This window comes from Capricornis sumatraensis, chromosome 9 (genome assembly GCF_032405125.1).
Source record: "Capricornis sumatraensis isolate serow.1 chromosome 9, serow.2, whole genome shotgun sequence".
Lineage (NCBI taxonomy): Eukaryota > Metazoa > Chordata > Mammalia > Artiodactyla > Bovidae > Capricornis > Capricornis sumatraensis.
Genome location: NC_091077.1, coordinates 80,679,805 through 81,256,520, shown reverse-complemented (window position 1 = coordinate 81,256,520; position 576,716 = coordinate 80,679,805). Strand labels below are relative to the sequence as shown.

Sequence of the window (576,716 nt, the reverse complement as noted above, 5' to 3'; positions counted from 1 at the left end):
ATCAGGCATTTGATGGGCCAGTCTCTCTATTGTTCAGATGCCTATGCTGGCGTGTGGGGAGAGAGATGCTATGGTGATGGCTTCACCCCCTACGTGTGACTCAGCAGTATTGCCTTGCTTCCATGGCTGCCTGGCTTTCCTCCACAAGTATTTTCCCCCACAGTCTCCTCCTTCATATCCCCTTAATCCATCTCTCTGCAGTCAGCAGCAGCCCTCACCCTGGGATTGCTTCACAATCCCTAAACTCCCAGCCACTACACCTTCCAGGGTACCTGCATCCCTGTCCAGAGCATATATGGCTGTGGCAAGTACTGTCTGATTCTCATTCCATTTTAGGCTGCCACAGACCAGCTGTTTCACTCTCAGCCTTAAACATTTCTCCTCTGATTCAAACAATTGCCCTGATGTGGGGATGGGACCCCTGCTTCAGTTCCCCCACCCACTGAGGGCAGGTCCAGTCCTACTAACACTCCCATTTTCCCCCCTAGTTCCTTTGTCCTACTGAGTTTTGCGTGGTTCTATATATTCTTTATTGCTGGTCAGGTACTGCTGTCTGCTCTCAGTTCTGAATGCACTTTTTTGTCTGAAGGTATATTCCTGATGTATCCGTAAAGAGAAATTTACTCCATGTCCACCTACTCCTTTGCCATCTTGTTCCCCTTAGTCCAAGGCCTCAGGGTTTATTCCTATGTTTTTTCTAAGATTTCATAGTTTTTGTTCTTACTCTATAACCCATCTGGAGTTAAATTTTGTATATGGTATGAGGTAGGGGTCATTTTTTTCTTGCATGTGATACCTAGTTGTCTAAGCGCCTTTGTTGAAAAGATTTTTCTTTCTTCATTGAACTATTTTAGAACTCTTGTTGGAAGAAAAACTCTAAAAATATGATACTTGTTCTAATAAAAAGTGACAAGATGACAACTTTGGCCTCTTGGCAATTTTTTGATATGCTGTTGAAGTGTTGTTGCAAATGTCAACAATAGCCATAGATGGTTTTCATACAGAGAAAATTCTAATCTTATATCTCATCAAAACAAAGTGAGATTTCAAGTGGGACTCTCAGTTTCACATGAGAGTTTCAAGGCAATAAGTGCTTTTGTGCAAACTGGCAAAAAAGCAACACCACTGGTTAGGTGAGTTACAGTAAAGTGCCCTCTGGCATGTTGTATTGCTAGGGGACCAAAGGCGTAATTCTATATTCACTCATCCTTTAGCTCGATATCCTTGTGTAGGGCATAATCATTTGCAGAAGTTTTGACTTTCATCTACAGCAATATTCCAAAGTGAGTTTTGAGGATACCTAAGAAGTACTTCCAAAAAGAGTTTCGAGGTGTCCAGAGAAAGAATGTCTTTGGAGATAGTTGTACTGAGAGTCTAATGCTCTAAAAACTAGGGAGGATGGGAGATACTTCTTCTTCACCTCAAATGTAAGAGGGCCTATTTTGCATCCACTCAGAATGCATTCTATGTGTTCCCTAGCATGGGGACTGCATGTCTGACACATGGGCAAAAAAGTAAAAACTGATTCAAGCTTCAAGCTACATTTAGCCACAATGTGGAGGGGAATAACAATAATGTAGTTGATATCGTTAGTGTTTTGTGGACCAGGTTAAGTTATAAAAGAGCTAAATGAGCCAGAATTATCTAAGGTTCTGCCCAGAAGGACTTCACAAAGTGTGAGGAGACCTCAGCATAAAGAGGTACAAGTTTTCTGCTAGATACTCAAGGAGGGTAATGAAGGCATCAGAAAAGACCAGTTTGAGAAGATACATTTCTTTCTTTCAAAGCACTTTCCAGATGAGAGACATCCAGTGATGTGGGAATCTCAAAAAAAATAAAATAAAATAAAATATATATATATATAGATGAACCCACGAGGGAAAAATCAGCTTAAACATTCACCAAGTCTGAAGAGTGTCAACACATCGGGAATCAAGTAAACCTTTGCCTGTTTCCTTATGTTTTGTTTTTTTTCTCTCACTCACATCCCAACTCTACTGAGATCAGAAGTCACAGTTAGTGATCGTTAGGGAAGAAAAGGCAGAGTCAGAAGTGAAGAAGCCAACTTCTCCCTATTTCCCGCTGGAGGCCCAAAGTGGGAAATAATGCTGAGCTTCAAATTAATGTGTTTTTTAAATTTTTATTTATTTGGTTGTGCTGGGTTTTCATTGCTCTGCTAGTTTTTCTCTATTGGAGCAAGTGGCAGCTACTCTCTAGTTGCAGTGCACAAGCTTCTCTTTATGGTGGCTTTTCTCGTGGAGAATAGGATCTGGGGCTCACTGGCTTCCGTAGTTGTGGCTCCTGGGCTCTAGAGCACAGGCTCAATAGTTGTGGCACACAGGTTTGTTGCTCTGCAGCAGGTGGGATCTTCCTGACCAGAGATTGAACCCATGTCTCCTGCATTGGCAGGTAGGTTTTTTACCACTGAGCAACCAGAGAAACCCCTCAAATTAATGTTTTAAATCTTTAACTATTACACAGAACTAGGCAATGGCAACCCACTCCAGTACTCTTGCCTGGAAAATCCCATGGATGGAGAAGCCTGGTGGGCTGCAGTCCATGGGGTCGCTACGAGTTGGACACGACTGAGCAACTTCACTTTCAATTTTCACTTTCATGCATTGGAGAAGGAAATGGCAACCCACTCCAGTGTTCTTGCCTGGAGAATCCCAGGGACGGAGGAGCCTGGTGGGCTGCCATCTATGGGGTTGCACAGCGTCAGACATGACTGAAGTGACTTAGCAGGCATTAATTAGTAGCGTAAGTCTGTTTAGATCGTAAGTGTCCAAAGACTTTTTGTTAGCTAAGCATATATATGCAGTTATCTACATACCTATTTACATAATAGTGCCTTCCACAGACAAGGCAGAGGAAAAACTAGTTGCACAGAGTGGTTTGAATAGGCAGTATAAGGGGAGGGGCAAGAATAAGTTGTGCCAGTTATTCAATGTCATTCCTGAGCTGTCAAAATCAATAAACTACGATATGAAGAGTACCATGTCTCTTTAAATCACAAGATGTCATTTTAAGAATCTCTGTGAAAATAACTTTGATTCCACTCAAACAATACTTTGAGTAGTTCCCTAAAGAAATAACTGTACTGTAACTTGGGCATTGATAGCTGTAACACAATTTAAACATGACTTCACTTTTTTGTCTTAATACTATTCCACCCACTGCATCCTTCTGTGTGTTGTTTTGATGATCCTGTCACTTCGGGTTCTTTGAGCTCAGTTTTAAGGTGCCAACAATGACTGAAATGAACTCAGCATTGGGATATATTTTCAAGAATTCTCCATGTAGTTTGGAACCATTCTATGTAATTCCATCATACTTGATTATAACATGAATAGAAACAAAAAAGCTAATCATGACACAGAAGCAACTTCATGTCAAATCATGTCCATGAATGAATTTAGTAAACTCTGAATTTGCTTAGCCTGTTTGAACATCCATAAAGGGGACTTAGCAACAACAGTCTTTCCATATGCCAGGTGAAACCCTCAGAGGGAATAAGCCTCAGTTTAATAATGAAAGAGAAGGGAAAGGGCTGATAATTATTCTGTCTAAACAGTGTTTTTGCGGCCTAACATTGATTGTGTCTTGAAATCTCCTTTGGGAATGGAACAGGCAGCTTTTCCTTAGCTTTCACAAACCTCATGCAAATTATTTAAACATTTTTGCAATTATTTTCCTGAAACTGAGTTTTGGCACAATGCCTAGAAACACTAAAAAGTGACATCACACTGCACCCAGAGATGCGGGTTCCAAAAAATTCTCTGGGGAGCCTTACAACTGTCTTGGAGGCCAATTTCCATATCACCATGTAAACATGGGTATCTATCAGTACTTTTGCCTTTAGAGAGCCTCCAGATAAGGACGCCACCAGTAAGCAAATGTTTAGGCAATTTAATTCTAGTTATCTTCCTATAACTTGACTGTATGTGCAGTTTCTTTTAATGTCTTTTCTAACTATCTGTGTTAAAAATATTTCTGTTGGCACTTTCTTACACCCTTGATGTATCTATGACCATCCCTGTTTAATGTTAACCACAGAAAGAAACCTGCTCCCTTTTTCTCTACCCCAGACATTATATCTGGTTATTCATAAGGATAATTTTATAATTCATGCAGATGACTGGCCTAAAAATGATGACCCTCTTTTGTACTATTACTTCATGCTGAGGACAAAGAGGATACAGGAAAATTACTCCTTGGCCCAGGAAGTTTATTAAAATGCTAAATGAAGATCTGGCGGCAGCTCAAAGAACTTTAAATAACCTTGTGGTGGAAAACCTCCAAAACCTCTTTTTACCGTCAGCTTAAACTAGGCTGGCTGTGACAAAGAGTAAGAAAATAAGTAGTTTCAAGAGTGCAAAAACACATCTATTTTTAAAAGGTAGGTCCATCCAATGGTTGCAGGCAATGTGACACAGCCTCTGAAGCAGGATGACAATAATTTATCATATCATATAGCAGTTTTGCGGAGAAGGCAATGGCAACCCACTCCAGTATTCTTGCCTGGAAAATCCCATGGGTGGAGGAGCCTGATAGGCTGCATACCATGGGGTTGCCAAGAGTCGGACACGACTGAGCAACTTCACTTTCACTCTTCACTTTCATGCACTGGAGAAGGACATGGCAACCCACCTCCAGTGTTCTTGCCTGGAGAATCCCAGGGACGAGGGAGCCTGGTGGGCTGCCGTCTATGGGGTCGCACAGAGTTGGACACGACTGAAGCGACTTAGCAGCAGCAGCAGCATAGCAGTTTTGCAGGGTTCACAGCCAGTCCTGAGCAGATTCCACCTGTCAGGCATGGACCAAGTTGTGCAAAAGGAAGTGTAATTATACCATGATCAATGCAGTTTTCTCTTTTGTTAGTGCAAAACGTGCCACAGACACTTTCTGTGAATAACGTTCTTATGGCTAAAGTCCCATGAAATCAGAACATGAACTTATGTGAAATAGGTTGGAAATTGTTACTCCAGTTAATTCTGCTCTAGTACCTGAGGGCTCTAGCTCCATATGTGGCTTTGACTCTGCATTGCTGTGCTGGATCCTTAAACATTCAACAAGTAACAGACTCCCTAAAAGGTAAGCATCTTCAGGGCAAAATTATTGGGTCATGATATCTGTAAATGACTACTGGGACATCTGAAGCCTGTATTAGAATTTTCAGGAAACCCATAGGAATGGTAACACCACATACAAATTGAACACAATGATAAACCCTTTAGTAGGGTTCCAGGGAAAACAAAAGAGGTAGATCTCCACAGCCTCAGAAAAAACAACAACAGGAGGCAGGCAAATTCTTCCCAAGCCTCATCTGGACCACCTGTGCCCTCTCTTTCCAGCCTGACTTCCTGACACAAGGATGCACAACCTCACCAAACAGCCTGTGCCCATGGCCTTTTTCCCAGTCCCTGAAGTTGTCCTCATTGGGAGTCCCTGGGCTCCATATGTAGCTATTCTGCCAACCCCACCCCTATAACCTAGCTCCCTGGGCCCAACCTTAGTCAGGAATCACCCTGGAGAAGGGAATGGCTACCCATCCCAGTATTCTTGTCTGGAGAATTCCATGGACAGAGGAGCTTGGCCGGCTGCAGTCCATGAGGTTGCACAGAGTGGGACACAATTAAGCAGCAAGCACTTTCACTTTCAAAGAAATTGAGCCTTGAAGTCAATGACTGCTTTAGTTCTGCCACCCAGACTTGGAAGACCTCTTCCCACCCTATTCACTGGTCTTGTAACTGCTGTGTTTCTTCTCTCTGGTTCAGTTCAGTCCAGTTCAGTCGCTCAGTTGTGTCCAACTCTTTGCGACCCCAGGGACTGCAGAATGCCAGGCCTCCCGCTCCATCATCAGCTCCTGGAGCTTACTCAAACTCATGTCCATTGAGCCGGTGATGCCATCCAACCATCTTATCCTCTGTTGTCTCCTTCTCCTCCCGCCTTCAATCTTTCCCAGCATCAGGGTCTTATAACTGCTGTGTTTCTTCTCTTTGGTAATTTACCTATTATGGGTCCTTCTAGAACTAAAGCTCACCTTGATCCTGTTTTTCAGTCCCCTGGCTACTCCTGAATCTCATGCAAAAGGCTGGAACTCTCAATCCCTGACAGCTTCTGGATCCTTCCTTCAGCATCAAACTGCAAGATGGCAGCCTTCTGGCTAGACTACAACCAGGTCAGATGCAGGCTTCTTTTCCTCTTGGGTTGGACTCACTTCCAGCTTCTGCAGCTGGGCCTGTGCCCCAGCTGCCTGCCTCAGCCTCTCAGGAGAGGCAAATCCTTAACCTGCCTTTTCCAGTCAGTCTTGCCTCACTCAAGTTATCTAGGTCGCAGGTTTGATCCTTGGGTGGGAAAGATCCCCTGGAGGAGGGAATGGCAGTTCACTCCAGTATTCATGCCTGGGAAATCCCATGGGTAGAGGAACCTGGAGGGCTATCGTCCATGGGGTTGCCAAGAGTTGGACATGACTGAGCACACACAATATCACATAAGCTAATTTACTGATTAAAATTAAAACTTTACTTACAGAGTCATGGAAAGTCTTAATTTTGAAAAATACTTCATGTTTTAGGAAAATAAGCCATGACTTCATGTTTGAGGGTCAAGCAGGATACAGAGCTATATAAGGTTGTATGAGCTCACTGTATCAGACATCATGTGGGATTTTGGCCTCTCAGTATCTCAACTCCCTTCCCAGGTTTGGGGAATTTCCCACCATGTGATTCTTCACATGCTGTGAAGTTCTCTTACCATTAGAGAGGTAAGAGTTAAGAACCTTTCTGTCACCATTCCCAGACATCTGGGGCCAGCACATGGACTTGATCAAGCACCCTCCCGTCCAGACTTGGAATTGGGAACCAGCAACCCACAGAAGCAAGGATAGTAGAAACTCCATCCCATTAGTGAAGGTGACCCAGTTTCTAGGGCAGCAGGGCTGGCAGGGCAGGCAGAATCGACATCAGCGTCTGGGCCCATGGTGTCAGAAGTACCAGCTTCAGTGAAAGTCTTTAGAGTAGGAACCTCACTAGAATTATTGCATGGTATTAGCCAGCTTCTGGTTCTGGTTTTTTAGCCATTCTTTGTCATTTTTACTCTTCCTTTTTACCAAGACTGGTTTTCCAGGATTTTCTGTGAATTTCTGAGCTATCAAATATCTTTTCAATAAATTCTTTTCTGCTTAAAAGAAGTGACAGCTCTTTCAGTTGCTTACAGTTAAGAATTCTGACTAATATGTGTGCTTAGTCACTCAGTTGTGTCCGGCTCTTTGCGACCCCATGGACTATAGCCTGGCAGGCTCCTCTGTCCCTGGGGATTTTCCAGGCAAGAATACTGGAGTGGGATTTTCCCAACCCAGGGATTAAACCCAGGTCTCTCACGTTCCAGGCAGATTCTTTCCATCTGAGCCACCAGGGAAGCCCAAGAATACTGGAGTGGGTAGCTTATTCCTTCTCCAGGGTATCTTCCTGACCCAGGAATCGAACTAGGGTCCCCTGCATTGCAGGCGGATTCTTTACCAGCTGAGCTACCAGGGAAGCCCTCTGACTTGTATATCAATGTTATTTAAAATGCAAAGATAAAAGACTCAATGTACACTCAGTGTTAACAATGGTTATCCTTAGACGTGTATGATCACATATCTTTTTAATTTCCTTCTTTTTTCTTAGGTGCATTTTCTAAAAATTTTAGTTAAAATAGTATTACCTTAGTAGTCAGAAAAGAAGTTAAAGCTTGATATTTCTTTGCACCTATGATGATCTTAATTATTGGAAAACAATTAACTTGATTACTCAAGTGGAGTCTATTTTTGTTCTATCAAAATAAGGCACGTGGTCATTTCAGCCTTGGTCTGGGCAAGTCGTAGGTATTTTGGTAGGAAAAAATGCCAATATATTTTGTGAAAAAGAATCCCTGTGATCAATCTTACCTTTCACTCCTGATCTACACATATTTTTTTTAATTTGTTTTAGAATCAGTCCTTCAAAGGGTGGTCTGAGAAAACTAGACTATGTATGTTTATGGAAACAACACAATCCAAAGCAATGTGTCATTTCTTTGTATCACTCATCTTTATAAATGTGCATAAACACAGGGATACTACTCTTATGATTCTTTGTTGGTTTCTCTTAAATAGATTTTCCAACAGTTTTGTGAATACTATGAGTAATAGTCTAAAATACTAGAATATATATTGAACCTATCAGCCAACTACATAAGCCTATTTATGCAGTTGGCTGTGTGGCCACCAGCAAAGATGTGAGCAGCATAGAGGAAAATGTATCCTTTCTTAGAACAAAGTGTCCTTCCTTAGAACAAAATCCCAGCTACCAAAAGAAAACAAAGACCATCACTGATAAGAAGCAATGATAGTCTTGTTTCTTTCTGTAAGAGCACATGGAGCTTTTCAGTATCCTAGCCTCCCAGTGGGAGACTGCCTGCTTTTGACCATGGGTGAGAGATCAAAGTTACATGGGATAAGAGTCTCCTGTCCCTCTATCAATGCCACTGAGAAAGCGCTCAAGGGAACTGTGAATCTGAACCAGTTGTGATCACTGACTTGCTTCAGCCCTCAGTGTAGAGATTCCATTGATCACACCAACTAAAGCAGTGAAGCAGTAAAGCATAGTGAAATGGAAGGAGTGTGACATGTAATCAACAGACTTGGTGTTACAGCCCAGGCCAAGCATCCATCACTGATTGCATGAGTTACTTGACCTCTCTGAGCCTCAGTTTCACCACAGAATGCAGATAAAAGAAACACCTCATGGTGTTAAAGGAAATAATGCATGTAAAACTCAGAGCCCAGTTTCTGGTTTATAATGGGTACTCAGTAAATGGAAGACCTCTTCCATCCATGACTGCTGCCCCCATTATTTTTCTGGAACATTCTTCATCTCTTGGAAAAACTGAGTGCAAATAAAATTTTTGCAAAGATAGTTATTTTTCTCAAATTTCTCAAATCTGGTAAAAAGCTAAATTCACCTTCTAATTATTTTTTGGAAAGAGACGTCTTGCCCCTGAACATGAAAAATTGTTAATAAAAGGAAACATTTTCAATTAGCTGAGTGAATGATCTATGTCAATATTGCATGTGGCAAATGGATTGTCATTTAACACGTAAGAATCAACATGAAAATTCAGGGAAAAAGATATTAGAGCTCATGAGATTCTATGGTGTAAAAAAGGATTGACATTTGCCTGGTGAGCACACTAAGCTTCAATAGATAATCACCACTTTCTTATGTTCATTGAATAAGGGAAACACTCCATATGGAGCAAAATGCTTTCATAAACTGTTTAGGTGTGTTAAATCAGCTTGGACACTAAGATACAGTGTCCCATGTCCTTCCAAATAGTATTTTTTTCTTGCCAATGTGTAAATGAGACTCCAATCTCTCAGAAGGTGAGTCAAGAATAGAAGTACAGAATAGGAAACTCAAACTAGAGAAGACTCTCTGTCCAAAAAAAAAAAAAATCAATAATTTTGCTACTGAGAAATTGCTACCATCCTTATCCAGGAAGGGGTGGAAAGGTCAGACCAAGTTAACTTGTGTGACAAATGAGTTTATAAAGTAGTCTGTATCAGGAGACTAATTTAATTGACTCCTTTAAGTATGATAATATACTACACTTCCTACAATTTTTTTTCCTTTATTAAAATCTTGAAATTAAGCTGAGTATAAGGCACATCATGTCCACTTTCATGGGACAAGCAGTACCAACTGCTGCTGGAGCATAAAAGCACTAATTATTATTATTACCAATACCTATCCCCAAATATTTTTTAAATGAGGTACTCTTTCTTCATGACATTTTAGACAATTCCAAGTCATACAAGGACAAAGGAAATATTTTTGTTTCACTACCAACCCCCCTCCTTGACCCTGGATACTTGGAACCTCACCAACTGTCCAATATTGTGCTCCCATATTAAAATTAAATAGATGTATGTTAAGGATTTTTGACCATATAAATGTATAAACACCTTAAAAGTGCATTCTCAAGTTTAAAACAATTTCTTTCATTGCAACTAGTTGTATGTTATCAATGTAGTTCATATTCCACTGGCTGTCATTTTCTCCATTAGGAGAGAGATAAGTTATTTGGAAGATGGTGGATGTCAGTTTTAAACAAAATTTTACACATTTCCTACCACTTTTATAAGAATAATTGGTATTCATGTTGATGTATGGCAGAAGCCATCACAATACGAATGATCTGTCAATTAGATCTATGTCAGTTAGTAATTGTCCCCTAATTAAAATTTTTTTTAAAAAAGAGAAAAAGAATAATTGGCAAATGAAACACAGTGGATTAGGAAGACAGTTGAAATCCAGGCACCATGTACCTCCTAGAATATTAAGAGAAGGAATAGTCAGTGCAAGATTAAATCCTCATGAAGTTCTCATGAAGAACTGTGTTGGTGCACTCAGTAAATGGCCCTGAGCTTAGAACCTGCAAATCGAATTCTATACATAAGGGAAACAGAGACAAGCAAGAAGAAAAAATCCAGTGCAATATTAGATCTTGTTTACTGGTGATCATTGATAGAGTTGGTAATAGGTGTTATACAAAACAACATCAAAAAAATTTTAAGTTCAACTTAGGTTAGGAAACACTGTATTTAACAGAGTGAAACAGTTTTTAATTTTTCTCTGCCTCTCTCCACTCCCCTTTGTTTTTTAACTTGAATAATCCCCTAAACCTCTAATAAGCTAAGGTGCTCTGAAATCTTCAAAAGGTTAACAATAATAATAGAATTTTTCTTGTGCAAGAAAAAGTTAAGTTTCCATATTAGAACAGATAGCCTGCTGAACACTTTCCTGAATTTTCCAAGTTTTCTGTATGTTAAACTTTTCATCAGGGAAAAACAAAAAACTCTCTCCTTTCCTAACCTTTACATTCAGTCCAACAGTAAGTCCTACCCACTCTGTTTCTGAAGTATACCCTGAATCTAACTTCATACTATCTCCCAAGGTCACAACCACAGGTGAAGCCCCCACCTTCCTTTCCTGGATTACGGCAACATCCCCAATAAATGGTCACTGCCATCAGCCTTGCCAACCTTCAGTCCATCTGAGTCCTCCACAGAGCAAACAGATGGAAGAATCTTTCTGAAACATAAAACTGGATTACATATTTCCCCTGCTTGAAACGCTCCAAAGGCCTCTCTCTGAACCAGAATAAAATCCAGACTCCTGCTCTTGGTCCCCAGAGCCCTACCTGGCCTGGCACCTGTCTGTCCTCTAGCTCTCACAGGTCACCCCGCTCCCTGACTCCTGTGCTCTAATCACTGTCTCCACACAAACCAAGCCCATCTCACTTGTGGGACCTTTGTTCTTGCTGTCTTCTGCTAAGGATACACTTGTCTGGGATCCTCATCTGACTTCCGCGTTTTCTTCTTTCAGATCTCAATTCACATGGTCACCTTCTCAGAGAACTTTTCACTGACTTCACCAAATTAGCTAAAGTGCCCCTCCCCCCATCTATTTAATCCTCTTCATGAACACTTATTACCAGCCTGGGGTGGTTATTTTTACCTCTCTGCATGCTTGTCATGTCTTTCTTTACTAGAATATAATCTCCTTGAGAAAAAAGACCTTTACTCAGCTATGTGTCCACAGAGCTTAGAATGAGGCATAGCACATAGTAGGTGCTTAATACATCTTTGAAAGAAGAAATTCTGGGAAAAGGACATTTATTGTCCTGCATATGACAGAATGCTAATTATCTGATTCTCTGGATAGACTTGTCAGCTGTATGTCACCTTCATTTTTACAGAAAGAGAAACTAAGACAAAGACACGTTAAGCAACATGTCCAGCTCTTAGAGAGAACCCCTGTAGGTGACCAAAAATAACTGGGGAGAAGATAACTACTTAAAGATTTTGCTTCATAATTCCCCAAACCTCAGCAGTATAAACTCCCCAACTCTTAATAACTACTACCACAACAAAACCTACAGTTTCTCTCTTTCTTGTTATTGCAAAATATATTGATATTTCACTTATCAGGCACTTGACTATTCTAAATAAGGGAGTAGTCATTATTTTCAGATAATGTAAGTTTATCAGTTATACTTCAAAACTTCATTTAATTATGTTAAGATGTTTCTGTATATTTCTCAGTCTTTTGAAACAGCGTACATTTAGAAGAAGTTTTTTTCTGAATAATGCATGGTAATTTTTGTTATTGTTCTGAGCAAAAAGAATTTTTTATTAATCATAACAGGATCAGCTACATAATGTGTAGGGCCCAGTGCAGAATGAAAATGCAGAGCCTTTTGTTCAAGACTTGATAAGAATTTTAAGATGATGACAGCAAAGCATTAAAGCCAGGCCCAGGGCCCTGTATGACTGCCCAGACTGTGACCCATAAAGCTGACCCTGCATCAAACCTCATATTGTGCTTTAAATGTAACAGGAATTCATAAGCATTTACTGATAATGAGTATCTTTAAGCTTCAGTGAGCAGGGCTCATTTCTCTAAATGAATTCAGATGTGATGAAAATAATAATAATAACATTGAGTTATATGTTAAGCACTGTTTTAAATGTCTTACATGCATTATCCTATCTGATCCTCAGAAACACTTATGAGTTTTATTTAGGATTTTATGACTGTATGTAACAAACTCAACTGATGTGGTTTAAGCAAACTCATACATTTGGTAAGGGTCTAGTATCCAGAAGGTATAACTACATAAAGAACTTTAGCAATTTTTATCCATCAGAGTTCTTCAGAAAAACAGAACCAAGAGGATTATGTATATATATATATATATAACCAATAGGATAAATATATATATATATATAGTGTAAGCATGTTTGTATATTATGTATATATATTTATATATTTGTATATTATGTATAATATATAATATATATGTAATGTATATATAATATATATAATAATATATATAAACATACATATATACGTATTTACACACAAATGCACACACAGACACATACTTGCTTATGAAGAGATTTATTTTAAGGAATTGGGTCACAATATTATTGTGAGTCTGGGGTCTGGCCTATAGGCTGGACAGACACATGGGTGGGATTTCTAGTCTTGAGGCAGAATTCTTTATTCTTCAGGAAACCTCAGATTTTGCTTTTAAGACTTATGGAATTTAGGTCTATTCACATTATCAAGGGTCATCTCTTTAACTTAAAGTCAACTCTAAATGGTAATCACATGTGCAAAATACCTTCATATCAACACATAGATGAGTGTTTGACTGAACAGTTGGATATAACCTAGCCAAATAGAACCATAAAATTCACTGTCACACATCTCAGGAACAAAACAATAGACAACCCAGTTTTTAAAAGGAAAAATTACTTGAATATACACTTCTTCAAAGAAGGTATACAACTGTCCGATAAGAACATGAAAAGATGCTTAATATTGTCAGTCATCAAGGAATGAAAATCAAAACACCAGTAAGGTGATTCACCTTATTTCACGTCATAGCTTTTGGATGACTGTAATAATAATAATAATTTTTTAAAATGGAAAACAGCAAGTACTGGAGAGGATGTGGATAAACTGAACTCTCATACAGCACTGTGGGAATGTAAAATGGTACAGCTGCTATGAAAAACAGTTTGGCAATTTCTCAATAAGTTATACATAAAATCACCACATGACCCAGCAATTCTGCCTCCAGACATATACCTAAAAGAATTGAAAACAGGTGTTAAAATAAAAATCTGTATACAAATGTTCAGAGCAACTCCATTCACAATAGCTGATAGGTGGAAACAACCCAAACATCCCTCGAAAGATGAATGTCTAAACAAATGTGATATATCCATACAGTGGAATATTCAGCTATTTAAAAAGACATACTAACACAATGTACAACAGAGGTAAACCTTGAAAACATTATGCTAAGTGAAATAAACCAGACAAAAAAGGTCACCTATTATATGATTCCATTTACACGAAATATCCAGAATAAGCAAAGTCACAGAGACAAAAAGTAGATTAGTAATTGCATAGAGCTGAAAAGATGAGGGTTTGAAGACTGACTCTAGTGAGTTTAGTGTTTAATTTTGCGGTGATGAAAATATTGTGAAATTACACAGTGGTGACAGTTGCACACAATGTATAACCACTTAAAGGACTGAATTTTATAACATGTGAATTACATTTCAGTTAAGCTGTTATAAAAGAGTCAAAGGCCTAAATGTTGTGCAAGTCATTTTGACGTTTTGGGGAATTTAGGGGCCGGGGCTTTTTTTCTACTCAACTTCTGGGTCCTACACATAGGTACGTTGACTGATGTAACTGCAAAAGGGTGCTCCAGGTAAAGGAGCTGTTTCAGAATAAAAGTGGGAAAGTTGGAAGGCACAGGGGAAGAGGAGAACAGTTCCTTTTGATGGGGTCCTTGTCTCTGCTCCATTAACTCCTATAATGCTCTCAGAACTGCCTCTTGACCTTTCCAGGTCCTAGAATCCAATTTGAGAAACTCTGGTCAAAGCCATTTGATAGAACCAAGATAATGTGTATCAGTGCCTCATGTTTAACCTGAAGGACTCTAACAGGTCATCTGAAAGTATCAGAGACTTCCCAGGTGGCGCTAGTGGTAATGAACCCGCCTGCCAATGCAGGAGACATAAGAAACATGGGTTCGATCCCTGGATCAGGAAGATCCCCTGAAGGAGGGCATGGCAACCCATTCCAATATGCTTGCCTGGAGAATCCTATGGATGGAGGAGCCTGGCAGATTACAGTCCATAGTGTCCCAAAGAGTCGAACACAGCTGAAGTGACTGAGCACGCATTCATCAAAGTATTAGAAAGGGGCTAAGGTTTACATTGGAGAAGGCAATGGCAACCCACTCCAGTACTCTTGCCTGGAAAATCCCATGGATGGAGGAGCCTCGTAGGCTGCAGTCCATGGGGTCACTAAGAGTTGGATACGACTGAGCGTCTTCACTTTCACTTTTTACTTTCATGCATTGGAGAAGGAAATGGCAATCCACTCCAGTGTTCTTGCCTGGAGAATCCCAGGGACCCGGGGAGCCTGGTGGGCTGCCGTCTATGGGGTTGCACAGAGTCAGACACAACTGAAGCGACTTAGCAGCAAGGTTTACATTCTGGTCAGAGACCTAGCGATGCAGACAGACATATTGAAGGAATCAAATTTCCTAGACTCGTTAAACTTATTTGTAGTTAAATATCTCAGTCCTATACTTTAAAATAAAACAACTTGCAGTCATTCACAAGCTTCAGAGAGGAACTTTAATGATAATGAACTGAAACCCACTGATAAAACTAGAGACTCATAGCTTATGATGAAAGAGAAGAGATTCAAAAAGTGACTTATTCCAGGGAAGAGCTCAGAGAAGACCATTGCTGATCATGAGCATAAGCTTCTACACCAAAAGGAAGCTCAAGGGGAGAGACCTGCGTCACCAAGAAAAGAGGTATTGCTGGGAAACATCCTCTTTTAAGTAAAGAGGGTTACTTCTACTGTCACAGAGAAAGAGTTGCTTTTGATACAGGGAAATTTTAAATTATGTAATATAAAATAGTAACATCTTTGTGAACAAAATGGAATGAATGCAGATTCTGAAATTGCTTCTGAACTTATCAAGAATATCGATTTCAAAGCTGGTATGTTATGAATTTTTAGAAATTGTTTGGTTGCTAAGTCATGTCCAACTCTGTGACCCCCATAGACTGTAGCCCACAAGCTCCTGTGTCCCTGAGATTTCCCAGGCAAGAATACTGGAGTGGGTTGCCATTTCTTTCTCCAGGGGATCATCCCATCTCAGGGATCGAACCTGTGTCTCCTGCTCAGCAAGAGAATTCTTTACTACTGAGCCACCTGGGAAGCCCTTTTAGAAATTGGATTTTGCTGTCACCTTTGTCACTAGCAAAGCCCACTGGAGTCCTGGGAAAAATAAGATGGAATCTAGGTGATAAGATATAAGGTCTAACCACTTCTTTTGTTCTTAGTCTACTTTTGCTTGCCTACAGGGGACCCTGCAGAGGCCTTGCTCCTAAGACATGAGATTAGAATTCCCAACACAGAGACGTTTTACCTGGCACTGAGATCTGGGGTGCCTTTCACAACACACTTGCCCCCACCACACTCCACCCCTCCCTCCACAGGTGAACCCACAGATAAAACAGTCCTACCAACAGCCTGTCTCGGAGAGTGTGTTCTTCAGAGTGGGAGCTCCCACATCTTCATTTTTTGATTAAAGAGCAAAACTTTCTTTGCTTCTGAACCAAATTTTGTCTCCTATTAGCACAAACAACACCCTATAAGGATCCTTCCCCCACTCTGGAAGGTCAGTAACACTATATGTTGCCACTTTTAGCAGATAACTAGAAATACTTGTCCTTTTGGGGTCATGATTAGGCTGGGATTAAAGCTTTGAATCACACCAGATCTTTAGAAGTCCCTCCTTCTTGAAATGCTACTGTCCTGTACCTTGAAGAAGAGACTGATCATGGGAATTCCTCATTCTTTGGAATAATGAGAGAGGAAGTTCCACAGAGACCCTTTAATCAAATGTAGTCAGGACAAAGAGTTGGTTGGTTAGAGGTAGATGTTAGTTAAAGAGATGAATCATAAAAATGTCATGGATATATACATCAAGTTTGTATTTTTATTTCAGTTCAGGTCAGTTCAGTCACTCAGTCATGTCTAACTCTTTGCACCCCATGGACTGCAGGACACCAGGTCTCCCTGTCCATCACCAACTCCCAGAGTTTACTCAAACTCATGCCTATTGAGTTGGTGATGCCAACCAACCATCTCAACCTCTATCATCCCCTTCTCCTCCTGCCCTCAATCTTTCCCAGCATCAGGGAGCTGATGAGTCAAATGAGTCAGCTCTTCACATCAGGTGGCCAAAGTATTGGAGTTTCAGCTTCAACATCAGTCCTTCCAATGAATACCCAGGACTGATCTCCTTTAGGATGGACTGGTTGGATCTCCCTGCAGTCTAATGGACTCTCAAGAGTCTTCTCCAAAACTACAGTTTGAAAGCATCCAAAAAAAGCATTTTTATTTATTTACTTACCTTTGGTTGTGCTGGGTTGTTACTGTTGCCTGCAGGCTTTCTCTATTTGCTGTGAGCGGGACAGGGGATGGTGAGGAGTGGATGGCAACTCTTTGTTACGGTCTTCTCATTGTGGCAGCTTCTCTTGTTGCAGAGCACAGGCTCTAGGCTTGGGGCTTCAGTAGTTGTGCATGGCCAAGTAGTTGCCCCTTGGCATGCGGAATCTTCCCAGACCAGGAATCAAACCCATTTCTGCTGCATTGGCAGGCGGTTTCCTATACACTGTGCCCTCACATTTGCATTTTAAATTAAAATAGCTTCATTCTTTTGCTAAGCTTTTGATACAAAGGTTTTTTCTTTGAATGTTGGTCAGTTCATTGGAGTTCTACCTCGTCTTTCATGCATAAGCTGCACCCCTAATATATCCTGTACTATTTCCAATTATAATTTCTTTAAAAAGAAGCAAAAACTTAGACACCTGTTAGATAAGCTGAGTGCAGAATGTATTTAATTTCTATAATTGTTTTTCCACCTTAACCATTGCCTAATAACTTACTATTTTCAAACAAGTTTTCATAGAAACAACTTCTGTTTTTGTGTTCACATTTCATTTTTTATGTAATATTTAATTTAATTGTTAATAATAATGACATGTTTAACCAGCATGAAGTAGTCTGAGGAACAAATAACCTGAGTCTTGGTAAGTGTAGATTTCAGCTGATGGTAGCAGTGGTTCTAAAGAGTGACCTCTGGCTGTGGGTGCTCAGGTGCTCTGAAAGTGAGTCAGTTTACTTCCCTGCAGTATTGGTCAGACTCTCAGCAATGTGTCTCAGGGCCAACTGGAACTTCTCAACCCCACCACTTTGGCCACCTGATGTTAAGAGCCAACTCACTGGAAAAGACCCTGATGCTGAGAAAAACTGAGGGCAGGAGAAGAAGGCGGTGAGAGCGGATGAGATGGTTGGATGCATCACCAAGTCAATGGACATGAATTTGAGCAAACTCCGAGAGATAGTGAAGGATAGGGGAGCCTGGCCTGCTGTAGTCCATTGGGTCACAAAGAGTCAGATGTAACTTAGCAACTGAACAACAACTACACCACCAACTCCATGCTGCCCCAGTGTCTCCCTTTTCTTTACTGCTGGCAGTTTCTTTGCAAGCCCAGGGCCCTCTTTTCCTCAAACAGCTTAGCTACTAGTAGTGGCCAGTTCAGCGCTCAGTGCCACCTTAGCTCCACGGTCTACAGGATGTATGAAAGCATAGACTGGTCATCATCACAATGTTGTCATGCAGCTTTTCATGCACATGCCCAGAGTTTATTTTATAGTCTGTGGCTGGTTTGGCAACACAGTTCAGTGACCTAGAGGAAACTATTTCTAAAACCTGAATGTTAGGTCCAGATGATAAGGCTAGCCCTGAGCAGTTTTTGTCACCATGTAAAGTAATTTGGTCTTAGAATGAAATAGTAGGAGCACAAGATGAAGTGAAAACCCCTTTTTGGTGCTCCCTCAGCCTAGCTGACTTCACATCCTGGACAGCTGACCTTCATTACCAACCTAGTCCATTTATTTCCCTTGGTGGAACAAGGAAAGATGGATGTACATTCATTGATCATGGCAAACAATACTATCTCATAACTTTGTTGACACTTACATCATTTAAATACAGAAGGGGAAAGTCAATTTGCAGAGTATTATGTGACAGAATATATGGTCCCAACCATGCTTTAACCCACAATTGGAGCCACCTGTTCCACAGAATACTAGCTTCCCTTCCATTCCTTTTCTAACCACCTTACTGATTAGCTACCCTGAATTTTCTTTTGGAGGGGGTTGCAGAGAGAGGACAGGGGAGTGGGCAGATACATTGTGCAAAGTTTAATGTGAGCATTCAGGGAAAGGGAATTCAAGAGGACCAGGAAATTCTTGAGAACCACCAATATTAAGAATGGAATGAGGTTTCAAAATGATGTGTATATAATAGGAAAGAGATTAGAAATAAATAGCAATGACACATGTCAGAATCTCAGAGGAGGAATAACAGACTCAGAGAATGTATAGGAAGTACTGGGTTGGCCAAAAATTCATTCAATTTTTTCTGTAACATGGAAAAACCTGAACTTTTTGGTCAATCCAATAGTTAAACCAATAAGTCAAGGGCTGCTAGGTTGAAGGTGGTCAGGTTAGTGGGTCCTGAGTGCCCCAGGATGCACTTGCAACAGAAAGAGAACAGCTTCCAGGTCACAGGCCAGGGTTCCAGGTCCTCTTTCCACATTTTCCCTTTGCCATCTTTATCAAACCCTTTTCAAATTACAGCATGATTTCATTTACATTGGTTTTGTGTTCTTATCCTCCTCTCATGTTACCAGAGAATATTCCTCCCAGTTGCTTAAATATTTGTCCCTCTTTTTTTTTGGCTTTGACACTGATATTTATTTTATTTCATTTTTAATTTATTTTTTATCGAAAGATAATTGCTTACAGAATTTTCCTGTTTTCTGTCAAACCTCAACATGAATCAGCCATAGATATACATATATCCCCTCCCTTTTGAAACTCCCTCCCATATCCCTCCCCATCCCACCCCTCTAGGTTGAAGGATTGATACAGAGCCCCTGTTTGAGTTTCCTGAGCCATACCTTGGCTATCTATTTGTAACATGGAAACTTATGTTACCATATATTTGTTCCTCTTAAGCACAAAGTTTCTTTTTCTGGATCTTTGTAATACTAACTACAAACTCCCTAGCCCCAGTGCTCCTAACAGTAACCTAGTGAACGTTCCACTTTGTCCCTGTGTGAAATACCCCCAGGAATGCCTCTTTACAGATACTTCTCTCCTAGCCCAACTCTAGCTAGATTCACTCAGGCCCTATCAGCCCACAGACCTCTGTTACATATGCAAATGAAGCCATCTCCAGTCTCTGTCTGGTCTTATGCTGTTGTTCAGTTGCTAAGTCCCATTTGACATTCTTGTGGCCCCCCATGGACTATATCCCACCAGGCTCCTCTGTTCTTACACACCCGCACATTCTCCATTAATTGTATAACAATACAATAATGTAACACATAGCAAAAAATATATATATAACACACAGCAGCAGTTAGCTCCTCCCTCCCTAGCTTCTAGGAGTCTGGTCACCCACACACCTTATGATATGTATGGTTCTGTTGGTAACTTATGGAGAAGAGTCACTGCATACAATGACAGCATCTAAACAGAGACACCCCTTTTACACACCTCTAGCCAAACCCCAAGTGTCTCCTCCTGCTGACAGCTGCCACAAGGGCCCTTCTCAGACTATTCTGAGGATACCCAGGTTATTTCTGGTTCTGTCTCTTGGTTATGCAGAACAGCTCTCTTTACTTTCCTTTTTTTTTTTTTTTTAATTGATCTCTATTTATTTAATTATTTTTTGGCTGTGCTGGATCTTTGCTGTGCTCAGGCTTTCTCTAGTTGTGGTGAGCAAGTGCTTCTCTTCATTGTGGTGCACAGACTTCTCATGGTGGCTTCTCTTGTTGTGCTCTAGATACATGGACTCACCCCCATGGCATCTGGAATCTTCCTGGACCAGGGATTGAACCCCCATCCCTTGCATTAGCAGGTGGTTCTTAACCACTGAACCACCACTAGGAAAGTTCAGTTCAGTTCAGTTGCTCAGTTGTGTCCGTCTCTTCAACCCCATGGACTGCAGCACGCCAGGGCTCCCTGTCCATCACCAACTCCCAGAGTTTACTCAAACCCATATCGATGGAGTTGGGAATGGCATTCAACCATCTCATCCTCCGTGGTCCCCTTCTCCTCCCACCTTTAATCTTTCCCAGCATCAGAGTCTTTTCAAATGAGTCAGCTCTTCACATCAGGTGGTCAAAGTATTGGAGTTTCAGCTTCAACATCAGTCCTTCCAATGAACATCCAGGACTGATCTCATTTAGGGTGGACTGGTTGGATCCCCTGCAGTCCAAGGGACTCTCAAGAGTCTTCTCCAACACCACAGTTCAAAAGCATCAATTCTTTGGTGCTCAACTTTCTTCACAGTCCAACTCACATCCATACATGACCATGGAAAAACCATAGCTTTGACTAGATGGACCTTTGCTGGCAAAGTAATGTCTCTTCTTTTTAATATGCTGTCTAGGTTGGTCATAACTTTTCTTCCAAGAAGTAAGCATCTTTTTATTTCATGGCTGCAGTCACCATCTGCAGTGATTTTGGACCCCCAAAAAGTAAAGTCTGCCACTGTTTCCCATGTTTCCCCTTCTATTTGCCATGAAGTGATGGGACCGGATGCCGTGATCTTAGTTTTCTGAATGTTGAGCTTTAAGCCAACTTTTTCACTTTCCTCTTTCACTTTCATCAAGAGGTTCTTTAGTTCTTTTTCACTTTTTGCCATAAGGGTGGTGTCATCTGCATATCTGAGGTTATTGATATTTCTCCCGGCAAGATTGCCAGGAGAAATATTAATAACCTCAGGAAAGTTCAAGCAACTTTCTTTTCCAGGTCTTGAGTCTTCTTTTCCACCCTGTAGAGGGCTCATCAAAGCACCTCAGTTGGAGACTGGTCATCTTCAATATGGATATTAAACTGAAAACTTCCTTCATTCAGTTCTTCAGATGAGCTCATGCTTCTGATTCCCACTGGTTGGCCAACTTCTGTTTTGCCTGCCGTATCCAGCTCTTAACTGGCTCTTTCACATGAGCTTCTCTTGCTCCCTCTGCTGCACCAAGTTCTTTCTGGACTTTGAATTTGGAGGCAAATCTGTCTCTACTTTTATGTCTTCCTCAACCTCAACCCAAACTGTCACATACTGCTACCTTAATATAGTTTATGATAAGATTTATCAGCAGTAAGAATTGTCACTCAAACAAGACAGCAAAGTCACTCTCCAGGGTGTCATTCTTGGTAACAAAAGAAACTGGAGGATTTCATTTAGTTTGCAATAATGAGCTTTTCCCTTCCACTGTCACCCAGGTTATCTCTAATGCTCTCCACAAGCTATCCCCTGGGGTTGCTTGGTACAGTTCTGGGTTGAATCCTGGTTATCTTACTAAATTCTTTAATTACCTCAGAGTCAATACCATATCCATGATCATGACACCCTCTTAGGAAACCTATAAGGAACTCCTTAACTATAGGTTGAGGAAAATACCCCAAAGAGTGTATTTAAAAGGCCAGTTTCCCAGGCCCCTTACCTACAATCGCACTTCAGGAAACTAGGAAACTGCCTCTTTGTCTTGTACAACTAAGTGATTCTGAAGCCCATATTAAAGGACTATAGTCTGTCCCAAAGTGGCTATTCATAATGTAGTTGGCAAAGAGATTACAGGAGTCATGTATTTATATTCATTTACAGAGTGCATCATGAGAAATGTTGGACTGGAAGAAACACAAGCTGGAATCAAGATTGCCGGGAGAAATATCAATAACCTCAGATATGCAGATGACACCACCCTTATGGCAGAAAGTGAAGAGGAGCTAAACAGCTTCTTGATGAAAGTGAAAGAGGAGAGCGAAAAAGTTGGCCTAAAGCTCAACATTCAGAAAACAAAGATCATGGCATCCGGTCCCATCACTTCATGGGAAATAGATGGGGAAACAGTGGAAACAGTGTCAGACTTTATTTTTGGGGGCTCCAGAATCACTGCAGATGGTGACTGCAGCCATGAAATCGGACACGACTGAGTGACTGAACTGAACTGACATTTAAAAAATACATTTATTGTTGCTGTTCAGTCACTCAGTCATGCCAGACTCTTTGCGACCCCATGGACTGCACCACACCAGGCTTCGTCCTTCACCATCTCCCAGAGTTTGCTCAAACTCATGTCTATTGAGTTAGTGATGCCATGCGACCATCTCATCCTCTGCCATCCCCTTCTCCTCCTGCCTTCATTCTTTGCCAGCATCAGGGTCTTTTCCAATGGGTCAGCTCTTCACATCAGATGGTCAAAGTATTGGAGCTTTAGCTTCAGCATCAGTCCTTTCAATGAATATTCAGGGTTAATTTACTTTAGGGTTGACTGGTTTGATCTCCCTGCAGTCCAACAGACGCTCAAGAATCATCTCCAGCACCACAGTTCAAAGGCATCAGTTCTTCAGTGCTCAGCCTTTTTAATTGTCCAGCTCTCACATCCATACGTGACTACAGGAAAAACCACAGCTTTGACTAGATGGACCTTTGTCAACAAAGTAATGTCTCTGCTTTTTAATATGCTGTCTAGGTTTGTCATAGATTTTCTTCTAAAGAGCAAACATCTTTTAATTTCAGGGCTACAGTCACCATCTGCAGTGATCTTAGAGCCCAAGAAAATAAAATCTCTCACTGTTTCCAATGTTTCCCCATCTATTTGCCATGAAGTGATGGGACCAGATGCCATGATCTTAGTTTTCTGTTTGTTGAGTTTTAAGCCAGCTTTTTCACTCTCCTCTTTCACCTTCATCAAGAAGCTCTTTAGTTCCTCTTTGCTTTCTGCCATAAGGGTGGTATCATCTGCATATCTTAGGTTATTGATATTTCTCCCGGCAATCTTGATTCCAGCTTGTGCTTCATCCAGCCCAGCATTTTGTATGATGTACTCTCATATAAGTTAAATAAGCGGGTGAGGTGACAATATACAGCCTTGATGTTCTCCTTTCCCAGTTTGGAACTAGTCTGTTGTTCCATGTCTGGCTCTAACTGTTGCTTCTTGACCTGCATACAGATTTCTCAGGAGGCAGGTCAGGTGGTCTGGTATTCCCATCTCATTAGAATGTTCCACAGTTTGTTGTGATCTACACAGTCAAAGCCTTTAGCATAGTCAATGAAGCAAATTCAAGATGGTAGAATGAAAAACCCATACAATAGCAAAGTATTATTTCATAGATATTACTTAGGATACTAAAATAGTGATTTAATTGAAAGGATTATTAAGTAACTCAAAGTGGCATGTACATGGAGGAAGAGTGAGTTGATGACTAGATGTGCTTCTAGGAATATTTCTTTTATATATAATTTTTTAAATTAAAGAATGCCATATTTTCACCATAGAAAATTTTTAAATTTCATTAAAATAGGAAGAAGAAGATAAAATTATTGACAGACCATCTGAGCAATTATCACTGACATCTTGCATAGTGTCTTCCTATCTTTCCTTGGGCTTGCTCATGTTTGCTTTTTCTCCCTGTCTTTCTCTCTCCTTTAATCATTATATTCTTAAAATTGGGAACATACTGTGCATACATATTTGCTGTTTTTAATTTTTTAAAACACTTTACCATGCTGTTAAATGGTCTAAAGATTATTTTAATGATTTAATAACATCTCAGCAAAGAACAGTAGATAAGAGCATGTGGGCCAGTTTGCCTGATTTCAAACCCTGGCTCTGCCTTGGGTAGTTTATTTAGCTGCCTTGTGCTTTCATTTTCCTATAAGTAATATGGGAATAGCAGCACCTAACTCATAGAATTAGACCAAATGAGATAAAATACTTAGAACTCTGCCTGCCTGGCACATAGCAAGAACTTGAAAGGTTCAGACATTATTATCCCACATGTATTATCATATTTAAAGCCTTCATTTATTTTTTGATGTCTTATGTTCTTTAGAATGTTTGTGATTCCTATAGGACCTGATTCTAGGGTCAGAAAACCCTTGCAGGTGAAGCAAGAGTTTATATGGTCAGTAATTCCCATGGCCCATCTGCTTTGGCTCTTTGGTATTCACATTAATCCTAATGCTTTTGTTGCTGTTGTTCAAAATGCCTTCCCATTCTAGACTACTGGCTCAAACAAATATGACCATTCTCTCATGACAGAAGCAGCAATCACAGTTCTTCTTTCTTTGATCCTAAAACTATAGGACATAGCCAACACAGGTAGAGATTATTCTCTTAAATGAGATTTGTTATCTGCATCTTCTGTTTTTTACTACCACCAAAGGAAGTTCTTAGTTTGTAGAAGAAGAGAATTAACTACACACAAACTTGGCCAATCTGCTGAAGGGATGAAAGTGTCTTAATCAACCCTATTGGTGGAAAGTCACCCTTAGCTCTCTGTTGTTGTATACAACAATCTTGTTGTCTGTGTATACTTTCTGATCTTGTTGTTTAGACTGTATCTTAGAGTTTCCCTTAATATGAAGGCTCTCTTTCTTATATATGGATATTGGTGACAGGAATGTTTTGTGAGATGCACGTAGAAAATGTCTACACCTTTCTTCAGTTCAGTTCAGTTCATTCGCTCAGTCATGTCCAACTCTTTGTGATCCCATGGACTGCAGCACACCAGGCTTCCCTGTCCATCACCAACTCCTAGAGCTTGCTGAAACTCATGTTCATTGAGTTAGTGATGCCATCCAACTATCTCATCCTCTGTTGTCCCCTTCCCCTTCTCCTCCTGCCTTCAATCTTTCCCAGCTTCAGAATCTACTCCAGTGAGTCAGTTCTTTGCCTCAGGTGGCCAAAGTATTAGAGCTTCAACTTCAGCATCAGTCCTTCCAAAGAATGTTCAGGACTGGTTTGCTTTAGGATTGACTGGTTGGTTCTCCTTGCAGTCCAACAGACTCTCAAGAGTCTTCTCCAACACCACGGTTCAAAAACATCAATATTTCAGCACTCAGCTTTCTTTATGGTCCAACTCTCGCATCCATACATGAGTACTGGAAAAACCATAGTTTTGACTAGACAGACCTTTGTTGGCAAGGTAATGTCTCTGCTTTTCAGTGTGCTGTCTAGGTTGTCATAGCTTTTCTTCCAAGGGGCAAATGTCTTTTAATTTCATAGCTGCAGTCACCATCTGCAGTGATCTTGGAGTCCAAGAAAATAAAGTCTCTCACTGTTTCAATTGTTTTTCCATCTATTTGCCATGAAATGATGGGACCAGATGCCATGATCTTAATTTTTTGAATGCTGAGTTTTAAAGTCAACTTCATCACTCTCTTCTTTTACCCTCATCAAGAGGCTCTTTAGTTCCTCTTTGTTTTCTGCCATAAAAGTGGTGTCATCCACATAGCTGAGGTTATTGATAACATAAATAACTTTTCTTAAAGAGACCAAAGTTTCCAGTGGTGATATCTTTGCCCTGGTCACGGTTACACCTTGTGATTCTGTTGTGCTTGAGTTGTAGGGACCACCCTATTGCTTTTGCTCTGTGGAATCTCCCTTGGGAAACTTCCCCAGAGCAAGCTCTTCCTCCATTTGGCCTTTTGACCTTTTTGGTTGGAAAACTTCTGTTGAACTTTTAAGTTTTAACTGGCTCAGTAAAGACTTGTGTCATATGACTGCCATCTACCTTATTTTCTCTGGTAATTCTCATGTTGACTTTTTGGCCTGTTTATTTTCCCTAACAGTATCAGTGATGTGTACATGTGCGCTAGGTTGCTTCAGCCATCTCTTGAATTGAACTTCAGGTTTAAGTATTGCATCGGGCATTTGGTGAGTAGCTTAATATTCCATGCAGTTAGTGGGATTTCTAGCAGGAGCCCCTGAGGCCCTGTCAGGAGGTTTGTTCTTTGATATGTCTTCTTCTACTATCAAGTTTCACTAATATCTTTACTGTGCAAGAAGGAAGTCTTTGGTTCTTGTTCTGCTGTGGTGGTGGTTTAGTCGCTAAGTTGTGTCTGACTCTTTGAGACTCCCATGGACTATAGCCCATCAGGCTCCTCTGCTGCTCTGTCTTACTTGGGATTTCCCAGGCAAGAGTACTGGAGCAGTTTGCCATTTCCTTCTCCAGGGGATCTTTCCAAGCCAGGGATTGAACTCAGGTCTCCTGCATTACAGGTATACTTTTTTTTTTTTTTTTTTTTTACCACTTAAGCCACTAGGGAAGCATATGATCTACAAGTGGTGGCTATGGGAGAGACTGCATATCATAAAGCAAGCCTATAACTGGATGACAGACAGGACAATTGTGCAATTTGCACTGGATGATCCAACATTGCACCAATCTATATAATAGCAAATTAGGAGGAACAGTACCTAGGTTGTAGATATACATTTATTTCTCTCAGCTTTTATTTTGAAAAATTACAAACCTACAGAAAGTTTTCAAGTACAATGAAGATCCATATAACCTTTATGGAGATTCCCTAATTATTTTGTCACATTTTATTTCTCTCTCTGTCTCATAATATGTTTTTATATATCTACATAAATATAAACATTGTTATTATTATTGTTTGGTTGACACTTTACCCCTGAGAATAAGAATGTTCTCTTACATAACCATAAAACTGGAAGTTTGATATTGATATGATAACATTATATACTATACAGGCCATGTTCAAATTTCTTCAATTGTCCCTTTAGTCTTTTTTAACTTAAATCATTTCACAGCCTTTCTCTCTTTTGCAGCATTGGTTTACATATTTTGTTGTTGATATTGTTGTCTTACAGAGTGCTTCTCAATTTGGATTGGTCTGATTGCCTTCTTATAGATTCAGGCTAAACTGGGACTTGGAGAACTGAAGCAGGAGTACTACACAGATGACTTTGTGTGCAGTAAATAGGGACCTACCTCCTGATGCCAGCTAGTACCTCACTGGTGGTGCTCCATGTGGTCTATTGGTGAAGATAGACCATATTTCTCCATTGTTAAGGGTATATTTTCCTTTTGTAGTAAATGAGATTCTATCAGGTGAAATTGTCTGAACATCCCATTCCCCAATTTTCTTTCACCCAATTATTTTAGCACCCATGATAATTTTTGACTAATTGTAATTGCTATGGTGATTTAAAAATGATAATTTATTATTTTTTCTACACTTATTAATTGGCCTTTTTTTTTTTGCTAGAGAAGAGCCTTCCCTTTTCCCCTCTCTTAAATTTATTTCCTATGCATATGAATTCATAGATATTTTAAACATTTAATGCATTTTGTCAATTCTTGTCATTATTCATTCTGATGCTTGAATTATTTCAAATTTGGCCAATAGGAACCCCTTCACAGAGAAGGCAATGGCAACCCACTCCAGTACTCTTGCCTGGAAAATCTCATGGACGGCAGAGCCTGGTAGGCTGTAGTCCGTGGGGTCATGAAGAGTCGGACACTTGCTGAGTGACTTCACTTTCACTTTTCACTTTCCTGCATTGGAGAAGGAAATGGCAACCCACTCCAGTGTTCTTGACTGGAGAATCCCAGGGACAGCAGAGCCTGGTGGGCTGCCATCTGTGGGGTTGCACAGAGTCGGACACGACTGAAGCAACTTAGCAGCAGCAGCAGCAGCAGCCCCTTCAAGTTGGTAGATATGTTTTTGAAGAAGACTCTACTGAAAGTCTGGATTTCGGGCAATTACATTCAAACAAGAAGATGGCATAAAGAGGTAAATCTCATTAGCTCTGTGATTAACACTCCATATGTATTATTTCACTAATTCTTAGAAAAGCCTATAAAATAAGCACTATCTGCATTTTTAGGAGTTAAAAAAATTCTATAATTAATATAAATGCCCTGATATGTAGAAATTACAGCACCGATGGATATTCAGGGTGGAACACTCAAGAATATCAACAGCATATAAATGGAAGCTCACAACGAGGCCGGAACCAACATTTCCTCTCTCCACACCTGAGAAAAATACCTTTGCTTTTGGTATGTGTATGTCTGTATGTGTTTAACCATTTCTTTAGTAATGTTTATCTAGAATCACATAGTGTATTTTGGGTAGTTAAATACACATAAACTAACTGCTTGCTAAGCTACTGCCAAGTCACTTCAGTCGTGTCCGACTCTGTGCAACCCCATGGACTGCAGCCTACCAGGCTCCTCCGTCCATGGGATTTTCCAGGCAAGAGTACCAGAGTGGGATGCCATTGCCTTCTCCACTAACTGCTTAGCTAACTTTATACAGCAGAAACTTTCAACCACTTCCACTTAACTAACTTGCCAGATTCACAGATGCTCTCCATTCCCTCTATGGACTCAATTTTCTGATTTGCACAACAGGCTGAGCACATGAGGGCAGTAACTACTCTCCAATATATCTGGTTCCGACTTCTGCTGTGGTTTACTAACCAAGAGTTCATTGTATTTTTTTCCCAAGCCTGTTTGGGTTAATTAGAATTGTGATTATAGTATTTTCTTTAATTAAATTAAGCATATTTTAATTAAATATTATGAAAATCAACAAACTAGGATAACAAAAAAAGAGAGTAATTGTTAACCTGAAAATTAAGTTGAATGCCTTGGAAAGTCTTTTATATATATATATATATATATATATATATATATATATATATATAGTTAAAATAAAGGTCAGAGAACAAAATGTTTAAAGACCACAGTAGGGGGGAGGGAGGTGGGAGGGGGGTTCATGTTTGGGAATGCATGTACACCCATGGTGGATTCATGTCAATGTATGGCAAAACCAATACAGTATTGTAAAGTAAAATAAAGTAAAATAAATAAATAAATAAAATAAAATTTAAAAAAGACCACAGTAGGAATCCTAAAAGTCCCAACAAGTTCTAGACTCAGACTGCCTCAGAAATATCTGCTTTACTTTAAATAAACTGAAACTAGAAATAATTGCATTACGGATGTGATTTATGCAAGAAAGTCTTTAAAATACAGATCTACACTTAGTGGGGAAAAAAGACCTTGACTCTACATCAAAATATTGCCTAAGCATATTTTGTCATTGTATTTTTTAGGATTTGGGACTTTAACCAAATTTTTGGATTAACTGACACAGTGTTGCTCTGATCAAATAAGAGTTGTATACTATAAAGTTCTCAACCCACAGGGATTTAAGTCATTCTTAAGTAAGTTTTCTGTGTCTTTTAAAAAAAAAACCCAGTTAAAGAACCACTTTAGGTACTGTTAAAAGTCTGTACGTGGACTATAAACCCAACTAACCCCTGCAGCCTAGCTACTGGTGCCCAGAATAGACAAACAGGGCAAACAGTCCCCTGGTAAGATGATGTTTAAACAGGGTTTATGTATGCTGAACATAACCCAGTGGAAAACACTCTGGAACTTTATATGCTACCTATATATCATGTTACATGGTGAACATTCGGTCAGTTCAGTTCAGTCGCTCAGTCGTGTCCAACTTTGCAACCCCATGAATCGCAGCACGCCAGGCCTCCCTGTCCATCACCAACTCCCAGAGTTTACTCAAACTTATGTCCGTTGAGTCAGTCATGCGATCCAACCATCTCATCCTCTGTCATCCCCTTCTCCTCCTGCCCCCAACCCCTCCCAGCATCAGAGTCTTTTCCAATGAGTCAACTCTTCACATGAGGTGGCCAAAGTACTGGAGTTTCAGCTCTAGCATCAGTCCTTCCAATGAACACCCAGGACTGATCTCCTTTAGGATGGACTGGTTGGATCTCCTTGCAGTCCAAGGAACTCTCAAGAGTCTTCTCCAACACCACAGTTCAAAAGCATCAATTCTTCAGCACTCAGCTTTCTTCACAGTCCAACTCTCGCATCCATACATGACCACTGGAAAAACCATAGCCTTGACTAGACGGACCTTTGTTGGCAAAGTAATGTCTCTGCTTTTCAATATGCTCTCTAGGTTGGTCATAACTTTCCTTCCAAGGAGTAAGCTCTTTTATGGTGCACATTAGTGATAGGTTAAAGTCTCTTGAATTTCTGTGTTTCTAGAATGGCAATCACTTCTTTTATATCTTGCTAAATTCCTAACACTATCTTTGTTTCTCCTAAATAACATAAAAAACAAAATATCTAAGAGATTATTATATAATGGTGCAATGTTGCAAAGGCAAGTATTCCAGAGCCTACAGACTGGGTGCATCATCCTTAGCTTTAGTTCTTTCCTATTCCAAGTTCAAGCTTTTATTTAGCATCTGGCTAGGACTGCTATTTTACCACAAATCTGCTGCTGCTGCTGCTGCTAAGTCACTTCAGTCATGTCCGACTCTGTGTGACCCCATAGATGGAAACCCATCAGGCTCCCCCATCCCTGGGATTCTCCAGGCAAGAACACTGGAGTGGGTTGCCATTTCCTTCTCCAATGCAGGAAAGTGAAAAGTGAAAGTGAAGTTGTTCAGTCGTGTCCGACTCTTAGTGACCCCATGGACTGCAGCCTACCAGGCTCCACCGTCCATGGGATTTTCCAGGCCAGAGTACTGGAGTGGGGTGTCATTGCCTTCTCCCTTACCACCAATCTAGAGCAGGGCAAAACTATTGCTGTTCATCTAGTAGGTGAACTAAAAAGGTATTTTAAAATTTTTTATTTAGCTTATTTTAAATTCACACAAAAATTACTTGTGGCTGATGATGACTTTTCCCCTCACTTCTGAAAATATTCAGGAGCTCAAATGACTCTTAAATAGCCAAGACAGAGGCCACATTCAGCACCTAGATCATCCCTGGGGGAGTGAGAGGAACGTACCTAAGTTCCCCCTACCACACTCTGTCTAAGTGAATCTGTAGTATAGTACCAATCTCTCCCCCTGGGCTGGAGAACTAGCCTTGCCCTTTGAGCAGGTGACTGCAAGTACAAGAGCCTGGGCATCAGAGCGTAAACAGAGCAGTGTCATATCGCATCATGTCACATCCACCCACTTCCATGGAGCCCCACTGCTGACTGAATGGAGTCCAGCCTGCAGGCTGACATCCAAGTCCAGAGACTCCATGACTGCTGCTCACCTTCCAGCTTTAGTCCAGCTACTCCCAAGTATATACAGCCTGCCCCAGCAAAACAGGAAACTCTCCTCTCAAGTCCTGTCTTGCCCTGAACTATTTTCCCCAGTCGGCTCACAACAGTCTCATCTCTACCTATGGAAATCTTATCCATCCATCAAGGCCTCAAGGTTCTAGGTCATATATTGCTTTTCCTTGAAGCCTTCCTTGATTTATCTGACCTATGGTCTTCTCTCTCTCCTTTGAAGCTTCCGGTTACTGAACATATTCTGTATCATCTTACTATCATTTTTTACTTTGCCTCCAGTGGTCTTTGGGAGGAAGCACTAGATTTTCCTCAGTTTACATTTCCTGCTGTATGTTGCCCAGTCAGCACCTTAAACACAGAAGGTATTTAACATCTAAATAAATATTTGATAGATTTTAGATGAATTGTCCAAGTTCTTGATTCCATAACCAAGTAGCGAAATGCTGGAAAAGTTTAGGAAACATTTTTAAGAGGTAAAGGTACATAGATTTGGGATGAAAATATTCTTCTACAAACCATGAAATTCTCTCAGCTGAAAAAAACACTTAAAATTCAGATACAATAGCTGACTTCCAGAGATATTCCTTTATGTATGCTATAAATAGATTCAGTGTTCATCCCAAGGCAATTTTTTATTTATTGAACTCTAGAAAATACATTGCTTCTCTTCTTTTTTCTTGACACTTTTCAATTCTTGTCTTCAATATTTTTGACTCATACTATTACATTAATTAATTATTAAAATGACAATAGTTGTAAAAAATGACAATATTGTCTACTTCTTTTTTGGCATTGAGTGGTCAAACACACAATCCTAAAGACTGATACTTCAAATAAATACAGGGAACTACTCCTTATATAGAAGACCTTTCTATAATTTATTTTTGATACATTCTATAATGATATAGCTATTTCCGCCTTGTTTTTCTGCCACAGAGTTGGGTGGCAGGCAGCTGAACAAGCACTAAAGAACTTTCTCTATTAACTTTATTCTGCTGTTCAGGATGAATTATGACATTGACAACATTATGGATCATGCAGCATCCTCCCCACCATCCCCTTGAGTTTTTCTAGTACTTTTTTCCCTAGGGGCTGAGAGGCATTTCAAGGTGTGTTCAGTGCATTAAATATATGTGTGTGGTCTGACTAAAGTTTCAGGATGGTATACACTAATGATCTCATTCCAGATTCTGGCTTCATTTTTATCTCTGGGTGTGCAATGCACTCAGCTAGACCATAATCAGCCAGATACATTCTCAATTTCACTCATCTTGCTTATTTGCTGAAGGGCTTGGGCTTCCCCAGTGGCTCAGTGGTAAAGAATCCGCCTGCCAATGCAGGAGGCATAGGCTTGATCCCTGCATCAGGAAGATCCCCTGGAGGAGGAAATGGCAACTGACTTCAGTATTCTTGCCTGGCAGATTACAGTCCATGGGGTGGCAACGAGTCAGACATGTCTTAGGGACTAAACAACAACAACAACAATGATCTATAAAAGAAGATCCTGTCGCATACTTTTAGACAAGTGAGTAGAAGTTCTGAATGATATGTAACAGGTGATCAGTATTTCTTTAGGGCAATGCCTCCTTCATATAAATATGGAAAACTAAGTCTTAAATCCCTTTCTTTTGTCATCTTAGGGTTTTCAGAGCTCTCATGTAATACAAAGGGCTTTGCACTATTCCTTCTGCCTAAAATTATCTTCCTACAGATATCCGCATGTCTTACTCTCCCCTCCTTCAGATCTTTGCTCAAATGTCCCCTTCCTTCCCAATGGGAGTTACAATATATATGGAGTGAAATGGTCAACCAATTGCAAAGAACATATCTATTTTCCTTACCTGCTTTTATTTTCTCCACAGAACTTTTTACCACTCAGTGATTATATACATATATTTGTTTATAGCCTGCCCCCTCCTTAAAGCTACATGGGGGCAAGAATCTTTGATTATTTATTAATAGCTCAATGATCTTCAGCCCCTAGAAGATGCCTGGAATATGACAGTACTCAATAAATATTTGCTTGGTGAAAATGAGTGTATTTAGTCTTTTTCCCCCTTTGCTTATTTTTCCAGTCATCTTTTCAAAACATAAATCTGATCATGTTACTCCCATGCTTATAAACTTTCACTAGCTTCCCATTACCTACAGAATACAATTCAAATGCCTTAGCTTGACATGCAGAGTCCCAGTCTCTCTCTCCAGTCTCTCCTCTTTGCACTTAGCCCCTCAGCAGCATCCAAACCTGCCCTGCTCCTCACATTTCTATGCTTTCATGCACGTTGTTCTTTTCACTTACAGTGTCCTTCCCATCTTTCTCCCTGGGCAACTCCTGACCATTCATCAGGACCCAGCTGAAATTGGGGCTCCCCTGTGAAACTTTCTTTCTTCATCCTAGGCTCCTACTCTTATTACAGTACATGGGGTTACAGTTATTTATGCATTTATATTCTTCTACTAAATTGTGATATAGCCTTTGTCTTCCTTAGTCCTGATAATTAATGAGATGATGTATGTAAAGCTTGGCACAGTAGTTAGGACACAGTTTGTGTACAATCTCCCTTCCTTGCTTTCTTCCTGACAAACTTCCTTTCCTTCCTCAAAACTGGGTCTGCTCAAGTTATGACATATAAACTCTTCAAAGACTGGAAACATTTTATAATAATCTTTGAACCCTAGTGAGTTCTATAGAGACTGACACTTTGCAAGAATTTTTAATGGAATGATGGATGGATACTTGGATGGGTAGATGCATGGACCACCATGGGCTAAAGTTTTAGGTCCTTTCCTAAGGCCTCCCTTCCCCTTTTTGTTGAAATACTACTTCTGTGCTTAACTGATTAATTACCATTCTTTCTAGTATGTACAATTATCCCTCAATTGCCCAATGAGATGATTTCACATATTTGGGGGCTGAAATGGAAGTTGCTCAGTCATGTCCAGCTCTTTGTCCCATGGACTTCAGCCTGCAAGGCTCCTCTCTGTCCATGGAATTCTCCAGGCTAGAATACTGGAGTAGGTAGCCTTTCCCTTCTCCAGGGGATCTTCCCAACCCAGGGATCTAACCCAGGTCTCCCACATTGCAGGCAGACTCTTTACCAGCTGAGCCACCAGGGAATGGTATCACCATTTGTATCACCATTTGAGGGATACAAATGGTTAATTGCAGACCCAAATGATTAACATTGAACACCCAAAACTCATGTGTAAAAAAGATAAAAATAAAAGGTTCGTCTGAGGCCAGACTGAAAATCTGGACAAAAAAGACACTGTGTACAAAGCAGCAGTTTACAATTCTTCAACTTCTAAAGGTATTACTCAGTCTTCAGGGAATAAACAATGAGCAAAAAAAAGTTAGAGCTGAATGCACTGGAAATTGTTTCTTACTTGATTCAGAAAAAGAATTAAAAAGACTTGACATAGAATAGAGCGATTTTATCAAGGCAGAGGACACTGTGGAAGAAAGGTCACAGAATGTAGCTGAATACACAGGGACAGCAATAAATCACGTTAGTGATCAACATACGCAGCGTTCTATGCCCACCAGCAGTGGCCTGTATTTGAAAGCAAAGTGTAAATTCCTCATTCAGCACTAAGTTTTTGCAATCCTGTGCTGTATTTCTTTACAAGCCCTTCCAGGGATCAGAATATGACCTGATAAATAGATCCATTTTATTTTTGTTATTAAATACATAGGATGGGAGAAGCAACAGCGTTTACAGTGAAGGATCAAGCAACAACAGCCTTCTGTGTAGTGGCTTCAAGTAACTTCTTGTAGTCCCATTGTCCCTGTACTTCCCTTATTTTGGAAATCTCCTCTATCACTACTTGAGTCACCCAGGCCAACTCCTAGATGACTCCTACTCCAATACTTTGAACACTGAACTCGCTCTCTTTATACACAGAGTTCTCTCCTCTTCTCTTATTCCTTCCCTCCTGCTGAATCCAAGTATGTCAGGACCTCTGATACTTTACCTTGGAAAGACAAATAAGATGTTTGTGGCAAAGAATGCCAATTTCCCTCCAATATTTCCTCCTTTGTCCTCAAAATAATAAAAGTTCACATTTTGTCAGGCTACATAACTGCTCACATTTCCTTGCTTTCCTTGCAACAAGCCTTATGACTAAGTTCTGGTTTGTTGGATGGGAGTAGAAGTGACATAACCATTTATTTCCTTAAAAAGAAAGGTTATTTCCTTAAAAAGAAAGAGTATGCCATTTTGCTAACTAGAATGTGGACATAGTGGTGAGTTGTTTTGAACCATGTGATTGAGGGCAATGCAATAAGATAAAGAAACTTTGGGTCTCTAATAACTTCTCAAAGCAGTGATGTCTACTACCTCAGTCTGTGATATAAGAAAGAAACAACTTTTGTAGTGTTTAAGCCACTTTTATTTTGGATTTCTATCAAAGAAGCCAAAACTATACCGTAACTTGCACAGCATTTCACAAAGTGATCTGCCCACCAGACATGTTTTTCCATCATTGTTTCACAACTTCTTCCACAACCGTCAATGGTTCTCAACTTTGGTTTGGTATTATAACATCAGGGACTTCTTTAAAAATCTTGATACTCAGGGCTTACTGAAGACCAATGATATAATAATTTCCAGGAGACACATCAGAATCAAAATTTTTTTGAGGTTTCCCAGATGATTCCAAATGTACAGTCAAGGTTTAGAAGAAGGTTTAGATGATCACTGGTATCTTCAGAAGTGATAGAGTTCATTCCTAGCCTGAAGCTGGAAGAAAGAAAAGAAATAGTAGAAAGTAGATTAAAAAAGAATGGTAACTCTTTATACCTCTTGCTTCAGAACCTGACAGAGCTATCCATTTTCTTGCTTGAATTTTGAAAACTCTCAGTTTACCACAGTGGCCATATTTGAATATAACTAGGAGATATATTGGAGAAGGCAATGGCACCCCACTCCAGTACTCTTGCCTGGAAAATCCCATGGATGGAGGAGCCTGGTGGGCTGCAGTCCATGGGGTCGCTAAGAGTCGGACACGACTGAGCGACTTCACTTTCACTTTTCACTTTCATGCATTGGAGAAGGAAATGGCAACTCACTCCAGTATTCTTGCCTAGAGAATCCCAGGGACAGGGGAGCCTGGTGGGCTGCCGTCTATGGGGTCGCACAGAGTCAGACACAACTGAAGCGACTTAGCAGCAGGAGATACATTCCAAACAATGTTCTGATGATATTTTTATTTTCAAATTTTGATTATTTTCATGACTCTGACTTTTTTCATGGCAATATAGAGCTGAATCATACAATTAATATCTTGCAGAATTTGACACAAATCAAAAACAGGAGCCACCAGGAAGGACCAGTAACCAAGCATCCACTGTCAAAAAAAGGGAAAATTCACCCTAAGCAGTATCTTAGGCACTTGGGAGAAATTTTTCACTCAAATGTTTGAAACACAGAGACCACCTCTCAGTAAGACAATAGGTCCTCGGCTTGGGTGTGTGCTCAATTGCTAAGTCAACTGCAGCCCACCAGGCTTCTCCATCCATGGGATTCTTCAGGCAAGAATACTGGAGTGGATTGCCATTCCCTTCTTGAGGTGATCTTCCTGACCCAGAATCAAACCCAAGTCTCTTTCGTTTCCTGTATTGCAGGTGGATTCTTTACCTTGAGCCACCAGGGAAGTCCCCTGAGATCTATATACTGGGAAAGAGAGAGAAAGAGACTGAAAAAAAGAAAAGAGAATGGGGTGGGGTGTAATACTGAGAAAGATGGTAAGGTGAGGGGAGAGAGACGGGCAGACTGGCAGAGAGACAGATGTTATAACTCTTGAGGGGCCATTAAGGTTCAATTCCCTTACCACATACCTCTCCCTGCATTCACTCAGCTCCTGTAAATGACTTTTCTGATTTACAGGGCAGGGGAGGGGCTATTCATTTCCTGTGTATTATTCCATTACTTACTAATATCTGAAACCAGACTGAAAGATGGAGTAAACTGAACGGGAGGAGAGCGAAGTTGTGATTGTATTAATTTATTCTTTTGGATTTTTTTTTTTTCGCCAATGTGTTCATTTTATCTGATGTCTGGCATGACAAAAATGCTGTTATAATTTATTAAAATTGTAAGGGAGGAAAAAGAAAGCTTTTTTAAAGTGCCAAAACCAATAAGCCCTAAGACGGATCACTTTTTAAAATTTAGTAGGGATTCAAAGTCTGAACTAATACACATTGCACATTGTCATCGCCTTTCTAGGCTGTCTTCAGATAATGTTCCTTCTGAAACTAATGTTCCTTCTCAGAGAATATTCAGTGGAATCATGAGGTGGTGTGTCTTTGGCTAGAACCAGTGGGAATTGAAGAGATAGGATTTATAAAAAAGCAATTTGTCACCACTTAGATCCAGCTTTATCAAAACAGGGAATTATGTAAAGGCAACTATCAGCGAGATATAACATGAACAGAGGGCAAATTGCACAGCCCTCATCTGAGTTAGCAGGTGGGAGTTGATTCTTAAGTGACTTGCTCCTGCTAATTCAATTAATAACTGGAAGAACTTGGATTTAGATCAAAGCCTATGTTCTTTCCACGATACTACACTATGGAATACAGTCACTAGGATAGCTCTGAGGCTCTTGCTTTCAGTCATCAGCCCAAATATTCCAAGATCTCATGATGTATTATTAGTATATTATACTGAGCTTTGTAGAACTTAAAAATAGGTAATATATCTGCCATACGCATAATAAACTGCTAGCCTAATATAAGGTTTGATAGAAAATGAAAGTGAAAGTGTAAGTCACTCAGTTGTGTCCAACTCTTTGTGACTCCATGGGCTGTAGCCTCTGTCCACAGAATTCTCTAGGCATGAATTGACTTAAAATTAGGTTGATATCTGAGGCATTCCTTCACTTGGGACTACCATAGTAATTTTTCTTACTGATTATTACTACTTACATCACATTAGAAGCCCATCCAGGGCAAAGACTCTATATTTTTTGTTTTTGTCCAACTCAGTGCCTGCCATATAGTGGGCACCCCATAATATTTATCAAATCAATAGTGAGTTATTGATCTAATCATTCATAGACACAGAAACACTTTCATAGTTTCTCTCTTAAGCACGTTAGTCTATCATCTCAAAAACTTGCTTTGGAGATCCAGTGCTCTCTGCTCTCCACAATTTAGGAAAGAAACATGGTAAGTTGCAACAAGGTGAAGTTTCCTCACACTTTGTCCTTCCTGAACTGGTGGAAATATCTAAAAATGGGAGGAAAGCAATTAGTTTTTTCAGTAGTAATGGTAGTTTCTAGAAATAGCTTATCCATCTTCCATTGGGAACTGTCACCTTTCTAATCACTTCTTTCCGCATGCTGCATTAGTTTGGAAACATTATGGCCAGAGTTCAGTGCACGCCTTTGGTTTTTTAATATCACAACCACATCACCACAGGTAGTGAAGAAAAACAGCTATATTGAGGAAAGTCATACACCTATTAGACTGTCAAAAAAGTGAAAATTATAGCTCAGAAAATCTTAATTTTCTGTGAAAGTTAAAAAAATGTTAAGGGAAATCTGTGCTCCTGATATTTTTGAAACATGCTTCCATTCTCTTGGATCTTAATTGCTCTAATAAAGGAAAGAAGCTCATAAATGGAATTCAAAACATTTGTGAATTATCACTGTGCAAGGTGAGTTTGTTCTAGTGGGGAAAATAACCACTTCAAGAAATTGGATTTTATTTTTTTTAATAGTCTATTCAAATTCATTTTGGTAGTCAAATACATTTTAGGATTAAGGAAGGATGAAATGATCACTGAAAATTTTCAGGCACTAAAATACCGGCTAACTAGAAATCCAGAACACTCAGAGAAAGTATGACCCAGGAAAACATGGCTACAGTCACCGGAATGTTGAGGGACTCATTATTAATTGTAATATGCAAAACACTTAGGAAAATGTATGCTGTTATTAATCTGATCTCAATCAATATTTATAATTCCTTGGGAAGACATTCTTGAGAAGGAATAGAGCTGTGAAAATAAATTTCTTTACATAGAAATATGAATCTGACAGGTTTCTAGCCATGTATACATAGCAACATGTCAGACTCCCACTAGGTGAGTGTGGGTAGTTTGTAGAAACCTAAAATTGCTTGTTTTTTTAAATTTCATCTTACAGTGTCTATTTTATTTCTCTTCATTTTGAAATAGCCAGGTAGCATACTGGCAAAATCAAGGAGAAGGCTGCTGATTTCAAAGACAGCAAAAGAGAGGATTTTATTAAATTTGATCTGCATCTTTGTCTGTAGAAACATGTTTGTTGCATTTATGTAAAGAACCTATTTAAATAAAACATATGAAATGCATATAATCCAGAACATAATACTAATATTAACTATTTAATTATTATTAGCATTTAATTAGCTATAGGGGAAAATTCAATTACCATTTGAATGAATAAGGCCTGGTTACCAATTTTTTAAAATATTTATGTTTTAACACTGGAATCCTTTTCCCTAGTTCAAATTTTTAAGCAGAACCACAAAATGTAAGACACTCAAAAGTAGTGGATGCTAGCTTAAGAAGATGAGAAACAATCAATGCTCACTTCCAAGGGAGTGCTAACATGCCTCCAGAGACCCCTCAAGCCCCTAGACAGACAGGCTTGAAAATCACTGGGAAAATAACTTGACCTCAAAACCAGGCTCTAGATCTGGCTGGATCACCAGAGTTATACAATGTTAGAAAAGTGATTTTGCCCCTTTGGGCCTCAATTCCCTTGCTAATAGACTGAATGCTCTCTAAGAGTCCTTCTTATGTCAATATTTTATTCTGATTTCTAATATAACTATTCACATAAAGACTTTGCAAAGAAATCTATTGGGAATAAAATATGAAGAAAGGCACCCATGGTTTACATTAGCATTAAAAGCATGTTGTTTTGAAATATGGTGTACTTATTTACTCTTGAAAAATATAATAAAAACACATTCAAACCCTCAGGGTCACATTTCTTGATCTGCAATCATTGTACTCCATCTCCAATTTTAACCATAGCACATCAGTACACATCAGAGGAAACATCTGTTACCTCACATGTCTGCAACCCTCTATATTTTAAGGTCCTTAAGATTACATATGTAATATTTTCAATTTTATTGGCAGGTGTCTCATTTTCACCCGGAAAAGTTGCCATTATTACTCTATATGAATAATATGTGATTTGGTCAGTGGTATTTGCTTGGTTAGGTTACAATATCGTTAAATATATATTTTTATTCTAGAAACTGTACACTTACCCTACAGTATTCTTCACAAGTTGATTTTTTGTTTCCCTGCACAGCTGTTTTATATTATGCAAGTGTATTGTGCAAATAAATATTCAGGTATACCTGGTATAATCAGAAATGCTATGAGTGCTGAGGAAGTTGTATGGGCATTACTGAAGTGATTGCCCAGGCTGGGCAGAAGATAAATATAGTTGTAAGGGACTGGTGGACTCAATGGGGAGGAAGAAAAGGTCCAGAGATTTTATATCCAGGTGTTGTTCAAGAGCAATGAGAAGGGAGGAAGGGATAGTCTAAGGCAAGAAAACTGAAAGTCTAGATCTCAGAGGCAGAGAAGAGCTGAGCTATGAGTTTCAGGTACAGACACACAGGTGCATTGTTGAAGGAGAGTAAAGGAAAGGATGCCTGACGTCAAGAGAAGGTGAAGGCTTACAAGCTGAATCTCTCTGTCTTGCCCTCAAATTCATGTGTTGACCATAGAATGTACAACATTACGAGTGAAACTAATGTAAACTATGAACTTTGGGTGATTATTATGTGTTAGCATAGGTTCATTGATTGTAACAAGTATATCACTCTGTTGTGGGATGTTGATAATGGGGGAAGTTATGTATGTGAGGGGGCAGGAGCCATATGGGACCCTGTACTTTCATGTCCACTTTTGCTGTGAACCTAGAACTTCTCTAAAAAATTAAAGTCTAGCTTTTGAAGTGAAAAAAAAAGTATATGTTGAAATCCTAATTTTTATGTGATAGTATTAGGAGGTGGGGCCTTTGGGAGGTGATTAGGTCATAAATGCAGAGCCTTGGGTTTTGAATGAGATTCATTTCAGTCGCTCAGTCAGGTCCTTCACCATCTCTTGGAGCTTGCTCAAACTCATGTCCATTGAGTCAGTGATGCCATCCAACAATCTCATCCTCTATAGTCCCCTTCTCCTCCTGCCTTCAATCTTTCCCAGCATCAGGGTCTTTTCCAATGAGTCAGTTCTTTGCATCAGGTGGCCAAAGTATTGGAGTTTCAGCTTCAGCGTCAGTCCTTCCAATGAATATTCAGGACTGATCTCCTTGAGGATGGACTGGTTTGATCTCCTTGCAGTCCAAGGAACTCTCAAGAGTCTTCTCCAACACCACAGTTCAAAAGCAAGCATCAATTCTTCAATTTGAATGAGATTAATGTCCTCATAAAAGAGAATTGAGAGAGATCCCTTCCCTTCCCTTGTGTGAGAATACAGTGAAGGCTCATACTTAAGAGCCAGAAAGAGAGCTCTTATTGGGCCATGCCCATGTTGGCATCTGATCTTGGACTTCTCAGCCTCCAGAACTGTGAGAAGTAAATTTCTGTTGTTTATAAGTTCCCCAGTCTGTGGTATTTTGTTACAACAGCCTGAGCAAACTAAGATAGTGAGGGCATTGTCAATCATCAGGCAGGACCTAAAACGGCTGAGGCAGAACTTAAGAGAGCCCACACATGAACAGGTTGCTTTCCAGGATCACTCCCACATAACCTAAAGTGTTCAAGTGCCGTCCAGATGGCCCAATAGGATGGGTTTCCCACATCATGTGGGAAGTTGAAGGGATAATTTCCACAACTCCTTATTACTAAAATTCTGTTATTTCCACCAGAAAAAAACAATAATGCTAATTTGATCTTGCACAAGTCATAAGCGTTTAAAGTTAGGAGTCACAATGATCCAGGGTATATTTGATAGTGAACTAAAGTATGAATGAACTATTAAAATAGGAGAATTTTAAAGATCTTAAAGTCCTCTTTCTTCATTCCACAAAGGAGAAAACTGAGGCCCAGGAAAAGCATGTGATTTGCTAAGGGGATGAGACAAGTTTGACTACTCTGGACTCTAGATGAATCTGTATTTTCCACTATACTGTGCTTCTTTTAAGCCATTTGAATTTTGTGCTGATCTGTGAATTGGAGATAATAGATGCCATTAGGTGGCCAGATCTGTGTGAACAAAGAGAATTGCAGATTTGAAACAACTCTGCAGATAATTCTGTTCCCTAAGATATTAAAAATGTTTTAATGAAAATATCCAGATAATTGAAACCTGACCACTTTAAAGTATTTTTTTTAATAATTACCTTATTCACCATTTCAATTTACTAAACACTCAATAAATGGAGACATTGGTCTCATCTCTATGGTTCCTATAAAAAAATTATTCACTTGAGAAGTGTACCAAAAAAAAAGAGAGATAAAAGTGATCAAACAGCACATCACCAATAATGAAACTACTTTCTCCTGCTCTGCACTAAGAAGGAAGCATCTCTTATGCAGTATTATTCCCCAAAATGCTTAACCTGAATCCAACCAAAAGGAGATAAGCTAATACATTATGGGACATTTTACAAAATGATGGGTCTGGAGTCTTCAGAAATATCAATGTTGTGAAAGATTTTTAAGTTGAGGGACTGTTTTAGGGAAAAGAAGACTAGGACATAACAACCAAATGTAATGCAAGGGTCTTGATAAGATCTAGGTGAGAAAAAAGCTAAATTAGATTTGGGACAATTAGAGAAATTTGAATGTACACTTTGTATTAGATCATGTCATTGTATTAATGGTAAATTTCTTGAGTATGACAATGATATTGTGGCTGTGTAAGAGAAACTGTCCATAGGAGATGCATGCTGAAGGATGAAGAGGTAGTGTGGTGTTTCCAACTTATTTTCAGACTCTTCAGTCATAAAAAGTATGGTGTTTTCCTACTGGGGAGAGGAAGAAGGGAAGGAGAGACAGTGTGTATAATAAAATGTTAATGGTTGGTGGTTCTAGGTGAAAGGTATAATGAGTTTTCATCATGTTTAAAATTTTTCAAAATAAAAAGTTAGCAGGGAAAGTAGAAAGTTTTGTGAATTGTTTTCCTTCATACAAAATATACCGTAGGAAATGAATAAAATGGGAACTGTTATACCTTGTCCAGTAAATTATTACTTGCCCTGGGCAAGCATCCATTAACAAGGCTATTATGAAGCACTTTATAACTTGAATAAAATGCTAAATAAATGACAGTCAAGTTTTATGTGTTTCCTAAGGGAGTCTGTCTGTCTCCAGTTATTTAGGAGGTCAACTTTAGTAACCACCCATTTCAGAAATGATGTACATCAGATAATCCATGTTCTAGAATTGCAGAACACCAAAAAGCAGAGACATTATTTGGCAACAAAGGTCTAGTCAAGGCTATGGTTTTCCTAGTGGTCATGTATGGATGTGAGAGTTGGACTATAAAGAAAGCTGAGAACCAAAGAATTGATGCTTTGAACTGTGGTGTTGGAGAAGACTCTTGAGAGTCTCTTGGACTGCAAGGAGATCCAACCAGTCCAGTCTAAAGGAGATCAGTCCTGGGTGTTCATTGGAAGGACTGATGTTGAAGCTGAAACTCCAATACTTTGGCCACCTGATGTGAAGAGCTGATTCATTTGAAAAGACCCTGATGCTGGGAAAGATTGAGGGCAGGAGGAGAAGGGGACGACGGAAGATGAGATGGTTGGATGGCATCACCAACTCAATGGACATGAGTTTGAGAAAACTCCGGGAGTTGGTGATGGACAGGGAGGCCTGGAGTGCTACAGTTCATGAGGTCGCAAAGAGTCGGACACGACTGATCGATTGAACTGAACTGAAAAGGGCTTCCCAGGTGGCGCTAGTGGTAAAGCACCCACTTGCCAATACAGGAGACAAAAGAGACATGGGTTCGATCCCTGGGTTGGGAAGATCCCCTGGAGGAAGGTATGACAACCCACTTCAGTATTCTTGCCTGGAGAATTCCATGGATAGAGGAACGTGGCAGGCTACGGTCCATAGGGTCATACGGAGTCGGACTCTACTGAAATAACTTAACTCACATGCATACAAGGGTCCTTATCAAAACTAATCAGAGGCAATGAACGTGGCTTTTTATTTCCTCTTCAAAATCCTGCCTTACCCAAGTAGATCTATATTTAGCATATAGCACATATTTCCCCTCTAAACTGTAGAGTTTCCCCATCTAACTAGAGAAAGAGTAATCTAGCAGCCAGCATGCATCACTCTGTATGTATGTGTGTCCATCCTAAACAAAAGAAGGGATTCTAATACACTTGGTGTGTAACAGGGATTAGGAGCTGACCATGGAGATTTTCTAGAGAACGTGATACCTGCTGAGCTAGTGGAAGGTGGAAAGGGTAAAAGGATTTTGCAAAAAGTGGCAGCAGAATGAACAAAAGCAGCTGCTGGCTAATCAGTTCATCCAAAATATAAAACAAGATGTAATTGTACAGAATGTCTGGAGGTTTACCCGCCCCTCCTCCCATAATTCCTGTTGTTTTGCCTTTGTTCTTTGACAACAATCTAATGACTGTTTTTCTCAAATATGAGTCAAATATTTCTGTGCAGATAAGTAACTATTTCTGAGTTACTCTTTGACAAGAATTATCATGATTGGTTTAGAATAGACAAATCAAGACTCATCCTTTGGATCTGGGACAGAAACTGAAGCCAGTTGCCTCAAGCACATAGCTTTACAGCATCACGTGGATACCTGAGCAAAACTGGAATTCTGTTAGCAGGGAAGAAGGCAGGGAGAATGTTTGTCGGGCAGGTGGACATCAGCATCTGCTAAAAATGGGGAATCTATTTAGTAAATGTTTTAGGAGACCAACAAAGAGTTGGGTCGGGTCAGGTGAGGTGAAGGTCAGAAGACAAACATGGGCTTGTACCTCTGGGAGATTGCAGTACTATAAACAGAGACAGAGAATACAGCAGGGAAAGCAGATTTGGAAATAAGATAATAAGTTCTGTTTTTATTAAGTTGAATTTGAGATGCCCTTGGAATGTCAAGATTAAATACACAGCAAACATTTGAAGTTCCAGGTAGAACACTGGATTGAGTAAACATAGATTTAAGTCACTGGCATACAGTAAAAATGAAAACTATGCAGTAGTTAGAGTACATCGGGGAAGGAAATGGCCACCCACTCCAGCATTCTTGCCTGGAGAATCCTGTGGGCAGAGGAGCCTGCTGGGCTGCTATCCATGGGGTCGCACAGAGTCGGACACGACTGAAGCGACTTAGCATGCGTGCATGCATTGGAGAAGGAAATAGCAACCCACTCCAGTATTCTTGCCTGCAGAATCTCTGGAACAGAGGAGCCTGGTGGGCTGCTGCCTATGGGCTCACACAGAGTCGGACACGACTGAAGCGACATAGCAGCAGCAGCAGCAGCAGTTAGAGTACGCAAGGAGAATGTAGCATGAGAAAAGCAGGGGATAGAAGAGATAAGGAAGAGTGGTTTTAGAGGGGCTGGGAGAGAGCTGTCTCATCTAGGAACCTAGATAGAGAGCTTGAGAAGTGAAGTGATAGACACTGTCAAAAGTAAAAGAGAGGTCCATTTACGTATGGTCTAAAGATATGTTTTACAGTCATGTTTCTAATGTCATAGGAAAGTTTTTGATTGGCTCACATTGGGTCCAATACCTATTCCTGAACCAATCACTATGGCCAAAAGGATACAGTCATCCACCCAAACCACAGACATGAGAATGGTGAATGAGGAGGGTGGTGGTGATTACCAGAACAAAAGGGGAATGGATGCTAAGCAGGTAACAAAATATGTTCACTGCCAAGGTCATTTGCTAAAGGCAAGTGTATTAGTAGTTGAGAAAAAGACTTGTGAAGAATAGAGGTTTGAAATATTCCTTAAAATGTATATGAGAGCTTCAGTTCAGTTCAGTTCAGTCTCTCAGTCGTGTCTGACTCTTTGCGACCCTGTGAATCGCAGCACACCAGACTTCGCTAAATAAGAAGATTGACAGAAACATTAAGGATCCAACTGAGGTTGTCTAAGTCGGTACAGACAAGAGTTTACCCAAAAGTGCTTGACCAGGGATAAACACAAGCAATAATACTATGTACATGTGAAGAATTGCTTTAAAGAGTGCATGCACTGACTCATTTAATCTTCACAACAACTCTATGAGACAGATCCAAGGATCAAATTGTGGATGAGTAGAGGAGATGATCGTGGAATTGAGTCTTCATTGATGGATACAGTAAAAGTAGAAGGTTAGGAGGGGATCAAGCCTCTGTGAAAGCTAAGATAGAAGCAGGGCTGAAGGGAGGTCAGTAAATAGGCAGAGTGAGAAGCTGAGGCTCTGAGGGTCTCTGTGAGGTTGATTGGGGTTGGGAATGAGACTTGGAAGGACAGATTGTACTCAGAGAGCAGAATACTGAAGTTTGATATTTTAGGGGGATTTCAGATTCATTTCTGATTGACTTTCATTCCTATCTCTAATATCCAAAAATAGAGTCTAACAAGTTATCTAGACCAGAATTTCTGGTTGAGTTCAAGCTTTATTTGTTTGGTTGCACCATACAGCTTGGGGCTTCCCAGGTGGTGCTAGTGGTAAACAATCTGCCTGCCAATGCAGGAGACATAAAAGACTTGGGTTCAATCCCTGGATTGGGAGGACATGGCAATCCATTCCAGTATTCTTGCCAGGAGAATCCTATGGACAGAGGGGACTGGCGGGCTATGGTCCATGGGGTTGCAAAGAGTCCCAGACGACCAAGTGTCTGAGCACACAGCTTGTGGAATCTTAGTTCCCCAACCAGGGATTGAACCCAGAACCACAGCAGTGAAAGCATGGAGTCCTAACCACTGGGCCACCAAGCAATTTCTGAGTTTGAGCTTTCGATGAGTCATCTTGAGCAAGAAACTTAACTTGTCTGATGCTTTTGTTTCTTCAGCTACAAACTAGAGACAATAAATGCCTACCTCATATGTTATGTAAAAATCAGGTGAACTGATGAATAGAAGGCAATTAACTATGTTGCAGTATATCTGGTATATAGTAGATGCTCAATCTACTACACATATTCACTATTACTCTTACATTAATGTCTTTGTCATCATCACTGTAATTAGCTTATACATAGTAAGAGAAGCTTTAAAAGAAGCCATGAGAGCAAAGCTCAGTGTCCCATTCATCAGGTGTTGTTAAGATTCAAACAGCGTCAGGAACACAGGAGGGACTCAGTGAATGGATGTGGAACTCAAGTTATCCACTGTCTTCCATTTCAGGGGTCATCGACCTCTAATACCTTTGGGGGGAAAATAGTTTTTTTCTCACATCACTAAATAAGTATTTAATGAGACCCACCTTGCATCTAGCACTATTTGAGGAACTGGGATTATAATGGTGCAAAAAAACCACTCTCATGGAGCTTCTTACCACAGGGGAAGCAGACATAAATTATCTTACAAATAAATGTAAACCCATAACTATGATACATGCTACTAAGAAGCAGCAGTCATGAGGAGACTGACCTAGTCAAGGAAAATTTCCCTGTGTAAATGATGATTGAGTTGAGGATTAGAAATAGTTCATTTGACAAAAGGAGAATGGACAAACTTCCTAGGTAAAGGGAACAGCGTATGTAATCCTTGTTAGTACCATATCAAGAATAAGACTTGTATGGCTGGAGAAGAGACACAGAGAGTCTCTTGTGCTGGGTGCTGCTGGTTAGGACAGTCATAACAACAGGATTAGGGCCCAGAATCTTCACTCATTCTACCATTCAGGACACCATTTTTCTTGACAAGGTGCTGGTCTTAGCCAAAGAGAAATAAGAAAGGGCTTTAAATCAGTTCATTGTCTCCCTTAATTCTTCATTCACCACTAGCCTAAGACTGCTGTGAAGAGTAGAATTTTATAGAAAGCTTGAGAGTAAGAGAGGGGGAAATATGGCACAGCTCAGAATAAAGGGACAACTGAAAATTGAGTAACAGATCCTATTGAACTTAAAATGTTCCAAGGTCATCTTTCATTCCACTCTTAGCTAGGATGTTAAACTAAGGCCACCTACTCTGTGGTTCTTCCCCTAACAATGCAATCATGGCCACCATTCCTGCTGGTGTTTGTTCTCTTTAACCCATTCAAGGTCAGGTTCTTAAGCATGACTTCCACCACTACAGATGAAAGCAGAGAGTATGTACTTTCATGAAGTCAGGTCCATTTCTTCAAGTTCATTTCTTCCATCACAACGAATGACCAAGAACTCCTATGATACCCCACTGAAAACCAGTCAGGGGACTTTGTACAATCAATTTCCTTTAATAATAATAATAATAAAACTCTGAATTACATCACTTAAAACTTTTTAGTCACTTAACAAGCAGTTACATAGAACTTAAACTGTGACATCAACTGCAATAGTTGTGCTGACATACACACAGATGCGTAAACCATGGTCCTTGGCTTGGAAGGGTCCACAAGACAAATCACTTCAATGAAACATCTTGTGATGGTGCTCTGAGTGGTAACCGGGTTTTGTGGGAGTACAGAGGAGAGTAATTCTCTCTGGGGAAGTGGGCCGGAGGGACTTCACACAGAAGGTAGCATTCAAGACATGGCCTTGAAGAATGAATTGGAGCAATCCAGGAAGAGAGGAAAAAAAAAAGATATATTCCAGCACAGAGAACAGGCAGTGGAAGACATTTTGGAAAGTGTTAGAAAGTCTGTCTAGGGAGATGAACCAGGCAAGGTAGACAGACTTTATGGCCTTAATAAAGCAATGAGGTAACCAAATCAATTTCTGAAAATGGATTTCAAAGCTCTGGAGATGCCACGTGGCATCATAGCTGCTTTAAGAAATTTTCCTTAGATGTTGTATACATTAGTCAAGAAAAACTCAGCCAGTCATTTTGAGTATTTAGAAATTACTTTCATATTTTGTTAGACTGGCACTAGATAAACCAGCAAGATATTTCTAGCCCTGTGGCTTATTCATTGCCTGGGTATTCTTGTCCCCAATCAGAGAACTGGGTAATGACCAGGAAATGACTTTTTCTTATACAAAATAAGGATGAAGTAGGTGTGCAGGCCTGATAGAATGTCACCATGAAGCTGAATCAGAAGATCCAGTCAATTACTGGTATCTCCATGTGGATTTTCCACTATTTGGTTTACTCCTTAGTAATGGTAGGAACAACCATTTATTGGGTGACAATTATGTGTCAGGAACTTTATTTATGTTAATATGTAACCCTCACACCTTCTTAAAGTAGGTTTTGCCCCTATGGAAGCCAGAAAAAAACAAACAAACAAACAAACAAAACCTACATTTTATAAAGTGGTTGCCCAGGACAGAGTGATTAGAAATCAGGACTATGATACCACAAGGTTATGGTTTGAAACCTCACTCTGCCACTCATCTTGACATTGGGAAATTTGTCTGACCTCTCTACAGTCAAGTTTCCCCATCTGTAGAGTGGGGCTACTATATTTAAGCACTTTAGAAAAGTGGGTAGCATACTTTAGTTTTTACTGTTATGATTATTAATGGCCAGGTTAGAACCTCTCAGTAATCTTCCTCTACCACATATTAACCAATGAAAAATTTGCCCTAGATGAAAGCAACTAGGAAGGAAAAATGTGCTGCAAAACGATTACAGTGCTTTCAAAAACAATAGAGAAATGACTTCAGATGAGGTCTTATATTTACCTTCATGCTTTAGGATCATGGAAGGATGGCATTATTCTTAAGCTACATGGCTATAGCTCTCAAAATTCGACATATATATAAATCACTTGTGAAATTTTTATTGAAACGTCAGATTCCTCAATACACTCCTTGAGGCGTCTACTGAGTTTTAGTATTGTGTCTTATTTAGAAAAAAGTCTCTGTTTTTGTTTTTTATTTCTGCTAATTATATGAGCCACAAGCTGCAACTCTCTGCTATTAACCTGAAGCCCACTTGGATTTCTGCAAACCCAAAGCTTCATTCTCTTTCTTGTTCTCTTGGCTCTAACACAATGCCTGGATTCTCCAGGGTCCAGAATTGTTTAATAAAACTCAGAATTATTTTGCCTGCCTTCAGGTATAGGCAAGTGGGACTTACCAACTTTTAGCCCTTAAGAAATAGCTGCAGGGGTTTAACATATAAAAATAGCAGTTAATTATGCAACAGGAGGAGGATTGATCATACTCTTTGATTTTCCTTTTCTTATAAACAGGGTAAGCACTAAATAAGAGGCTAAGAAATTTTTGCTCTTTGCCTTACCCTTTCAAAAATTCTTCTTGAGATAAATCTGGGGCAAGGAAGTTCGAACGTTTTACAGAAATTATAACGCACCAGAACTCACTCTCAGAGGACACTACAAAGCCCAGACAAAGCTGGCCTGGGAGGCCTAAGTTGATGAAGAGTTTCTCCCCAGGGGCCTGTATGCCTCTGTGCCGCCCTCAATTCTACGCACTCCACTCACCCTGTATCCAACCCCATCTCTCCCAGGCCCCAAGGCAGGAGGAAACCCGAAATCTGCTCTACTCCAGGTTGCCACTGACAACTGGAAGCTCCAGGCCAGGAGACAGCCTCCTGGGCAGCCCGTTTTTGCTCTTTCCCAATCTGTTCAACTCAGTTTCCTGCCGGCGGGAGTGTTCTTTTCATGCCAGCTTTAAACCACTGAGTGCCCTGGGCATGGGCCCGGGCTCTGGAGCTGCGCCCAGTACTCGGCCTGGTGGTTGGCCCACCGCCCAGGAGTTGTCAAGTGTCTGCACCGGGTATCTGTCCCTTCAGCCGCCTGTCCTCCAATCTTCTCCTTGAAACAGTGGGATGGGAAACATCCATCCTTGTCATTTTTCCAAGCCTCCCCAAGCTTTCCAAACTTCTTTATGCCCTTGTTGAGGCAATGGGCCCAGTGTGGTTGCAAGCCCTGGTTAGATGAGAAGGGAGGGGACCAGGACTTTTAAAGTCATTCAGGGATTCCTTCGGAGCCCTCTAACAATCATGAAACATTTTAAAGGGACTTTGGGCCCTAGGCTGTGGATTCTTCAGGAACCAGAACCTGAATGCAACCTCAGCTTATCTTCTAGAACTTCTCCCAAACATAAGATCCTTTGATTAAATATAACCTTTAGGAAGAAGGGAGGAAAGAAAAAAAAAAAAAAAAAACTTGGCTAATTTTAGCCTTAAAGAGCTTGTGTACAAGGCTAAATCTGTCAAACTGTACCCCCAGGATGTAGTACAGCCATTAAACAACTGCCTTCTAGGTACTCAAGCCAGGCCCAGTGAGGCACACTACAGGGGGGATGGCTTAGAGGAAGAGAAGAGTCAAGTGTGTGGGATGGAGAAGGAACCAGTGACTTAGAGAAAAAATCTGACAAGAACCAGAGTCAAGGCTGGAGGATCCTGCTACGCAGGGATTCCCACATCAGGTTCCTGAGCACAGAGATTTATGCCGTATTTAAATCTCCAAAGTTGAATGGGTTCAGAAAACTGTAGGAAAGTAAACACAGTATTCAGCCACTAGGTGGGTGGTCATCACATATGCTGCGTATCTAAAAATTGAAGTCAGAACAGCTTGAACCTTTCCATATCTAATTCCCAATAGTAGTTTTGAACTGGGTTTGAACTGTTTATAAACAAAATCAAGGCTGCTGCTTTCCTCCAAAAAGAAGGCAGTTTTCTTTCCATATACATCTATATATATATATATATATATATATATATATATTTTTTAATGTTATTTCCAAAATCTTAAGCAAGAAAGCCAGGTATTTTTCTAATTCAGGATTCTTGGTTTCCATATGTAAACAGAATGAGATGCCCAGTCTGGTTTTTAGAAAGCAAGTTTAGTTTGCAGAATATACATTTATACCTTCTGCAAATTTGGGGGTAAAAAGGACTAATGGATCAAAAAACACGTTGCCAATTACATGACAAATGTAATTGCCATGATGACTCTGATTATAGCCACAACCAAAAAACATTCTAAACTTTAAACCTACAGTCCAGGTGATAGCTGCTTTTCCACATTTACTCATTATTCTACAAGTCAGAGTAGATGGTCATTTAGAGCATTATTTATCAAATTCCCAAGTTCACAATGAGCTGGAGCTACTTTCCACATTCCACTTTTAAAAAGTCACTAAAAATTCTTTAGGTCACAGGAGTAAAATTAAACATCCTGCCATGGATAATGGTAAGTGAAATTGCAGTCTGTGGTCCTGGGTGTAAAGATTAGCTTCACTCCAATGCATTTCCAAATCAAATAAGTTTACATGGTAAACTTTTAAAAAATATTCCTTATGGACAAAGAAATTCCATAACAACTTTAGGGAAAAATGCACTTTAATGCAGTATTAAGCTGTTAGAAATATTTTTTACCCATAAAACTATAGTTATTACCAATGGTTTACTAACCCATTTAGGATTTTAGAATCTTTACTGTCTAATCTTAGCATACCGTACTTTTTGGCTAAACACATAAACTCATTATAATATCAACACAGAATTTTTTACAGCAGCAGCAGCACTTCTAAACATGTAAAAACATGTCACATATTATAAAACAGCAATTGATTTCAAGTGCAAAGTAATCTCAGATTAAAACTGGCATCAGGTTCTAATAAGCATTCACCTTCCAAATAGCACCAGAGATTGGACTGGTTATTAAAAACAAAGGGAAATAAGGAGGACACTAGAGTATACTATTGTGTGTGTATTTTTATATACACACATATATTAATAGAAAATAAATACATATACATTTTTGTTAATAGAAAATTACAACCAGCCCTATGGGAAGCAGGAACATCTTTCTCTCTCAGAACTGCTTTCATTTTGACCCAAATTTGCTGGCTTACTTGAAATGATTTTGCCTTTCTCATTATAAATTCATTTGAAGTAAAACTGTGGAATCTTGAAATTTAGAGCATCAAAAATTATTTATCTTTAGGGAATGGATTCTGCCATAATTAATTTTATATCCTGTTTCTCTTCTTTTGTCATTCATTTGGTGTTAAAATTTCCAAATTTAGTCTAATGCCAACAGTGATCTGCCTGGGAAACCTACCTTAACAGGCAGATGTCCAGATCAAAAAATAGCCTATTTTAACGGTAGAAATATAAACAAACGTACACACCATACAAAATAAGGTTGAAATGGGTGGGGTCAGTTGATTGACATCCATTTGTCTCTTTCATTGGAAAATGTCATGGGCAGCTTCCACTATGCTTAAGACAAATTTAGATGAATGGAGGTGCTAACTAATGATGCCATTATCTATGTAGCAAATGTAAATGAAGACTCGAAAATCCTGAGTCATTCATGAGAGCCACTTATATGACAGAGGAGGGGAACTTAGAAAAATGAAAACAAAATGTCTTGAGGTGGCAATTTAATCTAAAAAATAACATTCAGATAGGTAAAAAGATAAAATATGCTTAGCTTTTGGAAAGAGATCCAGTGAAGTCCAGTAAACAGGGCCAAGTCTTATGAATTGTAAAAATTGCATTATGTACAATCTCTTTAGCAATAAGAATTATTTTAACCATCAATAACTGAGGGTTGTTATTTTAGGAGAATGAAGTCAATACATTTGTTTTCCTGAGGCAGGCAGGGGCAGTATTGTGCTATTCGTGAACTTCATTAATATTCATTAATTTTAAAAGCAGTTTGGTTAGCTTTGGCAATTGTCTATCAGATATTATGCCTTTAAATAAAAATAATTACAAGAACTTCATTATTTAAAAATGTAATTAGCATGAAGTTTAAAACCTACATTTTCACTAGAGGATGTTATTCATTGGATAATGTACATTTTTTGGAAGGGTCTATTTTAATTGAATTCCTGGGGTAAAATTCTAAAAATCATAGTGACTAAAATAACCTAAATGTAACCAAAAGTAAACTGAGAGTACTTTTTTTTCAAATGTTCGAATTAATTTCCACTTTAAAAGAGTACCATAGTTGACCCAATTAGCTCTGTAAACGAATTCTGTTGTTTAACATTCTTTAGCATTTCACAGTAGACAGTTTTCACCCATCCACCACCTTAGATCCCCAAAGATCTCAGCGCACATTTAGTGATATTTACCTTATGAAGTAACTAAATCCAGAAGAGCATTGAGCTCACATCACTGTAAAAAGAAATTGTTTCCTCATGCTTGCCGCTCCCATTCAGGGACTAGAAGCTGAAAACTCTGAAAATTATCCTTGTGCAACTAGGAAATTGTGGACAGAAATGCAAAATAGTTTTATTTGTATATAAGCCCAGCCATAGAAACCATACAAAACCTTGATCTGCAAAAAAGTCCTCCAGCCTTTGTAAATCAGGCTTTTTACACCATGACAGATTAACAGCCAGGGCAAAAAATTCATGCACATGGAGTTGGAAATGGAATCCTCCACACGTCCTTCTTGATTCATGTCCACACTGAGGTACAACAATGTTGAGTAGTACTTTGTGGATTGTAAGAAAATAAATAAATAAAAATTAAAGTACCACCCAAAGAAAATAAGTCTGAATAATTCAGGGAGACTTTTGAGGCAAGACCAACAAGGAAAATTCACTGTAGTGAATAGCGAAACTTTTAAGAAAACACACTTCTTTGTGTGTGGCTTTTATTTTTTAATTTTTTTTAGGGCTGGCTGCTCTAGAAATGTATTTGAATCAGTTTGATTTGTATTTGTCAAAAGTAACTTCCAGTGCCAGAGAAACACCTCAGTTCTTTAGGTTTTATTTTTAGCTTTTTGTTTTTGTTTTGTGTTTAAGGTAAGTTAGCCCTTTGGGACTAGCACAATTTTCCTGTTTAGGGTAGTTTGGATAATAAGAGAGATCGTCTTGCTTCTTGTTATCAAACATAGGTGACTGTAGATATAATTTTTCTAAAAACGTGGTTAATAACAGTCTACCAGCAAGAGTAAATCGAGTACCTGCCTCCCTAAATGGATTAAATCAGCGTCTCTGCAATACCATACTGGATAATGGGTAATATTCTTTATAGAGGTATTTATCCACTCTGACTTATTATTGAAGAATACAGAAAAATTTTGCTGCATCCACAAGTGGACAGATTTCCAATTCAAGAGGGCAGGCTTTGGGCTGCCGCTTGCTTTAGGGATTTTGAACCCTCTCAGTTGCCCATACCTGACTTGACTTGACATACAGCAGCACCCTCCCTGGGATCTCCCCTGTCTTTATATCTAGTTTGGGAGGAGTGTGGCCTCCCCAAACTAGACATAAAGTTAATATCAGTGTCCGAGGTTCCAGCTCCTCCCCCAAAACCCATAGCCCTCAAGGGGTACTAATTCATGAGTGCCAAAACTGGGCAAGTCAGGCCTTGTCCTCTCCAGTCTGAGTAGGATTGACTGTACCCGGATAAAAGCACGGGGCGGAAAGGGTTAATCACAATCCTCCTCTTCCTCCTCTCCCCCCTCCACCCGGCGACAGAGCCAGGAGTGTCTCAGCGGGGGAGCAACTGGAAACCACAAACACCCAAACCCAGGAGCAACTCAAACTAAACCTGGAGACCTGGCTTAGGGAAAGGAGTTAAGTTTAGACCAAACGGTTTTATCAAGGTAGCTGAAAAGGTGCTGCCCTCAGATCTCAAGGATTTCTTTGATGTTGCAGCTGAAGCCTCAAAAATACATTTATGACCCTAATGCCCTTTATTCCCAAAGACCCCAAGGGGTGTTTGTAGAAACGTCCTGCAGGCGTACAGAGCGCAGTGGGAGTGAAGAAAACCCCCGCGGTATACACGCCTGGCCACCTGGTCCAGGTAACCTTTGTTGCGGGGTCGGGGCCGCCAAGCAACAACCTTCGCCCCATGACAAGGCATCCTCCAAGCCCACCGCAGCCAAGACATTGCAGGACCCATCCGCCGGCCCCGGTCCCGGCCCCGGCCCCCGCCTCCCAGCCCCAGTCTTCCCCACGCCATCCCAATCCCTTCCCTACTCCTCACCCTGGGTCGGGGGCGTCCCTGATCGCCAGCCCCTCTAAAACCTACCGGCGCTCTGAGCGCCCACCAGCAAATTCCTACCAGCCCCAGCCTTCCAGGAAAGCAAAAGCAAAAAAAAAAAAAAAAAAAAAAGACCATGACATCACGGGCAGGTTTATTTGGGTTTGTTTGTTTGCTTGTTGGCTCGATTAAATACTCGTGGAAGGTGAACGTACCCCACACAGGAGAAGTTTGATGTTGACAAACTTCTGGTGGCAGCGAGACAGTGTCAGCACAACTTCCGGGATAATGAGAGCTGCTTTGCAGGGAGCGCGGCAGCTGCGGCGGGAGGCGGCCGCCGGACGGAACAGCAAATGCTATTCAGCCCGAGCAGTTTCAAGCCGCCCGAGCTGGGGAATTACTGTAGTCGAGCTACGGCTCTTACCACCGGCGCTGGATCTGGGCGCGCGTTAGGGGGGGAAGCTGCAGGCACAGGGCGCCGAGAGGGGAGCTTTCAAGTTACTTTGCTCCACCCCTACACCCGGCAGAGGCTGGCAGGCTGCATGGTAACTGCCAGCATCTTGGTCCCTGCTCCTTTAGGCGGCCGCCCTGGAATCAACCAACTTTTCTCTCCCCCAAAACTCCCTCTTTGTTTCAAATAGGACTCTCCAAAATTTATTCTTGGGAAGACTGACAGCCGGGGTCAAGAAACAGCTGTTGAAGTTAATGTTTCTTCCTCCCACTTCGTCTGATGGTTGTGCCCTGCCAAGACAAAGTGAGAGGCACTGCCTGGTGGCTTCTTTAAACAGACAAGCATTTAGCCAAAAAAAAAAAAAAGTGGGGGAGAGTGGGGGGGGCATATTTTCCTGCTTAACATACAATCTGATCAGAAATGCAACAGCATGTGCTTTTCAACTTGTGCTGATTACTTGCTGAAAAGATGCTTCGGCTTTTAGTTTTGAACACTCTTAGCACTGGGGAGGGGGTGGGGTGGGCACAGGGATGGTGGGAGAGGTGGTGGGGACACTTTCCATGTTTTGGTAAAGGGGCAAAAATGTTAAACCTTCCTCCTCTGACCCACCTCACCCTCTCTAAGAAAGATAGAATGGCCTGGGGGAGGGAGGAAAGAGTTACATTCCTTTGCAAGGTTTAATTCACATTTCAAATTTCATATCATGATGCAGAACAAGGACTGGCCTAGAGCTAGGCAAATTGTTTTTATTTGGAGACCTAGGCCAACCTGGACCTTGCTGCCAGCTCTTGGTAGTTCTTGGTGGCTTTCTCCAGGTTAGGCCTGTCTCTTCTTCAGTTCCCCAACCCAACTCCTTTGCCCAGAGGGCATGCTCTGGGACAAGCTATCTTGTTTTTTCCTGCTTTCTTCAGGGTGAAGGTTGATTTTAGCACAACCCTTCCTCTGCTCCCTGTGCAGTTTAGGGTGCCCTGGGGGTCTGCCTGAGTCTCCCTGTCCTGACTGAGCTCTCCACACGTGGTTGTTCTCTGTAGTGGGAGTGGGGAATTGGGAACTCGATTCCTTCCTCATCAGAGAACTTAACCAGTCTTCCAAGTGCCCCATTGCCCTTTGGGAACACTCTGCTCACTTGGTCTCTCTGACATGGTCATATGAAGACATAAAAGGCCTTCCTACTCCACCACCAGGTTAGCCTGTCACCGCATCGCAATGCAGTGCCATCACAAAGTGATATTGCATCAGACCCAAGGATATTTTAGGAAGCTCTCAAGCTAGGTCCAACCAGCCTCTGTGCAAGAATCAGGGCCACACTGCCAAAATGAGGGCTGTGGAGATGCTGGACAGGTGGCAATGATGACCTCTCTATTCTCAGCTCCATTCCCCACTTGCTGTCCCATCCCTCCCCCACCTTACCCCCGAGACCTCACCCCAGCCAGTCTGATGCACTCAATGACTTCCCCACCTTTCCCTCTGCCTAGTTCCCAGAGGGCACCACTTTTTTCTCCCTCTTGTGTCTCTTTACAGTGTGCCGGTCCACCTTCTGCTGTATTTCCTGTTTTTCTGCCTATTGTGGTCACTCACTGAGACCTTAAGTAGCATTTGTTCTTATTAACTGAATCATTTGAATTACTCTTGGAGTTGCTCTGGCTGCTGCAAGCAAAACCTCCAACTTGGGCATCTGCAGTCCTGCTCAACTCGTTTGACTTGGGTGAACCTTTCCCCTTCTCTCCAACTCTGGGTCCCCCAGTTGGGGTGACATGATGGCAGTGGCCAAGCATCAGGCGCCACCCTCAGCAAGTACCCGCTTCTCTGAGTCCTACTCATGCAATCCAGCAGTCAATTGACTTCAATTCCTTTCGCTTTATTGTTCTCGTCCTTAGATCAGCGCTCAGCAGCTAGCAGGGCTATAGGCAGACCTCCACTAATCCTGAAGTTGTAATTCCCTACTGCTGGCTCCTGTAGTTTTATTACGGCCTCCTTTTTTTCTAAGATTGACAGACATAAACCTTCAGTGTGGAGGTCTGCACCAGCACCCTTAAAGGCTTCTTTGTGTGGAAATATAACCTCAGGGCAAAGTCGGCCCAGCTCCAGGAAAGGCACATTATCTTGCTACAGGGAATTACTGTGTTGGGGCAGACCTCAGGGTTCCTCCTTCTGGCTGGCTACCTGGCATCCTCCCAGGGACAATGCTTTCTTCCTCTGCATGCGTGCTAAGTCGCTTCAGTCGTGTCCAACTCTTTGGCAACACTATAGACTGAGGCCCGCCAGGCTCCTCTGTCCATGGGATTCTCCAGGCAAGAATACTGGAGGGGGTTGCCTTGCCATGCTCTCTTCCAGGGATCTTCCTGACCCAGGGATCGAACATGCATCTCTTATGTCTCCTGCATTGGTGGGTGGGTTCTTTACCACTAGCACCACCTGGGAAGCCCTTTCTAAGTAGAGTTTTTTGTGGGAGGACTTTGGCGCATTGGGACTACTGTAAGAGGAGACCTGTAGCAGCTGTCCAGCAACTCTACATGCAATCAGAGGAATCAGATGTCCTTCCTTCAGTGGGTGGGTCTCTAAATGCAACCACTCCTGAAGCTCTCAAGCACGCGTGGGGTCAGGGTGCCCCCTGGTAAGGTAGCTGTCTTGGAGCTAATGATACTTTTCCCGGTGCCTTCGTATCACTTAGAGGAGCTGATCTATTTATGCAGGTGTTGGGTTAGACAAATTACTCCAAAAAGCAAAGGTGAAGAGATACACAATCTTAATTTATCATGCAGGATTAAAGTCAGATTTAAATCAAGTAGAATTATTAAGGGATTTAGAGCTAGTGTCTCTTTCCAAAGGAAAAAAGGACCTAAAGAATACTCTTTGTTGAAGGGTATCGAGGTCAAGAATGTAGCTTCTTATATTTGAAGAGTTATTTTCTCTCTCCCTTTTAAATGTTCACATATAATTTCAAATAGAACAGTAATAGGAAATTCAGATGTATATGATTAGGCCTTAACTGTTTCATGTGCCGTTGTTTTAGTTGCTTAAGTTGTTTCCGATTCGTGTGACCCCCATGGACTGTAGCCTGCCAGGCTCCTCAGAAATCTCTGTGGGATTTCCCAGGCAAGAATACTGGAGTGGGTTCCTGCTCCAGGAGATCTTACTGACCTAGGGATCGAACCCTGGTCTCCCAAACTGGCAGGCAGATTCTTTATTGCTGAGCCACCAGGGGAGTCTCACTGTTCCATATAGACAGATGCAAAAAAGAAGAGATGAAGACGTGCACTTATTTTGACAGAGGACTTCCTGTAGGAACAGGGGCTGTGCCTGGATTATGGATCAAATGAGTTATATTAAATAGTTAGTTAGAGAAGATGGGTTTCCCCAGTGGCTCAGATGGTAAAGAATCTGCCTGCAATGCAGGAGACTCAGGTTCAATCCCTGAGTCAGGAAGATCCCCTGGAGAAGGGAATGGGTACCCACTCCAGTATTCTTGCCTGGAGAATTCCATGGACAGAGGAGCCCAGTGCAGTTTCACACTTAAGATGAATTTGGAATCAGGGAGAGGTTAAGTAAGACAGAAGTACAATTCACATTGAATCTTGTTGAGATGTGGGCATTCAGTCCTATAGCCCCAGGAGCTGGAGTTACTAGTTCAGAGAGGTTAACACATGCTTCTAGTCAATGTTTCTGAAAATGTATTCTCACGGAGTCAAGAACACGAACAGCAAAGGAAATGGAAACAAGATGTCTTTACATAGTGTTTGAGATTACAGAATATAGACAGAAATAAAAATACACATGCAATTATTTTCCCCTTTCCCTTTCATTCTAAATCTAGGCTAGAGTTTAATTTAGGATTAAAAGTCTCTGTATGGATTCTCTTCTAATTTCTCCTCCAGTTATCCCATCCACATTCCAGTTCTGGTTTTGGGCAGAACTGCAATTGTCCTTTGTAGGGAATTGCAGGAACTCCTGTGCTGGTTTTCTAATGTGGGAAAATGTCGACTGGGGAGGCAAAGACCACCAAACTAGTTTCATTATGACCCAAGGAACACTAAATCCAGCCCTTTGGTGGTGGGCAACCAGCCTAACACACTCTTCCTCTACAGAGCTCATTAAAATGTTACTTACAATTTACAGTATGATCTCAATCCAAAAGTTGGAATTTTATCTCAGCAAATAGAATACTCTTGTGCTATCTTGGCCTAAAAAGTTTTAATTTCTTCTGTGGACCTGCTGGTGACTAGTAAAATAAGGTCTGTATTACTTGAGAGTGAGCATTTCCGTTCAGAGAAGTTGGCAAGGAAGTAAACAACAGATGAAAAAAACCCAACCCAAGGACACAAAATCAGACTTACCAGCCAAATAGATTTTAACTTTTACCTTCCTCGTAAAAGTGAATTTATTTTTTGCCAAAAGTACAAAATCGACAACTCTGTAGAAGGCATGTTTCATACTTTTGTCTCCAACCTACAGCAAAGGTGATGACTCTTCTTAACTACACTGCCTTAGAACTCTCATTCATGTGACCAAAATTATTCCAGATCAAAAATAATATCATAAATCCCAGACACTTTTAGGTGAACCAAACTGTCTGGATGCTAACTTCAACCAACCAAATTAAATTAATATTTTAACAATGTCTCTGGCATTGTTCATGCTTCATAAAGAGTCACTCACTTAATTTTGACTCAAGGCAACAAGGCTAAACAAGTGATTCTAAAAAATGGATCACTTCCAGGTCTGGAAATTAAATTTCCTTGAGTTCTTCTGAGGCAGCAAAGATTCTTCAGAATCTACAGGCCCAACTGTATGATGCTACCACCTTCCCAAGATAACCACTAAAAATTGCAGCTAGAACCAGTTATGAGAATAGTTTTTTGTAAAAGCAGAGACTATCTCTCTGATCGCAATAGGCCAGACATCTAAGACCTCTGGAAATGCTTGACATCTTGCCATGTATCACCACAATCAAATCCTGGATAGGGTGTTCTCGTCTGAGTTTCACTGACTACCAGTAAGGAGCATGTATAGAATAATAAGTGATTTGAGTCTTAGTGCCCAAGTTAAAACTTAACATGCCTAATAACATTCCCTGGAAAAGGGTATGGGGACTGTGTATCAAAGGTGGCATTGGACTATTCACAGGTGAAGATACCTGGCTGGGAGCCACTTTAATAATGTGGTTTGTAAAATTCTGGGATTACTGCGATTAATATATGGGACTCTCAGCTGGAACAAGGAGCCCTTTCTCAGTTGCAAATGGTGAACAACAAGGTCAACCACAGAGGATTATTTTTTTAAAGCACAATTTAGGGGAAAGAGAGCTTTTGTTGCCAAATATCCATCTCAGAAGGAAATGGCAACCCCCCGCCCCCTGTCCCCCAACACACAGCCATCTCAAAGCCCAGAAGTTACACAGTACTTTTGTTTTCCAAAGGTGCTTGCCCCCCAAAAGATCATAGCAATATAATATTTTCTTCTTTTTTTTTTTCTTAACCAAGAGGTGAAACCAGAAGTTGTCTTTCTGTACCTATTCAGAGAAGTAACATGCCAGTCTGAGGAGAAATACACAGGGAGTCTTCAAATTTAGAAGTGTATCAACAGCAACGTTGATGGACCTAGAGATTATCACACTAAGTGAAGTAAGTCAGACAAAGAACTACAAATATCATATGATTTCACTTATATGTGAAATCTAATTTTTAAAATGATACAAATGAACCTATTTACAAAACAGGCTCACAGATATTGAAAACAAACTTATGGTTACCATAGGGAAAGCGTGGTGGGGAGGGCTAAACGTGGAGTCTGGGATGAATGTGCACATACTACTCTATCTATGGTAGATTATCAACAAGGATTTACTGTATAGCACAGGGAACTCTACTTAATACTATGTGATAACCTATATGAGGGTTATCACATATCTAAATATATATGTGTATATATGGGCTTCCCTGGTGACTCAGATGATAAAAAATCTGCCTGCAGTGCGAGAGTTTGATCCCTGGGTTGGGAAGATTCCCTGGAGGAGGGCATGGCAACCCACTCCAGTATTCTTGCCTGGAGAATCCCCATGGACAGAGGAGCCTGGAGGGCTATACAGTCCATGGGCTCACAAAGAGTCAGACACGACTGATTTTACATATATGTATACTAAGCACAGTATATATGAAAGAAAGTGAAGTTGCTCAGTTGTGTCTGACTCTTTGCAACCCATGGACTGTAGCCTGCAGCAGGTTTCTCTGTCCATGGAATTCTCCAGGCAAGAATACTGGAGTGGGTTGCCATTTCCTTCTCTAGGGGATCTTCCCGACCCAGGGATTGAACCCGGGTCTTGCGCATTGCAGACAGACGCTTTACTGTCTGAGCCACCAGGGAAGCCTTATATATACACATATATATGTAACTGAAACACTTTGCTATATACCTGAACATTGTAAATCAACTATACTATAATTAAATTTTAAGAAATAAAAGTATACTAAGAGGACTTCCAACCCACTCCAGTGTTCTTGCCTGGAGAATCCCAGGGACAGGGGAGCCTGGTGGGCTGCTGTCTATGGGGTCGCACAGAGTCAGACATGACTGAAGCGACTTAGCAGCAGTAACAACAGGAGCAAGAGGCCTTCAATGTCATCCATCTAATTTTTAACATAATCTAAATATAAATATAATCATGGAATTATCTAAAGCTAATCATGCCAATTAATAAATGCCCTCACTTTTCAGCACTACACTAGCAGTTGACTTTCTTTTCAGAGACATTTTTCACAAAGAAACAAAGCTATTATCTTTTGGCAGTATTTATTGCAGATGTAACAAATAAAGAGAACCAAAGAACTTGCTTAAGCTGTGACTACCAGGTGGATAGCTGGGTCCACTCACTAGTAAAGTGAATTGCTCTGAGACAGTCATGTTTCAGATTCTGATGCTTCTCTCAGCAAATCTGCAACTTATTTTTTTCATAGAACTTTGAGGTTGTCGATAAGTCATTGCAATGTTTAATGCCAAGTCCTTACATTCTCAGAGATAAAGAAGGGAAAGAAGGAGAGAAAGAATGTGTAGCTCATTATCTACAAGTTATTTTCCTGTTGTTCAGGATGTCGAGAACATTTTTTAGAAATTTTTCAAGGAGATGACTCCCGGGCATTTTCCATAAAAGGGGTATTTTTGCATTTCATGTACTGTCCCAAGAGTGGGTGTAAGAAGCAGTTTGTTTTCACTCTGCAACAAGAAAAGTGACCTAAATAATTTGTCTTTGATTTCATAATGACCACAGTAGTGAACTGAAACCTTTTTTCCTTATATTTGGTTCTTCTATGATACAATTTTGCAAGCTAATACATAATACACTTTGCCTAAAAGGTTAAGTGATTTTTTTTTCTTTTAAAAATATACGCTATTTAAAGGTTCTTTAACTCTTCCAGAATGGGTCATAAATCCAACCTAAACTCTAATGAATCAAGGGGCTTCCCTGGTGGCTCAGACAGTAAAGAATCTGCCTGCAAAGCAGGAGACCTGGGTTTAATCCCTGGGTTTGGAAGATCCCCTGGAGAAGGGAATGACTACCCACTCCCATATTCTTGCCTGGAAAATCCCATGGACAGAGGAGCCTGGTGAGGTTCATGGGGTCGCAAAGAGGTGGACACACCTGAGCGACTAACACTTCACTTTCAAAATCTAATGACAGTTGTACTTGCCTTGTATTTCAAAGTGTTCTACAGAATGGGTTGGTATAATTAAGTGGTAACTAGCATGGCACACTACGCTAATCACTCTAGGTTATGTTATATAACACACAGAAAGCACTTTCATTCTAGATACTGAAGATGCCATACAAAGTGAGTCTGTAATTCAGGTATCTTAATGGCAACTATTTAAAGTGTTTTTTGTTTCAGCTGAATTCAGAACCCAAAGCACTTCTAATTATCCACTGCTTAGGTAGAATACAGGCAGAAGAGAAAGTGCTACTGTGTTTTGTGCTTCAACTCTGCCCTAAAGAGGTTATTTCCAGGAGTGGAAAGGAAGACCGAGTCTACAGAAATCTTGGCAAACTCTTATCCAGGAAGACTACAGAGATTTCATGGATCTTGCCGTTGTTTGCCAGGAGGTATTACCTTTCTCCAAATTCCATTCATGCAGCTGGTTGCCTCTTTTCTCCTGGGGTAATACTTCACAGTAAATATACACATCAGTTAGCGCCATGCTGAACATTTCTTCTTTCTAGGTGACGGTTAGCCTGCAATGAGGAAGGAGTGGGTCAGAAAACTTAAGAGTGCCAGCTCAACTGTCATAGGGCTGGGTTCAAATCCTGATTCTGTCTTAGCAGCAGTGTACCCCTGAGTCAGTCTTAAGTTCCTCATTCATAAAATAGGGCAGAAGATGGAAACAAAATACATATCCATTGTTTACCATCTCACTTCATTAGTATCCCCATCAGATGCACCCCTGAAGCTCTCACAATATTTTGATGGAGCTCTAAATAACCTTTGAATCAATCTGTGAATTTCCCTTCCCATGGAGGTGAAGGGTTGCATTATTCTCTAAAAGTTAATACCTTACAGTCAGCATAATATCTTACACTCTCATCTAGTATCTGACCCACTGAAACCAAAGTAGAAGCAAAGACTCAGAAGTCAGAGCGTCAGTTTCTCAGTCGTCTCGTCCTATGCATGCTGTTGCTCAGACCACAGTCACTGATGACCAAGTGTTGTTGCCAGCCTCATTCACTGAGCAGCTTCTCACCTTTCAACTAGATTGTGAGCTTTCTGAGGACAGGTTCCAGCAGTCTCATAGGTCCTTGTATCCCTCTGGGCACTAAATGTAACACAGTACCTTGAAAATAACAGATTCTCAGCCAATGTTTGTGGTTTGGTTATTTTGAGAAAGAGTTCTGGGGTCTTTATAACAAAACAAGTTCATATTGAAGAATCCTATTATGCACTTTCAAAACAGGTCTATAGAAGTTCTTGCTAGGAAAACCCAGTTTGGACACTAATGTAATAACAGCCCATTTCTTTTTCCCTTTTTTTAAATTCTGGCCCTATGTCAACTATACTAATATAAAATATCTTTAATTTTTTTTGAAAGTGTAATAAGTACTCATTAAAAATAAGGCTCCCTAGATGGCTTTCTCCCTTTTCCACATACCTATTGGAAAACAATTGCTAATATTTTGGACTATATTCTTCCAGGTTGTTTTTATTTAGTTATGTTTTTGACACATATACTAACATTTATTGTTATTTTGTTTTTATTTAGTTATGTTTTTAATGCATATACTAACATTTATTGTTATTTCATAGAAACGGTTACACAGTTCATTGAATTTTGGTGCTTGCTTTTTTCATTTAACAATGCATTGTGAACATTCCTCCATGTCAACACACACTTCATTCTTACTTAGAGCTGCATAGTACAAGTTTCTTGTGATCCAACTATTCATTACCATTATCTGAATCCCTATAGTGGATAAGTTGTGTAGGAAAGCAGAAATTAGTCATAACAGGAAGATATCCACTAATGAACTGGCCACTTACTAAATTAGTCCCCACTCAAATAGCCCTCCCAACTTAATACCAGCATTTATTCCCACTCAGCCAGTCAATTTTGCTGATTGTAGATGTTGTAAACATCCAACAATACAATGTAAATAAAATGCATTTCAGTTGCTATGTAAAATTGCTAATCTTGCAAAAGATGCAGGATTTTATGAAGTCATTGAAAGTGATTCTGGAGAACTGTTCCATAACCAAATGAGTATCCGGCAGTGTTGGACCAGTTAACAATTAAAGATGAGAAAAACAACAAGGATGATAAGAGGATAAATTCTTCAAAAGGAAAATTATTTGAATATCAAAGGATTAAGATAGGCTCTCGGGAAAATTGATGAAGCCCTCACATCTTTTTTCAAAATGACCTTTGTATGATTCTGCTATAAAAGTCAGTGTGAAGTGAAGGGTGTCAAAATTTGCTATCACATAATTTTGCTAGAAAAATTATTCCCTTCACTAAATCAACACTTGATTCATCCTTTGTTTACTCTAAAAATTAGAGCATTGTTGCAATTAGAGTTGTGATATGTATATCTTCAAAGATAAATCATATTTAAAGATAAGATAATCTTTAAATTTTTCAAAACAAAGTTTCAATCAAACCTTTTTTTATTCTTCATTTTACAATGCTCAACCCTATTTATTACTTTTACAGCTTTCATCAGCCATATTATGGCAAACAGAAGCAACAGACGCTGAAAATAAGGCTTCTAATAAACTAATCAGATTCCCTAGTTCTCTCTCCATGAGGCATTTAGAAGCAGGACTGGCCACTTTGCAAGAAGTAAAGCCCCAGGGTGGCTGGATAATTCACAGGAGGGAACAGGCCTTAAGAAGGAAGACAGGCAGTGGACTTCCTCTGGCACTAATCTGGCACACAGATATTTGGGTCTAATGTAATTTGAAAAAAATAAAAAAGATGTAACCTTATTTGTGTCCAAACTGGTAAAGCAAGTTACACCAGTTAAATGTGGGTATATTAGGATTTATTTTTAGCAGTTAGCTACTGACTGATATTTGGGTTCTTTCCAATTTTTTGCTACTATAAGCCACGTGGCAATGAACAACAGTGTACACATATATCTTGGTGCACTTGTAATAAGCACTTCTGTAAGAAAAATTTCTAGAAGTGAAATTCCTGGAGTCGGCAAAAGGTATATTAAAAATATTAACAGACTTTAGCAAACTGTCCTACCGTTTAACGCCATCTACAGTATCGGAGAATGCCTGTTTCTCCGCAGCCTTCTCAAAGAGACTACTATCACTTTTTACCAATCAGATTGCAAAAACAGGCTACGGCTGTTGTTGTTTTCATTTTCAATAATGTAAATTCTTGATGTGCAAGATAAACTTTGCTTACTGCCTGCTTAGAATTTTTAGAAAGAGCCTCATTATAGACTCTGGAAAATGCATGAGAGATGCAGGGGGAGATCATCTCACCCCTGGTGATGGGCAGAAGCTAAAAAAAATGAGCATGCCATGCATGCATCTGTTTTTTAAAAAATCCCTTTTTGAAACTATTGTACTTACTGCTCACAAAGGGTAAAGTGTTTATAGTCAGTAGTAGAAGATGGAGATAATTTTTTGCAAATTCCTATTTTCAAGACTGTGAGTTCCTTTAAAATCTGTGAACAGGTAAAAGGTCAGTAGATCCTGAAACTAGACACCTGATGTCATCCAAGCTCATACACTTTCCATTAGGATTTTGGCCAAAGAAAGTGGCAGCGTTCTAAGTGAAAATTTCTTACGTATTTGAAGGGCCTAAAAAAGAAGCAAAAAATATCCACTAGAGTATGCATTTGTTACAACCCATCAAATGGTACATTAAGACCTGTGGGTTTCACTGTAGTACAAATTTTTTATAAAAAAGAAACCACAGAGTCCTCAAAAAATTAAACACAGAGTTACCATATTATCTGGCAATTCTACTTCTGTGAATATTCCTAAAAGAAATGAAAGCAGGGAATTAGATATCTGTACACTCATGCTCATAGCATCATTATTCACAATAGGCAAAAGGTGGAAGCAACCAAATGCCCACTGATAGATAAATCAATAAACAAAATGTGCTGTGTACATACAATTATTCACCCTGTAGCAGGAATTATGGAGAAAGCAATGGCAACCCACTCCAGTACTCTTGCCTGGGAAATGACGGACGGAGGAGCCTGGTAGGCTATAGTCCATGGGGTTGCGAAGAGTCGGACACGACTGAGCGACTTCACTTTCACTTTTCACTTGCATGCACTGGAGAAGGAAATGGCAACCCACTCCAGTGTTCTTGCCTGGAGAATCCCAGGGACAGGAGCCTGATGAGCTGCTGTCTATGGGGTCGCACAGAGTTGGACACGGCTGACATGACTTAGCAGAAGCAGTAGCAGCAGCAGGAATTACATTCTGATGCATGCTTCCATATGGGTGAACTTCAAAGACATTATACTAAGTGAAATAAGCCAGTCACAGAAAGACAAATAGTGTATGATTCCACTTACATGGGTACCTTCAATAGTTAAATTCCCAGAGATAGAAAGTAGAATGGTGGTTGCAGGGGCTGGTGGGAGGGGATAGTGGGGCTTTAGTGTCTAATGGGTAGAGTTACAGTTGGGGAAAATGAAAACTTCTGGAGATGGGTGCGGTGATGATTTACACGCTAAGGTGAACATACTGTATACTTACATATGATTCAAATGATAGGTGTTATGGATATGTTACCACACTAAAAACATGTTTTTAAAACCCGTAAACAAATACTGGACTCTAATGATATGCATGCGGAAGTGTTTAGGGGTAAAATGTACTGATGTCTGTAAGTTAATTTGAAAGGTATCAAGGTATCAAGAAATGAAGATGAGGATTTCCCTGGTGACCCAGGGATAAGAATCTGCCTGTCAATGGTTTGACACTCAGTCCAGATAGTTCCACATGCCACAGAGTAACTGGGCTTGTGTGCCACAAATCCTGAAACCCACATACCTAGAGCATGTGCTCTGCAACAAGAGAAGCCTCCATAATGAGAGGCCCACACAGCACAACTAGAGAGTAGCCTCCACTCACTGCAACTAGAGAAAGCCCATGCAAAAGCCAGGAAGACCCAGTGCAGCAAAAAAATAAGTTTTTTTAAAAAAAGAAATGAACATGAATTGATAGATTGACTATGTGGTAAGTATAGCAAATGTAAATTGCAGAATCTAGATAGTAAGTATATAGGTATTGACTGCCATTCTTCCAACTTTTTTGCATGTTTGCAAGTTTTCTTTTTTTTTTTTAACAGCCTTCTCTCCTTTGTTTTTTATAAATTTCTGTCTTTCCTTTTGGCTCTGGTGGGTCTTTGTTGCGGTGCAGGCTTTTCTCTTGTAGTGAGTGGAGGCTACTCTCTAGTTGCAGTGTGCAAGCGTCGCCTTGTGGAGGCTTTTCTTGCTGTGTGCAGAGCATGGCCTCTAGAGTGAGGGCTCAGGAGTTGTGGCGGATGCACTTGGTTGCTCCGCCGCATAGGGGATCTTCCCAGACCAGGGACTGAACCCGTGTCTCCTGCATTGGCAGGCAGATTCTTTACCACTGAGCCACAACGGAATCTCTGAAAGAAAACTTGGGGGGAAATGATTTAGGCTAAGAAAATTAACTAGCAAATGAAAGATTCTTTTTACCACAAATTCACATTTTGCTTTTGTTAATTATGGAATAATTTTGCCATGGAGAGATCTTCAAGCAGAGTAAAGGAAATAGGACTGATTTTATTGTTTGTTTTTAATAACAGTCAGACAGAAGCATTTATTAAGCAAGTATGGGACAGGTATTGATTCACAAGTGACTCCATGATATTAAAAAAAGAACTCAATATCACCAAAGTTGATAAGCATCTCCATATATCAAAGGCAAGGGTTGTGGTTCAGCTTTTTCTTCCGTTTGTAGGATTTGAGCATGTGCAGAGGGAAAGAATCCCAGCCTACTTGGTCAAATGGAAAAGATGACATAAATAGATGGGCTATGATGCCATGCAACTCCATGGTGTTTGAGAGACTGAGGTCCTTCTCATAAATAAATATCTGCTCATTGCAGAAGCATAGTAGATTATAAATAGCAGCTCTTCATCTCCTCATAGAAACATTTTAGAGAGCTCTACACTCCTTTTCTTCAGTTCATTAAAAAGTAAACAGAGAGAGATGGCCTTCATTTCTGGGATCTCTACATTGCAGGCACGCTGAGGCAGTTTTTATAATTATAGAAACATGTGATCATCCTACCCCAATAACACTCTCGTTGCATTGAAGTAAACATCCCAAGTTTCAGTGGTGCAAACTCAGAGCCTGCAGGGGCGGGGTTGGGGGGGTGGGGTCACCCCAATGAGTAACACAGGCCAGTCCATGGAGGAATTGTGACCTTCTGGAGAATACTTATCCTGACTAAAGAGAAATCCGTGACTCAGTGCCAGCCAACTGGCCTGAGAAAGGCAGATGTATCAGTTTTTTAAGAGCAGCCTGAAATATGTATGTATATATCTATGTGGGTTTTCCTGGTGGCTCAGCAGTAAAGAATTCACCTGCAGTGCAGGAGACTTGGGTTAGATCCTTGGGTCGGGAAGATGCCCTGGAGAAGGAAAAGGCGACCCATTCCAGTATTCTTGCCTGGAGAATCCCATAGACGGAGGAGCCTAGTGGGCTACAGTCCACAGGATCACAAGAGACAGTCATAACTTAGCAACTAAACCACAAACACCATGTTTATTTATTTATTTATATATACATATATTTTTGCTGCACCACTGGCATGTCTTAGTTCCCCGGCCAGAGATTGAACCTCTGCCCCATGTAGTGGAAGGCCTTAACCATTAGACCACCTGGGAAGCCCTTGAAATCCATCTTCCAAAATTAAATGCAGGCAAAAAATTCACTGTTTTCAACAACACTATGTGGGTCAAATAAAATGCCGTTTTCACTTCTGAGGTCTACAGGTTGGCTCCCCATGTGCAAACCTCTAATGTCTGTGTACAGGGTAGGATAGAGTGGGACACAATTGAACAACTAACACTTTCGCTTTTCAGTTTATTTTCATGTCATAATCCCCATTATGTGTTTGAAACTAGAAAAATATTTTTTCCATAGGATGATAGCTAAAATTCAATGAGTGCTGCCTTTGGACCATTTACTGTTTCAGGCCCCTTTTATTTTCCCAGCTTTACAGATAGGAAAGAATGGGTCCAGAATAGTTGCATGACTTGCCAAGCTGGTAAGTGTCAGAGTCTGGAATCGAAAACACATGAGCATCAAGGCTCTAAGCCCAGCTGTTCTTAATTCTTCATCACCACAGTGCCTACGATCCAGTGTTCTACCTGGTGCTAAGACAGTCAGAAAAGGCTGCGAAGATCAACACTTCCTAACCGTAATGTACTTGAAGAACTATTTTCTTAATAACTCGACTGCCAACAGAACCCATCCTCAGGTATGATTGCACTTCCTTTTTTTTTTAAAAAAAAAAAAAAACTTCCCCTGCTTTTATGTAGGAAAAAAATATGTTTAATTACCCAGGTGATGCATATATACATTCTTGGTGTAAAATATCCAAATAACACAGCAGCTGACAAGGAAGGAAGGAAAATTCCCCTTGGCTCTCTTCTCCAGCCCCACTCCTCCCTTATCTCCACCTCTAACACTGTTAATAGTATGGCTTGTCTCTTCCAGACTTTTCCTATGTATTTACATACATATATGTACATATATAAATATGCATAGAGCTACGTTTCTATGGTAAAGACATTCAGAATTCCACCTTGGGATGTCAGACACTTTTCTGTTGCAGCCCTGGCAACTTCCCCTGCTCCAAGTCAAGGTTGGGAGGGAGTGGCGTGGAGTGGGGAGGGAGATGCCTATATTAGTTATCTCTTGCTGCATAACAAACCACCCCAGAGTTTATCAGCACAAAGCAACGAACATGTATTATCTCACCTTCTGAGAGTCAGGAATCTGGAAGCAATTTAGCACGATGGTTCCAGCACAGGGTCTCTCATGAGGCGGCATTCAAGATGTCAGCTGGGGCTGCAGTCATTTTGAGGGTTCATTTGAGGGTTCATTTGAGGGGTCGGAAGATTCACTCCCAGTTTCACTCACTGAAGAGTTGTTTGCTTCAGAAGGCCTCAGTTTTTCATTGCCCATTGGCAGGAATCCACAGTTTCTTGCCATTAGGTCTGCTCCATGGGGCTGTTTGAGTGTTCTTGTGGTGGAGCAGCTAGTTTTCCCCAGAGTGAGCACTCTACGATTCACAAGGGAGGACAAGAAAGAAGTTGCAGTATCTTTTAGGACCTGGTCTTGGAAGCCACAGACCATCACTTCCACCAAATTCCATTCATTAGAAGCCAGTCTCTACATTTGGCCTGCATTTAAGAGACGGGGTTCAGGTTCTACCTTTTGAAGGAAGGAATGTCAGAGAATTCATGGACACATTTTCAAACCATCTCAAGGGCCATTTTGTGTGGGAAGATAAAGGGATCAAGACAGAACCTTCTGAGTGACAGGGAGGAGGGGAGAGGTGCAGAGATACTGAGAAAGCAGGAGGGCGGGAGGAGGAATATCATGGGTGGCGATCCTGGCTGCACATTAGCGTCACCTGGGGAAATAGCAGAGTCCTGCCCTGGGCCCCACTACAGATAAATTAAATCCATATTTCTGGGATGCAGGCCCAGGTATCAATACCGTTTAACAATTCTCCATGTGCAGCCTGAATTGCGAGCCACGTTAGGAGCAGAGGTGCTGGAGTCTAGCTGAGACTGGGCTCCAGTCTGAATGATGCCAGTTAAGTAGCTGTGTGATCTTCGGCAAGTTCTTTAGCTTTTCTGTACCTCATCTGTAAAATGGGAATATTAATAGGACTTCCTCACGGGTCTGTCGTGAGGATCACTCGGGTTAATAACCCATGTCAGTTGCTTTGAACAGTTCCATGCACAGTAAATGCTGGGCACATGTTACTATTGTGATTATTAACAGCATTCACTGGACTTTTCCTCCTTACCACTCCCCCTTTCAGAGTGCCTAAGCCCAGAGAGGAGGGTAACTTCCTGTGCTCCATCCTCCTCCCTTTCCCTTGAGTGGAAGGTACAGAGATGCTTCAGCATCATACTCAGTCTCTGAAAGCCCTGCTGGCCCTCACGTAAGCTGGGGAGCTGAGTTGTTGCCTGTTACCTCCAGGTAAGCTGGGGAGCTGAGTTTGCTACTGAGATGGTGGATGTGGCCTCAGAAGGACTTCCTGCCTCTCAGGAGATAGTAGGAGAAAGGAGCCCTCTGGGGTGGGAAAAGAAGAGAAACTCCCTTCTGTCTCACTGGGAATTGATAGACAACCTATCATTAATACATGTCACGGGAGCAGGATCCGCACACATGCCTAGCAATTCCTGCTAGAAGCCTTTCCTGATGGCTATTTCTCTGAACGCCTATAATGCCAACGTGTTCCCTAAATTACCAGCTGCCACTTATTTATTTGCTGTCTGTGTTTTCTTTCCTTCACACAGTAAGTTCTTTTAGAGGCAAGAACTGTGTCTTCTGGGAGAAGTGTCAGTAAATGGAGGGAGAGGGAGATGAGGAAGGAAAAGAGATGTCTTGTTTGGATTATAGATGCCTCTTTAAGCTTTAGAAGCTTATGCATGTGTAGTTGGAAATGTACTCTGTTTCTTTAACTCTTCTTTCCTCCCCTCCACCCCATACTATGATACCCCTGAAACACACCTTCCTCTGGTCACTATTTTCATGGAAAAATAGCATGAGTGTTCTTTCTCCTGCTTTTACAGCCAGGTTAATAAATTGCCATGATTACAGGGTATTCCCAGCTGATATTGATGAGGCAGGTACAGAAATAAGTTAATGGGTTAGTTCCTATAAAAAATGTTTCCCAAGCATAAAGGCCCTACTCTGTAGGAAAGTAGATTTAGTTTTTTCCAGTCTGCTCGGATAGATGGTGTGGGTGGGGGATAAAGAATAAAATAATTAAACTATTAAACTAAACTAAACAATGAGAGGATTGTTGATGGAAGTCCTACAAAATTTTCTCCCTGTTCTCCAATATTGGTGGTGGTGGTTTAATTGCTAAGTTGTGTCCAACTTAGCATGGACTATAGCCTGCCAGGCTCCTCTGTCCATTATAATAGTAATAATTTGAATAAACTGTATCCTCATTAGCTGCCTTTAAAAAAATCCCTCTAATTCTGCAAGTTTGTAATTTGGATCTTAAAAGTTAAAAATCATTTTAATGTATCAAGCAAAAACATAGTTAAAGCCCTTGCTGTTTGTTGTATGCTTTTATAATATGTGTGAATGACAAAGGAGAGCATGGTATTAATAGTTAAAACTACGACAGTAAAGGGCCTGATTTCAGTAGCACTTGGTCTTGGTTTTATAGTATAGAGATGAAATATCATGGCTAAAATTTCTGAGGAGGAGAGACCTGATCTTGTGAATACTAGTGGAATCAATACATACTATCTTGTTAGCAAGCAACTAGATGCTAGAAGGAGGTCACTCTAGCTTCTGATTTCTCCTGAGTCCATTCATTTCTTCCAAAGCCAGAAATCCAGGATTTTACATCTTATAAACTAGAAATAAAATCAGCCCTAAACCTAAAAATTATTTCAGAGAAATATGGCCTGGATGGTTAAGGTTATAATAACTGTTACTTACATAAATAGCTGATTTTATTGGTTTGGTTAAATGATTCCCACGTGCCCTTCTGAAACTTTCTGCAGTCATTCTTCATTGGCTGCCATCTCAGCCATTTGAGAAGAAAAAAAATGATATACTCAAGGCTTCTTCATCAATGAGCTCAGCCAATAAGCCAATAGGGGTTTCAGTGGTCACCACTGACCTTCCCAGGAAAGCTACCAGCCTGAACATAGACAAAACATGGCACAGAGACACTGCAGCAAAATTCCAGAGACTAAAATTAACCCAGTGAGCCTGCCTGGCCGCCAAACACTGAATACATTTAAGTGCTATTTTGACAAGAGAGCATGGCGGCTTTTTAAGAATTTCATTTTTAAAACTCTAGTCCGATTTTGTTCTTCTAACAGCATCATCCTGTGTCTGTGTTTGTTCCCAGTGAGGTCATTATTAAGTGAATTGAATTATTGTTCTGTTCAAATGACCTGTGAATTCAACAGTGTGAGCCGAGCTCCAGCAAGAAATGTTTTATGTATTATTGGGAGATGGCCATCTGTGGCACACACCGGGCCTCCCAACATGCAGAAATGTGGGGAGATAGTTTATGTTCAGTCTTATCTATGATCAGAATTCCATTTGTAAGCTTTTTTTCATCCACTTGTCAACACTGTTCACTATAGCAACACTGAAAATGGCCAGAAATGAACAGATTTATCAGAGCAATGTGAGGTCAGACTGTATGTTTCAATTACTGTATATTGGATTTTTATCATGCATTTTAAATTTTGTTCATAAAAATAGGAACAATGTAGTAATAAAAATGGAAGTAGTTTTCTTTGATCAACTCCCAGTTATTATGTGTTACAAAGTGAACAAGCTAGATTGCATGATTTTTATTAGATAATATGTCTCACATTATACATGTATATTTTAAACATAACATTGGTTTTTCATGCCAAGAAACATGGATTAATTTTTTTCAAGCCTGAAGAATACTGCTCTTCCCTTTCCTGCATATATAATGGAACAGCATGGCAATATGTAAAGTTAAATTTTAAAATTGCAGATTATATTTAAACCACACCCCCCCAACCTTTTCATATCTTTTTCAAGTAAACTGTTGGTAATACTAGGGGCATGTCAGACCAAATGAATGATTTTACACTAGGTAAATACACCCAGATGTTCTGTATTACAGAGTGAAATGATTTGAGGTATCTCTTCTGGCTTTTTTTTTTTTTTTTTTTTTGGTAGTTGGTGCTGTATTGAAACCTCAGGTAGCAGTTGGCGTCTCTTTATAATTAAGTATAAAATCTTACAAGTGAAAGAGGACTTTGACAAGCAATTTTCTTCTTTTCTTCTTGTCCTCCCTGCTTGCTTTCTTTCTTCCTTCCTCTCTTTCTTTTTTAAAAATAAAGACCTTCTAAATAGTATAGTGTTCACTTTGCACACATAGCTGTCCAATTAAAATATATTCTGATTTTAATTTCATCTGTAAGTGGGGAGTGTTTGTTAGAGAAATGACTAGGATCAGCAAACAGGTCAAGAGATAAGCTTTGTTCACAGATGTGTCCCAGGAGTCACATTGCACTCACTCACCTTCAAAGTATCCTAATGAAAATGAGGATAATGATGATGATGATGATGATGATGATGTAGCAATGATAGCTGGTACTCAATGAATGCTTTGTGCCTGGAGCTGGGCTAAGTGTTTCACAGGCGTTGTCTAATTTGCTGTTCACAATAATCCTATGAAAGCAGATAATGCCATCTTTAGATGAGGAAACGGAGGCTTCGGAAGCTAAGAAACTAGCCCACAGTCCCTTTCGAGAACCCCATCCTCTGTCTGAGTGAGCTCTCAGTGTGTGACCTGTCTTTGAGAGATGATGGAAATAGTAGGCAATGTGGGACCATCCCTAGTTTCCCCCAGTCGGTAGTGGAATGCAAGCCAAGCAGAGGCCGTGGCTTTGCTGGGGCTGTGAGAGGCCTCATACTTCTGATCTGGAAAGCACTCACCCTGGGCTTACTGTTTTTTCTGGGACCTAATGCACCTGGCTCTAGCACAGATCACTTCATCAAGTCCTTGCTCTGTGTCATACCCACCTCTCTGGTATACTTTCGGTTTCCTGGTACAATTAGTTTTTCAAGTTTTTTTTTTTTTTTAATTGAAGTATAATTGCTTTGCAATGTTGTGTTAGTTTCTGCTGTACAACAAAGTGAACCAGCTATATGTATACATATATCATGCAAATGTTGATTTAGTGTTTGATTTTTCATATTATGACTCTTCATTCTTGGTGTTCTGGAAGACTTCTACAATGGGCACAATGGAGTGTCTGCTTCATCCTGAATTCCCCAGGTTTGGTTATTGTTGTTCAGAGGACACCCTGATGGGACCAGAGATGGTGCCTCACCCACCAGCAACCTCGAATAAGGGGCTCTGCCCAGTAGGAACAGCCATGTCAGTAGCTGGTCTCCTGGGATTTGGACTGAAAAGTGGGAGAGTATTGATCAGAGAGGAGCAAGTGGAGAATGGAACAGACACTCTGAGAAGCAGAGTTGACATGGAGGGGAGACCAGGAGGGAGACCCCTAGAGAGTAGCTGGCCCTGACCTGTCTCCTTGTTCTGGTGGCTTTCCACTTGCCATCTCCACATATGTGTCCTTGTACTCAGGGAGATCTGAGTGCAGCTGTTTCTTGCAGCTACAAGAGCCTGACAGCGCATGTGAGCATCCCACGACCAATGCCCTTCCAAGGCTTCTTTCTTCTACCTCTGTCTGTAGTGGTTTGATTATAAGAGGGGTGGTAGTCAGGATTCTTTACAAGTGACAGAAACACAACTAAAATTACTTGAAGCAGGCAAGCAGGGGTGAGTGGAGAAATGAGAGAAGCATGGAAGTTAGCAAGATACTGATAGAGACCGCAGAACTGAGGAAATTGTTGCAGAACCCACATAGCTCTGAGTCCTTAGTGTCTAGAGGCAGAGACTTGTTGCTGCCATGGCTCTCTCCTGCTCCGTCTTTTTGGCTTTTGTCTTCATTCTCTTGCATGTTCTACACTGTGCGGGGTACCTGACAGCAGCTCTCGGACACATTCTTACAGCTTTGTGACCAAAAATGAATGAATTACTTTCTTCAGCAGTAAACTTAATGAATTCCCAAGGAAGAACTCTGACTGGCTAGGCTCTTGTCATGTTCCAAAGGAATATTTGCTAAGGGAAGGTCACGCATCCCTGTGGCCCTGAGGTATAATGCTCTGATTTTAAGCCCACCAGAAATATACGCTTGGAGAGTGCGTAGGGCAGTTCCCCAAGGGGACAGGAATGCCTCTCTGTGCAGACAGAACCCTTGTATCAATGACAAGAGGTATAGTGATACAACTGTGCTTTATCCTCCACAAAGGAGCAGAAAAGCAAATGGGCTTTTTGTCTCATTTCCCAAGGTTCTCATACAGACTTCTTCCACACTTTCTGCTCCCCCCTCAGGTCTGTGGTTCATCTCAGGGATTAGAATCATTACCTAAGACATTCACTCTCCTCCGCTTGGCAGTCATCCTCACCACCAGGTCCAGCAATGAATTAGAAGTCCCTAGAATAGGACAGTAGAGAGTTTTCTTTACACTATGAGCTCTTACAGTAGGATGCCTAGACCAGCAGCATCAGCATCACCCAAGTATCTGTTGGAAATGCACATTTTTCAGACTTTACCCAAGATGTGCTGAATCAGAGACTTAGGGTATGGGGCCCAGGAATCTGTTTTAACAAACCTTTTGGGTGATTCTGAAGCAGGTTCAAGTCTAAGAATTTCAGTAGACCCTTGTTTAGATGACCTCTCCAAAACATCCCTGAGGGAAAACGGTTGGGTCCAGAGATGTTGGCGTATCATCCCCTGTCTCTGAGTATTCACTTCATGGGACCACTATGCACTATGCCAACATGCATCCATCCATTGCCACTTGCATCAGCTTCCCAGATAGATGCCAAGGAGACTCTGAAGGATAAGGAGGATAGATGAAGCCATTCTGTAGGGTGCTTGTATATGGCTTGTTCATAACAAAGCATTCCTGCACTGAGAATCTTCAATCACCTGTATAGGCACAAGCACACACACCTAAACCGTACTGGGGGCACCTAGTGTCAGCTGCACGGCTCCTTGTGGACCCCTCTAGAGGCTTTAAGGTGGTTCTTAGAGGAACCTCATCTTTCCCATGCACCCAATGGGAAACCTTGCTTAAGAAACCTCATGGGCTTAAACAGGAAAACTGAACCCCAAGGGTTTTCCTGCCCTGTTTTCCTTTTTATATTATTAGAAATCTGAGATTGTGTTTTTCCTACACTGTGCTCGTCATTATAGTATCTTGTAAGGGCTGTGCATACAGGAGGTGTGGAGATGACAGACTTTCATTCCTCCCACAGTTCTTGCTTCAAACCATCAGCACTGGTTTCTTGTCCGTTATTCAGGAATAGATGTTTTCTTTGCAGATCCAAAAGTTCTTAACATTAAAATACCCCACTTTACTACTCAACAGAATTAAGTGTTCTGAAGATTTGAAAAAAAAGCTTTCTATTTAGAATATGAAATCATCAATAGGTAATATATAGATCCTTGTTTTGGACAAGTTAAATTATTCAAAAACCAAAAATCATAAATCTTAAAAAAAAGCAAATTTTATTTTTTGTCCTTAGAATCTTCTGAGTATAATCATGTAATCCACAACTTCACCTTTGGGCTGAAACTGCTTCTGCCAGGAAGGAGTTTTCATCTCAGAGTAAAAGGATTTGCAAGCAAGGTTTCATAACAGAAGTGCCGTCTCAGCCTTATTGGTGGGATTGCAAAGTGATAATTTAATTTAATTACATGATAATTTAATATCCTCTGTGTTACTCTGCAAGTACTTGGAGGACAGTGTTTGGAGTGGCAGCTAGGTCTTTGACAGTGTAGTTATATTAGTGGAAGGTGAGGTTGTACCCACAACTATTTCTCAGATTTTTAAAAATCTCAATATCTGAAAACAGCTCATGAGAAAAAATTTTTTTACATGAAATAACATTCTTTGTCAAGGTTATTCATTTGCATTCTTATAAACAGAGTAGGACTCCCAGAGAATATTGGAGTATTTATTTGCCTGACCACTGACTCAAGCTTTCTTCTCTAAATTAGGAAGAAGAGACAGCCCCCTTCCTCATTCCTTAGTTATACCACCAGTCCCCAACCCAAGCCCTGGAAACTGCCTAGAAATCTGTTGTGTTGGCTTCTTCCGTAATTCAGGGAGTAAAAGACAGATAGGACTTATGCCAGATTTCACTTTGTAGTGAATTATTTAAAATTGTTTAAAAGGATAAATATGCTGGAAATTAAATGTGACAGACTGTTAAAAATCGCCCAAGGCAATTTTTAGAATCTTCAGATTTCTTTTCTGCTACCTTGGGTAAGGAAAAATGGTGATGCTGATAACAAAGAGAGGAAAGTCAGAAGGAAAATTTAACTTGTTAAGAGGAGGCTGAATTTACTTCCCACTGGTGAATTTACATGGTTATGTTACCATGGTAGTGTAACCCAGTATAGTGGGCACTGTGGTGTGCTACCCAAATTCCATGGACAGGACCAAGGACTTAGCCCACAGCAGTTAGAGTGTTGTAGTTTTTGTCGTACAATCTCCAAGTCATGTCTGACTCTGCAACCCCATGGACTGCAGCACACCAAGCCACCCTGTCCTTCACCATCACCCAGAGTTTGCTTGTGTCCTTTAAATTGGTGACGCCATCCAACCATCTCATCCTCTATTGTCCCCTTCTCCTTACCTGCTGTTGATTCACAGCCGACTCCCTCTCCAGGAATTGCCCGTAGGCAAAAGGTGCTTTCTTGCTCCAAGTTATGTATCTTTCTCAAGGGATAGCCCACATCCAGTGACTGGTTGATGAGGTTATACCAAGTCCTGGCTTCCTGGCCTCAGTATGGGGCCTCTCTGAGGGTCCATCCACCTTCAGATTCCCAGAAGGATTGGCTGAAATCATGTTCCACCTGCACCAACAGTTCAACTTCTCCTTCTGCCCAGTCCTGCTTTTCTCACCCGTTTTTGCCAGCTTCACTTTCCAAAGCACATCCTCATAAAACGTGTCTTCATCTTTGTCTGTTTTCCAAGAAGTCAAAGCCAAGATATGAAACAAAGAAACTAAACAAAGATGTAAATATGGAGCAGGAAGAAGAGGTAGGAGTTACTTCTTCATTACTTCAATCTTAATCTTTTTTTTTTTTTTCAGTTATACGCTTTGAATTTGTAGTATCCCTCAAGGCTGATTTGATGGATTAAGTTAAATAATACCAGTATGAATCAATTAGTCAAGTATTTACTAAGTACCCATAAGATAACTAGTTTCTGACTCCCTATTAAGGGGCAGTTTGTTTATAATATAACCTATTGGCATTATTCAGATGATTATGAGTTTTTAGGTTAACAAGACCAGTTTTTAAAACTGCATAGAAAAAAGACCAAGTACTGTCAAGGGCTTAAAAGTGAGTTACTGACCCAGTGTGGACCTCATCTAATAGTTTCCTGTAAGCAACTAGAGTCGCACACAACCAGCTCCTCATGAAATCTATTAAAAAACATACTCTTTTGTTTTTTAATCACCTAAAGAGACAAAGTCTCAGGTCAAAGTCCTCTGCGTAATGGTTATACTCCATGCGATTCAGACAGGTAGCTCAGTTTTATAGATAACATTGTGAGAACCATGCAGGCAGAAGCCCAGGTGTAGTCTCTCTCATCTCTGTGCCCCTTCCTCATTATCACTCGTCCCGGGGCAGCAAGAGCTGCTCTGACGTTCTGCTGTTACCTCCAGTGGTGAGAGCCCAAAGCGCTGGCCTGGCTGGACTTGGGGAGACCAGAGCATTGATGCCCAAAGCAGACAATCTACAGAATGGCTTCTGTGAATCATCTCATTTTTGCAAGCCCAGCTGTTCTGGTTCTGCTCACTTTCCAGGGATGTTGTGCAGGCTTGGGTTTGGGAACCCAGGAAAATAGCCAATTATCCCAATGTTTTATTGATTTGGGCGAGGTATTTAATTATTTATTATAAAATTATTGTAGTATAGTTGATTTATCATGGTTTGTTAGTTGCAAATGTACAGCAAAGTGATTCAGTTGTACATACACATATATCTGTTCTTTTTCAGATTCTTTTCCCATATAGGCTATTACAGAATATTGCATAAATTTCCCTGAACTTCCCTGGTGGCTCAGCTGATAAGGAATTTGCCTGCAATGTGGAAGACCTAGGTTTGATCCCTGGGTTGGGAAGATCCCCTGAAGAAGGGAACAGCTACCCACTTCAATATTCTGGCCTGGAGAATTCCATGGACTGTAAAGTCCATGGGGTTGCAAAGAGTCCAACATGACTGAGCAACTTTCACTTTCTTTGTGCTATACGGTAGGTCCTTGTTGGTTATCTATTTTATATACAATAGTGTATGTGTGTGTTAATCCCATTTCTAATGTCCCAATGTCTTAAAATGCTGGAGAATCACACCTTTCCTAGACCCCTCATTATTTCAACTTTGGGGCCTCCAGAATCCCTGATGTTTCCTTTATATGACACAGTATCTCTCAGTCATGAGAATCCACATGTGCTAGAATTCTGCAGGGGAAGACAGTGTACAGGAAGATGAATTTTAGCAGTTTCTCTCTCTCTTTCCGTAATTTGATATTAAAATAGTGATTTAACATTTTAATGTGGCATAGTTGACAGTGCAGTTTTGTGCAATGAAAAGATAATTGCTATAACATTTAAAAATATTTCATTACGGCATTTTTAATAATAAAAACAGTAAAATGCTTTTGCATTTTAGACTCAGCCTAAACTTTAATAATCATTCTTATTCAAATGACAGGATGTGGAGCACTTGAATGTTTTACATATATCCATGAATGATTTAGGGGAACTATGAAATGATATTAAATTTGAAGACTACAGTTTAGTGTATGAGAGAAAAAACCCTAATGACTTCACAGGAGAAATATTTATTGGCATATCGTGTTACCTTTGTTTGTAGCATAATGGTCTCACAGGGACCAAGTGAGATTGTTTTGATGGTAAATTTATTACATAGTTTTTAGGGGGCTGGGCCTGAGGGATTTTGTTGAAAAGGGTTTTGTGATCCCAGAAGCTATAAGGAACTTTGGCCTCTCATAGAGAGTCTCCACAGAGTGAACCCTTGTCCTTGGAGAACCAAAACAGACGCTGCTGCAGGGAGCAAATGTTTCAAGTCGGTGTCAGCTCACCAAGGAAGGGAGCAAACAGCACATATTTCACTTCTGTCAAAAGTGCAGTATTTCCTTTCGGAGAGCAACCGCAAAGCGTTCTTTGTTTCTTCTCATTAGAAGCTCAGGCTCGAATATGGAGCTGCTTCAGCTGGAACTCTGGCTCTACCATTTGCTGCCTGCTTGGCCTTAGCAAGTTACCTGACCCTCCTGAGCCCATTTCCTTGTCTGTAAAATTATCCTAGGACTTACCTCACAGCGTTGTGATGAGGCCTAAATGAGCTGAGGGACATGTGGCCCTCAGATCCAAACGCTGTGCCTTTGTACACGCTGAACACTCCAGCCATGGTGGCCATTATTATTACAGTCGACCCTTGAACCATGCGAGGGCTGGAAATTACAGACAGCCTTCCTAGTACATGGTTACTGCTGATCCACAGATTTGATGGAACCACAGATCAGGCAGTACTGTAATATTTACTGTTTTAAAAATCTGCCTGTAAGCAGACCCATGCATTTCAAACTCATGTTGTTCAAGGGTCAAGTGTATTATAAATAACTTTTTAAAAAAAACAATTGAAGTATAAGTGATTTACAATGTTTTGTTCATTTCTGCTGCATAGCAAATTGATTCAGTTATATACATATTCAGTTCAGTTCAGTCGCTCAGTCGTGTCCGACTCTTTGCGACCCCATGAATCGCGGCATGCCAGGCCTCCCTGTCCATCACCAACTCCCGGAGTTCACTCAAACTCACGTCCATCGAGTCAGTGATGCCATCCAGCCATCTCATCCCCTATTATCCCCTTTTCCTCCTGCCCCCAACCCCTCCCAGCATCAGAGTCTTTTCCAATGAGTCAACTCTTCGCATGAGGTGGCCAAAGTACTGGAGTTTCAGCTTTAGCATCATTTCTTCCAAAGAACACCCATGGCTGATCTCCTTTAGAATGGACTGGTTGGATCTCCTTGCAGTCCAAGGGACTCTCAGGAGTCTTCTCCACACCACAGTTCAAAAGCATCAATTCTTTAGTGTGGCAACCCACTCCAGTGTTCTTTTCTGGAGAATCCCAGGGACGGGGGAGCCTGGTGGGCTGCCGTCTCTGGGGTCGCACAGGGTCGGACAAAACTGAAGCGACTTAGCAGCAGCAGCAGCAGCAGCTTTCTTCACAGTCCAACTCTCACATCCATACATGACCACCCCACCTAGGAGGTGAGAAGGCCACCACTTAAGATAATTAGCCTCCAGAGCAGGACCACACATCAGGGTCAAGGACATCTCTGACACTGGAAGAGGACCTGGGACCTCAGAGCTGCCTATGGACTCAAAGGATAGTCTACAAAGCCCTGGCTACATGCACAAGAAGTCCTTGAAAGGAAAACTGCAGCCCTGGTTGGTTCAACGGGGAGAGTGTAGAAAGTCGGACAGGGTGAAAGTCAGAGCAGAGTTGTTAAGATCAGAAGTCATAAAGGAAGATATTTTCAGATTATTTTCACCCTGAAAATTAAGTTCTCTGTAAAGCTAAGAGCTTTAATGAACAAGTTAAAAGTTAAAACAGCAAGCTTTCTATCTCTGTGTCTCTGCCTAGCCTCTGACTTCCTTGTTTATGGAATTCTCCACTGTGTGACTCCAGGTAAGACATAGGACCTTTTTTCCACCTCAGGAGATGAAAATGCCCCATATTCACTCTCTCAGCTCCCTGGCAACTAGGAAGCAGGCTGTGACAGAGGCACACCAACAAGACACTCTGAATCAGGGATAGAGAAAAGACTACTCCAGGGACAGTGGGGGCAAGGGTGCCAAGAGTATCTTTCAGCATCTCGTGTCAGGAAGGCAGAGTCCTCACCAGTCGTTCCTGCGTTTAGTTTGGGCGTTTCTCTGCCCAGTCTCCCCTAGTGCTGCTCTATTTTCACTGACCAGTTTCCTAGCTTTTCAAATGATTCTGTGGTCTAGTAAATATCTTTTCAAAATATTCATTTTCTTCTGGAACGAGCCCATCAACTTTCTGTTGCATGCATCCAAGAACCCCTGACAAAACCCTGGGAAACCTACTTACAGCATTTCACAGTTTGAAGCAAAATACCCCCCAGTACAAATGGGTCTAACAAATTCAATAAGGAAAGATGCATATTCCAATAGAAAAATAGAACAAAGGATATGAATAGACAATTCAGTCACAAGGAAATAAACACAGATAAAGACCTTTTAGCCAATAAACATAGAAAAAGACTTTGCCATCACATTCCCCAAATGCAAAATTTTAAAATATTGTTGAGAAATCATTCTTCCCATATTTTTCCTAAAATCCCCAAAATTAAGAGTGCTAATATTCAAATGTGGTGAACTTGTAGGGAACAAGTTGTTATTTGGACAGTTGGCTAAAATGACATACCCTGCTTAGTGAGAGGGGACCTGATACTGTGTATCAAAATTTAAAGTGTTCCTTTTGGCCCAGAAATTTTTCTTGTAGGAATTTATTTATCCTAAGAAAAGGGCTATGCCCCATGAATGGTGTCTTAGAATACAGAGTTCATGTAGTGCAAAGTAAATTCATAGTGGAAAGTCATTTCAAAATAACACACCCTTTACTTGTTTGTGTCAAACAGCTTGGAAAGGATGAGCTCCTGGAATTACATATTAGATCCCTTTGCATCCTCTCCCCTCACTCCTTGTGCCTGTATTTTGGAGCTGTGAACCTCAAATACTCTGCCCGAAAGTTCTCTTCCTGCCCCAGCCCCAGGCAGCTTTCCTCTCTCTCCCTTTGATAGAGAACATCAAGAATGTGTGTTCCCTTAGGGCACAGGACCCAGTAAAAGTGAAGTTGCTCAATCATGTCAGACTCTTCGAGACCCCATGGACTGCAGCCTACCAGGGGATTTTCCAGGCAAGAGTACTTGAGTGGGTTGCCATTGCCTTTTCATAGCTTTGACTAGATGGACCTTTGTTGGTAAAGTAATGTCTCTGCTTTTTAATATGCTAAAGAGTTGGACACAACTGAGTGACTTCACTTTTACTTTTCACTTTTATGCATTGGAGAAGGAAATGACAACCCACTCCAGTATTCTTGCCTGGAGAATCCCAGGGATGGGGGAGCCTGGTGGGCTGCCATCTATGGGGATGCACAGAGTCGGACACGACTGAAGCATCTTAGCAGCAGCAGCAGTAGCAGGTTGGTCATAACTTTTCTTCCAAGGAGCAAGCGTCTTTTAATTTCATGGCTGCAGACACCATCTGCAGTGATTTGGGAGCCCCCAAAAATAGTTTCTCACGGTTTCCATTGTTTCCCCATCTATTTGCCATAAAGTGATGAGACTGGATGCCATGATCTTAGTATTCTGAATGTTGAGTTTTAAGCCAGCTTTTTTACTCTCCTTTTTCACTCTCATCAAGAGGCTCTTTAGTTCTTCACTTCCTGCCATAAGGGTGGTGTCATCTGAGTATCTGAGGTTATTGATATTTCTCCCGGCAATCTTGATTCCAGCTTGTGCTTCTTCCAGTCCAGCGTTTCTCATGATGTACTCTGCATATAAGTTAAATAAGCAGGGTGACAATATACAGTCTTGACATACTCCTTTCCTGATTTGGAACCAGTCTGTTGTTCCACATCCAGTTCTAACTGTTACTTCTTGACCTGCATACAGGTTTCTCAGGAAGCAGGTCAGGTGGTCTGGTATTACCCATCTCTTTAAGAATTTTCCACAGTTCATTGTGATCAACACAGTCAAAGGCTTTGGCGTAGTCAATAAAACAAAAGTAGATGTTTTTCTGGAACTCTCTTGCTTTTTCAATGATCCAGCAGATTTTGGCAATTTGATTATTTTTCTCCATGGCACTTACCATCACCTAAAATTCTACACCTTTTCTTAATCATTCATTGCCCATGTTCCTCCTCTCCTACTAGATTATAAACTTCATGAGGGAAGGATTTTTGCCTGTTTTGTTCACTGCTTTATCCTCAGTGCCTGGAAGAAAAGCTGATACATAGTAGATGCTCAAAAAATATTTGTTAATGCAAAATTACCTTTGTTATCTTTATAGCAAAGAAAATCAAAACACACTGAGTATTTTATAAAATTGTAGATTTGTAAAATATATTACACTACATTCATACAATCGATTGCTTAGCATACTGTGGTAGGCACAATATTTTATTTGGATAACAAGATATTCTGATAGCACAATATCAAGTCTTAAATCTCAGACCTGTAAATGTAACCTTATATGGAAAAAAGATCTTACAGTAACCATTAAATTAATGTGAAGAGGGATTATCTAAGATTAGTAGGTTGGTCCTAAATGCTATCACATTAAATATCTTTTTTTTAACAGTTTATTTTATTTGTTTTTTATTGAACTATAGTTAATGTACAATGTTCCTTTACTTTCTGTTATATCACTTTATATACAGCAAAGTAATTCAGGTATAAATATACATATATATATTCTTTTCCATTATAGTTTATTACAAGATACTGAATATAGTTCCCTGTGCTATACTGTAGGACTTTATTGTTCATTTATTTTATGTACAGTAGTTTGTATATGCTAATCCCAAACTCCTAATTTATCCCTCCTCCCTCTTTCCCCTTTGGTAACCATAAATTTTTTTCTATGAATGAGAATCTGTTTCTGTTTTATAAATGAGTTCATTCATATCGTATTTTAGGTTTCGCTTATAAGTGTTATCATATGATACCCATCTTTCTCTTTCTGATTATTTCACTTACTATGATAAACTCTAGGTTCACCCATGTTGCTGAAAATGTCATTATTTCATTCTTTTTTATGGCTGAGTGGTATTCCATTGTATGTATATATAACATTTTTTATTTTTTAATTGGAGTATAATTGCTTCACAGATTCTATTAGTTTCTGCTGTACAACAGCATGTATACCACATTTTCTTTATCCATTCATCTGATGAACATTTACATTGTTTCCATGCCTTGGCTATTGTAAATAGTACTGGTATGAACTTTGGAGTGCATGTATATTTTCAAAGTAGAATTTTCTTGTGAGATTGCAGGATCATATGGTAACTCTATTTTTTTAGTTTTTTAAGGACCCTCCATACTGTTTCCATCGTGGCTGCACCAATTTACATTCCCATCAGCTGTGTAGGAGGGTTCCCTTTTCTCCACACCCTTTCTAGCACTTATTATTTGTGGATTTTTTGGATGATGGCTATTCTGACTGGTGTGAAGTGATACCTCAGTATAGTTTTGATTTGCATTTTTCTGATAATTAGTGACATTGAACATCTTTTCATGTACTTTATATTCACTCAGAGTATCTTCATAAGAGAGGGGCAGAGCAAGAATTAACATACACATGGAGGAGAAGGCTAACACGGAGATGAAACAGAGAGAGACTTGAAGGTTAGAATGATGTGACCACAAGTCAAGGAATACCAGCAGAAGCTGTGATCCCAGTGATACTGATTTCAGACCTGGCATTCAGAACTGTAAGAGGATAAATTTCTATTGCTTTGAGTTCCCAAGTTTGTGGTGACTTGTTAGAGCAGCCATGGGAAACTACTACAGATTCCTGACTTTTAGATTAGAAAAGGAAAGATATACCCATCTGCATGCAGAGTTCCACCAAATAGCAAGGAGAGATGAGAAAGCCTTTTTAAGTGAACAATGAAAAAAAATTGAGGAAAACAATAGAATGGGAAATACTAGAGATCTCTTCAAGAAAATTAGAGATACCAAGGGAATATTTCATGCAAAGATAGGCTTAATAAAGGACAGAAGTGGTATGGACCTAACAGAAGCAGAACATATTAAGAAGAGATGGCAAGGTTTAGATTACTATCTTGGGTTAACCTATGAATGAAATTTTCTTTCCCAATAGAGACACCTCGTGTCAAAAATGACTCAATTCCTTTAATTTTTTATTAAGCTTTTCAAGATAATTGTAGTTTCACATGTGAGTACACAGGGGAGCATCTGCCCTGATGCTAGTCCTGGCTCCTTGTTTGCCTTCCCTCATCCCACCTGAAAGCTTCTTACTTATTTCAGCCTCCTGAGGGTAAAACTCTAGGGTTCCACTTGGCTTTTGCTGGTGCGACTATCACCGGAGCCCCAGTTCTTTGGTGTTTTACTAGAATAGAGAAGTTATTGTCTACAAGTTTTCTTTCTTTCCTGGTGGCCCCTTTCCATGCCCTTTTTCTAGAGGATGCAGACTTTTTTTGTGTGTATGTCTGTGTTTTCTTCACCTGTACTCATTTGGCATTTCTGGGTTGCAGACCTCTTCAGTTCGAAGTGTGAGATAGATGAGCCAAATGGCAACCCAGGGTATTAACCACTGCATCACTTCTCAGATCCTGAGGGCCCTGTTAAGTTCACCTTTTTTCTCTGCCTTCCAGAGTCTTCTTATGTTTATTTTACATATATAATGCCCTGGATTTTTTTTTTTTCCTGTATTTAGGAAATAAGGGAGGAATAAGGGAAAGTATGTCTGCTCCATCTTCCCAGAAGTGGAAATTTCTCAATGTTTTTAAGTATATACACATTCTATTTTATCTAGGGTTTTCTACCTATGGGAAGGGACTTACCTGGTCAGTGGTAAGAATCTGCCTGCCAATGCAGGAGACTTGAGTTTGATCCCTGGGTCAGGAAGATCCTCTGGAGAAGTAAATGGCATTCCACTCCAGTATCCTTGCCTGGGGAATCCTGTGGACAGACGAGCCTAGTGGGCTACAGTCCATAGGGTTGCAAAAGGGTTGCCCTCTACTTAATGACTAAACAACAACCACCACCACCTATGGGAAGAACAAAGGAATAGACTATTTGGAAAGCTCCAAAAAGCAGAGGAAGCTACTCTTCTTAAGGCTTCCAGTTCTAAAGTCATGCTGACCCTTTCTTAATCCTTAGATGCCTAGTTTCCTTATGCTTTACACATGTTTTTAGCTATTTCTTGTAACTCAGTTCCACTCTGAAGTCTTCGGTCTAGACAACATCTTATACTTTTTTTTCCTAACTGGTTAACCATTCAGGTGTCTAATAATTGTTGATTGAATACATAGAAAGAATATCTACTACAGATCAAGCTGTATGGGAATCTTAGAGAAGTGTGCAGGAAAAAAAAAAAAAGAACTCACATGTTCTCAAAGGCCTTAAAGTTAGCACAGAATGAATTACCCTGGCATACCTTTTATGTCAAGTCCGCCAACTTGACTGCATATGACAGAAATGAAAAGATTGCTCACTCTGTGGGATATAGAACCTAACTCCTCGTTTTAGCATATGGTATTCTGGACTCCTGTAAGTTTACTGGTGCTTGAGGGAGATGAAAGCTGGCAGATCCTATAGGGTCATTTGCTCACATATTTCTTTTCAGATTTTTTTTCTAGAAAAGGCTAAATAGTCTATGATATCTGGAATCGGCAACTTTTAAAAGTAAGCTCTTGGCCACACAGTGAGGCATGTAGGCTCACCCATACCTTAGTCCCATAGAGTACTTCTGAATAGGCCTGGGAAAACCAGGCCAGAGGAACCTATGTACAAGCCTTGTATCTGTATCTTATCTTGCAGACTGAATTCTTTCAAGCAGTAACTGACGATTTTGACAGGCTGTCAGCAGTGGACAGAGGTGGTCAATGGGTGGGAAACCACTATTACTCCCGAAATAATATAGCAGCTTCTTTCTGAATACCAGTACCCTATGGACAACTTTCTTACTCTGATTCTTTGAGGCTGAACTGTCTTATCTGCTTAGGCTTTAATGCAAATGGACAGAGGGACAAAATTATCTTTTCATCTGGAATGCAAGACAGTGCCAGGGCCAGGGACATTTTGTTCTAATTTCGACTCTCCCTGGACTTTTCTATAAAATGTTTAACCTCTTTGCATCTTCTCATTGGGATGTCATAAAAATTACCTCTTCACTTGAATGTTGTAAATGAGACATAGATATCAGTAGAGATTTTTTTTTGATGTGAGGTACACTCATGAGAAGAGTATTGTCCTTGGGTTTCTAAACTATAAAGTTTAATCTTCACTCCCCAGTGTCTGAGCCCTTGGTTGATTAATTCACATAAAATCTTCACCCTTTCGATGGTTTTCTCCTTTTCATTCCCAATCCAAATCTCAAGGACAATATACAGAAATTAATTTTTGAGTTAGAATGGGAGAAGTTGTGTTAAATTCATTCAGAGAATTCATGTGGAGTTAAACGTATTATTTGCTGGCTCTACCGTGCTTTTGCTAGCAGTTGTCCTTGCCATCTTTATTTCATTCCTTTAGTCTGCTTTTGCAGCAACTATTTTCATTTAGATTTTCAAGTATTTTACAATAATGTTTAGCAGAAGCGGAACATGGCCAGTGTACAGAGATAGTTTACCTAGTTTGATAAACATTGTTGAGTGGGTTGAATTTTCACCATTGATGCCTGGAATGTGGCGTTTCTACCTGACTGATGTTAAGGGGCATATTTGTTAAGGGACACTAATTCATATAGTTAACTCTTCTTTTTGAGAGCAGAACCTTTTGGACCTTCCCTGGCAGTCCAGTGGTTAAGACTGCACTTACAGTGCAAAGGGTGCAGCTTCAGTCCCTGGCTGGGAAACTAAGATCCCATATGCTGTGCAACCAAAAATTAAAGTAAATGAATAAATTTAATAGCAAAATCTTTGGTTCCTCAGACTGAAGAGCACATTTAAAGTTGTGATGAACCCGAGAGACAATCTTCCCTTGTTTTTGTTTTGAAAGTTTGATTTACATCACTTCTCCTTTACGAAAGACCTATTTTAGTACCTGTTTTCATGAACCAAAAGAGAATTTTCACTTTTATTTAAAAAGGTAATTGCTTCTTTGCTTCACATCATTCCAGCTTAGGAAAGCTTTCTTAGGAATGCTCTACTTACACAAAGAGGAGAAACCTGTATGTAAAAACTTGGTAATTTTACATCCCTTCTCCCCAAATTCTGATCGTGAATTTTTTTTTGGATGAATTCTGACTTGTACATCTCTATGTACCCCCAGGGCATTATGAGGGAAAAATGAAAAGATGAATATGAAAGTAATTTGGTATCTCTAAGGGTAGAGTCTGAGTGAACTCCGGGAGTTGGTGAAGAACAGAGAGGCCTGGCGTGCTGTGATTCATGGGGTCGCAGAGTCGGACACGACTGAGCGACTGAACTGAACTGAAGTGAAGGGTAGTTTCATGTTGTACTCTTAAACTCTCTGAAATTATTGTCATCACCATCACCACACCACCTTCCCCAGTGTCATGGTACTTTCAACTATTGCAAACTCATTTTCTTTCCTCTCTGATTCAGTCAGTTCAAAATTCTCTCGGAGTAATCTTTCCCTCCCATCACTCCAGTCTTCTTCAAACTTCTCCTCTGTCTTCCAGATTAAGCAACGTCACATCTTCTAAAAGATTCATTTTCTCCTGTAATGTTCTTTCCTTAACCATCAACAATCTCAGAAACACCCAGTGTCGGTCGTGACTAATGACAGGAGCTAATCTCTCTCCCTGTCGTCTGTTGGCCTCTGCCTTTCATATCTTCCATTCTTCTCAGCATAAATGCCCTCTGTTTGAATTGAGAGTTCCTGAAGGGAACTGGCTTCCCTCATCTAATTTGTTATCGGTACCATCATTGCTATTTATGGGTAAAGCAGGTAGACATTAACACCATGTTCTTGTTCCAGAAAAATGGCACTGGGGACCAACCCTCCTAGGCTGGCCACTGGTGGTGTTTTCTGAGTTAAGGAGAATGGTAGTGAGCCATCACCCACACTCTCCTGGATCCGCTTGTCCCTAGGCATACAGTTGAGAAACAGGCATTGTAGTTTCTTCTGTCACCCCAGAATAGTGTTTTCCTGCAGCTTCTTTCTACAGCCCTTTCTGTACCTTGCAGCTTCTGGTGTGTCCAGGTACCCATTTTCAGAAAGTGGCTGGTTCCAACTTTTGATGTCTGAATGTCAGTCTAACCAGTAGGTGCTTAAGTAAAAGTGTTTGTTTTTTATAGAGTTGAAGCTTATTTAAATGTATCAATTCAGAGAGTTTCCCACAAGACGTTTTGACTATCCCTTCTTTCTGTCCAAATTGTAGCTGCCATTTATTGCATAGTCTCTATGTACCAGGCTCTATGCCAGGTCCCATGTTCATATATATGTCTATACACACACACACATATAGATGTCTTACAATGACCTTGCTTTTTATACAAGCTCTATTTATGGTAGAGGAAATTTGGCATTGAAGAAGTTAAGAAATTTGCCCTAGGAAGCAATACTAGCAAATGACAAAGCCCAGATTTACATCAAGGCTGCCTTTTCCACCAAACCACTGTGGGGGCCTTTCTCTCTACCCAAATTTAGTGCCCCATACTACAAAAAACTTCTCTCCTTTTCTCTAATTTTTTGACTCCTTAAGTTTTTGTTGTAAAGAAAAAAAAAAAGACATTTGCCTAACTAAATTAATTTATGTTATGATATTGATGAGTCTTGTCCTTAAAAGAATTTGTCAGGTTAAGATAATTATTAATTTGTGGAACATGTGGGAAAATGATCTTGGCTGGGTCCCTTTCTATTCTTTCTTACTTAGCTCAACTCACCAAAAAGCACTCTCACCAACACATGCATATATTCATGCATACAACATCCCCACCCACCCCCACACCCACCCCACCCACCCCCACACCCACCCCACCCCCCTTGAATACTAAAAGGTTGACAACTTGAAGCTTGCTTTGGGCTGACCCCATGTTTAACCAATTTAGCTAAGTGGCTCACTGCTGCTGCTGCTGCTGCTGCTAAGACGCTTTAGTCGTGTCCGACTCTGTGCGACCCCATGGACGGCAGCCCACCAGGCTCCCCTGTCCCTGGGATTCTCCAGTCAAGAACACTGGAGTGGGTTGCCATTTCCTTCTCCAATGCATGAAAGTGAAAAGTGAGAGTGAAGTCGCTCAGTCCTGTCCGACTCTTCGCGGACCCCATGGACTGCAGCCTACCAGGCTCCTCTCTCCATGGGATTTTCCAGGCAAGAGTACTGGAGTGGGGTGCCATTGCCTTCTCCGAGTGGCTCACTAAGTATTGACAAACTAAGACCTGAGCTCTGGCTTGTATATGGGATTCAAGGTTTATTTTAGTATTAGTCTACTCAAAAAAGCTACTGGCCTTTCGAATTAGCCAGATAGTATAAGACATTTTATGTTAAATACTTCAAGTATAACCACCGGAGAGAAATTATTTGAAAAGAGAATTGCCAAGACACCTGACAGAGGAGGCACTACATCAATATATAGTCTTTTTCTGTCTCTGAATTTCTTTCTCTCTCTCTGAAGTCCCCTATTGAAAATTTTGAATCATTTTTGTTAACTCTATATAATTAAATATCTAATCATATCCCTAAGTCTCTTTGAAAAATGTTTTATTTTAGATTCTACAAGGAACACATAATTACAGGCTCACTTACATTAAAAAAACAATACAGAAATATAAAGAGTAGAAAAATAAAAATTCTTTATCATCTTCATGCCTGTGTCATTTCTTTCCCCCAAATAAATCAGTGTGTATAATTTGTTGTATAGATGTCTGGACCTTTTTCTGTCATTTATATACAGTTAATTTATGTGCAAATGCATTTAAAAAAAAATTATTATGTGTCTGAGTTCATACTTACTATAATCTGAGGTTTACTTTGTTTCATGTACCAGGGATGCTTGCATGTTCTCAGTCCATTCCTTTAATCCCTTCAACCTCAGTTTCTCATTTTTACTATAAGAAGCATAGGCTCACATTGGACTGGCTTTTGAAAATCAATTGCGCCCAGCTTTTTGCAACTCCTTTTTCAAATGTCAGGTTGGTAGCGTAAAGTTGGCCATGGTGGACATATTTATACATGAAAATTGGCAAATACTACAAGCCAAGGCTCGTCTAGGCCAGTAAGCTAACCCTAACCCCCTGACCTTCACAGCATGTCTTGCTGGAGCCCCGCCCTTTCGCTTCTGGCACACCCTACATCATTACTCAAATTTAATTTTGGTTCCTCCCTTCCACTGCATCTCTTCCCCTTCCTCACCATCCTTCCTGAGAAAGAACTAATCGGGTGTACATTGGTCTATACAGGCAGTAGATTAAACTGGAAAACGGGGCTCAGTATCCCATTAAACAATGTAAGTCATGTCCATGTGAGCATCTTGGACTGATTATCCTCCCCCATACCATAGTTAAGCATTTACCACCACACCACTGCTTACATGGTAAGTTGTGAAGATTCAGTTAAATGAATTGTGCCTGGCACATAATAGGTGTTCAATAATATGTTAATTCCTTTCCTTGTTTACATAAAGAAGCTTCAGTTCAGAATGGTTTAGTGAGTTGCTTCAGGTTGCACATCTGGTTACTGGCAGAGCAGGACCTGGGACCTCTGACTCACAGCAAGGTTAGTTTTCTGAAACAAGTGATTCTCAAAGTGTGGTCCGAGTAGTCCTGGGCAAGTCTTCCCTTTTTCAGTTACATATTCATATGAGGCTAGATTTTCTTCATATATTTTAATTAAAACAGCATAGCACAGGTTAAATGCAGACAGGTATGAGAATCCTACCATATTCTATTAAGCCAGGCATTAAAGAGAAATGCAGAGATTCAAATGAGTGATACATATCTCACCAATTATTTTATTTTGAAAAACAGTTATTTTTTAATTAAAAATATATTATGCTAACATTTGTTTGCCTTATTATTTTGAATGAAACTCATAAATATATATTTAACTATCTCATCTTTATTTCTAATATGATGCATATATTTCTCTAAAGCATAGTATCTAGACATATTACCAACATAAACAAAACCTCTTTTACATTCTTAATTTTTAAGAGTATAAAAGAATCCTGAAACAAAAGAATCTGAGAACTGTATGTATATATGAAAGTATCTTGGCCTCTAATACTTTACAATGTTTCTGTGTGTCAAATAGAAAGAAGGAATTATAACCATGAGCAATCTTTAAATTCTTGAATAACTTAAAGTGTGCTAGAATAAAGCATTTTGAATCTGGGAATTTTTAAAGAGTGCCTGAGATGAAAAACAGTTGGATTAAAGTTGGTGTGTTGAGGAAGGCTCACTCTGGCCTTAGCAGTTGTCATGGTTAATTTTACCTGTAAACTTGGCTAGATCACCAGGTGGCTGGGTCAAACATTATTCTGGATATATCTGTGAGGGTGTAAATTGCTGGGTGAAATTTACATTTTTGTTTTTGGCCATGCTGTGCAGCAGGTGAGATCTTAGCTCCCCAACCAGGGGGGAAACCCATACCCATACCCCCTGCAGTGGAAGCCTAGAGTCTTAACCACTGAATTGCCAGGGAAGTCCTCCTGAAATTTACATTTAAATTGCTGGACATTGAGTAAAGCAGGTGGCCCTCCATAATGTGGGTGGGCTTCATCCAATTAGTTGAAGGCTGGTAGCTCAGATGGTAAAGCGTCTGCCTACAATGTAGGAGACCCGGCTTCAATCCCTGGGTCGGGAAAATCCCCTGGAGAAGGAAATGGCAACCCACTCCAGTACTCTTGCCTGGAAAGTCCCATGGACACAGTCCACAGGGTCGCAAAGAGTTGGACACGACTGAGCAACTTCACTTCACTTCACTTAATGGAACAAAAGACTAACCTCCCTGAACAAGAAGGAATTCTGCCAACAGACAGCCTTCAACTGTAGCATCAGCTATTTTCTGGATCTCTAGCTTGTCGAACCACTCTACAGATTTTGGACTTGCCAGCTTTCATAATCCTGTGAACCAACTATTTAAAATAAATCTCAATTCACTATCTCCCTCCCATCCTCCTTCTTTGGTTCTGTTTTTCCTCTGGAGAATCATGATCATCATAGCAGTAAAGTTGGGGGCAGACCTGGGGTGAGGGGTGTTTGAGGCCTTTTAGTTTCTATTAGGTGAGTAGTAGAAAATCACTGCAGACGGTGACTGCAGCCATGAAATTAAAACATGCTTGTTCCTTGGAAGAAAAGCTGTGACAAAGCTGTTGTTGTTCAGTCGCTCAGTCGTGTCTCTTTGTGACCCCATGGACTGCAGCACACCAGGCTTCTTTGTCCTTCACCATCTCCCAGAGTTTGCTCAAACTCATGTCCATTGAGTCAACTATGCCATCCAGCCATCTCATCCTCTGTCGTCCCCTTCTCCTACTGCCCTCAATCTTTCCCAGCATCAGAGTTTTTTTCAATAGGTCAGCTCTTCACATCAGGTGGCCAAAGTATTGAAGCTTCAGCTTCAGCATCTGTCCTTCCAATGAATATTCAGGGTTGATTTCCTTTAGGATTGACTGTTTTGATCCCCTTGCTGTCCAAAGGACTCTCAAGAGTCTTCTCCATCACCATAATTTGGAAGCATCAATTCTTCAGTGCTCAGCCTTCTGTATGGTCCAACTCTCACATCTATGTGACTACCAGAAAAACCATAGCTTTAAGACTATATGGACCTTTATCTGTAAAGTAATGTCTTTGCTTTTTAATACACAGTCTAGGTTGGTTACAGTTTTTCTTCCAAGGAGCAAGCATCTTTTAATTTTATGGCTGCAGTCAAGAGCATATTAAGAAGCAAAGACATCACTTTTCTGACAAAGATCCATATAGTGAAAGCTATGGTTTTTCCAGTAGTCATATATGGATGTGAGGCTTGGATCATAAAGAAAGCTGAGCACTGAAGAACTGATGTTTTTGAACTGTGATGCTGGTGAAGCCTGTTGAGAGTCCATTGGACTTCAAGCAGATCCAACCAGTCAATCCTAAAGTAATCAGTTCTGAATACTCATTGGAAGGACTGATGCTGAAGCTGATGTACTTTGGCCACCTGATGAGAAGAGCTGACTCGTTGGAAAAGACCCTGATGCTGGGAAAGATTGAGGTCAGGAGGATAAGAGTACAGCAGAGGATGAGGTGGTTAAATGGCATCACTGACTCAATGGAGCAAACTCCAGGAGACCGTGAAAGACAGAGGAACCAAGAATGCTGTAGTCTTTGGGGTCGCAGAGTCAGACATGACTTAGTGACTGAACAACAGCAAGTGAGTAAGCTTCCATCCATGGAAGGTGGAGGCATCTTTCTCTACCTCATTTGCTTCAGGGCCAGGTCGGGTCTTTAGCTGAGGATGGCATGCTCTATGGGCAGGCCAGACTATAGGCCCTGTTCCCCTTTCTGTTCCTTACCTGCTGTGCCACACTCAGGGGCTAAATTAAGATTCCTTCAGGCCCCTTGATTCTATTGGAAATTCCTTTAGGGGAAAAATATGTATGTGAGTGTGTGTGTATATGTTTCCACAGAAACATTTCAGTGAGAAAAGGTTGGAGTGTCAATTATGTTACATGCTATCAGAATCTTCTGAGGGTAGTTGAGGATCGGGTTGTGAAAGGAGCATATGGGCAACCACACGTTCAGTGAGAAGATCAGGCTCTGAATGAGGGAGCAGGGCAGACAGACAGAGGGCTCAGGTCCAGACATTTCACCGCTCTCACGTTTGCTTAGGGTTGTCTGTGTCCATGCAGTTGTAATTCAGTATTTGTTTATCTTTAAAGCTGGGCATGTTGGAACTAGTTTCCTGGGGGATTCATCAGTTGAGGTATCTTAGACCTTTGGCCATGGGCCATAAAATGCACTTGACCTGAGTATGGTATAAATACCTTCCACTCCATTGATGTATTGATTTGTTTTCATTTTGCTGTCTCTATGTACCATAGCATCCATATCACAGCCCAAGTTCCCAGAGGACTAGGGCTGGCTTAGAGAAACTCTCTCAGCAAATAAGTGCCCGACGAGGGAAGACCTTCATGTTTATCCGTACCTAAAATGTGATAGGCATTTAAATGTTAAACTTATCTGATCTTCACCACACTTACTAGATAAAGGAACTGAGCCTTGAATTAATTCTACATGTAGTGGGGAATGTTATTTTAAAAGCATTTTCTGCTGTCTTCCCCCATCTTGGTAAGTTAGGGGTTTATTGTTGGTCTCTTTGAAGCTCTAACTCCATCAAAACCATGCACTGAGATGGAGACCCACAGCCTAAGGAAGCAGGGTGGAACATGAGTGAGAGAAGAAGGAGGTAAAAGGGGAGGGGAGAACGGACATAAAACCTCTTCAAACTGGAAACTGAAAAATGCTGAGTAGTGGCGAATGTACAATTTCCACCTTTTTTCCTACTTCTGAGTAGGAATAGGAGGTGGAAAATAAGTTGTCAGTATTTTTCAAACTTCTTTGATCACCACATACAATAAGCAATGCATCTAACATTGCAACCAGTAAACACAGGAGTGTGTATACTCCACTCCCCACATACACATACGCACACACCCCCATCACATACACATCACACACATATAAAACAAGCTTCATGGAAAACACTTATACTCTGTTCTATTACTGTTTCAAAAACATATTTGTTGGACCTATAAATTGATTTCATGACCTATTAATGGTTGGCAATCTTAGAAAAACACAGAGCTATAGAAAACTTATTTTTTGACCCACCTAAGTAATTTTCTCAAGATCAGGTAGTATAAAGAGATGGTTGGGTGGCATCACTGACTCGATGGACATGAGTTTGAGCAAGTTCCAGGAGTTGGTAAAGGACAGGGAAGCCTGGTATGCTGCAGTCCATGGGGTTGCAAAGAGTCGGACACAACTGAGCGACTGAACTGAACTGATGTAGTTTAAATGGTGGATCTGGGGTTTACCCCACACTTATTATGCTGAGCATGAAGGAGCCCCAGGAAGGAGAAGCCCCACCCATCAATCAGAGGTACCCAAGATACAGCCAGTCTTCATCTCTCAGACTTTCCCAGTTCATGTGGGATACACACTTTCTCCCCCTACTACTGGGATCCCATTTGCTTTCAACTACAAAATGTTTCTTCCTAGACAACTTGTGGAACCACGGGGCTGCAGGCAAAAATCTGAAGAACTCTGGGAATTATCAAAGAGAATAAAAGAAAAGGCCTTTTCCCCCACTGTAAGGAAACTTCCTATGCAGGTGTAGCTTGTTCAGGAGAAAACTACACCATAGTCATACACCATGTTCAGGGTGGAAAGAAGGTAAACAATCCTCTTCCCTCTGGGTCTGTTCTATTCTAATCGTTCCCCTGGCCAGGCCAGAGTCCATCAGGAGGAGGAGGATGAGCGCTCTGAGGCAGGGCCAAAGAGGGCCATTCTCCCTCTGCTGACTTGCCAGCGCCTCACTACCCGCCCAGTCTGCTTTATCTCCTTGGTTCTTTCTTTCATATCTTTCCCCTCATCAGTTTTACTTTGGGGTTACTTAAAATATTGAAGGAAAAACAAAAAACCCAAAGCCTCTCTTTCCAAGCGGCAGGTTAGTGATAATTTTCCTTTGGAGCAAGACTGGTTGTCCAGGAATCTGGCTTCCTAAGCATCTCCTTTGATGGAGTTTAAGTCTTTTATCTTTAATACAAGCTCTCCTTTCCTTTTGGAGTGTTTCTAGAATGTGATGATCCCTTTGGGGAAGACCCAGAATAAAACTGGCCTGACATTCCCCTCATTCTTCCAGTCGTTTGTCTGCTCCACTAGCTCTCTTTGATTCCTTTCATTCCTCCTGCTGGACCAGGAAAGGGGGTTGGCGGGATGAAGCTGTCAGCTCCTGATCACCCAGCCCTGGGGGACCTGGCCTCTGCCTCAGTTATTTCCTCTTTCAGGCTCTCAGCTCTAGTCACTCTAGTCACTTCTTGCCATTCTGGGAACAAAACCAATTCCTTCCTGCCTCTGAGCCATTCATTACATAAACTATTTCTCTTCCTGTAAAGCTCTTCCTTGATTTTTCCCGGAGTTCGTTCTGTCTCTTCCTTTGAGGCTCAGCTTAGAGACCACATTCATAGGGAGACTTTCTTCAAGCATATCCTTTAGAGTAGGTCCCCTTTGGTCTTTTCTATCTTGGCCCTTGGTTTCTCTCATGATACCAACCACAATTTGTTAATAGTTTACTCAGTTGTCTTTGTTTCTGCTTCCTCTACCATAATGAAAGCGTCCAAAAGGCATCATCAATCCTACAAAGTAGACAGTGTGCCCCATCCCTCTTGTACATTAAGAAATCTCATTTGTCTTATGATTAAGACACTGTTGGCAACCTTCAACAAAGTAAGTTCTTTGCCAGGCCCTTCTTGCTTCTCCCCACTAAAATTATTCATTCATTCATTCATTCATTCACTCATCCAGTCAACAGGTAACGTATTGAGCATCCATGGAGTTATTTTGCCCTAGATACTCTGACACAGTGATGAACAAGGCAGCACCTGCTCACTTCACTCTGTATAACAGCAGGCAGGAGAGATCATTCTCAAGTGCATTTCTGTGCTAAAAATCTTCATTGGTTTCCAAATGCCCTCTGGGTGAAATCTGAGCCCTTCAGTATGGAGAGCAGCATGTGCCCTCCATGACCCGGCCCCTCCTTCCTCCCCATATCTTTTGGTGCTCGACTCCTGCCCTAGCCTCTGTTGGGTAACTAACTACAGAAGGTCCCCTGGAGGGCAGGCAGGTAGCAACAACAAAAATCCCTTGGGTTTTCACACACCACACACACACACACACACACACACAGCAGCCTGGAACAATCACAACCATGGCTTCTGGGTTCTCATAGAGAATCTCAGTAGGTGTATTTCTCTGCTGGTTGGTCAGACAGGTTTTGCCCCTACCTGCTGGGCTGTGGGCTTTTACTAATTGATATCTTAGCCCCAGTGCAGCAGGTCAGGGGTTGTGCTGGCCCTATGACTTGAGGATATATCTCCATAGAGAAGCCCCATTTTTCCAGGTTATATTGTGGCTGGTAGTGTCAACAATGGCATGAACTGTGCCTGCTCAAGGATGTTAAATGTCTGACAAGTGCTACAAAAGAGGTTGTCAGGAGGTACAAACCTAAGAGCTTTGTATCAAGGAGCTTTTCCTTGATACAAAGGCAGTACCTTGGGTTCCTACCTTATTAGAAGGGCCAGAAGGAGGCAATTGCAGTCTTCGCGATTTGTAAATATTTATTTCTCACTTTCAGGTTCACCTCTCTTCTGGATTGCTGCTATAGACCCTTATAAAACTTTCCCTTTTTCATTTTTGTGCTACTTAGGGCTTGTTTTTAGTTCTCTTCCCGTGGGGGAGTACCATGAACAAAAGGAATTTTTTTCAGTTTTTCTGGCAACTTTCAGTGGCTTGTCTTCTAAATGCTTAATGCTTCAGCTTCTTCATCTATAAAACTGAGAATTAGGAAAATTAATGAACCTTTGCCTCTTACAAAATGTCTTATAGGATAGGTGCTGTGCGAGTAATATGCTATGGAATGATAGCATTTTGTTAGTGTTTATAGTGATAAACATAATTTGAATTTTCCATTAATTGGAACTAATCCTTTTTACAAGGAAAAATCTTTCCAATTAAATCACTTGTGTGTGACCTTTGGGTGGCTGAACCCTTCTTTTGCTTTACTTCTAATAAAATGGGTTCCTACTCTATTTTGGGGCTTTCCTCATAGCTCAGTCGGTAAAGAATCTGCCTGCAATGCAGGAGATTTTGATTCCTGGGTCAGGAAGATCCCCTGGAGAAGGAAATGGCAATTCACTCCAGTATTCTTGCCTGGAAAATCCCATGGACAGAGGAGACTGGCAGGCTGCAGTTTATGGGGTCAGAAGAGTCAGACACAAATTAGCATCTAAACCACTCTAATTTTGGTAAATTCTTAATTTGCAGTTTCCTTTGGCCAGTTTCAGTGAAGAAGTCTCACCTTATATGTAGTCTCTCTAAACATTGTTATTTGTATTAGAAACTGTATTATACCTCTTCTGATTATTGAAAGTCACTTTACAGCTGAAGGTTAATAACAATGTTTATTCAAGGTAAGGCTACTATGTGCTTTAAGATTTTAAAGCAAAGGCAAATAAGCTTTCATTAAACTACTATTTTAATAGATCATATCTTATTTTTATCTTGGATTCATAATGTTCCTTCTCTTTAAGAATTAAAACTATTTTGAACACTATGAGCCCCAAATGGTAATGTACAAAGCTATTTATACTTTTAGTTTTGTCCTCAGTAATTGTCCACCTGGTTCTAACACTGACTGATATTTTAATGCTATTTTCCCACTTATAATAAGCCTTTTAACCCTTGTATAATCTTTTCATTCCTTGAAAGGTAAAAGATTTTCCAGCATTCCTAGATATGCCTTGTATCTAAATCTCAGTTGCTTCTAAACAGCATTCATAACTGAAGTCATATATGTGATATTATATAAGTGGGAATGTCACCTTGTCCCTAAGTGGTACCAATACAATTAGCAGCCACAGAGGGCCAGAGTATGGCCTCACCTCCTTCGATCTGTTTACTAACTTAGGGTTTGGGGATGTTTTGAATTTGAACCCATTTGGCTTTGGATCTAGACAATTCTTTGCAGTCAGAATCACCCTCGCTCATTTATTCTGACTCAAGAAGACAAAAAGAACTCTAGATTATCCTTCCCCCATCCTAAACCACAGGGTTCCAAATAAAGCAGGGAGAGGTGGTGTTCTGTGAAACCGTTTCTGCTCTGTAGATACCTTGCTGGTGGTGGTTTACTCTCCTAAGTTGTGTCCGACTCTTGTGACCCCATGGACTGTAGCCTGCCAGGCTCCATTGTTCATGGGATTTTCCAGGCAAGAATACTGGAGTGGGTTGCCATCTCCTTCTCCAGAGAAGAAGGATACCTTGCTGAATAGATTAAAACCCTGTGGGTGGGTTTCAAGATGACTCTTAAGATACAGAGTCTGTAACTGTCAATTAGAAAGTCTTAATTAAATAAAAAAAAAAAAAAGCAACCCATCCTGTAAATCTCTGGGCCTGGTGCAAACTTGAACTGGGTCCTCCAGAATGTCTCTAAATTAATGTGGCTGTTTAAACACCCTAAACGAAATCAGTCTTCATGCCTCAAATAATCTGCCTAGAAATCTTTATGGCTGGAATGCTGTAGAATCAGGCAATGCTCTAAATGGCTCATAATCAGATAAAGTTCCTTGTCTCCTTGATGGATACTTTTGGAAATATGTGGGCCTGGGGTTAACTCATATGAAGTGTTTATCCTGATAGCTGACTTGTAAATGTCTAACATATTAGTATCTACTTTCTTTCCTCCACAGGGATTTGGAGTATGAGAAAGCTAGGGAAAATATGGCAGGAATATGACCAATAGATTCCAGGTCAGGCCATAGTATTCAACATCATTTTCCTCTTCAAGAGTAGCATCCTAGACCACACAACTCTTCTGCCTAAAGAGACCCCAATATCAAATCTGCTAGCTGACACCCCACTGTGCTGCATTAGATGGGGGAGGAAGAACAGTACTGATTCTGAAACTGCCCCAGTGCAAAGTCTGGGTGATGATGATCAAAGTTCTTGCAAAAAAAAAAAAAAAAAATCCTTAAGGATCATTGAAAAGTGGGAAATTTTGAGCAGTAAGCTATCTGAGAAGCAAAAAAATTGTGTAAATTGTTACAGTTGTCCACTAACAAAGCTTTCTGTGTAGTCCTGACAGTCACCCTCAAGTCACTTATAAATACTGATGGTGTGAGCTAAACTGAAAGTTGCTCAGTCATGTCTGTCTCTCTGTGACCCCATGGACTATAGCCCGCTCTCTAGTTCCCCTGTCCATGGGATTTTCCAAGCAAGAATACTGGAGTGGGTTGCCATTCCCTTCTCCAGGGGATCTTCCCGACCCAGGGATGAAACCCAGGTCTACTGTATTGCAGGCAGATTCTTTACCATCTGAGCCCCCAGGGCTATAATCTATTTAAAACCAAAACAGTAGTCAGTCTTGTAAAATTTGCTAAAGTTTTTAGAAGGAAGATCAAGGAAGGTTTTACCCTGCACATGATACACTCTCATAAACCCTCTTTTTATTCAGCAGTGCGTCTCTGCCCAAGTCTCTCTGGCATGCCACTTAGACCCACACCCCGGTAGACCTTCTTTTATTTTCTGCCCTTCCCCCCACTACAATGCGTTACTGTAATGTAATACTCAGCCTTCCAAATCCCACCCCTCCTTCCTCAGTCTCTTAAAACTGCTTTATGCATAGCCATTTCAACAGACTTCTCCACTTTCTCCAAACTTGCCTAGTCACACGCAGGAAAATAAACTCTTTCAAAGTAACCTTGAGTTATGTATGCTTATGTGATAGGCTGGGATTGGTTTATCTCAAGATGTAACCAAGTGAGTAGGATAATTTTTGCAGAATCCTCTCTCTCAAGAAAGAAAGACACATCTACAGACAATTCAGGGTTACTGGTACCTTCACATTATAGGCTCTTAGGAGCCCAACTTGTTTAAAAGTGCAAAGAAAGATGCAGGAAGAGGTATACTTTAAAAAAAACCTGTGTAATAAGTGTTTCCCTTGTTGTCTTTGAGCTTCCCAAATCACAAAACTTTTTACACAAAAGCATCATCAAAGTAGACCTAATGAAGATTTAATAGTGTAGATGGAAAGTTTTTAATCACACACCACAGAGGAAACAACTTAATAATGCCCCCATTTGTGCGTTTTTCTTCAAAGTCCCTTTGTAGGTGGGCAGACTGTTGGAATCTTCTCTGACCCCTTCCTCCAAGAAGCCCTTGGTTTTGCACCTGCCTGCTCCCCTTTCCTTTATTAGGCACAAAGCCTGGACCCCAGCACAAGCCTTCCTCTCACACCACAGCAAGCTTATCAGAGTGTTCACAGCAGAGCAAGCCTCTTCCTACAAAGGAATTCTCACACCAGCAGGCAAGAAGATAGTGTTTTCTTCATTTGTTACCTCCTTCTATTATTTTAAAGGTAATATTTGTTGAGTTTCTTCATATGGATTCAGATTCATCTCTTTAATAGATAATTACTAAGTCTTTTTATCCGCCAGGCAATGGGCCAGAAGCTGGAGCTACAGCAATGAGAAAGACCCAGTACCTACCCTCAAAGAGCTTACTGTCTAGTAGGAAAGAAGGACTAGAAAACACACATTTCAACTCAAAAGTGCCAAGTGTGTATTAAGGGATGTATTGGTTGTTAGGGGAATATTTTCAAGAGTTACCCCACCCCTTCTTGAGAAAGGAAAGTCCAAGGAAGCTTTGCAGAGAAAGTGCTAGGGAGGAAGCGAAGGGTAGAGACAGCTTTCCAGTAAAGAAACAATGGGTCCAAGACCCAGAGGGGAGAAAGAACATAGTCCGCCCCAGGCTGGGACAGGGCAGTGCAGCTGCAGGGTTGCAGCGTACAGTATGAAGAGTGAGGAGGGGAACAGAGGAAAAAGGTGAAGCTGGAGAATGAAGCGTGGCTGATCATATACAACTTGTCATGCCACACTGAGGAGTTTGTTTGGTCCTTTTGCCTGAAGTTAGTGGGAGAGAGTTTGAGCAGGCAGGCTGCATATTTCGATTTCAATTCTTTAGGGAAAAAAAACATTGGATGAAATATAAGCCAAACCAAAGCATAGGTGTGATAACTGCTGTTTGAATTGTGTACGAAGTGCTGTGAGGGGCTGGGTAACTCCCATGGCTGACATGGGCTCTAGAACAGGTGGTTGGGGCGGGGGGGGGTGGGGTGGTGAGGAGACACTTCAGCAATGCAAATACCCCACCTCCTAAACATATTGGTTTTATTCCAATGTACATCCTTTAATTCTGGAGAACTTTGAAGACAGTATTGCTCAAATATCTTTAAGGTCGTAGTCCCATTTATTATTTATCTGAAGCTCCTGGTGGCTTTTTTTGTCAGGGATATGAATCTGGAGGAATATTAGAGCCCGGATGATAATGTCCTTAAATAAATTATTATAAAATTTTCACCTTTGAGGAAAATCTCCAACTACAATAATAATGTTAGTAGTTGTAATCAAATTTTAGTGTTATTTCCTAACTAATCTACAAAATCCCCAAATCCTACAAAAATGTTGAAGAATGCATAATCATTTATTTCTTTTTTTTGAAAGACAATAGCGTCTCTTCTCTAATGACAGCAATATAACAAAAAAGTTTGAATCTAGTAAGAGATTTGAGCCTGTAGAAAAAGAAAATACTTTTGATAGATGTCACATTTTAACTTGTCAACAAAAAACTGTTAGAAATAAAAACTAAATAATGTTGAACACTTGCTATGTGCCAAATGTGATTTTTGCATTTAGTGATTTAATACTCAAAATAGTTCTATGAACTATATACTAGTAGTACCACCATCCCCATTTCACTAATCAGGAAGCAGAAGCTCAGAAAAGCCATGCAACTTGCCTAAAGCCATATAGTTATTAAGTAGGACAGCTGGGATTTGAACTGTCTGAGGTTATGTTTTCAGAGAAGGCAATGGCACCCCACTCCAGTACTCTTGCCTGGAAAATCCCATGGATGGAGAAGCCTGGTGGGCTGCAGTCCATGGGGTCGCTAAGAGTCGGACTCGACTGAGCGACTTCACTTTCACTTTCCTGCATTGGAGAAGGAAATGGCAACCCACTCCAGTGTTCTTGCCTGGAGAATCCCAGGGACGGGGGAGCCTGGTGGGCTGCCGTCTATGGGGTTGCACAGAGTCAGACACGACTGAAGCGACTTAGCAGTAGCAGCAGCAGCAGGTTATGTTTTATTTCTTGTTCCCATAATCCCTCTTCTTAGAGATCTTGGGGTATCTTAGCTCCTCGTTTTGGGCTGGATATTGGATACCAGTTTGACAAAAGGCTAGAGTATAAACATGTATAAACAAAGACTAGTACAGAAAGCATAACTTGTATTTGATAATCCAATAATTCCTTCAGCAATTCAAGATTTTAATTTTAATGTTAATCTCTAGAGTCTTCCATCCTCTCAAGATCCCATCATCTTTTTCAAAACCTGTGGGGTATGGCCTGAAATTATTTATCTTTCCTAGATTTATCATTCCATCCTATTGAATTATTTTTGATTCTCATCAACCTGTGGGCCATTATTAATTAAGCAGAACTGAATACTTCTCCCAACATGAATTGCTTTCAGTTGTTGGGAAGATAACTTTTCATAATGCAAGGAGTATAGAGTGTGTGGTGAAAAGAGGCTCTTATTTTGCATTCTAGCCCTATCATTTACTAGCTGTTTATGCTTATAGAAATTAAACTTCCAGGAGCTCCTGTTTACTCATCTGTAAAATGGGGATCATTAGACCTACCTTGCAGTGTTCTTGAGGATTTGACTAGTTAACCTCTGCTGGTACCTGTCAAGCATTTGACAAGAGCAGCTTTATTTGTAGTGAAATCTACTTTCTCTAATGCTACACACATTAAACTAATACAATAGGTTTCTCTTCTCTGGCAGAGTTTGTTCACAGATATTTCCTCTTTCATACATAGTATTCATATATTCATATGTATTCATATATTCATATGTAATATATTCATTGTATATATATTCATATATGAATATATGAAACCTTTCTGAATAAATGTCTGATTAAAAGAATGACTAGTGATTTTGGTCATGATGATTAGAGGGTAAGGTTTACTGGCTCCAACTGCCATCTATAAAATGTGTCTATCAGAATCAGATGCCCGCTTGGCTCTATTTCACGTTCAGAACTGGGTGGTTTTTTAGTAGGATGTCGTTCGCTGGAATCCTGGCGGCCTCAGTCAGTTCACTGTTGGCTTGAACTCATGCCACAGACTTAACAGTGGTATCTGCCTATACAGCTCAGGAAACGGGTTGGCTTTTAGGCACAGTGCCAAGAGTCTGAATATAACACACATTTGAACTCAGACAAATGACAAGTTTATCCCCTTGTTTGTTGGTTTATGGGCTGATTGATTTTTACAACACAAGGCTTCTCTCAGAATCAGCCAGACCTCCCTCCCTGGCAATCTGCGGAACTAGTGAATATTCCCAACCAGGCACAGTGGGACCCGGAAGACCTAAAAGACTTGGTGAGTCCCTCTCCTTTAGATATAGTTCACATTCCATAAAGTGAATCATTTCAAGGACACAATTTCATGGTTATTAGTATATTCTCAAGGTTGGGATATATTCTCTCTATATTCCCTAGACCTAGTGATTCTTACTTTTCCAAATACATATACCTGATGGAGAAATGAAATTTTTTCTTAATAGCTATTTACGTTTAAATAAGTTGCTGGTGCAAAAAAAAAAAAAAAAAAGTCCAGAATTCTGTTTTCTGTGTTCTGCTCTTCAGGTCACTTTATTTTGCATATTAATATGAGTTCATTAATATGAATTACAAGCATATTCCATTTTATTTAGATGTTTTTTCCACTTCCAGTGATGAAAGAAATGATTGTGAAATACATAGAGCCTGCATGTTTAATTCTTTTCTTCATGAGTATGCACAGCATATACCCAGAAAAATATCCTTCCAGAGTGTAACACTCAAGCTCTCCCCAACTCCATTACCTTCTAATATTGTCTTTTCTCATCAGGTAGAAGTACAGGTACTCATGTTGCTCCCTTATTTTAGTGATCTCACTCACATTTGGTAGAAACTGTTTTTTGCTTCTCTTATTAATCTTTTCACATTTAAATTTTTTTATTTTCAGTGTAGGCACTATGGCACTACCTTTTTCAAACGTAGATATTTGAAAGAATAGACAAAATATGCTGTGGTTTGCATATAAAAATAATACTATAGTCGAACCATATTCAAGTAGAATTGTTTTCCACTAGTAATAAAGGATGTATGTCAATAGTACGATCACAAATTTAGGGAAATATAAATATCCCAGGCCAGATGATTACCAGCCAGTTAATGCCACTGTAAACAGCACTGTGATGACACAACTAGCCCTTCTGTTATTGGATGATAATAAGTTGATTACTTTTTGAAGGAGGCATCAAGGATGAAAAAAGAGTCTAAAAGATTTCATATGACCAGCTACAGTTTCACACTCAGTTCCTTCAAATAGTGATGAAAATGGTGATGAAAAATGAAGGCCATGCGAATTTCAGTTCAGCCATTCTAGCAGCGCCGCTGCTGAAGACCATGGAGATCAGTCTGATTTTCTACATAACCAATAATGGCTCTCGCATTTCACTGTAAGTTGGACACTCATTCTAGTGTTTCTTAAGCATCTTCTATGTATGGAACTTTGTGTTGGGGACTATTTGTTAAGGACCTTGTGATCCAGTAGAAGAGCCCAAGTACTTTCATAGGACAAAGTTATAGTTACACGGTCAAATTCCATTATAACTGAATTGACATAACATCCAAACTCTTTTATTTCACTAGAATTTTATGGTAGTGAATATGCTTGAATAAGTAAGTTGCTGGCTCAGGCTGAGAATTTTTGATAATAGTGAAGTATTCATTATGGTGATATTTATTGTAAGGAGATCTGAACTGTAATATAATACAATTACAAGCATAAATATAATTATGAGTGTGTAAGTGCTGAGGGAATATAGGAGAGGAGTTTAATTAGAGACAGGTGGTTCTAGGACTCCTCCAAGGGTTTCTGATTGATTCAGGGGGAGATCCTGGTCCTCTCTAGACCTCTCTTTGCTCTCAAAGGACTCCCCTCCACTGAGGGCTTATGATGGAGAAGGTAGGGTCTTGGCATCTGCCCCCAAATCAGAAGGCTCTTTTGGCTCCAGCTCTTAAAGTCTCACCTTATTCCTTTAAAATAACTAACATTACTAGAAAATACTGTATTATCCATTAAAGAACTTACCTTGAGACTTCTGATGATGGAAGTTTTCCCAATTTTGAAAAATAGCTTTTCAAGATGAAGTCACATGCAGATGACTGGGGTCAAACCCCCAAACTCTGTTAAGGTGAGGCACGCTTAATGACGGACTCCATAAGCTATAAACATTATTGCGTCCTGATTTAGCCCTCACTGGGGCACCATGGTCACCCTCACCTGAAAGGTCATGCATGAGATCTTATATCCAGTAGATCATCTCCTTGTCCTCCCAAACACCTACACATTTCACAGTCTTCTATAGTTGATGAGAGACTTTCCTAACATTGATCAATGGGTGAACCGCTGGATGTAAGATCTGTTTTACAGTAAGTTATTTGAATAGATACAAACATTTTGACCATCACTGACGCTACAGATACTTTAACAACTAACTCTGAAACAATGATAGCAGGAGGTTTTTGCTGGCTACTCTTAGCACTGTTTGCCTCAGGGAGTAATAATTAGATGTTCCTGCATGACCTTATCTAGACTGTCCTTGGTCTTGGGGTTATTTTAATGTATCAATACAACCATGAATAAGAAGCTGAAACAAAACTAGTCAAAACCCAAGAAAGGAGAATTTTGTGGAGCTTTAATTCCAGAAGTACTGTAATCAAATATATCATGCTGACCATCAACTGTCAGGAATATTGAGTCCCAACTTCGGCTTGGTGACAACTCAATCTGCAATCCCAGGTGAGTCCCTTAAACCCTCTGCTCCTCAGTTTCCCCACTTATTTTCTCTCCCTTTAACATGTATGTGAAGATTTTGCTGAAGAAGACTTTTTTAAATGATCCATTTTCAAGCATCTGAGTGGGAAATCATTTCATAGGCTCAAAAAAAGAAACTTTTTAGGAAAGCAAACTTCAAGTTTGGGTTGACTGCGCAGCAGTACCAAATTACAGTCTGTTGCCATACAGGGTTAGGAATCAGCAGTTAAGCAGAAGTTAAGTTCCAAGAATCTACATTGTTAAAGTGCCAGCAAGCAAAAGGTAGTTTGTCATGTTTCTAAACCACTGGTAAGATGGGAGCAGGCTGAAGCAGGCAGCTAGGAAAACTGTAGGCAAGATGTAACAGAGCCCGGAGGTTAAAAAGAGGAGGTAAGGGTGAAGTGGGATCTCTGGCTCAACAAAGTGGTTAATTGTCATCACATGATTCATGTTTATTTCTTAAATCTTCACCCTGGATTGAGGTGGATAAGGGGCCTCTTTTTTAGCTACAGAGGACTATTAACAGCAAGTAAGGGGAAAGAAAGAAAAAGAAAAAAATGAATGAAAGAGAAGGATTGTGAGTATTTGCATTATCAAAAGTGATCAACAATCGATTCTTTCAAGGCTGCCAGAACCACATTTCACCATTATTTTCCAGCTCCAGCTACCAGCACAAACTCCCTATCCAAGGAGGCTCAGAGCAGCTATCCAGAGGACAGAGAAGGAAGCTGCTGGCTACAGCCGGCACACCTTCCGGACGCAGACAGCTAACAGGGCATCTCACCCTGAAGGTGTCTGTGTGATTACACAAAACCTTCACTTGGTCATTTTTTAGGTGTTTTAATAATGCTGATGCAAAATAAGAGTAAAATTACAGGTGCCAGTTCCCAGCGTAGAATGCTGATAAACAACTTACCATTTTGCAGTGGCTGGTCACATCTGGAGCCTTTTGGGATGCAAAAGTACTGGAAGGATTATTGCAAAACTTAAAGACACTTTTGCTGCCATTACTTTGTTTTTAACCTAAATTAGTGAGGGGTTTGGGGGGGTTGGAGGGGGAGTGCTCTTTTAGAGAGTCATGATGCTCTTATATCATAAACTTATTTAAACACTAATCAGATAGCAAATGGAAAAGGGAGTTAGGTTTAGAGTAGTTGCTTGAAAACTTTTCTAAATTGACTTTAAATAGTCAGAGACTGGTAAAAAAAACTATGGACTAGTGGATTATGATTTATTAATTTTGGTATGCTATCATATTTCCCAATTTAAATAACCTGTTTAAACTTGACTTGTCATTGTTGATACCTCTCCTTTGGATGTTGAATTAGCATAAAATGAATAAGAATAATAAGCATAAGAATAATAATATAAATAGAAGTGCTTTGTTCCTATTCTTTATGAAAGTATGGTTTTCCACAACCACAAAAGAATATTAACGTCAGAATATAGTTAGAATATTAGGATATAGCTGATATTGTAACTCACATTTAATAAAGCTTTTATAATATCAATATTTTTCTATATTTTCTATCCACTTTCAGGTTATTTGGGCCTGGCACCAAGGCTAGACATAGATGGATGGAGAGAAGCTAGAGACAGTACCTTTAGAAAAGTATTTGGGATTCTTGCATGTTTTCTTGTCAGGCTACTTAAGGAATAATTATTTGCATATGAAACTAATAGTGCATGGTCCTCTTGCTCTCTTTTTGTGCTCCTACTTTGAAAACATGCAATTTAAACCTTAGACTGTCAACTGATTATAGTCACCAAAGTCTGGTTTCAGGATATTATTTGCTGTATCTATTACATGCAGAATCAGACCCTTTTATGAATGCATATGGTTTTCTACTATGTTACATGGACTGACAGGGCTAGAGTGATCTGAGATGATTTGGTTAGACTCATCACCATCCCCTAGAAATTATTTCCTATGATATCATGTACTACATTTCTCACAGGACTTCCTTGTCAAGAATATTCCTCTCCTAAGCTAAATAATGACTTATGGGCTTAATAGATTTTATTACTGAATATTGAAGCAGTGTGCCCAGTGGGTGAAGCTTTCTAGCTTTCTTCATGCAAATGAGCAGATATGCTTAACAAGTCAATCTTGGATTTATGTGATGAACTAAACCACTTTGTTGGCTGGGTCCTGCTAGTACATGTAGACACATGCACACACTGTCTTGGACATGTATTAGCATCACATGTTGCTACACGGAAAAGCTAATTTGTTGACCGAAATATGCATATCTGAATTAAAATCCCTTCTGCTTGAAGTCTGATTTTAAGCCCTACGTGTTTTTTCTTTTTAAAAATAATGTAAGAAACTTTCTAGCTGACTGGACCAAGAAATCAAACAGAGCTTATTTTCCTTCTAGTTTCCACACTCTGATTATTAATCTGGAGTTATATTATGTGGTTTGTTATTAAAAAAATTAGGAGTTACATGGTGAGTGAGGGGAAGGAGGAGACGAACATTTGATGAGTAACTGATACTTAATCTTCCCATAAATTACCTCATTTATTCCTTACAACAGACGGAAAGGGAAATATCATTATTCTTAATGTATAGATGAGGAAACTGAGGCTAAGAGAAGTTAAATAACTTAACCAAATTTATAGACCTCAGATTTAGAGGAGCCAGAACTTCCATCTGAGACTACCTTTTAAATTTATGCTATTTTTATTATCCTGTGGTGCTGTCTGTGAATTCTGAAGTTTCATTTAGGGAGGACTAAAAGGGACAGAATTCATTTGGAGGGTTACACCTCATATTGTTGAATTACATTTTCAAATCTAGTTAGTAAATTTATGTGCTGCAAATTGAACCTGTTCTTGAATCTTCCATGTTGTAGTCTGCATTTTATAGCTGGAAAAACATACCTGGAAAGAGTTTCATCTTGGTAGCTACAAAGGACAGTTGGAAACTTTTGCTTTTGGTACAATAAAATCTTCAAATTTTTTGGTGTTCTTGGTAATGACCTTTCAATTGCAGTATTAATGTCTTAGCTAAAGTTCTACTCCATGTCAGGAAGAGAAAGCCACTCAAGGCGACTCTTTTGTGATGTTAAAATGGGCCTTCTTCTGGTCATCCTAGGGGAAAAAAATCAATGTTCAGCCCATATGCTGGATTAAGAATGAGATCAGGTACTTCCTTTGTCACCCCTGTGACCATGCAATTACTGTTTTTGCTTCTTTCTGTGTATCTACTTCATTCTCCAGCATTCTCTGCCTATGCATCGGCATGCTCATGGCTGAAAATGGTCACCATAGATCTGTTTCTAATGATCCTGGATTGCCATCTAAGGACACTCTTGAGTCTCTTTAATTTTGAGGGATCTGATTCCTCACCACCATTTGTGTCCTTGATCAGGCGTCCACCAGTGTCACCAGGAAGGGAGGCACAAATGTGATTGCTATGCCTACCTCCTTAGGAAGGGTTAGCATATGGGCAATTGGGCAGTTTCTAGAGAAAATGGCTCTGAGTGAAGCAAGTATTACTAACACATCTCTAATCATAAATGAAAAGTATGTGAATATGACTTTATAGTTTGGGGAATGTTTTCATATAGTCTCCTTTGAGCTTGAATTATCTATTTCCACTTTATACCTAAGGAAGCTGTGGCCAACTGGCTGAATGATTTGGTGATGGTCATCTGACAAAGAAAATGGAGGACCCAAGACTAGATACCAAAGCCCCTTGGCCTTTCTACCATATATAGGCTGTCTCTTTGTCCACGGAACTGGACACAAGTTTTGGAAGAAGGTTGCTGTGGTGGTAATTTTATATCTACAGTTTAATTCACAATTAGCACTCATGGATGAATTTGCTAATTTGAAACCACAGCCATTTTTAGCTTCCTCTCATAATACCACATTTTAATGTTATACCTAACAGTCAGTACTACACTCCCCTGGAAGCTTGTGAATACATTTTCTTATATTTATATGGTACAAACTTGTAGAAATTATGGATATCATGAAAAGAATAAGTTTAGAATAATAATAGATTATTTTGGGTTATTCAATAACTGTAGTTCAATTTTATACAAGTAATAGAATATGCTTTTGAAATGTTATGTGACGCTTTTGTGGAGTTGGAATTTTGGCTAAGGGTTTTGTGAAGCTGGAATTTTGGCTAAGGGAGGCACAGGTTCCCTAAAGGTGGGGGATGTCCTTAAAATGCATGGAAAAATGAGCCCTTAGTCAGATCTACACCCAGGCACATTTGTGCCAGTTTTTTTCAATGACTCCTGAGCCTCAAACCAAAAATCAAGGGGAAAAAATTAAATAAAAATGCTTGGAGTTATCCTGTTTGCCCACAGATAATTTCCCTGTGCTAAATACTATTAATTTTTTCCAAAATCTAGAGGAGCGATAACATTTTCAAGATGAAAGGATGTCAAGATATCTATCCTCAAAAACACACTAGTACTGTGGACAAATTGAAATGCATCAAAATATAAAATATTTCTTTATTTCATCCCTAATGAACATATCTTCTGGCAGTGGCCACCATGGCAAGAAATGAATGGCAACTTTTCATGCACGAGCATTACAAATAAATTCCTGTAGGGCTTTCAATATCTGGAAAAGTCTCTAGAAATGGACCTTAAATGGTTACCCAGTTCACGTTCAGATATCAAAGAATTCAGCAAAATAGAAACTGTTTAAATATTAAACATCAAATTTTCCTTCTTTCAAAGGACTAATAACTTAGCAATAAAAATTGTCTTTGAATCTTGCCATCACAAGGTCTCAGTCAGGCAGTGGATTTTAAATAAAAATTTTCAAGCAGGTCCTATTTAAGCAAAATTCACAGCTGAGCAAAGAGAAACAAATTAGTCGCCTGCCCCAAACTCACCTTGAACAGACAATAGTCCACCTCCTTTGCAGTCCAAGCTCCTCCTCTGTGGAGCTGCCTGCAAAGCGAAAGCACCCAGGATCGATGCTGTCAGGGAAATGCATCTGCTCAGAGGCAAGGCACTAATCAAGTTCTCCTGCAGCTGCCGACCTATCCCGCAACACTGTAAGAAGAAAGATGCAGCCATGAAAGAGGAGCTGAGGGTGGAAAAGGAATGAGAGGGAAGGGAAACAAGAAAGGAGGAATCCCTGAGCTTGAAAATACTGGGATACCCCAACAATAAAAATTCCTTTGTCCACAGTGATGAGGGAATATTTCGTTAAGATGTTCTCAAAGAGACTCACCCATGTAGAGTGAGAAGCTGAGGGTAAAATGACTTGCTGGGGCTGTTCCTGGGGAGGACTTGGAGCCCGAGTGTCAGTTCCCAGATGGCAGCCCTGTTGCTGGACCAAAGAAGGAAGGTAGAGCCCAGTCAAAGGTAACAGAAGGTGTCTTAACCTGGGAGGGGGAGAACTTGGCAATGCAACATATTTTTTCTGTACTTGTGTTCCCCTGAAAAATATTGATTCTACTTTGTTCTCAAGAGAATACTCATAGAGAAGGAACCATGATGTCATAGAATCTTGAAGCTAAAAATAACCTAAGGGTTTCTAATCAAATTAGAGACAAGGCATGGGAGATTCAGGAAGATCCGAGAGCTTCCCCAAGGTCACATACAGATTAGGGGCAGAAAGCTAGAAAGAACCAGTCAATTTCTCTTCGATCTCAGGACAGTGCTTTTGGAGTTCCAGTAAATTTTCCACACTTCTGAAGCCCTATTAGCAATAGGGACACTTCACTTCAATAAGTAGGCTAAAATGAAACACTATGGGGGAGGTGTGTGTGTGTGTTAGTCGCTCAGTTGTGTCTGACTCTTTGTGACCCCATGGACTGTAGCCTGCCAGGGTCCTCTGTCCGTGGGATTCTCCAGGTGAGAATACTGGCTTGGGCTGCCATTCCCTCCTCCGGGATGTCTTCCAGACCCAGGAATTGAACCTAGGTCTCCTGCATTGCAGGAAGATTCTTTATCTGAGCCACCAGGGAAACCCACCAAAACTGGTTTTTTTTTTTTTTTTTTTTTAATTTTAAAATCTTTAATTCTTACATGTGTTCCCAAACATGAACCCCCCTCCCACCTCCCTCCCCATAACATCTCTGTGGGTCATCCCCATGCACCAGCCCCAAGCATGCTGTATCCTGCGTCAGACATAGACTGGCGATTCAATTCTTACATGAATTCTATCATGTAAACTGGTTTTTATAACTAATATCTTCCGTAGGAAATATGATATCTACCAACCTATGAAATACATTGTGGTTCTGCAAATAATGAGGCAGATGTGTCCCAGTGGAAATCTGGGATAATGTTCCAGATATTGTCACCAACTGGATTAGTGTTATATAGCATGGATTGACATTTGAACTAGTAGATGTCTACAACAAAAACAAGGAATTTAGAGAATCTAAGTAGCATTGTAGACTGTGCTGTTTCTTCCAAAGCACTCACTTTATTCCCCTTGATTAATGCATACAAAAATTATAGGCATTGTAAAGAATCAAGAAAGGAGTGATTTGTCTTGAGTAGTTTGCATTTTGAAAACCTCTCCTCTCGAAGGTTTTTAGGCAAGTGTCTGTTTTCATCTCCTAAAGAATGAGTGAATCACAGTAAAAGCAATCACCCCCTTTTTCTTTTAACACAAGTGAAAGGTTTCATTTAATTTGTTACTTAAAAAAATAATCTTAGTAAAAAACTAAGATGTTACAGTGGATTCAAAGAAAATTCACAAAACCACACATAAGTGTGTGTGTGTGTGTGTGTGTGTGTATGCTCAGTCATTCAGTAGTGTCTGCCTCTGTGACCCCACGGTCTGTAGCCTGCCAGGCTCCTCTGTCCATGGGATTTCCCAGGCAAGAATAATACAGTGGGTTGCCATTTCCTCCTCCAAGGGATCTTCCTGACCCAGGGATGGAACCCACGTCTCCTGCATTGGCAGGTCAACTTTTTACTACTGCACTACCTCAGAAACCCACCACACATTATGTGGTCAAATAATGTATGTTGAAGTAAATTTTAAAACAAATGCAAAAGCAGGACAAATGGGCTAATAGCCACAGGTAAATATTGTAACTGATCACACTGCCAGATACACTTTGGGCTTAAATCATCAAGAATTACATTTTTATTAATTTTCTACAAGTCATACTTTGAAAGTGAAAGTTGCTCTGTCATGTCTGAGTCTCTGTGACCCCATGGACTATACAGCCCATGGAATTCTCCAGGCCAGAATACTGGAGTGGGTAGTCTTTCCCTTCTCCAGGGGATCTTGCCAACCCAGGGATCAAACTCAGGTCTCCCGCATTGCGGGCAGGTTCTTTACCAGCTGAGCCACAAGGAAAGCCCAAGAATACTGGCATGGGTAGCCTAGCCCTTCTCCAGGGGATCTTCCCACCCCAGGAATCAAACCAGGGTCTCCTGCATTGCAGGTGGATTCTTTACCAACTGAGCTATGAGGGAAGCCCAAATCATAGTTTACAGTAGCTCAAAGACAACAAAAAGTGAGAGATTCCAGAGAATCAGATAACTGAGAAGGATATGTCAGATGCATATGACTTGTTTTCAATTAAAGACACCCAGTAATCGTTTGGTCCATTAAATTTCTTTCACGACTTTACCTACAATTCACATTTTATAGATTAAGAAATTTAGAGTGGTAATAGCCTAACCTGGATCCCTCGGCAATAGAGCTTAAATCCCAATCAAGGTCTGCCTAATTCCAGGGACACTTGTCTTAAACTAAAGGGCAGTAGGTCTCAACTAGAGGTGAGGGTATGTCTCAAGGAATATTTGGCAATGCCTGGAGACAATTTTGGTAGCTGTAATTTGGCGGTGCTGGCTTCCAGTGAGTAGAAGCTATGGATGTTGCTAAATATCATGCAATACATTGCACAGCCCTCTACAACAAAGAAACCATCTCTAGGAAAGTATCTACTATTAAAAGGTAATATTTCCTCTGGATATATGTAGGTTATAAGTGACTAAGCACCTACATGCCAAGGCCACTATTAAAAAGTAAAAAGCACTCTTTTCAGAGGATCATCTACTTAGGTATCCTCCACTAGTGTATAAATCATCAAAAAATTGAAAGGGCTAAGAGCAACAGGTAAAATTCAATGAGAACTTGTAGTAACAGGCACTGTACAAACACTGACTAATGTTCCTACAGGCACTGCTTAGTACAGAGGGTCATACCAGAGAAAGTATTCAATTGGCAATCCTCATTATGAAACTTACTTGCATTTGAAAAGAAAGGTAAATGACAAGTGTATATTTCAGTATTTAATGCAGTATAAGTTAGATTCTATCATATACTTCAATGTTCTTTTAATATGTACTGTATGCTAGGTGCAATGCTAGGTGCAAGAGATACATGAAGATAGAAGTTTATGAAGCAGTAGGGAAGATGAACATGCACAAAAAATTATAATGCAGCACGATCACTCCAGGTTCCTAAGAGAAAGCGAGCAAGATTACAGAGGAGTAAAGGAAGGCAACTCAGAGAATACAGGCTGATCCTATATTAGGAGAACAGGAGTAGAGGAAGAGGGGAATCTGGGTAGACTGTTGTTGCTGCTTAGCTGCTAAGTCATACCCAAATCTTTGCGACTCCATGGACTGCAGCACACCAGGCTTCCCTGCTCATTTTAGAGGCATGAACAGGGGAGGGAGTGTTGTGTTCTGAGAGCATAAGTGAAAGGGTGGGAGGGGCAAGATGATTCCTATAAGATGACAATAGACAGGTAGGTAGGGGTCTGACAAGGAAGAGCCTCCTAACTGAGTTGTTTCCAGATTTTTGGCTATCATGAATAAAGCTGCTATGAATATGGCACAAGTCTTTTCTGAACACATTTAAAAATTTTTCTCTTGGATAAATGCTTATGAGTGGGACTGCTGGATCATAGAGTACATATACATTTAACTTTATAAGAAGTAATGCAAATTTTCAGAGAGATTGTCCCATTCCATATACTATAGAAAGTGAAGTTGCTCAGTCGTGTCTGGCTCTTCGTGACCCCATGGACTGCAGCCCACCAGGCTCCTCCGTCCATGGGATTCTCCAGGCAAGAATACTGGAATGGGTTGCCATCTCCTTCTCCAGGGGATCTTCCCGACCCAGGGATCGAACCCAGGTCTCCTTCATTATAAGCAGATGCTTTAACCTCTGAGCCACCAGGGAAGCCCTCCATATACTATACTATATTCACCAGCAATTATGAGAATTCTTTCTACTCCACACTCTTGCCAGTATTGGATGTTATCAATCTTTTAGATTTTTAAGTCTTTTTAGTGGATGTGTGGTGGCATATCAGTGATTTAATTGGCATTTCCCTGATGATTAATGAATTAAACATATTTTAATATACCTATTGGCTATTTGTATGTCATCCTTCATGGCATTTCCAAGTCTTTTGCGCATTTTTAAAGTATGCTTGTCTTTTAATCATTAAGTTATAGACATACTTTATGTATTTTGGATGTAAGTGTTTTGCCTAATCTATGTGTTATGAATATTTTCTCCCACTCTGCAGACTGCTTACTTATTTTCTTAATAGTGTCTTTTGATAAGCAGAGTGTTTTGGCTTTGATAAAAGTCCAATTTATCAATATTCTCATTTATGATTAGGACTTTGTCTGGTCGAAAAAAATCATTGCCTACTCTTCATCATAAAAAATGTCTCCTAGTCCTTCTTAAATGATTTATAGTTTTAGCTTTTGTATTTAAGTCTATGGATACATCTGAAGCTAATGTTTTGTGTTTACACTTTTTTTTGCACAGTTATCCAGTTCTCACAGAACCGATTACTGAATAAAACCATCCTTCCAACCCCATTGAATTTCTCTGTCCCCTCTGTTGAAAGTCTTTTTACCCTACAAATGAGCATCTATTTCCAGACTTCTCTATTTTGTTTCATTGATTTATCTGCCTGCCCTTTTGTCAATACTACTTCATTTTGATTATTGCTTTATATTTTGAAATCAGGTAGATTAGAAAGTCTTCCAACTTTGTTCTTTTTTTTTCCCCAAAAAATTGCTTTTGCTATTCTAGTTGCTTTGTTTTTCCTCATGTATTATTGAAATCAGTTTCTACTAAAACACCTCTCAAGATTTTGATTTAGCTAGCGATGACTTTATACCACACTTTGGAGAGAATTGACTTTTTGACAATATTGAGTATATCAACCCATGGTCATGTTTATCTCTATTTAGGTGTTTTGTTTTTTTTCTTCAAACCTCTCAGCAATACTGTATATTTTTTCAGCACAGAAATCTTGTAATTCTTTTATTATGAAATTATACCTAAATATTTACAAAGTTTTTAAATCTTATATTAATTTCATTTCTCAATCCTATTTGCTCTATTAAAAAATGAAAAATCCTCATAGTTTTCTCATTTTGGAAAATATGTAGAGAAGAAAGTATCAATTATAATATTACCATCTATAGATAATTATTATTAGCATCTTGGTGAATATTCAATATCTTGTTTATATGCATACCTACATATACATATTTTAAAAATATAAATGGGGACTCTGTCCTTTAAAAATTAACTAACACCAGTGTAACTCAAGAAGCATTAAAAGGGAACCTTCCACTGAACTGTCTTTCTAAAATCCCTATGTACTTTCATTGTTTGGAAATCAGAACATATTCAAATGACAGGTTATCAATTCAGGCCCAAAGAGAAAATCCCTACTTAACCCATAATGGTTTTTAGCCCTCTGACCTGTACCTTTTTCTAAACCTATTTCTTTAAGGGAGCATTGTCTCCACATATTTATTCCCTACATAAGCTTTGGATCTCTTAAAACCTTAAAGGAGAGAGACGCAAGATGGAGATGGTCCAATAGGATGGAGTAGCCTCATCACAAGGCTGGGGTCCTTCAGGGAGTCTATACCAGTGTTGACTCTGAGGTTCTTTTCTGTGAACTTCAGAAGTCAGGTGGGCTCTACTGATTCGGGCTTGGATGGAAACTAGTTTTAGTCTTCAGTTCTATTCACCCATTTGAAAGTTGAGGCTGTCTGACTGTTGACTTTATAAAAGGTCATGCAGTGGAAGTGAGAAATAGATTTAAGGGACTAGATCTGACAGAGTGCCTGAAGAACTATAGATGGAGTTTCATGACATTGTGCAGGAGACAGGAATCAAGATCGTCAAGACCAAGGACAGGGATCAAGATCAAGACCAAGAAGAAGAAATGCAAAAAAGCAAAATGGCTGTCTGAGGAGGACTTACAAATAGTTGTGAAAAGAGGAGAAGCCAAAAAATAAAGGAGAAAAGGAAAGATAGACCCACTTGAAAGAGAGTTTGAAAGACTAGCCAGGAGAGATAAGAAAGCCTTGCTCAGTGATCAGTGCAAAGAAATAGAGGAAAACAATAGAATGGGAAAGACTAGGGATCTCTTCAAGAAAATTAGAGATACCAAGGGAACATTTCATGCAAAGATGGGCTCAATAAAGGACAGAAATGGTATGGACCTAACAGAAGCAGAAGATATTAAGAAGAGGTGGCAAGAATACATGGAAGAACTGTACAAAAAAAGATCTTCACAACTTAGATAATCACGATGGTGTGATCACTCACCTAGAGCCAGACATCCTGGAATGTGAAGTCAAGCGGGCCTTCGGAAGCATCAATATGGACAAAGCTAGTGGAGGTGATGGAATTCTAGTTGAGCTATTTCATATCCTAAAAGATGATGCTGTGAAAGTGCTGCACTCAATATGTCAGCAAATTTGGAAAACTCAGCAGTGGCCGCAGGACTGGAAGAGGTCAGTTTTCATTCCAATCCCAAAGAAAGGCAATGCCAAAGAATGCTCAAACTACCGCACAATTGCACTCATCTCACACGCTAGTTAAATAATGCTCAAAATTCTCCAAGCCAGGCTTCAACAATATGTGGACTGTGAACTTCTAAATGTTCAAGCTAGATTTAGAAAAGGCAGAGGAACCAGAGATCAAAGTGACAACATCCGCTGGATCATCAAGAAAGCAAGAAAGTTCCAGAAAAACATCTATTTCTGCTTTATTGACTATGCCAAAGCCTTTGAGTGTGTGGATCACAACAAACTGTGGAAAATCCTGAAAGAGATGGGACTACCAGACCACCTGACCTGCCTTTTGAGAAACCTGTATGCAGGTCAGGAAGCAACAATTAGAACTGGACATAGAACAACAATCTGGTTCCAAATAGGAAAAGGAGTACATCAAGGCTGTATATTGTCATCCTCCTTATTTAACTCATATGCAGAGTACATCATGAGAAATGCTTGGCTGGAAGAAGAACAAGCTGGAATCAAGATTGCTGGGAGAAATATCAATAACTTCAGATATGCAGATGTTCAGTTCAGTTCATTCGCTCAGTTGTGTCCAACCCTTTGTGACCCCATGAACTGCAGCACGCCAGGACTCCCTGTCCATCACCAACTCCTGGAGTCCACGCAAACCAATGTCCATTGAGTTGGTGATGCCATCCAACCATCTCATCCTCTATTGTCCCCTTCTCCTCCTGTCCTCAATCTTTCCCAGCATCAAGGTCTTTTCAAATGAGTCACCTCTTCGCATCAGGTGGCCAAAGTATTGGAGTTTCAGCTTCAACATCAGTCCTACCAATGAACACCCAGGACTGATCTCCTTGCAGCCCAAGGGACTCTCAAAAGTCTTCTCCAACACCACAGTTCAAAGCATCAATTCTTCGGTGCTCAGCTTTCTTTATAGTCCAACTCTCACATCCATACATGACCACTGGAAAAACCATAGCCTTGACTAGACAGACCTTTGTTGACAAAGCAATGTCTCTGCTTTTAAATATTCTGTCTAGGTTGGTCATAACTTTCCTTCCAAGGAGTAAACGTCTTTTAATTTCGTGGCTGCAATCACCATCTGCAGTGATTTTGGAGCCCAGAAAAATGAAGTCAGCCACTGTTTCCCTATCTATTTGCCATGAAGTGAGGGGACCAGATGCCATGATCTTAGTTTTCTGAATGTTGAGCTTTAAGCCAACTACTTTCATCAAGAGGCTCTTTAGTTCTTCTTCACTTTCTGCCATAGGGTGGTGCCATCTGCATATCTGAGGTTATTGATATTTCTCCCAGCAATCTTGATTCCAGCTTGTGCTTCCTGCAGCCCAGCATTTCTCATGATGTACTCTCCATATAAGTTAATGACACCACCATTATGGCAGAAAGTGAAGAAGAACTAAACAGCTTCTTGATGAAAGTGAAAGAGGAGAGTGAAAAAGTTGGCTTAAAGCTCAATATTAAGAAAATTAAGATCATGGCACCAGTCCAATCACTTCATGACAAATAGATGGGGAAACAGTGGAAACAGTGCCAGCTTTATTTTGGGGGGCTCCAAAATCACTGCAAATGTTGACTGCAGCCTTGAAATTAAAAGACACTTACTCCTTAGAAGGAAAGTTATGACCATTCTGGACACCATATTAAAAAGCAAAAACATTACTTTGCCAACAAAGGTCTATCTAGTCAAGGCAATGGTTTTTCCAGTAGTCATGTATGGATGTGAGAGTTGGACTATAAAGAAAGCTGAGTGCAGAAGAATTGATGCTTTTGAACTGTGGTGTTGGAGAAGACTCTTGACAGTCCCTTGGGCTGCAAGGAGATCCAACCAGTCCATCCTAAAGGAGATTAGTCTGAAATATTCATTGGTAGGACTGATGTTGAAGCTGAAACTCCAATACTTTGGCCACCTGATGCAAAGAACTGATTCATTTGAAAAGACCCTGATGCTGGGAAAGATTGAAGGCAGGAGGAGAAGGGGATGACAGAGGATGAGATGATTGGATGGCATCACCGACTCAATGGACGTGAGTTTGAGTAAACTCTGGGAATTGGTGATGGACAGGGAGGCCTGGCGTCCTGCAGTCTATGGGGTCACAAAGAGTTGGACACCACTGAGTGACTGAACTGAACTGAGTAGTAGCATCAGTTTACCTGTATTAACATTCATTAAAGCTGCATTACTACCTCAAAGAAATTCTACGAGGTTGAAATTCAGGAAATCCAATCTCAGGGTCACCACGTTACCCAAGAAACATGGCCCACCAACGAAAAGGTCATCTCAAAATAATTTAAATATTTGCCCCTCTCGAACACTGTGGTGTTAATACATAATCCACGAAGTATTTGTTTTAATCTCCTTTTGCTTTCCTGTTGGCTTCATCCCCTGGAGGAGGGCATGGCAACTCAATCCAGTGTTCTTGCCTGGAGAATTCCATGGACAGAGGAGCCTGGCTGGCTATAGTCTATGGGGTAGAAGAGAGTCAAATAACAGCTGAGCAACTAACACACTGGCTTCATCCTATAGTTTTTTGAGAATTTCCTTCTCTAAACCTCTAGATCATTTTTCCTAGCCATATTCCATGCACATTTTTTTTTCTTCTCCTCCCATCCCCTTTCTCCTAATTCTGCATTCCCTAAGCTCAAAGAAGCACCCTCACAATGGCAGAACCCTTTCTGAGTAGATGGGGGTTTGAGGGGATAGGAGGGGGTTAAGGGAAATGCTAAGAAGGCCTCCACATATCGACTTCCATCACATCCCCTTGAGCTAAGTTTCCTAAGTCAGGAAGAACCGGTGTGGCTGGAAAGACGCCAGTGAGTTCCTAGAGGCTAGGGAAAGATAAGACTGTATTTTAATTCTTACATGTAAAGATAGGAGATACATGAGAAGGTGCTCTAGCAGCAAGTCATTTTCAGGAACTTTTCTTCCTATTTCCTTTGACCCGCCAGACAAACTGTCAGACAAATTGGCTCAGTCCTGTGCTCAACGGGGACCCACATTTGGACATTCTGGGGAGCCGCAGGTCAGGAGGGATCTGTTGGGCAGTGCAAAATAGGGAAGCTGGACCAGTGGCCATCCATGCTGTGTTGATTGGTCTGATACTTGTTTTTAGTTTCACTTTCTTTTAATTATAGTCTCTCCATATCTGACCTGAACAGCACCATTCTTCTGGTTTGTTAGTTCGTTTTAATGATAGCAGCATATTATCATTAGAGTGCCTTCTCAGGTCACAGTGTATTAGAGAGCAGATTGTTAATTAAATGGTAATGTTTTCTGAGTTTGGAAGTAATTCCTAAAGTTAATAGTTATTAGTTACCTTGAAATTTACAAAAAAGAAAAAATCATCTGTATATAAAATGAGTGCATAATTAGCAAGCTGCCCTCCAGGAAGCAGATCACATCACTTTCTGTCCAAAAGGAGCAGCTCTGCTGATGAGGCACTGACATAGTTAAGAGAAACCATGAATCACAAGGGGCCGGGAAAATGGTGCTGCCCGGCTCACACTCAGAAGCAGCATAATTTATGAAGCACTGAGGACAGTGGGAGGTAGGCTGTCAGAAATGCTAAGTTCTCTGTGGAATTATTACATTCCCGTTGAAAGATTGGATGTCATTGAAACGAGGTAATCTGGAGAAGCTTGGAGGTTCTGTGCAATTGGGAAAAGCGCAAAGACACTTGGAAAGGAAGCCAAATTTCTTCAGCCTTTTTCCCACTGGAAATCACACCCAAGGTCTTATGAAAACAGACTTTCTTTTCAAGCATCAGGAGGAAATACTTCAGAAGGACACCCATAGTACATGCAAACTTCTGGATCCACCAGTCCCAGAGTGGTCAGAGCTATGCAGAGATTGCATTGATTCTGCCTTTAAGATCTATGTTTTCTTTATTCCTCGGCACACTTTTCAATTATTTAAGATCAGGTACTGTCCATGGGTTCAAGGGAAAGGCAGAATGTAAAAACCAACAGTATGTGTCGATGACTTCAGAAAACTTATTATCAGTTTATTACTTTTATTATTCCTTATGACAAACAGTCATTTCTAACATTTATTACTGGCTGCTCACTAAAGTGCTGAAGACAGTGCTGAGTCCTTTGTGCGGATCATTTTAGTTAATTCTGCTATTAGTAAAGCACCACCTTCAATTTAGAGATGGAGAAGGCTTAGAGAGGCCAAGTAACTTGCCCAAGATTACACAATTTATCACAATTTATTAGAGGTGGGGCCTTATATTCCAGTCATTTCCTTTAGCTATTATAAAGGTATCAAGTTTTAATCCAATAAAAAGATTAAAATGACTAAATCTACTTGACATTTTGGAAGGGAATATGATTCACCTTGAAGAAGAATGCTTTGAATTTTGGCATAGCAGACTGACTATTTCTTTTTGTCAAGTCATTTTTATACAACGCCTGTCTGGTCTATAATGACTCCATGGCATGTACTCCCTGAATATAGAAGAAATCAGTCTACTGTTAACCCCTCTTTGGAATGTTTCCTCAACAAGTGAGAAATTCATTCAACTTTGGAAAGTGGTATCTGCAAACTCTTCCAAAACCACCTCATACTACTTTCAGATCCTTTTTTCCCTACTTGTTCATACACTCAGCTTGTCCATTAGAATTTGGATCATAGATTCCTTTTAATGTGCTGTATTATTTTCTGTCAAGCAGTCATTTATTTCCTTGCAGTTCCATTGCGTTTACTATCCATCTCTATTAGGGTAGGTAGTCCTAGTTCTGAGGTATTTGTGAGAAATTTTATAATGGTTTCTATGGCAACAGATGATTAGCTTATTGCTTCAAGCCATTTAAAATGATAATCTGCCAAAACAAAGGTAAATAATTTTGTTTACTACCTGGCCATTGAAAGGTCTAGAGTAACTTGGTTGGCTGTTTGAAGTAACCTTTCACTCCTCACTTTTTGCATCAGGCAGCCACCTAGTCAGAAAATTGATTTCCAGAAACAGGAATGGCCATAGAGCAATTTTAGCTGAATCTTTGGGGGTAAACAATGCCATTTCCTGAGTGCAAAGTGATTGGACTTCAAAATGAACCATCAAGCCCGCAGGCAAGCTTAGTACAGCAAGCAGGCCTGGTTTCCAGGCTAGGAGTTAAGCTTTTCTCCTCTGATTCAAATATCAGAAATAAGCCTTTCCCATTTATGTGTGATACTAGAATAAATAGAGGTCCCTCACAAAGGAAGCCCTTTGATTCAGCACAGCTCAACAGATGGTGATGGGGACGTATTGTGGCATTCTGGAAAGACAGCAGGCTTCAGGCCCACCAGAGCTGGATTCAAATCCTACCCTTAGTTGTACTGCCTGAGAGAATGGTTTATCTGCTTCAAGGCTCTTTCTTCGCCTGGAAATTAAAGATATTAATATCTCCATGGGCAGGGTGTTTTAAGGACTAGAAATAATACACATATGATCTAAGCCCCCATGTTCCTATCTTGGAGAAGAAATAGCAACTAGGAGCAGTTAGAAGCAAATGATATCCTTTACTTGGGTTTCTCAGAGCACAATGAAGCAGGTCCTATTTGTCATCTACAATGGCATTCCCTAAAATAAACTCCCCACTCTCCTGCCCAGAGTCTAGCCTTCATAGGGCTATCCTTTCTTTTTCTCCCTCTTCCTCCCACCTCATTAGTTCTGTTTCTCTGGCTCCTAGTCTGTTAATTCAGTATCACAAATGTCCTGGAGTCAGGCAAAAGTCATTGATTCCTCTCAGAGTGCAGAGACTAGAAGCTGTGGGCAAAAGCCAGCATTCTCTTTAGAGAGCAGCAGGGATGTAGCTAGGGTTGTGAACACACATGATGAAGAGGTTTGTTCTGTCTCACACGTGTAGCGCTCACTTCAGTGCCTGAAATCTAGTAGGTGCTCAATAAAAAGATTCTCCATTAAGGATTATCTACACTGTGCCAGACACTTATCTCATGAATTTGAGGTTGAGAGTAAGACAAGATCCCTGCTTCAAGGAGTGCAGAGTATCGAAGTCATTACTGAATTTTGGTGACTGTTTCAGCAGCTACATCATCACTAAACCAATGAACATGCACTAGATTATTTCCATCAAGCATCCTAAGCTAGTAAAACATCTCCATGGTATAAATGACTAATTAATATATTGGTTGTATTCCAGAGAACTAATTTCAAAATGACCAGGCAACACTTCTTTAAAAAACAAAACCAAACAACAAAATGAAACCCACCAAAAACAAGTTATTTAAAGTATAATTTTATCCTTAACAACAAATGCTGAATATCTGTGGGCTGTATGATAACTGGAGTACTATCAATGGACAAAAATTTTATCATGGCTTTTTATCAATTATGTCATCAATTCTTGGATTAGAATAATAGATTATTTTATTCATTCCTTGCTGAATTCTTTCATCTTCTATAACTGTCACCCTATTCTAGCCTTAAATTAGTCATGGAGTCTAAAGTCAGCTACTTATTAACTGCACTTTGCAGCATATTTCTTAACCTCTCAAAGTTTCACTTTTAACATCTGTTAAATGGGGCTAAATTTGAGGGTGTCTACCTCTTGAGATCTGTTGTAAGGATTCAATGAAATAATGTATTTTTAGCATCTAAGGCAGTCAGGCGCACTGTATCCAATACTTAACAAATAGTTGTTATTATTGTTGCCACTCTGGTCAGGGTTGTTTATTATTATTGTCATACCAGTGAATTATAGGATCTGGGCTATATGAGGTACAAACAGGAAATAGCTTCATTTTTAAATTTCATTGCCTTTAACCATGTTCTGTCTTATCTCCCTTTCCTGCCCCTGGGTGACACTTTGGACAGATTCTGTGTACTTTCCTGTTACTTTAGGATATTAGACAACAGTCTCATTTTCAAAATGTAAAAAGTCTCAGTTCAGTTCAGTCACTCAGTCGTGTCCAACTCTTTGTGACCCCATGAATCGCAGCATGCCAGGCCTCCCTGTCCATCACCAACTCCCGGAGTTCACTCAGACTCATGTCCATCGAGTCCGTGATGCCATCCAGCCATCTCATCCTCTGTCGTCCCCTTCTCCTCCTGCCCCTAATCCCTCCCAGCATCAGAGTCTTTTCCAATGAGTCAACTCTTCACATGAGGTGACCAAAGTACTGGAGTTTCAGCTTCAGCATCATTCCTTCCAAAGAAATCCCAGGGCTAATCTCCTTCAGAATGGACTAGCCCAATCTAAAGCAAAACTGCTGTTTGCCATCTAGTTTAAAGCTTCTTCCCTCCTCCCAGCTCAGGCCTGCCAGGGGGCCCACAGATCCGTGGAGGGCGCAACACAGAGTGTGTTCCTTGGCTCTCTTTGCTTCTGCCACCCATTTGTGGCTCCTTCATACTGGTGGGGGTGGAAGGGCTGGAGGCAACCAGAAGGGATGGTAGCTGCTCCTCCTTGTACTTCTTCCTTGATTCTCTCATGACAGTTCTCTCAAATGGCTTTGGTCACAGTAACTGTCCAAAGCTGGCCATTTACTTTAAGGAAAGTTTTCACGGGTGTTTCTGGGTTCTCATCCCTCCAGCCCTGTGCTGTCAAGAATGCCAAACTCTGCTGTCAGGAATGTCAGACACTGCTCTGGTCTCCCAAGAAAGTGATGCTTGGGCTCAGTATGCTGCCATGGACCCCAGCTACCTCCCATGCTATTTAGCTTATGGGAAATTTACCCCCCTTTCCCATCACATTTTAGAAGCCAGGCTCTCCCATGGCTATTCTCTCTGCCCCTGTCCACCTCTAGGTGAGAAGCAGGCATCAGCCTCTCTTTTCCCCAGACTCCAGCAAAATATGCAATTTGAGAAGAAAGACAAATGGTAGGCCTTTCCACTTCTACCCCAGATTCTTCCCATAATGATTCACTAACTTCTCTTATGTAGGAGAGGGGCATAATTGAATGGACACTCAAAGAACCAGTTAGCAAGTCTAGGCTGGATGAGTTTAGCAACTGTCTTTACAACATGTGGCTTCCCACTGCCCATTGTCCTTGGCCAGGGTGCTTTGGCAGAAACTCTGAGACAACAGGAAAGGTCCCATCTAGTATCCTGTTACATTTTTATTACGCCTGTACTTTTACAACTGTCTCCTAATTGGTTTTCCTGCCGCCTAGTGCCCACTGTTTCATTTCATCCCATACCTAACTGCTAGATTAATCTTTCTCAAAAGACATTGGTCTTGTCATGTTTTTCTTTATAGTCCATCACTGTGGCTTCTGCAGGTTGGCTACCATCCCAACAGCCCTTTCAAAGAGAAAAGAAAAGGCCCAGGATCCCCAAATTGAATGTAATCCCAGGAGAGTAAGCCAGCTAGGCCAGTAGCAGAGTTTCTGGGAGTCCCCAAAGCTCCTGTGACACTGGTTTGCTTCTAACTGCTTATTATGTCAAATAAACCCCCTAGGGTACAAACATAAACTCCACTAATTCAATGAGGTATTTACACTGTGATCAGTGACCCCTGAGGCACTAGAAAGAATGTTTTTAATATACAATTCCAGCTTCATCATTTTATCAAAATCCTCTAAATTTTGCGGAGTGACCCACTGGCTGAACATTACCGAATCATGTAGAGTTGATTTCTCCAAGAGCCACATGCTCTGTCTACACCAAAAAAGTGCCAAGTATTTTGGAATTTTGGAGCCCAGAGAAAATCTTATTCAATGCTTCTGTTTTACATGTGACAAAGTGGTGACTGAGAGAGATGGTGGCTTTGCCCAAAATCACCAGGCCATTTAAGCACAACCAGAATCGGTTAGCCAGGTCTCCTGAGCCCCAGAGTCAGGTCAGTTTCACCATCCCATGGGACAGCATGCCAGTTGGTTTCAGCTCTTTGTAAACCACTGTCCAATTAGTCCCTGCATTGTAGAAGTTCACCCACCTGTAATGGAAAGGAAATGTTCTTTCTAAAATTGGCATTAATGCCTTCTCTGATAGAGTGTAGGGAGAAGAAAATGATTACTATTAAAAAGAAATAAAATGAACATTGGACTCAGAATTTGTCTCTGAAGACGCTGATGGATCTTTTTGGTAATGAAAAGGAAGGCCCAGGACACATCCCGGATGAAGAAGACTGAGACAAAACAAGCTGATTTGCTTTAAATAATAAAGTAAGGGGAATTTTCCATTTCTAGTGAGAATTGGGAGGACGAGGTTTTGAGAGGCTAAGCACTTGGAAAAGAGAGAATAAGGGGAAAGAAAGATACTTGGAGATGGGGAGAATGAGCAGACAAGAGGGGTAAGTGGCTAAAAAGAAACTACTGGTAGCCAAAACTTTAGAAGCAAAGAAGTTTTGTATTTGATTTTAAGTTCTTTTCTATACTATACTGTACTATGATCACCCTTCATGATCCACAAATCTGCAGTAAAATTTCATTATACACAACAATGAGGGTCAGGGGTGCCTGGAACGAAGGGAAGTGGGGCGAGGAACAAAATCATGGAAGAGCCTGACTGCTAGGATGCTGTGGTGAGCAGAATAATAGCCCCCAAAAGTGTTCTAATCCCACCTGTGAGTGTGTTAATCAACATGGCCAAAGAGAATTAAGGTTACTAATCAATAGATAAGGAGAGCCTCTAATGCTCGGGTCTACCCCTTTTTCTCTCAGCTTTATCCCTACTTCCTACTCTTGGTTTGTTTGGCTACAGGAGTATCTACAGTAACAGAATTTGAGGAATAACAGAGAGGCAGGCAGGAAAAATCCCCAAGTTAGCTGCTCTTTTATTATATGTACCATTCTCGTGCCCCGAGGCCCATCGTCCTGGTCTCGTCTCAGTGTTCCCAGGGATCATTCCCATCCTTGACTGTTCTGTTCCTTATCCTTCAATGTTGGACTCTGCTCTGTGTCCCAACATCCATCACTGATTTTAAGCCCAGACTGATTTCACAGGAATCATCACCAGTATCTGTCTTAATTTCAGCGTAACACCCAATCTTAGAGCAGTAGAGATGCTCTTAACATTGCACATAGCAACTCAACATCTTTTCCTACAGCAGTAATTTTCAGAATGTGTTTTGGGGAGCTCTAGTTTTGGGTGTTAATATCTGTTACTCAATAAAAGGGTTTCAAAGTCAAAGAAGGTTGATGAATTCTCAATGGAACAATTTTAAGCAGTTTTCTTTCCTGCAGAACTTCTTAAAGCCTTTAATATGCAAATGTACATTATGAACTCTGAGTGGGATATGATATAATATGCAGGGTTTCCCAAACTTATATGACCTCGGAATTTATTCTTGAAACTTTCTTGAGAGAATATTCTTCTGTGAAAAGTATTTTGTCTAAAAGTAATATATTTAGCTTTTGTGGCTCAGGCATAGGTTCTTGTGAGTTGACACAGAGATAAAGACATTGTTTTTCTGCTAGGACAGTGCATTCTAGGTTCTACAACTACATTTTTGGAACCCAGTAGTTAATGAAGTGGAAAACTGTATGTAAGACCCTTCCAGCTAAGAACTAGGTAATTACCCAGGAAACAGAGCTGATGACCACATAGAAAGCACCTTGGATCATAAGTCAGAAAAGCTGGTATGTAGTCTCAATTTTAGGCTGCAGTCCATGGGGTCGCTAAGAGTCAAATAGGACTGAGCAACTTCACTTTCACTTTTCACTTTCATGCATTGGAGAAGCAAATGGCAACCCACTCCAGTGTTCTTGCCTGGAGAATCCCAGGGACGGGGGAGCCTGGTGGGCTGCTGTCTATGGGGTCACACTGAGTCGGACACGACTGAAGTGACTTAGCAGCAGCAGCAGTCTCAATTTTACCACTGTTAGCGGGAGATTCCTGGGCAACCCTCAACATTTCATCCTCAGTTTCTGCAAAATGGAGTGCTTAATTGGTTATATGTCTTCCCTGGTGCCTCAGATGATAAAGAATCCACCTGTAATGCAGGAGACCAGGATTCGATCTCTGGACTGGGAAGATCCCCTGGAAGAGGGCATGGCAACCCACTCTGGTATCCTTGCCTGGAGAATCCCATGGACAGAGGAGCCTGGAAGGCTACAGACAGAGCATGACAGAGCAACTAACACTTAATGGTAATATTAAAATAAAAATAACACCTGCTTAAAATATTTCACAAGAATTTCAGGAGTTTCTAATGAGATGATGACATGAAATCACTTTAGAAACAATAAGGCTTTTCTTCATAATTGTATGTAAAAATACCATATTATTTCTTAATTAACTTGGTTTTATAATAGGAACAAGGATTCAAACCCATAGATAACCTTCAAACTTTATTTACTTATTTTTTTTGCAAAACATTTAAACCCAAATTATTTTACCTAATACTGGTAATAAGGAATAACTCGCAAATTACAATTTTAGTTTTCTCTTTACAGATCTTCTCTCTGGTGGAAGAACAGTGTAGTGGCCAAGACAAAGATGCAATCAAGAGAGCAGAGTGGAAGCTGGACATTTAATAAACTGGATAAGATAGGTAATTGTCACATCTGAACTTCCACTGGGGTCTGTTTGATTTGGAAACAGTGCCATTGGGGGCAAATTCCATCCTCAGATTTTCAGGCAAGTTTGGATCCAGTTACTAGCTGACAGTTAATATTCCCATTGTTAAAAGCTGAGACAATAACTCTGATTGAAAGAGAAAGGGAAAGTCACTCAGTCATGTCTGATGCTTTGCAACCCCATGGAATTCTCCAGGCCAGAATATTAAAGAGGGTAGCCTTTCTCCTCTCCAGGGGATCTTCCCAACCCAGGGATCGAACTCAGGTCTCCCACATTTGGAGGCGGATTCTTTACCAGCTGAGGCACAAGGGAAGCTCAAGACTATGGAGTGGGTAGCCTATCCTTCGGAGAAGGCAATGGCACCCCACTCCAGTACTCTTGCCTGGGAAATTCCATGCAAGAGCCTGGTAGGCTGTAGTCCATGGGGTCACGAAGAGTCGGACACGACTGAGCGACTTCCCTTTCACTTTTCACTTTCATGCATTGGAGAAGGAAATGGCAACCCACTCCAGTGTTCTTGCCTGGAGAATCCCAGGGATGGGGGAGCCTGGTGGGCTTCCGTCTACGGGGTCGCACAGAGTCGGACACAACTGAAGCGACTTAGCAGCAGCAGCAGCAGCCTATCCTTCTCCAGGGGATCTTCCCAACCTAGGAATGGAACTGAGGTCTCCTGCATTGCAGGCGGATTCTTTACCAACTGAGCTATGAGGGAAGCCCATAACTCTGGTTCACAAAGCCTAAAATGTCATCTGTGACACCAGACACCAGATCAGCAAAAAATATCAGTCACCATACTTCTCCATTGTCCGTCTCATGTGATGGATATATGGGAACATCCCAGTGCACCATGGGCAACAGCAATGTGAATCTGTTTCTGAGCCCTTTCAGCTCCAGGATAGTAGTAATCTATTAAGCTATGACACAGCATTCTGAATATTTACCCTTGTACAATATTCAACTTCTTTGGTTTAGGAACTGACTTAGAAGAGGGGGACAGTAGGTAACCTGCTAAAAAGTATCACTTATCTGGTAGATTCTGGTATGTTGAGCTTGGGTAAGCAGTTGAATTTAATTGCTTGGTTTATTTGTTTGAAAATGGAACATTTACCAGAAGTGGATGTGTCATACTGACAAGAGTATTTTTAAAGAAATCTCCATTGTTTATTATTTTAATGGTAGAAGTCATGGATGATTCCAGGACGGTGAATTATACAGATAAGTATGGGTAAGGAAGGGCACTGCCTTATAGTCATATATGTATTTGAATTTAGTGGCTACTTAAAGAAGGGGGATTTCTCTGTGGTTATCACATATTAGCATCTAATTTAGAGACATTTTCTTTAGACAATTTGGTTGCTTCCTCTCGCCAGAAACTGTACTTTGAATATTCCTTTCTTTTGTTACTTTTATCATATGATGTGAAGATAGTAACATCTTATGAATAAGTATGGTTTACACAAGACTTTTTCCAAATTGTTTCATTTATATATTATCATCTTTATTTGTTACCTGTCTTATTTAAACATGTCACACAAATTCAATAATCTGAATATATGGTGAACCACCTGTTTGCCATTTCACAGGCACAATTACTCTTGATTTTACCCAAAGTAATTCAGTGTTAAAAACAGTACCTGGTACCCCTTATTTCTCTGCTGTAGGTTCTACTTTGACTCTTAGCACATGGCACCCATTTTTGGCATTAGATTGACTTTTTCAACAGTGGTTTAATTAGCACATGTTGTTTGTTGCGGTTGAGAAAGGGGGTGTTAATAAAACAGAAACAAGATACAGAAGAGTTGAGGGAAACAGGTGATTTCATCTTTCAAAGATAACATTCTGTAGAAGGAAGCTTCTGGGTACTCATTAAGAACACAAGCTTCCATACATGCGTGGAAGAATGGGGAGCAAGAGGAATTTCAATGACTTTTTCATGAAATCTGACCCAGAGTTGAACAAAGAGAATTCTAAAACTTTTGCATATGCCATTTTTAGGAGGGGGTGGGTCAGACATCCATCTTTTCCCCCTTTCTCTGGTATTGCTTGAACAAAAAGAATTATTGAAACTGGACTTGTTCAGGTTTTTATAAATCAAGATGTCAGCAAACACAAGCACTAGTCTAGTTACAACAAGAAACTGTAGTTTACAGAATGAAATGAACCCTGTTTTTTTTAAGCTCTACAAAGAACACATTGTTTATTCTTGTGTAAAAAAACATCATGTAAAGAAGCTTTCTGTCAGGTACTCTTATTTGTATTTCGTTGTTTCATAACTCAATTATACTGTTCCCCTCTGTCTAATAATTAGCATATGCATAATAAAGCCTTGAAAACCTGTTCTTTTCCCCACTGTGTGTCAGTTAAATTTCCAAATTGTTCCAGAGAACGGGCTGTGCCTGAGTAGGTGAACCTCCCTGCTGGTCTGGCAGCTTGCCCCTGTGCAGGAGTTGAGGGTCAGCTCTTGGAGAAAGGCCCAGCCAGAGGCCTGAGCAGGGACTTCCTGCCATCTGGAACAGTCTGGAGCACCAGGAATGATGTCAACAAGAAGCACTCAAGTGTCTCCTCTCCAGCTCCCCCTGGGAAGACTGGTATGTCACCCAGTTCCTTGACTGGGGAAATTTCCCAGGCACTCCCAGGCATTTGAGCTCTGTATTTTTGTTGCCTTTCATGCTGAGGTTTTTGTGGCCACTTACCACCTTTGAACACCCTTTCTATATTTGAGGAATTCCCCACAGTCTGAGTCCTACCTCCCCATTTTATAAGCCCCAGTTGCACTTTCCCAGCTTCTCTTGTAGCAAGAGGCCAAATCTGAGACTCAGGCTCAATCAGTCCCACTTGCTGGAGGAGAGGTGCCTGGGGAAGAGAACAGTGAGAGAGGGGGTAGGTGCCTCACAGAATCCATTTTCTGGAAAAAGTGGCAGTGGAGGCTGAGGCTTTGGCTTTGGAGGAGGACACGCGGAAGTTCCAGCACGTGGTGTCCAGTGCTAATAGTTCACTGAGATGAAGGGCTTAGGGCAGCATGGGTCTTCCTGTGGCAGTTGTGGTGGATGCAGTGCCAAAAACCACGATCCTCTTTGCAATAATGATACAAAAAAAACCCAAAAAAACTAATGTAATTGTTCATTAGATACATACACTCTGAAAATCAAAGCATCAAAGTGTTTAACTTGATTTATTGAAACTTTTAAAAGTTATTAAGATGATTACTTTTTAAAAATTTTTATTGAAATATAGTTGACTTACAGTGTAGTTTTAATTTCTGAATAGCAAAGTGGTTTGGTTATACATATATATGTGTTCATTTTTGTATTCTTTTCCATTATGGTTTAATCACAGGGTAATGAATATGGTTTCCTGTGCCCTACAGTAGGACCTTGTAGTTATCCCTTCTCTTTGTAATAGTTTACATCTGCCGATCCCCAATCCCAGTCCTTTCCTCCCCCACCCCCCTCCTCCTTGGCAACCACAGTCTCTTCTCCATGTCTGTGAGTCTGTTTCTGTTTCATAAATGTGTTCATTTGTGTCACATTTCAGATTCCACATATAAGTGACATCGTATAGTATTTTAGTATGATCATATCTAGGTCTGTCTATGTTGTGGCAAATGGTATGATTTCACACTTTTTGTGGCTGAGTAATAGTCCATTGTATATATATGCTTCATCTTCTTTATCCATTCATAAGATATACTTTAAAGTGCATTATTTTATGTAGGTAATAATATAGCTTGTGATAAATAAATTCAAAGACCAAAGCGTTTGTGGGAAACTGTTGTGACATGATTACTCTTCAGATATTTTAGGGGTACATGTAAGTTTATATTTACTTTGGAAATGATCCTTTACCCATTTTTGAGCTAACTTCTCCCTCTTTCTCCACTCTCTTCCCACATCTATATTATTGCACTAATCTGATTTTGAGAGGTAAAAAGAAGTTCTTTGGTACATGCAAGGCATCTAGGTAGGAATGTAGAACTCCATTAGTTGGATTGGGGAAAAGGGTTACAATAAGACTATACTAAACCTATGTGAAAAAAGGAGCAGAACACCCAATCCAAATCAGTGAAAAATAATCTTTTTAAGTAAATGCTATTTTATTATTTTACAAATAATTTGCATAGTATGAGAAAAAATGGTATTAAGTGAATTTGTTTAAAAATTACAAGTCATTATTGGTGCATGATAGTGGACCACCTGTGATGTTATGGTGGTGGATCATGACCACCTGTGACGTTATGGAAATAATAGCTGGTCCCAAAATTTGAAGGTATGCCTGGAGAATATTACAGGCCCTTTCTTTTCAGAGGAAAAAAAAATCATCAGATGTTTTCTTAGCCATAATGACATACTGTATTACTGTAACATTACAAATTTATGGAATCTTAATCAATGAGTTTTAGCCATAGTGATAAATTCTGAGGGATGAGGATTTATGAACTCGGTATATAGTACTAAGTTACAGAAATGACAGTTAAAGATCTTCACTATTTTCTGTGCCTTGCTCTGCCATGATATTGAAAAAGACTGATATTTTGAACTTTGATGAGCCATTCTTTCTCTAATCATTCTACTGAGTTTTCAATTTCTCTGATTCCATAGTGTACCTCATTGCATGATTTCCACATGATAGTATATCTGTTATGAGTACTATCCAATTATCAGTGATTCAAGCAAAGAGAATTTAAATGTTTTGGAAGAGGCCCCTCAGATAAGACTGTAGCTGACTGGATGGAGAAAGGAAAACACAGTTTTCTCCTATGTTCCAAAATCTTCTACGTTACTTTCTTCTATTCCTTTGAGTTCTATGGAGCTTAACTGTTTATGTGCTGTCTTATTTCTGTGATTTTCACCATACATGTGGAAAGAAAAGAACAATCAATATCTTTTAACTTCCTGCTTTTCTTCTAATTCCCACTGCTATTTTATTATTCATAACTGATTTTAAACTCAATTTTAAATTATTTTCTGAACACCATTTTGGTATTTCTATAATTCTGAATATAGCACTTCTAAGGGTAAGAGATCTAAGCGTGCAACTGGAGTGGTGTGGATTTGGTTCTGCTGAAGCTAGGAAGGCAGTCTGGACACTCTGATGGATAATATTTGCTCCAGAGAACTCCACCAGACTGGTTGAAGCATGATCAGGCCTACACTGGGCTTGACTTCTTCATAGGAGAGTGGCTTTGCTTGCCTAGACTATGATAGCAGCTATGCAAATAAATATTTTGATTATTCATTTGGGAGAAGAGGATTATTTGATGACTCTCTTGAAGTATATGTAGGCTTATTATAAGGAGGAGGTAATTTTTTTCCCCACTGTTATTGCTGATTCAATGAGGGAAAGTACATTGTATCAATAGTTAAAAATAAGAAAGACTTTCCTCAGTGGAATTAAGGTATACTGTGGGGATTCCCGCTTTGCAGAGGTGACTCGATGACATCAAAATCCCTATTTTCACCTTTGAATCTATGAAATTTGAAATGATGTCATTGCAGTGACAAACTGCCACCCATGAAGAGGCTGTTGAATTGGGCATTACATTCTGCAGTCACTGCCATCAGGTAGAGTCAGAGGGTACCTGCTGTGAGTGTAGGACTGTCTTAGGCTTTGCTGAAGAACCACAGCATTATTCTTGTGCATGTATCTCACTGGGGAGATGACAGGAAAAGTTAAGTTCTGGTAAAAGGTAGCTTTTTCTTATACATGATACAGATTACAAGCACAGAGAATGGCTTTCAAAGGAATTAGGAACCAGAGTAAGTAAGGCCATTCAAGACACAGTGAACAGCATGTAAAGCGATGGGGTGCTGACAGAGGTGCCAGGTCGTTTTGTGTTGGTTTCAGACAATGTAGGGCATAGACAAGCTCTACCAAGGAATAAAACATTCATAAACATTTCACTAAGCACCAAGCCCTATGTGGGCCCCTGTGCATTTGCTCATTGAGTCCTCATAATAACTCTAACATATGGTTAGAAGCATCATCTCGATTTGCTGTTGATAAAATGAAGGCGTAGAGTGGTTAAGTGAGTTGCCTAAGATGACACAGTGAGCAATTGATGGAGCAGGGAATTCAAACTCAGGTTGTCAGAATTCAGCTACTGGGACTAAAATTTAGTTCCAGAAACATTAGTTATCACTTCCTAAAGGCAAAGCACAAACCGAGGTAGGAATTGTAGAGTTTGAGAGTAGCAAAATGTCTTCAAAAGTATATTCTCCCTAATCAAGCTCAACATGTAGGTCTTCTGTAAATGTCTGTGAATTCAAAGTCTATTTTCAAGGTGTATATACTCTGGTAGGGAAGACAGACATATATACATAACTACAATGCACAGACGGCCACAGGTACTGATGGATCAGATTGGATAAATCTGAGGGGGAGAGAAAGTTATCCTATAAAAGGAATTGAGTTTTTGAGCAGGAGAGTGATGTGATGAAAACTTATTACTGAAAACTTAATCTGCTGACTTGTGCTCCTTGTTTCCTTATTGTCAGCAACATTAAGCCACTTGGAACTCTAAGCAAGTTAGATACATGGTATAGAAAAGAGGAGGAAATATTTCTCTCTCCCATGTCCTGCTCACCAAAATTCTGCTAAATTGGAGTAGATGCTGGAATAATAAATTGGAGTAAAAGCTGAAGCATAAAATCTGAAGACATGCTGATGCTTTTTGTTCAATCACTATTATTTCTAAGAATATAAGGAGCCCCCCCGCCCCCCGCCGCCTCCAGGCTATAAGGAACTAAAGAGCCTCTTGATGAAAGTGAAAGAGAGTGAAAAAGCTGGCTTAAAACTCAACATTCAAAAAACAAAGATCATGGCATCTGGTCCCATCACTTCATGGCAAATAGATGGGGAAACAATGGAAACAGTGGCAGACTTTCTTTCTTGGGCTCCAAAATCACTGCAGATGGTGACTGCAGCCATGAAATTAAAAGATGCTTGCTCCCTGGAAGAAAAACTATAACCAACCTGTCATATTAAAAACCAGAGACTTTTTTTTTTTTTTTTTGCTGACAAAGTTCTGTCTAGTCAAAGCTATGGTTTTTCCAGTAGTCATGTATGAATGTGAGAGTTGGACTATAAAGAAGGCTGAGCACTGAAGAACTGATGCTTTTGAACTGTGGTGTTGGAGAAGACTCTTGACAGTCCCTTAGACTGCAAGGAGATCCAACCAGTCCATCCTAAAGGAAATCAGTCTGAATATTCATTGGAAGGACTGATGCTGAAGCAGAAGCTCCAATACTTAGGCCACCTGATGCGAAGAACTGACTCAATGGAAAAGACCCTGTTGCTGGGAAAGATTGAGGGCAGGAGGAGAAGGCAGCAACAGAAGGTGAGATGGTTGGATGGCATCACCAGATCAATGGACATGAGTTTGATTAAGCTCTGGGAGTTGGTGATGGACAGGGAAGCCTGGCATGCTGCAGTCCATGGGGTCACATAGTCGAACACGACTGAGTGACTGAACTGAACTGAGGATATATGTTCATTCATGTTTGGTCATTTTAGTTATCCATTCATGCAGTGGGTCTGTCATTCGATGACTACAGTTGACCCTTGAACAACATGGATATGAACTGTGTGGGTCTCCTCATACAGTACTACGTAATTCAAGGCTGGTTGAATTCATGGATGTGGAGCCACAGATATGGAGGAGCCAAGTGTATGGAGGAGCCAAGTGTATGGAGGAGCCAAGTGTATGGAGGAGCCAAGTATATGGAGGTTATATGCAAATTTTTGACTGCCTGGAGGGCCAGTACCCCTAACCCACCTATTGTTCAGGTTCAACTGTATTTGTTCATTGAGTGCCACTGGGTACCTGGTACTGTTGTAAGTCTTGGAACATAGCAGAGTCTAGTATAAGTAAGTAAGACAGCTGTCCTCATGGAGTATGCAAGCCAACAGGGTTATTTATACCATAAACCTTTAGATAGTGACATGTGACACTGAAGAAACCAAAACAGAGCAACAGGATGAAGAGTGACAGGATGGAGGAGTAAGCACTTTAAAAAGGACTCTCAGTAAACCTCTCTGACATTCCTGCAGACGTGAGTAATGAAGAGCCAGCCATACAAAGATCAGAGGGAAGAGCATTCCAGGCAGAGGAAACAGCCAGGACAGAGGCCCTGAGGTTGGAAGTTAGAGGAAGAGGCAGCAAGATCCTGGGCTTTTGCTATTAGCCACATTCAGAACTTTGAAAAGCATATCTGAAATACTTCTTCGTGTACTATGTCAATGGAATATTTTAACAATCAGCAATTCAGCGATTCTCATTATTAACATTGTTCTTAATAACCATTTAAAATACTCCATCTGAACAAATGGATATTTAAAAAAATTGAGTACAAACTGACAAATAGCGAAAAAAGAAATAAAAATCATAGATAATGGGGGAATCCAAAATATGGATGAAAGATTTCAGAAGATCACCTTGAGCTTGAGAAGGAGGAGGGGTAGTAGTGAGGATTGGAAATTAAAGGCTGAAAATCATGTACTATTTATTAATTTAATAAATCTGTCTGGATGTCAATGTAATCGAATGCTGCCACAAAATAATGGTCTCCTGCTGCTACATAAATGTTGAGACCAAGCTCTGATGTTTATTTTCAAGACAGGAGACATTGATCCTTCACTAATAGAATATTACAAGTTTATTTCTATTATGCTAAGTAACCGAAGTTGATTTCATTGTTGGATTTGATGGATGTTGGTGCTGTCATAGTTCAGAATGGTCTGGGGCTAGGAGGCCAAGAGGATGAGTATTTTTTCTTACCTAATTAGGCATCCTTGGATTTCATTTTAATATAAGATCAATAAAAGAAAACTTTAGGGATAGCCTCTAAGATTTTTCTTCTGATGCCCCAGAGATTGAGACTATTTGGCACAAGATTATTCTGTCCTGAAATGAAAAGTCTCTAGAGCCAGACAGTGAGTGAGTTGGATGGGGGCCCCACCCAACTGGAAAGGCAACAGGAAAAGTGATGAGGGGAAAAGACAGCGACAACAATAGGAGGAGGAAGTGAAGCCAAAAAACAAGGGAAGAAGGAAAAGTAACAGTGAACTCCAACAATTCACCAGGAAAGGAAAACCACACAGGGGGGAAAAAAAAATCAGACCCCAAGGGAACTGCAATCGGCTGATTTAGATGCGGGGGACAAGTTTTTGACCATTTCCAGAGGTAGGGCACTTATTTACAGTGATCAATGAATGGATGTCAGTGGAATCCAGTGATTCAGGTTTCCCTTTTCCTAAGCACAATGTGAGTTAAAATGAAGACCTTGGTTTTGGATTTCATCTTCCATAGATCACACAGCCACCTAGTTCTGGGAAATGTGGTTGATATTTCTCAGAGGAATGAGCAAAGTGAAGATTGGAAATTAGACATGAACTGACCAATTTAGTCAGAGTAAGGAGAATACTCATCTCTTTTAAACATAAAAACATAGATTCATGCCACATCATTTTTCCTTTTAATAACCTACAGTGAGCCAAGGGATTTACTTTGCAACAGTCAAAATGGGAGGAAATGATGTATTTGATAAAAGACAAGGCTGTAATAAAGCAGGGTGTGGCTTGGTGTTTTTGATTTTACCTAATCAGGGGGTTAGCTGTAAGAACAGAATTCAGTGCTGCTTACCATGCTGAAGCAAGGTCCTGTAAGCCCTGCTCGAGTGGCCCCGCCTATATTTAATCCAACCTGAATTCATAGAGAAGCTTGCCCTTCTAGAATCACGGTGCATGAAAGAGTAAATGCTTTGAGGTAGAGCATTGCATGAGATATTCTATGTAAAGCACTTAGATAGTACCTGGCAAGAGCTTGATAAATATTAGTGTTGTTAATACATAAGAAGCCTGTAGTGTGGTCTGTGAGAACTGAAATTCTTGCATGGTGAACCATATAACATTGCCAAATCAACCATATTTGACTTGCAAATATAGCAGTTTCACGTATTTCAATCTAATGTGTTCCCATGAAACTTGCCAATCTCTCTCACATTTTGTGCTTTTGTCAGGGGTTAAGGGGTGAAGAGAGGGAAGAGGGAAGAGAGGAAGAATGGGGAAAAGAAGGAATGGGAAGGTGGGAGTTTACATGGGAGAGCTTTTTGAAGAACCTGCACTGACAGGAAGCTGAAGTGATGAAATATAGCCCTGTTCCCTGAAACCCCTCTCACAGCCCTTTAGTGAACTCGCCAGGTTTTTAGAAAATTCCTGAGACATGGATGTGTCCCCTCATTCCACAAATGATAAATGCTCCTTTAAAATAAAACACCCAAACCATAGAGTAGAACTGACAGCTCCTAAAAGGACACAGTGCCAAAGCAAAACCAAGCGAAGCGGCACAAGAACGCTGCAGTACGTGGGTAGCTCTTCCAGAGGAGCGGCAGAAAGTGCCCAGAGCCGGGTTCTTCCATGACCACCCTTCTCCATAGACTACCCACATCCATCACCAGAGTGACCTCTTCGACTGCCTTCCTCCTAGAAATGGGACCAGGCTGAAAAGCCAGGCAAACGGACACGGTGCTTGTGAAGCCTCTAATTTCCGGGCACCTTGGCACCAAATATTGTATTAAAGAAAAACATTCCAGAGGTCAGTATCCTTGGTCAAAACTCTCCTTAACAAAGCAACATAGCCCTAAGAAGTGTCCACAGGCCTGGGGACCCTGATAAAGTTTCTCCACAAAGAACTAAAATCCCGTGAGTGTTACAGAGTAGGAGGCACACTCAGAGGAGCAGTGACAGACCGTAAGACAAAAATGTTGAAACTGGAGCCGATTATACAGAGTGAAGTAAGCCAGAAAAACACCAATACAGTATACTAACACATATATATGGAATTTAGAAAGATGGCAATGACGACCCTGTATGCAAGACAGCAAAAAAGACACAGATGTGTATAGCGGACTTTTGGATTCAGAGGGAGAGGGAGAGGGTGGGATGATTTGGGAGAATGGCATTGAAACATGTATACTATCATGTAAGAATCGAATCACCAGTCTATGTCCGATGGAGGATACAGCATGCTTGGGGCTGGTGCACGGGGATGACCCAGAGGGATGTTGTGGGGAGGGAGGTGGGAGGGGGGTTCATGTTTGGGATCGCATGTACACCCGTGGTGGATTCATGTCAATGTATGGCAAAACCAATACAGTATTATAAAGTAAAATAAAGTAAAAATACTTAGATAGTAAAAAAAAAAAAAAGTCTTCTTCCTTAAATTTCTTAACACTATCCCTCCAGTCCAGACAGCGTGGGTCTGAGAAGTTGGGTGAGGCTAATGGGGGTTGCCTCGTAGTAGTCAATAGCGCAGCACCATGTGGCAGGGACCCGTCTCTCTTCTGCATCAAATATTTAGGTCTAGAGAAAAAGGCCTGAGGAGTTTTGAAAGATGCTAATGGGATTATAACATTATTTATCTGTTGAGGAATTTGGTTTGTACAGGTATAATGTAATGATGATGCTAGCAGATAGCAGTTACTACCACAGAGTACATGTAAATCTTCAGAACTCACTGCAATATATATATAGGATGGAGTCCAACTGCTTTCAAACACTTTTTGAATACCCCCAAAATAAAATATTAAAGTGTCCTCTATATCTCTGGGAGTATACATGACCCTGAAAAGATTGTTTATTCCTTATGACTGACTGTTGGCAATGACAATACTCAGCATTTATCTTAAGCAGATTTTTAACACTTACACCGTTTCAAGGTAAATAAAATACCATAGTGATATATTTGTCATCTTCCTTTTTTTGCCACACTTGGTCGAGGAGATCCAGTTATGTTGGAAAATTATGAAAAGCAAATGTAGTGCTATTTTTTTCTCCTATGTTTCCACTCCCAACAGAAGGAAATGACACTGCCTGAAATGTTGTACAGCTTCCCTCTTGAGACTGGGGCTTTTGTCAGCTCCAACAGTGCAAAGACATCACATTGGCACAACCTTAGTAGGTGAAAAATCATTGTGAAGATTTAGGAATGCACTAAAAAAATATAGTAATACTTTTGAATAAGGAACACTCTTTGGCACACTTCCTATTACATAACTTTCAACATTTAATGACAAAAATCCAGCCAGTGAACACTGCAACACTTGGAATTTGTTTTGCAAAATGTGCTAAAGTGTAAGAAATTGCCATACATGGTAGCCCTGTTTTTTTTTTTTAATTTTTATTCGTCTTTAGCTTATGCACAGTTCTTTGAATCAGAATTATTCCAAGTTCCTAAACTGCAAATTCTTGAGTGTTAGAAAAACTAGGCACTCTAGAGAAGGAACTATTTAGAAGTGGTAGCTTTTCACATTGTCTCTCCTAAGTCATTGGTAAGTGTTTATATCTAAATTGGGATTTAAAAAATCTAGGGCAATAGGTTAAGAAAATAGTCTTGCCTCAGATTAACTAATGTTAAACCAACAGCAGTGTGTCAAATGATGTTAATATGAGTCCCCATTTTACTTATTATTCTGGTATGAGAGACCATGTTGCATAGTATATTATAGTTGTAATGACTCCATTCATTCCATTACTTTGGTACATGGCATGTGAACAGTTTGTGAATATGAGCATGCTGGTCTCTTCTGCTTACGAGTGAAGTTTCAAACAGTAGTCTGAGTGACAAACATCTCAGAGCTTGCTCACATTCCTCTGTGGAATAGTCACTTCTGAGAGAAAGAGGTGCGGCTTCGTGGTCTGGGAACAGGACTGTCAGCCAGGAACACAGAGTTCTCATCTTGGAACTAGTATTGTTTTCTCTATGGAGCAGATAATGCTAATGAATTTTTCTTTGGACTCAGTTTACCAGGTTTAGAAAGCTGGTCGGGAAAATCTAATTAACTGGCATATATCCTGATAAGTGACTTCATATGAAAAGTGATATAAATGTAAGTAGGGAGATGTTATTTTCATAAACGAATGAGTTCTATAAAACAAACAATAGAACAGTTTTGTCCTTCAGAAAAATTATCCCCTCAACAAGAAAATCCATCTTTATGTATAAATAGTTTAAATTTTCTAAATAAATATTTTCTACACTAAATGTTTTTCTTTTTTTAACATGCCAAGTATTTTATGTGATGGAAATAATTAAATTCATGATTAGCTTCCATTTAAACATAAAGTGATAGTCTCTCTGTTCTGTGTATTAATAGCAAACGGAAATCTTTTCTAAAGTTCCATGCACTGTAAGAATACAGACATTATTAACCTCAATGTTTTAGAGAAAAATTAGAATCTAAGAAATGTATAGTCAATCTAGAGCTTCAATAGGGTGGTATAATAAACTGCCTGTTTTAAAATGATAAAGACTTCCAAGAATAAGATGCAGGTTCCAGAAAGAGAAAATTGTGCATATGTGCCCAAACTAAACGGGAGGGAAAAAAGACCTAATGATTGAATAACTCTGATGTTCTATATCTGACAGAAAAAAGTTTTTTAAAACAATCAACCTCAAATGCAAATGCTCCATTCTGATGGCTCAGCTGATCAGCATTCCCCTACTCTAAATCTAATCAGCCTTATAGGGGAGGTAAAAAACCTTCAAACTTCTTAAAAAAAAAAAAAGAGATTCTTTACAGTAGGAATCTTTAAGTGTTCTAATTCTTCACGCTTGTGAAAAATGAAAACAAAACATGGGTCTTCAATTCTGTGTCTGGGATCTCAAATTTGGCTCTGAATATGTGTTTCAAATCTCATTAATTAGAATATTGGCCCCATGAGATACAGTTGCTGATGCAAAAAACACTCTTTGTACTCAAAATAATTTGAACAAGGGCAAAGAAGCATTTTATTTACGTGTGTAAACATTAAGAGAAAAATAAAACAGAGATGATGGTTCAAGTAGCTGCTTAGATATTTTAAAGATAATGATTTGATTACTTAAGCTGTCAGGTTATGAGATAGAGTAACAATCATGTTTTCACTTTGTGTATTTGTTGCATGATAACATTCTTGTAAAGGTAACTCTGACATTAAGTTGGCAAGTTCTGAACTAAGACCTTTTGGCATTTTATTCTTTCCAGATACTAAGACCAAATTGCTTTGAATCCCATACCTCATTGTGCAGATCTAGAATTTATTTATTTTTTAAATATCAGAAAACATACCATTATTCAAAAGACTCTTCCATGTAACAAATCTGGGTAGAGTCCAATCAAATGAATAACTTACAGCAATAAACAGCAAACAGTCCTTCTTGTTTTCTTTCTTCATTTTCCTTTCTCTTTAGGAAATAGCAAATTAAACCATGGCTATTTGTGGTCTTGCACTATAAGAACACAGGTAGACATATATTTTCATCCTATTAACAAATCTATTAGCTCAATGGAGAAAAAGTAAAGTCCACTGTAAAGATGTCTTAGTGTCTTACATGGAGAGGGTCATCTGCTTTGTAGAGCCACAGCCTAAAAATCTTTCTCTGAAAGATGGTGCCCATTGGCTGTCTGTAAATGGGTACTGAAAGCAGCGTTCAACAGCCCTGGGGCTTACAAAAATATACAGACACCTGGGTCCATCCCCAAAGTTTCTGATTTATTTAGTCTGGGCTGGGGTTCCAGATCTGGTATTTAAAAACAAATGAACAACAACAAGAAAAAAGTTCTAAGGCAATTCTAATGTGTCGTGACTGAGAATTAGAGAGGATCCCAAGATCAGTGCAAAGATAATATAGAACTTAGCTAATAGTACAAAGCCCACTCTTGGTTTTAAACGGAAACCTTACCTTATTCCAGGTGTGGGCAGCAGCTGACAGTTTTCTCCTTGACAGCATTCTCTAACCAGTATCTAATAGGGAATGTTCTATGGGTGATGGAGCCTGGGGATGCTAATAATTTTTTGAGTTAAAGCTAATGGAAGTAGATTAAACTGAACAGCAAATTACATAGCACCAAACTTGAAGGTAGAGTTTGTAAACAGTGACAGCCTGATAGACATTTGGGCATTTCGAACTTCGTTAAAAGAGGGAGGTTATCACTCCTTCTGTTAGGGGAAGCACACTGATTGAAACCGCCCACCCTGGCCAGGCACCATAGTAACTATTTGCATGAGTTGTTTTACAACATGAGGTCCTGGTAAGGAACACGGAACTAATAAGCCACTACCAACTGGAAGAGTTCAGGAAAGGTCAAAAGGAGACACCACATGTCTGACCACCTCCCAGAATCCTTCTCTCTGGCATCCATCTTGGCTGAATAAGGCGTGCACCACCAGGAAGGACTCCGAGTCAGAATGATTGGCTAAAGACAACCTGGAAACTAATCCTATCACCATAAAACCCGAGACTGTGAGCCACGTGGCAGAGCTGTTCTCCTGGGTTCCCTTACCCTACTGCTCTCCACCCTGGTGCCCTTTCCCAATAAAATCTCTTGCTTTGTCAGCACATGTGTCTCCTCAGACAATTCATTTCTGAGTGGTAGACAAGAGCCCAGTTTCAGGCCCTGGAAGGGGTTCCCCCTTCCTACAGCACTTCCAAGTACCTCAGAGCCCAAGAATGTCCTGTCCCCACCAGGGCAGGTTATTGTAAACAGAGAGGAGAATTTTAAATAAGAAAAGGTAAATTACCTCTCAAAAATCAACTTAAGCCAATGTGACTTTTTTGACTTTATCTTCACTTCTATTGGCTGAATTTTTGTCCTTTCAATAAAAGCATGTTTATTTTTCTTGTAGCCTTTTGTATTAGTCAATCCTCTTCTGTAATTGTCATCTTTTGCTATCATATTCTACGGCTACTTCATTTAATCTTGTTATTCTTATTTTTCTTTTTCCACTTTACCTTTTCCATTTTTTGTTTTTGTTTTCCTTAACATAGCAAGTCCCTTCTGTTCATTTTCCCCAGTGTTTATGTTTGGTTGCCAGCACCTTTTCTGATTCTTTCATTTTTACTAACTGCCCTTCCTTAACCTTCTGTTGATGTTATATTCCTATCACTTGCTGTCAATGCCCACACAAGCCCATTTCTTTCCATTCCATCTATCTCAGAATCTCCATATACATTTTTATGATCCTACTACTAAAAGTTTAAAGCTGCATGTGAGGAAAAGAAAGGTACCTTTCTCCATTTGAATGTTATTTCCTCTCCCCTCCCATAGCTGTTCCGGGTCTTTTTATCCTTTCTTGATGTTTTCCCCTATCTGACCGGCAACTGCACCCCACTCCCCCTGTCACTCCCTATTTGATGCCCATCTCTTCTTTTTAAACGTGTTTGCAGTCTGTCTCATTTTACATCCAAGGATCTCCACAAGATAAAGGATGGAGTTCAGTTGGGAGCCAGGTTGTGTGTGTTTTCAGAAACTTTTTTGCCTTTACTGAAATGGGATTGGGGCCTGGGATCCATGAATATTCTTGGGCAGCGTTTCAGCTCTGGCAAAAGCTTTGTACACCTTGGAGCACGGCTGGGGCCTATTCTGACGGACAAAGACAGGGATGTTTTTAAAAGCCTTCTACGGTCCTTTCCACTCCAAAGGTCAGGATGAGTTGGCATCAACGCCCCAGGCTAGAGAGGCAGGCCAGGTGGGGATACCAGGGACCCTTTTCTGCAGTAGGTCTGGCATGTCGCGGGGGTCTGATCTTAGGAGGACAAGGTGGGGGCCAATGAGGCCCCAGGAGTCACTGGGCCACCTTTTGGAGGCAGGCTCACCTCTAAAGAGAGGAGCCAGGCCCGAGGCCGAGTGCTCCCCCGCGCTGCAGGGCGCGGCCCCAGGAGCCAGGCGACGCCACCCCAGCGGCGCCAAGGGCCGGAGGCACAGTCCCTCCAAGGAGGGAAGGCGAGTCGCTCCCAGTCGCTCAGCCAGAAGGTCGAGGGAACAGTGCGCGTGTCCCCCGCCAGCCGGCCCTCTGGGAGCTGGGCGGGGGCGACACCGCAGGGAGTAGGGCCGAGGACCGCAGAGATCCATCCTGGGTACCGGCGCGGGGTCACAGACAGGAGAGGAGCGGGAGAAAGGGGCTGGTGGGGGAGGCTCCCCAGGGCGGCTGGGGCCGTAGATCTGCCTGTGTACTCGGCGGGCGCCCTGAAGTCTGGGGCCGCGGCCGCTCCGGCTCCGCCGGCTCCTGCCAGAGACTCCAGGCCGCACTTTCCCCTCCTCCCGGCGCCTTCTCTCCAGTGAGGAGCCGAGCGCGGGCGGTGCGGGGGGAGGGGCGGCGGCGGAGGGAACAGCCAGTTGTTTAAAATCCTTCTAGAGCAGTTTCTAATTCCCCCCTTGCGCCGGGGTTCGGAGGGGGGAGGGAGGGAGACGAGCGGGAGGAGGGAGGAGAGCGGAGAGGGAAGGAGGGAGGGAACCCGGGAGGGAGGGAAGGAGGGAGGAGACTGCCGCTTAGGCTGTAGCCGCCGCCGCGCGCTTCGGCAGGCCGGAGGGAGTCGGTGGGGGGGAAGGCCTGTCAGTCTCGTGCGTTGCCTGGGCGAAGGGGGCGGAGCTTTGGCGTGGGGCGGCCAATAGTGGGGGTGGCTGCGTGGGTCGCCATGGGGACGGGGCTGTTCCCGGGGAGGCTGTGATGGGTTGACAGGTGCGTGACAGTGGGAGCTGCTCTCGGCACAAGCATGTACGGCAAAGGCAAGAGTAACAGCAGCGCCGTCCCGTCCGACAGCCAGGCCCGGGAGAAGTAAGTGTCTCCGCTTCTCACCCACCTCCGCCTTCTCACGCGCGCACACACACACACACACGCACGCACTCGCACACTCTCTCGGAGACACCCAGACACACAGACACTCTCTGCCGGGGGAGAGCCGGGGGGTGGGCTGGCAGGGGGAGGGGTGCGCGAGGTGGGGGGCGTGCGGTGCTGGGAGCGGCTGTTTCCCAGGAGGGGCTCGCGCGGGGCTGGCGGCCGTGGGGTCTGGCGGGAGGGAGGGAGCGAGTGTGTCGGGGGGCGGCGGCGGTGCCGGTGGCGGGGATGGAAACTTGTTTGGGTGATTGAGGGAAATAACCCGCGGGTTCACCTTCTCGCAAAGTAACTTTGGAGCTGGGGTCCGGGGCTGCGGGGAGCGGAGAGCCTCCGGGGGTAGAGGTTGGGCGAGAGGGGGCAGCTGCGTGGAGGAGGGCACGCGGAGGGAATGTGGGTGTTCGGTGGGGGCGGGCCGGGGTCGGGGCGGGCTGCTCCAGGGGCGCCGCGGCGGGGGCCTCGGGCGCCGGGGCCGGTTGCGCCTGGCGAGGCGAAAGCAGCGGGGCCGGGCGCGCGGCGGGCGGAAGCCGGGCGTGGAGCGGCCGAGCGGGGCCCCGCTGGGCGCGGAGACGCGCGCGGGGCGCGGAGGGCGTGTGCGGGGCGTGGGCTGGGTGGGCGTCGGGGCTTTCCTGGTCCGGAGGAGGGACGCCGCGTTCGCAGCCCTGTGTGCCTCGCAAGCCTGGGGCAGGGGGCGTCAGGGGCGCCGCTGAAGTTTGGGAGTCAAAGGACCGAGTTCCCGGGGAGGAAAAGTGTGCTGGCGAGAAGCGGGAGCTGCTGGGGTAGGCTGGCGTTTCTGCCGCTCGCAGTCGACCCAACTCGGCGGCGGCGGCGGCTGGAGAACTTTTTTTTTTTTGGAGACTTGCAGCCTCCCAAACGCAGAGGGCCGTGGCGGTCCGGGCGGCGAGCGGGGGTCGCGGGGCGCAGAGGAGTAGCGGTGGGGGCCGCGGCCGCGGGCGCGAGGAGGGCTGTCTGCGGTGGGGAGGGGGCAGTGGTCCGAACCCGGACTTGCAGGAAGGGTCGAAGCGAGGAGACGGGGAGGAGTTAGTTGTTTGGTCGGTGTGGCGAGGAGATACAGGTGTTAACTCCGGTGGGAGCCCAGGGGAGGCTGGCGAGAAAAGAGCCCCTCCCGGCCTGGGATGCCACCGTCACGGCACGCTGCGAAGCAGGGTTGTTTGCTTCTATTCTTATGTGCTTGTAACGGTGATTTGGTTGTTACTAAAAATGAGAGCGCATAGTGACTGTGACCACTGAGGAAGAACCCCTCTTTTCTGTGCAGCAGTTCTTATGGTGATTCCCACTAACCACCTCCATTCTGAGGATGAGGCGTATCCCTGTCATTGGACGTGCTCTGCCCTTCCGAGGACTTCAGACTGGAGAAAAAAGCTACTTTAGTCACCTTGCACAAGGAAATAGCTGAGTAAATAAAAACCCAATGTGCAGAAACTACCGGGTTTGCCTCCTAGTTTTAGGCAGTTAGTAGTCTTCTGAAAGTTTCTTGTGCCCTAGGGTTGGGAACATTTCCTAATCTTTGTGTTGGCAGCAATAAACGCAATTCCTATAGGATTTAGGGGCTGCCGTGGCGTATCAAAACAAACCAAAAAAAGATACTCCCCCCTACACCTCCAAGGTATTTTCTGAACTGTATTCAGGATCTTGTTGCTGTGACAAGGAGTATGTAAAAGATTTAGCATTATAGGTTCGTTAAGAGATAGCAAGTTACTGGAATTGAAGTTTTGAGATAGCGTAATTTGTGTGCGTTTATCATTTAGTGGCAGTATATCTGAGAAAATAGAAACATTTAGGGAAGATGTTTTAATGATTACGGAGTATTTGGATTTCATATGTTTGGGAGTGAAGGAATTGAAATGTGTATTGAGGTATATCTTAAACGTATTTTCAGGGTGGTTGAATTTGAGAATCCAAATTTTGGGTTTTACTTGAACTTCCAGGGATGGCTGAATTTAATCTATGTTATGATAACTTTGTAAAAAAAATTTTTGAAAGCATCTAGCATAATAATGAGGAAGTTGAACCTGGTGTGTCTTAAGTCCTTTCTAGCTCTAATTCTGTGGTTATGTCATGAAAACAAATAATTGCCATTTTGCTGTCAAGTCTACCAAACTGAACACCAAGTAACATCTACACTTGTAAGCCAGGTGGTGAGAGTTCTGCTAGATGGTGCTATTTGATTTAAATAAATTTCTTCCATTCATTATAATTGGCAGCAGGAATCTGGATTGCTTTGCCTTACGGACTAAATATAGGTAAAGAGGCCACTTTTGGAGAATTGACAATGACCATTCTGGGTTAACTGTTGTTGCATTAATTTCTAGGCGAATGTTGTTTGAATCTAAGACAAACATTGAGGTAGACTCTGTTTGATGCAATAAGTTTCATTTTGCTAGAAGAGTTGATCTGATTACTCATTTTTTGCCCTTTCTGTGTACTTGGGACTTTAATGGCCCTGTTCCACAATAACCTACTGACTTCTGAAGATAGGTGTCTTGAAGTTGTCTTTAAAATGGTATCACCAGATTAAAAAAAATTTTTTTTAAGGAGGCAGACATCAAAAAGTGCTCGAGTGAAGAATGTTCTTTTATATAGCAAACTAGAATTCTATTGACCTTAAAAGTCACAGAAATAATGTTTTTCAGTAATGAATATGTAAACATTTTACAATAAAAACATTCTGAAAAATGAGTCATCATTAAAAATAATGGCATGTACATAAAATAAAAATACTGGTTTTATAATCCATGAAGAAATACCATTTTCTTATAAGTTCATAGAGGAGAGCAGACAGGCCCTTATCTATATTATATCTTTGCTTTCTCTTTCATTAAGTCACTGTATGGGATACTTCAAATTAATTTGTAGATTTTATGCAGGTTCTATATTTTCACTATACACTTCTGAACATAAAAATGACTGGAGTCAGGTTAATTACTGATTTCATTGTTTTAAAAGCCAGACGGATCAAGTCTATACAGAAGTTTGGATTAGGTTTAATTATAGACAGGGTGATTGAAAACCTTTGGAGGGAGGAGGGATGTTTGTGTAGAAATATAAATTCTGATCCTGTTAGGTCATTTCCCCCTTTAGCAGGCTTTCTTTGTAACATTGTACTGCAGTCTCAATTGCAATTAAGAAACTATGCAATTGGATGTTTAATATCTGCCTTCCTCTAAAATGTAAGTTTCTTGAGGGCAAGGGATAATACTTCTATTTCTTCTCTGAGGTGTCCTTGACATTGAATAGTTTCAAATGTCAAAAGCACCAACTAAATACTGTTGAATAGATGAAGATGTTAGATTCAAGGGCATTTTTTCAATGTGAAAAAAAATTTTTCAGTGACCTTCAAAGTAAGGACTTTGGAAGTTTGAATTCCATATTCTCTAGCTTAAAAATAACTGATAACAAAAGAGTAATCATTATTTAAATTGTCATTCTGTGTGTAAGTCACTGTGTTCTGCACTTTATTTTTTCTAATTCTCCCATCAATTCTGCAAGGTACTGATTTGTTTTTTCTCCATTAAAGAAATAAGAGAACTCTTGACTAGTTGAGTAACTTTGCCCAGAGGTACACTACTGGCTGGGTTTCTAACAAAGATATCTCTGCTTAAAATCTGTAGTTGAAGATGAAAGATACATTTTTTTCACTATCCTAGTTTGCCTTCTTGATTTAGGGTAGATTGCTACAGATTTAGGGAACAGCTTTACATAATCAGATATAACAGACTTTAAATATTTGATCAGATATGTAGTCTTTACCATTGGTGCACCTTATGCTGATACCTCCATTTTGACAGATTGCAGACATGTGTGTGGTGTGGGGAAGACAAATTTTAGGAGGGAAAGTTGAAAGCCTAAAATAATGAAACATTCTTGTTTCTTGAGATTTTTTCCTTCTGGAACTTTTGTGTGATCATTTGAGTTTTAAAATTAGACATTGTAGTGAACAAGTTATATATGAAATGTTGCTGAATTTTAGACCACTCTGTATGCCACCACTGCCACAGAAAGAGTACCTAGCACCTGCAAATTGATGAGTGAGATACTACTTTTTGTTAAACTAATTTCATCTTTAAAATTATGTAATAGCACAGAAAGATGAATGTGTTATAAAATAACATTGAACAAAGATACTAAATAGTGACATTAAGTTAAACTTGTCAGAAATTATAGAAATCTGTACCTTTGACCCTGGGCTCTGAGAAGTAACTTTGGTTTTTAAACTATGAAGACAACATAAACTCATTTTTAAGTGGTTAAAAATCTAATGATCATTTAAGTATGATTTCACATAGACTGCCATGATTATGTGTGAAATAGAATTTAGTCAAATGAATTTTGGAAATTTGGAAAAAACAATAAATACTACTCCATATGAGAGAGTTTGTAGATATTAGCATCAGCATGACCTCTTTTTTGTTATTAAATTTCCCCCCTAAAAATGGTAAACTTTTCTTCTTCCTTCCTTCTTTTTTTTCCTGAAGGAAATAAGGCAAGTGAAATAATACAGATCTTGTCAGAAACTTGATTGAGAAGCAGTTAATTCATTTAACACAATTCAAGATTTCTAAAACCAGTGAAGGACTACCTTTATGGGGATTAAATTTTCTGTACGATATTCAATTGACTCTTCCCTTCTCAATCCCCAGGATGTTTCCTCCAGAATAACTTGTATCTGATATGTCAGCTCTGGGAGCCTTACTTATGATCGATCTCCTTTCCATTATTTTAGAAGTATCCAAAAAATGATTTTTTTTGAAGGAACAAATCTAAAGAAAAAAGTGTAAGATGTTGAGAGTTAACTTTTAGTATTGTTTATTTAGAGGTTTATTACTCTTAGTAATAATGTTGAGGTGTATTTTTTCAGAGCTGTGAAAGAGAAAAAAAATAGGTTTATTTCCACACCCTACAGCCAGTTTGCCATATAAATCCAATTTAGGGTGAAAAAAATTAAGTTTAGTTACTTTGCAGTAGTGAACTAAATGCATCTTACATCTTCAGTTACTACCAGAAAATAGAATTATTTTGTTTTAAAATTGAAACATACACTGTAGACAAGGATTGGAATACCGAGGTTGCTGTTTATTAACACTCCACCCCTGTAGTTTAGAATTAGAAGTAAAATTTGGAGAATTTAGAATGTTCTCCCTTCCATAGAGATCACAACAGTTAAATTAATGTTGGGACATAAGGTTGAGGCTTAATGTACTAGACTTTAAAGACGGGAAACTACTAAGAATGTTTAATTTAAAATATATATTGAAGATAATTTTATTCTGTAATGTGTGGGATTATCCCTACTATTGTGTGTACTTTATTGCTTTGACGTTGGTATGGGAAGGATAGAAAATATTTGTGTACTAGTGATGTATTGTTGGTTAGTAAGCCTCTGTAAACATGCTAAAATATTACTTTATTAATAACTTACTGCTTATCAAAGGAAGGCCTTAAAATAGCACTGGAGCAATAGAATAAGATATATTTTGAAATCTGAAAAGAGTTTGGAATTAAAAAGTAAGTGGTTATATTTGGATTTTAAAATTTGCTTGTCAGATTTTATATATGTTTTACATATGTAACATCTATTAATGTAATTCATATATACAACTTAACATGAGTTGGACTGTGAGTTATTTGACTATACTACAAAAACCCTGTGTATATGCTAAAGAGTGATCCGAAAGGTGGTCTGCCAAGATTTATATCCTACTTGTTTTCAGTAGTACAGAAATAGTAGAGGCTATTCTTCCCTGAACTATATATCTTAGTCACTGTGTGAAATGTTGAAAAACAGGTAGAAAAACCAGGGAAGAATAGTGTTTTTCCAGATAACTTCTAATAGCTGTACAAGTTGCTCAAATTTTTATTGGTCATAATGGGTAACTGGTAATTTTTGTCAGAGTGGGTTAGTAAAGATTTTTGAGAAGTGGTGCTAATAATGTTTTTGTAATATTGACAGAACCAGAAATTTATCTGAGCTCACAAGAGCCTGGGCATTTCCAGGCAGTGAAGGAATTAATATTTGTTCTTTGTTCCTCTTTAAAAGAGACATTTCGGTTGGTGTCACTTCTTTAGTAGTGACAAAACCTCCTTCATATTTTACTTTAAGAATTTTGATTGTTCTGTTTCATGTAGGACCCATACACCTTTCCAGTAGTAATGAGCCATCAACATTTTAGATCACAATTCAGCGGGAGTGAGCTTTCCAGGATAGAAAATATTTGTGTACTAGTGATGTATTGTTGGTTAGTAAGCCTCTGTAAACATGCTAAAATATTACTTTATTAATAACTTACTGCTGGAAATCTATTTTTGATCTTCTATGTTAATTTTGCTTCATGGCATATCAAACAAGTAGTTGAGCACAGAAAAAAATTGTAGAAACTGATAATGCTTTTTTTAAAAAAGAATTTTTTGTAATTGTGTCTATAACATAGATTTAGTTACTAACATATTATACATTTGTAGTTAGTGTAATCTACTTCCCTGGTGGCTCACATGGTAAAGAATCTGCCGTGATGCAGGAGACCTGGGTTCAATCCCTGGGTCAGGAAAATCCCCTGGAGATGGGAATGGCTACCCACTCCTATATTCTTATCTGGAGAATGTCATGGACAGAGGAGCCTGGCAAGCTGTAGTCAATGGGGTTGCATAGAGTTGGACACAACTGAGCAACTAACACAACACAAGCCATCTCAAAATACTAATGAAATATTTGTGAAGATAAGAGTAGATGAAAATTTTTATTTAGCTCTGTGTAAGTTAAGGGAGGAGTTGATGCCAAAAAGAGTCTCACCTGAAATTAATATGATTATTTTTCTTTAGTGATCTGATATTTACCTTGATTAATCTTGTTTTTACCTACTTCAAACTTGAGGGAAAAAACCAAATCTTCTTTACTAATATAAAAAAGTAAAGAAAGTGAGTAATCCTGTTAAAAATGATTTTATTTAAACAGGATTAAAATGATTTTTTTTTCTGTAAAATAACACAATCCCAAATACTGCATAAAAAGTTTGTGGAGTTTTGTCATAGAAAGTTAAATGTTTAACAGCAACAGTAACAGCAGATGCTGTCGTTTGAGTATTTGTTTCTATTTGCCACATTACTTGGGACTTTCCAGGTGGTACAGTGGTAGAGAATCTGGCTACCAAGTGTGAGTCGTGGGTTTGACCCGTGGATGGGGAAGATCCCCTGGAGAAGGAAATTGCCTGGAGCGTTTCATGGACAGAAGAGCCTGGCAAGCTTCAGTCCATGGGATCCCAAAGAGTTGGACGTGACTTAGTGGCTGTGCGCTTTAGTTGCATTGTCTCATTTAATCTCAAGAATCCGCTAGACTGTAGGTGCTGCTTTCTGTTAATGTTACAGGAGAAACGAGAGACTTAGGAGATTATTGTGTTTTTGGTAAGGAAAGAAAGTGAAAGTGAAGTCGCTCAGTCGTGTCTGACTCTTTGCGATCCTGTGGGCTGTAGCCCACCACGCTCCTCCGTCCATGGGATTCTCCAGGCAAGAATACTGGAGTGACATGCCATTTCCTTCTCCAGGGGATCTTCCCAACCCAGGGATTGAACCCAGTCTCACGCATTGCAGGCAGACGCTTTAACCTCTGAGCCACCAGGGAAGCTTTTGGTGGCGGGTATCAAAACGAGAGATAGAAAATGGCTTAACTGGTCAGGGCTTAAGAAATTCTCATATAACAGGATGTCTAGAAGAGGTAGTTTCTGCGCTGATTTAGACTCAAGAACACCAAGAGATCAGCTTCTCTGCCATCTTCGTTTTTTCCCTTCCATGAATGCAGTGTCCCTGCATCAGGTTCCCAGAGTCACTTCCTCATACAACCAAGTATAAATGTAGGAGAAGGGGTAAGGTTTTTCCTTTATGTCTCATTAATCAGAGAGAAAAGCTTCTTCTTGAGGTACTTAGCAGATGTCTTCTTATGCCTTATTGAAGAAACTATTAGGTTCCCTCCGCTAAACCAGTTACTGGGGACGGTAATGGGATAACCATAACTGACTGAAATTGGTCATCCGCCAGGCTGGGAACATTCCTCCCTTGTATCTGAACTACCTAAACACAACTGGAGGTCTTTGGCAAGGAAGATGTATCTTGAAGATATGGAGAGAATGAAATGGGTCCTTGCCTTATGGAACTTACTTTCAAGTTTGAAAGAGAAGCACGTAATAATAAACAAGTAAATATTGGAACATCTTATGGAATAATCTGAATGAATCTTTTGGCTAACCCAATATATACAGTAGGCAATTTTAGATAGAAGTGCTAAAAAGGTAATAAAATAGTGTAATTGTAATATAGAGAATGACTGGGAGGCTGCATTAGATTGGGTGGTTCAGGGGAGACCTGAGTAAGTAGAGACCTGAGTAATATTGAGAGTCAGTCATGAGAAGATTTGGGGTTAGAGCATTTTAAACAGGCTAAACTACCATTGAGGTAACCTCTCAGCATCAGCATAATTGCTCAAGGATATATAAAATATGAGTCAAAATTGGGATAAGAAGCTATGCTTCCTAGAGTCTGGTTTTAGTTCTTATTGAGCAATTGGGTGGTGAGTTTAGTTTGTATGTCTTCCTAAATAGTACGGTTGCCTATCTTTTGGCTTCTGAACCCCAGGGATATAGTTGTTCCTAATGAAGGGAGTGGAACATTTGGCTTTTATAATATTATTGATGGAAGAAATATTTAAGATTTATTGAACACTTAAGGCCGGTTGGTTTGAGAAAGGAGGGTACAACTGGATAAGTATTTCTCATCCGTTTCCTATATTGGATAAGACCCCCTTACTGTGCTTCATAGCAACCTCTACTTTTCGTTTTTCATGTTGTCACAAATTTACGGATCATTTGTGTGATGTTTTGTTTAATGTCTCATCTGGTTAGGTTGGAAGTTCCCTGATGAGAAAGAACCATGGGCATTGTCTTCACCACTGTAGTCTTACTGCTTAACACAGTGCTTGGAGTTCTGATTAGCTATTTGTGGAATTAATGGATCAAGGATGTAACTGGTTATAAATATATCACAACAGGATGTCACTATATTTAGCTCATTTTCTCCCCAATATTTCTAACATTTAGAATCAGGATTAGTATGTAGTTCCTAAAGAAGAGTCTTCTCTAATATAGGCGTTTAGTGCCTTCTGTGGCTTTCAGAACTACAGGAGATTACCTAGTTGTATCAGTGTGAAATACATGTACATTTTTAACATGAATTTTTGATAGAATAGTCTTTTTGTGTTTCAGCAAATTAATAGTATAAATGGAATTATGCTTTAGAGTTTCAAGGCATTTTAATATGCTTTATTTAAATCTCTCAATAATTCTATGAGTTAGGTGGTAATTCCCATTGACTGTAGAGCTTTGTACATGGAAATTGACTTACCCAACTGTGGTAATATAGGTAATACACGGCAGAGTTTAGTCATATTTAGATTTTTTTGGTTCCTAGGTCAGTGTTTGTTTCATTATACTACAGCTGCCTCTTTTAAAATAAGAGATTCATATATATGAATGTCATGTCAATACTTCAAGTGAATATATCAATACTTTAAGTGAAAAATATTGTTACAACGTGGGTTATACAGAATCCTATATAATTACTTAACTCCAAAAGTGCTACACCATAAGTAAAATCTGTTATTTATTTGAACTTCATATGCTTTTGTTATATAAATTGATTGGTTTGGGATTTGGAGGTAGTTTGGATTTCTAGTCTGTGAAGATTTATGCTAATTTAGGTTGATGAACTCTATTCTTTTGCCAGTTAGGTTCAATTTGGAGAGCTGAGGTAGTGTTTTTTTTCCTTCTGCGCCTCTCTCCAATAAGGGAGAGAACTTTTTTTTATATGGATTATTGATAGAATATTCTTTTCTTATTTTTGTGTTTATGGTTGTAAATATATATATAAATATATATATAACATTTACCACTTTAACCATTTTTAGGTGTACATTTCATTTTTTCACAATGTTATGTGCTATTTGTCATTTATAATTGGATTAAAGTTATGTGATGATTACCCTCTATCAGTGCATTTAAGCAATAGCTATTTATTAGGAAGCTATTAAAGGTTTTTTAATAAGCATTTTTTCCCCTGGAATCAAACTGAGGGACTGATGATAATATTCTTTCTTTTAGACATGTTGTAATGAATAAAAAAACACCAGGCTTCCCTGGTGGCTCAGACGGTAAAGAATCCAACTGCAGTGTGGGAGACCTGAGTCCCATCTCTGGGTTGGGAAGATCCTCTGGAGAAGGGAATGGCAACCCACTCCAGTACTCTGGCCCGGAGAATTCCATGGGCAGAGGAGCCTGGTGGGCTACAGTCCATGGGGTTGCAAAGAGTCAGACACAACTGAGCAACTTTCACACAATGAAAAAATTTCAGTGAGGCTTTTTTTTTTTTTGCCATAAAATACTTTTACACAATATATGTATGTGTATGTATATAGTGGTTATTAAGCACATTCACATTGTTGTGCAGGATCATCACCAGCCCTCTCTAGAACTTTTTCATCTTCCCAAACTGAAACATTGTATAACTCCCCATTTCTCCTCCCCCCCAGCCCCTGGCAGTCACCCTTCTGCCACAGTGATTTGACTCTTCTGGATACTTTGGTGGTGGTTTAGTCACTAAGTTGTGTCCGACTCTGGTGGTTTAGTCGGCAGGTCGTGTCAGACTCTTGCAACCCCATGGACTGTAGCCCGCCAGGCTCCTCTGTCCGTGGGATTTCCCAGGCAAGAATACTTGTGTATGTATGTGTGAAAGTCGCTCAGTCGTGGGATTTCCCAGGCAGGAATACTTTGTGTGTGTGTGTGTTTGTAAGGTGCTCAGTCGTGTCCGACTCTGTGACCCCATGGACTGTAGCGCCCCAGGCTCCTCTGTCCATGGGGATTCTCCAGGCAAGGATACTGGAGTGGGTTGCCATGCCCTCCTCCAGGGGATCTTCCCAACCCAGGAACTGAACCCAGGTCTCCCACGTTGCAGGCAGATTCCTTACCAACTGAGCCAAAGTATAATTATGCAATGTTTGTCTTTTTTTATCTGGCTTTTTTATTTGCTCACTTAATCCATTCACTAGCTTCATAAAGTTTATATAAAGCCCCATTTTACATAGGGGGAAACTGAGTCTCACTGAGGTTATATACTTTGTCCAAGGCCAGGTAGTAAATTGTATAGTATGAATTCAGACCCAGGTTTCTGAGTCCACTGCCGATTTTAAACATCTTGCTTCAGTGTGTTTTATTGCCTCATATGGGGAAAAAAATAATGGAAGTCACGAGGGTAGTGAGGGGGAGGGGATTGCTTGGATAGTTCTCTTTACACATATCCATTTTTACCTGGGGTTGGATGCATTGAAGAAGAAAGAGGTTAAGGAAGAAGGTTAAAGAAAACATTTTACAGCTGCTAAAAAGGTGGGCAGAATTATAGCTACCCAAAGTGGTCCCTCCACAAATAGCTCCAAATTTGTTAGCTGGTATCTGAGATTTAACGATTTGGATACAATGCTTCTCAGAGAGGACGATGCCAATTAAGAGTTCAGATTATATTTTCAGGTAGAGCTGTTTCTCCATTCTTTCTAGAGGCAAAGTAATCTGGAATGAATTACTTTACTTACTAAATTTTAGAGACAGAAATAAATAGAATATGTAATGTGTAGAAAAAATGCTTTCTCCTCTAATTATGAGTTTCCTTTCATTCTCTCGTCTACCCAACATATGGCCTGTTGGTTTCTTTTTTTTGTTTTTGGACTAGGGCATCTGGAAGGTTCCATGTGGTCTAGGAGCAATAGTGCAACCATATTGAGTCTATTACATAGTAATTTCTATAGTACTGACTATTGGAGAAAATAGAAACAGTTCCTTTGTTTCACTCTTCACAGTGTCATGTGCTATTTGTCATTAAAATGGGATTAAAATTATGTGATTATTACACTCTATCAGTGCATTTAAGCAATAGCTGTTATTAGGAAGCTATTAAAGGTATTTCAATAACCATTTTTCCCCCTCAAATTAAACTGAGGGACTGATACTATTATTCTTTCATTTAGAAATATTGTAATGAAAAAGACTAGAGTGAGGATTTTTTGTTTTTACCATAAAATGCATACATTTACACAATATTTATGTTTGTGTGTATATACTGGGAATAGTTTTCAGGTAAGAAGTTCATCTTGGGAAATGACTTACTAATTCATTTTTAATTCAGATTGTTACTCAGTCAGTAAATTGGATTCAGGGCCAAAAAGATTACAGTATAGGCAAGTTTTTAACTAAAACTTTAAATGATGTTTCCATTTCTTGTCTTTGTGTTTTTTCCCCAATCAGCACCTTGGATTTTTACTATGATAGGCTAAATAATGGCAACTCAAAGATGGCCACATCGTAACCCTTAGAACATGTGACTGTGTTACCTAGGAAATGAACTTTGCAGATATGACTAAGTTGAGGGTGTTGGATGAAGGATCTTGAGATGGGTTACTTCCTCCCTAGATGATCTGCATGAGCTCAGTGTAATCACGTGGGCCCTTGTAAGAGAGAGACTAGAGGTTCAGAGTCAGGCAAGGCCATGTGGTGACAGAAGCAGAGAAGGGGATTGGGAATGCTGCCGGTTTTGAAGGGAAAGGGTAAGACCAGCGGCCAAGGAACGCAGTCATCGTTAACAAGCTAGACAAGGCAGAAAATGGATTCTAGACCCTTGAGAAGAAACAGAGCCCTGCCAGCACCTTGATTTTAGTACTTCTGATCTCCCGTATAGAAGATAATAAATTTGTGTTGTTTCAAGCCATTAAATTGATAGGAATCTGTTACACACATTCTCTCTCTTAGTCGCTAAGTTGTGTCTGACTCTTGCGACCCCATGTATTGTAGCCCGCCAGGCTCCTCTGTCCATGGGATTCTCCAGGTAGGAATACTGGAATGGGTTGCCATTTCTTTCTCCAGGGGATCTTCCCGACCCAGGAATCGAACCCAGGTCTCCTGCATTGCAGGCAGATTCTTTACTGACTGAGCTATGAGGGAAGCTAGCCATAGGAAACTAATATACAATTTTTGCACCTACAGAAGAATCTACTGTGACCATATTAAGCTGGAAGTACCAAGCTATATCCAGGGTGAGGCACAGGCAGTTTTTTTTCTTTTGGTTTTGGATTGGGAAATAGTTAATATAAAATTTCAGTTTTTTGTTTTGTTTTGTTTTCCAGTTTTTGAGATGTTGTTGACATACAGTATGGATAAGTTTAAGATGTGTATTGTGATTATTGGATATATGTACATTAGTTTGGAGAAGGAAATGGCAACCCACTCCAGTGTTCTTGCCTGGAGAATCCCAGGGACGGGGGAGCCTGGTGGGCTGCCGTCTATGGGGTCGCACAGAGGCGAACACGACTAAAGCGACTTAGCAGCAGCAGCAGTATATTAATTAATGCCAAAAAATGATGTTGATGCTTTTCTGTAAGATGGGGAATCATTAACAAGTGAGTCCATGATATAGCAATCACTGTCTAAAGTGCTGCTAGTTAGTAATATTTCTGTGTTTGTGTTCGATCCCCAGTAGGATAGCTCCCTTAAAAGAACATGTGAAGAGAGTTTATTGAAGGTATGTGCACGATTAAAACTCACTAGGGATGGATTAACACCCAGGGGTTAGGAACAAGAGAAGCTTTTCCCCTCTCCAGTCTGAGGGGAAAAGAAAGAGAGCAGTTACCAGAATCTGGTGAACATTGTGGTCATTGTTGAAGGGCTCCCCTCCTGGAGCTGCGGTTTTATGATGGGGACCACAGCCACGTCAAGCCCACTGTCCAGAGGCTGGGGGCCTGGCGGGGAGGGGCGCTTCTTTCTTCTCCTGCTCTCTGATTGGTCAATGCCGCCTCTCTGTAGAGCTCAACCTGGAGCCATCAGGTAAGGGAGCTGAGGTGATGAACTCGGTAGAGATCTGCCCTGTGTTCAAGTTCTAAATTTTTATAGATTTGAAGTAAGTCTTTCAGTTCTTCGTATACAATGCCCTGACAAAACAGAGCTCTTTAAAAAATTGGGTTTGGTCAAAATAGCACTTAAAATTAGTTTTTAGAACCTGTTTAAGGACTTTATGGGAAAAAGCAGTGGCTCAGATGATAAAGTGTCTGTCTACAATGTGGGAGGCCTGGGTTCAATCCCTGGGTCAGGAAGATTCCCTGGAGAAGGAAATGGCAACCCATTTCTGTCCACAGAGTTGGACACGACTGAAGCGACTTAGCAGCAGCATATAATTTGAAAGGTTACTTTTCATTTTAAGTTATTACTAAGCATTGGCTATATTCCCTGTGTTATACAATACATCCTTGTAGCCTTACACCCAGGAGTCTGTACCTCCCACTTCCCAGCCCCTATATGCCCTTCCCACATCCTCCCCACTGGCAATCACTAGTGTGTTCTCTATATCCAACAGGAACTATTTCCAGAATAAAATTCAATGACAACTTGATCAGGGAAATGAGCAATTATATATATATATATATATATATATTTTTTTTTTTTTTTTTAAATTTTACTTATTTACTTTGGCTGTGCCAGGTCTTCATTGCTACATGGACTTTGTCTGGATGCAGCGAGCGGGGCTCCTCTCTGATTGTGGTTCGCAGGCTCCTCATTCCGGGGCTTCTCTTGCTGCGGAGTGTGGGCACTAGGTGCTTTGGTAGTTATGGGGGACACGCTCAGTTGTTCCGCAGCAAGTGGGATCTTCCCAGACCAAGGATCAAACCTGTGTTTCCTGCATCGGCAGGCAGATTCTTTACCCCTGAGCCACTAGAAAAGCCCTAAGATAAGCGATTTTAAAGCAGAAAAGTTACATCGTCTGAGGTACATTTTAGAATAATTATTCTGGAAGTAGTATGGAGGCTGGGATAAAGGGGGAGATGATATTGGGAAGCTGTTGTAACAAATTAACTGCTGTAATAATACACCATATTCTACACTACTGGCAGTCCAATGGATGTCTTAAAATGTAGAATACGTAGGACTTGGTAGCTTAAATGTGAAAAATGAGGGTTTTTAAGGCTGTAATTTTGTATAGAAATTTCAGTCAGACTTCAGGGGACTACAGGAGGAAGAGGAGATAGATTTATTAAGAAGGAAGATGATATGTTCAATTTGAGATGCCTTTCAGACCTAGAAATGGAGTGCTTTAGGGGGAATTTAGATATGTAGTTCTTGAGCTGGTTGGGCATTGAGGGGACAGATGTCTAGGCTAGAGATACGGAATTGAGAAAGTATGGGGAAAGAGCAGGAACATTTGTAAGCATAAGCTACCTGTGTTTCAAGCAGTGGGCCAGGCAACTTATTTATATTTTATTTCATTCTCAACAGTGCTGTGAAGTAGGTGTTATCATCTCGTCATCTCCGTTTTAATGATGCAGAAACTAAGGCTTTAATAGGATACGTGAGTTAGCTAAGTTACACATGGCTGACCTGGAATCTAAACTTTTTCTCTTTATCAAAGTAAGACAGTCAGTCATACAGAAGAGTGTACGTATCGTAAGTGTATATAGCATGATGAATTTTTACTAAACACAGCAGTGTTAACCAAGCACCCATATCAAGACAAAGAACATTACCAGCACTCTGGAAGTTTGACACATTGTACCCTCCTGCCCCAACCTACCCCGCTCCCCGACTTTTCACAGCATAGATTCATTCTGCTACTTTCACCCCTTATATATGGCCCATTTTTGTGTGTTGAAGCCGTAAGTTGGGTGGGAATGAAGTAATTTTGCACGGAAATGTCCAAGGAGAAAGTGTGAAGAGATCAAAGCTGGAACTTGAGGGACAATTTAAAGGACAGGTTGAAGAACAAGCTTTGAGATTGGAACTGAAAGAGCAGTAGAGGGTTATGAGGGGAAACTCCTAAGGAACTGGCATCACAGAAGTCAAGGAAGGGGACTTTTGAGAACAGAAGCATAAGATACTGTGATAGAGGATAGAGAAGAATGAGGAGGTTAGTCAGGGTGAATATTTAGAATAAAAGATGCGCTGTGACCTTGTGGGGAGCAGCTTCATTGGAGTGGAGGTCGCTCATTTCCGTCCAACTCTTTGCGACCCCATGGACCGTATAGTCCGTGGGATTCTCTAGGCCAGAATACTGGAGTGTGTCGCCTTTCCCTTCTCCAGGGGATCTTCCCAACTCAGGGATTGAACCCTGAGTCTCCTGCATTACAGGCTAATTCTTTACCAGCTGAGCCACCAGGGAATACACCCAAGCAAACAGGCAGTGTTTTAATGGCTTGGGTGTGAGGCAAGAAGGGGCTTCCCTGGTGGCTCAGTGGTAAAGAATGCACGTGCCAACACAGGGCATGCAGGTTTGATCCCTGGGTCGGGAAGATCTCCTGGAGAAGGAAATAGCAACCCACTCCAGTTATTTTGTCTGGGAAATCCCATGGACAGAGAAGCCTGGTGAAAAGCTACAGTCCACGGGGTCACAAAAGAGTTGGACACGATGTTGCGACTAAACAACAATCAGGCAAGAAAGTGGAGACGTTACATGTGGATAGCCTTCATTTGAGAAAGGAAGCTTAGAGATGTCTGATAGAAGAGGATATTGATTTTCTAACTGGGTAATTTTGCATGGCGGGTGGGGGGAAGTATTATTTGGGAAACACTATTTGGTTTTATTATCTTATAAAGAAGTTTTATCAGTTGCTTTGAACTACTTTTTATTAAAAGATCACAAAACTAGATTTCTCTAGGGGATATGGAAGGGTAAGAAGAAAGTAGGTAAAGTGAGTGTAGTTTTAGTGGATGGGCTTAGAAAGTGAATTTTTAAAAATAATTTTTAGGATGCAGTGAGATTCTTTGGTGGGGTTACATTGCTGCTGCTAAGTCGCTTCAGTCATGTCCGACTCTGTGTGACACATAGACGGCAGCCCACCAGGCTCCCGCGTCCCTGGGATTCTCCAGGCAAGAACACTGGAGTGGGTTGCCATTTCCTTCTCCAATGCATGAAAGTGGAAAGTGAAAGTGAAGTCGCTCAGTCGTGTTCAACTCTTAGTGACCCCATGGACTGTAGCCCACCAGGCTGCTCTGTCCATGGGATTTTCCAGGCAAGAGTACTGGAGTGGGGTGCCATTGCCTTCTCCGACATTGCTAGCTTTTTTCAGCTGATTTTTAACAGCCTTTTTAAATCTCAGGAGATTGGAATGAAAGGAACATTTTCAAGTGATGCTTGGGAAATGACTGTGGAATAGTTTAAGAATTTAATAGCTGCCTGTAAGGCTACCGGTCAGTTCACTGTTAGCCTTAAAGCAAAAGTTTGCTGGGAAAGTATTTTTTAAAGTCTCTGGTTAGCATATTCTAACTCCTCCCTGTAGAGTATCTCTACATTTCCTTTCTGGATTCCCAAGTGGCTCAGTGGTAAAGAATCTGTCTGCCCAGCACGAGGCACGGGTTCTATCCATGAGTGGGGAAGATCCCCTAGAGAAGGAAATGACAACCCACTCCATTATTCTGGCCTGGGAAATCCCATGCACAGAGGAGCCTGGCAGGCTATAGTCCACAGGGGTCGCAAAGAATTGGACATGGCTTAGTGACATTGCCTTTCTACTTTTAAAATTGGTAAAAGGGACAAACGAGAATACTTAAGTAAAACTCCTGTAGTGCCCAATAGTACTCTTTAAAATACTTTTCAGTATTTAAGTAATATTCAATGTTAAAAATGCAGATAAGCAAAATGAAGAAAATAAAAATAATCGTATAACGTTCCTGATTTTTCTCTACATACATACATACAAAATTTTAATATTATCTAATAAGAAAAGCATCAAAGTTACTTGACTAAAACATACTCTTTTAAATAAGAGGGGGTGTGTGTGTGTGTACGTGTGTACAAAGTTGCTTCATTCGTGTCCGACTCTGTGACCCTATGGACTGTGGCCTGCCAGGCTCCTCTGTCGATGGGATTCTCCAGGCAGGAATACTGGAGTGGGTTGCTGTTTCCTTCTCCAAGGGATCTTCTCCACCCAGGGATCGAACCTGTGTTGCTGGCATCTAACCACATTGGCAAGTGAGTTCTTTACCACTAGCGCCACCTGGGAAGCCCCATTTGTGGGCATTTATCATTTTCCAGCCCTCAGTAAATTCCTTCTTCAAAACCAGAAGGTTAAAATAAAGCTTTTAAAATTATTTACTGTATTCACTTACTGAATTCACTTATTCAAAGTTCTGCTCTGTGCCAGGTATGTGCTAGACGATGGGGATACACCAAGGGGTAAGATACACCCTGCCAGAGAAGTTAGCAGGGCTTTTGGCATAGGGAGCAGGTTGTGCTTCGGAGAAGTGTAGAAGTGAGAGGGACTCTCACCCTTTCTAGAAACAGTAAGTTCAGCAGCGCTTTAGTTGTGTGTTTGAGGGGAGGGGTGATTTTTGAAAAGGTTGTGGAGGCTACAGAGATAAAAAAGCCTAGTTTTTTTTCTTTCTTTTTACTAATTTTATTTCCTAAAAATCCTTTAATCTTGATTCTGGAGCATTATCTTCCTCCTATATTCCCCATCAAATTGAAGTGTTGAAAAGTCCAGTCCTTGTCCTATAGAATGACTCAAATTCACTTTGTTTGGTTTCTTTAAGGTGATTTCCTGTTCTCCATATCGCCTGTAAACTGAATGTTGGATTTAGAGAGTTGTATAGATTATGAAAGCCATGCTAAGTTCTGAATTCACCCTGAGGCTACTTGGGGTTCAAGCCAGGAAGTACCTTGGTTAGAATTTACTTTCTACCAGCTTAAAAATGGGAAACAGGTCATCTGAGATGTTTAAAAAGAAATGTCCATTCAGTCTTACCCAGATGTGATACAAAAGCACAAATGGATTGATAAATGTGTTTTATTATTTGTAACAGGATCAGCTTAAGCACAGAGGAAAACAAATGGATATGTAAAAATGATATAAAGTACAGTTTGTTACTGGTGTTCTGTTTATGTATATTACTATTTCATGATAAAATTTGTAACATCTTTGCCTTGTCAGTAGAGAAGTTTACAAAATAGGTTGTTAATTACTGTTTGTAGAATAGTAACATCAATTATTTAGTTATTTAAGAGTATATTTGGATTTTTAAAATTTAGAGTATAAGAATTAGTTCTATATAACATTGTTAATAACATATTTGCCTTTTACATAAATCTTGTGACTGTTTCATTTGTGCTTTGAAATGTATTTAACATGTTATTTTTTGTTGTCTAGTTATAAAAGATACAACAAATTAAGGTTTGTCAGTGTATATTTAATAGAATTGGAGATCCACATGAAATGAGTTAAAGTTTTCAACCACTGCTGTTGTCAGCAAAATTCTTAAATACTTTCATTTGATCACTAATTTAGTATGCTTATATTCATTTAAAATCAACAGTGAGGAGCACGTATAAGTCAGTTTGATTTTTCTCTTGGGAACTTGAAGAAAGTGGCATTTATTTGCAAAATCTTCCAGTAAGGGCAATGGTCTTGATACCAGTTGTAAGACAACCCGTTACTGATTGGAGAGGCAGTGATGGTACTGGCTTCAGAGTGTAGCATTCCACCTTTAAATGTCTTCCTTATAAATACTTCTTAAACATAGATAAATCTTTCTATTTAATAGATTCATGCGGCCCTTTCTAAGTCCATTTCCTGTGCTGGTTGGTTGTCTGAATGGTGTGTACTGGAAATTTGTTGAGGTTGTGGTTGTACTTCTCATCTGTTTGGCTTGTTCTCCTGGCAAGGCTAGGAACTTTAAGAATTGTATATGTGTTGTATTGATAGTAGCCTGCTGTCATTTAAAGTAGAGGGAAGGAGATATTTTTGTCAGACTGCAACCGGAAACCAAGATGAAAAATACCTTATAGTTGGTTTACCAGCCCTTTAAAATATAAAGTCTTGCTTAGAGATATCTTGCTATGTTTTCTGTTTTACCACATTTTTTTCTTACTGTTAATATGTAAATAATACAACAAATTAAACAATAACATTTTTATCCATATATTTAAAAAATTGTAGAAGGCGGAGTATCAGATAACAGGTTGGTGTTACTTTTCCACATCACCTACCAATTCATTTAAGTGGCTTTAATTAAAATAAAGGATTTAACTCTCTATTCTAATCAGAAAATGTCATCCTTTCGGCCATTTACTTTGAATGAATAGGTGTTTATGATACGACATGCACATTTCCCATAGTCTCGTTAGCTAATACATTTGCTTTTTTTTTCCTCCAGATAATTGCAAGACTGATGATGTTTATAATTTTTTGGACTTCCTTTACAGGGCAGAGAATAAGTTTTAAATGCGTAGAAATTCAGCTAGATGAAACAAGTACTGTTTAGTATTCAGGACTCTATGTAGACAAAAATAGCCAGGCTTATGGGAGATCTTTCAGTTTCCTAAATTATATTGCTATAGGCAAATACTGTCTAGTGTATGATGTTTGGTCAGATCAAGGTGAGTTATATAGAAAGAAAAAAGGAATCAGTAAAATCTAGGTTAATAATTTCTTACATTGCGTAATAGATATGATCTGTCAGCAAAGTTGGGGTATTGAAGGACAGTTCTTGAGGCTGTTTAATTTTGAGTAATCCAATTTAGGTAGATTATAACAAATTCACATTATGTGTTACATATCACTTATCAGTGCAGATACTTCCGTTTGAAGTCTAATGAGCTTCCACCCGTGTGGCCGTAATGGCTGTCTCTGATCCTTCTCTTCCAGCTGTTGATGTGTGATGAGAATTCCTACAATCGTAATTTAGTGTGACTAAGGGAGACTCATTTTTCTGATGCTTGAAAGTCATGGGCACTCTCCCTATTTCTTCTGTTTATTACCATATGACTAATTCTTTTCTCTGGCTGACTTACAAGTTATATTTTTCGTTCAGTGGAATCCTGAGATTATTGGGGCCTTCATATTTTTTTTCTATTGATTGATAGCATTTGATCTTGCTGATTGACATTAAAAGAAGCTTAATAAGACCTTGATTATTGGGGGGTTCTGGGCATATTAATTTTGTCTGACAAAGTCTACAGTTTTAACAATCAATTAAAATATTTCAGATATTTAAATCTTTTGAAATTATCCTAGTTGGAGAATTTTAAATTTAGAATTGCTTTCTCAGATCTCTTTCCTTCCAATGATGAATTATTCATTTAAAATGTATAAAGGTAGAAGTTGAATGTTTCTTGAGTGTGCTGTTTTTCTAATTGTTTAAAATGTTAAGGTACCACTTAACCAGCAATGGATCAGGCTACTGAAATAGTGAAGTGGAGAGTGGGAATGATTGTGGATGTCTGGCTGTTTTTTTCTTTTTTAATGTTTATTAGAAAGAGCATAAGATACTTTATTGTAGTGATAGGTGCACCTATACAAAACTCAATTTCACCTGTAGTCAAGATTTCTTTCCTCTATGTGAAACACTCAAAGTAACCAAGCTACAAAAAGTTTCATATCACAGATAAAAGCTGCATTCAGACTGCTTGTTTTACGTATTTGCATATGTGATTTATTGTATCTGTAAAAAGGGAAGTTCTTATAAAAAGCAACAAAACAGGAAAAACAAGCAAATAGTCATTTCTTCTGGTAGATTATCATTCAGAACTTAGTTTAAAAAATTAAGTAGGAGGTTCTATTCAATCTTGGTAGAATTTTGATAGCAATTGATAGAATTTGATAGAAAGTTGAACATGTGAAAGCAAAACTGTTTAAAACATTTAAAATGTTATTTGCAAGATGTTTAGAGTAAATTTGCCGAGTGCATTGGCATTACTCTTATTGCATGTGTTGCAGTCTAGGCTGTAAATTATTATTATTTTCTTCCATAAAGACCAGTGGTTTTTAATATATGTTTAAAGAAAAACACCAATACAGTATACTAACACATATATATGGAATTTAGAAAGATGGTAGCGATGACCTTATATGTGAGACAGCGTAAGAGACACATATGTATAGAACAATCTTTTGGACTCTGGAAGAAGGCGAGGGTGGGATGATTTGAGAGAATAGCATTGAAACATGTATATTATCATATGTGAAACAGATCGCCAGTCCAGGTTTGATCCATGAGACAGGGTGCTCAGGGCTGGTGCACTGGGAGGACCCTGAGGGATGGGATGGGGAAGGAGGAGGGAGGGAGGTTCAGGATGGGGAACACATGTACACCCATGGCTGATTCATGTAAATGTATGGCAAAAACCACCACAATATTGTAAAGTAATTAGCCTCCAATTAAAATAAATAAAATAAAAAAATAAGTAACTCCAATCCTGCTAATGGACTTATAGCATTGATTGCTAAACTGGAGCAGGGGTATAAAACAATAAAGGTATTTCTTGGAGATGAAAAAATAAAAAAGCTTGATACAGATTACCAAGAGCCACATTTTTGTCTTTTTTCTTTATGATTTTTATTCATAGAAAGTATGTTTTAAATTTTAATTATCTATTATTTTATATCTTTCTTCAAATAAATGTTAATATTTACTTAAATAAACTTCAGATTTTAATTTTTATACTTTTAAAGTGACCTGACATTTTATTTGATCTCTTTTTTTTCAGGAATAATAAATTTCTGATTTTTATATATCATATTGTATTTAAAAAATAAATAATTTATCCATACTGTGGATCATGGATTACAACATTATTTTGGAAAAAAGAGAATGATAGTTTTCATATTTAGAAACTAAGATAAAAGATTTAGGGCAACAGTTGAAGAACCTGATGGTTTAACATCATACGCCATTAATTTTTGCATATTTAATTTCTGAAATCCATTTATATTATGTTTCTGATTGAGTAGGTTCTTCTACTTTTGATATAACATTTTAAGTATTACTATAAAGATTTTCTAATTTACAGAAGTGAATGATATCACAGACAACCTTGATTTGAGGTAAGACATTAACTCAAAAATCATCTTTTGAATCCAGTTTTAAGACCTTAAAATCTGATGCTCCAACACATTGCAGTGTTAAAAAGGCAAAAGATTTTGTTTTCCTGACATAATTGAAATGAAGATAGAACTTTTCATTTCTCCATGTAAATTAATTTTATAATAAAAGTTCCAATTTGGGTTTTATCTTAGCACTTTCGCAAGTTATACAGAGCCAACAGGGAGAAGAGAAGCCCTGGGAATTAGCCCTCCCAAATAATCTACAAATAAATGGTTCGTTGTTCTTACGGAAAAAGAAAGGGAATCCTTTTAACTTGGATGACATCTCTCCTGTAGATATGTTGAAATCTGAAGTTGAAAAAAAATCATATTAATTGAACTCTATTTGGATAAAGTAATTGACTTTCTATTTTTTAAGGTTCCTTACTGGAATGGTTACTGGAACACTTGAAATGGATAAGCACTTTTTGCCTGAAGCTTATTTAGGCAGCCAGGAAATCGTTCTCCTTTAGTTGGCATAAGCTAAGATACTTTTCCATAGGATATTGCCAAAGATACATTTGGCTTGGCAGTCACATGGATTTGTGATTACTTCTTGAGAGCAATAATTCTGCTCTGTGAAAATATTAGTTGTTAGTCTTTAAATCCCTGGTCATCTAAAAAAGGTAAAGCGTTTATATATTGTTTCTTAATCAACTATTAACATATTTGAACCAGCTAAGGAACAACCTAAGCAATACAGGATATTAAATTAGTGGTTTCATTCATTGTCTTGCAATACCAACACTCTTCTTTTGTGGACAAAGAATCTGAGACAAAAGTAGTTCGAAACCTAAGGTCCTACATTTTAGTGTTTATAGAATCCGTATTTGAACCTGTTGTTTTCCATTGAACATTTATTTTCAAATGAGTGTAGAGTTTCAATTTTGCCAGATGAAAATTTCTGGAGATCTGTTGCACAGCAATGTGAATATACTTGGCCCTACTGACCTTCACAGTTAAAACAGATTAAGATAGTAAATTTTATGTTATGTGGTTTTTACTACAGTAACAATACTATTAGAAATGATTTTGGGGGGGATTTGCTTATTAAATAGATTTTTTACTGATGATAACAGGTAAGATGTTCATCATTTTGGTTCATTTCTTGTCTAAAATGAATCTGCTGAAATTTTACCACTTAGGAGGAACCTCAGTTTCTACTTAGATTTGGATTGAGCTATATAAAAAGTCTAGTTTTTTTTTAATTAGCAGAAGGTTATATTCCTTGAAAAAATCTAGTCAATGATGTAAAGTTAAATGATAGATATAAATCAGAATTATGTACCATCAGTTCAGTTCAGTTCAGTCGCTCAGTCATGTCCGACTCTTTGCGACCCCATGAATCGCAGCATGCCAGGCCTCCCTGTCTATCACCATCTCCCGGAGTTCACTCAGACTCAAGTCCATCAAGTCCGTGATGCCATCCAGCCATCTCATCCTGGGTCATCCCCTTCTCCTCCTGCCCCCAATCCCTCCCAGCATCAGAGTCTTTTCCAATGAGTCAACTCTTCACATGAGGTGGCCAAAGTACTGGAGCTTCAGCTTAAGCATCATTCCTTCCAGAATAAGTGTAATTCAGTGTATCACTCTATATGAGCAGTCTGCTTTTCAATCGAGATAAAACTCAAGCCTGCAGATTTTTAGTTACAGATGTTTTTGACTATGTAAAAATTTTTTTAAAAATACAGTGTCTTTTAAAAAGAAAATAATTTATTTAAAAATTCTTTCAAAAATAATGTTTATTTTTAAAAACACAACATCTCTGGAAATTCCCTCATGGTCCAGTGGTTAGGACTCTGGACTTTTTACTGCTGAGGGCCCACAGTTAATCCCTGATCAGGAGCTAAGATCCTGCAAGCTGCGCAGCATGGACAGAAAAAAAATAAAACCAACAACATCTCAATTAAAACAATAACCAACTACTGGAGAAAGATAGTGTTTTTCCTGTGTCTCTCACATGTCTGTGAGAAATTTTATTTTATGCAAATATATTTTGTTAAATTGTTACTTTTTATTTTGTCTTTTAGATTAAAAAGATTAATAATATGAGCAAATTGTTTAGAATTAGGTTTTTTAAATTATGAGATTTAGTTTTTTTCTCCATCAATATACAGTAAATATAGAGGATTGAGTAAATAATACTCCCCAGTTCATGGTGTAATATCATCTTTGGTTCATGTCAGGCCTCTCTGTTGTTTAATGCACAATCATTTATTCTTTCACTCATTCATGGATGCCAATCTACTTGCATTCCCCATTTCTGCAACTCCCAGCCCAAAGGAAACCATCTATCTTAGATAAATTCAGGTCTTTCTATCTTACTGTATGTATAAATACATCTCTCTATAGATGTATATGTAGATATACACACACAAGAACAAATATAACCTAATTCAGTGATTTGCAAAAAGTAAGTAAGTTTAACGTGTTGAAACCATTGAGAAATCTGAGAGTATGTTATTTACTTTTAACTCATTGACTTTTTAAACTCAATAAGTAATTAAAAGATAAACTTCATTTTCCATTAAGCACCAAATTTAGTTATTGTTTGCAATTGGTTGTAGCATTGCGTAGGGCCTCAAATGTAGTAGGGATTCAATAAATGTGTTTATTCCATTTGATGCCACAGTTACCAGTTTGTAAATTGGCTTGGTCATTTGCAAAAGTTAATTCATTCTTGGGGCCCTTAATATTTCAGTATGACTTGGACATCAGACAAGCAATCTGAATTTATTACAAAAGCAGTAAAAGATGTAGTGTTAGTTTACAATCTAGTAGGTGACAATATTCCCCTCAATATTGGTGCTTTTGATTCACACTGTTGTGTGTGGTAAGTACATCAGGTTTATCTTTGTTTTAATAAAGGAGAGGTTGCAACTGAAGACATTAACTTGCATAGGTGACTTTGTTACCAAGTCACCCTCAGGACAAGGACTGGGATCCTTTGAGTTCTAGGCCAGTGTTCTTAACAGTGTTGTTGTTGTTCAGACGCTAAGTCATGTCTGACTCTGTGACCCCGTGGACTGCAGCATGCCACACTCCTCTGTCCGTTACTGTCTCCTGGAGTTTCTCAAATTCGTGTCCACTGAGTTGATTCCATCCAACCATCTCATCCTCTGTTGCCCCTTTCTTCTCTTGCCCTCAGTCTTTCCCAGATCAGGGTCTTTTCCAATGAGTCAGGTCTTCACACCAGGTGGCCAAAATATTGGAGCTTCAGCATCAGTCCTTCCAATGAATATTTAGGGTGATTTCCTTTAGGATTGACTGGTTTGATCTCCTTGCAGTCCAGTGGACTCTCAAGGGTCTTCTCCAGCACCACAGTTAGAAAGCATCAATTCTTCAGTGCTCAGCTTTCTTCATGTATATCTTCTTAATTGTATATCCATGTTTTCTAACACTTCCAGAAAGAACTGAAGGAGGTAATGTCATATTAAATGAGACCCCATTAGAGTAGCTCCAGTATTTATGTTTCTAGGTAGTGGAGTAATAAGAAATGTTTTTTTTTTTTTAGTTGCTATTCCTTTTATTAAAATTTAGAAAATCACTGCTCTGTATCATTGCTGCTGCTTTACTTTTGGGATGCAGGCTCTAGGTCAAATTTACTCCACAAAAGAATGAGAAAAAGAGTGGGTATCATAGTGTGGACATTTTAACAGTCTTAATGTTTCTGATCCATGAACATGGAATGTCTTTCCATTTATTGTGTTTTCAATCTTTTTTTCATCACTATATTTCAGTTTACAGATCTTTTACTTCATTAAATTTATTCCTAAATATTTTATTCTTCTGATGCTATTATAAATGGGATGTAAAAATGTTGCTGTTCATTATTAGTAGACAGAAGTGATTTTTGTATATTGATTTGGTATCCCGCAGCTTTACTGAATTGAATGAGTGAACGTTGAATACATAATAAGTTATCAAGAGTCAATTTACATTCACTGTTCTCTGAGAAGAGTCTCAAAATATATACATTTGATGAATATTTCCATAAGAATGATTTTGTCTTGGTGTATACTATTAGTTGGAGTTACACAGCCATGATTTAAGGGATGTTGTACCAGATTTTGCATGTGATTTCTTTAATATCCACAGCAGTGTTGTGAAGACAGTAGTATGTCCCCACTTTATAGATGATGAAACAGACAGTTGTCACCTACTCATAGCTAGTTAGTAGTGAGATTTGAGCCTAAGTCTTTCTGTGGCTAAGTCAGCAAGACTCTGCTGCTTCCCCAATTAATTTCACTCTGTTTTGCTGCTTGCTAAATGAATGCTTAAGTTGTCTGGAAAATGCACTTCTGATGAACACTTACCCTTCCCAATGATGCTGGATAAATGAGGTGTTACTGTAATAGGGGCTAATTGAGTGGCTCAGAGAATAAGTGCAAAAGACATTAAAGAAGGAAAAGGTGTGTGCTGACGTCATGAGGGAGACTTCTTGGAATATCTGTGGAACTTCGTTCAGTTAGCGCTGCACAAGTGTTCAGAATACTGGACCCTGTAGGACACACGGGAAACGAGTAAGTACTGTCAAGGAGAGGAGCGGTATTTCAGTTTGGAGAAAGTGCTTAGAGGTGTTCTCTGTATCCTGAAAGAAATAAGGACTAGTGTGACGGGAAGAGGGGATTTAGAATTTTTTTTTAAAAAAGGATATTTTTGAAAGAGTGGATGAAGGTAATTGGGGGCAGTATATAGTCTATAAAGAAGTTAATTCTTTTTTGAGGTTGCCAAGAACAATGGCACTGTGGCATGAAGTAGGACTTCAGGAAGTTGAATTTGGTAACAATGTGTAGTTTTTATGTTAGAATAGTGCAGGAGAAGGCAATGGCACCCCACTCCAGTACTCTTGCCTGGAAAATCCCATGGATAGAGGATCCTGGTGGGCTGCAGTCCATGGGGTCGCTAAGAGTCGGACACGACTGAGCGACTTCACTTTCACTTTTCACTTTCATGCATTGGAGAAGGAAATGGCAAGCCACTCCAGTGTTCTTGCCTGGAGAATCCCAGGGGCGGGGGATCCTGGTGGGCTGCCGTCTATGGGGTCGCACAGAGTCGGACACGACTGAAGTGACTCAGCAGCAGCAGTGCAGCATTGGGAGCGCAGTGAGTAGGTGTGGCATTTCTGGCCCTGGGCTTGAATTTCACCTCTTCTGCTTGCTGGGTTATGAGCGTGGAATGTTATTTCACTTCTTTCCTTCAGTTTCTTGTCTGTGAAATGGAAATTGAACAGTAGTACCTTCTGTTGAATTCTGGAGTCTGATTCAATGGGTCCAAGGTGTGGGCGGGAATACCCCTTCCCCGAGTTAGATCCTCTGATCCTAGAGAACTTTGTGTTTGCTTCACATTTCCTTTCTTGACCTCAGGCGAAAAAAGTTGAATTGAACTCTTAAGATAATGGCACACTGTCAGCTTTGAGAAGTATGCCCTTCTTCTCTTATTTTATTTGAAACAACTCTCATATAGTCCCAATTTTGATTTCATTGTTTCCCTCCAAAGACATCCATGCTAATGTTTTTGAGTATGTTCAGTCAGTTGAGTTCAGTCACTCAGTCCTGTCCAACTCTGCAGCCCCATGGACTACAGCATGCGGGGCTTCCCTGTCCATCACCAACTCCCAGAGCTTGCTCAAACTCATGTCCATCAAGTCGGTGATGCCATCCAACCATCTCATCCTCTGTTGTCCCCTTCTCCTCCTGCTTTCAATATTTCCCAGCATCAGGGTCTTTTCCATTGAGTTACCTCTTTGCATCAGGTGCAAGGTATTGGAGCTTCAGCTTCAGCATCAGTCCTTCCAATGAATATTCAGGACTGATTTCCCTCAGGGTTGACTGGTTTGATCTCCTTGCAGTCCAAGCGACTCTCAAGAGTCTTTTCCAACATCACAGTTCAGAAGCATTAGTTCTTTAGCACTTGGCTTATGGGCCAACTCTCACATCCATACATGACTACCGGAAAAACCACAGCTTAGACTGGATGGACTTTTGTCGGCAAAGTAATCTGTCTGCTTTTTAATATGCTGTCTAGGGTAGTCATAGCTTTTCTTCCAAAGAGCAAGCATCTTTTAATTTCATAGCTGTAGTCACCATCTGCAGTGATTTTCAGTTCAGTTCAGTTGCTCAGTCGTGTCCAACTCTTTGCAACCCTATGAACTGCAGCATGCCAGGCCTCCCTGTCCATCACCAACTCCCGGAGTTTACCCAAACTAATGTCCATTGAGTTGGTGATGCCATCTAACCATCTCATCCTCTGTCATCGCCTTCTCCTCCTGCCCTCAATCTTTCCCAGCATCAAGGTCTTTTCAAATGAGTCAGCTCTTTGCATCAGGTGGCTAAAATATTGGAGTTTCAGCTTTAATATCATTCCTTCCAAAGAAATCCCAGGGCTGATCTCCTTCAGAATGGACTGGTTGGATCTCCTTGCAGTCCAAGGGACTCTCAAGAGTCTTCTCCAACACCACAGTTCAAAAGCATCAATTCTTTGGCACTCAGCTTTCTTTAGAGGCCAAGTCTCACATCCATACGTGACTACTGGAAAAACCATAGCCTTGACTAGACGGACCTTTGTTGACAAATGTCTCTGCTTTTTAATACGCTGTCTAGGTTGGTCATAACTTTCCTTCCAAGGAGTAAGCGTCTTTTAATTTCATGGCTGCAATCACCATCGGCAATGATTTTGGAGCCCCCAAAATAAAGTCAGCCACTGTTTCCCCATCTATTTCCCATGAAGTGATGGGACCAGATGCCATGCTCTTAGTTTTCTGAATGGTGAGCTTTAAGCCAACTTTTTCACTCTCCTCTTTCATTTTAATCAAGAGGTTCTTTAGTTCTTCACTTTCTGCCTTAAGGGTGGTATCATCTGCATATCTGAAGTTATTGATATTTCTCCTGGCAATCTTGATTCCAGCTTGTGCTTCTTCCAGCCCAGCGTTTCTCATAATTTACTCTGCATATAAGTTAAATAAGCAGGGTGACAATATACAGCCTTGACGTATTCCTTTTCCTATTTGGAACCAGTCTGTTGTTCCATGTCCAGTTCTAACTGTTGCTTCCTGACCTGCATACAGGTTTCTCAAGAGGCAGGGCAGGTGGTCTGGTATTCCTATCTCTTTAAAATTTTACAGTTTTGGAGCCCCCTAAAATAAAGTGTTACTGTTTACATTATTTCTGCATCTATTTGCCATGAAGTGATGGGACAGGATGCCATGATCTTAGTTTTTTGAATGTTGAATTTTAAGACAACTTTTTCATTCTTCTCTTTCACTTTCATCCAGAGGCTCTTTAGTTCTTCTTTGCTTTCTGGCATTAGAGTAGTATCATCTGCATATCTGAGGTTATTGACATTTCTCCTGGCAATCCTGATTCCAGCTTGTGCTTCTTCCAGCCAAGCATTTCTCATGATGTACTCTGCATATAAGTTACATAAGCAGGGTGACAATATACAGCCCTGATAAGCTCCTTTACCAATTTGGAACTAGTGCATATTCCACGTCCAGTTCTACCTGTTGCTTCTTGACCTGCATACAGATTTCTCAGGAGACAGGTAAGGTGGTTTGGTATTTACATCTCTTTAAGAATTTTCCACAGTTTGCTGTGATCCACACAGTCAAAGGCTTTGGTGTAGTCAATAAAGCAGAAATAGATGTTTTTCTGGAATTTTCTTGCTTTTTCTGTGATCCAACAGATGTTGGCAATTTGATCTCTGGTTCCTCTGCCTTGTCTAAATCCAGCTTGAACATCTGGAGGTTCTTGGTTCACATCCTGTTGAAGCCTTACTTGGAGCATTTTGAGCATTACTTTGCTAGCATGTGAGATGAGTGCAATTGTGCAGTAGTTTGAGCATTCTTTGGCATTGCCTTTCTTTGGAAAAGGAATGAAAACTGACCTTTTCCAGTCCTATGGCCACTGCTGAGTTTTCCAAATTTGCTGACATATTGAGTGCAGCACTTTCACAGCATCATCTTTCAGGATTTGAAATAGCTCAGCTGAAATTCTATCACCTCCACTAGCTTTGTTCATAGTGATGCTTCCTAAGGCCCACTTGACTTCACATTCCAGGATGTCTGGCTCTAGGTGAGTGATCACACCATCATAGTTATCTGGATCATGAAGATGTTTTTTGTATAGTTCTTCTGTGTATTCTTGCCACCTCTTCTTAATATCTTTTGCTTCTGTTAGGTCCATACCATTTCTGTCCTTTATCGAGCACATCTTTGCATGAAATGTTCCCTTGGTATCTCTAATTTTCTTGAAGAGATCACTAGTCTTTCCCAGTCTATTGTTTTCTTCTATTTCTTTGCATTGATCCCTAAGGAAGGCTTTCTTATCTCTCCTTGCTATTCTTTGGAACTCTGCATTCAGACGGGTATCTTTCCTTTTCTCCTTTGCCTTTCACTTCTCTTCTTTCCTCAGCTATTTGTAAGGCCTCCTCAGAAAACCATTTTGCCTGTTTGTATTTCTCTTTCTTGGGGATGTTCTCGATCCCTGCCTCCTGTACAGTGTCATGAACCTCCGTCCATAGTTCTTCAGGCACTGTGTCTATCAGATCTCATCTCTTGAATCTATTTGTCACTTCCACTGTATAATTGTACGGGATCTGATTTAGGTCATGCCTGAATGGTCTAGTGGTTTTCCCTACTCTCTTCAATTTGAAGTCTGAATTTGCCAATAAGGAGTTCATGATCTGAGCCACAGTCAGCTCCCAGTCTTGTTTTTGCTGACTGTATAGAGCTTCTCCATCTTTGGCTGCAAAGAATACAATGAATCTGACTTTGGTATTGACCATCTGGTGATGTCCACGTGTAGAATTCTCTGTTGTGTTGTTGGAAGAGGGTGTTTGCTATGACTGGTGTGTTCTCTTGGCAAAACTCTTGTTAGCCTTTGCCCTGCTTCATTTTGTACTCCAAGGCCAAACTTACCTGTTACTCTAGGTATCTCTTGACTTCCTACTTTTACTTTCCAGTCCCCTATGATGAAAATGACAGCTTTTTTTTTGGTGTTGGTTCTAGACAATCTTGTAGGTCATCATAGAACCATTCAACTTCAGCTTCTTTGGCATTAGTGATTAGGGGATAGACTTGGATTACTGTGATACTGAATGGGTGCCTTGGACACGAACAGAGATCATTCTCTCATTTTTGAGATTGCACCCAAGTACTGATTTCAGACTCATCATTTCAGAGAAAAGATGACTTTTCTCTCATCTTCTCCTGCAAGAACTCCAAAATTGCAACTTGATGCTGAACAACCATTGACAGGAGAGTGTTTGATCCCACCAAGAAAAGTTACCCCATGGGCAAAGGAGAAGCCCCAACAAGATGTTTGGAGGGGTGAAAACACGTGTAGAATCAAACCGCATACCAGCCAGAGATGCTCGGATGGCTGAAACAAACCCTTATGCGCACCAGGACCCAGAGATCTCACAGAGATTGAGCCAGACCTGCTTTTGAGTTTTTTGAATATGTGTGTATCTTTAAAAAATATATTGGTGTTTTATGCACATGTATGTTTTTCATTTATATAAATGGTATTCTGCTGCAGTGGTGGTAGTTTTAGATCTTTTCACTCAACACTCTAATCATACCTTTTATGCAACTCTGATTTCCATTTTCATACATGTCTTTTTTTTAAATTTGATTTTTAATGTATTTAAACACATTTTGAGCATACCTTCTTTGTACAATTTTTAAAAGAATTAAAGTGGAATACCTTTTTTTTTTTTACTTTTTATGCTGTATTGGAGTACAGTTGCTTAACACTGTTGTGTTAGTTTCACGTGTACAGCAGAGTGACTCAGTTATACATTTATCTGTTCCTTTTCAAACTCTTTTCACATTTAGGTTATTGCATAATATTGAGCCTTGTCAGTTATCCATTTTAAATATAGCAGTGTGTAATGTACATGTCAGTCCCAAACTCCTAACTGTCCTTCCCCTCTCTCCTTCCCCCAACCATAAGTTCAGTTTTTCAGTCTGTGAATCTGTTTCTGTCTTGTAAATAAGTTCATTTAATCATTTTTTTAGATTCCACATATAAGCTATATCATACCATATTTCTCTTTCTGTGTCTGACTTCTCCCGGTATGATGATCTCTAGGTTCATCCATGTCTTCTTAAGGGCTTTTAGGAGAGCTCTGATGTTCCAGGGCAAGATCTGTTGATCTTGGAGTGTACACACTCATCATTTCACTGGGTACTGCCCTCTGGCTTTCCAGAGCAGCTTACCTCTGCAGTCTAGCCCACAGTGCACGAGGGCTCCCTCTCCCTCCACTTCTGCTGACACTTGGTGTTCTCTCACATTATATTTTTGTGGGTCTGATATTTGTAAAGTGGTATGCTGCTGCTGCTGCTGCTAAGTTGCTTCAGTCGTGTCCGACTCTATGCGACCCCATAGATGGCAGCCCACCAGGCTCCCCCGTCCCTGGGATTCTCCAGGCAAGCACACTGGAGTGGCTTGCCATTTCCTTCTCCAGTGCAGGAAAGTGAAACTGAAGTCGCTCAGTCGTCTCCGACTCTTTGTGACCCCATGGACTGCAGCGTACCAGGCTTCTCCGTCTATGGGATTTTCCAGGCAAGAGTACTGGAGTAGGGTGCCATTGCCTTCTCCGGTAAAGTGGTATATAGCATTACTTAAAATTTTCCTTTCTCTGATTATTAGTGAGGTTGGTTATCTTTTCATGTACTTGTTATCCAGTATCCTTAGAGTCTTCTGTTCTTGCTGTTTCTTCTGCCTAGGAAACTCTTTCTTACTTGCTTGGCTCACCCGCTTCATTCAGATCTCTGCTTAAATATCAAACCCTTGACCATCTTACCGAAAAGAGCACTCTTCATCACCCTGTGTCTTTGTTATGTTTTATCTTTCTTCCTAGTGTTTATCACAAGACATACTATGTTAACTTTATTATTCATTTATTTGTTTATTTCTCCTGCTCAAGTTCCTTGAAGGCAGGTGTGTTTATCTGTGCTGTACACACCTATAATCCTAGCACTTAAAAAAGTAGGTACTCATAAATATGTGCTGAGTGAATAATGTCAATTTGCTATTTATATCGTTTGCCCATTTCCCCTACTCAGCAAGGATTCCTTGAATATTCTAGACACTAATACTTGTTGATTTTAGACACTGTAATATAATCCATTCCACTGTTTGCTTGTTGTCTGGGTTGGGAGAGTTCTCCAGAAGTTAAGAAAAATATTTGGAAATATTTTTAGATCTTGTGATTCTTAAGTCTGATCTAGAAGGATTAAATAGCTGACTTATTTTGTTTCTATGACCAACCATCCCATCAAGTAGTAGTCTTAATATTTGTTGTGGTATCCATCCAGACTAGTAGCTCGCAGATTTTAGGTCTTCTACAATTGTGACTATTTTCTGAAGTTTCTGAAATTGGTATTAAGCTGGGTGGTTGATAAATATACTAGAGAATGTGGAACTGAACCTGTCTGTGTATCTGGGCTACTTTTTCCCACTTAGTTTTGTTTTAAAACCACTGTTCTACCCAATATTTTGTTTTGTGATGATTAGGTTAATAAGCAGGCATGCCTGTGACTGTGAAAACAATATAGCAAAAAGAAAACCCTTAGTTACAGATGTTATTTGTGTGTGTTTTACACAGATCTAGTTTTACTTTTGCATGAAATAATCAAGCAGCATGTATAACAAATAGTTCAACAGTGAAATGCATTTAAAAAAAAAACGAGTGTAGAGATTTAAGTTTTTCCTATGGCTAAACATCTACTGGACTGAACTATGGTTATACCCAAATTGTAAATTCGAAGAGTGCATTACTGATGGCTTTGTAAAGTAGAGCAAAAATTTTGTTCAAAAGCTTAGCAACAGAGGAGAGGGGGAGATGCCTTGGTATTTATCTAGTCAGCTTTCTTGCCTTTTTTCTAGACAATGATAAACACTAGTGATGTCTTTGAAATCCTGAGGCATTATTTTTGTGTTCTTTTTGTTGAAATTTTATGCAAACATCTGAACAGTAGCTAACAGTTGAGCTTGTAAAGCTTAGCGTGTATGCTTTTATAGCACCTGAAGCTTACTGTTCTGAATGATTCTGACAGCAGTAGTGTGCCTTCTTCAGAAGTTGTAACAAAGGCCAGCCATCATTTGGATGGGTTGTGATACAGGTTTCAAATTGTGATGTAAAAAATAATCAACATGAGACTAAGGGAAGACCATTTGAAGTGACTGCTCTGATATATTTTCCACCAACACATGGTTGTGGTGATACAAGGTGGAGATGGGCTTGATTGCGCTTCAAGGAGGGCTCTTAGTTTAGGAAAACTCTTTAGCTAAGAACATGCCATGCGACCAGAGATTATGAAACAGCAGCCTAGATGAACTCTGAGCCCAGAAGTACAATCTGGCTGTATTAATCATATTTTTTATTTTCTGTGTTTTATGATACCTTGATATCTTGGAACCTTGCTGATTGGGGTCAGATTGCCCCTCCCAGCACTAGCTGATTCCTGGAGATAGCTAGAATTCCTCAAGATAGCAGTCCTCTGGGAATGTGCCTTGCATTTACAAACCCACCAACCGAGAGCCCTTACTCAGCACCTTTATTGAGCTCTTTCAGGCTAACCTGCCATGCCTTGGCCCTAATAGTACCCAAGGGCCAGGTTGCAGCCAAATAGTGGTAAGCCCCTGTGGCCTAGAGGCTGCTGAAATGATTCAGACTTGCCAATCCTGAGTGAAGTACCCTGCCCTACCTTGACTTTCCTGGGAAAACCACAGTAGAGGCTTGTGCCCATGTCTTCCCCTTGTTCCTTCTGCCTCCTGCCCCATCTGGTGTTTCCCCTGTAGCCCTGTGTGGTGCAGCCTGCCCGCCTGCCCACTTGCCCTCTTTAAGGAACTGAGAGTAATAAACTCTTCTTTGAAAGGCAGTTGTATCCATTCCTGTCATCTTACTAAACCTGATGAAAACCAGTCCTGAGTACCTTTCAAAACATGGGCCCAGCTCTCTTCTGGAGGCCCCTTAGCTGCTCTGGTCGAGCCTCAATTCAGTTTCATGATCAGGATGAGTAGAAAGATCCTGGGTGCTTGTGGTGTCCCCTCTGTTAGTGCGAGGAGTCTGTTCTTCACCTTTCCTCTCTGTCTCCCTTCATCATGGACAACGAGAAGATATGTCTTTTGAGAAGTAATGAGCTTGGTTGGATGAGGGTGGTAATCTGTCCTTTGGGATGGGCCTTAGCTTTTCTGGGGGATTTGGGGGATGTAATGGGCGAGAGAGAGGAGCGTGGTGGCTGTAAGTCCTGGAGAAGGGAGCTGGGTAACCTCAGAGGGCAGCCACCAGCAGCTGTCACTGCTGCAGAAGGCATAGGGCCAGATCTTCTATACTGCTGCTGCTCCCGACCTGAAGGCAGCCCGTGGGCTTCTGTAGCAGGAAGTTATCATCATACTCTGTTTGGAAACCTGTGGTGACCTCATCTGGATCCTAATTGATAAACACGGATGCCTCAGTGGGAACACTGTAGGAGTAAACATAACAAATGTTTACTGAAGAAAAGATGAATTATGTGATTCTGGCAAAAGTATCTTTCATGTTTTTTATTAGAAACATAAGTGGAGGAAAAGTAGAGAAAAATCACAGATTTAGTGTTCACTAAATATCAATTGTATTTTAAGTGAGAGATTTATTTTATGGGGTTATAGCAATTTCTAGATTAGAAATGGCCTTAGAAGTTTACATTAGAGTTGCTGTGGCCCAAAGTGCTTTTGTGTGATAATGAAGCTCCAGTCTTATTTGTGATGCAGCTAGTAGTGGCTGCGTATTAGGGAAGACCCTAATCAGTGCATTTTTTTAGGTAGGTTCCCCTAAGGATTCAGTCTCATTGAATATTGACAGATTCTCTTTCCATGTGCGGCACTCCTGGGAATATGTGAAGTGCAAATTTTATATTCTTTCTTGCCACAGTTGTGTTAATAAATTTAACTAATGTAGAGCCTCAGTTCCATGAAGCTGTGCAACCTTCAGCTTCCACCGACTTCCTGATTTCTGAAGTCTCACTTGCTTTCCTCTGAATGTAGAGACTATTTCCACTTGGGTTTCCTAGCAGAGCCTGAGCTCTGCTGATGGTGTGAGGCTGAATGGTAGTTACTGGATGACCTGGTGAGAGCTAGCCTACTTTACCTGCTTTCAAAGCCAATCCATGTCTGTTCTCTTTTCTTTTTTTTTTTTTTTTCTCACTGCTATCTTTTATTTTTCTCAGTTTTTGTGTAGTTTTTCTTTGCTAGTCTGCCACTTTAGATCTGCTAGTCCTCTGACCTCTGTCTCTGTACATTACTTAAATTATCGCCACAATGAAAAACCCTGGTAGTTTCTTCCCCATCTACTATTCTTACGTAAATTCCTAAAAAATATTTCCCTGTTGATAATCTGTCACTATGAGCTTTCCTTGTCTCCTTTCCCTGCCTTTTTCAGAAGTATAATTTCTTCGTTATTTGATTAATGCCTGGGAAGGTGTGAAAAGTGTTATCAAAAAGAAAAACTTTAAAATAATGGAAAAGCCTACTTAACTTCCATAGGGTGGTACTAAAGAGTTCTCAGGGGCCTATAAGACTAGAATTCAATCTAGAGTTCTCTGTGACTCATTTACGACTCAGGATAGGTACCAGGATGCTTTAGCTGTGCGTTGATGACTTTTTTAACGTGGCGAGACCACAACAACATATGCTCCAGGGATTGGTTCTGGTACATTTTAGGTAGGTTTTGTGAATTATTTGGGTGTGGCTTTTAGATCTTATTATTGGAGAGCTAATATACTGGAAAATTCTTCCATTTAAGGATAAGAATAAAAAAGTTAAATAGAATCATGAAGTTTTGTTGGGGACAAAATAGTTGAACCAGTAAAATTGTATACATAAGCAGGCAGAAAATATTGACATGTATAATAAGTTGAGTTCTGTGGGGAATGTAGATTTTCATGCATTATACTTGTTTTAAATAAGTTGGTGTTCAGCCGCTAAGTCATGTTCGACTCTTTGTGACCCCATGGACTGCAGCATGCCAGGCTTCCCTGTCCTTCACTATCTCCCGGAGTTTGCTCAAGTCCATTGAGTCAGTGATGCCGTGGGTGGTAAAGAAGAAATGGCAGTGTCATTCCATGGTTTAAATGTCATGTTTAAACCATTTGGTCCCAGAGGTTGGTGAATTGCTGTGATGTGGGTTGGTAGGTCTGGGATTTGATTTCACTCTGCTTATAAGTGGCTTGTTACTGTTTCATGACTGCTGGTAGAAAAGACTCCTTGCCCCAGGCCCCTGGAGGTGATACAGTGTGGCACACTTGGGTGCTGTATATGTAGTGAGTTGCTGCTAAGGACCATGGATGGGGACTCTGCTGTCATAGTAACCAAGACTGCTCTTTATCCTGGAGGGTGATATTACCTCATCCCTCAAGGTTGCTCACTGCAGACATACTCCTGAGAAATGACTGTGGTACAGAGTGGTCAGGATCTCGCATTTCTGGCCTTCCCAGCAAGACATATAGGGCTGTGAGAGATCACTGAGAAGTGTCTCCAACAGGTTGTATTGAGTCAATAAGTACAATCTATTTTCTTAAGTTTTAGAACCATGAATATAGTATTTAAAGGATAATTAACTAAAGGACATTTTAAAATGGAAAATTCTTCTACTGAGAGTCAAACCATATATTTATTTAATTATGCAGAAGTTAGAAAAATTTATACCAAACTTTGTATTACCAATGATATTAAGCAGTCATGCTGCAAATTTTTTGGGGGGAGGGGCTTACTGTTGAATAGACTTAGGAAGTTCAAAGATTAAACAACATGTAGCACTTTTGTGCACTGAGGATAGAATGGAGGGGCAGACAGGTAAATTCTGTTATAGGGCAGTAAATGGTGTGATGCCTAGGACACTGTGGAAACAAGAAGAAGGGCTCCCAGCTCTGCCTGGGATGAGGCGGTCAGGAAAAGCATATCTTTAAGTCAAGTCTTGAAAAAAAAATAACAAAATGGGTAAGAAACGATGGTCATACAGGCAGAGGGATTAGAAAAGACGAAAGTACAAGATTAAGGGAGATTACTACATTCAGGGACTTGCCAGTAGTAGAAATATTGCACATGTGGGGAAGAGGTCATGGAAAAAGCCTAAGCATGGGAGTGATAGTATCAAGTTTTTTTTTTAGTTAAAAAAATCATTATGTTGACAATGAGGTTGGAAGACAGGTGAGGTTGATGTGAAGGTATGGAGATGCCTTATTAAGCTAGTGTGGTAAGTAAGGTAAGATTTGGTAAGGTTCTGAGCTTGAAAGCCTTTGACGAAATAGGTAGAGAAGAGGGGCCTGATTCAAGAAAGACTTGAGCAGAATTAACAGGGCACCATTAATGGGAAAATAAGCATGAGGAAAAGGTTGTTGAGGAGATACTATCTGACGGATGAGTTCAGGCCTGAGTATGTTGAGTTTGAGGTGCTTATAGGGCATTTAGGTGAAGATTTTGGTTGATTATATGGATTTAGAATTTAGAGTTTTGAACAACAGAATATACATTTGGGGGTCACTTATTCATTCAACAAATGGCTTATTGTACAGTCACTGTCGTATCTGACTCTGAGAACCCATAGACTGCAGCACGCCAGGCTTCCCTGTCCTTCACCATCTCCCAGAATTTGCTCCAGCTCAGTTCCATTGAGTCAGTGATGCCATCCAACAGTCTCATCTGCTGTCGTCCCCTTCTCCTCCTGCCTTCAATCTTTCCCAGCATCAGGGGCTTTTCAGTGTGTCTGCTCTTTACATCAGGTGGCCAGAGTATTGGAACTTCAGCTTCGGCATCAGGCCTTCCAGTAAATAGTCAGGGTTGATTTCCTTTAGGATTGACTGGTTTGATCTCCTTGCAGTCCAAGGGACTCTCAAGACTTTTCTCCAGCCCCACGATTGGAAAGCATCAGTTCTTGGGTGCTCAGCCTTCTTTATGGTTCAACTCTCACATCCGTACATGACCACTGGAAAAATAACTTTGACTGTACGTACCTTTGTCAGCAAGGTCATGCTATCTAAGTTTGTCATAACTTTTCTTCCAAGGAGCAAGCACCTTTTAATTTCATGGCTGCAGTCACCATCTGCAGTAATTTTGGAACCCAAGAAAATAAAGTCTGTTGTTGTTTCCATTTTTACCCTACCTATTTGCCATGAAGTGATGGGACCGGATGCCATGATCTTAGTTTTTTGAAAGTTGACTTTTAAGCCAGCTTTTTCACTGTCTTCTTTCACCTTCATCAAAAGGCTCTTTAGTTTCTCTTTACTCTCTGTCATTAGAGTGGTATCATTTGCGTATCTGAGGTTATTTACATTTCTCCTGGCAATCTTGATTCCAGCTTGTGATTTATCCAGCCCAGCATGTCGCATGGTGTACTCTGCATATAAGTTAAATAAATGGGGTGACAATATACAGCCTTTCCCAGTTTTGAACCAGTTTGTTGTTCCATGGTCTAGTTCTAACTGTTGCTTCTTGACCTGCCTACTGAAAGTTTCTCAGTGGCTATCTACTGTTTATAAAGCACTATGGTAGGCCCTGAGGAAACAGCATTGCACACAAGTTGCTCCTATGGAGTTTACATTTTCATGGGACACAGACTTTTAACAGAAAAAATACAAATTATTTTATGAAAGTGCTGCCTTAGGTTTCAGAGCTCCCATGTTGCCCAACTGCAGGAGATATTGTTTACATAGAATAAAATGAGCAGCTTTAAGGTCTTGTTCAGAGTCAGTGGGGGTCAGCCAAGGTAGGAGCGGGGGAGATGTGGAGAGAATTGTTTCAGGCAGAGGAAACAGCATGTGCCAAGCCCTCCAGGCGAGACTTATTGGTAAATTCAAAGAACAGAAAGACTAGTGTGGTCAGACCATAGTGAAGCAGAGGGAGAGTAGTATGAAATGAAGCTGGAGAAATTGGCAGGGGCCTGATTATTCAGGACCTCGTAGGCAGGAAAGCACTTTGGAGTTTATTCTGCAACAGTAAGCTATTGAAAACTTCCAAGGAGGGTGCTGTGAGATTAGATTTGTGTTTTTAAAAGGTTCTAATTGTTATGTTAGAGAATGCTGTGAAAGCGAGGAGAAAGAGAGTCTGGGAGATCAACTAGGATTCTAGGCTGGTGGGTAATGATGGTTTAGACTGGGTTGTAGTAGTGGAGATCGATGGAAATGGATACATTCAAGTTATTTTAAAGGTTGAATTAAGGAAACTGTCATTGTCATTTATCTTGTTATTGTGTTGTTAGGGAGTTATCCAGAGTGAGGAGAGGAAATGGAGGATGAAATCCTGCAGGACACTAATGTTTACGGGGGAGACTGGGGAGAGGAGAGACCCAAGGGTCTAGAGAGAGGAAGGAAGTCAGGAAAGATACCACAATTCAAATGATGGAAGTTTGAGAAAGGAGACCTTTGTTAACCATTTATTTGCTGAAGAGTAAATAGGAAAATGGTTAAATATGTGATGCTGGAGGATAACGTGGAATAGTATAGGGTTTTAAAGGAGTATTTAGGGACATAAAAATGTTAATGATATAATTTTAAAAATTATGTACATTTGCATATCCTGCATGAACCCGCAATTTAAAAAAAGTCTACTTACATAAGTGTGGAGAAGGAAATGGTAAACCACGCCAGTATTCTTTCTTGTAGAATCCCATAAACAGAGGAGCCTGGCAAGCTACAGTTCATGAAGTCGCAAAGAGTCAGACATGACTGAGCACGCACACCACACTTCACGTGAGTTTGTGTAGCACAGTATTCAAAGGCAGTTGTTGTTCAGTCATGAGGTCATGTCTGACTGTGCCACTCCATGGACTACAGCACGTCAGGCTTCCCTGTCCTTCACTGTTTCCCGAAGTTTGCTCAGATTCATGCCCATTGAGTTGGTGATGCCATCTAACATCTCATCCCCTAGGTCCCCTTTTCTTTTTGTTTTCAATCTCTCCCAGCATCAGGGTCTTTTCTAATGAGTCAGCTCTTCACATCAGGCGGCCAAAGTATTGGAGCATGAGCTTCAGCATCAGTCCTTCCGATGAACATTCAGGGTTGGTTTCCTTTAGGATTGACTGGTTTGATCTCCTTGCTGTCCAAGGGACTCTCAAGTATTTTCTCCAACAACACAATTTAAAAGCATCAGTTCTTTAGCACTCCGCCTTCTTTATGGTCCAACTCTCACATCCATACATGACTACTGGAAAGACGATAGCTTTGACTCTATGGACCTTTGTCAGAAAGGTGATGTCTCTGCTTTTTAATATGCTGTCTAGATGTGTCATAGCTTTCTTTCCGAGGAACAAGTGTCTTTTAATTTCATGGCTGTAATAGCTGTCTGCAGTGATTTGGGAGCCCAAAGGCAGTACAGCAGTATGTTAATAATAGTTTTATTTGGATGGGAAGATTACTTTATTCTTAGTCTCTGCAGTTTTCATATTGTATGAACATGTATTAAAATTATGATTAGGAAAATTATTTTTTATTTTGATCTAATAAAATTTTTATCAGTGTTTTATAAACATAGTGTTTAATGAGTGCCAAATAGTTCTGTGAGGCTTGTAATGGCAGACTACATTGTCTACCATCACGCTTTTCGCATATTCTCTTTCTGAGGGATAACTGCCTTCAACAATTTTTAACTGATTCTTTTGCTACGTATTGTTCTGTCTCTAAATAACAAACTTACATTGCTGTTACTTGATTTTTTTAGATGCTGTTTGACTTCCCACAGTTGAAGGTGAAAATTTTGTTCTCTTGTCTTCTTTCCACATCCGTATATACGTTTCTTTCCTTCTCATCCTCCCAGGACAGTTATTCTAATTTTGGTTAGAACAGTATTTTATGATGACATTATTATAATGATATAGATGCTCTTCATAGCTCTGTCATGTAGTGGTATTCTATGATTATTTTTTCTTTCTTATACATAGTTTTATTCCTGGAATACACTTATTTGTTAAAAGGTAGCATAATTTTCTGTATACTTATCCTCAAATTTTACCCTATTGTATAATTATCCTCTTATTTTATTAATTTTATTTCCTTGAAGATAATCTTTCAGTCTCTTTGGACTTGTTCTCATCTATACTGGGTATTCTTCTGGTCTTTTTCATAGTTTGTTATCCTAGACCCTTCCTTTCCCATCCTGTCCATCATCCTAGAGATTCCTTCTGCTTCTTTATTGTAATGGATCCCGTTACCTGATACTGTACTTTGTTGGGTCCTCCTCTGGCAGAGCACATTCTCCAGCAGCATCCTAAGTATTTGGTGGCTTCTTTTGATATAGGAAATCAGACCCAGTTCTGGGGAAGTTTTATTGAGTTAGTTCTTAATTTCCTTCCCTTAATCCCCTCATTAGAATACCTGTTTTCTTCGGATGCTATAAGAACTTGGATTGGTCTCCAATTATTTTAGCTTTTCTCTTCAGTTGTTTTCCACATCTTTCTCTTTGGTTTTATTTTATTGGGAGATTTCCTCAGTTTTATCTTCCATAAAGTTTTGTCTTTAATCATCTATAGATTAGACGTTTTTTCATCTTACAGGACCTCTTTCTCTTTTTTAGTATCGTCTTGTTCTTGTTTCATGGATGCTTGTTTTCTTTTGTTTCTTTGAAGATTATTAATGACAGTTTTAGGAAATTTTCTTCCCTTTGTTATCTGTTCCTTCCAAGTTATGATTTTTTATTTGCTTGCTTTGATCTCTGCGTTTCTTGCCTCAGGAGTCCTTAAATGTGTGGTGGCCTTTGGCTCATCTATTCAGTTGAAGAAAGAAGCCACTCAGTCATGTCCAACTCTTTGTGACCCCATGGATGGTAGCATACCAGGCTCCTCCGTCCATGGGATTTTCCACCAGAGTGGGTTGCCATTTCCTTCTCCAGGAGATCTTCCCGACCCAGGGATAAGAGTTCTAAAAAGTTGACCAGTAGTTCTGTGTCTCTGGATGAGGCTTGTAAATTTACAAATATCAGATTTGTAATCTACTTTTCAGGGAAAATGGGCTGTGCTGTTCAGCTGGGGAATCTCTGATGTCCATATTTTTAAATGATTTATTTGAGGCTGCTTAGATCCCCCTGAGAAGACTCTTGATTACCTGGCTGGAAGGTATAAGCCTGTCTAGTGTTTTGGAAGCCAGGTTTAGGAAGCAGTACATAAACTTTGTTTAGTCCTCTCTTTCTTTTAGTGTTACGCGTCTGTTCTAAACTTGCCTTATTTCATTCAGTAATGATAAGGCCATTTTTAAAAAGATCTCCTCCAGAAAAGAAACCTTTAGTCTTCTTCAGGGGTGGGGGAGGAGCGTTAAGCTATCTGAAGTTTCGGACAAATGGAGTGAGGAATTAGGAATATAACAGCTCTTCAGGCAGATATTTAACCAGTCCTCCTGTTTATAATTCTTTGTCTTTCGGGTGTTCTGTCATGCTTATTGAGTTGGTTTTACTTTCCATTTTTGTCTGTTAAGTATTCACATTTCTAGGTTCTGAAAAGACATTTACTGTAATTTTGTTATTGTTAACCTCATCTCCTAAATGCTTTGTCCTTGTGCATTTAAGCCTTAAAACAAAAAAGCAAACCCCCAAAACCCTTTACTCTCATTTTGGTGGGAGAGTGTGCTTGTCAGTATAAGTTCAGTCTACCACCGTAAAGCATAAATCTTAATTTGTTAATTGATAGTACTGTCTCCCCCCACCCCCTGCTTTTTAGAAAACCTGGTGAATATCCCTCTGTCTATGCACAAGTTCTGTTTCAGCTAAACTCTCATATGACTTATTCAGGTCATAATTTGGTATTTTGCATGTAGAGCTAGTGGTTAATGATAGCTACAATAGGTCATGTCTGTGATATCAACAGTGATAATAAAAATAGCTTAAATAGCTTACAGTTGCATACTAAGCGCCAAGGACTGTCTAAGTTCTCCACTGAACGCATTTACACCCCACACCAACTTTTTGGAAAAGGTACTCTTATACCTCCCTTTTATAGATGAAGAAATTGAGGTATAGAAAGGTTATGTAATTTTGCCATAGTGCATCACAACTAACCTAAGAAGTGGCGGAGTAAGAATATGAATTTAGATAATCTGACTTCAGAACCCACACACCTGACGGTTGTGCTGTACTGCCTCCATATGCTGTTGTGATTATTATCTCTTTTGTTTGAGATAAAGATTTAAATTTTCTCCTATCAGGCAGAATGATCAATTTATTTGTTTGCCATCATTCATATATCTGTTTAGGCATCATTTATCACAAAGAGGCTATAGAAATAAAAATATTTTCCTTTTGATGATTTATCTGAAGATAAGTTGTTACTTAGATTTTTCTGGTATATGCTCAAAGGCTTTGGCTTCCCTGGTGGCTCAGATGGTAAAGAATCTGCCTGCGGTGTGGGAGACCTGGATTCTATCCCCAGGTTGGGAAGATCCCCTGGAGAAGGAAACAGCTACCCACTCAAGTATTCTTGCCTGGAGAATTCCACAGACAGAGGAGCCTGGCAGGCTACAGGACTGGGGTCGCCAGAGAGTCAGACATGACTGAGCGACTTTCACTTCACTTCAGAGGCTTTACTTTTTCCCTCATTATACAAATGGATATATTTCTGATGATCCTCCTTTATTGAACTTTCATTGATTCATACTTTCCAAAGACTACCTCTTGCTTCATTATACTTTTATTTAAACATATGGTGAATTTCTGGTAAAGGGCTGAGCTATAGGAAACTGTCTCCCTTTTCGGATTTCACAAAGTAATTATCTCAAAGGGGAATTATCCATATTTGAGAGTATTTGGAACAGATATTTCATTGAGAATTATTGGGCAGAATCAGTCAGTTGGCTGAGTTTAGTTGTTTAAAAACAGACTGGCTTTTTATTTCCTTTGTTTAAGTAGGCGCTGGAAGAAAGATGTTCTTAAAGATAAGCACCTAATTATTTAATTCCCTTCCTGCATCAAGTTGTGAATAAACAATTAACTTTGTAGAATTAAACTTTCTCTGTTTAGGCTTTTGCACCCTCTTAACTATTTCAGTTTATGCCTGAAAGAAAGAATAAAAGGTTTTATTTTTATTTTTATAAGAGCATTAGATGTAGTCATATTCAAGTGTACATTCAAAAATATATCTCCTTGCCTTTGTTCTTTAGGATTTATTGTAATTTGTTAAAGATATTAAAAATAATTATTTATTTATATAAACAAATCCTAATCACATTTAATTTTTTTACCTGATTAACAGATTTCTATTCTTGTTTTCATGACTGTAATGTTCTTTCTTCCCTGAATATTTTTCGTTCTTTCTTATATTCAAACATGGCTCACTTATTTGTTTTTAGAATTCATCTATCACTATTCCAACTCACTCTGTGAGAGTGATGCTTGGAATTTCCTTAGTACTCATGTATTCATATTATATTTGAAACACTGTTTTGTTTCTATGGAAATGTGCTTTTTAGTTTCCTTTTGGTATTATTAAGCATGAGAGGTTATTTTCTAATTCAAGTCTTCAGTTCTGTTTCCATCTGTTAGCCTCTCATAATATACTTTGGCTTCTAGAAAATGACCAATTTCTAGAAATTCACAGAAATTTCTCAGGAATTTCACAGAAAAATGTGACTTAATTTCATAATTATGTAGGTATTTATCATGTAATTTAAAAGCTCATTGTCATCGTTTCAGTTCTGTTTGAGAGTAACACTAGCCAGTGCTAGTCTTGATCACGAAGATTCTTGTTTGGGATTCATTTAGGAAGGAAAAGTGATGTGTGACGTGGAACACTGAAATTACAGTCAAACACCAGGAAGCACTGTGCTTGTGAAGAAGCTTTTCTCCCAGAGTATCTACTAGACACTCTTCATTCACTCCCATCTCCATTATTTAACTTACCTTTTACATCCCACTATAGTTGGGCTGCTAGTTACCATTGTATCGTACAACCTTTTCTACTTATGGCAGTTAGGATCAAAAGGGAGGTTTGTTTTTTTTTTTTTTTACCCCCAACAAATCATTACTGAATTATGGTAGTAGAGTTGGAATTATTGTGCCAGAGTTCATTCTCATGAAATTTTTTTTCTCTTCTAATTTAATAAAGAGTAAATTAGCTAAATTTGAGGGTACTCTGTAAGAGCTGCCTGTTCAGTTGAGTATTTGGATTGACAGTGTAAAATTAAAAGCACAAATAAAAAGTATTGGTAAGAATTTGTGTCTGCTTTTCTGCTGATGAATTTTTAAGTTTTTAAATTAAAATACTAAATTAAAGAGAACCTCTGCCTCCCAGACAGACTTACTCCTAACATATACAAAAGAATAATTCTCTAAGTGTTACACATCTGGCTATGGGGAGTTTTTAATGTTTCTTTTCATCTTACTGTTTTTATAACTTTTTTTTTCTTTCTAAAAGAATAATGGTATATAAAGAAACTAAAATGGACATATTTTTAAATTTTTAGAAAGGTGAAAAATCTATCTTAAATTCTTAGAAACCACATATCATTTAGAAGTCTCTATTTTTTCTTTTTCCGTTTATGATTTAATTCCTTAAGCTCTTGGAGATCCAATTGGACATAAATATGTCAGGTTTCTAGGGTTTCTCTTTTTCCTTTTTCACATTTTCATATGTCTGTATTTTGTATATCATGAGCTAGGTTAAGATTTGTTAATAATTGTGAGTTGTAATTCAGATATTATTAAGGGGAACTGTGCACACAGTGGTGGAGAAAATGAAGGAAACTATGTATTGGAGAGGTTATTTTCTTAATTGCTGTAGAAGAGAAAGCAGGAAAGAGGAAGGGGGTACAACTTAGAAAAGAAAGATCAGGAGAAAAAATTCAGAGAGACTTATTTGTATAGTTGAATATGTATTTGCTTCTGTTTCCATTTATTTAATTTACTTGTTCTCTGCTCATTGAATTTTAAACTTCCAGAAAATGGGGGCCATTGCTTCTGCTGCCTTTGCAACTCCCAGATCCTAGTAGTGTCAACTCAGTTATCCATCGAGAGATTATCTGCTTTGTGTTTTAGCCTTTGCAAATATAGCTTTCAAGTTCTTATTGACATAAGTAAACAAAGAGGGTGATAAAGACTTTTTGAGTCATTTCACTATTTCATGCTTACTTTTACACTCCTGTGTAGTTTGGCTCTTAGATCAGACTATTCATAGTCAACCTTTAACTTTGATTCAGAATGAATTCGTTGTCTTACTTTTTTTCCCCCTTAAAAAAACAAAAGCAATTTACGGTAAAAGTGTTTTTCTAGTAGATTTAATTGTCTTTAAATTGACTTTTAGTCCCTGCCTCTCCCAGTTATCCTCCACCTAGGGGTAAAGATCAACCCAGAATACTGTTCTTTTGTATTTAGTTAAAAGACCATGCTTGGATCATTGGTACTCAGCTGACTCCTAAGGACCTGGGAGATCTTTAGCCATCAAAGACAGCTTTAATTGGGAAACACAGGCCACATATACAAAGTTGATATGAAAGGTATTTTAGTAGAATTTTCAGTGTGGACTAGAACATTAATTTTCTGGTGTTCTCTTATGAAAATAAATATCCAGTTAGCTAGCTTCAACTATAATTCTCTTCCCCAGCAAAAGAGAATCATAAAATACAAGTGTAGCAAATTAAAGAAAAAAAACAACAACAATCAACCGGCTTTTAAGGCTGCTCTAAAAAATATGAGGGATAAAGTTCTCTATCTCTAACATTAAGCAATGATTCACAGTTAAGAAAAAACATTGAATAGCTTTTCAATTAACTCATTAAAGTGTTGCTATATATGCTATGTAAAACATTTTTAATTCCAGAAAATTAAACCCTATTGTATTCAGTATACATACAAATAATTGTATCTGCTCTATTGTGCTATGTGCATAACTGTGTCATAGTTTATATGAATCTTTGTTTAATCACTTCCTATTTCCTTTGCTGTAGAGGGAGCGCCTCGAAATTAGTACTCATGTCTCTGAGCTCTGGTATCCAGTTCCTGGAATATAGCAGACATAGAACAAGATCAGAAAAATTAATCATTAGATAGTTATGAATGTTTCTGGGTGGTTTTTGTTTATTTGTTTTTTAGTGGGGATTGCTATTGTAAAAATTAATAGATAAGGAAATATTGACCATGATATGCTTTAATTTGCACTGTGTATTTGAATTCGTTTTTGATTAACATCTGAAGTCATTAGTTTCATACAGTCTGAGCCAGCAAACTGTAAAGATTCTATTTGCAATGCTAAAGGCCCAGGTTTGATCTCTGGGTCCGGAAAATCCCTGGAGGTGGGAATGGCTACCCACTCCAGTACTCTTACCCTGGAAATCCCACGGACAGAGGAGCCTGGAGGGCTAAAGTCCATGGGATTGCCAAAAGTTGGACACGACTGAGTGACTAATACTTTAATTTTGTTTCTGAGGAAAACAATGTAGGGATCATATATACCTTTTTTGTACCTTTGCTTTTTTTCTTGAGTGAATTTTAAATGCTGGGAAATAACATTTTCTGTTTAATACTTTGTACTTTTTAAGAACTATCATACATGTTATTAAGCCTTATCTTCACAACAGCCTAAAAGAGGTTTAGGTAAGGAACTGAAGCAGAGATTTATGCCACAAGTAACCAGTTTGAAACCTAGGATTTAGGACTTTTAAATTTCTAGCTTATTGCTATTTTACATTTACCTTACAGATACCTTTGTATTGGTTTGATAAGGCTGCTGGAACAAAGTGTCATACAGTGAGTGGCTTAAACAACAGAAATTTCTGGTCTCACAGTTCAAGAGGCTAAAAGTCCAAAATCATACTGTTGGCAGGATTAGTTTCTTCTGGGGGCTATGAGGGAGTAGCCTGGCCAAACCTCTTTCCATCCTCTCCCTGTGGTTCTTTACATCATCTTCCCTCTAAGCAGGTCTTTCTCCAAATTTCTTCTTTTTATGAGGACACCAGTCATATTGGATTAGGGGCCCACCCTATTCCAATATGACCTCATCCTAACAGATTGCATCTATAATACCCATGTTTCCAAATAAGGTCACATTGAGGTACTGGGGGCTAGTATTCTAACAAATCTCTTTTGGGTGGGGACTGTTTAACCAATAACACTTAAACCTTTTAGTAAAAGAAGCCTAACTGGAGGTCAGGACTTTTTTTTTTTTTTTTTTCTTCCCCAGTAGCTTAAGCTTAATAGAAACTCATTTGATCTTCACTGCACTGTTAACTCTCAGATGAAATTAATTTAATGCCAATGGAAGGCACTTTTGACAGAACTCTTCCTGTTCTGGTTCTTAGAGCTATAAAGTTATCTAATGAGTAGTTTGTGGAAATAACCCTATATATAATTTTATTTCCCTGGTATTTTCTTATGTTAGAATACACAAAGTTAACTGAGAACCAAGCACTTCTCTTGGGGCAAATCTCTAAAGTAAATCTATCTGTCAGTTCATGCTCCAGCTGTTCTCTTGTGCATCTAAATGGCCCTACTTCCCTGGAGGACTTAGGCAGATGATAGAAGAGTCTCTGAAGGAAATCAGGTTAATCAGACTATCAAGCAGCTAGTTTTTTTTTTTTTTTTTTTTAAGATTATTCCATAAATAAATGGTGAGAAGACTTCTTGAACAGTAAGATTTAGAGGGAGACAAGTAGCTCGTTAGTGTTATTTAGATAAAACCCCAATTAACTAAACCTGGTAACCAACCTGTTTAGTTTGTTAACACCCTCAGCCCTACCATCACCACTGTATCATGCTTTAAAGGGAAGCAGTAACACTGCTCTGGGCCACTAGACGTTTTACTGGATTGCCTTCATCTTACATGTATCATCATCATCACTCTTAGGATTGCCAGTGACTAATATTGAAGAAAATTTTGAGGCAGTGCAAAGTTTTTGGTTACACACAGGTTGGCTTTTTGTGCTTATTAGAGCTGCAAAGTAAACAAGTATCTGTTAGCACAATTTCTTTCTTTTAACTTAGGCTAAACCAAAAAAATGCTAGATTAGATCTACGCACTTGAGTTCTTGCCCTGATTCAGTTCCCAACTGACTGAATAACCTTGGGCAAGTTACTTCACCTTTCTCGACTTCCTCTCATATTTGCAAAATGAGAGATCTGCACATTCAGATGTGAAACTTTATTATTCTATGAAGTAATTTGTGTACTTATTTATTTAAGGTTTACTACAGGATGTAAAGAAGGGTAAGAAATGTTCCTTGTCTTCAGAGAGGTTACAGTATAGATAGATAGAAAACTATGATACATGAAAGGCTAAATGGCAGTATAAAGTAATAATAGAAGCTGAAACATAATAGGTGTTATGAGTGATAATTGATCATAAGTACTGTGATTTCTGAGATGGGTAAGATAGATACCGGTAGGGTGGAAACATTGAAAATAACTGCACAGGATTAGGGGTTGAACTAACTTCAGGAAGCTGTGTTGACCTTGCATAAATGAAAGGAAAAGCACAGAGCTTATTGCTGTTGCTTAGTTGCCCAGTCACATCCGACTCTTGTCCCCTTGGACTACAGCACGCCAGGCCTTCCTGTCCCTCACCATCATCCAGAGTTTGCCCAGGTTCATGTCCATTGCATCAGTGATGCCATCCAGCCATCTTATCTTCTGACACCCTTTTCTCCTTCTGCCTTCAATCTTTCCCAGCATCAGGATCTTTTCCAGTGAGTTGACTGTTGACATGAGGTGACCAAAATATTGGAGCTTCAGCATTAGTCCTTCCGATGAATTTTCAGGGTAGTTTTACTGGTTTAATCTCCTTGCTGTCCAGGGGACTCTCAAGAGTCTTCTCCAGAACCACAGTTCGAAGGCATCTGTTCTCCGGTGCAATGCCTTCTTCACGGTCTAGCTCTCGCAACCATACATGACTATGATGTTTAGGTTAATCATAGCTTTCCTGCCGAGAGATCTTCTAGTTTCATGGCTGCATTCACCATCTGCAGTGATTTTTAGAGCCTAAAAAGAGGAAATCTGTCACTACTTCCACCTTTTCCCCTTCTATTATAAATCCTAAAAGATGATGCTGTGAAAGTGCTGCATTCAGTATACCAGCAAATTTGGAAAACTCACCAGTGGCCACAGGACTGGAAAACGTGTTTTCATGTCAGTCCCAAAGAAAGGCCATGCCAAAGAATGCTCAAACTACTGTACAGTTGCACTCATCTCACACACTGGCAAAGTAATGCTCAAACTTCTCCAAGCGAGACTTCAACAGTACCTGAACTGTGAACTTTCAGACGTTCAAGCTGGATTTAGAAAAGGCAGAGGAACCAGAGATCAAATTTCCAACATCCCGTTGGATCATCGAAAGAGCAAGAGAGTTCCAGAAAAGCATCTACTTCTGCTTTATTGACTATACCAAAGCCTTTGACTGTGTGGATCACAATAAACTGTGGAAAATTCTGAAAAAGATGGGAATACCTTACCTGTCTCCTGAGAAATCTGTATGCAGGTCAAGAACAGCAGTTAGAACTGGACATGGAGGAACAAACCAGTTCCAAATAGGGAAAGGAGTACGTCAAGGCTGTATATTGTCACCCTGCTTATTTAACTTATATGCAGAATACACCATGCTAGATGCTGGGCTGGATGAATCCCAAGCTGGAATCAAGATTGCCAGGAGAAATGTAATAACCTCAGATACACAGATGATACCACCCTTATGGCAGAAAGTGAAGAACTAGAGAGCCTCTTGATGAAAGTGAAAGAGGAGAATGAAAAAGTTGGCTTAAAGCTCAACATTCAGAAAACTAAGATCATGGCATCTGGTCACATCACTCCATGGCAAATAGATGGGGAAACAATGGAAACAGTGAGAGACTTTATTTTTCTGGGCTCCAAAATCACTGCAGATGGTGACTGCAGCCACGGAATTAAAAGACACTTGCCCCTTGGAAGAAAAGCTATGACCAACCTAGACAGCATATTAAAAAGCAGAGACATTACTTTGTCAACAAAGGTCCATCTAGTCAAGGCTATGGTTTTTCCAGTGGTCATGTATGGATGTGAGAGTTGGACTGTAGAGAAAGCTGAGCGCCGAAGAATTGATGCTTTTGAATTGTGGTGTTGGAGAAGACTCTTGAGAGTCTCTTGGACTGCAAGGAGATCAAACCAGTCAATCCTAAAATAAATCAGTCCTGAATATTCATTGGAAGGACTGATGCTGAAGCTCCAATACTTTGGCCACCTGCTGTGAAGGACTGACTCATTTGAAAAGACCCTGATGCTGGGAAAGATTGAAGGTGGGAGGAGAAGGGGACGACAGAGGATGAGATGGTTGGATGGCATCACCAACTTAATGGACATGAGTTTGAGTAAGCTCCAGGAGTTGGTGATGGACAGGGAGGCCTGGAATGTTGCAGTCCATGGGGTCACAAAGAGTCAGACACTGAGTGACTGAACTGAACTGATAGGGCTGGATGCCGTGATCTTTTACTTTTTTTTAATATTCAATTTAAGCTGGCTTTTTCACTCTCCACCTTCACCCTCATCAATAGGTTCTTTAGTTTCTCTTTGCTTTCTGGCATTAGAGTGGTATCATCTGCATATCTCAGGTTGTTGATATTCCTCCCGCCAACCTTGATTCTAGCTTGTAACTTATCCAGCCTGGAATTTCTCATGATGTGCTCAGAGTATAAGTTAATTAAACATAGAGACAGTAAATAGCTAGTCCTTTCTCAATCCTGAACCGTTCAGTTGTTCCATACAGGGTTCTAACTGTTGCTTCTTGACCCACATACAGGTTTCTCAGGAGACAGTTAAGATGGTCTGGTATTCCCATCTCTTTAAGAGTTTTCCACACTTGTTATGATCCACACAGTCAAAAGGCTTTAGCATAGTCGATGAAACAGAGGTTGATGTTTTTCTGGAATTCCCTTGCTTTCTCTGTGATGCAGTGAATGTTGGCAATTTGATCTCTGGTTCCTCTGCCATTTCTAAACCCAACTTGGATGTCTAGAGGTTCTTGGTTCATGTAATGGGGAAGCCTGGCATGCAGAATTGTAAAGCATGATCTTACTAGCATCAGAGATGAATGCAATTGTCCAGTGGTTTGAACATCTTTAGTACTGCCCTTCTTGGGAATTGGGATGAGGATTGACCTTCCCCAGTCCTGTGTCCACTGCTGGGTCTTCTAGATTTGTTGACATGTTGACTGCAGTACTTTGATAGCATCATCTTTTAAAGTTTTAAAAAACTTTACTGGAATTCCATTGCATCCACTAGCTTTATTGACAGCAGTGCTTTCTAAGGCCCACTTGACTTCACACTCCAGAATGTCTGGCTTTGGGCAACTGACCACACCATCGTGGTTATCTGGTTCATTAAGGTCTGTTTTGTACAGTTCTGTGTATTCTTTCCATCTCTTCTTGATGTCTTCTGCCCCTTCGCCATGACAAGGCAGTGATGTGTGAAAGGGAAAGGTCAGAGGAGTACCCAGCAAAGCTGTAGAGACCGGAGCCATAAGTAGTCTTTGTTTAAATTAAGGAAGGTTGCTTATAAAGTACAGCACATACTCATCATGGGTGTATTTGGTTGCCTACTTGTCCAGATTGGAATGTCCTACCACTTCTTAAAAATTTTACTTTTAATTGGAGGATAATTGCTTTAAAATATTGTGATGGTTTCTGCCTTACAACAGTGTGACTCAGCCATAAGTATATGTGTTCCCTCCCTCTTGAACCTCCCTCCCACCCCCAGTCCATCCCACCCCGCTAGGTCATCACAGAACACCTGGCTGCTGGTGTTATACAGCAACTTCTCACTAGCTATCTGTTTTACACATGGTAATATATACGTCTCAATGCTATTTTCTCAGTTTGTCACACCCTTTCCTTCGCCTGCTGTGTCCAGAAATCTGTCCTCTACATCTGCATCTTGGTTCCTTAAGTTTTACTTGATAAAAAGTATTTATGGTCAAATAATTTAAAGATTTTTCTGGTAGTTTTTCAGTATCAAAGTCAGGAATAAAATGAGAGAACTGAAAGAAGGCTTGGCTTAGAAGAATTCAGGGCAAAAATTCTAAGTAATTGGTATTACACAGTGGTTGATTCAGTTCAGTTGTTCAATTGTGTCCAACTCTTTGCGACCCCACGGACTGCAGCACGCCAGGCCTCCCTGTCCATCACCAACTCCTGGAGTTTACTCAAACCCATGTCCATTGAGTCGGTGATGCCTCCAACCATCTTATCCTCTGTCGTCCCCTTCTCCTCCCATCTTCCATCTTTCCCAGCATCAGGGTCTTTTCCAATGAGTCAGTCCTTCACAGCAGGTGGCCAAAGTATTGGAGCTTCAGCTTCAGCATCAGTCCTTCCAATGAATATTCAGGACTGATTTATTTTAGGACTGACTGGTTTAATCTCCTTGCAGTCCAAGGGATTCTCAAGAGTCTTCTCCAACACCACAGTTCAAGAGCATCAGTTCTTCTGTGCTCAGCTTTCTTTATGGTCCTCTCACATCCATACATGACTACTGGAAAAACCATAGCTTTGACTCAGTGGACCTTTGTCAGTTGATTAGTTGAATCTAATTAAGATACATTTAACTGTCTTAGTGTATTTATGGCTTTTAAAACCTAAAGTAGATATGTAAGCACATTTAAAATTTTTGCTTAGAAAATCAGTTGATTATTTTAACTTTAGTTGTTTCTGGAAAATTGTGTAACATAAATATAATTTAAGTTATACTTGTAACATTTAGTATTTTAAAGCACTTTTGTGAAGTAGATCTTTTTTTTACTTTGCCACTTATAATTTCTTTAGGAACATCAGTTATTGTTATCTTTCCTTTTAATAGATTCTTCAAGAATTTTAACATATTAACTCTCTTTTAAAAGCACCATTGTTTTATGTGGAGATTAATAAGAAAATAATAGAAAGTGTGTTAAACATATTTCCAAATTTCTTTATCTCCCAGAGCACCAAGCACAGAAATGTTTACATTTTTATATACTCTGTGTTATTTGTTGGATGACTGGTGGAATGGGTGTGTAAATGGATTAGTGGATAAATTGATATATTTAAATTTGTTTTATATACATATTTGTATGAATATACACTTTTTCCATATAGATATATACATATTTGCTGCTACATATACATATTTGTTTTATATATAATAGATAATTTATATCTACATGTAAAAAATTTTGTTCTGAGTAATTTGGATGAGAGTTTTTCAAGGTGTGTACCATTGAAAATGTTCTTTAAGAAAAGTCTCTATCGCCAAATAGACTTGGAAATGTGGCATATTATGTTTGTGTCAAGAAATTGAGATTAACACATTAAAGGTTCTAAGTGGTCCAGCAATAAAGAACCTTACTCAAGTTTAGCCCAACATTTCCAAAATTGTGTGTGTCTGTTTATGTGTATGTATTTATGCATGCAAAATTTGGAAAACAGTGGGTTTATAATATAATGTAAATGACAGAACTAACCAGATGCTGATGTGGCAGGGAAATGGGAGCTGGTGATGGGATTTCTAAAGACTGGTAGGTAACTGAGAGCATATGTAAGCTTACAGTTTTTATAGAAGTTAGTGAATAGGATAGTGAAAACCTGCCACACCCTTCACAAATTGTAATCATGCCATCATTAATTATATGCCACAGTGCGAGGACTGAGAAAGGAGAACAAAAGAGTACCAGGTGACTAAGGAGAATCACCAGCCCTCCACCTCATTGCTTAGGTAGGACAAGTACCAGTGCTGCTTTGTGACCACAGTGATCATGTGACCACTTAACAGGGCTTGGATAGCCTGGCTTTTTGCCTGCCTTAGGTATTCACTCAGCACCTCAGCTTCCAGGTTTCTGCTCACATGTCGAAGAAACTAAAGCAACAGGAAAGCTCCATTGGCATTTATTCTGATATTTTAGGTAGTAGATATTTTCAGCTCTATCTCAGTACATTTATTATACATGAAAATAGAATAAATATAATAAGGAAACAAAATGTAGAATTTGCCTGTGGGTACAAGGGAAACCTTAGCACTCAATTCTGGATCTGTAAATTTTTTTTAAAAGTGTTTAAAATAAGCTGAAAGGTAATCTGAAGTAAGCTGACTTTATTAAACTCCTTTTTGAAGAGAAAGCATTAATAAGCATTAATAAATCCAGTGTTTTCTATTACTAGGAAAATAAACATGAAGACTTAGACTCAATGCTTAATAATTAAGTGAGAGAAGAATTTAAATAACAGAGTTTTAAAGTAATTTATTTTGACTTTTTTCCCCTGGAAATATGTGTTGCATTTCCCTCTGGGCCTCTTCAGATAACGTGATCTGCTTCTCTCATCCCACAGAATCACTAAATGAATGCTGAATTTTGTGTGTCCATCTGACGGACAAATGCAGATAATGGTGGAGGATGCTAGTGCTTTGGGAGTCCTTCTGGGCTGAAAACACTGCATATGTCTTCTGAAGTCATGACTGTGCATGTGTTTTGTCATGGCTTAATATCTTCAAAATAATTTGTGTTCTCAAAGCTCACGTTTAAATCTAATTTTGAAACTTCTATTAAGTTATTTAATTAATTTTTAAAAAGCTATGTAAACACTGAAGGTTCTTATAATTTAATGGGCAAACTGCTTTACCATTTAATCCTTAATTAAATATTGAACCATTTTAATAAAGTAGCCACCACACGAAGAATACAGAATAAGATATGTGGGGGGAAAAGGGAGGGTGAAAGACAAAGATCCCTCATTAAAATGACCAGCTTGTCTTTTGTAGTAAACAGTGGAGACTGTGTATAAATATCTGCTGTTATTCCTAGCTACTGGAGCTTGAGAATGTTAAGGTTTAGACATAGCATGAGAAGTCACATTTCTTACACTGTCCAGTAGTTCAATTGAGATTTTAATGGCAGCTTGGAGTGGGTCACAGATCTCTTAGCAGGCTAAAGGCTATGAAGATATTATGTAGCTGTTTAAGGGTACATAATGGAAAGAGGCAAAAACTAGTTCTGATCTACCTTCCTATATTGTTGCTGTTCAGTTGCTACGTCATATTGGACTCTTTGCAACCCTATGGACTATAGCACATCAGGCTACCCTGTCTTTCACCCTCTCCCAGAGTTTGCTTAAACTCATGTCCATTGAGTCAGTGATGCCATCCAACCATCTCATCGTCTACTGCCCACTTCTCTTCCTGCCCTCAATCGTTCCTAGCATTAGGGTCTTTTCTAATGAGTCAGCTCTTTGTATCACGTGACCAAAGTGTGGAAACATCAGCTTCAACATTAGTCCTTCCAATGAATATTCAGGATTGATTTCCTTTAGGGTTGACTGGTTTGATATCCTTGCAGTCCAAGGGACTCTCCAGAATCTTCTCTAGCACTACAATTCAAAAACATCCATTCTTCAGTGCTCAGCCTTCTTTATGGTCCACCTTGTACATCTGTATATGACTACTGGAAAAACCATAGCTTTGACTATTAGGATCTTTGGTGGCTAAGTGATGTCTCTGCTTTTTAATACACTGTCTAGGTTTGTCATAGTTTTTTTTTCCAAGGAGCAAGCATCTTTTAATTTCACGGCTAAAGTCACTATCCACAGTGATTTTAAAATCCAAGAAAATAAAACCTGTTACAGTTTCCATTTTTCCCCATCTGTTTGCCATGAAGTCATGGGACCGAATGCCATGATCTTTTGGAATGTTTTTTGAATGTTGAGTTTTCAGCCACCTTTTTCACTCTCCTCTTTCACTTTGATCACGAGGCTTTTTAGCTCCTCTTCACTTTCTAACATAAGAGTGGTGTCATCTGCATATCTGAGGTTATTGATATTTCTCCCGGCAATCTTGATTCCAGCTTGTGCTGCATCCAGTCCTGCATTTCACATGATGTACTCTGCATTTAAGTTAAATAAGTAGGGTGACAATATACAGCTTTCCCTTATTCCTTTGCCAATTTTGAACACTGTTGTTGTTCCATGTCTGATTCTAACTGTTTGCTTCTTGACCTGCATACAGGTTTCCCAGGAGGCGGGTAATGTGGTCTGGTATTCCCATCTCTTTGAGAATTTTCCAGTTTGTTGTGATCCACACAGTCAAAAGTAAAACAATAAAAGTAGTGACACCATTTGAATTGGCATTGGGTTGTGTGACATATGGGTTCTCCCTACTGGGTTGGAGCACTAGCAGAGAATTCATTCTCAAATGTCTGGATAAAAGAGTAAATTGATGAGTTTGGTTGAAAAATAGCATTCCTGCATTTGTTCAGAACTTACTGGCATTGCGTTTCATATACTTTGTATCTTCAGAATCTTGTTTTGGGGCATCCACTACTTTCCTTCCATTGCTTTGCATAAAAGCCCTGTGTATGAGTGACACTGAGTAGTAGGAAGAATCTATATTTTTTGTCCCTTCTAAATACTACAGAGTCTTTTTTTCTATGAAAAAATAAATTTGACATTTATTTATTTCAAGGTTTGACTTATTAGTCTCATGTATCTTTGTTTGTAATCATCCTTATTAATGATGCAGTTAAACTTAAGTTTTAATCCTCTGTGAAAGCATCAATTACTGTGTAAATTGGCATTCTAAGAAAAAGGGGTTCAGAGGTAAGATGGGTTTATGGAATGGTACATACTGTGTATAAAGGCTCTGAGTTGCTAAGGAAGTAATCATTTTAGTCCAGGGTTTCTTTGGAGGCTAGTGATAGAATAAAATGATGAGAATATCTGTTGCATTACTGGTTTTGTATTTTGCTGGGCTTGTTTTGATAGGACTAAAATAAAAGACCTTATGAGATTAACCTAATCTCAAAGTTCTTTTCATTTGAGACATCTTTAGTGGAATCATTTAGCAGAGTGTTTGACACCTAGATGCTTAATAAAGAAAAGAATTTGTTCAGATTGATCGAGGATGGACAGTGAAATACAAAGACTTGAGGATTAGATGGGCCTAGGAAAAGGCAATGGCAACCCACTCCAGTATTCTTGCCTGAAGAATCCCCATGGACAGAGGAGCCTGGCGGGCTACAGTCCACAGGGTCACAAAGAGTCAAACATGACTGAGCGATTAAGCACATTATCCCTGTGGCTTTTTCTGGCTTCACAGTTGGAGTTAGGAGGTGGAGGATGGAGAGACTCAGGACCTGGGAGACCCAGGATATGAGCTTTAGGAATCCTGGAATCCTGAACCTAGCTACCCCAGGTACTGTAATAGGGTTTCATTTAGGACTTCTTTTTCTTTTCTTTTATACTCATGATAGTCTGTCTTTACAGGGTCTCAGCTGAAGTCGCTGCTGGATTGGAGCTAATCAGGCCAATTGAATTTATGACCATATTATTCTTCTGTTTCGCTTTAGAAATCTTGAAGTCTTACACAACTTGGAGGATTACATTTCTGGCTGTTAAAGTCCTGCTTGAAGGAAAAAGGATTATAGTACTTTCATAACGTGGTCAAGTTCATCTGTTTATCAGTATATTCTGACTGTTCACCGTAATAATAATAGCTACTGTTTTAACCGTAACGTGCTAGGCATTGGGCTAGACACTTTACATAGCTGATCTCTAACTGTCACAACCACCCTAAATGGTAATTTATTGGGCAGTTCAATTTTGCAGGCAAGATAGGATCTCTGAGAGATTTATGTTTGTTTTGTTGTAGTTCTCCTCATATGATAGTCTGTCATTTATCTTTTAAAACTTGTTTTTAAAGCCTTTAGTTAGGATTCGGTATAATATTGGAGAGTAAAAATAGGGGAAAAGTCCACTTATTTCTCGTCTTTTAAAACTCATGCTTATTTTTACTCATTTACATATTTTTTTTTTTATGCATCCATCATACTAATAATTTTTGTCTTCCTTTTTTGTATCTTGTTTAGAAATAACCCAGTGGAACAGAAAGATGCTTGCTAAGACCAAGGACTTAATCTGTTTCCTTCATCTCCACTTTTCCCCCACTGCTTTTCATTCCTGTGAGTTAGGCATAGGCAGGGCATGGCAGTTATTGCAGAGATCAGGATTATTGAGGGAGGGTAAAGGCTGTGATGCTAAGATAATCACTTTAACTCCCTGTCCTGCTGCCATCTTGGGCAAAGTGGCACCAGAGAGCTGCCTGGAAGTTCTTAATGATTTTTTCAGTGGATTTTTTTTTTTCTTCATGATGTGGGAATTGAAGAATGGCTACCCAGAGTAGATGCAGTGAGCATTCAGTAATTATGACCAACACTCTACCTTACATTACACCTAGCAGTTATTGGTTTAGACTGTTGCAGTATTTTTCCTGTTTTGATCTTGAATCTTTCTCAGTCTCAAACTAATACTTTACAATGTGTGATGAATAAGGACTTCGTAACTAACAAAAAGTTATATTAGTTTAGTTAAACTAGTGAATACCACTGTCATTCAGAGTACTTGTTAAATCAGAATTCTTTTGCTCAGTAAACTTAAATTATGCACTTCTTTTGCTTTATTAGGGGCTTCCCTCATAGCTCAATTGGTAAATAATCTGCCTGCAATGCAGAAGACCCCGGTTCAGTTCCATGGTCAGGAAGATCTGGTGGGAAGGGATAGGCTACCCACTCCAGTATTCTTGGGCTTCCCTTGTGGCTCAGCCTGCAATGCAGGAGACCTTGGGAAGATCCCCTGAAGAAGGGAAAGGCTACCCATTCCATTATTCTGGTCTGGAGAATTCCATGGACTGTATAGTCCATGGGGTTGCAAACAGTCGGACACAACTGAGAGACTTTCACTTTTGCTTTATTTCTTAAACTTACTCCTGACAGACTAAAATTGTAAAAATTTGTTGGACTCTACTGTCAACCATTGGCTAATTCATTTTTTTTTTTTTCAAGTTGCACAGTGGAGATTGGTGTTTATTATTTTATCTGAACTTGGCGAAAGCATGCACAGTTGAAATAAATGCCTTTTCTCTTTCCACTCCTCTTGCTATCCATCAATCCTTCCTTACTGTTGAAAAGGAGTTTTTTGTTTATAGGGTAATTCTTGGTGTGTACTGTCTTACCTTTTTATTTTGAGCTGTTTTTTGCCATTTATAAAAAATAAACTAGTATAAATTAAGAATTGTGGAAATAGGTAGAACATTAGACAAAGGTGTTTATTAAATACCTGTAGTATAGATGGCATCATATAGTATATTAGGCCACCTGTTTTACCATTTACATATGAAGTGGAATAATTAAGTTTAATATACTAAAAACTTTTAAAATTAATTTTGATGATATGCTTTTTAGGTTGGTATTTTATATGTAAAATATTTTACTTCCTGTATATTTTCTTTGTAGTTCATTCATATTCTGTGTTAGTCATAGTTGAGTATTTTATTTTAAAAAAATTTTATTGGTGTATAATTGATTTGCAATGTTGGGTTAGTTTCAGATATACATCAAAGTGAACTTGTTATACAAGTACATGTATACACTCTTTTTAAGATTCATTTCCCATATAGACCATTACAGAGTACTGAGTAGAATTCCCTGTGCTATACTCTAGGTCGTTATTAGTTACCTGTTTTATATATAGTAGTATGTGTATGTCAAACCCTGTCTTAAAATTTATACACCCTGTTTTCCCCCGGTAACCACAAGTTTATTTCCTACATCTGCAACTTTTCAGTTTTGTAGATAAGTTAGTTCATTTGTAGCCTTTGTTAGATTCTGCATATAAGTGATATCATGATATTTGTCTTTGTATGACTTACTTTAGTCTATTTTAAATAGTCACATAAATTTCTCAATATCATTTTTAGCCTTTGAGGAGATAGTGTCTTGAGAAAGAAATTGAATATAAAAATTAATTAGGATATAAAACATCTGTAAAGAACTTATTTTTCAAAAGGATGTATAGATGAGATCTTAGATAAATTTTTTTAGAAAATTTTACTTGAGGGGCAGATAATTTTGGCTTTATTTTTATAATGTCAGTGTTTGTTCATTTGACACATTTATCATCTTACTGTATCTTTTGGGTGTGTGAGTAATTATTAGTGGATTTAAGGGATTTATACTTAATGGAATGTAATATTTTAATTCAGTGTTTTGCCTTGCCTATTTTAAGAACTGACTTTCTTCCTTACTCGATTTTAGTCATCTCCAGAACATTAGACTAGAACTGGAACCTCAGGTCTTGCTTCACTTTATTCTTCAAAATGTTCTACTAAATAGTTAAAGAAACAGTAATATTAAAAATGTTAAAGCTAGTGATCATAGTTGTTAACTATTACATTTACCTTTTTGTGCTTTAGTCCTGAAACAATGGTTTCATTTCAAATGATATTAATCTAATTAAAACAGAAGATCAGGCAAGTGATATTAATGAAGCATTCTATGTAAATAAATACCAGGTTGTAAATTCCAATAAAAGCTGTCATAGACTGTTGTCATAAAAACATACCTAAGAGTATAACTATTTTAATGAATGAAAGAAGAAGTGGAACCAAACCCAGCCAATCTGGATAATTCAGTCTGAGAGAGTTTTCTACTGTGACTAGTCTTTTTTTCTTCTGCTTCTTAGCTTTATGTAGAAAAATGTTCTCAGTCCTCCATTTAATTTTTCTGGCCAGTTAAAATCGAATGTCAACTTGCAGTGTTACCAGTGAAAGATGACTTAATGTTTCATTTTTCAACTGTACAGACCTAATTTTTGATAGCTTGTTCTGGATAGGTAAGATTTTGGGTATGAATAAATTAAGGTTATTCAAAAATGAAATCCCCGCTCATCTCAGGTAACCTGAAAGATTAAAGAGGACTCCTTTCTTCTCTGAAATGTGCTGTGAAAATGAAAGAAAGTGAAGTCGCTCAGTCGTGTCTGACTCTTTGGGACCCCATGGACTGCAGCCTACCAGGCTCCTCTGTCCATGGGATTTTCCAGGCAAGAGTACTGGAGTGGGTTGCCATTTCCTTCTCCAGAGGATCTTCCCAACCCAAGGATCGAACCTGGGTCTCCCACATTGTAGGCGGACGTTTTACCATCTGAGCCACCAAGGGAAATGCACTGTAGTCTTCCTTAACTAATCATGGACACAAGTTCATCATGGAACAGTACTCTTGTGGATGTTGGGTTTCTTCCTGTCCTCAGTCTCCTCCCACCATTTTCCCCCCCAGATAGTTGTTGAGAGATTAAAGTGTATCAGATGCTGGGTGCAAGATAAAATGCTGAACAAGACAGTCAAGGCTCCTGCTCTTCAGCAGCTTAGTTTTATCTCCTCATACTTTTAATTTCTTACTGTAGGATAATATGAAAGAATAACTCTACGTGCTGTCACCAGTGTTTAGGTAGGTTGTCTTTCAAAAGGTGGTATGTATATTGGCTTGTTTGATACAAGGGAACATATCCCCAAAGAGGAAATATTATAAATTGTAATTATATTCCCAAATGGTACCCATAATATAGCTGAATTCCAGAACTAACAATATTGTGGTCTCATCTTTGGGGATATAGGTTCCAGCTGTAACTTTAAAATTCAGAGACTATATTTTGCTTTCCAGAAATTTTAATAACTGAAGAATGTTCTTTCCTTCCCCACCCCAGTTTCCGTATGCCTTAAACAGCAGGGGTGTTTCCATTTTTTTCCCCACCCACTGGCAGTCAGAGATTTCTTCACCAACTGTGGTAGTGATGATGGCAATAGGAGAATGAGTGTCCCCTGCAGCTGTGACAGGAAGGAGGTACGGGCTTTGGGCAGTTAGGGGGACGGGTGAAGTAGTTATGCAGGGGGCCAGATGTATGAAAGATCATTCAGGAGGTAGAGAGGCTTTTGCACCTAGAAGACGAAGAACGGGAGTTCAGGGTAGATGGAGTAGTAATGGGATGGATTCAAGATGTTGTTAAAGGGGAGTAGAGTAATGTAAGTTGGATGAGTAAAACAGGAAACTGGAGGGGAATATTTAATAATAGTTGCCCAAAAGGGAACTGGAATCTTGGCAGGCAGCCTGCCCAAGGACTTGAATTTCTCAGATGTGGCAGATTTACAGAATTAATATTTGCAAGTCAGGTTCTGCCTGTGTGTTGTTTCTTTTTATTGACACTTCCTTTTTTCTGTAGTATCACTAAGAAATATTTACTTTTAAGCCAGTTTTTTTTAAAACATTTTTATTTATTTATTTATTTTGGCCTTGCTAAATGGTGTGAGGAATCTTAGCTCCCCACCCAGAGATCGAACCTGTGCCCCATGCAATGGAAGCGTGGGTTCTTTTTTTTTTCTTTCTGCAATCATCTTCTCTCTATTTATTAGTTATAACTTTTAGTAGTTTTTAAATTTTTTTATTTTATTTTTAATCATCCATAGGTATACCTATGTCCCTTCCCTCTTAAACCTCCCTCCCCATCCCACCTCTCTAGGCTGTCACAGAACATTGGCTTTGGTTTCCCTGCATCATATGGCAAAGTCCCACTGGCTGTCTGTTTTGCATATGGTAATGTATATGTTTCAGTACTACACTCTTAAGTCATCCCATCCTCTCCCTCCCTCACTGTGACCCTGAGTTTGTTCCTTATGTCTGTATCTCCTTTGCTACCCTGCAAATAGCATCATCAGTACCATCTTTCTAGATTGCATGTATATGCATTAATATATGATACTGTCTTTCTCTTTCTGACTTACTTCACTCTTGATAGTAGGCTCTAGCATCATCCACCTTATTAGAACTGATGCATTTTTTATAGCTGAGTAATACTTCATTGTGTATATGTACCACAGTTTCTTTATCCATTCATCTGTCGATGGAAATCTAGATTGGGAAGTGTGGACTCTTAACCACTGGACCACTAGGGAAGTCCTTCATTATGAAATATTTAAATGGCCATAGATCACATGGATCAGTTTAAAACCATTTTTTAAAAAATTATTCATTTATTTTAATTGGAGGCTAATTACAATATTGTGGTGGTTTTTGCCATACATTTACATGAATCAGCCATGGATGTACATGTGTTCCCCATCTTGAACCTCCCTCCCACCTCCCTCCCCACCCGATCTCTCAGGGTCCTCCCAGTGCACCAGCCCTGAGCACCCTGCCTCATGCATCAAACCTGGACTGGCGATCTCTTTCACATATGATAATATACATGTTTCAATGCTGTTATCTCAAATCATCCCGCCCTCGCCTTCTCCCACAGAGTCCAAAAGTCTATTCTTTACATCTGTGTCTCTTTCGGTGTCTTGCATATAGGGTCATTGTTACCATCTTTCTAAATTCCATATATATGCATTAATATACTGTATTGGTGTTTTTCTTTCTGACTTATTTCACTCTGTATAATAGGCTCCAGTTTCATCCACCTCATTAGAACTGATTCAAATGCATTCTTTTTAATAGCTAAGTAATATTCCATTGTGTATATGTACCACAGCCTTCTTATCCATTCGTCTGCTGATGGACATCTAGGTTGCTTCCATGTCCTGGCTATTGTAAACAGTGCTACGATGAACACTGGGGTACATGTGTCTCTTTCAATTCTGGTTTCCTCAGGGTGTATGCCCAGTAGTGGGATTGCTGGGTCATATGGCAGTTCTATTTCTAGTTTTTTTAAGGAATCTCCACACTGTTTTCCATAGTGGCTGTACTAGTTTACATTCCCTCCAACAGTGTAAGAGGGTTCCCTTTTCTCCACACCCTCTCCAGCATTTATTGTCTGTAGGCTTTTGGATAGCAGTCATTCTGACTGGCGTGAGATGGTACCTCATTGTGGTTTTTATTTGCATTTCTCTTATAATGAGTGAGGTTGAGCATTTTTTCATGTGTTTGTTAGCCATCTTTATGTCTTCTTTGGAGAAATGTCTGTTTTAGTTCTTTGGCCCATTTTTTTTATTAGGTTGCTTATTTTTCTGGAATTGAGCTGCAGGAGTTGCTTGTATATTTTTGAGATTAATTCTTTGTCAGTTGCTTCATTTGCTATTATTTTCTTCCATTCTGAAGGCTGTCTTTTCACCTTGCTTATAGTTTCCTTTGTTGTACAAAAGTTCTTAAGTTTAATTAGGTCCCATTTGTTTATTTTTGCTTTAATTTCCATTACTCTGGGAGGTGGGTCATGGAAGATCCTGCTGTGATTTATGTCAGAGAGTGTTTTGCCTATGTTTTCCTCTAGGAGTTGTATAGTTTCTGGTCTTACATTTAGATCTTTAATTTATTTTGAGTTTATTTTTGTGTATGGTGTTAGAAAGTGTTCTAGTTTCATTCTTTTACAAGTGGTTGACCAGTTTCCCCAGCACCACTTGTTAAAGAGATTGTCTTTTCTCCATTGTATATTCTTGCCTCCTTTGTCAAAGATAAGGTGTCCATAGGTGCATGGATTTATCTCTAGGCTATCTATTTTGTTTGATTGATCTATGTTTCTGTTTTTGGGCCAGTACCATACTGTCTTGATGACTGTGGCTTTGTAGTATAGCCTGAAGTCAAGCAGGTTGATTCCTCCAGTTCCATTCTTCTTTCTCAAGATTGCTTTGGCTATTCAAGGCTTTTTGTATTTCCATACAAATTGTGAAATTATTTGTTATAGTTCTCTGAAAAATACCATTGGTAGCTTGATAGGGATTGCTTTGAATCTATAGCTTGCTTTGAGTAGTATACTCATTTTCACTATATTGATTCTTCCAATCCATGAGCATGGTGTATTTCTCCATCTGTTAGTGTCCTCTTTGATTTCTTTCACCAGTGTTTTATAGTTTTCTATATATAGGTCTTTTGTTTCTTTAAGGCTTCCCTGATGGCTTAGAAGTTAAAGCGTCTGCCTGCAATGTGGGAGACCTGGGTTCTATCCCTGGGTCAGGAAGATCCCCTGGAGAAGGAAATGGCAACCCACTCCAGTATTCTTGCCTGGAGAATCCAATGGACAGAGGAGCCTGGTGGGCTACAGTCCACAGGGTTGCAAAGAGTTGAGCATGACTTAGTGACTTCACTTTGTTTCTTTAGGTAGATTTATTCCGAAGTATTTAATTCTTTTCATTGCAATGCTGAATCGAATTGTTTCCTTAATTTCTCTGTTTTCTCATTGTTAGTGTATAGGAATGCAAGGTATTTGTGTGTGTTAATTTTATATCCTTCAACTTTACTATATTCATTGATTAGCTCTAGTAATTTTTTGATGGAGTCTTTAGGATTTTCTATGTAGAGGATCATGTCATGTGCAAATAGTGAGAGTTTTACGTCTTCTTTTCCAATCTGGATTCCTTTTATTTCTTTTTCTTCTCTGATTGCTGTGGCTAAAACTTCCAAAACTATGTTGAATAGTCGTGGTGAGAGTGGGCATCCTTGTCTTGTTCCTGACTTTAGGGGAAATGCTTTCAATTTTTCACCATTGAGGATAATGTTAAAACTGCTATTTTTATGCACTTGAAAGTCTTTATTAAAATCATCTTTAAGTTACCTAATATTTGTGATCGTTTCAAGAGAAATATTATATCATTTAGCATAAATAAGAACTTAAATCCATTAAAAGAAGAGAGCACTGTTACAGTCACGTTAAGGGAGAAGTTTCTAGTAATAATAATCTAGTTAGCTTACATTAACCATATGTTTTTCATGTTGCCTAATTTTTACATTAAAGTCCTCAGCATATTCATCATAATTTAAAAGATTCTTGGTCTGATAATTCCAAAACTCTTGCCTTGTCAAACTCTGGTTCCAGTGTTTGTTCAATCTTTTTGAACTGTGTTTTTGTCGTTTTGGGTACCTTGTAACTTTTTGTTGAAAGGTGGACATGATGTGCTGGGTAAAAGGAGCTGTAGTAACGAAGGCCTTTAGCTATACAGTGGAGAGGTGGGGTGTGTATTCCACGGTCCTAGGACTGGGTCTTAGTCTTTGGTGACCCTGTGTTCCTGGACCGTGAATTTCACCAGTGCTTCTCAGTTTTTTGTTTTGTTTGTTTCTTGTTTTCGTTTTTTACCTTCTTAGGTGGGACAGGATGTATGTTATGTTGTGTATGTTACTTACTCCAGTAGGTTAGGCTCCGATGGAAACCCAACAGTTTGGGCTGTAAACTGGTTTCTCTTGAGGGCAGGCCTTTTTAAGAACAGAATGCTCTAGTGCATTTCAGGAGAAAGCAATGGCCACCTATGGGGTCGCGGAGAGTCGGACATGACTGAAGTGACTTGGCAGCAGCAGCAGCAGCAGCAGCAGTGCATTTCATGTGGAGCTGAGCCATGAAGAAAGCTGAGCATCAAAGAATCGATGCTTTTGTACTGTGGTGTTGGACTAGACTCTTGAGAGTTCCTTGGACTGCAGGGAGATCAAACCAGTCAATCCTAAAGGAAATCAGTCCTATATATTCATTGGAAGTACTGATGTTGAAGCTGAAGCTCCAATACTTTGGCCACCTGATGCAAAGAACTGACTCACTGGGAAAGACTATGATGCTGGGGAAGATTGAAGTCAGGAGGAGAAGGGGACAACAGAGGATAAGATGGTTGGATGGCATCACCAACTCGATGGTCATGAGTCTGAGCAAGCTCTGGGAGTTGGTGATGGACCCTGTGCTGCAGTCCACAGGGTCACAAAGAGTTGGATGCGACTGAATGACTGAACTGAACTGAAGTGCATTTCAGAATGGTTTTTTTCCCCAACCCCTAGCTAGAAGCATGAGGAGACTTTTCTCTGGCATTCACTGTAAGAACCAAGTGGGCTCCTGGAGATAAAATTCATGATTGTATTGAGGCCCTCCATGACTGGTTTCCCCTGAAGATTTTCTCTCTCAAACTTGTGTATACAGAGTCTCTAGCACTTTGCCAATTACAGTTCAGGTTTTCTTACTCAGGCACTGGTTTCTGGGGAGATTCCTTTTGCAGGGGTTTCTTCTGTGGCTGGTTGTATTCTCTGTATCTGCCTATCTGCCTCTCCAGTGTTGAGGACAGTGGTTTGCTCAGTGACCTCACCTCTCTTACAGATCTAAGGTTTGTTGATTTTGCAGTTTGTTCAGCTTTTAACTGTATGATGAAGCCATTGCCAAATCTGGGCAAGCTGTGTTTGCCATGTTTAGGTATCTGGTCCTTATCCTATTGGTATGAGGGTCTACTGATGACCAAGGAAGCAACTCTAAGAGATTGATTTTTTTTTTTTAATGATCTTTTGATTTTGCAATGGAGAGAAGCGAGGATAAGAGAAAGGAAGACTAGTTCAAATACTATCACAGTAATCTGGGAAAGTGACAGTGAGGACATTCCCAGAGAAGATAGATATGAGCCATAGACTCTAGACTCTAGAATACTTAGTGACTGAATTTGTATCAGGCAAGAGTAAGGAACTGAGGATGACTACCAGGTTTTTGGTTTGGACAACTAAATGGACATGTGTTATTAACTAGAGGAGGAACAGAGAGGACTGTGGCATTTAAGTTGCCTGGGGGATGTTCAGGTGGTTGTGCCCAGAATACATTTGAATTAATTGAGCTGGAACTTTTAGCAACTCTGAGTTAGAGATAGAGGTTTGGTGGTGTCAACATGGACTGTTTTCTGTTGACTGGCATAGTAGGTCTCAGGAAAATGTGTAGAATTGAGAACAGGACCATGAAGTAACCTTGGGGAATGACAACATTTTAGGGATAGAAAGGAGAAGATAAGATATGGAAGAGAATGAATAAAGAGTGATTTGATGTTTTAAGTCTGAGGGATTTGTCACGAGAGTTATCAAATATACTAACAGGATAAACTAAGACAAGGAATAACCAGTGACCACATTTGATTGCATAGCAAGAGCAGTTCAGGTAGAGTTGTGTAGAAATCATACAGTGGGAAGGGTGGAGAATAAGCCTGACTTAATCAGCATGTGTACTTAGGAATTGGTTAGGTTGCATATAATTGGAAACCCTAAAAAAGATTAAGATTTATTTCCTTTTAAGTAAAAGAAGTCTGAAGGTTGAGAATCCACGACTGAAATGGCAGTTCCATGAAGCTGTCATGGGTCTATATCTCTTCTGTCTTTTTATTCTAGTGTTTTAGTAAGCTTGGGCTGCTATAATAAAGTACTGTAGGCAGAGTGTCTTATGAAGAACACTAGAGGCTAGAAGTCCCAAGATCAAAATGCCATCATGGTGTGTTTGGAGGGAGGTGCTTTTCCTTGTTGTAGACTTCTTGTGTCCTTCTATGGTGGAAAGTTAGCTAGCTCCCTAGTCTCTGCCTGTCAGGTACTAATCCCATTATGAATACTACTCTCATGACCTAATTACGTCTCAGAGGCTCCACCTCTCAATACCATCACACTGGAATTAGAGTTTTAACAAATCAAATTAGAGTTTTAACCAAAATCAATTTTGGGAGGACACAAACATTCAGTTCATTGTATTTGACATTCCTAAAGTGGTCTTATGGTCCAAGAGGGAGGCTGGAACTCCAGCAGTCATACCAGCCTTATAGGCTGAATGTAGGATACGGGAATGTAGAACAACACCCCTTTGTGTAAGTCTTCCAACTTAAATCTCCATCTCCTTGGCCAAACTTGAGGCAGGTGAATACACCCAAATTCAAGGGAAATAGGGGAATATTACCTTTTAGCTGGGGCTTCCCTGGTGGCTCAGATGGCAAAGAATCCACCTGCAATGCAGGAGACCTGGGTTTGATCCCTGGGTCAGGAAGATCCCCTGGAGAAGGGAATGGCAACCCATTCCAGTATTCTGCCCTGGAGAATTCCATAGACAGAGGAGCCTGGCGGGCTACAGTCCATGAGGTCTCAAAGAGTTGGACACGACTGAGCGACTCACATACGCTTTTTAGCTGAGGCGTAATATTGAGACAGACTGGGACCTGCAACCCTTTGCTGCGAGTGCTCCAACACTTGCACCTGGACTAACCTCTCCTAAAACAGCAAAATACAAAGAACTATTTAACTAAAAACAACTGCTTGCATAAATAGTTGGGTCAAATTTTGGACCAAAAGATACAGAAGACCAAAAAACTCATCTGTCACCTCTGAAGAACCAGGAGCAAAAATAGAGTGCTGAGCATGCCCCCTGCACTCACCATCACCAGAGGGGTGGGCAAAACACCCAAGTCACCCCTCCACCCAATGCCCCAATGCCCCAATGCCCGGACACACCCCTACCCTCACCCCATAAAAAGGAAAAGCTCGTCCCCACTCAGGGAGCACGTGTGCAAGGGAACCAGTTACTTGTTCATGCTCCCTCCTGCTGCAGCAGGGGCCCCAGTAAACCCTTGCCTGAATTTATCTGGCCTCTGGTCAATTTCTGTTGATTGGGAAAGGCCAAGAACCCTGGTTGGTATCAATATGTCAAGCTAAAAATTGGGTTTCTCACTGCTCAGAGGAGAGACTTCCAAGCAACTTGAGTCTCTGCTCTAGAAGAGGTTAAACGTGTGTGCGCGCTCAGGTGTGTGCATGTTTGAGGGAGGTGAATAAAAGCTTACTTAAAGCTCTGTAAATTTGGTTTCTCTGTTCTTTTGGAGCTTCCATGGTGTTTCTCCTGGACATTACTGTGGTTAATCGTAAGGGAACTATTAAAAATAGATAGACTGTGCACCTGACACTGTTTAGATCTATAAACCTTTCTGCTTTTAAACATTTAATTTTGCAGATATTTAGGGCTGTCACTTATGGAAGGCAGACCTTTGCTAAACTATTTTCCTTCCATTCTATAAATTATATTTTGGTATGCCAGGGAAACACTGAAATGACATAGTAATCTGGTCTAGTACCATGAACCTATTATAAAATATTTTCTATTTAACTGGCTTTGTAATTGTCAACATTAGTGTAATTTATCCTCTTCAGCTGTTTTGGAATAAAATATATGGTTTCTAATTATAGGGTAGATTAGGTTAAAAGGATTAAACTAATGTAGAATGTAGCAATTCTCTGCTAACATCTGGGAGAATTTGGAAAGAGTAAATATGTTTAGAAATCACATATTCTTTTAGATAGGAATTTTATTATGATATGCCTCTTTCCACTTATTGATTGGAACTCTGCATGCTCTGATTTTACCCATCAAACCAACTTACATGGAGTCAGTTGACTAATCTTTAACTTGTATGGCTAGGTTTTCCCCATACATATAGATAGATAGCATGCTTTTATCTTCCATTTTTGGTTTGGAAACCTTGGGACATAGAGCCATATGATCTGTAGGAACCACGCAGACTTAGGCTGTGGAGAAACCGTTAATCTGCTTCATGTTTGAGCAGAGGAGCAGCATGCGGGAGTGGTGGTTGTACCAGCAGTTGCTTAGGTCGAGTTGGACAGGTAAACGTGCTACTTTTCCATCTTTTACTTGGTCACAGAGTGATATTTCCTGTGCAGTATAATTTCTTCACGAAAGGTATTGACTTAGGCTGTTTTGCAGTATTTTTCTAAATATAGCAGACTAAGCTTTGGGTCATATATCCTAATCTCAACCCTTTTACCATATAGTTCTGTTGATATGGAAGCCCCTCAGTTGCTCTGAGCCATATTTTAGTGATACTAGAATTAGGTAATCTTGTACTGAGTGGTATTTTAAAGTTCCTCTGATCCAAACTTCTGTTTAATGAATAAAGCCCATGCAGTATCCCCAGCTTCAACCCATACTGTGCCTTTACTTTTTCAGAGATTGGGCTCTCATGTTTTCCAACCCCAAAATGATTCTTTTTCCAGCCTATAAGATTTTTGGATAGCTCTAATGGTTACAGAAAAGGTCTTTGGGATATTGAGTTGCAATTTGCCTTCTTATCACTTTAACCCATTGGTTTTATTTCCACCCTCTTTAGCCATGTGAAATAAGACCAATCCCTCTAATAGCTGACAACCTATTAAGGGTTTGAGCTTTCCCTTTCTTCAGGTTATGCATCACTGATACTTCCAGTCATTGCTCACAACTTGTCTTTTTTTTTTTCCCCCTTGTCTTTCTAGGACTTATTATCTTTCCTTTTCTAGTTCTATACTCCATTAATGCATTTAAGGTAAAATTAGCTCTTTTGGCAAGGGTAGTCAAGTACACTATTAATTCATGTTAAACTTGCAGTCAACTAAAACCTGTCTTTTAATTTGGGCTATTGTTATATTTGTCAGTCCTACAAGATTTTTGTCAATACAAGAGTTTTGATTCAAGTGCAGAGTTGTACATTTAATTTTGTTAACTTATCAGATTTAGTGCAGTGTTTCAGAGTACCTGTTCTTTTCAGATACTAATGTAGGAATCTAAATATGTTAGTTATCTCAGTTTTATTTTCAAATTTGATGATTATGCTATGATTGTTTATCTAAGATCAGGGAGTTAGTTTGATTATTTGTATATTTACTTAAGGAAGTCACAGTCTCTTAGCTTACTCTTTTCATTGATTTAGGCATCCATGGATGCTAAATGCTTCTTTGTGGAATTGACTGGAAATTGAATATCTGGAGATTAATTTAGTAGAGCTTCCTGTATTTAATCCTATTATCTCCCCCTGTCTTTCTCTTTTATCTATTGATTATTTTAGCTTCTTATGTAGAGTTACATATTTAAACATTTATTTTAGATACAAATGTAACTGGAGAATCAGAATATCTTTATTTAAATGTATAGATATGTAGGAAAAAATATATATCTTTGATATATATCCCTTTCTGATACATAAAAATGTGGGCTTCTGCTTACATTTTGGGGTAAAAAATAAGCTTTTGTATTTTAAAATTAAAATCTAAATTTTAATTAGGAAATGCCGTCAGTTCAGTTCAGTCCCTCAGTCGTGTTCAATTCTTTGTGACCCCATGGACTGCAGCACATCCATCCACAGGAAATACTGTAAGGAATCCCTTTTAGATGAACATTTTTCTGAATTACAAATGTGCATAGAAAAGCTTATTTTTTAAAAAGTTGAAAAAAACCCCGATAACTCTGCGGAGGAATTCTTAATAAAATAACTGCTATAAACTGCTAGTAAATAATTGAATATTTACTTTCATATGTGAACACATTTTATAAGCTGTAAAATACTAGAAGTTCCTACTATTACTCCATCATGTTTTATATAATAGAGTAAAATCTTTATATTGCATAGTGATAGTAGAAATCTGTCTCAATAATATTTTGTGAAACCATTTTTATTGCTTTAAGGTATATAGAGAATTTTATTTTGGCCACAGTGTTGTATATAATTTAGGTAATTCTTTCAGGCTATTATCCTTTGGTTAAACATCCTCTTTTCTTCCTGCTTATCCCATTTCCCTTAATACCTAGCTTAAGTACTATTTCCTCTGTCAGCTAAAGCCCTTTTGTCAAGAGTCTCTTACAATGGTCTCTTCCTATTCTGAATTCTTGATGTTTTGTTGCCTGTGTGCCAGTCATATGCCACTTTGTGTTTACTGATCTTATTTTTAATTATATGTTTCTTCCCATTAACAAGTCTGAAAATTCCTGGAAGACAAAATGTATATCTTCTGTGTTTTCTCCCTTTGGTTTAAGAGTTAGAATAATGGTAGGAGCTTACTAACTGTTGATGGTGATGAGTATTAAGTGTTTATAAAATTTCTCATGTTTCAAAATAATTTTTGTTTCTAATATTAGATTTTAGAATTATCTTTATGCTACTAACTTGTAAAAATTTTTTCTTAGTGTAAAGATTCATTCTTTGACCATATTGCTACACATTCTGCTGTGGTGGGTCCTAAATTATTATTTCCTTGGTTCTCAGTAATTTACACAAGATAGATGTTTGCATAAGAGTTGTCTAATAAGGAGATAAATAACTAGAATGAAAGAGTAAATGCCTAAATGTCTAAATATTTCTGACTAATGCTAGGAAATGAATTAACTCATAGGGAAAAACCCTGTGGTCTTAATTATTTCATACGGAACTTTAAAAAAAATAGCTCCAACTAATGATAAAAAATCGATTATCATACATTTATACCTTCTGAAAATCAGAGAGAAAAATTATCCTGTTATCTTTCCTGAGTTGGATTTTCCTTTGAATACCTGCCCATTTCCTTCTGTGGTGTTCTGGGTCCTGTGTCTATGGGTGTATTCTTCTGAAGCATTTCTTTCCAGTTCTGCATGTGCCCTAAGAAGTACAGATCAGGGACATTGCTGGAATTTGTTAAGAGAAATAGTCTTCCAGAATTCCTCTAGGGAAAGTGGAAAATGAATTATAAACACTGGCCTCAATGAATGGTGCATATTAATGCGGATACTTGAAATATGGCAATAACAAGGTAGGTCCAACTAAAGACATCACCAAATATGTTATAGCTTGGACTGTGAAGAAAGCTGAGTGCCGAAGAATTGATGCTTTTGAACTGTGGTGTTGGAGAAGACTCTTGAGAGTCCCTTGGACTGCAAGGAGATCCAACCAGTCCATTCTGAAGAAGATCAGCCCTGGGATTTCTTTGGAAGAAATGATGCTAAAGCTGAAACTCCAGTACTTTGGCCACCTCATGCGAAGAGTTGACTCATTGGAAAAGACTCTGATGCTGGGAGGGATTGGGGGCAGGAGGAGAAGGGGACGACAGAGAATGAGTTGGCTGGATGGCGTCACCGACTCGATGGACGTGAGTCTGAGTGAAATCCAGGACTTGGTGGTGGACAGGGAGGTCTGGCGTGCTGCGATTCATGGGGTCGCAGTCAGACACGACTGAGCGACTGAACTGAACTGATGACTGTATGGATTTGACTGGGGTTAAGGAAATTAGAACAAGGTGAAACATAAAAAGGTGCAGGAAATAATAGGGAATGTAAAGTGAGTGCTAAAGAAAAGCAGATACAAAGCAGAATAGATCTAAATGCCAAAATAGTATGTGCAAAGATTAGAAAAGGAAATTAACAGGAAGAATTTTAAAAAATAAGAATGTCACATTACGTTCTCATTTCTATTCATGGACTCCTTAAAGTGAAAGTGAAAGTCCCCTTGGAAGTCCTCATCACATGGAAACATGAGGGTAGAGAAGTAAGCTGCAGTGACTTCAGTCCACATCAGGGAGCCTCAGTCTTTTCGTGAGGAGACTATTTGCATGAAGCAGGGAATAGAAAGATATTGAAGCATTTACAGTTCCCTAGACCTGTGGTGGATCCAAGTTACTAATACCCTATCAGAATGTAGTGTTCACATCTGTGATCCCAAGTGTGAACAGCTTCAGAAGAAAAGGTAGATCCTGAACTACAGATCTTAGACCTGGTTCTGTGATGTGGGTTGCAACCATCTGGCATGTGACCTGTGGGACACCAGGGAAATGATCTTTAATGATAAGAAAGTGCTGCCTATACATATAGCTTCTGCTATATGCACTGTTTAAAAAACAGAAATAAGAGATTTTTAAAATTTAGTCTTTATTTTATGTTGGAGTACAGTTGATTTACAATGTTGTGTGAGTTTCAAGGGAATGGTAAAGTGACTCAGTTATATGGTACATATACACATATCCATTCTTTTTCAGATGCTTTTCCCATGTAAATTATTACATAATATCAAGTAGAGTTTCCTGAGTTATACAGTAGGTCCTTGTTGATTACTTTTATATATAGTAGTGTGTATATTTTAGTACCAAGCTTCTAATTTATCCCTACCTGCCATGTTTCCCTTTTGGTAACCACAAGTTTGTTTTTAAAGTCTGTGAGTCTGTTTCTGTTTTGCAAATAAGTAGGAGAGAGAGAGAGATTTAAATGATGCAGCTTAATTTCCAATCAGCTCCAGTACTTTGGCCACCTGATTTGAAGAGCTGGCTCATTGGAAAAGACCCTGACACCTGGAAAGATTGAGGGCAGGAAGAGAAGGAGGCAACAGAGGATGAGATGGTTAGATGGCATCACCAACTCAAAGAACATGAGTTTGAGCAAACTCTAGGAGATAGTGAAGGACAGGGAAGCCTGGCATGTCACAGTCCATGCGGTCACAAAGAGTCGGACACAACTTAGTGACTGAACAACAACTTATTTTTAGTTTTACGATAAACTTTTGCATGAGATAAAAAAAAAAAAAATGGTAAAGCCAGGAAGAAATTCTGAGTAGGTTATTTTCAGTGCTTAGTAGTAAGAGGAATAACATTAAACTGCTTTTAAATGTTTTCCATCTTAATTTCTTGGGATATGTAATTTATTTAGAAAGAAGGTATTTTCTTGGCTATTATCATGATTAGAATAAACTGTTATTGTTCATTTGTACTTGAGGAAAATGTTGCACATAGATAATAATTTAAAATAAGCTTGGGGAAGGAAACATGAGCTCATGACTAAGTTTTAAAATCATTTTTTCTTGATTATAGAAAATTTGGGAAGTACAGATCAATAGAGAGAAGGTTTAGTATCTTCAATATCTTTATGTATATGAGGTATCTGTTTCTCTCAAACTGATATTGAGAATAAAAAATAGACTTTCTAAGTGTATTTAAAACAAAGGATGGATATTAATATTTTGTGTGATTGCATAGACACTGGTTTTGACATGCTAAACCTGTTTTTTCACTTCACTGTTAACGATGAAGAACTTTACAAAGACAATGTTAGAAACAGATTTCTAATTTTTCACACCTCCTTAGCACCAGGTTGTAAGCTCTGTTGAAAATTTGATCAGGCTGATCTAGTTTCATTGCTAAACTACTTAAAATCCCATGAGCAGTCTCTCAGAGGCTGCCAAATGCTCCTTGCTACTTGTTAGCTAGCTGTGATCCAGCTAACTCTTGGCATTTTATCACTTAGGAGACAAATTCGGATACTGATATGTGTCATTAGTCAACACTGGAATTATACAGTGCATCAGGAATAAGAGAATTCTGTTTTCTAGATCCAACATGACTTTTTTAAGAAACTTATATTGGAATATATTTGAAACTAACAAACATCTTAGATTAGGTATATAAAAAGTGATTCAGTTATATGTGTACATTGTCTATTATTTTTCAAATTCTTTTCCCAATTAGTTGTTACATAATATTGAGCAAAGTTCCCTGCACTATACAGTGAGTCCTTGTTGGTTATTCATTTTAAATATAGCAGTGGGTAGGAATCTAGCAGAGAAGGCAATGGCACCCCACTCCAGTACTCTTGCCTGGAAAATCCCATGGATGGAGGAGCCGGGTGGGCTGCAGTCCACGGAATCGCGAAGAGTTGGACACGACTGAGCAACTTGACTTTCACTTTTCACTTTCCTGCATTGGAGAAGGAAATGGCAACCCACTCCAGTGTTCTTGCCTGGAGAATCCCAGGGACAGGGGAGCCTGGTGGGCTGCCATCTGTGGGGTCGCACAGAGTCGGACACGACTGAAGCGACTTAGCAGCAGCAGCAGCAGGAATCTAGATCCAACATGACTTTTTATAGTCCATTAGGAGAACTTGGGCTTCCCAAGTGGTGCTAGTGGTAAAGAACCCAGCTGCCAATGCAGGAGACATGAGATGTGGGTTTGATCCTCGGGTCGGAAAGATTCACTGGAGGAGGGTGTGGCCGTCTACTCCAGTATTCTTGCCCAGAGAATCTCATGGACAGAGAAGCCTGGTGGGCTACAGTCAGTGGGGTCACAAAGAGTTGGACATGACTAAAGTGACCTAGCATGCGTGCACAGGAGAACTTAATTCTGTTCTAAATTCTCTGAGGCCTCTCTGGTTAATGACATGCAGATTTGACATGGTTAATGACAAAAGATGGGGAGTGCATTTTGGATGTCCAGTTTGCACCACATACTGCCCACCAGTGCTAAATGTAACAGCTAGACCATTCTGTATAAAATAGCCCTCATCTAACCCTCTACAGTCACTTTATTGTTTATTTTCTGACCTTGATTTATTTCCTGTAAGGAAATAGGGAGGTGGTTGTCTTTTGAGGATTTGTTTCATTAAAAATAACAAAACAACAAATATCTACCACCCACAACTTGATGGACTAATTTGTTTCTTAAAAAAAATTATCCTTTGAATATAGGGATTAGGAATCAGTGTGAAGAAATTGTTTGGGTACCATTCATGTTGTTAAACTGTAGTATTTATTGAGAGGCTGAATCTTACGGATGGTAAGAGGGTGCTAATGCTGAAATAACTAAGGAGGTTCCTTGTGCTTCCCCTTGTATTGCTTTGATTAGAGGAAACCAGAAAGTTCTGTTAATGCCTTATGCCTGGTCTAAGAGAGTCATTCCTTCATTAAAAATTATTTTATTGGGTACTTACTTCTTTATGTCCTGGAGATACAGAGATAAACGAAACAAAATGTGTTATAGTAGTTAAATTTCAATAGAAATTAGAAACAGCTGTTTTTTGAAGTTATTCTCTTACCATGTCTTCCCTCTACCTTTGGGCAGACAGGTGAATTAACCAAAAGAATTTTATGAGTTTGGGATTTGTTACTCTGAAGGCTTTATGTTTACTTGTATCTTTTTTCTTCTTGCTAAACATAAGATGGTGAAATACTAACAAAATCAGTTTCCGTCACTGAAACTTGGGATGGATATCTGTTTTCTCATATTAAATGGTTACTTTCTCTTGAGGGCTTCCCAGGTGGTACAAGTGATAGAGACTCTGCCTGCCAGTGCAGGAGATACAAGAGACACAGTTTCGATCCCTGGATTGGAAAGATCACCTGGGGAAGGAAATGACAACTCACTCCAGTATTTCTTGCCTGGAAAATTCCATGGACAGAAGAGCCTGGTGGACCGCAGTTGCAAAGAGTTGGACATGACTGAGTGCGCACGTGCTCACGTACACACACACACACACACACACACACACTCACACTCACACTCTTTATCTTGCTTTTCACCTTCAATGTTACATCTTTTTGGAATATTAAAAGAATCACATGCAAAAGACAGGTAGTAGATAGTAGACCTGCCTGTGAAAAGTAAATAGAGGATATTGTGGCCGGGCTGACAGACATATGTGTTTATTGGTCGTTGGACTTTTCATTGTATGAGCTCTTACCTAATGATGTTTATACATAGTTCATGACTGTCTGCCTCACAGAAATATTGTGGGGGCATGATTAAATATTATCCAAGAGTGGCGCACATTCCCCAAACATTTTATAAACATTAAATCATTATTATAACTAGCATGTATAATGTAAAGGAAACTTGTGATGAATCCTGCTCACCAGATTTTTAAAAATCTATGAATAAAACAGTCATATCCGTCTCAACTATTCTGCAAATTCAGCTCAAACACATTAGGCCATTTTTATTGACTGACTTTTGTGAAATAATAATTTTTTCTATAGAGATCTATCATACATAGACATTGACAGACATACATATATGTGCATGTAGAGAGTGAGTGAGGAATTAGCTCTGTACTACAGGCACTATTCACCTTTTATTTATATGTAGCTTGGAAAACCTTTTTGTAGATTAACAATAGTCTTAAGAACTCTTTTTATACGTTAGTCAAAGTTCCTTGTTTTCTACTGCTTCCTTCAGAGCGAGAGATTTAATCTCAAATTAGATAGCTGGGTTATAGAGTGGATTCTTTACCCCTTTTCCTGACTGTAAAGTCCCTATCATAAGTGTAGTTGAGAATTTGCTGTAATCAAACTCTTAAATGACAGTGTCTGTTGTAGATGTGCTGTTAGTTAAATGCTTCATTGCCTTAGGTCTTTCCGATGATACATGGTGGTAACCATGCAATAGAGTTTATTTACATGAATAGTAAACCTTTGTTTCCTTGTTAGATTTGGCAATTTTCACAAGGTAAATTTGAAATAATTTTATTTGAGGGTATGGTTATGACATTTTTTTCACATTTTAAAGTTCAAGAATTAAGCAGAGAGAAGTCTCTTCAGTGCTTTTTCAATGAATATATATAAATTCTGAATTATATTTTCAAACATGAAATTAATGCAAAATATTTTACTACAGATCCAGCCACTTTCCTATTATTTATTTTGTTTATTTTTTTTATTGTTCTGCATGTTCTTTGGTTAAAAATTTTTGTGTATTAAGCTTTTCTACATTTAGGAAAATTTCTTTAGGCTAGACTCTCAAGTAATGGTATTATATTATTGGATCAAAGTGTGTGAACTTTTTTAGCAAGTTGTTGATTTATATTTACTGCCAAATTGGTTTTGAAAACTGTACCAGTTTATTGCCATCAGTAGTATTTGAATATCCAGTTTTTAAACATATTATTTAAGTGAGAATTTAAAGCCCATTGTTGCTTTAATATGTATTTTTTGATTCCCAGTAAGGTTTAATGTTTTCCATGTTTCAAAATTAGTTGTGATGTTTCTTATTGCTTCTGCCCATTTTCTATGAAATTTAGAATTTTTATTTTCATGTTATTAATAGTTATTTCTACATGTAAAGTTTAATCAAAAGTATCTAAATGTGTCACCCCTCTCTGCTCTCTGCCCCACCCCACCCCCAAAAGTGAAAGTCGGTCAGCTGTATTTTGCGATTCTTTGCAACCACATAGACTGTATGAATTCTCTAGGCCAGAATACTGGATCTTCCCAACCCAGGGATCAAACCAGGTCTCCCTCATTGCAGGTGCAGTCTCTCCCAGTTGAGGCACAGGGGAAGCCCAAGAATATGGAGTGGGTAGCCTATCCCTTCTCCAGCGGATCTTCCTGACCCAGGAATGGAACCGGGGTCGCCTGCGTTGCAGGTGGATTCTTTACCAACTGAGCTATCAGGGGAGCCCCAGAAAACCTGACCAAAATTAAATCAGATAACAAACTAGGGGAAAAATGTTTGCAGAAAACATCAGCGGTTTAATATTTTTATGTAGCCACATATCTTGGATCTTTATGCAGCATGAATGGCACAAAGTATGATCTTTTACTGGAGACCCAAAGCTAACCCAAAGCTAATAATTATGATTATTAATTATTAATAATGATATGTATATAATAATGACAGTGCTATTACAAGAGTTGTCCTCAGGCCTTCTGAAGGAGGCATGGGGGTGTTTGCTCCTAGCCTAGTTAGACCATACTGGTTTTATGCTTTATTTATTGTTTCCGCCACATCCGTATTAGTTGCTTATCATCTGTTTCTTCTTACAGTTACTGATGTTTTTACCAGTAGCTATAACTCAAATTTCCTTCTACTCTTTTTCTAAATGTAGTATGGTATATTTGTGTATATACATTCTTGCACTTTTACCAATGAATTATGAACATTTCTTCATTTCATTAAACATCTTCAAAAATGTATTTTCCCATTACCTGCATATATCACAATCTAATTATTTTTCTCATCAGATATTTAGGTTACCAGTGTTTCACTACTACACTTTTGCCATAAACTTCATTATAAATTGCTTGGATTTCTGATTAATTCTTTAAAACAGTTTTTTAGAATAAAAATTACTAGGTCAGAGGTTACAAAATGTTTATTATTTTAATTTTTTCCCATTTACTGCTTTATTTCCTTCTACTCTTTTTCTAAATGTAGTATGGTATATTTGTGTATATACATTCTTGCACTTTTACCAATGAATTATGAACATTTCTTCATTTCATTAAACATCTTCAAAAATGTATTTTCCCATTACCTGCATATATCACAATCTAATTATTTTTCTCATCAGATATTTAGGTTACCAGTGTTTCACTGCTACACTTTTGCCATAAACTTCATTATAAATTGCTTGGATTTCTGATTAATTCTTTAAAACAGTTTTTTAGAATAAAAATTACTAGGTCAGAGGTTACAAAATGTTTATTATTTTAATTTTTTCCCATTTACTGCTTTATTTCTTTTAAAATAGGTAATAGAAGTACTGGGTAAATAATCAAACAGAAGAATGTTTATGCAGTTAAAAAAAAGTCTGCCTCTTATCCTAGGCTCCCACTCCCTAGGGATAAAAAATCCTACAATAAAAGATATTGTTTGGCTACATATGTTTTCACCAGAGGGGGAAGCTTGGGGAGTGACACTTGTTGCTCCTGTGCCTGTATGTATGTGAACTGTCTCTGGCAGAATATACATATGTATGTGTAGTACACATGGGAGTGTACTATATAAGCTATTCTACATCCTGTGTTTTTCACTTGTACATTTACACTTCCATATTTTATCGTTTAGGCACTGAATGCTTTAATGTTTGTAGAGTCTTTGCTACGTTCATTGGTGAAATTTTAAAATATTGTTTATGGCTGGGAGGTTGAATATTTTTCCTTAGGATTATTTACTGGCCATAGGTAGCCATTCTTCTTACTTGACCTTTAACGTCCATCCTTGCTCATTATTTTGTTTGTTTGCTTGTTTTATTTTTTTTTATTTTTATTTTTTGGTTTTATTTATTTTTTTTTTAATTTTTATTTTTACTTTATTTTACTTTACAATACTGTATTGGTTTTGCCATACATTGACATGAATCCACCACAGGTGTACATGCGATCCCAAACATGAACCCCCCCCTCCCACCTCTGGATCATCCCGGTGCACCAGCCCCAAGCATGCTGTATCCTCCATCGGACATAGACTGGCTATTCGATTCTTACATGATAGTATACATGTTTCAGTGCCATTCTCCCAAATCATCCCACCCTCTCCCTCTCCCTCCGAGTCCAAAAGTCCGCTATACACATCTGTGTCTTTTTTGCTGTCTTGCATACAGGGTCATCATTGCCATCTTTCTAAATTCCATATATATGTGTTAGTATACTGTATTGGTGTTTTTCTTTCTGGCTTACTTCACTCTGTATAATCGGCTCCAGTTTCATCCATCTCATCAGAACTGATTCAAATGTATTCTTTTTAACGGCTGAGTAATACTCCATTGTGTATATGTACCACAGCTTTCTTATCCATTCATCTGCTGATGGACATCTAATTAAGATTTCTCATGTTCTGGCAGGTCATAGTATATGAGCAGAATGTATTAAGCATATTAGCTTTTTGTTGTCCTATGTGTCATATATCCATTTTTCTCAGTCCATTGTTGCTTTTTAGTTTTATTTGGTTCTTTTTGAGGGATCATCAGAGTTTTAACATTTTTATATTTTTTTCATTTTTATATATCTTTAATTCCCTTCTAATTATATATTTTGTGACTCATAAAAAAATCTACGTTTGTTAGAATTACGTACCAAATAAAATGTGATTGGAATTACCCCCTTTCCTTTTGTAAACAGTTTAAAAAATTAAACTGTAGACTGATCCACCCCAACTTACTAGAGATTTTGAATCCATGAAACCTAGCTGAAATAGATTTCACTCCATCAGAACTGGAGATTGATAGAATTTGAATTGTGAAGTTTTGTCAGTGCCTCTTCTGTTCTGCCTCCTGTGGCACCATGAGTGTATATGTGTGTAACTTGCAGACAGTGAACTGAATGTGCATCACATTCGTAGCTGATATGTAATTGGTGTTTTGAGGGCAGTGCCAAGTGGGCTCAGGCTTTAGCTGTTTTCAGTGTTCCTCTGTTTGTAACCTCTGTCTTTGCTCTTAATTTAAAAGTGTAGTGCCTACAGTAACCAGGGAGTAAAGCAGGTCTTGAGCTATTTCAGATTTGGGTCTCTCTCTAGAGTTGCTGGTCAAATGATTTTGTTAACTCAGTCATTGATATCTATTTGAAATTTAGAATGAAATGAAGAAAAAGATATATGATCCATGAACCTTTGATATACTTTTTTGTTAATCTGTGTTTCAAAAAAAAGTGTGTCTGCTTTCTGGAAACAAACTCTAGCTGCATGATTGCTAATTTTTTTTTTTCTATGTAATTGAATTACATTACTTAAGCCACTGGGGCCTCCCTGGTGGCTCAGACAGTAAAGAGTCTGGCTACCACGTGGGAGACTTGGGTTCGATCCCTGGGTTGGGAAGATCCCCTGGAGCAGGTATCCCACTCCAGTATTCTTGCCTAGAGAATTCCATGGACAGAGGAGCCTGAAGGGCTACAGTCCATGGGGTCACAAAGGGTCAGACATGACCGAGTGACTAACAACTTTCACTTTTTCATTTCATGAGCCATTAGATTAAATAGCCACTCTGTGCTTTTTCAAAAGTAGATAAATTTCTTAAGATCCTAAAGAGGAAAAGGCACATGTTAATATGACAGTGTACTCATTTAAAATATTTGTACATTCAGTATTTACCTTTAGATTTTCATTGTTCAGTAGAAATTGAATCTGAATAAAATGTTTGGTGACCTCATGTCACTGGGTAAGGGACCAAGCTGTGATTCACGTGCACGGATGGACAGGTGTCACTCCCCGCTCCCCTGGAAACATTTATCTTCATACAAAATTAATTTATTCCAGGGCTTTTCCCTCAGAACCAGCTGAAGGTTCTTATTTCTGGTGACCCTCATGCCTCTGTAGGAAGCTAATGGGAATCAACAGTACCTGTACCTGAAGGTAAAATAAATACTTCTGTCACTGTGGCGCTTAGTGGCCCTTCAGGAGAACCACTAAGCAGGGGAGCAGGGGAGGAGCGAAAGGAATGGCAAATGTGGGAGCGACTGTGGCATTGGTGACTTGGTAATATGTGGCAGAATTAGCTGCGAAATAATTAGCTTGGCAATGTAATATGTGACATAATTAGCTGAAACTGTTGCAATCATTGTTACTATTTGCTGTGCTCTCCAATCCTTTCAACAGCACTGCAAGAAAAGTATCTTTCCCATTTTGCAAATGAGGAAACTGACTCAGAAATTGTGTTTCCTTGAAAGTGAGCACTGGTACTGTAAACAGATGGAGAAGGTGAATTTAACGCTGGACATGGTCAAGTTAAGAGAGAACTGCCTTGCTAGAAATTTCAAACTGATTTGGAGAAGCTGGTTTGTAGCTTGGTAGAGAGGATTGGACTAAAGAGATGGGTTTGGAAAATCCTATGCACAGAGGCGGGCTTCCCAGGTGGCGCTAGTGGTAAAGAACCCACTTGCCAGTGCAGGAGGTGTGAAACACTCAGGTTTGATCCCTGGGTTGGGAAGATGCCCTGGAGGAGGGCATGGCAACCCACTCCAGGATTCCTGCCTAGAGAATCTCCATGGACAGAGGAGCCTGGCAGGCTATAGTCCATGGGGTTGCAGAGTTGGACACCATGACAGAAGCGAAATTCGGAGATTTGCTAGTGATGTATTTCATAGTCACCATGGCAGTGGAGTTGAATAACTGTTCACCTGTCTGATGCTCCCTGCCACTCTTTCCAGAGCACAGGTCCTGACTGCCTGGGAAGCATTCATTTTGTTCCAGGGAGGTGATAGAATGTTAGGATATGTTAGGCGGTGTTGTACGTAGATTTTCTCAGCCCTGTCCTGTTTTATCATGCTGTTGGTAAAAATATGATGTGCTGTTACAGCTGAGATTTGAAGGATAGGAGGACAGGCACACACCTAGGAAGATGCTTCAGAATCTTTAGTTTTATAGTTTGAAACCCCTTCCTCTCTACCCCCACCAATACATCTTTTAGAATCACTGTCCTGGAGTCATTCAAAGAGGGGAGATTGTTGCTTTAAATTCTACTCATAAAGAGATACACTTTTTGTAACCTAATTAATTGGGAGAAACATATAAGAAATATATTATCTTCTTTAATATTACAAAGAAGAGATTCCAAGGAAATGGCTTGCTCAACGTTAAGGAATGGTTTGTATTGCAAGGACACAGCTAAGCCGAGCCCTGGCCTTGACTGTTCTGCGGTCAGTTCTCTTGCCTCATCCCCATCCCTGGATCCGCCACCATGCCCCCGCTTCACTCAGTGCCTCTCAACTTACAGCTTCTCCACCTTGGTGGAACATCCTCACCACTGGGCCCTTGACTTGGACCTGGCTTTCTTTTCTAGCCTTCATGACTGGTTTGGCTCTAGGCCTAAGATTTTACAACCCACAGGAATAACGTGAGGCTCTAGGGCAACAGCAGGAGGGCCATGATGCCACTGGCAGGCAATTTTGAGGCTTTGGTCTCTCCGGGCGAAATTCACGGATATTTTCTCTTTCAAGATGAAACCTGCCATCATTGTCAGGGCATCATGTGATAGGGTTGAAAGCAGTTACTAGAGGGACAGGGTATGTGGAATATGTGTGTGTGAAGAATGTGTGATAAGAATCACCAGTGGGGTTTATTTGTTTGAAACTACAGGAACATTTCAGCTCCCATACCCTATATGATGTATGTTGGGTATGAACCTTCCCCACGGAGCATCACACAGATATGTGACATGTGCCTCAGCTGTGTTAGGGCAGAAGACGAGTTGAGAAGCACTGACCTAGGAAATGGCATTCAACTTGAAGAGAATAGATGTTTCTAAATTATATTCCTCTGCTCACTGTCAACAACATGCTTTTCATCTATGAGTAACTTTAACATGTATCTATTCATGGTGCTTAGTAACTACAGAATGATTCTCATCTTAAGTGTCTGACAGTTTGGGAATGGAGAAATAATTAAATGGACAGAGCAATTATTATATACAGGCTTTCCCTTTTCATAGCAAGTACATGTTATGTTTTCATAAACATGAAGAAAATACTCATTTTTGCAAATGCCATCAGTCTTTAACAATCATAAATTCACTTGGCAAGATAAATGGTGTAGCTGCACAGAATTGTGGTTATTGTTACATTGTTTTGTTTACTGTAAACCTGGCTCAATATTGGTAAATACAGTGTAGCAGAAACTGAAGTGTTGTGAGCTATCTGGGCATTGGTCCAAGATATCATTAAAAATACTGCCTCAGACTAATTTGGGTTTATGAATAATATTTTGTTAACAGCTTAACTGAAATTGAGCCACATGGTCTAGCTTAAAATTCTGAATCCACTAGTTAATGAGAGTACTATAAGAGGATAGTGCATACTTAATATTGTATATTTGAGTGATGAATTTATATGTACTTTTGTGTTAACCTTTAAATTGTAAGTCCCCAAATGCCTAATATAATCTAGTATCTTTAAAGTTTACTTAATGATGTGATTTGTAGTTGAGTTTCTTATTAACTAAAATATTGTTGGTTTAACAAGAACATCTAAAGAATAAGGAGAAAGTGCTGAACAAATATTACAATGGATGTTCAACATCCATTTTGGCATATGGATGTGTAAACAGCTGAAGTTTATAATATTCACTAAAAAGATGGAAGGATATAGTGTTATTTTAAAAGTCCAATTATTTATTATACTAATAATTATACCTTAACATAGGTTATGGGAATTATTAATGTTTGGTTTTAAATTGATAATTCATGTTAGACACAAAAGAGAATTTAGGGTATGATAAATTAGATGATACAAGACAATTTAGGTGTTTCTTGCCAAAAGATACAATGTATCTTATTCTTTTGTGTCCTATTTTAATTATTAAGTTCTTTCTGAACGTACATGCATAAACTCCCATTGAAAAGATGTTGGAAGAGTTGATTTTCTGTCACTGTTAGTGTGAAAAATACTTTTGTAATGAAAAGGTGTATGCGTTGTTTAAAGAATGAATTTTAAATATACTTCTTCTCAATAAATATTTTATTCTTTTCCCAGGTTAGCACTCTACGTATATGAGTATCTGCTCCATGTAGGAGCTCAGAAATCGGCCCAAACATTTTTGTCAGAGGTATGTTATGTATATTTTCTGCATTGTATTTTGATATCCTATATAAGTGAATGAAAAATAAAATGTAACAGTTATGTGAAAATAGTGAATGTTCAGTTATCCAAATGCGTAATGTAGTCTTTGCAGATTATTGGAAGCATCTGCAGTATCCCAAGATGCCACTTCCATGCAAATAACTTCCTACTCAACTTTCTAGCCATTTATCCCCCCTGAGGAATAGAAACTAATAGTACCCTCAGCAACAATAATCAAGAAAGCATATTTGCTTTAAGAAAAAAAGGCAAACACCATCATGTCTCTAGTTTTAGAAATATTTTATTTTGGCATTATTCACAGTTTTGGAAAATACGGTTTTTGTTTTTATTTTGTATAGATAATAGTGGGTTGATGACCAAACTTAAGTTAGAAAAGATTTTGATAATCTTGCTTCAAGTTCTTGTTTCTCTTTTTCTCCTTCACAGTTTTTAAACCTTAAATTTTAGCTTTCATACAGTGTTACCTTTTTTTCTTCAATGTATGTAATAATGAGGACGAGGAGGACTTTACTGAGTTACATTATGTGTGAGCATATTATCTCTAGTTCTTCTAAGAAATTTGCCAGGCATCTGCTATTATTTCTGATTTACTGATAACGACTACAGGGCTCTATATAACTAGTTTGTGGTCACACAGCTTAGTAAGTTATTGAACTAGAATTCAAACCTTAGGTCCATGTTAATTCCCAAGCCCCTGTTTTTCCCTCTGTATCTGTGCTGTCCAGTAGGGTAGCCACTGGCTAACTGTGGCTTTTTGAGCACTTGAAATATGACTGATTGAATTGAAAAGTGCTATAAATATGAAGTTGCACACTGGATTTTGAAGACTTGCTGTGAAAAAAAGAATACAAAATATCAATAATTTTAAAAATTTGGTCACATTGACAGCATAATATTTTGGATATATTAGGTGAAATAAAATTACTAGCATTATTTTTCTTTTTAAAAGTAGTTACTAGAAAATTTAAAAGTATATCTGTGGCTCTCATTTGTGGCCTATGATTATGTTTCTGTGGGACAGTGCTGATCAAAATTTTGTTGTCTCTAGTGATCTCATTAGTTTGCCTCTACAAGATCAGGGACATGACAGGCAACCCTTTGACCAAAGTCCCTGCCTGAGGTACAGCCTTCTTGAGATTCACTATCCCCCAACGAGCACACAAGTAAACAAACACATGTATCCCCCCAATCTAATTGAACTAATTAATTAGTATATGTGAACCATTGGGGCCTGTTTGCAGGTAAGAAAATTGAGAGGTATGCTCAGAACTTAAGTCAGTTGTTTTACCATAGAAGGAATATATGCAGTGTAATAAAAGTGTGATTTCAAAGTATGTTTAAATCAAAACACGTTTAACGTATCTATCCCTGATTAAATCATTAATTAGAAGACTTTGGTCTATCACCTTTCTGAGTCACAATCACTGTTTGATGTTACAAAGGAAGCAATGGAGATTGCAAACAGGATACTTTTAATAATTATATCCTTAATTACTGCCAACTTATATTTAAAAGAAACTAAAGTCAGTTATGGAGATTTTAAACTTTTGTTTTAATGCAGTTGAAAACTTGATGAAAGGAGTTACTGATCACTTTTCCTAGATAAAGAATTGTTTTGAATTGGCTCAACTTTCTGAATCTGTTTTTTCTTGCCAACATTCATAATCATTTCATCAAACAAAAGAAATGTTGCTAACTTATTTAAGGACATTCAGATATTTGGATTCAAATAAGTTATGTAGATTGAGCGGATAACTAGACACTGTACTGATATGCTTCTGAACTCAATGGAAAATGGAAACTGTTTTTAGTGCTATTTGGTAAAAATAAAATTATAATTTCAGAAGAGATCTGCACATTTTTTAAACAAGTATTTACCATGATTTTAGTTTCTCCGGTTGCATTTGGAATATAAAACTGAGGATTTCTCCATTATCAGTCTGGTTTGATTTCACAAGGGGAATCAGTTAAGCTGAAAATAAACTCCTGTCACCAGGAAGATATACAGTATTACTGGACTTTGGAGATGAGTGTATGTGATTCCCAGGATAGTTACATGAAAACCATTGAACATAAAGCAATAGTATATATTTTTGTGGGTACATATTTATGAATGGGAAGTAAAGTAAAAGGTCTGAAAGAATATACATTCCAGAGTAGTTGTTTGTGGGAGTGCAGATGTTAAAAGTATTCAGAAAGGAATTTTTATCCTGCAATAAAAAATACTTGTAGGGTTTAAAAAACAAATATATACAAACATACACACACACAGATATTTGTATAGTTAAAATTATCTTGATTTTAAAATGAAAGTTTGGCAGTAGATTTGTAATAGGCCACTGCTGAGTACACCCTAGAGTTCTAGATACAGTCATCCCTCCATATCCACTGGGGATCAGTTCCGGGACCCTGCCCCCCTCCCCTGGGGATGCCAAAATCCAGATGATCAAGTCCTTTATGTAAAACAGCACAGGGTTTGCATATGACCTACACTCATTTTTGCATGTATTTTAAATCGTCTGTAGGTTATTTATAATACCTAATACAGTGCAAATGCTGTGTAATAGTTGAAAATACAATGTAAATGATATGTAAATAGTTGCCCATTGTGAGCAACTTCAAGTTTGACTTTTTGAAACTTTCTGGAACATTTTTTCCAAGTATTTTCTACCCGTGGTTGTTTGAATCTGTGGATGTGGAACCTGCGGATAGGGACCGTTGACTATAATTTCAGTTGGTGAAATTTCAATAGCTTGCTATATTGTCCTCCTTCATGCTTTAAGTTTCCATCATACCAACTGCTTGTGTTTGTCTATACATACCAGAAGACGTCTCTCATCTGGGCTTAAAGTCAGTGCTATTCACTGCCTAAAATCTCCCCTTCTCTCCTTGACTAGCTCAGAGGTAGCTTTTTCTAGGAAAGCTTTCTCAGGGCTCCACCTCTCCGTGCTGATAGTGCATTCTTAACATGAAAGCCTTTGCATATTCTGCCAAGAAGCTTGGGCTTATCATCTCAGCAAAAGGGAACTTTTATTCTAAAGTAAAAGAATAGCATCATTAGCTTTGTACTGTAGTGTCTGTGTGAATACCCATCCTCTTAAACTATGGACAGTGTAATCTTTTATAGCTTTATATCCTATTTAGCATTGCTTTCTCTTTACTTTCACTTGGATCGTCTGGAAAATTTAAGACTGCTTGTTGTAGAATGGGACTTGCCAGGTGGTGCTAGTGGTAAAGAACCCAGCTGCCAATGCAGGAGAGCCGTGGGTTTGATTCCTGGGTGGGAAGATCCTCTGGAGGACGGCATAGCAACCCACTTCAGTATTCTTGCCTGGAGAATCTCATGGACAGAGGAGCCTGGCAGGTTACAGTCCATGGGGCTGCACAGAGTCAGACATGACTGAAGTGACTTAGCACATTCAGAACGTTGTAGAATGACTTCTTGAGTCAATTGTGTAGTAAAGGACCATGTTACCTAAATTCTTACACTATACTAGATTTTTACCTAATTCAGTACTGTTAAACAGGGAACTTTAAAAATGAGACTTACTTATTTGAATTGGATATTTGTGATAAAAAGAAAATGACTGAAGTGGCACCAATTACTCAAGTATTCAATGTTCTCACTCTGGCTCAAGGTGAAGTAGAATGCTTCTACCAGTTTCGGCTTTCTCCCTTAGGATGAGTGAGGATATAGATGGCTATGACATTAGTGAGCCCTTGTCAGCCAGGATTTTCTGTGCTGGGCCACTTCTTTCATTTTGTGTGGGTTTCCCTTCTGGATGAAGTTGTGAGAAGGTCAAGTTGGAACTCCAGGCATCATCTGAGCAAGGAAGATGTGAATCTCAGCATCTAAGTTCTCACTTGGGCTTAGCCTTTCTGATAGTGCCCTTAGCTTAGCCTGTCAGAAATTGGATTGCTTTTGGTAGCTTTGGTTATCAGTCAAAATAGTAGGACACTCATTCAGTTCAGTTCAGTTCAGTTCAGTCGCTCAGTCGTGTCCGCCTCTTTGCGACCCCATGAATTGCAGCACGCCAGGCCTCCTTGTCCATCACCAACTCCCAGACTTCCCTCAGACTCACGTCCATTGAGTCAGTGATGCCATCCAGCCATCTCATCCTCTGTTGTCCCCTTCTCCTCCTGCCCCCAATCCCTCCCAGCATCAGAGTCTTTTCCAATGAGTCAACTCTTTGCATGAGGTGGCCAAAGTACTGGAGTTTCAGCTTTAGCATCATTCCTTCCAAAGAAATCCCAGGGCTGATCTCCTTCAGAATGGACGGGTTGGATCTCCTTGCAGTCCAAGGGACTCTCAAGAGTCTTCTCCAACACCACAGTTCAAAAGCATCAATTCTTTGGCTCTCAGCCTTCTTCACAGTCCAACTCTCACATCCATAGTCCAGCAGTTTTTTTCCTAGTTAAAAGAGGTAGCATTGGACTAACAATAGAAATTAAAACATTTGTCTAGCCAGGTTGTGTTGACCAGCTCACTGTTACCTCTGATTCATCATAGATTCCAAACCATGTCTAAATCCTAAATGTTACTTTGGACTCATTAAAAACTGTCTTTTTGCTGGATTATATTGTTTCATTTTAGATAAGATAGTTCCTGTTTATTCCTGAAATTTTGCATGGCATTTGTGCCTCAGAATGAGGCAAAAATTAAAAGTGTTGCAGAGACCCAGATTTTCTCTTCTTAATAATTTTACCTTGTTTATACTATATTACTAACCCTTATTTGCCATAAATTAGCCAGTAAGGTAGCCAGAAATAGAAGCTTAAAGACATCTAGTGGGTGGCTTCTTCAGCTTTTGTTAGGAATGCTAAATTATTGAATTCCATAGACTCAAAAATTCTGTTCTGTTTATTTTTTCATCTATGTGAAGAGAGGAAATAATAGTAGTGACTTACTTATGTTTCTTGAACTTTAACTTGGAGGCAACATAGTATAATGGGTCAGAGCAATGACTGGGGCCACAGTGCTAGATATGAATTGTGTTCTAAATCGTATTTACTTATTCCATTTTCTCAATTATGAAAAAAAGATAATAATGAGTTAGTACCTATGAAATAACTTGAAAGACCTGGCATGTGGTAAGTGCTCAAAAGTGCTATTTTGAAAATTCGTTTCTATCTTGTGTAGTTTATTTCTTTAAAAATAAAACTGTAAAAGAGGATGAGATGGTTAGATAGCATCACCACCTCAGTGGGCATGAATCTGAGCAAACTCTAGGAGATACTGAAGGACAGGGGAGCCTGGTGTGTTGTAGTCCATGGGGTTGCAAAGAGTCAGACACGACTTAGCGACTGAACAACAATAATATAAATATATAGCCTATGTGCCATATGTGCCATATAGCTCCAGGTGTCTGTCACCTGGATAGCCCACAACCCTCCTACTTCCTAGGGTTACCTTTTCTGCCAAAATGACTCCAACTCAAACCCTAATGTGACACATTGTCTCAGGTCCTCTTTCATATCTCTGGGGATTACAAGGAGGGGGAGGTTGTTAATGTTTCACTTGCTGTAATTTCTTGCCCTCACTCAGTATTGCAGCACTGCTACTCTTCCTTACAGCTGATAGCTTTTCTTTGCCTCAGCTTTCCTGTTGCCTTCATAGCCTAAAGCCCCACGAACGCATTACTCTTGGGTATGAAGGATTCTTACTGAAAGTTAGGGAAAAACTGAAGACTATTAAGCGTTGATTAAGTACAGTACAAGCAACAACATTGACTCGGATATTAGACACAACTATCCTTAAGTTCTTTGGTCTTCTTGCCATAGAGAATTTCTCACCAGCTGTTGTTCTGAAGACTCCTTCTGCCTTTTGTCTTGTTGAGTCCTCACAACTTTGCCAATTGCTCCTTTTCTGAATACTCCCAGGCCCCCAGAGTACTCCTTCCTGGAGGCTATTAGCAGCCTCCTAAATCCTTGTTATTTTATTATGTAGAATGTTAGCTATCTGTTCTTTACTTTCAAACCATTTCTAAGAGCCTCTGCCTTTCTGGGCCAGAAATATGAAGGACTCATCAAGGAGTTTTCCCAATTTCCCGAGAAAAAAATTTCCTTTATGAAGACTTCTGCATTCCTTCTAAAGCAGAACAGCACTATTCTCTAAAATTTTCCGTGATTATGGAAATGATCTCTAATCTCTGCTGTTTAGTAAATTCTCCACTAGTCACATGTGACAACGGAGCCCTTAAAAAGTGGCTAGAAAAATCGAAGAACATTCAAATTAATTCTATGTAAAGAGCCACATGTGGTTAATGAGTACCACATGGAATAGCACAGTTTTGAATTACATTTCCTTCAGAGGGCAGTCAGATTTTTCTTCCTGTTGTACATCTGTTTGCTTTAATTTTTAAAATTAGAATGTAAAAGTTTTAACTTTTATTACATTTAGTGTATAGCTGCACCTATACTTCTATACATGGATGATTTTAGAAAATTAGTGTAAACAGTAGATTATATTTAACTTAGAAGTCTCAGGAATTTTTCTAGGAACAAACATCTCCCCAACCCAGGGATTGACCCCAGGTCTCCTGAATTACAGGCAGATTCTTTACCATCTAAGCCACCAGGGAAGCGTATATATACATAGGTATTCAGATTCTTTTCTTAACATAGGAACTAGCTTTATTCTTTTATGATATTAAATTTTTAATATTGGTTTTCAAAAAATATGGAAGGATTTAGGAATACTCTGTAAAGTTTGGATTTCATGAGCTTCGGGTGTACTGCTGTGCTGTTGGTGATGCTGGTGAAGTAGATCTGTGTTATCTGAGGTGGTCCCACACTGACAAAGCTGCTGCTGCTAAGTCGCTTCAGTTGTGTCCGACTCTGTGTAACCCCAGAGACGGCAGCCAACCAGGCTCCCCCGTCCCTGGGATTCTCCAGGCAAGAACACTGGAGTGGGTTGCCATTTCCTTCTCCAGTGCATGAAAGTGAAAAGAGAAAGTGAAGTCGCTCAGTCGAGTCCGACTCTTCGCGACCCCATGGACTGTAGCCCACCAGGCTCCTCCATCCATGGGATTTCCCAGACAAGAGTACTGGAGTGGGGTGCCATTGAACCCCCCAAAAAAGGTGCTACCAGCATCCAGAATTGCCCCACCTCTACTTTGTTGCCGTTTCTGCAACAAGCAACCACTTTTCTTTTGGAGCCAGGGGCAGGCAGCTTCTCTTCTTCCTCCTGCCCTTTGATCTCCTAGTAGTATCTCCTGATAGAACTTAAGGGAAACTAGCTGGCTAGGAGACTAGGAAATGTAATTTTCAAGATCCAAGTACTGAGTGGAGAATGGAGGATATAGGATGGTAGGGTGGGGCTGAGAAGTAATAGGTAAATAAATGACTAGTATACCTTGCCAGAGCAAATAATGCTGAAATAATAAGTACATCTGTATGTATGTGTGTGTGTATCACAGATTCTTTATTATACGCACTTACTGTGCTTTGATTTTTGTTTTACTTGACTTTGTTTTTTGTCAGTTCACTAAACTTTATAAATATTCTCTTTTTGTGGTTGTAACATTTTTCATTCTATGACCTGTGCCATAGTATAGTTTACCAGTCCCCTTACTAATGGACATTTAAATTGTTTCCAGTCTTTTGCAATTATAAATGATGTTTCATCAAAAATTGTTTTATATGTAACTTTGCACATGTGACCTTATTAATAAATTCCTAGAAGAATGGCTGTATCAGAGAGTATGTTCATTGAAATTTATAATTTTCATTTATAAACCATATGGCATATCTTATTCTTGCCAGTATACTGTTCATTCATGATTCAGTGTTTGGCTCTGCATTTATGTAGAAATGCTGAAAACACTAGATTGTATTACAGAGACACTGCCTAATCACAGACAAGGCCCTTAGATGTAAAGTATGGTGGTAGGCATTGGCCTTGCAATTTACAAGGTTACAGGAGAATACAGCTTTTAGCTGGACTGATGATGGAAGGAAGGGAGGTGGAGGATTTAAAGAACAAAAGCCTAAGGGCTAGGGAATACATACAGAGGCTGGGATAATACAAGAAGAAAAAATAGAAATTATTTGCATAGATACCATTTAAGCACCTAAACAAGCCTGAAGCCCATGAAACTCAGTACAACAGAAAATGCCTCTTCTTAGATAGCAGAAGAATTGTTTCTAAAGTGACTTTTGACATTTAGAGGTGTTTTCTGGCTCTTCTTCAACCTCATCCATCATTATGTTTGCTAAAAAAATTATATGTATGAATATGACTTCAAAATGAAAGTCCTTTACCTTTTTCCAGAGATAATAGTTATAAGTTTGGTGTCATTTTTTTAATATACATACAACCAAGTTCATACATACATATTCACACATATGTTTAAACAGAAAAGGTTTTATACTGTATGTATTATTCTGTAGCCTTTCTTAATCTCATTTGAAAAACCAGTCTATCATAGTGCTTTTTCAATATAGATTTATCTTAATCTCTTTAATGATTACACACTGTTCTGTAGTGTTTAAGTAGTAAATTTTATTTTGCATTCACTGTTGGTGAATGTTTCTCAGGCTGTTTCTAATTTTCATTGTTTGTAACAATGCTGCAGTAAATGTGACAAAGCTTTCTGTAGATCAGGGTCTGTTTTCCTGAATATCACCTCATGCTTTCTCTAAATAAGTATTATCTGGAATAGTATTTGGGGCTTCCCAGGTGGCTCAGTGGTAAAGGATACACCTGCCAGTGCAGGAGACATGGGTTTGATCCCTGGGTTGGGAAGATCCCCTGGAGAAGAAAATGGCAACCCAACCACTGTTCTTACCTGGAAGATCCCATAGACAGAGGAGCCTGGTGGGTTACAGCCCATGGGGTCACAAAGAGTTGGACACGACTAAGCACGCATGTAGCAAGAATAGTAATTAATTTGGAGGCAAAAGACTACCATTCACTATGGAAACATAATTCCTGTGTAGAACCATCTCCTTTTTGTAAATACATTGCACATTGGTTGTTGTTCACTGAATAACTGTGACAGGATGACTTTTGTGTTAACTTAAATGTGTTTGACCAAAGTTTTAGCTGTTTCTTCCATAGACTTGTGATTTAAAGTGAGAAAGGTGAACTTCCCTCATGATATAGAAAAGAGTATTTTGAGGATGAAAGAGATGATGTTTGTGAAACATTTTGTTTCTCTTAGGAGTAATAAGATGTCATATTGTTTAAAATCCAAATACATTACCTTCAGACTTCCTCTTATAGAAGACCATATCAAATATAAATCATATAGGTGTTTTCCTAGAGTACCTTATCTCCAGAAACATCTGGTGACTGGCTGTGGAAGTTGTGAAAGTGCAAGAAAATGACTGCTTAGTAGGTAATGCAGTGCAGCGGGACTCTTGTTAGACTGTGAGTCTAATAACCTCTAGCACAGTCTGTCATTCAGACCTAGTCATGCCGCTTTGAGTCTTCATAAGTCATCTCACGTTCTCCTTTTAAGCATTTCACAGTTGTATTAGGAAAAGTCAAGATGAGCTGAGATGAAACGTAAGGACTCTACTCTGATAAACTTCCTGTTTATATGCTTAAGATGATTCCAGGGATTAGGAATATTAGTATGTCTGGGGCACATCTGTGAGGTGCATCATTATGCCCTTTCAAAAAGACCTCGACTTGGGAAAAGATGGTAAGAGAAAAGATTGGGAGAAAAGATGAGACACAGGTTTTTGACTAAATTATAACTTTAGCAGGCTGTCAGAGCTGTATTTCTCATAAGACTCATTAAGTACCATTTCTTATTTTTCATGAACCAAAAAAGAGAAAATATTGATCACCGGAAATTTTCAGATAAAAGGTAGCATAGATTAAAAAAAAATTCGAATGTTTCTACTTTGGAGAATTCAAGTTAGGGTCTGACTTCCATTTATATAACATATTCTGGTTCATTGTTTATGTTTAGACTTTATAAATTTAAGTTGATTAACTCTTAGAGTTTCACTTTTTAGCTCTTAAAATGGCTATCACATACATAATTTTCTAATCTTCAGAGAATTTCTCTGGTTTTTGAGAGCAAATTGCTTTTTTACATCAGAGTTTTCATTGATTTATATTTTGTGTGCAAAGCACTGTAAAAATGCTGTCAGTTTCAGTGATTTTAATTACGCTTAAGTTTTACATCTCTTCCTTAAAGAGGGTTTTTTTGTTTGTTTGTTTTAACATTGAGAATCACATTATGAGTTTTTATTTTAAAATATTTTTGTTTTTTTTTATCCTGTTGAGATAACATCTTCCATAGTAGGTGATGAAAAGAATTCTTTGAATCAGTCAGTATTTATAGTTGTTTGCTTCTTAGTAGTGGTAAGGGCCAATGGGCACATTTTACTGATTGGAATATTGTTAAATCATTTTTTAGTTATTTAATAAACTAAAAGCTATACTTATATATAAGGGTTGTTTGTTCTTGAAGCTGGATCACCTTAGCTAAAATTATAACTTCTTATAGTTTGTCTGTTCTCTTTATCCTCCTTCACTGCTTTATTTTCCTCCATAGCATTTGTCACCTTTTAGTATAAATGCAGTCTTTTTTGGAGGGGGGATGCGGCAAGGGCGTTTGTTTGTTATGGTCTGTTTTCCCTACTGAGCTTCTCTTTAATGGTGAAGAATCCACCTGCAATGCAGGAGATGTGGGTTCAGTCCCTGGGTCAGAAAGATCCTGTGGAGAAGCAAATGACCACTACTCCAGTATTCTTGCCTGGGAAATCCCATGGACAGAGGTGCTTGGCAGGCTAGTCCATGGGGTCGCAAAGAGTCAGACATGACTTAGCGACTAAACAACAGTAATCCTTCCTCTAAAATGTAATCTCCTTGAATGCAAAGATTTTCATCTTTTCTTCTTAATGCTATCCAATGCTTAGAAAAGGCACTGTATAAATACACACTCAGCTTTGCAATTTTTAAATTTAATTTGTAAAAAGCATTTAATCAGAACTTTTAATTTTGAGAATATTGACCTTGTTTTAAATTTTTATTATAGTGAACTTCAATTCATCTGAAATATAAATAATTGGAAAGTCAATATCACCATCTTTTAAAATTCTTACATATGCCTTCTTAGTTCCATCCCCTCAAATCAGAAACTTATTCAAAAATTCAATCCTTGAAGTTTAATTTGGAGTCTGTACATATTAAGCCCAAGCACTTGCAAGTGTCTGGGTTAGTGGTGATAGCTGATTTCCATATTGATGTTAATAATTGTGATTTTCATGTGCCTTAGGATCCTGAAATAGCTTCTGAAATTCTGACACAGTGGGAGGCAAATTCAGGAAAATAATGGTGGCAATTTCTCTCCGACTATTCAGTCAGCAAATTATAATATAAAATGAGTATTTGTAAAACTTGGATAAAGAATAACATGAAAATGATTAAAATCCTATATATTATCTTGATATTTTAAGTGGGAAAATATTGCTTTGTCATATGTGTGGGGAAAGTATTATTAGGAGTGTTTAATATCTATTTTATTCATTTTAGATAAGATGGGAAAAGAACATCACGTTGGGGGAGCCACCAGGATTCTTACATTCTTGGTGGTGGTAAGTATCTTTTATTCCATTTTCATTAGATTGATGATGCATTTCACTAGGCTTGCACGTACCTGTTTGTGGTTTCGTGCTTCTCATTTATACTTTTTCATTTTCTGCAATTATTTTCTGAAAGGTAGCACTTATAAAAATAAAAAAATAAAAAGCTCAAAACCAGCATTAAATATAGTTAACTTAAAGATACTGCTATCAAGTCAAGATGGAATTGTGACCAATTTGGACTCTCCAGCTGTAAGTATGAGTGTGTATTAGTCAACTCGGGTTACCATAAGAAGATACCATAGGCTGGGTGGCTTAAACAGCAGAAATTACCTTTCTCACAGTTCTGGAGGCCAGAAGTCCTGAGTTCAATCTGCCAAGCATGGTCTGTTTCTAATGAGAACTCTCTTCCTGGCTTGTAGATAGTGGCCTTCTTACTGTGTCCTCACGTGGATAGAGAGAGCGCACACATAACAGAATGAGAGAGACAGAGCAAGCACATCCTGACTGCCTGACTAGCTCTCTGACGGCTGTTTATGTAAGGGCACTAATTGCATCATGAGGGCCCCACCCTTGTGACTTGTGCTGGTGGTGGTGGTGAATTTTTAGAATAGTCTAAAAAAGTTTGAAATAGTTCTAGATAGATTCAGAGATAGAACTGCCTAGGAATGTACACACAAATGGTCAGTCAGTATTAAAGGCTCAGTTGATAACAGAACTTATAAATTTTATTGTGGCACCAGAACACCCAGGTTTGTGACTTTTTGCAGCAGCAGTTATTAGTCTAGGTATTCAAATGGACAAGCTAAAGTTTTTCTTTTCTTTTTTTAAAAAAATTTCTTCATTTAGAAGCATTTCCTGTTCAGTATATTATAGACTCATCTCTTAGCATCATACTTAAAAGGGAAAAACAAAAATAAAAGTTCTCTTCTAGAGCTGTGAATGTGGTTTCCTGGTCTGTTACTTAATGCCATCATCTTTTTAATCTCTCTCCTGAAAAACGTGCTTTACTAGAAGTCCCATGGTGAATGGAACCACACTTGGTCAGTTATGATTGTGGGTTTCCCTTGTTAGTCTCCCAATACGTATGGCAGGAACAGGTGCGGTCCTTGGGTTCAGAGTTGTTCCTGTATTTGGAATAACGGTTCATTGCAGTTAAGCACTATTGTTGTGCTTTTTCCTGGGACTTAAGACTGACATCTTGTAACATAATGTTTTAAAAGTCAGTTTTTCATTTTACATAAGCTGTTTTTATGCTATCTAGATCTAGACTATAAATGCTGGATGTATAAATGCTGAGTGCTGCTGAATGTAACTGAGGTTCCCCACTTATCGACACCCTTATATTTTATATGTTTCCTATTATGTCTATAAAGTGACGCAAGAAACCATGTTAGAGGTCTGTCACTATTGGATTAGTGGGCTAACAAAAGGAAGATTTTAAGTTTTTCATTATAGAATTAATTCCATTTCTCACACCCATTTCTCTTTTACTCCCTTCCTCATGAATCTAACCTATCCTCTTCCTGTAGATGGTTGATAATAAGTCACTGAATACTTTGGCTTTTTGCTCTATCAGACTTCAGTTTTTTGGTCGTTTTTATCAGTAGGTGCAGCTCTTAAATCTGCTATGGCTCTTCCTTTTTCCGTGGCTCTTAGATTCGGAGGAGCTCTTTCTCTGTGGTTTTGGTATTTTTAGTAGTTTTTACTTAGTTATAGATATCAAAGAAATTGTAAATAAAGGGCACATAAATATTTTAGGCCACATTTATTTTCATTTAAGTCTAGCACATGCAAAAGGTACATTATTTTCAGTGTTTTTAATGTTCTTCCCTAAAACTACTAAATGTAGCTTTTGAGGTGCCTGCTTTATTGATATAAATGAGTGATTTTTAATGATTTTGAAGTTATGGGGTCCTCTGAGAACTGATGAAAAGCTAAGGATCCCCTCTTTCAGGACATTGCCCAGATCCTAAGCTTTTCTGATCATTGTGTGTAGCTAACCATGACTATGGGCCTTAAGTCCAGCAGGGTCCTAACTTTTTTTTCCCGTTGTTTCAAAGATCTCTTTGTTTGTTTTTTTTTTTGAAAATTAATGCTTTATTTTTTTAGAGTAGTTTTCGGTCAGTTCATAACATAATTGAGGAGAAGGTAGAGATTTTCCATATAACTCCTGCTTGCACAATGTATAGCCTTCCCATAATCAACATTTCCCACCAGAGTGGTACCCTTGTTGTAACTGATGAACCTACATTAACACACTATAATCACACCAAGTCCATAATTTACATTACAGCTCATTTCTGGTGTTGTACATTCTGTGGTCTTAAGCAAATGTATAATGACGTGTATCCACAATTATAGTAATATACAGTGTAACAAGTAAGAACAGAGCCTGGGGTTGGGACTCTGAGGAAGGTCAACATTTAAGTGTAAACAGATAAAGAGGAGCCTCAAAAGAAAATACCTAGAGAGGATGGAGGGTAATCAGGGAAGAATAATATATGGAAACTAGAAAAGGTGTTTAAAGGAGAGAGTAAATTCTGCAGCAGGTATAAGTTAAAAAAAAAGTTTTCCTGAATTGGGAACTAAGGTTTTCTTAGATCTTCTTGGGGAGAACAGTTTCAGTGGAATAGTGAACATGAAATTTAGGGGACTGTTATGTTCCATTTTTCCAGCTCCAGGGTTATGAAGAATAGTTGAAGTATGTGGTGATATGTATAGTAGTTTCAGGATTAACAACATAGAATAGTACCTAGCATTTTTGTATTTTTATTTTTGGAATAGATTTCAGCATGTATATAGATGGAGGTAAAAAGAGTAGGGGAGATTGAAGATGCTGAAAGAGAATAAACATGAACAAAAATGCAGAATAAAGTATGGCAGAAATGAGGGGCAGAGGCCTTGGAGAGGAGAGAAATTTCTCCCTTTAGTATGGCTTAGGGGAAAGTGTGTGATTTTACTTTCTGGAAATGTTTTTCTTGTTCCTAATATGATGTCCCTTGTGATTTCTTTTCTTCTTTCAGTTTGTATCATGCCCAGTACTGTTGTAATTTTTATGCCTCTCTCCCGTGCTCATTACGCTCACTGTGATCAAATCCATCTTGAAACCATGTTTCCTGTTAATATGCTTTAATAAAAGTTCCCAGCTCTCTTCCATGAATTTCAGGGATACAAATGCCAAGGAACTTCTTTCCCCTGAAATTAATGTCTTTTTTTATTTGTATAATTTAAAAATACACACTTTTTAAAACTTCCTGTTTCAACTTTTAATGGAAGAAACTTTAAAATTTAATTTTATATATAAAAACCTTTTGGAATATCTTTGGGCTCATGTATTTATATCCTGTAATTAAATATGTATAACATTGCAGAAAAAAATGAACCAATAACTAAAGTTATCATAAGAATCCAGTTTCTGTTGCCTGGCAGTGGAAAAGTCAAATTTTGCAGCATGCTAGCACTCTGATGGGGAGAAGGCAATGGCATCCCACTCCAGTACTCTTGCCTGGAAAATCCCATGGGCGGAGGAGCCTGATAGGCTGCAGTCCACGGGGTCCGCGAAGAGTCGGACAGGACTGAGCGACTTCGCTTTCACTTTTCAGTTTCATGCATTGGAGAAGGAAATGGCAATCCACTCCAGTGTTCTTGCCTGGAGAATCCCAGGGACAGGGGAGCCTGGTGGGCTGCCGTCCATGGCGTCGCACAGAGTCGGACACGACTGAAGCGGCTTAGCAGCAGCAGCAGCAGCAGGCAACAACTAGGATAGAAAGAGGAGTATAATCACAGTAAGAAGGGAATAAATAGTGTTAGCAAGAAAGAAAATAAACAACAGAAGCGGTCAGACTGTATGGAAAAAGTGAAATGTGTTGGAGAGTAGGGAAGGAATGTGGAATACAAAGGATGATTTGGTGGAAAGACATTGTAAACAACAACAACAACAACAACTTTGAATTTTCCACTAAATACAAAGGATTGGAAAGGAAATTGAGACAAATTTTACTTAGTTAATAAGAAAATTTTTTTTGGCCATAATAACTCTATGAGTCTTTCTAGAATATTTTTAATACCTGTATGCTGTTTTAAAAATAATTTAGGAACTTCCCTAGCAGTCCAGTGGTTAAGACTTCACCTTATCTCTATTATTGTAGAACAGTGTATTTCTTCTTTGGGTAAATGTTTGTAAAAGGATATATTTCTTTACCTTTATTCAGGAAAATAATGTATATTTTTATATTTGTTTTATATATAATACTGTAGGATTATTAGAAACACTATATATAAAGTTATGCTACATTAGTAATTTGTTTTATTATCCTTATTCTGGCTCTTATAAATTTTTGACCACTTACTAAATCCATAAAGAGGAACATTGTCATGATATTGCATGTAATATTCTGTGATTAAATACAATTTAAAGACAGCCATTATAAAATTTTAGTTTTAAGAACTTTGAAGTTCCTTAAGAACATGAAAATAAATATAATTGCAATACATAATAATTCATAACACACCTGATTTAGGTGGAAAACTTTAAGCTGTATCCTTGTCTGTGTATAATTATTATACTTTTTATCCCAAAAGGGATATAGGAAAGCCAAGCACAACTTTAAACTGCTTGCACTCTAGTTCAGGAATTGAAATTATTTGAATTAATTTGGTCTTTATTGTTTGCTTTGTATTTCTTGCTTATTGTAGAAATTTAAAAGGAAATAAATGTCAGTACTTAATCTTTCATATATTTTGCCTCTAAGAGTAATCTTATTTTACTGAATTAATTGTTATAATGCCTAGAGAATGTTTTATCCTATCTCAGGAGAGAGATCCAGATGAAATGAGACTTCAAAGGTCAAAACAAAGAGACCAGTTTGATTTACCAAGCTTCATTGTGCCATTGTTAACTGTGCCCTCAGCCCAATGACCTGCCTTAACAATATGTATGCATTTTAAGTTTTTGTGCAAGCTAATTATAGTGTTAGTTATATTATTAATAATATGTTTACTGTAAGACCCTGTGCTTGTTTTATACAATTTAATTTTCTCAACAGCCCCATTTTATAGAGGAGAAAATTGTTTCTTGTTTAAACGAATTGAGCTAGTAGGTGGAAGGGCCAGCTTCTATCTCAGATATGTCCTATTCCTAAACTTATGCCATTAACCATTTGGCTTAGCATACTTTCCAATTCTCTAGAGAGGGAAATGTACGGTAAAAAAATATTTGTTGATCAGTAAAACTGCTTTTGTTTATCATTAGGACTTTCAGACATTTGCTTTCTTGATTTTAATCCCTTGTTCATGTTCATTGTTAATTTTATGAAACATGATTGTTAATTTTCATGTGTTTTGTAAGCAGTATAATTATTTTTCCCAGCCAGTTCTGTTTTGCTTTTATTGCTCTTGAATAGGAAGAAGAAAGAGTGTGATTTTTTTAATTTTCAAAATGACCAACCTATCTTCGAAGGAAAACCAGAGGATATTTTAAGAAAATATATTTATTTGGCAGGTGTGACCTAATGGTTAGGGTATTGGCCTGGGGTTGGACAATAAAATTATCTTTAAAAAGTGAATTTCACTTTTAAAAATAAAGTTAATTTATTCTTATTGGTATTAAGAAATCTTTTATTCTTCATGGGAAAGTTGTGAAAAGTGTTATAATTATTTCAATCAAATGTTTAAGTCATTCTTAAGACAATTAAGAATGACAGTTTTAATTTTTTTATTGTCATTTTAGAAAAATCTTAGCATTTCTGAATGATGGCTAGGTTATACCCATTACTACAATAAGAGCCTTCTCTGAATTTAAATCTTTCAAATAAATATTTGTCCTAAAGAAGAAAACACATATTGTGTAAGGAATATTTGCCTTCTGTTTTTGGAATTGTGCTCTCTCATTTGACATTATATGATTTTCTTAATGTTTCTATAATTACTTTTTTAGTGTATTTTGGGATCTCTACTGTGCAGCTCCAGAAAGACGGGAAACATGTGAACATTCAAGTGAAGCAAAAGCCTTCCATGATTACGTAAGTTTATGTACAGTTTTACTAAGCTATATTGTCAGTTTTGTTTTTAACCACTGTTCTTGAAAAATATATTGGACCATCCATTTTTTTCCTTTGGTACTTAAGGAATTACTGTTTTTTTTCTTGGGAAATAGGCTTATCACTTTAAAAGTGAAACAAAAATGGATGTGTGAGTCTTGTTGAAGAAGCTTAGGGCAAGAGAGTAGTCCTAACTTCAAGCTATTAGAGGTGTTTCTTACCTTTAAGTGTGCCTGATTTGTGTAATTGCCTATATATAAAAATTAAGTAGTAATTATTCCACAAAAAAGTCATCATAAGAATGTTATAAAAGTTCTTCTTCTGCATTTCCATTAAAAAATATATAGAAGTATTACATTATTCTTTTTACAACTTTGAGTTACATTATTATAAGGCTGTATTCAGTTCCATAAGTAAATTTATTGTGAATTAAAGGAAATACAAGATAAGAGAGCAAAAATATCTGGACAAAACATGAAAATATGGACTTTTTGTTAAGTTCTTCAGGGCAGTGGACTATCCGTGACTAGGTGATATATATTGTGTGTTTTTTTAAGAAGAATTATAAATGTGATTTTAGAGAATTGATGGCACAAGGAAGCAGAATTGTAAAAGAAAAGTGGAGGGCAGGGGGAGTAGGTTTTCTTTAGGGAAAAGTGGCATTTAATAATGGCAAGACTGTTTTGTTTTGTTTTTAAAATTTATTTGTTTGGCTGCAATGCACTGGGTCTCAGTGTCAGAACCATAGGACCCTCAATCTTCACTGTGGTATGTGGGATCCCTTAGTTACATCATGCTAAATCTCAGTTGTGGCATGTGGGATCTAGTTCCCTGACCAGGGATCAAACCTGGGCCCACTGCAGTGGGAGCTCAGAATCTTGGCCTCTGGATCACCTGGGAAGTTTCAGTGAGACTGTGCTTCAGTGAGAGAGGGGCTAGGAAAACACTGTTTGCAGAACTGACCATAAGACCCGCAGACTGAGTTTGAGATGGAGGAAAACTAGTTTCCTTGGTTTAGAGGAAGTGGAATTAGGTCTGGAGCCTGAGGAAATATCGATTTTAAGTACCTGAAAATTTACCAGAGGGATGCATGTTTAGTTGGTGAAAGGGTGGCATCATTCTGTGTAAATACCCTTTAAAACCAGAACCAGGCCTCAAAAAGGAAAAGGAACTTCTTCTTCCAAAGCAAGTATTTCAGCCTTAGACTGGAGAGTGGAAATAGCCAGAATTATAACCCCAAACATAGCACAAGGAAGAGTACGTAGACTTAAGTGAAAATCTTGGGCATCTGACAGGGACTGTGTAATACTTTAAACGTGTACTAAACTGATTAAAGTGAGACTGCTTGTGATTACTTCATTGGATATTGATTGTACTCATAAAGCTTGCTGTGTGCTAAACACTAGCTCTTGGGGACAAGGTGAGTAAAAGGGATGGTGCTGCATATAAAGAAAAAGCACAGAAAAGGCAGATAAGACAGGGCCCAGGACACGGCATTTATTTGAACAATCTGATTCTCCCTTTTCACCCTTGGGGTAATGGCTGTAAAGGAAAACAGAGACCCAACCATGAATAGTGTGAAGATTCTGGCTAGAGTAAGATACTCATCTCATCTGTCTCTTACGTCAGGAAAGACATGCCTAGATTTGGCCTGCCCTTAATGGGATAATTTTGACAACTAGATGGCATTAGAGAGTACCAGTGTTCTGCTGTAAATGACATACAGTATTTATGGATCTACATCTTAAGAAATCAATTATATAAGCATTTTTTCAAAATCCTATTGTATAGAAAGATGCAACCGTCTATTCACCATGGAGATCTTAAAAGGAATACTGAACTAATTAGTATCTCCTTCTTGGAAGCATTGGATAATCACCATTGTCATTGCCTTAGCCATTATCATTGTAATCATTTTGCATTCATAAGGCATTTTTCAGTATTTCAGAGAGTACTCACACTTGTTAACTTGAGAAGCCCACTTAAATATTTCAAGGTTTTTGAAAACAAGCAATGACCAGAGGTAGGAGTGAAATTAGAGTAGATTTTATAAGAAGAATAACTCTTCCTCATTTAATTTGGTCCTAAGAAAATGTAGTTTAGAAAAAAATCATTATTTGGATTTTGCAATTGGTTATCAGTTAGCACATGTTTTATCAAGTGTTTCATCAGTTCAGTTCAGTTCATTCGCTCAGTTGCTCAGTTGTGTCCGACTCTTTGCGACCCCATGAACCACAGCACGCCAGGCCTCCCTGTCCATCACCAGCTCCCAGAGTTCACTCAGACTCGCGTCCATCGAGTCAGTGATGCCATCCAGCCATCTCATCCTCTGTCGTCCCCTTCTCCTCCTGCCCCCAATCCCTCCCAGCATCAGAGTCTTTTCCAGTGAGTCAACTCTTTGCATGAGGAGGCCAAAGTACTAGAGTTTCAGCTTTAGCATCATTCCTTCCAAAGAAATCCCAGGGCTGATCTTCAGAATGGACTGGTTGGATCTCCTTGCAGTCCAAGGGACTCTCAAGAGTCTTCACTTTTATCTTAAACATTAGTTTTAAGAGATTTGATTTCTTAGATGGAATTTTTATTATACCTTTTTAAGTCAATTTACTTTTAATGGTAATACATCTCTAATTAATGGTAATATATCTCTAAACTTTCTTTAAATGGAGGTTGCTGTAAAGGTAGAGTTTGGCTTATGTAATTTTATTTTGCAATTGGATTTTTAAGAATGTTTGTTTCCTGTAGCACACTTTTATGGTAATTTTTGTGGGTGGGATTTCCTAAATTCTTAATAGTAGACAGTTTTTGAATGATCAACATGATTCATGTTTAAGGTGTAGATGATGTTTGAAAGACTCAGGGAAGAAATAGGAAACAGGAACAAACAGATTTTGGTAAAATTCTGTCCTGTTATATTGTTATATTAGAGTCCACTGGGAACCATTTTAGAATAGTGGCTAATATATATACCCACTGAATTTCAAGGTAGTTCTCAAAGAAACATTCTTAAAAATATTTTATTTATTAGCTGCGTTTTTAGAATAAAAAAATACTTCCATGTGTAAATTCTGATATACTTAAAAAGTCCTGTTATTTTATAGTCTTCATTTATCTTTGAGATTGAATGGAAAATGAAAGAATACTTTTTAAAAAGAAATAGTAGAGGGATGATAAGGTAAATTATGAATAATCCTTTTAATTAAAAAATAGGGTAAAATGTTAAAAGCGGTTATCTTTTGACATTGGGATTATGCATGATTTTTATTTTTATATATTTCTATATTTTATATTCGAGAAAGTTACTTTAAAGCAGATCAAATTTCACCTTACAGTGAGTTCTAATCTTCTAAAATTAGAAAATAAAAACCAGTAAATTTGAAGTGGTCATATGTTTTCATGTACCATGTTATATTTATAAACATATGTAGTACTTCCCATTAAAACCTTTTTTTGGGTAAATACACATACTAAAAGAGAGATAGGTAAAGTGAATAGATGTTTTTTTGAGCCATTCTGTAATTTCCCATAACTTTTTTGATAATAATTATCCCAGCAACATTTTTTTGACTTTTGGTTTTTCACTTTTTTTTATTTGTTTTCTAACCATTGCCTGTTTAAGAATACAGATTTTTGTCATTGTATCATTTTATTTGTGAAATAATTATAGATGCAGTGTTAATTAATATCTTTTTCTTTTTAAAAAAACACCCTGTTCATACTTACTGTGAGAAAAAATAAAATAAGAAAGGAAGCATTTAAATGAGTAAAATTTTTATCTTCTTGCATTTATATTTTAAAATACATTATTTACAATCTGTATGGTGTACCAACTGTAAAATAAGTATATCTTTAGAAATCAGCAGTTAATAGTGTGTAGGAATGTACTTTTGGATGACAAAGCTATAAAAAACACAGGAAAATGACTACTGTACTTGTCAGGACAATGAGAGGTAGGAAGAGGTTCTGATTGAAATGGGGCTTGTGGCCTGGGCTTCTGAGATGGTGGTGGTTAACCATATGCTTGCTTTATAAAATTACATAGTGTCTCAAATTTATTTTGTGTGGCTTCTTATACTTTTTATTTTAAGGTGACAAGATTTTAGATCAGTTATAATAATTAACTTTAGAAAAAGAATGAGCACTGTCATTTCTAATGTGTTTCCAGGCATTGTTATGGTTCATCCTTGAGAACTGATGGAGAAAATGTAGGGATAGCTTACATAGAAACCTGTGTTTCTACTCTTCTGTGACAGATTCTATGAAGTGTGTCACCTGTTGATTTGTCTAGAGGGGAGTACAGAATAAGATCAGAAATGTTGGAGGAAAATTTAGTAATTAAGAACTTATTTCGTAAGAAAACAGAGATTTTAGGATGATTATTTTGGAGATATCTTGCTTGGCCTGTTAGCCTGTAATTTTTAACCTAAGTGAAAACCAGGTTTATCTAAATATAAAATTATTATTATATACATACAATATTATCATTGAAAAGTAAACCATCATTTCAAGTGATTAGAAGTAATACCTGCTACCTTATAAAGTTTAGTGGACTAGCTTTCCTTTTCTCCCCATTAGTATGTTTTTATTTCACTCTGAAATCTCAGGCAGTGCTTTCATGTGGAGCTAATTAATGTTTACTGAATTTTTTTTCCTGCTACAGTTTAACATAGAATTATTTTATTTAATAATTTGTTTCTGCTTTCGTTTATTTCCAAAAAATTTAGCAAAAATGTCAATGCATGCTACTAAACTTTTAACTAAAAACATACACAGTGATTATAATTTTAGTTCTTTGGCATGGATAGAAAATTCCTTAATTGTCCTAAAGCAAAGATAGAGCCAAAATATATTGTTGCCTTAGTAATATGATGGTAATGAAATTGCATTATTACAGTGAGCTCTTGAGAGCAGAGAAGATTAGACCCATTCTTTCCCTGGGTCTATCAAATAATAGATGTTCAATAAATATCCACAGAATGAAGTAGTCTGTTAATTGTTAAACTGGAAATATTTTAAGTCATTCAGCTGTTTAGGTAAAGTGATAGGCTTGAGTTATGATTGTTGATAAAATGTGGCTGGTTTTTTTATTCTTACCTAAGAGAGTGTTTGTAACATCTGCAAAGAATTATGTTTCAGGTTTGTAGAGATGGGGTAGTTTTTTTTTAATGTTATAAAAACACCTATTATGTACATAAAATAGTAGGAGAAGAGTATTTTTGTATGTTAGAAAGATGCTTGTGCAGAAACTACTGTAGAGAGTTAGGTGCATTCTTTGCCCTGATCCTATAGCATCCTCTGTCCATCTCCTGAATGTCCCTATGTATTAGATTTTCATAATAGGATGTTTCTCTAATATTTGTGAGCTTCCTCAGGGAATAGACTTTGTCTTATTTATCTTTTTCATTCTTTCTACCCAGCAGGGTGCCTGACAGGAGATGTTCAAATCATGTTTTGTGTTTATATAAATGAATGACTAAAATATTATCTAATAAGTATTTATCACTTCTTATTTTAATATAACTGAACATGTAGTTGCAAGGAGGTCATTTAGTGCTACTTTTACTCACTTTGTATTTGGAAACAAATGGAGATAAAATGGCAGCTTGTAAAGAAATAAGTGAATCAAAGCAGGTAGCAGAGGCTTTTGGGAGGCATGGCTTTTGGGAGGCATGGCTCTAGGGAATGTAGTGGTGAACAAAACAGATAAAGTTCCCACACTCATGGCAAAAGAGACCTTCTCTCAAGAAGTTTGAATAATATATGTGGAGATAGCATTATACTGGTAGACTCATTAAAACTTACAGATACATAAGAATATGGAGAGAAATAGATTAGAATATGGAGAATAAATACACATAACTTTTGATATGTATTCAGTTTTGGCATATAGTAGACATAATTAGTAAATGCTCAGATGGATGAAAAGTCTCACATTGGACCATAATTCTCCTAAACAGTACATGTAAACTAGAGTTCTTGATAGACTAGGAACAAATAAAGTTATATTTTAAATCCATTAAGATAATAAAAACTGTCAAAACAGCGATTATATTTGTAGTTCTCTAGTATGAATAGATGATTCCTAAATTGTCCTAAAACAAAGATCGAGCCAAAATATACTTGTCGGTCAATACTGGTAGTTGTTCAGCTCAACGGGTATGGACACACAGGTTCCATATCTGCAGAGACAGAAGGCTAACTGGACTGTGCCTTTTTTTTTTAATGTCAAGGACTTGAGCATGGGCGGATTTGGTATCTGTCGGGATCTTGGAACCACTTCCCCACAGATACCAAAGGACCACTGTAATGAGATTCATTTTTTGCTGTATTCTTTTTAAACGTTTTAAAAAACTTTTTATATTGTGTTGGAGTATAGCTGATTAACAAACAATGTTGTAATGGTTTCAGGTGAACAGGGAAGGGACACAGCCATACATATAGAAGTATCCATTTTCTCCGAACTCCCCTCCCATCCAGGCTGCCACATAACATTGAGTAGAGTTCTGTGTGCAGTATAGTAGGTCGTTGTTGGTTACCCATTTTAAATATAACAGTGTGTGCATGTCCATCCCAAACTCCATAACTATCCCTGCCTGCTCCCCCCACCCAACCTCCCCCTGGCAACCATAAGTCCATTCTCTTAAGTCTGTGAGTCTCCTTCTGTTTTGTAAGTTCAATTGTATCATTTCTTTTTAGATTCCATATATAAAGGGTGTTGTATGATATTTCTCCTTCTCTGTCTGGCTTAATTCACTCAGTATCACACTCTCCAGGTCCATCCACGTTGCTGCAGATTTTTGCCTTACTCTTATCTGCCATACTATTTCTGCTCTTGCTTTCATTTCCTGTAGGATTAAGTTTAATTTCTCTTGCCAAATATAAGTGCTATAAACCAGCTTATATTCTTTATAGCACAACATAAGTTGATAATTTTGTTCTGTTTTTGTGCAAGCTGTGTTGAAGAATTACGTTCATCACTTTACCTGTGAGGTGTATGAGTGTTATCAACTTGTCCTTGGGCATAGGATGGCTTCTGGGGGGCATCTAAGTACTGCTAAGAGCTATCAGATATTCTCCCTGTTACTTTTGATCCTGAGATTTCCTGTAGGGCAATATGTTACTTCAGTCATTCAGTAGTAAACATGCATAACAGGAGACAATCAGGGAAACTATAAACACATTGGGGAAGAATTCTACTTCACCTAATCTCTTAGAATAATTTACTGCATTATATAGAGATACAGGGTACTGGCGGCTCAGTTGGTAAAGAATCTGCCTGCAATGCAAGAGATGCAGGTTCAATCCCTGGGTCGGGGAGATGCTATAGAGAAGGAAATGGCAGCTCACTCCGATATTCTTGCCTGGGAAATCCTAAGGATAGAGGAGCCTGGCAGGCTATAGTTCATGGGGTCACAAGAGTCGGAGATGACTTAGCGACTAAACCAGCATATAGACATAAAGTTCAAAAAGAGGTAAGTGAAACAGTTAATATGGAAAAGAGGTAAAACAGCAGAGCAGATCTGACTTCATAGTTTGTTTCACTATGAAAAATAACGTATTGTTTCATCAAAGTATGTTGTTTCATGGATTCATCTTTGGCCCTTTTCCTCCCACTAATGTGATTTTATTAAAGTCTAATTTCTGGTGAATGTGGAAAAATGAAGATGGAAAGGCCTTAATTAACTGTTTTTGAGGCAGATGTTGCACTGCCTGTGATTATGTTGCCAATAGCATAACATAAATGACAGAAATATGATACTCTTTCAAAAGTAGCGTGCATATCAAACTTTCTATTAGAGATTTGAAACTTATAAATTTATTTTGGAGATTTTGAAAAACTGGCTGATTTTTAAACAATCCTAGGTATGTTTAAGGAATGGTAAGAAGAGCTGTTTGACCAGAGTAGAAAAATCAAACTCAAAATCAATGCTTCGCTAACAGATGGTAGCATTTTAAAACTGTAAGTCATCTTTTTCAGTGGTTTCATGCTGAGTTCCCTCGACTTTGGGGTGCAGTGGAAGGACCATTGAAGGTGCCTAGGAGCAAGAATGAGAGAATCCTACCAGAAGGTGCTTGGCTTCCTCTGTGTTAACCAGAGTAGCTCAGTTTTCACCTATTCCTAGTTTCTTGTATTTTCTCTTTCTTACTAAATGGAACTCCAATTTAACTAGTTACTTATGCTATAAATGAATCTTCTTTTGTTTTTTTATTGGTATATAGTTGATTTCCAATGTTGTGTTCCTGCTGTATAGCAAAGTGAATCAGCTCTATGAATACATGCATCACTTTTTTTTTTTTTTTTTAAATATCCTTCCCATTCAGGTCACTACAGAGCATTGAGTAGAGTTTCCTGCTCTATTCGGTGTTTTCTCATCACTTATCTATTTTTTTGCATAGTATCAATAGTGTATATATGTCAATCCCAGTCTCCTAACTCTTCCTCCTCTATCTCCTTTCCCCGCTTCGTGGACATGTTTGTTCTCTATGTCTGTGTCTCTATTTCTACTTTGCAAATAAGATCTATACCATTTTTCTAGATTCTAAATATATGTGTTAATGTGCAATATTGTTTTTCTCTCTCTGATTTACTCTGTATGACAGTCTCTAGGTCCATCCACATCTCTGCAAATGACCCAGGGTTGCTCCTTTTTTACAGCCAAGTAATGTTCCCCTGAATACATGTGCCGTTTGTTCTTTATCCATTCCTCTGTTGATGGGCATTTAGGTTGCTTCCATGTCTTGGGCCTCCCCAGTGGCTCAGTGGTGAAGAAACTGCCTGTAATGCAGGAGACACGGTTTTGATCCCTGGGTTGGGAAGATTCCCTGGAGGAGAACATGACAACCCACTCCAGTATCCTTGCGTGGAGAATCCCATGGACAGAGGAGCCTAGCGGGCTACAGTCAGTAGGGTTGCAGAGTTCAACCTGACTGAGCATGTATGTCTTCCTGGCTATTGTAAATAGTCCTGCAGTGAACATTGAGGTACATATGTCCTTTTGAATTATGGTTTTTTCTTGGTATGTGCCCAGTAGTGGGATTGCTGGGTCATATGGTAGATCTTTTTTAGGTTTTTAAGGAACCTGCATACTGTTCTCCACAGTGGCTATATCAATTTACTTTCCCAGTATAAGAGGATTCCCTTTTCTCCACACCCTCTCTAGCATTTATGGTTTGTAGAGATTTTTGGTGATGGCCATTCTGACTAGTATGAGGTGATACTTCATTGTAGTTTTGATTTGCATTTCTATAATAATTTGGAGAAGGAAATGGCAACCCACTCCAGTATTCTTGCCTGGAAAATCCTATGGACAGAGGAGGCTGGTGGGCTATAGTCCATGGAGATCTCAAGAGTTGGACAAGATTTAGCGACTAACCCCATAATAATTCACAATGTTGAACATCTTTTTGTGTGTTTGTTTGCCATCTGTATGTCTTCTTTGTATAAATGTCTGTTTAGGTATTCTGCCTACTTTTTGGTTGGGTTGCTTGCTTTTTTAATATTGAGCTTTATGGGCTGATTGTATATTTTGGAGATTAATCCTTTGTCAGTTGCTTTGTTTGCAAATGTTTTCTCCCATTCTGAGGCTTATCTTTTCACCTTTAAATAAATCTTCTTTTAATCTCCTTTTTAAATAAAAAACTTTAAAAAAGGTTGAAAACTGCTTATTTGGCCTGACCTAGTTATTTTACTATTTATCTGTTTACAATACATGAAAACTTGGTACATACCCAGAGAAGACATCTTTCACTCAGTTGTGTCTGAATCTTTGTGAACCCATAGCCTGCAGCACATCAGGCTTCCCTATCCATCACCATCTCCTGGAGCTTGGTCAATCTCAAGTCCATCAAGTTAGTGATGACATCCAACCGTCTCATACTCTGTCATCCCCTTCTCCTTCTGCCTTCAATCTTTTCCAGCATCAGGGTCTTTAGAGACATAAAGGATATGGTATACCATTGTTTAAAAATGGAGTGAGGTTTACCTGGGAAAACTCAGGTTTTCCAAATTTTCACTGAGTACTTTTTCAACCTTTCTGGATGAAAGTTTTGTTCTGTCTGTACTCAAGAGTCATTTTTTTAAAAGCATATTCAGAAACTAGTAAATTCTACTTTAGGACGCTTAATCTGAGGGCATGTGTAAGAGGAGCTGAAAAAGGGAAAGGGCTAATGGCAAAGACTGTGAGGAGGCTATCCTAGTAGTCTTGATGTCAGCTGAAAAGCCTTTGAATGAGGGTGGTGGCAAATGAAATGAAAAATTAAGAATGAAAATGAAGAATTAAAAAGTTGAGATTATCTAGTTGTAAGCATTGAGGAAGAAATAAATTTTAAAAATAATTTGTAAAATTATTTAAAAATAACTGAGACTTATGATACTGTTATCAGAAATCTGAAATTTGGAAGGAAGAAAGAAGGCTCAGTTATAAATGTGAGTTAAATTAACGAGGGAATAAGGGTAAAATAAGAATAGAGTCCTGGTGATAGAACTTTGGAAAGAAATACCTTTAGGGGTTGACAGAAAGGAAGAAGCTAGCATTAAGACAGAGGAAAAATAGGAAAGGATGAGAGGTGAACAGTTACACAGTAGCCAGTCAGGCTTAGATGGCTTGAGTGGTGTGTACTTTAACCCAGTAAATTCCCAGATCTGTTCCCTGTTGCTGGATGTGTCCAATGTGAACTCTCTATCCTAGAACAACTAATACAATGTGTTGGTGTTAATGTACTCTCTTGAGTTCCTAAGATATTCAAAAGTTGTTTATGGTTTTTGAAGCAAGACTTGAGCCTCCTACTATGTCAAATGCCTGGATGATTTTTATAGGCTACAATTTCATTTTAGAAAGCAGTCATGTATTGTCAAGGGGAGAAAGTAGATTCAAGTTTGGAGAAGAACTAAGTGGACTTAAATGACCTATGGCTTCTTCCAGAAGGTTTTTAAACTTAGATTAATAGTAGGGAAACCCCAATATACTAGCCTTCCTTCTTTGTTTGCAACTTTGCTTAAGTAAACATGTGTTGACTTGCCTGTTAAATAAAGATCAGTAAAAATTCTCATACCTTAGGGAGGTAACCATACATGAAGACTGTAAAAGTCCATTACATTCAATTTGGTGGTCTAGTGGCTTGTACTTAATTGGTACTCAGTATTTGATGAAAGAATATGCATTCTTCAGGCATGCTATTTCTTTTTTTAGTACTTCTTTTTTTTTTTGGCTGTGCTGGATCTTTGTTGCCTTGCACAGGCTTTCTCTGTTTGTGCCAAGTGGAGGCTACTCTTGCTGCAGTGTGAGGACTCACTGCGGTGGCTTCTCTTGTTGGGGAGTGCGTTCTCTAGATGCGTGGGCTTCAGCAGTTGCAGCGCACTGACTCTAGAGCACAGGCTCAGTACTTGTGGCCCATGGGCCTAGTTGCTCCACAGCGTGTGAAATCTTCCTGGATCAGGGATCAAACCCATGGCTCTTGCATTAGCAGGAGGACTCCTATCCACTGCACCACCAGGGAACTCCTAGCGTCGGTTTCTAAACTGTGTCCCAACTTCCATGGAAGCTTTGTACTGCTGCTCATACGTGATCCATTTGATATTTCTTCTTTCTTTCCTTTGATAATTACCCTGTTTATCACCTTAGCCCTCTTCCTGATCATCATCGTTTCTTTGTCAGCCTTAAGAGAGAGATGAAAAGAGAAAATGAAGAAGAATATTTCAGAGCTGAAATTATAGTTTTTTACTATGGACAAAAGCTCAAATATATAAAAGGAATGGGGAAATGTCTTTAGATATCAAGAAATAACTCCTTTATTGCTTATAATAGTATATCTTAATTTAATGTGTATTAAAAATTATGGGCATAATTTCCATATGCATTTTTCATCAGCACGTAACCACATAACCAGACTAAGTTCCTCTTTGCTCTAACCTGCAATATCCCCATGAAGAAACATTGGAAACTTGTTTTAATTTAAATCTGGAGACCTGTTCCATCACAGGCCACCTGCCTGCATACTCTTCTGTCTTTTCCAGACCTTGAGTATAACATTTGACTTTTTCTTCCCATTTTCCTTTGTCAATTTTTTTCTCCCACAGTGCCTGCTCTCTTTCTTTATGTCTAGAATTTTGATTTTATTCACTACAGAGACATACAGGAAGTAACAAAACAGACACCGGGGAGTTTGCAGAGACTTTGGAATCCTAGCAAGATTTTGTTGGAAATATAAATGGAACTTACCTGGTTTTACCTCCAAGACCACATTCCTGATTATTTATTTATTTATTTAAGGAGTTGTTGGAAAAGTGGTGTGGGTAGGGGTATTTTAAATCTCTTATTTGGGAATTATTCTCCTCTCTTGACTGAATGAGAGCTCATTCTCCTTCAAGTTCAGAGCAGGGATTGAGCTGGCACCATTTCCAAGAGGTCTCTGTGAAAGGGCAGAATAAATAAGGATGGTACTTTCCTAGCTGACCCTAAAAGGTTCTCCTCCTGGGTCTTCTGCTGCCTTTTAATGCTTAATTTTCCATCATCTTGTCTACTTGCTGGGATCTTCAGGCTAATACTACCTTTGAGAGTAACTAAGCTTTTGTGTTCTTAATGAATGTTTAGGCTTGCCAATGAGATTTAACATCAGGCATTACTGTGAGGGAAGCTTTCTGCTTTTTGTTACTGTAGCTCCTTTCAGTTACTTTTATCCCATTTCTGTATTTTCCTATGTCAAAGTTGTGCATCCAGTTGGATCATCTACAGAATACTTCTGTCTTATCTGAGAAATGTTCATTTCTAGAACAAAACTGATTGGTTCCCTTGCTCAGGGACCCACTTGCTCAGATCAGTTTTTCAGATACTATCTGATAAACTCTCAGCCTCCTTTCTCAAATTTAAATTCTGTTGAACAGTGGTCAACTTTAACAGTTTCCATCAGAGGGAAAAGTAGGCTTTCATTTTATAATATCCTTGCTTCTGCCTTTGCAAGTGCTCCTGTCATTCAGGATAAAAGTCACATTCTGCCTCTTTAGTGAGGACTTTTCCTAATTACTGTGACCTTAGTAAATTGTCCACTTTATCAATTTAAAATAGGAGGTTGTCTTATTTTTTAAATTCCACATATAAGTGATATCATATAGTATTTGTCTTTCTCTGTCTGAATTATTTCACTTAATGTAATACCCTCCAAGTCCATCTATATTGTTGCAAATGACACAATCTCATTCTTTTTTATGGGTGAGTTGTATACCGTAACTTTCATAATATTGTATATCAACTACATTAAAAGATAAAATATAAGATTGTATATCAGTGCTCTAACCAAGTTGCTTTTCACTTAGACAATGTGATTAAAATATTTTGCCTTTCTTCTTTTTTAAAACAATTTTCATAGAGTTAAAGTAATAGCAAGATTGAATGGAAATGAAAAAATTATCTCAGTAGTTTTTTTAAAAATAATACAAAACCCAGAAGGATTGTTTCCCTTTAGTTTAGCAAGTTTAAGAAATGATAATTATATACAGTTTTCTGTAATTTAAATGTATATGTAATTTTCATTGGCTGTTAGTATCTGTCAGGAACAAACAGCACCCCATGTTTTCCTTATTCATATCAGAAGACTCAATTCAGTTCAGTTCAGTCACTTAGTCATGTCCGGCTCTTTGCAACCCCTTGGACTGCAACACACCAGGCTTCCCTGTCCCATCACCAACTCCTGGAGCTTGCTCAAACTCATGTCCATAGAGTTGGTGATGCCATCCAACCATCTCATCCTCCATTGTCCACTTCTCCTCCTGCCCTCAATCTTTCCCAGCATGAGGGTCTTTTTCAGTGAGTCAGTTCTTCACATGAGGTGGCCAGAGTATTGGAGCTTCAGCTTCAGCATCAGTCCTTCCAATGCATATTCAGGACCAATTTCCTTTAGGATTGACTGGTTTGGTCTCCTTGCAGTCCAAGGGACTCTCAAGAGTCTTCTCCAACACCACGGTTCAGAAACATCAATTCTTAAGTGCTTAGCTTTCTTAAAGGTCCGACTCTCACATCCATAGCTTTCCATATAGGAAAAACCATAGCTTTGACTAGATGGACCTTTGTCAGCAAAGTAATGTCTCTGCTTTTTAATATGCTGTCTAGGTTGTTCATAGCTTTTCTTCCCAGGCACAAGTGTATTTTCATTTCATGGGTGCAGTTACCATCTGCAAAGATTTTTGGAGCCCTCCAAAATAAAGTCTGTCACTGTTTCCATTGTTTTCCTGTCTATTTGCCATGAAGTGATAGAACCAGATGCCATGATCTTAATTTTCTGAATGTTGAGTTTTAAGCCTTTTTCACTCTCCTCTTTCACTTTCATCAAAAGGCTCTTTAGTTCTTCCCTTTCTGCCATAAGGGTGATGTCATCTGCTTATCTGAGGTTATTGATATTTCTCCTGGCAATCTTGATTCCAGCTGTGCTTCAGCCCAGCCCAGCATTTTGCATGATGTATTCTGCATATAAGTTAAATAAGCAGGGTGACAATATACAGCCTTGATGTACTCCTTTCCCGATTTGGATCCAGTCTGTTGTTCCATGTCCAGTTCTAACTGTTGCTTCTTGCCCTGCATACAGATTTCTCAGGAGGCAGGTCAGGTGGTCTGGTATTCCCATCTCTTGAAGAATTTTCCACAGTTTGCTTTGATCGACACAGTTCAAGGCTTTGGCATAGTCTAGACAAGCAATAAAGGGAGATGCTTAGAGAACTAGGGTTGATTAATTTAGATTAAACAAAACTCTAGGGATTTTTTTGGTTCAACTGTGATTTCTATAAAACTTTACTTATTTTTACTAATAATGGGAGTTAATTAGAAATGTAAAAAATGAATAATAGATCTTGTCCATAAATATTTGTAGAGAAAAAAGAGTGCATTTTTTTTTTTTCCCCTTGAGTAAATATAAGTAGGTAGTTACTTAATTTGCTGTGTGGTGCTGCTCTCCCCGTCTCTCTTTTGGAGAGAGTCAATGAATTGAATCAGAGTTAAATTCAGGATGGTAAACAGTAATTCAGTTTAGACTTTTATTTCTGTACATTTTATTTAAAAAGAAAGAGGTTTTTTTTTCTTTAATGAATCATGCTGAGGATCGACTTTTAAAATAAAGAGTAAGAAATATAAAATTCTACTTAATAAAATAAATTTTCCATGATTCAGCTCTATATAATGAACCAGAAAGGAAGAATGAGAAATAAGACCTTAATATTTAGGAAAGTTCTGAAAATCAGAGATTAATTTATATATTGGACAAGTGATCTAATGAAAACAAAAGCTCTTCAATTTAAATATATAGTTAAACATTGTTCAGATTTGTTAAAAAAATAATTTAAATTATTGTCTCATGAGTTCTTGGTATCTCTTTACTTCATTTTAAGTGGAAGAAAAAATTCTCTTTAATCAAACTGGTCCAAAATATTAAAAGTAAATTTATATCATATTGAAATCTTGAAGGAATTGCCATGAGATTTCTCAAATAATATTTTCATTTTCAATGGAAAATAACATGTATCTTATAACACTTTACATGGTCAATGGTGTTATTAAAAAATCTGATCATCAGTGCCTATCTGTATGAAATATTTAAATTTTAAATCAGTTAAGGTTTATTTAGTTTTGTCTTATAATCAAAGCATTTAATTTTTAAGGCCTTTGTTGCCATTTTAGCTGGGGTTGAAAGCATGTTGTGACCTCATTGAGCTTAGCCTGCTTATTAAAGATATAAGCAAGATTTTGCAAGCTGATTTACCATGTTTTTCTTCTGATAGACATTTAGAGTTTAATTTTAATTGTTTGGATCTTTACAGCTGAGGTCCAGGTATCTTAGAGTCTGAACACATAGCCGTTTCTGCTACTCACAGCCTAAGGTCCTGAATTGCAGAACACACAAGCATTAATAATAAATAAAAAGTGTTATTTATTTATTTATTGGCTACTGAGTTTGGTTTGTTATACAGCAGTAGATAAATGAAGTGAAAGTGTTAGTCAGTTGTGTCCATCTCTTTGCGACCCCATGGACTGTAGCTTGACAGGCTCCTCTGTCCATGGGATTTCCCAGGCAAGAATACTAGAGTAGGTTGCCATTCCCTTCTCCAGGGGATCTTCTCAACCCAGGAGTGGAACAGCAGTAGATAATCAGAATGTAATTTGATATGTTCTGATACAGAATGCACTGTAACAAAAGCTGAAAAGTACATGGGAGCAGCCAGTGGGTGAAACCTGGAAGGGACTCATGGTGATGGCTGGTGAGGACTTGAAAGAGAGTGATGACAATGGTATTTGAAGCTGGAAATAAGACCTTTATTGTCTAGTGGCAGAAAGTTAAGCAAAACTGTCACCCAGGGTATCATGGAAAATAGGAAATGTACTTAGTGAACTGATAGATCTGGCAAAGGAGATTTCCAGGCAGAATGTCTAAGTGTTGTCAACTGTTTCTTTTAGCTATATCTCATGAGATATGGATGGAGGAAAATGAACTAAAACAGGAATTCTTGTTTTCAACAATTTTGAGGAAATATAAAGGATTCAGGACAGTTTTCCAGCCTGCAAAGGGTTCTCAAAGTAAGGAGGGACCTCGAAACAAAGATCACATCCAGAATGAAGTTAGGGAAATGTGGTCTCAAGGCAAAAATGAAACTAAGGTGCAACTATAATATCTTTACCATCTCAGAAAGGTTTGAGGTAGTCCTCATGGACTCTTTCAGGCACAGAAAAAGCACCCCACCCCCAGAATCTTTGAGGGCTTGCCTCCTAGTTCCTGTCCGTTAAACAGAAAGGCTTCTAAGAATCCATGGGCTTTGTCCTACAGCAGCCTCACAGAGAGCCCAAGGTTGAGAAGGACTGACTTCAAAGCGATCTATGTCATGGCTTTTGCCTGCATTAATGGATTAATAAATTGATTCAAAAGAAGCCTATAAAAATTTTAAAATATTTATTTATATGAGCCTAGACTTGGAATGGTGGCTCAGACGGTCAAGCGTCTGTCTACAGTGCAGGAGACCGAGGTTCGATCCCTGGATCGGGAAGATCCCCTGGAGAAGGAAATGGCAATCAACTCCAGTACTGTTGCCTGGAAAACCCCATGGACAGAGGAGCCTGGGATCACAAAGAGTCGGACACGACTGAGCGACTTCACTTCCACTTTCAGACTTGGAATGAAGCAACACGAAATGAAGAGACTTTTAGGTCCCTGCAGGCAGGAAGAAAGCTGAGAGAAGTTTTACAAACACAGGCTTCTTTTTTAAGGAAGAGGAAATGTGACTCAAATGGTAGAATCAAGAGAGCAGAACCCAGAACACAGAGAAATACTCCCACTGAATAGGACCTGGGTCTCATGAAGGTACTGGTTACATGGACCCTGCTGGATATTCGAATTATTATAGACCAGTGACATTTACACGCCTCCTAGACTCTACTTCCTCTCCTACCTTTTTGAATGGAGATCTGTTGTGATTATCCTGGCCTGGAAAGCTGGGTGTTTTGGATGTGTGGGAGGTAAAGAACTAGTCTCTTCAGTCCACAGGTCTTTGTATTGAGAAGAATTATACTCAAGATGCAGTACTCAGGGACACCATTTGAATCTTGACCTGATTTAGGTGATTAGATCCTGAATTTTGAACTATTGCTATAATTATGAAGAGATATCTGAGGATTGTGGGGAAGGGAGTGAGTGAGTCTTGTGTTGGAATGTGAATTGTGAAAATTGGGTGGATTGTGCCAGATTGAGCTTTTAAACCTTTTAAGATAATTATAGACTCACATGCACTTGTAAGAAACACAAATACATTTGTATTATTATACATTCCATGTACCCTTAGTTTCCCCTGATGGTAACATCTTGCAAAATGCTAGTACAATAACTAGATTTTATATTCAGCAGAATACCTGTAACCAGTCAGTACCTTGATCAGGACCTAGTCCCTCACTGGAACTACTCTGTGTCCTCTAGTCTTTGGATTCCAACATCTTGATAGAATCCACCAATCTAATTCAGATTTCCCCAGTTTTACTTGTACTCGTGTGTGTGTGTGTGTATGTGTGTGTGTATGTGTGTACAGGGTCTTGAAGAGTTGGACTTAGCAGCTGCAGCAGTGTGTGTGTATCTAGTTTTGTGTGAGTTTTATCATTTGTAGGTCCCTGTATCCACCACCAGAGTCAAGGTACCCAACCAGGATTCCTCCTGTTGCTCTTGTCTAGCTACACCTCCCTCCCCAGTCTGTTTCTGATCCTGCCAGATGGATTTGTTTCAGCATTAGCTCATGTTATACATGCAGATAGCCTTTGAAAAATGAATATATATTAGATATCAGTTCAGTTCAGTTCAGTTGCTCAGTCGTGTCTGACTCTTTACCACCCCATGAATCGCAGCACGCCAGGCCTCCCTGTCCATCACCAACTCCCAGAGTTCACTCAGACTCACGTCCATCGAGTCAGTGATGCCATCCAGCCATCTCATCCTCTGTCGTCCCCTTCTCCTCCTGCCCCCAATCCCTCCCAGCATTAGAGTCTTTTCCAGTGAGTCAACTCTTTGCATGAGGTGACTAAAGTACTGGAGTTTCAGCTTTAGCATCATTCCTTCCAAAGAAATCCCAGGGCTGATCTCCTTCAGAATGGACGGGTTGGATCTCCTTGCAGTCCAAGGGACTCTCAAGAGTCTTCTCCAACACCACAGTTCAAAAGCATCAATTCTTCGGCGCTCAGCCTTCTTCGCAGGATCATCTTATTAAATTGGATCTATGGAAATTATCCACAGAGGCCTCAATTTAGAAATATATAAGGCTGATTTTTCCAAGTTCAGAATTTATCTGTTAATGACATAACTATTATATCACTAAAGATTACTTTACTTGCACTTACTGTTTTTCACTACTATCCAGAGATGGCTTAAAACAGTGATATAAGTGCTTCATTTGCATGTGGTCGGTTGTATAGATAGATTGGACAACAGTGTAAGGACTTTGCTTTTTTATTTTAAAAAATGTATACCCTACATAGTGATATTTTTATTCTCTATTGTTCAGTGTATTCAGTCACAGGTAACCGAGTATGAAGAGTTATAAAGAAAGCATTCCTAAAGGAAAGAATTGCCTTTCTGTGCTACATTAATATCTATTCTACTGTACTGTTTTGTTGCTGTGGTAAGAAATGCAGGCAAAGTAAGTTGTAAGGAATTTAGTGTTGTCCTTTAAATTTTTTTGATTATCAAATTATTTGTTTTTTCCCTCCTCTTTTTCCTGTCTCATGTACTCAGCTCTTCCTTACAGTTTTTTCTATGATTATTTATAACAATGCCATGAGTATTATGAAACATTGGTGTGAATTTTATTTTTTAATTAAGATATCTGCAGGATCTTTAACTTTGTAGAGCTTTAGTATATGATATGCATTATGTGTGACCCACAGATAGAAATTTCTAAAATTATTATTATTTGTGATTTATCTTATTTTTAGCATCTAATCTACATCTTTTTATTTTTAAAAAGGCAGTTAGACCATCTCAAACCACTCTTTTATTTTACTCCTTCTTTAATTAAAATTTCATTTATTGACCCTGCCAGACAAAAGTCTAGGTCTTCAAGGGGTAGAAATAAAACAAGAGTCCCAGCCCTTAAGGAGCTTCTACTAGAAGAAACTCGTTGATAGATGATTATAATAAAATGAGCTCTGACAGAAAAATGAACCCAGAATTCTTAGCTGGAGAATCCCATGAACAGAGAAGTCTGGTGGGCTGTGGTCCATGGGGGACTGAAGTGACTTAGCACACCCACGCTTTAAACGTAGCCTTCACAAGTGAGAGAAGGCTTCCAGGAGGAGGAGGAGGTTGGAGTTCGTTAGGCTTCTCTGTGAGTGCAGGAAAATTGAGGTCCTAACCCTGCCTGTATCCCCACGACCTCTCTTCTAATTGCCAGAGTAGAGTGGGCCCTCCGTAGGTATTTGATGACTGTTGAAAAGCAGAGATGTCGAACTGCATTTTGACAGGGAACTTTGGAATGAGTTGAGTGAAAAATTAGCTGAAGGAAGGTTGTTCTAGACAGAGGGAGCAGCGTGTGCACAGACTTTCGTCCTTGGTAAAACTCCTTTCCTGAGGCAGGCGTTCTCGGACTTCCTTCCCCCCACGTCCCTGCCCGCTTCTCCCTGTCTGCCCCTCTCCGTCTCCCTCCTCCCTGCCTCGCTGCCCCGCTTCCCCTGCACCCCCGCCCCACCTCCCCTCCGCCCCTCCCTTCTCTTCCTCTCTCCCCCTATGGAATCAGTAGACTGTGACCACTGCCTGTTGTTTCTAAGCACACAGCTGTGAGGGTCTCTCTGGCTTCTCCCAGAAGTTAGATAACAAAATACATAATAGCTTCAAAGTACCTGTGCAAAGGCCTTCTGGTTTAGAAAAATGTCCTTGTTTTTGTTCAGGGTTTTTTTTTTTTTTTTTTAAGAATAAGGTAAAAAATAGAAGCTTGTCCTTTTCAGTCCTAAAGAAAGTAAAAGTGATGTGATTGGACTCACCAATGAACTTTTTACCTGATGATGTATGAGACCTGTGATTATCTAGCATCATTAGCCTACAACTTGGGGCCTGGGAAAAGAAGAGATGTGGCATTCTTCATTTTTCCCCTCCCTCCAGAGAATTGTCCTACTGGCGAGGCTAAATTTCAGGTATCAGGTTTCAAGTACTCTCTCTATTATACATTCCCAAATGCCAACCGTGCTATAAGGTTCTGAACTATTTAAGACTGTTACTTTCCTCAGAAGAAGAAGAGCATGTTACTGCTTAGTATCACATATGTCTGAAGAATAAAGGCGGAGCCCAATTTCTTTGCATTTTTGGTGGGACAGGGTTAATGATTTTAGTTATTTAGAATCAAGGTAGGGTTTGGACCAGAAGGGAGCCTCTCAAATTTTGATAAATCATAAACCAGTACAGAAGTAAAACTAAGTATGCAATCTTAAGAGATACCTTGTTGCTTGATATGGCTAGAACAAAAGGTATGAGGGGGAAGGCTGAGAAATGAGACTGGATCGGTAGAAAGGGACCAGATCAGAGAGAATTTTGAAGACCAACTTAAGAAGTTATGATTTTCTCTGAGGGCACATTGCAGCTGATGGGAATTTTTACTTTACAGAGGGAAAAACATTGATCAGATTTGTGTTTTTTAAAAAAGTCTACTCAGGTATCCATATGGAGGAAACAAAGGTCAAGGTAGGGATATGTAGGTAGCTCTCTATTCTACTTCCTGTGTCTGTGTAACTGTATCATCCCCCAAAATAATGGTGTAAAGCAGTTACGGGTCCTTGGTTGAAGAATTTAGAAAGGGCGTATAGTAGGCATAGCTTGTCTGTGCCCCATGACATTTGATGCTTCTGTCAAAATTACTGTTCCATTGTCTTGTGTATACTAAGTTATGATGAATGGTTATTGTAATTCCAATCCTTGTTCCTCTGTATGTAATATGTCTTTTTATTTCTAGATGCCTTCAAGATTTTCTCATTATCAGGGATTTAAATGTGATGTGTCTATGTAGGATTTTTATCCTCTTGATATTTTCTGGGCAGGTTGGATCTATGTTTTGTTGTCTTTTATCAGTTTTGAAAAATTCTCGTTTATTGTATTTTCAAGCATTTTTTCCATCCTTGCCTTTTCTCTTCTTGTAGATAAGTTAAACTGATATTGTCCCATAGCTCTTAAATCATCTGTTCCCTTTTTTATTTCTTCTTTCCTTGTGTTTCAGTTTGAGTACTTTTTATTGACTTACCTTCATATTTACTGCCGCTTTCTTCACTGTGTTGAGTTTACTGATGAATTTGTCAAAGGCAATCCTCATCTCTGTTACTAGGGTTTTTATTTCTAGCATTTTTATTTGATTGTCTTACCTAATTTCCATCTTTTTTCTGTTGAAATTTTCCATTCATTCATGCTTGTGATCCATCTTTGCCACTAGAACCTCTGACACATTAATTGTAGATGTTTAAAATTTTCTGCCTGATAATTCTAATGACGTTATATCAATATTTATTTCTAGCTCTTTGTTGATGGAAAGTGTATCTTTTTTATTGTTTTTTTGTATATTTTTTTTTTGGTTGAAAGCTAAACATCTTGTATAGGACAGTAGAGGCTAAGGTAAATTTTATTCATGTTGCAAATTGACAGATCTCTTCTTTTTGTAGTCCTTTCAAGTATGGGGAGAGCAGTTAGGTTAATCTAGTCAGGGACTGAGCTGGATTTGGATTTGGATTTTGCTTTGGTGTCAGTCTACCACAGACTTCAAATTTCTCTAGCATTACTTTATGTTCAGGATGAAGGCTGATTTGCTTAGGAGTTTTATTCAGTATCTGGTCTGCCTTTAGCTCTGAAGTCCCCTGTTTGTTTCTGAGCTTTGAAGAGGGTTTTACTATCTGGCACCTCCTCTAGACATCGGCCGCATTGCTTGTTACTAGATGCTCACCAGCCTGGTAGTATTGGACAGAGGATGGCAATTTCTGTTGCCCTGATTCAGCCTGTTAGTCAGGGGTTGTTTCCCTGGGTCTCAAGTGTTTCACACTGTGAGCAGTCCTGTCCTGTCCCAGTGGTAGAGGATCGCTAGTAGTCTTGGTTCAGAATTTTTTTCTACCCCTTCTCCACAGTGGAGAGTTTTTTCCCCTGTTCTTTTCCTTCATCTTTAATGGGTTTTCGCCTGTGCCCTGAAGGCCATAGGTTTTTGTTGTTTCTTAGGGGAAAAGTGAAAGTGAAGTTGCTCAGTCATGTCCAACTCTTTGGGACCCCATGGACTGTAGTCTACTAGGCTCCTCCGTCCGCAGGATTTTTGAGGCAAGAATGCTGGAGTGGGTTGCCATTTCCTCCTCCAGGGGATCTTCCCAACCCAGGGATCGAACCCAGGTCTCCGGCATTGAGCCATCAGGGAGGTTACCTTTCTTAGGGGAGAGGGGACTAGATGGAGCTTGGCGCTTCACCCCCTTCCCCAGCCCCACAATAGCTGCTTTTCGTCTCCTCCAGGTCTGCTCCAGGAGGGAGTCTCTCCAGTCTCTTGCTTTCTCTTAGTTTTTCTTGTGAGCACCTTGTGAGGTATGTGGAGAAGAGTCTGTGACTAGATGAGCTTTGCTGTGACCTTTCTGGATCTCAGGGATTCTGCGTTCTCATGCTAGTTCACACCCAGCCTTTAGCAATTTAGAGATTTTAGCTGGGTCCTTTTCAGTTTGCATTCCCTCTGGTCTCCGCTTCAGGTTATCTGGGGTCCATAGCATGTTTCTCCTCAGAGATATCTGTCTGTATTTAGACGAGCTCTCTGATGGGTTCAAGGAAATTGGCAGTTTTGTAGATTAACTGCCTTTTTAATTGTAAGGTTGGAAATGATGCTGTTCCCAGCTTTCTACGTCTTATGTGGGAAACATAATATGTAGTTAGGTGTTATATAATCATGTTGTTCATCTATGTTGCTTATGCTCCTGGGTTACACATTTGAGCTGAAAGGTATGCAGTTCTTACTTTGATTTTCTCTCTGATAAATTCTTTTAAAATTTCTGGCTAGAGCCTGATAGTTCTTTTCAACTGTTTCCTGTTCACCCTAAATACATCTCTAAGGCAACTTCTGAGAGACACATTTTGAAATATATTGGCGGGGGAAGGAAATCCCAGTTTTAAGCATTAGAAAAATATGGGTCCTATGTAGGTCTTCTTTTAGAATCAGTTCATCTAGAATCAATCAGTCATTTAGCTGAATATCCTTTTTTCATTTTTAAAAGAGTATTTTAACACCTTTGTTCCTCTTACAGAGTTGTTGTAAGACTCAACTGAAATGTTGTGTATAAATGGTCTCTGAAAAATGTAAAACTCTATACAAACTGTGATTTTATTATTACCCTTCCCTATATACTCTTCACCCATGAGTGCATTTATTTTTACCAAGATCAAGTGGACCAGCTATAGTCTATCTGACTTCCTTTTTTGGATTTATTTAAAGAACTTTTAATTATTGGCTTAAAGATTCTTGGTAAGGGCTTGAATTGTTTTTTGATTTATCTCACTTCTCATGCTCTGCTTCATAGACTTCCCTGTTTTTCTTTTGTGGTCAAAATTTGCTTATCTCAAAATATGCCCCTTTACCTTTAAAGATCTTTTTGTTTTGTTTTGTTTACTTTATTAGTTGCCCATGTAACAGTTGGTTGCTCCTATTTGATATTTTTGAAGTTCTGGTTTTTTGATATGTGACCTTCCATTTCGTATTTATTCCTAACATATTGTTGGAAAGTTTTTAGGCATCTTGTCAATAAGTATTTAAAAAAAAAAAAAAGATTTTCTCTGAAAAGGCTATCTCATGTATCCATAGTTTTTTGAAAATTTGGTGACCCCATACTGTTTTATGAGAAAGTTGAGCTTGATAAACAAGTTTTAACTAAGTACTCATCCACATGTGCTTCAGATGTCAATTGTCGCTCTTCACTGCATTTAGCAGTGGAGACATTCTGCGCCAACATGGCAGCAAGGACATAATGACTGGACTCATCGTCTCCATATACCACCTCTTCCTTCTTTATAGGAATGTTATATTCCAAGTTTCCTCCCTTTCCCCTCTTTACTCTGGACTCGTTTCCCAAGTCACATCTCAGTTTATTCTGTTTCAAGCAGTATTTTTTCCCCTCTTATGTGTATATTGACATCTTACTGAACTTTTCTCCTCTTCTAAACATGGTTTCATTATTATTAATCTTCCTCTTTTGCTCATTCCTTTATATATAGAGAACCTCAAACAACCCTAATCAGAAATGAGAAGACTCAGAATACTGTTACTAGTTTATTTGTATTAAGGATTAAATATTCATACATTTAGTGGAAATGAGATGAAAACATAGTAACAGCCTGTATTGGGTTACTGTACTATGACCACTTGAAAATTCAGTGATTTTCTAGAAGGATTCACAGAGCCCAGTGTATAGGCATATTCACTGCTATGAGTAATTCCAAAGGATATAGGGGCTTCCCTGGTGGTTCAGTGGTGAAGAAGCTACCTGCCAGTTCAGGAGATATGGGTTTGATCCCTGTTTCGGGAAGATCTCGCCTGGCATGGAGTGACTAAGCCTTTGCCCCACCGTTGTTGAGCCTCTGCTCTGGAGCCCGCAAGCCACAGCTACTGAGCCCTGACACCACAACTACTGAAGCTCGTGTGCCCTAGAACCTCTTCTCTGCAACAGAGAAGCCACCACAAGGAGAACCTGGTGCCCCACAGGTAGAGAAAAGGTAGAGTAGCCCCCACTTGCTGCTGCTAGAGAAAAGCCCACAGGTAGCAACAGACACCAGCACGTGTGCAAAGTCACTTCAGTGTGGCCAACTCTTTGCAACCCAGTGGGCCACAGCCTGCCAGCCTCCTCTGTCTGTGGGACTCTCCAGGCAAGAATACTGGAGTGGGTTGTCATGCCCTCCTCCAGGGGATCTTCCCAACCTAGGGATCGAACCCACGTCTCTTATGTCTCCTGCATTGGCAGGCAGGTTCCTTATCAGCAGCACCACCTCCCCTTCCTTATTCATTACAGCATTATTTGCAATAGCCAAGATACAGAAGCAATCTAAGTGTCCCTTCACAGGTGAATGGATAAAGATGTGGTATAGGTATACAGTGTACTAGTACTCAGCCATAAAAAAGAGTTACATCTTGCCATTTGAGACATCAGTGGACCTAGAGGGTATCGTACTCAGTGAAATAAGTAAGACAGAGAAAGACAAATATTGTATGATTTCACATATATGTAGAATCTAAAAACCAAAACAAATTAGAAACAATTATAGATACAGAGACAAAACAGGTGGTTACTAGAGGGGAAAAAAGGGTGGGGAGGTAAGAAAGAGATGAGACAGATGATCATTTTGAAATGTATAGAAATATGAAATCTCTGTGATGACCAACCTAGATAGCATATTGGAAAGCAGAGACATTACTTTGCCAATAAAGGTCCATCTAGTCAAGGCTATGGTTTTTCCAGTGGTCATGTACGGATGTGAGAGTTGGACTGTGAAGAAGGCTGAGCGCCGAAGAATTGATGCTTTTGAACTGTAGTGTTGGAGAAGACTCCTGAGAGTCCCTTGGACTGCAAGGAGATCCAGCCAGTCCATCCTAAAGGAGATCAGTCCTGGGATTTCTTTGGAAGGAATGATGCTGAAGCTGAAACTCCAGTACTTTGGCTACCTCATGGGAAGAGTTGACTCATTAGAAAAGACTCTGATGCTGGGAGGAATTGGGGGCTGGAGGAAAAGGGGGACAACAGAGGATGAGATGGCTGGATGGCATCACTGACTCGATGGACGTGAGTCTGAGTGAACTCCGGGAGTTGGTGATAGACAGGGAGGCCTGGCATGCTGTGATTCATGGGGGTCACAAAGAGTGGGACACGACTGAGCAACTGAACCTAACTGAACTGATATTGTGTAAGAGAAACTAATATATTGTTGTAGTTAAAAAAATACCTCATAGAAAAAGAGATCAGATTTGTGGTTCCCAGAGGTAAGGGGTAGGGAAGGAGGAATTGGATGTAGGTGGTCAAAAGGTACAAACTTCCAGTTATAAAGATAAATAAGTACTGGTGATGTAATGTGCACCATGATAAATATGATTACTACAGCCCTATGTTATAAATGACGTCCTAAGAATACTCATCCCAGGAAAAACTCTTCTATTTCTTTGTTTCCATATGAGATGCTGGATATTCACTGTTGTGATGATTTCATGATGTATATAAGTTAAATCATTATGCTGTACACCTTAAACTTAGATAGTGTTCTATGTCAATTATGTCTCTATAAAACTGGAAGAAAAAAAATGTATAACCTCCACCAGGGAAGCTTCTGTGGGACCCAGTGCCTGAAGTTTTTACTGGGGGCTGGTCATGCAGGCACACTCTCTTAGAAGGAAAACAAGTGTTCAGTAGAGACCATGTTGCTTATACAAAGAATTTAGACATAGTGAGCTTCTGTTTTGTGAGTGGTAAGAACCCTCCCCAATCAGTTTCCAGAAGACATCTAGAGACCAGCCTTGCATGCAGACCTCTCTAAGGGTAGCAACTCAAACCTGCAATGTTGTCTTTTTTTTTTTTTTTTTTCCTTTGGCACACTGCTTTTAGACTTTGAAGATCCTTCCAAAAAGCATCCAAAAAGCTCCATTAAGGTCAATACAGACCTTAATTTTGCTAATTGAGCAAATGCTAGCTTTTGTTATAGGCTGTTTAATGTCATGAAAACAATTTTCCGTTGGATTTTCTCCGCAAATAGCATTTGGGCTGTGAATTTCAAAGGCTTTTATGAAACACCCAGAAATTTTATAGCACGTTTTCTCACATAAAACTTCGTTGCAAGTTTCAAACAACTGATTTGCAAATGAAATTTAGAAGATCTAGATTTAGGATTTTCTTACATGTGGTATGCAGAGAAGAGAGAAATAGAGAATGGTTTCCTTGGGGAAGCCTTTTAAGAGGAAACTGGTATTGAACTGAAGATAAGGAGTGTAAATAGAGGAGGAAAAAAAAGACAAAGCATATGCTAGGGAAACAGAGAGGCATGACTAAGGGAAAACTGAAGATAGGGTCGGCGAGGGGGGAAAGAAAGTTGTGTATTTTTGCTCTGAAGCAAATGTAAACTCAGACACTTTTTGTATCAGTGCTGTTGACCATATATTTTCTGCTTTTGAGGACTCTAAGACTTTCTAGGAAGACTTACTTTCCTTATTTAATAGTTTATATGAGATACAAGTATTATATATTTGTCTCGTGTTGTTTCCTAATTGGAAACTGCTTAACTCATAGGGTTGTTTTGAAGATTAAATATGATGATATATGTGAAAAAGCTGTGTGAAAGTATTTATGGCCATCATTTAAAAATTATAACTGTTTCATTAGGTATGCTGAACATATAATTTTTATTTTGTATGGAATTCCTGCACAGCAAAGCTGTGTATCCTCGTCAGTTTGCTCTTACCTGGTCCCCTGCTGCCTCACTGAATATTTATACCAGAAGGTTCTCTTGCTGCTAAATGTTATAGTTCTCCTGCTTTAAGCATTTATATATGTACTGGTTTGGGTTTTTCTGATTCTTCATATCATAGTAGGTTCCCTACTTGGCCTGTGTTTCCTGTGTTTTTCCTCTGGCATAGTACTCAATTATTTGGAAAGCAACTTTTATAAGAGTGAATCTTCTGTGCTTTGTTCCCCTGCTGTATTTTTTAAGGTTAAAATAGAATTTTAACGGGTTGTCTAGTCCAGGATAGTAAAGCTATATCATAAAAAGTTCTTTCTTTGTACTAATAAGAAGTAGAAAATGTTTCATGAGAGCCTATTGCCTAACCTGAAGCTGCCTTGCATGTTATAATTATGTATGAATATTTGTCTTAATGTGAAAAGTTAATTCTTTCAAATATAGGATACACTGTAAGAACTATTAGAAATTCAGCTAACTAATCATTGTCTACTAATACAACAAAACTCTTGGCAAACCTCTAGATGGGACATTAAACATTTTAAACCAAATATTTGAATATGTCATGTATCACTAAAAGCACCACCTAGCTATTAATGAATAGCTCAGTAATTGGCTGATTTATTCTCTTTTCTCCAGATTTATGACGTGTATAGTAACATTTGCAGTGTTAATTAAATAGCACATACCAGTGTTATATTGACTAACTATAATTCTCCTGTTTCAAACTAGTTTTTGAGCATGGAGACTACCATGATATAGTTATTATATTAAAAAATTGAAGAATAGCAAATATGTTCAGCATCTGGTGTGTTAACATTAGTTCAGTGGAGAACTGCATTTGGTGAAGCTGGATTTGAAATAAGAGCTAGAAAACAACTTTGGGTGGAAATTTTAGAATGACTTAGGAATTTATGTCAGGCAAATATCGGAAAAAATTCCATGTTCTTTTTGAAAGCCAAGAAGCTGTTCTTTATTAGTAGTTTTTGTATCTGTCATCAGTAATCTAATGTATTCTAAAACTAGTTGGACAGTGGTGGTGGCTTAGTTGCTGAGTCATGTGTGAGTCTTGCGACCCCATGGACTATATAGCCCACCAGGCTCCTCTGACTGTGGGATTTTCCAGGCAAGAATACTGGAGTGGGTTGCATTTCCTTCTCCAGGGGAATCTTCCAGACCCAGGAATCAAACCTGGGTCTCCTGCATTGTGGGTAGATTCCTGCATTGCAGGCATATTCTTTACTGACTGAGCTAAAAGAAGCCCCATGGGAAACCACATTTCTGATTGGAAATGTATGAAAATATCTCCTTTATAAAATGCAAGAGAAACATACGTGTGATTGTACCAGTTATTTGTTTGATGTACTTTTCTGAATAGTTCTCTGTTGCTTACTTATATTTCAGAATATATGTTCAAAGAGGAGAGTAGTCTCTCTGATAATATGTGTTTACTATCAAATTTCAATAATCATTATAAAATTTTTTTCACTTAGATTCTTCACATGTCTTCTGTAAATGAGAAATGCATATTATAAAGGAATTCATATGGTATAATAAAAGTTTAATGCAAAAATTGAGTACATATATACTAGGTTCAATATAAGCTGTTTCAGAAGAATGTTTTCTTTTTGTGAATTTGCGAAATTACATATTGAACTAATAGGTTTTTAATGATTAAAATGGATTAAAAAGTCTCATCTGTGGTATCATAAATTTTTCAATTTCCTTAAAATAAAACTTAATTTTGTTACCTGTTTGATTTTCAGTATTTTTAGAAAGTTTATAAAGGGAAAAATAATAGCAGCTCTAGACCTCAACCCCCAACAAAGAAAGCTACTTTTGTCTCAAGAAGATGGATTTTCTTAGACAAAACAACCAGAGCTTTAACCTAATACTTAAACAAACTGAACTTAAATTCCAAGGGATAAGCTATTTACTTTGAGACTCAGTTTAAGAAGCCCTTTGAAAAACTGAGGAAAATCAAAGGCCTTAGCTGAGAAAGAACTTGATTGCTGCTGATAAAGACATTTCTATATTTTTAACCTAGTAAGCTCTAAATTTCTGAATTAAGTTTTATTTAGAATTTATAGCTAGTACAAAGTTGAATTAAGTTATTTCGTTTCTGGAACAATTATATGACCTACTGCTATTTTGTACTGGGCTTCCCAGGTGGTTCAGTGGTAAAGAATCTGCCTGTCAGTGCAGGAGATGCAAGACACTCCAGGCTGATCCCTGGATCAGGAAGATCCCCTGGAGCAGGAAATGGCAACCCACTCCAGTACTCTTGCCTGGAAATCCCATGGACAGAGGAGCCTGGAAGGCTACAGTCCATGGGATCTCAAAGAGTGAAACACGACCCAGCACAGCACAGCACTCCTGATTTTGGATTGTGTATTTTGCATGTATCCTTCTTAAAAGGAGTCAATCAAATAGAAAACATTGAGGAGACAGGGCACATAGACTTCATTATGAGAACAAGACTATTCTTCTTAGCATTTTTAAAATATAAAATACAGTTTATCTCCTGTACTTATACTTCAAAAAATCATTGTACTATGTTCAATTTTAGGCAATAAGTAGCTATAAATGATAGATTCTCCCAGTAGAAACATTTGCATTTATCTTCTATGGGGAGAAGTCATAATTTTTCTCTCTACTGTTTTTAAAAGGCTGAAATTGAATTTTTCAGCTTAGTAGAGTTGCTCTTATTTTTACTGGATATCTTTTCTTGGCTCTGAGGTTTCCTTTAACATGGTACTGCCTCTGCAAAGATTATATGGTATAAAGTAACAGCTTTTTAGAGCTAAAAGTGAATTTTCGGCTCATCTAGTCATACACTTTCATTTTACGTTTAAACCCAGTGTCAGCTCAAGCCTCCTATCCATCCATTGGCCTCTTTAGTACTGCTACATATCTTCAGGGATTATATGCTCATGGTTATTTCCAGCTTCAAATTTCTGACCTATGGGTACTCTTGATCTCACTTGCAGTATACCTCACCACTAATTCTTTTCTCTCTGTTTCTTACAGACCTAGGCAATAAATGTTATGTTTGAATTGAAATCAGTGGGTGCTTATCAGGTACCAGATCATTAACATTTCTACTAAACCAGGTTGATGGACTATATATTTGACCTATAAAATCTGTACTTTTACTTAACTTTCTCCTGGGTTGCTTGCTACTCTGGATAGAAAGCAGACTGTTTTGTTTACCTGGTCTATAGTTTTTTCTTTCATTTTTTAGATCTGAGATCTTAAATGGTCTTAAGACCTTCATTATGAACATAACTGTATTCATTATCTTTAACCATTTATGCCTTAAAATAATGGAGGAATCAGAAGGTAAGTGCAATATAATCAGCATTTGGTGTTAACATATGGTGTCATTGGGTGTCCTTGTCTTCTATTCAGGAAATTTTTTTTTTTTTTCCCTCAGCTACATGTGAGATTTTTTTTACCCACCTGCGCATAAGTTTTTTTTTTAGTTAACATGTTTTGCCTCATAAATACCTTGACATTGAACAGATGTATACTTGATGTATTGTATTAGACCTGAGATGATATTAAGATACCTATATTATTGTTTAATATCTGTAGTAAAATATCAGTCTCTTCCATCCAGGACCAATCTACCAGGGATACACAGTAATTCTAATACATACAACACAGAAACAACAATAAAATATGGAGATATGAACATAGAATTGGGAGATTAGACACAGTGATGTTCTTTTCCCAACCAAAAAATTAAGATTTATAATCTGAAATTGAAACTGACACCAAAAACCAGTATGGATTTTGATTCTGCATTGGCTGTCTTTTGGTTGAGTTGTCATTTATCTGTCTTCCCTGCAAGCCTTGCTCAGTAGGTACTAAGTAAATATTCATGAGCTTGAGTAGAGTTTGGAATTAACATGGCTGATGGTCTTCACTGCCCATCTGAGCAGTGCCAAGAGTGTGACCTAACATAGGTTCTTCACTCTTGAGGATTTATCACTGACTCCGTTTCTTAGCCTACTAATGCAACCTCTTTTTTTCCCTCAAAGAAGTAAATTCTGTCTAATTGCTATTCAATTAGGCAGATTTCTGTGAAAAAAAATTCTAACAGTAGTAAATCATTGCTATAGTTTTGCTTTAGTATCTTGTATTGTAGAGACCATAATTTAATAGAACAGTTTTTGTTCTATAGAAAAACCTCTTTGTCCAACCTTATATCACTCACCCTCTCCCTACACTTCAAATTTTCAAAGTGCATATCAAGGGGTACTAATTTTTTGTTTGTTTTACAAAACTTTTTTGTATGGTCTATGAAATAAGAAGCTTTCTTAATTCATTAAATGTTATTTATAGAACATTAGCTTCTTAACTGAGGGGGCTAGAGGGCAAGCAAATAAACTGAAAATTGAGTTGAGTCACTGCCAAATTAAGATCAGAAATTAAGATTCAGCATCTCTTAAATTTAAAAATGATATTTACTGGTAACTTCTTATGAATACATCTATTGTGCAAAAAATGTCTTTTTGTAATGCATTCCTGTGAATTTAATGACCATATGTTTTAATTAATTTGCAAACCATTGCTGGCAGTTGGTTAGGACGGGAACTGGCAAAACTATTCACCAGGTAGTATCTGGGGGCTGTTTGACAGCTTCCTTTCCTGTTGTGAAAGCCTTTATCTGATTACATAATGGGTGTGTGTGTTTGTGCATATGGACTGAGAGGCCAGGTGCCGTTTTTACCGTCAGCTACTTGAAACTATATGGTAGAAACTGTATCATTTAAAACCAGTATATTTCCACTCCGATTTCTCCAATGGATGATGACAGGGCAGCTAAAATTAAAAACATAATGAAGTAACTATTCTTTAAACCGTCCTTAACAAGGTCTGTGTACTTTAATCTCTTTTTTCCTCTGTCAATCCCCTTCTTGTACCTTAACACTCAGAACTACTACTTTGTCAGTTTTTCTCTTTTGTCCTCATATTTCGTTTCATCATCCTTATTAACATGACTTCCCCAGTCCCTCTCAAGCTTTAGTCTTACTTCACCAGTTGGTCCATTGGACATTTATACTTAGGTTATCCCACTTTATATAAAGTGTTTTTAAAATACTTAAATCCACTCGACCCCAGCTAAACCTAAAAAACAGGAAACTTTTTGAAAAAGCAATTAGAGACTTATTATCCCCTTCTAACTTCCATAATTCTGTTTCTGATACCATTTTTCTTCTATTTTTCCATGATTTGAAACTTAGTTTGACCTTTCCCTCTCTTTCTTTACTAACATCCTGCAAATTATCTTTTGCTTTTGGCTACATTTCCTTCTACCAGACTAATACATAGTTACTAAATACTGATTTTCTCAAGTAATTCCTCTATTCAAAAAGTTTAATAATTTCTTAGTACTTTCAAGAAGAAATCCAGATGTCTTTATCTGGCATTCAGTTTCATGACGATCTGGTTCTATTCTCTATGTTCATTATTAATTTTCTACTTCAGCCAATTCTGTGTATTTTCAATTCAGTTCAGTTGCTCAGTCGTGACCAACTCTTTGCAACCCCATAAATCACAGCATGCCAGGCCTGCCTGTCCATCACCAACTCCTGGAGTTCACTCAAACTCACATCCATTGAGTCGGTGATGCCATCCAACCATCTCATCCTCTGTTGTCCCCTTCTCCTGCCCCCAATCCTTGCCGGCATCAGAGTCTTTTCCAATGAGGCAACTCTTCGCATGAGCTGGCCAAAGTATTGGAGATTCAGCTTCAGCATCAGTCCTTCCAGTGAACACCCAGGACTGATCTCCTTTAGGATGGACTGGTTGGATCTCCTTGCAGTCCAAGGGACTCTCAAGAGTCTTCTCCAACACCACAGTTCAAAAGCATCAATTCTTCGGCGCTTAGTTTTCTTCCCAGTCCAACTCTCATATCCATACATGACTACTGGAAAAACCATAGCCTTGACTAGACGGACCTTTGTTGGCAAAATAATATCTCTGCTTTTCAATATGCCTATTTTACTCCCCTGTGAATATACATTAAAGCTGTGCTCAGATCCATTACCTTTGAAACCAGTGCAGCCTTTTCTCAGTCATGAGACTTTGGAACTATCTCCCTGAGGTTTTCTAATGGTTGAACTCTTTATTCACCTGTTAAATGTAATTCATCCTTTGAGATCCTACTCTAGATATGATTTTCTTCATAAATCCTTTCTTGGTCCATTCAGTATCTGTACTTTTTACCCTTTATTTCCTCATATATAGCAATGGCTATTAACAAAAACAAATTTTAATTATTGGTATAATTTGGTAGCACTATATATTGATGTAAACTTTCAGTGCCCAGCACAATGCCCAGTATATTTATACAAACACTGAATAAATATGGAATGATTAATCATTTTGCTATACTTACTTTGAGTGGAAGACAATGTAGTATAATCACAGAGAGCAAGCAGTGTCTTTGGAGTCAGATGGATAGATCTAGATTTTTATTCATGCTTTGCTATTTAAATGCCATGTGATCATGGACCATAAGCAGTATGTTAATGAACCTCAGCCAGGCTCATTTCCTGATCTTTAAAATGAAAAGTAAACTTTAATTCAAGTATAAAACATATACATCAGTTCAATTGCCCAGTCATGTCTGACTCTTCGCGACCCTATGAACCACAGCATGCCAGGCCTCCCGGTCCATCACCAACTCCCGGAGTTCACTCAGACTCACGTCCATCAAGTCAGCAATGCCATCCAGCCATCTCCTCCTCTGTCGTCCCCTTCTCCTCCTGCCCCCAATCCCTCCCAGCATCAGAGTCTTTTCCAGTGAGTCAACTCTTCACATGAGGTGGCCAAAGTACTGAAGTTTCAGCTTCAGTATCATTCCCTCCAAAGAAATCCCAGGGTTGATCTCCTTCAGAATGGACTGGTTGGATCTCCTTGCAGTCCAAGGGACTCTCAAGAGTCTTCTCCAACACCACAGTTCAAAAGCACCAATTCTTCTGTGCTCAGATTTCTCCACAAACATATACATACATGTGTATAAATATGTATTTTTTAATTTCATTCAGACTGTCTCTTATTTACTTTGTGCTGATACATTGGTTTTGTAAAATTTTGTTTTGAAAATTTTATTTTGTATTGGTGTACAGCCAATTAACAATGTTGTGATAGTTTCAGATGGACCCCAGAGGGACCCAGCCATACATATAGACATATCCACTCTCCCCCAAACTCCCCTCCCATCCAGGGTGCTGCATAACATTGAGCAGAGTTCCATGTGCCATATAGGAGGTCCTTGTTGGTTTTTCATTTCAAATATAGCAGTGTGTACATGTCCATCCCAAACTCCCTTACTATCTCTTTCCCTTAACCTTCCAGCAACCATGAATTCGTTTTTCAAGTCCCTGAGTCTGTTTTGTAAATAAGTTCACTTCTGATACATTGGTCTTTTAGAAAATTATTTTTACATTTTAGGATTGGGAACACATTTATTGTGCCAAAGTTGATTGACTGACCCCATTTTTCATTAAGATACATGCATAGAGGAGTCTGACATGACAGAGAGGCAATATCAGAGAAGGTTGTTGTCACTGCCTTAGGGTCTTATGCCTTGCCAAAAAGTGGTGGCAAGAAGTTCATTCCAGATCAGTGTGTTATTCCCTGACTGCCCCTTTGTATTGTTTTCTTCCTGCCCAGACTGGGTGTGGAAAAAGTATAAGTTAGCTATTTTTTAAGATATTATGGTAATAAGTAGTTTTAAATAATTTTTTTTCTGACACATTTTAGAGTATTTCCTGGAGTGTTCTCAAGTATCAGTGCCTTTAATCACTAGGGTTCATTTTATTTTGTTTGTTAATACAGGATAGTTACATATCTATGTAACTATGACAAGTTACATAGCTAAATATAAATAGATTATATTTCCTTATGAAGTATATTCTTTGTTCTATTAAAATTTCTCCTCAATTTTTCAAAGCTGAAGTGTTACCCAGACCAAGTTGCAGTAACAGTAAGTCATGATCATGTTGATTTTGTATTATCACAATCATTGATGACTTTGGAAGATAGTCACTCTCGAATGGCTATTCATGAACATGTATAAATTGGAAGTTTTTTCCAAAGAGAGTTTCATTTTATGTCTGTTTCTTTCCAGTTAGGGTCTGTGAACAGATTTTGAAACCACTCAGAAGTTAATTTATAAATATACTTACCCAGTTGTGAATCAATGGATTTGTGAATATTCTTATAATGGCAGATTTTATTTATAATCAAAATTTCATCTGCATTAGGAGAAACACCAGTGATGTTTCTAAATGAATTAGGAGTAATGTAATGTCATCTCATATTCTTTCAATTCTGTGAAATAACATTTCCTTCTGGTGGAATTTGGGTTTATGTTATATATACTTTTGGTTAAAACATTGTTCTTAAGTTTGTTCATAAGTAATAAATTCCAGATTTAAGATAAATGGAATTACTTATATAAATGAGTGTTAGCCTGGAAAAGGACCAGACAGGAAAGCATCATTCCTTTTGATTTTTATTGCATTATGACAAATATGTTATTGGCAAGTTGGCAAGAGCTTCTAACATTGCCTGTTGTAAGTAATATATTAACCTTTGAAAGGAAGTATGCTTTCTAATGTCATATTGCAAAAGAGCAGTATAAACTGATTAATAGTATATTAATAAAATATGTGTTTGGTAAAATGCTTTTTAGTATTTCATATAACCATTTAGATTCTTGGGCTTCCCAGGTGGCTCAGTGGTTAGGAATCTGCCTGCCAATACAGGAGACATGGATTCTAACCCTGAGTCAGGAAGATTCTCTGGAGGAGGAAATGGCAACCCACTCCTATGTTCTTTTTTTTTAATTGGAGGCTAATTACTTTACATTATTGTAGTGGTTTTGCCATACATTGACATGAATCAGCCACGGGTGTACATGTGTTCCCCATCTTTAACCCCCCTCCCACCTTCCTCCCTATCCCGTCCCTCTGGGTCATCCCAGTGCACCAGCCCCGAGCACCCTGTCTCATGCATCGACACTCCTATGTTCTTGCATGAGAAATCCCATGGACAGAGGAGCCTGGCGGACTGCAGACCGTGGGGTCACAGAGTTGGACACGACTGAGTGACTGAGGACATTTAGATTCTTGAATTTTAGTTTGTGCACTTCAAAAAGAAAAAAGTATTAAAAGAGAAAGAGACTGTGAGTAAGGGATTAGGGTGTGTTAGTATTTTCCTGACTTACGGAATAGCATGCACAGCGTCTGAAGAGCTACTGCCTAAGAATAGTAGTCTAGAAAAAAGAGTAACGAAGAGACCTGTACTTAGTAGATGTTTGCAAGGAAAGAGTGGTTATAGCCACAGGTTTTTCTCACTTTTCGTTTTTCACTTTTGCTAATAGTTTTTTTCTTTTTTGGCTGCACCGTGTGGTTTATGGGATCTTAGTTTTCCCCACCAGTGATTGAACCTGGGCCCTTGGCAGTGAGAGCAGAGTCCTAACCACTGGACCACAAGGGAATTCCTCAGTCTATTTTTTATGATTTGTTTTATGTGTGTGTAACTTACTTTTGTAAATTTCTAAGTTATTTTAGTAATTTACTTTTTATAATCTTTTTCATTATTAAATTTTCTTCTCTTTATTCATTTTCTTCTCTTTGCCCTGTTTATATTCCTTCCTACTCATCTTTCTTTCCCTCTCATTGCTTTCCAGTCTTTCAACACTATTTTTGTCCCTTTTCTTTCTTTTCATTACATTGTATACATTTTTTAAAAATCTAGAAATAATTTAAATTCAATCATATAACATCTCTTTTGAAGTAAAATTTATCTTCTAATTAAGGTAATAGGTCAGTGTGGTCTTTGTGATGCTACTCTGATTCTTTCCAAGTTCAAAAATTCTTTGGGATTTTGGAGTGGCCAAGAGAAAACAATGAGAACAGAGTACTTTTAGTAGAATTATGTCAGCATGCAACCTTAAGGGTCTGTAACTTCAACATCCTCTGATTCTTGTTTGGAAGTAGTTGCCAATGTGGTATCTTCGACCCGTTATTTAGTCTGTATGTGTGTAATTGCTAATTAAAGGAAAGCTTGACTCTAAGGGAGTAATTACAGAATTATGAATGCTCTTAATATGTTTTTGAAAAGTTTGGAAGTGTGCTCCTGGTGCACCTACCTGGGTTTAAGTCCTGTTTGAAACATTTATAAACTGTTGCATCTTAGGCAAGTTTACTTAATTCCTCTTTCTATATATTTTTTGCTCCAGTTAAATGGGGCTAAAATGTGTCTAATAGAGGTGTAAGAAGGATTCATTTAACATTTTACAGTGGTATATAGTAAGCACTTAATAATGATAGCTGCTACTCCTACTTTTGCTATAACATATTTCTGCTACCATTTTTAAAGTAAATATTTAGATTGCATCTTGAAAGTTAATCTCAACCTGAAGCAAAAGAGGTGGAAAAAAGGATGTAATGATTTATATAGGGTTACAATTAAATTTTTTGGATTAAGTTATGTGGAAATTGGAAATTTTATGTGGGAAAAATACAAATATGTTTCATTAAAGACATGATTTTGCTTTCCTTGTAATTTTGTTCTTATGCTTTTCTAATTCTCTTTGTACTACATAGGATATTTTAAGTTTATTTCCCTCAGTCATTATTATTATCTATAAGCTAGTCCATGGTGGCCACTGTTTAAGTATGATTTCAAAGCAACCTTAAAGTGAGTATAATAGTGTTTATATTAACACAAGATTCTTCTTTTTTTTTTTTTTTTAATTTTTGCTGGGAAAACTGGTCAACCACTTGTAAAAGAATGAAACTAGATCACTTTCTAACACCATACACAAAAATAAACTCAAAATGGATTAAAGATCTAAATGCAAGACCAGAAACTATAAAACTCCTAGAGGAGAACATAGGCAAAGCACTCTCCGACATAAATCACAGCAGGATCCTCTATGATCCACCTCCCAGAATACTGGAAATAAAAGCAAAAATAAACGGGATCTAATTAAAATTAAAAGCTTCTGCACAACAAAGGAAACTATAAGCAAGGTGAAAAGACAGCCTTCTGAATGGGAGAAAATAATAGTAAATGAAGCAACTGACAAACAACTAATCTCAAAAATATACAAGCAACTTATTCAGCTTGAGTCCAGAAAAATAAATGACCCAATCAAAAAATGGGCCAAAGAACTAAATGGACATTTCTCCAAAGAAGACATACAGATGGCTAACAAACACATGAAAAGATGCTCAACATCACTCATTATCAGAGAAATGCAAAGATTATTCTTCTTTTGAAGAAATTATATTGTATTTCCTCCACAAATTATTTATAACTTTTTATTTTTTAAATAACTTAAGTAATCTTCAAATGTTGGGAAATTTTTCACTTGGAGGAATATAAATATATCATAATTGATATCATAAACATTAAAAAAAACTTATAATAAAAAATGAAAAGTTTTCTTAAAGCCAGCGAGTTAATGAAAATATTCAGCCTTAAGCAACACAAGAAAGGAGCGCAGATTAGTTTAGCATGATAGTCTAACACTGGGAAGCTGAATACCCTGCTAATTAATATAGCACCAGTAGAAGAGGGATGTTTCTCCTTACTCAGTAGAGACAAATATTTCTCCTGCACAAATGCCAAGAGTCAGAGACAGACAAAAGATGAGAGAACCTCCAAACCTACAGTAAAAGCAGAAAGAAGTAATATATGACAAAGTGGCTTCATATAAGTGGAAAAGTTTAAGGTGAGGAGTTCCTAAGGTCATTGTGCATCTAGACATCTAGACTCCAGTCAACCCATAGTTCCTGACTTAAGAAGGGAATTACACAAAACCGGGCCTAGGACTTTGCCTCTGTGCCTTACAGATTTTCTTTTTCCAGTCTAGTGACTAAAGTTTTGTGATTGGTGGTCAGTGACAAGTAATTCTGTACACACATCACCCACAGAGTTGTCTTTAATTCCTCGCAGTTAATTCTGAGAAAATTAAACCTTATTTAAAAGACCATCTTCTGGTGTTCATTAGAAACACATGAATCGATGTGGACCCAGATTCTCAGACATACTACAGTTTAAGTTAGAACTCTGGTTAATATCCTGCATTAATTATCCATAGCACATCAAATTTGTCATCAAATGCCAACTAAACTGAAGAGTAGTGAAGAATTTCAGCATATTTTTATAAGATATAGCTCTCTGATCAATAAAATTATTGCACTTAGGAAACTATTTGAGAGAAGTAGTATATAGTACTTTGGCCACCTCATACGAAGAGTTGACTCATTGGAAAAGACTCTGATGCTGGGGGTAGTTCGGGGCAGGAGGAGAAGGGGACGACAGAGGATGAGATGACTGGATGGCATCAACGACTCGATGGACGCAAGTCTGAGTGAACTCTGGGAGTTGGTGATGGACAGGGAGGCCTGGCGTGCTATGATTCATGGGGTCACAAAGAGTCGGACACGACTGAGCGACTGAACTGAACTGAACCAAGTATATTTAAGCTGCTCTGGGCTGGTTTGAAAGAAAACAAGAAGCTGTCATTACAAAAATACAGAAATAAGTAAAACTTCCTTGAATTAAGTTCCAAGGGAGCAAGCAAAGTTAGTAATTAAATGTTTAGTCAGATTATAGCTGACTTGTTTAATTCTAGGTCACATTTATGCAGTACCACATATAATTGTGATTTGTACTAATATGTATTTTATATTTACATGCAAAAGTCATATTAGCCTTGTATAATCAATGTACATAGCATATTTACATGTCTTTTATAGTAACATGTCATAGCTTTATATTGTATGGGAGTTTAATGGTATTGGTTTTAGTTTTTCCTCTTACTGTGTTATTGACATTTATCTTAAAGACTAGGGATAAGAACATATGCCCTAATTATAGCTTTCTGTGTGAATATACAAATCAGTGTGTGATTGATTTCCTAGTTCTAAAGTAGTTAGGATTCATGATCAGTGACTGAAGTTGAGAGCTCCCCAGTAATATAGAAGTATATTTTTCACTCATAAATATCTTGGCTGTTATGATTTGCCCACAATTATCAGAGAATTAGGCTTCTCTTTTCTTGTTGCTATGCCACCTTCAACACACAGTTTCCATTGGGTGGTTCAGTTATACTCAAATCCAGTCAGCTAAAAAGAGGAAAGAAGGGAAAGAAGAGAGCACATCCCTCACTTTGAAAGGAATGACCTCAAAGTTGTACACGTCACTTACGCTCAAGTCATGCTGATCGAAACTTAGTCGTACGCCATATGAAGCTTCAAAAGAAAATGTGATCTTTAGCTATATGAATATGTGTCCAAATGAAAATTTTCTATAGTTTTGTAAGAAAAGAGATTTTTTTGGCAGGGGCAGGGTGTGGGGGAGACTCAAAATCCAAGAAACAAGAATTACCTTTTTAATGGAAAATACAGTTGCCTTTATAATGATTGTACAAAAAAAATTACAGAAAAATATGCTGGCATTTTATTAATAGTTTTTCTTTCTTTACTCTTATGGTAATATTAGTTATGTTGTTCGGAAATTGGAAACTTCTAATTAAACTATCTGGAAAGGCCTAGTGTTCATGTTGGAGAAGGCAGTGGCATCCCACTCCAGTACTCTTGCCTGGAAAATCCCATGGATGGAGGAGCCTGGAAGGCTGCAGTCCATGGGGTCGCTGAGGGTCGGACACTACTGAGCAACTTCACTTTCACTTTTCACTTTCATGCATTGGAAAAGGAAATGGCAAGCCACTCCAGTGTTCTTGCCTGGAGAATCCCAGGGACGGGGGAGCCTGGTGGGCTGCCATCTATGGGGTCGCACAGAGTCGGACACGACTGAAGTGACTTAGCAGTGTTCATGTAAGTTTTGTATGCTTACATGATAGAAGGATACAAATATATAATAAAGCTTTGCTTACTTATATCTGGTTAAGGATATAAATACATAAAAATTAAAATAGATTTTAGGTAATGTTTGGTAAAATTTCCATTTCTCTGTGTTAAGAAAAACATGTAGAAATATGAAATGTCTTGCCAAAGTTAGATATCTAGCTTGTGGTAGAGGCAACCATAAGCCCAGAGGCTTCTCTTGGTTGATAAAGAGCACAGACTCTGGAGCCTAGGTTTCAATCCTCTCCTTTATTATCTGTGTGATCTTGATACTTGAACTCTCTGTGTTTCACTTTCTCTGTTAATAAAAAAGGGATAATTATGGTACTTATCTCTAATTCTGGTTATGAGGATTGAACGAGTTAAAAGGCATAAGATACTTAGTGCCTAACATAGTTAGTTCCATATGTGTTATATACTGGTTAATATTTTAGCAAGTTAAGCTCAGATAATTCACTTGAGTATAAAATTAGTCCAGAGTAAATAATGCGTTTGAATTTTTAAGCTTTAAGGAGACAGAGGCCATGCGACTTGGCATTGGAGACTCTCAATGATAATATGAACTAAATTCTCCACAAATTGTCTGTGTGATCTTAAGATGGGCGTACTGTAATTTCTTTGGAGAGATTTAAAAATAAATCTCAGTTTCTTCTTGTTTTACATACAGGGAATTCAACTAGAACATTTTTACCATCTCAGATCTGAGGTTAAGCTATGTAGTATATGCACTGAATTGACAAGAATGTAAGAAATAGAATTCTTGAACAAATTTCCCTTTTACTGATTGCTGTCTGATCACTTTAGAATGCTGTCACAGACTCCAGCAATTATTTATTTTTAAATTTTGTTAAGCAGCTTTTGTGATAATGACTCCTGTATTTTTAAAATTACAGTTGATATACAGTATTAGTTTCAGGTGTACAGCACAGTGATTCAGTTATACATATGTATATGAGGTTATATATATATTTTAGACTATTTTCCCTTATAGGTGATTACAAAATATTGAGTATAGTTCCCTGTGTTGTACACTGGGTCCTTATTGGCTATCTATTTTATATATAGTAGTGAGTGTATAAATGTTAATTAGCAATTATATATTTGCTTCAAAGTGTACTTTGCCTGCTATTACATCAGCTTTCTTTTGGCTGATAGCTGCCACTATATCTTTTTTCTGTCTTTCTTTTTACTTTCAAAGTTTCTACATCCTTATATTTAAGACTTGTGACCTGTTACTGACATGTAGTGGATTTTAAAAAAAATCTAATAAGACAATCTTTTGTTTTTAATCACAGTGTTTATTCTGTATACATTTAGTATACTTATGACACATGGGAGTTTTAATCTATCATTTAAAAATTTTTATTCTCTCTGTTTTGTTACTTTTTTTGGTTTCATTTTGGTCTGATTATTTTTTTTTTCAATTTTTAAATTGAAGGATAATTGCTTTACAGAATTTTGTTGTTTTCTGTCAAACCTCAACATGAATCAGCCATAGGTATACATATATCCCCTCCCTTTTGAACCTCCCTCCCATCTCTCTCACCATCCCACCCCTCTAGGTTGATACAGAGCCCCTGTTTGAGTTTCCTGAGCCATACACCAAATTCCCATTGGCTATCTATTTTACATAAGGTAATGTAAGTTTCCATGTTGCTCTTTCTATACATCTCATCCTCTCCTTCCGTCTTCCCATGTCCGTAAGTCATTCTCTATGTCTGTTTCTCCATTGCTGCCCTGTAAATAAATTATTCAGTACCATTTTGCTAGATTCTGTATATGTGCATTAGAATATGGTATTTGTCTTTCTCTTTCTGCCTAACTTCACTTTGTATAATAGGTTCTAGGTTCATCCACCTCATTAGAACTGACTCAAATGTGTTCCTTTTTATGGCTATGTAATATTCCATTTATTTATATACCACAACTTCTTTATCCATTCATCTGTCGATGGACAGCTAGGTTGCTTCCATGTTCTAGCTATTGTAAATAGTGCTGCAGTGAACAATGGAATACGTGTGTCTCTTTCAATTTTGGTTTCCTCAGGGTATATGCCTAGGAGTGAGATTGCTGGGTCATATGGTGGTCTAATCCCTAGTTTTTTAAGGAATCTCCATATTGTCTTCCATAGTGCCTGTATTATTAATTTACATTCCCACCAACAGTACAAGAGTGTTACCTTTTCACCACACCCTCTCTAGCATGCATTGTTTGTAGACTTTTTGATGAGGGTCATTCTGACCAGTGTGAGGTGATATCTCATTGTAGTTTTGATTTGAATTTCTCTGATAATGAGCAGTGTTGAGCATCTTTTCATGTGTTTGTTAGCCATCTGTATGTCGTCTTTGGAGAAATGTCTTTTTAGTCTTTTCCTCACTTTTTTGATTGGGTTGTTTGTTTTTCTGGCATTGAGTTGTATGAGCTGCTTGTATATTTTGGAGATTAATCCTTTGTCAGTTGTTTCATTTGCTGTTATTTTTTCCTTTTCTGAGGTTTGTCTTTTCAGCTTGCTTATAGTTTCCTTTGCCGTGCAAAAGCTTTTAAGTTTGATCAAGTCCCACTTGTTTACTTTTGCTTTTATTTTCGTCACCCTAGGAGGTGAGTCATAGAGGCTCTTGCTTTGATTTATGTCATCCAGTGTTCTGCCTATGTTTTCCTCTGAGAGTTTTATAGTTTCTGGTCTTACATTTAGGTGTTTAGTCTGTTTTGAGTTTATCTTTGTGTATGGTGTTAGGAAGTGTTCTAATTTCATTCTTTTACATGTTCAGTTCAGTTCAGTCACTCAGTCGTGTCCGACTCTTTGCGACCCCATGAATCGCAGCACGCCAGGCCTCCCTGTCCATCACCATCTCCCGGAGTTCACTCAGACTCACGTCCATCGAGTCCCTGATGCCATCCAGCCATCCCATCCTCAGTCGTCCCCTTCTCCTACTGCCCCCAATCCCTCCCAGCATCAGAGTCTTTTCCAATGAGTCAACTCTTCGCATGAGGTGGCCAGAGTACTGGAGTTTCAGCTTCAGCGTCATTCCCTCCAAAGAAATCCCAGGGTTGATCTTCTTCAGAATGGACTGGTTGGATCTCCTTGCAGTCCAAGGGACTCTCAAGAGTCTTCTCCAACACCACAGTTCAAAAGCATCAATTCTTCAGCACTCAGCCTTCTTCACAGTCCAACTCTCACATCCATACATGACCACAGGAAAAACCATAGCCTTAACTAGACGGACCTTAGTTGGCAAAGTAATGTCTCTGCTTTTGAATATGCTATCTAGGTTGGTCATAACTTTTCTTCCAAGGAGTAAGCGTCTTTTAATTTCATGGCTGCAGTCACCATCTGTGGTGATTTTGGAGCCCCCAGAAATAAAATCTGACACTGTTTCCACTGTTTCCCCATCTATTTCCCATGAAGTGATGGGACCAAATGCCATGATCTTCGTTTTCTGAATGTTGAGCTTTAAGCCAACTTTTTCACTCCCCTCTTTCACTTTAATCAAGAGGCTTTTTAGTTTCTCTTCACTTTCTGCCATGAGGGTGGTGTCATCTGCATATCTGAGGTTATTGATATTTCTCCTGGCAATCTTGATTCCAGCTTGTGTTTCTTCCAGTCCAGCGTTTCTCATGATGTACTCTGCATAGAAGTTAAATAAGCAGGGGGACAATATACAGCCTTGACGTCCTCCTTTTCCTATTTGGAACCAGTCTGTTGTTCCATGTCCAGTTCTAACTGTTGCTCCCTGACCTGCATACAGATTTCTCAAGAGGCAGGTCAGGTGGTCTGGTATTCCCATCTCTTTCAGAATTTTCCACAGTTTATTGTGATCCACACAGTCAAAGGCTTTGGCATAGTGAATAAAGCAGAAATATATGTTTTTCTGGAACTCTCTTGCTTTTTCGATGATCCAGCGGATGTTGGCAATTTGATCTCTGGTTCCTCTGCCTTTTCTAAAACCAGCTTGAACATCAGGAAGTTCATGGTTCACATATTGCTGAAGCCTGGCTTGGAGAATTTTGAGCATTACTTTACTAGCATGTGAGATGAGTGCAATTTACATATAGCTGTCCAGTTTTCCTAGCACCATTTATTCAAGAGGCTGTCTTTGCCCCATTGTATATTCTTGCCTCCTTTGTCAAAAATAAATGCACCTATACCTATAGGTGCATGGATCTATTTCTGGGCTTTCTAGCTTGTTCCATTGGTCTGTATTTCTGTTTTTGTGCCAGTACCATACTGTGTTGATGACTGTAGCTTTGTAGTATAATCTGAAGTCAGGAAGGTTGATTCTTCCAGCTCCATTCTTCTTTCTCAAAACTGCTTTGGCTATTCTGGGTCTTTTGTGTTTCCATATGAATTGTGGAATTTTTTGTTCTAGTTCTGTGAAAAATGACATTGGTGATTTGATAGGGATCACATTGAATCTGTAGATTGCCTTTGGTAGTATAGTCATTTTCACAATATTTGTTCTTCCTACCCAGGAATATGAAACATCTCTCCATCTGTTTATGTCATCTTTGATTTCTTTCATCAGTATCTTAAAATTTTCTGTGTATGGTTCTTTTGTCTCCTTAGGTAAGTTTATTCCTAGATATTCTTTTTGTTGCAATGGTGAATGGTATTGATTCCTTAATTTCTCTTTCTGATTTTTCATTGTTAGTATATAGAAATGCAGGTGATTTCTGGGTATTGATTTTGTGTCCTGCAACTTTGCTAAATTCACTGACTAGTTCTAGGAATTTTCTGATATTATCTTTAGGGTTTTCTATGTACAGTATCATGTCATCTGTAAACAGTGAGAGCTTTACTTCTTTTCCCATCTGGATTCCTTTTATTTCTTTTTCTTCTCTGATTGCTGTAGCTAGGACTTCCACAACTATGTTGAATAGTGGTAAAAATGGACACCCTTGTCTTGTTCCTGATCTTAGGGGGAATGCTTTCAGTTTTTCACCATTGAGAATAATGTTTGCTGTAAGCTGATATATGGCCTTTACTATGTTGAGGTAGGTTTCTTCTGTGCTCATTTTTTGAAGAATTTTAATCATAAATGGGTGCTGAATTTTGTCAAATTATTTTTATGCATCTATTGAGATTATCATATGGTTTTTATCTTTCAATATGTTAGTATGGTATATCACATTGATTGATTTGTATATATTGAAGAATCCTTGCATTTCTGGAATAAACCCAAGTTGGTCATGATGTATGAGCTTTTTGATATTTGCTGAATTCTGTTTGCTAAAATTTTGTTGAGGATTTTTGCATCTGTATTCATCAGTGATACTGGCCTGTAGCTTTCTTTTAGTCCTGAATATTCATTGGAAGGACTAATGCTGAAGCTGAAGCTCCAATACTTTGGCCACCTGATGTGAAGAACCAACTCATTGGAAAAGACCCTGATGCTGGGAAATATTTAAGATGGGAGGAGAAGGGGATGACAGAGGATGAGATGGTTGGATGGCATCACCAATGCAATGGACATGAGTTTGAGTAGTTCTAGGGTTGGTGATGGACAGGGAGGCCTGGTGTGCTGCAGTCCATGGGGTCACAGAGAGTTGGACACTACTGTGCAACTGAACTGAACTGAACTTGTCTGGTTTGGGTATCAGGGTGATGGTTTCCTCGTAGAATGAGTTTGATAATGTTCCTCTGCAATTTTTTGAAAGAGTTTTAGAAGGATAGGCATTAGCTCTTCTCTCAGTGTTTAATAGAATTCTCCTGTGAAGCCATCTGGTCCTGGGGTTTTGTTTTTTGGGAGATATTTTTATCACAGCTTCCATTTCAGTGCTTGTAATTGGATTGTTCATATTTTCTGCTTCTTCCTGGTTCAGTTTGGAAGATTGAACTTTTCTAAGAATCTGTCCATTTCTTCTAGGTTATCCATTTTATTGCCATATAGTTGTTCATAATAGCCTCTTAAAATCCTTTGTATTTCTGCATTGTCTGTTGTAATCTCTCCTTTTTTATTTCTAGTTTTGTTGATTTGATTTTTCTCTCTTTTTTTCTTGATGAGTCTGGCTAAAGGTTTGTCAATTTTGTTTACCTTCTCAAAGAACCAGCTTTTAGTTTTATTAATCTTTACTATTGTTTCCTTCACTTTGTTTTCATTTATTTCTACTCGGATCTTTATGCTTTCCTTCTATTAATTTTGGGGTCTTCTTTGTTCTTTGTTTTCCAGCTGTTATAGCTGTAAAGCTAGGCTGTATATTCAATGTTTTGCTTGTTTCTTGAGGTAGGATTGTATTGCTATAAAATTCCCTCTTAGAACTGCTTTTGCTGCATCTTGTAGGTTTTGAGTTGTTGTGTTTTCATGGTCATTTGTTTCTCATAATTTTTTGATTTCCCTTTTGATTTCTTCAGTAACCTGTTGGTTATTTAGAAATGTGTCATTTAATCTCCACGTGTTTGTATTTCTTACAGTTTTTTTCTTGTAATTGATGTCTAGTCTCATAGCATTATGGTTGGAGAAGATGTTTGATAGGATTTCAATTTTCTTAAATTTACTGAGGTTTGATTTGTGACCCAAGATGTGGTCTGCCCTGGAGAATGTTCCATGTGCACTTGAGGTGTATTCTTCTGAATTTGGATGGAATGTCCTGAAGATATCAATGAGATCCATCTCATCTAATATATCATATAAGACTTGTGTTTCCTTATTAATTTTCCATTTATCCTGTATGGGACTCTTTGTGCCTCTTGGACTTGATTAACTATTTCCTTTTTCATGTTGGGGAAATTTTCAACTATAATCTCTTCAAAAATTTTCTCATACCCTTTTTTTTTCTCTTTTTCTTCTGGGACTCCTATAATTAGAATGTTGGTGAATTGGATATTGTCCCTGAGGTCTCTGAGACTGCCCTCCTTTCCTTTCATTCTTTTCACTTTATGCTGCTCTTCAGAAGGTATTTCCACCATTTTATCTTCCAGCTCACTGATTCGTTCTTCTGCTTCAGATATTCTGCTACTGATTCCTTCTAGAAATTTTTTAATTTTAGTAATTGTGTTTATCTCTGCATGTTTATTCTTTTATTCTTTTAGGACTTTGTTAATTGATTCTTACATTTTCTCCATTTTGTTTTCAAGGGTTTTGATCATCTTAACTATTATTCTGAATTCTTTTTCAGGTAGTTTGCCTATTTCCTCTTCATTTATTTGGACTTCTGTGTTTCTTCATTTGTGTAGTATTTCTCTGCCTTTTCTTTTTTTTTTTTTAACTTACTGTGTTTGAGGTCTCCTTTTCCCAAGCTTCAAGGTTGAATTCTTTCTACCTTTTGGTTTCTTCCCTTCTAAGGTTAGTCCAGTGGTTTGTGTAAGCTTCACATGGGGTGAGATTTGTGCTGAGTTTTTGTTTGTTTGTTTTTCCTCTGAGGGGCAAGGCTGAGTGGGATGGTAATCCTGTCTGCTGATGACCGGGTTTGTATTTTTGTTTTGTTTGTTGTTTAGATGAGGCGTCCTGCACAGGGTGCTACTAGTGGTTGGGTGATACTGGGTCTTGTTTCAAGTGGTTTCCTTTGTGTGAGTTCTCACTATTTGATACCCCCTAGGGTTAGTTCTCTGGTAATATAGGGTCTTGGAGTCAGTGCTCCCAGTCCAAACGCTCAGGGCTTGATCTCTGGTGAGGAATGAAGATCCCACACACGGTTTGTTACGGCATTAAGTGAGATTAAAACAAATATCCAAAAACAAGAAACCACAGATGAACCCGAGAGAAATGGCAGTTACAAAATCAGACAAATAATCATCAAAATAATGGAATATACACATTTACATATACACCCATGAGCAAAGTCAAAAGAGTCCAACAAAAATAAAATACAGTATATTAACCCAATGAACAAAGGGAATCAAAAATTTATTTACCAGTTAAGAACCAAACTAACTAAAGCACAAACTAGAAAACAAAACTAAAGCAAGGTGCCAAGTGGGGAATAAAGCAGTGAAGACAAAACTAACAAATATGTTGAGAGGAAAGGAAAGAAAGACAAAAAAGAAAGAACAGATATACACAGTTAAATGGAGGTAGATGAAGAAGATTTATATTTAAAGATCAACTGCAAGGGGAAAAGACCAGTGGGAAAAGCAAACAAAGGAATACATGTAGAAAAAATAATAATAGGTTAAAAAAATAAAATTAAAAAAGGAGAAAAGAGAAAAAAGAAAACTCCCCAGAACTGCAAAAACCCAACATTGTTTATAACAACAATAAAAAATGTGACTGAGAAAAAAAGCAAAAAAAAAAAAAAAAAAAAGGCTCATAAACTTAATTAGATTTCCTACTGGCAATAAAATCGAGGGGGGGAGGGGTAAAAGGAAAAGAAAGAAAAAAATCCAGAAGGATCTATAGAACAAGTCAAAACATAAGAAAAATAAATGCTTTTATTGAGTCACTGCTGTCAGAGTCCTTTCCCTCCCTGGTAGTCACAGTCCACCTCACCTCCCTAAGATGCCCTGCAATGCGGTGCTATCTCTGGACTTGCTGTGGGGGCAGCTCAGATTCTGATCTGGTCCTGCTCCTGTATATTCTTGCCTCCGGTGTCCACAGCTATCAGAACTAGTACTTTTTGTTTTGTGGGAGTCCTCAATGACTTTTTATATATTCCGTAGACATACAGTCTGCCTAGCTGATTGTGTGGATTTAATCTGCAGCTTGTACAGCTGATGGCAAGGTTTTGGGTCCTCTCCCTTAGCCACACTGCCCCTGGGTTTCAATTGTGGTTTTATTTCCACCTCTGCATGTGGGCTGTCCACTGGGGTTTGCTCCTGAGGCTTCCCTGGAGGACTTGGGTTTGCCTGTGAGGGCCAGGTGTGGAGGTGGTGCAGCTGCTTGGGTCTAAGGGGTTCTGGCAGCACCAGCTACTCAGGGGAGTTGGCAGCTAGGGAAGCAGGAAATAAAGTGCTCTGCAAGGGTATGGCAACCAGTACTGGCCAATATGCACCAGTGCCTAGAGAAACCCCCCTGACAGAGAAGCCTGGCAGGTCACAGTCCACAGGGTCACAAAGAATTGGACAGAACCGAAACGACCCTACGTGCATAGACGCAAGGCTTTTTTTTTCGCCTGTGGCAGCTCAGGGCTGAGCCTAAAGGTGGTGCAGCTACTTGGCTTGCGGGTACCCTGGCAGTGCCACGTTTACAGGGACACTGGACTGCCTCCGTGGCAGGAGTTATCGCCCTACCAGAGTCTTCTTTCGAGCTTCTTGTAGCTGGCAATCAGAAGGCCTCTTTGACCAGTCTTTCTCCGTAGCTCCTCCAGTTCAGCCACATAGAGGGCCCCCCTGGCTGGGGTCCTAGTCTGTGGATCGGCGCGTCAGGTCCTTAAAGAGGCACCCTGGGTGCAGGCCTACTCTGTAGTTTTCATGCTTTATTTCATTTAATCTTTACAGTACATACTATAAGTACTATTATTGTACCTTTTACCACAGATTAGGAAACAGGTTTAAATAGTCAAGATGCACAGTTAATGATAAAATTAATTTTTGAACCTGAGGCTGTTGAACTCTGGAAACCTGTCTTATCTAGTCAGTGCTGTATATAATAAAGTACAGTTGACAACTGATAAATACATGATAATACTGAGTCTATGATTTATAATTTTGGGTGTATCTGTGTTTATGACTAGGGATTCTAGTCTTTTTATTTTGAAGTTTTATATAACCTTAAGTCACTATATGTATCTCACTTCTACATTAGCATAGAATTCTCAAACTGTCTCAGTTCATAGAGTCCTTAGTACCTTAGTATTCTTCCTGGGGCCCCTTAACACAAACAACCTTAACAGTGTTGTTTATTAAGTAAATAAGTATCTGTGATCTAAGAGTTTAATAGCCATTTAAAAATATATATAAATTTATAGAAAAAAGATATTTTCATTTTAAAATAATCACAGTTATTTTCAGGGTCTGAGCACCTGTTGGGCACTGTACAACCTCTCAAATCTTGAAATCAGATCAGACACCACATGATTCATTTTCCTTTTCACATTAATTTTCACATCATCTAATATCAAAACTGCACTAGTGTGAGCTAGTAGTTCACACAATACTCAACATTTGTGAATACTCCTGTGTTTCTCTTAAATATTGAAGATATCCCATGGTACATATTTGTGGATTGTGGCATTAGCATGTTTTTATCTTTAGAGTTGCAAGTTTGAAAGAGCCCCTTAGCTCCCAGGTCCTCTGGTCTCTCAGGGGTGTGCCTTCCCATTCCAGATGAGAATCCAAGCATTACAGGTATTGATATGGTGTTTGATTCTAAATAGGATTTTATAAAGGTGATGAAATATTCAGTTCAGTTCAGTCACTCAGTTGTGTCCAACTCTTTGTGACCCCATGAATCGCAGCACACCATGCAACTCCCAGACTCACATCCATCGAGTCGGTGATGCCATCCAGCCATCTCATCCTCGGTCGTCCCCTTCTCCTCCTGCCCCCAATCCCTCCCAGCATCAGAGTCTTTTCCAATGAGTCAACTCTTCACATGAGGTGGCCAAAGTACTGGAGTTTCAGCTTCTGCATTAGTCCTTCCAATGAACACCTAGGACTGATCTCCTTTAGGATGGACTGGTTGGATCTCCTTGCCGTCCAAGGGACTCTTAAGAGTCTTCTCCAACACCACAGTTCAAAAGCGTCAATTCTTCGGCGCTCAGCTTTCTTCACAGTCCAAATCTCATATCCATACATGACTACTGGAAAAACCATAGCCTTAAGTAGATGGACCTTGGTTGGCAAAGAAATGTCTCTGCTTTTGAATATGCTATCTAGGTTGGTCATAACTTTCCTTCAAGGAGTAAGCGTCTTTTAATTTCATGGCTGCAGTCACCATCTGCAGTGATTTTGGAGCCCCCCCCCAAAATAACATCTGACACTGTTTCCACTGTTTCCCCATCTACTTCCCATAAAGTGATAGGACCAAATGCCATGATCTTCGTTTTCTGAATGTTGAGCTTTAAGCCAACTTTTTCACTCTCCTCTTTCACTTTCATCAGGAGGCTTTTTAGTTCCTCTTCACTTTCTGCCAAAAGGGTGGTGTCAGGACATGTCAAATACTTTTGAAGAGGATCTTTTGGTAACCTTAATAACAGCCTCCAGTGCCTTTGTTTACATCTGTCTGGGGATGATGAGCCAAGGAGTCTCTTTGGCTACTCAGACAACCAGTTACATGTACATCAGGTAGAAGTCTGTGAAGCACAACAATGTACTTTCCCCGAAACTTTAATAATTAGATGATTGAGCTTTTGTGGTACCATGGATTTGTTGGGAAGCAGGGGAAAGAGACTGTCACTGCAGCCATTTCCTTCATTCCCTGTCCCTGAGGACCTACGTCTGGGCTACCAAGTTGTAGATATGACAGGGATGGTAGCAGTGTACATGTTGAAATCATACCCTGAAAACCAGTTATGTGACATAGTCTATGGGGATGGTATTGTCTTGTTAGTATGGAGTTCTGACTTGCTCGAGATCAGGCAAGTTACAAAAGGAAAAGTGCCAAAGTCAAGTACTTTGGATGAACCACTCTATGTGAAATGAAGGCTTTCTTATATGATCTCTGAAATTCCTCTTCAGTGCCAGAATATATTGATTCTATTGTTTACCTAAAACTATAGTCTTCTCACCAGGAAGCCCTGCCTTTTCTGCTAGAATTTATTTGAAAATTTGTAAATCTAATGTAAATAAGCTACCTTCTTAATGACAACTTAAATCACCCCTCAAGATTTCCCCATGGAGCCATAATGTTTACTGACATGTTTTCCTGGATGTGGTCTTTAATTGGGAAGCACATCTTATAAGAGAATTATAGCCTCCAAATGGGATAATTCCTGTGGTTTAAAAGTTGCCACAAAGGAATTCACTGGCATGAGAAACTAAAACAGATTTATTCCTCAACACTTGTCCCTGAGGCTCTAAAAATGTTACTATAAACGCAGAACATTCCTAGAGCTACCCAGATTTATTTTCAGATTAATTGGTTATTCGATATTTTCCTGGAATCCCATGAATTCATATTCTTTGTAAAGTATATATGTACTAGGCCATCAAGTTGGTGAGAGAAGTAGAATGCCCTTTTCATTTTCATTAAATATCTGGTGTGATACTATATGTAGAGACTTGTAGATGATTTTTCCAAATGGATGATTTGCTTTTTCTTTGAATCTTTTAAATTAAAAATATTTACTAATTTTTAAAATTTAATATTAACTGATTAATTTCACTGAAGTAGAAGAGTTAGAAAGGGAAGAAAAGTATAAAATTTTTAATTAGATGGATTGCCATGACTACTTTGAAACTGAGCTCACATTTTTTTCCTAAGGCATTTTTCATTTGTAGTATCAAAAGAATTTAGGTCTCTTTTGGCTTGTTAGAAATCTAATAGGAAAAGACCACTGGAAGAATTAGGAAACATCCTGCCTGTAGGACTTCCTGACAAATAATATTATTAAATATTTTAGTTTATTTTATTTACTCTTGGAAACTTTATTCTAATAAAAAAAAGAAAACAAGTCTTTCATATACATAATTGAACTTATATAGTTCAATTTTTACAAAATATATAATCCAACACTAGCTAATTATATAAATATAACAAAGTTTATATTTAAGTTAAAAAAATAAAGTATTAATTTAGAGTTATGACTAGAAAGCAGCTCAATAGGGAAAATGTATGTGAGGGGTTTTGATAAGTTAAATATTGTACTCCAGTAGTATAAGAAGGAATTGTTCCACATTTGTTTGTTTCTGTTTTTACTTCTTCCTGCACGCAACCTTTTGAGAAGAATGTGACTAGCCTAGATGCTATTAGAGGGCTACAAAATGTGTTTTTGCCTCCTGCACTCCCACCCCCAAAGTCTCGCTAAGGCTATCCCCCTAAAAACATTCAAGGAAGAAACAAATCAACAAAGAAACAAAAAACAAATCTTTTAAAACCTACAAGTCAGTAGATCAAAGTTTGATTTGTGGCAAAAACTAAGTACTATCACTACTATCTTTGGCATAATTGGACAGCTATTAGGGAGACAAAAGTGGTATCATATAAAAACTAATTAGAAACTCTCTGTTTTCCCCACAGAAGAAACTTTAAGACAGTTCTCTATCCTGCCCTAGGAACTTTGGAGTAGCCACTGTCTAGGATAATGTCATAAAATAATGAATTAAAGGGACTCCAGTTATTTGCAGTGAAGAAGAGGGGAAAAGAACAGTTGTTAGTGGTCTTCAAAAATCCTTTAGGGCTATCACGTAAAATAGCAGTAATTACAAAGGGCAGAAGTTTCAAAGAGATACAGTTTGGCTTATCACAAGGAATTACCTAATGGTCACATCTGTGCATGGAAGTACTCAGTATAGGTTACAGTGGGAAACGATGGATTTCATTTGGAGGACGTAGAGAGGCAATAACCTCAGATTAATTCTGACTTTAAGATTCTGTCTGAGAGCTTCCTTGGATAATGCTAACATTGAGCTGCTTTAATGGTTGACAAGGTAATATTTTTTCAAAACTATTCTGTAATAATTTGCCCTTATATTTTCTGTGGGTTACCCTTCAGGGACGTGGCTTAACTTGTGAAGAGTGTTCAGTTCCAGGCTTCTCTGCTTTCTCAGCCAGGTGCCTCTGAACAGTGAGCAATATGCAAACCCAGAACCACCATATGCAGCATCTCTGATTTGGTGGTTGGTGTTCTGAGGGCATTTCTCTGTAGACTCATTTCAGTGTACTGTGATCTTTTTATATTTCTCTAATTGCTTGTCAGAGGTTGGGGTAATTGAAAAACTAAACATACTAAGTACTATTGCTCAAAGACTTGTTTCCACTCAATGAAGTTGGTTATCAAAAGTTCTGTAATTTGCTTTATTTCAGATAACTGGAAGATTTAATTTTCAAGAACTCTGATACTATTCAGATACTAGTCAGCCAGAAAATATTAATTGATCTACCATGTTTGATTATAATATTTGTAACACCATTATAGTATTACTATTAGAGGGAACTTAACCTCTCTTCTATATATATTTGGGGAATTATGGGTATATGAATATATATATATATTTGAGATCTATAGCTTCATTGAGTAAAATTGATGCAAAATTCATATTTATTATATGCAACTTGAAGAGTTTGGGCATGTGCATACATCTGTAATACCATCACCAACACCAAGGTGGTAAACATATCTTTCGCCTTCGAAAGTTTGTTTGTGTCCCTTTGTGGTAAGAACTTAACTTGATATCTGCTTACTCTCAACAAATTAAAGCATAATACTATATCAGTAATTGTAGACTCTGTGTATAGCAAATCTCTAGAACTTACTCATCTTGTATGCCAGTAACTTTATAGAATAACTTCCTGTCTTCTCTCCCTTCATCACCTGGCACCTGTTACTCTATTTTCTACTTCTGTAAGCTTGGCTATTTTAGATTTCTCATATAGTTGGAATTATGCAGTATTGGTCCTTCTGTGACCGACTTCACTTAGTGCAATGTCCTCCAGCTCCGTCTGTTTTGTCACAAATAGGTGGTTCTACTTCTCTTGAAGGCTGATTAGGAAATTCCCTGTTGGTCCAGTGGCTATTCTGTGTTATTTTTTGTGTATCTATGGAACTTTCTGCCTTATGGATTTTTCAGTTCACTTATTCTATACTTTGGCTTCAGAATTTCTGTGGTTTTTTTAAACAGCTTCTCTCTTTGTTTATATTCTCATTCTGTTCATGTTTTGTTTTTCTGACTTCATCTAGTTATCTGTGTGTTCTTGTGTCTCACTGAACTTCTTTAAGGTGACTGTTTGGGGGACTTCCCTGGTGGTTTGGTGGTTGACACATCACACTTCCGTTGCAGGGGGCATAGGTTCGATCCCTGATCAGGAAGCCAAGATCCTTTGTGTCATGGGGCACAGCCCAAAAAAAAGATGATTTTTTTTTTTTTTGGTCAGGCCATTCATGGATCTCCATTATTTTGGAGTATGTTGATTCTGTTCCTTTGGCAGTGCGTGTTTCCCTGATTTTTTGTATGAACATGTCTTGCAAAGTTTGCATTTGGTGTCTGTATATTTGGAGAAACTTCTTCCAGGCTTAATGGATTAGCACTGGCCAAGAAAAGGCTTTCACCCGTCAGCCCCACTAGAAGTTCTGAGAATGTCTCAGATCATTTCATGGATGTGCATATCCTATTCCCTTCCCTCCCTCCTGGGGGAGAATTCTCAGTAAACGTTCTCCCAATCCCACAGAGCTATTGGTAGCCACCTTTTCCCCAGGGCAGTGCCCTGAGATGCCGCTGGGATGTTAGGTGCATATTCCACTACTCTGCCCTTTCCCTCCTTCCCACAGAGGAAGCCTCAGGATTGTGTGCCTTCTTCCAGTCCCACAGAGCCAAGTAGCCACCCCAGCTGCTGGGAGCCTCCCCCAGGCTACTCAGATCCTAGCTGGCTGCTGCGGTCCTTTTCTGTTGCTGGGGCCCATGCCCGCGGCTGCCCTCCACACCGGCAGCTGCAGTCCGCACCGGCCACTGCTGAGTGCCCCCTGCCATCCCTCCTTGTTCTCAGCTTTCCCGGGACATTCAGACTGTGGTGGAATGTTAGTGCTCTGGGTGAGGTGAAACAGGAGCGTTTCTCTGGGGCAGCACCCTGAGGGTCTCGGGACATAGGATTCCCCCTCGCCCTCTCCTAAGTGAATAGAAATCACACACTGAAGGGATTTTTTTCCGTGCTGAATTGGGAGTCAGGGGAGACACAAGTACAGTGAGATCGCCCTTCTTTACCATGTCACTGTGGTTTTTGATTTTGTACTCTTTTAGGGTGCGGGATCTTTGCTGGCTTCTGGGGTTCTCAAGGTTTTCTGGTATGCATGGGGTTGTTAAATCAGTGTAGCTGTGTGGGGATGAGGACTGGCCCTTCCTGTCCCCCCACCCTGCTGACATCACTCTGTGTATTATGTTTTAAATGTTGGAAGCTTATGAAAGCTCCAAAGTTAGGTATCTACCCTCTGAAAAGATATTTACCCTGTCTTGTTCCTCTGCTGGACAAGTAATGTAGCATTTAAATGGAAGACTTTGTTGTTAATATGTTGCCCGTTTATAGGCTGTCCTTTTTTATCAAGGTTTTGAACATTTTTAAGTCATTTTAGTGTTATCTTAAAGTAATATTTGAAATTAGACTCAACAGTGATAAAATTGAAATTATATCTGAAGTTTCAGACTTCAGGTTTTTCTAAACCACTTTACACTGCCATGATTATTACCATAACAAGCTTTAATTTGGTGTCACTTTGAATTTAGGCCATGATGTCAAACTGTGCTAAAAGAAATTCTCTAGTGGCCAGAACTATTCAGTAACAGCTGTTGCTCTACCTGTGAGAGGATTTTAAAAAACCCTGGCAGCAAAAAGCTGTCTGATATGCCTTTTAAATTATTACTGTATTAGTTGCTGCTTATATATGTAGAGGTTGACTTTAGTTGTGGGTATTTTGTGAGGATACTACTGATTTAATTCTGTGGAACAAAGTAGATTTGGCGTGACTGTACCAGCAGTGGAAGTTCTCATCACTGGAGAGCAATCAGATGTTTAGAGAAAGTCATCAGTCTAATTGTGTGTTTTATTTTGTTTTGTAACATTGTGGAGTAATGGAGGATTACTTCTAGGATGTAAATGTATCTCCTGTGCAATATTTTTTTAAGATTTTAACTAAAAGTAGTTATCCCCCCATTCCCCCATCTACCTTTGTTAAACTGCTTTCACTAAACAAAGGATGGCTAAATTTAGTGGTTGGAATAAGACGCAGGATACAGAGAGAGTATGAGGGAATTGGGGGATGAAAAAGCTGTTTCTATCTTGATTAACATGGTGTTTACACTGTGCTTTTGTCAGAACTCACCGAAGTTTACACCAGAAAAGAGTGAATTTTACCATATACAATTTAAAAAGAAAAATGAAGGGACTTCCCTGGAGGTCCAAGAGCTAAGACTTCACCTTCTAATGCAGAGGGTGTGGGTTCAATCCTTGGTCGGGGAGCTAAGCTCCCACATGCCTTGTGGCCAAAAAAAACAAAACATAAACTGGAAGCATTATTATAACAAATTCAATAAGGACTTTAAAAATCGTCCACATCAGAAAAATCTTTCAAAAAAATGAAAAATACAGCAATCCTTTCTTTCTTTGGAAAATTTACTCAGTACTTTTAAAGATACTAAGTGCATTTTGGTGCCCTTTGCCTTTCTTTTATTCTAAGACCTAGGTTAATAGCACGTGTTTAGAATTCTCAGCCATCCTCTCTAATTCAGAAGAGCCTCAGAAAACTTTGATATTTGGGCAAGATTTTGGTAGATCTTGCCTCTCTTCCTCTTTCTTTCTTTGCTCTTATATTTTTCTGTGTATCTTTGTTTATGATATTTTCACACATATGTTTACATTTCTAACGTAGACTCTTCTACAAGCTAGATTTTGTAAGACCATTCATGCAGGATTAATACCCAGCTTCAAATAATGGCTTGTTATTTATAGAGGAAAAAAAATTGTCCCCTGTGTACAAAGGGAAATTTTTTAATGGTTGTGTAAGCATATACATTCTAATGACTGTTTTTGTATGTAGACAACTGTATTGTTTTCTGTCGTCCCTTTGAATGACAACACACATTTTCAGAATAAACTATGGGACAGAATAAAATTATCTTACTCTCATAAGGACTCAGTTTACAATCTGAGCCTTTTATACACACTGCATTAATATTATAAAAAGCTATTTAGCAGTTGTTTATCAGAGTCTAGATTAGTAAACCGAATGAAGATAGATTACTCATAGCCTGTTTTTAATAAATATAGTCCCAAATTTTATCTTTGTATTTTTTTTAGTTACTGTATACATGTATCCAGGAATTTTCATTTTTATTATGGTTCTCTGGGAGCCTGATATTTTCTCCTGTGAATTTTTACTGCTAAATGATAGATGACATGGAAGTATAATTCTTAGTTGAGTATTTTTTAAGAATGAAAGCTAAGAAATATGAACATACAACCTTTTTTAGCCAGCTTAAGAAAGTTGAGTATATAGGCTGGAAACTTTTCTCTGAATGTGTGAGATGCTACAAATTTAAGAGTTACTAGCATAAATTTCCTTGATCATTTTACCAAGATATGCAATGAAATGAATATTTATTTCATTCATCAAATCCTTCTAATGTGCCTACTCTGAGGTAAGCAGTTATTATAGGTACTGAAGACTCCACAGTGAGGGATATGTACCCCATGGACTGATAGCCTGCAGGCTCCTCTGTCCTTGAAATTTTCCAGGCAAGAATACTTTAGGGGTTGCCATTTCCTACTCTAAGGGATCTTCCTGATCCAGGGACCAGACCCACATCTCCTGCATTGGCAGGTATATTTTTCTCCATGAGTTTATTATGGTCTATGAAGAGACAAAACTCAAATTATAATATGACTTGATAAATCTATAATAGAAGTATGTGTACAATGCTGTGGAACCATAGACGTATAAAATGGAAAAACAATTTTTACAATACTCAAAAACTACATCTGTGTTATTTATATATTTTGGCACTTCAGAAAATCCTTGTGAGACTTTTCAAAAATTATCTTTTGATCCTAAAAATTCCAGGTCATTGTGCTTATGCTTTTGTGATGTGAGGATATGAGTTTATTACCGGTATTAGAAATTACTTACGCTATGCTCTATGTATGTAAGAAATTTTTTTAAGAGTTGCTATCACAGGATGATAACTAACAGACATTACTTCTGGTAACATGACTTTGTCTAAATTTTTTAAAAATTGGTTAATTTCAGATACCGTGCCACATTACTGGACTGTTTGAAAAAAGCAGTCCCAACTTTTAAATTTTGAAGTACATAACTAAAAGAAACTAAAGACAGTAATAAGCAGCTCTTATTATATGGTAAAGAATCATCAAGCATTGCGAATGGAAAGGGATATTGAGAGGAGCAGATGCACAAGAAAGCTGTACATAATATTGTATCATTTGCACAGTTGACTTTGATTGGAAGTAGGTTGTGAGAATCATAGGAATTGATTCTTTTCAGGTGCTTTGAAATTTTAACTAGACAGGGAACACAAAAGTGTATGTATGTTTCTTTGGCAGCAACTGGAAAGATGTTTCTAGCACCGATTTCCATGATAGGGATATGCGTGTGGAAAGAGACTGGAAGAGGAACTCTAAATAAGAGAGCAGAACTGTTTTCAAGCACCAGAGCATCCCTTTGAATACAGTTAATGAACCAAGTAGAAATATTATTTCAACCAAATTGAAATATTATTTCACCACTTACAAGATGCACTTTTTTCTACATTGTAATGTTCCTGTAATTGGGATACAGTTTACAGTTGATAGTTGCACACCCATTGTTGAATCATAGTTGTCCTTGTAAGAGTCTTGTAAGGTGATGTTTACCATCATGAGGAGGAGCAGGAAACCAGGAGAGAGCTTTTGAATACCAAAGCTTGTAAATGACAGGCTCGTTCTTTAGTCCAGTTTTCTCTTGATTTCTCATAACTCATAGCCTTATTTTACATGAAACTTTGATATTCTAAGATGCTGATTACAAGTCTATCTGTCTTTTGCTGGAGAATCAGTCACTGTCTGTCTGTATGAGTAGCTTGGTCTTGAGACAGTCTGGGTGGAGTAGGCTGCTTTGGCTCAGATGCTTGCTTTGGACCGATAAGCTGTGCATAGTCCTTAGGGATGACAATCTCAGGAAAAAAAAATTCTGAAAGTGGTTAGTACAGAATAGGCAATGAAACATGTTTCATATACCATTTTAAGAAAAAGGAGTCTTATTATAAGGGCTGATAAAGAGGATAAAGAACCAAATCTAGAAAGCTGTTGGGTACCAAGGCAGCTCTAAGTTCTAGCTTCTTTCTCTCTCTCATTACCCAGCCATTTTACGCAGGCCCTCTCCTGGCAAATGTGTTCTCTACACACACACCCCCATACACCCTGCTTTTGCATGTATACAATCATTCACACACTACTTGGCTTTGTGTATTGGCTCTTCCTGCTGCTGCTGCTGAACCACTTTTCTCTTAGGTCTGAAAATACTATTCAGTCTGACTAGCTAAACAAATTATCATCACTTTTTATAAGCAGAGCTCTTCAAACCTGTCTGCCTCACAGATCACTGATTAGCCTCGATGCTGGCCACCCGTGAGATGCTAACTACTCATTGATAATGATAGATCAACGGTGCATCACCAATTGGGGTTGTGGCAATATAAATGAGAGGGAAGCTGGTGGGGCTAATTCATGTGGGTTTTCTTAATAAGAACACTATTCTTTTAAAAAGAAGTTACTTTACATTCTCAAATCTAGAACTTTGGGTAAAACTTGGGTTTTGAGAAGAGAACAAGGAAAGAAAAGAAGGGAGGGACTCATTGAATATATAGAAGCCAGCAAGGAGCTTGGCGTTTTTCTGTTACTTCTTGTGTAATCAACTAAGGTAATTTAATTGACATTCCTAATTTAAGTAAGTTGCATAAAAGAAATTTGAAGTTAGGCCTGTTTGTCAGTCCTGACAGCCCATGAGTTTTTCCCTAAGACGGCATAGTGTGTTACTTTTGTCCGTTGATGATATTTTTTACTATGCGTGCTTGCTTTCAGTAGGTATGTGTTCAATACAAGAAATGAGATGGTCTTGAAAACAGAGAACATGCATGCCCTATTTTTGCATGCTACCTGTATATGCAGTAGTTTCCCGATTTTCAATTATTTTAAATGTTATTTTTACCTACTAAATGGTAGAATATTGCCTTATAGTAGTAAAATCTTGAACAGTATCCAGGACTAGTTGACATTTGGGAAGATCATGTTTTTCAACCTATAGTCATGATCAAATAACTTAGTACTGAGTATTTCTCATTGTCTGATAATGGTGTTTTTCCTGCCCACTCTTTATATTAATGTGTAATTATGCCACCACCACTAGAGTGGAGATACAGAGCAATTCCATCACCTAAGAAAATTATCCCTTAGCCCTTTGTAGTTAACCCATTCCCAGCCACTGATGACCACTGATCTGTTTTCTGTCCCTTTAGTTTTGTCCTTTTAGAATGTCATAAAGATGGAATCACACAGTATGTAGCCTTTTGAAGCTGGCTTCAATCACTTAGGTAATATATTTGAGCTTATTCCATAGTGTTGCATGTTGTTAGTAGTAGTTTGGGCTTCCCTGTTGCAAATAAAGAACCTGCCTGCCAGTGCAGGAAATATGGGTTCCATCCCTGGGCTGGGATGATCCCCTGGAGTAGGAAATGGTAACCCACTCCAGTATTCTTGCCTGAAAATCCCACAGACAGAGGTGCCTGGTAGGCTACAGTCAATGGGGTTGCAAAGAGTTAGACATGACTGAGTGACTAAGCAACAACACCACACTAGGAGTTTGCCCTTCATCTTGATGAGTAGTATTCCATTGTATGAATATACCTCAGCTTGTTTATTCATTCTCCGATTGAGAGACATTTGAGTTGTTCCAGTTTGAAGCAGTTATGAATTAAGCCAATATAAACAGAGGATTATGGGGTTTTTTTTCTTTATTTGGATACATACCTAGGAATGGGATTGTTGTGTTGTATGGTGCTGTGTTTGACTTTATAAGAAAATACCAAACTGTTTTCCGAAGTGTCTGTGCTTTCCTTCCCCCCAACCAGTGCATGAGAGTTCTAGTTGCTTTGTGTTTTCACTAGTACTTGTTATCCTCAGGTTTTGTGGGGGTTTTTGTTATGCTACTGTTGAATAATGAGACTGATTACCTTTCCATGTGCTTGGTAAGGTGTCAAGATCTTTTACTCATTTTTAAAACTGGGTTGTTACTCTTAAGTTGAGAGTTCTTTATATATTCAGGATACAAAATTTTTATCAGGAATGTCCTTTGAATATATTTTCTCCCTGCTGTGGCTTGTCTTTTAATTTTCTTAATAGTGTTCTTCAAAGAACAGAGAAGTTGAACAGATGAAGTCCAATTTGTCAATTTTTACTTTGGTGATATATTAAGAAATCCTTGTCTAGATCAAGATTCCACAGATTTCCCCTCCGCCCCCCAAGAAGTTTTTCTTTCTGTGGCCCATTGTGACTCATTTCTATTTTTATGTATGGTCCACAGTTTGGACTCTTGGTTTTTGGTGTATCAGTATCCAATTATTCATTTGTTGAAAAGACTCTTCTTTCTCCATTGAATTGTATTTGCATCTTGGACTTCCCTGGTGGCTCAGACAGTAAAGCGTCTGCCTACAATGCGGGAGACCTAGGTTCAACCCCTGGGTTGGGAAGAGCTCCTGGAGAAGGAAATGGCAACCCACTCCAGTATTCTTGCCTGAAAAATCCCATGGATGGAGGAACCTGGTAGGCTACAGTCCATGGGGTCACGAAGAGTCGGACACAACTGAGCAACTGCACTTTCAAAATCACCAGCACGTGTGGATCCACTGTTCTTTCTCCATGGCCTTGTTATCATCTTGTTTGCTATTCTCTATATAAGTCTTGAAATAAGATAGTGTGAGACTTGCAGTTTTGTTCTTCATTTTCAAACTTTTTTGGCTATCCTGGTTCTTTTTTCATTTCTAAATAAATTTTGAAGTCAGCTTTTGATTTCTACAAAGCAATCCTTTTGGGATATTGATTGGAACTATCTATAAACTGTTGAGTTTATAGATTGAGGAAAGGGAAATAATAACAATGTTGAGCCTTCCCATTCTTGACCTAAATCTTAAATTTATTTTATTAGTGAATTGTAGCTTTTTAATAGCAAAATATTTTTATGATTTTTATGGTATAAGTTCTGCTTTTAGAATCTTAATATATAGTCATTTATATCCTATATATTGATTTTCTACCTTGTTAAACTACTAAATTTTAGTTTTAGTACCTGTTTTATGTTTCTTTTGGAGTTTATATATAAACAGTAATATCTCAGATTTTCCAAAAAAGTATGTTTTGTTTAATTCATGAGATCCTTAGGACATGATGTGGTTGTTCTTACATACAATATGATTAGATGATTCTAATGACTTGTTTTTTCCCCCTTTTCTCCTTGGTTGTTTTAGTGTCAGGTATTTGGTGTATAGACCAATCTAATCAATTATCTCTTATAAAATGCCATATCCTTATATACTTAAGATATTCATTTATATGAAAAATGACATATAGGAAAGTGAATTTTTCTTTGAGTCCTCTCTGTTAATGCGGTTTGAAAGACTGTATCTCACTTGCTATGGACCACTAAGATAAATAATAAAAATGGAAAATACATTCTTGCTAGAATTGTACTTCTTTTTTGCACTGCTTAGTCATTGTTATATAAGTAAAAAAAGGTCTAAGCATTTTAGTCATGTTCAAGACTGCCTTCATATTTCATGTGATTTAAAAAAAAAGGAGTTGTGACATTGCTTTAGTGAGTTCTCAAGACTCTAAAAATGAATCTTTAATTTGAGCAGATTATGATGAATGAGAGGCATTTACAGTGTACAATTGCTATCTAGATGCAATTCTACTCTGTAGTGCTTTATTGATTTCTTTCTTTCTTTCTGCTGCAACTAAGGATTTCTTCTCAGTAACATAGGGGCATTGGAAGCAAACTGTAGTTCTTTCCCCTCAATCTAAAAGTTTTCTTATATTTAGAATTAATAGAAGAATTTTATCTAATAATTTAGTTTGCCTGTTTTTGACAATATTTGTTTGTGGATGTATTTCCTAAGGCTGCTGTTTTGGACTAGAAGTTTATTGTTTAGTCACTAAGTTGTGTCCAGTCTTTTGTGACCCCGTGGACTGTAGCCTGCCAGGCTCCTCTGTCCATGAGATTTCCCAGGCAAAAGTACTGGAGTGGGGTGCAGTTTCCTCCTCCAGGGGATCCTCCCGACCCAAGGATTGAGCCTGCATCTCCTGCATTGGCAGGTGGGTTCTTTACCACTGAGTCACCAGGGAAGCCTGGACTAGAAGTTATTAACTAGAATTATTTTTTTTAGGGTTAACAGGTAAAAAAGCACAGACTGACTATTGTTTTTTCACATACTGCATTGCCATCATTTACTGCCATGAATAAGAAGCAAGATTTTTAAAGATACCTATAGCCACCTTTTCAGGATAATACTCATCGTTGTTTTCTAGGTTTAAAGAGACTGTGGACAATATTTTACTTCCTTTTTCTATTCTCAGTCTCTTAATTTTCCAGTGTCATAGGAGGTTTCTAATGTAAATCAGAAAAGAAACATTCTTGAAGAAGGTTTATTGGGTGATTATATTACTTGGTGTGATGTTTTACTCTAGCACTTTTAGACATGTATTTTATTAAAGTAGGTGAGAAAACTAATTTCCAAAAACATTAAATGTAGACAAAGATCTCTGGGAATTGGAGAAATCCTTTTGATCAGAAGACAGTGCTGAAGTCTGGGAAGTGAGACAGTAGTCTTTAACAAAAAAATCCTATATCAATTTGTAATGGTTTTTAAAAGTTCTGTAATTTCTTAAACACGTTCTTCTACTTTCAAGAGTGTTACCTATTGTAATACCTAATGAGAACAGAACTTATTTATAAAACATAGCTTTATTGTCAAATCTGTTATAATGTATCTCTATAAAATCTAAGTATGCTGTTCTTGTCTGATGGAGTGTGAAGAGAGTAAGGGGTATCAGAGACCAGGGGTGGGAAAATATGTACTGTGGTAGTTTTCTATTCATATCTAGCTAGAATTATCTGCTGTTATGCCATAGTACCTGCTTCTCCTACAAGTCAAAGTTCTGGCTGGCTTTTACATTTTTCTGCAGCTCTTTAACAGTAAAGAGTGTACACTCACATCTATGTTCTGATCTAAACAGCAGGACAATGAACTATAAAGGTTCTCTGACTATTATCTAGGGATAATGTTTAAATCCAAATATAATTTATTCACACTCTTAAAATTTAAACACAACATTTTTTAAAAATTGGAAATAACATAAGAATCTAGTAGCAACATGACTCCCATTTCTAAATAGGAAGTTATTATATAATTAATCATGGCACATAGGTAAAAGACTCACTTGATACACTACTGAATTCTGTTATTCAATATATTTTTTTTTAAAGTTTATAGGAAGAGCAGTCTTTTTCAGTCACTGATTGTGGGACTTATATATGTTAAAACCACAAAATATTAATAATTGAAAGACAGATCTACACAACTGAATGAACAAAATCAGAAATTGTAAGTATGTGAATAAATACACAAAATGCTGTTATAATTCATATCTCACTTGAAGATAAATGACTTCAGAAAAAATGTAGCATGTGGTTTATAACATATGCACATGACAGTGCACCACAGTGACGCAAAGGGTGGAAGGAGAGAAATGCAGCATACTGTTACAGGGTTCTTTATGCTGTACATAAAGAGCTGGCATATGCATGAAGTGGTATCATAAGTATAGCTCAGATGGTAAAGAGTACCTGCACGGCGGGAGACCTGGGTTCTGTCCCTGGGTCAGGAAGACCTGCCGGAGAAGATAATGGCAACCCACTCCAGTATTCTTGCCTGGGAAATTCCATGGACAGAGGAGCCTTTTGGGCTACAATCCATGGGGCTGCAAAGAGTCAGACATGACCAAGCAACGAACACACTACACTACTACATACTATATAAATATGCATATTACAAACCCTAGAGCAATCACTAAAATAAAGAGTTACAGGTAATAACTCATCAAATGAGATTAAAAAGGAATCATTAAAAAAATTTAATCCAAAAGAGGGTAAAGCAGAGGAAAAGGGGAGTAAAGAGTAGATATGAAAAACAGAAGACAGCAAGATGATAGATTTAAACTTAACCGTGTCAACAGTCACATTAAATAGAAACTAAACATCCCATTTGAAAAGCAGAGATTTCCAGATTGGATGAAAAAACAAGATTCAACTATGCTGCCCCAAAGAAACCAACATCAAGTATAAAGAAACAAATACATTAAAAATGAAAAGAAAGAATGGAGAATACTAAATGAAGGTGGAGTGGCTATATTAATGTTAGAAAAAGATTTCAAAGCAAAGAAATATAACCAAGGATATAGACATCATTTCATCTGATAAAGGGGTCAAATAAATTTTGTGATATACACACACACAATGGATTATTATCTACCCTTTGAAAAGGAGATCCACCATTTGCAACAACATGGATGAACTTGGAGGACATTATGCTAAGTGAAGCCAGACACCAAATGGAAAAGAAAAAACTGCATGATCTCACTTGTTTGCAAAATCTAACAAAGTCATATACATGAAATAAAAAAGTAGAACAGTGGTTAATAGGGGTGGGAAAGATGGCGACCAGAGGGTACAAAGTTGCAGTTTTATAGATGCTCTCATCATACATGCACAGAAAGGTAACTATGTTAATTAGCTTGATTGTAGTCATTGTGTATTTCATCATGAATATCAAATCACCATGTTGGATACCTTAAATGTATGCAATTCTTAGTTTTAAAACATTTTTAAATAGTTAAGGGGTCAGTTCATCCAAAGGATATTGTAATCTTAAACATTTATGCACCTATTAACAGAGCTTCAAAATACTGGAAGTTAGAACTAATAGAACTATAAAAATAAAATAGAGGAACCTTCACACCATTCAAAACGGCCATCCTCAAAGTCTACAAACAATAAATGTTGGAGAGGGTGTGGATAAAAGAGAACCCTCCTACAGTGTTGATGGGAATGTAAACTGGTACAGCCACTATGGAAAACAGTAATATGATTCTACAATCCCACCCCTGGGCATATATCTAGAGAAAACCATACTTTGAAAAATACATGCACCCTTGTGTTCATAGCAGCACTATTAGAAGAGCCAAGACACAGAAGCAACCTAAATGTCCATCAAGAGATGAACAGATAAAGAAGATGTGGTATGTATATACAATGAAATATTAGCCATAAAAAAGAATGAAATGCCATTTGTAGTGTTACGGATGGAGCTAGAGATTGTCATGGTAAATGAAGTAAATCAGAAAAAAAAAACCCAAATATCATATGATATCACTTATATGTGGATTCTAAAAAATGATACAAATGAACTTATTTACAGAATAGAAACAGACTCACAGACTTAGAAAACAAATTTATGTTTAACTAATGGGCAAGTGGAGACGAGTTGGATAAATTAGGAATTGGGGATTAAAATATACACTCTACTGTTTTTAAAATAGATAATCAACAAAGACCTACATATAGCATGGAAAACTCTACTCAATACCCTAATAACATACGTGGGATAAAATCTGAAAAAGAACAGATGCGTGTATAGGTAAAACTAAGTCACTTTGCTGTACAGCTGAAACTAGCACAACATTGTAAATCACCTATACTGGAATATAAGATAAAAATTAAAAATTACATTAAAAAAGAAAGAAATCCATAAGTTGTTATTGGCGATACCCTTCTATCAATAATTGATGGAAAAAAATTGGATAGAAAATTAGTAAGAATATAAAATATGGGAACAACACTAACTTGGCCTAATGGACCTTTATTAAACACTTTACCCATAACGGCAGAATATATTCTTTTCAAAAGCATGTTAAATATTTACCAAGTTAAGCAGTATTCTTAGCTAGAATCCTTTTACTACTTAAATCGCATAAATTTAAAAGGATTCTAGTCATACAAATATGCTTTCTAACCAAGTGAAATTAATTTAGAAACCAGTAACAGGAAACCATGAACTTCCAGATGTTCAAGCTGGTTTTAGAAAAGGCAGAGGAACCAGAGATCAAATTGCCAACATCCGCTGGATCATGAAAAAAGCACGAGAGTTCCAGAAAAACATCTATTTCTGCTTTATTGACTATGCCAAAGCCTTTGACTGTGTGGATCACAGTAAACTGTGGAAAATTCTGAAAAAGATGGGAATATCAGACCACCTGACCCGCCTCTTGCAAAACCTGTATGCAGGTCAGGAAGCAACAGTTAGAACTGGATGTGGAACAACAGACTGGTCCCAAATAGGAAAAGGAGTACGTCAAGGCTGTGTATTGTCACCCTGCTTATTTAACTTATATGCAGAATACATCATGAGAAACACTGGGTGGAAGAAGCACAAGCTGGAATCAAGATTGCCAGGAGAAATATCAATAACCTCAGATATGCAGATGACACCACCCTTATGGCAGAAAGTGAAGAGGAACTAAAAAGCCTCTTGATTAAAGTGAAAGAGGAGAGTGAAAAAGTTGGCTTAAAGCTCAACATTCAGAAAACGAAGATCATGGCATTTGGTCCCATCACTTCATGGGAAATAGATGGGGAAACAGTAGAAACAGTGTCAGACTTTATTTTGGGGGGCTCCAAAATCACTGCAGATGGTGATTGCAGCCATGAAATTAAAAGATGCTTACTCCTTGGAAGGAAAGTTATGACCAACCTAGATAGCATATTAAAAAGCAGAGACATTACTTTGCCAACAAAGGTCCATCTAGTCAAGGCTATAGTTTTTCCAGTAGTCATGTATGGATGTGACAGTTGGACTGTGAAGAAAGCTGAGCGCTGAAGCATTGATGCTTTTGAACTGTGGTGTTGGAGAAGACTCTTGAGAGTCCCTTAGACTGCAAGGAGATCCAACAGTCCATTCTAAAGGAGATCAGTCCCAGGTGTTCATTGGAAGGAATGATGCTGAAGCTGAAGCCCCAGTACTTTGGCCACCTCATGTGAAGAGTTGACTGCTTGGAAAAGACTGATGCTGGGAGGGTTTGGGGGCAGGAGGAGAAGGGGATGACAGAGGATGAGATGGCTGGATGGCATCCCTGACTCGATGGACATGAGTTTGAGTGAACTCCAGGAGTTGGTGATGGACCGGGAGGCCTGGTGTGCTGTGATTCATGGGGTCACAAAGAGTTGGACACGACTGAGCAACTGAACTGAACAGAAAAATATTTGGAAAATTCCCAAATGCTTGGAAGTTTTTAATTATATGAAAATGAAAAGCGACTTAAAAATTTGTGGATTGCCATTAAACCAATACTTGCAGTAATATCATCTGTTTATTTAGAAAAGAAGAAAGGCCTTGAATTAGTGACCTTGTTTTCAACCTCAAGCACGTAGGGGATGAAAAGAGAAAATAAAACCGAAGACAGACAGAAAACAAATAATAATGATCAGAGTGGAAATTAACAAAATAAACAAGAATAGAGAAAACCAGTAAAACCAAAAGTTGATTCCTTGAGAAAATGAACAAAATTAATAAATCTGTAGCTAACTGGTCAGAAAATAAGACACAGAAACCAGTATCAAGACTGAGAGAGATGGCATCATTACCGATTCTATATGTATTAAGATAATAACAACTGTGTACCAATAAATTCTGAAACTTAGATAAAATGGACAAATTCCTTGAAAGACACAGTTACCAAAGCCAACTCAAGAAGAAATTGATAATCTGAATAGCTATTAAAGAAACTGAATTTATATGTAAACACATTTCCACAAAACAAAATCCATATTCTAACAGATTTATCCAGAAGTCTATCAGACATTTTCAGGAAGAAATCATGCCAACTCTACATGAACTCTTCTAGAAAAGTAAAGAGAGAACACTTCCCAACTCATTCAGTGAGGCCAGCATTATCCTGCCACCAAAATGAGACAAAGGCTCGTCAGAAGACTAAAGACTGGTATCCCATGTGAATATAGATGCAAAAGATTCTTGACAAATTTAAGTAAACAGAGTCGAACAATATATAAAGAGGACGTATACTGTAAGCAAGTGGAGTTTGTTGTAGGAATATAAGGTTGGTTTAACACTTGAAAATCAGACAAGGCAATGTGTCTTCTAGTAAATACAGAAAAAGCATTTGACAAAATCCAACATTCATGTTTTTATAACCCACAGCAAACTGGGAATAAAAAGTAACTTCCTTAATTTCGTGGTAAAATACTCAATGTTACGCTCTACCATCAACAATAAAGTAAGGGTATCTGTCCACTTTTACTACTTAAGTTCAACACCATACTAAAGGTTCTAGCCAGGAACTAGACTGGCTAGAAAAAAGGACTCAGGCAAGAAAAAAGAAAAAAAAGGGCAAACAGAAAGGAACAGGTAAAATTGTTTTTATTTGCAGATGAGGTGATCAGCTATGTAGAAAACTGCAGTAGATGGTGAGTGGGTGGTATGACACAAAGCTGAAGAGGTAAATAGGCCATAAATACTTTTAAAATCTGTTTACAGTATGGAGTGCCAGAGTTTCAGAAGGGCACTGCATAACCACTAAACTTTTTCAGCATTGATGAGATTTGCAGTTAGTATATTTTGATTGCATTGTATAACTGTATTGAAGAGGGCCTTAATACTCAAGGTAGAGACTCAGGTAAAGTCTATAGAAATAATATAGAGGAAAGTTGATAGTTTCCTCGACTGCAGGAGGGAAGGAGAGATGTGAACAGATTTGATATTAGTACCTATTAAGAGTTGGAAGTGACAGGATCTTTACTGAATGTGGAAGATGGGGTAGGAGTTGGAAAGATGGAATGAGCTTTAAACATGTATAGCTTGATTTGAGATAGCCAAGTGGTGATGTACTAGAGCCAGTTTATACTAGTGTCTGGATTGAGAGAGAGAGGTCTTGATGGTTGATAATAGGCTAGAAGACACAGAATGGTAATTGAAGTCATGGGAATGAGAGAGATTGCCTAGGGAGAAGATGTCAGTAGAAAGGTGAGCTTAGGAGAGCAACCAACTTATAAAGAGAGAAATATGAAAGTGAAATTAGGAAGGATGAATCAAAGAGGTAAGAAAAAGAAACATAGAAAGTCTATTATGCAAAGAGACATTTTCAGAAAGGAGAGAGAGGTTCATAGTGTCAAAGGCTGCTAAGAGTTCTGTAATAACTAACATTTATGTAGAGGTTGTTAGTTATTAGACCTCTCAGCAGCTCAGCTGGTAAAAAATATGCCTGCAATGCGGGAGACCTGGGTTTCAGTCTCTAGGTTGGGAAGATCCCCTGGAGAAGGGAAAGGCTAGCTACTCCAGTATTCTGGCCTGGAGAATTCCATGGACTGTATAGTCCATGGAGTTGCAGAGTTGGACACGACTGAGTGACTTTTACTTTTCATATATAGGACACTGTGGACTAAGCTCTCTTGGAAACAGTTTTGCAATGCTGTATTAACTTTTATCACAATTCTTTGAACTGGGTATTAACATATCCCAGTTTTCCAGATGAGGTAAGTGAGGTACAGAGAGGCTAAGTAACTTGCCCAAGAAAACTCTTGGCTAATAGAATCAAGATTTGAGCTCAGATAACTTGACAATGCAATTTATGCTTTTGACCAGCAAGATAAGTAGTGAAAATGACAGATGGATTTAAAAATAAGGGTTTCACTGACAACTTCAGTCAGTTTTTGTGAATCAAATGGGAGCAAAAACCTTTGCAGTGGATTGAGGAATAAATGAGAAAAATGAGAAAAGGGAAGTGTAGACAATTCTTTCCTGAAACTGGGGTGTGAAAAGGGAGAGTAGGGCCATAGGCAAGCACTGTTTTGAGATTTAGGAAAGGCCAGACCTTCTAAGATAAGCAAATCTTAGATTAAATGCTGATGAGAGGAAACACATAAAGAAGGGAGGATTGGAGAGAAAACAGAAGGAAGGAAGGGAAAGAGGGAGACAGAGAATAAAGAGTTTTTGGACACAGCAATAGGGTATAAGAGCCACAGTGAATATAAATGAATTGAGGGACCCTAGGAGGAGAGAGACCCTATTATTGTCACATTGGGGAAGGAGGAAAGCATGGATGTGGATGCATATAAGCTTGTAAGTTTTCTGCTGTTCCAACTCCTTCGATCTCAATTTCTCTCTCACTCATAGATTTGAAACAGGGATGAAAATTCTGTGTCACCAAGTTACTAACTTGGACTTCTGTTGGCTAGAGAGGAGAAGGAAGAGCATCCTTCCACTTTGCTTTTGAAATACAGGTTTCTAAGACACAGAATGAGCTGGGGAAGTCTTTCTGGTACTGTTCTGGCATGGATGATTTTCAACCACTTTTGAAGAATTCACACTTACAGTTACCAAAGGAAATGAACATACCCCTTGGTGGTATGCGCTGGGATAAATCTGCATTTATAGAAAAGGTTGAGTGTAAAGATAATCTGTAAAATATTCAGCTATGGGTGATAGAGATTGTGATATGCAATATTTCTTTTTAAGCAGTCGTCGAGAATATGGGGTCAGCAAACTATAGCCCTCTGCCTGTTTTTATAATAAAATTTTGCTGGGAACATTGCTGAGACATAACCACATCCATTCTTGGTATATGTCTGTGGCAGCTTTTGCACTACCACACCAGGGTTAAATGGTTGTAGTAGAGACTCTATAACCTACAAAGCCTAAAATATTTGCTATTTAGCTCTTTTCAGGACAAGTTTGCTGACCTTTTGTCTACAATAAGGCAGTAAGGACTTGGAAACATTTTTTGAGAAAAAGAAATTAAGATAATAAAAATGTGAACGGAATTAGAAAATTGGAAGCTATTTAGTATATATTGCTAAATGGAAATATCACTTTACAAATCTATATAGATTACACCTTAATCTCATTTTTATTTTTTAAAATTTATATAAAAATATTATAGTTTCTGAATCGTAAGATTACAGTTGATTTTTATTTTCTTACTGGCTCTCATGTGTTTTCTGATTTTTCTACAGTGAACATGTATTAACTGTACCACTAATAAAATCATCTAGTGGTAGAATAGGATGAGACATAGGAGTCAAAATGAATTAATTAGAAAGAATAGAGTGTGTGTCAGGGTTAGACAAAGATGAGACTCCTGGAAGATGGGTAAAGAAAATGCTTCTTGTTGGTTACCAAACTGTTGGAGAAATTTTTAGATGACATCTCTAATAAACACTTTCAGGTCCCTCAATTCCTTATATTTGACCAGCCTCTGATATGAGCACTACCCTATAATATAGTTTCCCACAAAAAAGAGAGAAAATAGAAGTTTCTAAGTTATAAATTACGTTTAGACTTTTTCACTCATTTACAGAGATTCAGAATTTTAAGTTTGATTTATGAAGATGTTTTTAATTTTTGTGACCTGTAGATAATGGTTTATATTTAATTTGAAAAATTAAATTATTTAGCTGTGAATAAAACCTCTAATATATTTGAGGGCTTGTTTGGTAGGCAATCACAATTGTGCTTTAAAAAAAAGTGAACACCTTTTATTTGGGCAAAACTAAGTCAGAAATTACAGAAAGTAATTTTTTCAATGAAGTATTGTTATTAACCAGATGAGATGTTAAGTAATTTTATTGTGATATTCCATTCAACATCTGCACCATAGTGCTACCCAGATGCTCGCTATAAAGTTCAGTGGATTTTGACAAACATTAAATTGACTTCAGGGGCTGCACTATGCTAGGAGTCATCGAAATAGAAACCAATTTTTACCAAATCTCATCTCTTAAGTCATATATTTTTAATTTAATGTATCACTCTGAATGGTATTTATTATGTCTATAGTGACCAAATCATTTGTTTAAGGCAATCTCAAGATTGAAGCTTAGACTATAAACTGATGACTTGCAGATAAACTGTCATGCAAAACAAACATAAAACCAAGCAAAAAATAACCCCTAGAATGTTTGTTCTCTTTGTCCTTTAAAATGAGTAAAATGAGTCAATAGGCTGATGGTTAACTATAATTAAAATGTAACTTGTAAGAGGAATGTTTATATAACCTTGTTAAGAAAAAAAAAATAGTGAATGAGCTTTAGAACCAGAATACATGTGGTTACAGATGGATTTTTATATAAAGTGTAAAATTTAAGCCCACGTGTCAAATATGAAACTAATTATATAAAATTAAATATATTCAGTAATATAATTAAACACATGACATATATGTCTGTGTATTTATATGTGTAAATAATACCCCATCTATTCTACTACTATGACAGTGAATAAAATAATGATTTTGAATGAAGGTTTTAGTAAGGATTATATTTTTTAAAAATTTGCTGTTACTAAACTGCAGTATATTATGGGATGACCTTAAAGGGAAGTGGTAGAAGTCTTGCTGTTTGTTATTTAACACAGCACTGAAGAAATCCACACAATTGTTGGAAGCAAACTACACTGTTCATAGATGTGCAAGGTGTTCTAATAAATCTTATCCATATCTGAGATTTATTATTCAGGTTGATTTTAAACATAATGTAGACCAAAATCTGTTTTTGTTGCTTATGTAAGCACCCTCTCTCTCTTTTTTTTTAAAATTAATGTGCTTCTCATTTATTCAGGAAGTCTCTAATGGCATTTGAGGAGGGTAAACTTATTAGCTTCCTTCCTGAGTAATGCAGTTTTTATTTCTTATCAAAATTGTGGTCTCAGCCAAAAACCAGCATTGGATGGAAAGAAGGAAGAATGGGAGAGAGAGGAAAGGATGGAGGGGAGGAAGGGATAGCAAGAAAAGAGGAAAAAAGGAAAAGAGTTAGCTATGCATATAATTCATTTGTATAAAAATTAATTATAAATTGTTCTGCCAGAACAAGACCCTGTCATTGTCTCATTTCTACTCCCTGCTGCCGTAATGATATCATTTTATTCATATATAAATAAATGAAACAATATGTATATTTTTGGTGATGTAGTTACTGAATTTCTGAGTAATTGAAACATAAAGGAAAGTTGTTCTGGTTATACTTTTAAAACTTTTTTATATGACTACTGGAAAATAGCTATCTCAGAGCTTTCTAAGTTAACTTTGGTAATGCTGTGTATTAATGTTGTGAGTAAGAAAAATATCCTGTACAAATCTAGGATATGGGTAGTAGGGTAGTAAATGGAAACGTTCAGTGGCAGTGTATCAAAATCTTGTTGTGGAAAGAGTTTAGGCAATTGAAACTACATATTTGATATAACTATTTTTATATTAAAAGCTAGAGAAGGTAAAATCTAACAGTTTTAGCTGACAGGTATATATATGAAAGGTGGAGTGAAAAGGTCTGTTAGAGTGATGGATTTTAAAGGCTGGAGAACCCTGCTCTGAGGTATTAAAGTGATGGTTTCAAAATCATTCTTAGAGTTTTGAATGGGATCTAGTTGAGTAGTCTTTCCAAACTAGTATATTGCTACAAGTATTAGGTTGCATGCCACTCTTCATTTGTCAGAGATCAAGTGTCTAGTTCATTTTCATGACATTGCTTTCAAGTTTTCTTCTACATGAAGTGAGGAAAAAGTAAAACCAGTATTTTGGAGGGTTTTACCCTTCACCCTTCTAAAATAAATCCTCTTTCTGAAAGATTCTCATATTTTTAGAATTAATCTCTTAGCTTTTGTGACATATGAAAATCTGAAAGTTGTCTTCAGTTCAGTCACTCAGTCGTGTCTGACTCTTTATGACCCCAGGGACTGCAGCACGCCAGGCCTCCCTGTCCATCACCAACTCCCAGAGCCTACTCAAACTCATGTCCATTGAGTCAGTGATGCCATCCGGCCATCTCATCCTCTGTTGTCCCCTTCTCCTCCTGCCTTCAATCTTTCCCAGCATCAGGGTCTTTTCAAATGAATCAGCCCTTCGTATCAGGTGGCCAAAGTATTGGAGTTTCAGCTTCAGCATCAGTCCTTCCAATGAATATTCAGGACTGATCTCTTTTAGGATGGACTGGTTGGATCTCCTTGCAGTCCAAGGGACTCTCAAGAGTCTTCTCTAACACCACAATTCAAAAGCATCAATTCTTCAGCGCTCAGCTTTCTTCACAGTCCAACTCTCACATCCATACATGACCACTGGAAAAACCATAGCCTTGACTAGATGGACCTTTGTTTGCAAAGTAATGTCTCTGCTTTTTAATATGCTGTCTAGGTTGGTCATAACTTTTCTTCCAAGGAAAAGTTGTCTTAGAGAAAATAAAATATAAAAGGTATTTAGGAAGATGAGGGTAGTGAGTGTAGGAATATGTATTATGTGCACATTCTATCATGGCTCTGTTGTACCTTATAATACATTTGTGAGCAAAGTCAGTTCAGGATTGCTGTTAATCAAATGAGAGAGTTAAAGTGACTCACCCAAGACCACACAGAAATTGTGATAGGGCTGGATGACCACTGGCCTGGAGTGAGAATTCCAACTTTTTCAGCAGAGCTGAGAATCAGCAGTAATGCAGTCTCATCATTACCAGTCCTCCATGAACTCCTGCTGTGCTCCCAGTCCTCATCCTGGCAGTCTGTATCTCCGTCAGAAGCTGTGACCTATTTTTAATGTTGCCTTTTCAAGGGATGAGGTAGTATTGCATGTTATGTTACATACATCGGTGTGCAAAATAGATGAGAAATTTATAAATTGTGAGTCTATTTTGCACGTGCAAGCTCTTTATAATTACTAAATGTCTATCACCATTCAAGTCATAAATTAACTAAGAAATTAAACTCTTACAAACAGCACTTATTCTACCATCTCCTCCCTACAAGCACACCTTTATGTTATTTTCTGTAATTTTGTTTTACTTGTCTTGAGTGTGTAAAATCTCTGGTTTCTTCATATAGTTTCTGACTATAATTAAATCGATGGTTTATTCCATTTCTTAAATATAGATATTTATTTTAAATATATACTTTGTGAAACCAATTCAGCCATGTGATGAGGGCTACACATACTTTATAGACTGTTGTTTGCTTATGTATCACTCAATACAAGAATTAACACATATATTCACACATTCAGCTAACGTTATTAGCTTCATACTAGCCAAGCAGGAGACACTGGCTCAATCGCCGAGTCGGGAAGATCCCCTGGAGAAGGAAATGGCAACTCATTCCAGTATTCTTACCTGGAAAATCCCATGGACTGAGGTGTCTGGTGGGCTTTGGTCCATGGCATTACAAAAGAGTTGAACACAACTTAGCAACTAAATAATAACATGAAACAAGATAAATCTGTAAACAATTTTTTCTAATCCCAAATGAATGCAACTGGAAAATGGATGAAAGCAATCACAAATATTTACAGTTTATATTTGTTTAAAAATACATATCTATGGTAGATGGTTAGTAAAATGTGAGTTGACATACTTATACCTTCTCATATTTAATTAGTTGTTTTCCTAAAATGGCTATCCAGGTGGCTCAGTGGTAAAAAGTCCACCCTCCAATGCAGGAGACACAGGTTTGATCTTTGGGTTGAGAAGATCTCCTGGAGAATGAAATGGCAACCCACTCCAGTAAAATGGCCTGCTCCAAGTTCTTTGAAGTTCTCTGAAACTTAACAACTACCATATAAAGCATAATCACTTTAGAAATATTTAACAGTTATCAACATTTTAATAGTCTTAGCCATTTTTTAAGAGTACACATGATATAAAAAGGAAAATGACATAAAAATAAATACAAATTCTTATTCTAAATTTAATAGAGTATACATTTTTAAATTCTAGAAAACTTAATTTTTATATGGTTTTCAGTACTGAAATATAATTACTGAATCCTGTAATTGACAAATGACCATCAAAAAAATTCCAGTAAGATTTGAGTGCTTTACTGGAAGAAATTCTGTTATATTCCTTTATGGAAAAGGATACTTTTACTAAGTAGTAGAGTACAAGTAGATAATTGTCTTAGAGTCTCATTTGTTGTTCAAGCTTTCCCATTTCAAGAGACTGATTCTAGAATTCCAGAATTTTATAGGTTAACTCAGAATAAAACAAGCATTTGCATTTCTGAAAGTTTTAAAATTATGAGTCTAATAAAACTGCAAAAGTGGATAAAGAAGATGCTTCACTTGAAATACTATTAATTAGAAAGCCTGGTGCTTATGCATGTGTTAAATATCTTCTGAATATAGAATCATCAAATTTATTATTATGAAACAGTTACATATACTTAAGAAAAATAAGGTCTTGTTTATCTAATTGCTAAAACCAAATGTATTTGAAGATGTAATGAGATAATACAGAACAGAAAAATCTTAGAGGCTAATTAGCTGTTTTTATAGTAAAAAGAAATTGATTCTTAGTTAATTATAAAAACACGAGCTTTCTTTTTTGTATGATTACTATTTTTACAGTAAAATATGATGCCTGTATTTTGGAAACTCAGAATAAGTCCTTATCCATGATCATGAAATATAAATAAAAAGCCATATCCTGAAATTATATATACACGTTTAAGTCAAGTAGAGTTTGTTGATCATGTGAGATATATATAAAGAATCAAATTGTCCCTTTCAGCTCAGTTAAGAACTAAGGATTAGTTTGAAGATTTAAATCATTGTACAAATTCAGAATAAAGGTTAAGTAATGGAGCAATGTGATGTTTTTATCCTTCTTTTAAAATCTTTAAACTGTTGCTTTTCATTTTCTCATTAATAAAACTTCTTTGGTAAAACAAATTGGGATAATTTAATATGTTGTTTTTATAACACTATTTATTTAACACCTAGCTATTAAGTTTAAGGTGCTGAATCAGATTTCATTCGATAATGAGAGTATAAGACATTATTGTGGTCTCCATGGAATTTGCAATATAGAGTCAAGACCCAAACATAAAAAGTTTAAAAAAATTAATGTTAGACTTCAAAGATTAAAATACCATCAAAAGTATAGTTATGCTTTCCAAATTCTAGAAAGTAGATTTGGAGTATAAAATATAGGTAACTACTAATTAATGTTCAAGTATAGCAACAAAGGCTAAACATTAATTTGCATTGAAGTTCAATTAGTACATCAACAAGCAGGAGTAAATATATCAGATATTCTTTCATATCTTTGAGCTGTGAATCTGCACATGTGGAGATTGGAAGGAAGGATATGGGGAAGTATAACATAGAAAAGAAGGGGACCTGATATCCTCTCAAGAGAAGACCACTGTCTCAGAAAAGTAGGCACAGAAAAAGAGGATGAATATACCAAATCCTAGTGACCTTAAGATTATGACTTCTTATGGTACTTTACAAAATCAAAATGCCATACTGAAGTAAGTGTTCAGTAAAATCACTATCATAATAATCTCTAATTGTGTGTTCTTTTAGTAGATCTTTCAACAGATACTGTCAAACCCCATTTGTATATAGGATAATGATGTAGGCATTGTTCTTCTTTCCAAGGGGCCTACAGCTCTAGCTTGGTGGAGCAGATGCATGTACAAAACAAGAATGGGATATAGGATATATGTAGGAAGGTAGTAGAAAATAGGCCTGGAAACCCAGTTCAGAACAGGGAGGGTCATATCATAGCTTAAAAAACATAGAATTATAGAAATAGATTCATGGAAGACATTTGGATATATCAGTGATATGTTTGACAGTGTGATCTGACATTATCAGAGGAAATGAGGGATTGATCAGTAAAGAGAGAGAAAGAAAGAAAAATCAAATGCTATTTTATTTCAATGATTCAGTTAAGATGAAAAACAAAGTTATGGGTTATAGGACAAACAAAGTTATAGGTTAAAAGGAAAAAGATGATTTTGAAAAATTTGGAAATTTAAGATCTTTAAGCCTTGAAGCCAAATAGTGACTCAGCAGTTAGAAGTTTATTTTGATAACTTTAAAAATATAGGGTATGCCTTGCTTATCAAGCATCTAGGTTAGTCTTTCTCATATGAAAATGAATATAATGCTAGTTAAGTATGTATTAAATCTCTGCTTTTAAAACTACCTCCTAATATTAAACATTTTAAAACATTTCAGAGCTTGCATGAGGAAGAGAAGGGAAGGACAGTTTTTACTCATTTCCCTTTAATTCATACAGATGTCATTGAAGAACACTATTTGGGCACAAATAATGTACATTAGATCCATAGTTAAAACATTTTCTCAGAACTGTAAGCCTGGTATAGTACTATCTGAACATATATTTCTTGATAGGCCTTATTTATTTCTTTGGTCAAGATTTGCCCCTTACTAAAAGCCCAAAGTATATGAGTGATGATTAGTATTAGTCGAGCTGAGAATGCCAATCAATCATTCTTCCAGTAAATTATAAGAGAATCCTTTGTGAGTGATTTTTGAGAAAATGTATATATTCAGACTCTACAGAACGTATTGTGACATTTAAAATTTTACATTTATAAGATTGGCATGGTGTTGCTGCTGCTGCTGCTGCTGAGTCTCTTCTGTCGTGTCCGACTCTGTGCGACCACATAGACGGCAGCCCACCAGGCTCCTCCGTCCCTGGGATTCTCCAGACAAGAATACTGGAGTGGGTTGCCATTTCCTTCTCTAATGCATGAAAGTGAAAGTGAAGTCACTCAGTCGTATCCAACTCTTTGTGACCCCGTGGACTGCAGCCTACCAGGCTCCTCCATCCATGGGAGTTTCTAGGCAAGAGTACTGGAGTGGGCTGCCATTGGCATGGTGTTGGGAGGCAAATTTCTTTTGTAAAGTCACTTTTTATAAAAATAATTGAATTATACATCTGCTGGTTTTTCTATTCTTCAGTAGCCTGTTCAATAGTTACCATGGAGCCATAATATTTTACTAAATTTAGTGAAGAGGGTAAATGTAAATGACACTTGTTCTAAGAAAATTAAGGTCTTTGTAATAAAGACCAGCAGTTTTATCTTGGAACATATATGAAGAATTCTGCTAATAAAAAGTTTTATCCCTTAGACTTCAAAGACCTGTTACTATAAATGTAACAAACCTGAAAAGTACTAAAGCTCTTAAAAGTTAAGGTTTAAAACATTGAGAAAGTGTTCACACATCTTGTGGTAGGAGACATTTTCAAATTTCACCTAAAAATTGACTTCTATATCAATATAATAACTCAAACTGTATAGCAGTTTGGCTTAAAGACTTGATTGGTTGAGGTATATAATAATCTCCTGGATCGGAAGAATCAATATAGTGAAAATGAGTATACTACCTAAAGCAATCTGTAGATTCAATGCAATCCCTATCAAGCTATCAATGGTGTTTTTCACAAAACTAGAACAAATAATTTCACAGTTTGTATGGAAATACAAAAAACCTCAAACAGCCAAAGCAATCTTGAGAAGGAAGAATGGAACTGGAGGAATCAACCTGCCTGACTGCAGGCTCTACTACAAAGCCACAGTCATCAAGACAGTATGGTACTGGCACAAAGACAGAAATATAGATCAATGGAACAAAATAGCCCAGAGATAAATCCACGCATCTATGGACACCTTATCTTTGACAAAGGAGGCAAGAATATGTGATGGAGAAAAGATAATCTCTTTAACAAGTGGTGCTGGGAAAACTGGTCAACTACTTGTAAAAGAATGAAACGAACACTTTCTAACATCATACACAAAAATAAATTCAAAATGGATTAAAGATCTAACTGTAAGACCAGAAACTACAAAACTCCTAGAGGAAAACATAGGCAAAACACTCTCCGACATAAATCACAGCAGGATCCTTTATGACTCACCTCCCGGAATATTGGAAATAAAGGCAAAAATAAACAAATGGGACCTAATTAAAATTAAAAGCTTTTGCACAACAAAGGAAACTATAAGCAAGGTGAAAAGACAGCCTTCAGAATGGGAGAAAATAATAGCAAATGAAGCAACTGACAATCTCAAAAATATACAAGCAACTCCTGCAGCTCAGTTCCAGAAAAATAAATGACCCAATGAAAAAATGGGCCAAAGAACTAAATAGACATTTCTCCAAAGAAGACATACAGATGGCTAACAAACACATGAAAAGATGCTCAGCATCACTCATTATAAGAGAAATGCAAATCAAAACCACAGTGAGGCACCATTTCATGCCAGTCAGAATGGCTGCTCTCCAAAAGTCTATAAACAATAAATGCTAGAGAGAGGGTGTGGAGAAAAGGGAACCCTCTTACACTGTTGATGGGAATGCAAACTAGTACAGCCACTGTGGAGAACAGTGTGGAGATTCCTTAAAAAACTGGAAATAGAACTTCCATATGACCCAGCAACCCCACTGCTGGGCATACACACTGAGACATGTGTACCCCAGTGTTCATCGCAGGAAGCAACCTAGATGTCCATCAGCAGACGAATGGATAAGAAAGCTGTGGTACATATACACAATGCAATATTACTCAGCCATTAAAAAGAATGCATTTGAATCAGTTCTAATGAGGTGGATGAAACTGGAGCCTATTATACAGAGTGAAGTAAGCCAGAAGGAAAAACACCAATACAGTATACTAATGCATATATATGGAATTTAGAAAGATGGTAATGATAACCCTGTATGCAAGACAGCAAAAGAGACACAGATGTATCGAACAGTCTTTTGGACTCTGTGGAAGAGGGCAAGGGTGGGTTGGTTTGGGAGAATGGCATTGAAACATGTATATTATCATATGGGAACTGAATTGCCAGTCCAGGTTCGATGCATGATACAGGGTGCTCGGGGCTGGTGTACTGGGATGACCCAGAGGGCTAGGATGGGGAGGGAGGTGGGAGGGGGTTCAGGATGGGGAACACATGTACACCTGTGGCAGATTCATGTCAGTGTATGGCAAAACCAATACAATAGTGTAAAGTAATTAGCCTCCAATTAAAATAAATAAATTTAAAAAATATTATCATTATACAGGATAGGTTAGTGATGATGAATACAAGCTTTGAAATCAGAACTGAATTTAAAGTGATTTTGGTACATAGTTTGTACCAAACTGAATTTGGACAAACTGAATAGCATATTTGTGCCATAGCTTCTTATCTGTAAAGTGGGAAACATAATCCTATTCATGGCTAGCATAATGATTAAGTGAGATCATGTGATTAAATGAGATCATATAAAGCACTTGGTACATGCAAGGCCTAACAACCAGTATGTGCTCAATAAATGGTAGCCATCGTGCTTGTTTTTAATAAGATCAGCTGGGTTTATACTTAAGCATTCTCTTTAAAAACTATTAAAGGCAAAAGGAAAGTAAGTGAATTTCGTTTGTCTACCAAGAACGGAATGGACTTTAGATTCTAGGAGCATAGGTTCTTTGCCATAGCATGTCATAGCATGACGAAGAAATTAAAAATAAAATACTCTGTTTTCTTACAGATCAGTTTTTCTCTTCCTGTCTCTTCTGAAACACTTTTTGTGGTGTCACATTAAAGATTTTGCATTAACACCATTTTCCCTCTTAGTTTGGTGTATGTTGCTTTTTTGCATTATACAAGAATTACTCTAATGTTTGTACCAGCTGCCCTGCTGTGCCCCTGAAAACACAAAATGTGTTTTATTCATTTTTATATTTCCCAGAATACATCACAACTAATACACACTCAACAAGTATCATAAATGAATCCCCTGAACCTCAGTTATTTCGTATACTATGCCTGAGAGAGCTACTTGTTTCTTTATCAACTTAATCAGAATAAACTATGTGGTTATGTTTTCAGACTTCATTCACAAACCTAATTCTTTCTGTGACTATCATTATTATTATTACTACTACTAATTACTTCTATTACTACTCCTTGAAATATTTTTATACTTTAGTCAAGTGGTTATAGAATGATTGTAAATTTCAGTGCATTGTAGTAAAAATTTGTTTCTTTCTTAAGTGTGGCTAGGATTGCCAGATAAAATAAAGGATGCCCAGGCAGAGTGACATTAGCGTAATGGTAGCATAAGGCAACCCTCATTTTTGTGCCCTCAATTTCAATAACAAAAGTCTGACATCCATCCATTAACTCAGTGGCATCATCAACTTGATGGACATGAGTTTGAGCAAACTCTGGGAGATGGTAACGGACAGGGAAGCCTGTCATGTCCATCGGGTTGCACAAAGTTGGATGCAACTAAACATTAACAGAAGTAACTCTGTGGAATTGTGGAATCCAGCAACCTCGCCAACCAGTGCATGGGGTAATAGGTAATCAATTTGGGTACCAGCTGTGGAACATACAGGAGACTGTGAACCAATTCTGGACACTCTTGGCTGCAGTCTTGGAGCACCTGCAGAACAGAGATGAGAGAGCCTTTGTGAAAGTCCAGGTTTCCAAAACCCTATTAGAGACAGGGGAGAAAAAAGAGTGGCTGCAGTGAAGTGGGTAAGAGGAATAGCTCCTCTCTGCCAGCATCATTCCTCCTCCAAGGAGGCACAGTTTAGGGCTACACCAGACAGGTGATAGCTGTGTGGAGTACTGCCAGAGAGACACATTCCTCTCTCACAACATCCAGAGCATTAAAGAGGGAGCTTCCTGGCTAGGGGAGGAAGCAGAATAGGAGAGCAGCGTAATGCTCCCAAAGGGCATTAGCTGGATAAACCTGCTGACTGTGCTCTGGACTCCATTAGAATGTTCACCCACCAGCCAAAGGGAAAACTTCACCCGTGGATCCCCTCAACTGACCGGTGGACATCCCCAGTGTGTGCATGCGAAACCCACACCTCTCCCTAATCTGTCGCTGGCTCCCTGGGTGGCCCCCAGGGCTGCTGTGAGAGCAAGCTCTGGTAAGCAAGGAGCTCACTCAGACAGTAGACCAGGCTCTGTGGGCAATGGAGAAATAATAAACTTGAGCTGAGGTGCCACCTTCAGAAAAACAGAGGGCTATTAGCATCTGGCCTGGTACACTGTAGAATCTGAAGCAGACCAGCTTAAGAATTCAACCACCGGAGGGAGCAACAAGCGTGGAGCATTTGTGTCCATAGATCAAAGAATACCTTGGAATCTCTATCAGGACTGATACAAGGTATTTTTACTCTAAAGAGAGTTAATAAAAATTGGAGAAGGTGACTGCTATTTTAAATGCAAACAACAGTGGAAAACTTAAAGGAACATGAAAAATCAAAATCATGACATCACCAAAAGATCCCAGTAATCTTCTAATAAGCAGATCCAAAGACACGGATATTTGCAATTCACCTGATAAAGAATTTCAAAATGGCAGTTTTAGGAAAAACTCAGTGAACCATTCTTCTTATCAAACAGACTTTGTCTTTTCAGGTGTGCATTTTCAACATAAACTTGGCCATGTATATTCCTGGCAGTACCACTCTTTGCTCTTTAGTTCACAGCTTCCTTTTTATAGCAATTGTTTCAAATATCTCCTTTCCAAATGTTCTCAGTTTCAGCTTCTCTCAGTAACAGCTGATAACTTCAAGTCCTTTTTGACAGATGACCAAGACCATCTGGAATGAACTTCATGATATACTGCTTTCACCTCGATTAATATTTATTTTCTTTACCAATAGATGATTATAATCTTGTCCTTGCTTTCTGTTTCAGAAGAAAGGTCCTTCTTTCCTTTCTCAACTATGCTCTCAATTTCATTTCTTTGTCTCTTAGAAGTCCTGCTTTCAATTTATCATTTTCTTATATGCTTTCCCTATCTAAATAAAAGCTCCACTTGACTGTCTTATTCCTTTTAACTACCTAATGATTTCTATAGTCTTTCTTAGCTAAGATTTTAAGATCCATAGCTACTACCTGTATTTCCTAGCAACTTTGTTTTCACACCTTATGCTATAGCTTTCACACTAAACCTCACTGTAATTATATTTCTTTGCCTTGTTAATTCTTATTTACTTCAAGAGTAAGCTCCAGAATAATAATTTACAAGAAGCCTTCTTTAAACTCCCCAGATGAACTCTTCATGAATTTCTCTTTTTTTTTAGTGTGTCTAGTTCCCACTTTATAGTACATTTGTTCCTTTAGAGCTGTAATCATATCTTATTTGTATTTACCTGTATTTACAGGTTAATATATAAGCTCATAATTAGTTTTTTTAACTGACCTGAAAGTCAGCATCTTTTCCTTTCCTAAAACTTCTTGATCAGTGTGTCATTCAGCATTTTTAATATTCCAAATAATTACCTCTTCTGCCTTCTAAACCTTTCTTGTTTATTCCCTCCAGATTCTTTTTTTCAGAGCCTGTATTTGCCAATGTTTGCTCGGCACCATAAAATTACCACTATATGTATTAACATAGCTTTCAGTGAGCATGTCTTTTAACATTTTCTGTGCTCTTGGGCACAGGAGATTTAGTGATTTAAATAGGTAGCCCTCCTCTCCTGAAAACTTCATTGACTCAAACGAGAGAAGAACATTCAAATGATCATGTGTTATATGTTACAGTATGCCAGGTAATCGACTTTCTCCCATATGACATGAGGTACCTTCATTCATTCATTTTCAAGTTTTCATGTGAAGATTTGATATGAGCACATATGTGCTTATAAAAAGGTAATTATTGGCAGCATTAAATGTGGGCCGGAGAGAAACAGGAAAAAAACAGGGGCTGTTGTAACAATCTTTCATAAAACACAAGGGAGGACTTGATTTTGACAATGGCCGTGGGACAAGGATGGGAAAACATCCAAGATATTTATCTAACTTTCATCTTTCATCCATGTTTCAGTTGTGTATTTTCCCCTTGGACTCTCAAATACCTCTACATGTATATCAGCTCAAACTAGAAACAAATAACAATAGAAACAATAGCTAATATTTAATGATCCTTATATGCCAGCAAATTTGGAAAATTCAGCATTTGAACTGGAAAAGGTCAGTTTTCATTCCAATCCAAAGAAAGGCAATGCCAAAGAATGCTCAAACTACCGCACAATTGCACTCATCTCACATGCTAGTAAAGTAATGCTCAAAATTCTCCAAGCCAGGCTTCAGCAATACGTGAACTGTGAACTTCCAATGTTTAAGCTGGTTTTAGAAAAGGCACAGAAACCAGAGATCAAATTGCCAACATCCACTGGATCATGGAAAAAGCAAGAGAGTTTCAAAAAACCATCTATTTCTGCTTTATTGACTATGCCAAAGCCTTTGACTGTGTGGATCACAATAAACTGTGGAAAATTCTGAAAGAGATGGGAATACCAGACCACCTGACCTGCCTCTTGAGAAACCTGTATGCAGGTCAGGAAGCAACAGTTAGAACTGGACATGGAACAACAGACTGGTTCCAAATAGGAAAAGGAGTACGTCAAGGCTGTGTATTGTCACCCTGCTTATTTAACTTATATGCAGAGAACATCATGAGAAACGCTGGGCTGGAAGAAGCACAAGCTGGAATCAAGATTGCCGGGAGGAATATCAGTAACCTCAGATATGCAGATGACACCACCCTTATGGCAGAAAGTGAAGAGGAGCTAAAAAGCCTCTTGATGAAAGTGAAAGAGGAGAGTGAAAAAGTTGCCTTAAAGCTCAATCAATATTCAGAAAACTAAGATCATGGCATCCGGCCCCATCACCTCATGGCGAATAGATGGGGAAACAGTGGAAACAGTGGCTGACTTTATTTTTCTGGGCTCCAAAATCACTGCAGATGGTGACTGCAGCCATGAAATTAAAAGATGCTTACTCCTTGGAAGGAAAGTTATGAGCAACCTAGATAGCATATTCAAAAGCAGAGACATTACTTTGCCAACAAAGGTCCATCTAGTCAAGGCTATGGTTTTTCCAGTGGTCATGTATGGATGTGAGAGTTGGACTGTAAAGAAAGCAGAGCACCGAAGAATTGATGCTTTCTAACTGTGGTGTTGGAGAAGACTCTTGAGAGTCCCTTGGACTGCCAGGAGATCCAACCAGTCCATCCTAAAGGAGATCAGTCCTGGGTGTTATGTGGAAGGACTGATGTTGAAGCTGAAACTCCAATACTTTGGCCACCTGATGTGAAGGGCTGACTCATTTGAAAAGACTCTGATGCTGGGAGGGATTGGGGGCAGGAGGAGAAGGGGACGACAGAGAATGAGATGGCTGGATGGCATCACTGACTCAATGGACGTGAATCTCAGTGAACTCTGGGAGTTGGTGATGGACAGGGAGGCCTGGCGTGCTGCGGTTCATGGGGTCGCAAAGAGTCGGACACGACTGAGCGACTGAACTGAACTGAATGATCCTTTACTTTGTGTCAGTTATTCTAATTGCTTTATTTGAATTCACTCATTATTTCTCCAACAACTTTACATGACAGATACGTTTCTTATGCACATTTTCTGAAGGAGGAACCATTGCACTGAGAGTTTCAGCAGCTGACCAGTATCACACAAGATCCCTGTTCTTCTGGTTTTTTGTTTGTTGGTTTTTAAGCACAGTACTATACTGTCTGAACCCTGGAGGGGGGATGGCAGTCCACTCCAGTATTCTTGCCTGGAGAAGGGCATGGCAGTCCACTCCAGTATTCTTGCCTGGAGAATCCCATGGACAGAGGAGCCTGGCAGGGGTGGCAAACAGTCGGACACGACTGAAGTGACTTAGCAGCAGCAGCATACTGTCTGAAACCTGCATTGTTTCTCTCCTGCCTTCTCTTCTGTGTCCATTCCTTTGTATCACCCTGTCTGCCATCCATTTTTTCAAACTGAAAACCTGGATCTTTTAAAATGCTGGTGTCTGCTTTCGGTTTTTACTCGTTTTTCTTTCCTCTTTTTACTGCCAGAAAAATGTCACTATCATCATGTTACTGAGTTGCTTCATATCTTTGAGACATATAATATCTATCAACTCACTCAATCAAATACACTGTGGTATAGTTCTCAGCATTCTTGATATATTTTCCAGAATTCCCAGCAACTGGTCCTATCTCATGTATACAACTCTTTGTTCCCCCAATGACCAAGCAAGGACATTTCCTGTCTTCTGTAGTTCCTTTGTATTTCATTGCTTTCTTAGTTTTTTTGTTTTTATTCTGGTCTGAATTTTTATTTATTTTTATTCGTTTCTATAAGGAATACTCTTCTTCAAGATTCAGCTTAACCATGATTATCTTCTGTGAAGTTAATCCCAATGTTTGGTTGTTTTTGTCTTAATGTAGGTTCCTGTAACACTTATAATAAGCTGTTTTCTGAATTACCTGTGCCTTTGGTGAGGTGATCCCTGGGTTGGGACGATCCCCTGGAGAAGGGAAAGGCTACCTACCCACTCCAGTATTCTGGTCTGGAGAATTCCATGGACTGTATAGTCCATGGGGTTGCAAAGAGTCAGACATGACTGAGTGACTTTCACTTTCACTTTGGTGAGGCACTGGTCTCCTGGGCATTGCAGAAAGGACGGAGACTTCTCTGGGATCGCCTTATCAGAGCAGCATCAGGGGGTTAGTGTGTGTGGGATAGGTTGCCATGCCTCAACTTGGGCATGAATACCCATGGTTTCTCACAAAGAACGTGAGATGGTTTCATACCCATGGTTTCATACAAAGAACGTGTAATATTTTTAACAAGGCAGTAAAATACACTACAGTTTACAATAACTTTTCCCCCAATCTGAATGGTGTTTGTTTCCTTCTGAGATCTCTTTTTTTAACTTTCCACTTCAGTGCAGTTTTGGGGGCTAGAATACACACAGTATAGTTGGTTTCACCCCATAGCTGTGTTTTTACCATTACGTATCATACTTGATTATATGCAGTACCTTACACAATCAAATAATCATTCTTTCTTTTCTACAATAAACTTAAGAATAGAATCTTACATCCTGCTCCACTCAACTACATCTGGCAAGTGTCAAGTCTAAAATAGAAACATAATAAATATGTTTGTAAATTTCAAATGGGGGCTCCCTATATTACTGTACCGTGATAAATCTAAAACAGCTAATGTTTCTATAGCCCTTCTCATCAGCTGCTGCTGCTAAGTCGCTTCAGTCGTGCCCAACTCTGTGCGACCCTGTAGACGGCAGCCTACTAGGCTCCTCTGTCTCTGGGATTCTCCAGGCAAGAATACTGGAGTGGGTTGCCATTTCTCATCAGCTAATGTGTACATTTAAGCTGTAAACTTTCTCTAAGTACTGTTTTAACTATCTAAGTTTTAAAATGTAGGACTTTTGTAGTTCTGATCTAAATAGTTTTCCATTGTGGTTGTACATATTTAGAAATATGTATTTTCAGTTTCTAAAAGTATATAATCCTGGATAATTTTTAAAAATTTTAATTTTATTGCTTTGTGTTCAAAGAATATAATCCATATTATATATATTCTTGGCTTTTCTGTGCCTCTTTGTGGCCTAGTTTGTGATCAGTTTTTTATGAATATTCTAAGTGTTTGAAAAAAGTGTACATTTTCTGTTTGTGGGTTCAGGGTCTTAGAAGTGTCCATTAAATCGAGCTTGTTAATGGTGGTCAAATCTAAATTTTAATTTGTTTGAATATATCAGTTCCTGAGAAGACTCAGTCTCTCACTGTGATGATGGATTTGTAATTTTGTTACCCGATTTGTTTTGCTGTGTATATTTTAAAGATGTACTGCTAGATGCATTAGGATCTATATAATTTGCTTGTAAATCATTCCTTTTATTCTTAAGACCCTCTTTATCTACTGATGCTTTTTGCCTTAAATTTTATTTTTAGACGAAATATCTAGTTTTATCTAGTTGAGTAATCACCAATAGTGATTTCACAAAGAAATAAATGGCTATTTTATGTATCCATTTTCAAAATGGTGTTTAAAGTGGAGTTAACTTAATGGTTATATGTGATTGGCAACCATATATTAGAACTTGATCCTGAAAATGAATTATGTGGTCATCTTACAGTAGTCAAATTACTATTCAGATGAAATGATACTAAAAATAAGTTGACATTTCCCATGTAATGGCACCACTGATTCATGTTCATCACCTGCAGTGAATGCTAACATGAAGACTGTGTAATTTATTTCACTTTAGTGTCCTTTAAAACTGTCCAAGCCTGTTTAGAAAATAGCAAAGCATGTACCAGCCACATTGACTTCTGTCAACTTGTCTTCCAGGAACTTGATATGCTTGCTTGACATAAAATAACATGGGCTAGTTTAGATTTAAGATATTAATTCTATAAGTGACATAATACTTATTTTAGCCAGAACAAAACATGCCATCATAATAGCATGGATTCTGTTCAGCTGTTTTTTTACTGACCACACACCAGGCATGACTAAACACTGTGTAAACAAAAAGAGGAAAACACCTTTGACCTTTTAGGGCTAAGTATTTTCAAACTGGACAGAGAAAATCTCAATGCAACATGGTTGGTACTACAAGAGAATTTATGCAAGAGTTACGTAAACCATAAATTCTTATTCATCATTTGTTAATGAAGGTATATATCGTTATAAGTACATACTTAAGGTAGCAATCAATTGTTTTCTCTATAAGAAAATGGAAAAGAAGGACTTAAATGAAAAGAAGTGTGTTTAAAATTCACTATCAATAAGATTGTTAAAGTAGGTAGGGTGTATGGAATTTCCTCTCTGGAAACATTCTGTAAGAGCCCAGTTATTAGTCAATAAACGTTCTCGCTGCATGTCTTACATGTTCTGAACTGAGCTGATGCTTCTCCCCCTCCCGTCATACTTTGCCTCCAAACCTGGTGCACACCGAGTGCTGCCCATCCTACTGCATCCTCACGCTGCTTGCGCCCGATATCTGGGTCATCCGTGACATGTCCCTCTTCCTTACTCCCATTTCGTTGTCCTTCACCAGTCTTGGCAATTCTTAAATTTTGAAACATTTTGAATCTATTCACATTTCTTCTCTACTACTGCCCAAAGACCTCAGCCCACCACAGTGCTACTTCAGAAGGAATCTTCTCTTGCTCCCTCTGTTTCATTTTCTCAAGGGAGCTATCAGAGTTACCTATGTAAAACAACCAATCTGATGATCATATGTGTCTATCAAAACCCTTTGTCAGCTTCTTCTTGGCCTTATGATAAAGTTAAATTCATCTCTCATACCACACTTTGGAATCACTTAATTAGCCACGCTGACCTTCCTTCCTATTTCTTATACTCTGCCACTCTCTTGCCCATGCTAGGGCCTTTACTTTTCAATTCGTTTAGTTTGTAATAATTTAACTCTGTTGCCTCATTTTGCCCCTTTATCACCAACACTTTCTTCAGTTATCTGCTTAAGTTTTACTTCTAGGGGACAGTCTGTAATCCTCTAAAGTACATCTCCTTTTTTTTTTTTCTAGCATTTATCACTTTGACAAATAAATATATAGTTGTTTACCTCTCTAAATCATAAGCTCCTGGGAACAGGAATAAGGTCTACTCATGGTGGTGGTTTAGTCACTAAGTCGTGTCTGACTCTTGCAACCCCGTGGACTGTAGCCTGCCAGACTCCTCTATCCATGGGATTCTCCAGACAAGTATACAGGAGTGGGTGGCCATTTGCTTCACCAGGGGATCTTCCCAAGCCAGGAATCAAACCTAGGTCCTGCACTGCAGGCAGATTCTTTACCAACTGAGCTATAAGGGAAGCCCAAGGTCTACTTGATATAGCATCAAACATGTAGTGGGCACAAATATTTGTTGGATAGAAAATGCACTAATCAGTGAAAATTATGAGGACAAAAAATTGGTTTAAAAATATAAGTAAATCTGAAGCATCTCAATCATGTCATCACTTTAAAAATTTCAAATTTTTGCGATTGAATTCAAAGCCTTTTTCTGTGGAAAGACTGTCATATGAAAATTTTTTTAGAATCAAAATTTTACCCTTATTAACCATTATTTACAAAACACTGGCTCAAATGAATTTTGCCTTCTTCCAGTTAATAAAAGCAAATTAACTGTTTAAGGATAAATATTCCTTATCTTGGAAATATCCAAAAGAATGTGTCTGAAGGCAGATAGTTTCCTAGAAGGAATTACAGATGGTTTGAGGGATGTTGGCATACTCTAGGGCCCACTACCACTGTGTAATGTAAGATTTTGTGCATTTGTTTTTTTGTTATTGTTGTTAAAAAGTCACACTAGTTCTTTGTGTTGAACATATACTTAACTATCCTTCTCTATATATTTTAAATAACTCAATGCCGTACATATTTTATATCAGTGACCATCAGTGATTACTATTATTACTATTACGTTGCAGTTGAAGGTTAGAGAAAAAGAATGGCAGGTCAAGTTTGGCCAAAATGTTATCCTAATCACTGCCTCATGAGATTTACTTTCTTTAAAGCAGATCTTTAGCATGATTTTCTTTACCTTTCTCTGATCTAATAGAGAGTTCCAGTTATTTACTGAATTTCTCATTTTTAGTCTATTATTATAGGCATTACTTTTCAGATCTTTGATAAGGCATTTTTTATATTATCTCTCCACCAAAACATTACACAGATATAAAAGCTCCCTTTGCAGGTATCCCTTAATTTGTATATTTATATGTATTAACACATGATAACATTTTGTTTTGTCTGTGGCAGCAATTAAATTCCTCCAAACCTAGTGGCAGAATTAGTTTAAGCCAAGTTAGACTTTATGTTAGTAAACAAAGATTTGGAAAACTGGTTCAGTGACTTAGCCCCTGTTTGTAGTTTGGAGGCCATAGAAACAAATATTTTCATTTATTATCATTATTTTTATTTTCTGACTTTTATAATCCATCTGTTATGCTACTTTTAACAAAACAGTAATTACCATCTTTTAAAAGTAAACAATAGTATTTCTGTTCAAGTTATTTTCAAGTTCTCTTTTTATTCATTATAACTTTTGGAGAAATGAGATAAATGTTGAAGCTTAGAAATTAACCTTTGCATAGAAATCATCCCAAAATGTTGTGAAATAATATAAATTTTTTCACACCTATTAAAATTTCTTCTTAAGCATATTTGGGAGACACCCCGCATCTTGATGAAAGTGAAAGAGGAGAGTGAAAAAGTTGGCTTAAAGGTCAACATTCAGAAAATGAAGATCATGGCATCTGGTCCCATCACTTCATGGGAAATAGATGGGGAAACAGTAGAAACAGTGTCAGACTTTATTTTGGGGGGCTCCAAAATCACTGCAGATGGTGACTGCAGCCATGAAATTAAAAGACACTTACTCCTTGGAAGAAAAGTTATGACCAACCTAGATAGTATATTCAAAAGCAGAGACATTACACTTCGCCGACTAAGGACTAAGGACTAAGGTCCGCCTAGTCAAGGCTACGGTTTTTCCTGTGGTCATGTATGGATGTGAGAGTTGGACTGTGAAGAAGGCTGAGCACCGATGCGTTTGAACTGTGGTGTTGGAGAAGACTCTTGAGAGTCCCTTGGACTGCAAGGAGATCCAACCAGTCCATTCTGAAGGAGATCAACCCTGGGATTTCTTTGGAAGGAATGATGCTAAAGCTGAAACTCCAGTACTTTGGCCACCTCAGGCGAAGAGTTGACTCATTGGAAAAGACTCTGATGCTGGGGAAGATTGGGGGCCAGAGGAGAAGGGGACGACCAAGGATGAGATGGCTGGATGGCATCTCTAAGTGAACTCTGGGAGATGGTGATGGACAGGGAGGCCTGGCATGCTGCGATTCATGGGGTTGCAAAGAGTTGGACACAACTGAGCGACTGAACTGAATTGAACTGAAGCATATTTGAACTATTTGTTCTGTATAAAATTTAAGAACTTTAAAAAATTTGTCATATTAGATATACATTGTTTCAGGTCCATGCTAAAAATGCTGTTAAAGGAAAAAACTCAAAAATACTGACTTTAAATTTCTTCCTACAAAAGCTGTAAATTACAAAGGAGAAAAAGATATTTCACAGAAGTTGTGCATTTTACATAAACATTTTAACTGACTCTTATGGAATATGACTTCTTAAAAGATGAGTATAGGGTGGTTATCTTCCTCCTGGAAAAATTAAATGCACAGAGATGACAGAGATTCTTGCTATTGATACAGAGCTATACTTCCATGACTGTAATTTGTTCTGTGACAAAGTTTTTTTTAAAAAAACAAAAACAAAAACTTCTTAAATAGATATTCTGCAGTCATGTGTGCATGACTTGAAAGAAAGTGTGCCTTGGATTCTAAGAGAAGCTACTGTAAGATGAGAGAGGAAGCAATTGAGAGAGGGTATATAGCAGATCATTGAGAGGGAGTCAAGACGGGTTAGTAGCTCTGCCATGGAGATCTTAGAGACTCATAGCAGGAAACAGAGGTATGTGCAAATGGTCATCCTTAGGATGCTAGAGAATGAGTAATGGGAATATTCAGCAGGTGGGAAAAGCTGTTCATGGAGAGGGGGAAGAGGATGGCAAGAAACAAGGAGTACATGTCTAAACAAGTTAACTCTTGGTGCCAAGGGAATCCAACTGCAAAGACTGACGACTCAACCGTGGCAGAAGTCCAGTGGCAGAACATACTTTCTTAGAATGAATATGAGGAACGAACTCAATATAATGTTTTCTTATTGTCTCTAAGGCATTGAGATGCTAGTAGATGGGACCTGGTACTGAAAGCTCGGCAAATCAAAGTAAGGAAAGGGCTTTTTCCTGGTATAAGGATGGAAGCTGGATCCTAGTTTCTTTGAATCAGTGTACAGGGTCAGGGACCACTAGCAAAGTTGATATGATGCTGAATCCTAAATGATGGTTTCAGGTGTCTTTGTATTTTCCTGTCAGTGGAACTAGCTTGGCTGGACTCTCAGTGGGATTGGGGATCCTTCAATTAATAGTTAAGGAGCTGTGTCTCTGTGGCTAAGAAGGTGGAGTTAATAGTCCTGGCAGGTGATTATAACCGGAGAAAAGACGCTTCCTGTGCCATTCTTCTCACTGTGCTTCCTGACTCTTAAGTGTGGAAGAGAAAAGCCTGAGATATGATTCAAAGCCACTAAAAGATTTGTGAGACCAAGAATACCACAAAACTAAACGTTCAGTTGGGAGATTGGAAAGACAATTCATTTAATCAAAATTACAGTATTTGCAAATAAGCACTATGCATCAGAGCAAATCCCATAACCTCTAAGAACCCAGAGAGTTCCCTCATTTCTAGGTGCCTCATGGTAAACGTTTTTAAAAGTGAAATAGTAATTTTGGAGGAAGGGTGTTATTAGTTTTCTATTTATGACTTAACAAATTGCCACAGATTTAGCAGCTTTCAAGTTTATTATCTCACAGTTCTCTAGGTCAGAAGTCAGGGTTGACTGGGCTGTTTAGGTCTCACAAGGCTGAAATCAAGGTCTGGGTCTGCTGGGTTCTTATTAGGAGGCTCTGAGAAGAATCAACTTTCACACTTATGTAGGTTGTTGGTAAAATTCAGTTCCTTGTGGTTGTAGGAGTCAGCCAGAGACTGCTTTCAGGTTCTAGAAACCACAATGTTCACAGGCTCCAAGGATTACCCATGGGTATTTTAGTGGAGCTAGTCTGTCTACCATAGAGGAAAGCAATTTTTTGCCAAGGGATGACTTTGATTGTCCAATTTCTCTTACCATAAGAATAGTTAAAATACCTAGACCCCAAACTGGTAGAAACCTAGGGATTTTTATACTGAATCAATAATGTAGAAAAAAGACAAAGGCTTCCAGCTTTGAAGTCAAAAAGGAAAAAGTAGGGCAACGATTAGAATCAATAACGGTTAAAAACCTAACACTTTTTCCTTGCTTTTCCTTTAAACTATGGTATTTTGAAATACCGCTTCAGGTTATTTTAGTAAGCGTTTGACTAAAATGTCCCCATTTTGTTTCATTTTTAAACAGAAAATTTTATATGCTATTTGAGTTTTCATCACAACTCATAATTTCAAGCAGTATCATCATACTAGGTTCAAAATTCTTTGTGATCAAAATGAATCTGTGCAACTTAGATCAGCTCCAGGCACATAGTAGGTACCTAATATTTGGGTTGCATGTACGGATGCGAAGATATCACCTGGAACTAAATTGTCTCAAAGCAGATTCTTTATGTCCACTCTTTCTTTTTTTTCCTTTATAAAGTTATTGAAAATATGGAAGTAGAGAATAGTTCATGTGGTGGTGCAGTTCAAGTAGAGTTCCCTCAATTTATCTTGGGAAGTACAGTCTTACCACATGTTTAAGCTGAATTATTTTACATTACTGCAGCCTAACTTCATTAGCTTATTTCAGGTTTTCATATTTTTTCTACGTTATTTTGAAAATTTCAAACATAAAGGGAGAGTTTAGAAATAATACAGTGAGTACTCAATACCACTCACCCAACTAAATCTCCCAATTTTTCAGCCATTTTTCTTATAATCTACCTTCTCTGATTAAAGTTGAATAGAGAATTTAAGGAAGCTGATTTCTGAACTATGAAATATGATGGTTTCTGCTATTTTGAAAATTAACAACTAAATCAAAGTCTGCCTGCTAAAGTATTCTTTAGGAATGAAATCATCACTGTGTTTATCAGAGTCCTTTTGCATTTCTCTTGCACTTAAAACATATTTTAGCATCACTCGCTGCTTCCCTTCTATTGCCTATCATATTTCCCATGCTTCTTGCCTTTCGTGTGAAAAAGGTAGCATTTTGTAGAAATTACCAGCCAAATCAAAGCACTTTTTTTCTTCCACATGGCAAACATTAGCTGTAATGTTTAGATCAATTCTTTTACATTCTGTGTTTCTGAGTACTCAGGAACTACTTTTGATTTTGTTTTTAATGTTATTTCTGGGTCTTGCCCTCTTTTGGAAGCCTAAAGGGTTTGAGTATTATACCCGGGATAATTAAGTTTTGTGAAAACTACCTATAAAATATTTTTAAAACAAGTAGTCAATTATACTGGTTCTCTAGACTCTTTAGGAGGGACTGAGTGGAGTGGAGTAGGGTAGAAAGCACGTGACACTAAAAATGAAAGTGAAGACAGAGCAAACTAATGCCTGGCAATAATGAAAGTGATTTTTAGATTGTTTCTGGGATCTAACTTTCCAAAACAGAAAAACTGGTTCATCACAGTCTGAAAATTAAGTGTTTCATATGTTGTTGAAATAAGAGGTCCTTTTTAAATTAGAAATGTCTGCATTTTATTTAAACTTAAAATTAGGGATTAGGTTTGTCTTAAGTTATTAATAGCATTTGGTCTTGTTTTTATAGCTATTGACAAAACTGGCAGTGTGTATTTTTAACCTATAGTAATTTTTATTTATATTACAAACAGAAACATGAAATTTCAGAAAGTGTGTGAACAGTTTATCAGTTATAACATTCTAACACTTAATTTTTAGTATCTACTGTCTTTGATAGATAATTGTTTACCATTTTCATAATTATAATCATACACCCAATTCTGTATTTGGAATGTTTTAAATAGCACTACATCATAAATAAGACCTTCCCTGATGGCTCAAATGGTAAAGAATCAGGAGACCCAGTTTGATCTCCAGGCCAGGAAGATTCCCTGGAGAAGGAAATGGCAACCCACTCCAGTACTCTTACCTGGAGAATTCCATGGACAGAGGAGCCTGGTGTTCTACAGTCCATGGGTCTCAAAGAATCGGACACGACTGAGTGACTAACACTTCCTTTTTCGTATCATAAATAAACTCCTTTTTCCCAAATAATTCCATTTGTAACTATGATTTTTGATGGTTGAAACATGTTCTGTCACTTACTTGTACTGCAACTTATAGACATATTATTATTAAATTTGACTATTTCTTACTATAAATATATGACAGTGAACATGTTTAATGCACACTGTTTTTCTCATACTTCAAAATTTATACTGGATAGTATCTGAAAAGAAAGATCACTTAATCAACATTTATTACTTTTTATAGCACATGGTGGTACGCATGCGAAGTGCTTTCTACAAGTGTACTGGCCAGTTTTCCATGCCACTGTTGTTGTTCAGTTGCTAAGTCATGTCCGAATCTTTTGTGACCCCATGAACTGTTGCCCATCAGGCTTCTCTGTCCATGGGATTTCCCAGGCAAGAATACTGGAGTGGATTGTCATTTCCTCCTCCAGGGGATCTTCCTGACCCTGGGATCGAACGCACATCTCCTGCATTGGCAGGCAGATTCTTTATCACTGAGCCATCAGGGATGCCCTTCCATGGCACTATTAACTTGTTAAAATCCTGTCCTAGCAAGATTCCTAAGCATATTTCCAAAGTTATCAAAAATATCGTAACTATATACTTATATGCCAAAAACATTTGCAAGGTTTGCCAGGTCTTTCCTTTACATCTATTAACTGAAAAAAATTTCCCCTCAACTTTTGTAATTAGAAAAAAATAACCCAGATACAATCATTGAAAAGGTTCACATCTCACTAGACAAGAAATTTAGAGATCACTACCTATGGAATTGAAACACTGGTAGTTATAAATATCAAGAAAACATCCATCATATCTTTAGAAGAGAAAAACAGTTTACATCCCAAGGAACAAAAATCAGATGGCCTCAGACTTCTCAGCAACATTAATACCAGACAACAGTGGTACAGTGATATCTGTAGTTTTGATGTGAGTTAAAAAAGACATTTGCACATATAAGGATTTGGAAAATGGTATTCATACATCCTCTAGCCAACTAAGAAATGTATGCAAATTGCAACTCATATGAGGAGCACAGTTATGTTATTTTAAGCTGAAAGGGAAAAAACTAGACAAAATTGGAGGGTTTTTTTTATGCCGAAAGTATAAAACTGATTATAAAACTGAATGTAGAGGTAAAAATTATTACTGAAAGAAGACGTGATTAAGACAAAAATTTATACCTAAAACTCTAGGTGTTTATAATAAGGGTTAAGAAATAGAGAGGGTGATATAGAATAAGACAAAGCCACCTTCATTTTTCATAAAGAAAGGTAAACAGTATTGTTTGTGTTAACGTTAATACCTTTAAAGCTTAAGATGGAGAAAAGTTTCTTCTTTCTAGCTTTAAAGGACATCTCATTAGATGCATATTAGAGGCCTTTTCTGCTGACAAGTGGAACAGTTAAACAAAATACAGCGTAAAGTTTTAAAATAAATGGATGGGAGGTGATTTGATATATGAGCACACAAAAAGCTGACCTTGAAATATTAATTTTAGGACAAATAGATTCAAAGCAGTGATTATTAAACATGAAAAAGAAAAGTTAAATGGACAAGCAGCAGTTGTAGGGTATTATATATATATTTGAAAGAGCAAGAGGACAAAAATTAGGAACAATATAAAGGTATTTGGCAAATGGATAAAAATGTAGACCAAGAAAACAGATATTTTATTAAGTATTCCTGGAATATTATGAAAATTGATCCTTGATTAGGCCATATAAAAATTATTCAAAAGTTCCTAAATATAGAAGTTGTGTATCTTTCGTGCATGCTAAGTCACTTCACTTATGTCTGACTCAGTGTGACCCTATGGACTGCAGCTCACCAGGGTCCTCTGTCCATGGGGATTCTCCAGGCGGGAATACTGGAGAGGGTTGCCATGCCCTCCTCCAGGGATCTTCCTGACTCAGGGACAGAACCTGCATCTCTTATATCTCTTGCATTAGCAGGCAGGTTCTTTACCACTGGCACCACCTGGGGAGCTCATGGTATGTCTTACCTGGGCACAATTGGGAAACTAGAAACTAAAAATGAAAATAAAACCTCCATCCATTTGTAAATTAAAGTATATCTTTGGTTACATGTACAAAGTTTGATATTAGTGTTCTCATTTTTTTCTAAATCATCTAATCAGTATAATTTTGGTTTCCAGTTATATCCAGTAACTCTTTGGAAAATTAAAATTGTATTTATTGGATGATCTAGGGAAAAAGCCATGAATACCACCATCAGAGCTTGCAGATGCAATCAAGGATAAATTCAGAGCCAAATTTACAGTTTCATATTATTTATCTTTTTAAAAAAGAGAAAATTTTTACTAATTTATTAAAAAGTTTGAAAATAAAACCTTTTTTAAACAAAGGAAAGTAGAAAGAAATTTTAAAGAATAAAATATATTAAATAGGAAAAAAAGGTGAATTAATAGAACAATTCCTGGCAAAGATAATGATGACAATGATGAGAACACTAATTCAATTTAGGAGAAAGCAAGTCAGCCTCTGTTAAGGACCAACGGTTCAGGAAGGCAGGCCAGAGCAGGTAGGCAGGCTGTGCTCCCGAGTCATCCAGAGACTAAGGCTAGCGAGTCCTCCACCATTGTTCAGGTCATTGGTCTTACAGGCATGACAGAAATTGGATCTGCAAAGGCAATGGCAACCCACTCCAGTACTCTTGCCTGGAGAATCCCAGGGATGGTGGAGCCTGGTAGGAGGCCGTCTATGGGGTCGCACAGAGCCAGACACGACTGAAGTGACTTAGCAGCAGCAGCAGCTGCAGGAGGAGGCATCCAGAAAATGATGTGTACCCCTTCTGCTCACATTAGTAAGAGCTTAATTCTTGGTGAGAGCAACGGATTCTGAGCAGCATCACGCAGCTGGGTTGTGGTCCCTGGCTGCTGTTCTCTGGACAGATGGTGGTGGTCTACCTGCAGGCTCTCACAGCTGCTACAGAGGACCTTTGTAAAACATGTGAGAGTAGTGTGTATATGAATAAACAAAAAGTCCCAAAGAAATGAAGTTTTTTGGGAAAAGGATAAATGAACAGAATTGAAGTAAATAAGGTAAAAATTATAAAAAATAATAAGGACCATAATTACTTCCAAAATTGCCTTTGTATTCAGGCAGTTTTATCACTGCATATTTTTTAACTTCACAAAGTAGATAAACACCATATTATGTAAATTTCTTCAGAGCATTGCAAAAGAGTTTGCCATCCACTCCATTTTAAGGAAGCAGAATAATCCTAATGCTTAAATTTGAAAATATAATCTAGCAAGGAATTTTCTAAATCTGTCTCATTTAGAAAATAGATATGAAGATCCTAAATAAAATATTTTAGCTAATAAAATTATTAGTCTATTAAAAGGATCATCCATAATGATCAAGCATGGCTTATCTCAAATACAATGATGGTTTAAGAAAACTGTCAATATATAGTACTTATATCATGCTTCCCAAAAGAAAAACTAAATAATACCAATCAAATATGAAAAAGCAATGTATCTCTTATTATTCCTGATCTTTGAAAATTGTTTAAAAAATACTAGGCATAGAAATATTTCTTAGTATGGTAAAGAACATGTCTTCAACCAATAGCCAAAGTATTTAACTATGCTCTGCATTAAAATTATGAAGACAGAAAAACTACTACAGAGCCATGCTTAACCATGGTTTTGATTTCTGCAATTTTTGTTTTTCACAGACAACTAGGATCTGAAAAAAATTAAAGATTCAGAAATAAGCAGTTCATAAGTTTTAAAATGTACAGTATTGTGAGTAGTGTAATGAAGTCTCACCCTGTCCTGCATCATCCTGCCTAGGACATGAATCATCCCTTTGTCCAGCTTAACCCACCCATTGATCAGTCAGCAGCTGTCTGGGTTATCAAATCCACTCTCATGGTATCACAGAGCTTGTGTTCCATGTGACCCTTACTTTGCTTATTAATAGTCCAAAGCACAACAGTAGTGATGTGGGCAATTCAGATACACCAGAAGAAGTTGGAAAAGGCTTCCTTTAAGTGAAAAGTTGAAAGTTCTAGACTTAATAAGGAAAGAAAAGCAATCGTATGCTGAGGTTGCTAAGATCTTTGCTAAGAACAAGTCTTCTATGAAATTGTGACAAAGGAAAAAAGACATCTCTGCTGGTTTTCACACCTCAGACTGCAAACGTTATGGCCACAGAGCATGATGAGCACTTGGTTAACGTAGAAAAGGCATAATAACACTTGTGGCTGGGAGACATGAACAAGACTTCAGCGAGAGATCCTCTGAACCAGGTGATATCAAGCCATTTTCTGCCAGTAAGGGATGGTTACACAGATGCAGAAATAGGTTTAGATCAAATGATATAAAAATTACGAAAGAGCTGCATCTGTTGATGAAAAAGCCACTGCCAGAAGTGAGGAAGGAAAGGAGAGAGACCACATTCATAGAACTTTCATCACAGTATCTTGTTATAATCATATTATTTTTAGTTATTGTTCATCTCTTACTGTGCCTAATTTATAAATTAAACTTTATCATAATTATATATGTATAGGAAAAAACATATAGAGGGTTCAGTACTATCTGCAGTTTCAGGCATCCAGTAAAGGTCTTGGAATCTATTCCCCATAGATAAGGGAGTCTACTGAATCAACATTTTAAATGTTTCTCAAAACAACACTTGTATCTGCCTTAAAAATAGCACAAATGTCTTAAGAGTAAATACCAATAATTCTCTGCCAGGTCTCTTCCTACTCATTTCTTCCTATTTCCAATAAGTGTATCACTATTTTAGTTTCTGTTATTACCTTCACAATTTTACATATGCTTTAAAGATCATTTTCCTTTTCTACCAAACGTAGATTTTATGTCTTGATTCCCAGTGTATTCCTAGGCAGGTGTACCAACCTTAGTAACTAAAACTGTTAGTTACTTAATGTGTATTTTATAATTGACTGCATCCTAGTTTTAATTTTAAGCAAAATTTTATTTTATGCCTGTTGTTTTGAAACTTTCTTACAAAAGTATATACAACTTTTTTTTTCTACCAGAGGCTACTAGTGATAATAACTAAGGTTAAAATAAGAACTCTTCTAGCTTTTGTTTTAGATTGTTAAAAAAAGGAAAATATAAAATAACAGCATACCTCACTGTTCTTTACATTTAGAAATAGGGAATTAGAGAATGAAAATAGTATTAAAATTCAGTTATATAATAGCATTGAAGAGAAAATGGGAAATGGTGCTAGACACATATACAAGGGAAAAGTAAATAACATGAGGAAGGAGCATAGGTTGACTTGTGCCTTGTTACAAGGCAGAAAGATATGAAAACACAAAGTCGAAGAAAGGAGACTTAAATATATAGCAACATGAAGACTCATTTTGTGGTGACTCTTTAAAGTTCATTGTAATATTTTCCTTGGGAAAGCAAATAATTGTTCCATAATTTATTTCATTTGAAAATATCAAATTTAATATATTTATAAAAAGTAAGTAAAGATAGTGTTTAGGAAAATATTTTTTAAATTAAAATTTTTACTTTCAAAAAAAGCATTGAAATTCAAGTCACGTGGCAAAGTTAATTTAAGAGCAGTTAGAAAATACAAATCTGAAAGTATATATTAAAATCATATAAATTAAACCAGTAAAAAGAAAAATGTTTTTAATGGTAATTAATATTTTTACATTTGCTCCAAAAATATTCACTTAATTAGAAGAAATATTTTAAAACCATATTATTTATGTCTTTCTTTTTCACAGGAGAGAGAACATAAAAAGTCAACCCTAAATAATTGTGGATATATTATATATAAAGGATTTTCCATGGTATTCTAATGGGAATTCACACAAATCCAGTGAAGCTAATGCTTTGTAGTAGCTCTTAGTATAATTAAATTATTTGTTCTCCTTTTGTAATTCAGTCACAACCCACCGCCTCCCCCCCCAGAATAATACATACTTTATGAGTTAGAACCAACAAAAAGTCATGAGATAAATTTGTCTCATGAGTTGGAAGTAAACTTGAAACAAGTCTCAGAAATTCAGCCAAGAAATGCGGTATTTCGCCCTTCTACATAAAGCTTTAATCCCTAAAACCTGATTCTTCCGTGGCTTACAGTTTCAAAGCATGTTTTAATATTATTTATATTGCTACTGTATATAAATGAGCAATTTAGGTAGTTTGAAAAATACACTGTTTTCCAGTGCTTGGAGTAACATTTAATGTGTCTTTTTAGTGTTTATTTTCAGACTAGTATTTGTTATTGATTACCGTGGTGTACCAAATGGTCCTCTAAGCATGAGTCCACACAGTACAACAAAGGGAGCAATTATCCCTCGTCAGTAAATCCCAGAAGAATGGAGGGATAATTCAGCTCACAACTGTGATCCACAAAGTGAAGTGTGGACTGAAATGCTCTACACTAGTGCTTTGTTCTGGGTAAATAAACTTGATAATTACTAGTATTCCGTTCACTTCGATTTATGTCCTTAGGCCAAGTCTAGAAGTTGCTATTACACCAGAAAACTAAAGCATCATGCTCTATACTAGAATGTGGCTACAAAACTATTTTCAAGACCTCTCTATTGTTATGGCCACAATATGATTATTATGAAAGAAAAATTTTCTAATAATTCTCATGACACTGTGAAGGAATAGGTGCAAAATATAAGTATGGAAGACATCTTTAAAATGTAGGAAGTTGATCTCAACTACAGCATATTTAAATCAGTCACCATAATTTGATCCATTTGTTTGGTTGATTCATTCATTTCTGACTATCCTATTTAAAATTATAATTCCTACTCTCTTAACTGGGAACTCTCTTTATTTCTTGTTTTTTTTTTTCTCCATAGCACTAATTGTGTTTTTCCCCCCTCACTAGAATGTTAATTCCAAAAAGGCAAGGATTTTTTTTCTCTATTGCATCAGCTATTATGTTGTAGAGCTTGATAAGAGTGTCTTGGCAAGATATATTTTGATTGAATTTATTAAATAATTTTGAAGTCATAAAATTAAAATTAAAAAGGTATTTCAGATTTAACTTGCTTAAATCTTCATCTATATCATTTGTTTCATTTTTAAATAATAGCTGAAAAAAGCCCTTACAAAACATATACAGTGAAGAACTTTGAATAAAAAACTAGTATATTTTATACCTTTTAACAATGTGATCCGCCCCCCTGACCCCCAGAAAAGAGAAAAAAAAAAAGGAGCCAATGACAACCTAACATCTTTACTTGTTAAGTTTTAGTTTTGATACAAACAAATATTTCTCCCTTTAGATAGGCAAAAGCTTTTTTAATATACTTACAGTCCTATGCTATGCTCAGTCATGTCCAGTTCTTTGCAACACCGTAGACTGTGGCCCACCAGATTACTCTGTCCATGGGATTTCCCAGGCAAAAATACCGGAGTGGGTTGCCATTTCCTCCTCCAGGGGCTCTTCCCAACCCAGGGATCGAACCTGTGTCTCCTGTGGCTCCTGCATTGGCAGGCAGATTCTGTATACCACTGAGCCACCTAAGCCCCAGTATACTTGCTAAAGAATTACAAGAGAAATAGCATATTTGTACAGCACTAAGCAGTTGCAGCAATTCACTAAATTCTGTTTTTTTTCTTGTAAACCTGCTCAACGTAGTAGCGTGCGTTTCTATAAAAGCAAAGGTGAGTGTGGTTTATAAACTTGTCTCTTTTAAGTAAGTTTTTTCTTACAGGAAAAGGTTACTGTTCTACAATTAATTAGAACAATAGTGACACCCTCTGTCTAACTTTTAGTACTAAGAGCAACTTCCCCATTATAGTAATTGACTGTCAAAAGATGTAGATCAACTCTTTCTTCCTAGATCTGCCTGTAACCATATATATTTAACTAAAAGAAGATAAATGTTTGGTAAAGTTTTCTCTTACTCTAATATTATATATGGAAATTTATACAAGTTTAGTTAAAATGAGAAAGCAATTTGCCTTTAATTTTTTTAAAAAACATGAGTGTTGATATAAAATGCAAATTACAACAATATGTGACAAATGGTAGGTATTGATGTACACTGAAATTGCATGTTTTTGTTTAAAATGGGATAGATTGATGTTTAATCTTAATATCTAAGAAATACTATTTCTCCTTTAATACTTACGTGTTTTATCAGAACTTTAGAATTTTGATGTTCATAGGGAAACACTTTAGATAACCAAGTTTAAATCTAGGTTTCCTCAGGAAAGACCAAAATCATTGGCCTTGATTGATAATAACTTCCAGTACTATAGAATAAACATACTTTAGTATCTTATCAGTTTATATACTGGGAAATACATGCTGCAAATATACTGAGATATTACATCTTCTCATGGAATTTAATGCATGAATGAATAAACTGATGGGAGAAAAGTATAACAAATACACTAGATCTTGGATTTGAGTTACTTTCATAACAGAACTGTTGGATTACACTAGATCTTGGATTTGAGTTACTTTCATAACAGAACTGTTGGATTCATACTGATCTGTCTTTTACATATTTCTGATCCCTTCTTGACTGTTCCTAGGATTTGTAATGTATCTAAACAGACTGAGGGATGAAATCCATGGTTGTAAAATAGTTGTATGTATTACTGCTCTATGTAAGAATTAAATCTAAAACCTTGACTCAATTATGAAGAGCCTATCCCAAAGTTTTTCATATTACTATTTCATGAAGCTGTAGGATTCCATGAAATAATTTGCAAGTAAAGTAGACTTTGAATTTTTCAATCTGATTTTTTAATAATCTGTTTATATGAGACTAATCTGTGCAAATCTAATTCCTTTCTCTTATTCAGTCTCCTAATTACTTTTTCGTCCTCACCACCCTATTTTTGCTATTTTGGCTACCAATTATAGCATTCATATTAGAAAATGAATAAAGTGAGTGTTGCCACCTAAAGACAGAGAATTAATCTAAACAGAGCTCCTTTTTCCATCTCATACAATCATCATTTTCAAACTTGTTACTTATTTATCTATTGGTTGTTGATGTTGCCATTTCATAAGTCTTTGCCTTAAAATAAAGCATTTATTTAAATTTCTATCATTTTATCATATTAATTGCCTTTTATATATCACTCAAATATAGCATCTTATTATAGTTTGTAACTTTAAAAAGTTTTAAAGAGATCTGTTTAAACCAAATAACTTAGTCATATACCAAAGTAACTACTATATCTTAGTTTACCTCTGGAGTGGGAAAAATTACCAATATTTGTTCCCAGGAATGAAAAACTTCCCTTCCTACAGTCTGTTATCATCAGTCTTTGGTTTTGTGCCTTCTCTGTAATGATCTAGGTTTGTTTCTCCTTTATTCTTTGCAGAGTGCTGCAGCAGCTCCCAGTCCAGTGCTAGGAAACATTCCCCCAGGAGATGGCATGCCAGTAGGCCCTGTACCACCAGGGTTCTTTCAGGTACTCAGAGCAACTCTGACTAGGACTGTTAAGGCATAGGAACTCCTGTTCAATTTTATTGAAAGACACAAAAGAGAATGAGGCTATTGTAATCCTTAAAGTAAACATAATACTGTGCAGCCAACTCTTGATTATTCAGAGACCTGTTTTAGTATGTAGATTAGCCCTTCCTTCCAAGGTTTTATTTGTTGTCCAATTTTTATTCGTGTATTTATTTTGCCATTCACTGTTCAAGTAAGAAAGGTAACTTAAGTGCAAATTAGCCCATTAAGCTAATGTGGTGAAGATTTGGTGGAAGAAAAGGCTAATGGATGAGGTTTTAGAATAATACATGGATTTTAACTATGTAAGCCATCCATATCTCCATAGACCAAAGATAATCAAGATTTGGCTGAACTTTCACGCTATGGCTAAATCATAACCTATTCATTTATCAAAATTATAGGCTATAACAAAATATTTTTGTTATAGAATCATTTTTGTGGCTTTTAAACTGAGATTTTTATCAATATCATTATATAACATAAAATCAGATTTTAAAATGCATATGTTAGTATTTTAAATTTGCAACAAGCACATTTATTTTAGCAAAAGATGATAATGATTTTTTAAATTGCATTACTTTTATGGCATCCACATTTAAATCTGACAGTTTTCTAACCCAAACCGACATAGATTCTGAAGTTTAACTACATAGTTAATTTTATAACACCCTTTGAGAAAATTAGGAAGAAGTTAGGAGTTAGAGCTGCAATTGGAAGGCAGTATGGGAATTAATGTAATAGGTAATATTGTTAAGGAATTACATCGGGTACTTACAAACTATTTTGTCACTTTTGTGTTTTGTATTTTCAAGATTCTTGAAAATCATTTGTTGATACATATCATTACAGAGTAGATCAATGTACTTATAAATGTGAAAATCGAAAAATAAGTAATTTTCCACAGTACAGCAATTGAATTAAAAAGTCATAATTAGAACTGAGTACTAACTCTGAAATGTAAAGTCCTTTAGGATATGCTTATTTGTCTGGCTACTCTATATTGATATTCAAAGTCTTAGAGCTCACATTCTGTACTGAAGCACCTTAAAATATAGGAACATATAATTAATCACTATTTAAGATAATAAAACCTAACACTTAGTAACTACTTACTGTATGCCATGTTTTTGTTCTAAATGTTTCACATATATAAACTCCTAATCGTCACAATAACCTAAGAGTAAAGTAAGTCTTATCATCATTCTTATTGCACAAATAAAAAAACCAAGGCATGATAAGCCGTTTGTACAAAGTCAGAAAGTCACAGGACTGGGATTCAAAGCAAGGCTCTCTGAACTTCTGCCCTTGACTTTACTGTTTAAAGTTCATTTGTGTGTGTGTGTTAGTTTCTCAGTCGTGTCCTTCTCTGGAACCCTGAGGACCGTAGCCTATCTGTCCATGGGATTTCCCAGGCAAGAATACTGGAGTGGGTTGCCATTCCCTTGTCCAGGGTATCTTCCCAACCCAGGGTTCAAACTTGGGCCTCCTGAATTGCAGGCAGATTCTTTACCTTCTGAGCCAATGCTCATAGTTGATCATTATTCATAAAATATTTCTAGCTCATTTTATGTGCTTTCCTCATGCTAAGGATAGATTGGAGTTAGGGAATAAATCAGAAGAGTTTACCTACTTACAAGAGCTAGTAGAAGCACTTAAAAAAAAGAGGATGAGTTGGGAAAGAAGCCAAATTCTTCCTAGGGTCAAGCAAAGATGTATAAACCTATACATTTTCACTTTCACATTTTGTAAAATGAGCCATTCTTCCCTTACCTGCCTTGTGCCTAAGTCTTGGTAAGAGTAGTTGAAACAAAATTAATTTTTGTTTGAATCCAATTAGATAAACATTTGACTCCCAGTAGATGTCAGGCACTATGGCAGGCATCTAAACATGAATGTGTTTATATGTACCTTCCTAAAGCTCACTGTCTAACCAGTGAGTCATTATTTAAAATAAATAACTGTAATACAGCAAGATATATGCTGAAACAGAGTAAAGTTCTGGGTTGACCTAGAGACGAGAACTATTAAGTCTGCCTGAACTAGAGCTAAAGGTGGTTTTGAAGAAGTTTTCCAAGAAAGCAATCAGAGGAACAATACTCTAGAAAGTGGGAAAAATGTAAGCAAAAGCATGGAAGCATCAGAATTACCTATGCAGAGGTGTTCAGCGAAATATGAATGGACAATAGAGGAGGGAGGCAGGCAAGAATTCCTGGAAATGAAATTGGAAGATAAACTCTAGCATCTTGAAAAGGGCCTTGTGTGCCGTGTAAAGAACTTGAGTCTTTATTCACTAGGCTTGTAGGGGCTGTTGGACATCTTTAAGAAGGGCAGTGACCAGAATTCAAACTATAGGGCAGATTTACGCTTTGTTAAGCACCTATGATATAGTTGTATACAAAATCCCTGCCCTCAAAAACGTACACTGTGGTGGATGAGAAAGAGAAAAGGCAATTCAAATTTAGAAAGAAATGGCTATATTAAGTGAGTAGTGTGTGTTTAAGCAAATCAGAAGGCCACCAGACTCAATCGTGGGAGAACCATTGTCAGAAAAATATGGCCAAAACAGTAAATAAATCCAAGTTGGCATCTAAAGATGATTAGGCAAAGGAAGCAGGGAGAGATGAAAATAACATTCCGGGAAGAAGGCAAAAAAAATTGTGAAAACCCAGACAAGAAAGCAGAGATCAAATAATTCCAAAAAACTGGAGCTTAATTATTAGCTAAAGAGAGAATGACTAGCAGTGAGGCTCCAAAGGAACCTTGAGGGGCCTTGTAGGTTAGTTAAGAGTTTGAGCTTGATCTTAAAGGCAGTGATAAGCTATTGAAGGGTTTTAAGCTAGAAGGATGCCTGTTCCTATTTGCATTTTTTTGAAAAATCACTCCAGTTATAGGATGTAGTGAGGATTGCAGAGGGACAGTTTTGAAAGTAGGGAGACTATTTAGGAGGGCTGTTACAGTAATCCACATGAGATTTGATGATAGGGACCACAGAATTTGAGGGGAGACCTCCAATTAAAAATAGCCCATAGACCAATGAGCATAAAAGTTTGAAGGCCAAGACACTGATCTAGACTACAGATAAAAGTTGCGGGATTGTCATCATATCAAGGACCTGAATCCACAGGTGTAGGCTGACTGTTCAGGGGGGAAGTACAGAATGAGAGAGTATAGGGATGTATACTTGAACTCCCAAAACACTAACACTCAAAAGAAGAGTGAAGGCAGCAGAACCCACGAGAGAGGCTATTGCAGGGGGCCAGCTGGACGGCTGTGACAGTAGCTCAAGAAAGAGGCTCTGTGGACCTGTTAATATTTAGGAGCAACAGCAGCAGACTGGGGAAGAGGAAGCAACACACAGTTATGCTCACTAGGCATTAGTTGATTAAACAAGTTGGACTTGGAGAAATCGAAGATGATTCTGAGGTTTCTACTTTAGACCCTTGGAAAACTTTCATGTCTTTATCTAGTTAGGAAAGATAGGAGGTACAAAAAGTTTTAAATATGCTTGAGCATGATAAACGTCATCCCTTTTTATCCAGGGAGACCATTCCAGCTAATCCTTTAAATACTCATTTTCCTTATTCAGGAGACTTAAGTATGTTCAGTCTCCCTAGAAATCCCTCTCTAAAATACTGGGAAACTCAAGTCATCAAACATTTTTTTAAAAGCAGCAGTATGTTGTCTTTGGTACATATCATGATGGGCTCTGGGTCTGTTTCCTAAATATCAGTATCACTTTCCTGTCCTTCAGCATGATTCTGGCCACAATCCCTGTTGTTAATGGAGAGTAGCTGCCTTCTGTAAGTAGACATGTCATCAAGACAATGATAATTCAAGGCCACATACCAGTTTTTAGTCCAGCTCCATAGAGATAGTGACGTCCTAGAATTACGCAGAGAATGAAAATAGTTTTGAATCCCCATTCTTAGTGAGGAAGTGCAAAGCTTATTTGGGAACAGTTGGAGTGGTACTAGACCAGGAAAGGATTGAGCCTAATAGAATTTAATGAATAAATGGAAGTAAAGAAAGGCGACACTTTATGCATTGAATTAAAGCATAAAGCTTCGCCATCTTCAATTCTGAGCTTCACTCAATATGTGATCATACCATAAGAAGTACTTTTGTGACCCAATGGACTGTAGTCCGCCAGATTCCTCTGTCCATGGGATTTCCCAAGCAAGAATACTGGAGTGGATTGCCATTTCCTTCTCTAAGGGATCTTCCCAACTGAGGGATCCAACCCACATCTCCTGCTTGGCAGGCAAATTCTTTACCACTGAGCCACCCGGGAAGCTCCCCTTTTCCATTATAACTATAGACAAATACATTACCAAATGAAATTATTACAAACTCTAAATCTGTGAATTCATAACAACAGCATGAAGAATCAGTTCATTTCATTTGCTCAGTAGTGTCCGACTTTGCAACACTGTGGACTATAGCACACCAGGCTTCCCTGTCCATCACTAACTCCTGGAGCTTACTCAAAACTCATGTCCATTGAGTCGGTGATGCCATCCAACCATCTCATCCTCTGTCATCCCCTTCTCCTCCTGCCTTCAGTCTTTCCCAGCATCAGGGTCTTTTCCAATGAATCAGTTCTTTGCATCAGGTGGCCAAAGTATTGGAGTTTCAGCTTCAGCATCAGTGCTTCCAATGAACACCCAGGACTGATTTCCTTTAGGATGGACTGGTTGGATCTCCTTGAAGTCCAAGGGACTCTCGAGAGTCTTCTCCAACACCACAGTTCAAAAGCATCAATTCTTTGGTGCTCAGCTTTCTTTATGGTCCAACTCTCACATCCATACATGACTACTGGAAAAACCATAGTCTTGACTAGATGGACCTTTGTCAGCACTGTAGTATCTCTGCTTTTTAATATGCTGTCTAGGCTGTTCCTAGCTTTTCTTCTAAGGAGCAAGCGTCTTTTAATTTCATGACTGCAGTCACCATCTGCAGTGATTTTAGAGCCCAAGAATACAGTTAACTTAGACTCCAATATAAATATGGTCAATTCCCTCTACATTTAATAAGTCCATCCTGGAAGACAGACTCTAAATTAGCATCTGTTAGTGACAGATAATCAACATGGTTCAGACTTAAACCCTTAAACTGTCATTTTTTATTGAAATGGAAGTGCTTGTATTGTTGAGTATGAGCTCAATTAAGTAAAATCAAGGGGTATAGCTGAACATACAAACAAAGGTGTTAGTTTAGTAAAATGAAGCCATTTGAAGTAAGGCACATTCATTTACTTGGAGTCTTTTATCAAAGGAGTAATTTGTATAAGAAATACTATAAATTCTCAGAGCGACCTACCACAGAAAGGGTGAATAACTTTAGAATAACTTTCTTAAGATGAGGAGTCTTGTTACTAGGGTCAGAGGGAAGATAGTGTAAGTGGCCATTTGGCAGTTTTGGTGGAAGAAAATACAGTATTGTGGCATGGTATGAAAACACATAACAGGCCCTTTGAACTAAATCTGTACTATGGCTCTCCTGTCCCAGTGCCAGAGTATTATTCACAGGTTTCACTGTATGCTAAGAAATTCGAATCATGGATTAAAAGCTTCAGTCTGCTATATATTCATTCTTGTAGCATTCGTACTAAAAATCAGGTAAAATTTGATTCTGTAGTTTTATCAAATAGGCAGCATTAATCCTTGAACCAATTAGATTTTCTTCACATTTGTATATAATAAAATAGTTTAGTTAAATGCATTTATAAACAAAGTTCTCATTCATGTTTTTTTTTAAATAGACTGTTAACTCTGTCACCTTAAGAAGTGTTATAATTTTCTAGATTTGAGCAATAAGAAATCTTTTCTTGTGAATTTATTATAACTTATACTTATTTAACTTACTTGTACTTATTTAAATTCATTTATTTATAAACATAACTTTTTACAGTTATTTAAACATATTTATTATAACATACTAATTAAAGCATTTCTGATTTCAACCAAAAAAAAAAAAAATCTGGGGAGTGAAAAATACTTTATTTCCTCCTTTCTGCCCTTACCACAAGAAAACTTTTAAGAAAACCACATCTTGTTTGTATCACTTTAAGTACATCTAAAACTTTCATATGAAAACACAATGTAACCTTTTAATAGGTTTAATGTAGGTATCTTTGAGTGTACAACTAATGTGGGATATACTTGTAAATATCTAATTCTGAATTCTGCGTCACCTTTGGTTCATTTTTACCGTGTACCATATTGTGCTTTAATTTTCATCTTGATCCATTTGCTATCTTCTTAGTCACTGGATCTGTAATCTTTACTGAAAACTGTTGAAAACTAATAATATATTGATGATGGATTATAAATGTAAAGCTTTGTTTGACATGAATAAGATTATATCTACTTGTTTAAGATAAAGTATACCAAGTAATTTAGTTTCAGACTGTGGTGGCCACCCATATTTTAAAATCCAAATTGATCAAAACTCTCCTATGGTAGAAAATGTGTTGCAGCACGTTTATAAGTCACCATCTGTTTACAGGCAGAGTGTCAGCAATGGTAAAGCGGCTTTGCCATCTAGTGGTGGTTTGCCAGTGTCTCTACTTGTTTGGGTATATTTTCCAAAGGTTCAATTTTTATCAAGACTGCACAGTTGCAAGCTGACCGAATGCTTTGACATAATAATAACATAATAAGAAGTACAAACAAATAGAAATAAATCTCCCCTTTTCTCCATGGTACTGTTATTGGCTAGAAAAAGCTCAGTATAAATGAGATTTATAAAGCACCAAAGACAAAAACAAAACTCAGGGTAATAACGATTTCTTAATATTTTAAAGGAAAAAGAGTCAAAAAGGAGAAAAATAGTTAATCTAACACTGCAACTGAAAAGGACAAACAGGAAGAAATATTTTTACAACATTAAATGTTTCTGGAGGCATATATTTATTTGACTTATTTCTGGACATAACAAGTGAAAGTTGCTCAGTTGTGTCCAACTTTTTGCAACCTTGTGAACTATATAGTCCCTGGAATTCTCCACGCCAGAATGCTGGAGTGGGTAACCTTTTCCGTCTCCAGGGGATCTTCCCAGCCCAGGGATCAAACCCAGGTCTCCCTCATTGCAGGTGGATTCTTTACCAGCTGAGCCACAAAGGAAGCCCAAGAATACTGGAGTGGGTAGCCTATCCCTTCTCCAGAGGATCTTCCCGACCCAGGAATCAAACCAGGGTCTCCTGCATTGCAGGCGGATTCTTTACCAACTGAGGTATCAGGGAACCTTCATAACTGAGCATACTCCTCTGCTCTGCTCCTCATATTCAGACTTTCACAATATAACTGTTTTATTATCAGAGGACTTGTTTTACCCTATTATTTAATGTATAGTTAGTGTCTATGCCTTACTTACACATATACTTAAATAGTTCCCTTCTCTTATTAAGCTTTCAAGTGTCTTCTCTCCCAATGGTTTGCCTTTCTTCTTATCCCTTCTGATTATGTCTGTTTCAGAAGTTAGTCTTAGGAAATACTCTAAACCGAGAGAAACTCTTTTTTCCTTCTCTCCAGAAGTTGTAGATATCATCTTTGACCTCAGGTAACAAACCAAAAGATTAGGAAGTGTATCATTTCTTAATTTGAATGATTACTGAATATTGCAAGTTGAATTGACTTACTGAACTATAACTTTTAACATTATCAGTGTATTTAATATATAGTCTAAAATTCAGTCATTTAGTATAGTATTTCTCAGAATTAAATACACCAGGATATGGAGAGTAGAAGTGGAGAAGGTTATTTACCAAAGTTCAAGAAATAAAGCTGAAGTTTCATTTTCTTAGAAATGTAATTTTGAATCTTTAAAGAATAAGGATTCTAAATACCAAGAACAGAACAAATCTTTCTCTACTATAAAGATAAAGGCAGCCTAAAAAAAATAAAGGTGCCTGACAGCTGCTGGCTTTGATGATGCTTTCCTACGGTTGTAGTAGTAGTCTTTCCAGCCTCAACTCTTAGAACAAATTAAAACTTCTCAGCATCAGTGACTTAAGTTTAAAAAAAAAAATTAGTTTCAAACTAAAGACGCTACATTTTGACTAGATGGACAACAAGCAAAGAGGGGAGTACCAGGGGTTCAGAGTCTTTACTTGGGTTTTTCAGTTAGAACAGAATGAAATGCTTTCTTGTTAGAAAGCTTACTTTTTTGTTTATTTGCCAAAATGAGTTATTTATGAAAAAGTTAACCTGGCTATCCTAGACCAATGTCTTACTACTGAGAACTCTTCCCAGAATACGTCCATTTTTATTATAGGTCCCTGGGAAACAAAAAATGTATAGCAAATATCCAAAGACAATTTATAACAGAATCTTAGTGTTTTGTTTAATGTTTGTTATAGAAACAAAAACAAAAATGGTCACCATTCTTTGGGGAATTAAAGATCAAGAAATGAATTATTAAACATAAGGTGAAAGTTGCTCAGTCATGTCCAACTCTTTGCAACCCCTTGGAATTCTCTAGGCCAGAATACTAGAGTGGGTAGCCTTTCCCTTCTCAGGGGATCATCCCAACCCAGGGATTGAACCCAGGTCTCCCACATTGCAGGTGGGTTCTTTACCAGCTGAGCCACAAGGGAAGCCCATCAAATATAAATCAAATATTAAATATATTGCAAGTTCCCTATATAGGTGGGATAGATTTGGCCTAAGTATACATTAGAATACCTTCAGCTTTTTGAAAAAATAGCATATCGGACTTCCCTGGCAGTCCAGTGGTTAAGACTCCATGCTCCCACTGTAGGGGGCACAGATTCCATTCCAGATGGGGAACTAACATGCTGCGTTGTGTGGCAAAAAAAAAAAAAAAGTCACCCTAAAAAAGCTAAAATAACTTATCACTAGATGATATTGTTCTGAAATAATGTGTCTTCTGTCTATATCAGAAGTCAACGAACGTTTTCTATAAAATGCCCAGTAGTAAATATTTAAGGAGTTGAAGGCTCTGAAGTGACACTACTCAACTCTCTTGTGGTGTAAAGGCAGTCATAGACACTGTGTAGGCTGAAGAGCGCTGCTACAGTGAAGGACAGGGAAGCCTGGTGTGCTGCGGCCCGTGTGGTAGCAGAGCCGTCCATGACCTAGAGACTGAACAACAGCAGCTGTAATCAAACCTTACTTACAAAAACAAGCCGTGGACCACATTTAGCCTGTGAGCTATAAGTGGCCCATTCCAGTTCTTTATGAATATGATCATGACAGCCTGTAAGAAATCTAAAGCGTTAGGGCTAAGAACAGTGTTTCTCCAAGCATGTTCTGTGTGACACTGGCAAAGAGTCCTGGGGGTCACCTGCCTCCTAGTATATCAGAATTCTTGGTGGTGGGGCCATGGTGCTGGAAATCCTTTGGTTTTGTTTTGTTTTGTTTTGTTTTAATTAGTGAGCCTTACAAGCTAAAATTGAGAACAACTGGGTAAGATAGCTGATGACATTCAGCATCAAATATTGACCGCCCCCCCTTACCCATGTTAGAGTTACTGCAGTAATAAACAAGCTAAATAGAAACCCTTGCTCACACTCAACTTAGAGTCCACTATGAGAGACAGTCAGTAAACAAGATAAATATTTAAAAATATAAGACATGTTAGATTGTGATAAAGACTAGAGAGAAAAATGAATCAGAAAAGAACTGACAATGTAGAGGAAGTTCTGGATGGATTGGCCACAGAAGGTCTCAACAAGAAGATGCTATTTGAGTGAAGACCTGAAGGAAGTCAGGGAACAAGAATCTGGTGTCTGAAGGAGTGTTGTAGACTTAGGGAGCAGCCAGTGTAAAGTCCCTGAGTTCAGCACATGACTGGCCTTATCCAGGGACAGCTAAAATGCCTGAGTAACTATAGTGGATCAGTGGGGAAGACAGATACACAAAATCGTAGGCAGTAGACAGCCACATCAAGTAGAACTTTGTAGGTCATTTGGGGTTTTGCTGAGTGGAGGGTTTTAGCAGGGTCTTCTTGGCTGCTATGCTGAGATTTGTCTATCGGAGGGAATGGTGGAAGCAGAGAGGCCAGTTTGGGTATCATGACAAAATTTTAACAAGAGGTTATTATGGCTCAAAGGTGGTAACCATGGTGAGAAGTGATTGGATTTTAGATATATTTTGGAGTTAGAGCCAACGGATCTTGGCAACGGTCTGGATATGTGTTGTGAGAGGAAAAGACAAATGAAGGGTGACTGCAAGGTTCTTGACCTGTTCAGCTGGAAGAACGGAGCTGACATTTACTCATGTAAGTAAAACTGCAAGAGGAAGTATGAGAGGAATATCGGAAGCTTAAGTTTGAACTTGTTAAGATTAAGGTGACTATTAGATATTCAAGAGATGTCAAGTAGAGAGCAAAGGTATCAGATCTGGAGTTTCATGCCTGAGGCTTGGGCTTGAGACATTTGGGAGTTATTAGCATATGGATAATATTGAAAGCTGTGAGCCTGGATGACATCACCAGGGTAATGAGTAGAGAGAGACGAGAAGCATCCCAAGGCTCTGATATGAAGAAGGCAAGAAGATGAGTAACCAGGAAGAAAAATGGGAAGGAGGCGCACATGAGTTAGGAAGAAAATCAGGCACTGTGGGAGCCTGGAAGCCAAGAAGAAAAATGTTTCAGGGAAATAAGGAATGATCAGCTGTGTCAAATGCTTCCGATGGTTCAAATTAGTTGAGGGCTTACACCTGACGGTTGGACCTAATGAGGTGGTCACTGGAGACCATGATAAGGCCAGTTTCAGTGGAGTGATGGGGGTGACAGTCGCATAAAAGTGGATTCAGTATGTGGCAGGAAGAGAGAAATTGGAGGCAACGAGTGTGTCAAACTCTTTCAAAGAGTTTTGCTCTAAAGGGAAAGTAAGAGATGAAGCGGTAACTGGAGGGGGAATTGGGGGAGGTCAAAGAAATGCTGCTGCGAATGAGTGTTGGCTATGATAAACTGTCCATCCCTGCCGAGGGACAAAGAAAACAGCTCTGCTGGCACCTGCGAGCAGAGAGTATTGGCTGTTGCCAGATACTATCTATTATACCCAACTATCAGGTATAATCTTGAGTTTAAAGACACAGTGCTAGGGAATAGAGTAATCAGATATTCTTTGTACACAGAAGGATGCTTATCAAGAAAGTAAAACAGAATTACTTACTAAAGATACCTTCAACTGTGACTACTGCCGGTTCTCTGTCATTTCTATATTCTATAAATAATCTGACATTACAAATAACTTTGACATCAATAATATTTTCTCCACTCAAATTTGTCTTCTCAGTTTTATTCTGTACATGTATTCTGTATCTGCTTAACACACGTGGTTCAAAATGCATCCATTAAATTGAAGAGGTCACTTCACTTGGTTCAATTGGAATTCTCCCATCTTGCTTATTTTCATAATGTTTGGCATTAGTCAAATTAGCAAGCTCTAGTTTCAAAACAGACATTTTTGAGCATTAATAATTTCTGTAAAAATCTGTTCAGTAGAAAAGAGTATTCTATATAGTTTGGACATAAGTAATTTTAAATAGACTTCATGTTTGCAGGTAAGTAACCAAGCAAATATGAAGCATAACATTTCATTTCTATATATATATAGAAAGCATAACATTTCATTTCTATTCATATATATATATGCCGCTTGTATCAGAGACCAAGCCCATAGGCAGATTTCTATAGCAAATGTTATTACTGCTTGTGAATTCGAAAAGACTGCTGCTTAATCAGTAGAAACTTCCGTAGCATATCAAGATATCAGAAGGATAAGAACAATGTAACTTTTTTTTTTTAAACCTAATGGTATGTTTAGGTAAATTAAAGTGTCTATCTCCAACACTGTCATCTGAACTTTAGATGGAAGCATGAATATAAAATAGGGAAAATGCTGGGGAAGAGGGAATACTTTTGCATCCTTCAATGAAAAATTAAGAGTAATTTTGAAAACTTATTGTTTTGGCATCTTTTTTGAGTCAGCCTAATGCTTTAGCCTGAATTATAAATCTTACATATTTATTTTCATACCCATGGTGATTTTTTTAAACTATATAATGTGGGTTGATCTGTCCTTGTGACTTGAGTCAGTGATAGGAGGCAGCACAGAGCCAAATTCAGCTTATATAGGACTCCAGCTACTTGTCCCACAGACACCAAAAAAAAGTGTCTTTGTGTATTTATGAATATAAATTGATCTAAAACAGTTTATTAATGTTTTTACAGATTGTATTCAAACTTCTGGTAGTTGATTAGACCAGAAGGCAGCTTGGAGGAAGCTTGGTCATTCATAATTGACAAGTCCATTGCCAAAAACCAGTATCTAATATATGGTAATGAAACCTTGAGAAATTGTCTCATCTCTTTGAAAAGGCCCATAATAGAAGTGAGCAATTTGGATGCTTAGACTAAATCTATATCCGAAGAATCAACCTGCTAATAACTCTGTGCTGAATTGGATTAGTCTTGCCCAAAAAACATCTTACTTTACAGTTATTTTATGTGCGTTAAGTGTTGTTGATGATAGAATATCTAAGATGTATGGAAAATAAACTACATATTTATGCTTATTAGCAGAATATGCCAGCACAAGCGTGTCATTTTGTGAGCTAAATTAGTTTAATACTAGTTGGAATTAAGATGTGTTAATCAAGAGTGTCTTATCCACTGGGGTGTCAGTAATGTCTGATGGAGATTTTCATGAAAAACAGAAAAGGAACTGAACAAATTAAGATATATGAATTGTAAAGTAACTTTGAAGAAATTCAGTTGATGTATAATTTATGCTTCATTACTTTTCCCAGAAAACTCATGAAGCATCTAATGGAATTATAAAAATGTGAACAGTTTTACTATATGTGCGATGGCAGAAACAAATGTACAAGTCATAACACTGATGCTTTTTTTCAAAATAGTATTCTCAGTATTGTTTATTACTGATAGCATATGCTTTCAACTCATCACAATTAAGAAAAAAGATTTACTTCTCAGTGAAATATCAAATAGCAAAATAGAGAATAGAAATCTATATAGGAGAATCATATAAAGAGAACTGAACTAAACTAAAAAAAGACACAGAATGAATAAAAAAGGTAATGTTTAAATTTTAAGACAATGTTTATGCTTGGGATAAAAATCTCATAATGAACATATTTTTATTACCTTTATAGGACTTTAGTTATAACCTTCTATATTTATCAATTAAAAAAATTGTGTTCAAGACACTTTTTTCTGTTGAAAGATTCTAGAATAATTTTTATGTCACAGACTTTTATATTATTTCTGTGTGTCTGCCTAAAACAGTACATAAAAAATATCAGAAGATTAATCTGTCTCAAGTCATATCTGCACAGGACCAAGTAAGGTAGATATTTGATCTTTATGTAATTAATATAGTTACTGAAGATGACCCATATTTTCTTATTTATCACTTTGTACCTTGTGTTTTTGCCTAAATATTGCTGAAAGCAAATTAGTTTTTAGCAAATAACCATTTTTCTTACACATTTTTGCACTAAAAATGGTTATGTGCCAAAGACAACATGATGTTAAGAAAGGGGAATGTTTAATACTTTTACACAGTGCCCAGCCTCATCTTAATGCAAAGAAAATATGTAAGCTAAAACATTGTTTCTAAGACCTGAGGCTTATAGCTCTTTAAATATATTTAAGTCTAAAAAGAATGGAGTCTCATGTGTACATGCAGCACTCTTAATAGACAGAGACCCCCACTGAAATGCCCCACTGTATGAAATTGGTGGCATTTCTCATAGCTGGCCTCTGCTTCAGAGAAAAAAATTAGTAAGTCATCATACCTTTTTTTCCTCCAAATCATACATAGATTAACCTGACATCCTTCTATACCAAAAAGTGGTTACTAAATACTGGCACTCTGTAAAACTGCTTAAGAATCACTATTTTCAACCCTGAAACCCCAGAAACAGGAGAGAGTTTAAGATCTTCTCAGTCATCTTAGAAAGTGAAGTGTCTGACTCTTTGCGACCCCGTGGACTGTAGCCCACCAGGCTCCTCTGTCCATGGGATTTTCCAGCCAAGAGTACTGGAGTGGTTTGCCATTTCCTTCTGCAGAGGATCTCCACAACCCAGGGATAGAACCTGGGTCTCCCACATTGTAGGCAGACACTTTTACTGTCTGAGCCACCAGGGAAGTCATCTTAATCAGAAATTATCTTATATGTTGTTAATGTGGATATTGTCATTATAACTAGATAAGGTCTTGGGGTCTCCAACACTTTGTTCCTTACCTACTTTTATTAGGTCCTCTAGAAGATATGATTTGTCCTACATAAACAAGCTGAGTTGTCCCCTCTATACATATGAGCATTTTCTCATTAGACAACCAAATATAATGTGCCAATACTGTTCCTTACCCTTTGCAATATCAATTGATGCTACTTATTTTTAACAAGACACATAAATTGGCCAGATGAGATTTTATACAAGAGAACCAAACTTGATTACACCTTCGCTGGTTTTTACAGTCTTTCATCGATGTTGTTCACTCAGTCAGTGAGCCAGCTATGGAAGCAACCAAGTATTTATTGAATGTGACTCTGCAAATTCTCTCTTATAATGTGCTCACTGCTTCCTTCCCTTCTTCCTGAACCTCATTATAAGTTATCACATTATAATGAACAGTTTCATTATAATGATAGTACTCTTCTCCTAACCTGTCTTCTCTTTTCTTCCTGTATTCGACTTAAAAATAAATAAATGAACTGAAGATAACATGTATTATCAAAGAAAGTGAAAATCATTCAGTTGTGTCGAACTCTTTGTGACCAATGGAATTCTCCAGGGTGGAACACTGGAAGGGGTAGCCTATCCCTTCTCCAGGGGATCTTCCTGACCCAGGAACCCAACTGAGGTCTCCTGAATTGCAGGCAGATTCTTTACCAACTGAGCTATCAGGGAAGCTGTATATTATCAAAACTCTACCAAAAATGTTCAAGGAGAGATAGAGCTTACTAGATTTATTTTATATTTCTGTTGTTGAATTTCATCTGTTGAATCAAGAACACATGCTAATTACTACTTTATGTGCAACTTGATTACTTGAAATACCATTGTCCTTTCAGCTTTTCAAAGTTGAATGGGAGCAAAGATAAAGAATTCTGCATTAAATGAAGGATTGCAAGGTTGCTGAGGGGCCTAGGAGGAAGTGCCTCGTCAGGCAGTTTATTTATGGTCAGTTGGTCATAAGAATGTAGTCTGTGTACCTGCCTTTATTCTGCAATACAAAGGTATTACTGTAGTAGGATGTTGTATAGCTCTAAGAAAACTAAAGTGGCAGTTAAGAAATTTGACCTTTGGTTTGCTTTTACATAGAATGAGGAGGTTGACCTAGTTAAGTCTAAAAACTTTTTGCTGTAAAATGTGTCAAAAAGGTGTATTGAAATAAAATTCTTTAAATCAGATTTTATTATACAATTACAGAACTTATAAAACTTCATTTGAGTAGTTTTGTGAAGTCATTTTTTAAGTGTGTATGTATTTTTTAGATTATTTCCTAAGTTCATATTTTCTTAAACTTTGCAGTTGTGTATTTGTCATTTAAAAATACTATATTTTCAAAAATAGAAGCAAATTTCAGTTTTATCCTCAAAAAAGTTCAGTATTTTAAATTGTATAACATACCTCTGACTTACAAATTTTCAGAGTTGTAAATGTTAGATTTGTTTATACTAAAGAACTTAGTAGTATTCTCTTCATCATTGATTTGTTCTAAATTGTGCTCCTAAATAAAATGTAGTATATAGAAATAAAATAAAATGTAGTATATAGAAAATGCTTAAGATGGTGTTTTAAAGAAGCTTTTAGCTTTTTCAGTGATTTTTAAATTTTCTTTATCAATTTGCTCTTAAAGATCAAGAGTTTCAAAAGCCATGTTGAAATATTTAAAATCAGGTGATTTGTACATTGCTACATCAATTTTAAGGATTCTTAGAAATACCGGTTTTATTTCATGGATTGATTACCTTGACATTAAGGTACTTGCTCTGATCTGGTTTTGTGCTCTTTTTCTGAAGTGGGTTCCCTTCATATCAAGGCACATATTCCCCTGCAGTGTGCTCAGTGCTCTATGAGAACAGTGTGAACAATGTGCTCAGAAAACGGAGGGAAAGGAGCCTATCAGTTCAGTTCAGTCGCTCAGTCTATGGACCTTCCTTAAAGAGGGGTGGCACCTGAACCAGCCTCTGGAGGGTTAGTAGAAACTGACTCGGCAGAGAAAGGAGAGAACAGAGTTATCTCAAAAAATATTCTGTTGATTATTAATCATATTTGTGCTTTATATATATATATATGTATATGAAAAGAAGTTAGGGCTTAAAATGGTTCTCACCACCTATAATTTCAGGATGGGTAAATTATTTTGAAAATATTTCCATGAGGGTGGAATGGGTTCCAAGTTTTCAGAGAAGGAAAGAAGAGAAAGAGCCAGTTCCTTCTAAATCTTAGAGAACTGAGATAAAGCACAATGGCTTATGAAGATCAAATAATAGGGAGAGTACGACTTTCTACTAGCAGAAATGGAAAAGCATAAAGGAAAATCTCTTTTAGGAAAGCAGAAGTTTAATATTTCATGAATAATTCTTGATATAGTGGAAAATAATAATCCTTTAAGATGGAATGACATTCATTCTGAAATAAATTATGATTCTAAGTGGTGTGATCTTTTCTCTAAAAGACTATTTGGAGGAAATGAGCTGGACACTTGGTTTATATTTCTATTAGTTTTTAAATTTTTCTTTCATTTAGTCATCAAATAATTTATTGATTTTTCTGGCTTTGTATATATTTTTATTGCTTCCACTTTGGCTTATCCCATTCATTCTGAGTAAATCGCTGAAACATGTAGAAATGAGAATTTATGCCTGTAAATGTTTTCCATATGTCAGGGTACTAACTGTGCTACTCAGTCAGTCTTATATACTATAAAGAACCTTAGGAGGCCCTAATTTGGAAAGCTTTTTTAAAAGCAGAGCCTTGAATTTCAGTCATTCATAGTGCTACATGTTGTCAAGTAGGGATGATGTCATATGACTTCTGAGGGAAGGCACCAGATTGAAATGTTATTTTCTTTTGGTTTTCATTGATATTTGCCATTTGGTGAAGAGAACAGTCTGTTTCTTCCAGATTAGTGGACTGTAGAAAATAGTTTTTCCATAAAATTGTTTCTCCTGTTAATTTTAGGACTGTTAACTTTGAAAAATCCTAAGCAGAAGGCAATGATCTTTATCGGGTTTGTTCACTGATATGTCCAGCCACTGAGAACAGTGGCTTTGTGGGTGTTAAGTAAACATTCGGTAAATGAACAAATCTCTAGCATACCTTTTGATCAATAAGTATAGCTGTTTTACTCTCTCTGTTGACCTTTGATCTGAACAAAGAGCATCATTGTTGGAGTATATTTTTTTCTTCAACTAGGTTTTTCTTTTTCTCTGGAAAGCATGGGAACAAACTTCTCTAGCTCCTTGATAAAGATAGTTTGTGCCTTAGGAACATACACGGATATCCCATCCCAGTCCCATCTGCACGCTTCAAATATTTATAGCTGTAGTACACTAACCTTTACACTTAGGGGTAGTGTTGGAAATAATTAACACAGAATCATGGGACTTTTAAAATTATTATTTTAAAATTATTTCCCAAGAGACTTTTGAGATCATCTAGTCTAACTCTCATTTTAGATTGAGAAAGCTAAAGCCCTGAAAGGTTTTTAATTTAGGGTCCCTCTGCTAATTAGTGGACATACAAAAACTAGAATCCAGGCTCCGTTTGACTCCCAGTCATATGTTTTTTCTGCACGCATTATAACTGTTTAGCCCATTTTTTCAGGGGAAGGCTTTTTCCACTTAAAATATTGATTCATCCTCCTGACATTTTCAGGCAAATGTTTTGATGTCCCAACTATGAAAAAGAATTCCCCAAATATAAAAAGTAAGCACACTCTCATAGCTAAGGGCTCCTTTGAGTAATCTGTTCTTTGCAGGTTATCAACAGAGAGAGTACTGACAGGTCTATCAAAAGATGTAGAGGCTTCCCAGGTGGTGCTAATATTAAAGAACCCGCCTGCCAACACAGGAGATGTAAGAGATTCGAGTTCAGTCCCTGGGTCAGGAAGATCCCTTGGTAGAGGGCATGGCTACTTGCTCCAGTATTCTTGCCTGGAGAATCCCATGGACAGAGGAACCTGGCAGGCTACAGTCCATAGGGTTGCAAAGAGTCAGACACAACTGAAGCAACTTAGCACACACACACATACTATCGATAGGTCATCTCTTATATTAGCATTTTACCATAAAATAAATATCTTGAATTATATTTGAAAGCAAATTGACTTCTGAATAGTGAAACACAAATATAGCAGAATGTTCTGTTTCTAATACTAAACTCTTGGTTCAGTTACTGTGTCTGCACTTCAACAAGCAGCTGAGGACCTCAGTGGTTAACTGAATAACTTAAGAATCAATCTGAATAGTAAGGGCTACAGTGCTAATTTAGTATTAAAATGCTTTACCCAAAGAAAAATCCTTACCCAATTTTTATATTTATATTTTAAGGAAAAGTAGTACACTGTTATCTAAATTAACTAGCTTTTTGTTATTTTTTGCTTTAATTGTATAGCAATAGATTGAAAATTATAAGTGGGTTTCAATTTTGTTTTTTACCACGCCCCCCAAAGAAAAAAGTGAACTTCTTGGAGGTGGGCATTCAAGGGGAAGTAAATTTAAAAGAGACCCTCTCTCCCAATCTTATTGAGGGGCCTTCAGGTTCACAACCACGTGCACTGCCCCTCTGTCTCAGTAGTGTCTCAATGGGGCCTCGTGTTCAGATAGGAGAGTACAACAGTCCTGTTAGAACACACTTACTCAATGCCACTGGTTAGAGAAAAGTTTCCCTTTTTAAATAGTCCATTTATATTAATACTGTAACATTATTTTACATTCAGAGGAACATACAATCTCAGATTCTCTGTCCCAAACAAGGTGCATTTCAGTGTCTACCAGGATTTAGTAGCGTTAACAACTTCTACCTTGTGTTCCACTTTGAAGTGATTTTATTATAGACAGGAATTATTAGTGACCTATTTTTATTTCTCCATGTCTCAAACACTAAATTGATATTGTATTTTGGCTTAGTGACTATGTCATAAAACAGTTTATGAAAGAAAGCCAACCATTCCAAAATCAGTGACACCACACTTAATTATTAAATTGTTTAAATGAGTCCAGGACAGTTTCATAAATGAAATTAGGTGATCAGGAAAGTAGCAGAGGGAGTGTGAATACTGAGATGAGCTTCTAGTTGACAGTATAGTTAACCAATTAATTCAGTTTAGAGCAGCACTTCAGAATTGGTAGAGTCAACTTTGATCAAATGTATAAAAACTAAACATTTTTTAAATGTTTAAACTGGAAAATCCATTTAAGTTTTATCAGCTGACGTTGACCCTTTTACCTGAATAATCCACTGTTTCTATTCAAAACGATCTCCTAAGACTACATTAACATATGAGAACACAGTGAGCAAAAAAGCCAAATTGCTGAATTCTAAAGTTCTTATTGACGTGTCTGAGTCTCCAAAAGAGAAAGTCTATACCACATAAATTTGTTATAATTTTATCTTTCAGATGCTGCTTGTAAAATAACCCTAGAAAATATGTGTAGCCATGAACTGCAGGTCTAATTTCTAAAAATATTTGTAGAAAGTATAAAAATGGAATTTAGAATTATGTGAACTACTATAGAATTGGCTGTACAAGTCTCCAGTGAATTCATTCTTAATATTTTAATATTCAACCCTTCAAAGTTGATAATTTGCTTATATTACATGTAATTATGTATTATAATCAGTTATATTTATAAAAATGGAATTTTGAATAATTTTTTTAATTTGTGCTCAAATCTGTCAAAAATATTCTTCCACTCAACATTGAACAATCATCAAAATGATACTTTTAGCATATTTTTCAGATAGTTTTGGGACTGTCAGAGTCAGCACATCTTAGCAGCCTCTGAGTCATCTAACAAAACAGTCAACTTGTATTTTAATATAAGGACATTTTTCTGTTAATAAAAGTACACACCTCATAACATATACACACTACTATACATAAACAACAAGGACTTGCTGTATAGCACAGGGACTATATTCAATATCTTATAATAGCCTATGATGAAAAATAATCTAAATAAGTATATATGTTTGCATATATATGTATGTGTATCATTGAATCACTTTACATCTGAAACTAACACATTATAAATTAACTATACTTTGATAAAAACTTTATTAAAAATGTACACACCTCATAGTCTGCTAGGCTCAAAATATGCAAAGAAATTTCAACTTTAAAATTTATAATCAATTTTGAATTACAACAAACTCTTAATGAAAGAAAGTTGAAGGTTTTCTAACTACAAATGTCCCTTGGGAAAGAAATGTCTTTACCATTTTAAACAGAACAACAAAAGAAAAGATGAAGAAATTTGGCAACTTTAAAATTATTAGAGGAAAACAAAAACCAAATTGGGTAATTTGGTCCAAAGAATATACTCAGAATCCAACTTGTATAATGATGTAGCCAGTAATCCTCTTCCTGAAGTCGTTACTAAAATTCAGTTGCCTAAATTTCTTAATCTTACCTTTTGCCAATTGTATAGCATTATCTTAGTAATTCACATTTTTTAAAAATTTGGCAGTTTTTCCAGATATTTTACAAACTAAAAAAAATAGGACAGTAATTTTTCTCAAAAGCATTTATTCTACTGAAATTAGCCACAGAAGTAAACTTGATTTATGTTTTGTATAATTCTAAAATTCTTCAAAGCAGTTTATTTTCAGATCTATATTTTACATTTGTTTCATTTTGTTTATTTATTTGTTTTGCTTCAATAGCCTTTTATGTCACCTCGATACCCTGGAGGTCCAAGGCCCCCGTTGAGGATACCTAACCAGGTAAGATTTTGTGTGTGCTACTGAAGTTTGACGTTTTGTTGTTTTTGTTTTTTCTAAAGAGTCAATAAAGATCTTGACAATGTCACATATATTTCTTTCTTATAAAAATGCTAAATTATCCTTCATCTCATTTTATGGTACTTCTAGTGGTGTATAATCTACATCAACGGTTGGCCCATAGTTTGGTTGACTTTTTGTAAATAAAATTGTACTGGAACGCTGCATTCTTTCATTCATGCATTGTCTGTGGCTTCTTTTACACTGCAATAGGAGATTTGAGTCATGATGGAGCCCGTAGGTGGCCTGCAACCCTAAAATATTTATTATCTAAATATTTACAGGAAAAAATTTGCTGACCCTTGGAGTCTACCATATACTTTGATCCAAACCTTCAAAATATGTATGATTTTGGTAAATGCAGATTACACTGTAAAGGATGCCAGTGAAATTTTCTATGAACATACTTGTTTATTTTTATATTATACAGTTACAATATCATGGCTGTAACATATCAATTTAGCCCAATTATAGTCACGTATCTGACATATAATCAGCTTCTTCTAGAAGGGTTAGATCAGTAGTTAACAGTAGATTGTCCAACTATTTTTACCTATAAGAGTTCTGAGATTTCATAGATTTTTGTCCTCAAATAGTTTATCAATTACATAAATATTTATTTGCTAAAGAGAATAAAGCACAGTTTTAACTTGCAGGTATGTTATAGTTTTAAGTTTAGACTAAAGAGCATGCGTGCATGTGTGTGTGTTTGTGTGTATAAGAGTATATTAAGTGCTTAACTGTTTGGAATATTTACTTTAAGATAATTGTTTTGTCACTTTCACTTGTTTTTATCATCATTTACCCAGATCTGAAGTAAAGCCTGTTATCACAATAAATTTTTTCTTTCCTAAAAAATTTCTGCTTGCTTCCTGACCAAAAAAATGAAACTAGAAAATTGTGTTTCTTTGATAGCACATTTGATAAAAACGGAGTTTTGCTTCCCCTCTCCTCTTACTGAAATTAGTGTCCTTGAAGTGTCCTAACACACAACTGGCCATGCCAGCACCCACAGTCATCCCCAGGGGAGACCTTTATGCAGGCAGCACTGCTGGATCATCCCACTGCTGCAGTGCTCAAGTCCTCACGTTAGCAGCTGGAGGAGTTTTCTCCTTCAGACTGAATCTGCATTCAGTACATAGGGCCAGGGGAACATGGCAGGAAATAGGAAAAAGAAGTACACGGATGCCAAGTGTTTCAACATATGGGGATTTTATTTTCTATGTGGGTGAACCTGTGTATATTGACAGTCAGATCTGCTTATAGGTGCCTGAGTCTTTTAAATTTCCTTTTTAAGGACAAAAAGTTGTATCTTTCACTGCAGTTTTCATGGTGTTTCAGACATCCCATCCATAGATATATCCATAGATATATCCATAGATATAAGAGGTGTGTAAGCCTGGCGTGCTATAGTTCATGGGGTCGCAAAGCCAGACATGGCTTAGCCACTAAATAGCAAGAATCTACCTTAGGGAAATGTGAATTTCCTTATGTATGTGAGAATTTTCTGACTCCATTATTCCATATGAATTATGAAAATGTCTTGGAATTACTGTAATTACATCTATTTGACACTGTTGAAATGCCTGCTACATATAAGATACTAAGCTACTAAGCTAAGTTCCACATCCAAAGAAACTGACAAAATGAAAGACTTTTGGAAAGAGGAGTGGATTGGCGGTAGACATGTGGAATTCTAAATCTAGGCTGTTTGAGATATTTTTGAAGAACTAATATATAATGCCTTTGGATTTTTAAAAGAGGCAATTTAAAAGTTAAAGGTAATAAAGAGTTACAATATGGGTTGTTTTTGGTCAATAATTTTGAACAGTCTTTACCTAAGTATATTTTAAAACAATTGTACTCTTTTGAGTGGCCCTTTTTTGTCCTCCTCCCCATGTATAGTTAAGCTTTATTAATCCAGACATCTTTCAAATTTATAATAATTTACATTTATACTATTGTTTTTAAAGAACTTTGAGCAAACTGTTAAACTTTTCCTAAAACAACATTTATACTGTTAACTAATAGCACAACATTTTCAAACAACAGAACATTTCTTCAATTTCATTATGTAGTCATTACAGTAGAATTGGCAATGCTATTTTTGGTGATTAATTGGAATGATGTCTATTAAAACAAATGTTCAATTTTTAAATTTAGTCTATTTAAAATTATCAAAACTTTATTTTATTGGTAGATTGTATCTAAGAAAATAAAAAGTAAACTATTAACTTCTTCAGTGGTGTTGACTAGTCATTTGAATATGCAAAAGACTTGCCTTTAATAAAGAGCTTCTCCAGAATTTACAATTATTTCCGAGGCAGTTTTCATGATTCTGGACTAAATACACAATGGCTTATACTGTTTATATATTTATAGGACTGAGTATTTGAAACATGGTATAATATCACTATGGCCAAAAATGCAGGAAGGGGTAATAGTGTCTAAAATGATGAAAGGAAAAGTAAAATTACAAAAATCTGCAAGGTTGCAAAGAATAAATACCTATGGGAAAACACCTGAAACAAATTACACTGGAATTGGTTCAACTGTCAGAATAGGTCGGTGGTGTTGAAGCATCCGTAACCTGGAAGTCTTTATCCTTCTCATAGATAAAATGTTTAATCTGAAAAATTCAGTGTTCATTCAACACTGCTAAGGAAACCAAGACAGCCAGAAGTACAGAGACTGTTAGTGAGTGGCACCAAGAATAAGTTATTGATTTACTGACATTATAGAATTAGAATTTCTCACCATTCCTGAAACTCTGTTAACAGGTATATTGGCTCACCAATGTATATTATTGTTGACTTTCTATTTGTTGTTATTAAGGATCCTCATCATTAGTGTTATTTTCTGTCAAAGTGAAGATCTTTTATAAAGCAAAGAATGTGTCCCCAAATTTGTGACTAGTTAAGTCTCAATGGAATACATTTGACATGTTGACAAATATGAGAATATAATATTAACCCACAAAATGTATATTTTTCCTGATATTATGGGTTTAAAGAATCTAGTGATCATACCCTTTTGATGCGTAAAACCATCATCTCGTCATCCTGGGATTTATCAAAATGTTTTTAAAAAGTAAAGATTTGACTTACCAAAAGACAAACACTAGTGACTAAAGAGTTAAATGTGGGTAAAGAGTCATTTTGGAAAGACAACTTGACTTTGATAAAGATTTTTATAGGATTAGTGATAATAGCAGATAGACTTGTCAATTGTTCTAATATTTCAAAATAAACAAGAAGAAAAATAAACTTTTGAAGAAAATGATTTCCAGTGATAAAACATGGTATTACCAATGAAATTTAGAATCAGAGTATTAAACTAGAATCACTTGAAGAACTTCAAGCTCACAATTGAAAATAATGTTGTTTAATCATACATTTTCACCCCTCCTAATTTACATCTTTATAACTTTTGATAGTGCTGGCCACTTCTTGAAACTCCCCTCATGCACTCTGGAATAAATGGTCCCAGTCCACTTGCTCATTTTTTAGCTATTCAATTTTTTCCTTTCTTATCTCATTGGTATTTTAAGAAAATTATCTTTGTTTTTGACCTTTTTTCTTCTCAATTCTTGAAATCTAGTCCATTCTTATGACTTTGTCATTGATGATTCCTAAAATTGTCCAATAAAAAATTTCTTTTATTCCTTTGGGAAGTATTTATTACTCTGAATTAACAGGCACAGATAGTTTCCAGTCTCTGAACTTACAGATTATTGGGGATACAGAGCAGATGGATGACAAACCATGAGCATATTAAAGTGACGTATAAAGATCTATAAAAGTACATAAGAAGCCCTTACTTCCCCTGCATGCTAAGATATTCAGGGAGGCACGGAGGAGTCATATGAAAGTGGTAGATAATGGTATTAAAGATAATTAAGATAATGAAAGCCAGGCATCTCACTGTTGGAGATGCCTGACTGGTACATATAAAAGGAGGAAGAAAGCTAAATATAATCCTCAGTCCTGAGTACATGAGTTGAAAAAAAAAAAGAAAACTTAAAGAGGTTTGGAATAACAAAGTTAGAATGTCATTGTGTCAGTGGCAAGAAATTAGCCTGGAAAGGTAAACAGGAAATAGATCATTTAATCAGAAATCAATAGACAGACATTGAGTGTGCTTGTTAACAAACAAAAATCAAAGGATTACAAAAGTACTGCATCCCAATATAACAGTTAAGGAAATAGTTCTGATCTGGATATGGAAATTCTTTAATAGCACATTTTCTTTGAAATATTTAAAATTTTAAATTAAAATATTTTTGGTTTTAAGTTAAATTAGTGAACATTCATAGAAATTCTTGCCAGGATTATGTCAGGTTTAATCCTTGTCAGGATTATGTGTATATATGTATAAATACATTTTTCATAGGATCAGTATATTTAAATCATTTATAGCTTGGTCCAGGTCTAAATGCTGCTCAGATGACTATTTGAAACTTACAATTCAGCATGTAACCAGTATTACACCTCTGCGTAAAATAAACCACATTTGTTAATCTCCACCTTTTTTCAGTTCTAGTTCTCTTTCCACTCAGCAAATTGTTTGAATTGGAGTATTATTTTTCTAAATAGTTTCTTAGGGAAAATATGACTATTCAAAATAATATCAGTTAGCCCCTTGACGTTCCTAGTTCTGCTTCTATTATAATCCCCAGTGAGTAAAATAAGCTGTAGAAATAATTTACATTTAAGAAGAAAAATTAGTTATTTTTGTATCTTTAATAAATCGATTTGGGGGAAGGGCATTAAACTTCTCGGGGATAAATAGGACAATTTTTGGCTAGATTTTGTTTCCAACAATAGCTCTTTTGTTTGCCACAAAATTGGGCAAAATGGAATCATTTTAAAACTAAGAAATTATACAGAGTGTACAGACCTATAAAGTTCACAAAATGTAAAATAGAAGTTTTATGAGGACACTTCTGATGGAGGTACTAGGTAATCATTGGTATGAACTGTGCTCGAGGTTGCCATTTTTCTGCCAAGACCTGGCCCCAGCTGACAGCCAGAAGGCTCCAGAGCTGGAATGCCTCAAGCCAAACAGCCAACAGAATGGGAACACAGCCCCACCCATCAGCAGACAGGTTGCCTAAAGTCATCCGGAGCCAACAGCCACCTCTAATGACCTCTAAACATAGCCCTTGAGACAGCCCTGCCCACCAGAGGAATAGGACCCAGTTCCACCCACCACTGGGCAGGCAACCATCCTTCCTTCCAGGAAGCCTGCACAAGCCTTTTAGACCGGCCCTATCCACCAGAGGGCAGACAACCAAAAGCAAGAGGCACTATAATCCTGCAGCCAGGGGGACCACACACAAGTTAGACCAAATGAGATGGCAAAGAGACATGTTCCAGGTGAAGGACCAAGGTAAAACCCCAGAAGAACGACTAAGGGAAGTGAAGATAGGCTATCAACCCAAAAGAGAATTCAGAGAAATGATGGTAAAGGTGATCCAGGATCTCAGAAAAAGAATGGGGCACGAATTGAGAAGATACAAGAAATTTTTAGCAAAGAACTAAAAAAATTTAAAGAACAGAGATAAACAGTAGAAAAAATGAAATGAAAAATACAGTAGAAGGAATCAGTCACAGTATAAATGATGCTGAAGAACATTCACATGAGCTAGAAGACAGAATGGTGGAAATAACTGCTGCAGAACAAAGAATGAGAGGAAATGAGGACAGTCTGAGAGACAGACCTCTGGGACAACAACAGAAAAATACACCAACACATTCATATTTTAGGAGTCTCAGAGGAGAATAGAGAGAGAAGGGGCCTGAGAAAATATTTGAAGATACAGTAGCTGAGAACTTCCCTAACATGAAAAGGGAAACAGTCACCAAAGTCCAGGATGTGTAGAGAATCCCATACAGGGTAAATCCAAGGAGAAACACAGTGAAACACAAACTGAAAAAAATTACAAAGAAAAAACATTAAAAGTAACAAGGGAAAAGCAACCCATAACATACAGGGGAACTCCCATTAAGGTTATCAGCTGATTTTTCAGTAGAAACTCTGCAGGCCATAAGGGAATGGCATGATATATTTAGAGTAATGAAAGGGAGAAATCAACCAAGACTACTCTATCCAGCAAGAGTCTCACTTAGATTAGATTGCAAAAGCAAAAACTTTACAGACAAGCAAAAGTTAAGAGCACTACCAAATCACCTTTAGAACAAATGCTAAAAGAACTTTCTCTAGGTAGAAAAGGCCACAACTAGATACAAGAAAATTACAAATGGGAAAGTTCACTGGTAAAAGCAGACATACAGTAAAGGTAGGAAATCATCCACACAAAGAAGATATCAAATCCAGCCATCATAAGAAGAAAGTAAAAATGCAGGATATTGGAAATGCATTTGAAATTAAGAGACTAGCAACTTTAAACAGTCTTGTGTATACATGAACTGCTATATCAAATCCTCATGGTAACCACAAATCAAAAATCTACAATAGATATACCCACAAAAAAAGAGGAATCTAAACACAACACTAAAGACAATCACGCAACTACCAGAGAAGAGAACGAAAGACAAAGAGAAGGGGGAAAAGACCTACAAAAACAACCCCAAACCAATTGGCAGAATGACCATAAGGACCTATACATCAGTATTACTTTAACCGTAAATGGATTAAATGCTCCACCCAAAAGACATAGACTAACTAAATGGTTACAAAAATAAGACCCATATATATGCTGTCTACAAGAGACCCACTTTAGATCGAGGGACACAGAAAGACTGAAAGTGAGGAGATGGAAAAAGATTTCTCATGCAAATGAAATTTTTTTTAAAAAGCTGGAATAGTAATGCTCGTATGAGACAAAATAAACTTTAAAATAAAAACTGTTATAAGAAGGATACTGCAAATGATCAAGGGATCAATCCAAGAAGATAATAACAATTGTAAACATATATGCACCCAACATAGTAGCACTTCAATATATATAAGGCAAATACAGTTATAAAAACAGCAACTGACAGTAACACAGTAAAAGTGGGGGACTTTCACATCCAACGTACATCAATAGACAGATCATCCAAACAAAAAATCATTAAGGAAACACAGGTCTTAAACAACATATTAGACCAGATGAACTTAAATTGATATTTATAGAGCATGCCATCCAAAAGCAGCAGAATACACATTCTTCTCAAATGCACATAGAATATTCCCAGGATAGATCACATACTGGACCATGAAGCAAGCCTCAATAAGTTTAAGAAAACTAAAATTATATCAATCATCTTTCCTGACCACAATGAAGTAAGAGTACAAATCTACAAACAAAAATTGTAAAAAAAAAAAAAAAAAAAAAAAACACACACACACAGAAGCTGAACAGTGTGCTACTAAACAATCAGTAGATGACTGAAGAAATCAAAGAGGAAATCAAAAAAATTCCCTCGAGGCAAATGAAAATACAACAATCCAAAACCTCTGGGACACAGCAAAAACAGTTCTAAGAGAAAATTATAGCAATGCAATCTTACTACAAGAAACAAGAAAAATTTCAAATAAACGACCTAACCTTATACCTAAAGCAACTAGAAAAAGGACAAACAAAACCCAAAGTTAGAGAAAAGAAACCATAAACTCAGAACAGAAAGGAATGAGATAGAGACAAAGAAATAGTACAAAATATCGATGAAACTAAAAGCTGCTTCTGTGAGAAGATAAAATTGATAAAGCTTTAGCCAGCCTCATCAAGAAAAAAAGGGAGAGGGCTCACATCAATAAAAGCAGAAATGAAAAAGTTATAATGAATACAGAAATATGAAGGATCATAAGAGACAAACAACACTATGCCAATAAACTGGGCAACCTAGAAAAAGCAGACAAATTCTTAGGTACAATCTTGCAAAACCAAATTAGGAAGAAATAGAAAATATGAATAGAACAGTCACAAGCACTGATATCGAAACTTTGGTTTAAGAACCCAAAGCCAACAAAGAACCCCAGACCAGATAGCTTCACAGGTGAATCCTATCAAACATTTAGAGAAGAGTTAATACCTATCCTTTTGAAACTGTTTCAAAAAATTACAGAGATCTGAACACTCCCAGCTCATTCTTTGAAGCCACCCTCAAACATGGTACCAAGACGATACAAAGATACTACAAAGTGACAAGCCAATGTCGTTGATAAACATAGACACAAAATCCTAAGCTAAACGCTAGCACATCAAATCCAACAATACATTAAAAGGATCATACACCAAAATCGAGTGGGATTTATCCGAGGGATACAAGGTTTTTTCCAGTATCTGCAAATCAATCAGTGAGATAACCACATTAACAAACTGAATAAAAGCCATATGATAATCTCAGTAGATGCAGAAAAAGCATCTGACAAAATCTATTAGCAGTTTATAATTAAAAAAAAAAAAACTCGTCAGAAAGTCAGCATAGAGGGAACATACCTAAACAGGGTAAAGCCATATGTGAAAAATACACACACAGCATCATACTTAACAGTGAAAAGCTGAAAGCGTTTCGTCTCAAGATCAGGAACAATACAAGGATGTCCACTGTCACTACTTTTATTCAACATAGGTCTGGAAGTCCTAGCCATGCAGTCAGAGAAGAAAATAAAGAATCCAAATTGGAAAAGAAGAAGTAAAACTGCCACTGTAGAGGAAATGATACTGTACATAGAAAATCCTGGCAATACTATCAGAAAACTACTAGAGCTCAATGAATTTGGTAAAGTTGCAGACTACAAAATTAATACACAGAAATATCGCATTTCTATACACTAACAACAAAAGATCAGAAAAAGAAGTTTAGGAAGTAGTGCCATTTACCATCACATCAAAAAGAATAAAACACCTAGGAACAAGCCTACCTAAGGAAGCAAACTGTATTCTAAAAACTTAAGACGCTAATGAAAGAAATGGAAGATGACACAAACAGATGGAAAAATATACCCATGTTCTTGGATTGAAAGAATAATGTCAAAATGACTATACTGCCCAAGGAAATCTTCAGATTCAATGTAGTCCCTATCAAATTATCAATGGCAGTTTTTATAGATCTAGAACAAAAAATCTTAAAATTTGACTGGAAATATGGAAAAATGAAAGACCCTAAATAGCCAAAGCAATTTTGAAAAAGAAAATGGAGCTGAAGGAAGGAATCAGGCTCCTTGACTTCAGACTGTACTATAAAGCTACAGTACTCAAAACAGTATAGGAGTGCCATAAACAGAAATACATTTGGATCATGGAGAGAGCAAAGGAGTTCCAGAAAAAACATCTGCTTCTGCTCAATTGACTATACTAAAGCCATTGGCTATGCTAAAGCCATTGACTGTGTGGATCACAACAAACTATGGAAAATTCTTAAAGAGATGGAAATACCAGACCACCTTATCTGTCTCCTGAGAAACCTGTGTGCAAGTCAAGAAGCAAAGTTAGGACCAAACATGGAACAACTGACTGGTTCCAAACTGGGAAAAAGAGAACAACCAACCTGTATATTGTCACCCTGCTTATTTTACTTATATACAGAGTACATCATGTGAAATGTTGGCTGGATGACTCACAAGCTGGAATCAAGATTGCCAGGAAAAATATCAGCAACCTCAGAAATGCAGATAATAACTCTCTAATGGTAGAAAGTGATGAGGAACTAAAGAGTCTCTTGGTGAGGGTGAAAGAGGATAGTGAAAAAGCTGGCTTAAAATTCAACGTTCAAAAAACTAAGATCATGCCATCTGGTCTCATCACTTCATGGCAAAAAGAAGAGGGGCAGAATGGAAGCAGTTACAGATTTTATTTTATTGGGCTTCAAAATCACTGCTGATGGTGACTGCAACCATGAAATTAAAAGACGCTTGCTCCTTGGAAAGAAAGCTATGACAAACCTAGATAGCATATTAAAAAGCAGACACAACACTTCGACGACAAATGTCCAAATAGTCAAAGCTATGGTTTTCCAGTAGTCATGTATGGATGTGAGAGTTGGACCATAAAGAAAGTGAAGTGAAAGTCACTCAATCGTGTCCGACTCTTTGTGATCCCTTGGGACTATACAGTTCATGGAATTCTCCAGGCCAGAATACTGGAGTGGGTACCCATTCCCTTCTCTAGGGGAGCTTCCCAACCCATGCATCAAGCCCAGGTCTCCCACACTGCAGGCTGATTCTTTACCAGCCGAGCCACCAGGGAAGCCCAGGAATACTGGAGTGGGGTAGCCTATCCTTTCTCCAGCAGATCTTCCTGACCCAGGAATCAAACTGGGGATCCCTGCATTACAGGCAGATTCTTTACTACCTGAGCTATCAAGAATTGGTGCTTTCAAATTGTGGTGCTAAAGAAGACTCATGAGTCCCTTGGACTGCAAGGCAGTAAAACCAGTCAATATTAAAGGAAATTAACCCTAAATAGTCACTGGAAGGACTGATGCTAAAGCTCCAATATTTTGGCCACTTGATGCAAAGAGCTGACTCATTGGAAAAGACCCTGATGCTCAGAAAGATTGAAGACAAAAGGAGAAGGGGGCAGCAGAGAATGAAATGGTTAGATAGTATCATCAACTCAATGGACATGAATTTGAGCAAACTCTGAGAGACAGTGGAGGACAGGGAAGCCTGGAGTGTTGCAGTCCTTTGGATCACAAGAGTCAGACACAACTTAGCAACTGAACAACAACAAATAGATCAATGGATGGAGAAGAGCATCTTCAATAAGAGGTTCTGGGAAAATTGAACAGATACATATAAAAGAATGAAATTAGAGCATTCTCTAACACCATGCACAAAAATAAATTCAAAAAGGATTAAAGACCTAAATGTAAAACCAGATACTATATAAAACTCTTAGAGGAAAACAAAGTCAGAACATTTTTACATAAATCACAGCAATATCTCTTGGGCTCCACCCCCTAGAGTAATGAAAATAAAAACAAAAATAAATGGGATCTAGTTAAACCTAAAAGTTATTGTACAGCAAAGGAAACCATAGACAAAACAGAAAGACAGTTTACAGAATGAGGAAAAATATTTGCAAATGATGCAACCAACAAGGGATATCTCCAGATGTCTACAAACAGCTCATGCAGCTTAAGATAAAGAAACAATAAAAATTAGATCTAAATAGACGTTTCTCCAAAGAAAACATACAGATGGCCACAAAGCACATGAACATATGCTCCACATTAGCATTTATTAGAGAAATGCAAATCAAAAATAGGTATCACCTCACATCTGTCAGAATGACCATCATCAAAGTCTACAAACAATAAATGCTGGAATGGGTGTGGAGAGAAGGGAACCCGCCTACATTGTTGATGGGAATATAAATTCATACAGTCACTATGGAGAACAGTATGCACGTTCCTTAAATGTCTGAAATAGAGCTACCATGTGATATAGCAATCCCGCTCAGGGACATGTAACTGGAGAAAACTATAATTTGAAAAGATCGTGCACCCCAGTGTTCATTGCAGTACTACTTAAGAGTAGCTAACTCCTTGGAAGGAAAGTTATGACCAACCTAGTTAGCATATGCAAAAGCAGAGACATTACTTTGCCAACAAAGGTCCGTCTAGTCAAGGCTGTGGTTTTTCCAGTGGTCATGTATGGTTGTGAGAGTTGGACTGTGAAGAAAGCTGAGTGCCGAAGAATTGATGCTTTTGAACTGTGGTGTTGGAGAAGACTCTCGAGAGTCCCTTGGACTGTAAGGAGATCCAACCAGTCCATTCTGAAGGAAATCAGCCCTGGGATTTCTTTGGAGGGAATGATGCTGAAGCTGAAATTCCAGTACTTTGGCCACCTCATGCGAAGAGTTGACTCGTTGGAAAAGACTCTGATGCTGGGAAGGATTGGGGGCAGGAGGAGAAGGGGATGACAGAGGATGAGATGGCTGGATGACATCACTGACTTGATGGACATGAGTCTGAGTGAACTCCGGGAGTTGGTGATGGACTGGGAGGCCTGACGTGCTGTGATCCATGGGGTTGCAAAGAGTCGGACACGACCGAGTGTCTGAACTGAACTGAAGACGTGGAAGCAACCTAAATGTCCACTGAGAGAGGAGTAGATAAAGAAGATGTGGTCCATATATACAATGGAATATTACTCAGCCATGAAAAAATGCCATTTGCACCAACATGGGTGGACCTAGAGATTATCATACTAAGTGAAGTAAAAGACAATTATCATTTTATATCACTTATGTGAAATCTAAAAACAATGATACAAATGAATTTATTTACAAAGAGAAACAGACTCCCAGACTTCAAATGTATGGTTCCCAAAAGGGAAAGATGTGGGGGAGAGAGAAATTAGGAGGTTGGAATTAATATATACAGACTAGTATACACAGACAGATAATCAACAAGGACCTACTGTATAGCACAGGGAACTCTACTCAATACTCTGTAATAACCTATAATAGAAAAGAATTTGAAAAGGAAGATACATGCATATGTTCAATATAACTGAATCACTATACTGTACACCTAAAACTAACACATTATTGTAAATCAAACAGAATCCAATATAAAAAAATACAACTTGAAAAAAATCTTGTGAAATACTCAAATGCATTCTATAATTGTTAAAAGTTCTTATTTTATAAATAGTTACAATACTTACTGCTTTTTATTTTACTAAATATGCTAGGCACTTGGAGGTGTCCCAGGAAGTCAGCCATTACTTCCCAGTGGAATGGACCCAACTCGACAACAAGGTGACTACTTTAAAGTAAAAGTTAAATTGATGTGCAGAATCTCAAAGGAAACCCTGTATTTATTAGGGAAGGTATTATTTGTATAGATCTTTCATAATTATATCAGTTGCATTTTTACTTGGTAACATGGCCAAGTCATTATATTTTTTGCTAACTTAATTATTTGTGATAGCACAGTGATAACACAAGGAACAGAATAATTAAATATCCAAAATGTGTTTTAACGCTTAACTCCTAAAACTTTTTATATAACTTCTAGCAAGTGAGAATCAAAGTGACTATATCACTTGTAATTTTCTCTGCCTTTTTCAGATAGAGAGGTTTGTCCACCAAAAAGATAAGCAGAAGGAAAGATGATGCTAAGCAGCAAGTGACTTACTTGATAGTTTAACAAACCCAGTAATTGGGTCCTTCCATTGACCTGTTTAGGTACCACAAACATGTATGGCTCTGTTCACTGTTCTAAAAGAAGGGGAGCAAATGTTATGACAGATGTATTATAATTCAACACAGAAGAGGAAGATTTCACTTTCAAGACAGTAATGGAGAGTGGGGGCAGGGACAGCCCTGTGTAAGAGATAGAAGACTGGCTGTGGAAGCCAAGTAGAGGTGATGTCAATAATTCAGTCCCTTAGTGATTAAGATGTAACACGAGGCAGAAAGGAGGCTATAGCTTCTGATTTAGCACCCATGCTCATTACATTGCTAATATTGTCACACTTTTTTCTCTTTTTAGGTCATCCAAATATGGGTGGGCCAATGCAGAGAATGACTCCTCCAAGAGGAATGGTGCCCTTAGGACCACAGGTAAATAATGAGTGCAGAAAGCCAGAGGCTGAGTTTTTTGCCTTCATCTTACACAAACTATATTATTTGCTGGTTTCTATTATGTGTGTGTGTGTGTGTATATATATATATATATAAGTCATATATATATGACTTAATATGGCATAGTTTTTAAGCTCTTGAGGATATGTTGTCTATGACATGTCCAAATAGATGTAACATCAAGCCATATTTCAACAGATGCTACCACATTTGCCCTTGGTACATTCTAGAAAATACATTGTGTAGAAATCCATTATAGTAATTATTACTAAAAAAGATAACTGTTACCCTTTTGTATATTGGGGAAATATGAAAAATTATAGTAATTATTATAAAAGATAACTAAGACAATTTAAAACCTAATTGAATTAAATAGAACAAGTGGCATAAAATATATTTCTGTAAGTCTTTTAAAGAATGCCACTGACCATTATCTAGTACTATATTTCGAGTATGAAAACAATAGAAAACCATTTAGAAGTAAATATTAAAATGGGTCTTGCTGAAAAAGTATAATACAGTAGTATACACTAGATGTTATTAGCCTCCTTCTCTGTCACAGTTTCCCAGGAGGATACACCAAGATTGAACCTATTCAGCTGTTGATGACTTTTTTTTTAGTATATGCTGCTCCAGGCTGTCACTTATTTTAGCTAAAACCTCTCTTTGTCTCTCTTGGGAAAACTGCCTGAGGTAGAAATTAATTTTGCAATGTTATGTTTCAAAGAAACGAATCCAGAATTCAGAATTGTACATTTCTCCCTCATTGGTCAGAGGTCAGTGTATCATACCACTGGTTAAAAGGATTATTTGCTTTTCTTATTCTCTCCAAGAACAGTCTATATATATAAAGGGATGGTTTTAGGAATTTGTTTCATGTATCTACTTTAAAAATATTATGTATTTTGTTGTGTGCCCAGAAAAGATTTTTAAGACTCTAACCACATTTACCCAGGTAAATGTGGCTTATATCTGAGAGTTCCTAATCAACATGTAGTAATACACAGTTGACCCTTGAAAATGAGGGAGTTAGGGGCACCAAACCACTGCACAGTTGAAAACCTATGTATAACTTTTGACTCCCTGAAACTTAACTAACAGCCTACTGTTAACCAGAGACCTTACTGATAACATAAACAATTAACACATATTGTATAAATATATGTATGATATACTGTATCCTTACAATAAAGTAATATAGAGAAAAGGGAATGTTATTAAGGAAATTATAAGAAAATACAATTACAGTATAGCACTATATTTATCAATAGCATAAGTTTACATCATCTAGTTTATAAGATGAATTATCTGTCAGTATCTATGTCAATATTGTCTTAAAATATATAGATACCTGCATTTGTCTAATATATATATATAGTCTTAAATGATATGAAACACTGTAGATATTACATATATTTAAAACACTAGATGTCAAAAATGAAAAGAAAAGGTGAATATATTCCTATTTATTTACAGGTATAACAGTTCATGCATTGATATGAAGCAGCAGCACTATGATAGTTTTATGGTGACCTAGTGTAATAATCAACACTTGCTTCATCATAGCCTAGCCTATACACTAATGAATGAATCATTATAACATTTTCATGGCATCTAGTATTACAGGCATATTCAGAAGACGGTATTTAAATACTGTTAATTTTTTTTTAACTGCTTACATGTGATGATAGGCTGATAACTTGGTTTCTCTAATTAAGGGGAGAGAGAGAGAGAAGCATATACTATAGAGTAATGTAGGTCTTCGAAAGCAAAATTTTAAAACAGTAAGAAAACTATGACATTCATTTTATATTAAATATCACTCTCCTTATGCCTGAGTCTAGACTTGTGTCTACATATAGTTTATGCATTCATGACATACCTTTTTCTTAATTTTCTTGTTCTTTCTAGACTATGCGTTTCATCTGCAAGTTTTTACAAATTGTTGCAAATCCACAAAAATGTTCCAATAATATATTTACTGAAAGAAATCCACTTATAAATGGACTGGCACAGTTCAATCCCATGTTGTTCAAGGATCAACTATATAAATTGTATTGGAACATGAAGCACCAATTTTTCAGAGATACCTATTATGTAAATATTTGTGAGATCGTCAAAATAAAAAAAAATTATTTAGGCTCATTTCTTTCCTATATATTTTCTTAAGATCTTATAAAACTCTAATCTAGATATTTAAATTATTTTTTACTATTTCTGCTCATGTTAGGGATGGTGATTTATGGGACCAACCATCATTAATCTGTTAATGGCAATTAGAATTTATAAGATCTGTAGAATAGTTCACTGGCTGAATATACTTTTCAGTTCAGTTGCTAAGTTGTGTCTGACTCTTTGCAACCCCATGAACCACAGCATGCCAGGCTTCCCTGTCCATCACTAACTCCCGGAGCCTACCCAAACTCGTGTCCATCGAGTCGGTGATGCCATCCAACCATCTCATCCTCTGTTGTCCCCTTCTCCTCCTGCCCTCAATCTTTCCCAGCATCAGGGTCTTTTCAAATGAGTCAGCTCTTCACATGAGGTGGCCAAAGTACTGGAGTTTCAGCTTCAACATCAGTCCTTCCAATGAACACCCAGGACTGGTCTCCTTTAGGATGGACTGGTTGGATCTCCTTGCAGTCCAAGGGACTCTCAAGAATCTTCTCCAACACCACAGTTCAAAAGCATCAATTCTTCAGTGTTCAGCTTTCTTCACAGTCCAACTCTCACATCCGTACATGACCATTGGAAAAACCATAGCCTTGACTAGACAGACCTTTGTTGGCAAAGTAATGTCTCTGCTTTTTAATATACTGTCTAGGTTGGTCATAACTTTTCTTCCAGGGAGTAAGTGTCTTTTAATTTCATGGCTGCAATCACCATCTGCAGTGATTTTGGAGCCCAGAAAAATAAAGTCAGCCACTGTTTCCACTGTGTCCCCATCTACTTGCCATGAAGTGACTGGACCAGATGCATAGTCTTTAATAAACTAAGCCAACCAGTTTTAAAGCTATATACAACTTGAAGAAATTTTTTTTCTCAAAAGATTTTCATAATAGATACATTTTGAATATATGTCAAAAGTTGATGTCTGTAATTTAGTTATTCTTCATTCAGGTCACTTACTTTTTGGCTAGCTGCTCTTTGAATTTTTGTCATTCCAGACCAATATTTTCAACAGTTTTAGAGTCTGATTTGAGTAAGTTTTTCAGTATTTGAAAGATATACTGATGCTTACCTAAGCTATTGAACATAGGAATACTTAGATCTCATTTGAAAATGCAGAAGTAAGAAAGCATTTATATTTTAAAATGTTGAGCCAAAAATTTATGTGTTTTGTGTTATGAGTAAATTACAACAGAAAGTAAGAAAACATTTCTGGTGAGTAATCTCTTCCTGAAGAGTTTTACTCAGTTTATCATATAAGCATGAATTCTTTCTTTGCATTTTCAAACCCAAAGAGAGTAGTTTATTTCCTCCATTTGGATTAATATCCCTGCTATCTATTTCTTTATAATTTGGGGAAAATAAAGTGTTCTGGTATGAATTTACCTCAGAAACCAGAAATGCCTGCAACAACTTATGTAACACTGTATTTAAGTATAAAAGGTTAAATGAAATTGTTTATACATACCATGTACTTAAATGAAAACAGGAATCATATTCATATGAGTGATACAGTAGGTTAAACGTGAAGAAAAATCACTTGAATTGAGGGATTCTTATGAGATATTTACTTATAACACCTGGTATATGTAATATATGGATTATAAACTGTGAGATCTGTAATAAAAAGTTAGCTGTGTTTCTTAAAAGAGAAAAAAAAAGACTCTCATGACAGATATTTAATAATACAGATACTACCCAAGAACAGGATGCTTCTGCTTTTTTATAGCTGAATTATAGAAGCATCTCTGGAATATTGTTTCTAGTTTTATGCACAAACAAAATACATATTTCCTTTGTATCACAGATATTATTTCCAGGTTTTTCAGCTTAATACCAATGTGGTGAAGAGGGACAATAGTTATCTATTGAAATAATTGAATTCCTAAAAGAAATATTATATAATCTGATTCTTAATGCAGCTGGAGGCAAAATGCACACCTAGAATATAGTAAATATATGATTAAAACCTACTGCATGGAGGAAGAAATAAAACTTTGCTCCAAATCCTGGTATATTTCTACCACCCCTTAATTTATTTTAAATCAAAAATCAGTGGTAATACATGATTTTTGGACTGATACCAGTATCATTTCAATAGAAAAGCAGAATTACTTATTCAATCAAGAAAAATGTCTTCCCTAATATCAGACTTGAAGTCATTTTTCTGTGTGGCTCTTGTAATAATACATTGTTAGCTTGTCTGTGTTCTTAGGCTCAGCAGATACATATGATTAACCGAAAACTTCAAGACTCTCCAACTAGTTCTAGTTCCTTTAGAAATCTGGAGGGAAAGTGAGTTATATGCAAATAGGAACATATCATGACTTCCAAGTCAAATACTTATGGTGAAGAAATGATAAGATGTTAAGAGGAAGCAAACTAATTCTGTATTTTCACATCTAAGATAGGAAGTGGAATTTAGTTCAGTATAGTAACTTTCTAGAAATTTAACTGCCCAATCACAGAAACACTCTTTGTAAACTTTCCAAGCACAGTCTGAACAGTCCTTTGTCAGGACCATTGCATTGGGAGAGAGATTAAACCAGATGGAATTGTATAGCTGCCATCAGCTTCAAATTCAGTGATTCCAAATGAGCTCTTCCCATTCTGCCTTTGTTACCCATTAGAAAGCCTGTTGTTATTCTTTCTTATCTTCCTGTTTTCTGTTTGCTTCAGATTATTTGCAAAATGAAAATATTATAAGTTTCTCAAAATACGTATTGGATAATTTCTTATGGATATCCTGTAACACTTATGAACTGTGATACATGAGCATTGGACCTACACAGATAAGTAGAACAGATTCTACCTCAGGTACTTATTGTTTAGCATGAGATGCAGATACATAAAGAAAAACTATTAAACAGTAGGAAAAAAGTCAAAAAAATAAATATGCATTCTCTGGCAGGGAGTCACTACGTCAAAAGCATGTAATTTTGTTAGGATTGAGGGCCCAAGGGAAAATGAGAAGACTCATTTAAGTTGGTCCCTTATCAACAGTGTAAGAGTTAGCAACTACAGTTTTTGCGCACCAGGTATCTTGCCTTTAATGCATCAAGCACTGTAATAGGTGTTTTGTATGATTTCATTTTTCCTCCAATAAGCTTGTAAGAGAGATGATATTATCACTTTGTAGATAGGAAAGTTAAGGTTGAATGGATCATTGGGTGAATCTTACCAGTTAACACACGTATAGAAAGGGGAGCAGAGGAAATGGGGTAGGGGAAACAGATTTCCAAACCACTATCTATGTCCAGAGCTATGAGCAAAGTAAATGTATCCCTTGATAAAATAAAACACAGACCTTCTAGGATCAAAAATGAGGGGCAGTTTGAGAATTTCTGTTATAGTCTATCAATTAAATTTTGTTCCCAGACTCGAATTTTCTTCTCAGAGACTCCTTGCTAGTACTGCTGCTGCCATCCCCGTGTATGATCCAGAGGTTAAGAGAAATAGCTCTCTCTGCTATGGATAGATACCATTCTCCTATTCCATAGCACCTCATTTGAGACATTTAAATACGATTTCTTAATAATGAGAACAACATGTAACTAGGTAGGTTTATTTACAAACTGGCTTACTCCCTGGAGTTAACAGACCTCCTCTCATTGAATAGTTCCTTGTCATCTTAGCATCTACTACACAGAAGGCCATAGCAGATGAGTTATCATGAGTGTAAAAATCCACTGCATGTTTCTAAACCACAAGAAATTCAGAAATCTGAAGGGTAGAGGTGGGGGTAAGGGAAGAAAGTAAATATGATAGGAAATGAGGGCAGCTAAGCCTGGTCTGTGAATAACATCATGGGGCCATGCTGAAGGATAGACTTCATTTGATAGACAGGGTGGGTCATCGTGGCTTTTAAGCGACAACAAGAGGACTGAGTTTAAGAAGCACAGTTCTGGAGGCAGTATGGAGGATAGACTGGGAGGGGGAGAGGCTTAGTCAGAGAGACCAACTAAGAGAGGACAGAAGTGTCAGTAAATGACAAAGATGAGTGATACAAAGGGAGCAGTGTTTCAAGAGCTATTTCACAGGTAGAATCAATAGACCTTGGTAACTCGGATACGGAAATTGAAATAAAAGGAAGAATCATCAAGGAGCTCCCAGAGGTTCTTAGCCTAGACTACTTATAGAAGGTGATGCCACAGAACTGACTGAGGAAGGCAAAATAAAGAACGCAGCTGTGAGAAGATAAAATGGAGGTGACATTTAGGTATGTTGAGTGTGAAATGGTATCCAGATAGAAACAACCAGTATGAAGTTCAACATGTGAGTTGTCTAAGAGCTTAGGGGAGACATCGTGACAAAGTAGATTTGAGATTCCTAACATAGGAATAATTGTTGAACTAGTGGTAGTGGATAAGTTTACCCATAAATGCATATTTCTTTATAAGGATGCTGTGGCTAGAACTTGGAGAAAAAAAAAATATTTAAAGAGTTGGCCAAATAAAAGGAATCAGCAAAGGAAGCTGAAGAATGGTCAGAAAAGTTGAGGAATAGTAATGTCAGAAAGCCAAGCATGAAGTATACTAGTTGATAGTTCAAAATATATTAATATGATCAGATTAAAAATCTTTAGCCCTTATGGAAATTAATCTGATATATACATTAAGTGTTTTTATTTTTTGAACGCACATAACATTCAAATATTGACAGAAGTCTGTCAAGTCATAACTCACATGTGCATATTTTAAGTATACTTTAGTGTTCGTATATTTTTGTGGATTTGTATACTAGTACATTTGTTTCTGGAATATATTATTTTGCAGACAGAAGTTTGCATTCAATTTGCTTATATTAGATTCACCTGTTTGTTTTTAGACTACATAATTGTTCTGATTCTGACAATTTCAAACATGTTGACTTAGTCTTTTCTTTAAAAACAGAGTTTGGGGTTTATGAAATGTCTTGCTTGAAAAAGTTCACTGTTGTACAGATATCAAGAAATTAAGATAATTGAATATTACAATTGTAACTATACCTTAATCATTTAACATGCTCCAATGATCATACATATTCATGTAGTTTTTAAAAGACACAAACCAATGTAACTGCTAAATAGAAGCAAAAATACAAGAGTGGACCCTTCAGAGAATGAATTGCACAGGCCTTATCCAACCAGGAGTTATGTAGGGAAATCATTAACCTGCTCTCCTTTCTTTCCCCCCTCCTCTTTGGTTTTGTTTTTTTGTTTTGTGGTAGTCTGACCCTTGGTTATCATTACAGAACTATGGAGGTGCAATGAGACCCCCACTGAATGCTTTAGGTGGCCCCGGAATGCCTGGAATGAACATGTAAGCAAAATGCTATATTGTCCTGTAAAGTGTTCTATTATCTGTCTTCTAAAGTCACACCAATTTGTAACACAATTTAAGCTAAATTTCTTTGTAATGTAAAATGAAACGACAGTATAAATGAACTAAACGTGAACTGTAGTGTTTGCTTCGTTTTCACAACATATTCTCTGTTTTTCTGCCTTCCTTTGCAACCTTTTTTTCCATTTCAAAGCCAACTTCTAGCCTGATTTTCATGTTCTATTTATCATAAAAATGAATCTCTTGTAAATAAGCTCATAGTATTCATGCAGTCCATACAAAAATATAAAGAGATGACACTAGGACCATGACTTAACTCTCCAGAAGTAGACAATTGAATAGTGTTCCTTGTAACAGATATAGCATGATTCCTATGAGTTTTAAACTTTAAGAAATATATATACCTATATATGTCCTTCCTAAAGATATATGTATATTTGCTTTGTTGGGACCACTGTTAACCCAGGAAGAAGTTTCTAGTAGTTTCTTCTTTATTAAAGAACTTTCCATAGTATAATTTCTTTTGAAAATTCAAAATATACTTAGATAGGGAGTAAACTAATAGACTTTTTTTGTTTTTGTTTTTTACTATAAAGGCCTTTCAAAACCAAAGAGAGCAGTTGCTTCTGTCAGTCAATAGAATCCAATTTGTTAAGGAATTTTCTTTTTCATTATCTTACTTGCCCTCAAAGTTCCATATACACCCAGAGCTTGTTAATGGCCTTCATTAATTCATTAGGTCAGTTCCATGATGTAGCCTAAATAAAATTTATGAGAAATAATGAAAGAGCTCTGTATATGGCTTGGGTAGTCTCATCTATTTCCACATTCCCCATTTGTCCATGTTTTGGTTACTTATCTATCAAACTAAATGACTCTGCCATCCTTTAATGGCATTGAAAATATACTGAGGTAAGCTTTGTTTGATGTCCATAGGGATTTGTTTAAGTTTCTGGAACCATTTTCATGGAAAGCAGTTTTGCCTAAAATAGAAAATAGGTTAATAGGTGGATACCAACCAGGCTCAAAACTGACAGAACAAGGGGGAAAAAAGTAGGTCAAATTTTCCTATCCCATCTTTTTACTTTTAAAGTAAAAATGGATAGACATGAAGTCTTTTCTTAAATTCCTCAAAGGTTTAGCCTTATTAATGATTGCTATGAAAAGGAGTGATATTTTGTGCTTATATCAAAAGTTGAAACTCTCAATAATAGGATTTAGATATATATAAAATTTACCTACCTAAGATTCTGACTTTAAAATGAAATAGCTTTTAAAGGATAATTTGAATTCTATGTATATATGTTAAGGAGTATACATTTTGAATGCTGTGATCAACCCTGAATTCTCATTAAATATTAAGAATGTATCTAATATCATTTGGTATATTACTCATCATGATAATTAGTGATGTGGTCGACTTTAGATCAACTTGGTTTTGCTAGTATAAGAAAAGTCATTTTCATGTGACCACTGGAAATCAGATAACTGCTTAAAATTGTCTAATTTCTTTCTCACATACATTTAAACAGATACTCATGGGTATATTTAATTCCATAGACTATGAAGACTAAAAGTATGGCTGAAAATTTCAAATGATTATTTCTGTCAGTGTTTGGGTTTCTCATTTTAATATATCTAGATATTTTAAAATATTTTTTAATTACATATTATGTTACTGTTTGTATAATTTCTGGCTTTTAAAGAAATTTTAAGCTTTACAGATTCACACTCCATTAATTACTGCTGACTGTTACTTGGGGTCATATAATTTTAAGTTTTCTATAAATTAGGATTCCTTTAAGGACAATGACATCATAAATATTTCCCTCTAACAGAGAAAGTTCTGAAATATGGACGATCCAACCAGACAGACTCATTGTTTTATTGATTTTGGCCCCAATAAAACAAAAGTGAATTTAAAGAGACATAAATAAGCCATATTATTGTCTCTACTGTACTCAATAAATTTTATTGAAATTCACTCCATAATTTATCATTACAAAAATTAAATCTTACTGTTTAATGGCAAGTAAGTATTTCTGACTGAAATTATGACTTTCTTTATGTCATTTTACTTGTTGGATAAATTAAAAATTAAAGGAAAGAGCATTAGAATTAGTGTTACTTAGGCTAGGGCTTCCCTGCTGGCTCAGTGGTAAAGAAGCCTCCTGCCAGTGCAGAAGATGCAGGTTCAATCCCTGGGTCAAGAAGATCCCCTGGAGAAAGAAATAACAACCCACTCCAGTATTCTTCCCTGGGAAATCCCAAGGACAGAGCATTCAGGCGGGCTACAGTCTGGGGGGTGGCAAAAGAGCTGGGCATGACTTAGCAACTGAACAACAGGCACCACCTTGGGCTACATTTTTTAATAGTCTAGATATTTGTGTTGGGATCAGGAGGGATCTACCAGAGGATCATATCTGGATGAGGTTTCTTTAGTTTGTCACTTTTCATTATTTGATACCAAAATATAATGATAGTAAAAAAATACCCAGCCCTGGTCATGAAAGTAAATAAATACCATATTCTAACTGAAGCTTTCTCACTTACTGAAACCAAACCATTTGGAACAAAATTTTGATTATTTTGTTGTTAAAAAAACATATTGGTCATCTCCAAAGAAAATGGTTATTTTGGTACGATTTTTATATTTCCACGCTCTAAACTCAGGGTAAATATGTAGTGTCATCTAAAATTAAAATAAGAGCCTATTTTTAGTGTTTCTATAACTAGTAGTATATATTTAGAATTAAAATTCAATATCAATTTCAGTAACAAAGTAGAACTTACAAACTGTAACCGCAATGTAAATGTTTTCAAATGTATCATAGATTTTTAAAAGAAAACTGTATTTTTAAATAAAGTACACTTTTACAATTTAAAAAGAATTTTAAAAGATTCAGCATTTTAAAACATTTCTAATTCAACTTTGTGTCCCTTGGTATTTTATAGGAACTAAAAGGACAAATAATTTCAAGGGATCTAGACCCTTTAGGTTCTAGATCATACCCTATAGAATTATAAGGTTTACATAATTATTATCTTGAAATAAAATGACTGAATTATAGAAGAAAAGATATTTTTTCTCTTTGGTAGTCATGATTGCCTTCATTTCATCATATCCATACACCCTACCAAAATTAGACTTTTTTTTGAGAGCTTAAAAAGATGAGTTTATTTGGGAATAGCAGAGGAATTGTAATTTGGGACAAGCAAATTGTAGCAAGCTGCAACTGTGTCCATCAGGTTTGAGGTCTAGGTAGTATTTATGAGTAGCAAATGTAAAGAGAGGAGAGTTGGCTTAGAATCAGTTAAAATAAAACACAAAGGAAGACCAGCCTTGAAAACTTCCTAAGTAAACAACATTCTTTTAAGCTTCATTTTTCTCTTTTTAAATGAGATTAACTGATTCTACTTCAAACAGTACTTATGTAGAAATTTACATTCAAAATAATGCCTACATTATAGTTTGTAAATTACTCTATTGATAATACTGATGGCCCTCAAAAGTAGAGAAAACTTACTGCACTAAGAAGTTGTTCTAATAGAATTACTCACTACTATAACCCTCACTTTATTTAATAGTATTTGCAAAACTTAAAATATTTTCTAACACAGTGGTCATGATAGGGGAAATTTAGCTTATCCAAATGAATTAATACTTAACCCATTACATAAAATGCAGTTTATTATGAAATACATGGTGAGCTGAGACATTAGTATTTGTCAAACAATTGAAATACATAAAAGGTATTTTATGGTTCTTAGAATAAATTTAGCTTAATCATTTAATTTTTATTTAAGTGTTTATTTTAATATTTAGTTTAATATATTAACATTAAGCAAATTTTAAGTAAAAATTATTTTATATTTAATATATCTTATTCACACAGGCCTTCTTTAAACGTAATACTTCAGAATTATGAGATTATCTGCATATCATTGCAAACAACATTTGGCCATGATTTGGATATATATAATATATCGTTATGTTGTTGTAAGATAAATATTTCCTAATTTCTCCACTATGTTTTATTTAACATCAAGCAAGTCAAATATTTCACTTGATCAACATATATCCTATGCTTAACCTCAGTTTCTGCCCAAGACATTGAATCTTCTATGTAAAATCACCTTTCTAAAGTCCTCCAGTAACTAATTGTAAAGTCATCATCATTATCTGAGAGAGGAATTATTTCCAGAAACAATACATGTGTCCCTCACCTTCTGGCTGTGCATAATATTTTGACCAATATTTTGACTCCGGCATCTTATTTCCCCCTCTATTCCTCAAACAGAATTGGGTAAAATTGTACTTGGGCGTCCTAATGGAGCCTAAGGACACAATTTCTCATGCCCTTCCCTGCTGTTTGCATTCCTTGGGAATCCCAAAATACTACTCAAAACAGTTCTAAATATTCCAACCAAACATGGGTAATACAGCTAACTTGGACAACTTCTATCTAACATTTAGAATTTTAGGTTTAAGGTCCCTAGAGTAAGAATCAGGGGACTTTATTTTTTTTAATTAAAAAGCTCAGTGTTTTCATTGATATTAGAGGGAAAGGGAATTTTGAGTGACCCTAATTACAGAGGATGTGCTAACAGTAGTCTCCTTTTCATCAGGCAGTATTTATTCAGGTGCAGTTAATACTAAAAGCATATGGACAGGAGAACTTTTTAACTTAACTAGGCATTAATTTTGTCTTAAAATCATTGTGTCTTTTAAGCTATAGAATAGGGAGCATGCTTCTCCACCCTTACATGAAGCAGTGTATTGACATACATTGGCATAGATTACCTCCTGTTTTTTTCCCCCCCAAGATTTACTCTGACCACTGTCTTGAACTACAATTATGAAAACAAGAAATGTGATCCTCTTGTTTAATAGTAACTAAATTGTCAGCACTGAAAGACAGATTGACATATAGATGTATAAAGTAATGTGATATTCTACGCAAATTTTTTGAAGAGGAGGGAACTTTTATATACCTTATTTGTAGCTTAATACAAGCAATAATTTTATATATAATAGTATTTTACAATTTCACTTTGAATGATACAGAGAGGACTTATATTGATGTCACAATTATAGTTTGTATTTATCTCATAATTAGTGATTTTTACTCCAAAAGCAGAATCTTACAATGATTCAATATATTTATATATATTTAGTGCTATAGGTGATTACCACTTTTAGTGGTTATTATAATAACTGAACCTAAAACTAGGCTTAGTAAAAGTAGTTTGATTTGGAAAGAAAGCTGTTTGGGGAATGATAAGGCTTTTGGATTTCAGTAATTAAAAAAGCTGTGAGAATATAAAGAGTAATTGCAGTGCTGAACTAGAACAGCATGGTAACTGAATTAGAAATGTTAGTATTTTATGATGTTGTTGCTTATTGTGAAACATTCAGAGCATGAGTTAAAATTTCGTTTATCATATTGTCTTGTAGGGGCCCAGGTGGTGGTAGACCTTGGCCAAACCCAACAAATGCCAATTCAGTGAGTATATATATATTTTTTCACTTTCTTTGTGCTTTGTAACATTTAACAACAAAAATCTGTTCCTTTTCAAAGCCCCACAATTGGTTATATTAACCTTTTTTAAGTAATAATTCAAAAGTGTTTTTATATATTCTTAGAAAAATATGTATAATCTTTGAAATTATGTGATTTGTTTCACTTCAGGATGTAAGGTAAAGATGCATTCTATGTAGATTAACGGACATTCAAAAATAGAGGAATAGCGTGATTTATTGCAAAAAGAATGCTGCAGTAGCCTACATTTATCATAAAATTTGTCATATAATGAATTCACCTTCTAAAATAACCATAATAATCACTAAATTGCCAAATAAAACCAATTGTTACCAGGTATTATGATTCTATTTGCTGTTCTAGTTGTACCTAGGCTTGCTCTCTTGCTGCTCCAGGAAGCAAGTATACCTTTGCCTGTGTCTGTGGACTCAACTGCCGTCCTTATGCTTGTATCTATGGTATCTATGTATCTGGCATCATGGGAATTTTCCTTACACATTTTGTGGCTGTGATTTGACTGCATAAATACATTTCTTAATAATGTCACAAATATAGGCACAGGTTAAAATTTAAGCTTTCAGTCTTAAAAATAATACTTTAAATTTACTGACCCAGGAAATAGCTTTCTTGACTTTTGAAACCTTGGGTTCAATATGTGAGAGAGTTCTGCTCTGTGCATCTGTGTGGTATGTGCACTGCACAAAGATGCCTGAGTCAGAGTCAGTAGGAGACTGAAAGAGCTGGTTTCCAGTCGTGAAGTCTGTGGAGTATTTACCCAGAGGGGTTGCCTTTTGCTTATATGCAGAGGTACCTACATTGACTAGCAGTGGCCTTAATTCTCAGCAAACATGAAACTGATCCAATGTTTAACATTAATTTAAATTTCAAGAAAATTTAATGTGAAGTGTGGATGGTATGGACTTCCCATGTAGCTCAGCTGGTAAAGAATCCACCTGCAATGCAGGAGACTCCAGTTCAATTCCTGCGTGTGCAAGATCTGCTGGAGAAGGTATAGGCTACCCACCCTAGTATCCTTGGGTTTCCCTGGTGGATGGTGTAGACAGAATCATCCTGAATCTATTGCTGTTCTAAAGTAGAAATCACTTACTTCTCAATTAAGTAACTGTCATATTTTTAGAGAAAATGTTTAATCTGTATTACTTGCCTATCTCTTAGATTCAATAGCTATGACGTTTGATAATTAAATAAAATTGCTTGTGGTGGAGAGAATGATGATGTTGCTTCTGTTTGGGTCTTCAGTGCACTATTTCAGCAGATCTTATAAGATACTCTTTTACCTGGTTATGTTATATATGACTATCTTCACTCCAGTTTTTCATTTGCGTATATGCTTTTGAATACTTCACATTTCTATTTCCTTTTTGCTCTGTGTGCCTTTCAAACTTTAAGACTTCCCTTTAAAATGGCATCTAACTAGCAGCTCAGATGCTTTCTTTGAACTTCCCGTTAAAATATACCCAAAGGTGCAGGAAAACGATTTTTTAATAACGGTAGGAATTCTGCCAGTCTTCCTGTTGTCAGAATCTGGAACATATTTCTGTTATCTGCACATCTGGTGAAACAGGATTAAAAAGCACAATCGATGACCCATCTCCACTAGTAAGCTTTCCTACCTAAAAGCAAAAAGACCTCTCTCCTTCCTCAGTGCCTGCTTAGCCAGCCATCCCTACACTGCCTACACGGCAAGGTGGGAGTGAGCTCACACCCACCACTGCCCACCTCCCCCAGCACCTCCTTCTGTACTCTTAACTGGAGACGCTATCCTCTAAAAGCCACCAAGGAAGGACTGATAACTGAAGGTGGTACATTGTACCTAGCATCATCCGAGTAAAGAGTATTAGATAGAGGCAGAGATGAGGAAAGTGTTGTTCTTTCTTTTGATTTTTAAAGTACAGTGAGCCCCTGACATATGAACCTTCAAGTTTCAAACTTTCAAAGATATGAACATATGTTCACGTGTCCAATCATGTAAGTCAGTTCACGTGTCTGGTGTATATTGTCACCTGCTTGCATCCTCCACAAACAGTTGTGCTTTGTGTACTTTACAGTGCTGTGTAGAGTACAGCCATACAGTGTCTTTATTTCAAGTCCAGGATGTCTAGAAGCTGGCATAAAAGCAGCGGTGATACAGGTGGTACTGTTAAGAAGGGCCAGCTGTTGTACTATACTACTGTACTTTTCAAGGTATGATAGTGTAAGATTAAAAATGTTTATTTTGTGTTTGTTTTTTTAATGTATTATTTGTATGAAAAGTATTACAAACCTCTTACAGTACAATACTATATAGCCAATTATGTCAGTTTGGGTACCTAGGCTAACTTAATTGGACTTACAAATGCACTCACGGAACAGAACTCATTCATATTTAGGGGACTTACAATACCAAAAACACTCTTCAGGATTTCACAGAGCCAAGCAGTGTGGATAGAAGAATTCACCATATCAGGTCAGCAGCTCTACCTTATTTTAGGTCCTGAGAAACACTAGAAGTTAAGAGAAGGAGCTGTGCATATTAAACCACTGTCCAACAACCCCTCCAAAATGGGCATTGGGCTAGCACGCATGTAGGCCCATAATCAAGTTGAAAGCAATCCCTGCTAATGTGATTAATGTATACCACATATGTGTATTCCTACCCTCAAAGAATTTGATGGGATAGGGAAAAGTTGTGAGAACACCTATCGTTTTCTCTTCACAAAGAGAAAGGAATCATCATCCTGAGCACTGAAAGGAAAAGCATTCCTCCAAAATATATGGTTGTTTATGAGAAGAAAAAATCATAGGCAACTGATGACTTTCTAGCAAAAACATAAGGCTTACGTGAAACAAAGCAAAAGTATTCAAGAGGGATTTTTTTTCCCCTGCATACCATTGATTATACTATAGTGACAATTTACCTGTGTTATTTTGAGTTCCAAGTTCTTTGGACTTTTTGTATTTAAAATAAATAGTTTGTTTTGTATCTAAAACAAATAGTTTTCATTTTGTGTCAGTACAGTATGCCCAGGGCTCCTCAGGGTAGCCTGCTAAAGGTTGGTTGCTTTGTTTCTACTGTTTCCAAATATGTTTTATATACTTTTTTTTTTCTTTTAAGAACTTTGTTTCCTAAAAACAAAGAGACTATCTTTCACAGTAGAAGGATCAACCCTTTAAAATTAATATTGATGTAATCTGTTTTCTGATCTGCACACCTTATTTTGATTTCACCAGTTGTCCCTACGATGCCTTTTGTAACAAAAGAAAATCCCCATTCACTTCTTACATTCATTTGTCAAGTCCCTTTGTCTCCTTTAACCTGGAACAGTTCCTTTGTCTTTTTTAACCCTGGAGTTTTGTTGACCACAAGCCAGTTATTTTGTGCAGTGTCCCATAATTTGGTCTTGGTGGATGTTTCCTCACAATTAGATTCAGGTTATATATATTTGTCAGGAATCCCCAGAAATAATTTTGTGTTTTTCTCAGTGCATCATTTCAGGAGGTGTGTGATGGTAATTATCTATTATTTGTGTTACTTTTATTAACTTCAGTCACTTAGTTAAGGTGGTGCTTGTTATGTTTCTCCACTGTTAAATTATTGTTTTTCCCTTTGTAATTCTCTGCTTGTGAGACATACTTTGACACTGCCATAAAGATCATATATTAATCTGCTGCTTTTTGTATCCATTGATAATTCTCTCCTGAATTATTTCACTATGTTGGTTGCCAAATGGCTATTTTCTAATTCTGTCTTTCCTTCTCTACTTATTACTTGACTCTTTCCTAGATGAGTTTTTCTTTCTTCTCCAGTCATTTGTGTATATCTGATGTACTTGTGGATTCTACTCTGTCCAAAGGGTTTTGTTTTTTAAATAAAATCATGTCAGATTTGTCCAGTTAGAACCCCTTCAAGTTGGGTCATTTGTCCTTTTGACATATCCCTGTTACACTTTGAGCATTTTGAAGCTCATATTTTCCCAGCCTTAACCCTGATAACAGCCATTTATATAAGGGTCCTTGGTTCCTTTTAGTGGAGAGTAGTATTTAGAAGCCATTGGTGTGACCTAGCTTCTAGCCATCTCAACCAACAGATACACACACACACACACACACACACACACACACACACACACACACACACAGCCACACATATCTGTATCTTTCTGTATCTATCCATATTAAAACCAGGAGTACACGCTACAGCTCTGTTTACAAATTAGCCGAGATGTGGAAGCAACTTAAGTGTCCATAATGAATAAAGACGATGTGCTGTGTATAAATGGTATATTCAGTTCAGTCACTCAGTCGTGTCTGACTCTTTTATGACCCCATGGACTGCAGCACGCCAGGCCTCCCTGTCCATCACCAACTCCCAGAGTTTACCCAAACTCATGTCCATTGAGTCAGTGATGCCATCCACCCATCTCATCCTCTGTAGTTCCCTCCTTCTCCTGCCCTCACTCTTTCACAATGGTATATTACTCAGCCATAAAAAAGAATGAAATAATGCCATTTGTGGCAACATGAATGGATCTAGAGATTATCATGCTAAATCAGACAAATCGGAATATCATATGATGTCATCCATATGTGGAATCTGATTTTTTAAATGATACAAATCAACTTATTTACAAAATAGAAACAGATTCCCAGATATCAAAAACAAACATGATTCCCAAAGTGGGAGAATGTGGAAGGGATGGATAAATCAAGAGCTTGAGAATAACATACACATGCTACTATATACAAGATAGATAATCAAGGACCTGCTATATACCAAGAAAACTCTACTCAGTATTCTGTGATAACTTATATGAGAGAAGAATCTGTAAAAGAATGAATATATGTGTATGTATAACTGAATCACTTTGCGGTACCCTTGAAACTAACACTACTGTACATCAGCTAAAATCCAATAAAATGTAAAAGCAACGTCCATGAGTGCACACTGGTGCTTCAACTGTGATTCAACACAACAGAGTTCATTCTAGACTTTCTGTTTTCCATGTTTATTATTCACTTCTCTGAAAGTAAGAAGTCTGCCTACCATTATCCACAATAAATTTATTTATCTGTGTAATCTGTATCTTTACATAGTTTTGTCACATATGTTTCAAACAAAAATCTTTTGGCACCCCTTTACATGGCAGCAGGAGTAACATTATGAGGCTTACCTGGTGGCACAGTGGATAAGAATCTGCCAGCCAACTCAGGGGACATGGGTTCAGTCCCTGGTCCAGAAAGATTCCATATACCGAGGAGCAACCAAACCCCTGCACCAACTGCTGATCCTGAAACTAGAACCTGAGAGCCACAACTTCTGAGCCCATGTGCTACAACTGCTAAACCCCAACCCCCAGAGTCTGTGTCCTCCTCAACAAGACAAATCACCACAGTGAGAAGTCCACACTCCGCAATGAAGAGTAGCCCCCGCTCACCAAAGCTAGGGAAAGCTTGCACTCAGCAGCAAAGACTCAGTGCAGCCCAAACTAAATAAAATTATTTTTTTAATTTATATTTTAATTCAGATAAGAATATGATTTTTACTTTTAACTTCCATTAGCTGAGTATAACAGTATTGGCCTCTAATTCTTACTTGGAAACTTACAAGTCTGCCAACCTTTTTATTTTTTCTGTTTTTCACAAAGAACTGTACATTTAAGCTGAACTGTAAAACAGGTTTTAATCATAAAGCAGAAAGCACTTTTATAAAAAATACCTGAATTAGATTTGTCAAGAGATACTTTTTATTATATGTACCAGCCTAACTAGGCTCACACTGAAAAAGACTACTACTGGGTCATGTATCTGAAAAGTCCAGATGTAAGTTTGCTGGGGAACACATTTGGCTCCAGGGGTTCAAATAACACCATCAGGACCCTGTCCCTATTCATCACTTACCCTTGTTCCAAGAGTCTGGCAAGAAGGCTGTGTGAAGCTCCACATTTGTATCCTCACAGCTCCCTGTTAAGCACAAAAGAGCACAACTCTCATCAGTTAAGCACAGGTACTGGAAGTAACTAACTGAAGTAGATTTGCTTAGCTTGGATACATAAGCTTATTCATGAACCAGTTATGACCCAGGGGTGCAATGCTCTATCCACCAGGCCTGGGTCATGCACTCAACCCCCTAAGGCCCACCTGAACCACATGGAAAAATAAGGGAGATATGGTTCAAAGAAAATGCAAGGAACAATTGGCAGAAGAGGGGCTGAGCAGAAACAACAGATGATCAGTACAGCATTGTATTCATCAACTCACTGACTTGACAGGAGACAGAGAAAACTCCTATAAGGAAAAATGAGGCTCTACTAGAGTGATTAAGCCTAAGAGAAATACAAATATCTTACTCCAGATAGGAGCTTTGCCCTATTAAAAATAAGATGCTCATGTTTTTTTAAAGAGCACTAAAAAATAAAAGAACACTTTCAGCTTTACAGTAACGCAGAGAATGTTCCCCTCCCTGGTTTCTAGTGAACAGAATTTCAATGCATACAAGGTAGTTTTGAATTTCACAGTTGATGAAAACTCCCTAGCTAAAATGTTAAGCTACTTAGCTAATCATTTTTTTTTTAATGAAGCCAAAGAGAACCTCTAGGTATTCTGCTATTCATCTACCATGGCACCAGTCGTAAATATTTCAGGATTTTTGGATTGTCGTCACATCTCTTGAATTTTCTGTCTAGTTACCCAGACAAACATATGGCCTTAATTTTTATTATCTGTCAAGTAAGAGATTTGTGTAGTTCTGTGATTCTGATCTTCTAGCTCTCTGGTCTTATCTTCTACATCTGCGTTTTCATCTTAATGGACATTTTGTATAGTATATGGGGGAGGGGTGGAGGGAAAAGATTAATTATGTTGGGGAGATTCTGGTGACTGGAGGTGGAGAAAAGCCTGGACAAAAGTAAAGAGAAGAGGGATTTTAGGAAATGTGTGAGGAAAAAGTATTAGATTCTTAGTGGCTGGAACATAGCTTTGGAAGGCAGAGAAGGCATCAAAGCTAGAAAAAGAAAGAGGGACCATGATGTGTTCAGGGCTTTGAATGCTGAAAAACCTGGAATTATCATCTGCGTGGAACAGAGTTTTGTTTTAGGGTGATAGTATATAAAATGGATATGCAGAGAAACAGTATTAAAAGAGTAGAGTAACAGGCTTTACAAAATGTCAGAGTCTGAGGCAGAGCAGTGGAGAAAGGATGGAGGAGATAAAAATGTCACATGTAATCAAAAATAACTGGTGATTGTTGGATTTGAGGATAAAGAAATGAAGTTGAAGGTGATTTCAGGTCTTTGAGACTAGTTTCCAGGGAAAGATATACCCAATTGAATGCAGAGTCCAAGGAATAGCAAAGACAGATAAGAAGACCTTCTTCAATGAACAGCACAAAGAAATTGAGGGAAACAATAGAATGGGAAAGATTAGAGCTCTCTTGGAAAGAGATTGGGAAAAACTGGAGATGTCAAGAGAACATTTCAAACAAGGCTGGGCCCGATAAAGGACAGAAACAGTAGGGACCTAACAGAAGCAAAAGAAAATTAAGAAGAGGTGGCAAGAATGCACAAAACTATACAAAAAAGGTCTTAATGACCCAGATAATTATGATGGTGTGGTCACTCACCTAGAGCCAGATGTCCTGAAGTGTGAAGTGAGCCTTAGGAAGCATGACTACAAATAAAGTTAATGGAGATGACAGAATTCAGCTGAGCTATTTCAAATCCTAAAAGATGATGCTGTTAAAGTGCTGCACTCAGTATATCAGCAAATTTAGAAAACTCAGTAGTGGCCACAGCACTGAAAAAGGTCAGTTTTCATCCCAATCCCGAAGAAGGTCAATGCCAAAGAATATTCAAGCTACCATACGATTGCAGTCATTTCACACGCTATTAACGTTATGCTCAAAATCCCTCAAGCTAGGCTTCAACAGTACATAAGCCGAGAGCTTCCATATGTGCAAGCTGGCATTAGAAAAGGCAGAGGAACCAGAAATCAAGTTGCCAACATTCACTGGATCATGGAGAGAGCAAGGGAATTCCAGAAAAACATTAGTTCTGCTTCATTGACTATTCTGAAGTCTTTGATTGTGTGGATCACAACAAACTGTGGAAAATTCTTACAGAGATGGGAATACCAGACCACCTTACACCTGTGTCCTGAGAAACCTTGTATGCAGATCAAGAAGCAACAGTTAGAACTGTACATGGAACTATGGACTGAATAAAATTGGGAAAAGAGTACAACCAAGATGTATATTGTCACCCTGCTTATTTAACTTATATGCAAGGTACATCCTGCCAAATGCCAGGCTGAATGAATCACAAGCTGGAATCAAGACTGCCAGGAGAAACACCAAGAACCTCAGATAGGCAGATAATACCACTAATTGCAGGAAGCAAAGAGGAACTAAAGAGTCTCTTGATGAGGGTGAAAGCAGAGAATGAAAAAGCTGGCTTAAAACTCAACTTTCAAAAAACTAAGATCATGGCATTCAGTCCCATCATTTCATGGCAAATAGGTGGGAAAGTAGAAACAGTGACAGATTTTATTTTCTTGGGCTCCCAAATCACTGCAGACAGTGACTGCAGCCATGAAATTAAAAGACTCTTGCTCCTTGGAAGAAAAGCTATGACAAACCTAGACAGCATGTTTAAAAGCAGAGACATCACTTGGCCAACAAAGGCCCATAAAATCAAAGCTATAAAAAGTTTTTCCAGTAGCCATGTACAGATGTGAGAGTTGGACCATAAAAAAGGCTGAGCACCAAAGAATTAATACTTTTGAATTGCGGTGCTGGAGAAGACTTTTGAGAGTCCTTTGGACTTCAAGGAGTTCAAACCAGTCAATCCTAATGGAAATCAACCCTGAGTATTCATTGGAAGGACTGATGCTGAAGCTGAAGTTCCAGTATTCTGGTCAACTGATGCAAAGAGCTGACTCACTGGAAAAGGCCCTGGTCCTGGGAAAGATTGAAGGCAAAAGGAGAAGGGGGTAGCAGAGGATGAGATGGTTAGAGAGCATCACCAACTCAATAGACATGAATTTGAGCAGACTCTGGAAGATAGTGGAGGACAGAGGAACCTGGCATGCTGTAGTCCATGGGTTCACAAAGAGTTGGCCATGATGTAGCAACCCAACAACGTCACCAAGGAGGATGGGTGTAACACAGAGTGAAATAAGGACTTAGGGGGAAATGCAGGCTTAGAGGGTAGGCTGTGAGCTTTGTTTTTGGAATGTTAAATTTCAAGAATTTGTAAAGCACCCTTTGATTCTTCTACAGTGCCTAATGTGTGTTTCTATAATTGTGCTTAAAACATTATGTTATAGTAAATCTATAAAGTTCAACCTCTGCTGAGTACCCACTGATGTGTGACCAGCAGTTTTTTATTTTCCCTTAGTCACATGCCCTTCCTACATTCCTTGTCCTTGGCCTCTTTTCTATCAGCTAAACTTGTCTCTTATTTTACGGGGGAAAAAAAAAAAACACATTAGACTCACATTTCTTCAAATTCTACACTTCAGTATTATCAGACTTTTAATCATATTTCTTTCCTCTTCAGTTCAGTTCTGTCGCTCAGTCGTGTCCACCTCTTTGCGACCCCATGAATTGCAGCACCCCAGGCCTCCCTGTCCATCACCATCTCTTGGAGTTCACTCAGACTCACGTCCATTGAGTCCGTGATACCATCCAGCCATCTCATCCTGGGTCATCCCCTTCTCCTCCTGCCCCCAGTCCCTCCCAGCATCAGAGTCTTTTCCAATGAGTCAACTCTTCTCATGAGGTGTCCAAAGTACTGGAGTTTCAGCTTTAGCATCATTCCTTCCAAAGAAATCCCAGGATTGATCTCCTTCAGAATGGACTGGTTAGATCTCCTTGCAGTCCAAGGGACTCAAGACTCTTCTCCAACACCACAGTTCAAATGCATCAATTCTTCGGTGCTCAGCCTTCTTCACAGTCCAACTCTCACATCCATACATGACCACAGGAAAAACCATAGCCTTGACTAGATGGACCTTTGTTGGCAAAGTAATGTCTCTGCTTTTGAATATGCTATCTAGGTTGCTCATAACTTTTCTTCCAAGGAGTAAGCGTCTTTTAATTTCATGGCTGCAGTCACCATCTCCAGTGATTTTGGAGCCCAAAAAAATAAAGGCTGACAGTTTCCACTGTTTCTCCATCTATTTCCCATGAAGTGATGGGACCAGATGCCATGATCTTCGTTTTCTGAATGTTGAGCTTTAAGCCAACTTTTTCGCTCTCCTCTTTCACTTTCATCAAGAGGCTTTTTAGCTCCTCTTCACTTTCTGCCATAAGGGTGGTGTCATCTGTATATCTGAGGTTATTGATATCTCTCCTGGCAATCTTGATTCCAGCTTGTGTTTCTTCCAGTCCAGCATTTCTCATGATGTACTCTGCATATAAGTTAAATAAGCAGGGTGACAATATACAGCCTTGACGTCCTCCTTTTCCTATTTGGAACCAGTCTGTTGTTCCATGTCCAGTTCGAACTGTTGCTTCCTGACCTGCATACAGATTTCTCAAGAGGCAGGTTAGGTGGTCTGGTATTCCCATCTCTTGAAAAATTTTCCACAGTTGATTGTGATCCACACAGTCAAAGGCTTTGGCATAGTCAATAAAGCAGAAATAGATGTTTTTCTGGAACTCTCTTGCTTTTTCCATGATCCAGCGGATGTTGGCAATTTGATCTCTGGTTCCTCTGCCTTTTCTAAAACCAGCTTGAACATCAGGAAGTTCACAGTTCACGTATTGCTGAAGCCTGGCTTGGAGAATTTTGAGCATTACTGTACTAGCATGTGAGATGAGTGCAATTGTGCCGTAGTTTGAGCATTCTTTGGCATTGCCTTTCTTTGGAATTGGAATGAAAACTGACCTTTTCCAGTCCTGTGGCCACTGCTGAGTTTTCCAAACTTGCTAGCATATTGAGTGCAGCACTTTCATAGCATCATCTTTCAGGATTTGAAACAGCTCAACTGGAATTCCATTACCTCCACTAGCTTTGTTCGTAGTGATGCTTTCTAAGGCCCACTTGACTTCACATTCCAAGATGTCTGGCTCTAGATTAGTGATCACATCATCATGATTATCTGGGTCATGAAGATCTTTTTTGTACAGTTCTTCCGTGTGTTCTTGCCACCTCTTCTTAATATCTTCTGCTTCTGTTAGGTCCAATGGTATGGATCTTTCCTCTTAGTAATGTTCTTCTCAATGCTAGCCATTTGGTCTGGTCTCTTTATCCCACCTCTTAATGTTTCTACATATCTTGCTCTTTCATTTTTTAAAGGAGTCTTCATCTATCCCTCTCCATTGGCTGGAACTCTCCCTAACAGAGTGCCAATTAACAAATCCCGGGACAACCTTAGAACCCCCAGTCTTTCTCTCTTCTAGAGTTGGAAGGGATATCTGAGAGACGACTTCTCTCAACCCTTCCTCGGTGTCAAACCACAGTCCTGTGTCTCCCACACTGACTCTACCACCACCATTCTGCTGGGCAGTGAATTCCTTGATACTCTTCCTTTTCGTTCCTGGGCAGCAGTGCGATGCCAGGAATATAGCAGGTGATGGGCAAAGATTGATTAAACTTGTCAACCGTTCCAGTTCCTGTGGAAAGTACGTGAAGGTTACTAGTGATATTCCACTGAGCAAAACTAAGGACTTATTTTCTGTCATCATACCTGAACTTTGAAATATTCAACACCTTGGTTTTGTTTTAAATGTCTGTTAATTTCTTTTCTTCTTTTAAGTAATATTTTCTTCCATATTTGTACTAGCATATTCCTTTATATTATTTATTCTTGGGCGTGTCACAGAGAAGCTGAAAGACAAGCCCCGTAAGGCTCAAAGTAAGCCCAGTTTAGGCATTTCCTAGCCAGCCTGCTCCCACTTCTTGCTTCTTAAAAGTCTACCTTGACATTTTATAGACTGTTTTCTCCAGATTTTCCTCCAGTCACATTATCTAGCCTTTTTTTTAAAGTTAATTAATTTTTTAATTGAAGGATACTTTACAGAATTTTGATTTTGTCAAACCTCAACATGAATCAGCCATGGGTATACATACATATATCCCCTCCCTTTTGAACATCCCTCCCGTCTCCCTCCCATCTAGGTTGACACAGAGCCCCTGTTTGGGTTTCCTGAGCCATACAGCAAATTCCCATTGGCTATCTATTTTACATATGGTAATGTAAGTTACTCTCTCCATACATCTCACCCTCTCCTCCCCTCTCCCTATGTCCGTAAGTCTGTTCTCTATGTCTCTTTCTCCATTTCTGCCCTGCAAATAAATTCTTTGGTACCATCTGTCTAGATTCCATGTATATGCGTTAGTATACCATTATCTACCCTTTTTTAATTGGTAATGTTCTTTAATTCCAATTTTGGGCTTTTTTTCAGTTTAACATTTTCAACTAACACGAAACGTAATCAAATCCTGTATTAAGTATTGTGCATGGCACACAATGGGGATTTATTTAATTGAAACTTTATCTCTAGTCTTGAACTCCAATGAGTTCTTAACCACTATTTCTAAATATCTGTTGATCTGTTCTAACTCAGTGTCTACAATAGAGCTTTCAAGTACAACATCAGGCATTCCCCAAACCTGTCCCTTGCTTCCTACCTCCCTATATATGAATTAGTAGTACCATCATCCACCCAGTCAGCATGTTGGAAACCTTGGAATTTCCTTAACTTCTCACCCAGTTTGTCCCCAAGCCCTGCAGAGTACATTTGCGAAAAGTCTGTCAAATTCCCTTATCCCTACTTATCTTAATCAGCATTGCCTAGAACACTTTTTATCATCTCTTGCCTAGACTTTTTGCAGTTTCTCCTAACTTGTATTCATGCTCCATGATGCCTGTAGAGTTATCTTACTAAAAAAGGTAAATTTGAACATGTCTCTCAAAACCTGCTGTTTCCAACAGCATAAATTTAGTCTGACCATGTAGCCTCATCATTTATCACAATCGTCTATAAGTCCCACACTGCAACAACTGTAAAATTACATACCATTTCCCTAATAAACTGTGTAGTACTTTCACATTTGTTTATTAAATGCTGACCTTTCTCTTTGTCCTTGTAATGGACCCCCAGTCTCTCTCTTATTCCCAGTTTCCCAGCTCAAATACATCTTCTGATCTTCTGTACCCACATAGTACCGCTTCTGTCATATTTGGTTCTCAGACTAGGCTGACAGACACTGCTTTATTTGTAAGAGTTCAGATTCCATAGGGTACTAGGGATAAGAGCCCAAATGCTCCTTTTCTCTGAATGAGGACAAGGACTTTGAGATAGAAAACAGTGAGTACAAGAGTTTGAGAGGGCAAAAATGGAAAGGAATTGAACTGGAGGGGGTAACAAACTTTTTAAAGTATTTTTAAATGTTTATTATATTTAATGGTGTTTGAAGAAACCATGAAGAGGGAGAAGTTGTACTTAGGAGAATGGGATGTTCAAGAGGAGCTAACTTTGGAAATAAAGATTTCTTTTCCCCCTACCTGAGATGAATGGATGAAAATTTAAATCTATAAACAATGAAGTGTTTAGTTGAAGATGAAGGCATAGCAAGAATTTGATGGCTTTAATGTATGACCAAAGGACAAAGTACTAACTCAGGATAGTCGAACCACTGATAAGAGCCAGTTCACAAAAGTCAGTTGTTAAAAATTCAGGAACTTTGTCAGCCAATTGTTAAAATCATTGGTAGCTTGAAATCTGCCTTATAGGAATATTTACACAGCATAAATTGGCATATACTACAGATTGGGAGTTTTTCCCTCAAGTTTACTGGCACACCTCTAGAATACTTTGGGGCTTCCATAACAGCTGAGCCAAAATGCTTCCAGATGTTAGTGAAACCTAGGTTGAAGCTGGAGAACATGATCATGCATTGGACCTCGTCAACCCTGTTTTGTGTTCCTTGCCAGGCACTGTCTACTATAAAACAGAAAAGTTGGCTAGAGGATGATCAAAGGGTTGGGAATTAACAAAGTAGACTTCAGGATAATGAATTTAAGATATTAGAGAAAGAAAATGCTGGAATTGTGATGGGATAAGACTCTGGTTGGAATATAGAATGTTGTTTGTGAGTATCATGAAGAACAAGAAAGATGTCAATCAGGAAAGTTGTTTAGATCTTAGATCCCTGTGCAAAAACTTTTAGGATGTAGTCATGCTCATATATGGAAAAACTGGGCTTGGTGGAGGGGCACGGGGAGGGTATTTCTGTAAAGTAAAGGCAGTGAGTGTGTTCCTAACATCTAAAGAGTGGGGTTTTGGTCGCTAAGTCATGTCTGACTCTTTCGTGACTCCATGGACTGTAGCCCGCCAGTCTCCCATGGACACGTGGAATTCTCAAGGCAAGAGTATTGGAGTTGTTAGATCATATCTTGAAGTTGCTTAAGGATGACAGTAGGCAATAGAGACAGAAAGAACATGAGCCTGGTGTTTAAGTTATAAGGAGATGAAAACTGGAGCCTGCAGATAAGTTGGTGATTTGGAGACAGCAGGTACACGTATTTAAAATAATTAGCAGAGGATGGATGATTGATCATGAACTGCAAAAGACCAAGAGAGCAAAGCTGTATTCATTCACCCAGTCGAGTAAATGTACAGTGCCATAGCGATCCTGATACTCACAGACATAATCATCACCACTAACGATACTGGGCACTCCAGTAACGGCCGTGTGCAGTGCTGAGTTACACATTAAGGGGCCCAAGCAGAGGCTCAGACGCCTGTGGTCTGGGCTTCAAGCCAAGCAAGGATGCCAAACAATGAGGAGTTTTCAAATAACTGAATATTAAAATCATTAGAAGAAGTATAGCTCTGTTGTCTTTCTGCTTTATGATTTCGTATTATTTTTGTGTTTAATTAGAAGGAAGGTATTGATGTAGAGGGAGCATTTAGGTACAGGCACTATAATCTTTTCACCATTCTTAAGGTCCTATTTTAGCCCTGGCTGTCTTACTCCAAGAAGATAGTAATTTACTGGCTTTTTTCAGAATAAGGCAAAAATATCTCTTCTGGATGTGCAGACGATAAAAGATGTAAGCTAGTGAGCTTGTGTGAAAAAAAGAATATTTGGATCAACTTCTCTATTAATATCCACACTTAAGGAGTTATTTTTAAATATATGTTTCCCAGTTTTCATTTCTTAAATTTTCATAGCAATGTCAAATTAATACCTTCTGATCTCTAGAAAAGAGCTTGGTTAAGAGGGAATATGTTCCCCATATTTGATCCCCACAGATTAGTAGTCCTCGAAGACTTAAATTAACAACATATTTTGCATTCATTATATTGTTTTCTAGAAGGTAGTTAGAAAGGAAAAGGGGAAACAGTGAGGTTTATATATCAAGTATTGACCCATACTGCATGAACATAGTAGCCTGAAAACTGTCTCTCAAAAAGTAATCTATCCCAGGTGCACATAAATTAGAAATTTCATCTGTAAAGTCTGCTAATTTGAAAAATTCTGATTTCTGGTTTTTAGCTGCACAAATATATATCTTTCTAACAATAGAATAAGTGTCACTAGTATCAAGCAGTGAGTATAACTTCCCTGAAAGCAATATAACTTGAAACTGTAATTCTGTCTAAATTCTTCTTGACTAATATCCTTTCCCTTTAATAAATTCAAGATAGTTCTGCATTTTATTCAGTTTTCTAGCACTCATATATAAATGCCTTTATCCTTTATTATCCTTTGTGATAAATTTTAAAATTTGATAAAAGTTAGAAAATAGATTCATTTTAGGTCTCCTTACTGCCACATAAATCAGAATATGTCTATTTTTTGTCCTGTTCATGTTCCAGATACCATACTCCTCAGCATCTCCTGGGAATTATGTAGTAAGTACATTTGGGTTTGTTTGCTCATAAGAATTGATGTTATGTTTTATTTGGACAATGAAATAGTTGTCCAGATGTTAAGAAGAGCCCCTGTGTATTGGCCAAGAAGTGAACATCTGATTTGTATTGAGTTGTTTCATCTGCCAACCTCAGTACATATGTTGATGTTCATTAGTGAAACAGTTATCAATCTGGCCAAAATTGCCCTGAGTACTGTGTTTTACTTCAGCATGTGTTTCTGTAAGCCTGTACAATACCCTGTCCAATCATGAAGAAGCACCCCCAGTTCCACAGTGGTGTGCTTGAATTTGCAGTTCTTCATAATCTACACCCCCACAGCACCCTATTGCCATACACAGAGTCTAAGAAGACATTAAACTTTCTCCCAATCACAAAGAGAATCCGATAGCAGAATAATGACTAATAATTTGGGAGAGAGGTGTTTTCACTGTTAGAAATCAAGAGCACTTATCGTTTTGTACATGTTAAAAATTTCCAGTGATTTATATTTGTCAAATCAGTGGGGTTTACATGATGTCTTGAACTTACAAATGACCTTTTAACCATCATCACATTTAACCATGCTGCGTCTAAAGGCCATCACAGAAGATAGTTTGTTATACTGTTTAGCAGAGAAGCAGGAATAAATGGTAGAACAGAAAATCTTTCCCAAGGAAATATTCATAGGCGGTGGTTAACCAGAGTAGGAAAAAAGAGTACTTTGGAAGATCAATATCAATTGATCAGTTTTACTTTCCATGGAGGCAGTGTTCTATGAGCACAGTGGAAAATACACACGGTTTTGGGCCTGGGAACTTAGTGCTCAGAATTCCCTTAAGCTGTACAAACTAAGAAAGTAACTTTTTTCGTGTTCCCCATGAAGCCAAAATGAAAGTTTAACAGTTTGGGTACAACCTATTTTTTCTTAAAGTCAATTAAAAATATACTTCATATATAGCTTTATGAAATTATAAATTTGACATATTTAAAAGTAAATTTAAGCTGTTTAGTAAATAGCAATACATGTATTATTTGGAATAATTAGTGGACTGTGTCTGTGTACTCAGAATGAAACAAAAATCTAGCTGTTTAAAAGTTAATTTGACCATGTCCCTCTGAAAATTCTAAAACTCATTGCCTGAATTATCCATTTTGGTTGTGTGAAATAACTGAATTAACTTTAGAGTCACCTAACATCTCTTTCAAATTGACTGTACCTACAGCCTTAGGAGCCCTCACATTAGTCAGCATTGCCTCTAATTGATGTGATGGCTGAAGGTACAGTGCATCAGAGATGTTGTAGTTGAGACTGACAGAAGAAATAGCATCAATATATTTTTAAAGCATATGAATATCTTTTGGTTTTCAATTGCCTATAAAAACCAATGATACAAAATACAAGAAAATTACAGTAAACTAAATCATAAATACAAATACACATGAATTATTTCTATTTTATGGACTTGTAAAGGCCCTCTTAAATCGTTTCTCCTTAACCTCATTATACCTGATGTGATTAAGTCATGAATTATAAATCAGTGTTATAGGCTCACTGTTTTAAGAAACTTGTCAAACAACCTCAGTATATTTAAGCTAAATCTTATTTTGTATAACAGTGAAATGATTGTGCATTCAAAGAAAGTAAATTATGGAGAAAATATATTGCCTCTGCTGTTTTCAAATTGGATTGTTATAAAGTCTAACTTCTGTTTTTCCTTATACTGTTAAATGCAATGCCTTATTTTCACTGACATTTTGTGTACTTATTTAGGGTCCTCCTGGAGGTGGAGGGCCACCAGGAACACCCATCATGCCTAGTCCAGCAGGTACTGTAAATGAATGAGCCACATGGGTATTTCTCAGAGTAAAATAATAGAGTACAGAAACTGTTATGAGGGAAAGTCAGTAGTATCCTTTATCTCACTGGTGGTTTCATAAGTTGAGTAGAGGTAGCAAGTAGGAGGAAATAGTGCTCTTCAGTAACTATTTTCCAATTACTTTAAGCATTTAGAACACTTCTGTTGTGTAGGTAACAGATTTACAGAATGAAAACTGTGTTGATCTGTATGAATTGCCCAATAATTTTATCTGACTAGATATTTGCTTGAAACTGTGGAAAAGATCCAAATCCCACAGCTTGAGAAAATTTCTGCACAAGTAACATACGAAATACATGGACCCATTAGGTTTAATACAGCAAATCAGACTCACTGTATCTAGCACCTAAAACAGATGTGGATGTGCTATCAGTATCATTTATCCTACACGTCTATAGGTATTTATTGGTTAGCTAATCCACTATGTAATGGGGGCAGTTTTTTCATCTTTTAAACTAAAATACTTCAGTATTCCTGGAATCATGTCATATGATTATTTTCAGTGCCTCTCTCCTTTGAGACTTAAATACAAACTAGTGGATGTATTGTGTCTTGAGGCCTCTAGTGATGTTAATAGTACAGCCCTCTTAGTGCCCGGCAGCATGTAGCAGAGCCATGAACAAGTTCACACCATTGACTCCATAATCCTACAACTAGAAACGATTTGAGGTATAGCCCAAGAATCATGTACAGTGATGCTCATCTGATATAGCCAGCAGAGGACGAGAGACAACTTTCATGCCTAATCCAATTTTAGTGATATTTTTAAATTTTTATGTTTTATGGACTAAAACTTTAGCCATTAAGATTACTGTCAAAGAACTTTTAATGACACAGAGAAATAAATGTTCATGATTTAATACAATGTGATCACAATATTATTTTTAAATATATTACACTGAAATCTAAAAAGTAGATAAGAAATAGACTATCAGTTTTACCTTCTGGGTAATATGTGGGAAATTTTTATAATAAGAAAATAATTTTTATTATGTTGCCCTCAAATTCATATCTTATGAATTTGTTGAAATCTAAGATATATAGAAGTTTGAAACTGAGTATCATTAATCATACCAATAAGTATTTTTAAGTTTTGAAACTTTAATTTAGAAAAAGCAGAAATTTGATTGGTTCAGAATTTTACTTTGCTTCACTAACTCTTTGGAATGAATCATAAATATTTCATAGATCTCTGTCCTCAGAACATCTTCAGTGAAGTGAAACAGAATTCATTGAAGATAGAATTATATGAATTGAACATCTTGCCCACGTTTGCATTCCTTTTGGTGAAGTCAGGGTTTTATTTATGAAGGTAGCATATGATTAACAAATATTTCACTTGCAGTACTCAAAGAAAATTTTTGGAGTGACACTAAACTTTGCAGGCGATAAGTAATCTGATCAATTCTTCCTTTCAAGCCAAAAATTGCCACCGGTATTGCTGGCTTTTCTGCATGCTCTTTTATGTACTCATTCTTTATCAGTCAGTCCTCTAATATGAAGCCAGTATGCCCCAGCCTCCAAAAAATAGGTGCCAGAATATCTATTGTATATTTTTTTGTCTATAAATCATTTTCTAAAAAATACCAAACTTATTCCCTTAATGTTTTTTCATTTTCAGATGAAATTCTTTTGATTAGTCTTAAAAGCAATGAATTTTCTTTCTGCATATTTTAAAATATACAGCCCATTTTCCTTTCAAATTAATTACTAAAATTAGTAAGACTAATAAAGGTGAAAAGCCATTAAGTTTTCCTATGTTTAAGAAACAAACCCAGCTTTTCTAAAAGATAAGTTTTTATGGGATAGCGTTTATGCCATGAGTTGAATCTAAGTTAGCAGGTATTCATTGTCTATAGTATACAATATGAGTAAGACATGGCCCCTTTCCTCCTCTCAGAGAACTTATAACCTAGTCTGAAGCCAGAGGGAAGAATAAGACAAAATATTAACTATAATGCAAAGCACAATTCACTAGTGGAGGAGCACTCACACACTTTTAAGTATCAGGGGAAGTAAAACTTCTTGGAAGAGGTATCATCGGCAGTAGGCCTTGAAGAGTGAGAATGTCATCTCAGTAAGTGGAGATTGGGTAGCAAAGACGCTGGAGGAAAAAGAACAAAAATAAGGTGATGGAAAAGGATGCACATATGCAGGAAAGAAAAAGTAGCCCGAGTTGACAAGTGTATAGTATACATAAAAGTGTAAAAATACTTCAGGCCACAAAAGTAGATTAGGAGCTTACTTAGTATAAACAGAGGTCAGCCAGATGTGGGCATTTCAACTTTCTTAATAATATGATGTGTTAATCTAGATGTAAAAAATAATATTTAGGATTATGGATCACTGTTTATAAACAAAGGATAAATGGCATCTTACTCTAAAATAATAAATTAATGTTTAATAATGACAAAATAAGAGGAAAAGTAATTGCCCATTTCTCACTCTACGATTATTGCCATAAGCAAATGATTTTTATCTTCTGCCTTAAATCAGTGTAAAACAACTTTTTCAAAGTAGAGGCCTACAATATTTTATTTAAGAGAATTATATAATTGTGGGAAAATAGAAAAACATTTTATAACTATTAGTTTCTAAACATAAAATATTAAGCCTTTCACTCTAGGCTATACGTTAGAAACACCTATATTCAGACTTAATGAGGACTAGTAATAGACATGAAATGTAAAATGTTACGTGTATTTATATGGATATACACTACAGTTATTTTTATTATAATGAATCAAAAATAAAATGACTGAAAAAAATTTTATTGGAAGTTGTACTAGTGAAAGCTGGCTTTTACTTCAAGCAAGAGAATTTTCACTCCAGTTGTATCGTCTTTTTCTAATCTCTTTCTTTGGGAAGTAAGCCAGGATATTCCATCATCCTGCCTAAATATATTTTTTAAATTGGTATATTAAGAAACCTTAATAATAATTAAAAATTTATTAAATCTGAATTTTAAGAGATTTTTATTATACGTATTCATATAAATTGCTTAGAGAAGTCAAAAGGTTTTCATATTTTTAAAGAAGGAAAAGTTTACTATAATTTTTTCGACTTTTAAAGTGATATTCCTTTTGACCTGAACTATTCAAGTGATTATTCCTAATATATTAAGTAAATATTCCTAATTTATGACCTCAGAATGATAATTTCTGGGTCAGAAAATGGCTTACTTGTTTCTGAACATCAATAATGATATTTCAAGTGGTACCAGCTGTTAATATACATAGGTGTCCAGATCATCTTTGATTATTATTTTGTGATGACTTGGGTGTAAATTATAATGAAAGATATTAATTCAATAATATTTTGTTTCAGATTCAACCAACTCTGGAGACAACATGTATACTTTAATGAATGCAGTACCTCCAGGACCTAACAGGCCTAATGTAACTATGCCTTTTTTAAAAATTTTTGGAATGTATTTGAGGACTGAAGTCTCTAAGTACATTTCTTTTTGTTGATACTGGCTTTGTATTTTATTATCCAGGACCTTACTGGATATCAAAATATCAGACTCTATGTTCTGGGTTGGAAAAAAACATTATCTATAACATACATAACAAGAGATTTAATATTAGTATAATGTAAATGTAAAATGGAACTTAATTATAAAATGTTGGTATGTGGTCTTATTTCATCTCAAATATCTAATAATTTATATCAACTGTTTGAAGGTGACAGGTAATGTGTAATCATTTATGATCACCTTGTTTTGCACATCATTAACTTATTCAGGTGGTTCTGGTTTTTTCCTAATAAGCTCAAAACTAAATTAGGAAGTTGAATATGCTTGTTTTTCTTTAAATTTTTGAAATCTGGAGTTTAAATATAGAACTGAAGCAGTTCTACAGAAAGAATTTGGGCATTTTTAATAAGGCATATGGTTGTGATTTTTCTACAAACGCTTACAGAAAAATGGTATTGGTCTATGAAACCTACATGTTAACAAAATATTTTTATAACAATACAGTTCATATATATATATATATGACTAAAAGGTAGCTCAAAGAAAAATCAAAACATGTATAAAGAATTCCCCAAAGTATACCAAAAACTGGGGATGAAATATTATAATTGAGCTTCCTGTCAGTGAGGCCAACAAAGGGAAACTTGAAGTCGTCGGTGGGGTATGGCACTGAGATGTGGCTAGACCAAACTGAGGTGTTCTGCAAGTATGAAACACACCCTGGATTTTGAGGACTTATACGAAAAAATATCTCATTAAAGTTTTGTATTGACTATTTTTAAAAGATAATTTTGATTACATGACTAAATAAAACTATTAAAATTAACCTGTTTCTTTTTACTTTTTACTTTTTAAAGATGGCTGCTACTAAATCCAGATTTACTTATGTACTTCACACTTGAACTTTACATATTTTACTTCTATTAAGCAGCACTACCTTCAATTACCAGTTCCCTTTATATAATCAAATAAATTCTTTTTCAGGGAAAAAAAACAGTTTCCTGTCAGTAATGTCTAAAAGGTGTTTTCACAGAGATTTTAAAAACATTGAATACAATCATGAACAATGTTCATTTCAGAAATGCAGCACAAATATAGAAAAGCACTTCATACTGCAATTTCATATCTTAAAAGTTGATACATGAAAGGGAAGGAATAAGGGAGGAAAGCAAGAGCATATGGTGCTGACGACATTTCTGCAGGCAGCTGAACTGATGTCACCCAAGTGTGTTCCATTCTGGTCCTCTCACTTGTTACGAAGAGATTCAAAAGAAGTAGACGATGAGCATGTCATTCTTTCAAATACCATTTATTTGAGCCATGGGTAGTAAAAGCCAATGCCTGTTGAGGGCTCGGACTGCAGTGTTCTGTGCTTGAAGTATCATACCTACAGTCAGTGTTGCTTAAAGCACAGTGATGGCCAGATAAAGGGACCAAACCAAGGAGGAGCTCAGGCTGTGAGCCTCACTGCCACCAGTGTCTCAGCCCAGATCTAAACTATGCTTTGGTGGCGGGGGGCTGAGGGGGAGACTGAAAAACAACAGTAAGTTCAAAGTTAATTTCTCTGACCTCTCTTTAGAGGCATACATATTCCAAGTTGTCACTGGAAAATAAAAAACAATCCATGCTTTTAGGCAACAGAATTGGCATCACCCTGGGAGGATATATAAGCATGTGATATGGGTGAGCACGGTGATGGAAAGCCATGTTATTTCCACACAGAGTCAGTGATAGACAGCATGTCTGCTGAGGCAGCTTTTTTCCCCTAAAGCCTCCTTGATGAGTAACCATCACCACCCCATCTATAGGCACACATACATACAACATTTATAGACATACATACACCACACACATACATGCATTCAATATGGAAGAAATGATTTGGGCATGAGAAATTTTAAGAACAAGTGTTTTCAGTATCTTAACTGTACATATAAGGTGATTGTAGATAGCCTGTCTTCAAAGTGGAGTCTGAGCTTCCTCCGAGGTATTCCAGGGAGTTGAGGCAGAGACTGAGCGGCGGGCCATGGACTTTCCCACCACCTAGTCTACCACAGCACATCTGTTCACACATGTGTTGAACTAGACTCCTAATGTAAGGTTTCATTTGAAAATAAAGTAACACTACTTTGAAAGAATGTTAAATATAACTGCTTTTGAATGCCTAATTGTCATTAAACTGACGTGGTTGAGATTGCCAAGACAACTTAGGTATATTCAGCTATCCCCAAGGCACTAAATACACTTAACCTGCAAAATGACATTATTTATTTTGTCCATTTGAACAATGAGAGATTGTCTGCTACAAAAAAATGTATAATGTTCAGTTGTTCTTGTTAATAAGCCAATACTTTTAACAGCTTCTTAAGAATTACCTCTGGTTTATAATAGCAAAATTTGTCAACAGCATTGGAGAGAGTACTTCTCATTTGCCCTGAAATATATGTGCTTTCTGGTTAAGGATATCTTAAGGAAATTTTGGATATGGATAAGGATTAGCTTGAAGATCCAGAACATAGAGAAGATGTAATAAGGGAAATAGCAGTGCAGATAGAGATTCTAGAAAGCTTGGGGGAAATCTAGGAAAATAATCTCTATAACTTGTAAATGAAAATAAGTTGTAGGACTATCTTACAGTGTCGAAGATAGATATTGTGACATTGAGATAAACAACTGTTTTCAATATGATCACAGTCATTTTTTCCATTTTTTAAATAGTTTCCAATGGGCCCTGGGTCAGATGGCCCTATGGGTGGATTAGGAGGAATGGAGTCACATCACATGAATGGCTCTTTAGGTAAGGATATTAAATCTGATGTTCAGAAATGAATTCAAAGCAAAACCTTAATTTGACATAATATCATGATTTACAAAGTTCTTCTGTGTATAGGAGCTCATTTTGAAATGCTTCAGCTTTTACCTACAACTGATAGTTTAATCCATAGTATATTTGCTATGATGGCTGGACAACAGTTGAAAACTCAGATGTGTGAGAACTGTTCTATCCGAGCTCATATTCACAGGTATTTCCTTTAACCTATCGAAATCTGAGTGCTTATGATAAAAAGAGATGCTGCAACTTTGGGCACCTGGAGGACTGTGAAGTCCTCCCAATGGGCCTCTGGTATCTCCCAAGGTCTATAGACATAGTCTCAGAGGAACTTTGGTTCTCTGCAAAAATTTCTTAATTTTATTTCTCCTTTTTAATGTTTGTCTCTTTTTAAAAAGTAAAACCAGTTACCATATTGTGGATAAACTGATTCTCTTAAGAAAAAACACTGCCCATACTGTCTGTGTTCATAATAAAGCTGATTTCAAGTAGTACAAATAATGGTTGAAAACATACTTCATAAATGATGTTTCCTTACCAAATGAAGCCAGCTACCTGCAAGGTGAGCAAAAAGTTCACAACAGTTAGAAACAGAAACAAGTGGTAAAAAATTGATGTGGTCACACAGCACACTGTATATGTAGGCAGGCCAAACGCAAAAATAAAATAAAGGAAAAATGTTTATTTTATATCTGTATGTTTATCATCAGCATCTATCGTAAACTATTTTAAAAGTTGACAGTGGGGTTGGAAGTTTGTGCTAATTTTTTTCCTCTGAAAAAGAACCATCTTTTACTTAAGTTGGAGAAACCATGCCCATGAGTAACTCAGATTTACGCAGATTTCACAACCCCACCCTAGGTCCCCTTATGGCTCAGCTGGTAAAGAATCCGCCTGCAGTATGGGAGACCTGGGTTTGATCCCTGGGTTGGGAAGAGCCCCTGGAGAAGGGAAAAGCTACCTGCTCCAGTATTCTACTCTGGAGAATCCCCTGGACTGTATAGTCCATGGGGTTGCAAAGAGTCAGACATGACTGAACACCTTTAACTTTCACCCTAGGTCAGGGAATACCATCCTCTTATATTCTGAAAAGCTATGTAACTTCAGTAATCAAGAAATTACACTTTGATAGACTTTTTACTTTTAAGGATATATGCCTTATTTTTCTAGATTTCAAAATATTAATTTGTACAGTCCCATTACAGTGTTTATTAGTCATGTGTGACTGATTTTAAATTAAACACAAAATTCAATTCCTCCGTTGCACTGCTACATATCAAGTGCATATAGTCACATTTGCTGGTGGCTGTCATAACAGACAGCACAAAGAAACATCTCCAGCATCACACAAAATCCTACTGGACAGCACCATTCTAGAGTTTTACCTTCTAATTTAGCGCAAAATGATTTACTTTCCAGTCTTTTAATTGTAATATCATTTGTAAAAGGATAGCATTTGGTCATAGAGGATTCTCAGTTATATTACTCACTGGAATAGAATTTTCAGAACATTTTCACATTTACTTGGTATCTATCATGAATATTACTATATATTTTACATAATTATATATATTTAGTATTTAACAGCTTATTATGCTTGTTTATAACTTAATCATGTTAATAGGCTCTCATTTTATGACTGTCTATTAAATGCTGTGCTATTAAAATACAATGTTTTTATACCAGGATAATTATGTAAATAGTTGAAAATAAAGCTAAAATTGTGGCAAAGATTTGATTATTTTTGTTACCTAAGTTGTGATTCCATTTCTTAGGTAAGAAAATAAATTAGTATTGATGGTCCATTTTTCCTAAGAATTAAAATAAAACCACAACATTATATTTTGAAGACATTTTAACTTTTGACGGATTGCCACACATATTGATTGCTGCCAAAATTTTAATAGTAAAAATACTTCAATTTGGGTTATTATAGTAAAATGTGGTTCAGAATATTGTCAGGTCATGTTGCAAGTGCCCATTCTACATTTTATCAGATTTATGGAAGCATCAGTTCAGAAAAGAGATTTCTCTCTTGCTATCTAGTTGCATATCTATAAACATATACACATATGTATATTAGTATACACATGTTAAAATTTTGAATTGAGTAGGATATGTATGTCTGCTATTTTGCTTTCAGGAATTTATGATAGCCATAGTTATTTTTTTATACAAAAAAAGTAGATGATTGGGAAGTAGTTACAATTTTTCTTTGAATTAGCCATCAGATGATACTTATTCACCACATAGTATAGAGAAAAGTAATTTTTTGAGATTCAAAAATCCAGGAGACATGCATTGAAAAATACATACAGTGTACTTGATTATTGCATTTGTTTATATTAAAGGAATATTTAATATATAAATAGAATATTTACCTAATAAAGGCTTTTCTCTATTTTGTTTTAGGCTCAGGAGATATGGACAGTATTTCCAAGGTGAGTATTGTATATTCTGTGATTTTAATCTGAACTCTTATTAAGATTATGAGAGTAACATTATGAATTTTGTTCTTGAATAAGAGCTTGAAAGTAGAAGGCGAGATACAATTAAGTAAAAATTTAAAACATTAATGTACATAATCTGTGGGAAAGGGTAAAATGAGTCTTTTAAGAAGGTTTCAAAGCATGCTAAGATTCATTTACAGGATGTGATGTACATGATTAACTGATACCCAGGAAATAACAATCAGTTTAATCACATTATGCTGCTGCACATTTGTAAAGCAAACTGACATCGTTTAGATAATCTTGAAAATGTAAAGGAGTCTAGAGCAACATGAAAGAGGTAAATTTGAAAAAGTGATTATTATATGCAAGAAGTATTACATTTATACATCTCATTTGTCATTCAAACCCTTATCAGGCAATGCTGATGTCCTTAATCATTATTACAGTTCCATAAAATAGAGTAAGAAAGTAATTAGAGGGAAGTTATCTTAACAGAAGTTGGAAAGTTACCCTTCTAATAGCACATGTCCATGGTTTTCCTCTGTCAATCATCTGAGTATCTAAAATTAATCCTTTGCTAAGATGCCTTATATTTTTTGAAGAAGAATACCTAAATAGTTTTTAGGTCATGATGAATTTTAAAATAGTTCTCTGTGGGTCAAATATATATTTAGAATGGCTGATAAGAACTAATTATTAACTACCACTAGAGTGACTCTCTCAGAAGTCTGCTTTTTGCCAATAAATACAGAAATTCATTAAAGGATGCCTTCATTTTTAATTCCACTTTGAATTTATCTTCATGTATAATAAAGTAAAATTCCTGATGCCAAGAAAAGTAAAATGAAGTTGAGCTATGGATATTTCCAAATTAAGACTTCAAACTGAAAAAGAGAGAGAGAAGTTTAATTGGCATCCTGACATTATATCTGCATCGCTTGGGTGCTTGGCCTGAGAAGTTTGACATGCAGTTTGGATGTCTGTGTTTAGGAACCACTGGGAAGCTCTTTTTCTTTTCTAAAAATAGATAAATATATACAATGGGCACTATCTTACCTCTGTGGGAAATTATATTAGGTAAGCCTTCAAAAATCTTGTTTTCAAAATAAGATTCATTGTATAATTCCATTAGAGACTTCTTTCTCAGAAGCACCTTTACAAACCAGGTGACCATGATTATATTGGCTATCTTAGGTATCTGACAATTGATGTTGGCTGAATTGTGCTTTGTGGTCACAGTAAAATGTCTGAAGTTAAATTTGAGAAGCATATTCTAATATCTAAAGATAATTTATTTTACACAAAGGCGGGAACATCCAGTTTGCTTAAGGCCATCTTCCTAAAGTTTCCACTAACATAACCTTGTATACTACATGGATGTAAACAAAATTTTGCATGGGGAAGTACTTTGCAATTATAAAGCACTTTAAAAACTGTTAAAGGCCATAGTGAGAAATGAAATACCATCTTCTAATCTATCTTCCGATCAGATCTGTTGCCACGCCATCTATGCTTATTTTTCCATTCCTATTCCCAGAAACAAGTTTTTCCATCACACTGTGTCTACTGCTAGTAACATTCTCTTGCCTAAGGATGTACTGTTTATTCTTGAAGCATTAATTGACCACCCACTGTGTACTTTTGTGTACTGAATACTGCCTTGTGCATTGTGGGAAAATACAAAAGACTTCTTTAAATACAAACATAATCTTCGCCCTCAAGTGGTTCATATACGTAGGCGGGAATTCCTTCATTCAGTAAACATGAATGTGCCAAGGCATTAATCTGGACTATAAAAATCCAAAGTTAAACAAGATATAGTCTCTGCCCCCAAAAAGCTTAGTATAACTAAGGAGACCAAACAACTACAATAAGGAAAAACGTTTACAAAGGAAGTTCAAATACATTTCAGTTGACCTAAGAATTATGCCCAGGTAATAAACTTGCCACTCAACAGTGTACTAGAAATGACTAGTTGCATCCATCTTCAAATGGACTCCTAAGCATCTCATTTCTGCAGTGCCTCACTGCTCATTCCAGATTGCGGGCTCTAACCAGGCTGTCAGGGTGATGGCACCACGATTGTCTGTCCCATCTCCACTACACTAATGGTCACTTTATCTGTAATCAGCAGCATCAAACGTACCGTACACTCCCCTCCCAATTTTTTCTTCCCTACTTCTTTCCACTCACTGCTTAATTTTTCAGTCTTTCACACTGAGTTATGCAAGGTGTCACTAACTTCATTTCCCCTATCTTCCTCCTTTCCAACACATGTCCAGCTATCTCAAGAAGCTCTCCTCTCTTTTCTCTTATTTCCCGGGCTCTTTCCTTTTCATCCTATTCTTTTTCTAGTCATTCTTTGTGAATGGGAAGATGATATTATTTTTTAATAAACACTACTGCTTATTTTTGTTCACAATCCTTCTTGAGCCTCCAGTTGCATCTTCCTAATTCTCCAATTTAACCTGTATTTTTTCTTTTTTTATTTTAATTTTTAATTAGAGGGTAATTACTTTACAATACAGTAATGATTTCTGCCATACATCAACATGAATCAGCCACAAGTATACACATGTCACCTCCCTACCTTCCTCCCTATCCCACCCCTCTAGGTTGTCAAGCATCAGTGTTACATTTTTAAATTTCCTATTTTAAAAAGTTGTTTGACCAACATAACCATTTTTGTGCACTACAGTCTTGTCTTGTGGATGAAATCTACTGGAGATACTACACAAAAACAGAGCTGCAGTTACATGCAACGTATAGACACTTCATTGCCACCCACCGTCATAACCTGCTCTGGGCTGGTGTTTGGAACCATAACCTGCTCCCTCACCCCAACGTACAATGCCAATACTGAGTATGTCTTTCCCTATATCCTCATCATGTTATCCAGGGACCATCAACAGCACTGTGATGGTTTCCTTAAGTCTCCCCATTGAGCAACTTCTGTTGTTTTCACAACATTTTACAAAATTTACCTCACTTTTTTTTTTTTTAATGTCCTATATCATTTCACAGTTTTCAGGTACACCCAGTGACCTAGATAGGAACAAGTTTCAGAGATCTGATACTTAGTTTAGTTATGTATAAGGCTGTGTCCTTTTAACTTTCCTCCCAATGTTCTTACCTACACCACTACCTGCTCATAAAACAGCTTAACACTGAGTCACCACGCTATGAAAAGACTGCAGGGAAAGCACCACCATGAAGTATTTTATAAGTATTTAAATATTAATGTACTGTTACTTTTAAACTTCAAATATTTTTTTAATTGACACTTTGAATCAGGAATCAATATGAATGTAGCCAGACTTTCAGAGTTATAAATTAAGAAATGTTACCACTTATATGTAGAATCTTAAAAAAAGGTACAAGTGAACTTATCTACAAAACAGAAATAGAGTTACAGATGTAGAAAAGAAGCTTATGGGGTAAGCGGGGGGAGGGATAAATTGAGAGATTGGGATTGACATACACACAGTACTCTATATAAATAACTAACTAATATGGACCTGCCGTGTAGCACAGGGCACTCTACTCAGTACTGTGTAATGGCCTGTATGAGAAGAGAATCTTAGAAAAAAAGAATGGATATACATATTTGTATAACTTACTCACTTGCGATACACCTGAAACACAACATTGCAAATCAACTATACTCCAATTTTAAAAAAATGCTTAAATATGAAATGGAAAATTTGTTAAAGGAATGATACATGGCAGAAGTACAACAGAGTCTGGGAGCACCCCAGCTTAGTCAGAGATGCTGATCCTCTCAGTGTATCTTGCAGGCTTCTGACTAGGGGTCTGAATATTACACAAGGGTAGAGAGGGCTTATTTCATCATTTTTTTGAGTACATCAAAGTATACAGCTCAAATACCCTTATAGAGCTATGTTAGATTATTTTTTTACTCCAAGATTACAGTTTGTCCATGAAATGACAAATCTGTCTGGACCAAAAAGACTACTAGACTTGGGGTAAATCTTACAATATTTTTAAAAATAAATTTTCCCTTTTTTTGAACTAAGCCAATATTATCTTTCCTTATTTTAAAACAGTTGATTAATAATTTATTTCAGTGAGTTGTAGCTTAAGTAATTGCACCTCAATTTTACTTAATTTTTTTTTCAGGAAATCAAGTTATCCCTGTACATTTCAAAGTTCAGTTATTTTATACTTAGGAAATTCACATTTTCATAGGAAAAACAATTGTCAAAAAAATAGAACCCTCTTTATGCCATTAGGCAGTGGTTCCTGGACCCTTGGGGTTCACTGGCTAATGGAGCTCCTATGGACTTCAGAGAATCCGTCTTCTCAGATCCTCCCTCTGAGGTGCAGAGCACGGCAAGACACGAGCTGTATTTCCACCAGCTCATCTACCTGTTTCTGCTTTACACTGTAACCGTATATTTTAAAAGTCTATATTCTTCTGGGAATAACTCATTCATGAAATTTTCATTTTTATGACATAAGTCAGAATCCTCAGAAATTTTCTTTAAAAAAATTTTTTTTTAACTTATTCAGAAACAGAATATAAATGGCAGTGACTCAGGAAAAGACTCCAAAGCCTGGCTTCCATTTGAAATACCGAGTAAGAGTTTTCACCCTCGCCGTTTATTTTTGCAAGAATCCCTCGGTCACAGCCACAGCTCTGTGTGCTGCTGGCCACTCTGCATTCCCCATCGAGGTGGAGTGTCAGATGACCTCATGTGGCTAAAACCACACAGTAATAATGGGACCAGAAAATTTAAATAGAGCATAAAGCAATATACTGCTAACTTAGTGTTTGACTGGATAGCTCCTATCAACCTTTTTATGCTAAGAGTTTTGAATACATCTACTCAAACAAATGGTTGGAAAAGATTCAAGATCACTCCACACAGGAGCCTCCTTTCCCTCTACAAGTACATACTGAATTCTCAAAAGTTCTAGGGTATTTATTCCTCTTGTTCTTAACTATCGTTAACTATTTTCCTTTTTTTCCTTATGGTTCATATAAAAGTAATGGCTAAAATCGTGCTACTTACGTAAAACGCATGTAGAATTAAAGGGAAGTGTTTATGAAAATAGTGACTTTTCAAGTCTGCTTAGTAAAATCACCCAGGGAAGGCATTGTTCCATCCTTTCTAATCAATGGGTAGCCCTCTCTGTTCATCATGGGCCTCCTGGAAATGTTTCTTAAAATCTCCAGAGTCCTAGGAACTCCATAAACTGAAGGTGAGATTTTGAATAAATATTGATTCTGAGATTAACATGAAGAGTTATGGTGAGTCATTTGGGGTTTCTGTTTTTTAATTTTCATTTGGGAAAGTATATAGGTCTTGTCAAGGTACAAAGGATGAACTGGAACCCATGGTAGAAGTCTGAGGTAGGAATTATGTCTACTTTGTTCTTAGAGATGATGCTATAGATTCCATGTTTGAAACAGTACAATGTAAAAGGGAAATTAAAATCTTAAAAATGCTTTGTTTTCTAAATCTTGTTTACAGAATTCTCCCAATAATATGAGCCTGAGTAATCAGCCGGGCACTCCAAGGGATGATGGTGAAATGGGGGGAAATTTCTTAAATCCTTTTCAGAGTGAGAGTGTAAGTATTCCCTTGACTACATTATTATATCCAGATTTTATTTCTGAAGCTCTTCTTTAGAATAAATGCATGAAGCCATTATTATGACTATTTAGAGTTCAATAGGTTGATCTTTTAAGAGAAAATAATGTGGAATTTCTTTGAAAACATAAAAAAAATGTACTTTCAACTCTGATTATACGTACATGGTTACAAAAATGAAAATTCTAAGAACAATTTTTCTACAGAAATCATGCATTATGAAGGAACCTGCTAGAAACAGGTTGCACATTTGATCACCTTCCTCAGTCTCCACGTGACTGAAGCGTCCTGGGTCACCCTTTGAGGCTCCAAAACTTGTCTCTAAGATGCCTGTACTTCACACTCTAGACTTTCCTGCCTGGTGTGTTAACGCATTGTTTACATTTAACCTGAACTAGATACATCATTTTTTGTGTGACTATAGTTTTAAACAAAGGCAGCGTTCATGTCTACATAAAAATAGACAGCAGCTGCTGCTGCTGCTGCTGCTAAGTCACGTCAGTCATGTCCAACGCTGTGCGACCCCACAGACGGCAGCCCACCAGGCTCCCCCATCCCTGGGATTCTCCAGGCAAGAACACTGGAGTGGGTTGCCATTTCCTTCTCCAATGCATGAAAGTGAAAAGTGAAAGTGAAGTCGCTCACTTGTGCCCGACTCCTAGCGACCCCATGGACTGCAGCCTACCAGGCTCCTCCGTCCATGGGATTTTCCAGGCAAGAGTGCTGGAGTGGGGTGCCATTGCCTACTCCAGACAGCAGCAGGGAAGCAATAAAATTCATTCCTTCATCTAACAGTTACTGAGCACTCACCAAAGCAATATGCTAGGCACTGGAGAGACCAAAAGGGCAACATGGCATCTTTCTCAAGGAATGATCACACTAGACAATAGTTAATTAGCTGGGTTTTTTTCACACTAGAAATACCTGTAGAATTTTTAAAAATACAATTTCCCAGAAGCCTCCCTAGACCCAGTGACTCAGGATTTCCGGGAGTGGGGCCTAGCATACTTCCAGGTGAAAAAGCTTCCTCAGTGGTGCTGATCCACGTTCTCTGCTAAGAATGCCTGAACTGGAATGAAGAACTTCAGAACCCAGGCTGGTTTCATGTCCACAGGGTCAGTGCCTCCAGTACATGTGCTGCCATTATTAAAATTATGGAGGATCTACCAAACTATAAGCAGAATCAGAAGAGAAACCCTTCTGATTTTACCTTCATTTTGCCCTAATTCAGCCTTTACCAGAGATCAGAACTTGAAGCAGTAGCTTGTAGCACACCTAACTTTAACCCAGAATGGCCACATCCCCAAATGGAACCCAAGATTGAGTGTTCTGTGGATTCTTCTACTTGGTATTGACCTAGCACCTCTACCTGGGACAAGATTTCCTGTAATTTTACACTTGACTTCTGTTAAAACTAGACATAAGATTACACTGATTTTTAGTTTGGCTTTTGCATGCTATATACGATTAGTGGAGACAAGAAAGGTATACATAAAAATTTATATTTAAAAAAATCAAAGGATTAGCCCATCAGTGATGAGGAAACAGAAAAATGTGAGAAACTTTGTAGTTTGTCATAACGCTTAGGGTTATGGGATTTTTTTTTTTTTGGATCCTGGTTCTTTCTCTAGTTTGCTTCAAGACTATGGACAAATTAATTTTAATTAGTTACTATTGTCTTTATCTAATTAGAGACATTAATTTCATTTTATGTTAATTCTTCCAGTAACAAAATTTTATAATTCAGTGAGGTAAATGATAATTAATTCAGTTCAATTAGACATGTGTTGAGCCTGTAGTATGCAGAGCACTAGGTTAAGGACAAAGTATTCTGAAATAAACATAACACGTCCCTAACCTCAAAGAATGCAAATCTGGTGGGGAAAATGTGTTCACACAGCTAATTAAACCACGTGTCAGATTAACAGGTACTGTTAATAGAAACCATGTGTTTAAAGAGCACTGAGGAAATTTATTAGCTTTGTATTGGACAAGAAAACTTCTTTAAAGAGATCCCATGTGACATTAGAGGCTGGGACGAGAGGAACTCTCCCCACTCTTCCTTCCCAGACTCCTTGTTGGTGACAGCTTGTTCGTCGGGGAGGGGCCAGCTTCATAGTGGGCATCAGAGAGCTTTTCGTGGTGATCAGAAAACCAGAGAGAAGGGGAGTTTAAAATCTACTTTGTGTAAACACCAGCCTCGCCCTCTGGCCCCAGGTGGACTATGCACACACCAAACAGCACATCCCTTTGGGACTGTGTGCACAGCATAGAGAGCAGCTGAGCAGGGCTTCCCCCTCCCCTAGCCCGGCCTTGCTACCCTTGAAGCGAGGAAGGAGGTAAAATGCCAAGCTGCTATGCAGAGTTACAAAAAACAAAAAACTAAAAGCTCCAGCCTGTCTCCCCTCCCCTCTCTCATCCCCACTAGAAAAGTCCCCCAGAGAGAACTGCTTGGATGGGGGTGGAAAACCTGCCTCTGCCTGGAGTGTAGCGCAGCCCTGGAAGCAGGTCGCACAGCCCTGGAAGCAGGTCCACACTGGCCACTGGCCATCCCCGCCCCCCACCCTGTGAGGGGGTCTCCACTATGAATGACGCCCTTGATATGGATTCTTCTGCTACATTTTTGTTTGCACTTTAAAAGATCAAGAAACGGAGCAGAGAGGAGGAAGACAAAAGAAATTCATTGCAAATTGTAGTAGTATGTAGACATATGTAGACAAATGTAGTAAGGCCTTAAAGCTGTAAATAGACTTGGTATCTCTCCTAAGTTAGCTTTACTATCATCAAGGAAAAGCAGAACTGCTTAATGAATTCAAAAAGGAAACATTTCCCGTGACTAAACAGGCAATCAGATTCTAGTGTTTAATGCACATAACGTCTGTAAAGCCAAAATTTTTGAGCAGTCTGCCTTTTGAGCGTTTGTCACTCTTTATTTTGAAGTTTAACCACAGAAGAAGCCTGGGAAGGAAGCAAACATCTATTAACTGATTGTTACAGACACTGTCCCAGTTATTTCATACATGCTGCTTAATATAATCCATATACAGACGGAAATGTCCACCCAAAGGCAGAAACCTTGAAGTGCCAACATACTTTATGTAGAAAAATGTGAACCAAAAAAAATAGAGCCACTATTCAGACTCTTTGGGGCGGGGGGAAATCATAAACAAGCCTTTATTTCAAAAAACAAAGATGCCCCCTAGTGTTCAAACTCTAGAAAATGTTTGGTTTTGAAAACAATACAACAAGGTTTAATTCAAAATAGTGCTTCATGCCTCTCAGGAGAAAGCAGTCTTATTTCTTGAATTAATTTAGCATAATACTTCAGCATAGCATTGAACTATAATCAGCTGAGCAAACATGCTGTCAAAATCATGTTGCCAAATAGGAGTTATCAACAAGGCAGTAGATCATTTCTTATTACCCTTACTGCCTTTTGTCATTTTCTGCTATTGCAAAGAAATCACATATGCCCGCATGTATTTTTTTTTTTAACATAGCCACATACACACTAGATTTATTTCACTTTAGTTCAGCTCAGGTACCTGTAATATTATCTCTTATTTAATAAGAAAAGAAAATACCTAGATGCTTAGAAATAAACATAGGATCTGAAGTGTTCTTAGTGTGTGAACAGAAATGCACACACATTGGTTGAAGATTTAATGGATACTTCCGATGAAGTCCACAGTACCTGAAGTGGGTATAATAAATTCTCTGGTTCATGCTACACATGCTAAACCAAACACTGACGCAGTCAACAGTTTTGTAAGGCCAAACTGTTCCCATCTGACGGAGGAGAACCTGATGTCACAGCCTCCTGCGTAAACACGGGAATATGCCATGGCGCACTGACGCAGTGGCAGGACAGAAGCGTTGCAGTGTGGCCTCAGGACAGTGAGCCATGAGTATTTCATGTCTCTCAGCACGATACCCCGTTTAACACCTACTCTCTCTTTACTTCTGGAAAAAAATGTCAGCTGTTTCTCTTCTGCTTGAATAGCAGTCAATAGCAAAATTCCTCTTTGCTTGCACATTCTGTGAGTTTTCCTAGAAAATTTGTAATTTCCCTCAATCTCACCTAGTTGAAGCAGTTTCAATAAAAGCAACAGCAGATAAGTGGTTTACAGCCTTAGCAGTGCAAATAGCCCATCATTTATATAGACACAATCTATTTTACTGTTTATTAGTTTATATTATTTCGTAACTATATATTATTTTATAACTATATATTATTTAGTAACTATTTTACTAGTTACACACAATCTATTTTACTATTCCAAATATACTCAGAGCCTCATTTTACAGTTACTTGTACTTTCAAATTTTAAATTTTATTAGATGCCTGCTAATTTTTCTGAGTCGTGTTGCTTAGAGATGATGCTTCCATCCTTTCTGACTAAATCTGGCCCTGACTTTCTCGGTGTACCCTATTTTTCCACTCAGTTTCCTCCCTGAATAAACCTAACTCTCTTTAACTTCCCAATGAATCTGTAACAGATTCTCATTTTACTGTAAGATTTGCTTAAGACATTTGAAATACTACAGATTTAAAATCTTAACAATTGCTAGTGTTAAGAAATAGGAACAACCAATAAACATGCTTGGTAGCAGGGCATGTCCACATATATTTGTTTGGATATATGCATACTTTTAAACAGTGTATAATTAGAATGAATACTGTAATGTATTCTTAACAATATTACCTAATGTTACTTGACATATGAATGAACTGGAATAATCCTTATGAAAAAAGGATTCAGGGATTTTTAAAATCCGATTATTCAGGATGTGCATTAAATGAGATGGTCTGTAGAATTAATTATGACTTACCCAGAAAATTTTTCCAACATACCCTTTGAAGTCCTTTCAGAAAAGCTTTAAAGGCTTTTACTGTTTTTAGATTGGCACAATATACCCATTAAAGTCTTTGTCTTTAAAATAATGATTGATGATTTTGCTGTGTTGTTTAAAATTAAATCCAGTTAAAATTTTCAGGTCCTAAATTAGACTAGCTACATCTTAAGGGCTTAGTAGCCATGTGTGGCTAATGGCTGCTGTGCTGGACAGCACAGAATAGAACATATCCATCATCACAGAAGGTTCTGTGTGCAACATGACTGATTCACCGATTCTTACTATAAATAAGAGTAGCCATAGAAAGCATCCCTGATCTGGGAAGATCCCCTGGAAAAGGAAATGGCAACCCACTCCAATATTCTTGCCTGGGAAATCCATGGACAGAGGACCTTGGTGGGCTACAGCCCATGGGGGTCGTGAAGAGTCGGACACAACTTAGTGACTGAACAACATCAAATTTCCTGTGCCCATTTTGCCATATTCTAATGTTTTCTACTTTTAATAAAACATTGGTATCCATTTATCTTCTTGTTTAGTCTTGCTCCTAAATGTCAAATACCAAAATATAATCGTTTGTCAAAGTCTGTGGATAGTTTGTGGCAGCATGCTGCCGTTCCTTGTCGTGGAGATTTGCGTGGTTTCTCCTGATGAGTTGGGGGTAGATGCCCTCCCAGCACAGGGTCAGGGTGGGCTCCACTTCACGGATCCTTGTCTATGACTATTTGGGGTTTGGGGCTTTATTTAGCTTTGCTTTTTGCTGCCACTGTCAAGCTTAAAGGGGAAGACATTGTCTATCAAATCGAATCCCCTTCGTCTTTTCTAGCAGTCTCCCCTTTTATCCACCTACTCACTGTACTGTAACATGGAAAGTCAGTAACATGTCTCATTTAGCTTTTCTAGACTGAATGGAAATTTGAGGCTATTAAATGATTAACAAGTAGATTTTTTCTTGATTGGACCTGTGTTTAAAGGATTAACAATCCTCCTCTTAGGCTCTGGTGACCCGTTTTCAGGCCTAGTCATCTACTTTTACTCAAGATGAATGTGGGGTTTTGGGTTTAAGGCATAGATCAAACTGATGCCTTTCAGTCCAGACTTCTGCCAGCTGAACCACTGTCGCCCTGCACTCTTCCCTGGGAAATCCTGCTTTCTCCATATTAACACATCCATCCATATCTAGTCCACACCTTATACCTCATTTCTGATTCCTACACCACCTTAGCTCATCTGAAATTCACATCATCTGTTCTCTCTGCTCCCTTTTCAGAAGGTTCATGCCTTTCTTCTCAGGATCGTCATTGTTCCTGGTTAAGCCCTTGCAGAATGGACCAAACCCTCTCACTTTATCTGCCTCTTTCCATGAGGCATAATCATTAGTACCACATTAAAAGGAATTCCCTTTTGCCTTGGTCCTCAGTTCAGTTCAGTCTCTCAGTCATGTCTGACTTTTTGTGACCTGTGAACAGCAGCACGCCAGACTTCCCTGTCCATCACTAACTCCTGGAGTTTACCCAAACTCATGCCCATTGAGTCGGTGATGCCATCCAACCATGTTATCCTTTGTTATCCCCTTCTCCCACCTTCAATCTTTCCCAGCATCAGGGTCTTTTCAAATGAGTCAGTTCTTCACATCAGGTAGCCAAAGTATTGGAGTTTCAGCTTCAGAATCAGTCTTTCCAATGAATATTCAGGACTGATCTCCTTTAGGATGGACTGGTTGGATCTCCTTGCAGTCCAAGGGACTCTCAAGAGTCTTCTCCAATACCACAGTTCAAAAGCATCAACTGATGTACTGGAGAAGGGAATGGCAAACCACTTCAGTATTTTTTGCCTTGAGAACCCCATGAATAGTATGAAAAGGCCCTGGTCCTCAGTTTTTTATAAAACATGTAAAGTATTTAAGACCTCATATTTACATCTAATCTGGAAACCCCCTTCATCCAGAGAACATTCCATTTGTAGCAGATGCTTCTCCTATGACAGATGATCTAGAATGTGTTGTCCAAGACAGAGGCCACCAGCTGCATTTAAACAAGTTCAAGTTAAATCATGTTAAAATTTTAGTTCCTAGCCACGTTTCATGCACTCAAGTTGCCACATGTGGCTAGTGGCCTTCATGCTGGACACCACAGGTTGTGGAACATGGCCACCACTGAAGTAAGTTCGTTGGGCAATGCTACTCTAGAACTCTTCCATCACAGTCTATTCCTCAAGAGTATGAGGGCACATGGAAGCCCTGTTTACAGGAGCCCAGACATTTAGCAACCTACATGCTCATCGACAGAGGAATGGAGAAAAGATGTGGTGCCTGTAGACAATGGAATATTACTCAGCCATCAAGAAGAATGAAATCATGCCATTTGCAGCAACGTGGAGGGACCTAGAGATTTTCATGCTGAATGAAATCAGACAGAGAAGGAGAAATATCATATGGCATCTCTTATATGTCAAGTCTAAAAAGAAATGATACAAATGAACTTACTTACAAAACAGCAAGAGCCTTGCAGACTTAGAGAACAAACATGGTTGCCGAGGGTGAAGCATGGAGGAAGGGATAGTTGGGGAGTTGAGGATGGACATGTGCACACTGTTGTATTTAGTTTTTTTTAATCTGTGTGTTTTATTGAAGTATAGTTGACAGACAGTGTTTCAGGTGCACAGCAAGGTGATTCAGGTAAACATACACACGTATCATTTTTCAGATTGTTTTGCCTTATAAGTTATTACAAAATATTGACTACAGTTCTCTGTGCTATAGAGTAAACCTTTGTTACTTATTGCATATCTATTATTTTTCAATTAGAAATCTAGCATCTGTTCATACTAAGTCAAAAAAATGGAATCCAAATGTCAAATTTTTTAGTTAGGTAAAAATTCATGTTTTCTAAAATATATACTATACATACTATTTACGTATATATATATATATATATATACACACAAAAGCTTTTCTACTATACTTGATAGACTTGAGAAAGAACATCAAACATAACAGTGATGGAGAAATTGGAAAACAAACTAAATGAAATTGGGAGCACTGAATATGAAATAGAAAAAGTGAAACAAACTAGATAAACATAAAAGATCGTATAGTCCAGGTGTTTTTAAACATGGCTGCTCATTAGAAACACATCTGGAGTTGTGGACAAGAAGTAATACCTGGGCCTTATTTAAAGTAGATAACCAACAAGGACCTACATCATAGCACATGAAACTCTACTCGCCGTTATGTGGCAGCCCAGAGAGGAGGGGAGTTTCGGGGAGAATGGATACATGTGTGTGTATGGCTGAGTCCCCTCACTGTCCCCCTGAAACCATCACAACACTTAACCAGCTATACCCCAATACAAAACAAAAAGCTTTAGAAAAGCTTTTTATGAGGGTATATTGGCATCATTATCAGAATAACTGCTCTATTTATCGTTTATAAGACTATGTTTCCAAATTTCTGAAAGCCTCTCCTCTACCAGTGGTCAGCCTCAAACAGACAAGTAGCACGTGGCGGCAGAGCCCCTACTTCCACCCAGAAATGTTTGTGGATTGAGATTGGAGTCAGAGTTTCAGGGAAGTTTATATGCTGAAGTATAAATCAGACTCTTTAAGTACTGATATTTTTTCAGTGCTCTAGTGAGGATTTCTTATGGCCAGCTAGAAGTTCAATTATTAATCCAGCATTTACTGAGCACATTTCTGTGTTTCCAATAAATACATAGTTTTAAGGGGTTTATATTCAAACCTCCCAGAACCCCTTTAAGATTAACACTATCATTAAGCAGAATTAACAGGTGAGGAAACAAGCACCAAGAGGCTAGTAGCCTCCCATCTTAACCAAGCTAGCAGAAAAACGAAGACTAGCCTGCCCCTCATACTTATTTCATATGATTCGACCTTGGGCTAGATTTTTGCCCTAGTTGTTCCAAGGGCCCATAAAACCTGAATCTGACTAGAAGAAAAAAAGCTAAGGGACCAGGTACCTATCAGCCCCTTACGCTCAGAGAGAGGACAGGACTGGTTGCTTTCCAGAGGAAATAGTTAACATTTCAGGACAGTCAGTTCTATATAATTTACTCTTTTCCTGCTTTCTAAATTTTTATGGTGTATTAAAAGCTTGTTCATAAAAAGCATTAAAATTCACAGTTACTGTTGTTTACCAAGGGGGATGTCAGTGGCCTGTAGAATTGTTGTTAAAATATGGATTCTTCTCTCCTAGTACTCCCCTAGCATGACAATGAGTGTGTGATCCATTACCAAGTCTCCTCATGGAAACCACAGTGAGTCAGCCCTTCACAGAACTACTACGGAAGAAAATTATTCATCACAGTGTACAGTTAAACAAAGGAATCTCAGTCACACCAAACCAACCTTTTTATTTCCTGCTCTCTCCCCTATTTTGTGAAGAAAGCGGGTCCAAACGTGATTCGAACAACTGTACGGAGCGGCGCATTAGAATTGCCCTCAACTGAACTGCAAATGATTATCTGTGTATGTATATGTGTGGGAAAGAGAATGTATTGTATGTGTGTATGTTACATGGACACACGCACATACATACATTGACCCACAGGACATTGTAAAATAACTATCACATGACATCTTACGTAGAAATGAGTAGGGACTTTTATTCCATCCTTTTTTTCACGTTTACATTTTAATTATTAAAAGTTGCTCCTGCCCCTCCCTGAACTATTTTGTGCTGTGTATATCACTGCTTTATATAAGTTATTTTTTAAGGTGAACTCAGATGTTATGGTTTTGTAAATGTCTGCAATCATGGATAGGAATAAAATCGCTTATTTGAGAGCTTTCATTAAATCGCGTGTGATGCAAGTTATCCTGTGAATGACAACGTGTACTAAGAAAAGAAGTGTGTCTTCATCTTTATGTCAAATCAAACAATTTCTCAGTAACCTTCAGTGAGTATTTTTGTACTTTTTATGTAGGAAAAAAACTTCAAATCAACAGAAGCTTAGCTGGGGCCTAACACAGTATATTTCTGCAGTAACTGCTCTAGGTGGAATTCTTGATTTGGCTTAGACGATACAGAAAATCAGTAATTAGCCACAGTTGCTTAGACCATAGCAATAAAGTGCCAGGGGTCATCATATTTTTAGCAACACATTTTCTCTTTAACACGATAAAGCCCAGACATAGTAACTATTTGCTTGAATTAGTCACTTGTCACCAGGAATGCTAGAGCTGTTTTTTAATAAGATACTAATGTGAAATGGTGCCTCATTTTTATTCAGACTTCTTGTGAACATTTTCACACAGACACTGCAAAGAGATACATTCAAATGATTGAGGCTTTTAGCACAAAGGAGAAGGAAAATTTTAATCACACCCCAGGGGTTCTGGAGTGCCACTTGTCTACCCAAGTATCTTACTAGTGGCAGAACTGACTGTGTCCCTACTCACTGGCAGCAAAGCAGGTGCTGTGTTCCCAGGATATAGGACTTTTGTTAGAGGGAAATTATTGTAGTCATTGACATCTGTCATATTCTACTTCGTATAACTGTTCAGAAAACATTAGAAAAATTTAAACAAAACACTTCCCTTATGAAAACACATCGCTCTGTGGCCCTTTTCAGATCTTTTGTGTTTCCTGTGTTCCATCATACATGTAAACACCAAAGTTATAATGGAAAAGTGTGAAGACCAACTTTAGACTCTGAAAGCTAAGATGCTGATCCTTCCTGTTAAAATTGTAAACAACTATATATCCAAACTCAAGAGATTTTGAAAAGCATTGTTTAATATCAGGTAAGGGGCATCCATCTTTCTTGAGGCAAATGGTCTCTAAAGTGACACTTTGGCATTATATTTACTCATCATTGATCCTAGATGACTTACTTCTCTCAAATCCACAAGGATTTATTCCTTCTGAAAATAAAGATTTTTGCCTGTGCATGACAGGGATGCTAGGCAGAACTGTTAAAAGGGGAAAAGGAAGTTGAATTAAAATTTATGTTCCAGATTTAAACTAATCAAACTAGTTGCCATTAATCACACATTGTGCAGAGGCTAGGACTGCACACTGGAGAACAGCTTCAAGCTTTCAAGCTGCAGACAAGCTTTCATGAAAAATTCAGACCACAAGGTCTTTAACTCAAGCCAGGGTAGCCTGAAGATGACACCTTGTACAGACACGTGAATTTTCCAAGGATAATTTTAATTTTCACTTTATGATAGTTGTGTGAACACTGACCGTCTTGTGATAAGCTTAATCTTATAATGCTAGAATTTTGAAAATTTTGTTGACTCTCTTCTCCATTGTTACTGATCTTGAATTTCTTTTATTTGCCTTCTAAGAAGGTATTGTTTCTTATTATCAAAGAATCATGAGCATGATTTTACTTGCTCTCATTTTGGGGGTAATATTAGAATGTGGATGGCAATATGGGTCCCATTATTTCTAGCCTATTTGCTTTAAAAAAAAAAAAAAAGTAAAAACCAAGGTATAGCAATCAATTCAGCTTAAGTATTTCTTTTTCTCTTGGAACCCAGATTAAAAATAGCTAGTCTTTTAAGTTCCTGACAGTTGAAAATTTGAAGACGCTGTATTCAAGAAAACTAGAAAATAAGGATACTTAATTCTAACATCAAATAATTTTCTCATCCACCAAATGGAAAACAGTATATCTGTATATTAATTTTGTTTAGGAGTTGAATCATTTAAACCTTATCCTTTTCTCTTTTCACCTCATGCATTTGTGTTGGTCTTTATGTATACTACCCTTTCCTGAGTTACTTTTAACGTTTCATCTCACAGTAATATTAACAATTCTTGCCTACATTGAACATATAAAATATACATGTGTAATATAAAAATAAATAGGTGAAAACATTAATTCTTATCGCTCTGCTTTGCGTTCTGCCTAACTCACCATAGTTGAAAATATATGACAAGTTATCTCTAAGGTATGTATGTCTTTAATCACCTGTCTTTCTTATAGCAAAATTGCACATGGGAACAGAGTCTGGAGGTACCACTGATCTGGTAACAACCCACAGCTTTGATGGGTGAATGTTAGTGCTTCTTCCCAAGTGTTCCAGTTTGGACTCAGTTTCTGATGAACAGGAATTACATAGCTAAGAATGTGAGGTTAAGATTTCTCTATGGCCAGAAAATTAATAAATCTGCTCCATGAGTCATGGAAAGTGCCTACAACAATCATCTCTCTCCAGGAATAAAATAGCAAAAACGTCCATGTCTTTTTTTATGATTCTCTAAGCATTCTGAACTCTATTGCATTTCATAGGCTCATTCAGTTAACATTCTTCCTGTGGTTTGAAAGAGCAAATGAAAATAAAGGAGTTCAGTTTGGAAAATGCAGAAGCCCTACATCTGTCCATACCTTTTTCCTATCATTTCATTCTGAGAATATATACCCAGGCACTTAGTACTGAGCCCTTGGCAAAAAGTTTTCCACAGTCCTTAATGCCATGAAGTCTTCATTGGCCTTTTTCTTCATGCCTCCCTCCCAATCTCGCATCCTCCAGTAGAAATAAAAAGTGAACATTTTAACCCACCCTTAGGGTTTTCTTCATACAGTATACAGTTTTCCCAGGGGGGGAAAAAAAAATTACAGTTTCCACTTTTAGATTGTCACCATTAATTGTGTCAGTGAACCATACCTTGAGAAATACTGGAAAGGTGAACCACTATCAACACACTTCCATTTGGCATATTAAACGTGTGTGTGTGTGTGTGTGCGTGTACATGTGTGTTGGGGGGAGCAATGTGAAGTTTGCTCACAAAACACTCCATTACGACTTGGATTGGGTAACTGTTAATTCCTCCCTTTGATTGTGTTTTATCTCAATGGTAAAAATTAGCTGATTTGAGTCATTTGCGATGGACAGAGTAATGCAAATATAAGCAGACGGCCCCACCTGCTTCACACCCTGTGCTAGCTTGTCCACGTTAGGCTTTCTTACGAAGGCACTGCATCTAAAGGTAAGAGCGTAAGGGCCCACCTAAATCCTTGGTCACTTCACTGCCATGAATTGTGCGATGATTACAGTCTTTCGATGTAGACATGTGTTTAGAAGAAATTGAATTCACATTCATCCATTTCACCACAAGTGTCAACTTTACCCACGGGCTGTAATTCAGATTGAAAGGAAGGACCAACAGATGAAAACACCTGAGGCCTGTTTAATTACTTTTCTGAACTTTGTGCTAAAGAGAAATTTTGAATTGAGTAGGTCTCCCAAGGAGTATTTCCTCTAAGTTCCCCATTTTAACTTAGTGTAATGGTCTTCCTGAATAGAAGAAAAATAATTTCTATAAGTAGTTTAATGTAAATACTTTTGCTGTCTACAACCTTAACTATGTAGACAAATATATAGATACTATAAAGTTTCAAGTGGGATTAAGTCTTTTCATGTATAGAATTACAGTTTATCTTCCACCACCTCCCCTTGTGGATTTACTGTCTTCAGGACTGGACTCACTTTGACTATCTCAGTCATTGAAATGTAATATTTTCCTGGAAATATTTGGCATTTCCATTTTTTAAGTGAGATGTGCAATTAGCATGACAAAGGCAAGTATTAATATTCCTAGAAAAAATATTTATTCCCAGAACTTATTTGCAGTTAACATTAAAACTTTATCCCACTTTCTCTTTTGTGTGTGCCAAATGACCTCAGTATATTGCCCAGAAAATGAAATTTGGATTCTCCATAGTGTTCTCAGAACACAAGACAATGTGTTATTATCTAAATTACCATCATGTCCTGACAGGTAAATGCAATTAATCATCTACTTATTAGAAAACAATTCAAACAACCTTTCCAGTTTACATAATTTGAAAGTAAATCCGCTTTAACCTTAGCAACACCTTAGAAATGCTTTTAATATAAACAACAGGTTCAAATATGTATGTGACTTTCTGTTGTATTTCAGAATAATTATCCATGCATTGAAACAATTAAAAAAACTTCACAGAAATTATATGTTATAATGAATAAAGAACATGGTGTTGTTTCAAACATGAATGGACAAGTCTTTACAAAGCAGATTCTTTTATAGCCATCAGCTTATTGTATTGTTTAACTGTGATTTTAAGAATTTAAGATGTTTTCTTACTACGTGTATTTAAATGTTACTTATAATGTCTTCCTGGAAAAACAATTATTTGTAAGGTTTTTATAAATGCACAATTAATGTATAAATATAGTTGGAATCTGGGATGACTGTTCGTAATCTACTATTTTTCATTCTACCACGGCCACCAGCTACCTGATACGTTTTGTAAATTTAGCATCTTCTGTGTGTGTGTGCACGCACATGCATGCACACGTGCATTATTACATTTTCAAATGGATTTATCTCTGTTTTTGTAAAAATATCTGACCTATTCATGTAGTGGGAAAGGTTGCCATAAAGATGTACATAAATATCCATTCATTTCACACATTTTCACATTTAATGTTAAAATGCAGTATTTCATTTACAGTTTCTACCTTTTTTTTCATTGCTAGACTAACTTTATTACTTATTGAAAAAGTAAAGGAAATTGTTCATATAAAACTAGCACAAATGCTTTCTGAATTATAAGAATTGTAACTAATGTGGACATCTGTGTCTAATTGAATTAGATGTTCTGCTTTATGCAAAACCAGCAGTCTTGTATCAAAGAATTTATTTATATGCATTTAAATAGGTTATGATGAGTGTCTAATTATCTGACTATAAAAAGCTAAACTTTGACTACCAAAAAGTAGTAATATTATTAGCAAAATTAATGGATAAAAGTTCAGTATTTTATTCCAAGTAGGATTACACATAATGCAGAAATCTGAAGTTATTATGCACATAATTCCTGTAACATTATACTTCTTCTCAAGTACATTCATCTTTCTAATGAATTACACAGATTGTCGCCTCAGTTCACCATAAGCATTTATTTACCCACATGAAAATTCTGAAGTAGGTTCTGTGCACAGCTCTATAGATAAGAGTATAGAAGGAGGATGGCCTATAATTGAGGTTAAAAATAATTCATCCTAGGTATCAGTGGAAATATATAAATTATTTCTTCAATAAATTCTTAAATACTGTTTCTGTAGTATTTAAGAGGATTTAATGTTAATGATTTCTAGCATTATGGTTTTGATCCAGATGGGGTCTTCTAGTTCAGTGATGCCACACATTTGTACATAATGTTTAGAGAGGAAAAAACTGTAAATCCTATTGGTCAGACACCTTACTGAACTAAAGGTTACCTCAAGTAACTTATTAAAATGACAGTTTTAGCAAGATGTCTGGATTTCTGGCAGATGGAAGGTAAGTAGCAAGGCGAGAGAAGAGTCCCTGAATTTAAAACAGCTAGCATCCTATAACAAATAACTTTTTCAGAAGGCGTTATTTAAACGATTTCTGATTGTATGGAAGTGGCTGTTAATGGCAATAGCATCATGTAGGTTCAGATCAGGAGTAACACAGATAAACAAAAGTCAGAAGAATTGGTTTAATTTCTCCTCGGCTCCTTCTGGTGAGTGAGATAACAGTAAAAGAGTAGGAAAGGAAGGGTGAGGGGCCGGGAGCACACCCAGTCCCACACAGTAAGACTCACCGAGTGTTCCCATAGCTCAGTGTATCCCTCAAGGTAAAATAAACCCTGTATATCTAGAAAGGCATAAAAGTTAAAAAGAAATTATACAAGTTTTATTCCCTGCAAAAACTGTCTGATGAAAAATATGGTAGTGCTTTTTAGAAAGCCCTCAAGTCAATAGACATTACACATACAAGTGTTATCTGTCTCATTCAGTTTGCAAAGTTTCCCTTGAAGTCTGTGGGGCTCAGCTTGGCTATAGTTGCATTTCTCTTTGCCTTTCTCAAATTTTCCTCACGTGATTTTATCTTTGCATCTTACAGCACATAATTCTTGATGGTAGTAGGAAGGAAGCTCTTGATATCTACTCATGTCACATGGAAAACTGCTTTTAAGTGTGCTCACAATATAATCTTGGTTATCACATATAAAATACAAAAATTTGAATACAATTTGTAAAAGAATTCAGTGTTTCTTGTTTTTGTAAATATTGTTTCAGGGAAAGAAATAGTTTAAGAAGTGAAAATCAAAAATATTCTCCTGGCAGTCTTATTGGTGCTCACTGTTTCGTCATCAAGTTAGTTATTATCTTATGACTGAAGGGATGTTACACATATTTAACAGTCTCAAAATTGTTTTAATAGAACACATGTATAAATCATGGAAAGTAATATTCATTTTAATTTTGAGAACTCAGCATGGTATGTCAACAAGCAGTTACTAGCCAAATGTCATATATTTAATTGATCTCTGAGAAGTATTACCTAGGTACAATTTTTTGTTCAGTTGAAAAACTTCCAGAGAACTGAATTTATACCCACTGAAAAAGACAATACAGTGAACACGTAACAAAGATAATAAGCCATGTATGAAAGTGTCACATGGAAATAGAGCACCAGCAATTGCAAGAGACACATCTCACCATAGAAGTTCTCAAACTAATACCCAATTCAAAATTGAAATGCTCAGTATAAAAGTTAATAAGAAATTGATTGACCCCAATAACCAAATCAAAACCAACACAGGAGCCATATCTAGTTTGACCATAGGTGGATTAATAAGACCTCTATCAGTATTTCTAAGATAATTATCTCCACAAAAATCAGACCACAACCAAATTCTCAATATTGAGACATCAGTGTTTAAAATTCAATCCACTTAAGCAAAAATTCCTTTTGAAATAGGCAACACAGTCTTCTCAGTTTCTTCCCCAAAAGGAGTAATGCTGAAAGATTTCCGGTTGTAAAACTACATGGTCCAGTGAAGCTCAGTTTAGAATGTAAAGCATTTGAAGTTCAAATCTACAGAACGTGTATGCTACAAGTATCTCTAAAATGAACCTTATAAATCATCTCAGAGGGGAGGTGATCTGGGGTGAGTAGAAGTCCGGCAAACTGTCACTGGTTACTTCTCATGACTTAAAACCTTGTTGAATCAGGCATCCACTACTGTATTTTCAAGTTTTAGAAAGATTTGCATAGTGTTTCCATGTGCAAGTTACTGAACTGTGCATCTGCAAAAATGAATAACTAATAGCAACCTTTTTCCCTTCACACATCCAGAAATAATTTTGTTGTCTTACTCTGGCAGTCAGCACTTTGGAAAACATGAAATGTAGATTGCAAAAGTGTCTGTTCCAGATTACTTCAACCTTCATTTGAAGCCTGTTTAAAATAAAATATCTTTCTGGTTCACTTGGCAGTATTATTTCTCAAGTTTGCCATGACATGAGTTGTTGCACTGGGTCTCAAAAATGGAGGTCCCCACTTGTGCTTTAAAGAGGCACTGGAAAGGTACAATCCTATCTTGCTGAAGACGAGTTTTGGAGCAGACAGATAATTCAATCACATCTATTTTCCATTTGAGTTGCACAAATAGATGTTCTTACTCCTAATAAATGGGAAATTGGCATTTACCAAAATCACTTAACTGCCACAGAAACTTCAGAAGTAAATGCGTACAGTTAATCCCTAATCTATTGTGGTGGATTTCCTCCCTCTAAAGACAAAAATTTATGCTATAGGTTTTATATTACAGATTGCTTTGTGGTGGATGTTGATTCTGCTTGCCAAAAATAAGCATTATGACTCCAACTGTTTTCAGATGGAAATGCCAACAGTTAAAACACTTCAAATCTATTTCTGGCATAAAAACACACAAAAGAAAGGACTCAACCAAAAGAACTGTGAAAAGTACCTAAGCAATTTGGGACTTGGAGAGTCCCAAATATATGTGCTAACAGTAATTTATTAACATATTTCAACTTTCAAACTCTATGGGGGTAAATGCTTATTTTACAAATAGAATTTCTATTTTGCCATTTGATTAAAAGTTGAAAATCAACATAAATATTCAGAATGTGTTTAGAGTTCAAGACATTTCTAAGTTACTTGGCCATGAATTTTTGTTTTCAGTGATTACGTTAAAAGAATATATTGAAAAAATTTGGACTTAATTATAAGAAATCAGAGGTCTGAGAGATTCAGATCTAGATGGCAGAGTATGAGGATGTGAAGCTCACCTCCCCTGATGAACACATCAAAGATACATCTACATGTGGGACAGTTTTCACTGCAAACTGGCGGAAGAACTCCTGTTCAACCAAGACTCTAAGAAAGATACACAGGTAATCAGGTAGGAAGAGAAGGAAAGCAAAACCATTGAAACCTGTGTCACTGGGCAGGGACTCAGAGGAAAAAGGGGAATATGTGGGGAAGCGGGGAACCTACTCTGGGGAGTGAATGGTTGGAGCCACAGATTGGGCCCTTCAGTGCTGGGGTCCTACTTGGAGGAGACAAGTCCTCTCGGCCAGCTGGAGGACTGCTAGGACTAACAGAAGAGCCATGGAGAGCCTGGACTCTCCTAGTAAGGAGCGCACACTCTCTGCCTTGTCCCTGAGGCAGGGTAGAGAGAGCTTCGCTCTGGCGACTGCTGGGTTTCCTGCAGCCACCTAGCTGCACTGGCCCCCTCACATCCCTCTCCAGCGCATCACAGGATCTGGAGGAGCCGTGACCAGGGGAGAGACGTAACCCGGCCCTCGGCTGGAGCCTGGGTGGGAGGGCAGTGCCCGTTGTTAGTGATCACACAAGCGGCACATCAGAAGGCACCCAGATCTCTGATGGTGGCCGCTCCACCACCGCTCATCCCTCAATACACGCCAAGAGTCAACATGGGCCCTGCCCGTCCTCTGGAGCAATTCTACACAGGGAAGGGGCAGTGATTGGCGGTGAGGGACAAAGGGGACTTACATGCAGGCTGCATCTAAGTAGAGTGAAGGTAACAACTGGATGCCTGTAAAGGCAGCACACAGGAGGTAACTCAGGCCTCTGCCAGCAGAGGACATATACTGAGAACCTGCACAGGCCCCACCTGCCTCAGCACTCCCCCAGCCCGGGGCAAGCGTCACAATGAGGGGAAAGGGAACAGAGCCAGCTCAGACCCAGCTCTGGGACGTCTGACAGCCCCCAGGGCCTCAGGGCAGTGACAGCCACCGAGCAAAGGGGAAGTCACACCTAGCACCGCTCCAGCCACTCCATCTCTAGCCCCACCACCCACTGAGCTGATAGCTACCGCAGACTCTGAAGAAAGAGGTGACTTAATCCCTGTCTAATCTAGTTCACCCACCAAAGGTACTGGGCACACCCGTTCTTACACTCCCGCATAAGAACACCCCTTCAAGACCACAGTAGCTACCTTTCACCTAAACTCGCAGAGGCAGAGAAATTAAGCAAAAATCCAGAGGAACTACTCTCAATTGAAACAGAGCAAGAGAAACTCCCTCAAAACAATGAAACAGAAATAAACAATTTACCAACTAAAGAACACAAAGCATCAGTAATATTTGAGTAATAGTAACTGAGTTAGAGAAAAGAATTGATGCACACAGTAAACACTTTAACAAAGTACTAGAAAATAAATACTCAATCAGCAATGAAGAATTCAACAGCTGAAATAAACACACTAGAAGAAATGAGCAGCAGATTGACACAGAACGCGTAAGTGACCTGGAAATAGAACAGTGGAAATCACCCAACCAGAATATCTTGGGGAAAAAAAAAAAAAAAACTTTTTTTTTTTTAAGTGAAAACAAAGAGCTCTCCGGTATAACATTAAGCATACCGACATTCACATTGTAAGGGTCCCAGAGAAGAGAGAAAAAGGAATCAAAAATGTATTTGAGGAAATTATGACTAAAAAACTCCCCCAAATCAAGAAGGAAACAGATATCCGGGTACAGGAATCACAGAGGGTCCCAAAAAAGATGAACTCGGACCCATATCAAGACATAATAGAATCAAAATAGCAAAAGAGACAAAGTTCTAATGGCAGCAAGAGAGAAAACGAGAGTTGTATACAAGGGAATCCCCACAAGGCTATCTGCTGGTTTCTCTGCAGAAACTGTGGGCCAGAAGGGAGTGGCATGATACATTCAAAGTTCTGAAAAAGAAAAACGTATCCTAGGTTACTAAACCCAGCAAGATTATCATTTACAATAGAATGAGAGATGATGAACTTCTCAGATAAGGAAAGACCAAAAGAGTTGATCAACACTAAATCTACCCTAAAAGAAAAGTCACAGGATCTTATCTAACATGAAAAGAGGCAAGTATCTATGGGAAAAGGAAATTTCCTTGAGGAAAGGCAAATAATACTATAAGGACTGAGGATCAACCACTTAACCACGAAGATTAAAAGACAAAAAAAGAATAAAATCAACTACAACTAAATAAAACTTAAAGCAAAGGAAACCACTGACAAAAAAAGTCAGCTTATCAATGGGGAGAAATTATTTGCAAATGTGACTTAACAAGTAAATTCCAAAATATATGAACAGCTCATACAATTCAACATTGAAACAACCCAACTTAAAATTGGGCAGAAGACCTGAATTGACGTTTTTTTCCCGAAGAAGACAGAGATGGCCAACAAGCACATGAGAAGATGCTCAACATCGCCAATCAGAGGCATGTAAATAAATTGAAAGGACGATGAGATAGAACCTCACACCTGTCAGAATACTTACCATCAAAAAATCTACAATAATATTGGCAAGGATGTGGAGAAAAGGAAACTCTCATACACTGTTGGTGGGAATGTAGATAGTACACTGTGGGAAATTGTATGGATGTTTCTCAAACTAAAATAAAACTACCATATGATATAGCAGTTCTACTTCTGGTATATATCCAGAAAAGATGAAAAAACTAATTTGGAAAGATACACGCACCCTAGTGTTCACAGCAGCACTACTTCCAGTAGCCATGATATGGAAGCAACACAAGGAAGTGCGCGTCAAGAGACAAACGGAGAAAGAAGAGAGAGAATATACATACGATGTTGTGCTGTTGTTGTTGAGTCACTAAATCATGTCCATGGACTGTAGCCAGCCAGGCTCCTTTGTCCATGCGAGTTCCCAAGCAAAAATATTAGAGTGGATTGCCATTTCCTCCTCCAGAGGATCTTCCCAACCCAGAGACTGAACCTGTATCTCCTGCACTAGCAGGCAGATTCCTTACCACTGAGTGACCTGGGAAGCCACCACAATGTTGTATTATTGAAACATAAAAATGAATGAAATTCTGCCAATTGTCATAATGGAGATGAACCCACAGAATATTATGCTTAGTGAAATGTTAAGACAGAGAAAGACAAATAGGACATGATATCACTTATATACTGAATCTAAAAAATACTACTAATGAATGTACATAGCAAGACAGAAATACAGATAGAGAAAATAAACTAGTGATTCCCAGTAGGATGGGAAAAGGAGCACGTTAGGGGACATAGGATCAAGAGATGCAAACTACTATGTCTAAAATAGATAAGCAAGAAGGATGTGTTGTGCAGCACAGGGAAACAGCCATTATCTTGCAATAACTTTTAATGGAGCATAATCTGTAAAACTACTGGGTCACTATGTGGGACATCTGAAACTAATATTGTAAGTCAAGTATATTTCCGTAAGAAGAAATTAGAGATCTAAAACTGGGTTTTTTAAATGTTTGTATATAGAACTGTTTCAACTGGAGAGCATAATCTGCACATTTCTAAGAAGCAAACAGAATTCGATTAGTTTCCCATTAGTTAAACTTTACCATCCTGAGACATTTAGCCAGCATACAGAGATGAGAAGCTGGCTGTGTGAAGTTTACTTTGACCTTTACATTCCAGCAGAGATGAGACCAGAGGAGTCTTGCTGCAAACAACCAAGAAATGTACGTGCAAAGTTGGCTCCTCTGTCTTCCTATGAGATAATTCCATCCATTTATGCAACCTGAGCACACTCCTTTTCCTGCAGTTAGAATTTGACAGATCCTGCCTTCATTACAAAAACACTTATTTTTCAAGTCACATTTAAGGCAAAGAGGATGAATTAAGATGAGGGTATGAGGGTTTCCCTGGTGGCTCAGTGGTAAAGAATCTGCCCGCCAATGAAGACACATGGGTTCGACCCCTGGTCCAGGAAGATTCCACATGCTAAGGAGCCACTAAGCCTGACAGCTGCAACTGTTGAGCCCACGTGCAACAACCGCTGAAGCCCGAGTACCCAGAGCCCGTGCTCTGTAACGAGAGACGCCACCACAGTACAAGGCCTCACACAGCATCTAGGGAGTAGGCCCACTCACTGAAACTAGACAAAAGCCCACCCAGCAGCGAAGACTCAGCAGACCCTAAAACAAAACAGATAAATAAAATGATTTTAAAAAGATAGGGGTATGAGAATGGAAACTTCAAGAAGGGGACTTCTAAAAAATCTATTTTCCCTTCATAATAGAAGAGTACATAGAAAGGAACAGGTCATTGAAGAAATTAGTTATCTAAGCAAAGAGCCTCTTGATGAAGAGGAGAATGAAAAGACTGGCTTAAAACTCAACATTCAGAAAACTAAGATCGTGGTATCTGGTCCCATCACTTCATGGCAAACAGATGGGGAAACAATGGCAGACTTTATTTTCTTGGGCTCCAAAATCACTGCAGATGGTGACTGCAGTCATGAAATTAAAAGACACTTGCTCCTTGGAAGAAAAGCTATTGACAAACCTAGACAGCATATTAAAAAGCAGAGACATTACTTTGCCAACAAAGGTCCATCTAGTCAAAGCTATGGTTTTTTCCAGTAGTCATATATGGATATGAGAGTTGGACCATAAAGAAAGCTGAGCACTGAATAATTGATGCGTTTGAACTGTGGTGTTGGAGAAGACTCTCGAGAGTCCCTTGGACTGCAAGGAGATTCAACCAGTCCATCCTAAAGGAAATCAGTCCTAAATATTCATTGGAAGGACTGATGCTGAAGCTCCAATACTTTGGCCACCTGATGCAAAGAACTGACTCATTGGAAACGATCCTGATGCTGGGAAAGACTGAAGGCAGGGGAAGAAGGGGACGACAGAGTATGAGATGGTTGGATGCCATCACCAATTCAATGGACATGAGTTTGAGCAAGCTCTGGGAGTTGGTGATGGACTGGGAAGCCTAGCGTGCTAGAGTTCATGGGGTTGCAAAGAGTTGGAACCAACTGAGCAACTGAACTGAAGCATGCATTATCATGATCAAATGAAATCTAACTTGTTTAATTAGAAATTCCTACAACTTTTGTAAGTAGAATTACATAAAATCATGTCTATATGTCTTTCTCTCTCATTTGGGAGTTCTGTTATCTCTAGTACCGACAATTAGTCCTTGTAATTAAGGTATATGTAGAATTATTTTTTAAATGTACCTTCATAAGTAGTTATTAGTGTAAAAAGGATTAATGTGGTTCTGGAAACAACTACTTTACTCTTTAAGGAATAACTCTGGCACTGGTAAAAGATTCCAATCTTTTCTGAAACATTATTAAGACAAAAAAAGACTCCAGGAAAACATAATTAACTAAAAGCCAAGCTGATACAAATCTTACACTACTGTGGCAAGTAATAACGGCACCTCACAATCACTGTAATCTTTCCTATAATGAATGATTACAATTTGATTAAAGAATTCCATTTCTCCATTAAGCAATCTTTCAAGATGTTTTGCTTTGGGGCTAACTACTCTCCTCGCCTCTACCACAAGACCCATTGTTTACATTCAAGCCCATTATTTACATTCAGTTAACAGTAATCTTCCTTGACCTCTTCCTACTTGTATCCCTCCCCGTGGGTCCCTCCAGTCCTGTTACAGGAGCAGTGTTAATAAACACACACCACTGAATCGGCAACAGGTGGTTCCTTAGTCAATATAGCACACACTAGCAGCCTACACAGAATGAAGCCCCACTGCCTGCCTCCCTTGTACCAGTCCCCCAGTCTCCGTCAGTTCCCACGGAGACCCACAAAACTTTTAGCTGTTTTAAGTTTTACCCCCAACTTCTTTAGTTTGCATTGTGTCCATTTGGTGCTTGTTTTTCAGGGCGTTTTCCCCCTTTTATTTCACATTAGGTAGGCGTATGATCCTTGAAAACCCTGAGTTCACTCTGGGTTTTTTATTCCACATCTTGTAGCACTGAGACAAATATCTACTAATATCTTATATATCAGCTTTGATTGAATGTTGTCAGTGTTTAGTTTTCTTCCCAATGTTTTCAAACAATGAGGGCAAGGAGGGGAGGGTGAGAGTATGCCCTTTCCTCTTTCATTTTTGATTGTCTACATGGATGAAATGTGAACTCCTTGGTTTATAACAAGCTGCCTCCACCCCTTCAATCAACAGTTCCTCAGTGTGGTTTATAGTAAACATATTTAGGCTTCTAAGACTTCTAAAATCTATAAATAATTTAAATATTATAGATGCATGCTCATTTCATCTATGAATTTCTGCAAACCCAATTCATTAAAACATAACAATGCAGTGTTTGTCATCTAAACACAGTCAATTATTTCAATATCTGATGTGAGGGAATGGGGAGACTGTTGCTGGAAAGGCAATCATATCCAGCTAAAACTAATTAGTCACTGGGCATTCAAAATTAAAATAGTATACATTTCTTTATGGTCCAACACTCACATCCATACATGACTACTGGAGAGTGGGACTATAAGAAAGCACCAAAGAATTGATGCTTTTGAACTGTGGTGCTTGAGAAGACCCTTGAGAGCCCCTTGGACTGCAAGGAGATCCAAAGAGTCAATCCTAAAGGAAATCAACCCTGAATATTCATTGGAAGGACTGATGCTGAAGCTCCAATAATTTGACCACTTGATACAAAGAGCCGAGTCATTGAAAAGGACCCTGATGCTGGGAAAGATTGAAGGCAGGAAGAGAAGGGGACGACAGAAGATGAGATGGTTGGATGGCATCACCGACTCAATGGACATGAATCTGAGTAAATTCTGGGAGACAGTGGCAGACAGAGGAGCCTGGCACGCTGCAGTCCATGAGGTCACAAAGAGCTGAACATGACTTAGCAACTAAACAATACATTTCTTAAGGAAAATAATTAAATCATAGTCCAACATATTACTGAAACCTGAGTATTTGATGATTGCTCCACAACAATCGGGCTTCCCAGGTGGTGCTAGTGGTAATGAACCTGCCTGCCAGGAGACATAAGAGACGGAGGTTTGATCCCTGGGTCAGGAAGACCCCCTGGAAGAGGGCACGGCAACCCATTCCAGTATTCTTGCCTGGAGAATCCCATGGACAGAGGGAGCCGAGCAGTCCATAGTGTCGTGCAGAGTCAGACACGACTGAAGCAACTTAGCACACACGCACAATAATTAATTGGTTACATCCCTGAGATGAGACTTCCTCCTCCATCAAAAGGCAAGTAAAACTACGAAGTGAATATGCTGATTAAAATGCTGTGATTTTACTCAGTGTCCCAAAGGACTCACATGCCTATTCAAAGGCTAAGATTAAAGGGGGAGATGTAGGTGGGATGGAGGTGTGTGTAGACCACACCTCTGGCCAGGTTGGTGGAGCAGAGCAAGGACACAGCCCTCCCCGGGGCATGCTGCTTCTCCATCAGTCTGAATGGCACAGGGAAGCTGAAAGGTCTCCAGAAATCAGAGCACCAGTCTATTCCCAGTGAGTGAACAGCAACAAAGAGCAGCAGAACTCTTAAAGGCTACATGTTTTGTTTTAAAGCATTTGAGGTATGACTGACATGTAAAGAGCTCTGCATATTTTGTATGTACACATCACTAAGCTTGGGGTTAAGCTGCACCCATGAGACCATCAGGAGCATAGACATATCCATCACCTCCCAAGTTTCCTTTCACCCAGTTTGTTCTGTACGTGTGTGCGAAGAATACAGTATTATAACCTTAGGCGCTGCACTGAGTAATGTGCTTGCTCCGTGGCTCAGTCATGTCCGACTCTTTGCGACCCTGTGGACGGTAGCCCAGCAGGCTCCCCTGTCCATGGGATTTCCCAGGCAAGAGTACTGGAGTGGGTTGCCATTTCCTCCTCCAGGGTATCATCCCAACCCAGGGATCGAACCTGGGTCTCCTGTGTCTCCTGGATTGCAGGTGGATTCTTTACCTGCTCAGTTATCAGGGAAGCATGCTGAATAATGTCTCCAGAAATTATTACATAATTCAAACTTTCTCTGGCTTCCCTGGTGGCTCAGATGGTAAAGCATCTGCTTGCAGTGCAGGAGACCCGGGTTCGATCCCTGGGTTGGGAAGATCTCCTGGAGAAGGAAATGGCAACCCACTCCAGTACCCTTGCCTGGAAAATCCCACAGACAGAGGAGGCTGGTAGGCTACAGTCCACGGGGTCGCAAAGAGTCAGACACGACTGAGCGACTTCACTTTCCTACCCTTTGAATATGATCTCCTCATTTCCTCCAACTCCTGCACATACCTTTCTACTGCTTCTAGCTGGACGATTTGATGATTTTTAGACTCCACATGCAATATTCATCTTCGCGTCTAGCTGCTTTTAGTTAACATAATGTTCCCCAGCTCATCCACATTGTTGGAAAAGGCAGGAGTCCCTTGTTTAAGGCTGAACAACATATAATTGTACATATACACTGCATTTTCTTTATTCATTCATAAGTGAGCATTTACATTGTTTCCATGTCTTGAATATGTCTTGAATATTGTGAATAATGCTGCAGTGAACACAAGAAGGCAGAGTTCCCTTCAAGATCCTATTGCAATTCCTTTGAATATATATCCATGAGAGGAATAGCTGGACTCTATATGGTGTTCTATTTTTAATATTTTGAGGAGACTACTCTTTTTAATCGTGGCTGAAAAATTTACATCCCAACTCAGAATACAAGGGTTCCCTTTCCTCAATACTTATCAACACAGTTTTTAAATAAGCAGCATCCTAACAGGTACGAGATACTTCATTGTAGTTTTGATTTGCATTCTTAATTAGTGATGTTGAGCGTCTTTTCAGATACACGTTGGCGATTTCTAAGTGTCCTTTGGAAATATATTAATATTTATTAAAGTCCTTTGTTTTTTGATATTGAGTTATAGGAATTCTGTTTTGGCTTTTAAGCACTTAATAGACATGGTTTAAAAATACTTTTTCCATTCCATAGGTTGCTTTTTTTTAATGCTTGCTTTTTCTATTCTTTTTTAAATTGGAGTATAGTTGCTTTACAATGTTGTGTTAATTTCTGCTGTACAGAAAAATGAATCAGCCATGTGTATACATATATCCCCTCCCTCTTGAACCTCCTCACCTCCCCCAAGCCCATCCCTCTAGGTCACCTCAGAGCACCTAGCTGAGCTCTCTGCTCTATACAGCAGGTTCCCACTAGCTAGCTATTTTACACATAGTAGTGTATATACCCTTGGAGAAGAAAATGGCAACCCACTCCAGTATTCTTGCTGGGAAACCCCATGAACAGAGGAGCCTGGCAGTCCATGGGGTCACAAAGAGTTGGACATGACTTAGTGACTAAACAGCAGCAGTGTACATACATCACGTCCATTTTCCCGCCCCCTTCCCTCCCCCCATCCCACATGCCCATTCCCTATGTCTGTGTCTCTATTCCTACCCTAATAGGTTCATCTGTATCATTTTTTCTAGATTCTGCATATATGCATTAAAAATTCAAAAAGACACATGCACCAAAATATTCACTGAATCACCATTTACAATAGCCAGAACACAGAAGCAGCCTAAATGTCCACTGACAGAGGACTCAGTAAAGCTGTGGTCCATATATACAGTGGAATATTACTCAGCCATGAAAAGGTACAAAATCTGGAGGCATTTGTAGTGATGTGGATGAACCTAGAGCCTGTCATACAGAGTGAAGTAAGTCAGAAAGAGAAAAGCAAGTATTGTTGCTTTTTCTTTCTGCTGAATATTTCCTTTGCTGTGCAGAAGTCTTTGTCTGATTATTTTGCTTTTGCTGTCATATCCAGAAAGTCATTGCCAAAAATCAGCGTCAAGGAAATTTTCCTCTTTTTCTTCTAAGAGTGTTAAAGTTTTAGGTTTTACATTTAAGTGAAATAAAACATAAATATTTGACTCATCCTAAAAAGGAAGATAGAGATATATTCCTAATAAAGAATATTTGCTTATGAAAATATTTTGGTTATTTTTAAAATGAATAAAGACCTGATTAGATACAGTGACCATAATACTAGCAGACAGAAACTGGGGGTTACAATCTTGCTGTCATGATATGACTAACAGGTTGTTGTTGCTGAACCTCAGTTTGTTCAGACTTAAACTAGGAGGATGGATTTGAAAAACCTGTACATACTAGAAACTTCCAGAAAGTATCAATAGCAATGATAAAATTACCTCATCTTAAAGCCATTGCATTTTGAGAATACTAAGCAGAATACTATATCTAACACTGCTAATGTCAAGGTGGGATCTTATAAATAGCTAGAAAATTATATTGAGGTAGAGAAACAGTCTGCTAATAAAAGCAAATTTGGAAAACTGATTTTTCTGATAGTTCACCACCACTTATTATTTCACTTTCCTATGTTAACAACCAATTTTCTTATGTTACCATTGAAAAGCCAGAGAAATTCCCTAATAATAGCGATTTTCTCCATCTAAAACTAACTGTTAATTTCTTAAAGAAAAAAGCAACTAGGAAGGGATGAGTCAGAAGAGACATGATTAAATGTGTCCCTTGCCCAATGCATTAACCCATTTACAAATTTAACGGAATTTTTAAATGTACCTACATCTCCATAGGACTGACTTTTGTTCCCTTTACTACATTCTGAACTTTCACTACATCCAAGATCTAAAACTCTAACCTGGGGAGTTACTAATAATATTTCAAGAGGTTAAAAGATGCTTGCTCCTTGGAAGAAAAGTTATGACTAACCTAGACAGCATATTAAAAAGCAGAGACATTACTTTGCCAACACAGGTCCGTCTAGTTAAATCTACATTTTATCCAGTAGTCATGTATGGATGTGAGAGTTGGACCATAAAGAAAGCTGAACGCCAAAGAATTGATGCTTTCAAACTGTGGTCTTGGAGAAGACTCTTGAGAGTCTCTTGGCCTGCAAGAAGATCCAACCAGTCCATCCTAAAGGAGATCAGTCCTGAATGTTCATTGGAAGGACTGATGTTGAAGCTGAAACGCCAATACTTTGGCCACCTGATGCGAAGGACTGACTCATTGGAAAAGACCCTGATGATGGGAAAGATTGAAGGCAGGAGGAGAAGGGGATGATAGAGGATGAGATGGTTGGATGGCATCACCGACTCAATGGTCATGAGTTTGGGTAAACTCCGGGAGTTTGTGATGGACAGGGAGACCTGGAGTGCTGCAGTCCATGGGGTCGCAGAGTCAGACATGACTGAGCAACTGTACTGAACTGATTAAAGGATAAAGAAGTGTATTTATGAAGTTAACTTGTTCTTATCGAGTTTTCTGCTATTCTTTTTCATTCATTTGAAGAGAACTCTAAATGTCCACTTGAATGAAGGAAGCTACCATAATTACACAGTCGTGTAGTAATGAGATTTTGGTACCTGAAATATTTAGAAGACAAACAGATGAAGAAAGATGTCACAGGAAAGCAAATTTAATGAAGAAGTCTCAATCAAAAATGCCCCAAATCTAACAAACCAGGTGATGGTTAACATCAGATGTGACAGAACCCGATTTATTTTTGAGGTAAGGAAAGAGAAGAGGTGGCAGTTGCCAGATCATACAGGAGATTTTGGAAATAAATCACTTTTGTCATTTAATAAAATCTGTTCATTAGGCTATGACTTGTGGACTTGGTTGTGCAATCAATTTGTTTGAAATTAGACTATAATTAATTTGAAGCACTCTGCACAGATTCAAATGTACATATACCTTGTTTTTATACTCGAATTCACAGTTCACATAGTTTTGTGTTTTACTTTGACTGTTTTTAGAATTATGCTAGAGTTTATATATGTAATTTGGAAACAAATCTTTATATTGGGTTTTATCAATAGAGACTTCTTAAAAGTCAAGATTTTTTGTTTCACCATAAAATGTACATATACATTTACCTGTTTCAGTAGTGCTTGTGTCTTGCAGTTTGGGATATGTTTTAGAATAAGATTTATTTTACAAAAAATTATATTAAAATTATAAATTTTATGTTATATAAAATCATATAATTTTATGTTATATAAATCATTAAAATTATATAATTGTATGTTACATAAAAATTATAGAATATTAAAATTATATAATTATGTGTTATATAAAATAATTACAGGATTATATTAAAACATTACAATTATATTTTTTAAATTCAGTACTGAATTTCTGAAGAAACTAAGAATTAAGAAGCAACATTGAGATTACATATGAATGCTATTATGACAATATTATAAAGGATAAAGTAGTATGAAATATCAAGAAGCTTGTCAATCTCAAGCATTAAGGTGATTCTGAAGTCAGTCAGCCTAGGTTCAACATCTCTTTCCACAACTTCACACTGTGTGTGACTTTGGACAAGATACCTAACTTTGCTCATTTCCTCAAATATAAGAATTCTTAGTATTACCTTATACTAATCCATGCAAGTCTTTGTGACAATTACATGAAATGATGCATATACATTATTTTGTATGCTGTCTGGCACAAGCAACAATAAAGTATTAAAAATAAGTCTAATGATTCTCTTTTATAATTACAAAATATTGAAAGGAAAATTTATTTTACATTGATTCTATTATATGAAAAAATATTTAAGGTTTACCAAAAAAATCCCAAATTATATATGCATATTTATTTTAAAACCAACTGGTAAATTTTCTTTTTTCAAATGAAAAAAAGATTTTGCTTTTTTTCAGGCTATGAAGTGCATTAGTTGACTGAGATCTTAGAACTTCAAGTATGCTTTCATTAAAAATCTCATGTAGAAGACTAAATTTTTATTCTATATAGATTTAGCTTTTTTAAAACTTACCTAGTGCAATTAAGCTTTTCATGTTAAGATCAGTTATAGAAAAACGTTAGAAACAGCAAAGACAGTTTTTATTACTTTGCTATTTGAGAAAGAACAGCAAGGTAGCTGATATAAAAATTCTATTAAAGTGATGTTTTACAGGTTATATTCTGAATTCAAGTGAGATTTGGCCTGATCACAATTTTACGCTTATATTCTGTACATTAATGACCGAGGTGTGGTAGAAAGTCCAGAAGAATGAAAAATTTTTATATTTGTTGCACTGTAGACGTTAGCAAGACTGTGGGCCAGAGTACTTGAGGAAGTGTTGAAGTTTAAAAAATGGTTCTTCTTAATCCTCTAATATCAAGAATTCTAGTTAGCTAATATGTTCAGTGTTTGCATTATTGCCTCCTACTCTTATTGTGGGTCTGAGCATGAAAGTCACCTCTCCAGAGAGCTCTTCCTCTACCCCTGTAGCTAAAGTTGCCATCCCTGCCCCATTTCATGATTTTTCTGCATAGTACTTATCTCTATGATAAATTATCTTACTTATAATTTATCTCTGGCCTTCTCCCACTAAACTGTGAGTTCGATGAGAGGAGGAAACCTGACTGCCTTGCTCACTGCTGTGCCCAGAACAGCCTCAGACACACGAATGAATGGAAACAATGAACATGAATCACTAAACTAGGTTTGCAGCCTCATCCCTGTTCTGTTGTTGGGCTTGGTGGGGGTTAAAAGCGGATAAAACTTCACATAATTAGAGTCCTATCATTGTTTCCCAGACTTCTCTTATGATATGGAACACTGAGGTGACAATGCCCTTACATTAAAAAGGGTCCCTGCCCTGATCCTGCACTTTATTTAAAAGGGTCCAGGTATCACAAGCACTCTCACCCAAATTTTTATCAAACTATGCAGGTCAAGAAGCAGCAGTTAGAACTAGACATGGAACAAGAGACAATCCAAATCGGGAAAGGAGTACATCAAGGTTGTATATTATCATCCTGCTTATTCAACTTATATGCGGAGTATATCATGCAAAATGCTGGGCTGGATGAAGCACAAGCTGGAATCAAGATTGCCGGGAGAAATATCAATAACCTCAGATATGCAGATGACACCACCCTTATGGCAGAAAGTGAAGAGGAACTAAAAAGCCTCTTGATGAAAGCGAAAGAGGAGAGTGGAAAAGTTGGCTTAAAGCTCAACATTCAGAAAATGAAGATCATGGCATCCAGTCCCATCACTTCAAGGGAAATAGATGGGGAAACAATGGAAACAGTGGCAGACTTTATTTTGGGGGGCTCCAAAATCATTGTAGATGATGACTGCAGCCATAAAAATTAAAAGATCTTGGTCCTTGGAAGAAAAGCTGTGACAAACCTAGACGGCATATTAAAAAGTAGAGATATTACTTTGCCAACAAATTTCCGTCTGGTCAAAGCTATGGTTTTTCCAATAGTCATGGACAGTTGTGAGAGTTGAACCATAAAGAAGGCTGAGTGCAGAAGAACTGATGCCTTCAAACTGGTGTTGGAGAAGACTCTTGAGAGTCCCTTGGACTGCAAGGAGATCCAACCAATCCATCCTAAAGGAAATCAGTCCTGAAAATTCATTGGAAGGACTGATGCTGAAGCTGAAACTCCAATACTTTGGCCATCTGTTGGGAAGGACTGACTCCTTGGAAAAGACTCTGATGATGGGAAAGATTGAAAGCAGGAGGAGAAGAGGATGACAAAGGATGAGATGGTTGGATGGCATCACCAACTCAATGAACATGAGTCTGAGTAAACTCTGGGAGTTGGTGATGGACAGGGAAGCCTGGCGTGCTGCAGTCCATGGGGTTGCAAAGAGTCGGACGTGACTGAGCAACTGAACTGAACTGATGCATGCGATACTCTTGAGGTCTGGCTCTCAACTGACGTGGACCATTCCTAACCTAGATATCCACTCTAATGAGCAACACTGTCCAGGTCTCGGGGAAATGCCTTTCCACTCTGCTTGCCCTACAACCTCAAAAGCTGTCTGAATTTAATAAAGCTTTGTGATTTTTCAGTCAGAAATGAACTTTAGAGTGTGGGAGGATATCATTGAGAGAATTTCAGGGAAAAATTTCAGGTGAGAAGAGAAACTAATTCACCTGACAACCTTACTGTAAGATGGTTAACATCAAGGTATTTCCTGGGAGTTTTTTGTTTTCTTCATTTTCCAGTTTCCTGACTCGGGAGATACTTAGGAATTAGGGACGTTGTGAGCCACAGTAGCATGCAGTGGCTGTGTACTCCCCAGAGTATGAAACAGTTACTCGTCCAAACTTCACCAGCCCAGAGACATGTATAATAATAAATTCAGTTGTGTTTTGTATTTTGCCAACTTTCTGCTTTGTCATCATAAATGTGTATTTTAAGATGAGAGGATAGAACATATTTTATTTCACAATTTGCTCACTTGAGTTATAATTTTTAAATATTTAGACATATGGTGTGTGGGCCTCCATTTGGACTCTTGCTCCAAAATGTACAATTTTTAGAAACAGGCTTGCAATGAAGGCATATGAAACAGTTCTTTTTCTCCCTATCTGGGCTGTAAGTCATAGTTGGGTAAAAGGAAAGGTTTCCTTATATCTGGAAGAAATTACGATCATCCTCATCAGATAATTCAATCCTATCTTAATTCTTGCTCTGCTTGAATCTAGTTCTGGAAACTCTTACCCAGTTCAGTTTTATGATCTTAAAGTTATCAGAAAACTCTGCTTGTCAAAGTTACTCTATTTGGACATACCAGATTTCCAGGAATTTTACATCATTTCTAGAAGCAACATAATACTTATTGGACATGCTTCCCATGCCCAGAAGATCCCCCGGAAAAGGCAATGGCAGCCCACTCCAGTATTCTTGCCTGGAGAACCCCATGGACAGAGGAGGCTGGTAAGCTACAGTCCATGGGGTCCAAGAGTTGGACACGACTTAGCAACTAAACCCCAACCACCCATGTAATTTAACACGTGTGTGTGTGAAGGTCCAGCCCTCTTAGCTAATCAAAGACCTGATGTGAGAGAAAAAAATTGACAGGACACAAAATCTGTTTTCTCAAGGCAGATCACTGAAAAGCCAAATAAAATCCCCTGCTTACAGTTTTTCATCAAGAATAGACTGAGAATCCAAAAACTCATGTGAGCCAATAGAGAATTCTGTAGTACATTATTACGAAGAAACTCACGTATTTTGTCTCAAAGTTCGCTAACCCACACAGATTCTCTGATAATTGATCACACTAGCATAGGAAGCAGACAGAATATGGCAGGAAAACATGGAGGTTGACTCTGGATGTTTCTCTTAGAAAAATTCCTCCGCTTCTCTTACCATCTTTTACCAAAAACACACATGCTACTTCTCATACGCAGTCATTTTGTTTCATTCTTACTATTTCTAGTAGTTTTATACAAATCAGTTTTTGGCTACCGCAGTCTGTGTTTTTAGAAGTCTCTCTTACTCGCTTTCATATTCACTGCTTTCCTGCACATTCTGTTAATCAGGCTTTGTCATCACCTGGATCTTAAATCTGTGGCATCTTTTGTCCTAGCTTTGCAAAATGTGATGCTAAGGTCTCTAACTTATTATCCTGCTTTTCCATCTTGTCTTCCCTAAGTTAGCAGAGCAGTGGACAACCATTTGTCACTTCATCTTTTGATTCATCCTCATAGTAAGTTTATTCAATATGACATGTACATGTTCACAAATAGATCACAGTTCCTCTACAAAAAGGAGCAAAATTCTAATGATGTCAACTACCAAAAAGGTATGGGAAACCATTTAAACCATAATTTTTGCTAAGACGCTCACCTAAAAATTTCTGCCTACTTACATTCATCTAATTCATTTGCTCTTAAATCATACCTAGTTTTAACAGTATATTAAATTTAGTTTACCCAAAACAGCTGCATTATAGTCAATAATGATAATTCTGAAGCACGCCCACTCCAATCAAACCAACAGACCTAAACCAGCTTTTACCTATCAAATATTAATACTATCCCAAACCATGAGAACTTGGAAACACTTGGGCTGGTTTCCAAGCATATACTTAATTTAGAGAGCAGTTCTTTGCCTTTAATTGGACAGGGATTTTTGCAAATAAATCTTAGCAATACCATCCAGAGGTTCAAAAAATTACAACATATCTATTATATGCATACATAGATATATATAGACGAATAGACATTTTTTTTTTAAGTTAGCCACTTTTCAGGTAAAAACTCAAAAGAATAATTGAATCACCATGACCATCTCAACTGGACTAAGTTAAAGTTACAAGCTCTGGTGGCAAAAGTGTTCTACTAAAGAATTTTATTTGCATGCAAAGAGGATCCTTTCAGGGGCTTCCTGCCTACTCAGTGGTAAAGAACCTGCCTGCCAACACAGAAGACTTGGGTTCAACCCTGGTTTGGGAAGGTCCCCCGGAGAAGGAAACGGCTATCCACGCCAGTATTTTTGCTTGGGAATCCCATGGACAGAGGTGGACTACAGTCCCATGGGGTCGCAAAGAGTTGGACACAACTTAGCACGCATGTAAGGATCCTTTTAGAGCTATTTTTGGAGTCTTTAAGTGTCTGCAAACCAACTGAAAAGTGCACTCCATTGTCTCCAAGAGATTTAACATCCTCTCTTTTTGCTTTGAAGGTGGATTTATCTAAAACAAAGTTTCCCCAGAATGGCCATTACAATTCCAAATGATTCAAAAGTTCATATATATATATATATATTCCCCTCCTCCACACCCCAGAAAGGCACAAGAGCTTGACCCAAACACCAGGGGAAACTATCTTGGTTTGGATTCCCTAAAATATCTTCCAGGGATTTGTGTCTGACTCTGTGACCCCATGGACTGTAGTCTACCACCCTCTTCCCTCCATGGGATTCTCCAGGCAAGAATACTGGAGTGGCTTGCCATTTCCCTCTCCAGGGGATCTTCCCGACCCAGGGATCAAATCCGGGTCTCCCGCATTCCAGGCAGACACTTTAACCTCTGAGCCACCAGGGAAGCCCCAAAATTAACTTTAACTTTGCAAAAATCTCAGAGTGTTAAAAATGACTTCTTAAACTGGTAACTGTGAGGAGCCTTGTTTCCCAATAGTTCTTCGCAAATACACAGAACCACGTTATCCCTCCTTTTGAAAGGATGAGTGGGTTGACCAAGAAACTTCAGCAGAACATGAACAGAACAGAAAAACAAACAAACAGCAGTGGAACAGTGTGCATGATCAAGTTGGAAAGCGTCATATACAAAGAGTGAAGCTCAGACTTACCAGGGACTCTGCGGTTGGTGGGAAGACAGAGGCAGAAAGGGCTTATGTGAGGCAGCAGCCAGTTTGCCCACTGGCCTTGAGGTTGCAGGGTTAGTCTTCTTTGAGCCCCATTTCAGGCACGATTAAATATCCTTGGCTCAAAAGTGGCCATATCATAATAAAACCAATAGTTAGCAACTAATAAAAATTACTGCCCACATTCTGAACAATGGTTTGCAAACTGAGAGCACCCAAATGAGAGCATGGAAAAAGAAACATATGCCCTTACAAACAGCTTATATAGTGAGAAGGCAACATCGTCACAGTAACTGGTAATTAAGCTAAACTAATGACTAAATTGGTTTTGCCTGCTCAGGGAATCTTCAAGACTGGTCTCCATTTTATTTCAATTGTAACACAGGTTGTATAGCATAAGCCAGATTCCCTGGGGAACAGACTCCGAGCAAAGTACGCTCTCTGTTTTAAGAGGTGGTCATGTGCATGCGTGCTAATTTGCTTTGGTCGTGTCCAACTCTGTGTGACGCTATAGACGGCAGCCTGCCAGGCTCCTCTGTCCATGTGATTCTCCAGACAAGGATGCTAGAGTGGGTTGCCATGCCCTCCTCCAGGGGCTCTGCCTGACTCGAGAATGGAACCCACATCTCTTACATATACCTGCACTGGCGGGTGGGTTCTTTCCCACTAGCGCCACCTGAGAAGCCTAGGAGATGGTCACAAGCCAATTCAAATTGAAAGGGAGTGGACACAGACCCCATCTTTCAATGGGATGAGTGTCAAGAAATTGCAAGCAAGTTTCTAAACTACCACAATCTTCAGCAGGTTGCAGGCTGTCTTTGTAGCTGCCCCCATGGAGATGATGAGACTTTCCAGGAGCAAAAATTGATCCATAGTAACACAGGCAACCTCTGGTCACAGAAAGATTTCCCCCCATAACCGTAAGAAAGATGTAAATTATTCCAACATCCTTGCACAATTCCTTTACCTCTAATCTTAGATCTAAAACAAAGTGCATCCAAGGACTTTCTAATTCCAAAAAGCCTTGAGATGATGAAAACTGCTGGAGAGTCTGGGACCAGATTATCTGTGGACTTCATTGTTTAGTTGCTCAGTCGTGTCTGACTCTTGCAACCCCATGGACTGTAGCCTGCCAGGCTCTTCTGGCCATGGGATTTCCCAGGCAAGACTACTGGAGTGGGTTGCCATTTCCTTCTCCAGGGGGTCTTCCTGACCCAAGGAACAAATCCACGTCTCCTGCATCGGCAAGCAAATTTTTTTAACATTGAATCACCTGGGAAGATCACGTGTAATTATTGTCCAATTCAGCTGGAGAAACTAAAACTCTTGGCCACTAGATTGATTTGATCTCCCACAGGATTCTTTTCCTAATAAAAATCTGTCCACAGGTTGTATAGCATAAGCCAGATTCCCTGGGAACAGACTCCGAGCAAAGGTTTGCATGTTCAGTTTACTGGGGAGTGTTTTTACCACACAGTACCTGTAAGGGATTGTGTGTTTTCTATTGTTCCTGTCAAAAAACAAACAAACAAAATAACACAAACAAGGCTTAACTCAGCACAATGTATCATTTAATAATTTTAGAGATCAAAATCCAAAATCAGTCAGCAGGGCTGCCTTCCTTCTGAAGTTCTGAAGGAGAATCTGTTTTCTTGACTTTCTCATCTCCTAGAGGCTACCTCCATTCTTTGACTTGTGGCCCCTTTCTCCATCTTCAAAACCAGCAGCATAGCATCTTCTCTCTTCTCTGATATCCTGATTCTCTCTTAGAAGGACCCTTGTCCACCAAGGGTAATCTCTCCATCTCCACATCTCTAACTTAATTACACCTGCAAATTCCTTTTGCCATGTAAGGCAACACATTTATAAGTTCTGGGAAGTAGGGTTAGACACCTGGGGGAAGCCATTCATTATTCTGTCTACCCCAGAAAGGAAGGAAGCAGACTGGGCAGATGGAGCTGAACTCTGATGTAAGTACAACAGAGACCTCAGCCAATCACAGAGAGATTCTAAACCAGGCGTGCTCTTCAGAGATGTCCCAGACTGAGGCAAGAGGCCAGGTCCTTATACTCTGCAAGTAAGCCAGTCAGCGAAAATGACCCCCTTTTGGGGAGGGAACATAAATCCTGGCAGTTCCCGTCCACAAAGGGCAATATCTGGAAAGGTGCCCAGGTGTCATCCAAGAATGGGGACACTCTTGATAACTTGGAGAATGAATGTTTGGGTCCTGCAGGGGGTATTGTGTGCTGCACAAAATTCACTGAAATCCACCCCTTGCCTGCTCAGATCTGCTTGCTTTGTACAGTAAGTCTGATGACCTTGGAATAGCTGCTCCAAGTTTCTAGCTGGTCTCTTTTCCTGGAGAAAACTTACAAGAGAAAATTTATGAGACAAACTGTACCCCCTACTGTAGCTGGTTTCAGTTTGTGATGATGCTAATAATCACCCTCCTCAATTACCCATTCTAGATTACCCTTGGCTACACCTCTAAGGGCTTAGGTGGTTTACCTGGTGAGTGAACAATGTCCTCATTCCTGAACAGCTTGTTTATCCTGGTCGTCATGCCCTTCAAAGGACATAGCTGCTGAAAGATCTATTTATCACCAAAACCAGGCAAGGAAGAACCAAGAGATGCTCCCCAAATCACTGCATGCCAAATGGATTTTTGCCTTCCCCCAAATTCCAGCCTGGTCCTGGAGTTTTAGATCAGTTTCCCCTGCCAGGATTGTGACATCTTTCCTTCCTTCTGGTCTCTTGGCACAAGGAGACTGGAGTGACTAGAATGCTTGCTGGACTCCCCTGGCACAAGTGTCCCTCTTTGGGAACCAGGAGATATACGCTCACAAATCCCCGAGCTGTGAGTTGCAAGGACTAGAATCATACATTTCCCAAGTAGCACAAGTGGCAGTGGCAGGCTCCACCCCTGCTGCCACACCCTGTTTCCCAGGCCCCTGGGTTCCATCAGGAAAGCATACATGACCTGCAGTGATCTCCTTACTCCACTTCTTGCACTTTGCCCCCTGCAGTCTATTCTCTGCAGAACGTCTAGAATGATCCTTTTGAAATGCAATGCAAATCTTATCTTTCCTCTGCTCAAAACTCCCCAATTCCCCATTTCACTCAGATTAAAAGCAGAAGTCCTTACAATGGCTTTGAAGGCCCTGCACAACCTGTCTCACCCTTCATCACCTTTGTGATATCATCTCAGGACTCTCCTGCCCAATCCGCTCCACACAGCCTCTGCACTGCTCCTCAGACATGCCAGGTACACTTGTAGCTAAGGGCCTTGGCATTGCTGTTCCCTCATCCAGAACACTGCCGCGTTAGTCGGAACAACCTAGGGAATGCCACAGTGACAAGCAACTCTCACATTTCAGGCTTACAGCAGCAGAGTCTCTGGGTTAGCTGCTGGCTCTGGCCCATGATGTCCCGATCCAGATGCATCCTCAGGGGCCTCTTCTATGTGGATTCCACTGTCTGAAGAGAAAGCAACATGACAAGTCACGCCCTGACTCTTAACGCCCTTCACCCATTGCTACTTATGTCTCACCGGTCAAATCAGTTCATACTCTAGGAGATCTGAGATGCAGTCCCACCACGTGAACAGAAGGAGGACAGGGACATTAGGGAGCACTCCTAGAGACAACCTGCTCCCCCAGAGAGGCCTCATGGCTCTTCAGTCACTTCCTTCTGACCTTTGCTCAACTGTCAGGGTCTCAGGGAAGCCTTTCCTGATCACTCTGTGTAAAGTTGCAACCATGCCCACCTACCTCTTCCCCTCTCCTGTTTTTTCTCCAAAGCATCTCACACACACAAACACAAACACACCCATTTATCAGTATCTGCCTCCCCTTACCAGAATGTACGCTCTAGCAGGGATAAGCTCTCAACATTTGCTGAGGGACCCACTTGGCTACCTACTCCCATTCATATTAGGATTTTGAAAGATTAATTGAGTATGTCTTTTGCCTCCAAACTTCTACTGACCTAATTCAAGTGACAAGAATAAAAAAGTAAGGAAATAATGGCCTATGTTTATGTCCCTTAGATACCCCAGGCTACACATGTGATTCTATAGAGGAAAGAATATGCAAGACAGTTGTAATTCCAACAGGTAGGAAATACATTTTTTCCAAGATTTATTAAAATGTTTGTCTTCACTAGTTCCAGTCTGTAAACCAAGATTTTTCTGACCTATGAATTACTGTTTTCTAACAGAAATTTAATTCTCTCTTCTGTTTTCTCTGCATGTGATAAAATCAGGAGAAAAAGATCCTAAATGAAAAATCCAAGAGATGTCAGTATCTACATTATGGGACATTGTTTTCTTTTCAAATGCCAAATGATAAGTATTAGGATATTGTTTAATACATTAAAATAACATGGCAAATGGCAAAGATTGCAGTTCCTTGAATGAGTGACTCAAGAGGCAGAGTTACTTAGGAATTCAGATTCAATTACTGATTAGATGGACAACTTGATTAGTGATTGCTGCTAAGTCGCTTCAGTCATGTCTGACTCTGTGCGAACCCATAGACGGCAGCCCATCAGGCTCCCCGACCCTGGGATTCTCCAGGCCAAGATTACTGGAGTGGGTTGCCATTTCCTTCTCCAATGTATGAAAATGAAAAGTGAAAATGAAGTCGCTCACTCGTGCCCGACTTTTAGCGACCCCTTGGACTGCAGCCCACCAGGCTCCTCCATCCATGGGATTTTCCAGGCAAGAGTACAGAGTGGGGTGCCATTGCCTTCTCCGGATTACTGATTAGGTTGGACCATAAAGAAAGCTGAGTGCTGAAGAATTGATGCTTTTGAACTGTGGTGTTGGAGAAGACTCTTGCGAGTCCCTTGGACTTCAAGGAGATCCAACCAGTCAATCCTAAAGGAAATCAGCCCTGAATATTCACTGGAAGGACTGATGCTGAAGCTGAAACTCCAATACTTTGGCCACCTGATGCAAAGAACTGACTCAGTGAAAAATACCCTGATGCTGGGAAAGATTGAAGGCAGGAGAAGGGGATGACAGAGGATGAGATGGTTGGATGGCATCACTGACTCGATGGACATGAGTTTGAGCAGGCTCCGGGAGTTGGTGATGGACAGGGAAACCTGGAGAGCTGCAGTCCATGGGGTCGCAGAGTCAGATATGACTGAGCAACTAAACCGAACTAGGTGGACAATGCAGGGTAAATTTCTGACCTTAGTCTCCTCATTTAAAAATTGGAATAATTAGAGTGGCTGTCCTAGACAGACTCTCTTGTGAATTAATTAGTAACTAAAGCCCCCCAGGATAATGTGGCATTATATCAGGTCAGGTTACTTTTCCAGTGTCCCATGGGGACAGGAACTGACCTGGATCTCTTTGATGCTGCTGTGTATGCCCCATAGCACCTAGGCAGGGCTCAGGCCAGGGAGACCTGGTGGGACCAAGAAGTTGCCTGATATAAAGACACACTGTTGACTGTGGAGGCTTTGTATCTCTAGCCCAGTCAGCTGGATGGCTGAAACACATTTCAAAACTGCTGTAAGAAAAAAACTATTTCCAATGTGTGTTACCTTGGTTTTATTAGGATGCTACAAAGCATTGTAATCAAACATTGTTATAAAAGCATATCACCTATTTGAGAAAAATGACTTAAAAATGTTGTTTTGGAGTTGTGTCACTCACCTGATATGAGCTAAAAATGAGCAGTATGGATGTCACTCAGAGACTGAAAAAGTAGAAATGAATATTTCCATAGCAAATAAAAGAAAAATAAAAAACTACCAGCAATTGTGTAAGAACAATGGGGAGTGGGTATGTATTGGTTAGAAATCTTTTGGTTACACATGACAGATACCCAAACTCAAACAGGTTTTTTGTTTGTTTGTTTTGTCCTAAGCAAAAAAAAAAAGAGTAGGGGAGAAAAGGCCATAGAAAAGACTTATCTGGTCATGTAATTGAAAATTCCAAAGTATGTTGACTTCAGGTGAGGCTTGATCCAGCTGCTGATCAACACTATCAAGAACTTGCCTTTCCCTATGTCTTCCCGATGCCTGAATGCCTTTGTACAAGTCACTGATAATTCTAAAAATTCATCTAGCTTCCATTCTCCATTCCAAATCATAGATCATTTCTTTGGGGGGAATAACTTCTCCCCTAGTGTGTTTAATCTTCATGAGAAAGTAATTCCAGGTACCTGTCTCAATCTCTACTGAAACCAAGAGAAAAAGATTTTGCCCCTTCTGTGCTCTTCTCTTCCCCAGTCCTAGGGCCATGAGAAGACATATGAATTAAGCTTAGTCAGATAAATGCTCTCTCCTGAGACTTTAAAGCTTAACCAAGGTCCACAAGGAAGGAAGCAGCAGAGGCAGGGCCATAACAGAACCTTCTTAATAAGCATTTGCCATATGTCCCAGCCTTGCAGCAGTCTTTGCACCTGCCCACTGTCAAGCCTGGTTCACCATATTTAGCCAATTCTGGGAGCCCCGAGACCCAGGAAGGGCTCAGGCCAGGGCTCATTCTCCTTTGCTCAGGATGCTTAGGTCCTGCTGCTTGCTTGACAGAGCAATGAAGACTTTCTGGGGATGGCCACATGGAGGAGAGCCTCCCCTCTCAATGTCCCCATGCACTGTATATAGTATCTTATGATGTGCCTTTTTTCACACCACATTACTGATTTAAATACCAGACAGAGTTCCTTGAGAATGGGGGCCTTACCTATGCTTAGCCCAGTGTCTGGTCAATATTATACATTTAAAACAATATGTTTAATGAAATAACTGATGCATGAATCTCCTTAGAGAGAAAAGACATGCTCGTATTAAACAATTCTAAATTTTAAGGCAGTATATTATTAAGCACAAATCATAAAGGCTGTATACAAAGTGGGGAACTGCCATACAAAATAACTTCAGGCTGTTTTATAAGAGGTTATTACATAGTCTTTGAGGATCTATGTACCTGTCAGGACAAATCTTGTTTCATCCTTGAAATTTAATCTGGAGCTTTTTCTCAGCAGGTGGATATCTCTCTGCTGCTGCTACTACTAAGTCGCTTCAGTTGTGTCTGACTCTGTGCGACCCCATAGATGGCAGCCCACCAGGCTCCCCCATCCCTGGGATTCTCTAGGCAAGAATACTGGAGTGGGTTTCCATTTCCTTCTCCAATGCATGAAAGTGGAAAGTGAAAATGAAAGTGAAGTCGCTCAGTCGTGTCCGACTCTTAGCGACCCCATAGACTGCAGCCTACCAGGCTCCTCCAACCATGGGATTTTCAAGGCAAGAGTGCTGGAGTGGGGTGCCATTGCCTTCTCCAGGATATCTCTCTAATAGGGGATAAATATCCATTTTACCACCAGGAAATGCCTCTGATGCTTAGGTACAGGCCTCCTCCTAAATGAAATAGGTAGGTTTTAGCCTTCCAGCATTGCTCCAGTCACCAAGCCCTGGCTGATGATTCCTCGTGGTTAAAGATGTGTTTGGACCTGCAGGGTGAGCTCTGAGCTTAGTGGGGGTCAGCCCCTGCCCTCTCCCACGGGCCCATGGGGAGCCACTCTAGTGAGTATGACACGGGCATATCTTCAGGGAGGACCATCCTTCAACCCACTATGGACAGATAAGTACACACATTTCATAGCTCCGTCCACAGTAAGGGCCTAGGAGCAGTGACACTTGGACAACAACAAGCACATCTTTGCATGCTACTTCCACTGTTCTGAAGGTCTGTAATTGTTTAAAACCACAAATCAGGAGTGACCTTCAATTTTGGTCAATTGCAGGATATAATCTGAGGAGCTGCCCACAGCCATCAGCTAGTTTCCATACATGTTTATCACTGTTTCATACTTCTTAAAATGAATTACACTTTTGTAGCACTTTCGCATGTTATTTATTAAGCAATGAACTCTATAAAGTTGGAGACTAAATCTATTTCATTCATCATTCATTTATCCAATGCCCCAAACAGTCCCTGGGACACAATAGGCACTCAATAAATATGTACTGATTGAATGAATGAATGAGCGAATGAAGGTAGCTTGGACTAGAAGAAGCATGGCCTTTGAAGTTAGACAGATCTAGGTAAATTGTCCTCTCTCATTTCCAACTGATCCAACCTGTCAGTCCTGAAGGAAATCAGTCCTGAATATTCACTGAAAGGACTGATGCTGAAGCTGAAACTCCAATACTTTGACCACCTGGTATGAAGAACTGACTCGTTGGAAAAGACCCTGCTGCTGGGAAAGATTGAAGGTGGGAGGTTCTGGGGACGACAGAGGATGAAATGGGTGTATGGCATCACTGACTCAATGGACATGAGTTTGAGTAAGCTCCGGGAGTTGGTGATGGACAGGGAAGGCTGGTGTGGTGCAGTCCATAGGGTCACAAAGAGTTGGACATGACTGAGTGATTGAACTGAACTAGACCCCACTGGTCACTTTCTCAGCCTAGTTGAGACAGCAGCAAGACTATTAGGTTTGAATCCTGGCTTTACTATTTCCTAGTTGTGTAATCTTGGGCAAGTTGCTTCAGTTTCCTCATCTACAAAATGGTAATTATTAATATAATAACACCCATTATATAATAATAATATAATATATTAATAATAGTATAATACTTCACTGGGCTGTATAGCGTGTTATGAGGGGCTCAGATGGCTTCACTGCAGAATTCTAACAGATGTTTGAACATGAATTTCTTCTAGAATACAGAGGGAACACTTCCCAATTCATTTTATGAACCTGACACCAAAACCAAAGACAGTGAAGAAAAGAGAACAGACTAATTTCTCTCAAAATTGTAAATGTAAAAATCCTTAACAGAATATTAACAAAGAGAATTCAGCAACATGTAAAAAGAATTAAACCCCATGACCAAGTGGGGCTATTCCAGAGATACAAAGCTGACTCCATATTGGAAAGCAGACCCTGGAGGCCAGCAAATTGTCAAGCAGTGGCAATGGTATCCAGGAGCCTCCGCTGAGCAGGTCCTGGGAAGAAGGTGTGTGTGTGTGTGTGTGTGTGTGTGTGTGTGTGTACTCAGTGGTGAGTGGTGTCCAACTCTTTGACTCTCTGGACTGTAGCCTGCTAGGCTCCTCTGTCCATGGAATCTTCCAAGTAATACTAGAGTAGGTTGCCATTTCCTACTCCAGGGGATCTTCCAGACCCAGGGATTGAACCTGTGTCTCTTGCCTCTCCTGTACTAGCTGGTGGATTCTTTACTCCTGCACCTCCCGAAGGTGAGGCCAAGCAAACCCTGTGAAGTAAAAAAACAGGACTTAATACACATGGCTTAATACATATGTTCAAAAAATAAAGTGCTGCACTCCACACATCAGGTGACACCTGCCTGGCTTGTACACCTAATGCTTCTTTGTTTGAGAGCTTCGGACACAGAAGACATGGGAACAAACAGAAGGAAGGCTGGCCTGAGGCTTCAGATGCTAAATGGGACAAGCCAATTTCCTAAGGTCAATGTGACCCCAAAAAGAGGGTCCAGGAGCAAAGATGACGCTCCAGGCAATAAGCTGGCCCTTGAAATATATGGAAACCAATTCTGAATTTTTTTTTGTTTAGAAATTTCATATTTACACTTTGAACCACATCCCTATAAATTTGAATTTGAAAACATTGAGCTGGCACCTTTCCTAAACTATACCAAAGGTGGAGACAGAGACTGCTAGCTAATAAAGTTCATCTCTGTACGAAATATGTTGTTACCAGACCCTCTGCCTGGGGTTCATCTCAAAAGAAGAAAAAGTTCCCAGCTGCCCCTGGGAAGTCTCTGAACATCAGTTCAGGACAGAAAGCAGCCCCTCACCACTCCACATCCCAGCTTCAGTACAAGCTGAGAGCCTCCTCCCTCCCTCTGGAGGCACAGCTCTCAGCGAAGAGTTGCTCTTGCCCTGAAATCAGAAGTGCTGAGGAGTTCAGCTGGGAAGCAGCCCTCAGCAGTGAAGGGTGGGCACTGGAGGATAAAAATCCCAGCTCCCACTTCGCTGGGAGGAGTAACGCAGGCAGGTTCTTCACAAAGGTTAATACTTACAACTCCCTTGGGAACTGGAATAATAAGCAGCTTCTGGCTCAGAGGTTAAAGCGTCTGCCTCTAATGCGGAAGACTGGAGTTTGATCCCTGGGTCGGGAAAATCCCCTGGAGAAGGAAATGGTAACTCACTCCAGTATTCTTGCCTGGAGAATCCCATGGACGGAGAAGCCTGGTAGGCTACAGTCCACGGGGCCGCAAAGAGTCGGACACGACTGAGTGACTTCACCTTCACCTTCTGACTTAGCAAGCTGGGGGTGGGGCGATTCTGCATTTCTAACAGAATCCCAGGTGATGATGATGCTGATGGTCTGTTTTCTCCCAAATAAACTGCTTGCTCTCAAATTTCTTATGGAGGGTTCGCTTTGGGGGGAAGCACTTTTTTGGGGGGAGGAAGCACTTTTTTTTCCCTTTGCTTATATTTCATGTTCCTTGTTCTCAGTTTTCTCAGAGCCTGACCATTAACTTTGCAATGTGACCCAGGGTAAATACCTCATTTCCTCATGTCCAGAATGAGGGGGTCTGACTACCTGATTTCCCTTCCACTCCAACATCCTAAGATGTTCTTATTATTCTAGTGATTATCATATTCTGTCTACTCTTCCCGAACAGCTCCCCTGCTCTTGTGCATGACCTTCTAAAATCAAGCTGGCTTCAGAGCCGGCTCATCTTCAAAAGATGTCTCTAAACAGAAATGGAAAAATGGAAGCCTTTTCTTCAAACATAATAGCAGAAATCTTTGACAGATAAAGGCTATAGCAAATGTTCACACATGCGGATGCTATTTAAAAAAAAAGTAAGAACAGTAGTTTCAGGCAGAGGCTATGAAACTGAAAATTGGTGCAAAACCAACAAAAGCTAAGAAACCATAATCAAGACATCTAATTAGGAGATAATACATGTAACAAAGCACAATGGTAACTTTGTGTACTTTGCTTCTTTAGTCATAAATTCCTAGACATACATATACAGACACTTGCTGTCCTTTTCCAGATAATCATTTTGGAAAGTAAAGTATACATATAAAGCAAGTACATACTTATTATTATGTTAGTCACTGTTTTTTACCCCAAACAATAAAACCCAGCCTAAACACATGTTTTATTTCCAATAACTCAATAAATTTTCTAAAATAGTAATAAATGAAATTTGCACATGTAACTGTTAGGCATTGCTGTGTAACAATCCCCCAATCACAGTGACAGACAAAAATAAATAGTCAAATCCCATTCAGCATGTCTGCTGCGTGGCTCAGCTTCAGGCTGCAAGTCTGCCGGTCAGCTGGAATGGCTCTGCAATACGTGAATGCAGCCCGGCACCCAGATGCTCGTGGGGCAGTGGCTCAGGCACAGCGTCTTCTCACTGCAGAGGTTAGATGTCCCTAAAAATAAGGGCTAGGTTCAAACAGGTACACCGTTACCTCCTCACATTCTATAAAATGCAAGTCACATGGCCAAGCCACACACCAGTAAGTGCCTCCTGTGGAGTAATCAGTAGATGGAGTGAGTATTTGCTGAATAATAATCCAAGCTGCCAAGATGCTATAAAGAACTCTAGAGGCACTTTCTAATGAGGAATGACAAAAGTGATAAAACTAATAACACTGTTATTTGAAAATCAACTTATAGGGGGACCATCCTGGAAGCATAAGGTTTACTTTGCTAAAAAATAGTCATTTTATAGAAGTCAAACTTCCTACTTACCCAACTGAATGCATCCAATTCTTAAGCTCATATGGGACAGAAACCTACCCACAGAGGATCCTGAAAAGCTATCATGTCCATGATTCCTTAATTCCTCTCTTATGTTAAAAGCGCTTTTAAAAAACAAGCAAAATTACCAGAATCTCCATTCAGATGCTCCAAGCTGGGGCTTAGCAGGCCATCTGCAAAGGGATGAAAAGCAGCACTGATTTGTTGGAGTCGATTAGACTTTGTGGTAAGTCAGGAGCCCTGAGTTCAAGTCAGGTGCTCAACAACCTTAACTGCTCCGTTACATCAGCTGCCTGCCTGACACACCCCTCTAGGCACCCATTTCCTCACCCATGCATGCCCTCCCAGATGCAGCCAGTCCTCCTAATATGGCGTCTATGGCTCTATAATATGTTGTAGGTTTTCTGGTGTCACTGTTTCCTTAATGGGGAGTGCCCTGCAGAATCACTGATTTCAGCTCTGGAAAGCTTATGTGTGCTAAAAGTTGACAATGAGAAATCTTATTTAATAGTCTAGATTCTGTCTCGCATCAAGAAGAAATTCTCTTGGGATCTGTTGAGCTCATTTGCAATGCAGCAACAGTTTATTCTCTACATTAAAATCAAAAGGTTGCCTTCCCTTATTGGGTGACTCTGATACGCCAGCAAAAATCAGCCCCTCTTTCTGTGTTTGGCTGTGGGCGTAATTTCATAACAAAATGATGAATAATAGAGCGGCTTTTTTTGAGCCATTATATTATTCTAAGAACCAGAAGGTGGATTTTGAACTAGGGATGGGAGGAGTGATTGCCCACCCTACCTGGCAGTGTACAGCAGAAAAAAAAGAAAGAAAAGTCAAATACTTTAAAAATCAACTTCCAAAGCGAAAGGTCTACCTTTCTCTGGAGAAAATGTAACTAATTAATTATTAACTCCCCATCACTTGTCAAGTTCTTCAGGCAGACAGTAACCTCACTAGTTTACTTGGCAAACACCCATGTCCCCTTAGCCCGTGAGTTTTGTACTTCATCTCACTAATTCTCTGCACAGTCCTCTGAGATAAGTGCTATCTCCCCTTTACAGGTGAGAAACCCGAGCTGGTTCCAGCTTTGCCAACCTCGGTCGCCCCGGATTCAGTGAAGAGTTCCATTTCACTCTCCTCGCGACATTCCTGGCCCCTTAAATCTCACCTCCTGGTGCGCCAGGGCGCGGGATGCGGGCTCGGGACAGCGGCTCAGTGCCCTTTGGAGCTGGGGCGGGCCCGGCCGGTGGCCAGGCGGCGCCTAGGCCCGGTCGCTTCGCACTCTTGACGAGCCATGGAGCTGGAGCGGCCGGCGCCCGCGGAGGTGCGCATGAGCCAGGCCATCCAGCCTGCGCACGCCAACGCCCGGGGCGAGCTGAGCGCTGCACAGCTGCTCAAGTGGATCGACACCACTGCCTGCCTGGCGGGTAGGAGTGCTGGAAGGCGGGTGTAAGACCAGGGAGACCCGGGGTGCCGGGGATCCGGAATGGGGGGAGCCCTACTTGAGGGGCCAGGTGTGTGTTGGGTAGGCGAGTGTCCGGGATGGCAGAGAGTGCCCGGGAAGCGGGCTGGGATGTGGAGACGCAGGAACGCTGGTGTCAGTAAGGCAGAGGTCAGGATGTCAAAAGATCTGAGGCAGTGGGGTGCGGGTCTGCGCCACCCCAGGACCCACAATGGGTAAGAAGGGAGAAGGAAGGAGAGGAGGGTATTTACAGAGTTTTAAGCCTTGTGCAGCTGGGAAATAATGATTGAGACTGTTTATCCAGTACTGGGAAAGTCCTGGACCAGTGATTCTTAAACCTCTTAAGTCTTTTATCCCATTAAATAAGCGAGGCCCCAAGAGAACTTTCATGTGGTTTCTTTTTTCATATGCATATTTACCATATGTGAAAATTTTTAAAATAATTCTTTTGAAAATAACAAAAATCCATTACATATTTTTATTGTAAAATAACTATTTTCAACAAGAACATAAATGTACTTAGAGAAGCGGTGTTGGCTTACATTTCTGCAGATCTCTTTAATGCCTAGTTCAATACATCACCCATCTCCCATATCTGCTTCTGAATTAAGTCTGTTGCCTTCCACGCCCTCGTGTAGTCTCCACGAAAGACCTTTGCACCTGCTGTTCTTTTTGCCTTTGCACTCTTCTCTTGGCCCTTCCTTGCATTCCGTCTCCACTAAACCTCATTTCTGCAGAGCAGTCTATCCTAACCACCTGCTGTACACTTCACCCTTTCATCACTTTTGTCACAACACCCTTTCCAAATTCCTTCACACCACTTAACACAATCTGCAATTACTTTGTGTATTAGTATGTTCACCTTTGATTTCCTGACTGGCCAATTAGCATGTAAACTAAAGCTAGTTTTCTAATGCTTAGTAAGCACCAAACAAAAACCTCCTGTTATATGGATGGGTAACTGAATGGATGTGTCCAGAACCTGCAATCTTATTTAGGAAGCCAGGCTTTGCATACAACACTTAATAGACCCAGCAAATGTACATTTTAAGTAAACTATGTTAGGATAAAATATTAGAGCTGGAAGGAGCTTAAGATCACGTATTCCAGGATTCTTATTTTACAGAGGACAAAAGTAAAGCTCAGCTAATTACAAATCCCTGCTTTCCTCAATAAGTGTTCATACAATTTCTAATCCCCTGTGTGTTAACCACCCACAAAATTCAGTCATATCCGATGCCAGTCTGTTTGATTTCTGTTTATTGATAGGAATGTTTGGCTTCTGTCTTAACAGTTTTAATCAGGATTTGAGGTTGGTTATAATAGCATAATAATGGCGACATGAATACAAATGTAATTCACATGGAGGAGAAACCAGTATAGAAATTATGGAGGTTGCTAATAATAACGATGCCTATTTCCATGGCAACCGAATTCATCATGTGAATATTGAAGTGACTTTTAAAGTTACCGCACTCAGTGCTTCTGTCCTATAATGAGGGAACAATTGCCCTCTTGCAATTTTCATAAAAATTTCTATGCTTTTACATCTTTGGAAACTCAGACCACAACAGGAGTCAACTGATAACCAATTACTGTGGACCTTAATAGTTATATTATTAATAATACAATATTGAAGAAACCTTTATGATAAAGTTGGTTTAAACCTTTATGATAAAGTTGGACCTATATAGTCCATGGAATTCTCCAGGCCAGAATACTGGAGTGGGTAGCCTTTCCCTTCCCCAGGGACTCTTCCCAACCCAGGGATTGAACCCAGGTGTCTCATATTGCAGGTGGATTCTTTACCAGCTGAGTCACAAGGGAAGCCCAAGAATACTGGAGTGGGTAGCCTATCCCTTCTCCAGTACATCTTCCTGACTCAGGAATCGAACCAGGGTCTCCCAACTGACCTATAGCCAAGGTGTAACTGAATATTTGGCAGAGAAATGCTCCATCATGGCATTATATTTAATACAATAGGAGTAATAATAATAATAACACTTTTTTTCTGGCATTTTTCCAACCAGAGTTCCTAGTGACCCACACTTCTGTATAGACACATTACTATGACAAATAATGATCACAGCTGTGGCCCCAAAGTACTTGCATGACACCCAGGCACTGCTAGATTCCCAAATGCCTTCTCAATACTTAAAGGAAGATTAAATACATTCACTATCATGTTGCCATTAGACCTCATTTCTGTCTGTGGCCCCATTATTCTTCTTGTATCTTAATCCTAGAGGCTTGAAGCCATCTATGAGTCATTCTCCACCCTCCATATTTTAAAATATCTCAGTCTCACATTTCCTTCTCTATTTCATTTATGTATCTTTTCCAGGGTTCACTCTTTCAGGAATGGCACCCAAATATTCACTGATGCATGCCCAAAATCTAGGCATCAACCATCCTTGATTCCGTACCTTGCTTCTCCCTCCATATCTCTAATCTATGAACCAAGTCTTATCAACGTTCCTTTGAAGCAATCTCTCAAACCCAAGCATCTTGCTCGCCTCCACTGCCACCACCTAGTGCAGGAGAAACATCATCTTTCATGTGGACTTCAGCAGTGGTTTCCAAACTGGTCTTCTCCATTCATTCTGGTCTCCTCTCCGCACTGCATCTAAAGTACTTTATGAAGGTGCTTATCTGATCATGTCACTTGTTCTGTTCATCTTGTCCCACTGTCTTCCTTACCAAAGGCTATAAAAATTACTCTTCTAACATGGTAAGTATCTCCTATTAGAAAAATATCTGGCACAGATAACAACTATAATCTCTGGAACAAACACTGAATAAAAGCCACGTAAGGGAACTGAAAAGCAGACAAAAGTAGGCTTAAAACATTTGGGAATCAACTCTCAGAGGAACAGAAAGGTGCTAAGAAGCTTTGTTTTTTTTTTTTGTTTGCATTGTTTTTAATAATTTTAAGATCTTCTTTCCTTAGGAAGACTCTAATATTCTCCCAGCTTAATTTCTGAGGGAAACCCATAGACGTGCTGATTTGAAGAGCCAGAGGATTTGAGGGAAATACAGCTACTGGAATATGAGGAGGAAAATTCAAGACAAGAGAGAGCCAGAGAGGCAGAGCCCTAAAATATGTTTATAATCTTTGCTCAGCTCTCTGGTGAACCTTGAGTCATGTATGTACAGGCAGACTCCAGACTTCCTTCCTGGAGGCCAAAGAATTAAAAGAGCCTATCCCATCTCTAGGGAGACAGAGTTTTATACTGTGAGTTTGATTAAATTACCCAATTAAAAAAAAAAGCACAATACTTTTCAGAGGATCATATAAGAACCCACAATTTCTATAACATATCACTCATAATAACTAGGCTACAATCTAAAACTACTTGATATTCAAAGAAACGGGAAAGCATGACCCATTCTTAAGAGAAGAGACAGTCGGTAGAGACCAATCCCTAGAAGACTTAATGCTGGAATTAAGCTTCAAGGATTTTTTTTTAAACCGCGTGTCATAACTCTGGGGCTTCCCTGGTGGCTCAGACAGTAAAGCGTCTGCCTGCAACGCAGGAGACCCAAGTCATAACTCTGCTCAAGAATACAGTGAAAAATATTATCATAACAAAAGCCACAGTAAATCTCAGCACAGAAATAGAAACTATAAAAACAATAACTCAATGGAAATTCCAGAACTGAAAATTATAGTATTTTAAATTAAAAACTCACTAGATAGGATTAAACAAAGAATGGAGGTGACTGAGTAAAGTTATTAAACATAAAGATGGATCAATAGAAGTTATCCAGTCTGAAGAACAGAGGGAAAACGAATTTAAAAAATAAAATGTCTGGGATTTATGAAAAAAATCAAATGCATAAAAAGCCTTTTATAATTGAAGTCCTATAGACGAGAGAAGGCATGGGAAAAAAACAAATATTTGAAGAAATAATAGATGAAAATTTCCCAAATATGGTAAAAGACATACATACACAGATTCAAAAAGATCATAGGACACCAAGCAAAATCAATACAAAGAAAGTCACATTTATGGACCTCATCATCAAACTATGGTGAAGAGAAAATTTTGAAAGTAGAGAAAAGCACTTTATGATATATAGGAAAACAAGGATTAGAATTAGCCACTGACCTCATTAGAATTAGGGCTTTCCTCAAGGCTCAGGTGGTAAAGAATCTGCCCGCAATGCATGAGAACCAGGTTCAATCCCTGGGTTGGGAAGATCCTCTGGAGAAAGATATGGCTACCCACTCCAGTATTCTTGCCTGGAGAATTCCATGGAAAGAGGAGCCTGGTGAGCTACAGTCCAAGGGGTCACAAAGTCAGACACGACCGAGCACCTAACACTTCCACTTTTATTAAGAGTTAGCCACTAGCCCCGTCTGGAGACCCGAAGATGCTGAAACAATATCTTTAATACTAAATATTCTAAAAATTGTCAGCCAAGACTTTCAAGGCCCTGTTGGTTTATCCTCAGCCTTCTCTTACCTACTCATGTTGTTGCTTTTTTCATTTTTTCCACAAAAGCCTTCATCCAGCAAGCCCTCCCTTCTCTGTGCCCTTCTCCACAACACACATCTGTTTCTACTCCTGATCATCTTTCAGATCTCACTTCAAGCATCCTCTCCACATGGACACCTTCCTTGACATCCCACCCAGGTGTGGTTCCTCAGTTACAGACCCTCAAAATAGCCATGTTTTCTTCAGCTCATCTAACTTATTTTGTTATTATGTACTCGTTTAATTAATGTCTGGCTTCTCCACTAGACTCCATGAGAATAAGGACAGTGGCTGTTTTACATTTCCAGGATCTTACATAGAGGTTGGCACAGTAAAGGTTGTTGTTGTTGTTCAGTCGCTAACTCATATCCAACTCTTTGCGACCCAATGGACTGCAGCACACCAGGACTCCCTGTCCTTCACCATCTCCCTGAGTTTGCTCAAACTCATCTCCATTGGTTCAATGATGCCATCCAATCATCTCATCCTCTGTTGTCCTCGTCTCTTGTCCTCAATCTTTCCCAGCATCAGGGTCTTTTGCAAACAGTCGGCTCTTCTCACCAGGTGGCTGAAGGACTGGAGCTTCAGCTTCAGCATCAGTCTTTCCAATGAATATTCAGGGTTGATTTCCTTTAGGATTGACTGGTTTGATCTCCTTGCTGTCCAAGGGACTCTCAAACACCTTCTCCAGCACCACAATTTGAAAGTATCAACTCTTTGGCATTCGGCTTTCCTTATGGTCCAACTCACATCCATACATGACTACTGGAAAAACCATAGCTTTGACTATATGGACCTTTGTTGGCAGTGATGTCTCTGCTTTTTAACATGCTCTCTAGGTTTGTCATACCTTTTCTTCCAAGGAGCGTTTTTCAATTTTGTGGCTATAGTCACCGTCTGCAGTGATTTTGGAGCCTAAGAATTTAATCAATATTAGTTAAAAGAAGGAGTGAAGAAGTCACCATCATTTTGATCAATCATCATTCCTGGATTACATCCACTTAGCTACTACTATTCCTCAGCTTCTCTCAGTTGTCCCGGGAAATCAGAACTAGCTTTTGGGGTCCTCCACTTTTACTGGCATACTGCATGAAGGACAATTAAAACCAAGAACCAGAACAGATTGGTCCTGTCAAATTCATATCTGTCACACTTACAAAGAAAAATGATCACACGTAAAATTTGTGGCCCTATGTTGGTTCCCCATATTTTAATTTTTCATTTTTAATTTAATGGCCCTTGAAAGTCTATAATATAGACCATGGCAATTGAGTCCCTAAAGCCCATATTCAGCCAAGAACTTCTCTAGGGAACATTCCTTGGTTGGCCTTTTTTCTCAGAGTTCCTATTGCTTCTACAGTCAAAATGACTATTTAGAACAATGTATTTGATCTTTCTAAGCCAAAATTGCCTCATTTGTAAAATGGAACTATTAACAGTATCAACCTCATGTAATTAATATGCATACTTAGCTCAGTGCCAGACCAATAATAAATGATAATTATTATTATGATTATGGTTCTTTGTGATCCCTAAATGCAACCTGGTATAGTGCTACATACACATAGAAGATGCCCAATATATACAATAAAAAGTTAGTCTTTTTTTGCACTTCAGTCATCATTTAAATCACTCAAAATTTGGTAACTCGTGTTGGTTACCAAATTGTTTGGCTACAGTGTTACACTTTATCAACAAGAGTAGTTTAATAAACATATCATTCCCTCATGTCAGGTAACCAAAATGAATTTAGTCAACATTTTACAGCATATATTTGTAAGAGTCCCAATCATTCTCCAGAAAAAGGGCATTGACTATGGCTAGGTCTCTGTCACTGAGTAGACTCATTAAAAGATAGGACTGATTCAGCTCAAAGTGTCTGAAAAGCAATGGGAATTTAACAAATATTTGATATACTGAATTACACTGAGCCCACCTTGTGCATTTCTAGAGTCTAATATTTTTATGTGTCCTTTCTCTAACTGAACTTCAGACCTGGGAAGCCCATTCTCCCCTCTCCATCACTCACATGCACAGTTCTGCTATGGTTAGTTTTCTAGTAACTCAGTTTAGGTCATGTGCATATTTGGAAGAATAGCTACTTCCAGTGAGTAAAACCAGAATGTCCCATTTTCTACAGAATTAGATCATAGGGAGGAATGTTTCACATACTTGCTCTCTGGAGTACTTTATCATATCTCTTTATCTGGGACTGTCAATGTATATTACAATTAAAATAATCCTCTATACACAGAGAATGCAGATTCGGTATAATTCACTCTCTCTTTCTTTTTCATAATATGGCACTTAGGAGTGAAGTCTGCAAAATTAAAATGGAGTTAAAATTTCTTTCAAAAGCTAATGCAGTCAGTCTGTTTAGGTTTTAATTGTTCCTCAAAATGAAATTCTGGAAAAAACACATGTCAAAAATTTTCCCAAAGGGGACAAATTCTGATACTTTTACTTAAAGTAAAACCAACAATTAAAAAAAAAAAACTCAACGAATTAAATAATGCAGACAGGGGCCATGGAAATAATTGGAGCTCCTTCCTAACCTCTCACCCTACTCAACGCTTTCCTCCTCCAGCACAGTTAATGCAAGTGAATTTCATATGGATTTAGTAGTAATAAGTAAATAATGATTAAATACTTACTACATGCCCATCTCTATTTCTCTGACGCCGAGACAAGTTTCTATCTGATTTGGGATATGACCTTGAAGTCTTCCATACTGTTCAGTGCTTACACTGGTTAAGTGGTTTAAATATATTCAGCTACTGGTTACGTGGGACAATAGATACAGCTCTGAAGCATTGTTTTTTTAAAGAAGGGTAGTACTTGACAAAATAGTTAAAGTTGACACCAATTTATTGGAGTTACTATTCAAGTAGCTAGATATGCAGGGTATTGGTGTTGAATTTCAAATCAAAGAGAGTGTAAGTTAAAACTTTGGAGGAAGTACAGTAATTTTCATGCAGTAGAAAAATAACTTTTCAAGCAAAGGAACTGTTATCAATCCAGTTCATTCAGAAGTGTGGGTACAGTGGTCCTGTATTGAATAGAGGGGTGAGTTATTAGAATAAACCCACTTGTTTTGTTCCTCTTCCTGCATGCTGAAGTACTGAAACATAACTAATCCAGCTCTTTTTTTTTTAACCTATTTTTTGAAGCTGAAAAACATGCTGGCATTTCCTGTGTCACAGCCTCAGTGGATGACATACAATTTGAAGCGACAGCTAGGTAAGTGGCATTGCTTTATCATGCCTTTCCCCTGGGCTTATTAGTTCATTTATAACATGTATTTGTGGCACCTAAGCTTACTCATTTGCAGTCAGGGATCCAATTTGTTAATAACTAATATTTGAGCCAATGTAAATCAGTAGATAATAATAATTTCAGGACCTGCTTTTAGTAAATACTCTTAGTGTAAAATTTATAGTCCTGATTTATTAAGAAATAGCTCTCAGCATTAAATGCCTTTTGGTATAAGGCATTACAGGATTTCTAAAAGCTGATTCTTAAATGGCTCTTTCCTCTACTAGGAATAATTAATGATAATAAGTATCTCTATAATGGTGAATTTCATCATTAGGTTGTTGGGTAAATATTAATTATTCTCAGTAGGGATGTTAAATTATGAAAAACATTTTATATGTGGGAATGTGTATGTTTTACCATTTCTTATTTGTAGAAAACTTCAAGATATACAAATCTTTCAACCATATACAAAAGAAGAGAGAATAGTACCATGTATCCCCAAGGACCCAACACCTAACTACGAAAATAATCGATTCATGGATGATATTGTTTCATCAATACCCCTCCATAATCCCCCATACACCTGGTCTATTTTTAAGCAAATCCTATAATCATCTCTGAATATTTCATATATATTTCTAAAAAACATGGGCTCTTTTAGAAAACATAATAACATAGACACAATACTGTTAACAAAAACTATCATTCCCAATAGACTTAAAAAGTGTTTGTTTTGTTTTTTAATTTAAGCAATTGTCTGTTAAATCAAGAACCAATATGGCTGATATGACCTTTAACATAAAATTTTCCTTTTCTTCTTTTCTCTTGCAATTTATTTTTTAAAGAAATCTGGTCTTTTGTCCGATACAGTTTATTACACTTTGTATCTGCTCACTGTCTCCCTGTTTAACATGTTCACTGATACAGGGTTGGTCATTATTTCTATACCTTTCTGGTGGCAGGATTAGGAATTATGTTTCTTAAGAGGTCATATTAGTAATTCTAATGAACTAGGGTCATATAGTTTTATTTATTTGATTTTATGTTTGTATCTCTTTTTCTTTCTGAATATCTTGATCCTAAAAGACATAAACATAATTTACAAAAAAAGAAAAGGGAGAGAGAAGATTGTCTGCTGCTAGTCTAGGACTCTTCTCAAGGACCATGGCGTAGTTACCACCAGTTTTCAAACCCCAGGGAGTCTGTCCACTGAGATGCCCAGTTCACCTCTCCAATCTTCAGCTTACATTTATCTATCTGGCACTTATCCATTTATATGCAAACAGAATTAAGTTAAATAAAACCACACGCATAAAAAATTATACCATCAAAGCTAATCCAAAAGAAATTTTTGGTAGGTATTAGAATCATAGATATAGAGAGACTTTTAGAACTCAATGCAGTCATCTTTGTACTGATAAGAACCCGAGGCCTAAGCCCCATAGCCAGCCAAAGGTCAGAGGGCACTTACAGCCTGGATCTTCTTACACTCTATCCAGTGCTTCCCCCAACCCGCTTCTTCTATCTTTGTGATCAGCAACCTGTATTGAACATCTCCTGACACTTGTTCTCATAGTCTGCTGCAGTGTCGGAAAGAGCCTTTGACAGATACAGATACAGGTGAAGATCTGTAGACACAGATGAAGGCCTGCTGACTCAGTGCAGACACTAGGCGATTTTTTTCCCTCAAGTAGAAAAAGCTGACATGTGTCTTTATCTCAACAAAATTACAGATTACTGAAAATGCAAACTTATTTGAGAACACACTGAAGCACCATTGTTAAGCTTAGGAAAGCCAACAGTATGTTACAATAAAATATCTATTATATACTTTCCAATCCTAAATTCTATAACTTAGACTTAACAAGTAATCTCAGCATCAAAGTGTAGTTTGCCATTTGTACTATGTTGTGTTTCTGCTATCAGAAAGGACTTGTGGCCACTAAAACACATGGGACCCACACCATTAAAAAATAAGAAAATTGAAAGCTACCTATAGAAAGCCATATAATTTGGTTAAAAGCCATATTAGATATTTTTAACTCACAAATATATATTGCATATAGTACTGGTCTAGGCTCAAGAGAATACGTGAATGATTATGACAAAATTCTGGAGTGTGGCAGCCATTCAGTCTGGTAAGAAAGTCAGACAAATACATAGTCATCAGAATAGAGGATGCATGCCTAGGGTGAGATATAAGTCCTGGGAGGTACACATTGACTAGAGAATCAATGAGTGTTTCATGATGGAGGTAGTATTTAATATGGGCTTAAATGAGGTATAGATTTTCACTGGTGAATAGGGAAAAGACTTCACAAGATGAGGCACATGGAAGAGCCTGAGCACTGAGTTGGGAAGAAGTGGGTGTGCTCAGGAAAGGCCGGTGTGCTAAGATGATGCCCTAGCAGGAGTGTGGGGCTGGGTAACAGAAAGCCTTGAATGCCATGCTATGAAACTGATTTTACTTAGTTGGGATTTTAGCCGTGCCATTTATTTGACAATTCAGTGTCAGAAGTTTAGTTTGGTGGAGAACCAAGTCCTACGAATTTCTCCTGCTGTTAAAGGCAGGGCAGAGATCACAAGAGATGAAAAAGATGCAAGATGGCAAGATACTTCCCCCTGTCAATGTCTGACAGGCAGAGAGGCAGAAGATTTCAGTAGCATATAAGTACAAAGTACTACAGCAGCTTTGAAGAGGGACTCACCCTGTACCTTGTGCTATTACTGAAATCGTTTGCTAGAAACTTTACTAGAGCTAGGAAGTCAAGGAGGAACAAATTTAAGGATGTTGGTTTGGGTTTTCACATGGTAACTGTGGGGGTTAAATAAGGTAATGTGTGTTTAGGTAGCTAACACTCAGCCTAGTAGAGCCTCCATAATTATTGGTTGAATCTGCTGAAAGAAGTTTGAAAATATGGCTCTGAGTTTCAAGAATGAGGTTCAGGCTAAAGATGAAGATTTGAGAATCATCTCTGTAAAGATGATAGGATCGTGGAGGATAACAAGTCTTCAGTAAAATGAGAAAAAAAAAAACCCATAAGTTTGGGGGATGACTATACCTAAGGGATGGATTAAGAAAGGGAAATCAGTGAAGAAAACTGAGAATGAAGAGAGAAAAGTATTTTGGAAGCCAAAGGAAGAGAAGGTTTCCTGAAAAGTTGACTGATGCTATTAAATGAAAGGAGACCTTGGATTCAGCTGTTAGGAACTGACTTTGGAGAAATCAAGAGTAAGATGTGGAAGCAGCACCTAGATTTGAGTGACTGAGAGTGAATGAGGGATGAAACCTCCAAACTTTTAAACCTGGCAAAACCCTAATCTTTGAAGACCCATCTCAGATGTTACCTCTTCTATGACTTCTTCCCTGACTTTCTGAATTAGTCACTTCTGGGTGCTTTTGTAATACCTGATTTTTTTCTTCTTTTTGAAAAATTTCATAGCATTACACTTCATCTATATCCTTGTGTCCCAAGTAAAGACCAGTCTCCTTGATGTCAGCAACCTTGCCTTATTAATCACTGTATCCTGAGGTCTTAGCTTAGTGCCAGGACTAGTTGGAACTCAGTTAAATGTTATGAGCTGGAAAAAGAAAAAGATTATAGGAAGCTTGAATATGGAGGGGAAGAGAAAAGAATCTTGAGATAGAATAAACTTGAGAGTTAAGATTTTTAGAAAGGAAAAGCCTTGAACATTTTCATAGACTGATAAGGAGTTGAGGAAGGGGCAGAGACTGAGGCTACAAGAGTAAAGAGCTGCCTAAACCAGGCCATGGGTGGAGGAGGAAAGGTTAAGAGTGGGATGGGATCAAGGGCACAGGTAAAGAAAGGGGTCTGGAAGAGATCTAATTTTCTTCCTCTGAAAGAAAAGATTGAGAAGAACAGTGAGAATGCAGTTCACCTCTGAAGTAAGGGAGAAAAACTGAGGCAGCTTGAATTGGATAGACCCTTTGGTGAGTGAGGGGCCTAAACACAAAAGCTTTGAAACAACTTGTGGTTATATGATCAGAGTTCCAGAAACTATGTGGAGTGAATGAATCATCTGGCAACAATGAGTGCTCCTATAAACCTAGTGAAGCTATTCCATTTGTTTGCTTGCTTGCTTGCTTGCTTGCATGTCTATCCATTTATTTGTTAACCAACATTTAAAAATATCAGTTGCATAGGTTTGCATGTGTTTGTTGTAACTTCTCTTTAGGAAACAGCTGTGGTACAAGGTGTAGATTTGGAAATCATTTTGCACATCATCTTAGCAAAGGCCCTTTTCTGTTAAGAGGCTAGTCAGCTGACACATGTATGGTTTACAAAGATCTGCATCTGTTTTTGCTGCTGTCTTATATGTTATCATTAGTTTGCATTTTTCATGCATGAGCATTATCAACATGGTAAGATGGAACTGTTCGATGGCACACATATTTAAGTGAATCTTCAAGTCTGAAATGAGAGGTGCTAGAATTACTGAGGTGTTTTTTTTTTTTTTTTTTCCACTAGAGTTGGACAAGTTATAACCATCAAAGCAAAAGTTAGTAGAGCATTCAGCACAAGCATGGAGGTAAGAGGCTCGCTTTTCTTACTACTGCCTCTTGGTGCTCATCTCTTTATTGTTTACAGAGGGCAAAGGAGGAAGCCTGGAATAACTTAGAGTTTATGAGATTCTGAATTTCAGAAGGCCCTTGAATCTGTAGTCAGGCTCACAGGTAAATAAGGAGACTATGTTTCCCTGCTACTAAAATTAAATGTGATGCAATGAACGGTTTTTACACAGAAAGTAAACACACAAGGGAGAAGGGCACCCTTGGTTCTTTGCCAGGTATGGCTTTTATTTCTTAATTATTCTGACTCTATTAATATTCTAACTCTACTTTTTCTCCATCTCCTCACCCCTGATGAAAACCAGCCCCACAATTAACTAGTTTTTGAAAGGCAGAGTAATTGGAGCAAGAAGGGAAGCTTAGACTTTTCTTCTTCATCTACTTAGTTTTCTTTACTATAGTTATGAATACAAAATTCTCAGAAATACAGAAGTCTAATACAGGTTAAAATAGCAGGAAAGGATTTCCTGGATCCCATATTGCAACTTGTAGGATGGTCAGCAGCGGTCCCTTTGCTCTCTGGGCACAAATGACATGTATTTGTATCTGAGGGCTCCCATGACAAAGTTTCACAGATTAGGTGCCTTAAGTGACAGAAGCTGATTGCCTCCCTGTTCTGCAGGCTGGCAGCCTAAATCAGACTGTTAGTAGGGTAGGTTCCTTTCAAGGGCTACGGGAGAGAACCTGCCCCCATCCTCTCTTCTGACCCCGGTGGTTTGCCAGTGGCCTGCTCCATCTGAACATGGTGTTTTCCCTGTGTTGCTGGGTCCACGTTTTCCCTTTCAGAAGGACATCAGTCATATGGGCTTAGAGGTCCATCCTACTCCAGAAGGACCTTGTCTTAAATAATTACACCCTATTTTCAAATAAGGTCACATTCTGAGGTACCAGATTTGGTGGGAGACACAAATCAACCCATAACAGAACTGTTTTGGTAATAACCATACCTATGGTGATGGCTTTACCCTAATTTAGTCCTCACTTTCCCCTAGTATCTATGTAAACAAGGCACTAAGAACTTGAAGAAATCAGAAAGGTTATATAAACTTGTGGATAAAATGAGCCGTGTCAGAGACAGTATAACAGTGCTTCTGGATTCTGATTCTCAACTATAGGGCTCTTGATCTCTGCACACAGTAGCTTCTGGGCCTGGCCTTTCTCCTGAGAGACAGTACTCTCCCTCTATTCAGCCCATGCATAGATGAAAGTCCCCTTTCTTTTCTCCTGTCCTTTTCCCTGAGACCAGCCAGAATTTCCAAAGGAAGTTTGACTAAAAGCTAAGAAAAGAACAGAAAAGAGAGAAAAAAAAAATAACAGACACCCAGTGAGTGGAAAGCATAGATTTCTGATCTGAAGAAAAATAAATACTAGCCCCATTTAGGGCTAATGTAGTCCCTCTACAAAGTTGTGGTCCTGTGTGGTCTCTATGAATGTGTGTTTTATTCAGTGAGGTCTGGCTGGAGGGAACACCAGATTCCCAGGGCTGTGTGAACTCTTGGAATTTTTACAAGAGCTCAATTTACAACTGTTTCTTCCTCAGAAACTGTTCTTTTCTGGCTTTGTGAAATTTCACCCTACACAGGCTCAGACTGGTATCAACCCAAACACTCAACAGGGACAATATGCACATACCTGAGATTCTTTCCTTTTGTAGCTCCTTCCTTTGTGGGACAATCTCAGCTGCCTTGATCTTGATTTCTGGGTTTTCATTTCAGTGTTTCCCATTTCCCCTCCTTGGTCATAGTCTGGGAACTGCCTACAGAATGAGAGCCCAGGCAAGTGCTCCCCTCATTAATCTTCCCTTTCCAAGGAGATCCAGCTCTGCATTGCCTGCTGTCTTATGTGTGAAAACAGTTGCTTCCTATACTTGGTCCAGTTTTCCAGTTGTTTTCATACAATGTAATTCCAAACTGACCTACTATGTCATGACAAAAAGTGAAATTCTTGCTGGCATATGTTTTTGAGACATTTGGGTATTAACTATTCTAATAGAAGACAAGGTTCAAAACTTGCTTTAACTCTCCAAAACTGTTGCTTTGTTTTTACTGTTAGTTGTCTATTTTCCATTTGCTTATTTCTCTGAAAGTAGAAAGTTATGTGGGTGAGAGTTGGGATTTGAGAATGGATGGTTTAAATCTGGTTAATCACCATCTGGTTAACTTACATTTACCATGCAAATACTAATTTGGTTTCATAAGTTAAGTGACTCACTGACTGATGTTTATTTCTGTACATGATGTACTTGGTGAAGATGAAGAAATAGATACTATCATTGATAACACAGTGCTGAACTAAGATGGGCGAGGTTGCCCACTGTTTCAAGAAGATAGTATTATTTCTCTGAGCTATGTTCCCAAGTTTACCTATACTTCTGCTGAGTGTGATCATGATAAGGACCTAAGCTTCAGAGTTCTTCATATGGGAAATCCAGTCCACTGTGCTATCACCATAGAGTGTCTTAGCCAATTCTCGCTAATCCTAAAAAAGAAAACTCCTGAAAGAGGAAACAATGCTGCAAATAACATGACTATAAATAACATTCTATCCATGTCAACTTGGTTATAAAACTGAGACAAAAGATTAAAAATAGTTGTGGTACACCTCTCTGATGGGCTATAAGGCATTTGTTAATATCTTATTTTCAAAAGTACATTTAGTAATAATAGGATTTGAAAATGTTTAATAAATGCCCCAAAGTTGTAAGATATAATATAAAACTGTAAATACAGTATGATAGTCTTTTGTATGTATGTGTATGCAGATAAATATACATACACATCTATATACATATAGACACATTTCCTATATATGTATAACACTGGAAGAAAATTTATATAAAGGTTAGTAATTATTAATTTGGGTGATGGGATTCGTGATATTTACTCTTGATAGTCAGATTCCATTTTTATCATTTATTTTTATACTTAACAAAATTTTCCATGGTAAATATACATTTTTCTATAATCAGAGAAGAGATTTTTTTTTTCAGTTTAATAGAAAATCACAGAGAGGACAATACTGACTAAAAGTAAATTAAAATAAGGGTTTTATTCAAAAAACAAAAAAATGGTGAAGTGCATAAATGAATTTTGAATGCCGCAGTGTCCTCTGTTGTCTGGATGACTGAAAATTTTTTATTTTTCTTTCCACTGTAGATCAGCATCAAGGTTACAGTAGAGGACATGCTCACTGGCACTGAGAAACTTGTTAGTGTGGCTTTCTCTACCTTTGTAGCCAAACCAGTTGGAAAAGAAAAGGTAAATTTCTGTCTGAAAAGTATCTAGCATATAATTCAGGGACTCATTAACAGAATTACCAGCATCAAAATTGTTACAGGTAAGGGACATTTCTTTCTTACCAGGAATACACTTTCCCAAGATTTGTTATTCACCAATACTTACTGTAACTGTCACCAATACTTATGCAATGATACCACAGTATTAACTACCTTAGAAAAAATGAAAGATGTAGCCAATTCATGAAAGAGGGAAAAAACATTGTGTTTTAAGTGGTCTGAAGGTCATATCAGTTTCCCCAAAATATTGCTTACTGGTTTGGTTCTTTTGTGGTTATATAACTCGAAATTGAGTTAAAATATTTTTTAAAGCAAGAAGCATTTTAGCTACCAATTGTGCATTATGGTCCAATCACTTTTTCAAACCTAAAGGAATAATGTCAAAGTTGCTGAGTTACTGAAGTTTGAAAATAAGCTGCAGGGCATAGGGTGTAAAAACACTCTTAATAGAAATATGTTGGCCTGATGTGGGTATTCCAGTGGGCTTGCCTGGTGTTGGCCCAGAGCAGCTTATCCTTTGTCTACTGCAGACTTACTATAATTTCTTGGATTTTCTTTTTAGAGCCAGGATACCTAGGGGAGGATCCACACTTAGTACAAGCATTTTAAAATGTATTAATTAAATTTGGAACTCAAATCTTTCACTTGAAGGATCGCTTTAGAAGTGGGCACAGTGGCTTCTCCTAGCTCCGCAAGTACTATTCACTCTGCAAAAGTCTTCCTCACATGGAAGAGCCAGCTGGGACAAAGTTTTCCCTGTACCCAAAAGAAGCTACTGCTACTGCTAAGTCACTTCAGTCGTGTCCGACTCTGTGCAACCCCATAGATGGCAGCCCAGCAGGCTCCACCATCCCTGGGATTCTCCAGGCAAGAACACTGGAGTGGGTTGCCATTTCCTTCTCCAACCCCAAAGAAGCAGTCACCAGCAACTCCTCACTTGGGCCAGGAGGCACACAGATGGGCCAGGGCCTAGTTAGGCCACGGTGGTGCCTGGGTGGCAGGTGTCTCTCCAGTTTTGTACACTGGGATAATTCTTCCACTCTCTGTGTGATATAAAATAGGCCACAAAGCAAATCCCCATTGCCTGGGGGGCATGGTTTTTTCAAACTGAAGTTCATATCACTTATTGTATTATAAAAATGCAGCTTTCTGGGCTGTATCTCAGACCTATTGAATTAGAATCACTAGTATAGGAATCTGGAATCTGTACTTTGACAAAGCATCCTAGGGATCCTATGTTCACTAAAATCATTGAAACACTGAGACAGGTCTTCTCAAACATTCTGTTTTCCCTGGAATCCCCTCTGAATCTCCAAACTTTTGTGAATAAGAGAATATAGGGGTGGTTGCAGAGTTCTCATATCTGAGAGCAAGTGACAGAAAGGAATCCACCTCCCCAAATCATTCCTTCACATGGAGGAGAAAACAAAACCCATCATTTCCCACCTCCAGCTTCAGGGACTCCTGGAATAAGAATAGAATAGCCACACTTCAGTCTAGTCTCTGCTGAGCCTAAAGATCTGTTTTCCAACAGTGCTTCTGAGAAAACAAGTGCCCTAAGTGCTGTCGTAATTGGTTAGCTCAGATAACCTTTATTGTAAAGCACCTGTATTTTCTAGTTGGTAAATTCTTACTCAGTAGCACACCATTAAGACAGCCATGAAAAATCAGTGGTTCGACCCGACAGGGCTACCTGGGTCTCTGTCCAAAGTGAGTTCATTCCAGGATGAGATGGGCAATGATTACTTCAGTCTAGTTCAACAATGACACAGGCCAGATCATAGAACGCTTCCCAAGACTCCACAGGGTATGCTCGTGCAAGGCCTTACTGAAGCTAAAGGAAAGGGCACAGCAGGAGAAAGAAAGCACAGCAGACATCCGAGAGGTTTGAGACTTCCAGCCAAAGCTCTTAGGGATCTCTTCAGCACACAAAATGTACTTCATCTGCAGATTGGAAAGCCGAAACATTAGTTTACCAGGTGGTCTACTGCACCCCACTGGTCACACAACTAAAATAAAGCTATGTAATTAGTTAAACCAGTATAAGCTACTAGTCATTACATTCCTAAACAAGTTGGATGAGGTCATCCAGGGGAGTTTGACTTTAACCATGTATTAGAAATCACTCGCTATTTCATCGTTATCTTGGTCAAGGGTCAGCCTTTACGTGGCCTGTAAATAAGCATGGAGCTCTCCCAGTCCAGCTGCAAGGTGACTCACACACAGGACAGCACTCAGGCATTTCTGGAAGAACTTGAGCCCTTGCTTCTGTTGCATCACATTTCCAGGTTTCTGGAGGTCAGCTGGAGCTTTAGTCTGATATACTGATTCTTTCAGTTTGCTTATTAGATAATGTTCCCAACATGTGATGAAATTTCCAAACAGGGAACATCATGACAGCTTTCTCTAGAATATCTTTCTTCTCTCCCTCTGATATCTTAATTTTTCAAAAGGTAGAAAACATTTCTTGATAAGAATTTAGTGGCGCCAAAGTCCCTCTCATTCATTAATTTCAAGAATAGTTCATTTTGTAATTCTGTTGAAAATTTTTTAAATCAGGGAAAATTAATATTTGGAAAACTTTTTAAAGGCACATATTATATGAACAAATTATGAAGCCTACATTGGTTTTTTAGTTTAAAAATATTTTAAGAAAAAAATTAAGACAAAATAAAATGTACACATCCATTATATGTACATTAAATGTACATATCCATAAATGCTCTATTTACTTTGAGTTAGAAAATAATGTGGCATATTATTTGTTTTTGCAAAGTTCATGTTGTGCTTTTATAATTTAACAAGGCGATGAAAGATAAATGTTTTTCTTTTTCTAGATTCAATTAAAACCAGTCACACTTCTAACTGAACAAGATCATGTGGAATACAATCTGGCTTCTGAGAGAAGGAAAGTTCGATTACAACATGAAGATACCTTTAAAAACTTGATGAAGGAAGGTGGCAAGTTTGATGGTTAGTAAATCTATTTACAGGAACTTTAATTATATGATTGTGATCATATTCTGGAGGAGGTTCCATGTGCACTTGAAAAGAATGTGCATTCTGCTGCTGTCCTGACCCTTTCTGGTAGTGAGACAGAAAACCAAAGACAGAATAACCTCAATTCAGGTCAAAGTTCCTGACCGAAAAAATGTGGGATAAATGTAACATTGTCCAAGAGGAATGACAAAATACTTATAAACATCCAAAGTACAAGAACTGAAATTGACCTCCAGATGAGTATGTCCCAGTTGGAAACCTGTAGAAAGGATGAGGTTTGTTTACTGTCCTTAACATGGGTGCACAGCCAAAGCTCTGAGCCTAGACTGGTCTCTAGTCTAAACCTGGGAGTGCCCCATTTCCCCAATGATTGGCAGTTACCTCCAAATAGGCATACTTCTGCACCAAAGTCCCCTATACTCAATACATTCCTGCATACATTTCCTAGATGATCCTTACACACATGAGACCTGCCCTAGTACACAGCTCTATGTACCCCAGTGTATGCTATGTATGTCTTCATAGGAATCAAGTAAATTTTTCTTTAGTTATCCATCAGAAAAGGAGTTGTGCTGGGGTCCAGCCCCCACAGGATCCAGGGGAACCTGAAGGAAAAACAGCGTCGGCGATTGATTTAGAGAGAGATAAGGAAAGAATATTGTAGATAAGAAAATAGAAGAGAGAGAGGCTGATATTTCTTGGTTTACATAGAAAGCCAATAAAACTTCGAGACAAGAAGTTTGCCCTGTTCACGGAGGCCACAGGTGCCTTCCCAGTCTCCCGAGGGAGTGAAGACGCAGAACGTCTTCCCGTTCAGGTCTTAGAAACCCGGGCAGGTAAGTGAACGCAGGGAGCCTCTATGCTCCAAGAGATCAGCCTGAAAAAGAAAGTAAGAGAGAAAAAAAGAGAAAAAAGAAAAACACGGGGTGACCAAGCTTCTTGAAGCGAGGCCCATTGTTTTTATTTTCAAAAGGGTCTTTTATACCTTTACTTCTACATAGAGGGAAATGAAAGATGCAAAGTCATACAAAGTCAGCCCAAACATTACATCTGTTTTGTCTTTATCAAAACTGGGATTTCTTCTGCAAACCTTTCCCATAAACAATGTTGTGTACATTATCTTTTGGCCTTGGAGGCCTGTGAACATTTTATGACCCTCTTTTGATAGAGGCTTCTCAACCAGAAAACTTATTTTCCCTTGAAATGTTTTTTCTTATATTTCTAATCTATGTCAGCCTCAAAAAGTATTAAACAAGTTACATTTCTCACGGAGTAAAGGTGCAGTGAGTTACAAGAAAGAACCAATTAGCTCAAAAGTCTGATGTGGTTAATTTCAAGGCTACACTTGTTTTTCTTACTTTCCAACTATGTTAACTAATGCACTCCCAGGTGCAGAGTGGATAAGAGATATGGGAACTTAGCAATAAGCATTGGCCCAATAATGAAATCCTACATTAACACTGTAAGAAACGCCACGGGAAGAAGGAACCACCCCTATGGACCGTTGAACAGGGCCTTTTATTGGGCGGTCGCTCTCGGGCAGAACTCCCAGGGGGCGGGTAAGCAGGGAAGTGAGGGGGGGTCTGCGAAGCAAAGGGAGTCAGCGGGGTAAAGGGAGTCTGTGGAGTCTGCGAGGTGTGAGGGGTGGGGAAGGGGTTTTATAGCCCGGGCTGGGGCTCCCATATAAGGAAGAAAACACGGGCTCAGCGGTGATTGGTGTTCAAGGGCTCCGTGTCGGTTCCTGATTGGACGGCGAGGGCTTCGTGTCGGCTCCTGATTGGTCGGCTTGGTTGCCGGCCCATCTCCGGGGTGTGTCTGCAGCGCCCTCTGCCGGGGCATGTCCTGACATGCCGGGGCATGCCTCAGCATGCCTGACCTTTCCTTGACCTTTCATCCTGACCTCGCCCTGACCTTTCATCCTGACCTCGCCCTGACCTTTCATCCTGACCTCGCCCTGACCTTTCAAACACTAATAACTTTTAACTCTTTGAAAGGCTCTATGTTTTAGGCTTTTTGTGCCTCTCACATTTGGGAGGCTGTAAATAATCACATGTGTAGCTGCAAGAGTCTGGATATATCTGCCAAGCAAGCTAAAATGCTAACAGAGGGGTTTTGATTGGAAATATTCCTCTCATGTCCAGGAGACTTATTAGCTATAGTCCTAAATTAATTTTCTCCAGAGAAAGGTGATCAGGGTTAGCCCCCTGTTAATGTCAGAGGAGTTGGTGAAAGTCATGAAGTAGTAAAACAGACAGATTCTGGTTTTGGGGGTAGATGCTCGAGAAAGCCTACGGAGCCTGTTGAGTTCTGAAGCCTTGCTTAACAGTTCTCTTCCACATGACCTTGTCATGGGTGGGATCTCCCGTGGTGGCCCCCGGCAGAGTTGCCTTATATCTGAGTCTTTACAAAGTCTCTCACAGTATAAGGTCTTTTCTTATTTTTTTAATTTTATCTTGGTAACACAATATTCAAACAATTACACACCTTTCCTTTTTTTTAATTTAGCTATATATTGTACAGATAATTTATATTAATTTATTTTGAACCAAAAAAGTGCCATTTGAGTAAGAGAAATTAACCTTAAAAAAATCTCAATCAGTACTAGTTTGGGATGTTTATAAAAAATTATCTAGCAAAATCAGTACTTAAAAAAGACAGAAGTTGGAAGGATTTAAGAATTTAAGATTTTATATGCTTTTTAAGGATTACTTTAGGAAGCAATCCAATTCTGATTACAGCAATATGGTGGACTCGCAGTATGAAAAAAATCTAAAATTTCTGGATAAAATATTTACAAACACATCTCAGCAGGCAGAAAACTAAGAAAGAGGCTTCAAGTCCACAAATGATCAGAAACACAAATGCAGCAGTGTAAGGAGACACAAGAGCTGGCATTTGCTAAGGGGGACCCTGTAGGTGGTAGACCCTGCGCAGTGTTTTAAGGCGCCTGCCCTAGCTCAGGAGGCACAGTCAAGTGGGAAGGTGGATCAGGGAACCAGACCTGGAGCTGAAACCCCTCCAAAATGATACCCTCAGTGGGTCAACTGGAAAAACCATGCCTTTGAGAGCTCTGGTCGGCATGCTTCCCGCTTAACCCTATGTGGAATGGAAAAAACACTTGTTTCTCTTTGAAGATTCAATCACAACTACATTCTCAAGCATATTTGATGTCAGGATTCACATAATTTGTTTGGCTTGAAACAGACCAAGTAAAACCTAGTGTGAACTCATACTGTGTTAAGTACCCACAGGTGATCTGCAGCCACAAATGCAAATCCTCTGTGCAGACATGACTTTAAGCCCAGTCCTCAAGAACTCCCACAGATAGAGATCCAAGGAATGTGAGCTCTTAGACAAGAATCATAAGACAAAAGTAAGTCACCTGAATTCAGAAAAGCACCAGACAACAGAATGAAGCCTGCAATGAAAACTAAAGAAACAGAATTTACCACATAAAGAATCTGAAGTAAAAGGTTAATATATTTTAAGAAATAAAAGAGTATCAAAAGTATTATGTAGGAACAAGAAAATGACCTAGAACATTAGATGAAGAAGCAAAAACCATTTCTATACAAAAAGAATATAAAATAATAAAAATTTAAAACTTATTAATGAAACAGCATCTAAGACAGTAAACTGGAAAGTAAATCCAGGAGTTACCTAGAATGCAGATGGATAAACAAGGAAATGGAAACTATACAAGGGATTAGGAGACAGAGAGAATAGAGTAAGAAGTCTAACAAGCATCTAATCAAAGTTCCAAGAAGAGAGGAGAAAAACAATGGGAGAGAAGTAACATTTTAAGCAAACAATATAGATATTTTATTAAGAGGTAACATGAAAGTTTAACATGCATTTGAAAAGATTTTGGACCTCATTATTAATCAGGGAAATGCAAACTATAACCACCATGAGACCCTGTATCACACCCACACACACATCTGGAAAAACTGAAGAGTCCACAATACTAATCAAGTGAAAATGAGGGGCTGGGGAAACTACTGTAAAAAGTAGAAGTAGGAATCAGTACAATCATTTTGTTACCTAAAATATCCTGTTGATAGTAAGGACTGTGAACATGGAATAAATCAGCAAAGTTAAGTTTATTCATCCATCCATCCATTCATTCATTCAATAAATACTGACTGAGCACCTACATTCTGGAATTCTATTAGGATTTTAAAAACTCAGTCCTTACCCAAAGGAGCTCAGGATCTAGGGGGTCAGATAATCAAAGATCACACAAATAAACATAAAATTGTGACTGTGAAAGAAAGGTACAAGTAGGAGCTAATAACAGTGGAGTCAGCTGTGGAGGTCAGAGAAGGCTTTCCCGAGGAGGTGGTAACTGAGATGGGCCAAAACAGAATAGAAAGTAAATGGAAGAAGGTGGTGGTGGGCAGCGGGACTGCTACTTACAAATGTACAAATGCCCTGATGATGAAGATGGCATTTTAGTTTTAGGAGCTGAAAAATGCTGGAGTGGCTGGCAGGGAGGGGGAGAGAGATTACGAGATGTGATGGGGGAAGAAGGGTTGCTACTGGCATTCAGACTAGCTGGGGCTGGAGAGGTAGGCATAGGCCAGAGAAGAAAGGAAGGGCTTGGGGGTCATAAACATGATTCAGGCTTTTCCAACAGGCCAAGGGGAAGTCACTGTATGTTTTTAAGGAGGGGACTGAAATGATCAGTGAAATGCAGGAGGAAAAAGTAAAAGAAAAAGACAGTTAATTAAAAATATAAAATTTACATTAGGAAATGAAATGAAAATCTCTGTAACCACACTTCTCTGCTGACTTATATGTAAATGTGCCAAGAAGGGCTCCATTCCCAGTTAGCAGCAACAGCTGGGCATATCTGTGCTCTCACACTGCCAGCTCAGCTCTGCCTCCGAGAGTACAACCAGCATCATACCCCTCATCTGTAATTCCTCCCCCAGCTCCTCAACAGCAGCACGTGAGATTTAAGCCTAGCTGGTGATTCACTTGATGATGCAGGAAGTATAACTGAATACATTTTACTGCTTTGCAGCCAAAGTAAATTATTTCTCCATTGTTGAGAGGAAAAACCAATCTGTCAGTGAATGAAGCAGATATGATTCAAAAGAAGCAGAAAGACACCAAGAAGAACAATGTATTGTGTCTTTTCTGTTTGTGACTGCTTTCATTACCAAGCAGTCACCAGGGGAGGCCATATTCCCATTCTGAAGTTTATAGTGCAGCAAACTGTTCCAAATTCTCAGTGTCCATGGCCCCTAAAGCTCAAATCCCTTTCTTTTCATTAACTGTATTAACATACCATAAATGGCCCATATTTAAAGTTATACTTGATAGGTGCTGAGACATGCATACTCCTATGAAATCATCACCACAATCAAGACAATAACATATCCGTCAATCCCCAAATTTCTTTCTGCCCTAACCTGCTGTAATCTGCCCCTTCTCCACCTGAAGCAACTCAAATTTAAACTTACTTGTTCTTTTGATCAAAATTCTGGTTGACTTATAAAACAGGTTGGAATACAATCTCTAAAACGTCCTTTCTGATCTGTTGTCTTACCCAATTCACTGTTAAATAAAACCTATTCATTTCCTCGGGAGTTTTAAGTCTTGGGTAATAATATTTAATTTTTAATTAAGTATTATTGTTTAATTAATATTTAATTTTAATTAAGTATTCTTATTTAATAATATTTAATTTTTAGAAAATTAAAAATAATTTTTCTAAAAATCTCATGAATTGAAGGAAAGGTTATAGCCTCAGGTTCTACATTTAACTTTACCATTTTTGTTTATGTCTACCTTTCAGATCCCATTTGTGATGAAGAGGAAGGAACTGTTTCCACAAGGGGCACCTCTGTTCAAAGCATTGAACTTGTCCTCCCACCCCATGCAAACCATCATGGAAATACATTTGGTGGCCAGATTATGGCTTGGATGGAGGCGGTGGCTACTATTTCTGCAAGGTTCTTGGTTTTAGCCTTTGGTTTGTGATCTTGAGGCTAGTTGGGAGAAGGCAGAAGGGTCTGAGACTGGCTACTCGGTGAGTCAAGGGAACAAGTAGAGAACAATGTTGCCTTTTATCAAACTGAGAAAATGATCAGTCATTTTCCTGTTTACCTGAGAATTATTCTGTCCTTTCCTGAGGGTTAAAGTTTAAATTCTTGGTCCAAAAATAAAAATGAAATGACAGTTCTTGCAGTTATTCTGAATTATGACTGTTGATCTTGCAACTCTTATAAAGTTAGTTATGACAAAGTAGATGGAAAACAGAAATAGAAGATAACCATTATTACACTTAAAAACAGTCAAGATACAAACTTTTTAAAAGGTGGTTCACAATTAGGTCTGACCTCTGGAGGTGCTGGTTAGAATCATTACGGCCAAAGGATTAATTGAAAAATATGATGAGAAAGAGGGAAGAACTTGGAAAAGTACTTTTAAATGCTGCTCAGTTTCAAAAAGGGTAATTTCATTCTTAACGGAGCCATGTAGGTAACTGGGCAGTTTTAAAGAACACTGTAGTCTCTGAAAATGCATTTGAACAGGATCTGCCCTTCTGACAATTTTTGTAACCACTAAAAATTGTTAAGGTTTTATTTTCCCAAAATTAAAAGAATTTTACTTATTAATATATCTATAGTTATGACTATAATTAGAAACCTGTGGTTATCCTAAAATTGTGCACAAATATAAGAGCTTGTTTTTAAAACGACATTGTCATTCTTAATGACAATAAAGCATTTAAGCCTGTTCTACTATAAAGGCTTACAATGTAATTAACTATGGCAAATCTGTTCACTTATCGTTGGCAGAATTCTTTAGAGTAACTGAATGACCACAGTGGGAATCTAAAATGTAGACAATTATAGTAACTTTCTGAGATCAAATTTTCTTTATAGATTTTCAAAACTTCGCACACCAAAAAACTGTAAAATGTGTACCTTGCAGCCTTTCAGGCTTTGTGCAGCAATGCAGGTAACTTTTTTTGTGGGGAAGAAAAACTGGTCTCTGACATGTGGGTGAATTTAGGCAACAGTGAAGCCAAGGAACTCATGTGAATGGCATCAGCTGAAAGTTCTCTTCACTGTTTCCCATGCCAACCTGAGAGTCACAGCTTCCTGTGACTGTAGTCATGAGCTGTCAGGAGGAATAAAACTCTGAAATCAGAACAAAAGACAGTTGTTTGGTTTTTGGAGATACTTCCATAGGGCACAAAACAAGAACAGGACTGTCACCACAAGAACAGAAGCACCAGCATCTTGGGAAAGCCACCCACAGACTCGGACATTGTATCTCCTAAAATATTTGCAGATAATGTCACAGGACCACTCTCGACACACACAATCCAGTTATTTATTACCCTCTTGGGCTGAAAGAGATGTTCATTAGAAAGCACCCCAAACACAAGTCTATTGAATCCATTAAGCAAAGCAGTAGCTCCTGAAAACATTTTGGAGAATGATCACTTTCTTCTCTTTCTCTCTCCTTCCCTTTGTTTCACCAGCCGCCTGTGTCGAGCGCATCCTATTCTGAAGTCCGTGGATATGTTTAAGTTCAGGGGACCATCTACAGTTGGAGACCGTCTTGTCTTCAATGCCATTGTCAACAACACATTTCAGACCTGGTAAAGCATGTCTGGTGCTCTTAGATTGCTATAAAATGAAATCAAACTTGCACATAAGCAATGTTCTTTGTTTTTTCTCAACCTGGAGGTGAGTATAGGGAATACTTTAAAATAACCACATTCCTTCTAATTTTTTTGAAATTTCATGTTCAAAATCTATAGACATACATATTTATCCTCTGTTCCACTGAGGCCTCCTTACACTAAGTGATGATAAGTTGGTTTTTGTCTCATAATAACTTTGGGAGTTGGTGATGGACAGGGAGGCCTGGCATGCTGTGATTCATGGGGTCGCAAAGAGTCGGACATGACTGAGCGACTGAACTGAACTGAAGGTTGACTATATTTCCCATTTGATCCAGGATGGTCTTGGTTTGTGTGTATCATAATCATTAATTCTTCCTTTCACTCTCAAAAGGGTCCCATATGGTCAACAATTCATAATGGACCTGTCATTTATTACCATGAAGTCCAAAACACTTCTCAGTTATTTTTATTATTCTTGATGCACAAAGAAAAGATTTAACTTGGTATTTTTTTCTTCTTAAATGTAAAAAAGAACATCTGTATTTCCTATTCAACTTCAGTGTTTGATGCTTTTAAATTATAGAACTACTGTTTTAGGAGAGAAAACTTGACTTTGGCATAATTTAACACCCCACCCACCATGGCCAAAATTTATTCATGAATGTATATAAGGTCCCACTGGCCTTTTTTTTACTACTTGAAAGTGGGAAAGTAAAGCAGACATGCTCCCAGGAGCTTGTATATAAGATCAATAGACTTGATGAAATGGATGTTAACCGCTGCATAGATTAGCAGACAACAAAGAAACAACAACACAGGGTCCTCCTTCTCTTCCTTGCCTGGAGGAGCTGGTGGGGTGGTGGGCGGGGGAGGCCTAGCATGCTCAGGCTCTCTGCCCACTACCCTTCTTGCCCTTCTGCAGTGTTGAAGTTGGAGTGCGCGTGGAGGCCTTTGACTGCCAGGAGTGGTCTGAGGGCCGGGGCCGTCACATCAACAGTGCTTTTCTCATTTATAATGCTGTCGATGATAAGGAAGAACTGATCACATTTCCCAAAATCAAACCCATGTCAAAGGTCAGTTATCAGCACATGCAGTTTGGTAATCAGACCACTTATTCTGGGGGAAGCTGTGGTACAGAGCTCCACCCAAAATCTTTTCCTGCACTGGCAACAACCTGCATGTCCATTCCCCTTTGCTTTTCATCTTTGCCTCACAAAGTAAAATGATCCTTTTCCTCTCTTTCCAAATCACTCCGGTCTTTAAACAGTGAAGGCCCTGAAGACCTCACATCTATTCAGCCACATGCTGCTGTTGGAAGCATATGTCTTCCATCTCTCATTTCTGACTCTCTTTTCCCACTTTATATCCAGTTCTCTACTTTATATCCAGCTGCTCTACATTCATCAGAATTAAGTCTTGTGGAATAAGCGGCCTTCCTGCCAACTCTGACCTGAAGATAGTTCATGTAGAGACTCCTTGTCCCAGTTAGCCTTTTCAACTGACTTAGCAGAGACAGACTTAAGGACTGTAGTACAGAAATATTAAGAATGTATTGATTTTACTTTTTTTTTTTAATTTAAGGATGATTTTCGACGGTATCGTGGCGCTCTCGCACGCAAGAGAATTCGCCTAGGCAGGTAAGGGACTCAGGTGTAAGATTTTATGGACTCTTATCTGACAAATTACATAGCAAAGAGCCTTCTCTGGGTCTCTATTCCCACATAATATAAAAAGAGAAGGTTTGATATTTTTTGACTGTGGATGCTACTGTGATGAAAATTGTTCTTCCTGATTGTTCCGCCAGTAAAGGCAGCTTTTTGTAACTGCTGACTTCACTTCAAGAAAGTGTCACAGTTAGTGCTATGTGCTAGATACAGGGAAGAAAACTATTATTTAATATTTTCATTTTTTTCCAGAAAATATGTCATTTCCCACAAAGAAGAAGTTCCACTTTGCATATACTGGGATATTGGCAACCAGGTGACAATTTTATGATCTGAAGTTCTTCATGTAAAAATCGCTTTATTACAAAAACGGGAACCCCCTCATTTAACTGACTCATGTTGTGCCTACACAGGTTAGATACAGAGGTGAATTATAGCAACCTGTCATCTCAAAATGAAACAAAACCAATCTATGAGTAACTAGTCATCAGCCAGCTGCTTCACTGCCTTGTTTGAATTATCTACATAGTTACTGAGTTACAGACTCTGGTTGATCTGCATCAAATGCATTCAAGCAACACAGGACATTGAGATCTAGTGTCTCAACATGATCTGTGCTGAATGACACACCTTCTCAACAAAAAAGTATTAGTCATTTTAACGTTCTGACCATGAAATGTAAAGGGAAATCTAAATTTACTTATTATACATTGATTACTAGTCACACTGAAGGGTATTTTTGTCTTTACTTAGGATATCAATTAAAATGATACTAATTTCCTAAGCATATAGGACTCACCGAATTCTGAATTAAGAGTCTGAGACAGAAGTTATGTTCCTATAACTTAGTTCTAACTTCAACATCATCACTTTGGCTCTAACAGTATCCATTTTCTAAGCAGAAAATATTTGATCACATATCTGTACACTGAACCCACAGCTTTTCAATTATTTATACTTTAGGTATCCTTGAGTAATGGCAATGTGGAGGCTCTCAAAAGCCTGGCAGCCAAAAGTGGATGGGAGGTTACCAGTGCTGTGGAAAAGGTAGGAGGCATTCAGGTATACATACAGCTCACTGCCCATCATGAATGAAAGTTTTCATGGTAGAGGTTGTTCTACTACTTCTAATGCTGCTTTCAAGAAGGTAAAAAATGGAGATCAAGATGGCAGAGTACAAGGACACTGAGTCACCCTATGAACACATCAAAAATACATCTATATGTGGAGCAATTCACAACACTGAAAACAAACTGGAGAGTGGCAGGAAGACTCTTATACAACTATGGCTACAAAGAAAGATCCACAGAGTCAGGTAGGAAGAGAAAAAATGCCATCAGGTCATGACCTGCATCCCTAGGAGAGGACACCCCAGCCCTGAGGTCTCACCCCAAGAGAAGGAGTACCCTTAGCTGGTTTTAAAACCAGTGGGACTAACAGAAGGGCTGTATAAGAAACCTAAACTCTACTCTGAAAGGAATCAATGCTTCCTTATTCCTGGGAACAAGGCAAAGGACGCAGACTGAAACTCCCAGGGCTCTGCTCCACTGCAGTTCTCAACTAAGGCAAATAAAAGTTCAGGACTGGAATAGGTAATTCTATCAAACATACAAAAAAAGAGATAATACCTACCATTCCCAAAATAAATTGAAGGGAACACTCCCAAATTCATTCTATAAGGCTATTGTTACCCTGATGCCAAAATCAGACAAAGACACTCAGAAAATTACAGGCCAGTATTTCTGATTAATATAAATGCAAAAATCCTCAACAAAATATTAGCAAGCTTAATTCAAAAATATAAAGAAAATGGATCATACATCAGGATTAAATAGGATTTATTCCAGGGGTACAAAAATGGTTTAATATTTACAAATGAGTTGATGTGATATACCACATTAACAATAGGAAGGATAAAAATAATATGATCATCTCAATAAATGCATAAAAAGCATCTGACAAAATTCAACATCCATTCATGATAAAAACTCTCATCCAAATTGGGATTATATTTCAAAATAATAAAGATCATATATGATAAAATTAAAGCTAATATCATACTCAATAATAAAAAGGTAAAAGCTTTTCTTCTAAAATCAGGAATAAGACACCCTTTATTTAATTCTAGCCACAGCAATCAGACAAGAAAAAGAAATAAAAGACATTCAAATTAGAAGGGAAGAAGTAAAACTACCTCGTGTTTCAGACAACATGATACTGTTATATAAAGAAAACCCTAAGGTCTCCAACAAAGCAACTATTGGAACTAATAAGTGAATTCAGGAAAAGTTGCAGTATACAAGACTAATATACAGAAATCTGTTTCTTTGCTGTACACAAATAATGAACTATCAGAATGAAAAATCATGAAAACAACCCATTAAAGTCACATAACAAAGAAAAAAAAATACCTAGAAATAAACTTAATTAAACAGGTGAAAAACGTAGTCTCTGAAAAATATAAAACACTGAAAGAAATAAAGATATAAAGAAATAGAAAAATACAGTGTTCATGGATTGGAGGAATTAATATTGTTAAAATGACCATACTATCAAAATAATCTGCAGATTTAATACAAACTCTACCCAAATACCCATGACATTTTTCAGAGAACTAGAACAAATAATCCTAAAATTTGTATGGAACTGAAAAAGACCCCAAATAGCCAAATCAATCCTGAGAAAAAAAAGAACAAAGTTGGAGATATCATACACCCTGCTTTCAGAATACATCACAAAGCTACAGTAATCAAAACAGTATGGTACTGGCACAAAAACAGACACAATTAAGCTTAAAAATTAAGCTAATTAAGCTTAAAAATTTTTGCACAGCAAGAGAAATCATCAACAAAATGAAAAAACAACCTGCTGAATGGAAGAAAATATTTGCAAACGATATAACCTATATGGGGTTAACCTCCAAAATATATAAACAGATCATATATAAGAAATATAAGAAAACCAAACAACGCAATTAAAAAACTGGCAAAGACATAAATAGATATTTTTCCATGAATAGATGGCTAACAGGCACATAAATAGATGCTCAACAATCCTAATCATCAGAGACATATACAAATCAAAACCACAATGAGTTATCACTTTACACCTGTCAGAATGCCTATCATCAAAAAGACCACAAATAAATATTGGTGAAGATGCAGAGAAAAGGGAATCCTATTACACTGTCTGTGGAAATGTAGACTGGTACAACCACTATGGAAAACAGTATAGCAGTTCCTCGGAAAACTGAAAATACTGCAGAACAACCATATGATTCAGCAGTTCTACTACTGGGTATGTAGTGCATAAATATACACTTATAGATATATTCATATATAGTCATATATACGGGAGTATAATCTGTGAAAATATTAAATCACTGTTATATACCTGAAACTAACAGAATATTATAAATGAACTATATTTCAATTTTTTAAAAGGTAAAAAAGTCTTTGGGGAAAATTTTTTTAACAGTCAAGTATCTTTCCAGCTCTGTCTCTGTTCCCCACCTGGGCTGATCTAGAAAGTGAAAAGTGAAGTCGCTCAGTCGTGTCCGACTCTTTGCGACCCGTGGACTGTAGCCCACCAAGCTCCTCCGTCCATGGGATTCTCCAGGCAAGAATACTGGAGTGGGTTGCCATTTCCTTCTCCAGGGGATCTTCCTGACCCAGGGATCGAACCCAGGCCTCCCACATTGCAGGGAGATGCTTTAACCTTAAGGGCCTTCAAATCACCCTACACATTCCTACCTCCAAGCTTAGTTCTCATATTCGATTTCTTTCTCCTTCTCTTCTCTATCTACCCCATTCCTACCTGATCTTCAAGACCTGGGACAAACGCTTCTCCATAAAGCCAATCATCTCCTACTGAAGGAAATTATCACTTTAGGAACTCCTTTAACAATTACTTTTTTATGATTAACTTGTCAATTAATTATGTATTATCTCATGAAACTTACTCCATAGCCACACTGAATTGGTATTTGTTTAACATAGTAATTTTACAAATGGGTCTTTTCCCTTAACTAGATTACAAACCTCTTAAGAAAGCAGCCTTGTCTTGACTTTTTTGTATCTCAGCACCTTTTACAATGCTTTTGCATGTCATCAAATTTAAATAAATGTATATCATTTGAATTTCATCTACTTTCAGAGGTATATCAGGTGACCCTTTGAAGCTGATGCCCACACTAAACATATTATAAGCTCTTTGAGGACCATTTTGTTCATCACTATAGTCGCAGAATAGCACTAGCTGGCATTCAGGAGATGCTCAATAACGCTGACCCTTTGTCTATGCTCACGTTTCAGTGCATACTGTTTTTCATAATCATTGAAACAGTAGCCTCTAAAACAGGATTACCACATGTTCTGGTTTTCCTGGGACAGTCCTGGTTGCCCCATCATAATTATTAACCATGCCCAAGTCTTCCAGTTTGAATAAATTACATGGCCACTTACCCTGAAATAGAAACAAATTCAGATACTACTTCCTTGTTTTCAACTCTGACTTTGACCTCCTCCGCACGTTTTAGCTTTGGTTTGTTTGCTTTTACTGTGTCTTGGTGCTCACTTCTGAATCCTTTCAGAGTCTTCCTTATTTTCTTTGGATCCAGTTAGGTTTCCATCTATGCTTGGTTCAGTGATGCAAACAGGTTTAACATAACAAAGTTACTTGCTTCCATTTACCCTTTATAAAAGGTGCCTCAAGACCTTGTTTTCTTTTATTAACACTAAATCTGCTTCTTGCATCATTGCTGGCATCTGAGCACTCACTGAGCAGCTTAGTAAAAGACAAACTCATGTCTGGAATGAAGGATGAGAACATACTTAGTGAAGTCATATAAATTAAAATTTCAATTCTTTTGGAGTTTGGACCAAAACCCAACAACCTAAACAAATAAATGTGCATTTACAAGTGTCTAAGGAGAGCCATCAATAATTAATTCTTAACTTTCTGTACAGCTACTTACTAGAGAACATTGTATAACTAAAGAAACATTCTTATGTTATCTCTGTTGAATTTGAAGCCCTCCTTTTTTTCAGATTATATTTGTGATAAAAATAGAATTTTTTTCTTTTTTGGGTTATCCTCTTCTCTCCCACTTTTTAAAGCTTTTATGCTTTTAACTATCTTAACCCATCATGTTTTTAATTTCAAAATATAGCTTATTTTTTTCTGTCACTTTTTAGCTGAAAAAATTTTCACAACTATTAAGAATTATACTTATTTCAGGTTTTAAAAATCTATACTTATTTTGATATAAATTTTGATAGATGGCAAAAGTTAAAAATTTCTGGTATTCATAATGAAAATTGGGCAGTACTTACTGTTTTAATCCATATTTCATTTTCAAGGTATAGTGTTGGAATTAATAATAGCACTAATACAAGGAGCAAAAGATGAGCCCTCATCTTAAAGGAGCTTATATTAATAGTCTATCTTGAAAATATCTTAAAAGTACTTAGACTATCTTGAAAGCACCACACATACACATACCATAGCTGAAGGATAATTTTAAGGTAGTTTATAAACAAGAGTGAGATTTAGTATTTAAACTACAAAGCTCGGCTCTTGGGCAATTCAAAGTCAGGGAAGATAGTTGTTTAAAGACAACTTTGGAGAGTAGTTGATTCTTTCCTCCTTGAAGACAGTGTAAGGATAAATTGCTGGAAGGGTAAAAGAGGCTTTTTAGGCAGTGAGTAGCTTGAGCCACATCTTGGTGGAAATTAGCATGGGTGAGAGATTGGCCTGATAGGAGTAGCTTTTTATTTAGGCAGTAGCTGAGAGAGGACAGGAAGCCAGAATGGCAAGAACCCTAGACACAGGACAAAACCCATAGGAAACAGACCAGAGATCTATTCTCATTGAAGCTGGGGAATGACTGGCTCCAGACCTGCACCTGACCATGTCCCCTCCCCTTAGTCAATGGGTAATCGACCTTCAAGAACTCTACCCTCTCCCCATACCGCTGTAAAAACCAGTTTTGTCCTCCTTCCCACAAGACAGTCTCAATAACGTCTGTCAACAGATAGTATAAAACTCTAAAACTGAGCTATTTCCCTTGTGCTATAAGATCTAAACTCATTAAACAGAATCTTATTAGAATGAAAAAATATATCATTAATAAAAAGTTACCAAGCTCCAGCAGGTTTTGAACCGACTTTAAGCTTCATTTCATAGAATAAAATTTCATAGAATTGAAATTCATTCTCAAATGATAAAAGATTTGAGATGATAAATGGAATGTAACCTGTATTCTTCTAAGCATGAAAGGGAACTCATTTTCTTGGAGAGTTGGTCTTGGAGAATTTTTTCACTAGGCAAAAGTTGGCTTTCCTAAAATAGTAGAATTTCAAGCGAACCAACACCAACAGCTGCCTTTCCTTGTCTGCATCAATGTCATTGTCTCTGACAGCAGAATGTTAAGGACTTTCTGCCACTTTTACCTTTGGGGAAAGGATCAAAATGCCATCCATTCATCTAATACTGTAGTTGACACTGGCCAAGTCCAGTGAGCTCTGTAAGGGCAGAATTTAATGATGGCTACTTAGTGTGAAGTTTGTTATGTCTCCAGGACAGGAAGCAGCAGCATGTGTCTCCAACCCGGGGAGCAGCTTCCTGGAGAAGTGCTGTGATGGTTTTCTCAGGCTGCCAAAACAGAGTGTACCAGAGTGGGTGTCTCATGGTTATGGGAGCTAGAAATCTGTGATCAAGGTGTCGGTCATGCTGGTTCCTTCTGCGGGGAGTGAGCAAGATCTATTGCAGGTCTCTCCCCTAGCTTACAGCGCTCTGCTGCAATCTTCAGCACTCCTTGGATAGTCGATGTATCACTTGACCTCTGTCTTCATCTTCATATGGGATTATCCCAGTGTGTGTGTACATGTATTTGCCCACACTGCCCCTTTATATAAGGGCACCAGTCATATTGGACTAGGGGCCCACACTCCTGCAGTAGAACCTCATTTAACTTATTACACCTGCAATGACCCTATTTCCAAATAAGGTCACATTCTGGGCTACCGAGGGTTAAGACTTTAACATACGAATGGAAGGGTGGGACACAATTCAACCCTTAAAAAGGACTCAGCCCACTGTTACATCCCACTCTACCCTGGTTTCACCAAGGTTGACTGTGGTTGCCCCAAGGCCAGAATCTGACTGAGGTGGTGGAATTCACTCTGGCCACCTGCTCTTACTCCTCTGAGACTGCAGAGCCCCAGCAGGCTGGCTAAGAGCCACAGGGACACCAGGATCAATGAACCTCCTGCTACTTCTGCAGCATAGGGGGCAAGAGTAGGTAGGTGTAGGCTGGGCTGAGTCTCAGCCTTCGACTTAGGGCTACATTCATGGTTCTCTCTCTGTTTAATAAGTGCCCACAACCTACATCATGTCCTCCTTTGCAGGCTCACTTTAAAGACAGGCTTGGTGCCGAGGTCAACTGGCAAGGTAAAATGGCATAAGCAAATAGCTAGTTCTTACCTTTCTAAGCTGCTTTTAGTCAGTTTCTCATTTCTTCATTCTCTTCTTAAAAGATATTTATGTTTAAATAAAGGTTTTCTCCCTCACAGCCTTTTTCCATCTGCTTGATTCCTGCAGTGAAGTCTTAACCCTATGTTTGTTTGTCATCTCATTGCTTGTTGCCATGGGAATGATTATAAGATGGTAAATTTCAACACTATCTTCAAAGCATCCTGAAAGAGATGGAGTAAATGGGCAGGATAGAAATGTGCTCTTAGCTGACCATATATCTCTGATTATTGATGAAAACACAGTAGAAGCAAAGTTCAGAGTAACAAAGGGTACATTAATATTTAAGTGTAAGTCAAATGGATCCCCAAGACAAGCTTTCTCTTCTCTAAGGAACAGTAAGCACTAGACACTCAGGAACTGATCGTGTGACCCTTGTGATTCACCAAAAAAAACAATGCTTTGTGCTGAAGGAACAATATGGTTCAGCAGTCCTGTTGAGACGTTGAGTTGGATCTAGAGGTGTTGGTTTACTTCCTGGATCCCCTCAGCCCAAATGAAGGCACACCTGACATCCTGGGAATGTTAGGCTGTAGCCTTGGCTCCAGGGTCTTATAGGGAAAGGAAGCACTGACTTGCCTAGCAGTCTGGTGATATTTTTTGTCGTTCCTGGATAGAGGCAAGGAAATATCACAAAGAGATAAAGCTCTTTATTTTTCATGAGAAAAACTACTGCACAATAATTAAATAACCTACCCTCAAGTAGCATAATGTGTAGATGACACAGGAGAATAGCATCCTGGTCTGAGTTCTAGACATCCAAATATTGACAGTGAAGTTTCCATTATTGGCTTCATGATTAGCCAGGTGCCAAGATGCTTTAGCTTGTGTAATCCTGCTGTAGTCTTAATGTAAAAATGTCAATTTTCCTTTTGTAATTTATTTTTTTTGGTTATTTTATTTTAGATAAAAATATACACTCTGGAAGAGCATGATATTTTATCTGTTTGGGTTGAAAAGCATGTGAAAAGACCAGCATACTTGGCTTATCATCTCTTGTCCAACTTTACCAAGCGACCTTTGTGGGACCCCCACTTCACGTAAGACTAAATTTAAAATACTTCCTAATTCAACCTTGAGGTCATGTAAAAAATGACCCCTACACTGCAGTCTATCTCCATCGCCCCATGTACAACCCATTGTTTTAACTGAAGAGTATTTGCTATAGCACAGTATCAGCAGCTGTTGGAGAGGCACAAAAATTATTCTGATCATCTAGTTTTCATCTTTGTTGACTCGACATGCTTTCCCCACATCTATTGTAATCCTACTGGTAACTCTTTAAGGTTGACATTATTCCCATTTAACAGGAGAGAGGACCCGAGACTTGCCAAGATTACACAGGCAGTAAAGCAACGGGACCTCATTTGGAACCCAGGTCTGTCAGGCTCTAAATTTCCACACTCTTGTACTTTAAGACATAGTCTCATTACTCCTGAGAAAGTGATTATCAAATTGTACTTCCCACTCTTGATCTTTACTTGGTAGCCCTTCTTTTTCTGTGAAACAGTACTCCCTGGTGAGAAGCTGGGAGAAGCAGCTGTGTGAGTAGACTCCTTCCTGCCCTCCCTGTCTGATCAGGGCCCACTGATGTCAGCCTACATCTCTTCTGTTACTTCCTGTCTCCCACATCCCTAGTCCAACCTTCTCCACTCTCCCTCCTTTCCTGGAATGCACAGCTGTGCACCTGGTCAACTCTTCTGTCAGGGTGACACTCCCTTCTCCAAGGAGTTCCAGCTCCTGGGTTGCAGGGCTCAGGCCTTAGGGACACCTTGCTTTAAGGAAAACTGGCAAGATGGGCTTCCTATTATATTCAGCATTATTAATACCATTTACTTCCTAATTTGGATGAGGTAGAATTTCATCTCTTAAATGTCTAAATCTCACTATGATTAACAGCCCATAACAATTTAATACCACTAAAGTGAAACAACTCTAGGCTCATGTGTTATATTTACATAGATGCCAGAAGGATGCATCTTGGTTAATGTTATTGTTAGTAAACACTTCATGAGAAGAGAAACACTTCACAATTTTCTTGCATCAGTATCTGTAGATACAAGTACAAAGCTTTCAGCAAGAATAATGCCTAACCTTTCCTGCTCTTTTCAAATGTTTCTCTCCACTATTTTCTACATCACCTGACGTTCCAGGTGAATGAATAGAGAGGAATGAATGAATGAATTCCAATTCCATTAACTTTTTTTCTGCATCTATCTGATTCAAGTACTGTGCTAGGTATTTTCATTTGATCCTAAGCCCATAGGTATTATTATCTGCATATTACCTATACAACACACCATAGGTATTATTATCTACATTTTATGGATTGAAAAAAAAGTGACTTGCCTAACACAACACAGCTACTCTGGGACTCAAAGGCAAGTTGTTTGACTCCAAGCTTAGTGCTCTTTCCCAATATACCATATTCCTTTACCTCAGAGTCCACAAAGGATTGTCCATAAAGTTTGCTAGTCTTTAAAATATGACTTGATCCTAGAGAAAAATAATTTTCTGGAAAAAAGAGAAGTGCCCTTCTCTCCAGGGTTGAACGCAGTGACCTTAGAGTCAGATGGCCAGCATTCTATCACAGGCAGAATTATTCCTCCTGGCCAAACAGCTCTAAAGATAGACTTTAAGAAATGATGCTGGCTTTGTGGAGTTGGTTATGTGAACAGAAGGGTGAATATAGACACCAATAATGAAGTTATGCAAACAAACAAAACAAAGGCATGCCTTATTCCACCAGGTAGAAAAGTGTAGACTTTATGTCACTGTTCTGTTTACCTAGGTCCTGCGAAGTCATAGACTATGTAAGTGAAGATGATCAGATATATTATATCACTTGTCCTGTGGTGAATAATGACAAACCCAAAGACTTGGTAGTACTTGTTTCACGAAGGCCACTCGAAGATGGGTGAGTATTTGTAACTCAAGTATTATAGCAAGGTCTTATAGTATAAAGTAGAAGGAAAAAGTTGATATGAAAATAAGGAAGTCAATGGAATAAACATTTCTGGTCTTGAATGATGTTCATATAAATTTTTTCTAGATGAGGCTTTACTTATCATTTAAAAAAAACTATTAAGTGCCAGCCATGTGCAAAGCATCATGTAAGACTCCTAAAGCAGTTCCCTTTCCTTTTATTCTATGCACATGTAAAACTGATATTTACCCAATCTTTGAAGCATTCTGTTACTGTTAAAAATGCAATGAGAGCCAAATAAAACACTGCTGCTGCTACTGCTAAGTTGCTTCAGTCGTGTCCGACTCTGTGCGACCCCAGAGACGGCAGGCCACCAGGCTCCCCCGTCCCTGGGATTCTCCAGGCAAGAACACTGGAGTGGGTTGCTGTTTCCTTCTCCAATGCATGAAAGTGAAAAGTAAAAGTGAAGTCACTCAGTCGAGTCCAACTCTTCGTGACCCCATGGACTGCAGCCTACAAGGCTCCTCCATGCATGGGATTTTCCAGGCAAGAGTACTGGAGTGGGTTGCCATTGCCTTCTCCGAATAAAACACTAGGAGTTGGTTTTGGTTCAGAATTTACAAAGGCTCTACTTTGTACACACCCAAAATGGCTAGCTTTCAATCAGTGTGTCTGTTCAAGGCTTCTCCATGGGCACTGGACTTCTCAGAGAATAGGTTCTAAGGAAAAGGGTCCCAAGAGTAAGTGTTCAGAGGGAAAAGAAATGGAAGCTGCCAGGGTGGTTATGGTTTACCTCTAGAACTGGTCAGCATTATTTCTGATGTCAAAACGGGCCTGTAGAAAAACCCCTCCCACATGGGATTAATGCACATAGACGTTCAGTGTATTATCATCTACTATGGCAAAAGATATTAGAAATAAATGGAAGCTTTATCTTATAAATTATAGTAGAACCATACTCAGAGAAGGCAATGGCACCCCACTCCAGTACTCCTGCCTGGAAAATCCCATGGATGGAGGAGCCTGGTAGGCTGCAGTTCATGGGGTTGCTAAGAGTCGGACACGACTGAGCGACTTCCCTTTCACTTTTCACGTTCATGCATTGGAGAAGGAAATGGCAACCCACTCCAGTGTTCTTGCCTGGAGAATCCCAGGGACGGGGGAGCCTGGTGGGCTGTCGTCTATGGGGTCGCATAGAGTCGGACACGACTGAAGTGACTTAGCAGTAGCAGCAGCAGAACCATACTATACCAGAATACTATACCAGCATTAAAAAGGATGAAGTAGTTATAGAGGTATTGATACAGGGAACACCTCTAAAGATTTATCACTACATGAAAAATCAAATTATAGACCAATATTTGTAAGATGATTATATTTATGTAAAAATCTGAATATGTCCATTCAGACCCTCCAGAGGGTGTGAATAAAATAGAGGGTCACAATAAAATGTTAATTTTATTGGTGGTCCTCTCTAGGATAGGAATATACTGTGGTTAAGGTAGACTGAAGGATGACTTCTGTTTTCTAATGTACAGGGTTCCTATTGTTTGAAGGTTCTTTAATACAATGGTATTATTTTTCCCATTAAAAAAGTGGACGAGACTGAAATAACAACCCATTATAGTATACACACACACAAGTTTGGAGTCTGACTACAGCTCTGCAGAGTCATGCAAAGCATACATAATTTTTAGGCAGAAAATATCTATGGCCCTTATTACTATTTCCTATACTTGAATGTAGCCATAGAGAATGTTTTTTATGCATGTCACTCATGTAAAACATCTGGGTCTTCATAGTTTTACTTCTACTATATAAACGAGTTGCATTAACTGTAGAAATTTACTTTTCTTCACCATTTACTGTTTCAGTCACTGTTCTTCATTTCTCTCAAGAACTTAGAAAACGTCCTTTTATCTTTCAGCCACACTTACGTGGTGGCAGTGAGGTCGGTTATTCTGCCATCAGTCCCACCTTCTCCACACTATGTCAGGAGTGAGATCGCATGTGCCGGATTTCTCATCCATGCTACTGACAGCAGTTCGTGTACCGTAAGTTCAATGAAACGTGCACACTAATTTTCTCCTACAGATGCAGAGAAACCGTTTACCTGGATTTGCTAAATTAACTGTAATTCTGTAATGTGTGTCCACCCACACCCACCAGAGAATCCTCAGGTCATCCTTTCAGATCCATTTCCAAGGGACTGGGGTCACAGCCTCCCCTACACCAAAAAGATTGAGATGCTTGCTTGAAAAAGCTCCAATGAATAAGAAATTAAAATATTGTTTTGTTTCACTTTGTTTTCTTGAAACAGGTATCTTACTTTAACCAGATTTCTGCTAGCATCCTTCCTTACTTTGCTGGAAACCTTGGTGGCTGGTCAAAATCTATCGAAGACACAGCAGCCTCCTGTATACAGTTCATAGAGAGTGCTACTGATGATGGGCTAATAAGCATACTTTAAATTGTCTGTCATTTTATTTCCCACTTCCAATTCCAAACTCCCTTAGTCCTGACACTTGACAAGTTTCTCGGCCACAAATAATTTCGTATCAGTCTAAGAAAAATGCAGTTGTGAAGAGGTTAAAAAACAAAATGCATCCCAAGTCAAATACCAGTGATTTGGGTTGAGATTAAAAGAGCTTTAAGACTCTGTTTTTAGATCATCTGTGGCTCTGCTACCTTCCAGGGGAACAGGTGATGGGAAATTTCTCATAATCAATATTGTGTGTTCTATAAAATGGTGAAAGTTTGGTTAAAACAATCAAAACATTTTTAGGCTAGAGGGGTGAAACATATTCTGTTTGAAATTTTATAAAATATTATAAAATCAGAAATGATACGTTGGCTAGGTGATGAATAGTATGGGGTTGTCCATGTACAGCAGGTATCAGTGTGTCAGAAGCACCTAACAAGATGTATTACATGTTTTAGAGCTTTAAATTAGGAAGACATTAAAACATAATGGAATCCAATCAATTTTAGTAATAGGAACTACTTTCCTGGTGTCATTTAACATATATCAAGGTAGCTCACCCATTTAGTATCTATTGCTATATACACTCACAAAGTACCTGCAAAATGTGATATTGTAGAGAAAGAATGACCTGAGCTCTTCTTTCATAATCATTACATTAGAACTTTATTCTCTAGACTTTACATTTATTATTTTACTCTGTGATTTGTCTTGACTCATAAGACAAACCAGCATACATCAAGTTAACCTCCTCTACGGGACAACTTCTAAAATTTGAAGGACTTCTCCGTTAGAGTTTAGAGCACTTAAGAGATTAGATACATCTTGCTTTAGTTTGTCAAATCTTTACCTCTGTCCAGACCTGGTTGTAGTCATTTTTATTAAGCTATGCCAACAGGTTTTCATTTATATGAATTTTGGACTATGTCCCAATCTTATGAATTAACATTGAAATACAATAAGAAGAGTGGACAGGCAGATTTAAATGCTTATATATTACATTCCAAAAGCAGATTTTTTAGAATATTTTTAGATTTTAAAAAAGGTTAGAAAATGAGCAGTAAAGAGGGTTACAGTACACTAAAGTTTCGTATGCTAAAATTTCAGCCCTCTTCTACAACTGAAATGCTTTTAACTTTTGTCTTTCGTACATCTCTGAATTTGTATTTTTTTGGAAACTTTTTTCTGAATGAAAGAATAGAGCAACTTTGGCTGGATTACTTTTAGATACAAAGATGTTACCCACTCTAACTTATAACACAGGCACAGTCCATACCAGCACTGTCCAATATGGTAGCCACTAACCACATGAGACCATTTAAATTAATTAAATTTTAAAGTAAAATTTAAACATCAGCTACACTAGCCTCATTTTAATATTATTAGTCACATGACATTATCAGGTCATCATGGCCTAATCCAAACTGCTCTCTTTCAGACTACAGGACTAAAGATTCTTTAAAAGGGCACGACACTGGAAAAGACAGCAATGCATTCAGGCTTTCCCTAGGGGACTTCAAAAAGTTTAAAACCTATTGCCTGAAACCATGACACAACTGACTAAGGCATTCCTATTGTAAAATTCAACAGCAGCACTTAGGTTTATATTTCCTTTTTTAATGGAAACTTGTTTGATTGTTCTTTCATGCATTCAATAAATATTAAGAATCTACTCTGTATGAGACACTTTTAGGCACTGTGGGTTTACCAAGTAACAGAAGGGTACTGATCACATCATAATAAAGTAAATAAATACTATAGGCTATTTGGTAGCTCAGATGATAAAGAATCTGCCTGAAATGCAGGAGACCTGGGTTTGATCCCTGGGCTGGGAAGAAGCCCTGGAGAAGGGAATGGCAACCCACTCCAGTATTCTTGCCTGGAGAATTCCATGGACAAAGGAGCCTGATGGTCCATGGGATCACAAAGAGTCAGACATGACTGAGCAACTAACACTTTCACTTTACTTTTCAAGAGGTATGTGTTAAATGGAAAAATAAAGCCGGGTAAATGATGTGCATGCTGGGGAGGTGTTGGAGATGGCTGTTCATATTTTAAACACGGTGGTCACCTGCCAGAAGCAGTAGGAAAATGCTTCTACAGCTTCTGGCCTCCCTTCCCTGGGGCTGAGGCCAGTGCTTGTGGCTCAGTGCAGAGGCTGGGGTTCCCCAGCCCCACTGAGTGTGTCCTTTGCAGGTGGGGGTGCAGAGCCTCCCCCACCCTCCTTACCTCGGCCACCCTCACTCCAGCTGGGCCAGGGCTGGAGGGGCCTGGTGAGGGCTTCCAGGAGTTGCCCTCACACCTGGGAATGCAGGAATGTGGACTGGGGTCAGATGTCTGAAGCTTCCCATCTACTCCTTAGGGCCACTGCAAGTTAAAGATGTAATATTTAATAACATTTTTCTGGCCATGAGACAGGACTTTTAAACAACAAGGAGGTGTGTGTGGGGTGGGTGTTTCACATTGAAAGATAGTAAAATATTCTGTATAATGAATACAGAAATATATACATCCAGGATTTGGGCTTTGGTTATTGATGGCCTGATACATTGTTTAGGAATAATAAAGAAAACATTAAGAAAAAAATAAAAATTAAAAAAAAAAATAGGGTGGTCAGAGTAGGCTCTACCTCGAGACAGCTGAGTGAAGACCTAGAGGCAGAGAGGGACTGAACCATGAGGATTTCTGGATGTAGCACGTTTCCTGTAGAATGGCCCGTGCAAAGTCTGTGAGATGGGAATGTTTCTGGCGTATTCCAGGGAAAGCAGCTCTGGAGAGCCTGGAATAGAATGAAAGGTAATCAAAAACAGATGACTTGAGTACAGTCTTTCTCGGCTTTCTGTGGTGCCCCGGCTTTAAGCAAACGTGATTGATCCAAGGGTAAGCAGTGAAGCTGGTTCATCAGCAGCCATCCTCAAGCCCCTGGAGACTAAGGACAGAGGGAACATAAAAATGTAGTCAGGCTCACTTTCTCCTTTGGAGTGCTAAAATATCCTCTAGGAACTCTTGAGATTTCATGCCCTTCTTGATGGTAAGGGTTTTCAAGTGCTTCTAACAGGACTGAAAGCTTTCTGATTAAGAAAGGAAACTCTTTCCTATTAATTCTTCCTAGTTTTAATGCAATGGAGTTTCTGATCTATATTCAGTTTTTCTATCATATTTTTAAAGAATTCTAGAGGAAAAAAATGTGAAAACGGATCTGTATACTTTAGAATATATCTACCCTTATATGCAAATACCACTGCTGCTGCTGCTGCTAAGTCGCTTCAGTTGTGTCCCACGCTTCCCGACCCTATGGACTGCAGCCTACCAGCCTCCTCCATCCATGGGATTTTCCAGGCAAGAGTACCGGAGTGGGATGCCATTGCCTTCTCCAGCAAATACCACTAGGAAATAATGAATAATTTGAATAAAAATCTAAAGAAATCCAGTGTATTCTTATATATACCCACCATGTGGTTTTATTCATATTTTTTATTGCACATTTCAAACCTTGGAAATTTTTATTGATCTATTTGTAGAAGCAGTTTTGGAAATATGTGTTGAAAATGTATATGTTAAGGAATAACTTTAATGGTTTGGAATAAATTATTAAAATGTAAACTATGAAGTTTGCTCATGATTCATTTTACCCATTTGAAAGTAGTTTAACTACTGGATCAGACAGTTCACCATGGGCTCAGAGGGGTCCTGCATGTTCTCGCTCAGTGTGCCAAACTGCAAGACTTATCTACTGGCAATATGCTAGTCCCACAGGCAATTCAGTAGGTCGTGGTGACCACAGCCTGACTTCAGTGTAACGGCTCCCTCTCAAGGTGCAGAAGACTGGCTTGTGTGGTGTGTGCTACAATTTTTGCCACTTGCTCAGAGTGCTGGCCCTGTATTCATCAGCTGTGACACAAACCCACCATGTCCACAGCATCCAGCTGGGCCCATCATGTCACCCTGGGGGCTAAGGGAAAATGGAAGCAACACAAATAAGTTAATACTCATGATATGCTGTTTGCTGTGTCATGAGTAATAATGTCCTTTGTCCCTGAACCAGGATTCTCATGCCTTCTACTGACATCCATGAAACTGTAACAGACTAGATTAATAATCACAGACCCTTCATAATTACTGAGAGTAACCCACCTCCAAAAGTCACAAAAGAAAAAGTGAAAGTTGTTCAGTTGTGTCTGACTCTTTGCCACCCCATGGACTACACAGTCCATGGAATTCTCCAGGCTAGAATACTGTAGTGGGTTGCCTTTCCCTTCTCCAGGGGATCTTCCCAACCGAGGGACAGAACCCAGGTCTCCCACATTGCAGGTGGATTCTTTACCAGCTGAGCCACAAGGGAAGCCCAAAAGTCAGAAAAATATTACAAAATGCCTCTCTCACTGTACACTTCCAAGTATATAAAGTACCATATAAAAATTGTACATTTGATGCCATCTTTTCCTTCCTCATTTTGTGACATTTTTAGGGACACTTGAAAACAGGTTTAAAATTAATATTTCTATCATTCCCACAGCTCATTATCCCTCTCCATGTCCCCCTTCTTTCCTTATCTGGTTTAGGGTCCGTGGTTATTATTAACGTCACTCCCTGTACCTTTTGCTTTCATTTGGCTTGTCGGGCAAATTCAAAACTGTGGCTGAATTAAAGTATTTGTAAAACCTCAACCCTGCACTGAGCACCTGAAAACTGTGGACTGGTCTCACTTGAGATTTATGAGCACAAATTTCAAAAGGGCTCTGATAACCCGACTGCGTTTCCTATATGCTTGCTGTTTCACACTGCCCTCCCTTCCTTCAAGGTTTTCATGTGTCTTACTCCTTCACAGTTAATCAACTTTAGAAAATACTTCACTGAGTATAATACAAACTCTTAGCCAGGAGCCATCTCATTTCCCCCTCTATGTACCTTCCATTCTTTGCCATCGCTCCTATCATAATAAATTAAACATCTCTACCCCCATTCAATCCTAAAGGAAATCAATCCTGAATATTCACTGGACAGACTGATGCTGAAGCTAAAGCTCCAATATTTTGGCCACCTGATGGTCACCTCACTCACTGGAAAAGACTCTGATGTTGGGCAAAATTGAAGGCAGGAGGAGAAGGGGACGACAGAGGATGAGATGGTTGGATGGCATCACCAACTCAATGAACATGAGGTTGAACAAACTCTGGAAGATGATGAAGGACAGGGAAGCCTGGCATGCTGCAGTCCATGGGGTCACAAAGAGTCAGACATGACTTAGCAACTGAACAACCACCACCACCCCTAGCAAAGAACTATTTCTCTAACCTGCTCCAAGGCTTCACTCCTTCAATTCTCTTTTTTCTCTATTTCAGAAGTCTTTCCTGGATTATTATCATAATCATTATTATCTCTTAAAATAAAGCAAAGCAACACTTCATCTGATCCTATTTCCTAAAGGCCACCCATCTTTACTCCAATTATCTGTAAACGTGGTCTTCACAACCTTATTTCATTCAATGAATCATACTTCTCCCTCCACTACTCCACAGACCTCTCTCATTGCCACAATTAACGGCATCAACAAAACTGACTGGCTCCTTCTTGCAACATTTTCTCCGCTTGGGTTCCATCATGTCGCTCTTGGAAACTACATCACTGGTCACACTTTTAAAGCCTCCTCTTGTGGTTCTTCCTCCTCCACCAGACCTCTAAATACTAGACCACCCAGGGCTCCACCTTGGTCTCTTCTCCTCTATTCCTCATTGAGTCCACCCAGTCACTGGGTCTTAAAAGATATCTACTTGCCAATAACACCCAGATCTATGTTGCAAGCCCTAAACTCTCCTGAACTCCACATCTGTGTATCTAACTGCTTAGGTGACATTTCCACTAAGATAATAGTCATCTCAAAATCAACGCATCCAAAACAGATCCCTTAATTCTGCCACCTTTCCCTTCATAAATCCTTCCTTCAGGAAATCTTATCAACTCTATGTGAAGAATATAATCAGAACCTGATTCCTTCTAATCAACTCTATAACCCTAATTCAAAACATCGTCTTCTATCATCTGAAATATAACCTGTTTCTATTCCTACTCCTCCCTTCGCTCTCAACTCAGCAATCAGATCGTGTCACATTTCTTCTCAAACCTGTAAAAAATTTTGCATAGCACAGAGTAAAAGCCAAAGATTTATAACAGTCTGGGGTATGATGTGGTATATTCAATTATTTTTCAAAAATATTCACTCCCTTGCCACCATCCCCAGCTCTGCCAATGGAGTGCACTATTCCCCTTCTTCATCAACAGACATGATGCAATCAAAGGCTTGAAGATGTTTTTGCAAGTGGACCTGCCCTCTTACATCTTTGTCATGAGAAAAACAGGTCAGGACTAGTCTGCTGGTCCCAGGAAAAGGAAGAGAGATACAAGCAATAGGGCTGCTTCACCTGAGCCTACTTTAGATCAGTTCAGTTCAGTCGCTCAGTCGTGTCCGACTCTTTGCGACCCCATGAATTGCAGCATGCCAGGCCTCCCTGTCCATCACCATCTCCCAGAGTTCACTCAGACTTACGTCCATCGAGTCAGTGATGCCATCCAGCCATCTCATCCTCTATCGTCCCCTTCTCTCCTGCCCCCAATCTTCCCTAGCATCAGAGTCTTTTCCAATGAGTCAACTCTTCGCATGAGGTAGCCAAATTACTGGAGTTTCAGCTTTAGCATCATTCCATCCAAAGAACACCCAGGGCTGATCTCCTTTAGAATGGACTAGTTGGATCTCCTCGCAGTCCAAGGGATTCTCAAGAGTCTTCTCCAACACCACAGTTCAAAAGCATCAATTCTTTGGAGCTCAGCCTTCTTCACAGTCCAACTCTCACATCCACACATGACTACTGGAAAAACCATAGCCTTGATTAGACGGACCTTTGTTGGCAAAGTAATGTCTCTGCTTTTCAATATGCTGTCTAGGTTGGTCATAACTTTCCTTCCAAGGAGTGTCTTTTAATTTCATGGCTGCAATAACCATCTGCAGTGATTTTGGAGCCCAAAAAATAAAGTCAGCCACTGTTTCCACTGTTTCCCCATCTATTTCCCATGAAGTCATGGGACCAGATGCCATGATCTTCATTTTCTGAATGTTGAGCTTTAAGCCAATGTTTTCACTCTCCTCTTTCACTTTCATCAAGAGGCTTTTAGTTCCTCTTCACTTTCTGCCATAAGGGTGGTGTCATCTGCATATCTGAGGTTATTGATATTTCTCCCAGCAATCTTGATTCCAGCTTGTACTTCTTCCAGTCCAGCGTTTCTCATGATGTACTCTGCATAGAAGTTAAATAAGCAGGGTGACAATATACAGCCTTGACATACTCCTTTTCCTATTTGGAACCAGTCTGTTGTTCCACGTCCAGTTCTAACTGTTGCTTCCTGACCTGCATATAGGTTTCTCAAGAGGCAGGTCAGGTGGTCTGGTATTCCCATCTCTTTCAGAATTTTCCACAGTTTATTGTGATCCACACAGTCAAAGGCTTTGGCATAGTCAATAAAGCAGAAATAGATGTTTTTCTGGAACTCTCTTGCTTTTTCCATGATCCAGCAGATGTTGGCAATTTTATCTCTGGTTCCTCTGCCTTTTCTAAAACTATTTTGAACATCTGGAAGTTTAGATCAGCTGACCTCAAACCAGGCTTCTTATGGATATAAGCAAGCGCCACTGATATTAGCAGAGCTATCCAGATAAGCCCAGCCTAGAAATTAAAAGACACTTATTCCTTGGAAGGAAAGTTATGACCAACCTAGACAGCATATAAAAAGCAGAGACATTACTTTGCCAACAAAGGTCCCTCTAGTCAAGGCTATGGTTTTTCCAGTGGTCATGTATGGATGTTAAGAGTTGGACTATAAAGAAAACTGAGCGCAGAAGAATTGATGCTTTTGAACTATGGTGCTGGAGAAGACTCTTGCGAGTCCCTTGGACTGCGAAGAGATCCAACCAGTCCATCCTGAAGGAGATCAGTCCTAGATGTTCACTGGAAGGACTGATGTTGAAGCTGAAAACTCCAATACTTTGGTCACCTGTGTGAAGAGCCTACTCATTTGAAAAGACCCTGATGCTGAGAAAGATTGAGGGCAGAAGGGGACAACAGAGGACAAGATGGTTGGATGGCATCACCGGCTCGATGGACATGGTTTGGGTGGACTCCGGGAGTTGGTGATGGACAGGGAAAAGAGTCGGACACCACTAAGCAACTGAACTGAACTGAGATTTGACTCACAAGCATGAGCTAAATAAACAGTTACCATATGCTTCTGATTTGTGGTGGTTGTGTGACCCCTGTTAACTGTCTTATTCCCAACTCTTCCAACCACACTGGCCTCTTTGCTATTTTTCAACTACACCGAGCAGGCTCCTTCCTCAGTATCATTGCCCTTACTTAATATCAAACATCAAAATATCCAAGGCTTCTAATACTTCCCTGTATACCTAGGTACCAGTGGAATATTACAGATGAACTTTGAAAACATTATGCTAAGTGAAGGAAGTCAGTCAAAAAGATCACATCTTCTTTCTGACCCTCAAATATGGCAAGCTCACAGCTCTATTTTCTGTCCCTAAGTATTCTTTTTCCTTATCTTCATAAGATTCCCTCTTGCCATCCAGATGTCAACTTAAAAGTCTTCCCCTCAGAGGCCTTCCCTTGATTTTCCAGTCTAAAGTAGCTATCCAGTCACGTGTCATCTCTCCGTTAAGTCTAATTCTGTCACATATTCATTTAATTCATTCATTCCTTCAACAAGGGTGAATGCTTTGTATGCACCAAGCACCTCTGAGTATAATGAGTAAGACTCAAAATTCCTGCCCTCATGTGACCTATAATCCAGTGGAGAGGGGACAAATAGTGTTAGGCAGGGACTTAAATTGTGGAGAAGATTTAGAGTAAGAGAATGAAAAGTTATTGGGATGAGGAAAAAGCTGTTTCCTATAAGGGTAGTCAAAAGACTCTTTACTGTGCAGACTGCCAAGTAGAGGCCTAAAGAAAGTCAGAGAGGATCAAATCTGGGGTGTGGTGAGGGAATGTCAAGAAAAGAATAACTTGAGATTCGAGCCTGTAGGCTAGGGATATGATTGTACTAAATAAAACGGAGACAAGAAAGGAAATTTGTTTATTTTTCCCCTCAACGGAAGTGATTCAGTTTAAAGCTACTGTGAGTTTGGGGTGTTAGTGCAACATCCAATTAAGAATGTCCAGCAGGCAGGTGAGCACACAACTGAAACCAAGGGTCTTAGGACTGGACGTAGATTCAGGAGTCAGTCCTAGAGAAGTGAAAGATGAGCTTGTAAAAAGAGATGACATTTCCAAAGGACTAGAAGGAAGAAGAGTGCTAACGACTACGTCTTAGGGAATTCAACAAAGTATTTATAAAATGTTATAAATATTGACATTCTGATATTATTTTTACTGATAGTTCTGATATGTATTTTTTGTGCCTAAGTCTGCCTTCCATTCTTCAGCCTCAGCAGAATGCATGTGGCCTTATCTGTCTTATTCACTGCCACAATCTCAAGTGCCTGAAAGAGTACCGAGAATGTACTTAGGTCCTTGTCCTTGCAAAATCTACAATGAAAAAGTACATGTGTGCCTTCCTTGTTCAGCATTCATCGTTAAGAAAGTAACCAACAGTGAGCAACCTGCAATCTCTCAGGACATCAGAATTTCCACCTCTGGTGAGTTCCTTTAACAAAGCGTCCACATACTTTTCCAGCCTTACATGGGACACCTGAAATGTATTTCTAGTTTCACTGTAAATAGATCCTTAAAATGGAAACAAAGTAACCATAAGGAAAACAAAAACGGACTCTGCATTGAAGACTATATAAAAAACATCAGACTTAGCTTGCAGCTGATGGGTTTTTCACTTTCCAGAGCCTTTTGCTCCAGATAGGATAGGTGAGATAAACCTGGGTATGTCCAGGCTGAAGGACTAGGACAGCACTCCTATCCTTCTCCAGCTGCGTGGCTTGCGCTATTCCTTTAAAATGACACCCACTTCCTTAAGCTCTGGTATGCTGAGCCAAATTGGGTTATGTTTTCCTCTGTTGCTGAAAAAAAAGAACAGCTCTTATTAAGATTAGAAATATTGAGATGTACAGACATTAAAACAGAAAAGTGTTCCTTTTCTTATTTGGTAAATATTTTGCTTTTGAAAACATCAGTAACTAATCACAGCTGTTTCCTTTTGTTACAAGTGCATCCAATCAGGTAAAATTCCAAATGAAACACACAATCCAACGAAGTCATTCCATTATACAGTACAATGGGAGCCTTAAGCCTTGTGAAATATATGTATTAAGTATGCATGTATTCATCAAATCAAACAAAGAAGCTAATGGGTCTCTGATTAGTGTTCTAACTCTATTATGATGATGCCTGAATCTCACCCTGACTCATCTAAAACATGTGAACAAAACACTATTAAGTTTAACAGACAGTCTGTTACACACCATCATCATTCTGGTTAAATATCCCAAACTGAATTTTGGCTGGAATCTCTCTCTTGAAAACCAGGGGCAAAGAAAGAGCTGCTATTAAGCTGAGGTACTCTTCTATTTTAACCTCAATAATTTGTAAATCTTTATGCCAAAACTAAAACAAATATTAATCAAAATTAATCTCATTTAGGATTCATAAAAGATCATGTTTCCAAAGAGATTGTTACATGGACATTACCAAGGCTCATTCAATCCAAAATTAGGTATTCATAAAACTAGGTAAATAGCAAATGAATTTTTATTTAATATTTTAAAAATACATTTTGTGGCAATTATAAATAAATTTCTAACATAATGATAAACTGATACTTGGAACCAACAATAGGGCCACAAATTCAATTCCAAATGCAAAGCAGTTACCCTATGTTTAGGGATAGTTCATATTAATGCATAATTTTGTTTTTAAAGAGAAAAATGATTGTTACAATCAGGTATATAATCACTTAGTTACACCTAAGCTCTACTGGTCAAAAATATATTCTTTTAGAAAATCCATTTTAAACATCTTATACTTTTTTTCAGTGATCTTCTCCAAACAATGGGAGAAGTGCCCCTTGATGGACAGAACTCAGGAATTGGTTTGATCACACCTAAATTATACTGATATCTATAATACAGGCCTCCAAGGGACAGTCTAGCTCCAACTTGTGAAGCAGGCCCAGTTCAGAATGTTGAACAAACAACAGTACTAATCATCAAAAATTAACAACTTTAGGTATCTTTGTTTTGGGTTTCTGTGGTTTAGGCACATCCAAAATTTCTTCATAGTCTGCACTCATTCCCTTTGCCCAGCGACCAACTGTGACCATTCGATCTGTAAAGACACAGAAAACTCAAAATGTAAGAAAGACAGTGATCAAATACACCTACCTAGATTGACGTGCTGGTTTAGCAAAGGAACTAGTTTTGAAATGAATAATCACAAAGAGAGAAGAGTCCATCACTAAAGCAAAGTGAGCAATTCTGCAACTGATTATAACCCTTGATTTCAGAGTACACGGGCAATTTGTCATCCCAATTAGGAAAATGCAGCAACTGCTTTGCAATGCACAAGTTGATGAGAAAGCTCTTTCATTCTTTCCCAGAGTTCATCATTACAGAGTCAATGAATTCCAAGAGACTGTAAACAGCAAGACTTATGAAGCCATCAGTTTTAAATGCACAAGATTCCACCTGTGAAATTATACAACATCTGCTTGTCAGTCTTGTCATTTGGGAAGTGGCAATCCTCCCAGGAGGGAGAATTCAAATTCCACTTCTCATTTCAATCTCAGTGCCTACAATATAGTAAAGACTATCTTCTTCTAGACAAGACTCTAAACAAGAACTCTTGGTTTTCAAATTCAAATGCTAGGGGTAGGAAGTAAGAATGGGCAGACTTATTTGTATAGTACAATGACCATTTGATATAGAAAGAAGTGTACTTTTTCGCCAAGAAGCACTACTGGGCTACCCTACTGTCTTGCCTCCTTTCACACAGATTGTCACCATTCTAATCTAGGCAAACTAATGTAACAATGGTCTCCACATACCCCAATATCTGTCTTAGGTCTGTTGAACATTTATGAAGTTTTAGATGACCAAGTAACAAATATGGTAGTATTTGTTAGGAAAAAAATATAAACTGTCCAGATACTATGTGGATTACACAATTTAGATATTTCTGGAAGTTTTTGCAAACAACTTGGAATCCTTCTGACTTCAGAACATACATGAGGATTCTCAATCATAACAATACTGCAACTTATTCTATTCATTTTCTTAGTAAATATTTTTCTTTAAGTAACATAATTAACTGTTATTATTAAACACATAAGTTAGCAAATATAAATATTTATGAATAAGATGCTTTATAAAATCAAGGTCCTCTGGGGCTTACTGATCATTTTTTTCCCCACCTGAGAACAGCTGCTAATGCTTACTTAGTACTGCTGATAAAGAAATGATGAAGTCATCACTGTAACAGGAAACCAGACAGCCTTAAAACCAGTTGTACCTCAGGGAGTTGTTAATTACAAAATTCAACAAAAACACAGAGGAATATTCAATCTCACCCCTTCTAAAGGAGGCCCAGAGATCTCACCTGAGTTCCGACTTTCGGGACAATCTTTCTTCATATGTTCCACAGAGCCACAAAGTCTGCAGCCACCACCTATAAAAAGAACAAAGTCACTGAAAACCTCTGATACTTACATAGGGCATGTAATGTCTCAAAGCACTTTCATAGCTTGTTTGGTCCTCATAACCTTGTTAGCTGCAAAGGTAGCTGAAGCCAGGAACGACTTATTCCTATTAGTAAGTCTACTCTCCATTCCTTTCAACCTCATAGAGCACTAAACTGTAACCCACCATTTCTTGCCCCTGACCTTCAAAGGAGATGTGGGAAAGAGAAGTGAGATATGATGAAAGGTACTTGTTCTCTGGAGTGTCCAGGAGCCACTGCATGGAAGCCTGGGTCTTAACCACAGTTAGAAAGGCATGGGCTCGTGAACTCTGAAAAATCTGTGTGCAGATGCATTTTTTGAGAAGAATGCCCAGTTTTTAATCAGATTCTTTAGTGATCAATGCCCCCTCCCCCTAAAAAAGGATACAAACCTCTGCCCCGCTGTATAGGTCAGATAGGCATGAGTAATCACAAAAGGAATGAAGTTAACTTTTCTATCAGTGCCTTTATCTGCCAGGCATCCTAACTCTAGTAAAAATGCCTATTTGCCTACTTTAAGCAACATTCCAGGACTGTGAATTACAACACAGTCCTAAAATGAGTTTTTCTAAAATGAGTCTTTCACTGAACAGTCAAACACTAATGCTTAATGGTCAAGCATTACCATGATCATGCTCATAATATTAAATGACTTACTCAGAAAAATGACCCTAACAGGGTATAAACTTGGATGAACTCACGCTTTTCTGTGACTTACTCCCTTTGCCACACTTTTTATATCTAGTCATTTTGGTTCACCATACAAAGGCATCTTTGCTCACTAGTCATATTATATGGCCTGTTTATTAAGTTCAAAACTGAAAGACACTTTTGAGTATCTTTCAGGTCCAAGACTCTTTACTGCTGTAGATGCCACAGTGAAACAGAGGATGCACTTTAATAATTAATCCTCATAACTCTTTAAGGTAAAATATCATAATTCATCAAATCTAAGACACCACTGATTATAAGATATATCATTATTTTACATTCCTTTCTGGGGAAAAAAAAAACTGCCTATTATGTAACATGCACCAATAGTAAGATACATTGAGTTCAGATATATTAAAATGTGAAAAAAAAAACATGCATCTTAGAATCAATGAAATAAAATTTTCTCATCTCAATTTCACAGGTGAGGAAACTGAGATAAGAAAGTTAAATAACTTGGCCAAAGACCCACAGTGAGTGAGTGGTAGTGCTGAGACTATAACTAGTGTTAACTCCAAAGCTATGCTTTTTCACTGGACTTCTGCAAGGGAACCCAGGACATGACACTAGAAATGTCTAGAACCTAATGGTACCAGCATCACATTAATAAATGACTCACATTAACAGATGCCAACCTCCTCCTTAAAGCTTTAAACATTACAGACATTATTGTGGGCACCTTAAGACATTAGCTGAGCCAAAGGTAAGAATGTTACATGGTCCATGCCAGACAATAAACTAAGGAAAACACTCAGAAAAAAAAAATCCAGAATAGTGAGTACAAACCCTTCTACCCAAAATATTACGCTATACTGAGATTAAATTCACCACACTATTTTTTAAATCTTATATTAGTTTGAGAAATAATCTTTTTGCTTGTTAGGTTTAAAAGTAGCTATTTATAACACGTTCTCACAAATGATATTGAAGTAAGTACAAATAGTTTGAAATATAGAGGTCAGCTTTTTCTGATTTGATGTATCAACTTAAATTACACAAAGTCTAGTACATAGAATGTGTGCTCAGTTGCTCAGTTGTGTCTGACTCTTTGAGACCCTGTGGACTGTAGCCTGCCAGGCTCCTCTGTTCATGGGGATTCTCCACACAAGAATACTGGAGTGGGTTGTAATTTCCTTCTCCAGGGGATCTTCCCAGCCCAAGGATCGAACCCCGTTTCCCACATCTTCTTTACTGCAGGCGGATTTACCTCTAAGCCACCACAGGATAATGCTTTATACAAATAATGAAATTCTAGAGATTTTGCCACTTATTCAGGAATTTAAAAACTGTTTAAGTGTAAATTAAATCACAACTGCATGATAACTCATCACCATTCTCAACATACAAGAGTAACAGTACTCACCATCAGCATAGAGTCCTTTGGGATTATCAGGACAAGATCTGGACAGATGCCCCATTTCCCCACAAACAAAACATTTTGCAAAAGGAAATTCACCTGTAATGATCAACAGTTCTTGTTTAGTTATATACATGTATGGATGTGAGTGTATATATATCAACATAGATACAGATACCTATCTATATCTATATATATAGTGTAATTCATATCACTTTAAAACACTCTGAGAAGAAAACATATTGTTGTTACATAATTTAAAGTTTAATCACATTTGATTTCAAACTATTAAGTGGCACACTCATAACAAACCCTGTCAACAATGAAAAAACCAGTTGGTTACTTACTGGCCAGTGTGCTCATTAACCAAATGAAAAAAATTGATAGGAAAAACCAACAACAACATACCAAGAGCTGGGTCTACTTTAGCCTTGCACTTGGTTATTTCGTGCTCTGTGGATCCACACCTGTAACATATTCCAGTGCCCATTTCTTGATTCTCAAGGGCAGCAGGGCAATCTGCAATCCCATGGCCAGGTTGTCTACAATGGAAACATACCTGAGAAAACAAAAAGTGAGTTTCCACACTGCAACACTACACTGGCTTCATTAATTCTAGGCATCAAAAAAACAATCCCATTTTAAACTTGTCTAGTTCTGTTTTTTGAACTCTCAGTATTTCATCTGTAGAAAAAAGTGTTTCTCACACCCTCTTAAACCGTAAGAAACGTCATTTTCATCAAAGGGTTTCAGTGCTTTTGAAAACCCTCAATTCATAAATCTATCAGTCTAGGAGACAAAGTTATAAATCTTTGCAGGAGGTAACTGCTTAAAAGAATTAAGCAAATATGGACTCATTACATTTCATTTCATTAATGGAGATGTCTGTATCTTAAACTGAGTTTTCTGGAGGAGACAGGCAATGAGCATAAAAATTATCACTCAAAATTAATACCTTCACTTTTTAAAGTTCACATCATAGAATGAATTTGGGTCAAGTGATTCCATTTAAGTTGTGATTCAAATCATAAGATATATTTCATACCCAAAATTATACTTTATAATTTTTGTATCTTTTATATATATTCCTTAATATTTATAAACAGAAGTTTCATCTTAAAATATATGCACATTTTAAAGGTATAATTCTAAGATTAATTATTTGCTTCCAGCATAACATTGAGCAATGGTTTCATTGCTTTACATACTACCTAGCAATTTGGAGGATATTTTTTGCTGCAATGAATAAGTGTATCAGTCATAATCAAAGACGGTAGATATTTAAGACATTTTATTTAAACTGGAAAAAGTTTTTGGATAAAATAGTTCATCATTTTTTAATTAACAATTAAGAACCGATACTTAGTCTGAGCTACTAAGAAAAGTTAAAAAATGAATTGAAAGGTCTCAACAAGCCTTATGGTATTAAAGCATATGCTTTGCTATAAAGAATTCCTTTCCTATTTTGAAAAACAATGTCTTTCCCCTTAATTAAAAACATAAATTTTCCCTTCAAGTCATAATACTAAACTTTTTCAAAAAGTATGCAATTCATCACACCACCTATGTCAAAGAAATTATCTTTAAATTTTTAAAAAAATTTATTTGGTTGCGCTGGGTCTTAACTGCAGCTGTCGAGATCTTCGATTTCCTTGCAGCCTGCAGAATCTTTAGTTGGGGCATGTGGGATGCAGTTCCCTGACCAGGGATCAAACCTTGAACCTGGGCCCCCCTGCAATGATGCATGGAGTCTTAACCACTGGACCACCAGAAAAGTCTTAAAATTATCTTAAAATTATCTTCATGTTAAATTAACTTGACTTTAAAATATTTTAAAATAACTCCACAATTTAAACAAGACTATCTTGATCCAAATAGAAATGATTCTCTTTTCTATCCAATTTATTCATAAGGACTATTTTATCAGTATTAGCTTATAAAAGAATCTTACAAAAGACACTCCAAATATGATACTGCATAAAAATAACCCTGCAAATAGAAACCACATTTATGGAAGCTGCAACATTTCAAGTCTACACTGTTGCAAACAATGTTCTACATTTAGTAAGTCTATTAAAAAATAAAAATGTAAAATAGCAACAAATCTTGATTCTTATGTATTACCCTGCTAGAAGAATCTCTTTCTAGAGAAGGGAAAGAATTATACCAGTATTTCATTTCCTGTGTCTGAAACAGCTTAAAATCTAGTCTTGGGAATGCAGAAATTAAAAAAAAAAAAATTCACACTCATGTTTTCTACCCAAAAAATGGAGATAATGCCACCATCTTTGTATGTTGTGATAATTCATCAGTACATCAAGTGTGTAGCATATAAGAGCATATAAACAAAAATCCTAGAGTTACTACTATCCCTCAAAAAGATGCCATCTAAGTCTAGCATACAGCCACAATCACACTCTGCTAAAATATGTATATGAGCGTATGAGTAAGTTTCCAACCATACAACATAATGTGATAGAAGGGATAATCTTACCATTGCATTTTTCTTTGCTGCTTGTCTTTTTAATCGTCTTCCTTCCCGACGACTGTCTTTCTTTAAAGCAACTTCAATTTCTTCCCTTACTTTCTGACTGTCTGTTGCTATCACCTCACCATTGTGAAGCATCTGTGAGTTTTGTCTTAAATATTCCATGAATCCATTTACATCTTCATTTAAATACTCCTTTTTCTTTTTATTCTTTTTGTGTTTTGCTTGGGGGGCATCATTTTTAAGGGACAGCCTGTTGGCTTCAAGTTGTTTACTCTTTGGAAGATTCTGGCTTTGTCCCTCAGAGGACCCCTTCTTCATATCCTCCCATGATGTTGCAGGAAAGGGTCGTTTGTTCTGTGTGGTAGTGACTCGTGCCCACCTGGTCATAGCTTCATCAGAGGGGTATCAATCTTTAAGACAAGTTTGTCATCATTTCAAAGAAAAAAATGAAACTAAAGATATATGCTATATCACTATATCAAGGATACCCATATGTTGAGTGTTAATTATTAGAAGACTTTTTAACTTAAAAACTTAGAGATCTATATATTTAATTCTATAACATGCTGCATAGACATACCTGCAATGTAAATCTAGCCCTTGCCAGAGAAGCTACCACTCCAGTTTAAAAAAAAAAAAAAAGCAACAATTAAAAAAAAACACCACATATAAATACCTGCTTCAAACTGGAAAACAATTCAGCAAAAAAAACAAATTACTTCCAAAATGAAATTACATGGTAACAGTAAATTAAGTTACTTTTCCCAAATTTTGCAGTTTTCTTAGTTTATTTGCCTATCTCCAAGTCCCAGGTCTACTTTCTTCCAATCTTTTTGCACCATCTGCCATTTCATCACAAACAGTTTATACAGCAAATTAGTTAAGTATACACAAATCCTGTCCTGAAGCATGAAGTTGTCATTACAACTCCTTCCGGAAGATTGATAAGCAAAATATATTCGTTTAGTGTCACGTGATAATACCGAGTCTACCTCTTGTTTTTTTAAATTTTATTTTAATTAGAGGATAATTACTTTACAATGTTGTGATGGTTTTTGCCATACATCAAAATGAATGGGCCATAGGTATACATATGTCCCTTCCCTCTTGAACCCCATTCCCACCCCGCCCTCCCCTCTAGGTTGTCACAGAGTACTCGCTTTGGGTTCCCTGCTTCATACAGCAAGGTTTCACTGGTTATTTATTTTACATACGGTAAAGTATATGTTTAAATGCTATTCTCTCAAATCATCCCACCTTCTTCTTCCCCTACTGTGTCCAAAAGTCTGTTCCTTACGTCTGTGTCTCCTGTAATCAGAGTATAAGCTACTTCCAACCCAGCTGTTTCACATCGTTTCCGACTATTAGCACGCTGCCTTCTAGGGCAGCATCCCCTGCACTGCTGCTGCTGCTAAGTCGCTTCAGTCGTGTCCGACTCTGTGCGATCCCATAGACAGCAGCCCACCAGGCTCCCCCGTCCCTGGGATTCTCCAGGCAAGAACACTGGAGTGGGTTGCCATTTCCTTCTCCAATGCTTGAAAGTGAAAAGTGAACGCGAAGTCTCTCAGTCGTGTCCGACTCTTAACGACCCCATGAAATGCGGCCCACCAGGCTCCTCCATCCATGGGATTTTCCAGGCAAGAGTACTGGAGTGGGGTGCCACTACCTTCTCCCCTGCACAAACCACTGTTAAAACCTCAGCTTCGGCCACAACATCCCTTCAACACAAGCGGTGGGGAGGAGCCAATAAACAGGCGTGGGACTCTGTACGCCACTTTACACCACGCGCGCATACTCGTCGCCGCAGATCCTGCGGCTGTCACAGTGGGGAATGGGGCCGTTCAAGGGGAGATGGATGATCCTTCTCCTGAGAACAAGGAACTGGGGGAGCTCTGAGTATCCAGTCGGTCGCGTCCATTTCGCCCGACCGGCCCCAGTGAGGCTGGACGCGCCGGCCCAAGCGGCTACCCCACTACAGCTGAGACAGATCCCCGCGCTCCGCCTGGGCCCGCCGCGAAGCGCGGTGCTTCAGCCTCACCTGGCGCTGGGGGCCCCCGGGGACCTAGCCGCCAGTTCCTGCGCCCTCCCGCCGCGCCCCAGGGAACGGGCCTTACTCCCCAACGCGCAGCTTCTTACCAGGAAAGAATCCTCCAGAGCAGCGGAGTTAAGCAGGCCAGAAAAACCCGCCCCCCTGCAACAAAGGCGGGGACACCCGGGACCGGAAGCACGTCGTCCCTGCAGTGCGTCACTTCCGGCGAGCAGTTGGCTCACCGGGAGAGGTGTCCCTGTCCGGTGCTGCGGTGTTACCTCAGCTCTGGGAAAGGTGGCTAATTAGTAAATGTGGAGGACGCAGTGTTTGAGGGGCACGCGCTGGGCGCCGGGGACGCAAAGATGAAGAGTGTACGATCTGTGCTGTGCAGAACGCAAGGCATAAAGTGGGGAGACGAATGAGAGGATCCGTGGCGATGGGAGAGGCCCAAAAGGCTTCCCTAAGAAATGCTCTTTGTAATGGACTTCATCGTAAAATTAGGCAAACATTTCTTGGAGTCGGTGGCTGGAGGGACTTACGTTTTCCTTTGTTGTTGTTGTTCAGTCGCTTAGTCGTGTCTGACTCTTTGCTACCCCGTGTACTACAGCACGCCAGGCGTCCCTGTCCTTCGCTATCTCCGGGAGTTTGCTCAAACTCATGACCATTGAGTAGGTGATGCCATCCAACCATCTCATCCTCTGTCGTCCCTTTCTCCTCCTGCCTTCAATCTTTCCCAGCATCAGGGTCTTTTCCAGTGAGTCAGCTCCTGGCATCAGGTGGCCAATGTATTGGAGCTTCAGCTTTAGCACTAGTCCTTCCAGTGAATATTCAGGGTTGATTCCCTTTAGGATTGAGTGGTTTGAGCTCCTTGCTGTCCAAGGGACTCTCATGAGGCTTCTCCAACACCACAGTACAAAAGCATCAGTTCTTCAGTGCTCAGCCTTTTTTATTGTCCAGTTCTCACATAAGTACATGACTACTGGAAAAATCATAGCTTTGATTATACAGACCTTTGTAGGCAAAGTATTGTCTACTTGTTAATATGCTGTCTAGGTTTGTCATAACTTTTCTTCCAAGGAGCAAACGTCTTGTCACTTCATGGCTTCAATCACCATCTGCAGTGATTTTGGAGCCCAAGAAAATAAAATGTCACTGTTTCCATTGTTTCTCCATCAATTTGCCATGAAGTGATGGGACCCAACCAGTCCATTCTGAAGGAGGTCAGCCCTTCTTTGGAAGGAATGATGCTAAAGCTGAAACTCCAGAACTTTGGACACCTCATGCGAAGAGTTGACTCATTGGAAAAGACTCTGATGCTGGGAGGGATTGGGGGCAGGAGAAGAAGGGGACGACAGAGGATGAGATGGCTGGATGGCATCACTGACTCGATGGACGTGAATCTGAGTGAACTCCGGGAGTTGGTGATGGACAGGGAGGCCTGGCGTGCTGAGATTCACGGGGTCGCAAAGAGTCAGACACGACTGAGCGGCTGAACTGAACTGAACTGAACTGATGGGACCAGATGCTGTGATCTTTGTTTTTTGAATGTTGAATTTTAAGCCAGCTTTTTCACTCTCCTGCTTCACCTTCATCAAGAGGTTCTTTAATTACTCTTTGCTTTCTGCCATAAGGGTGGTATCATCTGCATGTCTGAGGTTATTAATATTTCTCCTGGCAATCTTGACTCCAGCTTGTGCTTCATCTAGCCAGGTATCTTGGATGAGGTACTCTGCATATAAATGAAATAAGCAGGGTGATAGAGAAGTACATGACCTTTGGCATGTCTGGCCTCTCCCACACCTTGAGTATTCCCAACCTCCAGGAGTGGGCGCTTGGCAGCCATGTTTATATCGTGTGACTAACTCTTCACAGCTGATTGGGCCAGGACCAGGCACCTGTGATCAAAAGAGGTCCAGTCTGAGACTTGTGCCTGAAATCAGGACATGCAGTTGCAGGACATTATGTTTTCCTAAGCAGCAGTAAAATAAAGCAATTAGCATGGTGGGAATGGATCATTGTAATAGAAATATAAAGGACATTTGGGGCCCTATTAGGTGGAGGTGGCTCAGAGTAAGGAAGTTTCCTGCAGTGCAGGAGACCTGGGTTCCATCCCTGGTTTGGGAATATCCCCTGGAGGAAGGGATGTCTACCCACTCCAGTATTCTTGCCTGGAGAATTCCATGGACAGAGGAGCCTGGTGGCCACAGTTCATGGGGTTGAAAGGAGTTGGACATGACAGAGTGACTAACTTTCACTTTTTACTGGGTGGAGGTGGCGCCACATAGTCCTAAACAATGCTATTTAAGCATTCGACTGAAATACCACCATGTAGAGTCAAAGAAGGTCTGTCTTCAAGAGAGAAACCTTAGTCTCCTGAGCAACTATTTCCACAACCCCTTTCCCTTCCCTACAAAAAAACCAAATGGCTACCACCAGTGTTTGTACTTGGTGGGAAAGTTGACAATCCGCTCAGCTCACCAGGACAACTGAGCCCATCCCCATCATCACACTCAATCCATTTCACCTCTTAAACTCTTAAATAGCTATTCTTTTTATCACTGCTGTTACCTCCTTTGTTCTAGCTTTCATCATGAATCAGTGGCAGCTGATCTGGGCATCTGTTCTGGCTCCACTCCCTCAAATCCATTTTCCATGCTTTAGCAAAGCAAACTTTTGAAATGTAAATCAGATTGTTGCTCTCCTGCTTTAAACCTTCTGTATTTTCCCACTGTTCTTAAGATGAAATTCAAACTCATTAAGGAGATGCTTCCCTGATAGCTCAGTTGGTGAAGAATCCACCTGCAATGCAGGAGATCCCGGTTTGATTCCTGGGTCAGGAAGATCCCCTGGAGATAGGATAGGCTACCCACTCCATATTCTTGGGCTTCCTATGTGGCTCAGCTGATAAAGAATCCACCTGCAATGCGGGAGACCTGGGTCTGATCCTTGGGTTGGGAAGATCCCCTGGAGGAGGAAACATCTTACCCACTCCAGTATTCTGGCCTGGAGAATTCATGAACTGTATAGTCCATGGGATTGCAAAGAGCCAAACACGACTGAGTGACTTTCACTTCACTTCAAAGAGATGTTAAGTTCCTGCCTCCTTCTCTAGCCTCACAAGTTCCCTCTCTTCTTTGAACTCTATGACAGGAGTCTCACATGCACCTTGTTATCTCCAAGTCTTTATATATATTCTGTTCTCTTTGTATGGTACTCCTCCTCTTATTCTTCCAATTAATTTCCATTCACCCTTCAAGACTTTTACTGTTTTATTCTCAACTAAGCCATCCAAGGGTTTTCCAGGTGGCACTAGTGATAAAGAACCCCCCTGCCAGTGCAGGAAACATAATTCCCTGGGTCAGGAAGATCCCTGGGTTGGGACAATTCCTTGGAGGAGGGCGTGGCAAACCTTTCCAGTATTCTTGCATGGCGAAACCCATGGAAGAGGAGCCTGGGAGGATACAGTCCACTGGATCGAAAAGAGTCATACATGACTGAAGTGACTGAGCATGCATGCAAGGCTTCCAAAGCCCCCATCTCCAACCTAGATCAATTCCTAATACATACTCACAGCGTCTGTATATACTTCCTTATGGTGCTTTTCAAATTTGTAATTCATAGTGAATTGTGTAATAAGTTGTTTGCTGTATCCCCTTTGCCTGGTAGATAATTGATGCTCAGTATGGTCTGTTAACTAAATGAAGACTAAGTATTTTGCAATGCTTGGTAAAGTAAGCTAGAAAATTTCCTCTATTTTAAGAGGAAAGATTAAAGTCGATGCTACAGGAATATTGGAATTTGATATGGTAAATATCACAAATATCCTAAGTCTTATGGGAGTAAAAGTTAAACAAAAAAATTTTTTTTAATTCCTCCAGCTCTGGAAGAGAAGAAGCCTCCTAAAAGATGAAAGCATTCATGCTTAGTTGCTCAGCCGTGTCTGAGTCTTTGTGACCCCATGGCCTGTCACCAGCCTCCTCTGTCCATGGGACTCTCCAGGCAAGAATACTGGAGTGGGTAGCCATTCCCTTCTGCAAGGACTCTTCCCAACCTAAAGGTCAAATCCAGGTCTCCTGCATTGCAGGCATATTCTTTACTGTCTGAGCCACCAGGGAAGCCTGGTTAGAGTGCTGTTTACACCATCATTTTCTTAACTACCTGTCTTCAGGCTCTAAATGTCAACCTGCCATGCCTGTGTGCTTAGTCATGTCTGACTCTTTACAACCCCATGGACGGTAGCCCTCCAGGCTCCTCTGTCCATGGGATTCTCCAGGCAAGAATACTGGAGCAGGTTGCCATTTCCTTCTCTGGGGGATCTTCCTGACCCAGGAATTGAACCCGTGTCTCCTTCACTGCAAGGAGATTCTTTACCTGCTGAGCCATCAGGAAATGTCAACCTAAAACCTGACATTTCATAAAGAGGTTTTCTTTTGTAGACACCAGGTTCTTGCATATAGTATATACCACTAGAGGGTGCATTCAACTAAAACTCGTCTTTAGTATTGTACTGAATTTTAATCTGTAGAAGGTTGTATGTTCCTGGAAGTGAAGGAAAATAATCTCAATTTGTTTTTGTGGAAATGCATCAAATAAAAATTAGAAATTGAGTAAGTCAGCCATAGATATCCTTTCAGATTCAGAAGAAAGTATTAGTATTAATAGCAGCTAACTTCTACTGAACATTTTACAGGTACCTAGAACTGTGTTTAATGCTTTACATTCATCACCTGATTAATCCATCCAGTATCCTGAGAGGTAGAAAATATTATGTTCTCCATTTTACAATGAAAAACAAGTTCAGAGAACTAAAGTAACTTATCCAAGGTCACATATTTGGTAAGAAGAGTCAGTATTTAAATATCAAGATCTCAATTCAAAGGTGTGAGCTCCATTAGTATGTTGAAATATTAATACTACAGAGGATTGTTTGCTGGCTTGAACCCTTAATGTGGGTTAAAACAGACTTTACTCACCCTTGCCATGTGAGACTTTTTTTTTTTTAATGTGTTCACTTTTACAGTTCAAGAGATTTTTTTAATTAAAAATTTTCATTCAGCTATCATTAATATACTGTTTAAATATGTTATTTTCAAAACAATATGATCCAAAGGGTAAATGTTAAGTGAGAAACTGAAGTTCTGGTTATGAAGGACTGAAGTACCTCATTTTTAGAAAAATGTGATGTATATAGTGCATACAGAAAAGGTTATAAAACATATGAATTACAAAATACATGTTCATATAAACACTGCCAAGTTTAAGAAGCAGACAATTGCCAGATATTGTTTGAAATCATATTAATGTAAATATTTTTGCAGAGGCAGTACCTTTTAATGTTTCAAACAAAAATTGTTTATTATGATATTAATATAAGCTTTCTATAAACCATCTCTCATCCTGATAACAATTAATTCTGGACAAAATGTATAAAACAACTACCTGAGGATTCTGAAGAGTAAATAAAAGCAGACATTTATGGAGGGGAGTAGAAATCTGAAGAAGCAATTAGCACATGATTGTGTGTCCCTTTGTGTGTTTGTGTCTTTGCCATAAGAGAGAGCCACAGTCACAAAGTACATGAGCAGCTAAAACTGCAGTAGAAACCCTACCATCACTTTTTGGCGTGAGGAACCAGGGGAAAGAAGCATGCAACAGCCACTCCTGGAGAACAAGGAGAGAAAAATCTGAAGAAAGAGTGCTCTTGAAGCTCTCTTTGTATGTGTATGTATTTTGTATTGGGTTGTCCAAAAAGTTCATTCATTCTTATGGAAAACCTGAACAAACTTTATGGCCAAACCACTATATGTCTATGAATCCCTTACAAGTCTCAGGCTGGTCCCTGAACCCACATGCACAGGACAAACTTAAGAGGCTAAAAGAATGAACTGAAATTTGAGGTTTCACTGACAGAAACTGAGGCAAAGCCTGTAACATAGTCTAAACACATTAACTGCCCACTTAAAATATTTTTTCCTAAGGAATAAAACAGAGCTCAGAATATATATATAATCGCATCCATAATGTCCAAGATAAAATCCAGAATGTAAATTTAGCACTGGTTTAGCGATACTTTGAATTCTGATCTTCCCTAATTTGCCTGCTACTATTTTTCAGAGTCCTCAAATAGCTGATGTCTGCATTGAGTTTTACAGCTGCATTCATGGGGAGACAGGGGAGAGTGTACTCATTCCATCTTACCTGGAATTGGAACAACTACAATTAGAATTTTAAATCTTCATTCTTGCCTGGATTCTCTCAGAATAAGAAGTCTTGTCAGCCTGAGTAAAGTCACCTGTAGGTGCTTTAGGGCTGGGAGTGTCCAAGGACTACACGGGATAAGCCACCCCTCAAGCTGAGTCTCACAGTAGCATGAGCAGCTATTTAGCTGTAGAGTAATTTGGAATGAAGGTTAGAGAATCTAAAAAGAAGGGCTGGGATCAGATTTTACTAAGTTAAAGGATTTTTTTTTATGCCAAATCAAAGTGTTTATCCTTTAGAGCTTAAACAATGAAGACCTTCACATAGTCTTTTAGATTATACAGTAGATCCCATAAAATAGGTCAAGAGAAGAGGGTTGGATGTAGAAAAATGTTTTAATATCTTATGCAGTGCTCAGGAGACTCTGGACAATGTCCAGTTCAGTTCAGTCTCTCAGTCATGTCCAGCTCTTTGCGACCCCATGAACTCCCTGTCCATCACCAACTCCCAGAGTTTACTCAAACTCATGTCCATTGAGCCGGTGATTCCATCCAATCATCTCATCTTCTGTCATCCCCTTCTCTGCTTGTCTTCAATTTTTCCCAGCATCAGGGTCTTCTCCAGTGAATCAGCTCTTGGCATCAAGTGGCCAAAGTACTGGAGCTTCAGCTTTAGCACCAGTCCTTCCAATGAATATTCAGGGTTGGTTACCTTTAGGATTGACTGGTTTGAGCTCCTGATGTCCAAGGGACTCTCAAGAGTCTTCTCCAGCACTGGACAATATACTTACTGATAAATATACATACAGAATATATACTATACAAAACAGAAATACAGCACAGGAGAGGAAAAAAAATGATGATTCTACTGTTGATAATAAAAAAATGAGATCCAGACCAGTGACATTCTAACAGATTCCTTCTTAAAATTCTGTCATGATTTTTTAAGCTGCTTTAAGGCTCTTACAAGAAAAGATGCAAAAGGGAAGGAGAAAAGGAAAGATATACCCATTTGAATGCAGAGCTCCAAAGAATAGAAAGGAGAGATAAGAAAGCCTTCCTCAGTGATCAATGCAAAGAAATAGAGGAAAGCAATAGACTGGTAAAGACTAGAGATCTCTTCAAGACAATTAGATATACAAAGGGAACATTTCATGCAAAGATGGGCTCGATAAAGGACAGAAATGGTATGGACCTAACAGAAGCAGAAGATATTAAGAAGAGGTGGCAAGAATACACAGAAGAACTATACAAAAAAGATCTTCACAACCCAGATAACCATAATGGTGTGATCACTCACCTAGAGTCAGACATCCTGCAATGCGAAGTCAAGTGGGTCTTAGGAAGCATCACATGAATAAAACTAGTGGAGGTGATGGAATTCCAGTTGAGTTATTTCAAATCCTAAAAGATGATGCTGTGAAAGTGCTGTACTCAATATGCCAGCAAATTTGGAAAACTCAGCAGTGGCCACAGGACGGTAAAAGGTCAATTTTCATTCCAATCTCAAAGAAAGACAATGCCAAAAATTGTTCAAACTACCGCACAATTGCACTCATCTCAGTTCAGTTCAGTTGCTCAGTTGTGTCCGACTCTTTGCGACCCCATGAATTGCAGCACACCAGACCTCCCTGTCCATCACCAACTCCCAGAGTTCACTCAGACTCACATCCATCGAGTCAGTGATGTCATCCAGCCATCTCAACCTCTGTCATCCCCTTCTCCTCCTGTCCCCAATCCCTCCCAGCATCAGAGTCTTTTCCAATGAGTCAACTCTTCACATGAGGTGGCCAAAGTACTGGAGTTTCAGCACTAATCTCACAAACTAGCAAAGTAATGCTCAAAATTCTCCAAGCCAGGCTTCTACAGTACATGAACCATGAACTTCCAGATGTTCAGATGGATTTAGAAAAAGCAGAGGAACCAGAGATCACACTGCCAACATCCACTGGATCATCGAAAAAGCAAGAGAGTTCCAAAAGAACCTCTACTTCAGCTTTATTGACTATGGCAAAGCCTTTGACTGCGTGGATCACAACAAACTGTGGAAAATTCTTAAAGAGATGGGCATACCAGACCACCTGACCTGCCTCCTGAGAAATCTGTGTGCAGGTCAAGAAGCAACAGGTAGAACTGTATGTGGAACAATAGACTGGTTCCAAATTGGGAAAGGAGTACATCAAGGCTGTACATTGTCACCCTGCTTATTTAACTTCTATGCAGAGTACATCATGAGAAACGCTCAGCTGGATGAAGCACAAGCTGGACTCAAGACTGCTGGGAGAAATATCAATAACCTCAGATATGCAGATGATACCACCCTTATGGCAGAAAGTGAAGAAGAACTAAAGAGCCTCTTGATGAAAGTGAAAGAGGAGAGTGAAAAAGTTGGCTTAAAACTCAACATTCAGAAAATGAAGATCATGGCATCTGGTCCCATCACTTCATGGCAAATAGAAGGGGAAACAATGTAAACAGTGAGAAAGTTTATTTTCTGGGCTCTAAAATCACTGCAGATGGTGACTACAGCCATGATATTAAAAGATGCTTGCTCCTTGGAAGAAAAGCTATGACCAACCTAGACAGCATATTAACAAGCAGAGACATTACTTTGACAACAAACATCTGTCTAGTCAAAGCTGTGGTTTTTCCAGTGGTCATGTATGGATGTGAGAGTTGGACTATAAAGAAAGCTGAGTGCCAAGAATTGATGCTTTTGAACTGTGGTGTTGGAGAAGACTCTTGAGAGTCCCTTGGACTACAAGAGATCCAACCAGTCCATCCTAAAGGAAATCAGTCTTGAATATTCATTGGAAGGACTGATGCTGAAGCTGAAACTCCAATACTTTGGCCACCTGATCCAAAGAACTGACTATTTGAAAAGACCCTGATGCTGGGAAAGATTGAAGGCAGGAGGAGAAGGGGAAGACAGAGGATGAGATGGCTGGATGGCATCACAGACTCTATGGATATGAGTTTGAGTAAGCCTTGGGAATTGGTAATGGACAAGGACATGCTTGATGACAGCCTGGTGTGCTGCAGTCCTTGGGGACACAAAGAGTCAGACATGACTGGGCAACTGAACTGAACTGACTGACGGCCCTTATAGTAAGCCCAATGGGTAACAGAACTGAGTTCCTTTTTTCTTCGTTAATTATTATTTTACGACTACTCTTTAATGAATAAAGTGAAGTCGCTCAGTCGTGTCCAACTCTTTGTGACCCCATGGACACCAGGCTCCTCCATCCATGGGATTTTCTAGGCAAGAGTACTGGAGTGGGTTGCCATTTGCATTACCTTTAATATTATTACTAAAAAGCTTTTTGGGGGGCTCCAAAATCACTGCAGATGGTGACTGTAGCCATGAAATTAAAAGATGCCTACTCCTTGGAAGAAAAGTTATGACCAACCTAGATAGCACATTCAAAAGCAGAGACATTACTTTGCCGACTATGGTCCATTTAGTCAAGGCTATGGTTTTTCCAGTGGTCATGTATGGATGTGAGAGTTGGACTTTGAAGAAAGCTGAATGCCGAAGAATTGCTGCTTTTGAACTGTGGTGTTGGAGAAGACTCTTGAGAATCCCTTGGACTGCAAGGAGATCCAACCCGTCCATTCTGAAGGAGATCAACCCTGGGATTTCTTTGGAAGGAATGATGCTAAAGCTGAAACTCCAGTACTTTGGCCACCTCATGCGAAGAGTTGACTCATTGGAAAAGACTCTGATGCTGGGAGGGATTGGGGGCAGGAGGAGAAGGGGACGACAGAGGATGAGATGGCTGGATGGCATCACTGACTCGATGGACGTGAATCTGAGTGGACTCCGGGAGTTGGTGATGGACAGGGAGGCCTGGCGTCCTGCGATTCATGGGGTCGCAAAGAGTAGGACACAAGTTTTGAAACAAGCCCATGAGAATTTCCAATTATATATAGATTCATAGAAATATATACCTTTAAAAATCTTGTTTTACGGGTCAGAGAAGTTAAGTGATTTCCATAGAACACCCTGCTGGTGACACAGTTTTATTACCTGACATGCACATGGAGATGGCCCTATATTTTTAGTTTTTCATTTGATTGTTGGTTTTCTCACTAAATAACAAAATTACAAGCAGGACCTGAAGTGCCTAACAGCAGAAACCCATTAGTGGAAGTTGCTTGAGATTGCTAAGCAATAAGGAAGAGAAATAATATGAAGTGTGTGTTCTTCCCTCAAAAAGCTTGAATCTTTTCGTACTCTTTGTTTAAACATGAAAAAAGAGCGGCACTGGAAACTAATCACAAAAATGATGTGGTCTTCTGACGCTCTTCTCACCCCCTTCTTGTGTCTCTCTCAAGCTTGAGTTCCTAATCAAGCATTTTAGTGGTTAGAGTGTCAAGTGCTTCAAATGAATACTTAAACCTAAATTATAAGTAAGTGGTAAGATTTATAAGCTCTTCTCTCTGAAGTACTTCCTCCCCTTCTCCTAAAGCCTGAGGAAATGCTACCAGGTACGGCCCTACGGTCTAAGGGAACAGTGGTAGTTCCCTTAGTAGTTACAAAGGGAATTCTATAAATGGATAGTTAGGAAGAAACATTTTTTGATCTGTGTGTGTGTGTGTGTGTGCTGTGCTCATTTGTGTTCAACTCTGCAAGCCCATGGACTGTAGCCTGCCAGGTTCCTCTGTCCATGGGATTTCCCAGGCAAGAATACTGGAGTGGGTTGCCATTTCCTTCTCCAGGGGATCTTCCTGACCCAGGGATCAAACCCGTGTCTCTTGCATCGCCTGCTCTGGCAGACAGATTCATTACCACTGTGCCACTTGGGAAGCCTTTTTTATATCTAGTGTTTGCCAATACCTTGTTAAAGACTAGATATATAAAAATGACAGCCCTCGGCTTTAAGCAGCCAGCAACCTATAAGGGTAAGACATGAAGACCTGTAAATCACTAGCAAGGTGATAAGTGAATGAATTACACTGGGAGTACAGATTACAGATAAGGTCATTTTTCCTGGGAGATTTTTGGAAACTCTCACAATAGAATGTGTTGCAGACAACTGGAAAGAGGGATTAGGGAAGTGACGGGGAGGAGTCAATAAAAAAGAAAAAAATCTACCCATCTTCTTCAATGAGCCGAAATGCTTTGTGTAAATAAGGCACGATCACACACACACACACATATGCACAGACTTAACCTAATACTTGATACAGGACCAAAGCGAACACCATAAAATGATCAAAATATTTAGAACAGATTTAGTAACTACTATAAGTAATCTACCTATAAATCAGTGAGTAAAAAATAATTAATTTAAGAGGACCACATAGTTGGGAAATAGTCCTCCAAAAAGTATGGCATGACAAATAAACTATCATGGGAAAAGAGGTTCCATAAATATTTTAAGAAACATATATGGGCCAGGAAAATGTACCATCATATTTATACTTATTCTGGAAGATGTGAGTATATGATGGTGAATATATGATGTGAGTATATGATGAAGATGAATTGGGCACCGCCTATATTCCCAGAGGAATCTGTAATCTAGTGGAGGAGATAGGAAGGTGTGCCAACAGTACCCCAAGGAGTAGATGAAAGAGGGCAAATGTGGAACTGTACCAGGTGTGCCCAAGGCAGCGCAATATGGAAATTATTAGCCAGTTTACAAATGGAAATTGGCCATAGCGTGTATGTTGCTTTAGATATCTAAAAAGTGTCTTGGAGCAGGAGAACAAACCAACAAAGGGATTTCTTTCAAGATCTGATCCAAATGTACAGTCAGGGGGTTCAGGGAAGGTTGCCCCAAGATGTTCCACTCTGGCCTGCTGATTATTTTCAGCTAAAAACAGGCAAGCCCCAGAAGACTTGAGAAGATTTTCTGAACATTCCTGATAGTGTTCAAAAGAATTTAAGACAGGCAGCCTGTCCCGGGAAGGAGGAGTTATCACCATAAATAACAACTATCGTAAGTATGCTGTATACACTAGCAGTGTGTCCTATGATAATCACTTAACTTCTCTGACCTGTAAAAGAAGAGAGGTAGACAGGAAGAAACCTAGCAAGGCCCATTTGATCAAAGTCCTGTGTCCCCTGTCTTTGGATGGCCCAGCAAACATTTGTATACCCAACATTAAGTCTCTTTATCATCCTGCAAATTATCTTACTTCCCTTTGAAGTCCCTGACCCCTATCTACTTCTCCTTAGTCCAGAATAACGGTGTTACCCCATCTTGCCTTGCCATCTTTGGAGTTTTTCATATTTATGAGGATTTTCCCATGCATATGCAATACATTTGATTTTCTCCTATTAATCTGCCCACATCTGCCTTTAATTAGCAGTGTAAACAGAGAAGAACAGAGAGTGTTTCTATTCATCACCCAATTCTGCAAGGATTAAGCTGTAATCTGCTGCAATCACTGACCAACTCTGTACTCTGAGAGGAAATGAAGCTGATAACAGGATGATGCACTCTGTGCCTCAGACAGAGGGCTTTAAGATGATACAGGACGCTCTATGCTTTGGACAAGTAGGCCCCATGGAGAGTCAGATGTACATCTCAAGTCTCGCATCTCCACATACATAGAAATACACTAAAACCACTGACTTGTGATACCTGTTCTTTGTGATTAGCATTACTCTTTTACCAACATATATGCTTGACAGATTCCTTCTCCAAAAATCATGTATCAATATCTGGACTGATTTCTTCCCAGATGTCTTTGGGGCAATTCTTCAGAGCTATGGAGAGGCTGTCTCACGCTGTAGTTCTCAGTAAAAATCCCTGGATAAAACAAATATATAACTCTTACTTTGTGCATTTTTAAGTTGACACCAGCCAAAAGAACTAAGAGGCAAGGAAAGCAAAACTGCTCTTCCACTCACCAGTCTTCAACCTATAGGTGTTTCTGCTTTTCCTGTACTGGGTATTTGTTTTAAAATTATATTTAGGATAGTGGCGATGACTACACAGCAGTGTAAATGTGCTTAGTTCCACTGAACTGTATACTTCACAGTGGTAAATTTTATGTATTTTTATCACAATTTGAAAAAAACAGAAAAACTACTGTTTGACCTTTTTATGAGTAGTATTTTCATCTTGATTCTCTTGAAGTTTACTTTTTTACGTCTTTATTTACTACTTAAGAAGCTGTTCTTAAATGTAGGAAGCAAGCTGTTAGCCATGTATAATTTTCCTTTCTAATCATAAAGTCAGCCATCAACTTAAATTTAGAAAGTTCTGTTGTGGAGCACAAAGCATTTTTGAAATAAATATAGCCATTATTAGTAAGCATCTTATGCTCGAAAACTTTCCAAATAGTCATGAATATTCATAATATATAATACTAATGCTCATACACAGTAATACTCATTGACATCTGGGGGAAACTAAGATACAAAAACTAATATTTTAAGACAGCTTAACTAACATTAAATTTGTCAAAACTGTATCCAGGCTTTAAAACATCTGTTCCCTCTCCTTCACTCAGAGACATGATCCTCCTATAGTTGCCTAATATTTCATATTTGCCAGGCTAACATTAAAATAAGCATTGATACTCGGCAAACATTCATCTTTCCTTCTCAGTTTCAAATTCTGCTGAATCTCATAGTAAAGTCCTATTTGGAGGTGGTGGAACTCCCCCTACCCAACATGATGAATACATTTCTAGAAAAGATTTAAAAAAACAGGGGCCTCATTGGCTTATAAAAGTGCTAGCAGCATAAAACAAGGGAAAATGCCATCTCAGTAGTATAATAAGAAAATTTGGAATCTGAGAGAGAACAATTATTTAGTTTCTATTACAAAAAATAAAACAGGATAGCAAAAGACAGATAAATCAACCTCTGTTTTCATTAAGCCAAACCCATAGGCCATTTAAGTTAAGGTTGAAGAGTTGTGCCAAGGAATATGTTGAACACGATGTATTAAACCTTAAACCTTCAAGAGCCAAAACTTTTTACCTGCCTAGCAGAGAGAGATGTGATTGCACTGTCAACCAAATTGTTGTCATGTGAGTAAAATGCATTAAAGACTTTAAAACCAAGGCTCTTTTACTCATTAAAGTCTTCTAGTGCTTCATTAATTTTAATAGTATAATCTAGTTCTGATTGAAGTGCACCTGAATGCAGTTAGTGCCTCATCAGTTCTGATGAGCTCCAAGTAATTCAAGCCAGGTCTGCAGAGTGATCACAAATTATGTGTCTCTGTTTACATCTACTCTAGGCCTGTTTGCCCATGTCTTCAGTAGCACAGCTTTTACATTCCAGGAGCCGAGGGGTTTCTTTTCTGATCTCTCTTACAGTAGAGATTTTTATTTTCAGAGCTGCCTTTATACTAAAACCTGAGTTTTGTGCAAACAACAACAAAAAAGATTTTGTGGAGATGCCAAAATATAACATTTCTTCTCCAAATCTTCAGACTGAATACAGATATAGAATATAGATATGAGTCAAATGCATTTTTGAAAAGTTGGGAGTCTGATGTCTTTGTTAAAAAGTAAATGAATCAGTTCTGCATTTCCACTGTAACTCTGTTTCAAAAAACTCTTTTTAGAAAAACCTTTTCTTGGGACTTCCCTGGCAGTTCAGTGGTTAAGACTCCATACTCTCAATGTAGGGGATAGGGGTTCTTTGGTTTTGTCTCAGATCCCAGGCAGGTCTTTTAGTCTTCCAGACGGCTAACCTCCATTATGTGCAGATTTTTCTAGTTTAATTCTCAGAGGGCAGTTTTATTTACTTTCTCTTTTTTAGAAGGTTTTGAGGCTCCCTCCGATATGTTGTATTCCTCAATAAAATTTTAAATCCTTGTATAGTTCCCTACACATGAGAAAAAGAGTATTTCTACCATAGAGAGATTGTAATTATTTCATTTCTACCTTGATTATTAGATTAAATACAGTAGATATTGCATAATTTGTACCAAAATTTTCCTCCATTAAAATTACTAGCAACTATATATCCTTTCACATTAAAAAAATTAGCCTTGCTTTAATGTCAAATTTTCTAATTTTTTGGCCATGTAGCATACAAGCTTCTTAGTTCTCTGACCAGGGATCAATCCCATGCCCTCTGCAGTGGAAGCACTGAGTCTTAACCACTGGATCATGAGGGAAGTCCCTAAATGTCAAATTATTAAAAGTTGTTATGAAACATTTTTGGCATTCAAAAAAGAATAAAAGACTTTTTATGTCTGGGGACCAGCAGGTGAGAAGAGTCACCATTGTGAAAGGGGTAACCACCAAAAACCATAGAAGTCAGAAGACAGTGGAACAAACTATTTAGAGGTGAAGGAAGGGGGTAAAAGTAGAGAATTTAATGTTTATCGAGTCAGGTAATTAGGTCTGTGTCTTCAAGAATATGAATTTCATCCCATTAATGTGTTGTGAGATCAATTTAGAGTACTACAATCAGCATTTTTTTTTAAACTGAAAGAGAATAATACAGAATAGAAAAATATCAGAGTGCATCTCACATAGTAAGGGTAAGTATTATTACCTGAAACTTTTATTTGGGTTTGACATACATACACATACACACTATCTTACTCGTATATGAAAAATATCAATAATATAATGGATTCTAAGGTAAAAATATATTTCTTCCTAGAGGTTCCAGTGAAAGAAAAAAATGTAAGTCACTGTTTATTATTTAATCATCATAAAAACTTTGTAAGGCAAATTATCTTCATTTACAAATGAAACCAAGACTCTATTGAGTTAGATTATTTGCCCTTGGTCAAACAGCTATAGTGGCTGAGGCTGAATTCAAGGCAAATCATTTGACCTCAAAACAACTTCTTCCAGATGCTTTCATAACATGCTCTTTTAAACCTTGGGCCTGAAGAAGAATAGCCATTTCTGCATAAGCAGACATATTGTGGCAGCACACAAGTCAAAAATAAGGACCCAAAGAAGAGAGCCAGAATGGTTTCCCAGGCATCAAAGCCTTCTCCAGCTGCATTCTGCCGCAGATACAAGGAACATCATAAATTTTAAAAGCTCCGTGACACAAAACCACACTCTGTTCACATCATTGCTTGATGAATATTGATTAAAGGAGACTTAGTAAACGGAAAGTATTTGCATGATCTGACACCTTCAGCTGAAAGATATGGCATTCAATTAGAATTTTAATTAATAGTTGTCTTTTTATCTTTTTCAATTGACTCATCTTTTACATAAAATCTCTTATTTTCACTGTTACACTGCCAATGTGCTTCTTTCTTGAATAGCAAAAGAGACCACAACTTCTGCAAAGAGGATCATATCACTCAAACAGTTGGCAATATTTGAGGAGAAAGGATATTCTTGTATCCAATTTAAGTGCTATTACATGCTCTGAAAACTGTCTGAAGAGCTGTCAGAGGAGGGTATTTGATGAATATGGAAGATGTCAACAAAAACTGAGGTGCTAGATTGAATATTTAGGAATCCATTGTAGACTCTGTTTAAATGACTGCCTTTAGTTATGAATATCCTGCTCTGAAAGAGTCAAGTCACATGTAAGTACATTCCTGGTAATACAAGAAAGGGTATTGACGCACAAATCAAGAGTTTCAAATGTAAACAAGACAATTTAAACCTTAAGAAGTCTATGGTCACGCCAATATTAAATGCAAACGTTAGTGTGGTTATTGATGAGTAGAACTAAAGATGAGCAATGAATTAGGTAAAAATGCAACAAAAAAGGAGAGAGATGTTAGCTTACTCAGTTAATTCTTGTTAATAACGTTGCTTTGCATGTCATAGATGACAAGGCTTGCTTTCTTTTTAATATATAGCATATAATTTTATACCATTGCTTATTTTTTAGTTCTTCTATGAAAAAACAAAAACAAAAAAAATTGGTATATACTTCTATCTAATCTCTTCAAGCTCATTTATGCTTATGTTCTTCAGATGTATAAACTGGCCTTCATTTACCACTTATCTCATCAGACCTTTCAGAGAAGCGATCATCAGATCTGTTGGTTTGTTTGCCCTACAGAATGGTTTTAAGGTATATTCAGAGATAGATTATTATCATTATAATGATTTCTTTTTCATTATTTAACAAGCAAACTTTTACATGGTACTTAAAATGTGTTGAGCACTCCTAAGTGAACTTTACAAATATTTTGTCCTCCCAACGACCCTAGGAAAGAAGCATCATCGTTTTCATTTTACACAAAAGAACCTGAAGAACTTAGAGACTAAGTCAATTACTTAACGCCATATAATGGGAGAGTTGGGACTTGTATTCAAGAAACATGCTGTAGAGTCAACATGCTTGGCCATGATGCCAGTCCTCTCAGCCCTCCATCCCTCGTCCCCAGCATGCCAGTCACTGTCGAGGTTATACTTCCTCTTATGTCTACGGGCATTGGTGGGTAGAATGGCCCTTCACCCCCATCCCATTCGGAGGATGTTCAGGGGAATATCACAATATCTTGACCTATACTGGGTGTGCCTTCCTCTTCTAAATTTCGACCACATATCAGTCTGTCTCTCAAAAGTTAGTATGGTGCCTTTTAGCATCAGCACAAGTGGATTATTTTTACACTTTATAAAAAGGAGGGACAACAATGCTTATATTATAGCAATGATGTATCTTCACTGTAGCATCTACAGTACTCACAAAATGCAGAATGTGATCTCATTCCTGTTATTCAAGGTATTTTTCTATTCATGTGGAGCAGTTTTAGAGTTATAGAGTTAGTTGCTCCCACCTCTTCTATTGTGCTCTTCAGGTTACAGACATCACAGGATGGATGGAAAAGAATAACAAGATTCGAGAGATAAGTATCTGCATGCTGACGGAAGAATTCAGCTATCGAATTATACTAAATATGTTTTCAGTATTTGAAACATCAGATTTTGGATCGCTTTTGAGAGACCAAATGTACAAATAGACAATGGCCAGACTATCTATGCAAACAGAACTCTGACTCACAATCTTTGCAGCAACCAATTCAAGAAGCCAGACCACAATCTCTGAAGCCATCAGCTTTGAGACTGGGCTTGGTCAGTGATTCCCAGTTCCCCTCATTTTTGCCCCTGCTTCCAATTCAGGACCAGCCAGAGAAAGCCAAATAATACTTTCCAAACCACTTACTTAGGATATCCCGCTTCTAGTTAGTCTGCCTCCAATCTCCCCAGGCCTACCACTCAGAGCACACCTGAGCACACCCTTCTTTTTCACCAGAAAGCCTTCCTATGCCTGCCTTTGAGTTTTTGCCAAATTTAAGTAGGCAAAGGTGGCTGACTCCCTTGCTACAGCAAGCCCTGCATAAATAGCCTCTATTTGTCCTCATCAATATAGTCTTTATTTCAAGAGAAATGAATCTCCTCTCATTCCACTTACCAGAAAACTGATTACATTAGTTCCTCATTTTC

At 38.4% G+C, this 576,716-nt stretch overlaps 3 protein-coding genes across 26 annotated transcripts; 2 read left to right on the top strand and 1 right to left on the bottom strand.

The window, feature by feature from the left end:
• The first annotated feature begins 152,606 nt into the window (after positions 1 to 152,606).
• On the top strand, positions 152,607 to 458,296 carry SSBP2 (single stranded DNA binding protein 2). Of its 22 annotated transcripts, none has more exons than XM_068980352.1 (17): positions 152,607 to 152,702; positions 241,920 to 241,992; positions 253,522 to 253,583; positions 259,510 to 259,594; positions 368,870 to 368,959; positions 389,902 to 389,961; positions 402,670 to 402,736; positions 403,473 to 403,543; positions 410,966 to 411,033; positions 416,513 to 416,561; positions 432,427 to 432,459; positions 434,234 to 434,288; positions 437,667 to 437,737; positions 440,536 to 440,614; positions 443,060 to 443,088; positions 448,599 to 448,697; positions 457,789 to 458,296. In XM_068980352.1, the coding sequence occupies exons 1-17, from the start codon at positions 152,641 to 152,643 to the stop codon at positions 457,816 to 457,818; spliced, it is 1,083 nt and encodes a 360-aa protein (XP_068836453.1). In that variant the 5' UTR covers positions 152,607 to 152,640; the 3' UTR covers positions 457,819 to 458,296. The 22 variants fall into 22 exon arrangements, with proteins under 22 accessions (XP_068836453.1, XP_068836451.1, XP_068836452.1 ...); XM_068980350.1 differs by having other exon boundaries at positions 432,427 to 432,462; positions 457,800 to 458,296; XM_068980351.1 differs by having other exon boundaries at positions 432,427 to 432,462.
• Positions 458,297 to 497,803: 39,507 nt separating this feature from the next.
• ACOT12 (acyl-CoA thioesterase 12) lies at positions 497,804 to 538,943 on the top strand. Its single transcript, XM_068981343.1, has 15 exons — positions 497,804 to 497,936; positions 505,623 to 505,692; positions 510,201 to 510,261; positions 513,457 to 513,558; positions 516,434 to 516,569; positions 522,403 to 522,559; positions 524,101 to 524,220; positions 525,170 to 525,320; positions 525,829 to 525,884; positions 526,164 to 526,227; positions 526,875 to 526,958; positions 534,351 to 534,484; positions 536,236 to 536,361; positions 538,298 to 538,424; positions 538,691 to 538,943. Exons 1-15 carry the CDS (start codon positions 497,804 to 497,806, stop codon positions 538,838 to 538,840), a joined length of 1,671 nt encoding a protein of 556 aa, XP_068837444.1. The 3' UTR covers positions 538,841 to 538,943.
• A 10,710-nt stretch (positions 538,944 to 549,653) lies between these two features.
• On the bottom strand, positions 549,654 to 558,352 carry ZCCHC9 (zinc finger CCHC-type containing 9). Of its 3 annotated transcripts, none has more exons than XM_068980729.1 (6): positions 558,270 to 558,352; positions 556,137 to 556,522; positions 554,051 to 554,201; positions 553,649 to 553,741; positions 551,455 to 551,523; positions 549,654 to 550,185 (listed from the first exon to the last, which is right to left on the bottom strand). In XM_068980729.1, exons 2-6 carry the CDS (start codon positions 556,518 to 556,520, stop codon positions 550,067 to 550,069), a joined length of 816 nt encoding a protein of 271 aa, XP_068836830.1. In that variant the 5' UTR covers positions 556,521 to 556,522; positions 558,270 to 558,352; the 3' UTR covers positions 549,654 to 550,066. The 3 variants fall into 3 exon arrangements, with proteins under 3 accessions (XP_068836830.1, XP_068836828.1, XP_068836829.1); XM_068980727.1 differs by having other exon boundaries at positions 556,137 to 556,543; positions 558,270 to 558,330; XM_068980728.1 differs by lacking the exon at positions 558,270 to 558,352 and adding an exon at positions 558,172 to 558,257 and having other exon boundaries at positions 556,137 to 556,543.
• Positions 558,353 to 576,716: the final 18,364 nt, after the last annotated feature.

Coding starts and splice junctions, on each gene's coding strand:
- ACOT12 (XM_068981343.1), top strand. CDS start 497,804: ATGGAGCTGGAGCGGCCGGCGCCCGCGGAGGTGCGCATGAGCCAGGCC. Junction 516,570..522,402: donor GGAAGGTGGCAAGTTTGATG/GTTAGTAAATCT, acceptor TCTACCTTTCAG/ATCCCATTTGTGATGAAGAG. Junction 526,228..526,874: donor ACTGGGATATTGGCAACCAG/GTGACAATTTTA, acceptor TTTATACTTTAG/GTATCCTTGAGTAATGGCAA.
- ZCCHC9 (XM_068980729.1), bottom strand. CDS start 556,520: ATGACCAGGTGGGCACGAGTCACTACCACACAGAACAAACGACCCTTT. Junction 554,202..556,136: donor CAGCAAAGAAAAATGCAATG/GTAAGATTATCC, acceptor TTGTTTTCTCAG/GTATGTTTCCATTGTAGACA. Junction 553,742..554,050: donor TAAAGTAGACCCAGCTCTTG/GTATGTTGTTGT, acceptor TGATCATTACAG/GTGAATTTCCTTTTGCAAAA.
- SSBP2 (XM_068980350.1), top strand. CDS start 152,641: ATGTACGGCAAAGGCAAGAGTAACAGCAGCGCCGTCCCGTCCGACAGC. Junction 389,962..402,669: donor CGTTGAGGATACCTAACCAG/GTAAGATTTTGT, acceptor TAAATATGCTAG/GCACTTGGAGGTGTCCCAGG. Junction 437,738..440,535: donor CAGGACCTAACAGGCCTAAT/GTAACTATGCCT, acceptor TTTTTTAAATAG/TTTCCAATGGGCCCTGGGTC.